Source organism: Perissodus microlepis, chromosome 7, assembly GCF_051167445.1.
Source record: "Perissodus microlepis isolate ML-2025 ecotype Zambia chromosome 7, ASM5116744v1, whole genome shotgun sequence".
NCBI classification, from domain to species: Eukaryota; Metazoa; Chordata; class Actinopteri; order Cichliformes; family Cichlidae; genus Perissodus; species Perissodus microlepis.
In genome coordinates this window covers 52,907,999-53,484,714 of record NC_140467.1, presented here as the reverse complement: position 1 = coordinate 53,484,714, position 576,716 = coordinate 52,907,999, and the positions used below count along the sequence as shown (strand labels likewise).

The 576,716-nt window shown below is 39.2% G+C and overlaps 21 protein-coding genes and 1 long non-coding RNA gene across 54 annotated transcripts in view; 11 read left to right on the top strand and 11 right to left on the bottom strand.

Moving 5' to 3' along the window:
- The window catches only part of pitpnb (phosphatidylinositol transfer protein, beta), a 24,786-nt gene extending 20,297 nt beyond the window's left edge, over positions 1 to 4,489 (bottom strand). For both annotated transcript variants that reach the window (XM_084935952.1, XM_084935950.1), the window contains exon 1: positions 4,435 to 4,489. In XM_084935952.1, the coding sequence (XP_084792078.1) occupies positions 4,435 to 4,454 (20 nt within the window). In that variant the 5' untranslated portion in view covers positions 4,455 to 4,489. The remainder of the gene's footprint in view (positions 1 to 4,434) is intronic.
- A 2,694-nt stretch (positions 4,490 to 7,183) lies between these two features.
- ttc28 (tetratricopeptide repeat domain 28) lies at positions 7,184 to 160,085 on the bottom strand. 6 transcript variants are annotated; one of them, XM_084935948.1, is made up of 35 exons: positions 159,814 to 160,085; positions 150,130 to 150,492; positions 70,721 to 70,868; positions 66,330 to 66,602; positions 66,122 to 66,252; positions 54,278 to 54,499; positions 53,175 to 53,363; positions 52,978 to 53,074; positions 37,239 to 37,435; positions 37,005 to 37,158; positions 36,750 to 36,921; positions 36,056 to 36,224; positions 35,793 to 35,956; positions 34,462 to 34,950; positions 32,961 to 33,153; positions 32,735 to 32,815; positions 32,339 to 32,591; positions 28,307 to 28,416; positions 25,301 to 25,430; positions 24,830 to 25,057; positions 22,059 to 22,233; positions 20,183 to 20,323; positions 18,909 to 18,975; positions 18,609 to 18,788; positions 17,877 to 18,445; positions 17,540 to 17,787; positions 16,794 to 16,918; positions 15,498 to 15,575; positions 15,244 to 15,403; positions 14,661 to 14,737; positions 13,353 to 13,376; positions 12,929 to 13,058; positions 9,703 to 9,810; positions 8,977 to 9,604; positions 7,184 to 8,895 (listed from the first exon to the last, which is right to left on the bottom strand). In XM_084935948.1, exons 1-35 carry the CDS (start codon positions 159,841 to 159,843, stop codon positions 7,785 to 7,787), a joined length of 7,614 nt encoding a protein of 2,537 aa, XP_084792074.1. In that variant the 5' UTR covers positions 159,844 to 160,085; the 3' UTR covers positions 7,184 to 7,784. The 6 variants fall into 6 exon arrangements, with proteins under 6 accessions (XP_084792074.1, XP_084792070.1, XP_084792071.1 ...); XM_084935944.1 differs by having other exon boundaries at positions 18,909 to 19,053; positions 159,814 to 160,084; XM_084935945.1 differs by having other exon boundaries at positions 18,909 to 19,053; positions 35,793 to 35,953; positions 159,814 to 160,084.
- A 3,598-nt stretch (positions 160,086 to 163,683) lies between these two features.
- On the bottom strand, positions 163,684 to 169,666 carry pla2g3 (phospholipase A2 group III). The gene is made up of 7 exons (XM_084935943.1): positions 168,912 to 169,666; positions 167,372 to 167,504; positions 167,138 to 167,272; positions 165,397 to 165,743; positions 165,187 to 165,310; positions 164,718 to 164,828; positions 163,684 to 164,222 (listed from the first exon to the last, which is right to left on the bottom strand). Exons 1-7 carry the CDS (start codon positions 169,429 to 169,431, stop codon positions 164,006 to 164,008), a joined length of 1,587 nt encoding a protein of 528 aa, XP_084792069.1. The 5' UTR covers positions 169,432 to 169,666; the 3' UTR covers positions 163,684 to 164,005.
- A 2,578-nt stretch (positions 169,667 to 172,244) lies between these two features.
- rph3aa (rabphilin 3A homolog (mouse), a) lies at positions 172,245 to 216,184 on the bottom strand. 4 transcript variants are annotated; one of them, XM_084935939.1, is made up of 16 exons: positions 216,045 to 216,184; positions 190,267 to 190,398; positions 189,993 to 190,122; positions 185,231 to 185,314; positions 184,649 to 184,793; positions 183,695 to 183,880; positions 183,331 to 183,546; positions 183,152 to 183,231; positions 180,571 to 180,645; positions 178,969 to 179,078; positions 178,753 to 178,879; positions 176,911 to 176,964; positions 175,182 to 175,333; positions 174,674 to 174,755; positions 174,476 to 174,572; positions 172,245 to 173,747 (listed from the first exon to the last, which is right to left on the bottom strand). In XM_084935939.1, the coding sequence occupies exons 1-16, from the start codon at positions 216,143 to 216,145 to the stop codon at positions 173,614 to 173,616; spliced, it is 1,905 nt and encodes a 634-aa protein (XP_084792065.1). In that variant the 5' UTR covers positions 216,146 to 216,184; the 3' UTR covers positions 172,245 to 173,613. The 4 variants fall into 4 exon arrangements, with proteins under 4 accessions (XP_084792065.1, XP_084792066.1, XP_084792067.1 ...); XM_084935940.1 differs by having other exon boundaries at positions 190,267 to 190,395; XM_084935941.1 differs by lacking the exon at positions 216,045 to 216,184 and adding an exon at positions 195,568 to 195,746.
- On the top strand, positions 199,517 to 202,855 carry LOC146384131 (uncharacterized). Its single transcript, XR_014800811.1, has 3 exons — positions 199,517 to 200,100; positions 200,433 to 200,509; positions 201,805 to 202,855. It is a non-coding gene; the product is annotated as an uncharacterized LOC146384131 (long non-coding RNA).
- A 16,584-nt stretch (positions 216,185 to 232,768) lies between the features above and the next one.
- On the bottom strand, positions 232,769 to 250,765 carry ptpn11a (protein tyrosine phosphatase non-receptor type 11a). Of its 2 annotated transcripts, none has more exons than XM_084935936.1 (16): positions 250,358 to 250,765; positions 248,784 to 248,906; positions 245,297 to 245,491; positions 244,732 to 244,924; positions 243,916 to 244,035; positions 243,661 to 243,774; positions 242,424 to 242,520; positions 242,235 to 242,332; positions 241,884 to 242,045; positions 240,147 to 240,278; positions 239,786 to 239,940; positions 239,640 to 239,707; positions 238,049 to 238,200; positions 237,852 to 237,970; positions 237,659 to 237,765; positions 232,769 to 236,090 (listed from the first exon to the last, which is right to left on the bottom strand). In XM_084935936.1, exons 1-15 carry the CDS (start codon positions 250,369 to 250,371, stop codon positions 237,696 to 237,698), a joined length of 1,812 nt encoding a protein of 603 aa, XP_084792062.1. In that variant the 5' UTR covers positions 250,372 to 250,765; the 3' UTR covers positions 232,769 to 236,090; positions 237,659 to 237,695. The 2 variants fall into 2 exon arrangements, with proteins under 2 accessions (XP_084792062.1, XP_084792063.1); XM_084935937.1 differs by having other exon boundaries at positions 242,253 to 242,332.
- Positions 250,766 to 253,626: 2,861 nt separating this feature from the next.
- On the top strand, positions 253,627 to 256,925 carry tmed2 (transmembrane p24 trafficking protein 2). The gene is made up of 4 exons (XM_084935935.1): positions 253,627 to 253,997; positions 254,523 to 254,715; positions 255,236 to 255,343; positions 255,433 to 256,925. Exons 1-4 carry the CDS (start codon positions 253,818 to 253,820, stop codon positions 255,555 to 255,557), a joined length of 606 nt encoding a protein of 201 aa, XP_084792061.1. The 5' UTR covers positions 253,627 to 253,817; the 3' UTR covers positions 255,558 to 256,925.
- Positions 256,926 to 258,450: 1,525 nt separating this feature from the next.
- ddx55 (DEAD (Asp-Glu-Ala-Asp) box polypeptide 55) lies at positions 258,451 to 266,249 on the top strand. The gene is made up of 15 exons (XM_084935932.1): positions 258,451 to 258,711; positions 260,438 to 260,698; positions 260,780 to 260,830; positions 261,492 to 261,578; positions 261,845 to 261,936; positions 262,678 to 262,740; positions 263,008 to 263,157; positions 263,570 to 263,762; positions 263,838 to 263,920; positions 264,101 to 264,232; positions 264,322 to 264,414; positions 264,506 to 264,620; positions 265,371 to 265,539; positions 265,655 to 265,941; positions 266,019 to 266,249. Exons 2-15 carry the CDS (start codon positions 260,591 to 260,593, stop codon positions 266,166 to 266,168), a joined length of 1,773 nt encoding a protein of 590 aa, XP_084792058.1. The 5' UTR covers positions 258,451 to 258,711; positions 260,438 to 260,590; the 3' UTR covers positions 266,169 to 266,249.
- On the bottom strand, positions 266,159 to 270,488 carry eif2b1 (eukaryotic translation initiation factor 2B, subunit 1 alpha). Of its 2 annotated transcripts, XM_084935933.1 has the most exons (9): positions 270,194 to 270,488; positions 270,005 to 270,106; positions 269,540 to 269,676; positions 268,426 to 268,542; positions 268,210 to 268,322; positions 268,050 to 268,118; positions 267,881 to 267,956; positions 266,531 to 266,656; positions 266,159 to 266,444 (listed from the first exon to the last, which is right to left on the bottom strand). In XM_084935933.1, the coding sequence occupies exons 1-9, from the start codon at positions 270,204 to 270,206 to the stop codon at positions 266,289 to 266,291; spliced, it is 909 nt and encodes a 302-aa protein (XP_084792059.1). In that variant the 5' UTR covers positions 270,207 to 270,488; the 3' UTR covers positions 266,159 to 266,288. The 2 variants fall into 2 exon arrangements, with proteins under 2 accessions (XP_084792059.1, XP_084792060.1); XM_084935934.1 differs by having other exon boundaries at positions 267,881 to 268,118; positions 270,194 to 270,221.
- Positions 270,489 to 274,934: 4,446 nt separating this feature from the next.
- bcl7a (BAF chromatin remodeling complex subunit BCL7A) lies at positions 274,935 to 283,716 on the top strand. Its single transcript, XM_084935931.1, has 6 exons — positions 274,935 to 275,114; positions 278,003 to 278,084; positions 278,243 to 278,339; positions 279,269 to 279,418; positions 280,589 to 280,692; positions 280,906 to 283,716. Exons 1-6 carry the CDS (start codon positions 275,023 to 275,025, stop codon positions 280,978 to 280,980), a joined length of 600 nt encoding a protein of 199 aa, XP_084792057.1. The 5' UTR covers positions 274,935 to 275,022; the 3' UTR covers positions 280,981 to 283,716.
- Positions 283,717 to 284,676: 960 nt separating this feature from the next.
- On the bottom strand, positions 284,677 to 332,345 carry clip1b (CAP-GLY domain containing linker protein 1b). Of its 3 annotated transcripts, XM_084935928.1 has the most exons (23): positions 332,221 to 332,345; positions 328,578 to 328,767; positions 327,488 to 327,868; positions 326,175 to 326,308; positions 325,791 to 325,915; positions 325,469 to 325,670; positions 325,191 to 325,388; positions 324,908 to 325,011; positions 323,712 to 323,772; positions 322,813 to 322,917; positions 319,201 to 319,362; positions 318,806 to 318,901; positions 314,872 to 314,929; positions 314,691 to 314,788; positions 312,899 to 312,973; positions 304,823 to 304,929; positions 297,405 to 297,450; positions 297,183 to 297,226; positions 290,444 to 290,549; positions 290,186 to 290,351; positions 290,046 to 290,098; positions 289,823 to 289,935; positions 284,677 to 288,699 (listed from the first exon to the last, which is right to left on the bottom strand). In XM_084935928.1, the coding sequence occupies exons 2-23, from the start codon at positions 328,684 to 328,686 to the stop codon at positions 288,465 to 288,467; spliced, it is 2,778 nt and encodes a 925-aa protein (XP_084792054.1). In that variant the 5' UTR covers positions 328,687 to 328,767; positions 332,221 to 332,345; the 3' UTR covers positions 284,677 to 288,464. The 3 variants fall into 3 exon arrangements, with proteins under 3 accessions (XP_084792054.1, XP_084792056.1, XP_084792055.1); XM_084935930.1 differs by lacking the exon at positions 322,813 to 322,917; XM_084935929.1 differs by lacking the exons at positions 297,183 to 297,226; positions 297,405 to 297,450.
- Positions 332,346 to 333,477: 1,132 nt separating this feature from the next.
- On the bottom strand, positions 333,478 to 335,489 carry LOC146384123 (hydroxycarboxylic acid receptor 2-like). Its single transcript, XM_084935923.1, has one exon. The coding sequence runs from the start codon at positions 335,205 to 335,207 to the stop codon at positions 334,179 to 334,181; it is 1,029 nt and encodes a 342-aa protein (XP_084792049.1). The 5' UTR covers positions 335,208 to 335,489; the 3' UTR covers positions 333,478 to 334,178.
- Positions 335,490 to 335,609: 120 nt separating this feature from the next.
- On the bottom strand, positions 335,610 to 341,856 carry denr (density-regulated protein). 3 transcript variants are annotated; one of them, XM_084935926.1, is made up of 8 exons: positions 341,687 to 341,856; positions 339,256 to 339,368; positions 339,134 to 339,153; positions 338,935 to 339,019; positions 337,250 to 337,333; positions 336,822 to 336,938; positions 336,585 to 336,724; positions 335,610 to 335,917 (listed from the first exon to the last, which is right to left on the bottom strand). In XM_084935926.1, the coding sequence occupies exons 2-8, from the start codon at positions 339,356 to 339,358 to the stop codon at positions 335,873 to 335,875; spliced, it is 594 nt and encodes a 197-aa protein (XP_084792052.1). In that variant the 5' UTR covers positions 339,359 to 339,368; positions 341,687 to 341,856; the 3' UTR covers positions 335,610 to 335,872. The 3 variants fall into 3 exon arrangements, with proteins under 3 accessions (XP_084792052.1, XP_084792053.1, XP_084792050.1); XM_084935927.1 differs by having other exon boundaries at positions 337,250 to 337,330; XM_084935924.1 differs by having other exon boundaries at positions 337,250 to 337,340; positions 338,936 to 339,019; positions 341,687 to 341,855.
- An 813-nt stretch (positions 341,857 to 342,669) lies between these two features.
- Positions 342,670 to 351,642, top strand: ccdc62 (coiled-coil domain containing 62). Its single transcript, XM_084935922.1, has 13 exons — positions 342,670 to 343,001; positions 343,107 to 343,147; positions 343,226 to 343,366; positions 343,586 to 343,778; positions 344,482 to 344,648; positions 346,222 to 346,323; positions 346,418 to 346,589; positions 347,184 to 347,282; positions 347,880 to 347,968; positions 348,774 to 348,862; positions 349,647 to 349,800; positions 350,712 to 350,831; positions 351,058 to 351,642. Exons 1-13 carry the CDS (start codon positions 342,881 to 342,883, stop codon positions 351,145 to 351,147), a joined length of 1,578 nt encoding a protein of 525 aa, XP_084792048.1. The 5' UTR covers positions 342,670 to 342,880; the 3' UTR covers positions 351,148 to 351,642.
- A 78-nt stretch (positions 351,643 to 351,720) lies between these two features.
- Positions 351,721 to 372,030, top strand: hip1ra (huntingtin interacting protein 1 related a). Its single transcript, XM_084935921.1, has 33 exons — positions 351,721 to 352,025; positions 352,354 to 352,417; positions 354,113 to 354,255; positions 354,352 to 354,408; positions 355,111 to 355,191; positions 355,818 to 355,894; positions 355,995 to 356,056; positions 358,548 to 358,688; positions 358,787 to 358,844; positions 359,036 to 359,111; positions 359,207 to 359,347; positions 359,442 to 359,564; positions 359,911 to 360,094; positions 360,187 to 360,275; positions 360,526 to 360,642; positions 360,746 to 360,847; positions 361,760 to 361,954; positions 362,878 to 362,988; positions 363,113 to 363,307; positions 363,392 to 363,539; positions 364,189 to 364,275; positions 364,360 to 364,467; positions 364,560 to 364,696; positions 364,970 to 365,080; positions 365,252 to 365,310; positions 365,404 to 365,434; positions 365,523 to 365,585; positions 366,157 to 366,257; positions 366,367 to 366,472; positions 369,806 to 369,929; positions 370,393 to 370,454; positions 370,709 to 371,317; positions 371,414 to 372,030. Exons 1-33 carry the CDS (start codon positions 351,945 to 351,947, stop codon positions 371,447 to 371,449), a joined length of 3,879 nt encoding a protein of 1,292 aa, XP_084792047.1. The 5' UTR covers positions 351,721 to 351,944; the 3' UTR covers positions 371,450 to 372,030.
- Positions 372,031 to 375,527: 3,497 nt separating this feature from the next.
- On the top strand, positions 375,528 to 391,888 carry rilpl1 (Rab interacting lysosomal protein-like 1). Of its 4 annotated transcripts, XM_084935918.1 has the most exons (9): positions 375,528 to 376,114; positions 379,465 to 379,612; positions 380,482 to 380,600; positions 382,758 to 383,003; positions 383,722 to 383,868; positions 385,612 to 385,662; positions 385,745 to 385,899; positions 386,798 to 386,902; positions 389,275 to 391,888. In XM_084935918.1, the coding sequence occupies exons 1-9, from the start codon at positions 375,827 to 375,829 to the stop codon at positions 389,405 to 389,407; spliced, it is 1,392 nt and encodes a 463-aa protein (XP_084792044.1). In that variant the 5' UTR covers positions 375,528 to 375,826; the 3' UTR covers positions 389,408 to 391,888. The 4 variants fall into 4 exon arrangements, with proteins under 4 accessions (XP_084792044.1, XP_084792042.1, XP_084792041.1 ...); XM_084935916.1 differs by lacking the exons at positions 383,722 to 383,868; positions 385,612 to 385,662 and adding an exon at positions 388,155 to 388,242 and having other exon boundaries at positions 375,530 to 376,114; positions 389,275 to 389,375; XM_084935915.1 differs by lacking the exons at positions 383,722 to 383,868; positions 385,612 to 385,662 and having other exon boundaries at positions 375,530 to 376,114.
- Positions 391,889 to 392,769: 881 nt separating this feature from the next.
- On the bottom strand, positions 392,770 to 404,197 carry kmt5aa (lysine methyltransferase 5Aa). Of its 2 annotated transcripts, none has more exons than XM_084935919.1 (7): positions 403,949 to 404,197; positions 401,201 to 401,354; positions 400,727 to 401,015; positions 399,551 to 399,638; positions 398,329 to 398,388; positions 397,857 to 398,047; positions 392,770 to 397,549 (listed from the first exon to the last, which is right to left on the bottom strand). In XM_084935919.1, exons 1-7 carry the CDS (start codon positions 403,955 to 403,957, stop codon positions 397,339 to 397,341), a joined length of 1,002 nt encoding a protein of 333 aa, XP_084792045.1. In that variant the 5' UTR covers positions 403,958 to 404,197; the 3' UTR covers positions 392,770 to 397,338. The 2 variants fall into 2 exon arrangements, with proteins under 2 accessions (XP_084792045.1, XP_084792046.1); XM_084935920.1 differs by lacking the exon at positions 403,949 to 404,197 and adding an exon at positions 402,876 to 403,918.
- Positions 404,198 to 408,391: 4,194 nt separating this feature from the next.
- sbno1 (strawberry notch homolog 1 (Drosophila)) lies at positions 408,392 to 425,734 on the top strand. 4 transcript variants are annotated; one of them, XM_084935911.1, is made up of 33 exons: positions 408,392 to 408,734; positions 410,869 to 410,988; positions 411,078 to 411,182; positions 411,289 to 411,516; positions 411,608 to 411,743; positions 413,335 to 413,435; positions 413,599 to 413,695; positions 413,913 to 414,073; positions 414,350 to 414,483; positions 414,590 to 414,680; positions 414,759 to 414,920; positions 415,077 to 415,212; positions 415,326 to 415,431; positions 416,397 to 416,550; positions 416,635 to 416,817; positions 418,019 to 418,116; positions 418,212 to 418,363; positions 418,487 to 418,678; positions 418,776 to 418,946; positions 419,040 to 419,209; positions 419,332 to 419,463; positions 419,760 to 419,895; positions 420,037 to 420,149; positions 420,240 to 420,311; positions 420,388 to 420,487; positions 420,679 to 420,753; positions 420,844 to 420,990; positions 421,154 to 421,248; positions 421,608 to 421,694; positions 421,972 to 422,109; positions 422,197 to 422,273; positions 422,543 to 422,736; positions 422,962 to 425,734. In XM_084935911.1, the coding sequence occupies exons 2-33, from the start codon at positions 410,869 to 410,871 to the stop codon at positions 423,102 to 423,104; spliced, it is 4,206 nt and encodes a 1,401-aa protein (XP_084792037.1). In that variant the 5' UTR covers positions 408,392 to 408,734; the 3' UTR covers positions 423,105 to 425,734. The 4 variants fall into 4 exon arrangements, with proteins under 4 accessions (XP_084792037.1, XP_084792035.1, XP_084792034.1 ...); XM_084935909.1 differs by lacking the exon at positions 408,392 to 408,734 and adding an exon at positions 408,755 to 408,935 and having other exon boundaries at positions 411,611 to 411,743; XM_084935908.1 differs by lacking the exon at positions 408,392 to 408,734 and adding an exon at positions 408,755 to 408,935.
- Positions 425,735 to 426,638: 904 nt separating this feature from the next.
- cdk2ap1 (cyclin dependent kinase 2 associated protein 1) lies at positions 426,639 to 431,483 on the top strand. 2 transcript variants are annotated; one of them, XM_084935914.1, is made up of 4 exons: positions 426,639 to 426,810; positions 430,369 to 430,469; positions 431,043 to 431,169; positions 431,256 to 431,483. In XM_084935914.1, exons 1-4 carry the CDS (start codon positions 426,783 to 426,785, stop codon positions 431,321 to 431,323), a joined length of 324 nt encoding a protein of 107 aa, XP_084792040.1. In that variant the 5' UTR covers positions 426,639 to 426,782; the 3' UTR covers positions 431,324 to 431,483. The 2 variants fall into 2 exon arrangements, with proteins under 2 accessions (XP_084792040.1, XP_084792039.1); XM_084935913.1 differs by lacking the exon at positions 426,639 to 426,810 and adding an exon at positions 427,218 to 427,389.
- A 2,195-nt stretch (positions 431,484 to 433,678) lies between these two features.
- On the top strand, positions 433,679 to 466,497 carry mphosph9 (M-phase phosphoprotein 9). 3 transcript variants are annotated; one of them, XM_084935906.1, is made up of 24 exons: positions 433,679 to 433,794; positions 434,573 to 434,844; positions 436,006 to 436,153; positions 444,319 to 444,408; positions 444,546 to 445,048; positions 446,582 to 446,747; positions 446,953 to 447,025; positions 447,683 to 447,786; positions 447,886 to 448,005; positions 448,214 to 448,677; positions 449,785 to 449,934; positions 450,348 to 450,435; positions 450,817 to 451,032; positions 452,377 to 452,424; positions 452,519 to 452,583; positions 453,898 to 453,999; positions 454,805 to 455,020; positions 455,101 to 455,270; positions 455,877 to 456,146; positions 456,799 to 456,919; positions 458,886 to 458,977; positions 459,506 to 459,684; positions 460,675 to 460,743; positions 465,566 to 466,497. In XM_084935906.1, exons 2-24 carry the CDS (start codon positions 434,609 to 434,611, stop codon positions 465,665 to 465,667), a joined length of 3,792 nt encoding a protein of 1,263 aa, XP_084792032.1. In that variant the 5' UTR covers positions 433,679 to 433,794; positions 434,573 to 434,608; the 3' UTR covers positions 465,668 to 466,497. The 3 variants fall into 3 exon arrangements, with proteins under 3 accessions (XP_084792032.1, XP_084792031.1, XP_084792033.1); XM_084935905.1 differs by having other exon boundaries at positions 455,101 to 455,294; XM_084935907.1 differs by lacking the exons at positions 433,679 to 433,794; positions 434,573 to 434,844; positions 436,006 to 436,153 and adding an exon at positions 442,547 to 444,191 and having other exon boundaries at positions 455,101 to 455,294.
- A 1,118-nt stretch (positions 466,498 to 467,615) lies between these two features.
- pitpnm2 (phosphatidylinositol transfer protein, membrane-associated 2) lies at positions 467,616 to 535,033 on the top strand. 7 transcript variants are annotated; one of them, XM_084935901.1, is made up of 29 exons: positions 467,616 to 467,944; positions 478,247 to 478,284; positions 488,147 to 488,287; positions 494,018 to 494,235; positions 505,303 to 505,517; positions 506,829 to 506,950; positions 507,354 to 507,587; positions 512,052 to 512,390; positions 512,582 to 512,677; positions 513,735 to 513,839; positions 514,676 to 514,734; positions 515,301 to 515,391; positions 516,195 to 516,348; positions 516,433 to 516,622; positions 516,718 to 516,837; positions 518,204 to 518,415; positions 518,499 to 518,674; positions 521,094 to 521,264; positions 521,388 to 521,528; positions 522,447 to 522,608; positions 522,712 to 522,990; positions 524,402 to 524,550; positions 524,776 to 524,892; positions 526,026 to 526,142; positions 526,242 to 526,390; positions 526,477 to 526,626; positions 527,411 to 527,594; positions 527,681 to 527,809; positions 528,011 to 535,033. In XM_084935901.1, exons 4-29 carry the CDS (start codon positions 494,158 to 494,160, stop codon positions 528,377 to 528,379), a joined length of 4,308 nt encoding a protein of 1,435 aa, XP_084792027.1. In that variant the 5' UTR covers positions 467,616 to 467,944; positions 478,247 to 478,284; positions 488,147 to 488,287; positions 494,018 to 494,157; the 3' UTR covers positions 528,380 to 535,033. The 7 variants fall into 7 exon arrangements, with proteins under 7 accessions (XP_084792027.1, XP_084792026.1, XP_084792024.1 ...); XM_084935900.1 differs by lacking the exon at positions 488,147 to 488,287 and adding an exon at positions 473,120 to 473,272; XM_084935898.1 differs by lacking the exon at positions 488,147 to 488,287.
- Positions 535,034 to 538,916: 3,883 nt separating this feature from the next.
- On the bottom strand, positions 538,917 to 561,164 carry LOC146384113 (kinesin-like protein KIF2A). Of its 2 annotated transcripts, XM_084935895.1 has the most exons (21): positions 560,982 to 561,164; positions 560,029 to 560,123; positions 558,384 to 558,503; positions 558,121 to 558,175; positions 557,277 to 557,396; positions 556,024 to 556,124; positions 554,585 to 554,680; positions 554,383 to 554,437; positions 553,836 to 553,998; positions 553,665 to 553,755; positions 553,516 to 553,579; positions 553,340 to 553,431; positions 551,907 to 552,049; positions 551,586 to 551,790; positions 548,646 to 548,756; positions 548,478 to 548,545; positions 547,773 to 547,862; positions 545,846 to 545,993; positions 545,149 to 545,250; positions 540,911 to 541,046; positions 538,917 to 539,638 (listed from the first exon to the last, which is right to left on the bottom strand). In XM_084935895.1, the coding sequence occupies exons 1-21, from the start codon at positions 561,040 to 561,042 to the stop codon at positions 539,553 to 539,555; spliced, it is 2,202 nt and encodes a 733-aa protein (XP_084792021.1). In that variant the 5' UTR covers positions 561,043 to 561,164; the 3' UTR covers positions 538,917 to 539,552. The 2 variants fall into 2 exon arrangements, with proteins under 2 accessions (XP_084792021.1, XP_084792022.1); XM_084935896.1 differs by lacking the exon at positions 547,773 to 547,862.
- Between the last annotated feature and the right edge of the window lie 15,552 nt (positions 561,165 to 576,716).

The following is a 576,716-nucleotide window of genomic DNA, read 5'->3' as shown; positions in this document are numbered from 1 at the left end:
CTTTAAGAAATTAATATAGCCACTACAGTGACCATCAAAACGATGAAAAAATATTGCTGTAAACAGTTTATTTTGCGACACCACGAAACAAACGATAGCGTAAAATGAAACGATAGACGTTTTTATATCGTCATCCGATATATATCGTTATATCGAACAGCCCTAGATACACCTATGGTATCAATTTAAAACTCCTATGCCACTTTGTTCTCGAGTTATTGCATTCATAAACTTGGGTGTCTGTATTGACCGCCTGCCCAGCAGGTTGATGACAATAGATGGGGGTTAAAAGTGCAGCACAGAGAGACAATGATCAGGATAAAACACAAACTATTTCTAATGACTCAAGTTGGCTTCAAGTTACAGGCTGTCACTTGATGAAATCTGTTGTAGTAGGCATTAAAAAAAACATCTCATATTTAATGACTTTTTCTATTGTTGTTGTTTTTTGGGGGGACTGGGGGTCATATGATTAATTTTGGGGTATGTGGGACCTAGAACCAATGAAAATGACATTTAACCCCATAGATAATTAATATCAAACAACAATGGCAGCATGCCAGGTTGCCTAGAAACTTGTACTAAAAAAAGAAACAAGAATTGGTTCCACAAGTTTGAATTTATTTTTGCATTTTCTCTAACCCACCCAGGATCAAAGAATACATACAGGCTCAAGTGCATACATACACCCACACTAATACTTGGTTAAATGTGCCTTAGCAAATTGGACCTTGGCCAAATGCTTTTGGTAGCCATCAACAAGTTTCTGGCTGGATATCTGGCCACTCTCAGATATGGTTTAATTTAAATTAGTTTGTTTCATCCAGCTTTTAGGCATAGTTCACAAGTTAGGCATGAGGTTGGAGCTTGGACAGTCCATTCCAGAATCTTAATGGGCCATTTCTAAACAACTGCACATCAGTTTAACCTTCCTGTCGTGTTTGGGTCAACTGTACATGAGTATAAATTATTCAGATGTGTAACCACTTTCCCAAGTGGTTCAATAAATCAAAACTTGTGATCAAATATTCAGCCAATTTCATGCTAGATGCTTGTTAACGCCTACCAAAAACATCTTTCAAGGTGCAGTTGGCTAAGGGACATTTAATAAAATATTGAATGCATTAGTAAAAATCCAAAATAATTTCAAACTTCTGCAACCAGTTCCTGTTTTTTAAAGCCAATAAAAGATACATTCTGTACAATCATTTCATCTTAGCTAAAGAAGAGTTGTAAGAAATCATTAAACCCCCCAAATTACCATCAGATATTGTGTATCTATTAAGCTGTAATCCCCACTAAAATTGAAACTTAAATAGTTACCTTTTAAAAACTAGATTTGACAAACGTACTGTTTCAAGACAATTTAGTAGTAGTAGTTCTAGTGTTAACCTTAAACGTATTAAAATAAGAGCTACTAGACCTGAACTATTATATGCATATTGCAGCTTAATTACAAAATGAAGGAAATCACCAAACAGACAGTAACGAATTCTTTCTTGCTTAGATCTTCATGTCCTCGTTAATAAAAAATACTCCTAGACTGGCAGATTTAGCACCCCACCCTTTACCTAAACATCTACTGATTAATCAAGTGTGTGTTCTCTTGTGTACTCAATGTCTAATGTATATAAACACTACTGTGTGCTACACAATATTATACTTCAGAATATCTACATAATTTGCATAATGCATGCAATTTTCAAAGGTACAAAAAGTTGTGTCACTGGCAATCATTAAAGGTGACTTATTTGCTCATTTTCACCTAGGTTTTGTCAGTACATCAATAATCAATACATTACAACATATATTTAAATCTTCAGCATTTATTGCCAAAGAACAATCATAACCCCAAACTGTATTTACATTGACTAATACTCACTATGTGTAAAAAATAATGGCAGCGAAAAGGTCTACACCAGCGGTGTCGAACTCCAGGCCTCGAGGGCCGGTGTCCTACAGGTTTTAGATATCACCCTGGGTCAACACACCTGAATCAAATGATTAGTTCATTACCAGGCCTCAGGAGAACTTCAAAACATGTTGAGGAGGTAATTTAGCGATTTAAATCAGCTGTGTTGGATCAAGGACACATCTAAAACCTGTAGGACACCGGCCCTCGAGGTCTGGAGTTCGACACCTGTGGTCTACACTGAAAATGACCTTCTTGGGTTAAAAAGGCCAAAGGCCAAACTGGCTTGTGAAGACATGCTTGAATTTCAGACATCACAGACAAATGCAGTACAAGTACTCTGGTTCTCAGACACAACCTTTATTAAAGTTTGAATTATAAGCAGCTTTATTTGTTTCTCTTGCTACAACAAATAACAGTGTAAATTTATAGCTAAAATAATGAGTAAATGAATTGATTAGTTATAGAATGAATTAGTAATAGTCAGTTAAATATTCATGTAGAATCCCTTAAAATGTCAGGATTCTTAAATGTAATAATATGACTAAAAAAAATCAATTTCTACAGTGGTTCTACAGTGATACAACAGGCATCTTTTCATCCTAAGTGGAAATTCATTCTACCATTTTTTCCCACAGTCTGAAAGCTCTGTATTCATATGCACATGGCCAATCCCCTAACTATCGCTTTGAAATTTCAGCAAATTGTATTTGCTGATCATCTATATATTTCAGCTGCTTCTCCAGTGCAACTGTCTGGGAATGTAGCTGCAGAAGGTAGTCCTTGCTCTGCTAAGGAATAGAGGGCCTAACCAGATTCTTGAGCAAAGGAAGAACTGCTACATGTGCCGTTAAATCCAACATTGCACATTTTTCACAAAGTCAATTGAAATAACTGCACCAAAGCTGCTTTATAAATAGTATTATTTAGTACCAAAAATCAGTTGTACTAAGAAAGTAATTATGCCTGACATAAAAACATCATAATTAATGTTCATGTTCAACGTATACAATCACACACGTGGCAGTGGGCTAAACCAGCCCAGTGTAACGTATCAAAATGTAAGGTCAGCCTTACAGCATTAATATTAGTCATCTGTGACTCAATTCTATCAAGTCTAACATCAAAAGTACCACACATTTACCAGTGGCAGTGGCTTACAGTTATTTTTTGCATCACACCAAGTTTGCATGGGCTAAATGTTCAGTGTCATGAAAGGCTGAAAGACATTAAAGCTGTAAGGTTGTTGTTTTTTTTTTTTTTAAACTAAAAATCTTAAATTATTTAAAATTGCATTATCCAGCAACAAAAAGAAAAGAAGATACATACTACAATCAGTTCAGAATTTTATAATACGTGATTAACCAGTAACAACACAAGCTTATGTTTAGGGATTTTTTAAATATATTGAGATATAAGCCATTAATGAAAGATTAATTTCAGTAACCAGTATATTTGTTTCTCCCTCCGTGAGACTACCTTAGTTGCTTTTAACCAACAATTTTTATAGATATTAATAGTCCTGGCTCTGATACTGAAGTACTGTATGGAATCGAACCCATTCTGTGCTATCCCCTAACAACAGGTAGCCTCCCGTTATATGTAGGCTACACAGGTTAGCCACGCAGTGAATGCTAGATTTAATAAGAAAGAATGAAAACGTCCACTGCATAGTTTCAATCCACCCGATTGATGGGCAGAAATATTAAGAGTAATTGTTTTAACAATTACGCATCATTAATATAATGTTCGTGTTAGCTGCCCAGTTTTAGAGGGTTAACTTTATACCACTAGCGCAACAAACTAACAGCAAAGTAGTTAGTCCTTCCTTAACCCCATGCTAGCTTGTAGGCTATAGCTGACGTATGGTACGGGGGAGTACAGACAATAAACCCTGCATAACTATTTCCTAACAATAAGCTCTCTTCTGCTTTAACAATGAGTTGTACTAGCAGCTGATTGTGGACTTTTAAATAAACTCGGTTGTCAGAGAATTGTCATGCTAGCCGCTACAGCTAACTTAGCCAGCTAGCATAAATGGTAAATCCGACAGAAGGACCCTTAATCTCTCACTCACGGGACCAAAGCTTAACGTAACGGCATTTCAGAGATATAACACGCTGCTACATGGCTAGCTGCAGTCACGTTGGCAATACAGCAAACCGTCAAAGTAGTACTAACTCGCTGAATGTGCAAAAGGCTTATGTGTGAGCGGTGCAGCCTTTTTATGTAACTCGTTTTCATTAAGAAGCTAATTATCCCCTCTGCATCCACAACTCAGAAGCTAACTGTAGCTTGTACTAGCAACGCCTTAAAAAGACCGGTGGGTCCCGTTATCCACGTCCTGATCCAACCTGCTCAGAAGCTGGCTTTTTACAGACTACAGGAGCGTAAAATACAGCGAACGACAACGCTAAATGAAACACACATGCGTACTTCTCAATAATCAAATGTGGGACCGATCTGAATACCCCACTAAACGCACTAAAAAAAACATTTTTAAAAAACATTTTCACACTCACTATTCCTTGATGAGCACCATCTTCGTCACACGGGCTGCGGCTGCGCAGTGGTAATCGACACCCGATCAACAAGTCAGTTCCGCCCTCCGGGAAAAATCTGATTGGCTGAAACATCCACACCATTGTTCATGTAATACTGTAGCTCTGTATTCCATTGAACACTGTGTTAATGTATTTGTCATATACTACTATGATATGTTCAGTGATATTTATTATGGCGAAATATACATAAATACAACTCACTATTTGCCATGTTTTTGGAATAAAAAACTAACAGCAGAAACAAGTATAGTAATTAACAAACCACTGTTTGCTCTCAGGGTACTTAGTGGACAATTTGTTTTCCATGATCTAAACTTTAAAACCTAATTTTGGTAGGTTTATATCACAATTAGGTTTGGTAGCTTTTGGTCCAGATCTAGAAAAATACTAACTGGCTTGGCTTGCACAGCACTTGGACCGATTTCACTTGGAATTTCCATAATATATTTTAATATATACCTATATTTTAATACTCATACTTTTCTATAAATTCAAGACTTTTACTTCTAACAGTGTGATATAGCTAGTTTTTAAAAATAAGTAATTGATTGGGTGAACATCGACGCAAGAATATACATGCTGCTTGCTCTATGGCTTATCGTCAGACTAGAGGAACAGGGCGTTGTTTGAAACAGGGCGGATCGCTTGGAACGCCAGGCTAGCAGGTACTAAAAAAGTACCTGGTACCTATGAACTAATGGAAAACCCTGAAAACCATAGCGAACCATGCCGATTGGATCCCAGTAGGTGCTAATTGAAAAGGGGATCAAGGAAAAGGTGTAAGCCCTGATCGCACCAGTCCCAGGGTCCTTTAAGTCCTGTGCTGTTTAGCAGTCAGCCATTCTGCAGTATCTCTTCAGTCTGAATCTGCTCCAGGAAAAGGTACCGATGGTAAGGAAGACATCATGTTTAGTGCTGGTTCCAAAGAAAGCCACCCCTTCTGGCCTTAATGACTTCAGCCCAGTTGCCTTGTCGTCACGTTATGAAGGTGTTGGAGAGACTGATTCTTGCTCAGCTTAGCTTGTAGGTGAAACATGCTCTCAGGTGGGGGTGGATGATTCTGTTATCTACCTGTTGCAGCATGCTTACCTGGATAGTACTGGTTGAACTGTGAGAATCATATTCTTTGATTTTTCCAGTGACTTATACCATTAATACCATCAAGCCACTTCTGTGAAAAGCTGCTCAGGATGGGAGTCGCCAATTCTACATTCTCCTCGATTGGTAACTATCTGTCTCTCAGAAGACACTGCATTAGTTGGGTGTATTAAGGGTGGGCAGGACATTCAGACTCCTTTTGAATGTCAACAAGACAAAAGAGATGGTGGTTGACTTCTGGAGGAAATAAACTGCGACTAGGCCATTCAACCTTATGGGTGAGTAGGTGGGGACAGTGGACAGATACAGGTACTTGTGCGTAGTGGTAGTGAGTGCCATCTATTTTGCTGTCGTCTGCTGGGGGGACCTGAGTGCCAAAGATGCCAGCAGGATCAACAAACTCATCCGCAAGGCTGTAAAAATCATTGGTCAGAATTAATTTGGAGATGTTTGAGTCAGTGAGGGACAGGAGGTCACTAAACAAACTGCTACATCATGGACAGCCCATCACACCTGTTCCACTAATTTCTGAGGCAGCAGAGCTCCTTCTCCCTCAGACTGATTGAACCTCGCTGCCATAAGAAAATCATTCTGATATCTCATAGCACAAAGCCCTTAACAGGGTATATCCTGGATAGGTTGCAAATATATAATAGGGCCAATATGGAGAGACAGACAACCACTCAATCTAAAACTCACATCCATTGGCCAATTTAGAATCACCAATTAACCTAACCTGTGAATGTTTTTGGACTGTGGGAAGAAGTCTGAGTACCTGGAGAGAACCCATGGAGACATGGCGACAAAGTGCAAACTCCAGACAGACTGGATTTGAACCTAGGACCTTATTGCTGTGAGGCACTGACGACTGTGCCATTTTTTTCATATTTTGCAAAACTGCACTAAATTGAATCACTGTAAGACCATTAGCATGAACTCTAAATAACACTGGAAATTAAAAGAACACTATGAACAATAAGACATTTGTTACTGTTAAGTATCATAAAAGCTCTATAAATATTTACTGTACTGTGTTAAGAGTAGAGCAATGGTGAAGAAACTATTAAGATAAGCTGCTGAAGTAAAAGTACTCATAATAGACTATAAAAATACTTTAGTACAAACAAAAGCCCTGCATTAAAAAGTCCTAAGTAAATATCTATTAGTAACGAAAAGTACTGGAATACCTAAGAGCACATAAGACAATGATGGCTAATTTAAAGTGTCTAATATGCAATAATGTGGTTTAGAAAATATAAATTATTTTTATTACTAATTCAAGTACCGGTATTGCACCTGGTTAGCTTGTACTCTTTAAACACTTTTAATATCTGTATCTACAAATGGTTTCATAAATATCCAGTATATCCTTATAATACGTTAAGAATTACATTCACAATTCTTCCCTTTACCCCTTTTTTTTTTTTTTTACTAGATTTACTGTTTTGCTTTTATTATAAGTAAAAAGAATGTGTGAAGATTTTTTTCATTATAAAACATTGCTGTATGTGATCAAAGCAAGACAAAGAAAGGAGCAAAACTGCATATTATAAAATCAATTAAATACTTGGGCACCATGCTGACAATCACACATGAAACCAAACTACCATAAAATATCAAAAAGTTGTCTTTACTTCTTCATTGTTTTAATTGTATTTATAAATTGTGTGACGATTATATTAATAATAATTAGAAAACACTCAAAATAAATGACATCAGTAACCAACAGTAATGACATTAAACAATAATTATTAAACAATAACTCAAGATTGAATCCAGGCCAGTACAAAGAAAGCAAGCATTTAGGCTGATGTAAAATGTTCATTCAGTAAGCAGACTGCAGGTTAAAAGCATTTCTGTTCAGTGTACATGGAGGCATTGAGACACATGCCCTCTAGTCAGTCATAAAAACAAAATTAAAGCTAGAGATTCAACACTTCTCTTAATTATTATGCCCTTCCATTTCTCTCCAGAAGAAGGCACAGTCATCACATTCAAAAACATTTACATCCCTTCACAAAAAAGTAACATGTAAAATCACCATCAGTATGAAATGAGTACTTTTTCATTCCTGCAACTCAGCAGGGATTGCTAAAAATGTAGTTGTATTTCCACTGAAAATGGGCAGATTTTATCATTGTACAAGCACAGATATTAACCAGAAGATTGATCTCCTAAATCTGTGTTCAGGACTTTAAATATTCAAATTCTCAACATTTAGAAGATGGAAAAAAGTGTCCAGGTGAGAGAAACTTGTAGCCATTCCCAGAGGGAAGTCTGACACCTCCTTTAGAATGTGTGAGAAGGCCAGATGGAGATGGAGGTGGTTTAGCCTCCAGTTTTGGGTGAACATTTGGTCTGTCATCAGTGTTGTGGTCTTCAGGTTCCTCTACATTTTTCCTGATAGACTCATGTCTTGGTGAGAGATTCAGCAAACCCAAAACATCTTTCTGAACTGTACTCATTTTTTTATTCTCACCTCGGAGTAAGCTGGCCGGACATGGCATGTTGGGTTTCTGGCTGGCGTTGGCCCAGTAGGTTTTTAAATTGTGGATTGCCTGGATTTTGCTATCCTGTTTGGATTGATGCAGCTTAGGGGTGATTGCTGGGCTAGAAGAGGCTGAAACGGATCCTGCGGAGGAATAGGAAAGGGCTGGGGATGGAGCACTGTCAGCAGGAGAGCGTGAAGGTGAGATGTGGGCAGTGTAAGGCGAGCTGGGGTATTTCAGTTTGAGCTGAGCCTGTATGTGCACATCTGGGGAGACTGTAGGGAGAGGTGAACCCTGATCTTTTACTGAGAGAGATAACGAAGGGGATGAATGAGCTTGGCTGCTGTAGCCTGAGCTGATTTTCTGCAGTGATGAGGAGCGGGATGGTGGTTTAGGCCGAGTTGGAGGAGGGATTGAGACAGAGGTAGAGAGCGGTGAAAGATGACTAGAGAGTGAGAGAGGAGACTTTAGACTTGCCCTACTTGTTGGTCGGCTAAATGCACTGGTCTCAGAGGGCTGAAACCCTTGGGCTCCATTTGTAGGAGTCAAAGTTGGGGTTGTTGGAGTGGACACAGATTTCTGTCTGCTGAGAGACTCATCTCTGCCCTCAGCTCCCTTCAGTGTCTTTCCTCTAAGGTTTGCCTTCTGCAGGCTCTCCACAGCTTGCATGTGGCTCTCAGTCTCCTCCAGGATCTTCTGGGCCAGCTCCTGGGGATCCAGTTGTCCTGCAGGTCCTGTCCTTTCCTCTTGGGATTTCACTGTGCTATCTGTCTCAGTGCTCGACTGGTCTGACTCAGAGCTGCTGACTTTTCCTTTCCGCTGAGGAGTTGAGCTGGAAAATGAAACATATAGATACATTTAAAAGAAGTTCAAGAGTAACTCTTTCTGACTTAACAAAAAGTATTGAACTTACATTTCCTTCTTGACTTTGGGGTTATTCTTAACTGTTAGTGGCAGCGTTGGAGCTTTTATTGGAGATGTAGGTGTGCTGATGCTTCCCTTTGAGGAAACTGTTAGAGGATACCCATGCCGCCCGGCAGATGCTCTCCCAGCACCAACTCTGCCAAATCTATGTCCTGCAGGTAGAGGCAGAGTGTCACACTCGCTTCCTCCTCGACCTAACGGCTCACTGCTTATAATGGAGTACCCCGCATACTCCTCGTCCTCTCCTTCTCCTGATAATACTCCTCCATTACTGGTCAATCGACCTCTTGATACACCACCTGAATGGGTGTAGAGGCCCGCGCCTTGACAAGGCTTCTCTGGCTGTTGATGTGAGCGCTGGCTGATGATGTCACTTCCTGCAGGCTCAGGTCTAGACAGGAAACTGAGAGATGAGGCAAGGGAGCTGAGGCTGTACACTGAGATGGCATCGCAGGAAAGGCTGTCAGGGCACATGGGGGGCAAAATCGAGGGTTGAGGTGGGTAGCAACCTAAGGAAAGGGGTAAAGAGTGTGGCTGGGAGGCTGACTGGGAGGAGGACAAAGACTCCAGGGAGGATGAACTGTCTATGCTAAGTCTCTTGGGAAGCTCTGTTGAGTCTGATTAAAAAGAGAGAGAGAGAGAGATTTGAAAAATTTGTTGAAAATTGGGAAAGATTTAGTAAAAGAGAAAGTCCAAAGTCATAACTTATTTTTACCAAACAGTGCTAGAAGAGACTGAAGGGCAAAATGCATGATGCGTCTGCTGGCCTGTTTTCCAGTCTTCAGCACCACTTCCTCCTGACCAACTTCACAAAGGTCAAAACCTGACAAAGACAGAGCACAAAATCCAGCCAAAAGCCAAATCTGAGTACTTCAGTGACAAATAGTAAGCTTTATGTTCTTCACTGCTAAAGTAGTTAGTTACTTTATTAATTCATTTTAGATTACAAAATGAGTATGATGATTCTATATAACCACCAATTCCCAAAAATGTTGGGATGCTGTGAAAATGTGAATAAAAACTGAATGCAAGGATTTACAAATCTCGTATACCCATAATTTATTCACAATAGAACACAAAAAAATATCAATTGTTTAAATTGAGAAAATGTACAGTACCATCTAAAGAAACATATTAGCATGGACATGAATTTGATGGTAATAACACGTCTAAAAAAAAAAAAAGTTGAAACAGGTCCATGCTTACCACTCTCTTCTTTTGACAACAGTCTGTAAACGTCTGGGAACTGAAGAGACCAGCTACTGGATTTTTGGAGTGGACTGTTGTCTTGTCTGATGTATGAATCTAGCTACTTAACAGCTGGTTGTTTAGTTGTTGTATTTTTCATTTGATACGCCAGATGTTTGCAGGTGATCAAAAATCTGGATTGCAAACAGGCCAGTTCATCACCTGGCCATATTGTACAACAGCAATGGTTCGTTGTACAGCATGGGTTCATTATAATTGCGGTATGCGTCTTAGCATTGTCTTGCTGAAATATTCAGAGGCTTGCCTGAAAAAGATATAATCTGGATTTGAGTATACACGGCTCTAAAATCTATATAAACAACGCGTTCTCACTCTCGAGGCGTAATATTTTACGCTAGGTGTCAAATCGTCAACATGTTATGCTTCCGGGCACCCAACACATTCCTAAATGACGAGATCGGAAAAATGAGGAAACATGAGAACCGTTTGGAATCAATCCACAGATGTTCGTTCATTTTCCTCAAATTGCTTTGGTAAGCACTATTTAACGTCATTAAAGTGCTGATGTTTTTGACACTGTGGGTATGGGTTTGCTGTCTATTGTCAATAGCAGTCTTCAGTCTGGGTGTGTCCCTGCTGACTTTAAACATACTGTGGTGGAACCTATTCTTAAAAAACAAAACATGGATCCAGCAATTTTATCCAACTACAGACCAATTTCTAAATTGTCTTTTCTTTCTAAAGTCCTAGTCCTTCTTCAGCGCCACACCTTTCTATATAAAAATGGCATTAGTGAAGTATTTCAGTCTGGTTTTAAAGCACACCACAGCACTGAAACTGCTCTTTTAAAAGTTTTTAATGACCTTTTAACTTTTACTGACTCGGGAGATCCTGCCATTTCAATACTATGAGACCTCAGTGCTGCCTTTGACCGTAGATCATAGGATTCTTATCTCTCGGCTTGAACACTGTCGGAATCGAAGGGACTGCATTGGAGTGGTTTAAATCTTACCTGTCCAACCAATGCTTTTCTGTTAGATTGGGGGATACATCATCCTCAAAAAACCCACTTTCTTGTGGGGTCCCCCAGGGGTCCATTCTTGGCCCAGTTCTCTTTTCAATTTATATGCTCCCTATGGGTTTATTTTTTAAAAAGGATGTTAAGGCATGGATGACTTTAAACTTTCTTAACCTAAATGAACAGAAAGCAGAGGTGATTGTGTTTAGTTCCTGTGACCACTGCGACTTTGGCCCCTTAGAAATTTATAAAAAACCTTCTGCGAGGAACCTAGGAGTTATCTTTGACTCTAATCTAACATTTGACAAACAGATTAATGCTGTAATCAAATCAGTTTCTTTCATCTTCGGCTACTTGCTAAAGTGAAGCCATTTCTCTGTTTTAGAGACTTTGAGAGAGCTATCCATGCCTTCATTTCATCTCACCTCGACTACTGTAATAGTCTTTACTCTGGTATTAGTCTGTCATCAGTTAGCTGTCTACAGCTGGTCCAAAACGCTGCAGCACAGTTACTAACTGGCACACGCAAGCGAGAACACATATCCCCCATACTGGCATCATTACACTGGCTGCCAGTTAGTTTTAGAATTAGGTTTAGGATTTTATTATTTGTTTTTAAGGTATTGCAGGGGTTAGCACCCTCATACCTTTCTGATCTTTTAAATTGGTACACTCCTGCAAGGTCTGAGGTCTGCGGATCAATTGCTCCTGGCTGATTAAAGCACAGAGATCGGGCCTTTGCTGTGACTGCTCCTAAATTATGGAACAAACTGCCCCTTCACATCAGGACCTCCCCAACATTGGACACTTTTAAAACCTGTCTGAAAACCGACTTTTACTCCATGGCTTTTAAATCAAAATGAGTTTGTATTACTTTTATTTTTCTTATTCTTACTCAAATCTTCTAATTTTATTATTCTTTTTCTTAACTTTTATCATGTCTCCCGATGTTTTTATTTCTTTTGATTACCTTAATTGTACAGCACCTTGGTCAACATTTGTTGTTTTAAATGTGCTATATAAATAAATTTGACTTTGACTATTTGACAGATGGTGGTATGAGGCGTTTGTGCTAATATGGTGTGTTCGGTTTTTGCTGAAGGTGGTGCTTTTCTTTAATGCTAAACATCTCCACTTTGCTCTTGTCTGTGCAAAGGACATTGTTCCAGAATTTTTTTTTAATTTGTTCAGATGCAATAAAACAGCCACGCTGTCATGTTCTTTTTAGAGAGAGAAGGCTTTCTTCTGACAACCCTTCCAAACAAGCCATATATGTTCAGTGTTTTTCCAATTCATTACAAAGAACTTTATCATTTAACATACTAACTGTAGAGCTTGAGTCCTTTCTCACAAACATAATTCAGTAAAAGGCAAAAGTGTCTGATAAGGGGTGTTCAGTAGGTGATATGAAAGCTCACACAAAGACAAACAGGAAAATAAGTAGACATATAAGCATCAAAGACAGATGGAAAAGGATAAACAAAAGTATTTACAATGTAAACCAAGAAACAACACTATAAAAGAACCTTAATCAGAAGCCCAATGCATATACATGTGTTTCAATATGTTCTGAATATTATAACATAATTTTTTGCTCTGTGCTAGTTTTTACCGACATTTTCTTTACTTACAACTGACATGGGTGATGCAGTAGATCACTGACAAGGAGGTATAAAAAAAAAGTGAAACTAAGTTTCTTTTAAGGATGACTCACCCAGTGCAGCCAGGAACTCGTGGCAGCCTGGCAGCCTCCAGAGCTGCACACTAATTGACACTTGAATGGGAGCCAGTGGAAAGTCTTGCTCTTTGTCGCCTGACTGCAACTGAACCAACACTTGGTGAAGCTATGGAGAGGAAAGAAGATATAATGACTGGAGTGCTGGATGAGTGTTTATAATTTTTAGTTTTTAACTTATTTATTACCTCACATTCGAGAACATATAAGGATTGTATTAAATAAAAATACTCCAGTGTAAATCAACAATTCTCAATAAACAAGGACAGATAAAGCACGCACTTCACAAAGAATATTCAAATAAAACATGTGCATCAACTTAGTGTCTGAATGTGTTTGTGCCTGCTTTGACGAGTGTTGTACTTTTGAACTCAAGCCATTAGTTTCATCATGAAACACTTACCATTCCTGCCACGCTTTTAACTGCCTTCGTGAGGTGTGTGTATGACAGAAGAAGAAACAGAACTTTAGTGATTTATTTTTGTGTAATTTTTGTGTTTGAATTACTGTATTCTCAGCCATGCATGAATGATGATGTGCTTATGCAGGCAATTCTTGATGATACCCATATAGTATTTATGGAGGGCTACAGCAAGCAAAGAGTGATGAAACCAAACAAATGACTGCAAAATGAAAAATTAGAGTGAAGAGTGGGGGGTGCTCTGCACTTTACCAACTAGCTATACAAGCAATCTGTTTTAGTTATGAGTGGTTAAAAGACAAGTGTGCAGAATATCTCATGACCATGCTGACCAGATGCATGCTAGGGTTGGGAAACAACAATGCATGCAGTGTTGAGTGTGTTTGCAGAAAGCAGTCGTGCAAATGAACTAGATTACTAACCATATTCAGTAAATTTTACTTCCCTACAGTTATGGAAAAAAATGGAAATCTCTCTCTTTCTGTATATATGCAATGCATGTGGGAACTATGGATGAATAGAAATACAACATCCTCACTGACTAAGAAGCACCTAATAGCTCAGGGCATCAATTAATGGTGCAACATCAGTAGAACACAGTTACTATCAAAGCTAGAGATTGAGAGGCTACAACCCAGTGGGAATGAGTGAGCAGTGTGGACATAATGAGCCGACGCTGATAGAAGAAGCATTGGAAGTGACTCAGTGCCTTGAATAGTGTACAGGAACATCTGAGCTGCATATGGACTAAAAGTCCCCACTTTCAGATGGGGGGGGGAGGCACGCAAAGGTGGTTAAGAATAATAGGGGTATGGTCATGTCGGACTTTGAGTTCCAGACAGACAAGCAGCTACTGGCCAACCAACATGACATAGTGGTGGACAGCAACACTGGGAAGAAGGGCCACAAGAAAATAGAGAGTTACCAGGGCCAGGAGGAAAAACTGGAGTAGATGTGGAAGGTAAAGTCCAAAGTTGTCCCAATGGTAATAGAAACATTAGGAGCTGTAACCCCAAAACAGAGGTCTCTGTTCAGAAGAGTGCATCTGCGCCAGTTGGTCCTTCAGCCCCTGGTACAGCTAAAATAGAACACCCAAACTCCGAGGCCTCTGGTAGAGCACCCAAGTTTAAGCAACACAATAATACCATCCCCCAGCTTTTTGAGCTTGGAATTATCAACGTTACTTAGGTAAAGGCTAAGAATAAAAACAGGTGGTGGAGGGAGATCTTATTTTTTGATGTGCGTAGTTCTTCAACCACTGTCATGACCACCTGTCCAACATGATAGTACCTTATGAATGAGCTGTTCTCCAGCCTCAGATGCTGTGACCAGCTTACAGAGTGCCTGTAAGGCTGGAGGAGTAAGACCTGGGGATGCACAGAAAGTTAATCAGAAATTTCTATAGCACTGTCATATCTTGATCACGAACAACTAATACAACCTAGTGTAACATTTTACAAAAGAGCTATAAGTTGAAATAAAAATATAATCTGAATTATTCTCTTGCTAATATAGGGTATCTTGCAAAAGGGAGTACACCCCTCACATTTTTGTAAATATTTTGTTACATCTTTTCATGGGACAACACTGAAGATATGATAGTTTGATACAATGTAAAGGCAATAATGGCTGTGTGTTAAATTATTTAGAGGGAACAGCAAATTTACACTGTTGTACAAGCTGTACACTGAGTACTTTGCATTATATCAAAGTGTCATATCTTCAGTGTTGTCCCATGAAAAGATATAATAACATTTTTACAAAAATGTGAGGGTTGTACTCACTTTTGTGAGATACTGTACATTAAACAAATATGATTTTATCAGTATGACTGACATAGGAGATGTTTTGAATAATGGAAAAACTCTGTTACCAAGCAGTGACTGTAGAGTGGTACTGCACTGCTGCAGTCGATCCCCAGGATCTGACATAGGAAAAAAAACTGCCGCAGGGAGTCCAGGAACACTACCAGAGAAGTCCAACCGAAAACCCACTGCAGAGAGAAGGGCCTGCCACCCAGGCACCCCGCCGACCTTACCCAGCACAGAGGAGACATGTGGACATGAACAGAGAATACACAAAGGTTGACATTTAAAGAGAAGGAGAAGGAAAGACCAACACACAGACCTTATTCTCCACACTTTGCTGCGATGTGTACATTGGGTTACACTGGCCACTCTGAATGCGCTGTAGTGATTTCTCAACCTGTGGACAGAAACGGGCACAAATCGTGTTATTTAATCAGACTGGAACGTTCAGATGTGGGAAAAATGTGTTTTGAGGTGCCATTCATAAACAATTTAACATTTTCTGGACAGGACAAAACTGAAAGAAAATTAAAAGAAAACATCTTGATTGATAATCATGCATTTCATTAGCAATCAAGATGTTTTCTTTGTGTTGAACACAATCATGGGTGCTTCCTTAAGAAGCATTTTAATTCCAGAATTCACCAGAAAATAGCTTTACCATTTCTCATTGATACCTCAGATCTCTGTGCGCGGATTGTGGCGTGATATTTATACAGCACTTTTCTAGTCTAAGCTCTACTACAAGCCTCATTCACACATTCATACTGCACTTTGTTCCATAAAAGAGGACCGTAGCCACAATGGCAGCACTCACATTCTGGACTCTGCATTTTTAAGGCTTTAATGTTAGCATTTTACCCCCCTGCCATGCTATTTAGAGCCAGACGTGACCATAATGTTCTAAGGTATCAGCTAACACCAGCATGCTGGAACCGCAATGACTCTGAAAGTTCGGCAACATGCTCTGATGGAAGTCTGATGATGATAACTAAAGTCATGATTCACTGTATTAGATTTTTATTGATCTTCATGAGAGCTAAGTATAGTTTCCCCAGTCTGTCTCGCTAACACATTTGAATTCTTTTTCCTTAGATGGAGGGAAAGTGATGTCCCCAAATCAAGAGGGGTAGAGATAAGAAGCATTGCAGAAAAAAAGCAATTTGCAGTCAAAGTAGGTTAACACGTTCACACAGACCTATCGCTGAATGTAATGACTTTCTTTATTGTTCAATACTTCTTTGATGCAAAGTCATAAAGTCATTAAAATAAGCTCAGTATGAATTATCTAAACTTAATATAATGTTTTCATATGGCTTTTTAAAAACTTTTTTCAATCAACAGTCTTTAATTAAATGACATAAAATAACTGCTATAAAAAGCAGTTAAGCCAGTATTCACATTTGTGATCTTTACAATAGTTAATCTTTGGATGCTATGACAAAAAATAAAAACCACATTTCTAATTAAAGTGATTAAAGTCATGCTCATAGTATTTATGACAAATCGGCTGTCGTTTTATTGAACTGATATCTAAATTCATCTTTTGAATTTTAAACTTACTAATAGAGAACTAATAGAGAAAGTGACACTGCAAAGTTTGAAGAAGTCTTACCAAGTGTAACAACACTCTCAGGGCATCCCTGGCCCTCTCTGGGTACTGAAGGATCTCTACCAGGGCTTGGCCAACCAGTGACATGGGACTGTTCAGCTTTACATCATTGCCAATAAGCATGTAACCTAAAAAAATACAACAAAACACATCTTTCAGTTTCTCGTGCATATTGAAACTGTGTTTTTTGGAGTTCTGGAATGTAAATGTAGCCGTCACCAAAGCACTTTGGGTTAGTGTGCTGTAAGTTATGAATAAAATAGGCATGACATGTTTAAGGTAAAATTTTCATCGCCAGAGAATAACTTATGTAACACAGTGGGCTACATAATGAACTTGAAGAATAGAAACAAAGTGTTGATCCTGCTGTGCTAGTATTGACCCAAAATCAATACCAGCATTGGTATCAATGCTATCGATAATTGGATTGATCTGCCCACTTCTAGTTCATGGTTTGCTCACTGCTGACCAGTAACACCCCAACAGACTTGCCATATTGGATACAGTGGCCACAACAATTATTCTTTTTCTAAGTTTATAGCGTTTACGTATCATCTAACATATCTCAGACATTGACATTGCTAAGTTGTACAAACTAATTGGTTCCTTTTAGCTCATTTGAACGAAGAAATTGGTTAGCTGATAAATGCTCCACTATATTTTACAGCTACTCCTCTTGTGTCTGCGTGTTGTGGCTCAAAGCAACTGAGTCAAGCTTTAGTATTTTACATTAATGATTGTTTGCTAACCAGCCCAGTTGGAGGGGTGTGAGAAGTGCTTGCTGCTCTGCAGTGTCTTCATGGCTTCCGTCAGAGCTGCACTGGCTTTGGTCCCATTGTGAAGAGCTGTGTAGAAGGTGTGTGTGAACAGTTTAGAGGCAGCTACTGGCACAGGCCACAAAGAGACACACACACACTGGACCCCTGCAGCCAAGAACGCTCGAGTCAACCCCACAACTCCATCTGCTGTTACCTTGCTGCCGGACTCTGGGTACAACCTGAGGTGGCAAAGGGTCAAAGAGTTACATGGGACAGTCAAAAGCTAAGAAAAGCCTGTGTAAAAGACCAAATCTGTGAATAGTTATACCTCAAGACCACCAGTTTGACAGTCAGGCAAAGGTCCAGTATATCAGCAGCAGTAAGAAGGAAATCTTGAAGTGGTGGACTATCACAGATACTCTCTGCCTCACACACACTTTCACCATCCTCACTCCTTTCATCTGCTCCTCTGAGTCTCTCTGGGCTGCTCTTTGAAAACAAACCCTTCACTTTTCCACCCTGATCTGCTGCTTCGCCTGACACTGATGTCCTGCGGGGTGATTTCTCCTTTGGTCGGCCACCTGCCCCATCTCCTCCAGCATGCTCTTGGCTAGGGGCAAGGACCAAAGCTGCAAGCTTCCAAGATATATGTGTGGCAAAGTGAACACACTCTGCCTGACTCAGAGCTGCTAAAACGCGATCCTTTGTGGCATTGGCTCCCGTTAGGGGATGACATCCCAGCTGCTCTCCCAGCCACAGGGCTTCCTCTTGGGCTGAGGGTAAGGGCCCCCATAGCCAACGGTCCATGACACTCGGTGGCAAATGAGGTGCACCGACCACTGCAGCCATTGAGCCTCCATCTGGACAAAATAAGTGTCCACTGCGTCGAGCATGAGGCTGCAGTTTGAACACATTTGATAGAGAAATATTATAATAAGCAATGCATTTTTTAAATAATTAATTGAATAAACACATATGTCGGAATTGTTTGATTCAACAAATACAATATATGTTACTTTACATCTATTATCAGAAATCAAAGGGTACCAAAATGACTTACCTTTATTGTTGCTCCCAGGCTGGCTAAAGAAGGTACAGAAATTAGACTGAACCTTTCATACAGGTACTCATTAGAGGAGCTGCCTTTCAGCAAGGCAAATGGAATTAGGTATAATTCTCCCTCCAGAACTAACACAAGTTGTCTGTGTCTACCCACGGGTCCACTACTGTGCATCAGGCCCTGTATAGAGAGAGGTGGAGGGCAATCGTAACACACATATTTGTGTGAAAAACCATAAAGAAGACAAATTCAAATCGTGAATTGAAATATAAATCTTTCCTTGGAGACACACATACATACCCCTTCCATTGGCGCTATGAGCAAGTCGTAAAGGGCCCGCAAAGGAGGTTTGCCAGTGTTACTTGGTCTGAAGAGGGGAGAAGATAAGCCGTCCTTTACTGGAGATACAGTGGTACTGTACAGACTCGTCATGCTCTGACAGCTTCTATTAGAGGCAGAAATACACAAGAAATGTAATTCACTCCCACATATAGTTATCCTGTTTGAAAACAGCAATGAACCTATAATCATGATGATGTTATAGTCATGCAGCTCTATGAAGCTCTACTTAAGCACTGGTGATATTAACTGAACGGTAATGTTAGCTTGCTAACTTGCTCATCAGGATTTTGAGTAATGTGTTATAGTTTAACATTTATGAAACACCAATTTCCTTTTTTGTCACAATGAACAGAAGTTTTGCAAATTCAAGTAACTATAAAAACATATTTGCAATGTTTTTGTTTCCCTTCAAGTTCTTATGCATACAGCTGCTTACAAGTTAAATTTATCTAATCCTAGGAAGACCTTTGTATTATGACTGCAACTGCAATATTTTGTGCCCATATTTTGTATCATGATGATCTTTTTAGTTTCCGATTAGATCCGATTTTTCACTGCATGTTTCAAAATGTTTTAAATGTTTAAAAATGGACTTCTCATAGTTGTAGATTTCTGTTTAAATACTGTATTATTGAGTTATTCTTGGTCATTTTGGACTTATGTCAGGTCCACTTCCTGTCGTTACCATTTGTCCCTTCTTAGTAATCGTCTGGGGTACCTTCACTGACTTGATTCGAATTTGTCTTGCCTGTGTCCAGTTATCCAGCCAGCCTTTCCAATGTACAGTATACATGCACACCTCCTGTCCGTTAGTTCACACTTGGTAGACTGTCCTGTTTTCTTTGGAGCCAAGTGATCCAGCAGTTTCTTGTGATCCTTGTTTATGACCTTTTGCTATGATTCATGAACTTGGTTGTTCTTTACCTGTTTTATTTTCCCCATTGCCTGTCTATCATCTGTTTTGGAATTAAAATTAGAACTTTGGGCTTTTTCTTTTTCTTGTTTTGCATTTTTGGTTAGCCACTAGTTAGCTTTTAGTTTGGCTAAATCTCTCAATGTAAGATAAATTGAAAAAAGCTTGTTGCTAATAATGTAGTAGAGGAGATGCAACTAGTACCAACTCACTATGCAGTGAAGTTAAGTAAAGTCAGAGCTAAACCTAAAGTAGACTGTGCACCCTCTGGACATATAGCCAATATACTCTCGCAGTTTACAAGAACTTTTAGTCAAACCTGTTGAAGAGATTATTTCTGGACACCATGTGGAGATAGCCTGTAGGGTCTGTGGCAGAGATGAGTTTTTTGTTCAGCTCCTCAAACTGCTGCTCCAACAGATCTCCAGCTTCACTCTCTGTCTCACTACTTGAGAAGACTCTGCAAAATGGCAATAGAGACTATGATACATAATTGTTCTATGGTTAATGTCTAAAGATTGCAACCAAAATGCTAGGTGCATGCATATATCTCTAACAGTGTCAACTCAAAAGCATAAGTATGGTCAAACATTCTGTTTACAAGCAGAATCCAATCAAAAGAAGGCAGGCTTAAAAAGAGGGCAGTCTTAAAGGGAGAGAAGAAAGTAGTTTGTTTCAGACTGATGAATGAACTGACAATCTTAGGAAAATGTACAAAAGGAAGAAATAAGTAGTAATTAATTACTGGAGCAGTATGTGTTAGAGCGATGACTTGGAATTAAAATAACTTTTTATGGAATCCTCTGGCTGTAGATTTTACACACTCAGGAAGGTAATAGCAGTTTCTGATACCTGGATACATGCTAAAGGGCAGTAAAGTGCTACTAGTGGTTTGGAAAACATTTTTATACTGTGTATGTGCAAAAACTTGTCATGCTTAGATGAGTGGGACTCATAATAAACCACACACAAACAGCATGAATCACCACAATATCAACACACACACACACACACACACACACACACACACACACACACACACACACACACACACACACACACACACACACACACACACACACACACACACACCACAAGCTGCAGTGACTCCACTGCAGTGGTTTTCACAGAAAGTTGAGATGCAGTTTGTATGGGGGAACATTTGCTGACACAACACATGGTAGTGATTTAAAAAGTCATCCAGCTATGCCAACCAAGGCCTGAGAGTTGTGGGCAGTATAATTGAGAATAGAGAAAACTGTCAGGAGAGAGCAGGAAAAAAGGAAGACAGACACAAAGCATGCGTCTTCTCTATCATGTTTTGCTCACTTTTGTTTAAATGAGAGAAGGTTCACCTACAATCTATTCCAAAAGTTTGTACAGAACTTCATGGAAATCTTGGATTGCCCGATTAACTCTAAGCCTCAAATGTCAAACACATGGTAAGCCTACAAAAAAAGTCAATGTCTCCAAAGTCAGTCTGACTCTTTCTTTGTATAAAATGTAATTGGAGTCCATCAAACTAATGTCAAGACAAATCATCCAAAGCCTCAAATATTAACCATGCTAGCCCCAGACAGAAAAGTCATATCTCTAAAATAACTGAGATTTATCTTCTGTAGACCATGACATGTACCACATTACCATAGGGTAACTTAATAACAATGATCTTAACAAACAGTTCCACAGTTTAGCACACCAATGAAACAATTTTGACCAGATTAGAGGTTTTTCATTATTTTTTTTTATGCCTGTGTTTTCTGGGCTGACAGTCTTTCTCTTGGATACTGCTAGACTCTGCCTGGAAGCCTATCCTTTCTTCGGATATGTAAAATGTACTATACACAGAGGGAAATACAGATTGAAAATGCATCTATAGTGATTAATAACATATTTACCATAGTTGTTAAGCTCAACACAACTGGTCAACCACGTAATTTTTCTTTGTATGTGTGCTAGTAGTCAGACAGGGATTTAAGACATGTCACAAAACTTTGAACATCAGCCTTGTGGAAAGGCTTAAACATATGCTCATGAGACCATGAAATATCTGCATTAGGCTCCATTAACCTGTTTAATGGAATAAAGTTGTCACTGTCAGCTACAAAGTTATGTCAGCAGTATGAGGCATAAAGAAAATACTTCATTGGTGCTGGTAACAATCATTCACTGGCATCTATCAAAGGTGGCACTACCTGTTATAATGACTATCCACTCCCAGAGCCTCTCTAGCATTGTGGATGTATTGCTCCAGAGAAAGGGAACCTCCAACAGCTCCTCCTCCACTTTGTGGGCTCCCACTACCATCCTTGAACTCAGACACCTCCAGTCCTGCTTCTCCAAGATACACCTCATTAAACTTCACGATACCTGTAACATTTCAGGAAAAACATAAGAAGGTTACAGCACTATGTGTGTGCCCATTTGTCAGCATGTGTGTGTCTGTGTGGCAGTATGTAGTGCAGACACTAAATGGTGCTTCCATTGTTTTTTCTTAAGGGTCCCCTTAGAGGAAAGGCCATGCAGCCAAAGAGTGATCATTCTCTTTGCAGTATAAATTTCCTCAAATGTCATATCTGATATATGTAGATATAAGTGACATTTCAGCCTGCAGGTAGCCCTGGAGGAAAGACTGCAATGAAAGTGTTCACCCTTTGAAGAGAATTAGTGGTAAATGTCACCCTAGCATTACAAAGACCTTAAGGATGATCGTCTCAGTCAAGACCCTTTTTGGTTTTGTCTCACAGAACTTAAATGAATTCCCACTGAAGTCATGACAACATCACTACATCTCAGTATCCCATGCCACAGCAGTTATGACAACTCATAGTACAACATAGATAGTACAACTGGTTTTTTTTATACCAAAGATATAATCCCTGCTTATTTTTTTTAAACATTTATACATGCTCTTATGCCTTCCCATCCCATTGGAATGGGTGTAGGACGGGTGGTAGAGTGTGTGTGATAATTATAAAAGCTGCATGCATGCAGTGCTTTAAGTAATCAATAAGCCTTGAAAAGTGCATATAGATCCAGTCCATTACAGACTACTGTAGACATATTACTTAAATGTTATTGATGACTAAACTGAAAAGTTCTTCAGGCCCATGGAAACATGAATCTCTTTCTACAAGAGTATCCAAGACATGTGGACAGAGATCTGATAATATAATTACGAAATCAATCATGAACTTGCATACTAGAGCGTCCTGTGTTAAGTGTACTAATGGACACCATTATACTCAAACCAGGTGTTCAGAACAGACCAGTCCTTGGGTTACATTGAGTAGGCCATTTCTTTCAATGTACTCCAGTATAACAGTGGAGTCCCCAGCAGATACAGGGACTCTAAGGAAGCCAGGCACACTGAACTGTTGGAAGGTGCAAGAAAGAAACAATCCTATCCCCTAAGGAAAACCTGAGCGTACAGGCACCAAGCGACAAGTATGCAAATATACCCATTTCTTCTCACCATCTATCACTGAGGGTAGCCTCATGCATCAGCTTAGGCTACTTGAATCACAAAGTGCAGAGGATTAGTAAGGAGGAAGTGAGGGTAACTATGAAGAGGATGAAGAGTGGAAAGGGTTAGATGGTCCAGATCACATACTCGTGGAGGTGAGGAGATGACTAAAAGAGAGAGAGCCGGGGATTTTTTTTTTTAACCAGACACAAGATTATGAGGATTCCTGAAGAAGTGGCAAAGAAGTGTGCGATGCTGGTGCAGGACATACAGTGATGCAAAAAAGTGTTTGCCCCCTTCCTGATTTCTTATTTCTTTTGTATGTTTGTCACATTTAAATGTTTCAGATCATCAAACATATTTAAATATTACACAAAGATAACACAAGTAAATGCAAAATACAGTTTGCTAATGGAGGTGTTTATTATTAAGGGGGAAAAAAAATCCAAACCTACATGGTCCTGTGTGAAAAAAGTGATTGCCTCTAATTTAATAACTGTTTGAGCCACCCTCAGCAGCAACAACTGCATTTGCAATAACTGTCAATAAGTCTTTTACATTTTTTTTACACCACTGCATATAAAGAAAGTGAGATTCAAGGCAAGGGTGGGATTACATCAGGGACCGGCTCTCTGTCAGGCAGGAGTCTCCATGGATTATGACGTTTGGATAACATTGTGATCTGTAGTGAGACGAGGGAACAGGTGGAAGAGAGCCTGGAGAAGTCAAAATTTGCACTGGAAGAGAAGAGGGCTGAAAGTCAGTAGAAGCACGGCAGAATGTGTGTGTGAATGAGAGTTAGACAGGTGGAAAGGTGAACACACAAGAAGTAGAGATAATGAAAGTAAGTGAGTTTAAATACCTGGGCTAAACCATCCAAAGTAACGGACAGTGTACAATATTAGTGAAAAAGACAGGATGGAGGCAGGATGGAGTGGCTGGAGATGTGTGTCAGGCAGAAAGAAAAGCTTTATAGGAGGATAGTGAGGCCTGCTATAATGTATGGCTTGCAGACAGTAGCACTTACAAAAAGACATGGGGCAGAGGTCAAGCTGACAGAATTTAAGATGTTAAGATTTTAACTGGTAGTGACCAGGATGGACAACATTACAAATGAGTACATCAGAGAGACAGCTCAGGTTGAGCAGTTTGGAGAGAGGGAAGGTTGGAATGGTTGGACATGTGAACAGGAGGAATAGTGGATATATTGGATAAATGACTTTGAAGATGGAGCTGCCAGGAAGACCACAGAGGTAGATCACTGGAGAGGTTTAATATTGTCACGTAAGAGGTCTGAGTATAGAAGATGATGGTAGGAATAGGGTGAGATGGAGATAGCTAAAGGGAGCAGCCTCAGGCTCCTTCCCAACCAGAAAGGTGATGTTCCATGTTCCTAAAGGCAACTTTGTCAGCCTACGACTCTGAATCTGAATGAAAAAAGCATCTTCAGTAATTTTATAAAACCGATCAGCTTAAGTTTGTGTAAGCGTGGCAGTGAACCTGTGCCTGGAGATATTAGCCAGCTGTACAGAAAGCCTTCTGCCAGAGAATAGTAGAGAACCATGGCCCTCTGACTGTTGACTGTTTCCAGGATGTGTTCTATGGTGACCGGGATGTAAGGGTCAGTGCTCGCTGCTTGCTGACTTCCTTTCTGGCGTTCCACTAGGAGATCAGCAAAGGCACGTGTGCGCCCTCGCTCAGCTATAGCTAGTGCCTCATCGTGCCGGCCTGAAAGAATAGGAACATGTGGAGCTGTGAGTTAAAAAGGAGCAGATCTGAAAGAGCAGACTCTTTATTCTGGTAGCATTGATAAAGAAATACAACTATCAGACATTAGGTGATAATTTGCGCCTTATTAACAGAGACCAATGTATAAGGTGCAAAAATGAGAACAGCTAACATACAAAGTGATGTACAGTAATTTATGCCACAAAGAAACAACACAACAGGTCAAGAGGCCAGTTCTGTCACCTAAGCTGACGAGGACTCTCTGGAGAGCCTGGTACGAACTGGTTTGCAGATCAAACAGGGAGAGCTTGTAATCCATACTGTGCTGCATCTCATGACGAATTGCCTCAAATAGCATAGATGCTTTGTATAACTGGAACAAATAGCAAATAAACATACATTGCAATGAGTACCAATCCACAAATATACAAACCATCCATTGTTCCAGTGTTCAACTGGATTTAGACTGTGAAGACATTTTTATACTCTTCACACCTTTTAATGTGTCTCCATGGTTTGTTGTAAATCACCTGCATTTGCTATTCGTTAACAACTTTTGTATTTATTTTTTGTGTACTGTGTGATCTAAATGGCCAGGCTTTATTTCAAACCTGTTTGAGCATATAGGTACAGTGCTGGCCACTGGGTGGCAGTATATACACACAGCAAGAGTTGGGAGTGTTTTGGCTCACTTTTCACCATGAAACGGAGAAGCAAAGTTATTATAATTGTGCATTTTCTAATAGCTAAAAAAATATTTTCAGTTTTTGCTTTCATTTTATTTACAGCATAGTTTTTTTAAAACAGTTTTAAATGAAGATTATGTTATGATATGTTTAATGTTTGTCATTATGTTAGTTTTAATACATTCAGAACCTTACAATAACAATACAGCAAGAAAAACAAATGACACACAGTCACAGATTGTATTCATAGGTAGTCTTATATTCAAAACATCACAGATATATTCCATTTTGATAGAATGCATTTAGTTATGTTATATTTATCAATTTTTAATAATCAATTTTTTAACCTGTTACTGTGTCTACACAGACTGTAACTCTCTTCTCTTTTCCTTGTTGCTTAACTTGCAGTTCCAGTTATTCCCACCAAATAATAATAATTTACTTTGTTTTCCTGAAATAGAAAGAAACTAAGAAATAAACATTAAATTGTTTAAAAAAATTGTCTTTAGTGTTAAATGACAAAATCTGATTTGGCACCATTACCATGAAGAACTGAAGGCGGTGTTAGTTTTAAATTATATTAACTGTCATGGTTCCTGGTTGCTGGCACATGGTTTTTGCGTTTTCAGAATGTTTTGCGGTTTTCTTGTTTTGATTATCTTTCTATTATAGTTCAGTTCTCCTTCTCTTGGTCTTTAGGTTTATTTTGGGTTAAGATAAGACTTCTGTTTGAGTTCCATAAGCTTCTGTTTATGCTCTACTTTCCTAGTGCCTCTGAGTTTTATTTATTTTCCTAGTTAATGGTTTCTTGTTTAATTATGTTAATTCCCTTTCGTGTCCTAGTTTCATCTCTGTCTTGTTCTCAGCGTCTCCTGGAAGTCATTCTTCTCTCCCTCTTTAACGCTCTGTCTCTACAGTCGTGTCCCTGACAGAACCCTGACAGTTCTGTCAAGTTCATATATTTTAGTCTGGGTCTCAGTGTTTGTTACTTCCTGTTTCATTTAATAGTCCGTTGTCCCATGTGCATTATGTTTAGTTTTGCCTCCCCTTCCTCATTAGTCAGATTCAGTTCAGCTGCGTTCCCATGTGTCTCCATTTCCCCTAATCAACAGCCTGTGTATTAATTGTATGTCTCCCCTTGTCTTTAGTCATGTTCTCCCTCAAGCTGTGTGCTCTGTGCGATCCATGGTCTGGGTTGTCTGAGTGATGAAATAACCAAATTATAATCATAGGTAGTCCTATATTAAAAATGTCACTCACATATTCCATTTTGATAGAATGCATTTAGTTAGGTAGCATTCTCTTACTTCTAGCTGAGTATTTATACAAAGGGTCATTTATTTACTTCTTTAACCCATTACTGTGTGTACTCAGACTGTAACTCCCTCGCCCATTTTGCCTCTCTCCCTCAGATTTGTGTTATGTATTTTAAATTTCTTAAGTTCAGCAATAAAGCAGCCTTTTGAGTTTATGTCTTATCTTCAGAATCCCGTGTTTGTGTCCAAAACCTGCCTGCCGTACAGCAAACCTGACACTGACAGTCATTTAATATCTTTTAAAAGTTTATATAATAAAAACTATGCAAATTCGACAATAATACCAGATATTAATAAGACATAGTAATGCAGTAGAGAAAATTATTATCTGTCATAGATTAAAACAGTCTTAAGCAGTATTCTACACTTCTACACTGGATTTCTCACTTATGCAAACAAAGCTGGGAAACAAAGAATAATGAGGAAAAACCAAAGCTCTCTGTTAGCCTGTTAGTTACTGTTAGGCATTAGTAAAACTTTTCTTTGAAGTGGCTCTAACGCTGGACTCTAACACTTGGTGAATAAACTCTCATATGATGTGAGAATGTAACTCAACTGTTTGTCTGAGGGAAAGCATGACTTTAAAAACACTCGTGGCTAACATTAGCTGGCATAATTTGGAGGCATAATGGCATAATGTGGAAGATATAATTGCACATTATTCTATGTATATTTATGAGTACGATATCCCTTTTTCTATTAAATAATCTAAAAAAATCACCGGCTGTATCTTTAATTATTTATAGAACAAAAAGAGGGGTACACCCATTCACACTCACATTCACATATATGGCCAATTTAGAGTCACCAATCAATTTAATACATATGTCTTTGGGTTATGGAAGGAAGCAAGATCACCCAGAGAGAACCCACACGGGCACAAGGAAAACATGCAAACTCCACACAGAAAGGCACCAGCTACCTAGCAGGTTCAAACCAGTAACTTCATGCTGTGAGACAAGTAAGTTAATTTGTAAAATATGGTTCCTATTGCTCCCATAATGGTTTGAGTCTATAAAGACATTATAGAAGGGTTTGCTTTATGGTTCATAAATTGTAATTGACAATTTGCTTTTTCAGTTGGATCTACCCTGTGCTCACGGTGCCTATTTTCAGATGGCAAGGTAGAAAATGGTTCCTTGAGGTTTCACAAGATTTAACAATGTTTCTCTTAAATCTTAAATGCACACACACAAATTGCATCTTTGCAGTTGAGAATACATGCATAAATGCATACACATACACACCTGGTGCTGTGATTCCTCCAGGTTTCCACTGGCCCAAAGAGACAGGCCCAGGCGATGGCGTATCTTTGCTTCATCTTCTCTCCGACCTAACTGCTCTGCCAGACGCAGACCTAGGGAAACAGACAGCAGAAGAGATCAGACGCTAGTTCCAAGAGGCTGACACGAAAATCATCTCTTCCAAAGTCCTGGCACTTTGACGCTTGTGACAACTGTTGCTGTACTGAAGTGAATTCTTACTGACTCAGCCAGCAGCACTCACATTTGCCATTCCTTTTCTCCCACTGTTTCTTTTGTCTTTCTTCACCCTTGTTTTTTTATGCAGCTGATTCAAATTCAATTCAAAAGTCTTGAAATCTTCTCCTTCATCTCAGATATGTTTCATCTACTCCTGCTGCGAAGGCGCAGGCAGTCATAGCAAGTTGTATTTAGTTCTCATTAGGCTCTCAGATTGTGCAGAAGCTCATCAAATATCAAGTTTTCGTCACGCTTCCGTGCCTGTTTGTCTCTGTCTGGGCCAGTGATGGTCTGTGTGAGTATTGGTTGGGAAAGTTAATTGGAGACACACAAGTGATTTTTTTTTTTTACTCTGTCCTAACCTCAACTCTGAAATTCTTTTTGCTTGTCGAGCTAATGATCAATTAAAATCCAGAGGATCTGTGAGCCAAGTGACAAACCATGACTCTGTCTTAGAGGCTTGATGAAGCCTGGATGAGTTCATAAATTAACCCAGTCACTCATTTTAAGATCCATTACAATTAGACTGTATTTTAATTTTATCAGCCTTTTAATGTGCGCATGTCTTTTTAATAGGAAAGAGATCAAAATGGGATTATTTTCAACAAGGTTGATGAGACACAAATATGTGTTCCAAAGAGAAGTCTAGTTAGAGATGTAGTTAAATCAAACAGGATTATCGACAACAACCTGCCTGAAGGAAACCACACTCTAGGGTACACAGCTGAGCACTGATCCTGTATTAGCCTGTGTCAGACTCATAAATACCTTTCATGCTTCTTGAGGATTTCAAAAACACCTCGCAATGTTCTCAGTCTTAAACAACTCCGACTTTAAAGAAGATACTCACACGTAGATCAAAGTATGTGCTAAGAGCCAGAGCCTCCCTACATGGTCTCTGTACGACTGCAGGGGGAAAATGGTGACTAAATTTTTGCTCGCTTTTCATCACAAGTTTGTGGATACATGTCAAAAATGTATAGTCCTTTTGAACACAGTGGAAAAGTTTAGATCAAAAACTCCTATCCTGCTGCTTTTGATTCAGATGTTGGTATCAAACAGTATGCTATATAACTGTTTCTTGTTGTTCTCAAAGCTTTGAAATTTAGTCTAGTGAACAGTGTTTCTGCACAAAAATTTCTCAATTGTTTTCTGTTCCTGGACACAAATGTTGAATGCTGGCATTATTTTGACTTTTGAGTTATGTTTTCTCTTGCTGCTGGTTAGGTTAGGAAGCAAAACTACATATTTTTTTGCTTGGTGGTAGACAGACTTGGTTAGGTTTAAGTAAAATTACGTGGATTAGCATTAGAGAAAAGAAAATTAATTGGTCAGGTTTAAACAATAGTCACACTTAGTTAAGGCCAGATAATAAAACTCCTGGCTTGGGCCTTTTTGTGTCCCGTTTATCAAACTATTAATAAGCACTTCAGCACTCACAATCATGTATTTATAATGTACTTAATATAAGATGGCAGTAAGAAAAAATTTCTATCTTTCAGTTTGTGGCTTTCCTCGCAGTTTCTGGTTGTAACCCACAAAAAAGACAGACCTAGTCCCTAATGAACACAGACAGCAACAATCATTAATACCCACACATTAACAAAAGTAAGTACTTGTTCATAAACATACATCATTCAAGCATAAAAAAGAGATTAACCAGTGTTGTGTCTACATATATGAGAAAAAAAAGCAGTTGCTGCAAAAAACACACAGTTAGTTCCAGTTTCATTAGTTGAATATATGAAAAAGTAAAATATAGCACAGTTTGACAGACATAAAATATTAATTTTGCATCAACAAGGTGATTCCCAAAGAGCTAATAGCCAAAAACCTGGTATGTTTTAGCATGGTGTCCAGTGTGTGTTAAAAACTTTTGAGAAAACTGGACCTCGATGAACTATTGCTTTCATAGGTCCTTCATTCCGGCAGCTGACTGTACAATGCTCACACAAAATAAATACCTGCTAAAATATATATGTGTATATTATCACTCTAACTGCAGTTTAATAGATAAAATAAAAAAATCTCTGTGACATCTCTTCTAGTGTATTTTACTGTATATGGCAACCAGTTGTACATGGCACAAATCACTCTTGTATAGTATCTTGGCTTTAAAAAAAATATTATTCTCATTGATTTTTCTGTTCCACTTTTTTCATCTATTCTTCCCGACCCTTTGCTTAACACACCAAGGGAGTTTCCCAAGTCTGGGATATAGGAAGTCTATCTTTGGTAGGATGCTAACTATCAAGAGGCAATTCTTAAGGAAGGGAAATATGGAAAAAACTATCTCAAATTAGACAAGAACTGGACTGAAAATCAGTGTCAATTGGTCTGATAATAATAATAATGATCCCAATAATTCTGTCTCCTTAAAATATACACCCAAGACCACAAAAGATGGGTACACAGACCCCACAAATTTCCTTTAAATTAAAGTTTTACAACTCTGTAAAGACTACTGTTAGTATTAATGGAATATGTTAAACCCTATGATTGTAACTAATTTTATCACTACCCTGTCAGTGTGTTGTTGAATCTAGCAAGGCAACAGAGCAATTAATCAATTAAGATTTGTCATCCACCAGAAAAGTGGGTAACTTAATTGGACTGAGCATTGGGGGCTGTGTCCATAGGCAGCAATTTTCATGCTCCCAGGACCTATTTTCTTTATAAGTCCTATGACGTTTAGTAGTGACAGCTCTCTAAGTGTCCTCAGTGCATCACGTTTCTTCCCGTCATACTAGACTATCAGTTAAAAAGTAGTTTTGGACAAATAACACACTTATCAATGTTACTTCTATATATTACCAACCAATGAAAATCACACCATCAGCCATTGTGGGAACACTAGAGAGTTATTTCTGAAAATCACGACCACCATTTTTATGATCTCAAATGTATGAAGGAGTATTAGGGCCTCATTAAGAAAAATAAAAAATTATTGATCATTTTGAGAATAAAGTTGAAATTTCCGGCTCGGGTTGACCGGGTCCTTCCCACGCGTTGACCTCTGGAACGGCATGGGGGACGCCTCCCTCCCCCATGCGGTCAAGGGACGCTGGTGGGGCCTGCTCCACCTGCTTATGGTGTTCACTTTATGCTTTAAAAATCAAATATAGAAACCAATGGCTTACTTCACACTGTCCAAGAGGTCTTACACGGTCTGTTATTTACATGCAGTGCTGTGATATTTCCACCTTAATTTTAAGCAGTTGTGCTTATTTAATCTTATAGAAAAGAGCAACTTAGGGTTAGTGAAGACTTATTTTAGGTTATGTTGAAATCAACTATCATTTGCACATTTACACCTATTTCTAGTGGCCTCTAAACATATACAAGAGTAAAAGCATGAGCATGAAAGTGAGTGGAAAAAAAAGTGGGAAGCATAGGCGTTTCTGACTGACTGTGAGGACTAGGCCCTTAGAGTTATTTACATACAGAGTTATCTCTGCTCTCTATTTTAATTCATTTTCATTAATATTATTTTATATCTCTTAATAGAGGCAGTGCAACATCCAATAAAAGTTAAAATGTTAAACTATTTGAACATCAAACAAGCAATACTTGTCTGAAGTTATACTGTTATAAATAATACTTCTGGAAGCAAGAAAAATGGTATAATGGAGATATAATGACACTGATTGCTTGGGACAGCTGTGAATCAAAGCTGCCATGCCTCTATACCCAGTATCTTTGGATCCCAGGGGTTTGTTCTTTTTAAACTTTCATACATAAACACAGCAACTGCAATATCATCATGCTCACTATTAATTGTTGTAGCTAATGTCTTACCCTCCTGTAGGTACATTACAGCCTGCGCGTAGTTTTGCAGTGCATGATGTGTCCTCCCCAGGCTTCCATAGGCCATAGTCTTTGCTATCAGGTCATTGGTCTGTGCTGCAACACTCAGGTGTTGCTCCTGGAAGACTACTGCCCGTTCGTACTTCCCTAGAGCTTCGTAGGTTAGTCCCAAGTTGCCATAGGCTCGACCCTGGCCCCTGACACATCCAGTCTGTTCTGCTATATCCAAAGCCCTTTGGTGCCACTACAGCAGGAAAAATTAGGTTGCTTAGAGGAGAGGCTTGACAACTGATAAATTCTGTTTTCCCTGTTAATCAGTATAATTAAAGACATTTCATAACAAGGGGGGCTATCCTCTGCACATACAATGATGAATGTGATACAGACCTGTAGAGCTGTCTCGTTGTCTGCCATCAACTGATAGACACCTCCAAGTGCATTGCTTGCCTCTGCCTCCAGGGATTTATCCTGATAGTTCAAACAGAGTTTACCTCATTCTATGGGCATTATGTGTTTTTAATATACCCCCCCCCCGCCATATTAATTATCATATTCAGCAGGGCAAAACAAAATATGAAACAGAAACAAGAACATTTTGCTGGTGAAAACTTACCCCTGCTATGCGTGCAATGTTAAGCTGGTGCTCCAGACAAGAGAGGGCCTGCTCATAGTTGCCCAGCTGGCTATGTAAGGTGCCCAGCTCCCCATAAGCCTGAGCCTTACCTTCTCCTTCACCACCTAGCTCATGAGCTACTACCAACCTCTTCTCAAAACACACCAGTGCTTGCTGGAGACTACCCATGGACCTGAAGTAGGAGAGGGAGGAGAACAAAAAGGGGAGGGAAAAAAGACCTGGTATGATAATGCATTTTTTTCTGCACTTTTCTTGTTCTTGAAAGCATGCCTCCTGTTTTTGTTGTTTCTGCAACATTTAAAGAAAAGAAGACAAGTTGGTCCATATTAACAGAACATTTTTCTCTTTACATCTACTCAGAGAAAAACTAGAGAATGAAAGTCTACGAAGGTTTGTTCTAAATCTGTACTCTACATTACCATTTCATTCACACTCCAGACAGAAGGAGCAACAGCTGGATAAAGTAAACCCAATGGTAAGCCTTGTTCTTCTGTCAGTGAGCATTACTTATGTTGTATCATATGAGAGTTGCCCACCGTGGGCTATGTGTCTGAAAAAAGGCTTTTTGCTTTTAATACGCTGCAGAGTTCTGACTGTATTTATTCTTATTATGACTCTAATTAAAATGTGTATAAAATGCTTGTGGCAAGAAATGCTCATTTAAAACTCTTGCATGAATGCTATTCTGTATTAGAAAGGTGTATCCTAACTAATAGGATAGAACATAAATGAACACAACATACATTTTTACGCTGATGTAAACAGAAGTCTGCAGCACTGTAGGTTTGAATTTATTTCTACATTTAGTGGGAAATCCAGGGAGACTTCAAAACCCTGAAAAATTTCCTAATTTTATTTGTCCTCTTACTAGAGTTAGCTGAGAAGGAAAGAAGGAAGAGAAGCAGTTGGTCTATGGAGAATCATTTTAAAATTTGAATGCAAATTTTATTTCAATAATAGAAACACACACACAAAAAAATACAAGACAGGAAATTATAAAATTAAGTTCTGAAATGAATTGATAGTGATATTTAAATTAAACGCACTATAGATTATTTCAGCCTTGCTCATTTCAAATGAATTTGGCCAATTAGGATTTATGGGTCATGGCAGACTTAGACTCTCCATCTCCTCATGAGCCCCCTCATACAACACTGTGTATCAGGACAGCAAGTGCAATCTCCTTGTACGTTTGTAGAAACAGAATTTTTATTTAAATCACATATAATGCTTTTTTATTTCTGACTGGAACAGTGCAAGCATCAGTAACAGGAAGATACAGCAAGAAAAGAAGAGCTGGTTTGGAGGTGGTTTGCAAAGTGGCTTGCAGATGCACAGTACCCTAATAGTGTGCCCTGTATTAAATTTATCAAATGCATGTATAGAAGGGTATCGTCTGAGCCATAACCTGTTGTTGGAGTAACCTTGTGGTTTAACTTTGAACTAAAACTGTTCTCAATTTGATTTTAGTTTCACCTACCTGTGCGCATTGCCAAGTCCTCTGTAGGCTTTCTCTTGGTCCTGGACATGATTGAGACTCTGACCCACTGCCAGATACTTCTCATAATACTGTATAGCCTCCTCATAATCTCCCAAAACATCATAGCAGTCTGCCAGGTTCCCATAGGCCCTGCCTCTGTCTAGCATGCTCTCAGTTCCACTTAGCTGCTGCAGCATGGCCAGCTGCTGCTCAAAATAACCAATAGCTTCCTCAAACAATCCCATGTTTATCTTGGTGATGCCCATGTTTCCATGGACCTGTGCCTCCAAACGGGCATCCCTGAGCCCCTGTGCCAGGCCCAGCTGGGTCTCATAACACTGGAAAGTTGTAGCATAGTCTCCCAAGGCCATATGAACAGCTGCTAGGTGGCCAAGAGCACGGCACTCCCCCTGCTGATCACCTAGATCCTTTCGGATGGTCAACTCCTGGCTGTGGAACGACAAGGCCGTATCCAGCTGGCAGAGAAACCTAGGTGGGAAAAAGTGCAAGAACACTGAATTAAGATGAATCAAGGGAACTAGAGCAAGTCATACTTCAGTTACGACCATCATGAAACAAGCGTACGAAAGTCACACATTAGTTATAGCCAAAACCTGGTGTCCTTTGTATAGTATGATATTTCATGTGGTTTATTATTTTTAGAGCCAGTCTGTTGCTAAGGATGGATGCTTATATGTTACTTCTCTTTGTTAATAACTTAATAATAAGTTAATACTAAAAGATATGCTTTATTGAAAGATACAGTTTAAATTAATAATTAGTTTTCCAGCTGTGCCCAGTATGCAAAAAGGTACAGTTTTTGGGAAGGACAGAGGGAACTATTGTGGATTCTTTGTAACTCCAAAGTAAATAGCAGGCATTACAAAAAAAATGGTCTACAAGCAAGTGGCTTTATAAAGGTAAATAAATACATTCTCTAACCGATGTCCCTTTTGCCTCTATAAACTCAGCTGAGCTTTCCCCAATATATTAATTATTCATATTTGATTATAGTTTAGCAGATAAAATGATCATAACACAACAATATTTAACATCACTTGAAAAGTACATAGTAATAATATTGTGCAGATTTTTGTTTCTTTTATGTAAGCATTAATTAGCAGGTAAATTTCTGCTTTTGTGAAGCACAATCTCTGCAGCTTGATCTGGTAAGTTAATATTTTAGCTCTACAAACTTTCAACTGCCTCCAATAAACAGGAATGGCTATATTACTAAACTTAGGTTTTAAAACAATACAGCACATTCATTTGTTCATTTTTTACATGCACTGTTTGTGTGTGGTTGACACACTGGTTAACCAGTTTATCACCTGTGAACTGAACCAAGTGCTGAATAGGCGTCAGCCTCCATCTTCTGATCGTTGACCTTCTGAGCCAAGGTTAATTGCTGCTGGTAGAACTTCACAGCTCCTGGAAAATCACCCCGGCACACGCACACATCACCGAGATTCCCAAAGGCCCTGAAAACTGCCTGCTGACAAATATAATCACACAGATACTGATTAACAACCTCTTTTTGTGCAAAAGACAGAATTTCAAGGTTTATGAAATGAAAACATAATTAACAGGTGACCTGTGTGTTGTCCAGGGCTTGTGCTAAAGAAAGCAGATATCTCTGACATTCCTCTGCTTTGTTGTACTCCCCCAGTGCTTTGTGGGCCAGACCAAGGTTGCAGTAGGCTTTTGCCTGTGCTAATTTGTCCTGGAGATCCTTAGCCAGGGCCAAATCCTGTTCATAATACCTGGAAAATGTTAAACTTTTGTTTTTTATCGTGCATCTTGTTTCGATGTAATATAAAAGCATTAATCCTTAAATTGAGAAATTAAAGTCTCATTAACATCCATCCATCCATCCATCCATCCGTCCATCCACTTTCTGCTGCTGGGCCTGGTTGCGGGGGTTGTAGCCTAAGAAGAGAAGCCCAGACCTCTCTCTCCCCAGCTACCTCCTCCAGCTCATCTGGGGAATATGGGAACTTTCCAGGCTAGTCAAGAGATGTAATCTCTCCAGCATGTCATGGGACAGCCCCAGAGCCTTCTCCTGGTAAGACATGCCTGAAAACCTTGGCCAGGAAGCATCCTGAAGGCATTCAAGTCAGATGCCCAAACCTCCTCAGCTGGCTCCTTTCGATGTGGAGGAGTAGTGGATGGATGGATGAATGTATGTATGGAAAACACAACATATGTTTTTCGACATTTTAATAAGGCCAACGGGGTCATTTTCATTATATGAAGTTCAGTTTTGTAAGATTTATTTAGTCTCTGACCTGACAGCATCTCTGTACTGTCCAAGACAGTAGTGAGCATAACCCAGGTTATGGCAAACTTTGCCTTCTGCTTCCAGGTCCTGCAAACCTGGCGCCAAAACCAGGTACTGTTGGTAGTAGGGCAAGGCCTGAGCATATTCACCTCTCCAGCTGTGAAAGTTACCCAAGTTTGCTGCAAAAGAAAATAACGGTGCGCAATATTTTTCATGTTTCATTCAACTCAACTCAAGTGCATTTATCTCTTGACAGGTTTACCTAAGGCTCTTGCTTCACTTTGAGTGTCTCGCATCTCTCGTGCAATGGTCAGGTGGTGCAGGTAGTGCTGGAGAGCTCGGTCGTGAGCACCCAGCGCTTGGTAGGCCACAGCAAGGTTACCGTGCGTGGATGCCTGAGATGGACGATCGTTCACCTGATAACACAAAGACACATCGTGATTCTGCTTTCCACACGATCGTCCACATGTTTTTTGAAAAGGGTCATAAAATTTACCTCCAGAGAGATTTGCAGCTCTTGTCTGTGGTACTGGACTGCTTGGTCGTACATGCCAAGCGCATGGTAGGCATTGCCCATGTTGCCATAGGCCCTCCCCTGGGCAGCGTAATCACAAAGTTCTTGGACGAAGGACAGGTGGGCTTTGTGGAACTTTAGCGCAGTGTCATACTCTCCCTTCATCTGGTGTATGATGCCTGTGATAGGAGATGAGAGGAGGAAAAAACACAAACTATTGAACTAACAAGGAAACCATTAAGATGCAGGTAAACTCCAAGTTTAATCTCTTTTAGCATACAACATTTGAACGTTCTTGTGATCGGTCATGTTCTCAACTTTAGTCACAACACTAATCCTAACCATATGTTTTAGCAAGTGGCATGGACAAAAACATTTCAATAGGACAAACAAAGTCTATGCAAAGCGCCCAGGTAATACATCTAATCTATGAAGTCTTGTAGCATGCCAACTACAAGCTGTATCAGGTAATGCTCTTATTAAAATAAAGCTAGCTCATTTCAATTTCTGGCCTCTGGCTGGCAAGTCCATCCTAATGATTGATTTTCCAAGAATGATCTTAATTTTATGTTTCTAGCTTGTTTCATTTAAAACAGCACAATACCTAGCCCCATCATTTAAACTCCTCCAAATGTCCATTTCAAGAGGAATGGACTTTGTATACAAAAATGGTCGCCACGGCAAAAAGCTGTAATGTTGAAGTGGTCAGACAACTCTTTGATAATTCCAGTTCCAATAAAATCAATATTTAGGTGTGTTAGTTAAAATGATTATTTCATTTGTCACCAAACCACAAAGACTGGAGGCAACGTTTTTTTAAGAAGAACAAAAATTACATATTCTGAAAGCATACAGTTATTGTTGATCACCCACATCTCGGAGGATCAAGGTCATAAAACCCAGAAAAAACTTCCATGGACATAGGGGAATTTTAAAGTCCAGGCTCAAGGAAGTCAGACAAGTGAAGTTTAAGTCCTCAGTTTTGTGATTTTTTTTGGTCTCCAAGTCTCAAGTCTCCACAGCTCTGTAGAATGGTTTATCCAGCGCTGTTTGGATTTGTAGGATTCATCAAACAGCAATTACTGCACATGTAGGGAGCATGATGAACAGAGTAAATTCCCAAAACGACATTAAGAGTTATAAATATGCAGCATCTGTATGGTGGTGAATATAAATGCCCACATGGTTTCTTGAACTGTAAAAAGGATATGAGCAGAGTGGTGAATAATTAAAAAGCTACAGTGGGAAATTCAACAAATCTAATAATATCTGCTGCTGTGTCTCTTCAAACTTTAGTATAACATATGCAGAAATCAGTCTCTCTGTCCAGGGAAAAAGAATTGGGAAAACTTAAGTCCCAGTCGCCTTCCCAACTTCTTCTGTCATGATGTGTCTTTGCTGTCAACAACCCAGTTTATGGAGCCAGAACAGACAAAAGTTGGGAGAGAGAATAGTTAAGGAAGAAACTTGGAGCACAAGAGAGGAGAATGAAAATTTACATTTTACGCTAGTTATTTCCTGTACTCCAAAATATGGTACTTGTCACCCTCCTGCATTTAACTGACAACTGTGCACACTGGTTATTTGCAATTTAAAATGTACCTACTTTTCTTTTTTCTTCATTTTCTGTGATACACTCTGCTACAATGCTGGATACTCAAACTGTGGATATGGCCACATATTGCAAATAATGAGATCAGTGTATCTATAACTAATTCTTTTGAGCCATGTTTTGAACAGTTTTTTTCTATTCTGCATGATATAAGAGTGAAAATCCAGGCTCTCTGGTTGGAATCACAGCCAAAGAGCCTGGATCATACAGAATCCCTGCCCACTTGCTGTTCATGTTTTTATTTATGGGGAGCAGCCAGTCAAAAGAACGTTGGCTAAAAAGGAGGTGGAAGGGAACTGAAATGGCTTGTTTTACACAACAGGTGAACTTGGGGTTGCACTAAAGCCCAGTATAAGATTAATAATGGTAATTTTGTAAACATGGAATACTACTTTAGAGTCCAATAATAAAAACAAACGAGAATAGAAAATGAGCACATGAGTTCCTCTGTAAGACTTTATTCCAAACATTGCACAAATCTAAATCTTACCATATTTCATTGGCATATTTTTGCTTTGGCATATAAAAACCATGCACATTATACATTGAGCTCTACCTTCATCAGTAAAGTCCTGCTTAAAGTTGAATGCAGACGTGAAACCTACAATTGCTCACAATGAAAGTCAATGCAATGACTTTTCCTTGAATGATTTATGTTATTCTTTCCATCACAGCAAGCACATTTCAATCAAGATTCAACACAAAAGACACACACACATAGAACAGCTGTAATCTTCCCTCTTACTGCTATATAGTGTAATTTATATGCAGGGGTGCGCATTTGCTGTCAAAATAAAAGACGCGCACCAGATAAGAAGTTGCAACGCGCATTTGCGTACATATAAAAGGCACTGTTTTTGTCCGCTAGAGTGGGATCTTCACAGCATATTCTGCACCACATCTCTGTGCGTTCATCATTTGTTTGAAGCCAGCTCACCTCCTGCAACCACTTTTCTTTTGTGGTTTGGACTCCTTCTGACATTTCTTTGGAGGTGGAGAAACACCAAAGTAACAGCTTAAAGGAGCTTCTTCGACATCTTTAAGAGTTCTAAACAAATGTCTGTCCTCCTCCAGAAAATCTTATGTACACAAACATGCATTGCAACTTCTTATCTGGTGCGCGTCTTTTATTTTGACAGCGAATGTGCACCTGCGGACCACTTATATGCACCCCTGTTTATATGTATGCCAAAAGCCTGATTGTAAGGAGATTGAAAGAAAGAAATTATAATTATGCCTGCCCTATAGTGGCATATTAGTACAAAGTAGAATGAAAAAAAAAACCAAGGTTAAGGTAAGATTAGAAGTAAAGTTACATTCAAAGTGAAAGCTGGCTGTTAACATTTCCATTACAGCCCAAATGTGACAATTTTTCTTCTTCTTTTTTTTAAACAATTGGTCTTTGAAGAGGTCCACAAGTAAACTCCCCATGTTCTTATAATGTATGTTGTGTTATAGTCTCTATTTTGACTTATACAGATATCGTTTCTTGTATTCATTGTATTCTTGTGTTTCTTTTAATTTGTGTTTCTGTGTTTTGTATGTGTGTAGGTGCCCTTCCTTGTTTCTACTTTATTTTATTTTGGTAAATGCTCTTCTGTGTGTGTCACCTTGGGCCTTAACTTCCTGTCTTTGTTCTCATATCTCAATAACCCATTACTGTCATGGTCTGTGTGCGGCAGGCAGGAAAGTAGGACCTAAATGCAGACTCGTGGAGGTGAAAATTAAACTCAAAGACCTCAGCTTTATTGCTGACATAAGTCAAAACAGAAACTAAACTGGGAAGGCTAGAAACTGAGCCTGAAACAGAACACACAGGCAAGTATGAGGGACGATGCAACGACGAACAGGAACACACGCAGACACTAAATACAGAAGGACCTGGGCAAAGGGCAAACACCTGGGAGACACAGCTAACACTAATTACGAAGACGAGATTGGGAGGAAGCAAAACAGAATACATTGTCCTTCAAAGTAAAACAGGAAACAGACTGGGCACAGAACTAAACCTATACTAAACACGAGGGCACCGAAACAAAACGTAAGAACTAGAATACAAAAACAGAAATCAGAACACTAGAAGTCATATACAACGAAGAAATCATAGAATAATAATAATAATAATAATACACAAAACACTGGGTCACTGACCAAGGACCTTGACAATTACTCTGATAATGCCTCAGATTGGTGTAGGCGATCTATTTTGTGTGGAAAAATAGTCAGATCTTTATCTCAGATCCTGAAGCAGAAAGCCTTAGTTAACAAAGTTAAAAAACACCACCATGATACCTGTCCCTGTATCTATGGCATTTTATTTTTATCACACCAGCTCACGCAAAGAAAGCCTAACAGTGTCAAACTTGCTTAGTAGTAGCATTTGCATATCAAACCACAATATAGGGAAATACAGATTCCATATTCTAGTGAATTTGGTCAACTAAAACAATAACTTTTGTTAACAGATTTTCTGCCATTATACCAGTTGAAGAAGGTAAAGTCATGGTTGCAAGTGTTCAAATGCAAGCTAGAGTGAGAATAAAGGTGTGGAGTTTTGGGGTGGAGATTCTTGGGCCAAAGTCAAGTTCTGTTTCAAGACTTACATTTATTAATTTTATTAATATAAACTTATTAAACAACATGAACCATGTAATATTCTAAAAGACAGAGGGTACAGCTAGCACAATTCTAGAAAATGGGCAATAAACATTGTAAAATGAATTAAACTGTTCAAACATGACCCTGTTTTATTATACATGATGCATGTTAATGCATTAATACAATAATGCAAAACTTTTTACCTACATTCTTCCTGTGATTCCCTTCATTAAACTGTTTGAGTAACCTGAATTTTTCACACAGAAATCCTTATAATGCCATCCATAGGAAGTCTTCTATTTCCAAAGACAATAATTACACTGCGCCAGAATAATTTATAACTGCTCTGAGAAATGTTGAAATGAGACCTTATATAAAATCTGCTTTTTCTACAATAAAGTCACAGAGGGAAAACAGATGAGAAGGGGTTATAAGTGGGGAGGAAGGGATGGGGAGGAAGGGATACGGAGGGGTACAGACACCAGATGGAGGAAGTCACATGTGGTCTTCATGTCAGACTGTGTAATGAGAGAGATGACTGGGGTCTGATCCACCGAGTGTAAACTGTGAGCCATCCTTCCCAACTCCTTGGCTCATGTCCACCTCTATCTCTACATTTCTTACTGTAAACACTTTTCAAATGTGTGACTTTAACAGTCCAAAATCAAGATTTACAGATTGTGTTAAAATATTGACTGACTAAATCATCATTTTAAAAAAAATATTTACATCCTTGATAGGGGTGCAGGCAGGGTTCCTAAAAACAACAACAACAACAAAAACCCACCTTTTAAAATAGCTCTCTCCTCCTCTATTCTAAGCCTCTTGAGTTTTAGCTGCTAATATGGAACCCCCACTTTTCCATGTGGAAGTCCACAGCCTAACTTGCATCCTTGCAGTTAATTTCAATCTTAAATACAACAAAAGCAGCAGATCACCTGTAAGTAGGATTTATTTCCGAATCTAGACTTGAGATTGTTGATTTTTCTTGCTTGCTTTGTAGGAGCTGTGGTAAACTTGCATGAATTTTATGCCCAGTGCTTCATCAAGCTTTATCAATTAAACATGTGAGGAATTAAGTGCCAAGTGCAAGGCTGAACTGAAAGCAGGACACTTAGTTCTATGTCCTTGTGTAACTGAAACACATTTAGGAAAAATGAACTTTTAAAAGAGACAGGGTTTGAAGAAACTGGAGTGACTTTTTCTGTGCATGATGTTACACTTCTCATAAGACAGAAGCTTTCACTTTAAGCTGATTTCATATCTATAATTCACAAATCCAAAGGTTACAGATTCATACTCTTTCTATGACTGCCAAAGTCCCTGGTTTTGGTTTAAAAGTTGCTTGGGAGTTTTTGGATTCATATTTATGGAGTTTTGGCTACCAGTTTAGATTGCCTTAACATTCTATTGTTAGTTTTGTTTTCATGGTTTGCATTAAATTTCAGTTAATATTTTAAGTTTATTTCTTGCATATTTAGATCCCAAAGTGATTCCATAATGTTTCTTCATTTTGTTCTTTGTTAATTTGTGGACTTTCCCAGTCTGAATAAAAGACATACTTTGTTATTTCTGGATCTGATTTCTTTACTCTGCAAGCCCCAACAATGACGTCCTGAATCATGCAGTGCCAAGAGTATCAAAAAACTGTCAGAAATGGAGCATTCAGTGCAGTCGGAAGTCTGAGTTCTTTTTATTTATTTAATGCTTTCTTCCATTTGCGCAACATCTCTAAAATTAGAAATATCCTGTCTCAGAGTGACGCTGAAAAACTAGTTCATGCATTTATTACTTCCAGGCTGGACTACTGTAATTCATTATTATCAGGATGTCCAAAAAACTCACTGAAAAGCCTTCAGCTAATCCAAAATGCTGCAGCAAGAGTACTGACAGGGACTAGAAAGAGAGAGCATATTTCTCCTGTTTTGGCTTCCCTTCATTGGCTTCCTGTTAAGTCCAGAATTGAATTCAAAATCCTGCTCCTCACATACAAGGTTTTAAATAATCAGGCCCCATCTTATCTTAATGACCTTGTAGTACCATATCACCCTATTAGAGCACTTCGCTCTCGCTCTGCAGGCCTACTTGTTGTTCCTAGAGTATTTAAAAGTAGAATGGGAGGCAGAGCCTTCAGTTTTCAGGCCCCTCTTCTGTGGAACCAGCTTCCAGTTTGGATTCGGGAGACAGAAACTATCTCTACTTTTAAGATTAGGCTTAAAACTTTCCTTTTTGCTAAAGCATATAGTTAGGGCTGGACCAGGTGACCCTGAATCCTCCCTTAGTTATGCTGCAATAGACGTAGGCTGCCGGGGGATTCCCATGATGCATTGAGTTTTTCCTTTCCAGTCACCTTTCTCACTCACTATGTATTAATAGACCTCTCTGCATTGAATCATATCTGTTATTAACCTCTGTCTCTCTTCCACAGCATGTCTTTTATCCTGTCTTCCTTCTCTCACCCCAACCGGTCGCAGCAGATGGCCGCCCCTCCCTGAGCCTGGTTCTGCCGGAGGTTTCTTCCTGTTAAAAGGGAGTTTTTCCTTCCCACTGTCGCCAAAGTGCTTGCTCATAGGGGGTCATATGATTGTTGGGTTTTTCTCTGTATCTATGAAGCGCCTTGAGGCGACTTTTGTTGTGATTTGGCGCTATATAAATAAAATTGAATTGAATTGAATTGAATTGAATTTATTTATTTATTATTAACAGGGATTCCTGGTACACTCACTGAACCCAATACTTATATAACATATTCAATATGCTACATATAAAATAAATGAACTACTACTTCAATACTTTTTTTGTCATATTAAGTGTAAGGGAAAGCATAATGGGCCCCCTTTAAGCATGGTGCTAGAAAATTCAGATTTTCTTAGTATTATTATACCTTCTGACCAGAGATGGGCAGTAACGCGTTACTTGTAACGCGTTACTGTAATCTGATTACTTTTTTCAAGTAACGAGTAAAGTAAGGGATTACTATTGCAAAAACGGCAATTAGATTACCGTTACTTTCCCGTAGGAACGCTGCGTTACTGCGTTACTAAAACCGTGATTTTTTTGCGAGAATGTCTCATGACAGTGACGTAAGCGAGTGCGACGTTTGTGACAACAGCTGTGTGCAAATCAACGATGGATCATATATCGAGTGCGGAGAGAGTATGAGCATGCAGCGTTTAAAGCGTGGAAGTACTGACCTTACTTTGAGTTTGATTCCATAAAAAGTGACAAAAACATTAGCGTCCGTTGTGCGTGGGAAGAAAACTTCTTTTTACAGCGAAAAAAACCCTAAACAAGCACCGAGTGCCCTACGACTTAATGGGAAATTCACAGAGAAACTCGCGGATTCTTCCACTGACCGCTGCGGCACACCTGCACCAGGGTAAACCTCCGCCTGCTTTACAGGTGAAAATAGAGCAACAGGACCGCTAGTCTTTGATTTTATTTATTTTCTGCTGTGTTTTACTTGCATCTATTTGAAAGACTGTGTGTAAACACAAAAAATATTTTATTTTATGTGCTGGAATATGCAGAAAATAGGTTTAAATGTTAAACAAATTTCTTCAAGTCAGAGAATGGTGCATATAATTTAATTTTTGCTTGATGCATAAAGTTAAAAGATTAAAACTGATAAAACAAGTTTTAAAAAAGAAGACTTTTCCATTTGATTACATTTTGTATGATGGATTATGCAGAAAAAGTAGAACTGGGCTGAAAGATCTATCACTTTATCACCTATTCAGGTTGTAAATCGTGTTTTTAAAAAGTAACTAAGTAACTAAGTAATTAATTACTTTTGAAAATAAGTAATCAGTAAAGTAACGTGATTACTTTTTTGGGGAAGTAATCAGTAATTAGTTACTGATTACTTTTTTCAAGTAACTTGACCAACACTGCTTCTGACACATAATTATAATTTATTATTATTATAATTATAAAAATATAATTAACAGTTTTCATGAGTTTTAATTCAAATAATTTTTTCTCATATCAATCATCTTTTGCAAATTCTTGGTCTCTGTTTATCCTAAACAAAAACATATATGGGGGGGGTAACGGTTAAAAAAAAGTCTGGTTATGACTTGGAGAACTTGCTGATGCCACAATTTTAAATGACATACAGTGCATTGTTAGTAAAGGTCACGTCTTGGCATTTGGTCGTAAAGAATAGTGTTTAAACCAATCCAAAGACTAGAAATGTCATAAGTGGGTTTAGATTCTGAAGCTCAAATCCATACATTGACTTAACCATGGATGTGACGCATTTGAGTTTACTCCGTTTGCTTCTACAGTCTCTACACAATACAATGAGAAGAACTGCAACTATTAAAAAAAGCATTTGAAATATAAATTCAATACTTCATCGGCACCTCATCTTCATCTCTGATATCTCATCAGCACCATCATCATGACTCAGAAAGGTAATCAGTGGTGATTTAGCTTATAGCACTCAAATCCAAATCTAACGATGCAAAGGATTTCACAATAAAGGTTGAAGGAAATGCAAATAGCACACGATTTACTTTTAAAACAATGAAAGCTAAGAGAAAACAAAATAAACATTTGGTGAAAAAAACACTTCCTTATTTAATTTGCTAATTACTTTCGGTGTGAACTGCATAAAAAATAATTCTGTCAAACTAGCAAACAACCTTAAATGTTTTAAACAAACATGAAGTCACACTGTTAATGTAAATGTACATGAATTTAAAAAGGTCTCATAAACGCTGCTGGCAACAATATGTAGAAACCGGGTTATGCGAGGAAGAGGAGGAGGTTGGTGATATAGAAAGGAAGACCTTGTTCATCAGGGTCTTGCATTAAGAGGATTACGGAGAAGCCTGCAGAGCTGGCTAGAATCACTGGTTACAGTTACACACATCCTCCTAAACTCTACAAACACAGGTGTGCACATTAGCACATGCACAATCTTCCTCTAAGCTAAAGCCACACTTCTCTGAGGTGTAAGGGTGCCTGTAGATTTCCTGCAGATTCTGTGGGATTCCCCAGCGTGGAGGGGACACAGTGTGAAGACAGCAGTGCTGCGAGGATTAGAGGTGTGGAAAATTAGCTGAGATCTGATGACAGGTATTCAGCTGAGACAGCATAGAGAGATTAGAAAGGAGAAGAGTGGTGATCCACAGTCCCCTTTCTCCATAGTAGGATAAAAATTGCTCTGTCATCAGTGAATGAAATTGGGTGTGGCAACTTGTGGGTCAGGAGCTACATATCACGGACTATATGCAGTTATTTCTGTCCGACCATCATAAAGAAGAATACATGTTTATTAGCTAAAGTTAGCAAATAACTTGAGACGAGAGAGAGACACACATATATTTTGGAATATCGTAGAGAGCAAGTTAAATATAAAGAATTTATTATTCAAGTAGGCAAAGAAATTACTTCACACATGTCTTCTGGGTCGTTTTTTTTTTCTTGCTTTCTGGTTTGGAGCATTTATTGACATCAGCAGCGGCCTTACAGCACATGGGTCACCTGCTTAACCGAGTGAGGTATACTGGAAACCATCTTCTGGATCCTTAAATGAGCGCCGTACTCTTACAGTAAGGGACCATATCTTCAGGCCCATAGTAGCAAAGAATCAGTAAGTATCTTTCATTTGAAATTAAAATATAATTTCCATATATGTCTTGTTCTAGTTCAGTACACGGAATCAGTCATGGGAAAAACTGCTTGACTTAACAGTTGACCAGATGTAGAGACATTGACACTCTCCACAAGAAAGGCTGTCTGCAGAGTGCTGTATTAAAGCATACCAAGGGAAGGCTCACTGAAAGGGAAAAGCATAGCAAGAAAAAGCGCACAAACAACAGGAAACAGCTTGAGAGCATTGTCAGTAAAAGTTGATTCAGTAACACGGGAGAGCTTCACAAGCAGTGGACACAGACTGGTGTCAGTTGTAGCCTTCAGGAAAGGGGCTATCATACTATCATACCCCTACTATCAAGTCACTCTGATACCTAGCCTAGCCAGGATGAGCCACAAGAGTCCGTTCATATGGGACTACCCTGAGAGGAGCGACAAGATTTGTGGACTGGGTCACAGTCAAAGGCAGACATACAATAACACAAGATACTGCATGGTGTGCTACCAACACAAGAAAAAGGGTAATTAAGATTTAAACGGTACCATCACAGATCACTAAGGAGTTCCACTGGGCAGCCAGACACTGCCCTAGTTTAGATATTTTTGGACTTTAAAGGTGCTGCTATGTAAAATACAATACAAGTATTATATGGTCTAATTTAGGTTGAGATAATCTCCAAATTTCATGTTTCATACAGAAAGGAAGAGGTGAAGGAAGGAGATATAAGAAGAAAACAAAAAGGTGAGGAAAGAAGAAAATAAGAGGGAAAGGTCAGACTGGAAAAGAGGGGACTAAGAGTAAACAGAGAATGAAACCCAAGAAAACAGGAGAAAAAAAAACACAGCAAGGAGAAAACAGGAGACACAAGAAGAAGAAAAAAGAATGGCAAGGAGATAAGGAATGCACAGAGAGAAAGGGAGGGAGGAGTAAAATCAGGAAGAAAAGAAAGGAAGAATGAAGGAATGAAAACATGGGAAATGTAGTGAGTGTAAAGACAAAATAAGGTAAAAGATAATAGGGGACGAAATCATTATGAAACAAAAGATGAAATGAGAGGAAGAAATTAGGGTTGGAAATTGAAGAACAGAAGAAGAGGAAAGGAGGAGAGAAAATATCAGAGGAGAGCAGAGTGAAAGGTTGTCAAGTCAGCATTCAGAGTCAAAGAACCGTAATCATCCATAAATGATGATGTGAATCATTGATCTGAAACACAGACTGAAGCTCATCTGTCAGGAGAGTGTCAGCGACTTCAGCAGTAGCCTATAGTCACACATCAAAGTATCTATTGAACCACTGCAGCGTGCATGTTTTCCTTTTACTTACTTCAGATAGAAAATAAAGCAATTTTCACTCATTTGCCTACAAAAAAGCTCTGCAGTGACATAAAGTGAGAAGAGTGGTGGAAATCGCACAATATTACCTGAGCAGAGTTTAATAGACTGTATATAAAAGATAGATAAAGCCATTATATAGTTATCCTCTGATTTCTGGGCTTTACGTTATAAGGCCTCATTTCTTTTCCTGCTGCCATGTTGGTTTTTGGAGCCAGAAGGTCTCATATTTGGAAGAGATCATAGTGTTTGTTAATATTGTGAAGTTTGGCATTTTAACATGGGAGTGATTTGCTTTTTGGAACCAGCTTCATGTAGGACTGCAGTTTTTTTGGCATTTCAAAGTCTGATCAGAGGAGGTATTTGCAGAGGGTTAATTTATTTTCCACCATTTATTAAATAAAAAAACTACTTTTGGAACACTTTATGTTGGCATAAACTGTTCAGTGAACGCTGAATGTGCTCATTTTTGAGATTTACATAAAAACTGTTCTTTAATGCCCCTCAGTGTAACCATTTAGCCTATAATTTGTTCTAATATCAGTCTTCACTCATGGCTCTCTTACAACCATAGAAGAGATTTTTTTCTTATTGAGTTAACGTTGATAGTGATAGTAACTGTTTCGCATTTAACTTCCTGACATTTGTGAACACTGCTATGATGCTATGATTATTATTCCTTGAACTCAGAAGATGATTGTTATTCTGTCACTGATACCTTAAAAAAATGCATGGCAAAAAAGTAGCTGGAAATCACAATATTTGCAGGCAATTTTAATGAGATGTGTAGTTATATTTCTAGGGAGGTGCACATCAGGTTACGTCGTAGGGTTTTCAGCTGGGTTTGCAGTTGGAGTGTAGCTATGGTGTAAATTTCCCACTGTCAACTCTTTTTCCTGGAATATGGCCCTAGTAATGAGCAAATACATTTTTTGTGTCCATGCAAAAACTTTAAATTGTCAAATGGCGTCTGTTCTTTTTGCCATGACTGTATTTCCATTCTTTGAACAAATTTAGGAATTGAAGAAGGGCGCTGCAGTTCAGAACACCAGAAAGAAGAATTCTAGCTTCCCTTTTATTTTAAGTTGCAAAACAATAAAAAAAAAAAAATCAACAAAAAATAAAAAACATTGAGACAGTCTAAATCCCCAGAAATCTAAGATGGCATCCTCACTTTACTTTTAGTGCACAGTGCCGTATACATGCACAACGTGGCAAGTTGTCCATTCAGCGATGGATTCAGGTTCACAGCATCTCAGATATCACTGTGGCCGCAGAAACCAGAAACCACTTAATAAAACATGAGTGTTGATTGTCCAGAGAGACGCTACTGCAGTCAAATGATAGGCCCTTAAGAAGCAGGACCATCGCATGATATAAAGCTCCCATCCTTGAATTTGATTTAACAAGATGTCAAAACTGCAGCATCTACGTGTTGTACTAGGCCACTACAGCTAGTGCAAACTCACACAGGTCTGCAATATAACAAACAAATAGTGCTTTGTGTGAACTTAATGTTACAGATCGATGTAGACCGAGTTGTCCTAGCCCAGGACAAGAGCCCAGTCAGTCTCTCCCAGGGATCAAGCTTCTTAAATATCTTCTGAATAAAACACAGGATGCAGTTTTGTATTTTTTTATATCACTTGAAGGGTTTTTCATACCAAACTGAGGGCCTGTGAAGACTTTCAGATTTGAGGATGATGTCACATAAAACCAAACATTTAATCAAGGATGAAAACACAAGCACAGATAAGACCAGACAATGAAGTAAACTGTCCTGTGAGGACACCTCATCTCTCATCGAAATCACCTGAATTACCAGAGTTCAAATATCCAAACAAAGAGAGAACCCACATGCACCTAGAAAACCCAGGTGGTCGCAATCAATAGCAAAGGCCAAGAAGCCAAAACACCAGCATGAAGTGTGGAAAAAACTCAGCAGACCCATAGATGCGTCAGGGGCACCCAGAGAGAAGGGCCACAGCACAGGGAAGTGAACAGACCCGAAGCCCAAAAGGGACACCAGCCAGCAAAGACCCAGGCACCACAGCACACCCCCGATGGCACATGACGACCAGTTCCAGGAGGCACCCACCCGAGCTTGGAAACGGGAAGTACCCACCCCATCCCAGAGTCATCATCTTTCATTCAATCATTGTTTCCTGAATGAGTGTATACTTTGTGAATAAACTTTTAGCACTCTCACGTCAGTGTCTCGCTTGCTGTTGACTATAATGCCAGATCATGGAATGAACTGAATATGAACTAGTGATTTAAAGGCATACTGTAGAATTTCAAAAGCCTTTTCTTCTTTTGTTCATCTGAGGCAGTGGCCCTCCGTTTTTTTTTCTTTTCTTTCTAAGGTACAAAGCATAGAAGCAGCAATTTTACACAGTCCCTCTTGTCGTCTATGTACCTTCTAGGGCAGGGGTCGGCAACCTGCGGCTCTTTAGTCCTTATAGTGCGGCTCTGCATGGTTTGGGAAAATAAATAAGAAGTATTTAGCTGAAGTGTATTTTATTTATGTTAGTTCTTTTTTAACTTGTAGTTCTAAATTGGAAGATTATTGTAATATTGAAATATAAAAATAAAATTATATTCTATTATTTTTTCATCGCTCAAAATAAGCATCACACTCGCGGAAGCTGGTGTACCCGCCGAAACGCCGTGCATTTATCGAGACTTTCAACCGAGGCCAATTATGGATCTTCGGATCCACATTATGTCAGCAGCTCCACCGTGAACTATGTTAAAAACAAACACCGCTCACGCCTCACAGATGACAGCTTACAGTCCTGCGTAAAGATGAAAGTGACTAAGTACAGCCCCGATTTGCAGACGCTGTGCGCAGAGGTTCAGGAGCAGAAGCCCCATTGTAAACATATCACGGCAGACCCGACGATGTTTGCATGAACATGCTTTTCAGCATCTCTTTATAGACCACTTTTCACACACGGTTGCTGTACGCATACAGCCGGCTGCAGCTTTTCAGCTCACAGCCCGACATATACCAACAACAACACAACAGCATAGAGAGCACAGACGTTAAGGCGGCGAGGCGTGATTGCGGGTGCCGCTCAGGTGGGTCCGCCTCCCCTGCAGTGGCGCTGCAGACCACGCCCCGCCACACACATTAACCAGGTAAAATACATATTTAGGCAGAATTTTGTAAGTATCTATTTTTCATTTTTCAGCAGCATAGTGCTTTTTTTTCCAATTATTTTTTAAAAGTCAGGTCAAGGCTCCAAAAGCCCAAAGGCGATATAAGGGTGGCGGCTCACAACAGTTTTTGTTTGCTACATGGATCATTTTACTTCAGCTGGGTGTCTTTCCTTTTGTTATATTTCTTTAAGAGTTCAAAATGTGTTAATTACATAAATAAAATGTGATTTTCTCTGTAGCACTTCATGGATTTCATAAGCAACACACCTTAGTTGTTTATACAAAGTATAAAGGTAAAAAAACAATATATACAGTGTTATCTTCATTTTAGATGTCAAAAAGTATTTGCGGCTCCCAGTGTTTTCTTTTGCGTGGAAACCGGGTCCAAATGGCTCTTTGGGTCTTAAAGGTTGCTGACCCCTGTTCTAGGGTAACAGTGCAAATTGATTACATTTCCCACATTTGTCTATTTTATCTTATCGTTGTTAATTTCATTGCTGTTGTTTAGCCCTGCGATAGACTGGCGACCTGTCAAGGGTGTACCCCGCCTCTCCTCCTATGACAGCTGGGATAGGCTCCAGCACCCCCTGCAACCCTGAAAAGGATAAGTGGAAGCGAATGGATGGATGGATGCTGTTGAGAATTATGCCTGTGAACTATTACTATTAAAAAAGTAAATAAAATATCTAACTTCCTTTTGTGGTGCACCAGCACACTGTTATATTTTGCACTCTGGTCCAGCCATTGGCCAATTTCAAATTTCCGTCTATTCAATTTTTTGTCTGTACTGTAAGCCCACTCTTTGTCTTGTACGGTATGTGTTTTATTTTACGTGTCTTTCTGTCTTTCAATTATGCCCACATATATCTGTTTGTTTGGTTTTGTTGATTCATTTGATATGCCACCTACCTGCTATGGACTGCAGCTGAAAATTAGCTCTGCTGAATCTGTTGTTTGCCAAAAGGGGAAGAATGGCGTTGATGCAGTCTTATTATTTGAAAAAAATGTTGACAGGAACCAAAGGTGTACATGTCTGTTTTAGTTGATCAAATGCTTGCAGCTGCATAGGATACACAGGTGCACATCCAAGTGAGAGTAGTGATAGTACTATTGTACTATTCCTGGCACAGAGAGTGAACCACTCAAGACCTAAAGTAAATAACGGTTTACTTTTTTATTAATTTTGTTATACAGTAGCTGTCAACAGGTTCTGGAGTACCACAGTGTGTCAAACCTGCCATACTTTGATTTTACTGTTATTAAAAGTTAGATTTGCCATTTAAAATGACCAAAGCTAAGAAAGGCATACCACTTTAGTTTCCCACAACAAAATCCCAGATTCAGATGCCAAATTAAAAAACCTATTACCTCCAGCCAGGTGACCCCTCTATGACCCTCCATCAAACCTACCCAAGTTGGATGAGGCTCTGCCCTGTGCTGCTCTGTCTTGCAGTTCCTGAGCAATTTCTAGCTGGTTTTGGTGGTGCTGACGAGCCCTCTCCAAGTCCTGAACCGAACAAAAATAATGCATTTTTATCAGACTGTGATTTATTATTTCGTAGTTATTTGTTTTTCAGTTAACTACACCTTTATAGTTATATACCAACCTGCATGCATCGGGCAGCGTGCCCCAGACCAGCATATGCCCTCATCTCAATTGCTCTGTCGACCAGCTCTTGGGCCAACTCCAGCACTCTTGTATGGTACGATATGGCCTTGTCAAAGTCCCGCTGGGAGTGGTAAGCGCTCCCCAGGTTGCTGTACGCTCGTGCCTCCTCACGTCGGTTCTCCAGACTCTGCCAAACAAACCACCATTTTACCGTCACTAAGAAATTACCTTTGTGGTTATTTATTGGCATGCGATGGAATTTCCACAGAGATCACGACATTTATATTTTCTTTTGCTATCCCAGACAGTTAAAGATGAATATATTGCTAAAATGATCCTTTAGTTTATTTAAGCTAGGTTCTCAGGAAATCATTATCCTGATATAAACTGTGTAAATCTATGTGTTGTGTGAATGTCTAAGAAAGAAGAAGAAGAAATCAAAACCAGTGTTGTATTAGTGAGTGAGTTAGGCATTCATAATTCTGGCCACTAACTTTTAGTTAATGTTAGTCAACTAGGGGGACTAGCAGTGGATTAATCTGAATTTGGTGCTGTGATGAGTATTTGTGGCAGCTGCAGAGTGGTTATTCAACTGAGTCAAAACAAACCACTATATCTTTTAGGCATGACCTTTTTGAGATAAACTCCAAAATTCACTATGGTCAGTCAAGAGGTGCTTTTTGTGAATTAATTAAGTAGTTACAATGAAATAAATCTATTAACAGAATGTGAAGGAACAACTTATATATCCCAAACAAATGTAATGCTAAAAAGATATCAGCTAAAGCTTTAGCTGGGCTATACCTTTGTGTAATATATCCCTTTACCAGAAAATGGTGCAGATTTAGTCAAATCTTTTGTGGAAATGTGGGCAGGACTAAGAAAAAATATCAAAAGTTTACAAAATAGCAGCACACATCTCAAAACACCAAAGGTTAAATAGAAATACTGTCGCCTTGTCATGGTTAAAATATGCAGAGCTTAAATTAAAACTGCACCTTTCAAGAGATGAAAACCAAAGAAAAACATATTGGTAATGTAATATGAATATATTACATTACCAATGTAATGTAATATGAATATATTACATTACCGCTATACCTTTGCAATGTCCAGATGCTGCTCATGGCATTGGACGGCATTGGTGAAGTCTCCCAGCGCAGTGTACACAGCACCCATGTTGCCTAGCTGGCGAGCCTCGGAAAGCTTGCACTGACTTTGCCGTGCCAGCAGCACGCACTGTTTATGGCTGGCAAGTGCATTAGGGTAGTCACCAATAGCTGTGTACACATGACCCAGACTGCTTAGAGCACTAGATGCAGCCTGAAATCACACATGCACAACATACATACATTAATCAGTGTTCAGTAAAAACAAACAACAACAAAAAAAAGGTACACAATAATTCACATGCTTATAATAAACAGGAACACAATCATGTAGAACAGAGGTGGCAAAATAAATGTACTTCATGGACCGTACACAGACCAATTTGATCTTAAGTAGGTTTGCCAGTAAAATAAGTGAAAAAATTCTTACATTTTTACATTCTTAAAATGTTCACACTTTTAGTTTTAATTGTCCATCCATTTACATAAAAGATAATGAGCAGCCAGAAATGTATTCAGAAAAATAAGATCAGTTTCAATTGATATCAGTTATAATTTTTGAAAAAAAGAAAAAAGAAAAAAAAAAAAGCATTGTCTAACATGCCAAATAACTAATCACTTCCTTGTTATGTTGATAGAAACTATAATCCTGTCTGTGCAATTAGCTTTCCTTCAAAATGTAATTTGTGTTTACATTTTATAAACACAAATTACATTCTGTTTTTATTTTCTGTTTCTGCTGCAAATCAGCTGTATAAAGGTGTCATTTCTGGGTAAGAAAGGGATAGTTCAGGGAGAATGGGAAAGGAGGCAGGATAAACAACTGAGGAAAACAGGCATCACCTCCTCCCACCTCAAATAAAATCTTGCCAATGGAGGACACGCACATCTTGGTGGCGCCACTAGTGAAAGCTCATCCTTCACATCTTATTTAGACCCTGCTGTGAGAGTCTGACCCTCTGCCACCACCACCTCAGCTTTGTATCAGGTTCTAGCAACCCTATTATTACTCTGTTTTAGTTAACACATGAGACCCTTTTATAGCTCCTTGAGCTGCCTAATGATTTCTAGCGCCCCTCATCTTGCTAATTACAGAGCTTCTTCAGGCATAATACCATGCAAATCAAGATGAGGGTTTCATCTTAAGCTCGCTCGTTGCTGTCTTCATGCCTGCATGTGCATGAAAATAAGAACTCATGTCCACACACACACACACTAGTACTGCCACAAACGATTATTTTGATAGTCGACTAGTCAACGATTATTTTTGCGATTAGTTGACTAATCAGATCATGCATCCATTGGATGTAAAACCTACAGGTTATTGCACCAGCATGCATCTGCTCTTATATAACTATCATTAGCTTACAGCTTTAAATGTTTAAGGTATGTGCTTACTAAAAATAAAGACAAGATGATAGTTTATTAAATTTTAATGAAATTTGCAGATTGTTTCGGTGAAGTTTAATAAACTCAGCCGTCTGCTCCTTGCTATCTAAAATATAACAGGACACTGAAGTATATTTTCGAGCATCTCACACTTCTGATAATCAGTTGTCTGCTTGACATTTATTCAGTGGTGTAAAAACAATAACTTTAATCTCAGCCAAACCGATTTACTCAGGAACAAATAAAATACTGAAAAAAGCCAAACAATAACATTTTAAAGTTATCTAAGTGACTTATATATCATGTTTAATCTGAGTAGCGAAAGACGGCGGTGGGTTTGAAAATGATTTGCCGGGAGTCCGGTGTTCTCACCGGCTCTAGTGAGCCTTGAACCCCGGCTAGCTATCGAGCTGGTGGGTAACAGACATCTCTGAAAACGGAGATATGTGGTGTCTTGATAAACTGAGCAGATATTTGAAGTTTACACAGCTACATTCTCGCCTGAAAATATGTTAAACGTTTATTTTGTGAGCCAGAAAGAATAATAAGAGTAATATTAAAACTAACTAGCTGCCGCTGAGCAGGGCCGCGCTATGAATTCTGGGATAGGTTGGGCCACGAAGTATACACCCAACCCATCCTTCAAATCCAGGGAAACGAAGGGTGCATTTGTCGGCCGCATTTGTCAGTCTTTGTCGTGTCGCTGTAACGTAATCGGCCTACAACTGCAGGCACAGGAGGATGCGGTTCCTGAATTTGGACACAGCTACAATACCGGACACTGCTTCTCCTTCTTCAGGGTTTAACGGCAGCTGGCATCCTTGTCCATGCAGTGCTGCCATCCTCTGTTTCAGTCCGTTATTACACTCTTAAATCCTACTATTATTTCCTGCATCTTTTGGGATCTTACAAAGCTTCAAACGACGCGTCGACTATTAAATTAGACGATTTTGATAGTCAACTTAATCGTGAATAGTCGACTAATCGTGGCAGCCCAGACACACACACACACACACACACACACACACACACACACACACACACACACACACGGATTGTCAGATCCATGTCAGATAGTCTTGTCTGCTTCTCAGATTTGACAGAAAAAATCTGAGAAGAAATGTGACCCACTCACTACATTTTTGCCTTAGTAATTTAAAAGCAGCCTACTGATTCATAACTAATCTAGAGATTATTGGGATTGATCTGTTTGCTATCAATGGAGGCATATGAAAAAGATGTGAGGTGTGAGCAACGGTTTGTTTCAAATTAAACAAGAGAATGAGACAAGAGCAGCAGTGTGTACTGACATATCTCTTATTAATTAATGTATCTATACATGACATTTGCTTGTATATACAGTTGGACCACATGACAGATCCCAGAAGTAAGGGAAATATATACCAGATATGGGTGCACCTATCTTGGTAAGCCCTCAGTCATGCAGGCCAAGAGGCCTCGATGAACCCCTGGCAACCTATAGTCACTAGCAAAAAAATATGTATTCCCCACTTGGGTGGCAAGTGGTTGGTGGAGATCCCTGTCTACTGCTGGGTGAAACTGATCGCAAAGGGTGCCATAACAAAAACCTCTTTGATTGCTTGATTTAGTAGCAGACTCACAGACTAGTGGAATTGCAATTTGCATGGAAGATACCAAATTTTCTACAAACACTAACTAACCACCAAACAGCGCAAATGCAAGCCAGAAACGGAGAACAGCATGTTAGACAATAAGAAACCAAAAGATTTCAAATTGTATATAATTTGAAGACAAACAGTTGACATTTCCAGTTTGTGTGACATTCTTCAGTTTCAGTAATTTAATGAATAGTTGATGATTACCTGTAGACTAGTTAGCGTCTTTCATACAAACTATGGCTGATTATGACAATCTGCTAGCAACCAAAGCAATCACAACAAGGTTTTCAGTGTGCCAGCATATATCTTGTTGGGATCAATTTTACTCAATGGCAAGCATTCTCCAGCAAACACTTGGAACTGGTTGGGGAACACAGGCAATTGCCAAGCAGTTTCTATGCCTGTGTGACTGGGACCTAACTTTATTTAAACTAGAAAGTATTCTGTGGTGAAAGCAAGGAGTGACATTAGTCCTGGGTCTGAAAAGTAAAGATAACACTGAAGTGCCTAAATCCATTTGTATTTGTCCCAATGACCAGCCGGGGGTGACTCCTCTAATTGAAATATGCTATATAAAAGTCTATGAAAGAAAAATCCCTCTAATTTTCACCGGGTTTATGAACACAGTAAACACTTTCCTGGTCAGTCTATATTCTTAACAATAAGATCTTTATCTAATTGAATAAGCACAAAATTCATTTTGTAAATTATGATCCTAAATAGAGTCCAACAGCCATTAAAGCATGGCAAACTTGAGGATTGATCAACTTTCCTCAAGTGCTTACTAACTGTGCTATATCAAAGTGGCTACTTTATTCTTTTACACACAGTCTGATTATGTTGTGTACCATGACTTACACAATGTTATGTTATTCTGAATTTATGCCAAAATTGAATTACATCGAGAAAAAAAAAAAAAGGTTTTAGTTTTTATTTATGTGATGCATATTTTTATGTTCATTTACTGGCTTCTTCAGCAGTTTGCACACAAAATAATTTTTGCTTTCAATACACTGAGCATCATAATTAAATACTATCTTATATGATTTGGCCAATAAATTAATTGAAGAATTTCTATCAGGCTTTATCGCTCTCTCCTCAGTGTTTAGCATAAAGGCCTGCAGAGTCTCAGCTTGTTACAGCAACACTGAGACAGTGTGCTGCAGTCTAAAACAACACCTCAAATGACTCACACAAACAGTGTTATTTCCTTGGCACTATGATAATGACTGCAATCTGTTGAAGTCCAACAATGTGCATATCTGTGAACACACAGTGAGAAGTAATAATCAATAAACCCTGTCCTAAGGTAAAACCTCACACAGTAAGAACCATTTCTTTGGTGCATTCACAGTGAAAGTAATTAAGTTTAGAGGCCATCTGAGCATAAACAGCAGCCTATCTTTGATTCAGACACACACACACACACACACACACACACACACTTAAAAAGTAAAATGTGAATTTGACCTTTCAAAGAAAATCACAAGGGACAGACAAAGCTTAGTCAAAAGTTATGTTTAGAAGTTTACAGAATTTGTAAAGAAGTGAAAATTAAAATAACTTTTTAAAGAGGGGTTATTAGCATGATTATAACCAAGGCTGCCTATAAATGCAGTTCAGTCCCTCTATAGATGGCCATGTTAAAATGTTCAACTTCAATGGTGACTGTTACTGTACATGTTGCATGTTTACAGGCTAAACTATAGTTAATTTTTTAAATTGTATAACGGTCATCCATTTAGATTGTGTTAGGTGTGCAGTGTGCAGTCAATTATTGATTAATTAATAAATGGTTTCAATTTTTTTAAACCAGAAATGCAACACTCTGTTTTAAAAAATATTTGCTACTTTTTGTTGTCAAGTTTGATAGGAAAATTGATGTGTTTTGGATAAGTAAACTAAAGCAGGTTATTTGAACTTTTTCTTTTTGACCTGTGTTCAATTCTAAGCAGCAGTTTTTAAAATTGTTTTCTGACATATATAGATAAAAGTAGTTGATACTGCAATGAAAATGCAGTATTAGTTTGAGCCCCAGAGGAATTTGACAGAAAAATCTATTCCTTCATTTCAATTGCAGCCTATATGGACAGATAATACACATGCATGTCCTTTTAAATCAGGTTTCATCAGTGCTAAAAACTGTCACTGAAAACAGCCAAACTGACCTTTAGTGGAATTTACCACTTGTGATTAACATCAGAATACCCTGTTCTTTTCTTTCTGCTCATGTGTGTTCACAAGTGAGCGCATGTTTGTGAAAAATACGACAGCACACATCTACAGAAATCCATGTCCCCACCCAAGTGATGAAGGTAAACACATAAAATCCAATTGACACATCTGCACTGGAGCTCCAGGCAGGAGCTTAATAAATTTCGACACGTCTGTGTGTACAGTCAACTGGCCAGACAAGTCTTTGATTTCTCTTAAGAACATCTTACTTTAAGAGAAAAAACACAGGTGTGCACATGCATGCACACACACACACACACACACACACACACACACCGGGTGTGTGTGTGTGTGTTCCAGGTTATACTCGGCACAGATGTTCCTGTACACTATGCCGGCCACTTGGTTATGGCCTTCCATGTATGCCTTGCCTGCTAGCATCTTGCACCCTGCTGTTATGTGCTGGATTGTCTCTGGGGCATCTTTACAGAGCCTGCACCTGGGGTCTTGCCTTGTGTGATAGACCCCAGCCTCAATGGATCTTGTGCTCAGTGCTTGTTACTGTGCTGCCATGATTAGTGCCTCCGTGCTGTCTTTCAGTCCAGCTTTGTCCAGCCACTGGTAGGATTTCTGGGTATCAGCCACCTCCGCTATCTGCCGGTGGTACATACTGTGCAGGGGCCTGTCCTTCCATGATGGTTCCTCGCCTTCCTCCTCTTTCTTGGGTTTCTGCTGCCTGAGGTATTCACTGAGCACACTGTCAGTTGGGGGCATCTTCGTGATGTATTCGTGGATGTTCCTTGTCTCATCCTGGACTGTGGTGCTGACACTCACCAGTCCCCGGCCTCCTTCCTTCCGCTTAGCGTACAGCCTCAGGATGCTGGACTTGGGGTGAAACCCTCCATGCATGGTAAGGAGCTTTCTTGTCTTTATGTCAGTGGCTTCTATCTCCTCCTTTGGCCAGCCTATTACCCCAGCAGGGTACCTGATCACGGGCAGGGCGTAGGTGTTGATGGCCTTGTCTTGTTCTTACCGTTCAGCTGACTCCTCAGGACTTGCCTGACCCTCTGCAGGTACTTGGTGGTTGCAGCTTTCCTAGCGGCCTCTTCATGGTTCCCATTCGCCTGCGGGATCCCCAGGTACTTGTAACTGTCCTCTATGTCTGCAATGTTGCCTTCTGGTAGTTCAATCCCCTCAGTTCTGACTACCTTCACTCTCTTCGTTACCATCCGACTACACTTCTCCAGTCCGAACGACATTTCGATGTCATTGCTGTATATCCTGGTGGTGTGGATCAGTGAATCGATGTCTCGTTCACTCTTGGCATACAGCTTGATGTCATGCACAGGAGGTGGCTGACAACTGCTCCATTCCGTAGTCGGTATCCGTAGCCAGTCTTGTCAATGATCGCACTGAGGGGGTTAAGGCCTGTTGCGGCTCCTCCAACCTATGGCCGCGGCAGGCTAAACATGAGGACACAGATGACGCGCAGCAATGAACACATAACATACACTTCTGTACCATTTGCTCCTTTTATTCCACATGCAACTGTCCAATATACAAATCAGCACATGGGATTAACTATTAAACAAATGCACAGATTGCACAAACAAATAACTGCAACTCACCAATAACTGCACTAATTACAATGCCAATTTGGCCTATGGCATCAAATATACAAAAACCATCAAGTTCCAGTCAAAATACATCAAAATCATTCAAGCTGCGCTCAAGCTGCGGTCAACAGAAAGTTTTGCCTCATGCTCACCCTACCTTTCTGCTCATCAACATCAGGTGCCGTGAACAGGTGAGTGCAACCACATTTATCATCTACCACACCCATGAGACACGCCCCACACCCGTGCACCAATACAGTGAGTCCATTTAAACCAACCCACTTAGTCAAAAAGGAACAACTCATATTCAATTCAATTCAATTCAATTTTATTTATATAGCGCCAAATCACAACAAAAGTCGCCTCAAGGCGCTTCATAGATACAGAGAAAAACCCAACAATCATATGACCCCCTATGAGCAAGCACTTTGGCGACAGTGGGAACTTTGGCGACAGTGGGAAGGAAAAACTCCCTTTTAACAGGAAGAAACCTCCATATGGCTCCTACAAGGCCTATATATATATATATATATATATATATATATATATATATATATATATATATATATATATATATATATATATTTATACATATATAAGAATAAGAAACAATATTATCCTCTCATTAGATTTGATCTATATTGTGGACAACAAATCTCATTAGAAAAGCTTGGATGGGTGGAAATCGGGAAAAAAGACAATGTAAGTACAAAGGTGTAGGAAGATGGGCGCCTAAATCTTTTGCATGGAAATAGAATAAGACAGATGAATAAAGACAGAGAAAGATTACTGCTGACACTGCTTCCCCTGCATGCTTGATAACCAGATGTATGAGGTTTGGGAAGGTGATGTCTTCTGAGGTCTGCTGATCTGCAGGGACTGCAACTGAACCTTTTTGTGGACTTCTTGAACTAATGCCATACTTGATTTGATGGAAATGTCTTTATTTGTCCCTTGTCAAGATCTTTTCCTTTTTTAACTATTTTTTAGACTGATTTTGATTATTGTTCAGAGCACAAATGCAAATACCTATCATTGTTATTGTTATTATTATTAATGTTATAACTGTAACAGTAACTGTACCAAAGCTCCTGCCAGTGTTCTGCAGTCGAGCACTTTGTTTGGAAGCAGGCAGTATTGAAGGCTTCTCACACCACACAGATAAACACAAATAACACAGTTGAGCAAACACACAGTGGGAGATATGGATTTCTGTTGATGACCGTGTTTGAGTCGCCTTAAGCTGCACACCTGTGGAGGAGAAGGTCGATAACCGTCTGTCAACAATACACGTGCAGGAGTCTATGGTGCATTTGCTGCTTCCAGACAGACACACACACACAAGCAACAAAAAAAAGAGAAACAAGAGCGTTTGGTTTGATCCAAGCTTTCCTGAGCTCTGAGCTCTTCAGAAAAGTTGGTAACTGTTCCTCATTTGTTTTACTGACAGGGGTTCAATCAGGCTCTTTAGATTTACCTAGAGACAAATCACATGAGATAAATATAGGATGCAATCACATGCTATTAAGTGACTGCATGTGCATGTTCAAGTGTGTGTTCAACTGCAAGGGTCCAGCAGAACTTCAGAGACCATTAGAGAGGTCGAAACTCAGATATAATAAAACTTTGCAGTAGAATATCCTGCTGACTTTTACACATTAAAGATAGTGTAATTCCATATTTCTGAGGAATCGTGTCAAATTGCAAAAACACACAGAGAGTACCTTTAATGTCATGTAAATTTTAATTAAAACACAAATTAGTGAGAGATATTGTCTATTGAGCATGCAGACATGTGACCATGTAACCACGTTACATGAAGTTGTTTGCCATTTTGGAGGTTTGGCAATCATGGTGACAATGTAGGATCAAATGAATAAGGCTCCCCTCACACAGACCCAAAAATCTACTTCTGATAGCTTTGGTCATTAGCATATTGCTGTGGTCTTAGTTTAAATTTGTTAGCATCTTATTCAGTTGCTCACCTGTAAGTAACTGTACTTCCTTCACCAGCAGTTACACTCCCCACAGTTGCTGGTCCACACATCACTTTCAGTGTGTATGCAGCTTAACACGCAACATAGAGGACTGCAGTGGAGGGTACATCCATCTAAAACATCAAATATCAAACTACAAGACTGCTTAACCCATAATTACCAGAAAACCCAGAACTTAGAATGCTAGAATAATCACTGAAAGAAAGCTATAATGAAACTCTTCCAAATAGTAATCAAAATGAGAGCTGAAGAATAAGAGTGAAAAGCAAACTAAAAAGTCAACAAATAACAATAAGTAAAAGTTGTCATTGGCCTAACAAAACCTACAGACCATGACGTTAACAAATTATATTATTTTCTAAAAATCTTCCTGAGTACACAAAAGGAAAAAAAAGATATGAATAAACTGGAAGAAAACAGTGAAAGGAAAAACAGCATAATGACAGAAATGTAAATCAAATCAGACAAAAGCTCAAATATTTACTAATCTAGTTGCTACCAGAACTGTCTTCTATACAGTGTAAAGAAACCAGTGATCAGTATGGTTGTTTAGATTTATCCTACAATATTAAAACACCAATAAAATATTCCTTAAAATGAGCCACAAGCACAACTCATAAGATTCAACTACATATGAAATCCAGTGAGCCATAAATACATCTGCCATGACTCCATGTTGCACACTCACCAGCACACATATACACATTTGTATGTACACACTCTCACAAACATATGAAAGTTAAACGTAGGGAAACACACACCAACAACCTGACAGCTTTACTTTGTGCTTTTAGACGTAAAGTGGTCCGAAATCTAATCTGTAAAAACAATTTAATTAACTACGGTTTTCACAACTGTCCAAAGTGTTTCAGGAGAAATGTGAGGTGTTTAGCTTTGGACTGGCATAATGAAAAACTGCTTTCCAGGAAAAGTGAAAGTTACAGAAGATAAGAGAAAGGTCAAAACAAGTGAATGTATATGAGCAGTGTATATGAAGTTTGTTCTTTGGTTTCAATACATTTTCATGACAATGTAATTTCTCGCAAGATGATTATATATAATTAAAGTTGTTATTATTGTACATTATATACTTGATCAGCCATCACTCTAAAATATGAAATATATTTAAAATATTTTAAGTTAAGCTCCCAAAGAACAAATCAACAAATCATTGCATTACATAACATGCAGTCACTGCACGGATGCGTCATCACTGTGACAAATTAATTGATTAGACAGAATCTCTTATGTCAGGGAGAAAGTTGAACAGAGATAATTTCTGCATGCCTTTTCTTTATTAAATATGTGATTTTAGGTTGGTGACAGTACCAAATCACAACAACAGTTGCCTTGAGGTGCTTTATACTGTAAAGTAAAGACCCTACAATAATACAGATATCAAATGACCCGTATGAGCAAGCACTTGGTGACACCGGGAAGGAAAAACTCCCTTTTAACAGGAAGAAACCTTAAAACCTTAGGCAAAACCAGGCTCAGGCTCATCCTGTCATGGCTGTGCTGTGGCAGGCAGGATGTGGGACCCAGGTGCAGGATTCGAACACGAAAAGGTAACTTAAAGTGGCAGCTTTATTCACTAGGAAAACTTGAATACTAGATCTAAGAAACAAAACATAATAACCGGGAGCTAGGAAACTAGGAACTCAGGAGACCAGAAACTAGAAAACAAAGAAACTAAAAAAGTAGGAGCTGACGAGAAAACAAACACGGAGACCAGGAGCATGAAGGAAACAAACAGCACAGAGAGGGTATGACGCGACAATGGGCAGAGGAAAACACAGGGTGTAATGAGGGAATGGGAAACAGAAAGGAAACACAACACTGGGATTAATCTGACGTAACGAGATGGGGAGGAAGCAAAACTGACTACACTGAACACAGGACAAGGAACTATCAAAATAAAACAGGAAACACACGGACCGAAATGCAAGCTTAACACAGTGACTGGGGACACATAGAGAACATAGCAACAAGGGGGACTAGACATGAAACGTGGGACATGGGCACAGCACACAGTAGACATGGGAACAGAGACTAAACACAGGCTGAGATAGATACTAAGGGAGGAAGGACTACAGTCACTAAGAACATAAGAAATAAAGATAACCAAAACCAGCAATAACAATAATCAAAAAATATAATTCCAGAGTCTGAAACTAAATACTGGGTTGCAGACTCAGTGCCGTGACACATCCAGTGTCTCCCTGGATGAATTGGAAGCAATGACTGAGTCATTGGTTGGAAGAGGTGGTTGACATGAATGAAGTTTGAGACTTTATGCTTATACTGCTGCCTCCGAGATCCAAAACCAGAAAAGCGGTAGAAAATGGATAGTAGGAAAATTTCTTTTTATTGTCATCATTAGAGTTCCACCTAGAGCTGAACAATAGACTGTGAAACTAAACTCCCTATATGAATGTGAACAGTCATTCTGTAGACAAGGGATAAGTCTTTTTGGTACCAGACGTTTGGCTGATTTCTGCTCATAATCTGCTTTTGGTCTGAATTGCGTTGTCAAATCATGTTTTTGTTGAATATGAGGAGCTCTTTTGGGGAGCAAAAGAGCTCCCCACAGATTCTGTCTGATGACATTTCAGCTTTTTATTTGTTTTTCTTAATGTATCACCTGTCTTAAAAAAAAAAGATTTACACCAGCTGGTTGTTTCCTTTAGAGACAAGGTCATCAAATAGTATTAGATGTCATTTGGTATTAGATGTCAATATACATCTTATATTCTTTTCTCACTTTAAAAAATAATTACTTTCATCAATGTCTTTTTTTCAATGAGCAGCATACTAAATGTTCTCCTTAAGAATGAAGCTCTTTAGACAAATAACCTGTTGTTAATGTAGTGTCAAGAACCATGTTAATATCCACTTTGCTACACAGCAATTGGACTGTTCTTTCTAACCTGCTTCCTTCAGAAGCAAAACACATTTAAACCAAGATGATGTGGGTGTAGGTCTAATGTGTCTTATGAATACATGCATGCAAACTTACTTCTCTGTCCTTGAGCTTCATGGCCAGTACTAACTGGTTTCTGTGATTGGCCAGTGCTTCTCTGTAATTGCTTTTGGAGAAAAGGGCAGAGCCGAGGTTCCCATGAGCTCGACATTCCCCTGACTGGTCACCTGTGGAAGACGAATTTTACCTACACTGTAGCCGTTTTTCCACACACCATAAACTACTACTTTCAAGTTTTCCATACCTAGAGTCTTGGTCACCTCCAGGTCCTGTTGCATGTAGGCCATACTCTTCTCTATATTACCTAAAGACCAGTATGCAGAACTAAGGGCAGAGTAGACGGATCCACGCAGCTTTAGTGAGCACGTGCCAATCTTCAGCCCCGCCTCCAGAACTACAGCTGAGGCTCCATGGAAACCATGTGTCAGTAGCTCCTGGCCAATAACGGAGACAACCACAAACGGACTCTTGTCTAGCTTCATCTTCTGCAGCTGCTGGTAGGTGGGCTCAAGTGTGTCTGTGAAGATGTGACAGATAGACAAAAACACACAGGTGATTTAAGAAAATTCAATTATTTATCATTTTATGTGTTACAAACATTAATATGACCATTCTTAAGCGCCATTGGACAAGATACTGAGTGTGTGGCCTGAAAACTTCCTTGGCCCTGTGGCATTTGGCTGTGGGACTGTAGCATCCTGCTGATACAGAAAGAACACTACACCTGCCCTGGCTCTTTTTCCACACAGAAAGTAAAATAAAAGCAGAAGCCCTGGAACTTCTGTGTTTGTGCTCGTGCACACTTTCAAAGCAACACTATGCAACTTTTAAGAAGTAATATCACACTTACTCTTACAAGTAGAGACTTACATTAATAAGCGATAAAATGCACCCATACTTAGAAGCAATGCTGGTAAAGCCTCATTAGGTCTGGCATGACCCATTTTAAGCTTATGTAAGCACACTTTAAAGTCTATATTGCTCTGTAAGTGCTGTGTAACTTCAGAAAAGTCTGAAGTTAATCAGCACAGAATCTTATATCCTTTTGCTACTATGTTATAGTCTCAGAGCAAACACACAAAAATATGCATCTGCTATCTGATAACAACTACATCTACAAAATTCTGCTTCACAGATGACATTTTCATATAATTTAACAAAGTATGTAATTGAAATTGCTGCTGCCGAAAGGGACTAACTGAAATATTTTTACAAAAACAAATATATCTATTCCAAGTTCAATACCACCTCCCAACCCCCCCCACCCCCCCACCCCCCCAAAAAAATTCAAAACAAAACAAAACAAAACAAAACAAAACAAAACAAAACAGAACAGTTCTCTTGTGTCAAAAGGCACACAAGTCATATTTTGTAGTATTTGAGATGAACTGTAGCAGTTTTCATTTGCATTTTTCGAGTCTTTTATTCTGCTTTGTCAAACTGAAAAGTTTTGTTTATCAGGCTAATCTGAGGAGGACCTAGTAGATAGCGTTCTGTTACAATTGTCTACCCTAGAGGCCTAGAAAGACAGAGGAGCCTCCTACTCTTTCATGCTGATAACAATGCAGCTCCTTAGTGTGTGTGTACTACACACTATACTGACATTCTCTATGGTCCAACATGTTGCCCTGCCTACTGCTTACTCAAGCATTGCAACTCAATTTTACTTGGAGGCTTGCTTTGAAGATTATAAGAGATCAAGTTTTGAAGGGTACTGCCCTTGGGTGGGAGAACAACCTCCTGCAGTGCAACAGACCTGTGGGAGAGCTTTGCTGTAGTCCAGGCTGGACTCAGTTATGATATACTGTTTGCTGCTGCCACTGATTCAAACATACTGTCATCATTTTCAAAATGTGCATTTTTTGTTTTCCATCTACTCCATTCTTCTGGCAGCACTACTGCTTAAACTTTGAAACAATGTCTTTTGTTTTCTGTTGTAAATTTCTAATTTGAAACATGATAAAGTCCATTATCAATAGCCTTGTGATCAACCCCACTGGATACACAAGTTGGACCTCAAAGGGAAATAAGATGAAGGGAGGTTGGCTGGTGCAAGAACACATGCAAATGCCCAGCTCTAATTCAGATACAGCTGAAGGGCAAAACAACATAATCCAGTGCAAATTCTAGCCTGCAAACCATTCTTGATTGTTTGTACTTTTCCTTCATCTTTGTGTGCTGTTGAGACCTACACATAAAAGTACACTGTGAACTGTGGGGTGGTTAGATCAATGACACATGAGAATCTACCTTGTAAATATTTCATCATGAACCCTGCGAGAAGCAAATTCATGTGAATAAACATAATGATAAAACTAAACTAGACCCTTCAGTGTCCACAGCTCTTTAATTTAAGGATGTTTGTGAACTTCCTAAATCTGGAAGAGGACATAATCAGGAATTAATCAGAACACATAATGAGTTTTCTGTGCTTCAGAAGTGTGTACACCCACTGAAATCTTTCAAATTTCAGTCATTACTTCTAGAAATTAGTATTTGGCCTTAAAATCAGCATTCCACCTCTGCGGCCCGCTTCAGCCGCTGGCAATGTGCTGTCTGCATTTAAAGAAGCTGCAGTTTACGATCTGTCTAAAATGTAATCTCGGCGCTGAAGTGTACCTTTGACTTAATCAAAAACCCACAAAATTCAACACCAATAGAGATGGAATGTAACAAAGTACATATACATTATAATTCTGCTCTACTACATTTCTCGGAGGCTAATGTGCTCATTTATCCCACAGCTCTAGTTGTGTATCAGATTACATTTTTTCATAACCATCTTGCTCAGTGAAAAGCATGTATCTACAGTTTGGGGTTTAATAGTAAATATGATGCATCCCTTTATGGCAGAGAATTCTTTTTCTATTTTACTGGCTTTAATTTAAAATAAAAAAAATCTCTATAGCCTTTTTTAATTGCAGTTTGGTCCATATAAAGCTATCAAGTCATAAAGCCACCAAGTTTCCTATTTATGACATTCCGTATTACTGTATTTTGCCTGCTACAAGCCTGTTTAAGCACGACTCTGTTGTTGTTGTATTTGTATGCATGCTGGACATGTGGAGGTCTATAGTGCAACTACAACTGGACAGGTCCAAATTTTTTGTGGGCCGACACAGCGGTACAGTGGGTAGCAATGCTTGTTCACAGGAAGAAGGTCCTAGTTCAATTCAATTCAATTTTCAATTCAATTTTATTCATATAGCACCAAATCACAACAAAAGTCGCCTCAAGGCGCTTTATATTGTACAGTAGATACAGAGAAAAAGTTGCCTGGGGTCTGTCTGTGTAGACTTTGCATGTTTTTTGCCATAGTCCAAAAACATGTTGGCTAAGTCAGCTGGGGCTACAGCTTCCAAACAGTAAGGATAATGGATGGATATTTGGACAGATGGTTGGTTTTCCTGCTTTTGCTTTGGCACAGATTTTATACCAGATGCTCTTTCTGACACAATCCTCCCATTTTGTCTGGGCTTTAGGAGTACTCTACCTTACAATCACTGTAATCACATTACATTTTTTCATAGCGCATTATTGTACTAAATTCAATAATCACTTTACAGTAACAATTATGTAATTCTTTGTGTTACAAAGATTTTGCCTAACAAAGCTATATTTCTTGAGGGTTCAAGAACTGAAGGAAAGTTCAGCTTCAACAATCAAATCGTGTTTATTCAAATACACCAGTGCTGCTGCCTGTCAATCAAATTATGTTATGACATGTAAACATAACTTGTATCTAGTTGTTGGTCACTTCAGAGAATCATCACCCTGTTATGCTGTTGTTGTATAAGCAAATTTATAAAAGGCAGCTAGATTGGCTAATCCTTACTCCTTTAATCTGTTAGGTTGTGTTGGGCTCCAGCCTAAATATAAGGCACACCCACAGTCAAGAGCTGAAACAACATGTGAATCCTGCCTATGTCTCAGAAAAATCCTACCATGTCATATATACGTATTCATTTTTTACCTTCCTTAACTTAGATGGCTTCAATAATGTTATGTTGACAGCATTAATACTGTAACTTGCTTCAGAGAGTCCTTGTGTATAACACATCCACTCACTCGCTGTACCTGAATGTAAATAAATATGACTGTGGGAGACACCAGACAACAACGGTCTTTATAATTGGCAGTAGATGTCACCTCATTGTCAAGAAGATTCATCTGAAGCAGGAATGGATGAGAGTCATTCCTTTACTTCCACAAGTGGATGCTGGCGATGACTACCTTTTATCTCCACGTTTCTCTTTCCGTTCTATCTAAGATGCTTGTTTTATGCATTTTCTGAATCTCTCTTTTCTCTATGTATCTCTCTTCTCTCATATCAAACATGCATCCCTTTCTTTGTGCGGCCTGAATCATCAGAGGGATCTTTTTATTTTTTTCACATCCTAGTCCCGGAGGAGGGCTACTGAATAAAAGAATAAAAGAAAAGTAATAACTTGGCAGTTTCCCTAGTGCATACATCTAACTTTCCTTGCCTACAAGTTTTCCAGCACAAAATTGTAGTTTTCTGCTTATGATGTTCTTTTGTTTGTCTCTCCCCTTGTAAATGTGAGTCATGTTGTTTCAGATGTGTTGGCACAGTGAGAGAAAGGCGGAATGAAGTCCGGTGTTAGACATGCCCACCTCTTAGAGGCGACTTCATGGCAGCCTCCACCATACCAACAAGCAGCTGGAGACTCTTGGGGTCTTGGGCGAGGCCGGAAGCGAACGCTGCCAGGGCATCGGCATGACGACCCAGGTACTGTAGGGCAACACCCTGACGAAAGTAAGCCTGAAAAGAAAAAACACAATTTTTTTTTTTAAATTTTTTACATTTCGTATTTTTTGACATTTTGAAACACTTGTTTATTCCTCTTCTGAGGTTTGTTGAAGTACTGCAAAAATATATAACTGCAGTTTTATGCAAAACAGCAATAAAGCTACACGTATACATAAAAGGGCATAGCGGTGATTAATTTAGCAAAATGGTAAATTGACAGGTACTTATATAGCACCTTACTATTCACTTTCAGCACTTTATATTACAGGTCTTATTCATCAAAGGAGACACGCATTCATACTGCGCTCTTTTTTCTTCTTCTATGCCTAAGTGCTTCTTATCTAATATTCACACACACACTCGCACTCTGGTGTATCCAAAAATATGGTGACACATGGAGTGGAGGAGCTGGGGATCAATACACTAACTTTAGACCATGTTTAATACAAACATTCACCATATTAACAGTACATAACAGAACTTTCACTTTAAATGGGCTGTTTGGTTCTTTGCTCACACCATGAAAAGTTAAGTTTAAAAAATGTAATATCCTTATTTATCATATTTATCTCTAAATTTGGATTGTTGCTTTGAAGTCTGACTGTTGAACAAAGACATTATAAATATTACAAGTTTTGTTTCTTCATTTATGTCCTTAACACTTGGGATTCGACTGTACTGTTAGCTCCACTGTTAGGGAATAGCCTCCTGTTCAGCAAGCCAGAAGTGTTTCCATTTTAGATTTTTACATGGCTGTCTTTAAGAAGGCTCTGAAACAGATCCAATAGTTTAAACATTTACAGAACCCATTCTGAATAAGGAGAACAGTTACACTTGATAGTTAACAGAGTTTGGCACAGCTGTTTTTGTTCTATGGTTCCAGCAGCTGCATTTGAATTGTTTAAAAGCAAACAGAAAACTGTGCTCTTCTCTAAAATATTTTTACTTTAGTCTAATCTACTTGCTAGTCCACACACTACTGTACTGTTTGATTTATTTGCACATATGTGTTAGCCATGCATCTATTATTCTTTGTTTTTAATGTGGGGTATCCTAAATGTTCCCAAATGAAACCTGTTCTATTTATAGATTTTTTTTATTTGCTTTGATATTTGGTCATCAAACACAGCAAGACATCATTATGGTTTAGAGACTTATTCCCGATAATGAAGCAAGATGCACAGCTCAACCAGTTTTTCACATGCTAGCAAGGGAAGGATCTCAGAGCAGCCCTTCTGCCCTCGGTGTAAGACCACTTCGAAGAACAATCACCCCACAGCAGCCTTTTATTTCTGTGACACACAGTTTCACAAACACTCATTGTAAAATCCCCCTATGTGTTTATGTGTATGGATGTGCACGTGAGAGTGTGTGTTTGTGTCTGGGGGTGCGTTTGTGTGACCTCCTGCCCACAATAGGGTCATAAAGGCAGGAAGTTTACTAAACAAGAAAACAGAACCCTCACATATGATGTGCCCCTATAAAACACTACAGCCTCCTCCACCAACAGGCTGGGGAGGGAGTCAGAAACAAAGGAATGTCTTTGACCATATAGTTTGAACCAAGCCTTACAAATTTAAGTACAATAATGGCAACATTTAATAATTTGACTCCAACAGTAGTAAAAACAACCTTTGGATTAAAAGTAACTTTTTAAGATCAGCGACAGCCCAGAAGTGCTCGGTGATTTTCACATAACCTTAAATAATGAAAAGGTCGAGCACCGATGTGGCATTTACAAATTGGTTACACACTCTTTCCATATAACACACAGCAACATGCATTTCATTAGGACCCCTTGTGCATTTCACAGCTGGATTAGAGACAATGCATCATGACATCAGATTCATGAAGACAACTCAAGAGACGGCACGTGCAACACAAACATATCATCTTCTTCTCTCACTGCTGACCTTACTGTAACCTATTTGTCTTGCCCCCTTCTCTCTTCGCCTTCATTCCTCTTCTTTTTACTTCTCATTTATCATCCAACCCTCCCTCCCCCCATTTAAGCACAAGCTCTCATGACAGTGAGTGAATTAAGACAAAGAGGAGAGCAATTAGATTACATGCTAGCTGCTGTCCCGCCTGCCACTTTCTACAGCCATGCTGTCTTTGTCCCATCCTCATCTTCAGACAGCTTCATTGAAACAAATGGAGTCTGAGGTCAAGTCTCAGTGCAGAATGTGAACAGGCCACGGTGTCATTTCACTGATGATTAACATGAAAGTGATTTAAATGGTTGGTAATTACAGCTGAGGCCATATGCCTTAACACATTATGAAAATGCCTCAGTCAGTCACAGCAGGCTAATATTATAATATTCTCTATTTGTGGAGCACTTTTCAAAAAATCAGAGCCAAAAGTTAAATTGCTATAAAATATGAAATACTTAAGCTGTCCAATAAAAGTGAGTTTTAAGAAGCTGGTTTAAGGTTTTAATGTTGTGGATCGTTGAGCTATCTGAGTTCATATTGTCGGCAAAATCCTAGAGTTTGTTCTCGAGTCTCCGTCCACAAGTGTTTCTAACCTGATCTCTCTTTGTACATAGATTTCCTGGACCTGTCCCTTAACCAGTTTGGAGTGTCTGTTTGTCGGAGTGGCATAGAGCGTGGAGAAGTGTGAGTGTGAGTGGGAGAAGAGGAGTAAGCGTGTGAGCAAAAAGAGGAGAACAGAGACTGTGTGGATTCCCCACTTTCCCCCCTGGAGCCCTGTGCCCCCTTTCCCTGCACCTGTAAATATACTGCACCATGCAGTTAATCCCCTTCCCCATCTACCCATCCCTGGAGCCCTGGACCCTTTGCCCCTTCACCTTGTATATATATATATATTCTGCACATTGATTTTTATAAATAAACTGTTGAACTCTTTCTCAGTGAAGCTTTAGTCTGCACCTGAATTCGTTCCGTCCGCTTTGACAGTTTTCCAACAGTCTTCAAGGTGTTCTCATCGATGCTGAGCACTTGTTGGCCCTTTTGCCTTCACTCTGCGGTCCATCTCATCCCAGACCATCAGAACTGGATTTAGGTCACGTGACTATGGAGGCCGGGCTATCTGGTGCAGCCCTCCATCACTCTCCTTTTTGGTCAAATAGCCCTTATACACTCTGGAGGTCATCGTCCTGTTGAAAAATAAATGATGGTCCAACTAAATGCAAACTGGATGGGATGGCATGTCGCTGCAGGATGCTGTGGCAGCCATGCTGGTTGAGTATGCCTTCAGTTTTGAATAAATCCCCAACAGTGTCACCAGCAAAGCACCCCCACACCTCCTCCTCCATGCTTCACAGTGGGAACCATGCATGTAGAGACCATCCGTTCACCTTTTCTGTGTTGCACAAAGACATGGCAGGGGGAACCAAAGATCTCAAATTTGGACTCATCAGACCAGAGCACAGATTTCCACTGGTCTTTCCTTCCTTATGTCTCTTGGCCCAAACAAATCTCTTCTGCTTGTTGCTTTTCCTTAGTAGTGGTTTCTTAGCAGCTAATTGACAATAAAGGCTGATTTTCGCAGTCTCCTCTGAACAGTTGATGTAGAGATTTGTCTGCTACTGGAACTCTGTGAGCCATTTATCTGGGCTCTAATCTGAGATGCTGTCAACTTGCAATTTCTGAGGCTGGTGACTCAGATGAATTTATCCTCAGTAGCAGACTTGACTGTTGGTCTTCCTGGTCTTTCCTGGGGTCCTCATGTGAGCCAGTTTAGTCGTACAGTAGATGGTTTTTGTGACTGCCCTTGGTGTTAGCAATTTTCCGAATTGAGTGACCTTCAGTTCTGAAAGTAATGATGGACTGTTGTTTCTCTTTATTTAGAATTTATATTATGGTGAGAACCAATCAGCTACCAGTTGTCAGGGCTGTGAGCTGTGTACCAACCTGCATTCTGCACAACACAACTGATGGTCCCAACCATATTAAGAAAGCAAGAAATCCCACAAATAAACTCTGACAAGGCACACCTGTGAAGTGAAAACAATTTCAGGTGACTACATCATGAAGCTCCTTGAGAGAAGACCAAGGGTTTGCAACGCTGTCAACAAAGCATGTTAAAGTGTAGCTATTTTCAGGAATCTAAAATATAAGACATATCTAGAGTTATTTATAATTTTTTCTTTGCTACATAATTCCACATATCTTGTGTCATATATTTGATGTCTTCAGTATGTATCTACTATGCAGAAAGTAGTAAAAATAAAGAAAAACCATTAAATGAGAAGGTGTGTCCAAACTTTTGACTGGTAGTGTATATTTTAAAAATACATTTAGAAATTATAAGAACTCTTTCATTAGGAATATCATAAACATACTCCAAAATGATTGTCAAATAATGGGTATATAAATACTGAATGAATGCTTTAAATTGGCAGGATTAATTCCAACAGCTCTAAGTCATTACTGATGACAACCACAACTTAAACCATAACACCAGGCAATCAACATCTGTTGATTAAATTAACAAATTTTCTGGTTCTCTTGGTTCTCAGTGATAACTGGATCACATCTTGGAGAAGCTCACTGCGGTTATGAGTTCTCAGAATCGGCTCTTTGAGCACAAGAATGACAACATCACGGAGCGTAAGCTCATGGCTCTCCAACGGGAGATTGAGAGACCAATGTCGGACTGTTAGAACAATTTTGAAATTCCCATGAGTTGTTCGCACTAAAGTAAAAACCACCATCACTTCATGCGGATACCCCTTCAGTGCGAGCTGCGGTCTCAAAGCTGGAGCTGAACAACAACACCCTGATACGGACTGTGTTTAGACTGTTCTTCCCATTCTATGCAAGGCCACCCGGGTTGGCTGGAAGACTGTTTACTTAGCCTGGCAGGGCTAAGGACACTATCTCAGGTGAACTCTGGACACACACACACACACACACACACACACACACACACACACACAGAGACATATATATACACATGCAGATGTACACTCATCCCCCCTCCCCTTCCAAACGCCTTCGACGCTTATTCCCTTCCGATGCTGACGGTGGATCAAGGAGACCAGCGCATTGGCTGCAGGCCTGGATGTACTGTCTACATTGGCTGTCTCTCACCCTTTACCCACCCCTGTTGCTTGTCATGTGTTTCTTTGGTGTATTAAGAGTTTTTCCATGTGCTATGTGCAGAGGTGTTTTTTTTTCTGTTTTCAAACTGATCTCCCTATTGGAGCTCAGTCTGGGGGGAGTTATTTTTTTTCTCCTTATCTTTCCTCATGTGGTACTTTTCCATTGTTATACCTCTCTGACCTGTCTTCCCCATGTGATGTTTTTGTGTAATGTATGTATGGTCGGAGGGAAAGATGGCGCCGCCATTGCGTGCAATAGGTCGGCAGCCTTAACATGAAATTTCCCCTTGTGGGACTAATAAAGGTATCTTATCTTATCTTATCTTATCTTATCTTATCTTATCTTATCTTATCTTATCTTATCAAACTGTGTGTGTCTGGGTCATGCACTAGACTGGGAAAAAAAATAAATTTCCATTTGATAATTGTATCTATTGTAAAGTAGTATCTACTACCAGCAATGATGCCAAGTGTCCGTGCTGGGGATAGAGATATAGCAACCTGCCCTCTGACCCTCATGCAGGCTGGAGAGGATAGAAGAGGAGCTAGACTGGGATGTAGTGCTGGGGTGACATATGGACACCCCACCTGTCTGCCTACCTCTACTTAGCACTGCCCCTCAAAACTGTTGCCTTCATGCTGATCTGGCTAGTGTATGGAGGATGCAGTGTTTCTCATTTAGGCATTCATGTTCTATTCTGGACCTTCTAGGGGGAAAATCCAGTCAAAAAGGATAATTATATCAGAGGAGGAAAGTTATAATCACAGTGATGATCATTATCTCTGCATGAGCAGACAAGCAGCATAATGGGTAAGGTTGAGTAGCATGTGTGCGTATGGGAGTGAGAGAGTGAGGGAGAGAGGTTAAATCTATATAGGTGTGTGTGTGTAAGAACGTTCTACCCCTATCAGTGGCGTAAACATGCCAGATCCAGACAGAAAATGACAGCAGGAAGAGTCTGCCTCCACCACCACCTCCAGCCTCCTGCTCACACACATCCTGCCTATTAGCTCAGTCTGGCTACGCTGCCCACTAAGCATTGCAGGGGGTGCAGACAGGCTTACAGAGACACACACACAACACCACCACCTCGTGAACACAGAAACACACTCTTGGTATTGTTTATTCATTCTTTCTCTCAGCGGTGTTCTGGAACATCTCTGAAAAATCCTGTCAGATTACAGAGTCTCTTCCCAAGCTGCTGCGGTTATGTCTGGTTTGCAGGTATTTCACACTGATTCCCAGTTGAGCACTTAGATGGGCCCTTTAACATCAGCTGACAGGTGAGCTGACATGTTTTCTTTGTTCATACTTACGTAGAACTCAATCATTGTTTATGTTATCAATTTAAATATTTTTATAATACCAAATGATAACCAACAAAGATTTAAGTGAATCTACAGGTCCCCTACCTTTCTGTGAGTTTTTAGAGATTTTCAGCATAGAGATAAACTGTTCATTCCATTGATTTACTGTGTGGTTCAATCTTGCTGCTGTCATAGAAAAAAAAAGAAGAAAATTCTGTACACAGACAGAATCAGTGAACACAGTGGGGCATTTAGTAGCTAAAAAGATATTTCTTTAGAGAGTAGATGGGGACAACCAAAAGTGCTAAAAGAGACTCAGGACTGAACTTTGACCAGTGACCAGAAAAGCGGTCCTAAATGAATGCCTGTGTTCCTCCCATAGACTTTATAAAAAGATGAACATAGCCACCATAACATCACTCGCTGGATTTAAACTCTGCATTTTGAAGCCTCAATGTTATAGTGAAGCCAGAAGTGACCATATGCACCTAAATTTGACTGTATCATGGTAGATGAATAAAAATGGACAAATTTGTTGGGAACTATTTTACAGAAACAAAATTACTTTATATCGTACTTTAAATGTTTAAAAGGTAGCCTGTTGAAAAACAAATGAATTTGATATGGCTGTCATATATTATACCTGTGAACACAAAGAGAGATCCCCAGTGTTTTACTGAATTTGTTATTGACTAAAATAACAGCAAGTCAATAAAGACCTGTTAACAGACGCCTTTAAAATTACAATTACTGTTTACCTAAAACTAGTGCTATACTGTACTGCATCAAATAAAAACTGCACTACCACAAAGGCCACAAGTACGAAAGAAAAAGTTGGCTGGTTGAAATGTCGTTTGCACCAGAGAACTAGATTATTCAGGTTTTTTATATTTAGTATTTAGAGCAGATTGTTTTTCAGTGGTTTCTTGTTTGTTGATTCATTTCGTCGTTACTGTTTAAAATAAATACGATGTGCTAGTGCTACTCATATTCTGGCAGAGTATTTCAGTTAAGTAAAAGTCTAAATGTTTGAGGTGTTGCTGTATTGTGACTTGGGACTTAATATTGCTTTAAGAAGGTGAGCTATTTTTTCCATTCTTTACTTTCATTGCTTTTTAAAAAGTCTTATCCAAGTTTCTGAAAGACCTGTGAAGTACACAAATAAAATGAAACAAAATTGGAGATGTTGGTGATATCTTTTATCTTTATTTCTCTGAAATTTCACCAATACAGTGAAAATCAATGGGGCTTAGTTTGTAATGAAAGTTTTTATAAATGACATTAGACCAACTTTACGCTTTGATTTACACTTAAATCCCTGTTCAAGATAAGTAAAGGTATTAATTAATTAATAATTAAAAAGAAAAATAAAGCAGTTAGAAATAAAGGTAAGGACTCACTAAATATGTGAAATTTGTATAAAATACTGCAATGGACTCTTATAGTGCTAATCTTGTCTTACTCACACACAAAATCCTACACCCACATTACCTACTACATACACAAATGCTTTGTTCCATCAATTTAAAACAACAACCAATGACCAAGTTAGAATCACCAACTGACCGAACATGTGTGTTTTTGTAATATATTTATCTGTCTGGCAACTGCTGAGACATTTTGTCTGAAGCAAAGTGTCGAACCAGCAAAAAATGATAGTAGATCGAATCAAAGAAACAAAGAAAATGAAGGTGAGAGATGGTGAGTGAGAGAGGTGTTGTGTGTCAGAGCAAAGGATGCTCACCAGATGAACAGCTGCTTCAATTACTGCTCGTAACTCACATTAATCGAGAACAGATGGCAGCACAAGTGGCGGGAGAGAGAGAGAGAGAGAGAGAGAGAAGACTGTGAGCAAGAGCAAGAGAGGATCCCATAAACGAGACATGATAGAGATTGATGTCTTTGGAAATCACAAAATCTCCCTCCAAACACACAACAAGCCCTTCATTCTCATTTTATCTCGAGCCAACATGGAGTAAAAAACCTCTTTTTTTTACCACTTTGTTGCTGACTGAACTGATTTATGTTTTAGAAGCTACAGAACGGCGGGGATCAAAAAGGGGCTAGGGGATAATAGCCACTAAACTTTTAAAATATAGCCAACAAAAGAATATTAGTATGTTCAAAATGAAGTATCATAATTAGTTAGTGACGTAACTTAAAGTCTTGATCAGTCCTCCAGTGCCAGCTTAGTGAAAGATGCTATATTATAAACATAACTTAAGTTACAACAAGAACAACATCCGACCTGAGGGAAATTATTCTCTTTGTTGAAAGTTGCTGATGTCACCTGGCCATTGCTAAACAACAGCAGCTTCATTTTGCTAAGCCAATACCCCACTTATTCCACAGTGGGTGATAAAATGACATGCTGTGTGAGTTGTGAGCTGTGTGCTGTGTGCTGTAAGACCTACAGAGTGAGATCATTATTTAGGAGCATGAGAGGTTCTGAGGGAGTCATTAAAAACAGCAATCTGTATTGTAAGGATGTCTCTTTGCAGGGTTTAATGCACCTTATTACCAGGCTGAAGTATGATTAAACCCTGTGAATCCAAACGAGCAGATTTCTACAGCAGTGTACAGTTACTCACAGGCTGGGAATTAGCAGCCCTCCCATCTTGCACGGCAGTGTGATTCAAACAGCTTCTCCTAAAAAACTAGTCAGCCTGTAAAGTATTATGGTAGATGAAAATGGTGCTGAGTATGCATCTTCACAGAAAACTGGAAACACATAATCCAGTATGGATAAGAAACAAAGAGACTAAAGCTGTTTGACAAAAACCTAATTTGAATCTTTAAATCTGACTTTGTAAGTAGGAAAAGCACAAACATTGGGTGGTGAAGATTAGGAGGTAATTGATCCTGCCTGTCCACAAACAGACAGACATCTTAAGTGGCAGAAATAAAAGTACAATGCCATAGGAAAATAAAACGTTTTGTTGTGAGTCATTCTGCTGTTGTTAAACAACTGTGTAGCATCATACTGCAGAATCATTTATTTGTTTGGGTTGGATGTTGCCATGCTATATAAAGAAAGATACAGTAGGCCACAAAGTAGAAAAAAAAGATTAAAACCCCAATTATCTTATCTTCTTTCTGATCATAACTTACTAAATGAACATTATTTGGATTATAACATAAAACTAGTGAGACCAAAGATCAAGTGAGCAGAATGGTTGTTTTTACATAGACCTCATGCAATTTGAGTTTGTCTAAAAAAAAAAGAAAAGGATTCCCCTACTGGCAGTCACTAGAAAGGCAGATCAAAAGCACTTCTGCATTGGGTCAAGCGACTCCAGTGGTGAAAATTAAAGTCGATGTGCAACTGCCACAAACAGAAGATCTTCAAATCAGATTGAGGCTGGCTCCAAATGTGAGCTAGTCCCTATACACTCAAAATGCCTATGAATCACACACACACACACACACACGCACACACACAATTGTTCCCTGGTTAGTCTGCATGAATATTAATCATTGTTTCACTGGGACACTAGCTAAGATGCAATAATTGAGTTAGAGTGGCCATAACTACCATTTCCACTGGGACCAATAAAGATGTTACACGGCCAGCTGTGGGCTCTTCCACACAGGCCAGCAGAGGCAGTCTAATGGCTTTACAAGTCTGTGCAGTAGAGTGTTTGAGTCAAAAGCCAACCACCAAAAAACCAAAACATTTTTGAGATGGAGATGCAGATCCAGAGACTTAAAAAATTGAAAAAAGGATTTTAAAAGCACAAAAGTCAAGGTCAAGGATGATTTCATCTCTCTTTTGTGCATGTGTTCCTGAGTTTGCACTGATGTTAACATGTCTGAGTGTGGATAACACATGCAGGGTCAACACAGACACCTCTGGCATCATATGTTGAGGGACCACAGAATTTATCCGGATTCAACGGTTGAGGCTTCGCTGTCTGTCTAATGTAATCAGTCCAAGGGTAGCCACAGGTCATTAACTATGTTTGGCATGGATAAGACACAACTGGGCTGCAACGTAGAGTTATTAGTAGACACAGAAGTGTCATTAGTGTTTCCTGGTTCATTTCACTCATTATACACACACCAGTGAATCAAAACACTATGACAAGTCACACATGAAGACAACAAAAATGACATTGTAACAATGGAACCTGAAAAGCTAAGCAACATTATTAGACCATAACGAGTTAGTTTTCATATTGAGTGTGTTAGTTACAGGAGAAAAGACCTGATCAACTTGATGAGGGTCAGATTGTATTCTCTAAAACAGTAAGGCTTATCTGGTGTTCCAAGTCAACCAAATGACAGTGGCCCAATAGAAACTATGAGCCAGCAACAAATCTGATCCAGACTTAAAGAAACTATATTTCAACTTGTTTATACTATAAATGTCTGCTCCCTCTAAAACATGCTGTTAAAACAAAAATATTGTCAGTTTCAAAAATCCTAACTGTTTAAGACATATCAGGGCATATGATACCACAGCTATAAATGCATAGATTTCATGAAGACAGACCAACACAACATATTACACAGGACACATTTCTTTAAAATAATGCAGTACTTTACTCAGTTACTCCCAGGCGAAAATAATTTGTTACGGTACTTTTCATATTACTTATGCATTTCTCTGTAAAATGACTTGAAACACACTGCCTCATAATTACCATTTATCAATATAAACCTATAGGCTACAGTCCCACACACTGATATGGAGGTGGCTATCTTCGGCTGTATCCCAATTCAGGTTCTGCAGCCTTAAAGTACGCAGCCTTAACGGTCCACACGGGCCGCATACGCACAGACCGCTAAGGCCGGAAGTGCGAGGCTTGTGAAATGGGACAGTCTAGCCTCCGTTGCGCTGCCCAGGTTGCCAAGCAACCAAGATACTAACAGCTGGAAATGTTTCATACAGCTTTGTTTGACAGAAATGAAGGAGAAAATCTTTTGTTCATTTGTTTGTTTGTTTCTACATGAGCTTTGATTTGATAAGTATCTGAGGCTGAGACCACGGGACTGTGAAATCATGATTATTGGGCCTCATTTCTGTACTGAACAGTCATTTTAAGATTAGCTAGTAAATAACAATTAGCTGATGTTGTTCATGAGACTAAAGTCATCTCACTTTGGTAATGTAAATATAATATGGCCAATATTAAAGTTATTATTTCAATCATTATTAGTTATTACAGCAGTGAATGAACTCTGTTTCAAATACTGAGCTTCAGTAAAGATTCAAGCTGCATTTATTTATATTTCCTGTCACCTTAAATCTTCACTCAAAGACAGGTTCCTTTTACACTGCATATATAAATGTATTATATATAAGAGACAGATATTGTTCTTTTAATATGTTGGCATTACTAAATTTCTCTCAGTACTTACTTTAAATATCCATGAAATCATCATATTCTCTGTAAGATTAAGGTCAACTATTGAACAGCGTATATTTTAAAATAAAGGCTGTAAAACCAAGTTAGTACAAACATCGCTAATGTCACATAACTTTCCCGACATGTGGCCAACAATAATGTTTTAATGTTCTTCGTTATTAAACATTTGCACATGAATAAGTGACATAATATTCAGTACTTACTTTTACAAGTTTACTCTTTGGCCGCTCCGCTTCCGCCTTTTTTTTTTTTTCCGGCAAAATTATCCACACCCACCGCCGCGCTATGCATTCTGGGGTATGTTGGGCCACAAAGTCTACACCGCCACATCCTTGAAATTCAGGGAAATGAAGGACGCATTTGAATTGGGACAGCCTTCGTCACGTCGCTGTGACATAATCGGCCTTAAAATGCGGCCTTTGAGGCTGCAGACCCTGAATTGGGATACAGCCTTCGTCTTTTATCCTGTCTTCCTTCTCCCCAACCAGTCACGGCAGATGGCCGCCCCTTCCTGAGCCTGGTTCTGCCAGAGGTTTCTTCCTGTTAAAAGGGAGTTTTTCCTTCCCACTGTCGCCAAAATGCTTGCTCATAAGGGGTCATATGACTGTTGGGTTTTTCTCTGTATGTATTGTAGTAGGGTCTACCTTACAATATAAAGTGCCTTGAGGTGATTGATCTTGTCATTTGGCAGTAGGGCTGCCACAAACAATCATTTTGATAGTCGACTAGTCACCGATTTTTTATTTTTGCGATTAGTCGACTAATCAGATCATGCATCCATTGGACGTAAAACGTACAGCTTATTGCACCAGCATGCAACTGCTCTTATAATAATAATAATAATAATAATAATGGATTCCATTTATATAGCGCTTTTCTAGGCACCCAAAGCACTTTACAATTCCACTATTCATTCACTCTCACATTCACACGCTGGTGGAGGCAAGCTACAGTTGTAGCCACAGCTGCCCTGGGGCAGACTGACAGAAGCGAGGCTGCCATATCGCGCCATCGGCCCCTCTGGCCATCACCAGTGGGCGGTAGGTGAAGTGTCTTGCCCAAGGACACAACGACCGAGACTTCTATAACTATCATTAGCTTACAGCCGAAGATAGCCGAAGATAGCCGAAGATAGCCGAAGATAGCGTAGGCCCCGCTAGCTGTTCCCCGGCAGACCCCAAGCAGCTGGGGAAAGAGGGCGGCTGGGTCACGGTGAGGAGGAAGCATAGTCCTAAACAGAAGCCCCAGGTACACCACCAACCCGTTCATGTGTCTAACCGTTTTTCCCCACTCGGTGACACACCCACCGGGGGTCAAACTCTGGTAATTGGTGATTCTGTTCTCAGACATGTGAAGCTAGAGACACCGGCAACCATAGTCAATTGTCTTCCAGGGGCCAGAGCAGGCGACATTGAAGGAAATTTAAAACTGCTGGCTAAGGGTAAACGTAAATTCAGTAAAATCATAATTCACGTCGGCAGTAATGACACCTGGTTACGCCAATCGGAGGTCACTAAAATCAATATTGAATCGATGTGCAACTTTGCTAAAACAATGTCGGACTCTGTAGTTTTCTCTGGTCCCCTCCCCAATCAGACCAGGAGTGACATGTTTAGCCGCATGTTCTCCTTAAATTGCTGGCTGTCTGAGTGGTGTCCCAGAAACGATGTGGGCTTCATAGATAATTGGCAAACCTTCTGGAGGAAACCTGGTCTTGTTAGGAGAGACGGCATCCATCCCACTTTGGATGGAGAAGCTCTCATTTCTAGAAATATGGACAAATTTATTAAACCCCCCAAAATATGACTATCCAGAGTTGGGACCAGGAAGCAGAGTTGCAGTCTTACACGCCTCTCTGCAGCTTCTCTCCTCCTGCTACCCCCCCCAAAACCCATCTCCATAGAGACTGTGTCAGCTTCCAAAAAGACAAAAAACAAACTAAAAACCAGCAACAAACAACTTAAACATAAACAATTACAAAGAAAGAACAGTACAGTATCCACATCTGAACCAAAGAGTAAAACAGTGAAATGTGGATTATTAAATATTAGGTCTCTCTCCTCCAAGTCTCTGTTAGTACATGACTTAATAATTGATCAACAAATTGATTTACTCTGCCTTACAGAAACCTGGTTGCAGCAGGATGATTATGTTAGTTTAAATGAATCAACACCCCCGAGTCATTCTAACTACCAGAAACCTCGAAGCACAGGCCGAGGGGGCGGTGTGGCAGCAATTTTTCACACCAGCCTATTAATTAATGAAAGACCAAGACAGACTTTTAATTCATTTGAAAGCCTGATGCTTAACATTGTCCACCCCAGCTGTGAAACTCAGAAACCAGTCTTACTTGTTATCATCTATCGTCCACCTGGGCCTTACACAGAGTTTCTGTCTGATTTCTCAGACTTTATATCTAATTTAGTTCTGAGCTCAAATAAAATAATTATTGTGGGTGATTTTAACATCCATGTAGATGCTAAAAATGACAGCCTCAACATGGCATTTAGTCTGTTATTAGACTCAATTGGCTTCTCTCAAAATGTTAAAGAACCCACCCACCACTTTAATCACACTCTAGATCTTGTTTTAACATATGGCATAGAAACTGAACATTTAACAGTGTTTCCTGAAAACCCTCTCCTGTCTGATCATTTCCTGATAACATTTACATTTACAATAATTGATTACACAGCGGTGGAGAGTAGATTTTATCAAAGTAGATGTCTTTCTGAAAGTGCTGTAACTAAGTTTAAGAATATAATCCACCCACTGTTATAATCTTCAATGCCCTGTACCAACACAGAGCAGAGCAGCTATCTGAACGCTACCCCAACAGAGGTCGATTATCTTGTTAATAATTTCACCTCCTCACTACGTACGACTCTGGATACTGTAGCTCCAGTGAAAACTAAGGTCTCTAATCAGAAGTACCTGACTCCGTGGTATAATTCTCAAACACGTACCCTAAAGCAGATGACTCGTAATCTGGAGAGGAAATGGCGTGTCACAAATTTAGAGGATCATCATTTAGCCTGGAGAAATAGTTTGCTGCTTTATAAAAAAGCCCTCCGCAAAGCCAGAACATCTTACTATTCATCACTGATTGAAGAAAATAAGAACAACCCCAGGTTTCTCTTCAGCACTGTAGCCAGGCTGACAAAGAGTCAGAGCTCTGTTGAGCCAACCATCCCTTTAACGTTAACTAGTAATGACTTCATGAACTTCTTCACAAATAAAATTTTTATCATTAGAGAAAAAATTACCAGTAATCATCCCACAGATGTAATATTATCTACAGCTACTCTTAGTACCATTGATGTTAAGTTAGACTCTTTTTCTCCAATTGATCTTTCTGAGTTAACTTCAATAATTACTTCCTCCAAACCATCAACGTGTCTTTTAGACCCCATTCCTACAAAACTGCTCAAAGAAGTCCTACCATTAATTAATTCTTCGATCTTAAATATGATCAACCTATCTCTAATAATCGGCTATGTACCACAGGCCTTCAAGCTGGCTGTAGTTAAACCTTTACTCAAAAAGCCATCTCTAGACCCAGCAGTCTTAGCTAATTATAGGCCAATCTCCAACCTTCCTTTCATATCAAAAATCCTTGAAAGAGTAGTTGTCAAACAGCTAACAGATCATCTGCAGAGGAATGGTTTATTTGAAGAGTTTCAGTCAGGTTTCAGAGCTCATCACAGCACAGAAACAGCTTTAGTGAAGGTTACAAATGATCTTCTTATGGCCTCTGACAGTGGACTCATCTCTGTGCTTGTCCTGCTAGACCTCAGTGCAGCGTTCGATACTGTTGACCATAATATCCCATTAGAGCGATTAGAACATGCTGTAGGTATTACAGGTACTGCACTGCAGTGGTTTGTATCATATCTATCTAATAGACTCCAATTTGTGCATGTAAATGGAGAGTCCTCTTCACACACTGAGGTTAATTATGGAGTTCCACAGGGTTCAGTGCTAGGACCAATTCTGTTTACATTATACATGCTTCCCTTAGGCAGCATCATTAGAAGACATAGCATACATTTTCACTGCTATGCAGATGACACCCAGCTCTATCTGTCCATGAAGCCAGATAACACACACCAATTAGTTAAACTGCAGGAATGTCTTAAAGACATAAAGACCTGGATGGCCGCTAACTTTCTGCTTCTTAATTCAGATAAAACTGAGGTTATTGTACTCGGCCCTGAAAATCTTAGAAATATGGTATCTAACCAGATTCATACTCTGGATGGCATTACCTTGGCCTCCAGTAACGCTGTGAGGAACCTTGGAGTCATTTTTGACCAGGACATGTCCTTCAACGCACATATTAAACAAATATGTAAGACTGCTTTCTTCCATTTGCGCAACATCTCTAAAATTAGAAATATCCTGTCTCAGAGTGACGCTGAAAAACTAGTTCATGCATTTATTACTTCCAGGCTGGACTACTGTAATTCATTATTATCAGGATGTCCAAAAAACTCACTGAAAAGCCTTCAGCTAATCCAAAATGCTGCAGCAAGAGTACTGACAGGGACTAGAAGCTGTTTTGGCTTCCCTTCATTGGCTTCCTGTTAAATCCAGAATTGAATTCAAAATCCTGCTCCTCACATACAAGGTCTTAAATAATCAGGCCCCATCTTATCTTAATGACCTTGTAGTACCATATCACCCTATTAGAGCACTTCGCTCTCGCTCTGCAGGCCTACTTGTTGTTCCTAGAGTATTTAAAAGTAGAATGGGAGGCAGAGCCTTCAGTTTTCAGGCCCCTCTTCTGTGGAACCAGCTTCCAGTTTGGATTCGGGAGACAGAAACTATCTCTACTTTTAAGATTAGGCTTAAAACTTTCCTTTTTGCTAAAGCATATAGTTAGGGCTGGACCAGGTGACCCTGAATCCTCCCTTAGTTATGCTGCAATAGACGTAGGCTGCCGGGGGATTCCCATGATGCATTGAGTTTTTCCTTTCCAGTCACCTTTCTCACTCACTATGTATTAATAGACCTCTCTGCATTGAATCATATCTGTTATTAACCTCTGTCTCTCTTCCACAGCATGTCTTTTATCCTGTCTTCCTTCTCTCACCCCAACCGGTCACAGCAGATGGCCGCCCCTCCCTGAGCCTGGTTCTGCCGGAGGTTTCTTCCTGTTAAAAGGGAGTTTTTCCTTCCCACTGTCGCCAAAGTGCTTGCTCATAGGGGGTCATATGATTGTTGGGTTTTTCTCTGTATCTATGAAGCGCCTTGAGGCGACTTTCGTTGTGATTTGGCGCTATATAAATAAAATTGAATTGAATTGAATTGAATTACAGCTTTGAGTGTTTAAGGTATGTGCTAACTAAAAATAAAGACAAGATGATAGTTTATTAAACTTGAATGAAATTTGCAGATTTTTTTTCGGTGGAGTTTAATAAACTCAGCCGTCTGCTCCTTGCTATCTAAAATATAACAGGACTCCGAAGTATATTCTCGAGCATCTCACACTTCTGATAATCAGTTGTCTGCTTGACGTTTATTCAGCTGTGTAAAAACTATAACTTTAATCTCAGCCAAACCGATTTACTCAGGAACGAATAAAATACTGAAAAAAGCCAAACAATAACATTTTTAAGTTATCTAAGTGACTTATATGTCATGTTTAACCTGAGTAGCAAAAGACGGCGGTGGGTTTGAAAACGATTTTCCGGGAGTCCGGTGTTCTCACCGGCTCTAGTGAGCCTTGAACCCCGGCTAGCTATCGAGCTGGTGGGTAACAGACGTCTCCGAAAATGTGGGAGCACTTTTGAAAATACAGTGGCTTGCAAAAGTATTCGGCCCCCTTAAACTTTTCCACATTTTGTCACATTACAGCCACAAACATGAATCAATTTTATTGGAATTCCACGTGAAAGACCAATACAAAGTGGTGTACACGTGAGAAGTGGAACGAAAATCATACATGATTCCAAACATTTTTTACAAATAAATAACTGAAAAGTGGGGTGTGTGTAATTATTCAGCCCTCTAAGTCAATACTTTGTAGAACCACCTTTTCCTGCAATTACAGCTGCCAGTCTTTTAGGGTATGTCTCTACCAGCTTTGCACATCTAGAGACTGAAATCTTTGCCCATTCTTCTTTGCAAAACAGCTCCAGTTCAGTCAGATTAGATGGACAGCGTTTGTGAACAGCAGTTTTCAGCTCATGCCACAGATTCTCGATTGGATTTAGATCTGGACTTTGACTGGACCATTCTAACACATGGATATGTTTTGTTTTAAACCATTCCATTGTTGCCCTGGCTTTATGTTTAGGGTCGTTGTCCCGCTGGAAGGTGAACCTCCGCCCCAGTCTCAAGTCTTTTGCAGACTCCAAGAGGTTTTCTTCCAAGATTGCCCTGTATTTGGCTCCATCCATCTTCCCATCAACTCTGACCAGCTTCCCTGTCCCTGCTGAAGAGAAGCACCCCCAGAGCATGATGCTGTCACCGCCATATTTGACAGTGGGGATGGTGTGTTCAGAGTGATGTGCAGTGTTAGTTTCCGCCAAACACATAGCGTTTTGCATTTTATCCACAAAGTTCCATTTTGGTCTCATCTGACCAGAGAACCTTCTTCCACATGTTTGCTGTGTCCCCCACATGGCTTGTGGCAAACTGCAAAGGGGACTTCTTATGGTTTTCTGTTCTGCCAACTTTGTGCAGTGCACGACTAATAGTTGTCCTATGGACAGATTCCCCCACCTGAGCTGTAGATCTCTGCAGCTCGTCCAGAGTCAACATGGGCCTCTTGGCTGCATTTCTGATCAGCGCTCTCCTTGTTCGGCCTGTGAGTTTAGGTGGACGGCCTTGTCTTGGTAGGTTTACAGTTGTGCCATACTCCTTCCATTTCTGAATGATCGCTTGAACAGTGCTCCGTGGGATGTTCAAGGCTTGGGAAATCTTTTTGTAGCCTAAGCCTGCTTTAAATTTCTCAATAGCTTTATCCCTGACCTGTCTGGTGTCTAAATCCAATCGAGAATCTGTGGCAAGATCTGACAACTGCTGTTCACAAACGCTGTCCATCTAATCTGACTGAGCTGGAGCTGTTTTGCAAAGAAATGTAAAAAATGTTTGGAATCATGTATGATTTTTGTTCCACTTCTCACGTGTACACCACTTTGTATTTGTCTTTCACGTGGAATTCCAATAACATTGATTCATGTTTGTGGCTGTAATGTGACACAATGTGGAAAAGTTCACGGGGGCTGAATACTTTTGCAAGCCACTGTATGTGGTGTCTTGATAAACTGAGCAGATATTTGAAGTTTACACAGCTACATTCTCACCTGAAAATATGTTAAACGTTTATTTTGTGACCCAGAAAGAAATAATAACAGTAACATTAAAACTAACTAGCTGCCACCATTGTTGGAAACTGAGCAGGGCCGCGATGGGCCGCACTATGAATTCTGGGACACCGCTTCTACTTCTGGGTTTAACGGCAGCTGGCATCCTTGTACATGCAGTGCTGCTATCTTCTGTTTCAGTCTGTTATTACACTCTTAAATCCTACTATTTATTCCTGCGTCTTTTGGGATCTTACAAAGCTTCAAACGATGGGTCGACTATTAAATTAGTCGTCGACGATTTGGATAGTCGTCGTAATCGTGACTAGTCGACTAATCGTGGCAGCCCTATTTGGCACTGTATAAATTAAACTGAATTGAACTGAGGAGAATATTGCTGCAAATTCTTGCGCCCTAAGCACTACGATATAAATTTGTGGCAACATCATTCATTCACAATTTCAGTCATACATATCTAAATGTGGGAAGTCACACTGCATTTTAGTTTGGCGTCTTGAGCATCCATTATCATTTATAATTTCTCCTTCTAGGTTGAAGCTGTTAATTTAGGACTTTTTTTCCCCTACAAACATGTTTGTATTTTATTGTGTGTATTATGTTATAGTAAATCTTTCATAACATTCGTTTTGTAAGTGCTATACATATAATGTTTAATATTATCAGAAGTAGCAACTATGAGAACTCCTGGACATAAAATAGTATTATCAGATCATGTAGTTTTTATTACATATTTTGGAAAACAAACATATGGGGGATCTTTTTCTATTTTAGTCAAGACTGTGGGATCAAAATACATTCAGTTAAGTGGGCTGCTGATGACATGTGGTTGCTTAAATCTAAATCAACACATAAGGAATTAACAGAAGACGCCATTTTTCAATCTGCCTTTGAAATGTGATGTCTGGAGGTCAATATAAAGGAGCAGCTGACGCATTCTTTCTGTTTTTATCTCCTTCTGAAGAGCTCAGGACCTCTTCACCGCAGCTGTTCAAACACCTGATCCCCACTTTAAATTTTCACTCCACACTAGCTTCTAGTAACACCAGCTCCATCTTCAACACCACCATATGTCATCACGGCAAAAGTCTGTGAGGATAACCTGAGATGGATGCCAACTCAGACATTTAGCCTTGCTGTACAGAATGAGTCACTCTGAACTGAGCTCTCTGAATTAAAGAAAGCATTTTCTCTGTCACACACACAAGTAATTTAAGTTGACCTGAACACACCAGCTTTAGTCCCTTGGTGACCAGAACCAATCCCATTTTCCCTTCTCCTTCTACTTTATCTGTAGAGCCAGACCCTGAGTCATTCCCTTGACCCATTCATGTATGTGAATATCACTATCAGTCACCATCTTTAGAACAGCCTCTCTCAGCACCACATGCAGACACACACACAGACAAACACATATATACACTCAAGTCGCTGCAAAAAAATATGCATAAATGGGGAAGTGGGGAGGGGAGAAAGACAAGTAACCTTCTGATCTGGTTAACTGCAGCGCAGCAGAGGGGTTTGGTTCTCTTACACCGGGTAATTAGGCTGTCACTCAGCAGACTGCTGCTGCATTTGTGTTTGCGAATGAGCTCGTGCAGCAAGGCGGGTGACCAGTTGATTGCCTTGGTGACCTTCAGCCCTAAAGAAAGCAGGTATTCCAGAGCTGATCTACAGAGAACCATCCCTGTTCCTATTAATCGAATTGCACTGAAATTTGCTGCAATTTAAATCAGAGCCTAAACAGAGGGTGCTCGCAAGATCCTCAATGAATAGGAGGTAATAGAGCTAATGAACTAAAATAATTATTCAAACCCGTTTCTAGACATAAAAAGCCCACAAGTATTATTTTAGTTTTCACAAATATAGTATTGACGACCCATAAAACAGTAGCATTCTACTAATTCTGCATTCTGATTTATTATTTAAGGATTTAGGACAACAAAAACTAAAACAGACAAAAGAACCATATGTAAATCACACCAAAAATGTATGTGTGTTTTAAAGAAGCAGGTAGTTGAGGTGGTTGCTGATAAAAAAAAAAGTCTCTGCTGCTGCTTGTTTCATGTGTGAAGTCATGTAAATTATGCTGGAAATGGTGGCGTGAGATGTTGAAGGTTCACAGAAAGGTATTTTACACAGTACACACATGAATACATACAGTAACTTGATTTTATCACATGCAATGTCAAACCAAGATGTTCAGATACTGTAAAGCATCTAGTAAATTGTACTGTAAACTGGGTGATGCTGCCTTTTAATTATGAATTTAAACTATGTTAAGTAGTGTATGTGTCACAGAGAAGAAGCGTCTAGAACACTGTAAAAGATATACATATACATTAAAGTAAAATACAAACTTGTGCTCATCTAATGAATATACTTCAGTGCTTAGCACATAGCACTAAGAACAATAACAAATAGGGCTGCCACGATTAGTCGACTAGTCACAATTACGTCGACTATTAAAATTGTCGACGACTAATTTAATACTCGATGCGTCGTTTGAAGCTTTGTAAGATCCCAAAAGACGCAGGAATAAGTAGTAGGATTTAAGGGTGTAATAACAGATTGAAACAGAAGATGGCAGCACTGCATGTAGAAGAATGCCAGATGCCGTTAAACCTCGAAGAAGAAGAAGCTATGTCAGGTATCGTAGCTGTGTCCAAATTCAGGACCCGCATCCTCCTGTGCCCGCATTTGTAGGCCGATTACGTTACAGCGACACAATGAAGACTGTCCAAATTCAAAGACTCCGACAAATGCGGGCGACAAATGCGGGCGACAAATGCGCCCTTCATTTCCCCAGATTTGAAGGATGGGTCGGGTGTATACTTCGTGGCCCAACCTATCCCAGAATTCATAGCGCGGCCCTGCTCAGTTTCCAACAATGGCGGCAGCTAGTTAGTTTTAATATTACTGTTATTATTCTTTCTGGGTCACAAAATAAACGTTTAACATATTTTCAGGCGAGAATGTAGCTGTGTAAACTTTAAATATCTACTTGGTTTGTTTGTGGCAGCCCTAATAACAATAATAACTCCAGAAGATAAGCCCCACTTTTTTTCTATTGTCCTCCATCCATCCACCTTCTTCCGCTTTATCCGGGGCCGGGTCGCGGGGGCAGCAGCCTAAGCAGAGAAGCCCAGACCTCCTTCTCCCCAGCCACCTCCTCTAGCTTATCCGGGGGAACACCAAGGCCTTCCGAGGCCAGCATCTCCCCAGCGTGTCCTGGGTCTGCCCCGGGGCCTCCTCCCGGTGGGACACGCCCGGGATACCTCACCCAGGAGGTGCCCAGGAGGCATCCCTGTCAGATGCCCGAACCACCTCAGCTGGCTCCTTTCGATGTGGAGGAGCAGCGGCTCTACTCTGAGCCCCTCCCGGATGGCTGAACTTCTCACCCTATCTCTAAGGGAGAGGCCAGCCACCCTTCGGAGGAAGCTCATTTCCACCGCTTGTATCCGCGATCTCTTTCTTTCGGTCACTACCCACAGCTCGTGGCCATAGGTGAGGGTAGGGACGTAGATCAACCGGTAAACTGAGAGCTTTGCTTTTACACTCAGTTCTCTCTTCACGACGACGGACCGGTGCAGCGTCTGCATCACTGCGGCCGCTGCACCAATCCGTCTGTCGATCTCCAGCTCCCTTCTCCCATCACTCGCGAACAAGTTCCCGAGATAGTTGAACTCCTCCACTTGGGGCAGGAACTCATCCCCGACCCGGAGTGGGCACTCCACCCTTTTCCGGCTGAGAACCATGGCCTCAGATTTGGAGGTGCTGATCCTCATTCCCACTGCTTCACACTCGGCTGCGAACAGTTCCAGTGTGAGCTGGAGGCCTTCACCCATGAAGCCAACAGAACTACATCATCCGCGAAAAGCAGAGATGAGATTCTGAGGCCACCGAAGTGAAAGCCCTCCGCCACTTGGCTGCACCTAAAAATCCTGTCCATAAAAATTATGAACAGAATCGGTGACAAAGGGCAGCCCTGGCGGAGCCCATCACCCACCGGGAATGAGTCCGACTTATTGCCGGCAATGCGAACCAAGCTCTTGCAACGGTTGTATAGGGATCGAATGGCCCGTAACAATGGGCCAGACACCCCATACTCCCACAGCACCTCCCACAGGACACCCCAAGGGACACGGTTGAATGCCTTCTCCAAGTCCACAAAACACATGTAGACTGGTTGGGCAAACTCCCATGCACCCTCAAGTATCCTTGAGAGGATAAAGAGCTGGTCCAGTGTTCCGCGACCAGGACGAAAACCGCATTTTTCCTTCTTTATCTGAGGTTCGACTAGCGGACGAACTCTCCTTTTCAGCACCCTGGCATAGACTTTCCCAGGGAGGCTGAGGAGTGTGATCCCCCTGTAGTTGGAACACGCCCTCCGGTCCCCCTTCTTAAAGATGGGGACCACCACCCCAGTCTGCCAGTCCAGGGGTACTGCCCTTGATCTCCACACAACATTGTAGAGGGGTGTCAACCAGGACAGCCCTACAACGTCCAGAGCCTTCAAGAACTCAGGGCGGACCTCATCCACCCCAGGGGCTCTGCCACCAAGGAGTTGTTTAACTGCCTCAGTGACCTCGCCCCCAGAAATTGGCGGGTCATCCCCCTCATCCCTAGACTCTGCTTCCTCCTTGGAAGACGTGTCAGTGGGATTAAGGAGGTCCTCGAAGTATTCCTTCCACCGCCCGACAATTTTCTCAGTCGAAGTCAGAAGCGCTCCGCCAGCACTATACACAGTGCAGGTAGAGCACCGCTTTCCCCTCCTGAGACGCCTGACGGTTTGCCAGAATCTCTTCGAGGCAGTCCGAAAGTCTTTTACCATGGCCTCTACGAACTAATCCCACACCCGAGTTTTTGCTTCAGCCACTGCCCGAGCCGCATTCCGCTTGGCCTGTCGGTACCTGTCAGCTGCCTCCGAAGTCCCACAGGCTAACCAAGCCCGAAAGGACTCCTTCTTCATCCTGGTGGCTCCCTTCACCTCTGGTGTCCACCATTTGGTTCAGGGATTACACCACGACAGGCACCAACCACCTTGCGGCCGCAGCTCGGTGCAGCAGCTTCGGCAATGGAGATGCTGAACATGATCCATTCGGACTCAATGTCCCCAGTCTCCCTCGGAATGCTGTTGAAGCTCTGCCGGAGGTGTGCGTTGAAGAGCTCACGGACTGGGGCCTCTGCTAGGCGTTCCCAGCACACCACTCACAATGCATTTAGGTGCACCGGATCTGTCCAGCATCCTCCCCTGCCAAGTGTCCAGAACATATGGTCGCAGGTCTGGTGATATGATTACAAAATCGATCATCGACCTGCGGCCTAGAGCATCCTGGTGCCACGTGCACTTATGGACACTCTTATGTTCAAACAAGGTGTTCGTTATGGCCAAACTTTGATTTGCACAGAAGTCCAATAACAAAACACCGCTTGGGTTCAAATCAGGGAGGCCGTTCCTCCCAATCACGCCCCTCCAGGTCTCGCTGTCGTAACCCACGTGAGCATTGAAGTCTCCCAGTAGGACAACGGAGTCTCCAGGTGGAGCACCTTCCAGCACCCCACCCAGGGACTCTAAGAAGGCTGGGTACTCTGAACTGCCACTCGGCGCATAAGTGCAGATGACAGTCAGGACCCATTCCCCGACCCTAAGGGCGCAGGGAACAAACCCTCTCCTCCACTGGGAAGAACCCCAACGTACAGGCAGCAAGCCGAGGGGATATTAGAATACCCACCCAGATGTTTGCGCTTACCTACAAACCTCAATGAACTAAAGAGATGTCCCATAGACAAAATTTCTCCACAACAATGCAACCAACCGTCAAGTTTTTGTTGCTAAATGTGGTCCAAAGCTGTCCTTTGCACATCACTGTATAGCTTTTTAAACACCTTTATATAAAGCACTGTGTATTTAACCAATACTTATCATACATTTTTGTCACGGCTGGGGCAGCAGTCGTGTGGTGTATTGAGAAAAGGATCCAAAATGCAGGTACTGGCTGGGGTGCGAGTGAGTGTTTATTTACAGAAGTGACAAAGTGGCAAAAACAGGAAGAGCAGAGCGGGGAGTTAACAAACCTAAACTGGGGAAAACTAAAGAACTAGCCTGAAACCAAACACACACGGGAGGAGGAGCAAAATGTACAGAGAATGTCGGCAGAGAGACGCAGAATGAATACCAGGTTAGACAGAGTAAAGCAGAAAACACGACGAGGAAGACAGGCAGACACAAGGCTTAAATACACAGAAGGATAACGAGGGAATGAGACACAGAAGGAGGGCACAGCTGGGAGAAATCAGACATGACGGGACAGGGGGAACGTAAACAGAACACACTGAGATCAGACACGGACCTTCAAAGTAAAACAGGAAAGACACACACACACACACAAGGACACAGACTCAGAGACGCGGGCTTAACACAGAGACCTGACTACACTAGAGGGGATACACAGGCAGGGATGACATCAAACAGAGGGAGCACAGACTAAACACTGGGAAACCAAAACACAAACAGTCATAATACATAAAAGTATCAAAAGTAAAAGTACAAAAACCAAAAACACTGGGTCACCGACCCAGTACCGTGACAATTTTATTCTGTCTGTCAGCAATAGAAACTGTATATTTGTGTCTGTCTCCACGTCCGGTGAGTGCCGAGTATTTGTTTGTGTATATGGGGGTGGGAATGCACATTTGTGTCTGCATGCACCTGTTCGTCTGTGTCTATATGTCAGGTTGGGTCTTAGACTCCACCTCTCTGGGAACATCTCAGGCTCTCCGAGGTATGGAGGCCTATCTCCCCTCACCACACTCCCTGTGCTGATGCCCTCAGACATTGGTGTGTTGGTGGTTCTTGGTGTCTGGGACTGGGCGCTCATGTATGTACCGACTCACTCCTGGTGGCCAATTGGCGGGGCTTGGCACCTGAGGCTCGGTCCTCTCTGGCATAGCTGGCTGCCGGCAGAGCCCGCGGGCACGTCACTGAAACCCCCTCCGGCCTCTGCTCCGTGGCTGCTGGGTGACCTCTCGTTTGGGGCTCTCCTCAGCTCTTCCAAGGAGGGTGGCACGGTTGGGGTCTGGATCTCGTCTATACCTGCTTCATGCCCTAGGGGACGGGGCTATGGCTCCCCACACTCCCTAGCAGATTGTTAGGGATTGTTACATGGAGAAACCTTTTGAATGCAATCATGCTGATCCACACAGGCGTGCACACAGGTGTACACACGGGTGTTCACAGACACAAACTACACCTATCGTGGCTGCTACCTCAAAGCACATTGTACACTGTCGATCTTGCATGCTGCACAATAACATGTAATATTTAGTATCTACTGTTAGCTAGTTTATTGTGATGGTGTTGTATTTGTTATGTTGCTCTTCTTTGTTTGTTTTCTCTTCTGTTTTTTTTTTATCTCCATACAGGTGATCCAGGTGTTTTGTTTGTTTTTCTTTTTTTTTCTTTCCCCCTTTCTCACCATCTCTTCTCCCAGAAAAGAAAAAAAAAGAAAGAAAAAAAGAAAGAAACTGCAATAAATATTTGTGTTTTTAATATGTTTGTTTTTGTTCCCCTACTTTACACCTCTTGCATCTAATAGCGAGTCCAGTTAATGCCCCCTCCTTCTTTCTCGGTGGTAAACTGTCTTAATTAGCGCCAAATCGTGCAGAGAAAAATGAGGAGCAGTGCAGGAGTGCAGGAGAGACAGACAGAGCCACACTGAGACCAGCGATTACTCAAGGGAAGGAACCAAGCATACGGTTCCCACTCAGTGAATCAGGGCGAGCAGAGAACACGCTCCTAATGATTCCATACAAAACTAATTAAAAACCTCTCTCTGTTTCAAATACAGCCTAATCACACTCACAGGTTCTGATAATTCATACGGAAGCGGCTACTTAGAAAAGATCATGTTGTTCGTACCAAAACTCTTTTTCCCCCCTTCAAACACTTGTGTTCCTCAGACTCAGTCTTTACAGTGGCCCTAGAATGTGTATAAGAGTTGAGGGTTCATACATTATCTTTTTTTCTATTGTAACTGATTTATGGACAGCTCTTTTATGCAGCCAGACTAACCTCATTAAAGGATTATCAGTTTTCAGCACAGTAGTTATTAGTAAAATGAACAAAATATACAGGGCATTCCAATTAACTCTTTCCTAAACTCCTCCCTCAAATGCTAATTTTTTTAACCACAGTTTAGCAACTGTAAGTACACGCAGTGAACCTGTTGGATTTGAATTTGTCCACATGTTTTGTTGACAGATTTTCTGTGTAAAGGCAAAAATAGGTTCAATAAACACAAAAATGAGCAAAGCTGGAATGGTTATGGTAAGAAGAAGCTATCTTTTTTTTCTTTTTCTTTTCTTTTCTTTCTTTTTTTTTTTTTTACAGCAAATTAGCTTACTACAGTGATCACGTTATACACCCAAGGCTAAGGATATCATTAATGCTGGATAAAGGAAAAAAAGCTTTGTACACTTACCTCTATTTTGATCCAGGGAAACCATGCATGTGTGTCAACTACAAAAAGAAGCCTGTCCCCAAGTAAGTGGCTTGAATACTGTGTTAATTTTTGAGCCATCTAATTGTTTTTATTGTTAGTTGTTCAATCTTGGCGATCCAGGCTTTAGACATGTTGGGGCTCTTTGAAAACATAGTGGAACAAATAGCAGCAGTGTTACTCAAAACAGTCTTGTTGTTATTATTATTATGATTATCAAAGATGTTCTTCTTTTTTGGCAATTTGAAAAAATGGGTTGTCTGCATATGTGTGTGTGTGTGTCTGTCTGTGTGTGTGTGTGTGTGTGTGTGTGTGTGTGTGTGTGTGTGTGTGTGAGTGTGTGTGTGTGTGTGTGCATTTGGGGGGGCTGTTGTCATTTTACTGGCATTTGAAAAGGTGGCAAAATCTTCACAGGCCTGTCAGCACAACAATCCCTGAACTCCAGTCAGATTCTTGACAGATATTCTATTTCTCTTGACATTTAACTCTCTTTTATTTTTGACATACTTTTTTCTCTATTCCTCCCTTCCATCCATTGTCTCCAACCAGGGCTCCGCAAATCTTTGGATGACGGGAAGGGAATGGGTCAGCATTCATTCTGGGTTCTTGACTAGCTTAGTATTAGCATGCTGTCTATGCAGCCAAAGTTCTGTTAGCAGCATAATACAGCTGTTTATATCCACACTGTACAGTGTGCTGCTATTGTCCTCCTCTGACCCATAAACTGAAATCAGCAAATTGTAGCACAAGTGGAACAGGAACCAATCAGCGGGTGCGATAGACAAGCAGACTAACAATTCTGAGGAACTGGACTACTGGGAACTGATTCTCTACAAGAATCACAACCGGTTCTTGATTCCCATCCCCGCTTGCCAAGATCTAGATATGCTCACCACTCACTTTGGTTCAGTTTGGTTCAGTTCAATGTTAATTATCTAGCGCCAAATCACAACAGCAACAGCATGAAGGTTCTTTATATTTTAAGGTAGAGACCCTACAACAATACAGAGAAAACCCCAACAGTCAAGTGACCCCCTTTAAACAAGTACTTGGCGACAGTGGGAAGGAAAAACTTGGTCTTAACAGGAAAGAGAACCAGGCTCAGGGAGGGAAGAAAAACATGGTGGAGAATTCCGAGATTTATAATTACTGATTAAATGCAGAGTGGCTTATAAACAGATAATTACTGGAAAAAAAGGTGCGTAAAGAAGAAATAGTTTTGAGCCTTATCTTAAAAGTAGAGAGGGGGTCTGTCTCCCCAATCCAATCTGGGAGCTGGTTCAACAGAAGAGGGACCTATGGTACTTAAATAATGCTAATACTGAGGGGCCAAATAAAAGTGTGCAAAAAATATCAGCCTGACACCACTACCTGCTTGAATCTTTGATACAAGGTGAGATAGATCTATGCACTCAAGATTTTGTTTTGTTTTGTGTTTTTGGGGGCAGAATCCCACCCTGCCATCCAAATATTGTATCAAAAAGATGTTGTCCATCTGCTTAAAGGTTCGACATGTTGTATGTTCAGAGATACCCTCCTACATATCTTGCCTATATTGAGTGGTTATTTGAGTTACTGGTTCCTTTTATCAGCTTGAAGCAGTCTGGCCATTCTCCTCTGACCTCTGACATCAACATGGCATTTTCACCCAGAGAACTGGTGGATATTTTCTGTTTTTTTAAGGCCAGATGGATGAGCAGAAAAATATTCAAACCAGCCTGTGTGGCACTTACAAATATGCTACAGTCAAAGTCTCTTAAATTAACTTTCTTCCTCATTCTGATGCTTGGTCTGAACTTCAGCTGGTCATCCTGACTGTGTATATGTATAAATACATTGATTTGCTGACATGTGATTGGCTGATTAGCCATTTGCTTTAGCAAATAGATCAATAGGTGTGCCTAATGAAGTGACCGGTGGGTGGAAACTAATTCATCGTACAGATGTTTTGAAGTAGAAAACAGTACATACGTTTCAAAACTGATTTTTAAGCCAGGCTGTCAACATTCTTTTCAGTGCCATTTAGTTGGGTATTGAAACGTCAGAGTTTATTGGGATTCATTTGCTTTATTTAAAAAAAAAATCTTATTTGTGTTTTTTCACAGCATTAAGATCAACTCGTTACTCTTTTCTATGACAGATTGAACTCTAGAATGGATCATTTTGGTTCCCAGACAGACTAGCTTTGATGAACCCCTGCCTTACCACTGGGAGGCTGACATTTATGGTTGAGATTGAAATGTCTCAACAGCAACAAAATGGATTGCTATGAGACTTGGCGCACACATTCACATCCTCTCTGACATTAACATTTAGCTCAAAACACCACCGTAACCTCAGAGCCACTAGTCAAACTGATTTATTAATAGGGCATTATTAAAAACATCAAACCAAAGTCACTTACTTAGAGATTATACATTATTGATGATCACACAGATAAAAATACAATAGGAAAATAAATAGTAAGATTACACTAAAAATACCACAACAACACTGCATAGAGAACAAATAGAAACAAATAAAAGAGAGTGATTAATAATTTCTTCATGATTTTCTTCATGACTAAGATTAAGTGACAAACTACAAACAGCAGCAGAGTTTGGAACCAACAATGGAAAATGAATAATCACAATGAATTTTAACAGGGACTGTTGAAATGAATTTTAGCATGGCTGTTTTAAGTAAAACAGAGTAAAATCAGCAAATATTAATGATATTAATTAATTCAAGCAGTAACCACCAATACTAACAAATGAAGCCATGAAGCAGAAGTACCAAAAATTGTCACTCGTGTTGGGCCCCAGTTTAAAATGTGCCAAGAAATAGCATGTTTACAACCTAGTACAAGAAATTGACCTGTTCTCTATGGACATTTCCCCCCTTCCTAACACCCAGGGAGGCTAATTCAAGTTACTGACCTGGACCTCTTGACTGTGTTTATGCATCTAATGCCTTTTAAAGCTTTTTTTAATGGAACTACTTGGCAAATGAAATAGCTTGCACATTCAATGTGGTACTGGCCGTCTAAGAAATTAGTGGTTCACCTTTTGTAACTAAATCTCTGTATATGATTATACTGTTACTTAGCACTAATTAACAGGTACAGTATGTATATCTGTATGAGCCATCTGTGCAATTTTTGAGCGCAGCTTGTTTACCAAGCCTGTTAGTATTAGCTGATATCTTAGAAGTCCATCGTCTCTTACAAACATAACTTCTTGGTTCAAAACGGCAACATGGTGGTGGCTCAAACATTATCCTTGAGGCTTCAAAAATGCTGTTGTCTCTGTATCTAGGTTCATTTTTTATATACAGTCTATGGTTTTACTTCCAACTTGCAGTGGTTCTTTGTCCCTCAGTTTAAGAACCACAGCTCCAGTCACTACTATTTGCTATTGCACTGCAAGGCTTATATCAACATATTAGGAACATATCACAAACTTCTTATATTAAGGTCATTTCCTCGATAGGGTGATAGAAAATGTCATCTTACCAGAAAATATGTTCCCTTCAAAACCTATTTGCTATTGTAAATTACTTAAATATAATGTCTAAGAGACAGCACTGGTCTGATCATTCAAACACTTACACTGTTTTCTTCTAATAAAATCTCCATTACTGCACAGGAGATCACTCAGGTATGGCTGTGTATACAATGACAAAGTAAACATTCTGCTGCTGCTGCTCCTGTCAGATGCAATAATTATTAATAGCACCGGTCCCAAAGGGCAATTCATTTTCAGAGTTAGCACACCTCCCTTTCCCTCTGTCTCTAACCGTCTGGGCTCATCAGTAAGCAAACCCTCTTATGGCTCAATTCTGACGAGCTGCTTCTATATGAGCCAGCTAGTGAATTGTGATGTCACGCCCATTGTCTGCCAATTACAATTCAATTTAGTATTCTGAATGCTCTGGAATGTGATTATGGGCAATAGATTGAGTGTGTGTGCGTGTGTGCGTGTGTGTGTGTGAGAGAATGAGAGCGACAGAGGCAGAAAGTCTGACCAAGCAATCACTGTATGTAGAGATTTGTGCATTTTTCCACCGTTCACTTAGTACTTTTATAATCTGAAGTGGCCTCCAGTTTGTGTTCCTCCTCCCAGTCCTCTTGAGGCTTTCCATAGTCAACTGGCTTAGCTTTTTCAGAGGGCGTGACATTTGCACCTCCCCACTGCCTTGCTAAGCCCAAACATTGAATACAACAGGCAACAACACACACAACACAGTGTTAACCAATAATACAAACACGCACATATGCTTTAGCTGCAGGGACAGATGAACAGTCGGATAACATGGCTGCCTTTTATATGAATATGTCATATTGTCAGTAGCTTTTTAGCAGCTAAAATGTATGCTCCAGTGCCTTTAGTGCCTTATAGGTACCAGTTAAGCATGTCTCAGATTGTAAAAAATAAAGACTTGAGGCAAATAACAAGGATCTCAAGCCCCCTAAGGGGAAAGTTGCATTTATTATTACTAGCATTGGTAGCGTTGATTCAGATCATTCATAGTGCATGCACAAAACTCCATGCCCATTCCAGTAATAATTACACCTAATTTCACTTTAATCTTGTCCAGACCGAAATACATACAACAACAAATCTTTGAACTCTGAATCACTATTGGTTGACTGTTTTTTCCATGACAACTACTTTCGGATGCAACATATTCTAAAAAAAAAAATCTGCTTGTGCTGTGATCCAATCTGCTTGTCTTCCTTCTTAAATGTCATTGGACATGCTTCTTGAACTTTCTAGAAAAGGCAAATGCGCATACAAGAACAACATTTTAGAAAAGAATTTCAGAATATTAAAGAATATTTTATCAATTAAACAAAAAAAAGAAAGACAACTTTATTGTGAGACACATAGGATACGCATGAACACAAAGACCTCCTGCTTTATAGATAATTTCTTCTCACACTAGGCTAACTAATGCTACAGTTACACAAAGGAAAACAGTGGTTGGAGACCATGTGCAAAGAACTTGGATTTTCCTTGCCTCTGAAATGGTCACTTTGAAAATGTGGACGGGGAAGTCTGACAGCACTTGCGCAAACTAACTTTGGTTTGTCAAAATGATGATAAAACACAGTTAACATGGCTGTATGACTTGAATGGGGTCAAGTTGGCACTTACATGCAATCTGTTCACAATATTATCACAAATAACTCTGATAAATCGCAAATCTATTGCACAACATCAGAGGTATAGTGTTGTGTCAGAGACAGGGGTAGACTCACCACCAACAGACAGCAAGTCTCTCAGCCACAGCCTGGCTAGATCTAAATTTATAAATTAAAAAACAAAAAACAAAGATGCAGCTAGTTCACCAAGAGCAGCATAAAATTCCAGTTTAAAAATAAGGGAGAATATTGTACTATAGAAAATAATATAGGGTTGGTGCAGGTGCCTCTATAAAACAGTGTGGCAGTTTAAATAAATGAGAATTTGGTGAAGACGAATCAATATATTTAAGATAGACCACATAATTTCCTCTGGGAATAATGAAGTATTCTGATTGTGATATACAGGGAGTGCAGAATTATTAGGCAAGTTGTATTTTTGAGGAATAATTTTATTATTGAACAACAACCATGTTCTCAATGAACCCAAAAAACTCATTAATATCAAAGCTGAATGTTTTTGGAAGTAGTTTTTAGTTTGTTTTTAGTTTTAGCTATTTTAGGGGGATATCTGTGTGTGCAGGTGACTATTACTGTGCATAATTATTAGGCAACTTAACAAAAAACAAATATATACCCATTTCAATCATTTATTTTTACCAGTGAAACCAATATAACATCTCCACATTCACAAATATACATTTCTGACATTCAAAAGCAAAACAAAAACAAATCAGTGACCAATATAGCCACCTTTCTTTGCAAGGACACTCAAAAGCCTGCCATCCATGGATTCTGTCAGTGTTTTGATCTGTTCACCATCAACATTGCGTGCAGCAGCAACCACAGCCTCCCAGACACTGTTCAGAGAGGTGTACTGTTTTCCCTCCTTGTAAATCTCACATTTGATGATGGACCACAGGTTCTCAATGGGGTCCAGATCAGGTGAACAAGGTGGCCATGTCATTAGTTTTTCTTCTTTTATACCCTTTCTTGCCAGCCACGCTGTGGAGTACTTGGACGCGTGTGATGGAGCATTGTCCTGCATGAAAATCATGTTTTTCTTGAAGGATGCAGACTTCTTCCTGTACCACTGCTTGAAGAAGGTGTCTTCCAGAAACTGGCAGTAGGACTGGGACTTGAGCTTGACTCCATCCTCAAACCGAAAAGGCCCCACAAGCTCATCTTTGATGATACCAGCCCAAACCAGTACTCCACCTCCACCTTGCTGGCGTCTGAGTCGGACTGGAGCTCTCTGCCCTTTACCAATCCAGCCACGGGCCCATCCATCTGGCCCATCAAGACTCACTCTCATTTCATCAGTCCATAAAACCTTAGAAAAATCAGTCTTGAGATATTTCTTGGCCCAGTCTTGACGTTTCAGCTTGTGTGTCTTGTTCAGTGGTGGTCGTCTTTCAGCCTTTCTTACCTTGGCCATGTCTCTGAGTATTGCACACCTTGTGCTTTTGGGCACTCCAGTGATGTTGCAGCTCTGAAATATGGCCAAACTGGTGGCAAGTGGCATTTTGGCAGCTGCACGCTTGACTTTTCTCAGTTCATGGGCAGTTATTTTGCGCCTTGGTTTTTCCACACGCTTCTTGCGACCCTGTTGACTATTTTGAATGAAACGCTTGATTGTTCGATGATCACGCTTCAGAAGCTTTGCAATTTTGAGACTGCTGCATCCCTCTGCAAGATATCTCACTATTTTTGACTTTTCTGAGCCTGTCAAGTCCTTCTTTTGACCCATTTTGCCAAAGGAAAGGAAGTTGCCTAATAATTATGCACACCTGATATAGGGTGTTGATGTCATTAGACCACACCCCTTCTCATTACAGAGATGCACATTACCTAATATGCTTAATTGGTAGTAGGCTTTCGAGCCTATACAGCTTGGAGTAAGACAACATGCATGAAGAGGATGATGTGGACAAAATACTCATTTGCCTAATAATTCTGCACTCCCTGTAAGGGTGAAGTCTTCAGATAGAAATTGACTGAGACTCAGGCGCAGTGCAGGATTTATCCAGAGAAGAGCTTCTTTATTACAAACTATTCCTCCATATAAACCTGAAATTTATGTGTAATAGCTGAATGTACAATGTGTAAGACACAAAACACAGTTTACTGTCAAATGCTGAGCTTCGCCGTATTAATGAAGATACTGTTACTGTGCCAGGTGCATAAATGCATGCATCGCTCTGGGTTTTTCTGTACTGTGTCAAATTGAAGGTAGCCTACTTATTTCGGTCAATATTACATACTATCACGGTGCGATTTGCTGGGAAGGATGGGATGTATTTCCCCCCTTCTGGTGCACATGTCCCTGCCTCTCCTAAATTATCTTTTTTTTTAATCCCCAGTAAGGATAAAAATATATCGCCCCTTTGATTTTTCATGTAACAGTTTACAATGCAAACAAAAATCAAATCAGAAACTTTCACTTTCAGTGCTCACCATCCTGTCACAGTATAGACTGTTTTGACTTCTCATTTTACTACCAAGCACCTCTGTGTGAGAGTGTCAGACGGGGGTTTTTAATTTTAGCATGTTATACAATTTGTATTGCTGCATTTTAGAACAGTGTCTGAAGTAACAGTGCACACTACACTACCCCGAAACATACAGAGTGCTAAGTCTTGATAAAATGTAAGCACAAGCAAAGGGACACTCTTCAGTCAGTGCCATTATTCTGTTTGTCATAACCAGATCAGCTGTTTAAAAGAAACTATGAGTCATGCAACTGGTTTCTTTGCTGCAATAATGTGATCAAGATTTTTTTGTTTTATAGGACAAGTTTTGACTAGAACACTGCTGTTTCAGCCATGTTTGCTGTGTATCTTTCCTTTTTTCTTGTCATTTCCCAGAAGGATATTTCAATATTTCAAGAAGGATATTAGGTTAGTTACTTTCTAGAGAACATTAAGCCAATGTGTGTTTACTGGGCAGCATGAAGAAAATCAGCAACTCTGAAAATTAAAAAAACTGGTAGAAAAAAATAGCTAATGCCTAAAACCCCATGTGTTTTCAAAAATGTGTACAGAGGCTTAAAATGTATGGCCGCAAGACCAAAAACCAAAAATATGCTTCAGAAATATGTGTGCATGTAAACACACGCTGTATACACAGAGTGAAATAGTGGAGTCCCAGCACTGTTGGGTCAGTTCCACTGAGACTTCGAAAAGTCTCAGTATGTCTAGTAATCAGGTAGGATACTAAAAATAGGTTCTGCTACCTATTACACACACACACACGCACACACACACACACTTTCTATTCTTTCTGTAATTCCCATCATAGCATAGGGCAGCCTTTCCCTCTGTGCCTCTCCCTTTCACCTCATCCTCTGCTATTTATTTCTCATCAGTATCCTGTTTGCAAAGTCCCCCTCTCACTCTTTTAGGTAACACAGACCTTGGATGGAGGCATCCTCTGTACTTTTCTGGGAGCAGAAATCCAGCAGTTAAATCTCCAAAACTGTAACTTTGGCAATGCATTTCTTAGCCAGTCTCAGTCAGATTGTTACAATTATTGTTCATGACTTATAAAGAACATAATTGAATTCTACTCAACACCTCATTAGACATTTTAAAAATGGAGACTGACAATTGTACATCAGGTGAATGAGAAGACTTAAGTGGCAAATTTCCAGTAAATGCCAGAAATTTCCTACACATGCACTGTACTTTGTGATTTATTTGTATTTTTTATGACAGCACGAGTGATTTACCTTTGGACAGTTGCTCACTCTTATTACAAATGTTCAGTTAGGGCTGGTTCTTCAGATCAGGTTATGTTTCCTATGCTATATACTATCCTGTTCCTCCTCTTTCAGGCCTTAGTGTTGCTCAGCTGACCATTCATTCTTTTTAAGATTTTACGAGGCTTTCTATTTGGTCACACCTTAAGTTTTTTGGTATCTCTGTAGGATAAGTTTTGGTTTTTCAGCTAATGATGGTCTCCCTATTCATACTCAGAATCATATTCAGTTTTATTTATATAGTGTCAAATCACAACAGTCACCTCAAGATGCTTTATATTTTAAGACCTTACAATAATACAGAGAAAACACCAACAATCAAATGACCTACAATGAACAAGCACTTGTGGGAAGCGACAGTGGGAAGAAAAAACTTCCTTTTAACAGGAACCTGTAGCAGAACCAGGCTCAGAGAGAAGGCAGCCATCTTTTGCTACTGGCTTGGGGTGAGGAGAGAAAGACAGGACAAAAGACATAATGTGAAAGAGAGCCAGAGAATAATAATAACTAACAATTAAATGCGGCAATTGCAGCATAACTAAGGGAGGACCCAGAATCATCTGATTCGGCCCTAACTATATGCTTTATCAAAAAGGAACGTTTTAAGTCTAATCTTGTCTGTCTCCTGTTCCACAGAAAGCTGGCACACTGAAATCTGAAGGCTCTGCCTCCTATTCTACATTTACATACTCTAGGAACCACAAGTAAGCCAGCAGTCTGAGAGTGCTCTATTGGAGTGATATAGTACTATGAAGTCTTTAACATAAGATATAGCCTGATTATTCAAGACCTTGTTTATAAGGAGATGGAAGCCAGTGAAGAGAAGCCAAAATGTCCAAAGAGATGCCACTTGCACTGACATGCTTTTCGACCTCATATGTAAAATTACAGTGAAAAGCTATAAAATACAAATTCAACTCTTTGAATCAATTTCAGATATTATGGCTGCTTCATTTGTCATGGAACAATGAGGGGACCAATCTCATATGACCATGAAAGTGTTTGTCAGTCATTACATTTGATGTTCTGAAAGTGGGGGGACTATGTATAAAAAAGGTTTAATTCTGAAACAGTTTTTATGTGTTATGTGTTGGATTTAAAATCCACTGTGGTGGCGTACAGCGGCAAAAATATAAAAATCTGTATTGATCATATAACTGTAGGTTATGAAAGGTGCAGAAAAGAACAATAACCATTGCCGAATAATAACTTCATCAGCTGCAGTGCATGACAGTTGAACTTATTTCCTATTTCTCTTTGACCCATTCATCCAAACCAACCTCCTCAATACACCAACTTTCTGCCTGTATAACAGTGTACCCTGACCACTGGAAGGTGAAGTTACAGTGACAAGTAACAATGGTTTCTGGGAAGGAGGCTTTAGGAGTATTGCACCAACAAAATAATGACTGCAGCTTATCTTTCATTCATGTGCCACAGAGTACGTTCTAATGAATAACCCATTTAAAAGGAGTTTGTGACTCTCCCCGCATACTCCAGCTACTTAAATCCCATTTGTTTGCTATAATGAACAAAAGTGCACAGAATGTCTACGTACACATATGAGAGCATATAGAAGCGTCTGTCCTTTAGGGACACAAGGCTTGCTCTGCCAACAGTAAAACAAAGGTAAAGAGAGACTCTTTTTTCCCTGTGGCACACACACTGAGGATATGGCAATTTGTGAGCTTGCACCAGAAGGAAAAGAGAGGGAAAATCACAAGTAACTACAACACTTTTTGAAAATAAAAAATAATCTCTACTTGAGGCAGGCTGAACTGTGGCACATAAAACTCTAAGAGCCATGAATAAGTGTTTTTCTGTTAGTGAAAGGAAGCATAACCACTTTAGCACACTTGAAGAGATTTCAGAAAAAAGAAATAGCCCAGTTGACACACATTTTAAACACATTCACAGATAAAGTGAGTCATTACAGGCAGATGAAGTGAGACCAGGCTGATGTTACTGCACAGCTGTTCTGGTTCAGTAAGTGTAAAGTACAGCAAAAGACCTATACAGTGACTGTGTGGTGGCGTGTCATGACAACACTCTTTCAAATGGGGTTACAAACAAAAGGAGGGAAAACGCAACACGGGAGAAACAAGAATAGTGGTGATAGAGTGGTCCTCCTCTCGTCCATATTCTGCTTATGTGAAAGAAAAACTGCTTTATCCTTGCTCCTTCTCTCTGGAGAGCAGTAAAGGGAGGAGCAGCTGAAATGGGGAGAGTGGTGTGGGAGAGAAAGACAGGGAATAACATTATCCTTGGGATGGATTAGGGATCAGTAAAAGACAGTATCTCTGAGAACAGACATGGTGATAGGCGTGAAATAAACGAACAGATAAATCAAGAGGGGGAAGACAGTGGAAAAAAAAAAACATGTCCTGAGGATATTGGAGGCGAGCAGCTCTATCAACATGACAAGCTCCTGGAGAAATGTTGTCCTCTCAGCCTGGAGATGCACTGCATCTCTGAGGGAAGCAGAGAGAGAGGAAGTCAAGCTTTGCTCAGCACTGAGGGAATTCCTTTATGCATCACCATTTTCTGCTTCTATCACTCAAAGGAGGAAGCGTAAGCAGCAGACACAAGGACATTTTAAATGTAACTCTGTTCATCCCAAAATTTAACAATTTAGTTACACGCTATACATGCATCCATTAAGACTGAGTGAAGATTCAAGCGAACATTAAATATCTCTGGCAAGCTGTGAATAATAACAGTTAAGGACCAAATCACTTCTCATGCACTTAAATGATCAGAAGGACAAACCTTTTTGAAAATAATACTCATGTCTCCTCCATCCTCTCACACACCCTAGATTGAAACATAGAAACTAAGGCTACTACAGCTGTGATTTGGCGCTATATAGAATAAAACTGAATTAAAGAAATAAAGCATATCAGGTGGTTTTCACCCCCTTTCTATGCAGGATCACTGTTTAGACTGGCATATTAACGCACTGTTCATTTCAGGACAATTTGGGCCATCTTTAAAAGTTTTCATTGCTCTTACATTCTACAGTTGAGTACCAAACTGTACTTACTATTTTTAGGGTACTAAAAGACAGCTTTCAGTACCAGAGTGCATATGGATTAGAGGGAGAGAAAGTGAAACCATGGATCATCGCTTAGTCACAATTATTAATAATGAGAAAAGAATGTTTAGTCACAGATGTTTTTAGTTCAGTTGTACAACTTAAAAAATAGTAGGTAACACTCCACAGTCAAAATGTGCAGCTGCGAACACTTGTAAGAGGAAGATTCCTGATCTGAACTTTGTGGACACTGGTTTGACAGAGGAGAAAAGGTGAGTTCTAACACAACTATATTTTGCATATAAAAGAAGAAGCTGTAAAAAACAAACAAACCCCAAAACAAAACAAAAACTACTCCTCTGCTATCCTTTGTTCAACTGTTTCCTCTGGGCTTTCATCATTAGGCTCTGCAGAAGAAAATGGCACTCTATGTAGATTCAGTAGCCTTGCAGTGGTGATTATTTGGTGGAGATTATCAAAGAGTATGTCTGGAAGAGTCTGAGTGAGCCCTTATACAAAGACTGAGGCCTAAGTGTTAAATCAGAGGCAGGAGAGTAGCTTTAAGCAGCTTAGCAGCATTCTAAGTAAACACATCACACCCAGAGTCCTGCCAGTCTGACCAAGCAGAGTAGAATTTGAAATGTTTTATGAACTCCTGTTGCGTAAATAGCAGTGTCTCAGAGAGATTGAGAGAGAGATAAAGCAAGACAGAGAAACCACTCATTTTATATTCCAAAAAAAATAAAACATGTATGTCAGCCAACGGTAGAGCTCCTGAAATTAACCTGCATTCATTGTTTCACTTAGTTATGCTGACTGGCAAATAAACTAAACTGACACTAATATTTAATACACCTCTGACTACTCTAAATACACAAGTATAAATCACAAGTCACATATGGTACTGGGTAAAACATTGAATCTACAGTGTATTTTATTGTGATGCACTTAATTCTTAGTACAGTCTATTAGTTGTGTTTATTTCAGAATGCTTTTTACTCTGAAGTTCCTTACTCTGAGACATCTCTAACTGTTCCCATGAATTCCAATCTTTCAACTCTCATTCAAGACTTTTGTATAGGTCTAATACCACTGGCTAGGCCCGATCAGTTTGAAAGATATATTCACTTCCAGGTTAGTCTCATAGAGAAACATGAAATTCTTGCAAAAAGTTAGTTGTTTTGGTACATGAACACAACTGACCCAATTTCATGACAATCAGCACAATTAGTTAATTTCATTAGAATGAATATTTCCTGTCCACAGCACGTTTTCAAAGAGGACATGCCATCCTGAAAACCACAAAAACAAAGATTTGGAAAAAGTGGCAATGGTGGTGCTTTAATCTAAGACAGATTTTTTTTAAATCTTTATTTAAGCTCTTATTTTGGCTCTTATTTTGGATTCAGGTCAAGGTCACTGAGATTTGCGTCACTGACAACTCATCCAAGATTTTCAGTAGATGCATCAATTGTATGAATTTCAGTATCCTACATCACCTAGTTCTTGAGTTATCGCATTCACAACATGTGTCCACAACCACTGCCAGCCCGGTGGGGTGATGACAATACCCTGGGTATCGCTTGGGGTATTACCTCAGGGGTAATTGCAAAAGCAATAGCATAGCACAATAAAGTCATTTTGGTTTAACAAAGTATAAAACTCTAGGTATTTTTACAACAACATCATCTGCTAAAAGCAGAGACAACATCTTGAAGCCACTGAAACAAAAACCCTCTTAATAAACACTTGGCTAGGCTTAGTAATAAAGTTATGAATAGTTATGAACATAATTAAGCATTAATGAAATTACGTATGTGTCAAATTTACAAACTAAAGTTCAAAATTCTCTCTCCTTTTAATTTGTTCAAAACCGGATCCTGAAGCCAAAAAACATTGCCTTGTTAGGTTCTTAATGTGCCACTACATTCTCCAGCTTGCTTCTAACATTGGCACTTTGCTATTGGTATTGAGCATTTAGTATGTCTTCCTTCATCTTTCCGGCCCTTCTGTGAAACCAGCTTGCATTCAGGAGACAGACAGCCACGCTAAAAGTGGGCTTAAAATGTTGCATTTAATGACTAGTTATTCTTAATCCCCTACCTGAGACTGTTTCCTTCCAGGGTTTCTTCCTTTTAAATAGGAGTTTCTTTTTTCCTGTCGCAAAGTGCTTGCTCATAGGGGGTTGTCTGATTGTTGAAGTTTTCTCAGTATTATCGTAGAGTCTTTAATTTAAAACACCTTGAGGTGACTGCTGTTGTGATTTAGCGCTATATAAATAAAATGTCATTTAATATCTGCTGGAAATAAAGTGGCAAGAATTGATCAAAACTGTTAATGCATTCTGCAAAAAACAAAAACAAGCAGCTTGAAGAGCAGAGGGGAACTCCAGAGTAGGTAATAATTCTCTGTGAACTTTAAAAAAAAAAAAAAAAAAAACTCATTTAGACAATAAATGATTCCCTATTGATTAATAAAGTATTCTGATTCTGACATAGCTGTGCTTTAAGCATCTATTATGAAACATTCACAGTGGATTCAAAATATATAGGTCAAGGAGGGATACAGTAAATGGTCATAAATCAGACACTAATGAGGACAAATATGAATGTGTGTATGTGGTGTATACACCTGCTCATTAAAGGAAAACTCCAGAGTATATGACAATTGAGGCCAAGTAATTGCATATTTCAGAGAATATTCAAAAACAAACCTAAAGACATATATGAATAGATCCAGCTGAAATCATTATTATTATTCATTATTCTTCCTTTGCCTCCTTCATCCCCCTTTTAATTCCCCCTCTTCCCACATGATTCCAGCAGTGACAGATTTCAGTCCAGATTCAACTTGGCTACTGATTTTGCATAATTTTGTATCGCCTACATTTTATTTCTCTGTTTTGAACTCCATTTTGCTTTTCCCTTTCTTTCCTTCCAGCCTGATTTTAATTCCTTTTCTTAGATAAGATGACCCAGAAGTCCAGGCTTGCACAAGCAAACTGTGCATTAAAAGGAATTTGCAAAAGTGTGTACTTTTGCATATGTCTGCATGTTTGTGCTCATGAGTTGGCTCTAATTTGTGGTACGTGGTGTTGAGCAGAAAGGGAATATTGATTTTATGGCATATTACATCATTAAACACCAGTCTGATCCAATTTATTACACTGCAGCTCATCTCACAGTGACTGCCCTAATTCACTATACCTTTTTCTGAGAAATAAGAACATTTGTCTCTTCAAAATAAAAGCACCTAATCACAACAACTACTGTTTTATTGTAACCCTTAATATTCATCCTTGAAACAAGTAAAGCATTTTAAGGACCATCAAAGGAAGAATACAGCTGTACAGTAAAACTAGAGCAGTGCCAGCATGCACTACAAGTGGTCGACTTGGCATCTTACAGAGGTTTTCATCAGCCTGTTAGGATGGCTACTCAAGATGGGAACCACAGCGAGATGTCAGGTCAGCATGGAACTATCACAGAGCAAACCATGCAACTCTTGTTCAAAGTTGACACTAGTTAAAAGTACAGTTTTCAAAAAACAGCCATTCTGTGACACCAGTCATAAAATTCATAAAATGAAAACAGCGTCCTATGCCCATGATGGAAATATCTTTAAAATCTATGACTAATCTATAGATATGACTCCTTACTGTTATAGTTCCACTCTTTTTGGATATGGGTTAGGCGGTATGTCCCATTTGGGGGAATTTTTTATTTCATGATACACAATATTTTGTCGATTGCCTATCAGTAGATTAGCTGTTTTGACGCACTGGTCTACAGGCACACCAGTTCAGCCCCAGGACTCTTCTACTACAAAGCCATGCAGTGTGTGGTTTTAGCATTGTCTTGCTCAAATATGAAATGCCTCACCTTTTGAACTGAGCACTGATAACAAGCTGTGTGATCCCTCTCCTCTTTAGTGTGGAGGAAATGGTGTCCATATTTTCCATAAACAATTTCAAATTTACATTTTTCTGACTACAAAATAGTTTTCCACTTGCCAGTCTATTTTAAATTAGCTCTGGCCCAGAGAAGGGAGTAGGATTTCTGGATCATGTTCACATATGGCATCTTCTTTACATGACAGAGGTTTTACCTGCAGTTGTGGATGGGTTGGCGAACTGTGTTTGCAGACAATGATTTCTAGAGGTGTTCCTGTGCCCATGCCAGAATGTCTGCATTTTATACATGGCCGCCTCAGGGCCCAAACATCACAGTCATCCAATATTGAATTTCGGCCTTGTCCCTTGTGCACGGAGATTTCTCCAGGCTGTCTCAATCTTTTACTGATAGTATGTATTCTAGATAATGAGATATTCAAAGTATTTACAGTTGTGCATTGAGAAACATTATCCTGAAATTGTTCCACAATTTCTTTCTGTTTTTTTGCAGATTGAACCACTTTCGAAACTCTGCCTCTCATAGATGCACTTCCTCAATAACCTAATTAGTTACAAAATTCTCCTTCAGTTGTTTCTTTTTAGTGCCACTTACTCTTCCAGCTGCCCCATCCCAACTTTTTGTGAGCTAATATTCACGAAATACTAAAATTCCTCACTTTAAACAATTGATATGTTTTCTTTGTTCAGTTGTGAATAAAATATAAGTTTTTGATATTTGCAAATCATTGAATTCTGTTCCATTTTACACATACTCAGCTTCTTTGAAATCAGGGTTACATTTTCTTTTGACAAACTGTCAAAACTCATTGTTCCATAAGCAGCTGAGCTAATAATCTTATTATAACAAGCTTGCTAATTAGCAAATACATTATTTTTTATTGAATAAAATTATCCACTTAAACAATGTCCATGTGAATCAGTGTGATTTTGATTAGCCCACCTTTGACTCACATACTTAAACTGATTTAATTAAAAAGAAGATATTAGACAAGCTCATTAGAGCAAGAACATGTTGTGTTCCTTGCTTCCTTTACCAAGCAGTATGTAAACGCCTTCCCTGATTTAAATACACATGTGTATTTTTTTTTTTTTTTTTTTAACATTACTAGCGATTCACTTTTTAATCACAACAGTGGACTTTGACTATAAAACACAGATGGTGAAGAAGATTTTAAAAATAGTCTTGGAAATACAATTTAAAAAACCACATACAACAAGTGGATACACTGAATTATACAGAATAACTCTCTGGTTCCTTGTCTCCTCTCATCATGACCATTCAAACAGCAGTCGTTTTCTAAAACATCAGATATGTATCAGATTCAGTACCACATATGAAAGTGACACAGATCAGATTTGAAAATATCGGATTTGTGCTGTTCACACTGTCATACCATAATCGAATATGGGTTGCATAGGATCAAAAAAGTCGGATTTGATGCGCTTTCGCGTGCAGTGTGAACGTAGCCTAACAGCTGACTGTCTGGCCTTTATTCCCACAGGGAGTTCTCTAGTCTTTATAGCTGGATCAACCACCTCGAGATCAGGGCTAACACTCTCTCCAGAAGAACTGCCGCTCCCTGTGATCTCTGAGCCAAAAACAAATTTGGTGAGGCATCGAATCCCTTGCCAGTTCACACTACCCACTCAGTAGATTGAGGTTTTAAAATATCAGCAGCTGCCTTATCTTAAACATTTTTTTCCATAGGGGTTGCTTATTTTATCCAAAAACTAGTACTTAAAGGTAGCACTTAAATATTCTGAGGATTTCCATCATCTGGTAGCTCTGTTTTACTACAATCCACAAGGAAAAACTTGGTGCACTGTTTTGCTGATATTAAAATGAGCAACCTAAATAATGTTCATTTTAAAATAATTTGCCACACTTAATTTGCATTTCAAGTAGAAAAGCCAATGATGATACTAGTTATGCACACCAGTAGATGAGCAGGCAACCACATGCTGAATGGCCAGAGATCAGGAGCCCAGATTTGAGTCCTACCTGTGGTCCTTTGTGGCGTGTCTTCCCCTCTCTCTTTCTCCCTGTCTGACTTCACTGACAATCCAATAAAGGCAAAAAGTATTATGCCACTAAAACGAGTCTGCTTTTATAGTGTAGAAATTAGAAGATCATTAAAGTTATTAGACCTCATCTTCTTAGACATGAATATGCCAAATACAGTGCCAATACATTCCATAGTTGTTGGACCAAATAATAAAATAAATATAAAACAACCAAAGATGTATAAAAATCACCCTCTGGCGAGCCTACTGAAAGTAAGTTGGGTGATTGCCATAGTGGTTAGGTTTCATCCTGCACGCTCAAAAACAGAGAAGGTAAATGTCAGTACCCTTGATGTATCGTCCAGCACTAATGAGCTGATCTCCAGGTGACAATGTTTAATGTTTTAAAGGTAAAAGGTCACATATTCTCATAAATTTCATTCTGTATTTGCCTTGTATACTGGCAGCAGTGATGTGCTGATGGTAGCACTAATGTTAGTGCCATCACCTCAGGGCACTGGTTAAATGTTCCTTGGACTTTCCTTCTTCTCATGCTTGGTATATTTAAGGGACATGGGTAACAGAGGCCATGGTTAGTTACGTGGTGACTGTAAGATGTCCGTCAATGTGAATTCAAGACAGAAAAAGCTGTAAGTGGTCAGCAAGATTAGAAAAGTGCCATATAAATGCCAGAAAAGTATAAATATATATCCCCTTTCAAGGACACAAGAGTAGTACCTTAGAAGGTATGTTTTGAATGACAATTGCTTTGTATAAAACAATTAAGATAATGATTGCAACATAACTGTTCTTCCATAGAGATGTGAGATGTGGTCAATATATATTTGACAGAATTTCATATATGGAATAACATGAATAATAAGAAAGGCTAATAACAATGAGACCAATCATTTGGCTGGAATAGAGTTAGAGGCAACAAGCAAGAGGTGTTTGTTTGTTTTTTGCTTCAGTCATACATAGTAGTTTTCTCAAGCAGAGGATGAATGCAAAGTGCAAGACAAAGTGCATGGATATTTACTTGTGCATGATGTTTACGTTGACTTAATGGTATTTTTTTCTATTTAAGTAAAAGTAAGAAATATATATGCCTCGTGTACTTCTGCAGCTGTCCACTATAAGCCCGTTTTGTATGGTTTTACTAAAGAGAATCGTAGTGTTTCTGGTAGTGGATGGTAAGCTTACTGGGACTTCATTCAGCTTTCTGGAATTTTTTCATCTTGTGCATAATCCTCCAATAATCCTACACAGACACATTGCTGCAGCGCCTCTCTGAAATGCGGGCTATTAATGGATTATCCTTAATAAAGTGTCCGTGACTGCGTTTTCTTTCTCGGTGTTTAAATAGTCCCGTTGATCCCAAAGTCAGTGCCAGTCAGTCATCCGCCACATTCCGCTACAACTTTTGGAGTACAGTCAACTTACAAGCCACAGTTTACTCACCTTCTTCCTGGGCTGCCATTTCATCATATTTGTAAGACAGATACGCGCAGCAAGTGTCACAGCAGCCGATGTGGCATCTCAAAAACGCGCGTTAAAAGACTGACTCCGCCGGCTCGCACCGGACCCGCCGGATGGAGAAGCGCAGACGCGACGGATGCAGAAGTGAGGTACTTATAATCCCTTTTATAATGTTACTGGAAACCACGGAGTAACACCTGGTGCAGTGTGTCCTGTCATCGTACACAGCATCATCTGTGCGCTCTAGCAGCTCCAGCAGCTTCGAGAACGCAACTGAGCCAAGAACCGAAAGAGCCGAGAGGGTAATCCAATCCCGCCCCTCTCTCTCTCTCTCTCTCTCTCTCTCTCTCTCTCTCACACACACACACACACGGTAACCACTGTATTACGTACGATTTCATGTAAAAGAAATTGATGCGTTTTCACTTAACAAGCTTTATATATGATTACAAAAGCCTACATCCAGAATTGCACAGTGAAGCATTCATTCAGTAAATATAGGAAGGTTCGAATTGACGGATCTTTTATTTGTGTCTCAAGCAGCCACTTTGCATTTAGGGGGGAAAAACACATACTGAACTAAACATCTGTTAATATATTGTGAAAATAATGGTAACTATAAGTTAAAATAAATTCCTTGTTACATATTAAACTTTGCAATGTCTGTTAGTTCACAGAAACAAATCAGTTTTTTGTTTGTTTTTTAAGGCAAGTGTGCTGCCTGTTTAGTGGTTATATTTTCTTCTCAACTTATAAGCTGAAAGAGTTTTGTTCTCTCGCTTCCATATGAGTAACACCAAACCTTCACTAGTAGGTCAAAATACCCAGCAGAATGAATAACATATCTGTGCCAAGGGGGTGTTTGGTATATCATCTGAATCGAAAGTATACAAAAAGGCTAGCAAAGAAAAAATGGGATATGTATATATAGATGGAGTAAAGAAGAAGAAAAGTACTTGTATTGAGGGGCTAGTCAGAGAGATATGAAGCTGGAAAGGACGTGCAGCAAGTTAGGGTGATTAAGGAGAGAAATGGAAATGTGCTAACCAGTGAAGAGAGGAGATGAGAAGCTGAAATGTGGTTTGCTCTAGCTGTAACTCAGGAGGGAGAGCAGCTCATTAACTAATTGGAAGGTTGGTGGTTCAATCCCTGACTGGATACCCAGTATCCTTGAGCAAGATACTTAGCCTTAAGTTGCTCTGTTATGCATTCATAGGCGTACAAATGTGTGTGAATGTTAAATAGAAAGCAGGTAAGTATAAAAACGAGTGTGTGTCCATTGGAGAGTGAGTTGTACTTCGAATGCTCTGTTAGAGTAGAAAAGTCCATTTACCATGGAAGGAGTATTTTCAGGAGGTGATGAATACAGAAAATGAGAGAGTAGGATAAATAGAGGGAAGTAAGTGAATCAGGAAAAGTAGAGGATTACTAAGGAGGAAGTGAGGGAAGCTATGAAAAGGATAAAGAATGAAAATGCAGTTTTTCCAGATAAACACATACATATGGAGGTATGGAGATGTGTCGGAGAGAGGGCAGAGGACTTTTGAAACAGACTGTTTAACACTACCCCAGAGAGTGATAGGATTCTTCTGGTACCATGGTGTACTGGTACCATTTTTAAAGAACAAGGATGACATGTAGCACTGTAGTAACAATAATAGGGGGACATAGCTGAGAAGCCATAGCGTAATGTAGTGAGGACATGGTTGGTGCAAAAGAAGAGGATGATAGAGGGGTTGCATCTTCTTGTGGCTTGTGATTTTTTTGGTCAATTCCAGTTAGAGCTTGTAGAGTTTTTGTATATTTGAGGTGGTTATGAGTCACCTTTCTGATAGTATTAAGTCAGCAGTGACGGTCACTTTGAGTCAATTTGGTCATAATTTGCTCTCATTAACAGCAGTAGTTTTGAGTCATTTTTCTAATGTTTTGAATTTTTTTGTCTGTTTTGCATCTGTGAAGCTTTTTGAGTCACTCTTGTGTATTCATCTCTTTGAGCTCATTTTGACTGAATCTTTTAAAAATTGTTCCACTTTTTAAAAGTGTTTCAACTAACTTTGGTTAAAAAAATCAACTGTCTCTGGCCCTCTCCTTAAAAGTCTTAACCACCATCTGATATTTGACATTCATACCTAAGGGCTAGGTTGGAGAAAATATTACATTACTTTATATTCTAATTCAAGGACTTGAAAATGAGACTGGTGACTGATATAAGCTCTGACAAGTTTCTGTGTCTGTGTGTGTGTCTGTGTGTGCATGTGTATTTTATTAAAGACACTGAAGATTGAACGAGGCAAGAGGCTGGAAACAATACTTTATTTCATTATACGCCTTCATCCCCTTTCCTTGTCAAACAACATGACTGTCATCTGCATTCTGCTCACAGAAAAAGGACTTGTAGAGGCAAACACATGGTCTTCCAGAAGACATATTGGCATAACCACATTAGCAATGCACATGTCCATGCAACACCGAGCTCTAACTCACACACAAAAGAGAAGTCAGAACCTCATCAAAGTAGGTAAGTTATGCAAATATGTATTAAAAAATAGTTACAGTTTGTTTGTTACAGTATAAAACAAAAACAACAGTCAATATGAAAAAGGCAATAACTATGTCAGTGACATGTCCTGGTATGAATTCACTCTTTGGTGCCCTGTTTGAGGTAAAACCCTTGAGGGGAAAGAAGGACTCCTGCTGTGATGATGTGAACATCAAAGACAAAATGACTCTTATATAATACTGAAAACCTTCTTATCTATTAAAGAAACCAAGCTTTAAACTATACAAGTGCTCCTGACATACCAGCTTTTCTGTTGCTATTTAATAGAGCTACTACTACTAGTGCTTTTATGGCCTCTTCGAATGTCTGTCATACTGTTTAGGTAGCTCACACATTAAAGGAAAGCTTTATTTTTAGCATTTCTGGTAATATAGCATTCATATATATTTTCTTCCTGAGAGTTAGGCAAGAAATGTCTGATCTTTGCATGATAAATGCAGTGATGTGTCTTTTTATTTTGTGAGGAAAATAAAAGTGGGTGCAGTAATTGATTGAAATGTGTACACATACATAGAAATACAGTATACAAAGCAAAAACAGAGTTTGTGCATCCTAATGAGGTTGAAAGTCATTATTTGGTATGGCCAGCTTTATCCTTCAGCACGGTCTGCACTCTCTTTTAATTTTTTAAAGTAGTCTGCAGGAATGGTTCTCCAGGCTTCTTGAAGGACATTCCAAAACTCTTTTTGGATGCTGGTTGCCTTTGGTTCTGTTCTCTCTCAAGATGATCATTAGTTTAATAATGTTCAACAATGATCCTGTTTCTGGGGAGGCCAGTCCATGACTGATAGTTTTCTACTGTGTTTGTTTTTTCTATCTAGGTTTGTTTTAACTACATTGTACTATGCGAGTGATCTTGAGCTATTTTTGAAGACCACTTTAAAAATTACAAGAATTTCTGGGTCTTTGGAAAAGAAGAAATGAGGGGTGGCTTGACACTTTTGCGCAGTACTATATACAGCTGCAGTCAAGTGATAGTTAGTTTAGCTTAGAATAAATTGACCACAGACAAAAATGTATGTGGCACTTTCGCTAACAAGCTAAAATGTGTTGGAAGATGGAATTTTGCACTCTAGATGTAAACAGACCTGTGCTTTACCTGTTCTTTGAGGTGCCAGAAATACTACTTACAGTTGGCAAACTTCCATTATAAAATCAATTTAGATGTTTTTAAAAGTTAATGCGGCATTCAAAATACTACAGACTATATGTAATACAGTAATACTACCAATGTTATGTCACATATGTCACGTTCTTTTAAGGTTCCATTTGTGAAGCCTGGAGGTGGATATTTTCGATCATCTTACGGGTTTTTTTTTACTAAACGTGATGAGGACTACAAACACTCACAGTAGCGACTATTACCAGTCGTTAGACCTATCCAAAATCATGCCCTGCTTTGTTGTGCTTCTGTACACCAATGGAGAGCATAATTTACAAACAAAACATTATTCTATACTGAATTAGACTTGAGTGATCAAGAAGATAACCTCATAAGGAATTTTTTTAGTGAGGTCAAGGGAGCCAAGTGCGATTTTTACATAAACATATTCCTTTTAATAACAGGAACCCTTTGTGGGCCATTAGGAAGGATGCAGGTTTACATAAATAGACATCTTTTATTTAAAGTTATACAGTTACCGTGTCCATGCTGTTAGTGTTGTACAAAAATATGTTTATAGAGAAAGCGGTGGCTTGGAGATCCATTTTTAGGTGTCAAATGAGGATTAAGTACAGTTAATATAAAGCCTGACAATATGTGCCTTATGCTTGCACCCAAAATGTTGTTGCATGGATGCAACAATCTATCTTTCTTAAAGCAGCAATGCTTTACATGGAATGAATGTGCCAAGCTGCGGGAAAGGGACTGTCCACTCTGAGGATATCTGTGTGACTGTTGTGCTGCATGCTGGTTTAGTGATCATACCAGGATCTGTAACAACTGGCAGTGGTTTAACTGAAAGAAGATTTTGTCATGTTGCTATAGTTTCATCATCACCAAAAAGAAGAACAAGGCAGAGAAGTAGGAGAAATACTATCTCCCTTTTTTTCAACCAATCCAGTGTTGAACAGTAGTATATTTGGTTTCTTAAAAAAATATTTCAATTCACTACATTTCAAAAAGAGAGATTAGTTCTTTTATTTTTCAGGTCCACTTTATTTTTAGGATTAGGCAGTGTCTTTCTCTGCACACTGCAAATTGGTGTTTCTGGCATTCTGCTGTTCAGTGTCATCCTTTTTCATATGTTTTTTCTGTTTGCGTGGACATGGATTGTCCTTTGAATATACAGCTGATTTCAGGTTTACTTTAATTTTTTTTTACCTGTTATTGCAAAGACTTCTGAAAACAAAAGCCAAAATTCTCAATTTCTGATAGTTTAGGTTTAGGAGTTAGGGTTGATTAGACAATTTCTTTAAACTCAGGTTAGAATAGTTTGATCTGGAATGTGTTGCATGTACATATGTAGACACATGTATGTTCTGCTTGTACATGACGCCTTTCCATTGAATTAGGCAATCACGATTCTCTTAAATCACACCACGCCTCAGATGGTATCAATAATTTAGTAGCTATTTTTCAGTGTGTGTGTGTGTGTGTGTGTGTGTGTGTGTGTGTGCGTGTCTGGAGGGGGGGTTGTTTATGCTCATGGCTGGTGCCAACCTCATTGTTTTTTTATGAAAACTGTAAACCGTATATCTGTATATTTACAACCAGCAAACAAAGGAGACAAAAGGGCACATACAAAAAACCAAACGTATGCAAATAGCATTGCATTTGAAGGATGAATTCATTAACATGAACTGCAGCGCCACATTGTTGTTGTTACAAAAATGTAATGAAATGATATGTAAGTCATGTATTTCATTTACTGTTTCACAACAATGTAACCTACAGCAAACTCCCCCAAACTGACTCCTTGGCTTGCCTGGCAGTATTTCAGTCATGAGATAATAGTGTGACCTCTGACATTTGAACCTTGACCTTTTCTTCAGACACAGAAAGAAATGTTTGCCAGAGGAGCTGAGAGATGAGGAAAACTGCATATCTTTATCAAATCTCCATCTTATTAATCTCTCTCAGAGGCATTATCACTTTGCCATTACATACTCACACACCTATCACCTCGCTAATAGATACATGGAATATGAACACACACCTACACACTCCATATGTCAGGAAAGTCATTTTGATGAAGCACTTTCTACAGTCAACATGGCTACTAAACTCACACCTTGGCAGTGATGAATGTAGTGGTTTGATGTGTGTGTGCTGGTGTGTACTGGACTAGCAGACACAGATTTAGGATGTGTCTCTTGATCATCTCTGTTCTGCTTGTACTGACCCTTAACCCTTTAAAACCGGTCAGAGCGGGCACGCTCCGTTTTGCGCAACTATTTTTAAATCCTGGTAGCACTGCAACCACGTGAGCTAGCGCAATAATTTTTTTTGCATATGAAACCGAAGGAGTTGTACTTACATCTTATGCCATCAGCTTGTCCTAGGTCACAGTTTCCTTCCACATATAGCTTTGCAAAAACTGCATAAAAAGCACTTGCAGCAACAAAAACATAATATTCCAGAAACACGCTTTGCCGATCCGATCAGCTGTTCATAACACCTCCTACGTCCATCAGCGCGAACTATCGCATGTCCGCCATGACCTGCCCGAAACCGGAAGTGACGTCATTTTTGCGGAAATGTAGTTTTTTACCATCAAGGCCTCATGAGCCTATACTGGTGTTTTTAAAAGTTATGTTTGACTTTATGACTTTCTGTGTCGTTTCTGGGATGCTTAGGACTCATATTGCACTGCTGGAAATAGTTTATTTTGATGCATATGCTGCTTTTTTGCAAATTTGTACTATAATATTTATTTTCGTTTTTCCTGCAGTGTATAGAAATTGGTGTATTTCAAAAATAAAACTATGAAGACACTCAAAATAAATTCCCTGTGGTGGGAAACTATTTTGTGCAACTTTTTTGTATTTACAGTTTTGAGGGATAAGCCTCTTAAATTTCTCTAACTAGAAATATATGTTAAAAAAACAAAAACGATTTTCAATTTTTTTGTAGTTTATTGCACTTTTTTGCAATTTATGTAATTATTATATACTTAATGCATACATATTATTAAAATTTAGGCTGTAATGGTTGTATTGATGTATAGCAACTTGAAATGCTCCCAAAAATGGCTCTACAACATGTAAAAATATAATATAAGCTCTGGCGGACTTGGTTCTATGGTAGGTCTTAAAGGGTTAATCACAAAGACCTGTAGAGCCACAGAGGGGAACGGAGGCTGGAAACAACTACATGTTAAGAATTAAGATGAGAATCTTCACAGATCAAACACTGGGATTTAATCTGCTGTCTTTCAACGTAAACTGATCTATGTGGGAGCAGAATTGAGCTGTTTTTAATCCATTGTGAAATTAGTTGAGCACTCAGTTACAGATGTTTTAAGGTAATTCTCTTCAAAGTAGTCAGTGCAAATTATAACTTCAATTATATAATCTATAGTAAAAATATATTTAAAATGAAAATGATCAATATCAATAAAAATTGATATTCTGTTGTGAGAAGACCAGCACTTCTTTGTTTAGTTCAATATAAACTATTGTGATGGACCGAGCAGCGAAGGAAACATAGGCACAGGTTAAAGTCCAAAAAAAAGGGATTATTTTTATTTAACACAAAAAAATAATTGGTTAACTCATGCAAAAAGAATTAAAATCTTGGGCCCATAAAAGAGGTCAAAATAACAGAACTCTACTCAAAATTGACAACAATACTGATAACTCAAACAAACTGACCTCCTTAGACAAAGAGGAAACTTAAATAGTGGCTGATCAGTCCACAAAAAGGGGGGGAAACGCATAGAACCTAACTAAACCTAACATAATGATCTCCAAATCCCCCCCATGGTCCCGAGTTATGGAATGAACCAATTCGCAGTCTTCCTTTAAAGCTTGCTCCGCCCCTTTTCCACCTCTTGGCATCTCAATCAAGGGACTGGAGTAGCTGCAACAAAGGTAACTCAGAAAACAAAGATTAAATCATACATAACAGTGTGTGATATGATATGACTGCATTTTAGAATGCAGTGTTATGTGAGTATGTGAATTAATTCTAAACCAAAACCAGTTATTTATTGTCCTGTAAATTAATTCCTATATTTAAAGAAAGACAAATGTGAATGCAATGTTATGTATAAGCCTCTACACTAACATGGTGGATATTACCACTGTGTGGCTGTAAGTGCAGCCATCACACAATCCACAACTCAAATGAAAGAGAGAGAACTCATCACTGCTACAGTCTTCCTGCCTGTCCTGAATCAAGGAACTATGAATTATCGAACAAAAAATTATAATTACGTGACTACTGTGGTAAGACTAGACTGAATGTATTCCACAGTTACAGTATATATCTAAATCCTAACCTTTCCTGAATAACCTTAGCATAACAATAGTTGCACAATAGTCTTTGTGTAACTATTGCCTACCGAGGGCTGAATTAGCTTAGCTCCTGCCGTCCTAGCTCGCTCTCAAGCTTTAACGAATGATTCAGTAACTTAGCAAACTAGCCAAAATATTCAAAACTTGAAATAAACTCAATATCACCACAACTGGGTGCTCGAAAATGCTTCACACATATAAGAATCTCAGCTTCCTGGAGACTCAGAGCCTGCTCAGCTCCATTTTGTGCATAGCTTGGGTTGGTCTTCTAGTTCAGCCTGTTGTTGATGTAGATGCCCTGGTACTTGTACTCCTCTACCTCATCAACATCCGATCCTGGAAAGGCACAAGTTGTGTAGTGATCTTCCTTCTGAAGTTTGAAAAATATGATTCCTCCCAGAGTGGGCCATAAAATCATCCACTAATGCTCTGTACACCTCCTACCTATCACTAATAGGTAGGACATCCAATCAGTGCAATAACCATCAGAGTAGCTGATATGGCAGAAAGTTTGAATGAAATTCTGAGGAATAAGAGGTGAACAGATGTCCTAATATTGGATAAGGCTGTAACAATTCTAAAACTGAGACTGTGAAATACAAACAGCCACTGTGTCATAATACTGCCCTACCCCCGACTCAACTATGCTAATTAGGAAAATGTTCGTTAAAAAAAAGTCACAAAGCTGTTAGTGCATCTTACAAATTTGCACTTACTATGTTGAGTTTATACTTTCAAGTACCACTCCATGAGGAGCCACAATGGGGTGACAGTAGAGCATAGTGAGAAGTAGAGCAGATCATCTGCTAATCCCTGACCACTCCAGTCTGCAAGCCAAAGTATCCTTTAGCATGATGCTGAACCCCAAGAGGCACCAGCAATAATATTAATTCCAACAGTAGCTAGATGGTAGAGACTTTTTTTTGACTGCATTGCAGGTGAAACCACACTAGTTGTAGCAGTCGTTAGTGTTTGTGTGTTGATGTCTACCCAACTGATGTCTCAGGGTCAGGTATGTTAGATTTGTGTTCTCATGAGTAAATATATTAATTTATCTTATGTTGTGAAAGACGTTTTCTGATTGTCATTTTAGTTTGAAAAGGATTTTATTTTGGTGATTATAGATTACTTCACTTCCTGTTCCTTGTGTTCCGAAGCGCGAACTGCTGAAGTAATGTATGGTTTTCCCTCCTGTGTTGCTAACAATAAAAGAAACGGGAAAAGTAATCAACCAACCAAGTGTGTGCATTATTAAGAGAACATGGCCGAAGAAGAAGAAAACTCTTCGAGTTCAACAGGTTATGGGCCCAGGCGTGACACAACAGAAGGAAGATGGCAGAGGTTAGTTTTCAACGGAGACGAAAACAGTTACGAACTTTGGGAGGCAAAGTTTCTCGGCCACATGCGGATCATTGGCCTAAAGGACACTATATTATCAGCCACTTACCCAGATGCAGAGAAGAGTGGTGAATGCTACAGTTTCTTGATGATAAAAGCCTTTCACTGGTAATGAGAGATGCGACTGACGACGGAAGAAAAGCTTTAAAAATACTATGTGACCACTACGATAGTAAAGGCAAGCCCAGAATCATCGCTCTGTACACAGAGCTGACGTCTTTACAGAAGAAACTAGATGAGACAGTGACAGATTATATCATCCGAGCTGAAAAAGCAGTGACCTCCCTAAGAAATGCAAAAGAAGTCATCAGTGATGGACTTATTATCGCTATGATTTTAAAGGGGCTTCCTGAAGCTTACAAGCCATTTGCTATTCACACAACTCAAAGCAGTGAAGATTTAACATTCACACAGTTCAAAAGCAACCTACGAAGTTTCGAGGAAACAGAGAAATTTGATAACAAAGTAAAAGTGGATAATGTGATGAAGGTTGATTTAACATCAATCACCTGTCATGGATGCGGAAACCGAGGACATTTTGTAAAAGATTGTCGCCAAAAGGGAACACCTAAGTGGTGTAGCTACCATAGAAGCTCGACACACAGTGATGAGACATGTAGAAGAAAAACCAAGTACAGAGATGATGCGAAACTAACTGTAGTAAAACAAGAGGACAAGAAAGAAGAGCAGACTTTTGTATTTAAAGTTAGTCAAAGACTTCTGCCTACTGACATAATAAGAGAAGGACTAATGGTGGACTGTGGTGCTACCTCACACATCATTACGGAGAAGAACAAGTTCATAAAGTTTGATGAGACTTTTGATCCTGAGAAACACTACATGGAGCTCGCTGATGGATCCAGAACAAACAACGTCGCACTCAAGAGGGGAGATGCCAACGTCTCTCTACAGGACATACAAGGACACTGTACCACCATCACACTGAGAGATGCTCTGTTCATCCCATCCTACCCTCAGAGCATATTTTTGGTGAAGGCAGCTACAACCTATGGAGCACAGGTGGTCTTCAAGAAGGGACAGAATGAACTAGTGAACAAAGATGGGACAGTCTTCTCCATCGAAGAATACAACAGACTCTACTATTTGAAAACGGTAAACAATGAAACATCATTCAATGACATGATGTCCTGTGACACTGTTAATCTGGCTTGTGATGTGAAAACATGGCACGAAATTTTAGGACATTGTAATGTTAGCGATGTGTTAAAGCTACCTGATGTTGTAGATGGCATGAAAATCACAGGCAGTGGGATGCTAGATTGTAATGTGTGCACAGAAGGGAAATTCACTAACAACAGAAACAGACAAAGCGACCCAAAAGCGAGTGAGCCATTACAGCTGGTGCACACTGATCTAGCCGGCCCCATTGAACCAAGTGGCCAAAGTGGTCATAAATACGCTATATTATTTACGGATGATTTTTCAGGGGCAGTGTCAGTTTACTTTCTAAAACAGAAAAGTGACACCACAGAGGCCACAGCAAAGTTTCTAGCCGACTGTGCACCATACGGCAGTGTTAAGTGCATTAGATCGGACAATGGCACCGAGTTCACAAGCAGTTCCTTCCAGTCTCTTTTAAGGGAAAAGGGTATAAAGCATGAGACATCTGCGCCATATTCTCCTCATCAGAATGGCACAGCTGAGAGGCAATGGAGAACTCTCTTTGAAATGGGAAGGTGTCTTTTACTAGAAAAAGAGCTGCCAAAAGAATTATGGCCTTACACCATTCAAAATGCAGCGCACACCCGCAACAGATGCTACAGTAACAGGACTAAAAGTACACCATATCAGATGTTAACAGGGAAAAGACCAGATCTCTCAAAACTGTGGATATTTGGGTCAGACTGTTATGCATACATAGATGATCACAAGAAACTTGATCCCAGATGTGAAAAAGGAATATTTGTGGGTTATAGTAAAAATAGCCCAGCATACCTGGTTTATAACCCTCACACAGGAAAAGTGTCAAAACACAGACTCGTGAGATTTATCAAGAAGAACACTGTTGAACAACAAACACAGACTGATGAATATGACACAGAAATTCAGACTTATGAGCATGTAGTGCCTTCAAAAGAAAGTACAGAACAACAAAATGAAAATGCAGCAGAGAACAGACGTCCTAGAGAAGAGGAAACCAACACAAATGAACCAAACCCTGACATAGAAAGAAATGAGGGTGATGAGCAAAACCAAACTGAGTGCTATCCTAACAGAGAAAGGAAACCTCCTAAATATTTAGAGGATTACACATCTAACTGCAAAGATTTAGCAAATGTAACTTCTGTAAGTGTTGATTATTGTTACAGAGCAACCTGTGGAATCCCCCAAACCTATAAAGAGGCGCTGATGTCACCAGAGGCACCAAGGTGGAAACAGGCAATGACAGAAGAAATCAACTCTCTGAAAGAGAATGACACATTCGAACTGACTACTTTACCTACTGGTAGAAATACCATTGGAGGAAAATGGGTCTATGCCCTCAAAGAAAATGAACAAGGACAAATATTCAAAGCCAGGTTTGTAGCAAAAGGTTACAACCAGACACAAGGAATAGACTACCAAGAGACATTTGCACCAACAGCAAACATGACATCTGTGCGAACCCTAATGCAAATAGCAGTCCAGAATGATCTTATTATCCACCAAATGGATGTTAAAACTGCGTATTTGCATGCTCCCATTGAGGAAGAAATATACATGGACCAACCAGAAGGTTTTGAGCAAACAGAGTCAGGAGAAAACTTGGTGTACAAATTAAAGAAATCCCTTTACGGGTTAAAACAATCAGGTAGAAACTGGTACAAACTCTTGAATGACTACCTTGAACAAAATGACTTTGAAAGAAACCTTTCTGATCACTGTGTATACAGGGAGGACATTGAACATGAAACTCTACTGGTTATCATCTGGGTAGATGACTTAATCATTGCGGCTAGCAATACTAACTTGTTAAACACATTCAAAGAAACAATGAGGTCAAAGTTTAACATGAAAGACCTGGGGAAAATATCCAGTTTTCTTGGGATACAGTTTATACAAAAAGAGAGTGAAATCAGGATGAATCAGAAGAGGTACATTCAAAGAATGTTGGAACGCTTTGGGATGTCTGAATGCAAACCCAGATCCACACCGTGTGAACTAAAAACGGACACTACTACATGTGGAGGAAGTGATGCAAATGAGACTGTTAACTCAAGAGAGTACAGAGAAATAGTGGGCAGTTTGATATATGCCATGACGTGTACGAGACCAGATATAAGCTGGGTTGTTAGCAGACTATCTCAAACACTAGCTCATCCCACGAGAGAGGACTTAGTAACGGCAAAACAAGTCCTCAGATACCTAAAAGGCACAAATGACTTTGAACTGATCTTTAAGAAAAGCAGTGAGGATCTAGATCTAATTGCTTACAGTGACTCTGACTGGGCATCCTCTGTAAAAGACAGACGCAGTACAACAGGCTACTGTTTTGCACTTACTAAAGAGGGACCAGTAATATCTTGGAAAACAAAGAAACAGCCTACAGTGGCACTCTCAACATGTGAAGCTGAATACATTGGTCTTGCAACCACTACTCAGGAAAGCATGTACTTAATCCAACTGTTAAACGGCATGGACAGAAAAAGGTACACATGTACTAAACTGTTTGGGGACAACCAAGGGGCCATTGCTTTGAGTAAAAACCCAGTGAACAGACAGAGGTCAAAGCATATTGATGTGAAATATCACTTCATTCGTGAAGCGGTAAATGAAGGGAAAATCCGCATTGAACACTGTCCATCAGAAGAAATGGCTGCAGACATACTAACAAAACCAGTTACAAGAGTGAGACTCAAAAAGTTTCAAAAATGGTTCTTTGGAAATGCATAAGATGCTATGGGTTAACAGCATGAGAACAAGAGGGGGTGTTAGATTTGTGTTCTCATGAGTAAATATATTAATTTATCTTATGTTGTGAAAGACGTTTTCTGATTGTCATTTTAGTTTGAAAAGGATTTTATTTTGGTGATTATAGATTACTTCACTTCCTGTTCCTTGTGTTCCGAAGCGCGAACTGCTGAAGTAATGTATGGTTTTCCCTCCTGTGTTGCTAACAATAAAAGAAACGGGAAAAGTAATCAACCAACCAAGTGTGTGCATTATTAAGAGAACATGGCCGAAGAAGAAGAAAACTCTTCGAGCTCAACAAGGTATAATTATGTTTGCTGCAAAAGAATCATTGTTTATTTGGGTTCATTCATTCATATTATGTATTTGATTTCAAAATAAAAGTCTTGTGCTTCTTTTATGCATTATTGACTATGTGCACGAGACAATGCTAACTTCCTGGTTTGAGACCGGATGTGGGGTTGTGCATTTCCGGTAGCTTTACTTTGCGGTCAATCGCTACTGCGAAGATATACTCCAAAATCATGTCCAAAACTCGAAAACGGAAAGATTGCGTTAAGTTACAAAGAGCAGAAGGTGGGAACACTCACCACTGTTGTGTCATAAAAAAATCTAATGATCAATTTTGATGTTTAAAGCGTTTAGATCGATCAGTTGTTTACATCACTCAACACAAGCAGAACTGCATTACTGCATGCAGAAGACACATCGTCCACATTCAGAAGCACATCTCTGTATAATGACTGGTCTTATGATTTAAACAGGCAAATGTTCAGCATTCAAACTACAGGTGAAGAATAGTCAAACCAGATGTTTCCCCGTTATGTCGATATCAGCTAGTCAAGTACACACCTACACAGCATGTTAACAAACCGTGAAAAAAGCCACACAAAAAATGAATGATTGCTGGTAACGGTTTCTATACATTAGTATTTACGAAGGGTATGTTGTGACTTACCTTCAAAATTACAGCGGTCCCTCGCTATAACGCGGTTCACCTTTCACCTCGCTGTTTCGCGGATTTTTTAGTGCAAGTTTGCATGCTTTTTTTTACGTCACATTGTGTCCTGCGTCCTGATCGCTGCAGACGATCTCCTCCGTGACGTCTCTCCTGTACAGTACAGAATCGCTGCATCGATCGCTAGCAGTGTGACTGCAGTACTGTATGTCCACGAAACGTTTTGCACCGTCAAAAAATAAAATTGGCTACTTGATTTCACCTATCGCTGGTTATTTTTAGAACATAACACCCGCGATAAACGAGGGACAGCTGAGAAATATAACATTTGAATCCCTTTTCTCTTTTGCTCTGAGGCACGGGGGAAAAATATCGACAAGTCGATGAACATCATTTACAGATATATTGGGTAAATGCCCAAGACATCTATAGAAATGTAAATCGCCGCTTGATTCATTCATTTGCTTAACTTGTTTTGGACCGTAAACCAGGCGCGAATAGGACACCGGAAACAAAGCTCCCCACAGGAGTTTCCGCACCGGAAGTAGCATATGCTAACGTGCACATAGTCAATTGAAATCTAATTTTTGGTTCTAAATATTTAGTAACATATTTCACCTGCACCCTAAGAAATCAACTTCTGTGTTGGCAGGTTTCATAACAAAGTTCCTCATTTTTCAAAATAAACAGCTGCATTGAAAATATCATCAAGAGACACAACATCTAGATCTTTTTTGCACACATCCAAGGGGAATGGTAAGGCTGATAAATGTGAGGAAATCTTGGACAGTGTCTGTGTGCATGACTGAAGGTGAAGGTATGATCTCAGCGACTCTATACTCCACCTCTACAGGTTTTGCAGGAGGAAAAGAAAAAGACCTCAGAGGAGGTTCATGGATGTGACATGCAGGCATTTGGTGCAACAGAGGAGGTAGACGAGCCACTGTGGTGACCACTAAAGGCAGAAGAAGAAGTGGGGGGGTCAACTGATGTACAGCTAAGCCTAGGCCAAAGGGGAAAAAAGGCTTGCTGTCAGACTATTGAGGAATATATTAAGCTCTAGAGTAAAAAACTAACCTGAACAATCGCCTCTAACTGACAACTGTCCTTTTATTAGTGTTATTATTATTTACCTCCACTTGTGTTTCTTTCACATGTCATGTTTAACATATATCACCCATATATAACTTAATTGTTGTTTCAGCTGACACTAAATCTGGAATGAACCACTTGAAGACAAAATGGGCCAGTAGGATGGGTTATTGCTAGTATAATAACTTAAAAGTTTGTTTTATTCATAATTTTGACACTGACGTTTTTATCTTTTACTGCAAATGTATACCAGTGTCAGAGTAAATCTGTAATTTTAACATGTAGGACATATAACAAAAACACAACAAAACTGATGAAAGAGAGAAAGAATGCTGCTTTTTATGGTTCTGAGATTTTACAGCAAATTCTGAAAACACTCTTGTGGACAGAGCCCTGTTTGACACACAAAGGTGTTTAAATTTGTCAGCATTTAGTGTGGACATAGTCTGAGTGTGAGATAAAGTCTGCCGCAGAGTGGCTACATCAGTCTGTGTGGCCTCCCGGCACCCACCACAAATGAGACAATTCATCTTTGCTCCCATACATGGCCACAAACACTGCCTTTCTTTGTGCACGCACGCACACACACACGCACACATAGCTGTCTAATCTGCTTCTTCTCTGCAACCACAGCAGGTATTTCACCTGCTGTTGTTTCTCTTTTATCCACCTCCACTGCACAGACAGCGTCCACTCTCGCATCTTAGAGCTGCCTCTTGTTATCGGTGTTGCCCTGGTTTAGAAAATTCAAGATGATGTTGTTTTTGAGGCAAGTCTTTGTCCTCAAAATTATGTTTATATAAAACAGAACTGTTTGCCTAATAGCCTATGCTGGGAAAACAACAAATGATCAAAATTAAGTCTTGAAAGCATTCGTCATATGTTTGTCACTACAACATAATACCAGTAAGATTATATGTCCTGTAGATATAAAGAGAATATTATTAGCAATAACACAAAAATCTAGACACCTTAATTTATGTTGTTGTACAATTATTGTTTTTGTTTTTTTCATTTCAGTTTCTCTGTACAGACTGGTGGATTTAATGTTTATTTTGACCACTGCTAGTCAGAGAGTACACAGTCATGCTCAGACTCTGCGTTTTTCACAGATATATACATATACAGGGAGTGCAGAATTATTAGGCAAATGAGTATTTTGTCCACATCATCCTCTTCATGCATGTTGTCTTACTCCAAGCTGTATAGGCTCGAAAGCCTCCTACCAATTAAGCATATTAGGTGATGTGCAACTCTGTAATGAGAAGGGGTGTGGTCTAATGACATCAACACCCTGTATCAGGTGTGCATAATTATTAGGCAACTTCCTTTCCTTTGGCAAAATGGGTCAAAAGAAGGACTTGACAGGCTCAGAAAAGTCAAAGATAGTGAGATATCTTGCAGAGGGATGCAGCAGTCTCAAAATTGCAAAGCTTCTGAAGCGTGATCATCGAACAATCAGGTGTTTCATTCAAAATAGTCAACAGGGTCGCAAGAAGCGTGTGGAAAAACCAAGGCGCAAAATAACTGCCCATGAACTGAGAAAAGTCAAGCGTGCAGCTGCCAAGATGCCACTTGCCACCAGTTTGGCCATATTTCAGAGCTGCAACATCACTGGAGTGCCCAAACGCACAAGGTGTGCAATACTCAGAGACATGGCCAAGGTAAGAAAGGCTGAAAGACGACCACCACTGAACAAGACACACAAGCTGAAATGTCAAGACTGGGCCAAGAAATATCTCAAGACTGATTTTTCTAAGGTTTTATGGACTGATGAAATGAGAGTGAGTCTTGATGGGCCAGATGGATGGGCCCGTGGCTGGATTGGTAAAGGGCAGAGAGCTCCAGTCCGACTCAGACGCCAGCAAGGTGGAGGTGGAGTACTGGTTTGGGCTGGTATCATCAAAGATGAGCTTGTGGGGCCTTTTCGGGTTGAGGATGGAGTCAAGCTCAACTCCCAGTCCTACTGCCAGTTTCTGGAAGACACCTTCTTCAAGCAGTGGTACAGGAAGAAGTCTGCATCCTTCAAGAAAAACATGATTTTCATGCAGGACAATGCTCCATCACACGCGTCCAAGTACTCCACAGCGTGGCTGGCAAGAAAGGATATAAAAGAAGAAAAACTAATGACATGGCCACCTTGTTCACCTGATCTGAACCCCATTGAGAACCTGTGGTCCATCATCAAATGTGAGATTTACAAGGAGGGAAAACAGTACACCTCTCTGAACAGTGTCTGGGAGGCTGTGGTTGCTGCTGCACGCAATGTTGATGGTGAACAAATCAAAACACTGACAGAATCCATGGATGGCAGGCTTTTGAGTGTCCTTGCAAAGAAAGGTGGCTATATTGGTCGCTGATTTGTTTTTGTTTTGTTTTTGAATGTCAGAAATGTATATTTGTGAATGTGGAGATGTTATATTGGTTTCACTGGTAAAAATAAATAATTGAAATGGGTATATATTTGTTTTTTGTTAAGTTGCCTAATAATTATGCACAGTAATAGTCACCTGCACACACAGATATCCCCCTAAAATAGCTAAAACTAAAAACAAAGTACAAACTACTTCCAAAAACATTCAGCTTTGATATTAATGAGTTTTTTGGGTTCACTGAGAACATGGTTGTTGTTCAATAATAAAATTATTCCTCAAAAATACAACTTGCCTAATAATTCTGCACTCCCTGTAGATGTAGCATCCAGGCTTATGAGATGCGTGTCTAGTAAAAAATGTTTGCTCAGGGGTTAAAGGTACACAAAATATCCAGCTTTTGTGTTGCTCTTTAACATTCCAATGAAAAAAATTCCAAGACAAAAAAACAAGGAAATGACACTTTAGGTGACACGTAGCTGTACACTATTTTACTGTTGCAAATATGTTTATTTTACATATATCTCATTTAGTAATCCTTTTGTAAATTTGATTTAACACTGAGTGGACTGACACTGGCTTAAGTTACGCACACCAGAGTCCCCATCTCAGCATTGTGACGTCAAGTACCAACCAATTTACTGACCAGTTGATTACAAAGAAATCAAACTGACACTGACTTAAGCTAAAGTTGGCTTATGTCAATTATGTTATTTAAATGGTTATTTAAATGATCTGAGTGTTATATCAGTTGAATGGCACTGACAAAGGAACAATTAAATTACATGGGTAGAGTACCAGAACTGTCGCTACATCAGCATAAAAGACAGTCCTAAAAGATAAAGTTTAAAGAAATCCATGCACTGCTGCACCAAGGAAAATCGATTAAATCCCTCATCTGCAGCTCTCAGGACAGTAAACTAGTTTAAACGGTAGAGTAATTCTGCCAGTCTCTTAGATTTTACAGCAGAACATCACAAAAACAACTGCACAATTTAGAGGTGTATAACCTCTTTTTAAGTTTTGTGGATATTATACATGGTTATGCTGAGGATATGTCGGCCAATTTCCACTGGAAATGCCTTTTGGTTAAACTGTCAGCAAGGAATTTGCATTTGCACTGTAAAATTTTTATATAACTTTAATGCACATAAAAAACAGCTGCTTGTTTAAGTGAAAATACATTGGTGGTTTTTTTTGCACTAATAAAGTTGTGGAGTTGTAAAGTATTTTGTCTAGTGTCATTTATACCGTCAGTTATATCGTTATTGCAAATTTTCAGATGTATATCGTGATAAATATTTTTGGTCATATCGCCCTGCTCTATACGTCACATTAGAGCCCCGTCTCACTGCCAACCTGACTAAAATGTGACGCTATGTCACATTTTAATCCGTTGGGTTTCTTCCGGTGTTATTTTCAAGCAAGAAAGCTTTACCTTGCTAGCAGGTGTTTGAACCATGACAATGATCTTTTTACTAAACTTAGCAGTTTTGGAATCTAACTCTAACCAAACAGCAAAAACAAGCAGGCAAAAAATGTGAAGGAAACTAAACAGAATGAAAACAAAGTCAAAGTCAGCACAAAAACAGAGCTCCTACACAAGAGACAAACTGTGGTCTCGTAGCTGACAGTTTTGTGAATGCCACCACTACCTCTCCTGCTCTCTTGATACAGAATTTGTCACTCTCGTTCATACAGGAGCACTAGCTCTTGGCGGCATATGGCAGCTGGTATACCACAGTACTAACAACTCTGGACACCTTGAGAGCTGCCAGTAGCTTCAACAATATGACCCTGAAAATGTAATGGGTTGGAAAACAATAGGATTAAGCCATGGTTAGGTTTAGATACAAAAATAACTTTTCATTTACAGATTTTGTTTCCTTCCATTTCCCAGCTTGACACTCTTAGGCTACAAATCTCTTCTTATGGAATAATGGGATGTTTTTTTCTGCAGATGGTGGTAAAGTTACTGACCAGAAATATTTCCTCCTTCTGCACTGTCAAGTGAAGGTGGAGCAAAAACCAAAAAAATCACAGCAAATGCACCAGTGCTTCGCACCCACTTCCAGCACATGCTGAGGAAGCTACAGGGAGTGCAGAATTATTAGGCAAATGAGTATTTTGTCCACATCATCCTCTTCATGCATGTTGTCTTACTCCAAGCTGTATAGGCCCGAAAGCCTACTACCAATTAAGCATATTAGGTGATGTGCATCTCTGTAATGAGAAGGGGTGTGGTCTAATGACATCAACACCCTGTATCAGGTGTGCATAATTATTAGGCAACTTCCTTTCCTTTGGCAAAATGGGTCAAAAGAAGGACTTGACAGGCTCAGAAAAGTCAAAGATAGTGAGATATCTTGCAGAGGGATGCAGCAGTCTCAAAATTGCAAAGCTTCTGAAGCGTGATCATCGAACAATCAAGCGTTTCATTCAAAATAGTCAACAGGGTCGCAAGAAGCGTGTGGAAAAACCAAGGCGCAAAATAACTGCCCATGAACTGAGAAAAGTCAAGCGTGCAGCTGCCAAGATGCCACTTGCCACCAGTTTGGCCATATTTCAGAGCTGCAACATCACTGGAGTGCCCAAAAGCACAAGGTGTGCAATACTCAGAGACATGGCCAAGGTAAGAAAGGCTGAAAGACGACCACCACTGAACAAGACACACAAGCTGAAACGTCAAGACTGGGCCAAGAAATATCTCAAGACTGATTTTTCTAAGGTTTTATGGACTGATGAAATGAGAGTGAGTCTTGATGGGCCAGATGGATGGGCCCGTGGCTGGATTGGTAAAGTGCAGAGAGCTCCAGTCCGACTCAGACGCCAGCAAGGTGGAGGTGGAGTACTGGTTTGGGCTAGTATCATCAAAGATGAGCTTGTGGGGCCTTTTCGGGTTGAGGATGGAGTCAAGCTCAACTCCCAGTCCTACTGCCAGTTTCTGGAAGACACCTTCTTCAAGCAGTGGTACAGGAAGAAGTCTGCATCCTTCAAGAAAAACATGATTTTCATGCAGGACAATGCTCCATCACACGCGTCCAAGTACTCCACAGCGTGGCTGGCAAGAAAGGGTATAAAAGAAGAAAAACTAATGACATGGCCACCTTGTTCACCTGATCTGAACCCCATTGAGAACCTGTGGTCCATCATCAAATGTGAGATTTACAAGGAGGGAAAACAATACACCTCTCTGAACAGTGTCTGGGAGGCTGTGGTTGCTGCTGCACGCAATGTTGATGGTGAACAGATCAAAACACTGACAGAATCCATGGATGGCAGGCTTTTGAGTGTCCTTGCAAAGAAAGGTGGCTATATTGGTCGCTGATTTGTTTTTGTTTTGTTTTTGAATGTCAGAAATGTATATTTGTGAATGTGGAGATGTTATATTGGTTTCACTGGTAAAAATAAATAATTGAAATGGGTATATATTTGTTTTTTGTTAAGTTGCCTAATAATTATGCACAGTAATAGTCACCTGCACACACAGATATCCCCCTAAAATAGCTAAAACTAAAAACAAACTACAAACTACTTCCAAAAACATTCAGCTTTGATATTAATGAGTTTTTTGGGTTCATTGAGAACATGGTTGTTGTTCAATAATAAAATTATTCCTCAAAAATACAACTTGCCTAATAATTCTGCACTCCCTGTATAGTTAAAATCTTTGATGAATTATATATCTCCTGCTAACAGTGAAAGCTGCAAAAAGAACCTTGATTAAGACCTTTCCTTAATCAGAAATGATCTCAATCAGCTGGATGGGGAAAGTGGTGCATTTATACCAAGACTCATCATTGTGTGGCTGTGCAAAAAAAATCCTTTAATCCTGTTACTTCTTATTGACACTTTTTCTTCTAATGTTTTTCCTCACTCTGTTGCTGCATGTTGATTCAATTTGTTTATATGTTTGTTTGTTAGTGTTTTTAAAGACATGATTACACATTGGGTTTGGGTAGTTTCTGCACAGATCATTTTAAGATGCAGCGCACACCGCTGCTCTGTGGGGCTACAAATTGAACCTCAATACCAGACAACTAACCTAAATGTGTCAGACATTACTAACAAATCATACTAACTACCAAAGGCTGGCATAAAATATTTCACCGTCTGTCACCTCATAGTTACAACTTCACTTTCTATTAAGTTTGCTCTCACTGCCACATTTCCTGTCCAGAAGCACTCGAGTGGTAGAATTAGGGTTACGTTAATTTCTGCTTTGTCACTTAAATGGAATTTTCATCACAGAAAACCTTAAAGCCTACATTCACATAAGCAGAACTAGCAAAAGCACAGACAGATATGTGTGTTAAAAATACTCATAGTTAAAATACAGATTTTCTTTATTTAAGTAAGGTAAGTGAAAAAGTACCGGCTCTGAAAAGAGTACAAAGGCAAAAGGTAACTCTTTTATCTACCAGCTACTGTACAAAGTAAACTGTATTTCAGCCCATATTAATATAATAATAACATAACATTAATACGCAGGCATACAAACTTATTTCAACCTAAATTCTAATTCTAAGAAATGCACTCAGCTTGAATTTGAAATGCAACTTAGCCTTAACCTTATCCAAGTTGTTGGACGTTAAGAGTTTAAAGGCCAAAGCAATCAAGATTTTCTGTAAATATTTTCTATTGTTTACAACAGCCTACATGTATACACATGGGGACAGAAGATACCAGCACCAAATCAGCCATCTTTAGCAGAAAACCTGACTCACTGACTGAGCTACAGGAATCCATTATGAGCCACTTGAACTAGTTCACTAAATATAAAATAGGTCAAACTTCAACAGGTCGACCTCAAGCAGCTTAAATATATGTACACAATACATGCATCAATATTAATAATCTTTAAAAATCATGCATATTATAATAGATATTATAATAGACAGAAGTGATATTTTATTGCAGAATATTTATTCTAAAGACACCATTCCTTGAGCCAGTGTCCTCAAACCACAAATTTCAAAAGCATGTTGGTTTGTGATTCTTTGCGAAAGTAGAAAAAAACCTATTAGAGCATGTTTAGACTCACAAGGATTTTATTCGCTAAAATCATTATATGAACCTTTGGCCATATTTAATACGGCCATCCATTACTGTAGCAGAATATGTATGACAGAAAAAAAACATGAGATACTGCATTTTAGATCCCATTAACAATTAAATACATTATGCTGTTTAAACTTTTGAGTGCAGACCTTCACAGGGTACTGTGAAAAAATGATATTTAGTTCAGTAAAGGATCTGACTACTTCTTCTACAGCTGACTATTTGTGATCATGGTCATCTGACCATAAAACACCTGTTATATCCCCTCTGTAACCTTCAGCACCTCTGTCTCTGTCTTTCAAACACAAAATAAATCAATGTGACCACAAACCCATCCTCGGCTGTAAAGGAAAGGGCTGGTCAAAGGTCAGATGCTGGGGTGTTGCTCTTGGAGAACATGATCACATGGGGGTGAGCAAGGGTCAAAGTCTAGGTGCAGCAAATGAAACCAAATAACGTGGAGAGGGAGGTTGTTTGCTTATCAGATCTGTCCAGTTGTGCATGCATCTGTGTTGCACTTATCTGTGCATACGTTTGTGCAGTTTAAGGAAAAAGGTATTGATTTAGTAACAGAGCTCAAAGCTTTCGACATTGATTTCTTCCTCTGGAGAACTGGATGAGAGCAGGAAGGATCTGGAGGAGTGAGGGGTCAACACCTCTGCACTGCTGGCAGTACTGAACAGTAATAGGCTAATAAAACCATACTCTCCACCCCCCAAGCCATAAGTTCAAGGTTTAATGTGTTCAGCAACACACCAGCTCTTACTGCAATGACTAAAGAAACAAAGTCATAGGATATTCGCATATTATAATGATAATATTTTAAACAATTTTCAGGCATTTGCAAATCACATTCAAAGTCAATTAATGCACTTGTAAATATTTTTACAAAAGAGATCATTAAATGATAATATTCAAATGATTGCTTTCCCCAAAATATATTTAGCAATTTACACCATACATTAGCATGAATTTAAGTTAATTATTCTAAATTAATAATGCATAAATGAATTGATTAGCATTATTATTTGAATTCTAAATTGTATGTATGTTTTTTGTCTTCAAAAGAGGTATAAAAACCTCTTCAAATGGTTTTTACAGGGATAAACTAATGGATAATCACAAGGTAGTATAAGTTCCACTTAATCAGCTGCCTGCTGTTAATAATGCTCATGCAAACAACAAGAAAAAAACAAATCAAAATATGAAATCTGAATGAGGGAAATTATGTTGATAAATTTGGATTCTTTTGTCATTAAAATAGCGATCGTTGTTGCTCCAATGCAATTTCATAAGTAGAAAATTGAGAAAAATGTTTACATAAATATATTCCTGAGTGTAGAAGATTTACACAGATTGTAGTGACTGCATGCACCACTGGGCAAGCTAACAACGCTCAGCCTTGTATGTGTCCATGAGAAAATAAATTACACTATGAAGTCAACAGAAAAGATAAGAAAGGTGTGTGTGTGCGTGTGTGTGTGTGTGTGTGTGTGTGTGTTCTATTTATGTTTCTATGTTATGTTATGTGCTAGTGCTAACTAATAGCTAATTTGATTTGTTCATGCCTTATGGCAAGGTTGTATTAAATTGTGCTATTATGCTCTTTCACACACACACACGCACGCACGCACGCACGCACACACCAACAGGTAACCTCAGCTCGTCTGATATTTGACTATATTAGCAGCTTGTGCCTGACAGGCGTGTCACTGGAGTGGTGCACACTGAGCCTGCTCTCGTCCCTCAGGACACTTGTGAAGGTCATATTTAGCCAACTGATATAACACTCCTCTATCGCCTCTGAATATTACAGAAGCAAAAGCTTCAGAGAGGAGTAAGTACTGATAGCATTCTACAGAAATTCACACCTTTGGCTCGAACACTGTTATTCAGCAATTATTGCTGGATGATGGAGTGAACAAAGCATCCCTGCATTTTCAACACTCCGGTGCTGGAACAGTTTCATTTATTATCGGCTGGACGACTCCACATTTCAGTCAGGTAACATGTCTCCAGGCTTCCTGTGTAAAATAAAGGCACAGGCAGCTTTTCAAGAGTTTCATTAATATACAATTTCATTTTTTTTGAGTTGAAGATAAGCTGGAACATACAAAAGAGAATTAACCCTGTCTGGCTATGAAACTGTTGAGCTCCACATTTATTAATCCTTTGATGCCTGCACATTGTGTCATGCAAGACTTCGACATTCTCCTCCTAAGAAAGATCATACAGTCTACATGATCATGTAATAAACATGATCATGTAGACTGTATGATCTTTCTGTTTTTATTGATACACTACACGGGTGCCAGCTCAGACAGACAGTTGGTGGTACATATGCCCAGTGAAGCTCCCATGCTTGGCAGCCTGGCAGTGTCACTGGGGCCCTGCCAAACAGATGAGCTTATAATTGTATTTGATTTAATGCGAGGAAAGTATGCATAAGGTTTTACACATTGACTGACAGATTGATCATCCATCAGCATGCATTAGTGGAATGCAGGTGTTTTGTGGCCAGAAATATGATAGCCTGTGAACAAAAGGACATAAATGTTGTTTTATTTCAATTCGGACAGATTTCTGGTACCCTACTTGCAAAAACTACAATAATATGAAGGGTTTTTTTGTCTAGAAAATCTGTAGGTAATTATTTTAGTGTTTAGTTCCTCTAGCTCTTGCAGCTGAACTGCTGTTAACAAACACCCAAAATGCTAATTGCATCAACCTCATTAACCTCAGCTGCACAATACAATTAGCATTATTATTATTTATTATTATTTTTATTCACGTAGTATTTTTTGTTGTAAGAATTATTTGCATTTTGATCTGCAGGATTCATCCTCATATGTCGCTTTCCCCGTGGTGTCGTCCAGAGTGAGAGAACGATAACTAACATTTTCACACATGAAGAGATGAAGAGTCCGAGACTGACTAATTGAGCAGTTTTGAACTGTATTATGTGTACTATAAAAAAAAGGAGGCTGCCTGCCAGGATACGAATGTTGCTTATATTGTACACATTCCTATCACATTTACAAGAAGTGCTCTCTTTGAAGCTCAAACCCGGTTGCCTCCAGAGACTCCCACACAGACATTACAGGAGTCCCAAAGATCTGATTGTTCATTAACCTCGGCCTCTGCCTGGAAATAGCAACATACAACCTGTCATTAGTGAGTCATTCACTCTTGCTGTTTATCTCTCTTCTCTTTTCTCTCAGGTTTTCTTTTTTTCTGCTCCATTACTCCGAGGCTGCTCAATTCCAAATGTTCAGAATGTAAGAAGAAAATCGCAACATCTGTGGCAAGGATGACAAATCCCGAAGCAAAGCCGTACTTCAGTGAAACATAGTTAAGCATTTTTTGAGAGAGAGAAAGAGAGAGAGAATGAACAACAAGATACACTAGGTGGACTGTCGTTAGATTTTACACACAAAAAAGTGATTTATCAGTTTATCACAGTGATTTATCCCCGGAGAATAATCACTGTGGTGATCTCGTAACTTTAGCGTCTTTACTTCAATCAGGTTGGCAAAGAACTTTGGGTTAGGATAAGGTTAAGTTACATTTTAGCCACATGCTAAACAAGCATAGCTTAGCATAGGCCAACACTGCAACAGGTAGAACACTGTTGTTTATTTCAAAATAGCCAAAAGCTAATAATATTTCCATCAGTTTCTATTCATTTTTACATTGTGTATAATGCTAATTAGCAATCATCAGCATGCTAGAAAGAATTGGCTTCTCCTCATTGGCACTCTATTAAATGCAGAATTGAATTTAAAAATCCTTCTCCTCACATACCATATCTTGAATAATCAGGCCCATCTTATCTTAAAGACCTCATAATACCATACTGCCCAAATAGAGGACTTCGGTCAGACTGCTGGCTGATTTTTTTTTAGCTCCAAGAGTATTTAAAGTAGAATGGGAGGCAGAGCCTTCAGCTTTTTGTCCCCTCTTCTGTGGAACCAGCTCCCAGTTTGGATTCGGGTGATCTTTCCTCTTCTTTTTTTTTCAATAATTAAATAATTGCAGTTTGTCTTTGTTTTGTTTTTTTCTTTGAAGACCCAGATGTGCCTCATGGGCACATCTAATTTTTCTCCCTTTGCAAATAAAGAAAGCAAACTAGATCCATTTTTCCAGCTATCTTAATGTCCTTCCCAAAAATTAGCTCGCGCAGAATATCATCATAATCAATAGAAATGATCTACAGAAATAAGACCCCTGTTGCTTAAAAACGGCTGAGACCAAAATCTTGATCCTGAGATGTTCATTTTTACTTGCTCACAGTCTGATAGCAGTCACACCATGCTGTGTTCAAGTCCAACTGAGTCACTCTTTCATTATCTCCCACTGCTCTTATCTTTTTCTTTCACTGAAATTCTCTTTGCACAGACAGCCGAGGCACCCAACTGTGTGCAAGGGAGATGTACGCAGAGAGAGGATAAAGGACGCGTTAACAAACTGCAGTAGCTAAGCAGGATTGCTGAGACAGCAAGCTATGGTCAAGTCTAGAGTGTATATAAACCAATGCTGCAAGTAGAGAAGTAGAAGCATATCTCCCAATTAATGCCAGGCAATTAGGCCCACTGCTCTTCTAGGCAAAATTAAAAGTCATTACAGTCTGCAGGATATATATAAGTATGGGTGTGTGTGTGGCACACAGTAAGCAGCAGGTGATATAGTACTGCTGGTGTGTGCTTTTTCTCCAAATATGTTATCACATTTGCTTTTCATGAAAAGCTGCAAAGTAGCTCCATCTGGCCTTTATCTGCTGATAACGATAAGGGGGGGGGGCTAGTATGATTATTTAAATAGAGACATAGGCAGACAGTCCTTTACTGTTGTCCAAGAGGTTGTGAGTGGGGAGTTTCCTGACATATCATTGCTGCTCTCTAGTGGTTGCTGCAAAAACTTGAAATGTAAGAATGAACTCAGTCCCTTTGTCTGTATCTTTCTTTTACTACTGAAATGTACTGTTTGTACTAAGAATTTATGTGAAATAAATAATTTTTTAAATGACGTACTGATTTATTTCTTAGCAAATGTAAAACCTTTTTAACAATGAAATTCTTAACATATTTATTTTCTTAACAAAAGAAACAAATAATTAATTTAAAAAATAAAGCATAATGAGCTATTCTTATTTACTTAACTTGTAGTACATATTGACATAATGAAAATTCAGTATTTCATTTAGAGACTAAAACTGCTGAAAAATTAAAGCAAAATGAATAGAAATACAACAAAAATCAAAAGGTTTGTTTATTTTTCTGACAGTTATTTTCATTATCAATTATTTACATTACACTCTTGATTGCTTTTCCAATTAATTGTTTTGTATGTTAAATGTCAAAAATAGTGAAAAACATTTTTACACTGCTTCTTTTCACCGTCAACTTTGTTTTTGATTGATTAATTGAATCAGAATTTCAGATCAAGATGACTTTTTGAAACTGGTCTGAAAAACTATATGCTTGAATACAATGGACAATACCACCAGTGTCTTTGGTGGATGAAAATGATCAAATTGATACACAAAGAAAACAACAGTGTGGTTCAATGTACAGTGGGGCATACACAATGAAATGTTTCCCTGCTGTAGACTGACTCCTCCTTCACCTCACATGCTCTGCAGTAAGTCCTGGATTACCCTACTGACCCACGCTGAGTTCTCCGTGACACAGATTCACTTATAGCACAAAACCAGCAGAGGACATTAAAATCACATCAACACAACGTTGGTCATAGGACCTTAAACTCACCCAACCAGGGAGGAACCCAAACATGCGGAAATTGAATGTTTTGCCTTGTTTAGATCACATTATAATATAGCCTCTGTCATGTGGGGAAGCTTCCTAAACAGGACATTTTAAGCCCCAAGACCTACTTAAAGAAACAGGGCTGTTCTTTCTCTGCACGTATGCTGGTAATATTTTTGCCCCATGTGGTTGCAGAGTAGTTTCTTAATGACAGGGGAAGCCTGAGCAGTGCGGGGCCAGCTCCACGGCCCTCTGCATAAACAGCCATAGCTGGCTGCCATCTGGTTGGCTCCTACTTCAGAGCAGAGAACCCACTGAATCCTTACTGATCATCTCCACTGATTCCTACATTGAACTGCTGGAGTATGTAGGAACAGTTACGGATTGTAACATCAAACTTATACCCAAATAGTTAAAGGCCTGGTATAACCAAACTAACAAAAATCTAAATTCTTGCTTACTTTAGAGGATTTTTAGGGACACAGAAAGCATTGGTTTAATTTGACATATTCTTCTTTTCAGATTTCTGCCACAAATCCAGTGTATAAAGTGTATTCAGTGTATAGTGTAATAAAGAGAGGGACTATTACAAGCAGTACATGTAATATTGATTATTAGTAGTATATTTATAACATTAATAGTGCAATCATTGATTAATTATATCATCAGATAGATCTGATTACTAGTTTTTCACTAATCTATTATTTTCAAGGCCTATGGAGTGTCTCACACACACTCAAATGGCCTTCAAAGTCATTGCATTTTAAATGACTTCGCAGTTCCCAGTAACTACACTGCAGCGGTATTTAAAAATCTTCAAAAAAAACCCATTTTTTTATGATATTTAAAGTTCAGATTTCTGAGCTGATTTCTTAAGCAAACCAAAACTAGGTAACTTATCTTTTCCACATTTCTGGGTTTTGTACAATCACTATCAATTCTTACTGTTAATGTAAAGCTTAAAATGTCTCACAAACACCTGCACTGACATTTTTCATATGCAAGGAAAGATAACAAAGCAAAGAATGCTTTACCCTACAATAATGAGTCACGATAACTGGACGGACAGCAGTTCAACAGTCACTGATATTTTGGAGGGCACGTGCTCAAGCACAAAAAGGGCACATACTGTAAGTAGTATTTTAAAAAGTACATTGTGCACAATAACAAATGTATTAGCTACTTGCTTACTTTTCACAGTCTGACCTTTGGGTGAATTTATCAGAACATTCACTCCTAGAAAGATTGGCAACTGTCTTGAATATTTTAAACTGAATAATCGTTCTCACTAGAATGATGGACAAGACTGATGGGAAGGTTTATATTCACCATGTTTTCTCTTGCTGGCTCTCTGCGTTTTGAGATTTATATTTTTTGCCTATTTAAAACGCTTTTCCTGCCATCATTGTGCAGTGTTCTGTGTTCTTTGAGCTACATTAGTAAGTCAGTCACTCTTTTGACCCCCTACAATACATCCTGATTTTCTAGAGATAAATTTAGATTTTTGGTTTTGGCTCAACAAACTCTTCAGCAAAAACATTTCCCATCAGCATCATAATCTCAGCTGATCCATAAACGATACCTCATCCAAGATCAGTTATCTAGCCTTTAATCTGTTACAATGCCAAGCAGACGTCTTTACTTGTGGGACCCAAAAGTACGGCAGTCTGTGTGGTGAAGCAAAACTTTCCCATACTGCTATAAGCTTAGATATTTGAATAAGTAATGCACCTGTTTTCAGGAGAAAAAAAAAGAAAAAGAAAAAGCTTCTGTGAAAGCACTTAACAACTTCTCAAAAACACACAAAGCCCGTGTGGGCATGACAGAAAACATTCATACGCAAAAGAGCCAGATCTACAAAAGAGAGACACTTTCACAAGAAAGGCTTTCGCTCCTGCAGCAATTTTACGTCTGTGATGTAACTTCATTTGAATCACAAAGAAACAAAAAGCTTTCTCAAATCTTTGCACTGAATGCACGAGAGAGAGAAAAGGACGAAAACAAAATCAAAAATGCAAAGAAGTCCTCCTTTTCTGTACGGTGTTGTTATCCAGATAAGCACACAAATATAAGCGACTTTTGACCAGCTACACCCCTCAGTTCCCACGACGGAGTCGACTCATTTTGTGTTTGTGATACAGAGACTGTGTGTTTGAGCCTGTTGTGCCAACAGAAAAGTCGACAGGGGCAGCACTAGGGCAAGCTGTGGGAGGCTCACAGAAAAGAAGAAAAGAAAAAAAGCAGACACCGAGGCCGGGTTGATGAAGAGCCGAAAGAAGGAACTCAAGCAGAAATAAATCCCCCCCCCCCCCTTCAGAAAGACCCCCTCTTATTGGTAGTTCATTAGTCTTGATCTTGCCTTTGACCCACAGCAAATGCTGCAGCAAGCACACTGCTATGACACCGCCACTATACAAGCACAGACACAGGAATGCTGCTTCTGTTATTGTCTTTAAGTGCCAAACTCAGGCCAAGGCCTAGCCAGGGTTTCAAAAACAAACTAACAACCGTGCAAGGTTTTCACTCACTCACACACACACACACACACACACACACACACACACACCACTTCCGTCCATTCTCTCTCACAGAGAAAGGAAGTGGAGTCGAACTGGCCGAGCCCCAGCTGTCCAGACAGAGGTAGCCTGGCAAACCCAGTCTCCTGCCTGCCTACTTCCTCCTCTGAATGGCTGTAAAAGACTCACAGAGCATTTGCTGTGCTTCAGTGCTCACTGTTTTGTAAGATGTAGAGAGCCACTTCAAGTGTAAAGAAGTACTTAAATGTACTTTCTGCGATGCACAAGAGTGATAGTCTCAACCCTAATTTTTACGTGATCACATTTTGTCCCCCGCCTCTGTTTTGTTTTTAGGGCAAACCCAATAGAGGTTTTGCTCTCTGGGACTCAGAAGTTACATTGTGGGCCCCTCTTTGCTTAGTGAACATCTGCCTACATTTTCCATCAGTATTTATCCCCACAGTGGGCTGCCCACTGTGGGTCATGTGGCTCTGGTCATAGTGCCCCCACATGAGACCATAAGAAGCATGTTGCTGGGTGTTAGCACCATTGTTTCCTTCACTAACAATGCTGGGATTGTGATATAGTAAGAAAAAATGTGTAATAACTGAGAGACCTACTTGTTACATACTTGTTCAATATCCAAAATATGATCTTTGTACGACAGGAAAAAAATAGTACTGATACATTAGCAGTGAACGTAAATAGTCCATCTCTCTATCATCACTGTCATCACAATGTTTCTCCTAATCCTTGCATATTTACAGGGACATCTCTGAGATCTATGCGTGTGCTGTCCTTTTTAAACAGCTGCCAAACAAAGAAAGACTATAGGACAAACTTAACAACATGTTATAAAAAGCACAACAAGCAGGCTGCAGCATCTAAATAGTAGACCTCTGTTCAGCTGCCACACATTGTTAAAAATTCAAACTCTAGAAAAACACACCATCTGACGAGATTTTGATAGGAAAGAGAGAAAATAAGGGTCTGCTTCGTTCTGAGCTGCACGCAGATCATTAAAGTCCAAGTTCAAAAATGAACTTGATCAAAGATCACCATCACATGACAACCTGTGCATAAACTCCTCCAAAATGAGGCTGAGCTTTCACAGAGGATAGCATATTGATTCTAAGTGTTTATAGTTAGCAGTTTTTTTGCTTTTCAGTATACACACAAGCCATACATCCTTCTCACATCCATTTAAGAAAGTCTCAGGAACAGCAACTTTACCACAATCTCATTTGAAATGTGTGATTGGCCAAGGGTCCAACCTCTTACCTTGGGCCATTTGGGGTTGATGAGTCGTGCTTTGATTGCATCATCCAACGCGGTGCTGTACTCGCCCAGTCTCAGATATGCTGCAGAGCGGTTACTGTACAAAATGCAGTTTTGGGGATCGGCAGTCAGGGCTTCACTGTAAAGGCGAACAGCCAGTTCAAATTCCCCCTGCTGGCAGGCCTGGTTACTGCGACGCACCCGCTCAAGAAATTCAGCTTTGCTAAGGGCTGGGGGTCCAGTGCCAGACAGTCGATCGGCTCTTTTTACCATCTGGGCTGAAAGGATCACAGGTGCAGGAGAAGAGGTCGATGACGAAGAAGGGTCGGTGGTCCTGCTGGTGGAGCGAGAACCAAAAAGAGAGAACTGAGGAGAGAAGAAGCAAAAGGGAGGAGAAAAAGGGAGAAAGGGGAAGAGCAGGGTTAAATGTCTTGCAACTAGAGAAGAAATCTTTATTTTACTCACTGTTTGACATAAAATTTTTGGCAAATGAAATAATAAACCATTATCACCATCAACAAATGAATTCATTACTTCATTCAATCATATTTATATAGTGCCAACTTATTATTTGAAGGTAGAGACCCTGCATATAAAAAAACTGATCATGTGCCAATAACCATGAAACAGCAGGTCTTCCTGTCTTAATGGGCAGAAACTCTTTTAGTAGCATTTGTAGGACCAATAGCAATGATGATTATCATGAAAGCATATTGTCAATCAAATAGATGAGTTATAAAATCGATTCACCTAGCATGCAGTGTTGTGAAAGGAGAAGTATACAAACTGTCAAAACAGTTTTCCATATCAGGATGTAAGCATGTTTTTAATGCATGTTCAGCATTTTAACAAGACACCCTGTGGGGATTGATTACCTTATGGAGCCAGCCTCAAGTGGCCATTAGAGGAACTGAGATTTGTGACATTTGGTTTTGGGTTCAAATTTCATTTCCAAAGGTAGCTGCTTTGGGTTTCCCCATCTCCCACTGATGAATATCATTGCTCTTCAGACATCACCTCTACAAAACAACCATGATGCTGTTCATTTTAATAGTCTAAATGCTTCATTTAATCATTGCTTAACTGGTGAACTTGTACTAATTATTCATATTATTATATTGCTGCGGTATTGCAGTGGTTTGCACACATTCCTGGTTTAATCCCTGGAGGAGCCTGACCCTGAACTGCATAGGTGGAATTGAATTGATGGACGTTACCATGGTAAACATAGATGTTAATATTAGGAAGTTTAGAATTTTCATTGCATAGCCCTTTTAGTGGAAAAGGGTGGAGTGCCAACTCCGTGTCAGGGACAAGACCCTGCCCCAAGTGGAGGAGTTTAAGTCTCTCGGGGTCTTGTTCAAGAGTGATGGGAGAAGGGAGCGGGAGATCGACAGACGGATTGGTGCAGCGGCTGCAGTGATGCGGACGCTGTACCGGTCTGTTGTGGTGAAGAGAGAGCTGCGTGTAAAAGCAAAGCTCTCAATTTACCGGTCGATCTACGCCCCTACCCTCACCTATGGTCACGAGCTGTGGGTAGTGACCGAAAGAACGAGATTGCGAATACAAGCAGCGGAAATGGGCTTCCTCCGAAGGGTGACTGGCCTCTCCCTTAGAGATGGGGTGAGAAGTTCGGCCATTCGGGAGGATGACTACAGCATGTGACCAAAAGCACCAGAAAAAACTATTTCATATAGTATTTTTGGATGCTAGTATTTGTGTGTTTTATAAAGGCATCGGGTGATTTGTTTAGAATTTGGGTGCACTATTATTGGGTGTAGCAGCTATTTCAAATCTCACTGAACTGAGGTACATAGGAGCAAAGGGTGACATGTACAAAAGTTGAGCCCAGCTATCACATATTTTTAGCTGTTTCAATAAAAAAGCTGTTCACAGTGTTGTTTCAAAAGAAAATGTTCTTTCAGTGCTATTACAAAAGTTATTAAAAAAAAAAAAACCTTCCCGCATGCAGATTTCTATCCAACACAACACCAAACTGAAGCCGTTTCATTTGCATGATATGATCCAGTAGTTATTAGCAAATGGGATACCAAACTAGTGCCAGCACTTTTTCTTTCTGCACACTGGTACCAGCTTGAATTCCTCCGAGAGTTACAGAGACAGAAAGGAGGAAAGTCAGAGACTTAGTAAGATACAGGCTCTGTTCTTCTTGTTAGTTTCCGTCTCTGAAACTTTGTGTAAAATGTGCACACTGAAGTTCCCTTTCTGTAGCTTTAACATTGAAATGCTGCCTCCCTCTCTGATCTGGTGTTTCCAAATTTGTCCTTTCACCAGTGCTTACACGAAGGCTTTCATTATCTCTCTCTATTTCCCTTCACACACACACACACACACACACACACACACACACACACACACACACACACACTGAATTGTTTGGATACGCATTTAAAATATGCAGACTGGAAGGATTCCTAAAACTTGCAAATGCATCACCCAACAGTGGATTGAGAGGAGTAAAGGAAATGAAGGTTTTTGGAAGTGTACTGATTATTCACCTCATGTATGCATATATCACATGAGTGACATAAGAACTAACAATGATTTATTTCTTGAAGAATACTGTCTCATTAATTAATATCTGCTGATAAAGTAAAACATGAAATACATATATGTATTTATAAGTAAGCTGACTCAGTAAACAAATGGAATTAGATGAATTATAAAAACTTTTTACAGATCAAATATTCATGATAAACTTAAAAAAAATAACACAAAACAGTTGAGGAGAACATTGCATTCACAAATATATTGACTTGAACTTATATTTACGTGTATTCATGTCAATTATCCTTTTTTATTTTAGTATCCTTTGCTTTTAACTCCAAACCACGTTAGCCACTTCAGTCAGCTTTGTTTCTTGTTCCTGCTGCTTATAAAAAATAAGGTAAAAGAGCTTTTGTGTTTAAAGACTATCAGACTGGAACAATTTACCTGTTGAGAACAAACCATTTTCATTACTTGCATGGCTTCTCTTCCTACTTTGAGAAGCAGTCGTCCTGTTTACTTTTTTTATTAAAATATTTTTGATTCTTTGCCATCTACCTGTATGTTTGTTTGTTTTTTTCATTTACTTACTTTTACATTAAGAGCATAGTAGTGATTTGTAATGGCTTTAAAATTACTTTTAATGATTTCATTGAACTGTTCTTTTCCAGAGTGAAATGATTGTAAGGCATACTTCTTTAATGACTTTAATGACATGAATTTGAACTGAGAGACGATTTAAATTTGTTGGTCTCATGGCACAGACCCACCTTGTTTGTGTAGTCTACGAGTTTTCAATAGGGTTGAGCTTGGGGCTTTGGGAGGGCGATTCTGGAAACTTAATGGTTGCCTACTTTATTCGGTTCAATTCAATTCAGTTTTATTTATATAGCATCAAATCACGACAACAGTTGCCTCAAGCTGCTTTATATTGTAAGGTAAAGACCCTACAATAATACAAAGAAAACAGAGAAAACCCTAATAGTCATATGACCCCCTATGAGCAAGCATTTTGGCAACAGTGGGAAGGTAAAACTTCCTTTTAACAGGAAGAAACCTCTGGAGGACTCAGGTTCAACGAGGGGTGGCCATCTGCTGCGATCAGTTGGGGGTGAGCGGATGAAGACAGGAGAGCAGTTTTGACGCCTGTTGTGATTATTATCATGTTAGAAAAACTTGTGTCCAAGTTTCAATCATCTAAGTGCTGATTTAAGGTGAAACTCGGTCCTTTTTTATTATTTCATCCACTTTGTGCAATGTATCAGTACCATTGGCAACAAAACAGCCCCAGAACATGATGAATTTAGATTCACTACCACCATGATGCTTGAAAGCTGGTACAGTGCAAGTACAGTACAAGTTTGAAAGCCTAACCTTTACTCTGTGGCTTGTCCACACGAGCAGCTACAAATTTCAATCAAGTTTGAGAGTGTCAAGTTTTGTTCAGGGGCTTCTCCATCACTATCAATCTGCCACTCCCATCATTCATGACCCTGAGATACTTAAACTCCCCTTTGGTCAGCAACTCATCCGTGAACCAGAGTGGGGACTTCACCCTTTTCCTGCTGAGAACCATAGCCTTGGACTTGGACGTGCTAATTGTCATTCTCACAAGAGCATCACCTGATGATGCCAAAGTGGATGCCTTATGCCACTTGGCTCTGCCTAAAAGTTCTGTCTGAAAAATTCGGAAGAGAATCAGTCACAAAATAAATTCAAATGTGTGCATCCAATTCTTGCTTTTTAAAGTAATTAAAGAGGTATGCTGTGCAACCATTCCACTATATAAAATGCAGTGTTTGAAGAAATCACTAAAAGCTCCAAGTTCCCACGAGATTCATGCCCATGATTAATGTATGCAAACCTCTGACCACAGCTACATATATATTGGGACCTGTTTGAAAACAAGATGCTGCTGCTGTGTGCCCATGTGCTGTAAAGATTAAAGTCTGATTAAAGTCTCAGTGTAAGCCACAGTTTAGAAGAGCACTGCTATACACAAGTTTCCACATAACAACAATGTGTGAAAATGCTAATTTTCATTGTTTTTCTCTTTTATTACATTATTTTCATTAATGTTCCAGGTTGTTATGAGGTTCTAGTTCTGATATGATGAATGTTACATAAAACACAGGTAAATAAAGAATATCACATACAGTATTGTCTGTACTGAACTAAAACTGTTCCTGAACTTGAATGCAACTAGTAGAGTGCAAGAAGAAAAACTACTCTAAGTGGACTTCTGCATTCATACACATTCCACTGATAGCTGTGTTATACACATTGTTGTGTTACACTGTTCTTAAACAGAGCTCTGGCTTAACTGAAACTTCTCTGTAATGTTGTGTGGTAGCACCTGTGGGTAAAATATTTTGTTTCCAAATGGAGAGGATATGTTTGTGTATGAGTGAAAAAATGGAAAATAGAAACCTGGAGTCTAATGTATCAAATGGTTAAGTGCTTATTTGGCTAATCACTCAATACAAAAACAATCCTGCCAGTTCATCTAAAGGATCAGTTATGATCACCTTGTTTTTATGTCTGTTTTTAAATCTATCTGTGATATTTTAGTCACCAGAGCTTGCTTACATTTCCCTGAATGCAGATTGTTTTTTCTAGCCCAATTTCTCCTCTATCTTTCTATAGCTATTTACATATAAACTACCGTATAAATGAAAATCTGCTCGAGTTGGCTGGAGGTTTGACCATGTAGGTTCATCTCAGTCTTGCATTACAGACTTGTGTGTCTACATGTTTAAAAGCAGAGGTTTGTTGGTCTGGAGTATTCAGGTGTGTTAACACAATGACACAATTTTTGCAGGAATAGATGTCCCAACAAATTCACACCAATGTGAGACCATGCAAAGAAACTGCAACAAAACAAAACAAAATGTTAAAGTTCTTGACAGTAGAATTATAAAAAGAAAGAACAAGCATGGCTAATGCTGCTGAATGCTGTGTTCTACAATAATAATAATAATAATAATAATAATAATTATTATTATTATTATTATTATTACTATTACTATTACTATTATTATGGGCCATACTTTTTTTCACGTGACTTGCATTAGCATTTCTGGTTTGTAGAGGAGCAGAGTTGAGTCATCTGTTTGTTTCATGTTCCTGTAGCAGCTTATTAATAATGTTGCTGCTTACACACAGACACACCCACACACATACACACACACACACACACACAGCTGTCCCAGTGTGTAGACAGTAGCACCAACTCACTCAGGAGACAGGTTATCAGAAGTGTCACTGCTGATATGTACTTTCTGCATTCGGCTGTAGAGCAAAAACTACAACACACACACACACATTACAGAAGAAAGTGTCAGGTTGCATTCCAGAAGTTTACAAAGAATTTATTTTTGAGGAACAACACTGCCAAACGACAGGAACACAACATGAATATCCTGTGGCAGTCCTTCCAAGATTACACACAAACACACACTTCCCCTTTGTTCTGTCTTACTACTCCCAGCCCCATTTTCAGCCCAGGTCACAGGGAGTACATTCCTGGTAAAAATATAGAGACAGAAAGAGACTGATGGGACGAGTACCTGAAAGAGAGGAAACTGTTTGCCTAAAACTGGCCGTTAGATCTTTAATGTGTCATATCGTCGATGGGGCGTCAATGAAACAAGCTGTAGCTGTATGCAGCTGTATGTATAAATGTGTGACATAATGCTAAGGGCAACAAAGATGGAATAGTTCAGATTATGTTTGAAAGGTACTGGAAATCTGACTAATCTGAATATTAGCAGTTAGTTGCAACTGTGATACTATAATGTACCTGCATGCGTGGTTTCAGTTTCTCCGGTGTAATGTAATTTTTTTTTTATTTGTCAGTCAGTTGTAATATCAAAAATATATTTGAGCTTTTGGACTGTTCAGAAAGATTATTTAAAAGATATGAAATGTGTCACTATTTTCTGACACTTTATAGAATAAAACAAATAATCAGTTATTTACAGTGTTGGGTAAGTTACTTTAAATTAGTAACTTAGTTACATTACTAGTTACTTCCATCAAAAGTAACTCAGTTACTTCAAGTTACTCGTTACTTTCAAAGTAACTAGTTACTAGGGAAAGTAACTTTGGTTTTACTCAGACTTCTCTTGTTAATGTGTTGCTAACTGGATACCCAGCAAGAGTGCCAGTCTTCTAGCTTGCTTACTTGCCACAAGTGCACTGTGCCACCTACCAAAGGAAAAAATAATGTGCATATTTCCACGAGAGAAATCCCACGCCTGGACCGTCGTTGACCGCCGCCATGATTCTAGTCTACGTCACAGCGTCATGTGCGCTTTTTACATCCAACACAAAAACTGCAGTCGTGGTGCTTTTGATTGTACTCAGAAATTCTGCCTTCCAAATAGGAAGATGTAGGCAACACCAGACTGCAGATGAGCTGCATACAGAGCTGGACTGGGACAAAAAAATCAGCCCGGGCGTTTTGACTAGATACCGGCCCGCCATTATAGCAAATATCATAAAGCCTTTGAATGAAAACAAACGCTGTTGTGACAGTGATGTACACTGTTTTGATGGTATATATGTATCAATCTATCAATCGTTTGTTGTAAGACTCAGATAATTATTTATTAAAAGCTAGACATTTGAAATGAGAATAAGAAAGTATTTCTTTGTGCCCCCCTTTCCCTGTTAATGCCCTACCTGCCCCCCTGGCGACACTTTGCTAGACCCGCCCCTGCACAGTTACCAGCTGTCAGCTACATAGAAAAGGATCCTGGTGTTATTTGTCTCTCAGAAACAGTTCATAACTTCCCTTCAACTCATTCATGTCACCTAAAAGGTAAACCTGTTTCTCCATCACCTGTTCAGCTCTGATGATTCAGTAAGGACATCTCCTGGTTTCATCTGGTTTCCCACTCACCAGATATACAAACCGACATCATGACCAGCAGGTTTATAGCTGTGGCTCCAGCAAACATCAGCTGATACTAGAAATTAATATTAAATAAATTCTAACAACAGCTGATCAAACGTGCTGCTGTTGTTTAACGCGACATCCGGTGGTTTCCTCTTTCTGGCGCAAAGCGGATGATAAATAAACAAGAGGGAAAAGCCGATCAGCTGATCATTGATCAGTTTCATGATTAAAGTAGCAACAGGAGAGGGAGGGTGAGAGAAGAAGAGGCAGCTATGCAGCAAAGACACAGAATAACTCCAGCTTTGTGTCTTTTTCATTGTAGCTGAGGTCCGGGACAAACTGTTCCTTTTCACCTAAATACGGAATGCGTAATATTTTCTCTGAATAACAGACGATTCCGTTTTTTAGGGAACGGTTGGCAACTCTAATAATTAACCATATGAACAAAATAAAGTTCAACATCAGTAACATAGCACCCACCCAGCTGTATAGAAACCCCGTCATGCTAGCTAGCACGCAGTACGAAAAAGTCAGCATAACGAAAATAAACTCCAACTAAACTTGGTTTATATCTGACCCAGATAGACTGCAGGTCATAACTTCTTACCTGAAGTTCAGTTCACCTGACACTCGGACCGGCGGCTGCCTCGGGTCTCTGCTCCTCCTGCCTCCCCTTTCTCTCATCCACCACTTGCTAATGTTACTGAATCTGTGGAAGCTCCGCGATAGCCACCACACGAAGTAACGAATAACGAGCCTATCTAAATCCCAGTAACGAGTAACGCGTTCCTGATTTTGGCATAATAACTAGTTACCGTGCTCGTTACCACAATAATAACGTAGTTACTGTAACGCGTTACTTAATAACGCGTTAGTCCCAACACTGGTTATTTAAGATTTTCACATAAACATGCTTTTGATAAGATATCGCATTTAATAAATACACATTTTATTGTGAATGTTTTTTGACAAATATGTATACAGTAAAAGAAAGGAGAAAAAAGAAAGAAAAATGGTCTTGACCAGTCACACCTGGTGATTATTATCAAATCATCTAATAGTTTAGACTCTTGCCAGTGGTTGATCTAGAAAATTTTACATGGTGGGGCAAAGGAGGGGCAAGAGGTCTAGACAGAGTGGCACATGCCTCTTTAGTAGTGAAATTCTCCTATGTAACTGAAGTCAACAAAATATCCACAAAAACACTTTAAAACTCTTTATGGCATCATTATTGCTTCTATCTCTTTTCTTCTCCTTTAGATGGGTAGGCTTAGAGAATTACTTTTTACAAGTATTTTAAAGACATAAAAGTTGGGGGGAGCAAGAATCTACTCACTTTTTAAAGATGGCATTGCTTATTTCAGCAAGACAGTTCCACGCAGCAGAAAACCGTCTGTCGCATTATGAAACCAATGCAAGGACACAGGAGTCCTTAACCTGTATAGCCAAAGAAATCATACTACAAGAATAGGAAAACCTTAGACAAAGTTTCTTGAGTTTAACATTTAATATGTTATTCTTGTAATTTCTTCAGTTAAGGTTACTTTTTTTTTTTTTTTGCAAATTATTGTTCTTTAAATGTATCTCTTGCATATCATCCCAAGTGTTTGTGTCACTTCTATAGAAGTGACAATTTTTACATTTTAAAGCTACATTTTAAATATAATATTATTTTAGTCTGTATAACAAAGTATGTCCTGCCAATTTCACAGTGTAGCTCTGAAAAAAACAATCCCTGTCACTTTGTAAATGAAACTTCTGAAACTCGTGTCTGCGCATTGACGCTTTCATTTTTGTTTTTTGTACTGACTTTACTGTCACTTTAATTTGCTTTCTACATTCTGATATATTTCACGCTGTAAAAACATCTTACAGTAAAATTACAGTTGGCAACTTAATGAGCTCCTTTGTTTATGTCTTTTGTATTCCATGGTGTTCCTATAATGTCGTTTCCCTTTTAGTCTTCCTTGCATGCATTTAAGGAATATATGCAGTAAAGATGCACTTCTATTCTATTCTGTTTTTAGTTGTATTAGTAAAAAAAAATCTGTTTCACAACATCCACAGGTATAAATGAGCCTGTCAGAGCTCAGATGGAGCTGTCTATGAACTCCATGTTTCAAAATAAGCCCTGCACGATGGCAGCTCATCGTGAGATGTCTGTGTGTAAGCGACTTTTCTTTCTCTTCCCAGCCTCTTACCGATGGCGCTGAGCAGCCGCGGTTTGTGTCCTCTGTGAAACCACAAGATAAAGCGACTGTTTCCACTAGCCTTACCTTCTCTTTCCTCGTTCTTGGCTTTTCCATCTCTGCTAAATCCGGCGACCAGAGCTCTAAACTTTCATCCCGCAGCAGCAGCAGAGAGACAGAGAAAAACAGTAATCCAAAGCCAGGGTACAAGTCCACTGTAGGTTATCCAGCGGTATATGTTACCAATAAACTTGAGAGTGAGAGGCTTGTGTGCTATGCAGCGGTGCTCCAAAGTTTCTCTGAGTGAAAGTTAATCCAGACTGCGTGCGCCATGTTCCCACAGGCGAACTTCTCCCCATAGCGGAATTTTTGTCCGGTGAGAGGCGGGGATCCGGTCGGCTCACCAGCTCACAGCAAGGTTTCAATTACTCTTCATGACATCAGAGAGGAGTTGAGTTACCTGACAGATATTCATTTCAGCAGACTTTTACACTGTGTTGGTGTAGTATGTTAACAGGAAGCCATACTTTGTGTACGAATGAGGACTTGTTTAAAAATATATTATTTTATAGCATTTGGAGTCTATTGTAGAATATAGCCACCTACTCCGAGTGCTAGTGCCCTATAAGGTTAAAAATAACGTTTGTTTAAAAAGACTTTAGACTGGAAGAAACATTATTAACATTATTGTGATTGGTGCAAAATTCTATGGACATGTAGACAAAGGGAACAGAGGTATTTAGTAGGTAAGGTGTTAGAGAAATGCAGATGGATAGATAATAGTACATTCTGCAAAAAGGATGAAAATGTCTGTACTAAACATGCACTTTAAGAAGAGGGAAGAACACAGGGTGACATATAAGAGATGAGGAAGGTGCACACAGAGGGACCACATCTTATGCAAAATGTGCAATCTGAAAGATATAGGAGACTGCAAGGTGGTGTCAGAGGAGAATGTCGCTAAGCAGCATCAGATGGTTGTCTGTAGGATGCCTTTGTACATTAAGAAGAGGAAGCAAGTGAAGGCAGAGGCAAGGAGTAAGTGAAAGAAGTTGAAGAAAGAAGAATGTTGCACAGAGTTCAGGAAGAAGTTGAGGCATGCTCTGGGTGGAAGGAAAGAGTTACCCGATGTTACCTGTATATTAAAGATGGCCCACTAACAAAACAAATTAGCCTCTTTGACTGTGGTAATACAAACTTAAATATCAAGAAGGTAGGCAAGGCTCTTTGTTGATACTGATTTTTGAATATTTTATGGAATTATACATAAACTACTAACTTTTAACTACTAATACTGTACACTTCACTGTGGTGTGAAAACTACTTTAGATCAAAGCATTTATTGACCAGACATTAACAAAAAACTGAGCACTGTCTCCTAAAGGAACCACGTGACGATCCCACATTCTGAATCATCCAGAAGAAGCCCCATTTGCATATACAGTGGTCCCTCGTTTATCGCAGGAGTTACATTCTAAAAATAATCCGCGATAGGTGAAATCCACAAAGTAGCCAGCTTTATTTTTTTACAATTATTACAGATGTTTTAGGGCTGTAAAGCCCCTCACTACACATTTTATACACTTTTCTCAGACAGGCATTAACATTTTCACACTTTTATCTCTTTTTTAAACACTCTCAAAGTTCCAACCTTTGTAGGAAAAAAAAGTCCAGTATTATACAATGAAACCAAAGATCAAACCCTGTATTCAGGTCAGGTCAGGACGCAGAACACAATGCACTGAAAAAAAAAAAAAAGCATGCAAAATTGCACAAAAAAAAAATCCAGCGAGGTCGCAAAGGTGTCCCGCATTATCATCATCACCTTTATTTATAAAGCACTTTAAAACAACCACAGCTGACACAAAGTGCTGTACATTGGAACTATATAATAAAATCACATAAGATATAAATAAAAGCCAAATAAAAGAAAAAGTAAAATACTTAATTAAATAACTAATTTAGTTACAAGAGAAATTAAGTCTCACTGAGGTTAAAAGCCAAAGAATAAAAGTGGACAGTGAAGGGGCCTCTCTAACATGCAAGGGCAAATTTTTCCATAATTCAGGACCCACAATAGAAAAGGCCCCTCTGAGCTTCCTCCTGGATCTCGGTACCTCCAGGAGCAGCTGGTCAGCTGACCTGAGAGACTGACAGGGTGTGTGGGGCTGAAGATGCTCACAGAGGTAAGGCGGGGCAAGATTGTGAAAGTATTTAAAAACAAACATGAGAATTTTAAAATGAACTCTAAAAGACATAGGCAGCCAGTACAGAGAGGCAGAGAGTGCAGGCCAAATGTCTTACTTACTCATTTGTGGCAAAAAACTGAGGCCGTCATTTTTATAAATGCATTTTGTTTCTTATTTGTATAGTTAAATATTACGCTCATGCTTGTGATCTGGACATATGCCGTTTATGTGAAGAGATGCCTAACTTAAAGAGTAGAAGCAGGATAATAGCCAGTCTGATTCTGTTTTTATGGCAGTAATGATGCCTACTGAAAAACACCTCTAAAGCTCAACATGTGACATTTAAGATCTGGAACTCTCAAGATGTTAAATAGGTTTCATTTTATGTTTTACACTGCGCAAATAAATCTTGAAAGTTTGGCTAAACTTAAAATTAGCTAGCAGGTCTATGCAAAACAGGGAGAAACTATTTGTTTGCTTGAAGTAACTCTGACATAACTCTAACATTTACATTTTTCTTATAGATTAAGCAAACTTGTTAGTGAACACTACTCTGGGTATTGCTAGTAACTGCTTTCAGTCTTTAGCCTAAGCTGCATTCATCACTGCAGTCCTTGGCCTCACATTTACCATACAGTTTTGAGAATGATATTGATTGCCTCGTTTAACTGTTAACAAAAGTAATAACAATAATAATAATATATAATAATAATCTCAATTATTTTGAGAACATTAAGCAAAATCTACATTGCAATCCTTCACAGCGTAGCAAAAATATAGCATTCAAGTCATAAAATTAACAGGTACAAAGAAGACAATGATAACAATATATCTTAACATTTAACAATATATCTTAACAAACTACTGTTTTTAAATCTAATTAGTTATTTTTTTCTTTTTACATCTTACAACATAAAGTACATTTCAACATTTATTTCATATGTACAGCTAATTACAAGTAATTTTTTCTCTTTCATGGCTTTACTTACAACATAATTTGCAGCATTCTGCAACTTGTACAGTACAGTGCAAATACTTACAAATAGGCTACACATGTGCTGAAACATGAATATAAAACGCATCTACAGTATAGGGTACAGAACTGCAACCATGATTTTATTCTGTGAATACTGAGGTCAACAGTAACCTTTCTTCCAGGACAGCCAAAGCTCCTCCTTTTTAATGAGATGTGTTTTCATGGCAGATATCTCCATCTGTCATCTCAGGAAAAGCACATGTGTTACTATTCATTTTAACAATGGCTCAGCTGAATTGAGTTACTGCAGTGAGTCATTATAGTTTGCCAGCATGGATTATTACAGCTGGCTCTTGAACTTGCACACCTCAATAAAATGCTCTTCTTATTAAATCTTAGTTAGTAAAAACTATGGTGTCCTGCTAAGACCTACCAACATTTCTGTTACACTTTAGGAATAAGTTTATCTTGTCCTCAACAAGGCCATTTTGTTCCTTAGGTACAACCTCCACAACATCCCATATAGTAGACACCATAAATACACAGTACAATATTTCATAGTAATCCAAAGTTTTCAGTATTGGATAATAAATAAAGAATTGTAACCAAAAAAAAGATGTGTATAATATTACATACATACATACACATATATATATATATATATATATATATATATATATATAGATATATAGATATATATATAGATATGTATATATATATATATAGATATATATAGATATATATATATAGATATATATAGATATATATCTATATATATATATATTTCCTTCTCTGTAGGTTTTGCCTAAATAGTATAAAGTCAGTGGAAATAAATCTTCTAAGTTTGTATTGCTGATCTAAAAATTAATTAAATCAAATTAACATGATCTGTGCAGGCCTTAGAACATCAAACGAGAGTTGAAGTTGTCCTGTTAGTCATTATTGACAGAAAGACTTGAGTGTAAAGAAAAATAAAGCTTTCCATAAGAGAGACTGACTGTGAAGAAGATTCATCAGGAAATGAACAGAAAAATTTTTTGCTAATCCATATGAAAATAGATTTCATAGTGTCTTACGTATATAATATTGAACATTAGGACGAGGTTTTTTCCCTTTAGACATTTTTTCTCTTCTTCTTCATTTGTCTGCGTCGGGTCAATCTCAGACACAGTTTGTGGAGCCTCACTTCTCTGTCTTTTCTCTTAGCTCTCCTTGGGTTTGGCCTCCTGAGGGTCAGTTGTACTGCCTGTAGATGGTGTTGCTCCTCCACTGCTACGCTGGTCCACTGATCCTGCTGAGGAAGCTCGGCTTTTACCACGACTAGAGTACAGCTGTTGAATGAAGCAGAAGAACAAATGTTTTGTGATGCTACTTAGTATTTAGTTTTAGTGTTAGAGTTGACATACCTTTACTTTACTTAAAAATGTATATTTCATGCAGTTTTTCTAATCATCCACTACATGGGATTATTTACATACAGAACAAGTATAAAGCTTAAGAGAATACACGGCTGAACATGTATTTTAAATCACTGTATGCAATGGAAATGTGTGTAGCATCATCTCATGATCCGATGATCAGTATTTTCAATTTTTTAGGCACCAAACTAAAATATGTAGCTGTATATAAAAGATTTAGAATTATAGCTCCATGTCCACAGACTGATGCATGGCCATTTTGACCATTAATGCTATGTCATAATATATCAGCCATAGTGACTGTGTACTTGATCTGACTTCTTCTGTTATACACAGTGATATAACTGTATTATATTCTTTAAAGCTAGGCCAGTTAAATACATCTACTGTATATGTTTGTATACTTACTTGCTGTCTGCCGTGCATTCCTCAAGCAGGAAGCAGGACTGAGACACATGTCCCAGAAGATGAGCTTGCACTTTGGTCAGTTGTCTCTGTTTAGCCAAAGTCTGGAATATTCTAGAAGTACAAAAAGCCCAGTCAAATGAAATGTCCGAGCACATGACAAAGGCAGAGAGCATATGAAAAGGCCACTAGAACAAAAAGAGAACTGGAGAGAGTATCTGTGTTAATGGATGTTCCCTATTTTGTGTGCCTTGTTGGGAATACACAGAACAAAGCCGAGTGCGCTGTTATCTCAGTGTTTGCACATGCCCTGTAATTACTAAGTAAATGTGTGTATTTTAGATATGGTGTGACACATGCTGAAAAATTACCCCCGATCAGATTATTCTAGAAAAAAAAGCAAGCAAAATTCTCCGTATGACTTCCCTGTACTGGCAATAACACAGAGAATTTACACAGTGTGTTGCCTTACCTGACAGTACAGTTGCAGTGGTAAAGTGTCTTTGGCTCCTGGTTGTAGAAGCCATATTTCTCATGCTGGGATGGGATCTTGTCCCTACACTCATCGATATCCTTATAGATACCACATGACATTGCTGTAGAGAAGCATCAGCAGAAGTGGTCAGTTACTCTGTTGTAGGAAAATCAGTGAATATACTGAGACGTGGTTAGTATCAAATACCTGTGATATCAGGGCCTACTTCAGTCACAGTATGATTTTTGGTTGGTACAATGTTCTCCAGATTTTCTCTTCTGTCAGGAACAGATCCCAAAGGTGTCTCTGTTGCATTACTGCCTGTGTATGTTGTAGCGTTAGTAAGAGGAATGATGGAGGCAAAGGGTGTAGGGACTGTGAATGCAGCAGCAGTATTGGAGGAAAGCTGTAAATCTGAAGTGCTATTCTCTAGGAGTTCTGCAGGTGTGGTAGAATTGATCACGGAGCTGTTCATGGTTTCATCTGTTGGCTTAGATTTGTACAATATGGCTGAATGAACCTCAGCATACAGAGCCATTTTAGTCTCCTTACACCTGCAAGTGAACCCAAAGGATGAAAAAATTACAGAAATATTTAGTTTTCTTATTGTTCCCAAGTGTTGACTTGGAAGATGGATGCTTTCTCTCAGATCAAAATTAAGTTACAAATACCAGCCTGAAACCAGTCTGCACCAAAAGAGATCAAAGCTATAAACTGTATAGAAAAGATGGACTTAATTCAATTCAATTCAATTTTATTTTATTTATATAGCGCCAAATCACAACAACAGTCACCTCAAGGCACTTTATATTGTAAGGTAGACCCTACAATAATACATACAGAGAAAAACCCAACAATCAAATAACCCCCTATGAGCAAGCACTTTGTCAACAGCGGGAAGGAAAAACTCCCTTTTAACAGGAAGAATATCCTCCGGCAGAACCAGGCTCAGGGAGGGGCGGGGCCATCTGCTGCGACCGGTTGGGGGGAGAGAAGGAAGACAGGATAGAAGACACTTAGCTACAGTGACTTCGCCTATTACTTAGTGAGGTATTCACTAAGTCTGGAAACTAGTGATTGAAGCCATGAACTCATCAACTAATCGTTTAAAGAGGTCATAGAGGATGAGAGACTTCACTACAAGCAGACTTCTATCTATCTATCTATCTATCTATCTATCTATCTATCTATCTATCTATCTATCTATCTATCTATCTATCTATCAACTGTTGCTGAAAACAAGGAGTAATGGCAAGCTTATCTAGTTTTAGTAATAATCAATACTTCATGCTTTATGTATTGATTAGCTGTATATGTAAACTATAATATTCACTAGATAATTAGTTTGGATTTAGCTACACACTCAAAAACTCTCAATTTGGCTATAGCTAAACCTAGAATTAAGTTGCCTGACTAAATTGTTTGAACTAATCTATTTTTGTCATATGAAAAATTATCTTAAAACTTGGTCTTGCATGGAAAAAAAAGAAAATGTAGCTTGGTGTTTTGACATTACAGGTGAGGTAAATAAGTATGGAGTTAATTTAAGTTAGCTGGTTAGTTGGCTGATAGAGTCAGGCTAGCTCTTTTTTCTTTCTGACTCAGTAAAACTGGGTCAAAAAGGTGACACCTTATCAAAGATATTACCTTTAGTCCAGGTATATGCTTTTCAGGCTTTTTTTTCTAGATGTAAAAAGAGGCGAAAGTCTCCACTGTTTCCTGTAATTAGCTTGAGATCCAATTAGCTTTATCTCGACCAAAGTAGTGAACTACCAAAGCAATTTGTAAACCTGCTAGCAATCTAAGGGACAGATGCCTCAAACCCAGAACAAATAAAACTATAATGGCTGGATACCATGAGAGGTCAGGGAGAAATAACAATACTGGATGAATCATAGACCTTCACAATTACACAAAATCATTTTATTTCCATCACAGCTTTACTTACATTCCAAACCAGTTTCTCTGTGTACACTGAAGCCGGTGGGAGAATGTAAAGCAGTGCATCTTCAGCAGGTTAAAGAAGGTATATCCCACTACATCAGCTATGCCGTCATTCGCCTCCACCAAACAACTTCGAAACCTGTAACATATTTGATGCCATCATTTTAAGAAAGAATCAACATCAAAGCACATGCAACAAACCAGCTGAAAAATAATCAGGAAAGGATAGGATAATTACTTGTTATCACAGTCACAATGAGACATGGTGAAGATGTTGCTGTTGAAAATGCCAAACTCTGAGTGAAAGGACAGGATGATGTGTCTGCACTGATCGTGCTCCCGGCAGCAACGGTCGGTCTCTGAAAACACTCCTGCAACAGGTCAAAACATATATAGAAGGTGTGGATTAAAAGACTGTAACATGATTGAAACTCTCCAAAATATGTCAGTTTACTTGTTGTGATCTTTGTTTGTTTTTTTTTCCTTTCTGTCAGTAATGTTCTTGGGTTTGTTCCCATTCTTTAAGTGTGCCACAAGTGTATATATATATATATATATATATATATATATATATATATAGATAGATAGATAGATAGATAGATAGATAGATAGAAATAAAATATAACATTTACATATATTATTTACCCAAAAACCTGAATAAGGTTTATTGCATTGTTAAGGAAGTGTGGATTTATCTTTTTGTTTGCTGTGAAAAACTGAAACTTCAAACAGGTAAAAATATATGTATAATAAAATCAACTTTTTAAATGCTTCTTCAGAAAATTATTGAATTTCATTCAAATTAAAGACAGTCTAAATGGTCATTTTAGTGACTAAAATTAGCAGACAAGAGGGCTAGCAGAGAGCTATTAGCAATGACATACCTGTCAAAGCAGCCATATCCTGGAATATCAAGGGGAGAATTATTCCCCATAGAAATTTTTGTAATGGGCTGTAAACATACTTTTTAATGCAGGGATGTTTTGCTTTTTTAGTATGGGAATCTACTCTCTATTTAAAGAAGAGGGCTTTTGAAGAAGGAAGTAAAGCAACTGTAGTTTTTGGCACTTCTGCATAAGCCTCACTTTTCAGCTCCAGTACAGCTGTGATATTACACAGAAGAGGGAACACCCACTACTTTTTCTGTCTATATCTATATGTACTGCATGCCATCCATCTATTTCAGTTTTTCCTTATCTGCTTCATGGATAAAATATCTACCCTAGACCCATTGTGAGACTAATTTTTAATTTTGGCATTTATAAATGAAATTAGCTACACTTTATGTAGAGACACAGTTTAAAAGATGAACACTAAACACAAGGATTTAGCAAGCAAGAAAGGCAGAGGTCAGTTAGTTGAATTATGGGAAATATATGTCCCTAGGCTGTTTCTGGAGTTTGGGAGAGAAGGGGCTAACATAGTTCACTGTCTGCGGCTTTCATTTTGTTCATTTTAAGTCTGTCTCTTGCATGTGTAATAACTTTATGGAACTGCTAAACTTGTTTCATCAACTCATTAACACAGAGTATTTTTTAACCCCATATCACTGGTTTCCAACTTTTGAAAGAAATGAAAAATATGTACTTGTGAGCACCATAGCAAGTCGTGCCCAACAGATCAATCAGAATTGAAAGAAAAAAATTCAGAAGAAAAATTAAACATAGTTTTGTTTTTTTATCCTTTAAATGTTAGAGCAAACTTTAGTATTAAGGCTCCAAAGGTGGGAAGCACTCCCTGTACATAATTTCAAAAACGGAGTTCATGGATCCACATACCCAGATCTGAATATGAGGGTGCCTTGTTGCCAGAGCCGCACCAGAGAGTCCCGGGTACAATAAAACCGCGCTTTACACGCTTATGTATGCTGACCTCTGACCTCTGATCTTGACCTTGAACACGAACACTCCTCACCGACCTCTTTCCTGTGGGTTCCCCGAGAGACGCCAGGGAGACGCACTGCCCTTCTGTCTCTAACACGGAGTCCAAATGGACATTTTCATTCGGATGCTCTGAAAAGCCCCGCGCGCGCTCCCGGCACAGAGACAAATAGTTCTGGGTCACCGCTGTGTCGTCGCTCCAAGTGCAGCCAAGCAGAGCGCGCTCCCCGGACCAGGCGGTGTGGTACAGCCGCAGAGATGGAGGGGTCTGCTGCGGGTCGCTACGGAGAAAACTGTAGTGCATTTCTCCGTTAGCAGAAACTTTAGTCCACGTGCAGAGAACCGAGGCTGTTGCTGCGGTGCAGCTCAGGAGTGATGATGTGCAGATGAGAGTAACAAGTGGAGCGATGCGCATCATGGTGGTGGCGGGTCGAGGAGGAAAGCAGCTGAAGGAAACAGGCTGGGAAACGGTTTCACTTCAGTATTGTTGTTTCACTCTCTGAGGACTTACGGACAGATCGACAGATTCCAGGTCGAGTTTAAATGAGAAGAGGAGGAGGAGGGTGGTAGAGGAGGAGGAGGGTGCTCGGGTGATCCGGTGGTACTAAAATAAACACAATATCCAATCCACCCATGTGACATGTTAGCATAGCCAAACACTTTACTCCCGCCCCCACACAGCCACGCAAGGACACACACACACACTATCTGTCCCACATCACAGACAGTGACCATGATACACACTATTGACAACACCCACCAAATCCACCCAGACACATACCCACAGGCAGCACGCTGCTACCAATCTACAAATGTATCTTTAAAAGTGATAGACACTCCCCAAATACACATTCTGATAACCTTATCAGTGTTTTCTGACTGACAGATGGAAATCTCTTGGAACTCCTGGGAGATTTGCTTTTATATTCAGTCCTTTCTCACTTTCTCCAACCTATGTCAAGACAGAAACTTTTAAACCATAATCCAAAAGCCTGCCTGCTTTTGGATTATGGACCTTTTACTACTATTTCTCAATCTTTTTTTTTAATTGACCTAAAGTGAAGCACTGCCCTCTTATGATCTCTAATCACAGGTTATGTCATTAGTGTTAGGTACACTAGGCTGGTGCCAGATTCTGTTGTGCTTTTAATCCTTTATGGGATAAATTCAACAAGCTGTTAGAAATATTCCTCAAAGATTTTGCTCCATGTTGACAGGAACTGTCAATTACACATCCATGATGTAACTCTAGTTCAACCACATCCCAAAGGGGCTCTGTTGGTTTGAGATGTAGTGACAGTGGGGACCATCTGAGTACAGTGAACTCATTGTCAAGAAACCAGTGTCAGAAGATTTGAGCTTTGTAATGCGGAGCGTTATCTGGCTGGAAGCAACTATCAGAAGATGTATGGTTATAAAGGTCCCCAACAACACTGAGTAGTTAGGCTGAGAAGTTTAAATGGTACTCAGTTTATACTAAGGGGTCCAAAGCATGACAAGAAAAAAACTCTTTTGATAATTTGATGCAAACTGTAGCCTCGGATTCCTGTTCTTAGCTGGCAGAAGCGTCACCTAGTGTGGTCTTCTGCTGCTGTAGCCCTTCTGATTCAAGGTTGAATGTGCTACGCATTCAGAGATACTCTTCTATATACTTTGGCTGTAATGACTGATTATTTCAGTTCCTGCAGCCTCTCTCTCAGCTTGAAGCAGCCCGTCCATTCTTCTCTGTCTGCTGGCATCAACAAGGTGAGAACTGCTGTTCAGTGGATATTTTGGGAGAGATAGTTGAATAGGAAAATCCCAATAGAACAGGATCTGAAATATTCAGAGCTGCCTGTTTGGCACAGACCAACAAGCATGCTTTGTTCAAAATCACTGAAATCACCTATTCTGATGCTCAGTTATAACTTCAGCAGTCATGACCATGTCTACATGCAAAATGCACTGAGTTTCTTCCATGGGATCTGCAGGTTACATATTTGTGTTAATGAGGAGTTAAGCAGGTGTACCTAATGATGTGGCCAGTAACTGTATTGCAGTGAGCAGCCCAACCAGGCAGACTGTTCTCTTCAAGTGTGCCTAAAATAGTATTTGAGTGTTGACATAGTTTTGTGATAGAGAAAAATATAATCTGTAATCTTATATAATCCGTGGACCCAGAAACATCCTCACCTACAGAAGATACTTGAACTAAAAAAATGAAAGACCGCAGATGGTGTTTTGTGTCCATTTGACCTTTTTTTTTCCACTCCGCTTGTCTCGTTCCAGGGTCATTTTGTCTTTTTTAGCAGCTTTTATTTTATTTTTCAATGACTGCCACTCTCTATAGTCCTTTTGCATCTTGTTTTTGCAAGCTTGCATACTTATGCTACATTGCTCTCTTTCTTATGATTTTTTTTGTTCTTTTTTTGTGGTTGTTTTGTTTGTAGTCACTGAGTCTCCCCTTGCGATTTGTGTCTTTTTAACCTCTCATTATAGTAGGTTTCCTCTTTGTCTATTTGATTGTCATTTCACCTCTCTTTTGGTGATTTTGTTTACTGTTGTGGTCATCTTTTATCCTTTTTCTCTTTTTCTGTTCTCTGTTTGCTTCTTTTATTACCAGGTCATCTGTCTTTATCCCTTCTTGTGATTTTTGTGTCATTTTGTGTCACTTAGTAGTCATTTTGCATTTTTATAACCATTTTATTACATCATTATTGTCTCTCATGTGTTGCTCCTGTGGTTTTTTTGCTTATCTTTATATATTCATTTAGTCTCCTTATCTTTTTGTTGTAATGGTCTGTAATGTGTTTGTGTGTTGACATTTTTTGCTCTTGGTTTTTGTGTTTGCATTTTTTTTCTAGAGTCAGTAAAGTGTTCATTGCCATTATATAGTTTGATGCAGACCTTTGCAGAGTTTCACGGCTTAATTCTACACAGCCTTTTGCTCTGTCTGAAGGTCTTGGAGTTGAAATGTAAATATTGGAGTTCTTGCCAGGCCTATCTTTTCAGCTGTGGTAGAACCTTTCTGATAACATCAAAAGTGAGATCATAGCTCGCAGATCATTCAAGATCAGACTTTTTTAGAGTGTAATGAGTCTATAAACTTTCCCCCAGTTGGACAGAAGAAGATTTATCAGGAGAAGTCAAAGTTCACAAATTTTTCAGCTGCGTGTCTGTCTGAGCTGATTGGTTTGAACCTCACCTGATTCAGACAAAGTTTATGCCATGTCATACACAACAAATGCCGAGCAAGTTTCATCAGGTCTTTATTTATTAGCCATGTGTTGCTACAGACATGCACCAATATCAGTACAGACAGGACAATGTTGAATATGTAACTGAAAACAACCTGCAAATGTATATAAGATATATCTGTGGAGCAATATTTCATCATGTTCCAAAAACAGAACTTCTGGTGACCAGATATTCCACTTTATGTGAGACTGGACATAAAGTGGAACCCTTACTTAAGCCCTTAACTCCCTCCTCCTATATATTCATATATTTAGACAATGTCACACATTTTAATCAGTTCTATTAGTTCTTGTTTACCAAACTCATCTCCTAGAAGTCTCACAAAAAATAAAACAAGAAAAATGATCAATAATAGATTTGCCAGTATATATGGATGAACACCTTTTCAACTCCAAAGATGAATACCAGACAGAACAGTGTTGTCCGTTTAAATATTCTGAACAACTGAACATGAGGTATAACCCTTAGTAATTCTTTGGGTTCAAATTCACACAGGCCACATTGTGCCTTTTCCCCACATTTAGTTTCCTAGGATCTGGTGAACCTAACAGCCACTGCATAATTAAACTTGTTTTTGAAATAATCATTATTATAATTTCATGCAGAAACATTTTAGGTTGTTGAATACTCCCCACATGCATGGAAGAAGGTGATGTAGCGACCATGAAGATATGGAAAACAGTATGTTATCTGCATGTCACATTAACAGCAAAACAAATGATTGTTCACTGCAGTGCCTAACGTAATATTTAACAGATGCATAAAGCAGAATAAATATGTCTACAACACATGAAAATAAAAACATAACACCCATACCCAAACAATATGGAAAATCAGATGATAACACATGACCTTAGGTGACATGGATACATATCAATATCAGTACGTGTAAGTTCTGTAGATACTCTTTTTGGTCATTTGTAGACCAAAATAAAATCAATCAATCAGTCAAAACACAGAGAAAATGGGTGAGAGACAGAAAACTGGAAATACCCCTTCCTAGGTCTGAGTAGAGGCGCACTTCATTACAACATGCCGACTTGATGACGAAAATAAAGGGCTGTTATCTTGTCCATAAAACACGATAATCAGTTCAAACATTACTGCATGTCAGAAGATTTGTTTATAGTCTGATACAGTTTATGATATGATAAACTCCTTTTGACAAAAAGCATAAAGGTCAACATCCATGTTGGTCACAAAAAACAATAGTGCTTAAAATGAAGCTTTCATATAGCATTTTGCAGCAAACTACATTGAAAGCAAGAGTACATTATTTATCTACCTGCACTCATGGAAGAAAATATTTTACAGAGAGATATGGAGAAAAACAAATACAGAGAAGAGTTGAAGATTTTAACTTTCAATCCTCAAACTGAGTGGTGTTGTCATTTAGAAGAACATGCCAACGCTCAATCTTCTTGTCTTTATTCTTGAGGCATTCATACCAGTGCTTCAAACACTCTCCTTTAGCTTGGATGCCTAACTGACAGCCACCTGAAGATAGAAAGGAAACCATTATAAAGGGTGAATATTTGTCTATTTCATTATGTACAAGTTTATTTATGCATGTTCACATCTGAGGGTTCCTAAAACAAGGCAGATCTATAGCTGTGGGCTAGGCTTTAGAATTGTGTAGTGGTCAAACTGTGCTAATTGGCCAACTTCTATATAAATTGCCTGGACAGAAAATGTCAGAATGTCCAGCCATCTGTTCAAGCTGAAGGGCACTTGGGTTCTGCAGCAGGACAAATGATCCAAGACACAATAGTAAGTCCACCTCTGAATGGCTTAAGAAAAACTAAATGAAGACTTTGGACTGGCCTAGGCAAAGTCCTGATCTGAACCCGATTGAGATGCTGTGGCATGACCTTTAAAAGGTGGTTCATGCTTGAAAACTCTCCAGTGCGACTGAATTACAACAAGTCTGCAAAGATGAGTGGCCCAAATTTTCTCTGATTGGTAGTTATCGCTAACGCTTGATTGCAGTTGTTGCTGCTAAGGGTGGCCCAAGCAGTTATTAGGTTTAGGCACAATCACTTTTTCATTCAGGGCCATGTACGTTTGGATTTTTTCCCTCTCAATAATAAACACCTTCATTTAGAGACTGCCTTTTGTGTCTAAATTTGTTTGATGATCTGAAACATTTAAGTGTGACAAACATACAAAAAATCAGGAAGTGGACAAACATCAATAAGGATATGTGATCAAAGTTATTAACTTACCAATAAAATCATTGGATTTCCCCATGTCATAGTCCCAGACTGAGATGTCAAGTGTTTTCTTGGCTAGCTCACCATGCTTAATTTCATAACTGAACTCCTATAACATAGTGACAGAAGAAAGTTTATTACAAAACTGTGAGTGAAATCTGGATGGGCAGAAAATGGCAAAATCCGCAGAAAACAACAGAAAAGACTCACCTCATTAAACTCTGGGTTAAGTGTCTTCTTTTTGATCTGTGTCTTGTTTTTAGCTTTCTTTCCCATGTCTGGCTTGAGACATCTATCAAAGAGGACAGAACAACAAAGGTAAAATGCCATCCCTTGGGAATGAAGTTCAAGATTTCTGGGAATGTTTATTTACTTTGATGAGCTCACTTACTTTGCTCGAAAATTTAACATCTATTTAAATGTTAACGAAGCACATTTCAACAGTTAAGTCAGATTAGCAGTGATAATCATAATCAGAAGTCTATTTTGAGTTTATTGCATATTTTTAACTTTGACGGGTCTAGGCTAGTTAACTTAAGAAACTGTCACTCCAGCTTCATATTTACTGAGGAGGCAAGATGTGTTACTGATACTTTTGTCCAATTCTTAGCAAAGCAAAGCAAAAAAACAAACAAATGAAAAAAGGATTTCCCCACTGTCATAGAGAGTTTATCTATGTAGTAACATTAGTGCAGATGCAGCTGGAAAAAACACATACACTTTGACAAACGGGTCAGAGTATCCATTGGAGTCCATGGCAGCCAGGTGAGCACATCGGACCACACCCACTATCAAATGACTCTGCTGGCTGTTGTACATCAATGATATCAAGATACGGCCCCTCTCCTCTGAGTTTTCAACTTCTTTCAGCTGTGAACACACATGCGTAAGTGACATGTACCAAATAACTTTAACATAAATAAATGAAAACTATTTCAACAAATTTGTCTTTGTAGTAAACACACTAAAATATGTCACTGGGATAAATCTCTACCCAAAAGTTCACCATGGAGTTCCACAGGGTTCTGTCCTAGGACCTATGTTTTATTCTGCGATGCTGGAGAATTTGCATCTGTCTGAGATGTAACTAGAAGTACAAATGAGGATAAAACTATGAACCCCCTTATGAAATTTTTTTTAAAGTAAGTTCTGTTAAATAAGTTCCTCCACATTTGATGGTCTTCAGCATAGATCTTGGTCTTCAGGCACCCCACAGATTTTACACAAATCTTCACATATTATTTTTTCCTCATGATTCCTTCCATCTTGACAAGATTCTCTGTTCCAGACACATTGAAGCATCCCCACAGTATAATACTCTTAGTGTACTCCTAGTGTATTTCACAATGTGGATAGTTGTCTTTGGGTTGTGCGCCACTTCCTTGTTTCTCTAAACATAAGCAGTGTCACTGTGGCCAAAGAGCTCTATTTTCAGCTCATCTCACAAAAGTACGCAGTACGATTATGGACGCAGTATCCAGCATCCATAATCTTTCTCCAGCCTGTGTTTAGCAAGTTTTTTTTACTGTCGTAAATTGGACGATAACACTGAGTTTTAGCGTCATTTCACTTGAGACTTCATCTCAAGCCACCAGTTGCTTTCTATTACAGAAATGTTGGGATTCTCTTTTTAATACAGTAAAATCTTGAACCTACTATGTAAAGCACCATGTTCTTGCTTTGTTTATTTTTTTATTTAGTGCCAATATGCGTTGAAGTTTTTCTCTTACTGAACTTTTTTTTTTTCTTCCTCATAGATTTTGCCTGGATAGTGATGCAACCACTTTCATGCCTTATTTGAAAGACAATAAACCACAATTTGAGTATCTACTGAGGTAAAGTGTCCTGTTCCTAAAATCACATAGTAAGATATCTGTATAACTTACTGAAACTCATCAGACCAGTTTTATGTAAGATAACATGAGACAAAAGGATTACTGGGACAGAAAAAAGTGAGATCTACCATGGCTGTTAAATGAATATAACTGATGACAGAAAAAGTAAAAAAATAAAATAAAAAATGATCAGTAACGTCTGTCTGATATAATTAACATAGTATGTGATCAGGTCATTGTCTGGCACAAAGGCAGTGCACAGCAGTGGTTAATAAGCAGTGGTAATACTGGGCTTCACCATAAGAGCTGAAGCCTGGGAATCTGAAGAAACTACTTTAGGCTACAGTACATATATACATACATCCTTCAGATAAAACCTGAAAATAAGCAAATGCAAGATACATCAAATAAAAGAACATAAGTAACATCAGTATAGAAGATGTCTGTAAAAGGAACAGTGGCCTTAAGTATATTACCTGATGTTTTTATTTGAAATTGTGTAATGTTATATATTTTACATTTACACAAATGTAGCTTATATGTTTTAATTTCTATTTTTTAAATACGTATATTAACTAATGCACAGTGGTGAGATCTATGTGAAGGTCTTACATCATCCTCATAAAGAGCCATGCCACGGATGGATCCTCCTACAGCCTTCTTCACCTGTACAGAGAGCAAACCATCATCATTGTCATCATCATCCTCATCATGATTGAAGCTAGAGCCTTTATCATTAGTTTGTGTGTATAGAAGTAAAATAGGAAATGTCACTGTTCAAGGACTACTTCAGCATTTCTTAGTATAAAAACTAAAACCCGGGAAAACAGCTATTTAAGCACGGTTAAAGATCAGTAAGTAACATGTTGTATCCTATTTCCATAGACCATACAAAACTTAAGGTGTCAAGCAGAATCCAGTTATACTGTAGAAAATGCTTTCCTGTTTCCAGTATTTATGAGAAGTTTTTTCCCAGCTCTAACTTTTCAAACAATTCGTCAAAGACTTTCACTTCTACAATGTATGGCCTGCAAACTATATGGACAAAGTATTGGGGTACCTCGTAATCTTTAAATTCAGGTTTTGTCAGTGTGCATACCACAGGGTAATAAAACTGGACACCAAGCTATGCATACTTTTTTCCATATACACTATTAAGTGTATATGTATACATAAAGTACAAAATAATGCATTTTATCTCTTCAAGTGTCTAGCCATTTGTGATTAAAACATTCACTTTTAGATCCATTTAAGGTCCACCTGAAGTTGTTCAGTTTTCAATGAATAAAATGTTATTATATGAGCACTATAAATAATAACTGTTAAACAGCTGCTCTGGTGGTATTAATCCTACTAGAGGATCAGCAGACAGACCTGTCACGAAATTATACATACTGAGAATTCCATTTATACTAGTGTTTTTAAAAGGGAACTAATAGTTCATGTTCAGTTTATGTTCCACATTCATATTTCCCACTTCACCGTACCATCCCTGTTCTCACCGGTCCCTTATCATCATCATTAGCCAGTGTACTTAAGTCCTCAGTTTCATCCTGGTCTTTGTCGTCTCATTGATGTTAATGTTGTCTACTCTGTACGTGTGTTCAGTTCAGCCAGTCATTTCAGTTCAGCCAGCCATCTTATGTTCAGCTCACCTGCTCGTCATAATAAGCACCAGCCTTCACCTATCTGTGAGTCCAGCGTTTGGGTCCTCCTTTCCTAGCATCCACACACAACACCCCTGACAGTTTTGGGTGACTTGTGGTTTTAAAAGATTCTCATTTGTTTTATACTGAGCCTTGGTGCAAGCTCTCAGTTCATTCACTATCTGAAACAAGCTGTTTTAACTCGCTCCCCCTTTAAATTAGATTTCTTTTCATTTGTTGTCCCTTAAGCAAGTTTAAACCGAAGCAAAATGGGACTTATGCAGCTATAGCCAGAGCTGTGTCCCCTTGGTTTCCCTGAGGTAACCACTTACACTGTAATGAGTAATCTTGTGGCCCAGACTGACCACGTACCTACACCAAGCGGAAAATGTGAAGATTTCACTCGATTGCAAAAGTACTTTTTGCCTTTGGAAGCAGCAAGTTACTAGTGCTTTACTAAAATGTCTAAGGAAAGAACAAGATAAGATGTTCTGAACTGCTTTGTCATCCTCTAAGATGCTGTTTTGCACCAAAATACAAAACAATGTGTAACCTTCATTTCAGATAATGTGTGACTCACAGTTTAAAAACACTGGCATCTCTTGTGATCTGTACTCATTTTTGCATCTCATGTACTTGAGCTGTGCTGTGAGTTCATCTGCCAGTGCTGAGTTAAACTTACAGAAAAACAGTAGCTAACTGTGTGCCTTATTAAGCAAATATTTAGAGCAGGTTAAACCCTTAGCTTTTGGCTCACATGTCAGGCATTTCAGCATCATCGTATTGTCGGTTTTGCCCTCAGACTTACTGGGATCACTCTCTCCAAACAAACACTGAAGTTCTTCTTCTCATTAAATTTCAGTTTCTTGAGGGCCACTCGTGTCTCTCCTATGAATTCATTGTGTCCAAACTTGTCCTCATCACTCACCGAAAGCCTGCAAACAACAAACGATGCACTCCATGAAAGCCTTTATTTTGATATAAGTAGCAAATCAGTGTTAAAGTATGTAAAAGTCGTTCATACCGGAGGGTTTTGCGTGACATTTCTTCATCTGTGATGCCATGGTAGACCAGGGTTTCATTCCAAACAGGATTCAAGGTGTTTTTAAGTGTCTTGGTACGAAGCTTATTAGACTAAAGATAAGAAATTCAGATTAATTTCTCAAGTAATAAAAGAAACTGAGGAATAACTGAGAACCAATGCCCATCAGAACATCAAACACTTAGCTCCAAGCAAACTGATTATTCTATTTCACTCAAAATGACACAGTACTCCTATCAGTGATGTACCAGCCAACCTAAATCTAAGGCTATGAGCATTAGTCAATTTGTTATTGCAATATTATATAATATAAGAGCATTTCAAATCAAATAAATTCACCAATACACCATCTTCTCAAACAGGATTGTCATTAGGAGCTTTCTAACACTGTATTTACATTTATTGGGTCACATTGCGTACATCCCATCCTCCAATTTCATGCTAATGTCAATCTCTGTTAAATTAATACAGTTGGTGAAACAGTTAATCAATCCTCTGCTGAATTTATAAATTTTCTTAATTATAAAGAAATGAACAGTCTTAACATTTCCATGGTAGCTTAATTTTAATGGAGAGAAAAATCCAGAAAAAATTCACACATTTTTTCTGTTTGCACATATTTACAAAACTCTCTGAATCTTTACGGTTTTTCAACTGCTCCTCAGCAATTTGAAGCTATGATCTCGCCATAGATTTTTTAAATAATTGAAGTCTGGCGACTGGTGTGGTCACTCCATGATCTTAATGTGCTTCTTCTTTAGCAACTCCTTTGTTGTGATATGCTTTGTGTCATTGTTATGCTAGAAGATCCATCCATGTGTTTTGGCTGAGGGAAGGAGGTTGTCGTCCAAAATTTTATGGTACCCAATGGACAGGTAATCCGTGTGTCTTGTGGGTGCTGCAATATTTCAATTACAATCTAGTGTCTTACCAATGGTGTTCTTGGTGACTGTGGTGTCAAATGTCTTCAGATCATTAACAAGGTCCTCCCATGTAGCTTTGGGCTGATTCAGCACCTTTGTCATTATCATTCTCACCAGGCAAGCTCTTGCATTGAGCTTGAAGGTGACCGATGGTCATTTTATAGTCTTCCATTTCCAAATAATTGCATCTGCAGTTGTCACCTTTTCACCAAGCTTCTTGCTGATGGTCTTGTGACCCACTGTAGCCTTAGCGCAGGTCTACAGTCTTCTCACTGATTTCCTGTGACAGCTCTTTGTTCTTGCCCAAGGTAGTGGGGAGGTTGGAATGGAAGAAACTGATTTTGTGGACACGCATGCTTTATATACATAACAAATTGAGATCAGGAATATCTAAAAAATGATTAACTGATTGACTGTAATCTGAGAGCCACACAGGTACACAGCAAATCTGTGGGAGCCAGAATTATTGGGGTGGGGTGGGGGGTTGAATTCTGCAAAACGTACAAATTCAGCAGGGAATCAAATAATTACTTCCTACCCTGTATATAGGCAACATTTTCCTGGCAATTCTGCCATATTTATTTGTACATAAAGATTAGCTAGTTGTTTTTAAAATCTTACTTCTTAAATGAGTAAAATAAATAAGTAAGCATGTAAATACCTTACTGGCTCCAGGTAACAGGTGCAGCTTAACATATGGGTCTGCAAGTCCATTTGAGTCCATTGCTTTTAAACCCTGAAAAAAACAAGAAACACAATGCTTGGATTCATTCGAGATGAAAATATTATTATTATATTATTATTTTTGTTTGTTTTTATTGTTAACGTCTCTCTTATATCCCATTTTACCTTGTTCTGTCTTGTGTATACACTGTATTTAAATATGGATGTAAGTTCTAGGTTTGAAAATGTAGCCTGCCAGAAGTGTTTTAAACCTCCCAGTCACCAAAAAGAAGGCTTTGTGAAAACAGCCTTCAGCTCCTTTGTCTCAGTAAACATTTTTCTATAGATTTTATGGCCTTAATCAATAGTTTCAAATAACTTCAAATCTTCTTGAATACAACATCATGTTTAGTTTCTAAATTATGGCCCCCATTAGTGTCTACAGTGATGACAAAGCATTGCATGCTCTATGTGACCCACTTTGAGATTGACAAATCTCAAAGTAGACTCAGTCTCTGTGCTTGTGACATCGGGTTTCAAAATGCTCAGATGGCGATGGTGAAAACATTAAGCTCCTTATTTCTTCTTGTCTATTCTCATTTCTTCTTGACATGGCATGTCTTGACATGTTTTCCTGTGTTGTATTGTGTCCTTTTGTCTTCTCCTTTCAAGTACTCGTTTACCTCGTCCCACTTTATCATTTTTATGTTGTTGCTTTTCCAGCCATCACCTTAAATGTTTTGTTTTGTCTTATCTTCCATATGGTCTGTTTTTATGAGATGAGATGAGATGAGATAGCCTTTATTTGTCAGTTGCAGGTCTTTTGCCCACAACCGAGATGACAGACCTTGCCGACCGTACATACAATACACAAACATCACATTGGGGAGATGTCAGGCTAGGTAGCGAGGAAAAAAACATCGAAATGTGTAACACAAAATACAGGAATGCACAGATATCAACACACCATAGCACAATAAACACAGACAAGCAACATGGGAAAGTGTTCCAGTGTGTACATCTGATCTGGGACCGCTGCAATCTTCGACTGCGCCTCCAGCTGACCCGATGTCCACATCAGAGGGGAGGTAAGCGTTGGAGGTGGCGTTGGATCCGGGGTAGGGAGGGTGATGCGTCAGTGAGTGCTTATCAGTATCAGTATATGTATGTGTGTGCGTGTCCATAGTTCAGCTGAGACAGTGTCCTTCGCCCCGCCAGGCTAAGTAAACAGTCTTCCAGCCAACCCAGGTGGCCTTGCATGGAATGGGAAGGAACAGACTCAACGCAGTCGTTATCAGGGAGTTTTTGTTCGGCTCCAGCCTTGAGCCCACAGCTGGCGCCGAAGGGGTAGCCGGATTATGATGGTAATTTTTCTTTTGTAACAACTCATGAGAATTTCAAAGCTGTTCTTTAACACTCCAACACTGGTCTCTCAATCTCCCGTTGGAGAACCGCGAGCTTCCCCATGATGGTATCAAACTTGCGTTCCGTGGTGTTGTCATTCTTTTGCTCAGAGAGCCGATTCTGAGAACTCACGACTGCAGTCAGCTGTTCCACGATGTAATCCAACTTTCTCTCAAAGGTGTTATTCTGAGCAGGCCTCTCCTTGATGGAACCCAATATACGCTCAGAGGTGTTATTCTGAGTATTCAGAGTATTCAATCCCAGCGGGCAGACTTGGGGGGATTTGAACAGCCGGTTCCGCTTTCTTAATTCTCCGATAAGCCAGGGCCAAGCCAGCTCCGATCAGCAAGAACCCTGTTATCATATTTCCGAATAGGTAGATATCTTCAGCGTCCTCGATCGACAGTCCCGCCAGGCACACGACCCTCCATTTCTGCCACCCGTCCATCGTGTATCTGGCAGGGAAAGTCCCTCCAGGGCACTCGGGCTCTCCCGAGCCCAGACTTCTCGTTGAGAAAAGGGTGTCAATAGCATTCAGAGACCAGTTGATCAAATCCATAATTCTCTTTAGGTTTTAGAAACAGACTGTGAGAGAGTGTTCCAGGGAAAGTAATACAAAAAACACGAGACTAGACAAGGACATAAGAACTAAGCAGGGAAGATAAGGGAGAGGAGAGGAGAAAAAGTGCGTCCGCCTCCTCCGAGAGCCAAAACACAGATTTTATCTTGTCTAATCTGTCTGTATAATATTATTATTACTATATCATTTCCAATCTTCATTAATAATGGATTGCATTTATATAGCTCTTTTCGAGACCCTCAAAGTGCTTTACAATTCCACTATTCATTCACTCTCACGTTCACACACTGGTGGAGGCAAGCTACAGTTGTAGCCACAGCTGCCCTGGGGCAGACTGACAGAAGCGAGGCTGCCATATCACGCCATTGGCCCCTCTGGGCATCACCAGTAGGCGGTAGGTGAAGTGTCTTGTCCAAGGACACAACGACCAAGACAGACAGAGCTGGGGATCAAACCGGCAACCTTCCGGTTACAAGATGAGCTTCCCAACCCCCTGAACCACGTCGCCCGAATTACTTATCTCGTCCTATTTTAATTGATCTTTTATTTTGTGTTGTTATCTCATTTCTATTCATACATGCGTATGAGCGTTCACCTTAGCTTTAACAATACAGCAGTGTAGTGCATGGTTCTCCTGTTCATAGAGTAGACTGAACTCCAGAGATCCCAGAGTGGCTGTAAGAAACACACACACATACACGTTGCAAAAAATAAAAGTAATAATACATTTGTCTTCAACAAATAAAGGTTTTAAATTATGAGGAATAATCTTACTGGCATCATCTGAGTCATAGTCATTGTTGTCTTCCTCTGTTCGATCTGGTGGGGGTCTGGGAGGAGCAGGGTTGTTGGCAGGTGGGTTAACAGGTGGACCAACTCTGGAGACAGGCTTATGAGATGAAACAGAGCCAGAGATAACAGGTGGTCTTTTTTCCTCCACAGCTGGAGGGGGCAATGTTTCTTGTCTTTCCGCGTGGTGGTTCTCCATACCTGCAGCAGGTATTTGAGATTTTATAAAACATAATCAGCAGTTAACACAATCTGAAGTGTCTTTTTATGTATCAGTGTTCATTTGGAAAATTTAGAAATTAGCCTTGTAGTGCTGGGCTTATTCTTAGAAGGATCAATGTGACTTTACCTGAGTTAGGGGTTGTGTGCTCTGTGTTTGCCTGAGGTGGTTTGGAGGCTGACACATGTCTCGCTGTCTTCATTACAGCGGCTGGATGGGAATGACCCTCATTACAACTGTCAGCTGTTGTTTTTGCTGTCTGCTCCCATTGTTCTGATCCAAAAGACTTGTGCTGCTGTGACTCTGCAATGCACTCTGGGAGTCAAAGTAAGATTATCATCACTGTTAGAATAACAACGACATGTTTCACTTCAATAGATGCATTACTGAATGGACTGCCAGGTCCCCCTGGGACCACTAATATTTCATGGTGGAAAGTTACAACTCAAAAAGACAGAAAATAACCACAAAGAGATCAACCCCCCCCCCCCCCAAAAAAAAAAAAAATAGTAAAGTGGTCACAAAGACCTTAAGTACCTCTACCTTTGACACATTGCACCATACTGCTTCAGCTCCTCATGTGGGTGGTGGGTGCAGGACCAACCAGAGCCAAGCTGGGCCCTGTGGGTTAGGGCCTAGTCACCAGCACTCTCCCCCAGGTCTGACTCCAGGGGACTCCCAGTAACCCTGATCCAAGCAAACTGCCATTGCCATGCCATTGATATCTTCTGAATTGTACTTAGTTTGGCCCTCACCTCAGGTGAGCAATCAGGTTGCTTTGGGAAACCCAACCAGAGACAAATTGCTCTGGTATCATTAGGGATCAACCTCTACCACAATAAGGTGGCAATTTTTCCAGTTTTTATTTTTTGTCTGACAACACCTTCAAAAACAAGGAGATGCATCCCAAGATGTTTATACGCTAATTCAGCTTTTAAATAAAAATAAAATAAAAGAAGCATATCTCTGGCATAAGATCAAAAGACAACTCGTATTTAGCTCTTATAGTCTTTATCAGTTCTTAAGAGGCATATCTGAAAACCCATGCACAAATGTGAGAAACATTCACTTCCAAAAAAATACCGTATCCCTGATGTGATCCACTGTAGCCTGCTGGAGTAGAGCAGTTTTCTGTGCTCGACTGTCCAGGTCTGGACAGAGGAAGGGGGGCAGGCAGACCCAGTTGCTCTCTTCCTTTAAAGAACCAAGCTCCTGAACGCTTCTGTACCTGCAGTAACACAAAAATTTGCATCACTGGAATATTTTGCAAGAATGGAAACGGCTCACACGATTCAAACATGTGTTACAGGGACAGTGCTTTGGCAGATATTGTATAGACATACTGTGTTTTTAAGCATAGCTGAAGTCAGTTTCTAGTGGCCAAAAAATACTCCAATTTATTTATTTAATTTGAATTCTTTTATTTGATGCAAAAACATGACCTCTTTGTATCTGCAGTATTACTGAGTACTTATTCTGTATGAATGATAGGAATGAGCATTTGTTTAAAGAGTTTGGGCTCCCCAGGGCAGCGACCTCAGCAAACACAACATCGTCGTAAAAACAGTATTGTGTAACAGTATTATCGTGACAAAAGACTAATGGCAGACTAATGTGGCATAATATGGTTGGTGAATCTGTTCTTCATCATTCCTTTTCCTTCACCTCTATCTGTTCATTGCAGATCTGGCACAGCCACACAGGGCATGTCCTGCTGTTGCTTGAAATTCCACACTTGGTACACATATGCTGCAGGAAAGGAAAAATAGACATTAAGACATACTCGTGCACAGAGTTGCGGTGTCACACAGATTTAGTCCTGAACAGCAGGTGCGCATAAAACATATATTTGTACAATTCAGGTAACATTAGTTAGATAATGAATGCAGCAAGAAAAAGAATGTGATGTATAAGACCCTGAAATGCACCATTTATGTCCAGATTTGTTTGCACATGGCCCGGCAGTTTTAAGAGCTGTAGAACAATATAGAAAACACCGTAAACAGCCAATGTGTCAGCTGTAAGAGAACATAGGAAAAATGTACAGAAAGTATTAAAATGATATCCCCTGTGATATCTGATTCTATTTGACATTATTGGATCATGTGAACTGATGCATCAGTTTGTAAGCTTTCCAACCGAGTCGTGTCACAGTGCTGGGATTTTTGATTTTTACTTAATGTTTATTTGATTAATTGTGCTTTTACATTTCTGCTCTAGGCACAGCTGTTTTACAGGATGGGCCATTTATATGGATACACCGTAATAACATGGGAATGGTTGGTGATATTAAAGTCCTGTTTGTGGCACATTAGTATATGTGAGGGGGCAAACTCCTCAAGATGGGTGGTGACCATGGTGGCCATTTAGAAGTCGGCCATCTTGGATACAATTTTTGTTTTTTCAATAGGAAGAGGACCATGTGACACATCAAACTTATTGGTAATGTCACAAGAAAAACAATGGTGTGCTTGGTTTCAACGTAACTTTATTCTTTCATGAGTTATTTACAAGTTTCTCACCACTTATAAAATGTGTTCAATGCTGCCCATTGTGTTGGATTGTCAATGCAACCCTCTTCTCCCACTCTTCACACACTGATAGATACACCGCAGAAGAAATGCCAGCACAGGCATCCAGTATCCGTAGTTTCAGGTGCTGCACATCTCGTATCTTCACACCATAGACAATTGCCTTCAGATGACCCCAAAGATAAAAGTCTAAGGGGGTCAGATCGGGAGACCTTGGGGGCCATTCAACTGGCCCACGATGACCAATCCACTTTCCAGGAAACTGTTCATCTAGGAATGCTCGGACCTGGCACCCATAATGTGGTGGTGCACCATCTTGCTGGAAAAACTCAGAGAACATGCCAGCTTCAGTGCATAAAGAGGGAAACACATCATCATGTAGCAATTTCAAATATCCAGTGGCCTTGAGGTTACCATTGACGAAGAATGGACCCACTATCGTTGTACCCCATATACCACACCAAACCATCACTTTTGTTGTTCCAACAGTCTTGGAGGGATCCATCCAATGTGGGTTAGTGTCAGACCAATAGCGGTGGTTTTGTTTGTTAACTTCACCATTCACATAAAAGTTTGCCTCATCACTGAACAAAATCTTCTGCGTGAACTGAGGGTCCTGTTCCAATTTTTGTTTTGCCCATTCTGAAAATTCTGTGCGCTGATCTGGGTCATCCTTGTTGAGATGGTGCAGTAGCTGGAGTTTGTAAGGGTGCCATTTGTGAGTAGCTAATATCCGCCAAAGGGATGTTCGACTAATGCCACTATCTAGTGACATGCGGCGAGTGCTACGCTGTGGGCTCTTGCTGAATGAAGCTAGGACAGCCACTGATGTTTCTTCATTAGTGACAGTTTTCTTGCGTCCACATTTTCGCAAATCCAACACTGAACCAGTTTCACAAAACTTAGCAAGCAGTTTGCTAACTGTAGCATGGGAGATGGGTGGTCTCGTAGGGTGTCTTGCATTGAAATCTGCTGCAATGACCCGGTTACTGCGTTCACCAGATATCAACACAATTTCGATCCGCTCCTCACGTGTTAACCTCTTCGACATGTCAATGGCTGTGAACACAGAGAAACTTGTAAATAACTCATGAAAGAATAAAGTTATGTTGAAACCAAGCACACCATTGTTTTTCTTGTGACATTACCAATAAGTTTGATGTGTCACATGGCCCTCTTCCTATTGAAAAAACAAAAGTTGTATCCAAGATGGCCGACTTCTAAAAGGCCACCATGGTCACCACCCATCTTGAGGAGTTTGCCCCCTCACATATACTAATGTGCCACAAACAGGACTTTAATATCACCAACCATTCCCATTTTATCCATATAAATGGCCCACCCTGTACTTTGGTAAATGCTTTTCCTTATGTGTATTTTGTTGTTTTCCTTTCTGTCTTTGTCCAATCCCCTCCTGTGAGTCCATAATTGTTTCCACCTATATCTCATTTTCCACTCAGCCTTGAGTATGAAGACATGAGTTTCCCTCTATACTTGCACTCCCAGGTTTCCATCTCTGCCTTTTTCAGTTTAAGGACTTTGTATCCTGTCAGTATTTTGCAGCACATTTTGCTCACATCCTTTGTGAGTTTGTTAAATTAATTTTGTGCTGCATTTGGGTCCTCTTTTGAACTCTTAGGCCCAATGTCCACTGTCACAAATTTACAGACATTGAGTCATGTTTCCGTTAAAACCCGGGAGGATTCAGGACTGTCCCACTGTCAAATCATCAAGTGCATGAGGGCTCCCTGCAGTGTTGGCAATATGGGTGGGGCTTGGGGGACCGGGCTGTCCAAAAAGGTCGCTCTGCACCCTCAGCTAAATTCTACTGACACACTTTTACAGACATAAGTAAAATTTGTTCATATATTTTGGTAAAGAAAGAGTTGAATGAGCAGATCAATAGTGAGTCATTTCAGTAACAACCAAGCTTAGGTCAGAGATGCAGTATTAGAAGCTTAGTGCAGCTGCAGCGACAGTAAACTAGTAAAAAGAAGTCACTGACCCCATCAGGGCGAGGCAGCTTTTATGTTTTTCGGTGTGATTTCTAGCGTGACCTCACTTAAAAATGTGCGCAAGTGCATTGAGGACCTGTCCTAGTGTAATGACTTCATCATTCCAGTGGTGCACTTTGACAAATTTCTCTGCACTTTTGTATTTCTGCCAACATTTCTATATGGGGGCACCACATGCCTGTTTATTCTTTATCCTTCAATTTGTTTTGCCTCTTTTGCCCATAAAGGTGGTCCAACGTTTAGTTTGCAGTACTGTTTTAAGTAAAAATGTAACTGGTTTCCTATTGTTTATAAATGTAAGCAAACATGACATATGAGTGCAGACTCAGATGTACAAGTAGCATGTACACCTCTGTCTGTTTATTTCTTATATCAGCGGTCTCCAACCTTTTTTGTGCCACGGACCGGTTTATGCCCGACAATATTTTCACGGACCGGCCTTTAAGGTGTCGCGGATAAATACAACAAAATAAAACCAGTACCGGTACCGAAAAAAAAAGAAGATTTATTCATAACACATGTGAAAAGACCCAGGAAAAAAAGTTAACGATAAAAACGATAACAAAATAACGCTGAAAACCGATAAAAACCCTGAAAACCATAAATTTCACACCTGAGCCTCAACTCTCGCGGCCCGGTACCAAACGACTCACGGACCGGTACCGGTCCGAGGCCCGGGGGTTGGAGACCGCTGTCTTATATGACAAAGTAAAGTGACAGAAAAGCCAGCAAACCAACATGCCCCTCGACTTTGCCAAAGGAAATTACCGACAATGCATTGCACTAAATATGAGGTTTGAAATGCACATAGGAGGGGCAACCAACCTGAAAGTTGCAAGAAAACAGAAATGTATCTGACACTACAAGTATGTAGCAGATAATGAAGTGATTTAGCTTGCCAAATAATTTCAACTCTAAATATGATCCATGATACTAACTTATTGCCAATGTCAAACAGTGTTGTTTAACTGTCAGTTAAATCATTTTAAACCATAAAGCAAATATGTGTAACACTGCTATCTACAATAGCTTGAATTGTGGCTTTTAGCCAGTTAGCTGTAACTTAGCTGTGGTGCCTAATGTGTGTTTTTGGGAATGACTTTTTCATCATCTCTAAGTCAACTTCATTATACTCAAATATAAAGTACAAACTGGTCTCCCGTTGTTACACAAGAAACATGACATACACTACATAAGTGCAAGGTGGCTGTGCTAGCTACTTTTGTGTGTGAACTGCACGCAAATAGGAACAACACCTAAAGGCCATGGGATATCTTGTACTGTACTGATTAATCACAAAAAAGCACCAATGGTTTCCCATATATATATCACAATATATATCATAAGAAAATTAGTATAGAACACAGGAAACAAGAATTCTGTTTAGGGGGTCCTGAATAAGCTTTATTTTTGTTTTTCATCTTTTGTGACGTGGCAGATGTCCAAATGGTTGGTTATCACTCATTTAATTAATGTTTAATATCAGATTGTATTTTAGTATACATGTTCAATTATATAATTGACAAGAACTTAATATTAAACCCTAATTGTTTTCTTTACATTTGTTTCAAACTGGTGTCGCCCTTTTGTGGCTTTATGGGTCATAGTGACTTACAGTAATCACCACCTGAACTCTTCAACAACTTAAATGAATCAAGAAATTGCACTGGTTACTAAAAATGTCACATAAATCTCTGGAATACCGTTAGGTAGAAGGATGAAGTAGAGCAGAATGTTAAAGAAAAGGTAACGAACCTGAAAGTTGTGCTTAAGTATAGTATTTGAGTAAACGTTACTTTCCAAGCAGTGGTAAAGAAAATTCCAGTCCAGGCACAGTCCCTTCAACCCCTATGAACAAAAAAAGTAACAAAATCCACCTACTTTTTTGCACTGCACACAGAGGACAGCTGTGACCCCCTGTGGTCCAAACGACGCACCACACAGCAGACAGTGCATCTCTCCATCACCACACGCTGTCTTCTTGATATTATCCAGACGACTGGAAAGACGCCTGAGAGCACATGCAAATTATTATCAGCACAGGGACACAAACTTGGCACAAGTTTGACACCAAAAAGTTGTTCATCTCAGTGAGCATCTGTGCATGGTTGGTGATGTGATTCAGTACAACAGAGACAACGGTTTTCCATCTCACTCAATCCTCTCTTGCTCGATGGCCTCCATCATAGCTGCCCGAGCTAGCACACTGTTGATGATCTCCTTCTCCTCATCTGTGAGCTCCTCCCCTGGGGTGCCGCCAGGCATGTTCATCGTCCACCTAATTCTGCTGAACCCAAAGCACGCACACACAAACACACAGAACAGACACAGAGTACAAGTGACAAGCAAAGTGAAAATAAGACTCAGACAAATGGCCAAAACATCCAAAAAGTGCCTAAGTAAGGAGTGCTAGACACTAACATCAAAGCACACCTGGAAACATGTTGGACTTGAAATAATACTGAGCAGCTGCAGTTGTTTTCATACACAATAACACAAATGATGTCTAATTTTTATTGTGCATCTTGTGACCAAAACCCACACAAAATAAGCCTTTTAATTAAGAGTGATCTGTGATCTGAAATCCGTTAAAGTCTAAATGGTTCACAGATTCAGTGACAAGCCAGTGGGGGTCAGTCACTTTTCTTGCAGGTCATACTCTAAGTTTGCTTCACATGACCTGGTCATTTTTTAAACTAAAGCTACAGAGAAAAGGCCAACAGAATATGCTTAATAAATGTAGTTAATTAATTAATCAGTTAGAACATTTTGGGACTGTTCTATCATCACATTTAATCCTACAAGATAGGATTGAATATTTTTTTGTTTTATTCCTTATTTATTTTTTCAACTGGGCCATGAGCTGCCAAAAAAGATCATTTCCCCCACTGAGGGTAAATAAACTGGTAATCTAAGAGGTTCAGCAGACATACAGGGGCATTTCCAGGATTTCTTGTTAAAGTTGTAGCTCAGTGAAGACCAAGAACAAAAAAGGGGGGATGCCCATATAAGATTATGTGACACAGCACCAGTGTTAACAATAACACATTACAAAATAACACATTATACCCATTACTGTCATTACAGTAATGTGTTACAAAGTAACGTTACATTACATTTCTACAGTACTACAGTAATTTTTGTCGTTACTTGTGCTACAAGGGTCCCTCAGTTCTCTGCACCCTAGACTGAGAGCAAAAAAAAAAGAACAAAAGATCAAACGTATTTCTTCCTGCACACTATAATCAGCTGATTTGTGTGTGGGAGGAGGAAAATGGTGAAGCTGGATGGATCGGTAGCTGCTTTTATAAGCAAGCTTATCCTAACATATTATGTAACAAATAAAAACATTTATTCAAACCAAGGTCTCTGTACCAGGATCATGAGATATTACAGAATATCATCTTCCACCAATTTGGTCACAGAGTACATAAGTCCACTCAGTGCCAATGTGGAAGCTTCATATCAGTGTTGTCAAATTAAGACTAGCTGCAACCAAGAATCTTGCTGGTTTCTAAACATGTGTCTTTGGCATATGGCTGATAAGAACTCTCTTAAAATTTCATCACAGAAAGTAAATAACTGGATTTTTAAACAGCTGTACTGAGACAAAGACAGACCAATAATTTAGTTTGGCACAAGATGACTGTCTAAGAAATTTTACTGGCAAAAAAAGATACCACTTGTGCAAATGCTGCTGGATGGTTGGAAAACCTCTGGCATATTCACTCGGAGAGCAGCAAAAATAATTTGGCCAATGAAAATCAAACTCATCAGTCTGTGAACTAAAGTGTTGGATTTTCCTGGGAAAGTGTGGTGGTAATTTCAGTGACAGTGGGATTTTCTGGCGCAACCCACGGTTGCTCTGAAAAATGCATGTCTCTTAGATTTCTGACAGCAACAGTGTCAGTAATGATATCTTCACAAGATCGAGGCAGCAGCAGTTTTTGAAACCAGGCTGCACAGTTGGCCCTCCACAATTACAAGACCACGGGGCATAATGGGACATGGCTGGCTCCATAGCTGGACTGGCCATCGGTGGGCCGATGGTGATTTTTCGTTTTTATGGGCCGATGTTTTTTCGGGGTTTTTTGTAACGGTATAAACGATGAAAGGTGGTGGATTGGCCAGATGCTGGCCGATGTGTAAAAATAACTCCGTTGTTTGGTGGTGGCTATGGCGGAGCTTACACAGAGGCCAGCAGGTGGATGAGGGAAAGGGGAGGCAGGAGGAGGAGAGACCCGAGGCGGCCGCAGGTCCGAGTGTCAGGTGAACTGAACTTCAGGTAAGAAGTTATGACCTGCAGTCTGTCTGGGTCAGATATAAACCAAGTTTAGGGGTAGTTTATTTTCGTTGTGCTGACTTTTTACTGTCAGTTACAATAACTCGTACTGCGTACTAGCTAGCATGACAGAGTTTCTATACAGCTGGGTGGGTGCTATGATGTTACCGATAGTGAACTTTATTATATTCATAAGGTTAGTTAGTAGAGTTGCCAACCGTCCCGTAAAAAAACGGAATCGTCCCGTATCCAGAGAAAATATTACGAGTTTTGTATTGAGCTGAAAGGAAACGATGGTGATAAGATGGCGCCGCCATTGCGTGCAATAGGTCGGCAGCCTTATGAAATTTCCCCTTGTGGGACTAATAAAGGTATATCAATTCAATTCAATTCGAAACGCAGTATGTCCTGTACTTCAGCTAGAAAGGAAAAAGACACAAAGCTGGAGTTTTTCTGTCTTTACGCTGCACAGCTGTTTCTTCTTCTCTCATTCTCTCCCCCTCCCACTCCTGTTGCTACTTCAGTCATGAAACTGATCAGTGATCAGCTGATCAGCTTTTCTCTCTTGTTTGTTTATCTCCTACTTTGCACCAGAAAGAGGAAACCAGCGGATGTTGTGCTAAACAACAGCAACACGTTTAAGCTTGATCAGCTGCTGTTAGAATTTATTTAATATTATTTTCTAGTATCCGCTGATGTTTGCTGGAGCCACAGCTGTAAAAGCTGCTGGTCATGATATCGGTTTGGATATGTGGTGAGAGGGAAACATGAAGATAAAACCAGGAGATGTCCTTACTGAATCATAAGAGCTGAACAGGTGATGGAGAAACAGGATTGCCTTTTAGGTGACATGAATGTGTTGAAGGGAAGTTATGAACTGTTTCTGAGAGACAAATAACACCAGGATCCTTTGTAGCTGACAGCTGGTAACTGTGCAGGGGCGGGTCTAGCAAAGTTTTGCCAGGGGGCCAGGTAGGGCATTAACAGGGAAAGGGGGGCACAAAGAAATACTTTTCTTTCTTATTCTTATTTAAAATGTCTCGCTTTTAATAAATAATTATCTGAATCTTACAACCAAAGTTTTTATCTGACATAAAATGTATAGAAATCATACATATACCAACAAGAAAGCGTGCATCACTATCACAACAGCGTTTGCTTTCATTCAAAGTCTCTATGGCTTTAATACCTGGTGGGCCGGTCTCTAGTCAAAATGCCCGGGCCGATTTTTTGTCCCAGTCCAGCCCTGGCTGGTTCTCACCTGAGTTAACATCTAATTGGATCTGATAAACAACCGTGGAAAAATGAAAAGAAAAACCTCAACATGTGGTCAGCAGGTCCCTCCATAATGATCATGTTTACGTCACTTAATGTATTATTCTAATTGCCTGTGGGCATTTTCCTTCCAACAAAATGAATGTTTGTAGTTTCAGTGGATTTAACAAGGATTCATTATTCATTCAATCACCACAACATTTCCTTAGTTATAATTCTGCTCTGTCCAAGCTGTAAAGAAAGCTTTTCACCAATTTATAAAGATATTTAAGTTTTGCAAGGTTTGATCAAGGTTATAAATGCTGCATGTATAATTGTCAAACACATCCCTTTGGGCTACATGGAACTCAAATGGCTGCTTTGCTAAACCTGGGATAATTATAAGATCAATTATAATCTACGTGCATCCTGCAGAGTGTTCTTGTATGCATATTATAGAGTGGGGCAAACCTCAGCAATATGACCTTTTTTTTTCTTCTCTTTTGTTAGACTTCTCTATTAACCACGGATGTGAATAGGTGCCCTCTTGTCTTGAATGTCTCTTCATTGTTGTATGTTTGCTCTTTTACTTTACTGAAATTAAGGTAGCAACACTGCATTCAGCAAATTAGTTTTTTATCAGGTATAAAACATTATCCAATATATGGCAATCATTTGTGACTGAAAGAAGTTAAATCCTGTCTGAATTTTACACCAAACGCCTTTCCTGATGCAACCCCTGGTTGTGTCTCTGGTTGAAATTAATCAAGTGGCCATTCACTTGCCAAGCAAATATGTAAAACACTACACTATGTCCAACAGATGCAAAGGAGCTCAAGACTCAAAAGCCAAATCAAACAGTGTTACCATTAAGTTAATATGGTTGTGCCACATTCATAAACATTCACAACTCTGTATTTGGGGATGTACACATGGATCATGTGGAAAACTATGATGATGCAAATATTTAATAAATTCATGCAGCTTAAAGCAACAATATACAACTACACCGCCTGTTAACATCTTCTCTAATTCACTTGAGATTTTACTGATTTTGATTAATATCATCTTACAATCTGATGAATTTGATGCTGAAATAAGGAGAATTTATTGTTTTAATGAAAAACTGCTCGTTTTTCAACATGCATATTACATCTTATATTTTATTCATATTTTTCCTGCTGGAAGTGCACTTTAAAGGTGATTCACAGAATAACTAAATGGCAAGAATAAATAGAACAAGCTGACATCAATTCATATGAAGAAATTCAGAGTAATATATGTGACTGAGTGATATTTCCATTGAAAGCAGCTCACATTATTCTGCTTGTAAAGACATGACTGCAGGGTTTTCGCTGTCCATTCAACTTTCAGTGTGCCACAGTTGAAAAGGTACGCCTTTAAAAAGGTCTGAGAGGAGTTAATTTGGTTACCCATGATTTATGTGAGCTCGACCACACCTACTGCTATATTAGTGCTTCTGGCCATTAAAACCTGACTGTCTGCTGGTCCACAGGCACATAAATTCTGTACTTGTGCTTGAAAAAATGAGGCATTAATTGAAGCTGACTGCTGACTGTAGTAAGTGAACTGTTAGCAGTAATGTGTTGTTCAAGTCTGGACTGCAATGTGCATGCCTGAAGTCATTTTCACTGTAGAGTAGCACACTCATTATCTTTTGACAAGAACATTGTTAAGAGAAAAGAATGACCTCAACCTCTTGCTTCTGGACCAACCAGCCATTTTCCTGATCCTGCAGACTGCATCTCAATTCCAAGTAAGTACAGAAGGAAAATAGTTTTGCTCCACAGTTAGCACATTTTATTGTCCAAATTCCAACTATATCTGCTACCTGCCTCATTAATGACCAAGCATCAGACATTAAATCGGGCAGTGGCTGCTGAGTAATGCCTCACTTACTTTACAGCTGAATGCTTTTCTTCTTTCGCATCCCTTTCCTCTTCAAAAGAATATCCTGTCCCCAATGCATGTAAATGTCAGAGGTTGCTGTCATTGCAGACAATGTGGCAACCTGACAGATTGATATCTGCGACTTGGTGTGTGTGTGTGTGTGTGTGTGTGTGTGTGTGTGTGTGTGTGTGTGCTTATGTGCCTTGAAGGGTTTGAGTGAAAAACAAAGGTGGGGGGGGGGGGGGGTCAGGGAGAAAGGAAATGTTCAGAAATGGCAGACACTTTCAGCCCATGAGTCACTACACTCAGCGGGTAGCACACACACATGCTGTCATCATGAGTCAAATCACTGCAGTTACAGCCTGGACCATCTGCAAATAAACAATTTTTAGGCCATGAAAAAAATTCCGTTATAGCAGAAAATTTATTTGCACTTAGATTTTGCTGTAAAAAAAAAATCAAATGATCTGTATGAGTAAAGTTAGTAATATATCTCTATCAAAATATTTTGAACTGTAAGGAAATTAATTTGGGATATTGAATTTGCATATGTGTTCACAAAACTACAGTCAGCAGGTTGCAAGCTTAGTTCAGCATATAGAAAACAGCTTGCCTTTGAGCAAAACTACAAAAATAATATAATATCCTGTCTTCCTTCTCTCACCCCAACCGGTCGCAGCAGATGGCCGCCCCTCCCTGAGCCTGGTTCTGCCGGAGGTTTCTTCCTGTTAAAAGGGAGTTTTTCCTTCCCACTGTCGCCAAAGTGCTTGCTCATAGGGGGTCATATGATTGTTGGGTTTTTCTCTGTATCTATGAAGCGCCTTGAGGCGACTTTTGTTGTGATTTGGCGCTATATAAATAAAATTGAATTGAATTGAATTAAAATCTACTTTGTTAAATCTGTTTCACAAAGAATGACTAAAATGTCAGAATTTGCTTTTATGCTTCACATTAATTGTAATCAGGCTTGTTGATGCTAATGTAATGTGCTACTGGCTTCATATTTGCCATGCAAAGGCACCAACTATTCCATAGTTAGCATCAGTCAGTCAGACTACAGATAGTTATAGGAGAGAATATTGTTAATTTATACTGCACATAATAGATCGCATAAATCATGAATTAGAGTTCCAATTGGTTGTTTCTCATCATCTCTGCATCATCACTCTGCACACACACACATGCACGTGCATTATAAATTGACCATTGAGAGGAGAGCTCACTGCATTAGAGAAGATCAATGTGCACTTGGGCTCTGCAGCAGGGCATGACACTCCTATCTGATTCTCAATGTCACATGCTAAAAAGGCCAAACCGCTTACACATGACAGCATGTCAGCATTATCCCTATTTTCACCCCATGCCCTTTTGGTGTGTCTCATATACTGATCTTGTAGCAGTGATACCATTACAACGGAGCTGCTCTACTCATAATTAAGCTGCACTGGTGGGTCTCCATGGGCCACCAGCATTCAACTATGTGAATGTAGTTGTAAAACTTTATGTAAATGATATTTCTTTAGTCATATATTGTATGTATGTATCAACCTTGCAAATAACACTATGGAATTTCTTTTCATGCAGAGTAAAATTAGACTCATGAAACTCCTCATTAATACTAATTACATTTAAAGTTATATTTCATTGGTATTTTTATCTTAGTAGTGTCTGCAGGTAGTGTCTGCTGCCATCCTCTTGGGGCACATAGAACCAAACCATGAATGAAAATATAAAACTTTATCGAATCTTTTTTTTAACCAAGTGAAAACAGTGCGGAGGTTGGGGTGGATGGGTCAACAAAATGCTGGAAAAGCATTGTCCTCTACTCTTAACCAAGAAAAATTTAAAAACCCATAGTATGATCTTTCCAATCCTCATAGCTATCATTTATAATTGTCAATATTAATTCAACCTTAATTAACAGAGTGCAAACTAGTTACATAAATTACAAACTAGTATGTGCATTCAAAGCAGTTGTGGGATACTTCGTGTGTGTGGGCCCTGCACTTTGTTTTCTACACTCACTGAAACGGAAGCTCCCTGTCATTTTAATCTCAATTAGCTCGGAGTAAATGGGTTCTAATTTTTTTTTATTTTAAGGTTATTTTTGTTATATCATGGGTAGTAGTGTTTACTGATTGGAAGGTTTGTGGATTGGTGACTGGCTCGTCCTGTTCATGTACCAACTTACTCTTGGCCAAATTGAAGCTGAACTCCAAGTTGCCCCTGATGCATATATACACCATGTAAATAACACTCCTTTGCTGTAATGCTACACTGTAAAATGTAATTCTAGATGTTTGTTATTTCAACATATTATTCTATATCAGTTTGACGATAGATGACTGAAGTTGTTGTTATAACATAGAATTACAAGTTGAAAACGTCCCAATTACACCAAAAAAAAAAGCTAACTTGAAAACTCATGTCCAGCTAAATCAGCAACTTATGTGAACTTGACAATGTGGGTAAGTTGAGCACAGCAGGATTCAAAACTGTCCCACGTGACTGCTATCGAGGTGCATCATGGGGAATTGGCGGTTAACCATGCTCACTTTACTTGGACGTTTTCTAATCGTCTTCTTTGGAATATGCTTTCAAGGTGAGTAACATTGGTTATAACGATAAGGAAAGAGAGCTACAAAAGTTGGAACATGTTTTGAATTTATGGCATGACGTGGGTTTTCTCTTTTACCGAAATGTTTGCTTTAGCTAATGTAACTTTAGCCGACAAGGTCCAGCTTGTGTGTCATGACCAAATTTGACCTAATAAACTGACATATGGCCTTTTTTATCGGTTTAATGTGGCACTGACCAAATCACAAGTATTGTGCCGCTAGCTTTAAGGTTGTGCACTCAACCACTGTTGCGATATTAGCAAGCTAACTCAGCTAATTAATAAAGCTTATTTCATAGTGTCTCTGTACTTCACAGGCTGTTGTATTTTGGTGGAAGTTCATTTTGGCAATATTTCCAATAACTGACTGGGTTCAAAAAGAACTTTTTGGCAGGACTGCTATGCTTGTTGTCATCTGTTTACCCCTATGTAATCACTTAAGTTGTTATTAACTGCTGCATGCTAAGCTGCAAGAGTGCACTGAGGATTGAGACAAAATATGGTCTACAAACCAGCATTATATAAGTTTTCATCAGATAGTCCTCCAGTGTGTTTATTTTTTGCTTTAATTATATTGTGCAGTTATTTGTTACCCTGAAATTCTTTATGCTTAACAACAGCTCACTATTTTAACTTATTTTTGAACTCTTGTGATCAGTATGACTAGATTGTGTGAGTTTCCATACTAAAAGAGCTGTAGTGATAAAATAATTGGCATAAGAGATACTGATTTTTGGCATGGTATACTGCAGAAGTTTTTTTGTGTTTTTTTTTTTTTTTTGCATAATTTACCTTTTAATTAAACTGCATTCCCTGTATTGTAACAAAACTAACATTGTTTATATGTCAGAAAATTAGCAAACATGAGTAAATGGCGAAAACAATATAATTATAACATATATTTTTATTTTACTTATTTTAGGTCTGTGAAGTCAAACTTGATGCTGGGGGTTTATTTTTGTCAGTGGAGTCAAATGGTAAGTTACAATTTGTGCATTTTGTCATATTGGAAACACCACAGATTATATTGTAACTTAATAGCTCTGTAGAACAAATGATATAAAGATTGTAGTGTCAGGGTACTTCTTAAGAAGTAATATTGCACTATTGATGATCGCATGCAGGTGGCATAAACTAAATATTCAGACGTGCTACCAACAAATGATTCATTAACAAAAGCAATGGAGCAGACTGTTTAGGTTCTTGTGGTTGTAATAACATCCATACCTGCAGATTTGTCATTAATTTAATTTCACAGGTCTAGATGATCACATCTGACTTTGTCATTTAAATGAGGTGGACTTGCAAACTTTGCACTCTTTTGGGTAAATTGCTGTCCACTGCATATACACAGAATGTGCACAGTATTTCAGATATAAAAAGGGAGTATGTAATGGACTTGCTGGCTTTAATGTAAAAAGCCTGTTGTGTAACTTTAATGAGGCAGTTGGACTAAAACAGTATTGCTCATCAAGCTAAACATCTGAGGAATAAGGAAATTGTTACTTATCCTTTTACTCAGTGTTCTTTTAATCGCGCGTTTACTAAAGTTTTACATCACACAATCATTCTACTTTAAAAGATTTCAAGACAGAGCTTATTGTTCTCTGAACTTCCTTTCCTTTCAGGTAAAGTGCATCTTTTTGTTTGTTTGCTTTTGTGTGTTTGTGTTTTCTCTAATGGGCGTCAGATGACGGTTTGCTTAAATTTGGGTCTCAAAGAATCTTTTTTCTATTCTGCCCTTTACTCTCCACCCCTCTTCTTCTGTTGCTCAGGTTGAAGCAGAATTTGCCCGTCTTACATCTGTTGACCTGAAAGGGTTCCTTTTTGCTGTGCTTGACCATTATGGAGAGGTTCGTGGAGATGTACAAAATCAAGAGCGGCATAGGAGGGCTAACTAGGCTCATAAATGCTTCGGTGATGATGTAAGTGTTCAACTGCAAAATCTAATCCTTTGTTTAAGTTTTAGGTTATCCAGTTCAACTGATGAACTCATTGAAAGAAAGCTGATAAGTAAAGTCTGTCATCATATTTCACAATTGGACATTTAGTGTGCTAACTTTTTCTGTGTATATTGGTGGTAGGTTGGATATCATATTCTACTTGAATGTCCTGATAAGCCTGATTCAAAATCTCCAATGATAATCATATATTGATGGAATTATGTATCAAAAAGCTGTGAATTTGGAGCTGTCTACATGCTTCATAAACACTGTTTAAAAAGTGTTTTTGTTTTCTTTTTGACTTCTTTGACCAGAGCCCTACACAAAGGAAGAGGACAGAGGACCTCATTTTCTAAAGGAAGATCCCTCACACACTTTCAAGACTGTGAAGGTTAGCATTGTTTCTTTTAGTAAATTTAATAATGACAGCACCACAGTGGATTTTAAATGAAACATGTGGCATATATGAAACAATAGATGCCACATGATGACATGTGTACTTTTTCCTCACCAAATGTATTATTACAAAATCTTTGACACTGGATTTGGTCTAGGTTTCAGAGAAACTAACTGGCAAGCTAGCATTGATATTATTAGTGTCTTGTGTTTATTCATGTCTTCACCAGGGTCTTTGACATTTCGCTGCTGTACTGTTCACTTCAGCTTTACGTTTGATTTCTCACATTGTGTACTGTAATGGCAGAGATATTAGGATATTTAAGGGCCTGCAGTGGCTGCTACAGCTGTGGGTGGCAATACTTTGGTGAAATGTCCTGGACCCTGGAAAAAAGACTGTGTAGACTGGGTAAGCAATTAAAGGTTACTGGCCCAGAGTCATTGGGCAGCTGGGTAAAGGTGGATGTTGATATTCAGTGCCAATTATGCAACCTGTTCAGCCATGTCTATATGCTCTTTTTTTATGCTGTTAATATAGGGGGGGGAAATAAACTTTAATCAATAAACTGATTAAAGAAGCATTGTCTACGGAGCCACAAGTGTAGCTGCAGTTTGCACATTTCATGTATTCTCAGCCAGATTTGGTTTAGAGCACAGCCAATATTTAGCATAAGTAGATTTAAATTTACACACACTGATGATGGCAAGCTACATTGTAGCTACAGCCACCCTGGGGCGCACTGACATAGGCGAGGCTGACACTGGCACCACCGGGCCCTCTGACCACCACCAGTAGGCAACAGGTGAAGTGTCTTTCCCAAGGACACAATGACTGAAACTGTCAGAGCCGGGGCTCGAACCAGCAACCTTCCGATTATAAGACGAACTGTCAACTCTTGAGCCACGATTCAGTCATCCACCCATGTGTGTGAATGACTGAATGTGTAAAGCGCTTTGGAGTCCTTAGGGTACTAACAAAGCGCTATACAAATACAAGCCATTTACCATTTAAATTGAAAATTTTGTTTGAATTCTGCAATTGAAGACATGCTCAGTTATTTATGAACATGGTCTTTGTTTACAGCAAGAAATGGATTTGTAACATGGGGGTGCATATCTCATTCTGAAAAAACTTTAACAACTAATAAGTGTTACCCAAAGCCAATCAGCATCATCCAAGGCATCAGTATGGCTCTTCTTTGGAAAGACATGAATTCTTAAGCACGAGGGATATTGTGTAATTGTAATTGTGTAATTTTTATTTTTTTTTGTCTTTGAACCCTTTTATAGCCGACAAGTATTGAAGACACGTTTTCTAAGAGGATGAAAGTTGGCATTGTGATGGTGAAAGAAGAAGACATCATCGATTTGTTGGTTGTCCTTGAGGCGGCAGTAATCCTGTCTAATCTGAGGGATGTCTCAAGTGCCATTTCCATGCTGATGGGCCTTCTTTTTGCCCTCAACATAGACTATCCAAAGGAACTTAAGGGCATCTTTGAAGTCATTCAGAATGTCCTAATGAACATTGGTGGAAGGCAGTGCATCTCAGTAGTGCATGGTCTAAGAAACAGACTCTTGCAGAACGCCATGCAGAACTGTAATTGTTTGCTCAGCATACAATTGCCTGAGCGTTAAGGACAGTTTTTATTTTACTGTTTGTGTTTTTATTCTCGCAAGTTCTCATTCTCACTTTTGTATGTCACTAAATGACTACACTTTACATTCCAGATTAGACAATTACTCATTTGTTCATGGTTTAAGAAACTTATGTGAACAACAATATAATGGTGGACTCTGCAGATGCTTATCTCATGCAAGTCAGTAGTTTTTCCTTTGTTTTGCAATTGAGCAGACTCAAACTAATGTTTCTGAAATATCCATCTTATCAAATGTTTCAGAAGCATGCACTCATTTTCAGAGATATTGGTTCTGTGGAATTTGTTGCAATTGTAAACGAAGACAAATACAAGAGTTTGATGTCTTAGTTGTTATAAACTGATCTTTACTGTCACTTATCAAAGGTTTTGTACTATTTTAATATTTCAAGTTTTATGCTAACAGGTGTGACTGAGCACAATGAAGTTTAAAAATTTTGCAAATGTAAAGACTAACTTTTCTAAAATAGCAAGTGTCCCGTTGATACATTACATTAATGCAGACTTTATGTTGTTACTTCACAAGAATCACTACTGCTCCTAGAGTATTGGTGCCTTGGGAATATGGTGGGAACACATAAAGTTCTCATGGCAGCCTGAAAGTACCCATATAACTCTATATAATGTATGTAATCTATAACCTATATAATCTATCTATATACAGACATGACATCTGTAGACTGACAATTTCAATATTCCTAAAACTACTATTTAGCTAATTTGACTCATCTCAATATTAAAATCAATCTAAATAGTACAATCAATATGCAAGAATTTGCATGCAATTTTATGCAATGCTATAAAATCTTAAATAATTGTCATTTTTGTGCGTTTTGTATAATTTCCAAAAAAAATAATCCAATTCAAGAAAAGAATGACATTTTGTTATTTTTATGACTAAATATCAAAATGGATTCAATTTGAACCAAACACAATGTGAGGTTTAAAGTATAGTGAGCAAAGAGCTAAGGGAGCTGACATTGAGCAATGACCAAACAGATGACATCAAAGATACAATCAGTTAAGATGACCTTTCCCTGACAGATGGCAGGTTACAGTCCACATCAATGTGTCAAGAGCTCAGTGACTCGAAAAGACCTCAGTGGCAAACTGCTGCTCATTTGAACTGAAAGGGACCTGCAGAGGTGTGTTGGTCACCTATAAGTGATGCTTCTGGACACATAGGAGGGAGTGTATTTATAGAACCACAAGAAACAAAGCTTCTGGTCCACAAGCAGAATCGCAAAAAGTTAGGGAAGAAAACCCTACAAACGCATATCAGTTTTGTTTTTTTTTGTTTTTAAATGGCTGAAAAGCCACAATCTGTTCCATGTTTATGATGAGAGAGATGATGTGCTTTCCTGAGAAAACCACATAAGAAGACCACACATCTTGAACTCCTGCCCTACACCAAGGACACATGTCACCACATTAAGCCTGGCTTGATTTAGAACTTTTTTATAGTGTAAGTTGACAGAGAGGTGAAATTGGCTCCAGGGATCACTGGCACTTACATGTACATGTGTGTGTGTGTGTGTGTGTGTGTGTGTGTGTGTGTGTGTGTGTGTGTGTACATTTGAGATTAGAGGTCATAACTTGTGAGGTGAAGCCATGGTTAATGACTCTATAATGATGGCGATAAGTAACAGAGAAATTTAAATCTACTGTGCTGGAATAAAATATAAATAGTAGACAATATGAATAAATAACAAACAGGAGAAATATATAAAGTCAAGAGGGATATACAAAATAAGAAAAATATATACAAAAAACTATTGCTTTGGTTTAATAAATGCACAAAAATATGTGTTCATGTGCTTGTTCATTCAATTAGCCTGCAAGTGTTACTTAAAATGCTTATAGGTCTTCTACAATCACAACTCTCGCCAGTTTCTTATTAACATTACAAGTACTGCATTACGTACTATAATAAACATGCATACACTTTTTCCCTGTAAGTTTCCCACATAGGCGTGCCACAGACTTTACATTCAGAGTGAGTGGCCCAAAAGAAAACCATTGCAAACTGACGCAAAGGAAAAGGAAACCCAAACAGTATCTGTGCTGGGGCCATAAAGGTCTTAGTCTTAGTCTTAGTCTGTTCTTGCAGTCAACTGGTCTCCCTTAGTTTTTGCTTCAGTATTTACTCATTATCCAAAAAGTACCTTTCATATGAGGTTTTAAACTACACATTAAATCACAAATTAGTAATCCATCACAAAACATGAAGATGCAAGCTCCTTTGGTTGTGTACAAACTGACACTTCTGTTTACTGCCATCTTTACTGTGTTAGAAATGCACAGTAATTGGAGTTATCACTTGTACCTGACTTAGCAGCATTCATTATCTTTCAGAGGGATGTTTTTAGTTACTCCAATGATTAGGATTTCACATCCCACAGATGTTCAATTGGATTGCCATCCAAGAAAATTGGAGGCCAAGTCAGCACCTCAAATGTGTTGTTGTGCTCCTCAAACCATTCCTGAACCATTGTTGCTTTGTGGCAGGGGGCATTGTTCTGCTGAAAGATGCCACAGTCATCAGGGAATATCATTTACATGAAAGTGTGTGGTCTGCAACAATTCTTATATCCACATGGATGGCAGGATCCAAGGTTTCTTGTTAGAACACTGCACACAAGTTAAGTGAAGCACACACATCCAGCTATCTAGATGATGTAAAAGAAAACGTGATGCATCAGACCATCAGGTCACCGTCTGGCATTGCTCCATGGTCCAGTTCTGGTGCTCACATGTTCATTGTTGGCACTTTCAGGAGTGGACAAGGGTGTGCATGGGCAATATGATTAGTCTGTAGCCCATATCCAGCTTGAGCTACAGTAGCCCATCTGTTGGATTGACCCATATGGACCAGCCTTCACTTCCCATGTGCATCAGTGAGGTTTGGCAATCCATGACCCTGTCGCTGGTTCACCAGTGTTCCTTCCTTGGACTACTTTAGATCAATACTGACTACTGCAGATTGGAAACACCCAACAAGAGCTACAGTTTTGGTGATGCTCTGACCCAGTTATCTAACGATTAATTTTGCCATTGTCAAATCTGCAAAAAAACTTACAATAATCCTTATTTCCTGCTTCTAACACATCAAATTTGTGGACAGAATGATGCTTCCTAATATATTCCACCCACTAACAGCTGCTATGATGAAGAGATAATCAGTGATTGTTGTATATAATACTTTTCTTGTCTTACCACTCAAAGTTTTTATGACTAGAAGTCACATTTAACCACGTGTTCATTCAGTGCTTAGTTCTACACATTTTATCTGCTTCACAACCAAAGCCAGTGTAGACTCACCATGTAGCCTAACATGCTTCATTTAACTCTTGGACATCTCAGTCAGCATCAGTGACAACCCCAACCCTAACTCAAACTCTAATCGTGGGCAATCCCACTTTGCATTTTTCATTTTTATTGCATTGTTGTCTCTGAGTCCTGGCAACCAGGGAAAAAAGAAAAATCTAATTCTAACTGACACACAACAAAAACTTTTTCCTCAAAAAGAGAAGTCTGTTTTGCTTTTCTCCAAAAGAGGTTTAAGGTTAGGGTTGCCAATACCACCTACGATGACTTGAATCAATTGAAAATATTTGTCAGTACTGTCAAATAAAACCAGAAGGCTTTAAGATAGTAATGGAGTTAAATAAGATTAAGACTAAATGAGTTTCAAAGATGCAATGAGTCAAGTAAGACAAAATGCTAAGGTTGTGGGTTGTGCCATATTAGATCCATTGTTAGACCTTAAATGAGGTTAGCCAGCTCAGGAAGCCCAGGCAACCTCATCTACTACAACAGCAAAATCCCAGTTATTTATGGTACACAGAACATTCCCCAAGGAGTTCAAACACTCCCATCTGAATTAGACTGGAACATTTCAGCACTCCTATATGGACGCACCCTCTTCTATTCAACACTTTCATCATCCCACTCCACGGCATCCCCCTGTTTATTATCCCTTTCCTCACACTGCCCCCACAGCTGTCATTTCTGTAATCATCACAGATCGCGTTGACTTCTTTACCAGCGCCCTCTGCAAAAGCTTCATCCTTTCACCCATTCATCATCATTTGTCCATCTATTTAGGCGGCTGTGCCATATGTCTCTCTTTTCCTCTGCTGAGGCTTGTCAGACTTGTGAAGTAGCAGCTTACAGAGCTTAGTTTTACAAAGACCCATCACCACCTACTTTATCCCCTGCCTGATGATTCTTCTTAAACCATAACCCACATGCACACAAGCACCCCAGCCCTGTGTCTGACGACTCTTGGTAAAAAGCACAGTAATCTAGTCTCCAAATACCAACATTGGTGATTCAAAGCTTTGACACATAGCTGAAATGACTGTATTTAGTCTGTGTAGAAGAGGAATCAGCAGGACAAAAAACATATTCCTGTCAGAACATATTGTTTACAAGTAAACTGAGGGATGAAAGCAGGATGAGAACAGTTTAGTTGCTCATGAGGATGCATTTTATTTATTTATTTATTTAGCCCTAGACTCTGGAATAACCTGCCACTTGATCTTTGTTCTGCAGAGTCTATACAGTCTTTTAAATCCTGTCTTAAAAATCACTTTTTTTACTTTGGCTTCTAATTTGAGTTCAGTTCAAGTCCCACGATGTTTTTTACATTGCGCTGTCGTGTGTTAGTTTGTTTTTATTCAAATGTATTCTATTTGTTTGATTTTGTTTGTTGTATTTATTTCTATTGATGCATGGTTTCATCTTGTTTGTTTAAACTAATGTAAAAAGCAAGTCAACCTCAGTAAACCTGTTTTTTTTTTTATGTGCAACTGAAATAAAATTTGCGCTGACCTATTTTTGCGAGTGGAATATTCACTATTGTATGGAGTAGGATTACATTTTTTTACAGTTTTTCGTGTTCCCCCGAGGATAAACCCACATACTTGTGTTGATTCCCTCAGTTTTCATTTAGTCCCACAATGGGGTTGACATGTTTTGTTTCAAGTGAAATGAGAACTGTATACATTTCAATTTAAGTTTGTTCATGGTACAAAAAGGATACATTTATCTAAACTTCATACAGCACTAATTTTAGTACTTTTAATTTATCAACCAAAATAATGCAATAAGTACTGGATGAGATTACATTTAACATTACATTTACACAGACATTCATGATCTCAGTGTGATGAGTCTCCTGACTTTAGTGAGCCCCTTACTTCTCCACTGACTGACATTGACATATTTAGTTTTTAGTGAAATATTTTAATACTTGGGGGAAAAAAGCAGCTAAAAAAATTTAAATGTAGCTGTTCATTTGTCAAGTCAAGTCAGCTTTATTTATATAGCACATTTAAAAGACATCAAGTATCGGCCAAAGTGCATTTGTGATTCAAATATCAACTACTACTACAATGATCACATTTTGAGCAGATGTTCAGATTACCAAAACATATTTCACCAGAGTTTGGTGGATTAGCACAATCAGTTCCTGAACTAAATTCAGACTGTGTCCGTATCCTAACATTTACATAAGGCTAGATCTATGCATAGATTCAGTGTCCTCAAACTTAAATTTCATTATTACTTCTGGAAATAATGTGTACAAATATGTAGTGGTACATTACAACAACACAAGCAAAAAAAATTTGTTCATATTAGTACATTTCTTTAATTTAATGGGTCTCACAGTGCCTCAGAATGTTTTTGGGTAATGTACTGAACCCCAGTGAGGCATCTAATATTCCATTTGTCTGACAGATAAAAAGTGTTGTATGCATGGCAGTTATATAGCACAGTCTTACTCACTACTTAAAGCACTTGTAGCCACACATTTCACTGATAATTTACATAGCACTTTTATATGTACTATACCTTGTACCTTGTGTTCATGCAACCAACCAACAGAATAGCCATTTACACTCATGTCTTGGAGGGAGCCAGCGGAAACTCACAGAGCCACACAAAAATACCCCAGCTGGCAAGGAGATTCAAACCTAGAACCATTTTTCTGTGAGATGACAGTTGTAACTACTGTGCCACCGTGCTGCCCAAATCTGTTTGGATTTATTGTCTATTTGGATTTAGAGCATTCTGATAGCTTTAAGCATAAGACACCTACCATTCATTAAAAAGGGTCATTTGTTGCATGTGTTCTTACTTCCTGTTTTCTCTTAGGTTTTTACACTAATAAGAAAAATACATTTTAATGCAACTGCAGCATATATCTAAAAAATATGTTGTCATTGGCAGGACTTTTTATAAAATTAAAAGCAGATACATGGAACAGGAAAAAATATTGTATCAGCAGCAGTGTGTATACACTGTGTTCACTTCACTGTGGCTGCCGTGTGTGTGTGTGTGTGTGTGTGTGTGTGTGTGTGTGTGTGTGTGTGTGTGTGTGTGTGTGTGTGTAAGAGCACATGCCCATATGGTGAGCGAAAAGTGGAAATCACAGATTCTGTCTATGTGTAAACACCAGGGGCAGCACTGAAACCATTAAACTGAGCAAACCAGAACACGAACGTCAGACTTCCCATGTCTGTTCCTCATCTGTGCTATCTGCTTCTCCTTTCTCTCTCTCTCTCTCTCTCTCTCTCTCTCTCTCTCTCTCTGTGAGTGTGTGTGTGTGTGTGTGTGTGTGTGTGTGTGTGTGTGTCTGTGTGTGTGTGTGAACGTGTGTGTGAAAGAATGCAGACAGAGGCAATTTCCACACTGCTTACCTTAATGCAAAAGAGGTTGGTTTAAAAAGGGTGGCAAAGTTATAAATACTTTTAATTTTCAAGCCAAGATTGTTTAGAAATCCATTAAGTCCTCAGAAAAGAAGAACATAATCTTCCAATGAAGCAGTTTTTCTTTGCGTCATCAGATGCAAACTTTCTTCCCCACGCCCACCAATCAAGGATTAATTTTTCAATGCATTTGAGAGAAACGCTTGAAAAGCAGGAGGTAACATTTATAGAAATGAATTGCTGCAACAATTTTCAGATAATGTGCAGTTTATTTTAAATCCAATTGATTTGTCTTTTGGATCTTACCGTTATCTCGAGAACTGGTGATTTCAGACAAAAAGATTGCAGTGAGAGAACAAAGTGAGCTTTTTAAAGTTGGCTATTTCTCAAGAGCTGGATTTACTAATTCAGCTGAATGACAAAGAGATTGACTGTCTGACAAGAGAAGAGGTGCTACAGTAAAACTGTGAGTCCAGAGAGAGACTATTGTCTAGGCTAAGAATGCTATTTGTTCTTCACATCTTCTGTTCTAGTCTATTCTTAGCAACAGTGGGAAGGAATAACCTATAAACCTATATAAATATTTATTCACAGAAAGAGAACTCTGATAAAACCAGGCTTAGGGAGATGCAGCGCAGTTGAATTGTGAGAAGAAAGAGAAGCAGGAAAAAATAAGAGTGAGAATTAAGAGAAAAGAGCAAAACACAAATTACAAGAGAGAAAAGTTAATGATATGCAGTAGCAGGTATGCATAAATGCATCTGGACTAAAAAGGGGTAGGTGGAGAAGAAAGGAAGGAACAGCTCGTCCTGCTTTCACACCTCAGTCTAGGAAGGCCCACAGCAACTTATAGTAACATATTGCTCAGGGTCACCTGCACTATAAAGCTTTATTTTAGGCCATCTGTTTCTTGAACCCAAATGGGGAGCTGGTTCCATGGGGGAGTAGCCTGATAGCTAAAGATTGTGCCTTCTTTCTTACAAACTCTGGGAACCAGATGTAAGCCTGCAATCGGAGATAAAATACTCTACTTGGATTATATGATATTTAGAGGTTTTTAAGATATGATGATCATTCAGGGTTAGGTGTTCTATTGACTAGCTTAGGAATGGTAGCTGCATCCAGTAACAACTCATAGACAAGAAATGAACTTGGTGCACTAGTGTACCCATAGAGTATGAAGACATCTAAAGTCCTTTCAGTTTCAACTGCATCTTTTAGTGGTGAATGCTAATTTTTAGCAGCTAAATTAGTCACTTTTCTACCAAAGCTCTTCTTGCTTCTTATCTTTGTGTTAGCTTGTTTCTAGTGCAATGATATGGAGGTTTCCTGACGTCTTCTAGTAATTACAAAACAAGGAACATTCCTTGCAAAAGCCTATGAAGTATTTAATTCAATGCATCTGTTTTTCTGGAATCCATTGACACTAGGACCCCTGTATGTAGGGTTGTTTTTTTTTAACCAAATAAGCAATCCAAATAACAGTTTGTTGTTAGTTGATGCACAGATCGCTGGTGGCATATTGTGTGTTGAACATTTTTACCCTGAGGCTCCTGAAATAATATTTGGGTCATGCAAGGGACAGATTCACACAACAGCAGCACATAAAAGTGTCATATCAGTTTTCTGTTTACAGCTGTGCTTCTGTTAGACAATCACATCTGCCCACCTATTCTTCCTGTCTGTGAACAATTTAAGTGTGCTCACAGTACACAGCTAATCAAACAATCCTAGCCACAGTGGATTTGTGCAGCACATCTGCTGTTCCTGCTGTGTTGAGACAATTCCCACTGAAAACAATAATGCCTCAGCTGCAGAAATGAGGAAGAGTATAACCAATTCAATGGTCAGTATTGCTACATGCTCCAGTGAATGAGCTCATGTGGAAACAGCCCCCACTGGAAGTAATGGGAAATCGGAAATTCATCAGTTTCAATTGATTGTTGTAATGGATTAGGGCAAAATGGACACGACCCCTACCGCGACACCAATTTATCATCAAAAAGGCGATTTCACTCACTTAACTGGAATGGTGCAAAACATATGGCAGCTGTTTATTTTTTACCCTAAAACATACAAAAGATTTGTGCCCTATGAATGCATTTGATATTTATTAGATGAGGTCCTAAGTTGGAGAATGAAGATGTCTTAGATACTCTGCCATAAGCTAATGCTGCAGCATTTCTCTTGTAATCAGTTTTAGAGTAAAACTGCAACATTATCTCTTAGACTTTGTTTGCAATAAAATGTCTGCATGTAGAAATCATAAGTCAGGTTGCAACAAACTCTAAGGGAACTCTACTAATGGTAGGTTAATTTACAATTATTTTATCATTAAAGGCTGGAACTATAACAAAAACATATCTTTTAATTAATTTCAGCTTGTACTATCAATATTCAACAGTTTTGTTTTTATTTACCATCTCTGTAGTCCTACTAGGATTTTATTTTTTTAGTTTGTTTATTTTTCTGTGTTCATAGGCAGGTTGACATATACTTATGCTCTCAAGGCATTGGATTTTAGGAAATACAAGCTTCTGAGGGTGGAAGTTTTTATTTAGTTAGTCAGTATTATTGTTTAATATTTAAATTACCAACTATAATATCTCCAGATATCCGCAAAAGCACCTTTATTCTCTGACCCACAAGGCAACCTCTGGGGCCTTTGTGCCAAAAACTGCAGTTCTTCTAAAGGGCATTTGATGTCAGTTCCAAGAGCAAGTCAGTCCCCATAGATGCCCATGTTAAACTGCACAACTAAAATAGCATTAAAAAGCATGTATACAGCCTGGTAAAAGAAACCATTTTGGTAAATGGAACGATTCTTATATAGCACTTCTCTAAATGGCAATGGCCCATATTTGTATAGCACTTTACTTGGTCCCTGTGGACCCCAAAGCACTTTACACTACATTCAGTCATCCACCCATTCACACACATTGTAGCCACAGCTGCCCTGGGGCGCACTGACAGAGGTGAGGCTGCCAGACACTGGCGCCACTGGGCTCTCGGACCACCACCAGTAGGCAACGGGTGAAGTGTCTTGCCCAAGGACATAACGACCAAGACTGTCGGAGTCGAAACTCAAACCGGCAACCTTCCGATTACAAGACGAACTGCCCACTCTTGAGCCACGATCACCTGTACGCTCCTAGAGCACTCAAAATCCTTTATACAACATGCCACATTCACATAAAAACATTTTTTATGCTTAAGTTTTATACTTAACTCTATTATCTATCTTAACTTTATTTGGAAAGCACTAAATTTTAAACTTAGGTGTCTGGCTCCATTGACTGACAGGTGTACAGACACAAACAGATTAAGGCAGTTGCTATGTGCTCATGTCCAATAATGGGTGCCACTGAACTCTCTAACATCTGTGTTTAGGGTGCTGTTGCCATTAGGATCAAATGAGTTTAAATGAAATTATCTGTCTAATACTTTGACTAATACTTTGGCTTGCTGTGAAAAATTTGTGCACTTATTAGCATTACATTTTTTGTCTCTGTGTTGCACCTGTATAGTTTATGGATTGCTTACTAACCAAGCTAGCTAGTTTTAGTTCAAGTCCACCCTGTCATCCAAATATTGTCACTTCTTGTTCCTGAAAACCAATAAACACAACTGCAAGTCCATCATTGTTATCAGCCTGTACTCTGAGCCAGTGTCAGAATATGCACTGTATATGAGTCCATAATAACACAGAGACCAGAACTCTAGAGTTGTCTAGTCTCTGTGCTGTAATGTGATCTGAAACATGACTGAAACTTTTCCTACATACCATGCAAGTTAAAAAAAAAAAAGTCTGAAGCTGGTCAAAAGGGACTTTTTCAAGAATCTTAGTAAACACAAAATACACACAATTCTAAGTGAAAGTGTTTATTATTGAAGGGGGGGAAAAATCCAAACCTACATGACCCTATGTGAAAAAGTGTTAGCCCCCTAAACCTAATAACTGGTTGGGACCGTCAGGACTTAAAAAGCCAGTCCAAAGTCTTCATTTTGTTTTTATTTAACCCATTCAGAGGTGGACTTGCTGGTGTGTTTTGAATCATTGTCCTGCTGCAGAACTAGGTCATGAACAGATGGCCGGACAGTCTTCTTCAAGATGTTTTGGTAGACAGCACAATCCATAGTTCGATTTACCACAGCAAGTCTTCCAGGTCCTGAGGCAGCAAAAGAGCCTCAGATCTCACTACCATCACCATATTTTACTATTGGTATGATGTTCCTTTTCTGAAATGCTGTGTTAGTTTTATTCCAGATGTAACGGGAGTCAAATCTTTTTGGCTCTTTTTTTTGGGGGGGGTGGGGGGGTGGCGGTGGCTAATGTGAGATGAGCCTTCATGTTGTTTCTGGTCAGGACTGGTTTTCTCCTTGAACCCATGGATGACATTTTTGCCCAGACTCTTTCTTATTGTTGAATCATGAACTCTGACCTTAACTGAGACATCTGAAGCCTGCAGTCCTTTATTGTTGTTCTGGGTTCTTTTGTGACCTCCTGGTTGAGTGCCATTGGAGTAATTTTGGTAGGCCGGTCACTCATCGGAAGCTTCACTGCTGTTCTAACTTTTTTCTGTTTTGTGTATAATGACTCTCACTGTGGTTCAATAGAGTCCCAAAGCCTTAGAAACATCTTTGTAACCCTTTTCAGACTGACAGATGTCAGTGACTTTGTTTCTCAGGTATTCTTTAAAGCGTGTTATGAAGTGTTGCTTTTTGACGTCTTTTAGCCTGTTTTACGTTGTCACACAGGTTCTATTTAAGTGATTTCTTGACTCAGCAGATCAGGCCTGAGTGTGTTTAATGAAACTGAGCTCAGCTTTCCAAAGCATGTGGTTAATCACAGTTAATTCATGATTTAACAAGAGGGGCAATTACTTTTTCACACAAGAGCAGTAGGCTTGGATAACTTTTCTGAATTCATCAATGAATTCATCATTTAAAAAATGCATTTTGTGTTTACTCAGGTTATCTTTGTCTAATAATAAGAATTTGTTTGATGATCTGAAACATATAAGTGTGAAAAATATGCAAAACACTATGAGGAGGCAAACACTTTTTCACACCACTGTATATACATATGCATATGCGATGATCATTAACAGAAGATAATATTCACCTCCTTTTCTTTTTTTCTTTTTTAAGACAGTATGAGAGGTATTTGGTAATAATAAGTTATAAGTTATTTTGTACTTCTGTCCAGCGCTTTGGTCAATGTTGCTGTTGTAAATAAATGTGCTATATAAATAAAACGAACTTGAACTTTGAACTTTTCCCCCTCCTCACTGCATTCATCCCAGACGGAACAGAAATGAGCATCCTCACATTAACCACACCCACTCACATTTACACCTCCCCTATTATCTTCACCAGCTCTGTGTTGTCTTGTTGTTTGTCTTTAAGGATTTAAATCCTGTGATGTACCACTCTAAATGTTGTATTCCTTAAAATACTGCTCACAAAAAAGAGAAACAAAACTGCTGTCAGATCCCTCAGTAGATGGTGGAGACCAAAAAGTGAAACAAAGTTTAGAATGTCTGACTTACATTACGTTTGTAGATACAAAAAACAAGTGAATGAAAATGTTTCCACTGCATTAAAGGTGCAAGCATTAAAAAGCAGGTATTGCTGGTTAAGATAGCTGTAACTGACCTTATATTGACAACTCTTTTATCACCAAACTGCTTTACTGCAAAAAGCAGCTTTCAGGACAATTAGGTATCGAATGGAAATGTCCCAAAAAACACAGACGCAAGAAAAAAAGCCAAGCAGTAAGATGGTTTTCCCCTGACTTCAGCAGTCAGGGTGTATAGAGCTAACGTTGACCATTTCTCCTCAAGCACATTAGCCACATCAGTCAGGACCTGAGAGATCAGCACCCTGTAATCCACAGGCATCCATCTCGTTCAAATTGCAGCCAATGCACCTGATTTCAAGGCTTTTCAAGGGATTTTTAGCAGGGATTATAGGCTGCATGGGAAAGAAGAGGGGGCTCAATGAACCCAACTGTTAGAGATGATAGAATGAAGATTAAAGAAAGTTATAGTATTGCTTATCAATTTTACATAAATTTTCCTCCTCTCCCTTCATCTCTGTGTCCTCAGTGTTGACTTCTTCAGTGTCACTGCATGTTACACACTAAGTTGTGGGTTCATTCCCTCTGCAAATAGATGGCAGAACCAGCCCAGTTCTCAACTGCTCTGACATTATTGCAAACTCTAGATTGATTTCTCAAGCTTATCATTACAGTATCAAGAATATTAAAAGATAAGAAAACTAGAAAAATCACTCAAAGAAAATTCTGAAGTGGAGTACAGACTGAAGGGAAAGCCCCTACCACCTAAAAAACATACCAAATATAATTATATAATTATATATATCATTATATTATATATCATATATAATAATTCATTAAAAATGGTGTAACATTTATGCCGGCTCTGTCCAACACTAAACTAAAATAATAAATAACAGATAAAAACAGTATCGCCCTTAAAGCAAAATTTTTAAAGCGGTTTCCATCCTCTAATATAAACCATGACTGGAAAGGCTTGTCATGAGTAGTTACTGTAAAAGAGGATAAAACACACTTGACTGCTTGTCTACTAAGCTTTTACATATTACAGAGCCCGACTGACTGGTTTTAGCTTATCACAGCTACACCATTGTCAAGTCAAATGTCAGCCAGCAAAAAACAAGAATTTGTAGTACAGGCATTAGGTCATTTGTTTAGTCAAATGCAAAATACAAAAAATAAAGAAATATTTTTGAAATATTTATCATGTCTATATTAATGTAATGTCATATAACTGTATTAAAATGAATCCAAAATATGCTAATATGGATAAAGAATTTTCTAAACTTATAAACTGGTGTCAGAGCTTTTACATTGTTTTATTATTTAAAAGAAAAAAAATCTGAGCTTTTAGGAAAATATCTAAATTTAAGTGTTTTAAGTTAGCACTCATTTTTTAAAGACTGTTTGAATAACATTTAAAGTAAACCAGAGACTACACAAAATTCAGAGGTAGCAGTGAAGCAAGGAAGAAGTAAAAGAAACAAAAATGAAAAAAAAAAAAGTCTAAACTAAAAGCTTTCCAAGGTCATTTTCTTCTTCTCATTAAAATAAATGAAAGAGGGTGTAAGGACTTACCTGAGGTGTTCAGACAGATGTTGTGTTGTTCTTTTTTTCTGCCAGGAGCAGGCTTCTTCAGTGTGACACAAGGTATAATGCCAACAGCACAGCTTCAACATTCAGCATCCTTTGTATCACTATCCTCACTGACAGCCTCCTCAGCACACACACACTGTAGTAAGAGCATCGCTCCTCCTCCCTTTCTCTCTTCATTTCCCCCCTCTCTCTCTCTCTCTCTCTCTCCCTCTCTCTCTGTTCAACTAAATCCGTCCACTCTCATTTCATCAGCAGAAGATGAAATGGTGAGGTCACAAGTGCTGCCAAAGTGAGCTATTTAAGTCAACCTAAATACAATTCACCATGCAAAGTATTTGTACTCCACTGTATCTCAGATACAAATGTTGCCTTTTTTTCCTACTACATTTACATCTCAGTTAATGTATTGATGGATACATCTTATATGTAATCAAATGATACGTTTTTGCATAGTTATATAGACTACATTAGATTTTTCTTGCCACAACCTTATTTGGGAATTGCCATTCCAAATTGTTTATTCTGTTTTTAAAGCACTATAGAACTATATGAAATAGTTACTGAATGAAATGCATATTTATTGACACATAACTATTAACAATACAATCATGTCACGTGACATCACATACAAGCAAATTCCGTGTTGTCATTTCTTTCATTTATTTGCTTTTAGTCCTTTTAGTCTTTCACTGGTATTTATTATCTTTTTTCTTTTTTTGTTTGTTGGCATGGTTAAAATTAGTCTGTATTGGTCGTACTTGCTTTATAAAGAAAGCTTAATATATAATAGTAGTAGTAAAATATATTTTATATTGTACTGCTACTTCTACATAAGTAAAGGAACTGAATGTTTTTCCTTTTTGTTTTATGGATTTTAAAACCACTCCCATCCATTAAAATTTTCTTCTTATTCATGCACTGCAAAAAGCTTACATTAATGTACCATATGGGAATATTTTCTAATAGGTCTATTTTTAGTGCTTTCTTATCCCTCAAGCAAAACAGCTGCACTTATTATGTGCAATACAATGCAAATCCAATAGGCTTTCTGCACTGTGCAATTAGGGCCCATAATGATTATGTAATTCTATTATTCCGCAAAGGTAGCCCAGAGATAACCTTAAGCAATTTTCTAGGCTAGTCACTGGAGCAACAAAGCCAAACGCTGTTATTGTAATTCACCCTAATATGTGAAATGCACCTTGGGGTCGCAGTAGTGACATAAGGCTCACTGTGAGTGAAGCCACTTTGATTTACTGAATTATGGTTGGTGAATCCCACAGATCTGCTTTCTGTCATCTAAAAGTTCAGCTTAATCTAAACAGCTGCCAGTCATTCAAACTGTGCAAAAGGCTGACCCGCCATTGCCCTCTTGTGGCTCTTTCATTGTACAGTGAGTTATCTGCCAATGGCGTTCCCCTCTGTGATGCCCTGTAATAACACTATATTACAGACTTAATTGACCATAAATTTCCCTGGTTTAGAGAATTGCTCAAAATTATAACTTAATTCAAGCTTGAAAAAAAGTGCCACAACAGGGTTTTTGTAAACCACAAAATTTGAGCAAAGTGTCATGCAACAAAAAATGGGCATTTGAGTTGGGCTTACATTTGTTAAAGAATAAAAAGTCTTTTCTTAGTCTTCACATTTCAGATTTTTGCATCCTCATACAAACACACAGGAAGTGAAACAGACTTTAAAAATTAATGAATTACTTAATTCATTAATTTGGTGCAGGTTTTTTTACAGAATACTTAGGGTTTTTTTTGTTACAAGCGAAACTTCAGAATAAATTAAATAAAGAAATTATTTAAATAAACTAGATCACTGTGTAAAACTATATGTAAACACAGAGATAAGTATTTTTATATTTTCTGATCCCCTGTTTGTTTGTTTGGTTGCTTGCTTGGTTTTGTGTATTAAGTGTTGTTAAAAGCTAAATCATTCTTTAAGCGTTTTTATATGCAACAGATGTGAGAACTATTGATGAATAGAAGACCAACATCCACCCTGATTAAGAAGTGCCTGGAAGCCTAGTGCAATAACATCAACACAAGACCTATGGCCTATGGGGTTAGGGTTGGCCTGTGCCTCAGAGCCCTTGGTGGCCTGATTGTGCTGGCTGGTGTCCTTCCTGGGCTTTAGTTCTGTGCACTGTCCTTTGACTCCTGCAGTGCTGTGGGTTCCTCTTCCTGTCTGTCCATGCTTGCCTGGGTTACAGCTGGTTGTTGTAGATTGTGTAAAGGTGACCCACAGAGTAGCCAACACATAGTAGCAGGAGGTAAAATGCAAGCTGGGACAGTATACACTCAGAGAATAAGTGGTTGTACAGAAACCAATGGTGGTTGAGAACAACAGGACTAAGGTCCTGTGGAATGTCACGTTTCACCGACCAGTAAAGCACTTTTGGACCAGGACCAATGATAATGAGCCTTGTCAACAGTCAGCTATTTAACAGTGTGGCTGGACTTCGATCAACGCTGGATCATTCAGTGTATCTATTAGTACAATTCCAGCTCATAAAAACTGAAGTGTGTCACAGTCCGTCATGTTGCAAAGAACTCTTGTAAAATCATTACGTCTTGTTTTGTTAGGTTACCACGGGAGGAGAAACGGAAGGAGTGAGCACTGCAGTTTGGATTACTCTTACACAGAGCACCACACGGGAGTCAGGAATTTTGCCATGGAGGAAATTGCTGTTTGGGACACTGTTTGCTTCAAGTTGTTTATTCTTACACTGTAACTAAATTCACTGTGGTTCGCCAGGAAAGTCCTGCGTTTGGGTCCTGTCCTTAACAAAGCATGTCAAGCTGAAGGGTACAGTTGTGATAGATGTGGCAATCCGAATGGAGACAAACATCAGAAAGAAGAGGAATGAGAATATAAGTACAAAGTGCTGAAGGAATAACTAGAGCAGATGCAGAAGGTAAAATCTAAAGTAGTCAGGTTTGGTTGTAAAGAGGTGGTAAAGTAGGTCATCTACCAACTGGAAGGTTGGTGGAAGATATTATAAACATACATGTCAACAAGAAAAAAAATTGCTCTGGTAGTATGTGTGTCCTTCTCAAGTTCAAATCCTCTACATAATGGACGTGAGTTTTGAAATTCTACTCAGTATATTAATTGTTCCTAGAACTCTGATCTTCTGGATAAAGACCTCAGATGTTTTGCCTGGAGTCTGATTCAACCTGAACTAAGGGTAAAAGACAGTCACAGGTTTTTGTTTTTGTTTTCCATTTTGTTTCGGGGTTTCGTGATTTTTGGCAATCGTGGAAGAAAAAATAAAAGTGTGTTGAGAAGATGGAAGAATTGTGACGAGTAGCACAGGAATGAACACAGAAGCAGACACAAAGTGATTCAATGCAAAGGTGAATTTATTTAGAAGTGCGCAGTGAATGTAAACTTGGAGAATGTCATGGAATGGCTGGCCTGGAATGAAAGAGGGAGAGAGGGACAGGAGTTACTGAATGGACTGGTTTGCCCTGCGAGACATGGAAGGTAGGATAGATGGGAAGAGTGGAGGGCAGCATGAGTTTCAATGCTGTGGAACTGAGCACAGAGTCAATTTCATACGGTCCAATATACTGAGGAGACAGCTTTCTGTTAAGGGATTTGAGGGTTATATCGTGGGCGGCCGGCCAGACCTTCTGTCATGGAGCGTGCAGTGGTGCTGGGGCACAGCAGTGGTCCACGTACCTTTTGTTACGCACTGCTGTCTTAAGTAGCGCGTTGTGGGTCTGATTCCAGGCCTGCCAACAGTGCTCCAGATGATGTTGGACTGATGGCACAGCTAGGCCAGCCTCAGTGGAGGGAAACAGCGGGGGTTGGTAACCCAGAAACACCTCAAACTGAGATTGACCTGTGGCAGAGGTGGTAAGCGAGTTATGTGCGTACTCAAACCAGGGTAAGTGCTGTGAGGAGGAGGGATTCTGGGTTGTCACACAGCGCAGCACCGCTTCTAACTCCTGATTCAGCCGCTCGGTCTGTCCATTGGTTTGTGGATGATACCCCGAGCTGAGACACACCTTGGCTCCTAGAGGAGAGCAGAAAGCTTTCCATGTTTGATAGATGAACTGAGATCCCCGGTCCATCACAATCTGGTGGGAATGCCATGACTACATACTCAAAATGTCCCAGTTAAAGGCAGTTTTCCACTCGTACCCTTTTCGATTTCGGAGTGGTAGGCATTGCGGAGATCCAGTTTAGTGAAAAGCTTGGTGCCCTGGAGTGACTCAAACATGGAATTTATCAAAGGCAGGGGATATTTGCACTTTATTGTGATGTCATTGAGACCCTAACAATATATGCAGGGCCTCAGTGGCTGTCTTTTTCTTAACAACGAAAAACAACATCTCCTACCGGGGAAGTGGAGGGTTGGATGATGCCTGCTAGGGGTGACTCCCGAATATATTTTTCCATGGCCTGCCTCTTCGGCCAAGAAAGGTTATACTGGGCTGGAGGGAAGAGCGTTGATGCAGTGGCAGGGAGAGTGCTTTTTCCTTGCTGAAAACACCTTGGAGGTCATGATACTCCTTAGGAACGAGCGAGAGATCGGGAGAGGTTGTGTCCGTGGGCTTAGTGGAACTGGGAGTCAAAGGCAGAGCTGGGTAAAGACAGAGGGAATCACAAGTTAAATTCCAATTAAATACGTTGCCCGTAGTCCAGTACAAGTGCGGGTTGTGCTTCTTAAGCCAGGGAAAAGTGAGGATAAGTGGAGTGTCTGGGGATGGGAATGTGAAGAAGGTTATAGTTTCCCGATGTTTGCTTTATATGATAAGCTGGACGGGTTTGGTTTTGTGAGTGATGTGAGCAAAAACCTTGTTATTGAGGGCCAAGGCTGGGATGGGAGGTTCAAGGGACACCAATGGGAGACCCAGCTGAGGGGTAGACCCATCTATTAAAACTGCTCACAACCAGAGTCCACGAAGGCTTGGAGAGCGTGAGAGGTTTGAAGATAGTTGAGTCTCACAGGAAGTAGGAGGCTGTGTTTAGACTAACCTGAGCTGCCCACCAGTACCCCCGAAACTACTGCCGGCCAGGGCTTTTTGGCAGGCGGGCAGGCGGCAATGAAATTCCCAGGGCGAACACAGTACAGACACTCCTGAGCGCGAAAATGCATCTCTCTGTCCTCCAGAGTGAGCCTCGATTGCCTAATTTGCATGGGCTCAACAGGCTCCCCTGGTAACAAGGTAGAGGGCTGGGCGGTTCTAACAACTCCAGCGCGAAAGACACTGGTGGGGCGAGGAGCCCTGACCGAGGGTCACCAACTCTGGATTCCTTTTCGGCTTCTCTTTCACTCAATTGATTATCGATGCAAAGGGCTAGTGCAACTAGTTCCTCAAACGAGGTTTGAAGATAGAGACATCCATGCCGTACTCACTCCCGCAACTTCTTGTATCCTGCATACTAGGACGTGGAGATTCTCGCGGAGCGGCGGGTCTGGAATGAGAAAGGGAGAGAGAGAGGAGTTAGTGATGTGCACTTCCCGGGTGGGAACATGATCGCACTATGGAATGTGTGGGGGTCTTACTTGACACCAGGGTGAGCGGTACTCTGGGGGAAGCGGGCGAAGGTCCGGTATGTCAGGAAGCCAAGAGAGAAACGTCCTTCTGAGCGGAATTGCTGAAGGCAGCGAACAGGAGGGGAGGCAGGTGAGTGTTCTTCTGATTATACAGCTAAGCAAAAGCGAGCGTCCTTACTGATGAGCAGCCTTTGAGCAGCAACAGGGCTAACTAGGTGAGTATTGAGAAGGCGTGGAAGGTGAACCAGGAAGCCACCACTGTGAACTGTTACTGTGAACATAACATACAACTACTCAGAAAACAACTCAAGGAAAACACAAGAGAGCCATAGCCAATTTTACCGCCATAGTAAGGCAGACAATGTGGCAAAGAGTGGAGGTCCGGGCTGTTCCTTAAAACTGCTGCCTTACTGCCAGTAATGAGTCACAGGTGGGCTTGAAAGTTGCCACCCCTGGGTGCACAGCTCTCTCAGCAGGGAAGAGTAGTAGATCCCCGAAAGCAGACACTTAAGCCATGTCAGTAATTAAGAAATAAAAGGCTGTTGGTCCTGATAATATACCTTTCAAGGCACGTAGATGTGTAGGAGAGAAGGCAGTGGACCAAATTGTTTGATATGAATGTCTTGGACGTCAATGTCAAACGTTTTTGGACTGAAGGTACCTGTATTGCAACCACACATTACTCACCATTTTATGGGATTTGAATTATTGCTTACTTTCTTCAAATACCCCCCAAAATACAGGAAAAGTTAAGTGGATTGACTTATTATTATTTTTCTTGCTTGTAATTTTTTGTAACTAGTCACAGTTGAGCTAGTCAGTTTTATGGTGGGGTTTGAAATAAACCAGCCTCTCTTTACTAGAGGATGTGTCTTTTGATATTCAGGCTGTATTTTGATATTAGAAATATTATACGCTTTTGTTGAATGCAGAAACATCACTTGACAGTATTCTTTGCCTTCATGTGGCTCACAAATGGGAACACTCACATTGGCTCCGAGAGCACGGTGACTGACTAATAAAGCCTGGGACTATTATGGTCTTCCACCAAGCTGATATTTACTTCAGGAGATTCTGAAAATATCCTTTCATCTACAGAAGCCTCTGAGGCAGAGGTTCCAACATGATTCTGTCACTTACGTGTGTTATTGCCACAGCCCTCATTTTTCAGGATTTAGAACTGGGGGATTAAGTAAAACGTTAATCATAGTTTATCAGATAAATTCAAATACAATGCAGTTATCCTTAGTCGAAGTTAAATTTTAGGAAGGTAGAGGAAAATTCAGAGGAATGAAAAACTTATGTGATTAAAAAAAAGAGAAAGGAAAAGACAGAGAGCCATGGTTAATTAAAAGTGACAGATAAATGCCAAATTCATGACCGGGCATGCTGAGAGCTTAAGGTCAATGACGTGTGGACTCTGTGTGTTTGTGTGTCTGCGTGTGTGCTTATAACTGCCTGCCTACCCAGAATAAAACTGCATGTCTCTGTCTAGTAATGTCATTAATCACCTTTGGTAATAAACGCAGTTGACGCCAGGCCCAGAAACTGTACAGTTTCTTGACGGTTTGCTCTATATGCCAGAATCCCTGTAAGTGTGTGTGTGTGTCTGCAGTACAGATGTCATAACCGATTAACAACTTAGTAGCAACATAAAATACCCCTAGTGAATTGTATCTGGTAATGCACTGAATCCTGTGAGTGAGTGGTTGCGATCTGAAAGAGTGTCTTGTAGCAGAACTCAAATTGTCCCGAAAGAGTAACATTATTTTTCATTAGGAATCAGGCAGTATGTCTCCCTCCATCACTGAGTGTTACACTGAAATACCTAGCGAGAAAGAGGGAGGGCAAAGAGGCAATTCATATAAAGAGAGATACAACTAGAAAAATTAAAACTGCAATAAGTGTTATTTTCTGTTTTTTGTTTGCCACTTTGAAGAAGCAGAATATATTGTGACATCACAAATGCAGTGCATTACTGGACCATTGTTCATGCATGTCTGATTTGTGTACGAATATACCATGTTGTGGCAGAGGTGTGATCTCTTGCTCTGCTGCAGGGGAGGGGTGATATGGCAGGCTCAAAAAGCAGCGCTGTGCAGGCTGCCAGGGCAGCTGTGGACAATCCAGTAATCAAGATCTCCCATATTTAAATGATGCTGGGACCAGAGCAGGAGAGAGCTGTCCAACTGGAGCTGAAAAGTACCAGTAAAGTTGTACATTTACAATAAAAATTGCTTCACAAGCACATTCTGTCTAGTGCGTGGTGACTGGGGTTCACACATGTGTTTGAAAGTTATATTGTGGACGCTGGCCAGCCACTGAATGGTGAGCTCGTGTGTTGTAAAATGACACAGCCATACATATGAGCGAAATGAAAACCGTTCACTGAATGAAATGAAACTTTCCAAATTGGTAGCAGCAACAAGGGGTCATTGTGTCAATAATGCATGGCTAGAAGAAGGAAAAAAATCATCTTGAAGAACATATATTAGATCATATATTTGTGTGATCACAGCACTGTCTTACTGGCTGGAAGAAGGAAAAACATTTGCTTAAACAACATTGGTACTCCGGTCTACTTTATTACAACACCTTTAATTGCTGTAGTTGCACATAATGCTGTGCTACATTTTGCACCTTACATGTGACAGTTATCTTGGCTGGAGCTACATGGTAGCATTGCTAGAATCAATGAAAATCATTGTGCTTTGTTAAAAATTCGTTTTTTTTAAAACAGCTTTTATGTTGCAACAGCAGGCTTTTGTTCCTCAGCTAACAATGTAAAGTATATTAATATATAACAGCATTTCATTATATACGACTTTTACATTAAGACTTTCTGTCAAGGCAATGGCTAAATGTAAAAATGCTGTAGGGGCAGAAATAAGTAGAAGTATTTTTGGCTGCTCAGCTGTATGAAATGAAGAAAATAACATGTCTAGCATGTCTCATCTGGTCACAACAGCATGCTCTGAAGCTGTCATCCTGGCCTGGGGTCAGTGAGATGTCAGAGAAGCGTCTGGGTGAGCAAAGACACCCAGGAGCAAGGAGACAAGGAACCCTTTAAACAGATTAGGAACTAGGTGATTTATAATTTAGACTGTGTTTAATGAAGCACTTTTTAATTGTGTGTAATTTTACGCTAGACACTGCACTTCTTCTGATTCATCTGCAACACTGTGGAAACAAAGGGCAGCCTCTGGAGATGAAAAATTAAGCCTTACTGCAGTTTGTCTAGGTACCAGTTGAGGCTGGGTGCAAATGAGATTCAGTCCCCTCTAAACTTTCATGTTGAAATGTCTATTATTACAGGATTTAAAAAGCATTTTTACAACATGGCATCAAACAAAATCTTAGCCTCTATGGATAGTTTCCTTTATAACAACTCCAGGGCCAACACGTTGGATCAACTTTTTTATAACTCATCCACCTGGATAATTGAGTTATGGGCATTACCATATTGATTGACAGATGTTCCAATCCTAGTCATCATCTCTGAGGTCTCATCCACTACCAGGAGCAGATCTAAAGAAATTTTCTTAGGGTGGCATGGAAATCAAATGGGGTGGCAAAATTACACAAATGCAGGAGTTACATTCCGCATGGTTAAAATACATCAAATGCAGTAAGTATAGACATGTTTAATATAAATATACTTTGTAACTGTCATATTTTCTTTAACCTACATAATTAAACATTTCAGTTACATAAAACATGCAAATTTTGATTTTATGTACTATATAGTCTATACAATAAATAAGTATGTAGTCCACTAATTATAAAATCCAGAAAGCTGTACAACATGAGCTACACTCATTTCCACAAATGATGAAGGTCTGGCTGTCTTAAAAATGTAGATAATCAGTAATCATATAACTCTTAGTACCATCCATCCACCCATCCATCCATCTTCATCCGCTTTATCCGAGGCCGGGTCGCGGGGGCAGCAGCCTAAGCAAAGAGGCCCAGACCTCCCTCTCCCCAGCCACCTCCTCCAGCTTATCCGGGGGAACACCAAGGCGTTCCCAGGCCAGCCGAGAGATATAATCTCTCCAGCGTGTCCTGGGTCTGCCCCGGGGCCTCCTCCCGGTGGGACATGCCTGGAACACCTCACCCAGGAGGCGCCCAGGGGGCATCCTTGTCAGATGCCCGAACCACCTCAGCTGGCTCCTTTCGATGTGGAGCAGCAGCTGCTCTACTCTGAGCCCCTCCCGGATGGCCGAACTTCTCACCCTATCTCTAAGGGAGAGGCCAGCCACCCTTCGGAGGAAGCTCATTTCTGCCGCTTGTATCCGCGATCTCGTTCTTTCGGTCACTACCCACAGCTCGTGGCCATAGGTGAGGGTAGGGACGTAGATCGACCGGTAAATTGAGAGCTTCGCTTTTACACTCAGCTCCCTCTTCACCACGACGGACCGGTGCAGCGTCTGCATTACTGCAGCTGCAGCCCCAATCCGTCTGTCGATCTCCGGCTCCCTTCTCCCATCACTCGCGAACAAGACCCCAAGATACTTGAACTCCTCCACTTGGGGCAGGAACTCATCCCCGACCCGGAGTGGGCACTCCACCCTTTTCCGGCTGAGAACCATGGCCTCAGATTTGGAGGTGCTGATCCTCATTCCCGCTGCTTCACACTCAGCTGCGAACCGTTCCAGTGCGAGCTGGAGGCCCTCACCCGATGAAGCCAACAGAACCACATCATCCGCAAAAATCAGAGATGAGATTCTGAGGCCACCAAAGCGAAAGCCCTCCGCCACTTGGCTGCGCCTAGAAATCCTGTCCATAAAAATTATGAACAGAACCGGAGACAAAGGGCAGCCCTGGCGGAGCCCATCACCCACCGGGAACGAGTCCGACTTATTGCCGGCAATGCGAACCAAGCTCTTACAACGGTTGTATAGGGATCGAATGGCCCGTAGCAATGGGCCAGACACCCCATACTCCCGCAGCACCTCCCACAGGACACCCCGAGGGACACGGTCGAATGCCTTCTCCAAGTCCACAAAACACATGTAGACTGGTTGGGCAAACTCCCATGCACCCTCAAGTATCCTCGAGAGGATAAAGAGCTGGTCCAGTGTTCCGCGACCAGGACGAAAACCGCATTGTTCCTCCTGTATCCGAGGTTCGACTAGCGGACGAACTCTCCTTTCCAGCACCCTGGCATAGACTTTCCCAGGGAGGCTGAGGAGTGTGATCCCCTGTAGTTGGAACACACCCTCCGGTCCCCCTTCTTAAAGATGGGGACCACCACCCCGGTCTGCCAGTCCACAGGTACTGCCCCTGATCTCCACGCAACATTGCAGAGGCGTGTCAACCAGGACAGCCCTACAACGTCCAGAGCCTTCAGGAACTCGGGGCGGACCTCATCAACACCAGGGGCTCTGCCACCAAGGAGTTGTTTAACTGCCTCAGTGACCTCGCCCCCGGAAATTGGTGGGTCATTCCCCTCATCCCCAGACTCTGCTTCCTCCTCGGAAGACGTGTCAGTGGGATTAAGGAGGTCCTCGAAGTATTCCTTCCACCGCCTGACAATTTTCTCAGTCGACGTCAGCAGCGCTCCGCCAGCACTATACACAGTGCAGGTAGAGTACCGCTTTCCCCTCCTGAGACGCCTGACGGTTTGCCAGAATCTCTTCGAGGCAGTCCGAAAGTCTTTTTCCATGGCCTCTCCGAACTCCTCCCACACCCGAGTTTTTGCTTCAGCCACTGCCCGAGCCGCATTCCGCTTGGCCTGTCGATACCTGTCGGCCATTAATGTTATTATTATTATTATTATATCATTATTATTATTATTATTATTATTATTATTATTATTATTATTATTGCTGTTGTAGTTATCTTTTGATCATTAATTACATTTCCAAAACACCATGTGCCAAACTATTCTTAGAATTACAATTAAATTTTAAAAAAGTTCTGGAAATGGCCATAAGGCTCTTGTTCTTTCCTGGTTGGCACATCTCTGCAACATAGTTTGGAAGTCTGGTGGTAGAACACGGCACCAGCACTTTATCCTCTGAAGAACAGTGTCGACAAGTTTGCCCAATTGGTCGATATGTGTGTGTGTTTTCGGACTTGGAGACAGCATTTAACTGCATCTCTTAGGGTTGTTTTGTAGCATGAGGCATCATGTCTGTTGTTAAAAACTGGGCATTAGTAGAGTTGCAGTGACAGCTTCAGGTTCACATTGTTGGAATGATTCTGTTGATGGTTTTTGAACAGAACTTCTACGTACATACATTGGTGTAAAAAAGTGTTTCAGATCATTGAACAAATTTAAATATTAGACAATGATATCACAACTAAACACAAAATGCTGTTTCTAAATCAAAGTGTTTATTATTTATGTCAAGGTGCGTGGTGAGAACGGGACCCAAATGCAGGACTTTCCAATCAAAGAGTGCGTTTGATTTACAGTGAGACATGTAACCAATCGTGAAACAGCTTTCAAAGAAGTGGTTTCCGTGAACGTGCTCCCAACTCCCGCTCCGTGCTCCGTGGTGTGACAGGCAAACAACTCCAACACTTGATATTTACAAATGCTCCAATCCCATGACACACTCCTCTCCAAGTTCCCAACAAGACAAAGTGTAGAGATCAGTTTGGTGAACTCACAAAAACACACACACAGACTATTTCCACTCAGAACTGGGACTTCACTAACTCAGTAACTGAACGATCCAGCGTTGACTCAAGCTCAGTCAAACAGTTTAGTAACCACTTTGCAAAAGTGATCAGCAGCACCTGGAATCTAGATGGAAGACAGGTGTGGCTGGCTTCAGCGTGGGAAAGACCTTCTGGCCTGATGACGCCCATAAACTGGCACGCTGGAATACACACATACACACAAAGGAGGAGCCAGGGGACTGGGAGGGGAGTCAAAAAAAAAAAACACAAAGAAAAACACACACACAAGCAGATCGACTGGCGGAGACGATCACAATTTAGGAGGGAAAATCTAAACCTACATCGTATATAGTGAAAATAAAAATGAATATTTAGGGAAAGAGATTGAGAGATATGTCACTGTAAGACACTATATAAAAGTTACTAGACCAGTTCTACGTTGCAGGAGTGGTGGAGCACAGCACAGTGAAGAGACCAGAACCGGAAACCTTTAAATGAAATGCCGGCATCTTTAATAAAACAAAAAACATATAAACTAAACAAAATCAGTGGGAGCTAAGTAGGTCACACTTAACTTTTCATAGTTCAAGATAGTTTTAGTTAACCCAACTTTGTTCCAGATTTTGCTGTCAAAAAATATTTGGCATGATGTCTTCATTCAGACTGAATTCAAGTATTATTTCCTCCCTGTCTATTAGTGCCATCACATTGGATGAACTGGTGCGACTGATCCCAAAACTCAAAAAAGTACGAGAGGGACTAAAGCTCTGTGGTTTAGATGACGTGTGGGCACACCCTCATCAGATTTGCCAGTAGCTCTTAGATTTAAAGCATTTAAAACAAAAGGCAGAAAAGCAACAATAAAAGTTAAAACCTCAAGATGTTTTCCAACATTTTCGGACATCATTTTAGAGACAACCTTAAACATTACTTATTACTTACCACTTTGTTAATTCTTGTTGATGGCTAACATGCAGCAGAGGATAATTTACACTTGGCACTGTCTTTATGGATCCTTAGTCCATTTTGCACCGATTTACAGTTGGCTCTACAATAGATGTGCCTGGTTCAACATCCAGTCACAGCCGTGACAAATGTCCAACGCAGTTCACAGAAGCAGTGCCAAAGTCTTAAAACTATTAAAGTCTTGTGGAAATAAGTTCTCCAGAAAAGGCTTCACAGTCTGAAGTGTTTCTTTGGTAGAGTGGGGCTCCTGTTGCCTCTCTCTTCACACCCTGTACAAACTGACAGAGCTCCGACATGATACCTCTGCCCTCTGAGCTGTAGTCCGTGACTCTCCAGCGGTTTGTCATTTCACTTCTCTCTTCTGTGCGATAAATATATATATCTTTTGCTGCTTTTTATTAACCAATCTTTCTTCACACAGTAAATTAAATAATTTGTGCATTACAGCTAAACTAAGCTTATTTTAACTGAGAATCAATTGCTAATGGGGCCACAGAAGAAATATTTGCAGGAGGATGTTGGACATATGTCATGACCCAAAATTCAAAAGATTCAATAAGCTGATCACGGGTTAACAGAAATTTTGTGCAAAAAAAATTGTGCAAAAAGTATTAAATCACCCTTCATTTCTTTATGTTTTGCTTCCAATGAGATAGACTGTTTTGACCTTTTTAAAATTGTCTAAAGTAATCTGCTCCTGTGACAGATTGGCAACCTGCCCTCCCATACTGTGATAGCTGGGATAGATGCTGAATTGAATACATACTTTTCAACAACTGTGAAATTGCTTTGTTGTTATTTTGGTTGGTACTCCTCAGTTAATATCACTCCCTCTCTCTATCTAAAAGCTGTTTTACTCATTAAGCACTGAGCTCATGTCAGCTTTATTAAGCCTTGCCCTCTGAGGTAAATGAGATTAGCCTAAAAAGTCTATTTATAGCCTATACAATAATATTTAAGTCTTAAAGATCTCAACAGGAAATTTAATGCAGTTATGCCAATCATGCATTATACAACAAAAGGGGTTTGAGAGTTGATTCTGAGAGGCACATTTAACTCCAACAATAACATTTCTTTAACTGGTCACATTAAAATTGAAAAAGACACATTTTCTCTAATTACTATAAATGGAATCCATCTGTGCATGTTTCCAGCTGTGTGTTATGAGCATAAATCATGAAAACATGGACAAACTCTCTCTCACACACTGCAACAGATTACACCACATATGTTTGGGGAGTGTGATTGTGTGTACATGTCCATTTATGTCAATCCTTACGTTGGGTGAGTGCTTAGTGTTTGTATATGTGTGCATGAGGGTGGGAATGCATGTTTGTGTCTGTGTGTGCCTGTTTGTCTGTGTCTATATGTCAGGTCGGGTCTTAGACTCCACCTCTCTGGGAACTCCCAGGCCCTCCAAAGTGTGGAGGCCTATCTCCCCTCACCACACTCCCTGCCGGTGACTGATGCCCTCAGGGGTCGGTGCATTGGTGGTTCTTGGTGTCCGGGGCTGGGCGCTCAGGTATGTACCAGCTCACTCCCGGTGGCTACTTGGCGGGGCCTGGCGCCTGTTGCTCGGTCAGGCCTCTTCTGGGGTGCGGGGGGCCCTCGGGCCTCCAGCCTCTGGGCCTGCGGCTCGGTTCACTCTGGCACAGCTGGCTGCCGGCAGAGCCGGCGGGCACGCCGGTGCAGTCCCCTCTAGCTTCTGCTTGGTGGCTACTGGGTGACCCCTCGTCTGGGGATCCTCAGCCCTTCCCATGAGGGTGGCACGGATGCCCCTCCGGTGGTCCTCCTTGGGCTCTCGCACTCTGGGGCCTCTGGATGTCTGGGGCCTGGATCTCCTCCATGCCTGCTTCATGCCCTGGGGGACAGGGCTATGGCTCTCTACATCCTCTTGCAGACCATTACATGGGGAAACCATTTGAATACAAGCGCGCTGATCCACACAGGTGTGCACACGGGTGTTCACTGTTCGTAGACTTAAATTACACCTTTCTTGGCTGCTACTTCAAAGCACATTGTGCGCTGTCTGTCCTGCGTGCTGCACAACAACATTCAATATTTAGTATTTACTGCTGTTTACACTTAGCTAGATTAATGCGATGGTGTTGTGTTTAGTATGTTGCTTTGTTTTTTTTTTGCTTGTTTTCTCTTCTTTTTCTCTCAACAGGTGATCCAGGAGATTTTTTTTCCCCTTTCTCACTGTCCCTCTCCCCTTCTGTTTTTCTTTTCCTTCCTCTTTCTTTCTCCCTTTCCTATCCCTCACTCATGTCTGTCCCGTCTGTAAAAACTGAAAATAAAATAAAATAAAATAAATAATAAAAACAAAGGTCGATCAAATGGACCAATACGGCAATGCCATGATGATCCATTTGGCAAAATAAATCCATTGGGTATCCTTGTTGGTCTTCAGACAACAATTCTGACGGCTAAAGAACCAAATGGGACAGGCAAAAAAAATAAATAAATAAAAGTGATTTGATTTGACTTTAATAACTTAAATACTTCACTCATTCTTTGCAAACTAACACTTTGATGAACACTTGAAAATGTTTATTTTTTTTGCTCATCTGCTGACATTCGAGCTCCAGTTAGTTGCCGCTCCGCAACTTTTACTCTTCATCCATTATGTTTTCATAATTGACGGTTTAATAGCTTTTATGACTAAGGTACAACTTAATTTGCATTGCAGTTGCATTCATGTCACAATTAATCTGGTTCAGTTTAGAACAGTCTTGTCCACAATACCAACCCTGGAGTTATCAGCAGCAAATTTGATGCTTCAACTGGAGTATGGAGCTGGCATTGATGTTCATGCTTGATTACATAATTTCAACACATTTGGTAAACAGTGCAGTTATGTATACTAATTTTATATGTTAAAAAATAGCAGTAAACTCTGGAGCAGAAAGTCTAGACAAAAAACTGCAGTTTCTCTAATGACTCCAAAATTGTCTCTCGCCACATCTTAGCCCAGCACCAGATTAGCAACCTATCCAGAGTGTTGATGAGGTGATGAGCGCTCACAAGCCCAGAATCCCAGTTGGTCACAACCAATAGCAAAGACCAGGAAGCTGAGAACAACAGCGTGCTGTGTGAGAAACATGCAGGAAAGTCTGCACCAGCGTCCAGAGCCCCCACGTTGATCCAGAAAAAGTCAAGCAGCATGTATGTATGTATGTATGTATGTATGTATGTATGTATGTATGAATCCTAGATGAATGCAGCATGAAGTCAATTTGAAATAATTTAATATGTTTATGCAGATTCACCTGTATTAGTGTTGCTTAGCATAAATTTGCAACAGTTTGTGTCATCCTCAAGGCTAAAACCATTATGGTTCCAGCATGTGATGTCCCTGTGATATTTTAATTTCCAGCTGACGATTAAGTAACCATTTATGCAGGCACTGCACTATTCTTGTGAACAAGAAGTGTCAGCACCAAGACAAAACCTCTACATCAACATTAGTATACGATTAAACGTCCAAACAGGAAACAAAACAAACTTTAACTTTTAAAGCAGCTTCCCCTTTTTGCTTCTTACTTGGCCAACTCAAAAAGAAAAAAAAAAGACAGACAATGACTTAATGAGGCATTTACCAGCCATTTATTGTTAATTAAGGAAGTTAACATGGTTAACTGCATTGAAAGTCATACAATAAACCTTTAAGCGTTGTGAGAGGTTCCTCCCCATGCCAGAGGAGGAAAGCTGTAGGAATATACATACAGTATATTTTATTGGCAAGTAGATATGTTTAAGTACATTCTCCTCTACCTGGAACTCATGTACAATTTAAAAAATAGATTTTGTTTGCATTGCGATCACCTTTTTTTTTTTTTTTAACTTTTTTTTTTTGTTCAGGATGTTAAGGATGAAAGTATTCACATTTAAGTGTTATGGGTTCTTGAACGGCGGTGGAACTAAAGAGCACTGTTAAGTTGTTTTGTTTCTTTTTAATAGCTATCACATACACATAGGCATACGCATAGAAGGCGAGTCTATGCATCTAAATTGCTTACATGATAAATGGAAAGCAGTTTTATCATCTCAGGGAGAAAAAAAACAAAAAAAACAAAACAAAGCCAAGAATGTAACTTGGAACAAGTATGGCCGTCAGCAGCCACACTGTCACAGCACACACGCACGCGCACACACAACACAAAAACACTGTAAGCACACATTCCACAAAACATTAGGCAGGTACAAAGTCAACCATTCAACGATACAAACTGCATACAGTACACCACACTACAGAAGATCTCAGTCAGATGATGGCGTTTACACGGGAGATGTTCCAAAGAACACTTGCTGTGGAGCAGCCACATATTAGCAGAGTCCTCCAATGAGAGGAAGCAGCTCCCGGAAACACTGATGTCATGATTTTTTTTTTTTTTTTTTTTTTTTTTTAAATCACAGAAAGAAGCTGTTCAGTCCAAAATCAGTGGTTACGGAGAACTATTCACAAGGCAAGCCGCTTCTTCCTTTTTCTCAAAAGGAGAGATTCTGAGTCAGCACTGTTACAGCAAGTTCAATCGCAAGACTGCAGTTTCTCAAGGCGTAGTGATGGTAAGCAAATGTGCAGAAACTGACAATGCTTGACAAAATACTGAGGCCACATGTTTGAAAAGAGTGACTATCCTAATATTGAAGCTGATCGTGAAGATAAAGAAACAGTGACATTTAAGAAAATACATTTTCAATTCTTACTGTTAGCTGATAAGATTCCACTCTCATATCTGCACTTTGAATATAAAGCTGGTGATTAGCCTAGCTTAGCATAAGGCTAGTCTGTATAAGCACAGTCAAGAATCGCTTCCACCATACGCTTCCTCATAAAACCATGGTGATGTTAGTCATCCTTCGAGCACTGCACTATAGATGGCAATTTCAATCAGTCAGTCCACTGCCTTAGTCCAGACTTAAATCATCTCAGTAACTAACAGATGAACAGCCATTAAATCTGGTGCAAATCTTGAATGCAAGGTACATTCAAGTTTCCCTGAGGATACTCATGTAGTGCCATTATGAGATCAAATTGGTGAATATCTACAAAAGTGATGACATCTTTAAAAACCCTTTTTTTATTCTGCATGTGATGCCAAATAGTAAATATTAGCAAGTTACATGATAACAATACAATTTTCATATACCAGGCTGGGCCTAAGGAGGACCTGATAGCTGCTCCATGCAGACTCTAGAATAAACATCACAAGTTACATAAAAGTGAACAAACCAAAAAGAATACGGGTCAATTTGAACCAGGTGTCTATTACTATTATCTGAGAATAAAGAGCACCCAAACATTAGCAGATATAGAAAAAGTAACACAAGTACTTTTCATAAGTCCAATGTGTAACTTAAAATCAGCATGGTTTTATGGATTTGATAGAAGTACGTTTCTTTAAAGATAATTTAGAATAGTGATGTCATTAAACATGTATACAAATACTATTAATCCGAATATTTGTTTTTATTGATTTACCTTTAAGTAGACTTAACATAGCTGTTCCCTCGTTTTCAGTCTCTAAGCAAAACTGAGCTAAACAAATAGCTACTAGCTATAGCTTCATAGTTTACAGATGTGAGAGTGGGATCCATCGTATTATCTGGAGTAAATGATTGTTTTTCTCCAAAATGTCAAAGTATTCCAATAAAACTGTTCACTTTGATTGACACACAAAAGAAAGACCACAAAATACTCTCCTATAAAATGTGTGAATGTGTGTATAAACTCCTGAATCCAACTGACCACAACCATAACAATTAATCTACTACCAAAACTGATGTGTGATTACTTCCTAGAACAAACTTTTAAACTTAAGTACATGTGGTGTTCAAAATAGGCAATGGTATATAAAGGCATTTATCCTTAACAAGAAAAGAATAATAAAAAAAGGGAAAATGCACTTACAAAAAAAAGGGGGAAAAAAAGAGAGACATCTTTTTGGCAGCCATCAGCATATGGCAATGCCTGCAACTGACATACAGAGACTCCCCTGAAGTCCTAATATGTCAACATCCTGACTTTGCAACATAAGTGCATACCTTCAGGAAACTCCTCCCAAAAATCCAGATTCATAAATCCACCAGATGAATCAAGGCTTAACTGAAACTAATGCTGCCAATTCAAAGTGCAGCATTAAGGACATTCGGCTTGAGCTCTGGAATGATTACCCAACACTGTTAATCGTAATGAAAGCGTACTAAACTCGTGAACTAGGAGACAAAGAAGTTAATTACACTCCCAGGAACCTGAATTTTTGTTTCTCTTTGAGGTGTTTTTGCCACAGAAAAATTAATTTGTGTAGTTACAAATCAACAGTAAAAACCACTGGAAGTTTTTCCCCACTTTTGTTGAGCCCAAAGACTGTATAACCAGGTGCAAAATGTGAATAAAATTATGTGTGGGTTTGGCACAGGCCTTTTTCAGTAAACTCTTCACTTCCATCTACAAATGATCAATTTCACTTTCCTTTGGTTAATTAAAAAAAAAAAAAAAAAAAAAATACACAGAAGAATGAGAGATGAGCAAAGATTAGTTAGGTTCTTTTCCCTCTGAGGAGGGTGCTCGCTGTTGGCAGCCCTTTTTGCAGTGAGATTTACAAAGCCTAAACCCAAACTGTGGTTTAGTAGTAGATTTAGCATGTTAGGCTTCTCAAAGGCTCTTCTGACGATCACAGTGGTTTAGAATTCAACTAGAGGGAAATTGTTCACGTAAGAATAAGCAAGAACAGGAGGGGAACCCCAGTTTCTGGTCTCCCTCGTGTCTTGTGTGTGTGTGTGTGTGTGTGAGTGTGTGTGTGAGTGTATGTTCTTGTTTTCTTTCCCCCATTGTTCCATATCATTACGGTCAAGTCTCAGGCTTCAAGGTGTGGCTGGCGAAAAAACTGTCAGGTATCAAGATCCTAAAAAGAAAAAAACAAACAAACTTGATTTAATTTGATTGTCTGGATTTAATACTGGTCTGTGTTAGATAGGGGTGGGGTGGAGGGGGGGGGGGGGGATGCAAGATGTTATTTATGCACTGAGGATTATTTACATGCATTGTGACAAACTGGCAATTTTCAGTTGTAGCATTTTCATATCAGCACAATCCTGAGGTGAAACATTGGATGGCACTGCTTAAACATTGCTTCTTTTCACTAGTCAGATATATCAGTCAGTTAAACTAATTATTTGCATTTTAACTCTTAAATGACTGAAAGGGAACACTTAAACATTGAAAATGTACAACTTGTTATTGTTTCATAGGAAATGTGTAGGATCATTTATGCTTCAAGGAAATATTTATGTTTTGAACATTACATACTTTAATTCTATTGCAATTTTCCACTAATCACTGCATTGTAATCCCACTGACAAAAGTCACTTGAATGAATGATGAAAAATTTCTCCTACTGAAAACACTCCTTCCAGGTAAAGTGAATGAATTTTCTGGGATTTTCTTACCTGGATTATTAAACCTGCATCAAGATTAAATTGTAATGTCGTAGTTTTGATGCAGTAGTGATTGGTTAACAGACTAGAACACGATTCAGAGATATCCTGAATTACATGTGGTTTAACAACTGAAAAAACAGACCAGCAGGGGACACCATGAACAAACCTACAGTTTTCAACAACATTTTGACAAAGCCTATAGCCCAGTTATCCAAAAGCCTTTATCTCTAGGACTGATCTCTGTGAGGACGAACAAGTTGTTATGTTTTCAGAGGAAGGTGCAGGTTTCTAAAAATGGAATAAAGATCTTGTGGGATGTCTTTGTGCTTAAAATGATTTAAAAACATAGTTAAGGGCATTAGAACATTTAGGTACAGATAACAGAAACAGTGTAGGTATGAGAAAGATAAATGACCCCACTTAATAACTTGATTGCTTGAGATTTAATGTACTAACAGTAGGTATGAAAAAATGCAGGAAAGAAAAGAAAAAAAAAAAAAAAGACTGGCACTTTTCATCTTCCAAATAAGGAAACAGATTATAAGTCTTTAGCAGAAATGGTCAGAGATGTTACATGGATATTTGAGGTGTGCTTAATGCATTAAGTGACAATAATAATAATAATAATAATAATAATAATAATAATAATAATAATAATAATAATAATAATTTAAAAAATGTTTTCCATTATTATAATTTAAATTTCCCTTCAGTAAATTTAACCTTCTTCTCAGGTATATATAAACTACAAAAGATTAGAAAGCAATAGTTCTTTTTTTTTTTTAGGTAATCTAAAAAGGTAAAAGTTAATCAAAGCTAGTTTTGTTGTTTTCTCCTTAATTAACAATAACTCTGTATTTAATGCTATAAAGACTGACCTTTATTGTTTTACCTACTGTAGACAACTGTCTTTTTCTAATTCCTTCTCTTTGACAAGCAGAACTGGTTGTATTTTTGTTCTTTAGATCAGCTTCCTCTCATTTAAAGCTACTGTATGTTGACAGTTCTCTCCGTATGTTCTTCATGGATTTACCTGGAGCTGATAGAGCACTGGTATCAAAAGGTGAATCTCATCTGAAGCTCTTCTGTTGCTGCATCAGCCCCACATTTTCATACACCCTGGAGCTGTCCTCCCTCATCCTGACAACAAATACAAATCAACAAGAAACTGTCAATGCTTTCTTTACAAGGGTTTAAATGCCACAGGTCATTTAAGAGGCACTTACTCTGTGCAGGTGGGAGTAGGAATAGGAGTGCAAGGAGGCAGAGGGCTCTGCTCTCCTCCAGTCAGGTCAGACAAAGAGTACTTAATGTTTGTGTACTCACGTCCCTTAATCTTACTTTTCTGTGGAGGAGAAAGCAGATGAATGGTATAAGTGTGAGTAGAAGTGAGGTGAAAAATAAAAAACAAACTGCTGCGTACCTGCTCTTCTTCTATGCGCCTCTGCAATGTTTCTATGTAGTGCTGTACAGCCATGTAGATGAATCTGTATTGTGCCTCAGTCTGCACCATCCCAGAACGCTGAGAACGAACCATCTGTATGGTCTTCGGCACATCAATGTCACAGTCCACTCCTGCACCAGGAAAAATAAATAAATAATTTAACAAATTTAATGCATTTTGCATAGTCAAAAATAGACTCCAGACTGCAGTCCAGATCTTGTCCCAAACACCATTCTTTATAGAGTTTATAAGTCAGGGAAACCAAATGTGCACATTTTTGTTGATGACAATGTAATAGCGTAATCTTCAAACAGCTGGTCACTTTTTCAAGAGAACCTGGAAAAGCGCTTCGACGTATTTGAAGATATGAGACATAACAGTCCCCTCACCTCTCAAGGTATCAGCTGACCAGGCACTCATGACATCCAGGCACACTGGTTTCAAAAACCCTGCCTTCAACTCTCAGTGAATGATAGTCACATATATCAGCTGAGTGTTTTATTTGTTTTCAAGCAAAGCATTTTATTTGCAATTATACTCAGGCTTCATAGCTGGATAGTCTTAGTGAAAATCAATTTTTCACTGCAGCGCTGTCAGTATATTTTGAACTGAATCGTTTACTCGTCTTTATATGCTGATGTTCAGATGTGTTGTACTTGTTTATAACGGTCCATTTTCAATAAAAACTAACATTAGTGAGAGCATTTTAACCCAGAGCAGAAACATTTGGACTACATTCTCCAGAAATGATCAAATTATATATTTTTAATGAAACAACTCGGCAAGCAAAAGGGGAGATACACGTACCCTGTGGGATTGCATCAGGAAGGTTCAACTTGCATAAAACTCTGCTAATATCAAATATGAGGAGCTACCTGCTGTGGCAACCCCTTGTGACAAGGGAGCAACAAAGCTTAGATTATTTATTCTAAACATCAGTTGTCTCTTATAAGTTTTTGAAGTCTAGTAGAATTTTAAAAACAAAACAAAAAAAAAACATGTAATCTGTGTGTTTTTTTCTTGGATAAGCAGTGAGTTATGTAGACGTGTATAAGACATCATCCTCACACGTCTGGACTGCTGAGTGTTCGTTTCAAGTACTGGCAAGGAACTGGAAAGTATGCAAGTACAAACTGTGTAGTTGCTATTAAGAAGCAACCAATGAAAGAACTGGCCCCAGGCCAAAGTAAGTTTTGACTAGATCAGTGTTAGCCCTAGCCCCTGACTGTGACAGAGGTTAAGGTTGACAGATAAAATAAATTCATGATACAGTGCAGGACAGGTACCATGGAATTAAATACAAAGTTATTTAATCATTTCACCATTTTTCACCATTTCACCATGTTTTTAAATATATATCTGTCCTCACACTCACACTTAAAATGCTCAGACTCAGAGCAGACATTAATATGTATGCAGCCTGGAACAAAAATCAATTTTGGAAAAAAAAGAAAGAAAGAAAGAAAGAAAGAAAAAGAAATGCATTTACACACTAAGAAAATATGCAGAAGAAAATATGGAGAATTGTGAGCTTGGTGCTACAGTGGCCACAGAGTGCATGTGTACTCACCTTTTTCTCTGATCACATCTATTAGGATGTCAATCACTATAAAGGTTCCTGTCCGCCCAATCCCTGCACTTAAAAACAAGACTTTGAATAAACATATCTCTTTCATTATCAATGATAAAGTGTTCTGACTGTGGAATTTGAGGTACCTGCAATGTACCGTTATTGGCCCAGCATCCAATATGCTCTCCTGTTTCAGGTTGACCTCTTCTAAGAAGTCAAGTACACCACCTGGGTCAGTGGGGACTCCATGATCTGGCCAGGCCCTAAAGTGGTACTGCCAAACTGTACGTTCTGTGTTGCCCTGAAAAACAAACCAAAAAAAAAAAAAAACACAAAGAGTCCATAATCAAAGGGGTTCATGGGATTTGAACAGATTTTAAATCTGTCATCTTTAGTAATTTTTGGCATTTATTGCAGTGAACTTCAATGATGGATAACTACAATTTTTTTCAAAGAATCCTCATGTTAGATTTGCACAGTATATTTTCATACAAACAAACAACTTACCTGTCCAACTTTGGAAAGTTTAAGTTCTCTTAAGATGTAGTCATGTGCAGACGTCTCTCTGACATTGCGAACACGCATAGCCCCATACTCCTTCAGCGCTGACACGTCTGGCCAGTATTTCACACACTTACTCTGTTGAAACACAATCACATAGTTACACATTACATATTCATCAGTAGTAGTTCAATTCAATTCAATTCAATTTTATTTATATAGCGCCAAATCACAACAAAAGTCGCCTCAAGGCGCTTCATAGATACAGAGAAAAACCCAACAATCATATGACCCCCTATGAGCAAGCACTTTGGCGACAGTGGGAAGGAAAAACTCCCTTTTAACAGGAAGAAACCTCCGGCAGTAGTAGTAGTACCTACAGTTTAAAATATTTAGACACAATGTGTTTGTATAAAAACAAAGTGACATAGCATGAACAATTTGTATTACATTACACAACTTTATCATTTCTAAACCCCAATTCTTTTATCCATCTACTACCATTGTTTCCTTCACTAAATATAAAAGTTACCTTCTCATACCTTCCTGTATTGGGACAAAGTATATCTAGAGATTTCCGACTTATACATGAGGCTAGTCCAAGCTGTCTTAAACATAAAAAGATATACACAGTAAATTTGGGTATTTGAGTCAAAATATTTTTGAGGAAAGCCGACAGAATCCTTATCACATTTTCATTTTACCGTTGTAGACTGATTAATTAATAGTTAACAATAGGTTAATCACGAACTAAAGGAATCAAGTGTTTTGATGTCCCAGTGGATTTCTGCACTAATGCTATAATATATTAACTGAAATTTTACAACAAATATACATACACACATACATATGTGCAAGGAAATTTCACATACTAGAAGTTACTGCTAATATTGGCTAAGATAGTCAACTTCCTGATAACTAGCTATTTTTGTTAGTTTTGTTTTTTACTTTTTCCACACTATATCCTTTACTTTGAACTTTTGTATAAAATTTTGAAGTTTTGTAGTTTTCCTTTTTGTATTTGTACATTTTTCTTATTGTGGTTCTAATTGTATTATACTCAACTTTTTGCATGGCATTCTATTCTGTTGTTCCCTTTGGTGCATCTTTATTTTATTTTGTTTACTGTGCTCTATATTCTAATTTTATATTTAATTTATTGAGTCGTTTTACTGTCAAGATATTTTCTCATGGGTTGTGTATGACGTTTTGGCTGCTGTAAAAGGATTTTCCAACTTTTGGGATGGCATCTATCTTGTTTTATCTTAAACACGTCAATTTAGGAGCGTTGATAGTGTCTCACAGAAGTTCTTTACCTTTGTTTTTGTTTTGTTTTTTTTGGGGGGGGGGGTGTTTGTTTGTTTTTTAAAGACACTGGGAACTTTTAAGTATATTTTCTAAACATGCAGGGTTAAAGTTGTGATCAGTGCATTTCAGCTTGAACCATGATAAACCTGTCATGCAGTTTTGGTGCTTTAACTTTAAAGGTGGTTTCAAACTGTTAACAAATTAATAAACATTACTAATTAACTTATTTTTATTTAATAAAATACTAACTCAAGCTTAATGACCTAACAGTTTAGAATTTGTTAACAATGGTGTTTATCCCTGACAATCAACTATATTGTCTGCTTAGATTCATTATTTTAAGAATTTGAGCAGCACACAAAAACGGCACATCTTGAAATAGTATCTTAACCTTTAAGGTAGAATTGCAGTTCCGTGCTCAGTCGCTTTGCTTACCTTCCCTCTTTCTACCTCTTTGGTGGTCATGACGATGACTCGAGAGTCCTCCTGAAAAACCATCCTCCAGAAGTCACTGATGGTGTTATGTAGACAGCCCTGAGTGGCAATGTAGCTCTTCTTCACCTTGGTGCCTTGATTACACTTTGAGTCCAAATCCGGCTGCGTAAACACACATAAGCATGACACAGTCAGCAACTGAGAAATACAGCAAACAAGAACACAAACTGACTGATCACACAGGCTGATGAATAGCGGAGTGAGTGAAAGTTGACATATGAAGCCATCTACATACTATCACATACATACGCAGTGTGTGCAATGTGTGTCCCAAAGATGACATGAGTTTACCATGACAGTGGATACTACCATGATGATATTGGCGTTGATATAGTCAGAGCCTGGCTCATCTGGGTCCCCGTCTTTCAGCACCACGCGTGTGTGGTCGACTGGAAATGGAAATAAAATCAGTAGTTAGTTGCCTCAAAAATCCCTTCAGGAGGAAGGGTTTTTATAGACAAAAATGAGTGATTTTCTTACAAGGCAGAATGTTCTTGTATCGGTTCTTGTTTTTGTTCTCTGGTCTCTGGCCCTCTTTGCGACTGTAGAGCAACTTGCACTCTTGTTGCTGTAAGGTCTGAATAGGAAAAAAAGAGGAGAGTCACATCTTAAAATGCCATTTCCAACCAAGATTTCTAAAATTTTTAATCACACTTTATCCAGAGATGGTTTTCTGGGGGAAATAACCCAGTAAATGAGCAGTGTCTGAAATACTCTGACATCAACAATCATGCCACATTATGTTAGGTGTCAAGTTATTTGTTAGCCTTAGCAGGCAAGCTGAAGTTAGCCGACACTAGGCATATTTGTTGAATGAAGCCTTGCGAACACAGGATTTGGCCTTCAGGAGAAAATTATTGTCAACATTAACAGGAAATTCAATAGATAGCAAGACTCAAACCCTTAACCTATCGCTCTTCTGGTTAATGTTAGTGAATACAACTATCGCTGATGCAGACAAATCACAAGAAATCGTATATAAACAAATACTATCTTGAGTAGAAAAGGTCAGCTAATTCCAAAGTCTGCCATTTTCAAATTACTTTATTAGCTTACATTACTGTATGTTGCCAGTACAGGCATGAGGTTGCAACTAACTGCAATTTTCTTGCTAACATTATTCCTCCTGAAATCATGTACGGTAGGTAGAAAAGCTAATTCGCTAGCTTGCTAAATTATTTCACTGGCTACTGTGATCCATGACACTAATTTACAGTTAATGTCCAACACTATTAATTTTAGTCAGCTGTCAATTTTATAATTAGGGCTCCACGGTGATCCTTATCACAATTATTTGGTTAAATATTAAGATCACAATTACTTATGATTACTCAGTGATTATAGTGACACCAAAAAAAAATTTATCATGTAAACAGAACCCGGTTTTCACTAACTTCACCTAATTTATGGTTATAAATTTATCTTTGCAGACAAATAATGAAGTCTTTCACTTCATTCACTATAACTCCATGTCTATGTAAGTATGAGGCTTCACAATGGCATAAAAATGCTACAGAAGCTATGTCCATATTTTAAACTGTCTGCACATAAAATAGATATGCATGAAAGCATGAGCAACAGGAGGCAGTTCACTTCACATCCATGTGTTGTTTTTCTTGTGTAATAAAGTTATGACTATTTACTTTTATTTTTAAAGATGTCGATAATACAAAAGTACACGAATAATAAAAATTAACACAAACGTAGGACCACTCACCTCAAATTCTTCCCAGAATCCCTGTTTGACCTTGTCTGTTGCCTCCGCTAGTTTGCTAAGCTCCCTAACTCGACTCTCAATCTCTGCTGCGTTAATACGGGTAGTGTTCAGAGGCTGCAAAGACCAAGAGTCAGAAGAGAAACAAATCAGGGAATGTTTCCAATGTTTCTCTTCCTTTACAACTGAACAGATTCTGAGGCAGGTTATATAGGCACAAATGCTTGGGAACACATGGCTACAGGAGATGGGTCAAACCTGTTTAAGCTGAAGCACAGTGCCCAGAGTTTCAACCATAGGGTTCTTCTTGTAGTGCTCTACCAAGTCTGTGAGGGAGTCAAACTTCTCCCCTCCACCCACATCATACTTCAGGTCATGCTGAGCAAAAGGACACAGGTACATCAGCAATATAATTAAAAACAGACTGGCCTTATGTTACCAGAATCAAGATACAGATGTCTTTTGTATACAACCAATTCATATCTATGTATACAGTCCTCAAGACCTAGATGAAATTTTACAAGGTATGTTAATTGACTGAATATCTTGTCTTAAAATACTGAGATGTTGTTGCTTTCAGTAATGTGCAAAAACTCTATATTATAGAAAATGAGTGACTGCAACACAACTTCTAGCTTATCCACCTTGAGTAGCAGCAGCTATACCACTGGGTATTATTAAAAAGTATTTTCTAAGAAAGCACTCTGCTTCTGAACTTGAAATTTTCATTAAAAAAAGAAAAAATCTAGGTAATCCATGTCATGAATTTGAAGAGGCAACTAAGTAATACTGAGTAATGCCACAACACCAGTCTGGCCTGTTAACCAGCCAAAAGTTAAGAATAATTAAGGGCCAGGGCTAGCAAGGCTTTTAAAAAAAAAAAAAAAAAAAAAAAAGTCAACTAATAAATCTGCTACCCTTGGAAAGATGGAAAAGGTTAAACTAAATTTCTAAATATACTTGGGTGGCTGCTGGTATACCTGCATGCTACATGGTGCACAGAATTCAGACAAACTAAGAGGCAGAGTTTAGGTGTGGAAAACACATGGAGTGTGTACAAAATCTGGATCTTACCTGGCAGCGGATCATGACATGAGTGACTTTAGGTTTACTGTCACTGCTGTCTGTTTTGTCATCTCCAGTACGGACCGATAGAACAAAATCTCCCGGATGGCTCTGGCTCTCCCTCACCAGGAAACTGCCATTCTTGCCTTTCTCAGTGAGCAACTTCTCAGCCTCCCTGCCCGACAGGTGTCCGTGGAACCATCTGCAATGGGAAAATATGAAGCTAGTAGAATATATCACGTAACAGAAATGTGCTCTCATATTATGTAAACTGCAAGATCTGCCTTAGTTAACTTGAAGCAAGCACAGCTTATCAAAGATAAAAGACATAACATTAGAATCTGAAGCTTATATTTCTTACTTACTGTTTAAGTGTGAATTGAACTGGCAACTATAGTGTTATCAAATAGTTTAAAAAAAACAACAACACCTGTGTCCAAAATGGTCTTATGTAAATTTAATATACAAAATATACAAGGTGTTCAGAAATTATCGACAACTCATTTGGAGTTTGTTTGGGGGTTTTTTAGAACTTTTCTGCCACAAAAAATATTACATGAACATTAACACTTACCTCTCTGAGGTGGGATCTGCACAGTTGAGTGGATACTTCAGCTCAATAACGTCACCGTTTTTCTCTTTCAGTTGTCCATGATGTTCCATGTAATACTGCACCAGCTCTGCAAGTGTGGCAAACTTCTCCCCGCCATAAAGGTCGTAGTAATCTCCTGTGTTCTGGATCTTAATATGGGTGACTGCTCCATTTCGCCTGCAGAACAGCACAAACATTTATGTTACTATCACATGAAAGATCATCATCAGGTTACAAATGTAGGAACATCTGGCCTATGATCCATTTTTTCCTCATATTTTGAGCTCAGATACAAGCTAAACAGCCAAAATATTATGTTACATATTATAAGTTATATTATAAGTCATAAAATTTACAGAATTTCTCAGCGTGTTTTTCTCTAATTATTTTAGTTCTACCACTGTGTTCTGTCCATTTTTGTACACACAAAACTGGTCTGTTTTTCACTCTTCACTGCCTTTTCTGTCTTCAATTATATGACTGAATATTTTATTTTAAAAAATAGCTTTAATAATCAGTTTTGGGGAAAGGGTTAGGGAGGGTTAAAAAATAAAATAAAAATTAGCACCATTAGCTCCAGTTATGTGAAAAGAAAACATAACTGGAGCTAATGGTGAGTTATGCCACAACAAGCTGCTGGAGGACTTCCATGACGCCTCAGCACCTTACTCATCACTCACTACTACTGCATTCAAATCATTACTAATTATTAAACTCTTAATCTTTCTCCCATATGTGTCTTTTGTTCCATCTCCCTCTGCACTCTTCTCTTTCCCCTCACTCACAAATGATCGTGGCAGGTGGATGTTTTCACCCTACAATATAAAATGCCATGAGGTAGGTGTTCTTGTGAATTGGCACTAGATAAATGAAATTGAATTCATTTAATTTAATTTGAATTAATTTAATTTTAAAAAATAATGTATAAACAGAAGATGATTACTTTGCAAAAAGTTGCAGACAGGATATAAACTGCCTCTTAGCTCTTGAATCACAGAAGTTACATTAAGCTGTAACTTGATAACAAACAGGATGAACCTACAAATGACAGTGTTGCGAGTGTCAGCTTTAAGAGGAGATGGCGTCATGAAAGTACAGAAAGCTATAGGCAATCAATCTGACCATGATTAATCCCCAAGATTAAGATGTTCACAGTATTTCTCACTTGTGAAAATTAGTTCTTTTGATCTGACAAAACAAGATTTTATGACATTTTTCAGATGAAGTAATTCATTGGATCTCAATCAATCAGGACATTAGGTGATAATGAAAACTACTCTATGGAGGTACTCTGTGCCTCCAGCTTTCGTCTTTCAAACAGAACGTAAAATTTTATACTGTCACCAACTTTAGGAAACTGTTACAGGCACGACATTATATTAACTGAACTGAAACAACCCTTAGGTTTGTTTCTGTTCCAGCCCTTCTGATGCAGAGCGAGAAATGATACAAAATTAGCAAAGTGATAATCAGTTTAACACTGTGTAACATGCACCACTAACACCATGGGTATCATTTCTATTTGCATATGTTTTTTGGTGATACAAAGCAGACTAACTGTTGAGTAATTATAGGTGACTGCCATCAACACAGAAAATAGAAAAAAGGAGAACTTGTGTCAGATATACGGCTCAATAACTGTCAGTGACTTAGTTTAAAATAAATAAATAAATAAATAAAATTTAAAAAAAAAAAAAAAAAAAAAGGACAAGACACGCTGATTTAAACTAGCGTCCTTGTGGAAATGTCAGTTTCCACACGAGAAGCATGATTTGTTTTGTTTCCATAGGAAGTAAATATGGTGCAAGATGAGAGACCGTACAGATGAAATATGTGGCTGTTTCAAAAATAACACTGGCTACATCAGCCAAACTGACTTAATGATACTTCATCTTGAAATAGAATTTATGACTTGACAGGCCTCAAGAGAAAAATACAAAGTTGTTTGGGTTTTTTGCATCAGCAAACACTGGTCTTGCCTTCTTCAGATAATACTGGATTTCTCACTATCATCCAAAATTGTAAAGGAAAGACAACAATTTAATAGTCCAATTATGCTGCAAGGGACAGAACATAAAGAACTAATACAGACATATTGTGTCATGTTATTACTTAAACAATTCCCTCTTCACACACCAAGCAAAGCTATTACTCTTTTCCAGTCATGTTTGTGTCCACCTGATAAATATAAGTCTAATATTTACTCTCAGGCTTGCTCTGCACCAGCTCCTAAGTGAACCATCTGGCCATTAAGCTGCTAGATGTAGATGTGCTAGTTTCCAACTTTGACTGCTTGTTAGTTTAGTGCTGGGTAGCTAATGTGCTGCAGGGGTTTATCTGTGCTTGTTCGCTCAAAACACCTGCCTGCTGCTCCTGGAAACGAATGTGATGTGGGCAGAGCGTGGAAAACAGACAATTATACTGAATAGACTAAAACATCCTGCAGAACTGAGGGATAATTCTCTGTGGATTTATCAAAACCTAATTCAAGTTCCACAGTCTTTTGACTCACTGTTACTGCTGAAATACTGATTAGTCCAACTTAACGAATGTGGTTCTATTTGAAAGCAAAGTAGGTAGGATAATTTTGTTGTGAAACTACACTGTCCTACAAAAAGTGTGTCTTAAATCTTGCTTTATGCAGATCATAAAACAGAAGAATCCAGTAAATTATTTCACTCTTGCAAAATTTTAGTTAAAAAAAAAAAAGATAATAAAGAGAAAGAGATAATAAAAAGAGATAATATATGTAAAGTGAAAATTAAACGATTTGTTGCTCATTCAATCCATTTATATTTTCTCTTCCAGTCGAAGGGATAATGCTGTATAACTCCTGTCTTTTCAAAGTCCTTCAGCATCTGTGACCAAGCCACAAAAAAAAAAAAAAAAAAAAAAAAAAAAAATCAGGAAAAACCTAAAGGCTGGCAATACTGAAATGTCCAACCATTCAAAATTTATTTTGATCACCTTAACAGAGCTCATAGTCTTTCTCAAGTTGATTTGTAAAAATTATTTATAAAGTGCAAAAGCACATTTTATTAAAACAGCAGAACAATCACAGTTCATCCATTGCTTCCTGTATTGTAATGGTTTTTAAAACTCTTAATGCACACCACAGGGATAGCCAAAATATCAAAGCAAACCTCTGTAAAGTTGACTCTGACAGTCAACTTTGTATGTTCCTTGTTTCCTTACTTGTTTCACAAGCAAGAATGTTTTGTTTTATTTTTATTTTAATCTAACTTGTAAAAGGGTAATGCAAAACAATTCTTCTGTTATAAAGTCAAAGAAAGGCATCCAGATCATTGAAAGGAAAAAAAAAAAAAAACCACATTGGATCAGCAGACAGATTATTCAATGTCCAAATGTTTGCTCCAGTAACACTGTTTAGTTTTCACAATCCCACAGTACACTAGGGATGCACCTCTGGAGTATGGTGCTTTGTACAAACATGTGTAATGTCACTTACCGTACTGAGAGCGTGAAGTCTCCTGGATTGCTTTTACTGGGTCTGGCTAAAAAGCTCCCGTCCACTCCACGAGTCAGCAGGAGGTTTTCAGCCTCCACACCTGTGATGTTGGGGTGAAACCACCTGAAAGAGGACAAGTAAAATAACAATTTAGACTTACTGTTAAGTACATGCATTTAATTTTTACTCATTATATAGTGCATTGTGTGAACTTTTTGCCAAAAATCCATACACTGCACAACAACAACATGACATAACTCAGAGTGGATGGTCAGTTATAGTACTAAGAGGTGTTCAAAATTATGAATTAACTGCTTAAATCTTGATTATTTGCAATTTTCAATCCACTATTCAGAGACAGTATTATCAAAGTTCTTCTAAAAGCGTGTAGTTTCATCTCCACTCACTTATCTGGGCATTTTGAAGTATCACTCAAGTTTAATTTTAATGGTCAGCTGGACATGAAAGTTAAATCTGATTAAAACAGCTTAAATGTGTCAATGACTTACACAATAATGAGGATTTCAAAAGGCCACTGGGGAAGTTATACTCCCATCACCATCCTTGCTGTTAAAAATTTCTTGCCTAGATTTCAATAAAGGATTCCTTTGAGAGTCTTGTCTCTCTTATAATGTTTCTGGTATTATTGCACAGGATGCTTGCTGACATTGGGACTCATTTGGAACCAAAGGTATAAAAGAGCCACACTGTCTCTGTCTTTCTTCACTTCCTCTCTATCCAACTCTGTATATTCCAGTAAAGACATTCAGAGGCTGACTGCGCTCTTTCTACAAGTTGCCACCCTGCACTCCCCCGAAAAGACTGCCTGCCTGTTTCACTCATGCGTCCATTGTGGTCATCTCCTGCCTCTGCCTCCCTGTGAATATTATTTTCATCTTTTGCCTCTCGTCTGTACAAGAAGACTGTGTTCTGTGCACCAGCTATGTGAAATATATTTATTCCACTCGCTAACGATGACTTTTTAATGCGTTACATTTATTACCTAAGGAATTTAATTTACTTAAAATGTTGAAACTGCTATGACTTCTTCCTACTCTGCACATATCTACAACGTCAAAGTACTTCATTTCCGTTTTTCTGATGCACTCCTGCTGTTTTCCCGTTTTCTCGTTAAAATGACTCGTTAATTTTTGTACCAATATGGGGTGTCTTATGTTCAGTTATTTGTAAATACAGCTGGTTTGACTTGGACAGCAGCTCAAACCATAACAAATCAATCCAGTAAGATGCATCTGTTAACAGCAGCTGTAGCAGAGTTGGTTAACTTTAACTTTATCTATTAGTAACTACAGTTTTTGGACAGCTTACCTTTGTATGTTCTGTACAAATGTTACAGCGCTGTTTACTTAACAAGTTGAGACTGCCTTAAGTTGCCGGTGTAACGCTAAATGAAGCAGCCCTACACCACCTATTTCTGTCTATTTCCAGAAACGTCGGAACTCTCATTGACTGTCTACCGACATACCAAGATCCAAACAGCTGAGTTCACTTAAAGTTAGCAGACTCAGCTAGCATTATCAGCAGACATTGTTTTCCAGACAGCCCCCGCTTACCTCCGAGATGTCATTTTTTTCGTTCCTCACTTCCTCGCTGGCAGTTAGCAGTAGCTTTAATTAGCTGGCTAACGTTTCCCACCGTTAAAGCTTCAGTTACAGTATAAAGTGCTTCATTGGTTCACATCCGGTCAAAACGGGCACCTTAAATGTAGTTAAGCATCGACACCAATTTTTTTATAGCGCCCGTTACAAAAAAAATGTCTCTAGGCCTCGGCCCCGGAGACTTCACAGCAAGTCGATTATTGGACGTCACCAAACCTGCGACAAAACAGAGGGTGTAATGGATTGTTTCACCCTGGGCGTCCGTTTCTCGTGGTCGCTTTAACCCGCTTAAATAAAAGCTACAGATCTCAGTCCGTCCGGTAAACGGCGTCAGATAAATTAAAGAGCCAGATCACTTTCACTCAGCGCATGCTCGTTAAAAGCTTTTTTTACGATACAGCGGCGAAAGCGGTAAACGACGAAGAACGTCTGCGAAGGCTTCTCGAACAGTTCGTTGACTGTCTGTACTCACGGCAAAGCGAAACTTAATCGAAGCTCTAAGTCCTAACGGGAGATAAATTACATTTCATATGTTATTTGTGACGTAATTAGATGCGCTACCATTTTAAAAATGATATTATTAAACTTTCGTAATGTTTTGTTGTGGCGTCTAGGGTTATTAGAAACGCGTAGAAATAAATACAGATAAAATTAGTATAACAATTTCTTTTCTATTTGAACATTTACTTGCAATCTTTGAGCTATCTAATATTTGTCATTTGCTTTGTAAGCAAAATCATATAAAATATTTCACATAAAACAGACTAACTTAGGAGAAAGTCAAGTGGTGATGTAAGTAACTTTATCACTGAAGCATTGTGCTCTTTTCCCCAAAATAGTACATCCATAAGACTGGTGAAAATGCATCTTGCTTTTAAATCCTTTTATTTATATTTGATCCAACAAATATAAATATTTGGACAAACCCATTAAAACCTTGGCCAACATTCAAGTCATGATGGATGAGATTTCAACCTTTCAAACAGGGTGCTGGTGTAAACTGCTAATATTGGCCAAAGACAAAGGAAAAGAAGAGGAGGAGGGTGTGTTATGAGGCAATGAGAGCGTAGGAAAGACAGAAGTCTGGGGGTTAAAGTTGGCAGTATAAATATATTGTGGTAGATATATTGTTTATGCAGGAGACCAGATGGAAGGAAAGCAAGGCCAGGAGTATTGGAGGTGGATTCAAGCTGCTCTACCATGGTGTAGATAGAAAGAGGAGTGGAGTAGGGGTAAGGAAGAGTATGTGAACAGTGTTGTGGAGGTGAAAAGTGTCAGGCAGGAACATGAGTCCGAAGCTGGAAATCGAATGGTCGATGTTGAATGTTGTCAGTGCGCATGCAACACAGGCTGGATGTCAATTAGAAAAGAAAGACAAATTCTGGGGTAAGTTGAGTAAGTTAGATGAAGCAATAATGTCACGGGGGGGGGGGCATTATTGTGATTGGTGCAAAATTCTATGGACATGTAGACAAAGGGAACAGAGGTATTTAGTAGGTAAGGTGTTAGAGAAATGCAGAGGGACAGATAATAGTACATTCTGCAAAAAGGATGAAAATGTCTGTACTAAACATGTACTTTAAGAAGAGTGAAGAACACAGGGTGACATATAAGAGATGAGGAAGGTGCACACAGAGGGTCCACATCTTATGCAAAATGTGCAATCTGAAAGATATAGGAGACTGCAAGGTGGTGTCAGAGGAGAATGTCGCTAAACAGCATCAGATGGTTGTCTGTAGGATGCCTTTGTACATTAAGAAGAGGAAGCGAGTGAAGGCAGAGGCAAGGAGTAAGTGAAAGAAGTTGAAGAAAGAAGAATGTTGCACAGAGTTCAGGAAGAAGTTGAGGCATGCTCTGGGTGGAAGGAAAGAGTTACCCGATGACTGGGAAAGTACAGCTTTAGTGCTGACACTGGTGTTTGGTGTATCCTCTGGACACAACCGGGTAAAGCAGACCTGGTGGTGAAATGATGAAGTACAAGAAACTATTGAAATGAAGAGGTTAGTAAAGAAGGAGTGACATATTTAGGAGATGAAGAAAATAGACAGGAAGGCTAGGAATACAGCAACGAGAGAGGTGGCAAAGAAAAAGGATTGTAGTGTGTTGTAAGTGACGCTAGAAATTAAGGAAGGAGAAAAGGACTTTTGCTGATTGGCTAAACAGAGAAATTGAAATGGAAAGTATATGCTGCAGGTTAGAGTGGTTAACCATAGAAATGAAAATGTGCTAACAATAGAAGAGGGTGTGTTAAGATGATGGAAGGAGCACTTTGAGGTGCTGATAATACCAGAAAATGAGGGAGATAGGAAAACAGATGGAGAAAGGTTAGTGAATCACAAAGAGTGGAGGATTAATAAGGAGGAAGTGAGGGCAGCAATGAAGACGATGAAGAGTGCAAACCCAGTTTATCCAGATGACACACCTGTGAAGGCATGGAGATGTCTAGGAGAGATGTGTTCCAGGAGGTTGTGTTAAACAGTCTTTTGGTTCAAACTGTTTAATGTAATGTTGTAGAGTGACAGGAAACCTGAGGAATGGAGAAGAATCAAAATACTTTATTAAGCTGAGGGGAAATTATTTGGTCACTGTCACTCCAAGACAGTAAGAACAGTAACTTACTAAACTGAATTAAATAATACAAAATATTATAAAGTTACAAATCTAACAAAAAAGTATTAAAGTCTGTCACTCATGCCACACTACAAAAAAGTCTTACAGCGATGCACTGTGTCTTCAAGCAGTATTATCTTCAAGTAGAGTTTTGAACTGCTATGCAACATTACTATGCAACATTAATAAATTACTATTATCATTATTATTGTTGTTATTGCAAAATGCTATCAACTGATATCTATTGTTTTCATAATCATGTACTATTACTTAGATGACTTGGTGCTGTTGTTTAGGATATTTTGTTATTATATTCTTATTATATATTTGTATAAACATATGTATTTTACTCATTAAATTAGTGCATTTTCACTTATGTTCGTTTGATTTGATTTTTTTATAAATCAATAAATAAAAGTATTTACATTCAGAGTAAAAACACAAATTATAGTAAACTAAAGAACATGACTCTTTAAGTATTCGCGTTGCACATAAGGAGTCTTTACGGGGTTGACTTTGGCAAGTTTACATAGACTTAAGGGACTTCTTCCAATAACAAATGAGAAAACGAAAAGTTGCCTTTCACTTCCTTTTCAGTGTGTGTCACGTATCCTCGGAGGTTTGGCCCTCGCAGGTACCCGTGCAGTAAGCCCGTACGTGGCAGTCTGAGAGCAGCACAGAGTAGCCGAGTTTGTTGCGGCTCCTCTCCTGCAACAGTCCACTCACACAAACTGGATATACAGTAGCGAGGAAATTTTTTATACCGTCAGATTTATTTTTACGCTTTCCACACAACCACTGAAACATGTTTACCTTGTCGGAGCTAGTTGTCTTGCTGGCCGTCCTGTCTGCCACTGCTTCTGGCTACTTCGTTAGCATAGACGCCCATGCCGAGGAGTGCTTCTACGAGCGGGTCAACTCCGGCACCAAGATGGGCCTCATGTTTGAAGTGGCCGAAGGAGGCTTCCTGGACATCGACGTCGAGGTGAGATGTTTCATTCGGATAGCAAAAGAGTCACCTAACGCGAGGCAGGATGTACTTGTAAATCATAAAATGCAATGCAACACAAGGCCTGTGCTAATGCTAGCTATTAGCCGGTACCGTCAGGTAAAACTAGTTGGATGCAAAGCAGGTGTAAAGGATTTAACATACAGTTGAATGGAAAACGTTAGAATTCACATCTTACAGAGTTGCATTTTTAGTTTCCTGCTAAGAGCTGCTCCATAATGATGATTAAATTACCCATTATGATATAGGAAGTGCAGCATTAGCATTGTTTCTAAGTTGCTAATTATGTAGCTAATACGATTATTGATTATTGAATAGTTAATGCGCTGTAGACGTTGTAGGATTTGTTTATTTTCGCTAGTTTTAAGCAGAAAATCTAGCTATTTCTGCAGACAGTCTGACTTAGTTTCTGCCATATGTTTCCTAAAGCACATCATGCCCGTCATGTTATTCTCCAGTCATGCAGCAATGTCAGTTATTCAGAAATTCTTCTATCTCCAGATAACAGGACCTGACGGTAAGCAAATTTACAAAGGGGACAGAGAGTCCAGTGGGAAATACTCGGTGGCAGCGCACATGGATGGAACCTACAAGTTCTGCTTCAGCAACAAGATGTCAACCATGACACCCAAGATTGTCATGTTCACCATTGATATCGGAGAGGCTCCCAAAGGCCAGGATATGGAGACAGAAGGTACACAGTGGGGATTTATGTAGTTTAACCGCAACTCTTTTTATTCCCGTTGCTTTTAAAATGATTATTCCTTTTATTAATTTCTTATTTTTTGACTTTATTATGTGGATTCACTGTTTCCCTCTTCGTAGGTGGTGACAGCTGGGATGGTAGGGCACAGCAGGCTTTGACTAAACTACTGTTGTGAAATACATTTTTGAGCTTGTGATGCACTGCAGTCTTCTCTAACCAGAGTTGCTTCTGTAGTAAAAACTAATTAAGCATACATAAGACAGACGTGGTGATGTTTGCGAATGATTTGACTTGTTGCACATGTTGAGAACATGTATGAAGTATAAATGTCTCTGATAATGGGACAGCACTGGCAGATACATGCATCACAGGTGTGAAAAGGATATGCACATCTTGCATGTTTTTGTTGTTGTTTGTTTGGGGGGTTTCTTTTTCAAATGGGGGTAGCAGGGTTCTTTACCACTGTGTTGTGACTCATCACTGACAAGTCACTTTTCTCTTGTTTCAGCCCACCAAAACAAGCTGGAGGAGATGATCAACGAGCTGGCAGTTGCCATGACAGCCGTGAAGCACGAGCAGGAGTACATGGAGGTCCGTGAGAGGATACACAGAGCAAGTAAGAGCTTTTACATTAAGTCCAGTAACCATTGTAATCATAAGTGTAAATAAATCTTTATAATTGTTCTCCTCTTCTTCTCCATCCAGTCAATGACAACACAAACAGCAGAGTGGTCCTGTGGTCATTCTTTGAAGCTCTGGTTCTGGTGGCAATGACACTCGGACAGATTTACTACCTGAAGCGATTTTTCGAAGTGCGGCGAGTGGTGTAGTGCTATTCAAATGATACTCCTCTGTGTCCTCCACTGTACTTTTTTGTTTTGTTTTGTTTTTCCCCTCCAACACCAAGACAGTTATTTACGCTGTGGAAATGAGAGTGGCAGTTTTGAGTAAAGCCTACATGTGATTGGATCTCAGAGGTTTTGTTCTCTTGTTACCTGTTTGGTTTCTTCTTTATAAATGTAATTTATGTTTGGAACGAATGGCCAAAAGATTGTGGGATAAATTTCAGTTTTTTAGTTTTTCTTTTTAACAGATCTGTTTAATTACAGTTAGTACAGTTGTTTCGTGTGCAAATGACTGTAAGGCTCAGTGTCCGCAGTCAAATGAAAGACTTAAAATTGCACATGAATGGACAGGTATGTGTGGCGTCAGAGTGGAATGTTGCCTATATTAAGTTTGAAATGGGAACCGTTTTGAAATGATAAAAATGGCACATCTGAAAACATCATTGCATTAGTTTAGTGTCTGAGATAGGAAAAGTTTGATTTCAGGTGTCAAAGCCAAGTCAGACTGGCAGATACTGCCAATGTGTTAATTCTCAAAAACCACAAATTGCACTCCCGACGAACTTGTCTAGCTATCTGAAAAAATTTACATTGCAGCTGGTCTTTAAGGGAAACTATACAGCTTCTAACACTGTCTATTGATTCATAGCGATTTGTGGCACAGGTGGGTGGACATCTTTTCCAGGGGAAATTGTGTGGCTCACTCCCCACATAGTTCAGAAATAGAATTCAACAGGGAAGTCTTTTGTTTGCCATAAACTAACATTTATGATTTTCAAACTCTTGGATTTTAAAAAGTTTGGCCTGGCTGTAAGATCATAAAAAGCAGAGGCAGGGTTGAATTTTAACTGAACTATTTGGGGTGCCTCTCAAAGTATAGAGGAATACTGAAATCCATGTTACATGTTGATTTGGGTGGGTTGGGTAGGTAGGGGGTTTAACACTTGACTGCTGTGTTCTTTAGTTGCTTCTATAGTTATTTTTGTTAGGGTTGGGGATTTTAAATTATATGTATAAAATTTGAACTGTTAATTTCCCCCCCCCCCCCCCCCCCCTTGAGCATTGCTTGTGACAGCTGTTTGGATGAGGTCTTTCTTCCAAGTATATACGTCCAAGGCTTTAGATGTTTCCATTTAGCCACACCATAAATGGTGCATGCACCAGATATGCTCCAGATTTGTATTTCAAAGAATTTATGGTGAGCTCAGGCAGGAAAGTTGCTCTGTACACAGTCTCTCCTTTTTGTGAGTGCAACGAAATCAGCTAAATGGATCTTTACAAATGTGGAAGTGTGGTCTATAAAAAAAAAAAATGCCCCAGGTTTCATAATAAAGCCAAAATTCTGTACAATTATTTTTGATGTCTTTATAAATGGGTGTGACGTTTCATTATGATTAGAGAGAAGGGACTTGTCAACAGGTGTAATTGCACCATTACATTAAAATATTCCTTGGAACACAGCTGCTCCTATATTTTTTCAAGATTTTAAGAGGTTTATTATCCCAGAACATAAGGACCAGTGAGGCAACACTGTATCAACTTAACTTAAAATGAGTAATACAAATTAGGCAATCCAATCTAAATTTAGAGGAAAAAATGCATATAAATAATTCACATTAATATCCGATGGGTTTTACATGAGAATTATACTTACGCGTAAGCTCTACATCATAACTTGCACCATAACCAGAGCCTCATTATAACAGTATGTCCTAGCCTTCTACATAACTTGATATGCACTTCCTGAGAAATGTAACCACACGTCGGGTGGACACATACCACAGGGACTTGGAATGGCATGGAAGGTTGCAGTGTAGGCATTAAAGGAATTTCCTGTTAGGATGTAAATTTCCTGCAAAAGTCAAAAATCAAGCTTTAGAGTGCAAGAGAGGGCTGGTATGAATATAAATATAAACTTTAGGAATTACAGCATATAAGAAATTGTCATGTGTAATGTATTGTTGTATGAGTCCCTGATGTGTGGATATATGATTGGTGCTATGATGCTGCACATCCTCCTTCCTGCTTCATTAATGAGCAGGGTGAGAAGATTCCTGCATCTGCTAGCATTGATGTCTTTAGTGAATAGAAGGCTGCTGCCAATGACCTTCTGTGTGGTACTTGGTCAGTGCATTGCCTTTCTGTCTGCACCTGAGCCATGATGAAAATGCTACAATACAGAGGTCAGCCTGCTCAAGTATCCTAGGTAAGTAAAGATAGTTTTCCAGATGACAACGTATTTTATTTGAATCCCCATTTACTTGAAACTAGTGATAACCTCTACAGCAGCTCCTCCAAAGTAGAGGGGCAGGAACTCAGTCCTGTTTATTTTGTCCATGACAATCCACTCAAAGCACTTCATAACTATAGGAGTTATTAGGTGATGGTCATTCAGGCATGAATGCTGCTGAGGTCTTTGGAACAGGAGTGATGGTAGCAGATTTAAATTGTGTTATCTTAGCTTGAAAGAATAAGATGTCAGTCTGTGGCTCTGAGAGCACCTCTGCGGCCAGAAAACGGGAGAATCTCTGGCAGAAGAAACTAAAGCAATTGTGTCCAAAGAGGAAGCCAGAAAAGCTTTAGTTTTCTAAAGTGTTTCCACGTGAACTGTTTAGAGAAAAAAGTACTTTAACAAAAGTACCAATAATATAATATGAAAACACCTGACTGCTGCCAAGCTGCTGCTGCAGATGTTTAAGATTAAACTCCATTTAAATACTTTATTGTCTGTTCAATTTCCACTAATGGATCATACTCAGATGTCTGTGGTGGCTGTCCTGTGAGGAACACAACAGCTTTCCCATCAGAAACACTACATATTGATTTTTTTTAAAAGTATATTTAAAAGCAGATGAATTAAAAAGATTGAGGACTGTGACATCAGGGCTCTAGAGTGCGACCAATTTGGTCGCAAATGCGACCAAATTTTTCAGTGGTGCGACTAAAAAAAAATATTTGGTTGCACCTGTGCGACCAACTGTTCGGGTAGCGAAAAAAAAAAAAAATCTGCAACCTTCCCTGTGGTCAACAACAGACACACATTTTGCCCCTATCGTGGACTAAACCAATCAGAGATAGTAAGGGGCGGGACCTCTCTGATTGGCCGTGGTCCAGTTGAAAGTGCAGGTGGAAGTGGGAGGTGAGTAGCTTGAATAAAGCGATATCAATTCATTAAATCCTGAATCGACTTTAAAATATAACTGTGTTTTGCCAGAAACGCCAGATTCTCAGATTAAAGCTCACAAAACCATTTCAACAACAACCAAACAGTAAATGAGAGCAGGTACACGGATTCCACACAAAGACGTAAACACGGAGCGGAACCGACGCATCAGAATCAACTTTGTCTTTCTCGGCTTTCTCACCCGACGGCCCGTAGACGGACACGCTGTCGGAGCTTAGCGATTCTGATGCGTCCGGTCCGCTCTGTGTTTACGTCTTTTTGCGCTGATTCTGAGCTGCAGGTTTTGTCTCTCTCCAACCAAAATTCACCGAGCCAGCAGCAAAAGAAGCAGCAAACTGCGCTTCACATTTAATCAATGTCGTCATGAATTTTGCTGTTTTGCTTCCACGACTATTAAAATCACACTTCATGCACAGCTAGCTCTCTCTCTATCTCTCTCTGTACTTCAAGAACAGTTTCCCGTCTCCAATCTCTGTTTTCTGTATTATTCATTCGCTTATTACCCACCAGTCTACCGTTGTTTACAGCGCTGTCGGCTGCTGTCTTTTTCTTTTCTTTTTCTTTTTTTCACTTAAATGACCTCGGACAAGAAAGCCTATTTTTTCTGTTGTTCAATACTGAAGACATTTAAACTTTATATGCAGAACATTGTAGAATATTTTTAAGGTTATCTGCTATAAAAAGCCAGACCAGGAAAATCTCCTTCATGTTTTTCTGTGTTTTATTCTCAGTTACTTTCACACAAAGGCATCTGCTGTGATGTTCACAATTCTGATGAAGTCAGTACTGATAAATGATCAGAATTATAATATTTCTGACTGTCTGAGGCTAAGCTGAATCGAATCGGGACTTTGAAAACCGGAATCGAACGGATTATAGAAATCAGTGATGATACCCAGCCCTAGTGAGCAGCCTAGGCACGACAGAAGTGGATGTAGCTGTAATAGGAAAAGAACTATTGCTAACTTTTCTGTTAAGTTAAGGCCTGATCCTTCTGAAATTCATAGCCAGTGCTCTGACACGGTGTCATCAATCTTTGAATGCTGAAAAAGCACAGTGTATCCAGAAAAACACATTATATTATATAAATTATTATAAAATTTGTGTGCGCCTAACTTTTGTGGTACGCCCATGGCAAAAAGTTAGTCTAGAGCCCTGGACATAGTTAACTGTATGCATCTACAGGAGGATAAAAATGAATGAAAAATGTATGTAATGTAAAAATGTACATTTGGTGAACCAGGTGATTTTCCAGAGATGTTAAAAGTGCTGGTGGAGTATGCATCTTTCCTATGTTATTAAACCAGACATGGCGGGGATTACACCCTGTTTTTAAAGCTTTCATTACTCATGTGCTAAACGAGTTATTAATAGTAATTTACGTCACACATGTTGGCTGAGTTGGTTTACACGATAAGCTCACCTGTTGCACTGTTGCAAAACGTTTATATAGCATAACAGAATCCTGCTTGAGATAAAAGGAGAGAGGTCGCTTTCACTTTGGTACGTTTTTATTGATATCTGTTTTTAGATTTTGTTAGCTCTCGCTTGCCATGGCGAAACACCACTATTGCAGGGTGCCCAGAATCTGTGGCAAAACAATCCTAAATCATAATAACAATTACATTGTTCAGGAGAACGACCAGCAACTGCAGGAAGGTTTTATTTATCTTGTGTACAGTCACTGGGAACCATGCAGTTTGGAGAGCTTCTGTTCCCACCCGGCGTGTAAACAGCAGAGGACCCGGAAACAGGAGCAGCGTGGAGTGCGACTGTAGCAGACCCACTGTGAACGACTGTAGTTTCGAGCTCTGCTGAATGTTTGGTTTCCAGCATGGATAATACAACAGACGGGACGTGGGACAGATTACCAGTTAAACTCAACGAGAAGATTTTGCAAACGCTCGATGAACTGAAATTCACACACATGACACCTGTACAGGTCAGTGAACACTTTCAGCCCGTGGCTCACACCTCTCCTCAGTAAACACTAAATCTGATCTGTTGGAATTTTCCCTTCTAGTCTGCCTGTATCCCGCTGTTCATGAGTAACAAGGATGTGGCTGCCGAGGCGGTAAGTGCGCCATTTAACCATTAAAAATAAAGATCACTGAATTTTATTATTGCAGATGTTTCAGAGTTATGGTAAACATCCTCCCATCCACCCACACATCCAGCCAGCCAGCCATTCAGTGTCACGGGTGTCTGGATCCTGTCCCAGCTGTCCCAGGGCTGCAGACAGGGCACACACTGGACAGGTCGCCAGTGTGTTCCAGGGCTGAAAAACGTGGTGACCATCCATGTGCACAGTATACATTATACCGATTAACCACCACTGCAAGTACTGACATTTGAATTTAACTGGACAGGAAAAATTGTCTTGACAGGGTCATTCCATATAAAATCCACCCAATCTGGAAAAGTGGACCCCCAGACATATCCACTGGTTGTTGTATTTTCAATGTATGTTATAATAAATCGTGCTATTTTACCTTAAGAATGTGAACTTTTTCAAAAACCTCATTTATCATTAATAATTTTAAATATGGGTTTTTGATGCTGCCTGAAAGTAAACGCAGAAATAAGCTTCCGGAATCTCAGAGCTGATGTAACCACCTCAACCTGACACCCCCGTCTGCCGCAAGGTTATCTGCTCAGCACACGTGTAGAGAGTGGTTGTCCTGTGAGTTATCGCAGCAGCTTCTTGTAGCTCACTGAGTGTCATTTGATTGCAGGTGACTGGGAGTGGAAAGACGCTGGCTTTTGTCATTCCTATTATAGAACTCCTCCTGAAGCGGGAAGAGAAGCTAAAGAAGATGCAGGTAAGATTGAAAGCGAAGCAAAGATGGCATTTAACCCCAGTTTAAAAAAAAAAAAAATAGGATGACTAGCAGTGTATGAAGTAATTAAAATTAGCTTTTGTTCTTTTTTGTGATATTGTTATAGAGTTTAATACCTCCTTGATCCTGAACAGCTGAACTCTGAGTTATGATAGTTCTTGATATTTTACAGATAATCTGTGAAATATACAAAGCCTCAACAATATGATTTGGACACTTTGTTAAGCCCCAAATAATGTCTTTTGCAGGTTGGTGCCCTTGTGATCACTCCCACAAGAGAACTGGCCATACAGATCAGTGAAGTGATGGAGCAGTTTATTGAGAAGTTTCCACAGTTCAAGTAAGTAGAAGATACAGTGTGAAAGGGGCGTTGTATATAATACAAACCCCTTAGTTAATAAGATGAAAAATTCTTAAAGCCTATTTAAATGAAGTGTAATGGTAAAAAAGTGTGAAAGTGAACATGTTTGGTTGCACTCCATATGTCAGAAAGAGCAAATAGTGGATGGAAATTTGTGATGTGCTCGTATGGTGAAAAAGTCTGCCTTTAAGAGTGTGGTTAGAAAAGTCCGAAGTTGGTGAGGGTGGCCTCTGCCTCTACAGCTATACTGAGGTGTCAGAGGTTGTCAAATGTCGTCATCATCATAATCTAAGAATGAAAGTGTTTTAGATTAATGTCGAAATTATCCCAGTATATAATACTGGCTTTAATAAATACCTGGCATTATATAGCAGACAGGAAAAGACCATGGCGATGTGCCCATTTACATATGTGACACAGTTACTGTGGTACTGTCACAGTTACTGAAAGAAATATAAAACTGATGAATGTGTGCAGACAGAGGATATACAATGTGTAATAGGTAAAGTTGCCACTCTGCTCCTTAAACAAATAGCAGTGCATCACTGATCATGTTATTAATGTGAGCCTATGTCACCCACAAAATACAAGTAAAACCCCTTGAAAAACATAATTATTATTTTAACTGAACTGTGACTGAAATAGTAACCGGTTGTATAAACCTCTACTTCATTAATGATCAGAGAAGTCTTTCATGTTTTCCCACTTGGTGTTTTTCAGGCAGATTTTACTTATCGGTGGCAGTAACCCAGCAGAGGATGTGGAGAAGTTCAAGGATAAAGGGTATGCGATGATCTGAGGGCCTTTCCACCAACACACAACTAGCACAGTTTTTCAGCTGGACTGAAATATATCCATTATAAGCACAATGATCCACAATCTTGTTCTGTTAAAAAGTAAAAATTGGGCTGTGTTAATGAAATTAGTTTTTCTGAATGGTTCTTCATATCAATGGACCCAGGAGTATTATATCAAAAACTCCTGTGCTATCCATCACAGAATCATATTAAAAACATCCAAACCTCTTGAATTTGTGCATCTGTGTCTCAGAGCAAACATTGTGATTGCGACACCGGGACGCCTCGAAGATATGTTCAGGAGAAAGTCTGATGGTCTGGACTTGGCCAGCTCAGTTAAAAGCCTGGATGTGCTGGTTCTAGATGAGGCCGACAGACTGCTTGACATGGGATTTGAGGCTAGGTATGGAAAAACTCTTAACATTTATTGTTTTCAATGCCAGAAGAAATTATCCTGAGGCCTATAGCACCTCTTCAGAAAGCTACACAAATGCATATGAAATATGGAGCCCACAAAATGAATAGAATTTCACTTGATGGATAGAATTTCACTTGCCAAAATAGTCAAAAGGACTTGGCTTTTTAATGCTTTAAAGTTGGACATTTTAACATGTGAGTCTATGGGAATTGACTCAGTTTTGAAAAAAGGTCTAGTGACTGTTAGAGGAACTGCAGTTTTTTGTGCGTCACTGCTGGTGAAGTCTAATGTTAAAGCACAGAGCACGACAATAAGAACTATCCAAATACTTTGTGTGTTTGAATTTTGTAGTGCGTTTTAACTCGTTATAGGTAATAGTCTGTATTTGTGTATCCAGTCTAAACACCATCTTAGGTTACCTGCCTAAGCAGAGACGTACAGGCTTGTTTTCAGCCACTCAGACCCAGGAGCTGGAGAAGCTGGTGAGGGCTGGCCTCCGCAACCCCGTACGGATCACCGTCAAAGAGAAAGGCCTGGCCCCTGCTGCCACCGCCCAGAAAACCCCTTCCAGGCTGTCCAACTACTACACTGTGAGACAATTATTTATTCATTAATGTAGAAAAGTGTAGCAATGACACAAAAAAAATCTCATGCTTTTATTTCAGATTTGTAGAGCAGAGGACAAGTTCAACAACCTGGTGGCTTTCCTGAGGCAGCACAAGCATGAGAAGCTTCTGGTCTTCTTTAGGTAAGTTAAAGTGGTACACAAAAAAACTTGGTAGCTTTCAACTTTGCTTGTGTGTTGTGTGAACCACTGGACTGCAAACTCATTGTCATGACAACAGTTTCTTTTATTGGAAAATGTTTTTCTCCGTGACATGTCCGATTAGGTCTGTTATGACACGATTCCTTGTCATCTCGTCTTCAGTACCTGTGCTTGTGTGGAGTATTACGGTCGAGCTCTAGAGACGTTGGTCAAAAAGGTCACCGTCCACTGCATCCACGGCAAGATGAAACATAAACGCAACAGTATCTTTGCTGACTTTCGGAAACTAAAAAGGTAAAATTCAGTTTGTGTGTACAGATACAGAAAATATGGCTGTTTTGGGGGGGATTTGTACATCATTTTTTTGCTTGTGTGTCATGCAGTGGGATCTTGGTGTGCACGGACGTGATGGCCAGAGGCATCGATATTCCTGATGTTAACTGGGTGCTGCAGTATGATCCTCCCAGCAGTGCCAGGTGAGTCAGTACTAACTACATAACTGGATCTTTTGGTCACTGTATGCACCTCTTGTTTTTGCATTTTATTTATTTATTTGGTCTGACTCAGTGCCTTTGTACATCGATGTGGGCGAACAGCAAGAATCGGTAATTATGGCAATGCTCTCGTCTTCCTGCTTCCAATGGAGGAAACCTATGTTAACTTCCTGTCCATCAATCAGAAGGTGAGTTCAGCAGAAACTGAAAGTGATCAGTAACTTTTCACACCACCTCTCTGCTCTGGTTGCTCCTAACCGAGAGTCTGTGCTATGAAGCAAGTTCAGCATACTTGAGACCTCTTTACTTGTATGGTTCACTTACTCAGAACATCAGCAGTCGGGTTAGGTGATCACATGCTCATGAGGACTATGGAAGTAAACAACCTCAGTATCACAGCTCCTTCATTGGATTACTGTTGCATATTTGTAATTTGTTCAGTTGTAAAAAGCAATGTGTTTTTTAAATGAAGGTCTTTAACCAACATTTAAGAAAATGTAAGCCCCCTTTCACCTGCATTCTCAGTAGTGTTAAATGATCTGTAGGCAAGTAATGTCCCACACCTTTAAAAATCCAACACAAGTACAAGGTTTAAGTGTACTAGGATTATATTTATATGAAAGCTCAGAATTATTTTAAAATTGCTTGCAACCAAAAGGGAGAAAACCAGAAATAAATTTACTGTTGATAATATTTACCACAGGATTTCTAAAAGTACACATTTTTGCATGTTTTGGTTTCTGTCAGCTGGTCCCTCACAATATATTCAACTGTAGTCACGCTTACTTTTTTTAATTTCAAGTATTAATTTCCATCAAATTGCAAAGGAAATTCTTGGAAATATTTTCCATTCACAGCTAAATTCTTCAGAAAATTATAAATTATAAGGTGCACAATATGGAACCTGCAAAATCTCATCTTGTTCATCTACTCCCCAGTGTCCACTCCAGAAGATGTCCCCAATAAAAGACGTGGTGGATGTTCTGCCAAAAGTGAAGGGCATGGCTCTGGAGGACCGGGCCATGTTCGAAAGAGGGATGAAAGCATTTGTCTCATACGTCCAGGCCTACGCCAAACATGAATGTAGCCTCATCTTCAGGACCAAAGGTTAAAAAAAACAAAACAGCAAGCACACATGTAGAGCATCCTAAATATTATTCAAATACAAATTTGTTGTATCCACAAACAGACAAATGTAATGTGTCACATTTCCGATGTCTAGATCTGGATTTTGGCTGCTTGGCACATGGCTTTGCACTTCTTCGCCTGCCCAGGATGCCTGAACTGAGGGACAAAACGTTTCCTGATTTCATTGAGACGACAGTGGACACAGACACCATCCGTTACAAAGACAAGAACAGGGAGAAGCAGAGACAGAAAGCACTGGCTGAGCTCAAAGATAAGACTCCCTTTCCTAAAAAGAACTTTATAAAGAATAAGGCCTGGTCTAAACAGAAGGGCAAGAAGGAACGCAGGCAAAAGATGGCAGCCAAGAGAAAGCACAACGAGGTATTTCCGTTCATTCATCATTAATGGTTAATTAAAAACATCTGATGACTACAGTTTTAACTTTTGTGTTTTTGCAGGATTCTGATGTGGATGATGAAGACCTGAAAGAGCTTTTAGATGACACTCGTCTCCTCAAGAAACTAAAGAAAGGCCAAATCAGTGAGGAGGACTTTGAGCAACAGATAACAAGTGGAGCAAAGTCAAAACACAAAATAGAAGAACCGTAACAGTTTGGAAGAAGACAATGGACAATATAACAGCTATTCAGATGTATCCACCGGAGTTGAATTAAATCTCTGACACATTTAGTTTTTGTTGGTAGTTTTTATTGGAGAATTGTGAAGCAGTTATAAATAAAGTTTGATGAGTTCATCGCTGACTGCAGATGGGGTAAGGACTCCCAGGTCAGTGAAGAGGAGGGTGATGAGGGAGGGAGGTGTGTAATCAATAATTGGATGTTCTTCTGACAGGTTCTTTGCGGTCTTCAAGGTGTCTGCTTTGTACTGTTGAGCCCCAAAATAGATATGTAAGGAAAGCTTCTGAATATAAAATAAGGGGGGGGGGAGAAAAAAAATCTGTACAGTTTTACCTTAAATTTATCTGGCACGTCCTGTTGGTTGAGCGGGTACAGACGTACGAATTTGAAACTCTCTGCCACAACATAGAAGGGCTTGTTGTGTGCTTTGGAGCACAAAGCCATCTGATAAGTGCCGATCTGCAAGACAAAACATGAAAGTCTATTATTGTATCACAAGCTGTGTCACATTTATCACTTTTAGGGTGAACAGAGTGCAACCTGTGTCACAATTTTAAAATGTCCCATAAAGACAACACATGCAAGCAAACATTAAGTTACAGTTTTAAACAGACTGTATATCGCGGTCTCAAACTCATATATTGAGGTGAATAATTATAAGTCAATTTGAAGTTACTTTTTTGTTAGAGAGGATTTGTTTGTTGTTGAGTGCAATGTTAAGTTCTTTAAAAAGCAAAAAAATGATTTAATACAAAGGCAATATGAGCAGAAAGCACAAACAGGGCTGGCTGTGTTAGTCCAGTGAGAGAGTTATTTGTAAAGAAAACTATTTTCACTAGCAGTCAAAAACTAATGTGTACACTTATGTCTGCATTTTTTTTGTTTAATACGAATAAAATTATAGCAGAACTGCTACCACGTGTGGTCAGAAAGAGAGTACCAATTTGTTTTTTGGTAGTTCACTGAAAGGCTTCAGTTAAGAGTGAGAAAAACATTTTTTTTTTTTGCCTTGTTATTCAATATTTGAAATTTAAAAACACAAACAAACAAAACACTACATTTTCAGAAATATCTGTGGGTGTTTTCTTGCTTGTTTGGTTTTTTTTTTTGTACTACTCAAACACTAAAGTGGCCCTCCAATGAGATGACAGTGCCAGCAGTGGCCCACTGCTCATTTCAGTTTGATACCCCTGCTCTACATTAAAGATGTAGCTGCCATGATATCACTGAGGCATCATTGGTTAGCGAAGCCCTGTTATGAAGCTGCAAACTAAACATTTCCATTGTCTCCATGTTGGTGTCTTAAAACAAGATATGAAAAGTGAGCAGAGCCACACAGTAAAGCATACCCTGCTTTATCGGGACATTGATGGAGACAATAATTTATAAAATGATCAGAATACAACACAGAGAACCCTGTGCTGTAACCTGACATGCACCACGTTACAAATGTAACTACAGATCACCTTCAACACACTTGGTTTATCATAAAGCGTCATTTATGGCTTGCCTAGACTACAAAATGTTGTGACGTATGGTTTGGAGTTGACGGCACTAATACAAAAACAAGTAAACAAAAACAGGAGGCCAAGAGAGGCCCAAAGAAGAAGCAATAACCAGCATTTTAACACTGATTTGAATTTGATTCAATTGAAGAGCATCTGAGTTTTTACTGGAACACACCTTATTGATGATCCCACCACTCTCCACAACTCCCTCAGCACCAACGATGACTAGATCCACTTTTTCCAAGACGTATCTGTAAAGAATGACAGAAAATACAAAACGAATGCAAATGACATTGACAAGAGACATGACATTAAAATCAGATATTATTAACATCTGTATCCACCCCACAGCTGCATCCAGCACCACCGTTACTGGAACATTGAGTTTCCTCAGGGCTTCTGCCATGTGTTGCCTGAATAAAAAAAAAATAAAAAAAAGGACATTATTGAGCCTGTGTCCTTTCAGAGTAAGACTACAGTACAGTATATAGACTGCTCCCTCACCCAGCTGCATCAGGCTGTGATTCAGTCACATAGACAGAGAATCGTTTCTTCTCAGCTGCAGCTTTTTCCAGCACCCTGAGGACAACTCTGGAGTAGGAGTGAGTCAGGATTTTCTGAGAGAGACAGGGAGAAAAACAAAAAATCAAAAAAAAAAAAAATGCATCACTGAACCTTTTCCCTGTACAGAGCAAGAATTAGGTTGTGTTCCATACTTACAGCGCCATCTTTGATAAAGGTGTGACAGAGCTTGGCAACCTTGGTCCTTGACATGGAGATCTTCTCTAAAAATAGTTCTCCTCTCTCCTCCATTACCTTCTTACAGCGAGACAGGTCCTGAAAAGAATAAATGTTAGCATCTGCCTTGGATTAAGATAACGGGTCTGATCATGCAACCTCTTTAAATCTGGCCAATCTCCATAGCAGTTCCAGCAGGACAGCTATTTCTAAGTTCCTTCTAATGGTCTTTTTTTTTTCTAAAATCTTGCATTTGTGCATCTACAATGTGCGCTAGAACTTCTTTGATTTGGATTCCTTTTTGGGAAGGAGAATGACGTTTCAAAACTGCCAAGGACGACAAATAAAAGGCTCAATAAAACATGGTGGAAGCAGCATAACGGGAGGGGTCCCTAGTGAGCTTGGCTTCCAGTGTCCCTAGGTCACTAATTTTTATTAGTGATGTGAAAAACAGAGCTGAATCTATACTGAGGTATGCAGAGCTATAATTTCTGCTTACAGCAAAAAACAGCCACATCCAGCAAAGTCCCACAGTGACCCAAAACACACTCTAAAAGTAGCGCTGGAGTTTTTGATGGTCAGGAAATGGAATATCCTGAAGCTGTTGGTTCAATCACGTTATCTTAACCCGATCAAACTGTGTTTCACTCACTGAAGACAAAACAAAATACAGACCCATAAACAAACAGTAACTAAAGACAGATGGAGTAATGGCCTGGCAAATGTCATGAAGGAGGAAACACATTCTTTGGTGATGTCTGTAAGTTCCAGGTTTCAACCAGGCATCGACTGCAAAAAAGTATGAAAAATAGTCACAACTACTTTCATTTGTCAAATTGTGACACCTCCAAACCTAACAGTTTTTTCTTTACTTTGATTATATTTGTTCTCCTGTATGAACCATAATTTTTCTGTAGAATTGCAGTGTCTCTTTTAATAAAGTTCTTTCGAGAACAGTAGCACTTGCACAGCATCCATAAGGTCTGACTCGATAACGTACAACAGATCTGGTAGCGCTCTGATGATTTCACTCAAGTTATTCACGCTTAATATTGTTCAATGTTTGAATGTCCAACGCCAAACTGTCTTCACTCACCTGGTGCTCCAGAGATGTGAGGCTTATGAAGCGCAAGAAGAGCTCCCCTCCCGAGGAGACAGCCACAGAGGAGTCCACTCCTGTAAGGCAGTCTGTGGCTGACGTCAGGCTCTCCCTCAGGCCCAGGATTGTTTCACCTGAAGGGGGAGAGACAGCTTTGTCATCCTAGTAGTTCCTTACAGTGCTCTTTCAAATCTGTGAAATCTTTATTTCATTTATGGTAGAAAAATAATCATTCTTATTAAAACTGTACTTGACATGTGGGCTTCGGTAACTTTTTAAAGCACTCTAGATGCTGTTTTCAGATCTTGGCCCACATGATTATCGCAGAGAAACGACAAAAAACACTATTTACAAATTGAGAAAACACAAAAAGGCTAAATTTCACGTCTTCTTCTCCACATCCAAGCGAGAATAAGAAAAGCCGAGAGGTGTCTATATTAACACCAAGGGCTTAACACTAACCTTTATCTCTCTTGAGGAATTCAAGCAAAGTGCGGATAGCAGCAACAGCAGAGGCCATGTCCGGGTCTTTCTTCATCTGATCCCTGAAATACTCCACCAACTCTGTCCCAGAGATAGAGGCACAGAGATATCCAGTTAATATTTCTAACACAAAAAGCAGAAAATTATTTTTAAAATAGAGTAATTTACCTTCGTTGTTCATCCTGAAAGCAACAACAGCGCCTAAAAGATAACCACAGAAGATTTCTACAGGTTTCAGTCAGTGCGCTCTTTCTAACACATGCCAGAGCGGCTGACTCCGCTCACTGTCTCTTTCTTTCAAACGAAAATATTCACAGCGCTTGAAATATTGTTTTAAGTCAGCCCCACTCTGAATGTCAGCAAAACCCCGCTGAACTCTGTCTAAAAGTTGCTCCTGTCACTATTTCCAACTTACACACCATTAGCTCATCCTGCAAAAGGCAGGTTGACGTGTCGCAGAGTAATGACGTAGACAAAAACGTCTCCCAGACGCCGTGCCGTTCACGTGAAGTTGGAAATGTGACTTTTTTTAGGGTGTTGGGTGGGATGGATTCTTTAATTCGTTTATGTGTTTTTTTTTTTCTGTTTTCGTTTGTTTGTTTTTATAAACCACAAAATAACAGCAAAGATTGTAAAATAGTAACATAGTAATGCAGAATCTCCACAAAGTGAGTGAAATGACCATAAATCAACAACAGAGAGATAGAATTGTCTATTAAAACCTCAAAGATATTCACTTACCTATAACGAAAGACAACCGGACCATACGAGAGTCAGAGACAAAACAACTGGTGAGGAACCATTTGAACTTTTTATTGGTGTCAGATCCATCCATGTTAATGAACAGTATAGCACACACATCTAATAAGTTGCTTATTCCATTCTGTAATGTAACTTAAAGGAAATATAAGTGTTTCTTATTCTAGTGTCCTCTGGGCACAGAGGGTATGAAGAGGTACAAGAGCATAAAACAACGTTTATTATGAAATTATTATGAAATATGTCTTCATACCAGCAGTTATGATATAATGACATTTATAATAATGATGTACCTTAATTGAACTACACAGCAATATTACGGGCCATTTATGAAATTAAGTATACTGCTTACACAGGGTGAAGTGTCAACACATACTTTATTGTTCCATAATCCAGCTTCCAGTTAATCTCGATACCTTTCACAGCCACAAATATAGCTAAACTGGTCCCAAACCTTTAACCTGTACCACAGTATATGAACTAAAAATGTAAACACCAACACACATAGCAAGAAAATACATATTTTAAAATGTTAATGAATTAAATTAAACTTGCTAATTAATGTCAATAATGATTTTTAGTGGGCTAACTTGACTCCAATAGCTTGTAAGCACATGAAGGAAAAGCCAAAGATTAAATGCTAAAAGTTAAAGAAGGAAGAATGTTATACAGAGTTCGTGGAGGAGCTGAAGTATGTGAAGGAAGAGACTATTAAAGAAAAAGTGGAATAGTCAGGGAAATGAAGAACACAGACAGGAGTACTGGGAGGCTAGGTGTATGGCAAAAAGAGATGTGTCAAAGGCAAAGGCTAAAAGCTCATTGTGAGGCTGGACACTAACAGCCTCGCAATGAGCTAAGGATAAGGGAACTTGTGAGAGAGACTGAGCTGGAAAGGATGTGCAGCAGTGATTTGTCACATAGTAGGAAAGATGTGTTAACAAGTGATGAGAGTATGATGAGAAGATAAAAAGGAGTACTTTGAGGAGCTGATGAATGAAAAAATAATAATAGAGAGGGCGATGGATGGGAAAATGATATCAGGAAGTCCAGAGGATTAGTAAGGAGGAAATGAGGACAGTGAGGACAGTGAAAAGGGAGTTTGTCCAGATTTAATTCCAGAAAAAACAATGCACATTTACTGACAGTGGGTATAACAGACAGTTTGCTGGGAAACATACAAAACATTTTTATACAAAATCTGAACAAGTTTAAAGTGTTTTAATTCCAGAAAATCTCAGGTTTTAAACATCTATCACAATGGGCAGTGCACAAGAGAGGTGACGAAAAGAGTGGCGACACAGTTGAAGATTCACCCCTGTTTGGTGTGATTAGGAGGGGCAGGATTAGAAATGAGAACATCAGAGGGACAGCTCAGGAGTTTGGAGACAAAGTTCAAGAGGAAAGCCTGGGGTGGTTTGGAAGTGTGTAAATAGGGCATAATGGATATATTAGACAAAGAACGTTAAATATGGAGCTGCCAGGCAGGAGTAATAGAGAAAGATCGCACAGAGTCCCACAGAAAGAAGACATGCTGAGGCCTGGTGTGACTGGAGAGGATGCCAGGGATAGGATGTGATAGAGGTAGCCCAATACACTTTAATGACTCCTAAAATGAAAATAGAAGAAGACTTGTTTTTGCTGTTATTATGATTATATATTTTTTATTTTTGATCATTATAAAACTGAAAACTGAAAAAAAAGTTTGATAGTAAGTCTTTGTCCATTTCTTCAGGCCAAGCCCATTCTGCAGTTTTGAATTACACCTGCAGAGGGCCACATGGTTCTTTTCTAACAACCACTAACTTTATCATTAATTATGGTTTTTCTCCGTTTGCTTTGGCACAAACCTCACACCAGAAACATCATTCTCACTTCTTAGTGCAGTTCTAAAATCAGTAACACATTTCCCCTACCACACTAGCCTGTCTGAGTGTTTTTATACACACTGCTATTATTTCTACACATACTAAACTACATACACTTCTAGAGATATTTGTTATGGTGTTGATGCACTTCTCACAATGACATTTTACAACTCATGAAAACAGTTTATATGTTTCTTAGTCAGAACCTTAGGTCTGTCACTTTCCTGAATACTGTCCAGCACTGCATTAGTGTTTACAATCAAGTTATTTCAAATTGTTTTCAAATATGTAAAAATGAGCAAATACAGTCACACACTCTTGGTGTTAGCAGTGAAATTGTCCTTCGGGTGAAAGCACGTTCTAAGAAGAAGTTTAGTTGAAACAGACAGAAATACATACAGTCCTTTGTCCTTTTGGCACGGGTAATTACATGCATGCATATACTATACATATAGATCCAACGGCCACTTTATTAGTTGCATCTTACTAATCTCAGCTTGGACTGCCTTTTGCCTTCAGAACAGGCTTTAATTCTGTGTGTTATAGACTCAACAAAGTGCTGGAAACATTCATCAGCAATTTGAGTTTCCTGTTCTTAGCTGACAGGAGTTGCACCTGGTGTGGTCTTCTGCTGTTGTAGCCCATCTACATCAAGATCTGATGTGCTGTGCATTCATAGATGCTGTTCTGCATGTCTTGTTTGTAACAAGTCCTCGATTGAGTTATTGTTGCCTTCAGTTCAAAATATTCAGGCCATTCTCCTCTGGCAATAAGGTCTTTTCACACAAAGAAATGTCGATCACTGGATAGTTTCTCTTTGTCAGACCACTTTCTGTAAACCTCGGAGATGGTTATGTTAGGAAAACCCAGTAGGTAGTAGGTTCTCAAATACTTTCCAAAGTGTGTAAGGTTTTAATGAAAGTAAAAAGCCATTTAAATGTTACAAAAAGTGGTGAAAGTGTTTTTATTCATTAATCATAGAGTTGAAGTGATTGTCTGACTTTGCGTGTTCTGACAAATGTGAAAAAGGTTTTGATTGTTTTAGTGTCTTTTGCACTGGTGAGTCTGTGATATGGTAAATGTCTTGTTTTGAGAACTGCATGAAAAGTGGCGAGGACAGTGGAGGAAAGTATTCAAAATGGCAACAAACAGCTGAAACTAAGAAAAAAAGAGTCAAAATGACCCCAAAGAAATAAAGTGAGGGCAAGCAGTTTGAAAGACATGCAAAATGAGCACCAAGAGGCACTGAAGTGCCACGCAATAAACAAAATAACAAGAAAGAAGCAAAAATTGAGAAAAAAGACAGTGAAGAGGGTGACAAAGGAGCAAAATTACAAGAAAAAGCTTAAATAAAGATACCTAAAGGGAAACAACGAAACAAGAAGTGAGGAAAAAAGACAATAAAAAATGACAATAAAATGACAAAACACGAACCAAAACTGAACCAAAGTGAAAACAAAGAAAGACTGAATAAAAAAATTCAAAATTATGACAAAGGAGAGTCAAAAAATGTCAGAGTAAAAAAGAAATAATGTAAAGGCAGAAGGGGACACTGAAAAGTCAAAAAGGGGACATAATATGCACAAAAGACACAATACAGCAATACAATACACATTATATACATTATGAGGGCATCCAAAACAAGGCCAAGGAGGCACTAAATCATGATTAAGTGACATCAAAGACATGCAAAACAAATCCAAATAGACTCCACAGAGACACAATATAACTATAAAGAGATTTAAAATCTGTGACAGAAAGAGATGAAACCAAGGACAGAACAGAAGACACAAAATGACAACATGAGGCAAGAAGAAAAGAACACAAAGCTCCTGAGACATGCTCAAAATGACTGACGGATACAAAACAAGGCCAAAAGACACATAATGACTCTAAAGAAATGTCAGATGTTTGAAGGAGATGCACAGTGACAAATAGTGACATGGGACAGAACCTGCCAGAATGAAAGTGGTGTAATTTTGCTGTTGTTTTTCAGTCCTGTGTTAAGACGTGGGGGACATTTGTACTCTTACTCGAGGCCAGTCTATGCAAAGTACTAAAAAACAATAATGAATCAAACAGAGTAAAAATATGAACAATCTTCTTCGTCCTTTCCTCGCACACTCTCTAGTTTTAGCGTCAAGTTTTCTGGCTGGAGTGAAGTAGAGAACATCAGGCAGCTTGCAGCCTCTTTGTTCTCCTCCTGGCTCAGCAGGGAGACGGCTCTTCTGAGTGCAGCTGCAGCCTTCCGCCCCCCCTCCTCTCGCTGCTCTATCAACCCGCGCAGGCGCAATTGGCTCCTCTGTGCGCTCTACTGTTTGCATTGTGTCTGAGCTGCCGGCGAGCTTTAAAAATATTATACCCACCGCGGCAATGTCGGGCAGGTCGGTCCGAGCTGAAACCCGGAGCAGGGCGAAAGATGACATCAAGAGGGTTATGGCCGCTATTGAGAAAGTACGAAAATGGTAAGAGGAAAAGTAGAAAAAAAGCAGGGTTCGTTATCTAACACGAGAAAGGCTTGCTTGTTGGGGGAGGAGAGGGAAGGAGCGAGACAGAGCGAGGGATGAAATTGAAAGAAAAGGACATTTTCTGAAGTGGATTTCACGGCAGATGTACTTGCAGCTCAGGTGCACCGGGGCGCACTAGTGCGGTGCACCACCCCGTCCATCGTCGGGCTAGCACGTTTAGACTACATGTAGCCGGCGTATTTTTCCACTGATTTTAACGGCAAGGGTTGAACCCAGAAGCCATATTTCAATGCAGTCACATGAAGCCATTGCTGCCCGCTGTTGAGCTCGTAGCACAGGCGGCGGTTTTTAGGATCGAAACGTCTAATAAGTCCGGACTTGGAAACAATTTGACGACGGCGCTCTTGAGTCGGAGCAGTTTAGTCCGTCTGGAGTTTTAAATTAAGCGCTTTGAGTCGCCCTTTAGGTCTGATAGAGACTGAGGCACGGTGGGGGTTGGGAGAGGGAAGTAGGCTACTGTAGTGCATGGCTGAACACGTAGTGACTCAGTCTTAACGTTTAACACAAGAAAAAAGCCTTTTATACACATTTGAAGGCTCCGATACGCCGATGTTTGTTATGATAGTATACACAATTTAGGTGTGAAAGCTTACTTAGTGGCCAAATTTATTTATTTGTTTTAAAAATAATTTATATACATACATTATATATAATTCCCAGGTCGGCGTAGAGTTTTCGTGGTTTAATAATGTAACTAACTAATGTAACTAATATTGTGAAATTAAACTTAAATATGATTTAGGGCAGGGAAACTCATTTTACTTCATACAGACCGGTTTGAGATATATATATATATATTTGATATATATATATATATATATATATATATATACACACACACACACACACACACACACACACACACACACACACACACACACACACGTGTGTGTGTGTATGTATATATGTTCATTTGTGAAAAAATCCAAATTGTGTCCCTCGCGTGTTTGTAGCGCTTCACTTTAGCATAATCACTTTGGTATAATTTTACAACTTTTAAATTGACCAGGATTTAAGTTTCAGTACCTAAAATCACAACAAGATGTTAAAAATCGGAAAGTCAAAGAACTGAAGAATTAGAATTGAAGTATTTTTAAGTAATCGGCATTGAGTTATTTTTGAAAGAGTCAATAAAAACATCTTACTGGTTGGTAGTTTAGAGGAAAAGAAGAGCCAGTAAGATGTTTACCCCTCTTACTTTATAATTACCCAAGATTATTGGGTTACTGGCCGGATTACAGAGAATACTGACCTCTCCTTCGATTGATTAATCAGTAATGGATCCATAGAAAATGATTCAACAGACCACATTTCTCCCATATTAGCTTATTGCTAATATGAGTTCCCTGTTAAATTCATAATTGAATTGAACTGAAAATCGTTCTCCCCACACAGAAGATATTCAGGCTCGGTCATTTCTGAAAGACCTCCCTGAACCTTATTATCCTACCAGAGCACTTCACTCTCAGGCTGCTGGTTTATTTGTGGTTCCTAGAATTTTAGACAGTAGAATTCAGAGGCTTCAGTTTCCATAAGATCTCTCTCCTTTTAAGATTTTAAAGTTCAAAACCTTTCTTTTTTCTTTAAAGTTTCTATTTAGGACTGGATCAGGTGACCCTGAACCATCCCTTAGTTATGCTGCAGTTGGCTTAGGCTGCTGGGGGCTTCCCGTGATGCACTGAGTGTTTCTTCAACATTCGTCTCTTTTTACTTTCTGTGTGTTTATACAGCCCGACTGTATTCAGTCATTAGGGAATATTCAACTCTGGTTCTTTCTCCCATAGTATGTCTTTTGTCATCTCTCTCTCTCTATGCTCTTCACTTTCAACCCCAAGCGGTCAAGGCGGACGGCTGTCCCTCCCTGAGCCTGGCACTGCTGGAGGTTTCTTCCTATTAAGAGAGTTTTTCCTTCTACTGTAACCAAGTGTTTGTTCATAAGCGATTGTCTGATTGTTGGAGTTTCTAATATTGTAGCATCTTTACTATACAGTACAATGTGCCTTAGGTGACTGATGTTGTGAATTGGTCTTAAATTTCATTCTCCCCCCCCCTCAAAACTACAACTAAAATGTAAAGTTTCTCAGCATTAATTAAAATAATAATGAACTAATTTACTGTTTCATTAATTTTCTAAGCCATTTTTAAAAGGCACCAATAATCCTGGTATCAACTTCACAACTCTTATTTATAGTACTTTTTGTGCCTATTTTTGGAGCCTAACTCATTGCTTTATCGCTTGTTTTGTCAGATCAACAATCCCAAAGTATTAATTTCAATAGTATGAGGAGGAGAATACTGGCAAAGTATCTGATCTGAGAATCTGAGAGGCTGAAAGTTACAGCGAGTAATGTGAGCTGATAAAAGGCAGTAAAAAAACGAGGTCGTGATTATTATTATTTGTTTTTTACCCTTTTGCATTTTAAAGACCAGAGAAATGAGTAACTTAGAATACGAGTGTTCAGCATACGAGTGACTAAGCAAACCAATCGCAAGCTTTAACCTTTGGTGTTCAAAATGTCAGGTAACATAGGATTTCTTATTTTGTAGCTTCAGGTTACTATCAGAAATGTTTAAGACATTCAAATATTCACTGGAGAAGGATCATTTTTACTTAATTGAAACAGTGGTACCTTACCAACAACAGTTGGTACACTCTGTACTCTAAGAACATACATAACTGCTATACTACTATCCAATACTTTTTTTTTTTAAATTGTATTTTACATTCCTATAGCATCATTTATAGAGTGGCTACAGTTATATCTACACTGCTTTCACATTGGCCCAGAGCCCTTGAGTCAGCTTGGTTTTTCTGTGCCTTACAGGGAGAAGAAATGGGTGACTGTTGGAGACACGTCCCTTCGCATCTACAAGTGGGTGCCAGTTACAGAGCCCAAATCAGATGATGTGAGTTCATTATCATCACCACCACCATCATTAAAATCATCAAAAGCTGTATACTGATTTATCCAAGCTCCGGGCTGTGTTTGTTCATCTTCCTGTCACTTTATTGCATGTTGGAACCAGTTTTACTAACTAACATTGCGCGTATTCTCCTGCTTCAGAAGAACAAGAACAAGAAGAAGGGCAAAGACGAGAAATATGGCTCAGAAGTGACGACTCCAGAGAACAGCTCTTCTCCAGGGATGATGGACATGCATGGTGGGTGTTTATGCCATGCTCCAAAAGCCTATCATCTGATATTCTGTCATAAACTGTGGAGTCTCCCCACAGCCACTACAATCCAAAATATAAAATGTATTTATAGTTGTATGTTACAGCTTCACTTTACAGAAAATGGTAAAAAAAAAAAGGAGAAAAGTAAGTGAAGCTGTAGGACTTCCAGGCAAGCTTGGGAAAGTGAGATAATGTATTCCAGGCACTTTTGGAAGGAAGTAGTTCTTCTATTGGCTGAAACACTCCAGTAACCATACTTGCGTGAGTAACAACAGGCAAACCTTTATCCAGTCTTTGGTCTGAACACGCCACCTATCATCTCAAGGCAAAAAAACAGAAAACAAAAAGAAAACCAGGCGGGCCCTGTGCTTTTTTTAATCAAAGGTTTCTAAACTGGAGGAAATGGTGGATTTGTTAGTGACTACTTTTGAATAACACATTAAGTTGATTTGTTTTTGCAGTGAGCATTCCCTGCAAAACCTACAGTGTTCATGCTAATGAAGAAGCATGTCACCCAGTGTGTCTGTGTGGCTCATTGATGTGTTTTTAATAGTTTTTTGTTTTTTTTCCAAAGACAGCAGTGGTGCTATGACACAATAATTAGCTAGATTTTATCACAGAGATTACACCCTGATATAATGATAAGCGGAAGAGAATGGATGGATTTTTTTTCTTGCCTTTTTAAAGTTCCCTGTTTTTCCTTTGCATATTGTTTTTTCTTCTGTTGCATTATCATGGCGTGAAAATTGACAGCGTAGACCCTTTAATACTCTTTGGAGTCATTCATTTAATTTTTCTTGATTATGAATCAAGTATTTATAAAAAAAAAATGAGCATGACACTTAATGCTGCAAACCAAAATCTGTTTGCCTTTAAAGTGACTGTGCAATACTTTCAATCTGTGTCTTTGCTAGATGACAACAGCAACCAGAGCTCCATCGCTGACTCGTCCCCAGTGAAACAGGAAAACAGTTGTAGCACCAGCCCTGCCCCAGAGCCCACCTCCACATCACACCGTGACAATGGTGAAGCCAAGACTGACCAGAGCCCAGACAGCAAGAGGGGTTAGGCACTTGCAAACACACTTCCAAATAAACAGACAGACACACATACTTTAAATGACAGTCTTATCCAAAGCTCCTCTAGCAGGTGGTGGAGTTGCATTGTCAGATGGGTGAGGAGCCTCTTCCTGTTTTTGTTCTTATCCTCAGAACAAATAGCATCACACTGTGAGAAGATTAAAATGACTGCTTCTACATAGTCAAACACTCATACGGGGACCACAGACACAGTGCAGCTGCCGTGCTGTTCCCCCCGGGACTTTAACCATCAACCATCTTTTACCGCCACCCTCAATTCATCTTAATGCCAAAACCCCCTCTCATACATTCACATTCTAACTTACATATTATATTTTTGCATATCTCAATGTACTCCTCACAGCAGCAGTCTTGTGGGGATTGAACCTGGAAATATTGCACCACGAATTTGAACTGAGTGCACAATAAGCAAAGATTAAACATGTTATACTTCTTTTCAAAGAATAGTGTAATACATTCACCATTCAATTATGGACCACAGAAGTAAAAACATTACAAGAAATAAATCCTAGAATGAGGTAAACAGGCCAAAGAGTGTGTCAGTGTGTGTCTATAGTCTTGCAACCATAACATTAATCAAACCAATTGTTTCTGAATTGATCATAAATAAGCTTCAAGAAAAAATGCCAAACACACACTTATTCAGGCTTCTTATTCCAATTGTCTTTAATAAACAAGTTAAAAGCAGAATCTATTTACTCATGAAAATAATTCAGAGCATATGTGGTTAAATGTGGAGTCTAGTTTGGCTTTGTTATGATTTTAAAGAAAACCCCACAAGCATTTTTTTAAATGCTTCGGAAATTCATTGAACACCAGTATTTAGGATGGGAAATAATCAACTTTAAAAATCAGTAAGTATTGTATCTTGTCAGTAGAAGAACCTTTTTTCTTCCTGATACGATTGAACAAGTCTAAACCAGTGTCCTGAAAGCAAAATGCCATCATTTTAACAGAACAAGAACATCTGAAAAGAATTGGTGTAACTCCAAAAGTGAAAACTGTAGATAAATTTGAGGGTGTTTTTGGCAGTTCATCTCTGTGACCACACTGTCATTAAAGTATAAAGTATAAGACAATTCAACAGGTATGTGTGCTCTTATGCTGATCTATCATTGTCTTAACAATCTCCAGGTAAGAGCATCCCTTCATCAGAGACCTCAGAGAGAGCACAAAGTGCCAAGAGAGACAGCCTGTCCTCAGGGGAGAAGGACTCTTCAGACAGCAAAGCCACTCAGGTATGAACACATCTGTCTATAAAATTTGAATCGGTGTCGTATGATCTGCTGTTGTAACCCCTAGAGGGAGCAGCTGAAAGAAGAAGAAAGTACATCCACGTTAGCTTCGCTTCTCAGACCCAGAAGATATCCTTTATATACAGTCTATCATATTACTATTTATTAGTCCAGAAAAATCCTCAATATTTTCTTTTCTTTTCTTCTTGTCTGTAGGACCTAGAGGATGAAGCCCCGCCCAGCAAGAAAAGCAAACTGGAGTCCTCATCTCAGGACTTTGAGGAGAGTTAAATGTTTGGGGCTGAGTCATTACTCTTCTTCAGCCTCCTGTCTCTTTCCCTTTGTCCTTCCTCCATTAACTCTAGATAATTTAGGGCTAATGGACATACTGGCTCTCCTCTCACTCCTGTTTTTCTTCCCTCACCTTCTCCTCTCTACCTAAACTAAAAGGGATAATGGACGTCTCCCACCCTTCCTCTCTCACTTTCACCCTAATGGCTGCTTCCCCTCCAGTTTGTCATCTTTGCCCCTGACACTCCCCTGTCACAGAGGGAGAATGGATATTACCTCTGTTCACTGGTCCCCCTCCGTGCTTCCTTCCAGTCCTCCACACTTTTCACTAATGCCAAGAGACACGCCGAACCTGGGCTGCAACCCCCTCTGTGAACAGGGGCAGCGCTGTCAGCCAAGCCACCACCAGGCCAGATGACAAACACTGACCTGCTTCTGTGACTAAGAGTTAACACTGGGATTAGGATGAGGTCAATCGCAGACACTGCTCTGAGACCATTTTTTAAACGTTTCACTGCTAAGGGTTTAGCTCAGGATAACTGAAGAGGCTAGCCTGGTCTCAGATCAGCGGCTGCGGGGGGAACCTCCACCCTAGGACCACGTCACTTCAATCCTCCCGATGCGCCTCCTGTTAGACTAATGTTCTATATTTGTTTAGGAAGTGTTTAGGGTTTTTTTCTCAGGAGGGTCAATGCACTGTTATGGTATGTCACAATCGATCACAGATAGATTTGCTGCTGTAGTGGATGTCTTTTTTCTCTATCCATGAAAAGTTCACCATTGACATATGTTTTTGTTTTTTTTGCTTTCAAAGACAGTTTGTTTATGGTTCGTAGAGGAAGAATATGACAATGGTACTGGTTGAGATACACTCTTGGTTAAGTAGTAAAAACAGGCATAGCTAGCGTAGGTCCTGGAGGTGTGCCTTGAGTTGCTATGATTAAATACACGTTTTAGGTCAAGCAGGTTTTGAATTACAATTTTGGTGCCATGTTTTGTTTTGTTTTTTGCCTTACAATTATCACTAAATAGTTTTAGCCGATATTTATTTTTTACCTACAACTGTTTTTCATTTAAAGGAATAGATGAACATTTTGGGAAATATTTGCTTTCTTGCAGAGAGTCAAACAAAAAATATGGCATTGTCACAGCCAGGCATTAGTTAGCTTAGCTTGGTATAAAAGCTGGAAAAGGGAAATGGCTGGCCTGGGTTGGTCTAAAATCAGTCAAATAAGAACTAGGAACACCTGTAATGTTGCAGCAACACACAAATCCACCAGGTTAAATTTCCTTGATGGGTGTCGCCCAAAGTAGGACGGGACAGGAAGTGGCAGAGGGAGAAGCTAGACTAGCAGAAATAATATTTGATTTTGGTTATTTTACTTTTGTGAATTTTTCTCTAGGGGGTCACAGCTTCTGTCAAAGACAGTCTGGCACATAACTCCCTGTGAATGACACGACTTAAGTTTTAGATTTGTTTTTTTTTTTTGTTGTTGTTTTTGTCCAAAAGCTTTGGAGATGTTAGTAGGTGAAACTAGCTTACATGTTAACATGCTATTTATTATTTATTTACAATTATTATTTTTACTTTTATACTAGAATGAGACGAAGAAAGAGACGAAGTCCCTCATTACTTCTTGGCACATAAGAAAGTGTCTGTCTCCTGCCATGTAATAGCGTTATATCGCATTATCGTAAAACTCTCTGCAAGGAAGCAAATTGGCGTGTTATTCCTTTACACAGTTGGAGACTGGAATTTGAACACTACCCAGAAGTTAATTTAGTTTTGTCTTGTGAAAATGTTACAATTTGTAAACTTCAGTCAGAACACCAGTTGTTGGTCTTTGTCTACTTCAGGTGTTTGTTTGTTTTTCTTTTAGCACCTTTAAGTAGAAATTGACCAATTTCCGGGACCGGTTTTCCCACCTGCTCCACCATTTAATCACTTCTCCTCTGTGTAAGTCTTCTGTGTATCACTACTTCTCTATGACCTACTAAAGTCTTTTAGCTCAAACATTGGTTCTAATCCTCCTTCAAGGTGCTGTCTGTTGGCTGAATCCATACACATGTGGCATCAAGCTCTTGGTTTTGTGCAAAGTTGTGCAATTTACTTGAACTTTGTGTGGATTCAGGCCTGTGACCTCTAATGTACAACCTCACACATCTAAGATTTACTTTCATTAATTGAGATTTCCTTGTCAATTTGGATTGAAATGAATTGATTCACCACAAATCAATGATTTCATAACATAACAGGGGCTTTATGATGCAGAATTACTTGATCAGATTTCAGCAAATCAGCATTCACATGGATGGAGAGAAAAGAAATTAAAAAAAAAAAAAGTCTTGGTATAGAGGACGGATTAGCATATACCTCATTCCCAGTCCAGCAGCGCTGGAACTTAAAATGCTATTGTATTGACATTAACAGTTATAAACAGCATTATGTACACTCAGTTTAAGAAAAAAAATCTCACTTATGTTGTAGCTTTCACCTGATCGAGCCAATTGCTTATAGTTTGCTCATAACTGTAAAAAAAGAAAAATGGAAAAAAAGAGCTGTGAGATATAAGATCTTGTATGTTTTGGGTTTTTTTTTCTTTTCTTGGGACCATATTGTTTTTCTTTAGATCTTGTACAGATTTATGGTTTGGTTTGACTTATTTATTCCATCAGTAGTGCTTGGTTTTTATCATGTCCAATGGTTTTGTTTTCTTAATAAAAGTCACAAAATTTTCTGGGTGTTGATGTTCAGTGTTTGTTGAGAAGAAAAAGGGCACGAATCATGAGGACATCAAAGTATGCTTTTTGCTTTTGAGTGGCTTGTTTCAGCTTGCTTTCTAGCTGATTTTTGCCAGTATGTGAAAGCTACATATTCAGACACACTTTTTTTTTCCATACCTTTGTTACAGTGGAACAAAGACATGAAAATATTAATAGTAGGACTGACTGCCCAAGGCCCCAATACCAGGAGCGGCCCTTGGAAGCCTCAAATGAACAGTTTTCCATTCACAATTTTTACTTCTACTTAATGTAATCATTAAATTACCTGAATAATTAAAAAAAAAAATAGTGGAGGCTTAGATGCCACTTTGACAAATGCTTTAGTCCACTCAGTTCTTACAGAACAGTTCTCAACTCTTACAGTACAGCTAATTAATTTTATCAAATTGACTGCTAATGAAGACTGAGTCATATCTATAATCAAGAAAGCAAAACTGGGTTATCAAACAAGAAAGAGAAAAACCAAACTTCAGCCGTTAGCAAAACATTTATGCAACCACAACTACCACCATCTGGAGGTCTTCAGATAGAATGTAGGTTTAACGCACGTACGCACTGCCTGAATTTCTTTTACCCAAAAGTTACATGCACGTTTTAGAGTGGTTTTAGCTGTTTTACTTTACATGATTGCCACGTCTTTTTCATGTGTGAATTACACTGCCAAGTTCCAAATTTCTCCTTTTTTCATGCACTCCCACAATATCTGAGGTACTGAAGCCCTAGTTGATTTTTATTTCTATTAATGTAACCAAAACAACAGGAAAATAAGTATATCAATTTCACAATGGAGATGTTTGTATGTATATACTTTCCTTATTTTTCTTGTCAGACAACTATTGAAATGTGAAAAAATTGCATCTGGGACGAGCAGTGGCTGACCGGTAAAGAGGAAAAAAAGGACAAGAGAGCAGCTTTTCTTTTCTTAGCATTTGTATTGTTCTGTTCAGGAGTATACAGCACATAGAAAACAGTGACATTTTCCACCACATTAACATCTGTAAAACGGTTTGAAACCATTTATAGATGGTGCCTGAAATTGTTACATATAAAACATTACACTAATAATTAGACTCATCACTTATAACAATGTTTTAAAGTCTATACAAATAATTTTCCCCTTGAGTGAAAACCTCCTTATAGAATGTCAGCCTTGTCAACAGGGCAAAAAAATAAGATGTACACATAAAAGCTATCTTTTTGTTCCATGGCACTGTGTACACATTTAGCAGAAGGAAACTTCTGATTAGTATTTACAAAAACTAGGGTCAGTGGTTAGTCATGTATTATACACTGTTACACTGGAAGATTCAATATGATCCAAAATTGTGCTTTAGTATAAGATATATCAAATAAAAACTGCTATACAGGGTTAATTTAAAGAAATAGTTTGGCAATTTAGGTAATTCACTTAGTCGCTTCCTGCCAGCTAACATTCTTGTAGTAGCACCTCTAAAGCTCACAAACAGTTATATGATCATGTTGCTTTAAAGAGTACAAAAATGTAAAAAAAAAAAAAGGCAATTTGTTTTATTTTCAACACATTATTTATAATGCTTCCCAATATTTCTTCAATATGTGCTAAGCTAACCTGGTGTAGCTTTAAGATGACTGCACTTTAGAAATCCATTGAAATCCATTCAGTACCTACCATATCACTGCTGTTTCTTTGTTTATTGTGCTTATAATTACAGAATCCACCAGATGTTAGGATTACCTTTAATTTCTATATATGTGCCAACGTGTGCTTTAATGATGTATTTTGAGGTTATCATTATTTTGTAAGAAACTAGGTTATACAGGAGTTACACAAGCTCTGTGGTAACTATGTTCACAGTAAATGTTTTTAGTGTATAATAAGGTGGCTTTCATAAGGTAACTTTAAATAATGATGTATGTTCATTTGACAAAGTAAAGTCCAGTTGTATTGTGACTTTTAACAGTCACAATACAACTGGAATAAACTTTAGTAGTCAGTGTCATTAAACTCTCAAAGCGAAAAAGCAGAATTACTAAAATGTCAGACTTTTGCTTTAAAGGTACTTGTTGCAAATTCCTTTTTTGAAATCATTCTTCACGAAATAGAGAAAAAGAGAGAACTAAAGTTTAAGCAGGGCTGGACTACACTATGTGTAATACCAATTTCCACAACAAGGTGGTGTAGCAAGTCAGTGTAACGTACAACTCTATTTTGGGCATTTTCAGCCTATTAGTACAGTATAGAGAATAGACAGGAAAGTAGACTCAAACCCCTGGTCCCCTGCTTAAAAATGCTATTTGTAGGGGTACCCAGTGTAACCTACATTTAACCAAGCAAATAACTACGAGCACATTCTTATTTTCAACACACCTGCTGATCAAACGCTGCACCTTGGCGCTGCAAGTTTTCCTTAAATACCGGAGAGGGAGATTGCAAAAAGTACCTTTAAAGAGGTCGGCATGAAAGTTAGTGCTCATTGATCGGCACCGTCCTCCTTGAAAAAATAGCTTTTAAATACTTTGAGAAGAAAACGTACATTTACTGAATCTTTAAAGTGTATAGTGCAAAGCTATCAAAGTTAGTAGAGGCTTCTGGAGTTTCATTTGGGCAGTTTCCTGTAACATTAGGCAGATGCATTTCAAAAGCCCACCTATACTACAGTAGTACTAGCACTGACTATACACCTTCAATCAGTGCTAGCTTATTTTCCCTTAAGGGTGTCACTGGCTAATAAAAGATCATACAATAAATAACAAAATGCAACTTCATTATTAACCTTCAGTAACTTTCTACTGCATCGTTTGAAACATATCAACCTGTGGGAGACTAAACAGGAAAATGTGTTTATTCCTTATGTTGGAAAAAGCTGTTGAAACCTAACCATGAGATCTGTTTAGTAGCTTTTGATTAAGTTCCCCATTCGTCAAAATATTGCAGGCAACTTTTAAATTGTAAACTTTTAGGCATCTCAGGAAATGGTCCTTAAAAATCTCTTAGAAATAAGAACAATGTGAGATTATAATGAAAAGCTCAGCAGTTACTAAACAGACAGAATTGTGTTATTTAGTTAAGCAATGAAACTTTATACTGAAAAAAGTACATGTGAAGGTAAACCCATGCTTTGAAAAAAAGGTGCTGAAATTATTATTTTTTGGAAAGTACCATTTCCAAGGTCAAGATTGAACTATATCCATATCAGAAAATATTTACATTTTCAGCATTTAGGTTATTACTAGAACTTAGGTTGCTAAATTTGTTTAAACAAATTAAGTCAAAATTATTTTAAATATTAAACTGAACTATTTTAATTGGAAATCTGTGACAAATTTAAGAAAAAATATGAAATATTACAAGAAATAATATTATTTTATGATCACTTTTATCATAATATTTTATGATAAAGGGATCATGTTTTGAGAATAAGGGGTCGTGTGAGAATATGAGAATAAAGTTAAGAAAAAATATCTTACTATTATAATATAATATTAATTTGCTAAAGTAAATGCAACAGTCTAAGAAAACAACGTGCCGTAACATTTTGAAAATACACGCAATATTATGAAAATAAATTATTTAAGAAAAAAGAAATCTGCTTTTCCTTGTCAAAGCAGGAATGTGGATTTCACTGATATACAACTTAACGGCAAAGATTTAATATTGAAAAAAAAAATGAATCCACCTCATACACGGTTCAGAAATGGACATTCTTACTTTTTCACAATTCCTTGCATTACCATGTTAGATCATTTTGAAATCTCTGTGTATTCTTCAAGGATTCATGTGTTGTTGTGCTTTGAGCTTTGGGCCATTTAATATTAATTATATTTATTGCATCTAATTATGAAGAGAGCCCCGTTAAAAGTTTGCTTATACTTGCTGATGGCAAAGTAACCTGATGGCAGTATAATCACAGGTGATTTAAGATGGCACTGAACTGTTTCACTGTGTGATGAAGAGCATGTATGCTACACACTATTAATATGCAATAAATAAATAAAGCTGGCGTTCTGCAGTACGCCAGCTGTTAATTCGTTTTTTGTATTTATGCATTTCTTCAGCACCTGCCCCATATAGTGGTGAGGATGTGCATGGATTTTTTTTTCTTGTTTTAACTATATGTCCACCAAAACATTACAACTTTTTCAGTTTTATTATTATAATTACTTTTTCCCAAAAATATTTTTCCCTTTTTTATTAAAAGGGCTTTACAAAATATTGCTTTAAAACATAAAAAAAAGTTATGGCAGCATCAGTGTGATTGGTTTCTAGCGTCACACTGAGCTATGTGAAACAGAGTGGAGAGGTGCTTCATCTTCCCTTCATTCAACTGTGCTTCCCTTTGCTGACCATCAACAAATTCAGCCTAAGTTATTTTAGAGAAACTGAAATGCAAAACAAACATTAAAAATGACAAGTGCAGAGGACGGATTCCTTTTGTTATTAACATCAATATTGCACCAAAGCAGCATACAGTATTTGGACGAGCATTCTTCATGACACAGAATGGAGCTGCAGAGTAAAGGATTCAGACCAGGACAGTGGCTACTTCTGATATGCATAAATACGGTATAAAAATACATTATGGAAAAATTTGCAGCGGCTATATTCAGACATGTTGGGTTGGACTGTGGGAAAAAAGAGCAGGAGAGGAAACGGTGGTAACTGAACTTTTTATGGCGAGAAAGCAAAAGGAAGGGGAAGGAGAATAAAACACCTGGAGCCTCTAGAAGGTCTGATCATCATTGCAGGACTCTGTGGCATGTCCGAAGGCCTCGCAGATATCACAGTAGGGCCTTTCAACGGCAGGGTTGCCATGGTAGGTGGTGTGAGGTACAGAGTCGGGGCTCTGAGCCTGAGTGGGGCAGTCCTCTGTGTCGTGGAGGTCAAAGCAGTCACAGATGTCACAGAAGAGACGCGGGGTTGCCTTCTTCTCTCGCTTTGATATGCCTTCATCAAACCTACGTTATAGAGAAAAGCAAAAACACACAAGCTGTGGCCATGGGTTTTTATCTGAATATGTTGTATGTAAATCATTGTATACTACACTAGTGTTTTCCTAGTCTTTTTCCTTGAAAGTGTTAGACAACAATGTGATGAGTCAAGTGCGCTGGTGGTCCAGGAGCGGTTTTAATTGTTATGACCAGGGGTGCACATAAGTGGTCCGCAGGTGCACATTCGCTGTCAAAATAAAAGACCCGCACCAGATAAGAAGTTGCAACACGCGTTTGCGTACATAAGATTTTCTGGAGGAGGACAGACATTTGTTTAGAACTCTTAAAGATGTCAAAGAAGCAAGCTCCTTTAAGCAATTACTCTGGTGTTCCTCCACCTCCAAAGAAATGTCAGAAGGAGTCCGAACTGCAAAAGAAGCACGTATTCTCGGAAAAGTGGTTGCAGGAGGTGAGCTGGCTTCAAACAAATGATGAACGCACAGATGTGTGCAGAATATGCCGTGAAAATCCCACTCTAGCGGACAAAAACAGTGCCTTTTATATGTATGCAAACGCGCGTTGCAACTTCTTATCTGGTGCGCGTCTTTTATTTTGACAGCGAATGCGCATCTGCGGACCACTTATGTGCACCCCTGGTTATGATGCAGAAACAACACTTACACAGAGATATCTGATTGTGCATTTAACTCTGTGGTCTGCCATGAATGGAGTGAAGCCTGCAAGCTGATTTAGGGAGCCAACACAAACTACATTCATTCTTCTCACCTCTTATGCCAAACACACCTTCATATTTAGTGGTTTAGAAGAAAAATTCCCATCTCCAGGGGATTTTTTTTAAAACACTCTCCAGTCTTCTTACATAAAACATCTGCAAGGAGTGATGAGCTTAGATGCCCAAATTCTAACTTTTTTATGCTGCACTAATGAATCATTTCAAATGTCAGTTGTCTGTCTGAACTAAAAGCTTTGCTCAATTATAATAAGCGAGAACAGCAGAAAACTGACTACACAAGCAAGAGAGATTGATTGGCACTTTTGATTGAAAAACTAGTTAATTAGTCTAGCTGATCAATTCTAGATGATTTGTTTGTGCTCATTAGTTACATTTTTTTAACAGTATATTTCTTACCCATCAGTCCCGTCGTTACCATTGAACTCAGACAAAGCAAGCTTCTTCAATTTGATCTTCAGCTCCTCGTTCTTCCGCTGCAGGTCCACAATCACACTATTCAGGAAGTTGATCTGATGGAGAAAATCACACATATCTCCTCTTAAAGGACGCTGGGGGTCATGTGTGCAAACATTAACTGGAAACCGAGAATGAGATCAGTTCCGTTAGCGGCAAGTCTTACCTGTCCCTCTGCAAACTCCTTCTCTTCCCTCAGCTGCTCCAGAGCTGCATCACCTGCAAAAGTATGTCAAAGACAAGAAAAAGAGTCAACAAACTATTTTTTTGTATCTCGTCAGATACAAGACTGAGGTATTTTCTCACCAGAGGGTGGGAGATCCTTGTCTCCTTCCTCCAAGGCTTGTGCTCCCATAAGCCTTTGCTCTAGACTGTGAACGCGGCTCTGCAGCTGAGCTTTGTCTCTCTCTAGCGTTTCCACGGCTGACTGCAGGGTCTTGGCCATGGCGTTTTCTCCTCGCAGCACCGCGATCTGCCGATAGAGACAGACAAATACCTTACATATTTGGCATTACACAGGACAAATGTAGCGTGTCCAAGATACTGTAAGTTGAGCGTGAATACCTCATTCCTCAGAGTTTCTAATTCCCGGTCTTTGTCTGAGATTAAGGCTCCAGTGGATTTCTGGAAGTTTGTGTCCCCCTCTGATTCCACATTTGTGACAATTTCTCTGCAGAAAAATGTGTACAAGGAGTAAACAGTGAGAGGACTTTTTATTTCCAGTTTCTTGCTATTCTTTACTTGCACGCATTGTTTTCTATCTGATAGATAAGACTGTATCCATTTAACGGTGTGATTATTAATGTTAAATGTTGAGAGTCTAGACAAGAGCTTAAGATGATTCACAGTGTCATATGCACGCTTGAAATCAAGAAAAACAGCTGTAACATAACTGCTCTTGTCTAAGTATGATTTCACTCTCTCAACAAAAACAGCCGTTTCAGTTGAATGAAGAGTGCGAAATCCGAATTGCATAGGGTATAAACACGGATTGGAGTTAGTAGTGCAACGGATCACGGTTGATCCGTAATCCGAACCAATCCCACTCCACGGTTCGGCACGCAGGTGATCCGAAGATTCGAAAAAGAAGAAAAGAAAATATGTGTATGGTGGTCAGTCTGTCAAGCGGTAGTTATGGCCACCGCTAGCGGTCCAAGTGAAGGAGCAGAGGAGTTTGCGGGATTTAAGCAGCCCTTTGCTGCCCAATCCAACTGGGCTACAGCTATTACAAAAACTATTGGGGTGTTTAGCTGCAGACGGGAGGCCGTATTCCGTTGTGCAAAACAAGGGGTTTAAACTATGATGAACGTGCTTGAGCCACGCTATGATATCCCGTTGCGCGTCCACTTCAGTGACAAGATTGTTCCAAGCATGTATGAGCAGGAAAAGTTTAAAGTTGCGGCTGAACTATCCCAGGCATCTTCTGTTGCCCTAACTACAAATGGGTGGACCTCCAGGGCAACGGAAAGCCACGTGGCGGTGACCGCTCATTATATCACAGCGGAGTGGTAGATACAAAGCCCTGTACTGCCCTATAGATTAGATTAGATGAAACTTTATTAATCCCATGGGTTCCTCTGGGAAATTCAGTTTCCAGTAGCACAGCACCGACAGAAGTTGCAGAATGTGAGCAGAAATATACCACATATACACATATATAAATACAGAGAATACAAAAGGGATAAATAGAATAAATAGGAATAAGAATACAAGGGAACGGCACATTTCAAGTATTGTGAGTCTATTACACCGTTGGATATTAACAAAAACTATTGCACAGGGAAAAGGCACTACAGCTTACTTGTTCCCCCCTCCTTTGTCCCCGTTTCCCCTCCCTCTCCCCTCCAGCGAGGAGTTAAACAGTTTGATGGCGTGTGGGACAAAGGAGTTTTTAAGTCTGCTCGTCCTTGACTTTGGGAGAAGCAACCTCTCACTGAACAGACTCATCTGGCTGTTTATGGCCGTGTGCAGAGGATGCAGAGGATGCCCAGCACTGTCCATAATGTCCATATTGCACCCTAATTTATTTTTATATAAGTGTGTGGAATGAGTCTTGAGTTGAATGTTTTTTAATAGGCAAAAAATACTTAAATAAGTAAATGGCGAGTCAAATTTTTGTCTTTTTTTTCTATTTTTGCTGATCCGAAAATTGATCCGATCCGTGACTTAAAACCGTAATCCGATCCGAACCGTGAGATATTTGATCCGTTGCACAACTAATTGGAGTCATTAAGATGTTCGATGATAGAATTAGCAACCCACTTTTCTGCTATCTTTGAAAAGATAGGGAGTATGCTAATAGGTCGATAATTAGCAGGGTCTGATTTATCACCCGATTTCTAAATTGGTGTAACTTTTGCCACCTTCTAACTCAGAGGAACAACTGCCTGCGTGATTGATAAATTAATAAGATGAGTCACAGGCACTAAAAGACAAGATTTATAATGCTTCAAGGAATTGGTATCAAATCCAAACTCATCCCTTGCTTTAGAACTTCTTAATTTAGAGATTATATTTTCTACTTCATTTTCTGAATATTGAACTTTGAATCTTGAGAAGAAACATCCTCTTTGGTGTCGGTATTCCCAATATTTTGTTGAAGGTCACAAGAATTAGAAAATAATTGTGCAATTTCATTAATGGTACTTGGAAATGGAAAGGAAAAAAATCATTTAATTTAGTAGCGAGGCTGAGAGGCTCTGATACCAGTTCATTGGCAAATTTAAGTTCAAGGTCTTTATCAGCATTATGCTTACTGTTACCAAGGAGTTTGTTAATATTTTCCCAAATTAGCTTACAATTTCCTTTGGCACTATTAATTAGTCATGAAAAAATTTGCTTTTGCCATTCTCAAAGTTTGTGTGACTTTAATCCTTGCAGATATAAAATTTAATCGATCGGTATTTAATCCAGATTGTAACGATTTTTTAAGTAACTGGTCTCTGAGTCTCATAAGCTGTTTACACTCAGTATTAATCCGAGGCAAGGAATAAACTCATTTCTTTAAATGGCTCTCTTTCTGAAACTGTGACAAGACCCCTTTATAGCAGAATATTTATTAGTGTCATCACAGGATAGTATGCTAGTCCAATCAAAATTATTTAGAGCTACCATTAAATGTTGTTCTTGACTATTTGGAATAAATGTTTTTTTTATATTCATGCTTTTACTGACACATCTCAGTCGCTTGACGGAGGCGGTCGCACTTTCACCTTCTCCCTTATCTTTCCTGCTTGGCTTCTCATGTCTTTCGTATAGTCTTGCTTATTCTCTAACCCTAACAGAGTCTCCCAGACTTGTTCTCTAAAAACATAAAGAAGAATTATGGATTTGATCAACTGGTCCCTTAAAGGAATTGACACCCTCCTGGGCTTGGGAGAGCCCGATTGTCCTGCAGAGACGTTTGCTGCCAGATACTTGATGGTCGGTTGCGTCGTGTGTCTGGCGACACTCTCGATGGAGGACTTTGAATGACATCTACCAATTTGGAACTACGGTAACAGAGTTCTAGCTGATTGGAGCTGGCTTGGACCTGGCTTATCGAAGAATAAGAAGCGGCTACAGCTGTTCAAAATACCACAAGGGTTGCCGACATGATAGACGATGGGCAGGGCTGTGAGTACTCAGACTGTGTTTTTTTTTTAAAACGCAATATGGATAACATCTTGGAGAAGCTCATGGCTCTGCTATATAGATAACATCTTGAAGAAGAACAACGGGAATTGAGAGACCTGGTGGCCAGTGACGGACATTAGACCAACTGTAAAATTGGAAGCAGTTTGTTCGCACTAACCAAAACAACTACCATCTTCATCTCATGTGGCCCCCCTGGCGCCAGCTGGATGCTCATAACAATTCTCCCTAGATAATAAGACTGTTTGTTATGACTCTCTCCCTCCTCATTCAAGGTCACCCGCGTCGACCGAAGATTGTTGACTTTTGCTTAACCAGGTGAAGGGACACTTTCTCTCGGTTGAACACGGAACACAAACACACCGATGCACATATACGCATGTACACTGACACAGACCTACACTCACCCCCCCACCCCCTCCTTACGCCTTCAAAGCTTATGTCTTCCATGTTGTGAGATGTGATGATTCATGTGCTGAGGTGTTTTTTTCTGTTCTCAAACCGATCTCCCTGTTGGAGCTCAGTCTGGGGGGAGTTCTTTTTTTCTCCTCATCTTTCCTCATGTTGTGCATTTTCCATTGTTGTTTGGTTCCAGGTTGCTGCTCGTGCGGCTGACCGGCCAGCTACCTAGCCTGACCTGTCTCCCCAATGGGATGTTTGTGTATTGTATGTACGGTCGGCAAGGTCAGTCTCTTAATTGCCCCTTGGGGATAAATAAAGTCTTCTGAATCCTGAATCATTGTTTTACCATTGTTGGAAATGAGTTATTATCCTTGTCATGTTGCCCTGTGAGGTCTGTGTTTTGTAATTGTTTTTACCAGTTTTAGAACTTAGTACTTGGACACATGGCAAATAAGTGTTTCAGTAAAGCACTGGTTCAACTTCTGTTGTTTGAAAAATGTGATATATAGATAAAAATGACTTGACTTGACTTGACTATGCTCACATTTGTCCAAAGGACATTGTTCCAGAAGTTTTGCAGTTTGTTCATATGCAACTTTGCAAAGCTCTCTTTATAGAGAGAAGCTTTCTTCTGGCAACCCCTCCGAACAAGTGCAGTAATCGTGCTGTCATGAACTTTAATATTTCCCATGTAAACTGGGGCTTTCAGAGTCTTAAAGATGTAGCACCTGAATAACCATCTTAGCTGTATTTTAGCAGATTTTATCGCCGATTGCCAAAAAACACTTACAACAGAATAGTGGCAACCAGCTGACACTCCGGCAACATATCCATTCCAGCAGTCTTGACAAACCAAAGAGAAGGAGAGCAGTTTGTTTCACTGAATCATCTCTCATGTCTCTTAATGTTTACTTGAAAACACTCTCTCCCGCCACATCCATTATTTCTGCTCTAATTGTATGCAACCTTGCCATTCCCCTCAAGCCAAAACTGCAGAGCTGCCAGTTCATCTTTACATCTTACATCTTTTTGACTTCACTTCACTCTGATCCTCACTCTGATCTTACACCACATATTTGTCTTTGATGTTAGACTGTGCCTTTCACTCGGAACTTAAGTCACTGGTCTCCATAAGTGGTGGGATGTTTTAATATCCTGATCACTAAAAACACAGTGTTTCTGTTTATGACTGGCACAGGGCCACAGAAGTGATATTCACAGCTTCTTTTGTTTCAAGACTTAGACAAGGCTTAAAATAAGACCAAACAGCGTCACAGTAAATAGATGAAGGAACTAAAATTACATTTTAAAAAAATCAAATGGTATCCAACTAAGAGCAAATCTGGGAATACTAAAAGAAAAAACACAGTACTAATGCAACGTGGCCTGGAACTAAATCCCAAAGTGACATATTCATATTGCTTGGTTTACCTGACTATAAGTCTAATATCCAAAGATATTCAGTTGAGTTTCTTTTTTTATTTAAACAAAGAGTGCTCTTATGTCTTATGATTTGAAAGATTCAGAGGTTGCTCTTCTGCTTTTGTAATAGTCATATCTTTGTCCATTTATTTATTTTTTATACTCTATGCTGTACAATCCTTCCATTTTCTTAACGGTTTATCCACTTCAGGGTTGGTTGGAGCCTATCCTAGTTTTCATGGGACCAAAGGGATGTTACACCCTGGACAGATCACCAGGTTCCTCACTGGACTAATGCAGATACATAGACAACCTTTCACACCTAGGGCCGTTTACGACGAGTTCATGTGCATGTTTTTGTACTGAGCACCTGGAGAGAACCCATGCAGTCACATGTAGATCGTGCATATGCCACTGGACAGCCAAACTGGGTGGTTATTTCAAACCCAGGGCATTTTTGCTGTGAGGCACAGTGCCAAGGATCCCAGCATTATGCTGCCCCTGGTCGTTTGACCAGAACATTAATATGAAAGATAATGACTAGAGGAGGACTTTGTTCATAGTGAGTCTCTCAAATAGATAGCAATCAAGTCTTTCTAGATGCAAGTCTGTCTCCTCAGGAGTAATCTTAAAACCTCTCCTCTCAGTTATGTGGGGAGTTATTTGCACTTTTTAAAACTAATCTCTAATAATCTCAATTTTAAGTGGTGAACAGGACATAAAAACTGCAAGTATAAAATTACCAGTTGACTCTGATAAAAACTTCTTAAAGCTAGTTGTTTTCTGAAGAAAACATCCAGATGTGCAAAAATGACATTGGTCACACAGCCTCTTATATCCTGATGATCAGAGATCAATCCTGCACTCATAGCTGTTGACCGAGTATGAAGCTGGAGCCAACAATCAGTTAGTCAGCAAGTTACTTGGTTACAATCTCTTATTATACTTCTTTTTTCCCAGTCTTTAATTAAACCTTCAGCAACAAACCAGCAAATTACAACCAGAGAGATTTTGATTTTTATCTACAGACTTTCACACCAAGTTTCACACTTTAGCTCTTCATCAGCTCTGTTACCAGGACTACAATACAGATGTAACGCTGGCTCATCTCCGATAAGAAAAAACAGTCCAGCAGTCAACAGAGGTATGTGTGTAAGTACAGAAGGGAGTCCCATTAGAGGAACCACGTCACATTAAAGCTACCCTCCAAATCTCCAAAGGAATCAATCTCCTAATGTCAATATTTGAATAATCAACCAGCACTTAAGGAACGAAAACGTTATAATACTGTGGTTTTATTTCTGGTCATTCCTGATAATGACTTCAGAAGCTGTTTAGTGTTGTTTTGATGGCTTTGTGTGTATCTTTGTTTAGCTGCTTGTTGTTATAGCTACTGTGTTGTGCTAGTTTATAGTTGAAGAGTTAAAGGGGACCAAGTGTGTTCATTTTCACATTGAGTTCATTGTATTCTTGAACTCTACTAAAGTAGGGTTGCATGAGTCATACTTTCATACATATTCATATCAATTAATGATTATTTATGTTATAGAGGAATTTGGTGCTGCCCCTCATCTTTGGGAAACAACTAATTTTTCACTTTTTAAAAATGAGTTAAATGGTTATTTGCTAAAAAATGAAAGACATGACATCATTATTGATGTTGGCTGTAGTCTTTTATAGGTTGTTACATCAGTTTTAGATGCATCAGCAGAGGAATTACTGAGAGATACAGTGACGAACACTATAACATTCTATGTTCAATGTTTAAAAACTAAACAGGAAAATATATTAAAAAGTCAGAAAATCAACATTCAAAATTTGAAGCACATATTTCATAGTATCTAACCTGGTCTTCATGTCTGGCTGCTGACTGCTGCGATCCTCGTTGTGCTGAGGCGTAAACACACACACAGACAAAATATAGAAGTATTTAAATAGAATCTAAACCCGTCTTAGCTTCAACAATTTAGTCACAGCAGGAGATAAAACCTCATTAGGCCAAAACCCTGATCTCTAACAGGATAAAGGAAAAGCATTTACATAATAAGAAAGTTAAAAAGGTCAATACCTCATCAGGATGCTGAGACTTGTGGGATGCCAGCTTCAGCTCCTCACTAGGGAAAGAAAAGACAATTCACACATTTGAGGGCTGCACTAAAGGCAGTGTAGTCGGGTCCCAGTGATGTCTGTGTCACCAACACTGCTATATGCTTAAATCTGGTGATTCCCAGATATTCGCATCTGTTAACATCTCACCTATACAAACCCAAGTAAGCATATCCAATACACATCTGGCTAAATATTCTAATGCTTAATGACTTTGTACTGCTACAAGAATCATTACTGATATACACAACAAATATATTAGAGGCTATTTTTGTAAATGATGAAATGATGAATACATTTCAATTAGGGGTGCAACGATACTCGTATCGATATTGAACCGTTCGATACAGTGCTTTCGGTTCGGTACGCATATGAATTGAACAATACAAAATTTTTAATTTATTTTATCAACTTTTCTTCTGACGATGCTGTCTGTGTTGAGAGCTCAGTGCATCTGCGTTCGACTACTTCGCCTAGGCTGCACTGTCGAGCGCAGATCCACTGAGCGCAGCGCAAGCTAGCAAGGCAGAAGCTAAGCTCGTTGCAACATGGCAAATTGAACCTCCCCCACCCTCATTCACATCTGGCCTTTGGAACTATTTTGGTCTTCATGTGAAGTATGACTCTGAAGGTAAGCGCGTCATGGACAAAAGTAAAACAGTATGTCGGATGTGCCACGCAATGCTCAATTACATGCGTGGGAACTACTGCGTTAGCGCAGTTTGCTCGTTAACGTGTTGACGCCGTCGAGCCCCACGCACGGGGCGATTCGCGGTAGCTCGTTAACAGAGATTTGCCGTGTTGTGGCGTTAATGTCATTTCAGATTAACGCTGACAGCACTAGTGGGAACAAAATGAATATGACTGCACATTTACGCCGACATCATCCTAGTGCAAAGACAAGTGGAAGCAGACAAAAACAACAAGCACACATGCTACAAACTTTACCCGAGTCATTTAGACAGCCGTTAGCACATGATTCTCCTTATGGGGACCTGATATGTTTAATATGCTACTGAGAGTATACCCCAGAAGAAGCGTATAGTATAGCTTTTATTTTGGAAAGAGCCATTTCTATGTAATAAACTCTCTTTTCCAAAGATGAGTGATTTCTCGATCAGATAGATTTATTTTTTTATTACTTTGTTGTTTCAGCAACATTAAATATAAAAACTGTACTTTTGAGTTAAATATATATATTTATAATTTTAATAAATGACAAATTAAAAAAGCATGAACATTTTTTGTATCGAAAAAACATCGAACCATGACACCAAAGTATCGAACCGAACCGAACCGTGAATTTTGTGTATCGTTGCACCCCTAATTTCAATGATGAAATGTTCATGTTGAGCACCCATTAGTTCCCTTCAACTCTCAAAAGACACAGATGTCCTTGCCAGCTGACACTCCCTAATCTAAAGACTATAATATGATCACACAACATCTAAAGTAAAGAAAAGCACACAGGGGTTATTAGGAGACATTCATATTGCTGTTTGTTTTATAAGCTGTACATGTTCTCCCATTAAATCGCATCTCTCTACAGGAGATGCACTGACCAAGCAGCCAACCCAAATGGTGATTGAGAGCTACATATGGCATCAACCAGAGGCAACAGGCTTGATTCTGAGGCTAATGTGAAAGTACATTAAAGTGCAAAGCCACTGATGGATCTTGACCTGAAAATAATAAAGCCAATGTGAAATTGCTAAAAGCTGATTATATGCTAGCAGTCAAAAATCAACACCTTCCATCATAACAACTGTATGACTCACCAGTTTGGATTGTTAACAATTAACAACACAGACAGTTGTAGCTGATTACTATTTGAAATTTCCAGATACTGAGTGAGCCAAAATTTTGAGAAGATAACCCATTTTTTTAGAGAATAGTTTTCAACTTAGTCTAATTTGAATGTGGCTGACATTTACATTTGCACACATCTCTGTGTGGTAAATCATAGAAAAGTTCAGGGCTGGAGTTAATGTGTAGAAACAGCTACAAAGAGCTTAAGTATTACATCATATTCAGGCCATCTTCTTTTCTACAAACTTCAGTGCAGTCTTTCATTGGTCGTGCTGAGAAACCAAAAAAGTATGTCCCTAAGAACACACTGGCCTCCACTACAGGAACTGCAGTTATGTGCAGTTTGTGTAAACACTAGGGGTGGGGGAAAAAATCGATACTGTGTAGTATCGTGATATTTTGTTTGCTAATAATGTATCGATACAGGGACAGCAGAAATCGATATTTTGTTACAAAAAAAGGTTTTTGTGCTCTGACTTCAGAGCATGTTGATCCTTTTTCTGAGCAAGAATCCTGACACTGTCCAAATGTGTTTAACTTTTTTTATGGCAGCAATAAACATGACAGTTTACTTATTTTAATTTAAGACATGTTTTATTTTAATTAAGTTTAAAACTTTTTTATTTAATATAAAATTATATTTTGTTTTAATTTACTTTCAAATTCTTCAGTTGCTGAATGGGCTGCATAGTTTTCATATTGCATAGTTCAGAATAGCTATAATTGTACCAGATGGTTGCATTCAGTTAAGTTGGACTAGACTGTAATACAAACCGTTCAGTTTGTCAACAATAAAACTGACTGAAATGAGAGAAAGACTGAGTGCGAGACTTTGATATTAGATAAAATGAATATTGATAAAGTTTACCTTTATGTACAGAATCTGAATATTGCAAAATATTTCTAAAAATTGCAATAATATTGTATCATGCGTTAAGTATTGTGATAATATCGTATCGTGGGATGTATGGTGATTCCCACCTCTAGTAAACACCTCACTAACTCCTTTTTCTATTCTTTACTGATTACAAAAATCTCTACAGCAGTGTCCAGCTGTTATTCAGACATGTCTGAGCCAACTATGAAAACTCAACTTGCTCATGGACTCAGCTTTTCTACCCAGCTGTGATATTTGGACAATTGTTATTTTCCTATTTCTGAATTAGAATTCTGAACTTTCAGTTCATGTCTATAACTGTCACTAAATAAGAGATATCTGTAAAAATGCTCAGTGGATCTTAAAAAAAAGTTAATCATTACTTCAAATGGATTGTTTCAAAACACGATGGATTTATATTTGGAAACCATTCTCAGACTTTAGAAAAGCTATTTCTATGTCTGTGATGTCTGAGCAGGGACGATCAGAGAGTGCTGTTTGCCCCTCCCACAAAAGCAGCACAGAAAATTTTCAGAAGCTCTTTCACGAACCTAGCTCTCTGGGCCTGGGTGAGGCTTTAACATATTAATGGTCATGAAGTTAGCAGTACAAATATAGGGAGGTAGAGGGCCACCACAGTTTAAGATGTTTTGATGTATGCTCAATCATCCAGGTAAGTAAATCCCAAAAGGTTGATTCTGTTCATCTAGATGTACGATTTTCAGTGAGAGAAACGTTTCGTCACTCATCCAAGTGACTTCTTCGGTCTCTGAAATCTCTTTTGGGAGGCACAGTTCAAGATATTGACAGTATAAAGGATGAACCGCCACCGTGACGTCATTTTCGAAAATGTACATAATCTATGTTAAGATATTCTCTGATATAAAGAGATCAGGCTTAGTTTAGTTTAGCTCAGTAGATTTAGCTTACATACAAAATACAACTAAAATGAACAGCCCTCTGTGCCAAGAGCAATGGCCACTGACCACTGACCTGACTTCAGTGTAAACTGAATGTGAGATTGTCAGTGTACATTATATTCTGTATATACAGACAATTTTCATACAGCCATGATTGTGATGAAACCGATCTCTGACATTTATTAGTTTAGTAGTTTCTGAAAAAATAACCAAAAAAGTCAAACATTTTGCACAACAATCCTAAATCTTAAAGTAGTGAAACGTGATGAGCTAATCTACATATTAGCTCTCATCACTTAGAAAGACACGTGTTGTTCTGTGTCTGCTGCCTACATTCACTCATGGCACAGTCCTATTTTAAAGGAGTAGTTTATATACTGTAGTGCTATACAACTAACCTACCTACACTACACTATTTGACTATATAAAAAAGACAGCAGCATAGACAGTGTTGTCAGGGAATTTATGAATCTGGATATTTTTGGATGCCGGAACTAAATGATTCGTTCAGGAAAATGAGTTTAGCCCCATGTGGGTCATTCTTAGGATTTGTGTCAAAGTTAAAACTCTGAAGCTATGTGTGACTAATAGCCCAATCACAGCACCATCTGGGTGAAATATTTAGCTGTCTGCAGTATAATTACATTCCCCATGCCTCTATAGCATCCTGCACTCTAACACAACAGTGCGCTCCACTGTGCAGTTCTTTTTGCATATTCTGTGTTCAGAGGACATCACAAACCTCTCGTCTCAGTTCCAGTTGTGCTTTGTGTTAGGTACTAATTATTCATTTTAACATGCTAAAATAATTAAATGAGATGAGGAAAATGTCAACATTTCACCTGCTAAATATCAGCAGGTTAGCACTGTCACTGTATGTTGGTATGCTCACACTGGGATCTATCCTACCCAACAAGGTGCAATGACTTGGATTTTACTTGCTACACAGTGAGACCTGGGTTGTACACTTACGCGGGCAAAATTGTGGGCAAATGTAATCAGTTGAATAACAGCAAACTATTTTTTTGTCATTGTTAACAATAGAATATCTATTCTAAATGATATTTCTAAATTCTAATTCTACAATACTTTTTTTAGATAGTAAAAAATAGGGCATGATGTAAAATGAGTTTACCACTCCTGCTTTAGATAAAAGACAGACAGACCCTGCTTACAGATCTAAATATCTTTTGCTGCCTTCACACTGCAGGAAATCAATGATTATTTAAATGCATGATCACTTTAATTCATATTCCACATAAAGCACAATTTGATCTCAACTGGACTGGATCATTAAAACGGCTGCATACTTGCCTAAAACCTGAAAAAATGTATTCTTTCTCTTAGTGTAAAGACATACAGAAGTACACTCTGAAGACATACATATTCTCACATAATGAGCCATCTATTTACAAGAAAGAACAGCCTGAAAAATAAGTGACATGTCTCATGTAGTGTGTCTGCTGTCAAGAGTGTTATTTCAAACAAGACTATGACTGAATTCTTTCTTCACAAAGCTAATTTTGATGCTGATTTCAGACAATCATCTCTCGCTTTCATGAATCCCACAGCTGTGACAAATATAAACATCATCTGAACTGTTTATTTATACTGCAAATCCAATTTTCTGCACTCTTCCATAACGCAGGTGGCCTACAGCTGAGTTCTCTACCTTAACACCCCCTGTGTGACCGTTTTAACAGTAAAAGAAAAAGTGAAAGAAACGAAAGCATAAAAAAATATGTAAACCAAATGAAGTTAATGAACAATATTTTTGGCCTTCAAAGATAAAATTACAGCAGCACCAAAATAACACAATCATGACACGTATGTGAGCTACAATGTTTACAGCTGTTCTTTCATAGCACAAAGCCACCTTGTTTCCGTACAAGCCTGAAAACCCTCTCTCTCGCTGTCTCTCTCTCTCTCTCACACACACACACACACAGAACACACACGCACATGCTGATGTCACAACAAGAGAAATAGCCATGTCGGAGCCAGGCGGTCCTAGGAGGAGAGGAGGGATTACATAACAGGAGCAGAGTGAGGAAGGACATGCCTCAAAAAGGATGGCGGAAAACATTGTTGGGACAAGGCGGGGTGGAGGTGGAGGGAAAGAAAATGTAAAACAACAATATAAGACTGTAACATGAATCATCCATTTAGAGAGCTTTTATTTTCAATTATTTAGGCAAAGGCAGAAAAAAAAGACAAAATTGTGCTTGAGGAGACCGGAACCGTTACACTGTAACTGATGTCATTTGTTGACATTTTTCATCTCCATTTGCTGCCTCTACATGCTACATATTGATGACTATAATCCAGCCAGTTAAATCCATCTGGAGCTCTGACATTGCAATTTAAGGGTTCTGATGACTCAAGGGGACGTGTGGCAGGATGATGTAAAGGCTCCAAAAACACACGCATAGACACACTACATATTTACACATGTACACAGAGGTACTTGACAGCTTGAGAGAAACGCAAGCTCTATAAATAGAGCTCAGCGGCAGACTGGAACTTCACCAGAAACAAAAAAAAGAAAAGAAAAGAAAAGAAAAAAAATGCCATAAGAAGAGAGAATACTTTTATCCTGAATCAAAAGCACCATGTTTCAGCTTACAATCAAAGATTTACTGCTGAGTCAGTGCAAATGAAAGACTTTCCACATCTACATGTGAACACCGAACACATAGAAGGAATTAATAATGTAGATAACACGCTGTAAAAAAATGTCCAATTTTAATTCAGATAATGCTTTAAATGAACTTGAGCAGAGAAAAGTCAAGATATAAGGATCATGTGGCTAAGCTTCATGATGCTGCATGACAGTGCCATTTTCACTATTTCATATATATCACACACACAGCTTCTCTACTATTTTTGGAGGAAGGGGTTGATTATTATTTCCATGTTCAATCAGTTCAATCCCAGGAGATGATGTAAATCCCATCAGAAAAGGCAGCTGTCATAAAACATCTGCCGAATCAAACATGCGGAGCTACCTGCTGTGAAGACCCGATGTAAATGAGCAAGCAGCCAAAAGTTGACATGTGAGATTACTGTGTCGACAAAACTGCAGATTCAATCAAGATATTTCAGGATCACATTTTGTGACATTTTTAAGTATAGTTAAGGCCTTAATTTTGCATAAATGGCTCTCAGACTTTTTCAGCATATGTGAAGACACACCGTCAAAAACATTGCAAACATATACATCCAGAAATGTAAAAACCATAACATGGATTGTACAGTTAAGGATCTCAAACCTGAATAATGAATGCACACTCAATCTAAATTTCCAGTCAGGTGTCATGATTCAGGAATGTTTAATAGAAGGAGTACTACGCAAATGGGCTTTCTTTGCTGTGTTTCTAAACAGTATTGTACATTGTCCTCCACATCCATTATCACACAACAGCATGTTCTGACTAATTGTACTTTCCACAACAATTTAGAGCATATTTACAAGTGGAAGCATCTCTCTAGAGAGTTACACGTTGCCAATTCAACAGCACATTTGACATTTCAGCTATAAAAATAAAAGTATTTTTGACTCGTTAAGGTAACAGCTAACAACTGTCAAGCCACATTCTCACACAGTCCTTACTGAGCGGAATTAGAGCTTGAAAATGCAGACTGGATTTTTAATGAACATTTGGCCCCCAGGACAAATTTAGCAGCTCCAAACTAATGAACTGGCTGGCTGGGGGTCACCTTTACGGGAGGCAAGAGGCAGGAAAAAACACATTAGTTATCATGAGTACTCACATTTCCTTGCAGAGGACGCCAATGCGCTGGTTTTCTGAGCTGCTCCGCTCTTTTGACAGACTGAGCTCTTCCTGATATTTGGAGTTCTGCTGTTTCAAAGCCTCAAGCTGAAGAGGAGCAAGATGGAAGAAAGGAAAGAGGGTGAGAAAGACACAGGGACTACAGGTATACAAGATTACACCTAACCCTTATTATTATTTCTCTAGAGGAAACAAACAAATATTGCAATTGTGTGCTGGTCAGTGATTTTTGGATCCCGTCTGGAGTATTTATGCTTATTTCATCTTGGCTGTAATTACAGCTGCAATTACTCAAAGGAGTTTTTGTTCTAACAGTGATGCTCTGCAATTTTAAAGAGTTTGGTTTTGTTCTTCTACCTCATTACTTCAGTGTGAAATGTCTCATTTCAGGCTTTTTATCACTAGTGAGGGATATGAGTGTTTGGCCTACCTGTGTAAATGCTATGCATAAATAGCTCAAACAAAGAAGTTACCTTAAACAGGAAAAGGAAAGTCAGAATTCAATACCAAGAGAATGAAGCAAGAAAAAAAACAAAAAAACCTTAATTTTGGATAATTAATTTTGGATTTCTTCATAACATTGCGTATGTAACAGTCAGTTAACAATATAAAACTCCACTTCTCATTCATCCATATATCAACAGAAATCCCTGTGCTACTAAAGACATGTTTATAATCTTTCTTTCACAAAAAAATGAAAGCAAAGGTGAAAAACAGTCCATAAAGCACAGAAGCTGAAAGTAGTGACTGTCAATTTATCTGAATCCCCATCTAATCAATTATCAAGGTATTTACTGGCTGGGATAATCCCCAAAGCTGTGGTTAAGACAGTGACCACACACATGAGTGTCTATGGTTTGATTCTCTCCTTGTCTCCCTTATTTAAATTCCAGCAACATTTTTGAGCTCTACAAAACACAAAGATATATTCAACATCTTGTTCCAAATGATCGTTGCATTCCTTGGTTTGCATTCAAGAAAACTGCAGTAAGAAAAAAAGAATATCTGGGTCATTAAGAGTGAGACCAGAGGTAATACCTAAAATACACCAGCAGACCAAAGAGGCAAGCAGACAGCAGCATGGGCTGGAACTAAAAATAAAAGCCCCAGAAAGATCTATTCCTTCAACTTCACTGCAAGAAAACTTTTTTGTTTCCCATTTGAGTCACATGGCAGAGATTCCAAACACATCTGAAATCACTCCTGAAGCTTCAAAGCGCTTCTCGGACACATACAGCACTGTGATATCAGCTGCTTTAGAACAGCGCCAGTCAATAATTAATTAACGAGTATGACTTTGAAGTCTATGTTTTTGCTGAAACAAAAAAGAAAATAAATACATTATAAAAACCTCATGCTAGCCTTTTAGAGCATGTTTCCATTTGCACATTTACACATTGTGATATTAACTGCAGCTGAGTTTCAGAGTTTTTTAATTCTATTATGATAATGTCCAAATTGAATGCATAAACACATGAAGACACACAAACAAGCACAAAATACAAAATTATCCAATAGGTTACAGGCACAGGCAAGGATCATTCACCTGCTTACAATGACCAAGAGATACTACTGTATTAGAAAATGACTGCAGCACTGAAGGTTTTCCTCTCAGTTTGATGTGCTAAAAAAAAAAAAAAAAAAAAAATCTAACGAATGATCCTACCTGGTAGTGAGGCGAATAGAGGTTGTTGGAGTAACCCTGATGCAGAGCAGCTATGTCCATACCTACACAGCTTACCACTGCTGGATTTCAGATGCGTTCCCTCGCTAAACGACAGCAGTGTTGTGACAATGCCTCCCCTCTCACTCTGTCTATAAAATGCATACACCAACACAAGCCGCTAGGCATCAATAAACCATCAGCTCTCATACCCTGCTGTGCACGACTGAGAGAGAGAAATGGAGAGCGTGTCGCCTGTACAACTCTCTCTCACACACAGTCAGGTTAGGTTAGCACTTCCATTATGTAAGCCTAAATAAGCTCCTCCTCAGACTCCCCCCCACCTTTCTGCAGCTCACAATCTGGTTTGTGCACACCACATGCACACACACTCATGAGAATGTTGACCATTCATTCATGGTGAATTTCAGCATCTCAGATTGAACCCTCAGTTGGAGACTGCAACAACATGTAATGCACATTCTACCAGACTTGCGTTTAGTGATGTGTTATAGCATGGATACTCTGGAAATCTAACTAGGGCTGCAGCCAATCATTATCCACATGACCAGACTGTCTAAACAGCAATGCCTGATTCCAAATCAATCAGTCCATAGTTTTAGTCGTTAGCTTTAGGAACCAGCTAATAGAAAAGAAATGCATCTACATGTAGAATTATTTTTATTATTAGAAATACTTATGTTAGGTTATTACATGTTACGGTTTAAATGGTAAAACAGCATTTATTTGAAATGAAGATGTTCTTTCCATGTACTAAGTTAGGAAATTACTGCACTTTACTTAAATGTGGTGTATTTGTCTTTATGGTCGGACCTAAATATTACCCACATAGCAAAATTGGTATGGCCCGGATCTGGCCCACACAATGTGCTTACACATTGCCCACATACCACAAAGAATGACGGCCCTTTGGTGGCCCACATCTGGTTTGCCAGATGTGGCCCATACATGGGCCAGCACAAGTCCAGTTGCTGACACACTGCTGGTCCTGTGCTGGCCCAGAACAGTTTCAGCTCTGGCCCTCCGGGGCCAGAGCTGAAACTGTCAGCCTAATGTGTACCTCAGTCAAGCCATGTAATAACAACAATGTGCCGGAACATAATAGTGCAAAAGTAAGATGACGAAACTCTGTTCAGACAGTGAAAGGACTGATTCTTATGTAGCGCTTTTCTACTCTCCCGGATTACTCCAGGTGCTCTATACAACATGCCACATTCACCCAATCACACACTTTCTCTAAACCGAGTGCTTCCTAACTACATTCATACACATTCACACTCTTGACATGCAGACTGGAGGAACCAGGGATCGAACCACTAGCATTCTGATCAGTAGGTGACCTGCTTTACCTCCTGAGCTACAGCCACCAAGTGGTAAACATGAGTAAACCCTCACTAGGTTTTGGATAAAGTGTACACTCACAAACCTGTCAAACCTGCATTTGAAACACTGGCTACCATAGCAGTATAGTATTGCAACATGGCATTTGGGTCTTCCAACTAAAACAGGAAAACAGGAACATAAATAGTGCCATCATTGCCAGACCTGGCCCACATCTGGTTGACATACACCCTACCATGACACCAGTCAGTCAGAAGTGCCAATTTGATGCTGTATCCAGGGAAGACCTGTTTTCTATGAGCCTGGGCCACATAAACCACACCACAATCGGGCCAGATATGGCATGCCATTACATAAACAGTGCCATCTACGCCAGGCCTGGCCCACTTACCATGCCAGACGTCAGCCAGCAGTGCCGGCTTGACACCAGATCCAGGCCAGACCTGTCTGCTATGAGGGTATTTGTCTATAATGGCACACGGCAAAAATATCAGAATTATTGTTTCATGTTGTCTATAATGTGCCAGTATGAATCTATATTTTACAGGACACGATGCAGACAGAGAGGCCAGGGTAATTTAGAAATGGAGTCATGCTGTTTAAAAAGCAGATCTGCTCCAACCCTGTTATTTACAGTACTCTTTAGTCTTTACAGGACCGTGTGCCACACAATTTTCCTTTCAAATGTAACAATGTATGCTATGTACAGTCATGTGGAAAAGAAAGTATGCCCTATTTCAAGTTTTTCAGGTTGTAATAAAAACAGCATCTGCTCCTTAGAAGGTCTTAAAACAAAGCTGAAGTAGATCCTTACTGTTTCCATAGGAATTAAAAGGGTAAGTAACAATCAGGTGCTGCTAATCAAATGAACTAACTGATCATCAGCAAGAGTGGGATTAGTATGAGCTTTGGTAGTTTGCTGGACTGAAGCACTTAGTTCATGTGTTAACACAATGCCAAGAAGGAAAGACATCACCCGTGATCTTGATCTTTCTAAGAATGGACATCCCAAAAAAATGTATTCAAAGGTCAGACTGTAATATTCAGAGAAACTGCAACATCTCAGACTCTACAGGTCTCATAAAGCATGTTAAATGTTAAAAGTGATAACAAAAGCTTAGTATGTCTTTTTTCCCGAAGTTTTCCCAGGAAAAAGGCTCTTCTCTCACACATGACAGCACAGATTAGGTTTTCAAAGCTGCAACTGAACAAACCCCAAGATGTCTGCAACACAGACAAGTCTAAAATGAAGATGTCCATGAAGTTGGCCATAATGCACAGTAACATACTCAGTGAAGACCAAACACAGCATATCAGCACAAACGCACAAACAGGTAATGCTACTCTTTCAGAATATTTGGGACTCTTTCATAAGTAATCTAAAGTGATACGACCTCTGTGTTGTGTTCCTGAGGATCTGTCTATAAAAAGCCTCTTGTGATTTTAATTTGGTGCTTTTAAATTTGTTAGGTAGCTGAACAAAAAATAACATGCTTAATTAGAGAACTGCACATTAAGATGATCTGCAGTCAGCCCCTTTTTTCTTTTTCCTTACTTTTCATCTCTGTATACATATTAGAATGCTCAGAGTAGGAATTAATTCAATGAAGATATTAATGGAAAAAAAAAACTATAATAACTTGGACACAACACAAAACAGACTGATCTCAGGTCAGTTGTTTATACTGAAGTAATGTTGCCATCACACACACACACACACACACACACAGAGCAGCTCACTCTGACATGTGCAGTGTTACATCACTACCTACAGCATCATGGGTGAGTGGAGAAGGGAGCTAGACGTAAGAGCATCTCTGCTGAATAATTGCTTGATCACATGAGTGTTAGTTTTAGTGCACAAAGTCAGATTTCTCCCTCCTGCAGCTACCAAAAAATTTGGAATTAAAATATACACACGTGAATTTGATACATGCCAGCAGTGCTGGCAAACAGAAAGAAAGCATCCAAAATGTAACGTTTATACTGAATTAAAACGTCATCGATGAAAGCTTAAATAATTTACACAAAGAGGAGTTGAACTGTGCAGGAGGTGCTTATTTTGAGTGCTCACAGTTCTAATTATGTAACTTCAAAATGACTAACATTTACTATATAAATAACCAACAAGGTAAAATTCGATTTTAACCTTTAGAATGACTAACAAAAAATATTTTACAAAAACTGCATAAAATATTATGTACAACATATTAAAATAGAAAATATTACGTAGTTAAATCTATGTAGAAATTTAATTTGTATATTTATTAAATTATTAGGGATCCTTCGTCCTTTTAGAGACAACTGACACCAAATGGACCTTAGCTAAAAATATGTATCCATTTCCAAAGCTCAACATGTCTCAATGGTAGAATAAAACACTGAATTGTCAATTTAAACTTGCTGATGACTGATTAGCAGAAACATTGTAGTTTTATGTTTAAGTCTTAGTTTTAGCTTTTCAATTATTATAATGTGGGTGGTATTTTTGCAAGACTTAAGAAGTCTAGAATAGGTATTATAATACAAACATAACACTTCATGTAGTGCCGATATTTCAGTCACAATAATTATCTGCAGCAACCTGCTATCTTCACATTTAAGCACACTGACAAAGACTAAAACTACGGATATTTCATAAGCACACGATATTTCAGTTATTTTTTGTCTTTTTCAATTGCCAGTTTTTTATTTTTATTTTAGTGTTTTTTCATATCTAGTGTTGCTGTGTTGCTGTTTAGCTTAGCTTTAGTTAAATATAGCTAAGCGGAGAGCAAACATGCTACCTCTCCTGGACCATAAAACCTTCTTTAGAGAATCAGAGAGAAAGTGAGAGCAGACTTCCCATAGAGAAAGAGTGGGAGAGAGGACAGAAAAAAATGGAGATTAGGCAGGGGTCATAGATGACTTAAATCATGCCAAGCTGGTGTTATATTATATACTCAGTTTAAGTTGACTCAAGTATATAAACTTGCCACTGGAGTAACAGGGGTTTAGAAACAAGCCATAACTTGCTTGTCATCAGTATGCACATACAACTTTGATTATATATGTAATCATGTTCTTATAATGTTAATTTAAGTGTCTCTTTTTCTGCTTACACCAATAGGATGGTATTTTAATTATCCATGAATTCATCAAGTAACAAACGGTATAGAAAGGAAGTTGTGTTCAAATTCATTCAGTATTTCTCTGTAAAACAGTGGGAGAGTACAGCTGCAGTGCTGATCAAAGTGTGTAGGAAAAATGCTGGGCCAATAAATTATATAGTTTATGTCAAACATAAAGCATGTTTATGTTCATTTTTCATTTCCTACTCTAATCTCCTGTGCATTTCTTTTGTAGTGAGGAGATTCGCCATCTGGAGCCCACAGGCAAGCTGACAAATAGCAAAGATGAACGTGCATTATTTGAGCAAGAGCCATGCAGTGAATGATCCTCTGCATGTGGAGTGCAAATGGAGGAGAGCTGCTGAGTATAAGATAACAAAAATATAAAGTTACAGCTGAAAGTGCAAGTCGCAAACACAGGAAAGCAAAGAAGGAGGAAATACAACAAGAGGGATGGACTGTAGTATTTCATGGGTGGCTGATTAAATGCGATGACTGGCCCAATCACATGCGGTCGGTGTGGGAATGTTGATGTGAATATGTAACAAAAACCCTGCAGGCTACAGAAGCTGAACTGATGTGCATGTGCGAGTTCTTTCACGGGGTTGTGGCGACATGAAGTAGAACACAAGCATGTGACACTGAAACTGTACAATACCAACAGCAAAGGGTCAGAGATGGATTAAAGAGTGTTTGCTGCTCTAATGCATAATTTAATAATTAAAGGAACTGTTTACAACTAACACATCCACTGTGTCATAGTTGATAGTTTTTGCTATTTTAATTTCATGCAACAAACAGCAGCCACAAAGAAGCAATGCTTAGATGCTGGTGTAGCTCTGACTGTTCGTTACTGGTTATAAATGCCATCAACCTGCCAGAGACTACAGATTAAAATTAATTAAATTCTTAGATTCATGAAGAATTACTGGTATTTCATTTCAATTTGGACATATAATTAATTATTATGAAAACCAAAATAAAGGGTAAATAATTTTTTAAAAAGTGTAAATAATAATTAAAAAAAAAAAAATTAGATCCGGAGGACACACTGTTTAACACAGTTTTGCTCGTGTTTACATGAACTACTCCTATGTTACAAAGTTGGGGTTGGTGAGGCTTCTCCCACTTTTTAAGTGAGAAGCACAATTCAAGGGGGCATTCCAGTTGATTTAAATTAAAAGGTAGGACTTCCCACTTCAAATGGAACGCAGCACAAGATATAGTTAAGCAGCTCTGACCTGCCCTACAAAAGGCTTATGCTCAAGCAATTGCAGTTGCTGGAGCATAAAGGCTAATGTGAGATATTGTTTCAACAGCCAAACGGTGTTAGTCTTCATTCCAAAAGTCTATTAATAGAGGAATCCGTTCAATGTTGAAGATGAAACACATTACTTTAAAATATATTTGGCAATGCTTTTACAAGCTATTTTGGGAAACGTTGTTGTCGCCTCGATCTTGTCACCATCAAGCCTATATGCAATATTTTTGCATTTTAATAAAAAATAAAAAAAATAACATAAAGACAGCTATAGAAAATATTTTCAACTGATTGATTAGCTGCAGCCAAGAACATCTGTTAGAGACAGTCATCATGTCGGGTGACACAATCAATGGCTCAAAATAAGAAACTGCTTTGGTTTGAAACTGCTTGAACGTATTGGAATTTCTATGGTAATTTTGCCACCATTCTGTAAACTCTGATCAGTGCACACAAAGTAGCATAGCAAGTGCAGTAACTATCAGGGAGGCAGGGCTCAGCTAACAGCTAACACTGGTGAAAGAGAAGATAACAAGAACAAGGGATAGAATAGAACTTGTAAAACCATTGTGTTGACCTCAGTCACAGCAGTGTGTATCCACAGTATCCACAGGTGATAAACATCATCCCACATATTTCCAATGAAAGCCCTCTGCTCACCTGTGTCTCCAGTGTCCTATTGTCAAGGGTCAACTGCTCCAGCGAAAAGGCCAACCTCTCTGACTTTTCAGTGGCCTGGAAAATATAATGCAGCCAGCATGAGATGTATGTTATAGTACAGAAAGAAATGCACATGTTTAACAACAAGCCTATTTTCCCTCTGGATGTATAAAAAAGTTCACATACAAATTTTTTCATTAATTACTAATGACTATTTTCAATTACTTATTCACTAAATGACACTTTGGGTTAAAAAAGCTACCAGGTAGAGTGCACCTCACACACTGTGGTAGATTTAGTCACTGTAGAGTTAATGCATACACCTTCCCTGAGTCTTGTTTCTGTTTTGGATAACTAAACAAACCACTTAAAAAAAAACTAAGTACAGAGTCAAACAGAGTCATATTAGCACTTAAAAACAGTACTCTATTAATAGAACAGAGCGATTAGAGCTCATTAAAGATGTTGGCTAAAAAAGGAAAGTCAGCCTCAAGATTCTCATGCTGTTTCACCCTTACATTAATCTCTAATGGGTTTCTTGAAGCATGAACAGAAGTATGAAAGCTGTGGCTTTAGGGAAGAAAGAACTGCAAACTGTCCGGTCTACTTTCAGAAACAAAAGCAGTAGAAAAAAAGACTACATGCATTCAGCAGATATTCATTATCAGGAAAAACAGTCTAGTTTTTCAATTTTTCATTGCTGCATTTATACATTTTCTCCCACCATGTTTGATGTGTAAAAAAAAAACCCCAAAAATCTAAAAAAGAGACCACTGGGAATGTAAAAGTAGTAAAGGAACAAAAGTCTTCTATAGGAATTGTTGTAGCACTGTTTCATAATCTGGAGCAGGTGCCACGTTGCGGAAGCCGCCATGTTGCCCCACCATCTTGAATATTGTTGCCTATATGGGCGTTGTCATTTCACCTAATTGCGTTTTATACAGTATATGTGGCTAGAGATCGGCCACATGCGTAGTGTGCCTTACTTTAACGATAACAGATAGCTCTTTAAAACTATCTCTCTAAAAAAAGCAACAACTGTAATTCCTCTCAAAATTTATGGAAATAATACTGTGAATAGTCAACGGTAACTTTATTGTCCCCAAACACAACAAACACACCAGACACACACACACACACACACACACACACACACACACACAAAATTTCATGGCAATAAAATTATAAGAAATTACAAGATGTACAATTTCACTCATAAATTCAATTAAAATGCCCAAATTACCAAGATAATCAGTCACAATAAATTGCTAAATGAACCGTTTTACTTATCAGTAATTTGTATCGAATTAGGGTTAATATCTTTCCAACTTTTCTTTCTAGAGAATTACTATGAAATTACTTTAAATATTTCTTTTTTTTTGTATGGTGTTAGGACAAATGTTTGGATTGTGGGTATGGGCTTTTACAGTCAAATGAACAGATGGTTTAAAAATACAACATGCAATCTAAATTCTGTATATACTCTGTATATCCAATGGGTTGTGTATGGAAGATGAATAGGGCCACAGAAAGGAGGAGTGAGATGATACATAAAAAAGAAAAAGAAAATGAAGACAAAAGAAAAGAAAAATTGTGAAACCAGTGCCATTTGTGGTGTGACGCAAAACACACAAAAACCAAAATACAATGCTTTATTTAAACTCTGGTATACTGTAAATGTAATACAGTAAAAAAATAAAAAACCAAAATAAAATATTAATGAAAATCAAAAGTGAGTAACGTCAAACTGAACCTCTTGAATAAGTGTATTTTTGTACATGTGCACACCTACCTGTGTCAGCTGGGCCCTCAGCTCTTTCTCCCTGGACTGATTCTCCTCCTTCAGGGTCTGGTAGTCTTTCGTTGAACGCTCCACAATCTGCTCCAATCCTAACAGAAAAGAGATAGCAGCTTTAACAAATCAGTCACTGAAATGAGAATAAAGGTAGCAGATATACAGCAGATATGTTTACCTTGCATTGTCTTTGCTGCCTTCCTGTTCTCCTCCTCAGCTGTCTCAAGCTTTTCTCTCTGAAATGGAGAGGCATCAGCTTGACCACGAGCTAATCACTCAAACAGCAGCATTCTTGAACCTTGAGCTAACCAGGGAATAATGACTGGCTCCAGAAAGCATACAAGGTTTTTGGATGAAATTCTGCTCTCAACGATCCTCACAAACAAAATTAAATTAAATAAGACGAAGCTACAGCTCCACGAACCACCCGCACAAACATGCACTTCATTTGGAAGATGTGCTGAAGAGTTTAAGCACAACTCATGTTCTTGCTTTTCTGTCAGTGATAATAGCAATATGACTGACTCTGTAACATTATTGTGACAATTCAGACCAAAACATTACTATAATAATTGTAACTTTTATTTTTGTGATTGATTCATGTTTCTTGATTTTTGGCACAATTGCCAAAATATCCACTTGCATATTTACTTAGAGTTAATTCTCAAAGTAAATAGCCCTGTACATCAATACAGCAACAGTTACTGAGGATTTCTTTCTTTTATTATACAGCACAATTATTTCCATGTGTTCCTCATGCTTGCTCCATATGGAACATATTAATTTTCTTGTCTTTGAATCTTTAGAGATGTTTCCCAATAGGTCTGGCATTTTCATTTATTATATATGCACACTTGTGAGCGATGACAATATAATATTCACTTACTAAACAATCACAATCTATTCATCCTGTGTACCAGCTAGATGATCACCTTTTAAATGTCTACACCAAAACTTCCTCCAGCTATTTTGATGAGACAGGCCTTATGTCAAAGTAGTAATTGCTGTTCAAAGTTAAAAGATCAAATTTAGGAGTTAAATGTGCTCTATATCCTGACACCACCATTTTCTATTTAAATGCCATTGAATTGAATGGGGTTAACAGGATGAGAAAGCTGTATCGCTTGTTTGTTTTAGCCAAACATCTGTGGTCTTTTTATAGATGCCTCATCACTCAGGCCACTCACGCACACACTCAGACCTTTTGCACTGCTTCCAAGCACTTTCTTCTCCAATGTCTGCCTCTCTATTGTTTTGTATACAGTCCTTTTGTATAGCGTATATATTGTATTGTATATATTTCTCCTGTCTGTTATTTATTCCTGCATTCCTGTACAGTTGGCGTGGAGCACCCATAATTTCATTGTACATGTGTAATGACAATAAAGGGCTGTTCTATTCTATTCTATTGTCAGTAAGCAAACTGAATAAGCTGTCAGTAGGTAGTGTTTGTTGAGTTCATACAGTAAGCCACAGGTAGCTTAAGAAGTAGTTTTTTAACAATGAACAACTAAAAGCAGTTCATTTGTCACAAGATTTAATAAACAGTTTATTTAAAAAGATCAATAAAATTAATAAAATTATTTTATGGGTCAGGCTTTGAAGGGTTAACATAATCACAATAATTGCATTAAGAAAAAAATAATACACAATCAAGATTTTAAAATTAATTTTAATCCTGATCCTAATATATAAGTGTTAAGAATGCAATTACTGCAGTCAGTAGTTCAAAATAAAAATAAATACCTACATTGATTTGTAAAATCAGGATATATATATATAAAATAGGAAACAGAGCAGTTTAACTTTTATTTTTCCCCAATTAGTTTTTACACATTATAAAAATTCTGGCAAATATGAAGTTAAAAAACTCTCAATTTGTCTCAAAGGCCAAATAACTAACCATTTCTCCCACTTTTTTTCTCCCAGTTCTTTTTGGAGCGGTATAGAAGTAATTTCTTCCATATAATGTATATGTTTGAAAATATTAACAGACAGTGTGGCAGTAGGACAATTTCTGAAGCCAGTGTCTTGTAATGGCTTGTTTGCATGCTGCTTCCAGAAGCTATTTTTGTCAGCACTGCTTAGTCCATTAGGGTTATAACCAAGATCTAAGATCTAACCAAGTTCTACAAACATTAAAGCCCAAGACTTAAGAAATAATGGTTGTTACTTCCTTCCAAACAGGTAGGACAAAGGTGCCAGTCAAAATTTATGGGCATGATCAACATTCCTTCCAGCAAGCCTAGATGGGTGACACTTTACTTCAACCTTTGTTTAGGAGTGACAAAAAATCTAATCAATTTTTTCAACAGTAGTGTCTCCAAGTCCAAGAACTGGTGGAGGACAATTGTGTCTCCCAGGCAGTTTGCACATATCTTCAGATATTTTAATGCTCAGTTCTTTCTCCCATAATTATTTAACATAGTTTGCAGTGTACAATGTGCTTAGATTTGTCAAGGCGATATGTCTGGCTCAAGTTTCTAAAATGAATGAGCTTGCACTTTTTAACAATCTTACACACAGGGGCAATGGAATAATATGCATACTGCCCAAATCTAGGATCTTGCATCACTGATTCAAACTCAGGATCATTTGCTGCTCTTCCAAGCAAACTTCATATTGAAGCTGGAAATGTTTAATAACATTCCACCATATAATTAGAAAAAAAATTGACCCACTGGCTATATGTCTTGACCAATTTCTTCAAATATTATCTTATTGATACAAGTGTAATTAATGTCATATGCTTTTTACAGGTTGTTACAGGTGGTTACAGGTCACAGGTCGTTTTTACAGGTTAGTTAAAGTTAGTTCCTGTGTGTGGGTAAAGTTGAATGTCAAGACCTGGATTTATATATATTAAAGACATACCTTGAATACATCCCATATATTTCCAAAATTTTCATCAGGAGAGGCAGGCCTGAGCCTGGGTCCATTATCACAACCTGTACATCATCCATCCACAAACTTGATTTGTACTCCTCACCTACTACAGAAATATGGGCTAGCTAAGCAAGCAGTCTCATTGTAATGTTACGGAGTTAGACAGACTGCCATTAACGTTTGTCCATGCTGTAAGTGAAGAATACACAGACTGGATGCAAACGTTTCACTAAAACTAAATATGTTCATTACAAGATTAAGAAAATCCGAGTCAATCCAATCAAAAGCACTCAAACTGAGTAGAATAGCTTTTTCCTTTTTTTTAATTTGTTCAATAATGTGTAACACTTTCCTCACACTGTCTTGAGTTTGCATCTATTTTTTATTAATCTAGTTTAATCCTCACTAGTTTTTCATTTTCATTTTTACCAAGTTAGGGAGGGTCTAAAGAATTTTTTTAAATCAATAATTGTACTGAGAAAACAAGAATTTATACGATTATTCAAATGATTTTTGTATTCAATCCAGACTACAAGTAGTGTTATGCGTGACTGTCTCTCTTATAGATGGTTTGTTTCCTCAATCTCCAAGCCTGCAGTTTTGTTGTTTTGGGGCTGATCTAATAATTTCCTTCCCTCACAAATCCTATGTCTTTCTCCACCTACTCACTCATTTTGTGTACTTCTTATTTGTTTCTGACTTGTAATGCGTTATGACAGCTATTTTATTGGCAATAATGCTCTCTGATTTTTTTCATTTTTGTTTAAGTTCTATGGTTTCTACTTTAAAATTATTTCCTTTTGTTTTAGTTTTATTCATTTTAAGTTTCTTAAATTATTATAATATGTGAGGTATGTGTCAGAAAAGAAGAATATAAGTGCTATTACAATAAAAACGCAACACTCTGCTTTTATGTCAGCCAACCTGTACATTTTAAATAATTTTCTATTAATATTTTTAGGCCTTTTATATTTATATACTTGCTTGAAAAGTTCACAATAAGTTAGATATTAATAATTGAGACCAATGTAAAAAATAATGTAAATGTGAGTTATCATAACAAAGAGCTATGTTCATCTACGTTCTCTTAGATGTATCACTTTAAAAGCCATTATTATTGACATACAGGTAAAGTATACAAGTTCAAAGATGGGCTACAGTACATTGTCATTTCTCTGAACATGTGTATTGTATTTATTTATGTCCAGAGTCTCTTTCCTTCTTACCAGACTGGTTAGCTGTTGTTCCAAAGACGTCTTATCCTGCTGTACAGACTGAAGCTCTTTCTGTTTGCTCTCCAAGTCAACACTCAGCTCACTGATCTGTTCGAAGCACACAGTATAAACCATAAAACATACACATGTATATTTGTATAGAGCCATAAATTATGCATCATCACAGTAACTTCAACAGACCACACAGAGTATCACATTTTACTAGATGGTGGGTTGAATGAAGAGTGTTATACCAGTTCTTCTGATTTTACCATCATGTAACAATTTCAATAATAATGATAAATGATGACTAACACAACAAGCAATTATGTTTCTTATAAAGCTGTGGCACAGGAATCGCTGAACAAAACACCATAGTCAAGAATTCTCTGGTGCTTTCTACAAACCTTCTTCTCCTGAGACTGAACCTGTGCCTTGAGGCTGCTGATTTGTTGCTGTGACAGAGACACAGCATCCTCCTTCTGCTGGGACGCCCGGAGCCTGAGCTGGAGATCTGCCACCTCCCTCTCTAGCTCCATTATCCTGGAGCGCTCAGACACTGTGGCCACCTACAGCAGAAAGCAGAGTCATGAGGAGGTTATGGAGCAAAGAGGAGACAGGGGGCATGAGAGAGGAGATTAGTAGTGCCTGCTCATATGTAATCATTTGCTTGGTTTGTCCAAAATGCAAAGACACTTACTTTACAGTCACATAAGTAAGGGAAACACATTAATTCAATTATTAATTTATAGCCTCATTTTCCTTTTTCATACTTACCTAATTAATTAGGGAGCCTACGGTTATCTACGTGGGTCAGAAATCAATTAGACAGAATCTGTAAGATATGTCACCATGACATGACATGAACCTAAAACAAGCAGCTAGCTTAGCTTAGCATAAAGACTGAAAAAAGTGATGGAGCAGCCACAGTCAAACAGCTAAAAGCTGCTGTTTATGACAGTTTCTGCAACTTTATCATCTTGTTAAATACGGTGTCGAAATGTATGAAATCTTCATATTCAAGATATGGCGCTTTAAAGGGAACCGCTGAATTTTCTTCCTGTTATAGACACTACAGAATGCTTATTACAACTACAGCTATTGCAATTTACCCCTGTAAATGTTTTTTTCTTTTGGCAAATGTAATGTAAGTAGCCTCTGTACTTTTCATTATACAGTACAGGTACAAAAATCTTGAGCCAACCCTCATTTCCAAACCTTCCAAAGCTTAGATTTTAGCTTAGATCTTTTTAAGGTGGTCTTAAGCAATATTTCTCCAGGCATTCTGGAGGTCTTTCAAAGTTCTTCTTTGAACTCTGCCTACTTTTGCCCACATTTTCAGTCAACTCTTTGTACCTCACCATTTTCAAAGGAAATCCCAAGCAATCTTTCACAAAAACACAATTTATTCAATTTCTTTACCTGAACCCATAAAAAAACGGCAACAATAACAGTTTGATAGGCATAAAATTGTATTACTGAAACAACGTGATTCCCAAAAAGCTATTAGTTTAAACCTTAGCATATGACATATATCTACATCTTGGCATATGGATATGTGCATAGTCTCGTTAAAAAAATGTTCTGGGGAAAATGGACACGTAAAGAAGAAAGGACGAAGTGGCAGCTCCAAAAACTACAGTAGAAGTAACGCATCTGAATGTCATGTCAATAAGAAGCAGGAAAAAAATCCAGCAAAGACTTAAAATAGGACCTGAGAGATGCATATGCCCCTTCAGTTGATTCATCTACTGTTCACTAAATCCTCATCAGAAATGGTCTCAATGGAAGGGTGACTGTCAAGAAGCCATTCTTAAAGAAGGAAAAGGTTTAAGTATGGTAAATTACACAATAACTGGATTTATGGATGGTGATCAATCCAAATTTTAAAACCTTGATATTACATACAGAAGAGGTCAGGAGAAAGCAACACTCACTGTTGTACCTATCTGTAAAACATGGTGGAGGTTCTGTCACGGTGTGGGGTGCATTTCAGCCAGTGATGTTGGAGATCTTGTCAAAGTTAATGTAATTATAAATGGATTTTGATCCACCACATAATACTACTTTGAAACCATCTGATTGGCAATGCTACATTTTTCAGCATGGCAAACACACTGTCAATGCAATACACACACACTGGAACACTATGAGTCCCGGCTTGGCCTCCCCATAGCTCAGAACGCAACATTACAATATTGAAGCAGTGTGATCATCTTAAAATGTAAAAAAAAATTTTTTAGAGCTTTAGGATGTCCCTCAGGAAGCCTAGAGAAATATTCCTGAAGACTTCAGTTCAGGTTGTGTTGAAGAATAAAGGTGGTCATACCAAATATTGGCTTTAAAGCTTGTAAGAATGGTCTAAACTCTGTTTTTGCCTTATATACTGTATTTCCATGTGTGTTTGCACTTGTTTTAATAATAAAGAGATGAGGGATGGCTTAAGACCTTTGCACAGAGAGAGAGATTACATCAGGAACTTTGGCTATACAACTGGCTAAAACAAACCAAACATTCATTCATAAGAAAAAATTCCACTCCCACTGGACAGAGAGGTGGCAGATCTGCAGCAAAGTTCCAACAACCAGCAGAAGACCTGGTCCAAATGGGAATTTATTGCTTTACTACAGAAGCGTTTGACTCATCAAAAATATGTCAGAGCTTCAGGTTAAAAGACATAGGATGGGAGTCTTCTACATTTATCTTAAGGTCAGCAAGTCCCATGAAAAGGTCAGGTAGTGAAAGGCTCAAACACATACTACTTGTTTGCTGTCCAGGGCTCTGATGGTTTCAGACATCAGATATCTGAAATATGATCATCTCAGGGCCTTCAGGTACAGACCCCCAGTCTAAAACAGAAGGTTTGTGAGGAGCACAAAAGCTGGGTTTAAAGAGAAGGACACCAAAACAGTTGTTAACATTGTTTCAAACAGTGACCAGTTGCAACAGGACCCAGCATAAAATAAATGTAAATTATTTTCAACTTTGAATCATGCAAAACTACTCTAGTAGAGTCCCGGAATAATTACATGACATTGACAATAAGCATAATAGGTATACTTTCATCTGTCAGCTCCCTACATTGATAATGTTTGCTTACACCTCCTGCATACTCTATCACATAGTCCAAACATAACAGTTCATGTCATAAGAGCACATCTGAAGTGGACTATCTCCTGTTGTGTGCTACGTATGGGAAAGGACAACATCACCGATTTAATGAGCTAACTGTCCTGAAATTGTTGCGAAATCGTGCCCACACACCTTTATTTACAGAATAAAAATGATAGGGCACGGAACTGGTTTCAATATTCGGAATTAAAATGTATATGAAGCAAAGCAACATATTTTTGACATCTCTACATTGTTAGATTGTAAAGTTTGTAAAGAAAAAATATGATTAAAGGCAAATCTGTGCAAACAACAAGACTGATCCTTTGTTTCTTTGATGCTATGCATCAGTGAGTTATTGTGAAGGATGACATCTACAGGAGTAATAATGTTACTGGTAAAGACAAGGCAGTATTCTCAAGCAGACTGCATTTTACACCACTTTTCTAGCTACCAAGCACTCACACAGCTGTGACACACTGTTTTGTGACTCAGTACTTTGCTCAAGGACACTCCGAGATATAGAATGGAGGATGTTGATGGCTTACTTTCTGAGACAAAATCATGCAAAAATGCTTGATTTTGCTCTTTTCATGGGATTTGTTGATAGGAGTAAAATGTTGAAGGATTCCACCCTTATTCTTTAAAGCCAACTAAGTCTAAAGAACCATAATCTCCAAAAAATATCCTTTAATAAAGCTTTATGCACATATGTATATTGTTTAGTATAAACAATAAACATGGGTTATCTGGAAAGCTCAAAGCAGATGAAATGTTAATGTCCCTATTGCAGGGCTGTGGACAATTTGCATGGTGTTTGCATGCTGCAGTTCCTTCAGTATATTCCAGTTGTGATTATTAAGTCTAGCGGGGGAAAAAGGCTGTGGCACTACAACTGCCAGAATTACCCTAGTGTCCTCTAAATCCCTCTGGAGTTTTTCAGCTTTGGTCTTTTCAAAGAGCAGGCTCTGCTCAAGCTCCTTTATGTGGGCATGCTCCAGCCTGGTCTGCGTCTGTTAGTAAAAGAGAGCAGGAAGAGAGGAAAAACAAACACCAATGCGAACACTGAGCTGCCAGCTTTGTGCCACAGACAGAAAGAAGGCAAGACTTTAAAGAGAAGACCAGGAAGTACAAAAGCACTGATGGTTTGCAGCATTTCAGCTTTTTTGTTTGGAGTATCCAGAGTTAGTTACTGTGATCATCTCTTTCTTTCAGATACTTTTGTTTCCATTTCATGAAGCAATTGAACAAGACTAATCCAGGAGTGAGAAAGATGCAGAAAAGACATGCACGATGAAGGCATAAAAAAAAGTGAAGACAAAAGCGGCATTCAAACACAGACATGTGGACAAACAGATGATGAGAGTAATGGTAATTTAAGTGCTGCAGATGGGTAGAAAAATCTGAGATGAATAAATGAAAAGAGCAGGAATAGAACACAAGTCTGAACCAAAAAAAAAGTAAATGATTGATAGAGTGCAGGAAAGGCAAAAACATTATGCAGCAAGTCTGATTTAATCAACTTCTCATTTTTTGGAAGAAAATGATCATCAGCTTTATGGTGTCATCATAAGTTGTGAATTAAAAAGAGTCAGGAATCACAGTGAAAATCAAACTAACATGTCACTCAGTGGAACGCCGAGTTGACAGTGATGATAAACTATTCATCTTGGTTGGTGTCAATAAATCATACCAGACTTCCATTAAAGAAGTATCAGCCTGATCAGTGAGAGGCAGACAGCTCGGGTGAATAGGACAAGTGAGAGAACATGTTTAATTGAGAATCGGATTATGTAACCACATTTACCTCGAGGTCTCCCTTGGTGATGCATGCCTCTTCTACTCGAAACTGTAGGTCCTCCACTTTCCTGTCAAACAGGGACAATAATAAAATCTTCTAAAATCACAACACACAAGTGGCTCAGTCATTAAAACCCTACAGATTTACTGAAGAGCTGGAACAAGCTGATACTGCCAGTCATTTTGGCAGCCTTCTTATTTCAAAGAGAGAACCTTCTCTGTGAAAACAGGATGCTGCTCTTTTTCTCCCTCTTGTATTAAATGAGGCATTTCCAAAGTATGCATTTCAGGTCAGACGGTATCGTTGTCATGTCGATGACAATCAGAATGATCTACCTGCTACAACTGACAGTGCTCATCCGGAAAAAAACTGACTATTTAGAAGACAGCAAATCCTAAATGGTAAAAAATGTATCTTAACAGCAAAATTAAAGTTATTTTGCTAATATCTTTGCTCTGTTAAAAGCTTAATGGGTGCTTGATTCTCTGTTGACATATGCACAAACTACAGCTAAAAAGCTTTTACTATGTAAAAGCAATTGCTAAATTAAAGCAAGTTTAATTTCCTAAGGACTTAGGAAAAGATTCCCATGCTTGTCTCACCTCTCAGCTGGACTAAGATGTAACTCTCTGTGTATAGGTTTGTACAGGTTTAGGCTGTGGCTCAGGTGAGGTCGCAGGTCACCAACCAGGTGACAGATCAGTCTTTGATTCCTGCTGTCTTGGGCAAGATACTGCACCCAAAGCTGCCCCCAGTGGATCAAATGGATGAAGTCTGCTTATGTGAATGGGAGAAAGCGCTTAGGTGTAGATAAAAGCGCTGTAAAAATTAATTTGTGTGTGACTGGGTGAATGAGACTTGTAGCAGAAAGAGCTTTGAGTGTTTAAAAAGGTACTATATAGGTATTAGTCAGTTTATTATACTTTTTCCTGATTAAAATTTATTCAAAACAAAGCTGCTAGAAGTTAAAAGGGTACAATGAAGAGGCAACACATCACTACTGTTTTGGCCCAGCTGCCCTGGGTACCAGTGTACTATAAAACAAAGCTTTTTATAGATCTAGTAATTCCATATTTTGTCCCCAGTCATCCTCGAAAGAACTCCTTCCCACTCTTGCCTAAATGCTGCTTATCGTGCAAAGCTATTCTTAAGTCCCAGAATATAGATATGGAGCTGGTTATAGGTAAAGTCAAGTCAGCCACCTCTTCTCCTCCTCCAGCTGGTTGAGCAGCTCCACTTTGTCTCTATCTGCTGCTTCTACCATCGACCGCAGCTGATCCATCTTGGCCTCCATCTCCACTGCGTACTGCGGCATACAGAATTAACACGAGTGCACACATCACAAGTAAGTTACACTAAGCTGTTAGATGGTGGTGACAGTTAGACCACACTTTGTTTGACCTACGGATGCCATTTTCAAAATGTGATATTGTTTTATTTTCTTATTTATTTATTCTGAAATTCTGAACTGTTCATGTGTCTCACCTGATCCCGGCATTTCCTCAGCAGAGTCAGCTCCTGCTGCACCTCTCCTGCATGGCTGGTTGCTTTTGCCACCTCGCACCTCTCCAGGTCCCTCTCTGCCAGCAGCTGCTCGATGTGCTGCTGCTTCTCCTTCAGAGCTTCCTGCAGGGCTGTGGTGCCTGAAATCTTACGAGCGTACCGAGCTGACGTTTCTGTCAGCTGTAAAAATGACACAAGCACTCGTGAATCACACTGCAGATGTTAAATCATGCACCACGCAGATTAACCAGATATCTCACCAGTCCTGCTCGGCTGGGTTTCCCACTGATTGAGGAGGTGGCGGAGCTGATGGAGCTGATGGAGGAAGCGCTGGGGCTTCTTTTGAGAATGGACCTCCTCCGTGAGCTCTTTGCCTTGGTAGGGGTGGTACAGGGGAAGCCAATTCGGGTCACCTTGTGAACTGGAGCAAACAGGCCATACCTGGGCATGCACTGGAAGTACCTGAGGAGGAGACAGGTTGTACTATGCAATTATCCTCTGTCATATGTACTACAGACAGAGCTGAAAGTATTGTAAATTTGCTATGCAAATAAAAACTAAAAATCTGTCTGTGCTCTTTACCTGGTTCCAGCAACAGCGCCATCATTCTTGCCTAGAGGTTCATCTAGTTCGACTCCACACCAGTCTCCCTTAGCAAAGTCTGTCTCTCCGAGAAACCTCACCACTCCTGCCTTGGTACCGCCAACCTACACACAAAACAATTCATGCAAATTCATTTTTATCTAAAAATGTTATCTTTTTTCTATTTACAATAAGGGCTTCAATCTAGTGGAATTATTCAAGGTGAAGCAAGCAATTTATCGAACCTGAAACATTTACACAAGCAGCCCTAGGAAAAAAAAGCACTGAGTAGTGTAGCAATAAACTTTTCTGTGAGGCTCCATGTCGACATCACTGATACTCTGCCCTAACGCCAGCCGTCACAGTGGATTCAGTCACTCTTACCAGCACTCGGTCTCCCAGCCTTAGCTCCCTTCTGTTCTTCTTCGTGGAATCTGGGTCGGAGAGGTTGGACACTGACTCACTGGATGTCAGGATCCGGTTAAGTGCTCCGCCTGTCTTAATGCCGGTGCCTGGAGCTGAAGGAAGAAGAAAAAAAAAAACAAATACAAGAACGATCACAGGGTCCACATTTGTCAGTCACTTTGTAAGAACATCTTAACTGAAGCTAAACTGTGAGATGTCCCAAATGCTATTTTGTTTCTTCCAGTCTCTGGCTGTGATCAACAGCCTTTATTTAAAGCTGTTAAAGCTGGAGGTGGGGTGATGTGACCAAAGTCTGATTTTAAAACTGCTAATTTGTTTGACAAATTCATTGTAAACATAAGGTAAAGAAAATGGCTGTGAAATCAACTGTGTGTCTACCTAAAATAACAAGGCAGAGAAAAAGCTATAGGCAGCAGAAGGTTTGTTACTTTTTTTTTGTATCTTTAGAGACCAAGATCCTTGTTGCAGAGCAGTAGTCTACTACCTATAGACTTTTAGCTAGGTGCTTAAAAAAGTTTATGGCAAAGTTTCTAAGTCAGCAACAGTGAGTTGAATTGAAGCAGGACAATGACTGTGAGAGAGGTACTCAAGGTAAGAGGGCCAAGAGACACTTGGCATTAAGAAGTTTATCTTCTCTTCTACTATCTAACTAATTTTTATTTTACTTTAGTCAGTTATTTTCCAAAATGTATCTTTGTACATTTAACTTTTAGTGTTGAACAGGACAGAAAGGAGAGAAAGAGAGAGAGAAAGCAGGGAGAACAGCACGCAGGAAATGGCCTGGGATGGAATCTAGCCTCTGTGGTGGCCTTGAGGCATGTGTGTCGCCCTCTTAACCCTGAGTGATCAAACTAACATTCAAATTTCAAACTACATCCAAAGGTAACCCTGACAACATGGAAAAAAATCTCTTAAATATAGCACCACTATAAGGGAATTTTAAGAATAAGCAAATGGCTAAAGTGGATGTTAACCATCTGCTGTTAAACCCATTAGTCAGAAACAAACACACATGCACGCACACACACACACACACACACACACACACACACACACACATCTGTCCTCCTGTGTCCTCTGCCTGAGCTGGATACACAATTAGCAATCAATGTTAAAGGATAGAGGATAGTGGAGCATGGCTCTTGTGCAACATTAAGGCTAAGATACAAGTCTTTCCCTAAGTTTAACAAAGCTGATAAGGGCATCTCTGAAAATATTTGGTCTGTAAAGCACAGTTATCCACCCTGTTATGTTTTCACAAATAAACTTACTAGATGAAGTAGTGCCAGCAGGTGCTGCCTCGCTTGTTGCGGAGACTCCTTGTGCTGGACTGGCCCGGCCTCCATTCGTCTCCTTCTCTGGCAGTGCTGTTCTGGACAGCTTTGAAGGCCGCGTGAATATCCCCCGTCCGTCCTCACACTGGAAGTACCGGACCCCTGCCACAGAGCCATCGTTTTTCCCGATCGACACGTCCAGCACAATGCCCGCCCACTGGCCGGGAGCAAACTGCGTCCCTCCAACAAAGTGCACATAGCCAGGCTTGTTGCCGTTGACCCAGACTCTCTCTCCAATTTTAAAGTCTGTGTTTCCATCTTGGACTGGTGAGGTCACACTGCCAGGGGACTTTTCAGGAGGAACTGGCTTCGAGGTACCTGCAGTTGGAATCATGTTTTAATAAACCATAGTTAATAATCTTAAATATTACTTTTTTATAGTTAGATTTAAAAGGTGCATTTTTTTGCCAAAAATAATTAGGTTAATTAGGTTAAAACCAAGGAAAATCACATTTATTTATTGGATTTTCCTTGGTTTTGTTATTATTTATTAAATTATTAATAAACACCAAGTCAGAATCCAAGGAATCATATTGTAATTAGTTGGAAAAGTTGTTGGACTGGTGCACCCATAGTAGTACGAGGAACAGATTAAGTTCTAGGGAAATTTAACCCCCAAAAATGCTTCTGTTTGGGGATTAGTACCTGGTGAGAAATGTCAGTATGATCTGTTTAATACAATCTGTATTCTAAAAAAAATCTGCAGCGGTAAACATGTTGTGTTTCTTGTAGTCTTTCTCTATTTTCGCTTCATAAATAATGTTGAATCCAAATAACAATCATCCAAAGACTGATTTAAGGATGTAGATGATTAAAAAGAAAAGCACCTTTAGTGATACTATATACAGAAATACACATGGAGGTCCATGTTTTGGTAAAGCACACTTTGAGAAAACTCACTGATAAGTTCTGTAGTTAAGAACGGCCCAAACAGATAAAACGATAGCATGACACTTCTTGTTGACAGAATTAGACACTTTAATAAACAGACACAATCTTGGGGGTGTTTTCTTCAACAGCTTCTTACCAGATGATGGTGATGTCCGTGATGGAACGCCGGAGGGACGGACTATTTTACTGGGGGGTTTTAGCCCACTGGCTTTGCCTGATGTACTCATGGCTCCTTGTTTGTCCATGGCTGGGGGGGGGGGCCTATTGAAGATGAGGGATTAGGCCTTCCCCACCACCTGACACGGTCACAATATGATAGACAGGAGCTGGCAAAAAGAAAAGAAGAATGTATCCTCAACAAAAACAAATATAAAAAGATGACAGTGACAATAAAGATGACACTGATAATGCTACATCCAGATTAAGATAATCAACTTTTGGTTATTTCCTTACCTGGATGACTGAGCATGCATTAAGACATAAAAAGATGACATGTCAATATCAAGGCAATTTCATGTGTTTTCATTTTTTAATTGTAAAAGTCTAAACTGGTTTTAAACTATTATACAAAAAGATAGATTTTAAATTTAAATTCTAAATAGTTCTGGTTATTTTGAATGTGTTTTTTGTTAATCAGCATCAAAAATGCCTTATTAAATATTTTGTGTTCTTTCTTGTCTTAGGACTTTTCATGTGTGACTGTAGCCCATTCACGGAGGCCTACAACCCCCACAATTACATCAGTGTCTCAGTGAGAGCTGTCGCTCTGCTCAGTGAGGCCTCAGTTTGTCTCAACACCTCCTACTGTATGTCACTAAGTCACAGCCCAGTGTTTATTACAGAGCTGTTCATTATCATCTGTGAAATCACTGTCATATTCAGCTGACCACATGGTATGTCTCCAGTTTCAGCTCACATGCCCATTAGTAGAAACATCTCTGCTACCATTTAATTCATAAGGTATATGATTCACACTGACTACAACAAGAACGTCTTTGGACATTAAAGCTAAGAGACTAAAGCCACCAAGCACTAGATGTTCATGGATGGAAGTTAAAGGTAAAAACTCATTTCAGGATGTTGGAAGACAAAATGTGTTGATTTATTTGGTTGTAAAATGGTTTATTTCAGACAGCCATACATCTACCCCAGGTTTACCGACTAGTGTTTCTGGACAACAACGTTTTAAATATTAAAAAATATGTTTTACACCATTTATTTATATGTCAAATTCAGATGTGTGTTTCCACATGCTATAATGGCCCAACCTGAAAAGACAGATTTTCACCTTTCACTAACCAAAACTCAACATTTTTACAAAATGTTACAATTTTGTAAAAGGTTTCAACAAACCGTTCACAAAATCTTCTTATCAAAGAGATGGGCAGGGTGAGATGAGTTGTATTAGCTTAGACGCCAGTCACTAAATAACAAAATTAGCGTTTGACATCAAACATAGACTATATTGTGCTTCCAAGGAGCCAGACTTTGTTGTAATTTTTGAAGTGCTCTGCTACTTAATACTGACCTATGAATCATTCAAGTATGTAAAAGACACCTGAGTCAAGGGATGAACCAACTTAGCAAAAGAGCAATTTTAAATAGTTTGTCATAGCACTTTGTTACTAACACCCAGTTGCAAAAACACATAATTTTTTCACATTTCTTTAGCTAAATCTATGAAAAATACCAAAGATAACACAGTTTGACAGGCATAAAATAGTATTTTTTTCAATAACAAGGTTATTCCCAAATAGCTATAGCCAAAAAACATGGCATATCTCAGCATGCTGTGCAGTGTCCTTTAAAAAAAACAAACAAACAAACAAAAAAAAAACTGCTCCTAACATAGGACCTGAGAGACGCATTTGGGCCTTCCATTGATCTATTTTGCTGAAGCCTCAAGGAAAGGAAAACGTTGGTAGTCAAAGGAGCTTGCAAAGAAAAGCGTCTGGACTTCTTTAAGTTTACTTGAAGACGTTTCACCTCTCATCCGAGAAGCTTCTTCAGTTCTAAGGTCAAATGGTGGAGAGTCCCAGATATAAACCTAGTGGGAGTATCCCCCCACAGAGGGACAAAAGGACCCCCTGATGATCTTCTAATCGCCTGAGCCAAGGTGTGAAACTGGGTGTGGGTCCCAATCAGCCAGAGTTTCGGGTGTGTTCATTGTGAAACCTGGCCCCACTTTATCATGCGAATTCCTGAGGTCAGATGGCCCAGGATGTGAGTGGGCGTTAAGGCGTCTGGGAAGGGATACTGTGGGGGGATACTCCCACTAGGTTTATATCTGGGACTCTCCACCATTTGACCTTAGAACTGAAGAAGCTTCTCGGATGAGAGGTGAAACGTCTTCAAGTAAACTTAAAGAAGTCCAGACGCTTTTCTTTGCAAGCTCCTTTGACTACGATGACCTGGATGACTGAGAACCTTCACAGACATGAAAACGTTGGTATAAAAAATGTACACAAGAACTCGACTGAAAAATCAATGGTCCACAGTCACAGCGTTCAATTGCCTTAAAGCAGGATTATGAATCAACAAACCTCCTTTAAATAATTATAATTAAATTAAGTGCAGAACAGAACAGACAGAAAACAGAGGCCAGTGGGAGATTTTCCCTAAACGTCACAGTCAAATACCAGCACCATCTGTATAGACATGAAAATACAGGTGACAAGTTTTTATGAATAATCTTAGCTCCCGACAGCTTTTTGATTATGTGTTAATTTGATCCAGTATCTTAAAAACTTCCAAAGATGATGTTTGGGTTATAAAGAAAAATCTAATTACTACTTTCTTGGTTGTAAGATGATGGAGAATATGTTCTTTTTATATGAAATGACAACATCACAATGGACATATTTAGATGGAGAAATATAACTGATAAGAAATCTTTAAGAACTCGAAAAATAGCTTCATAATAGCTTCATGGAGGCAAATGTTGTTAAATTATTCCCAAAAACAGATGTTTAACTCTAACTCAAATCTAATGGGACTCAGGGGCACCAGTTTTCCTCCTGGGCCACCAAAGACTTAACGCAGCCTTGTCTCCGTAGCAACCGGCACCGTGAGCCGTACCTGCTCTGTCCATGGTAATAAAAGTATATCATAGGTGCACTCATTTAGGTCGACCTTTTTAGTTGGAGCACTAAATCGTTTCTCACAACACTGAAGAGAAATCCTGTGCAGGTAACATTACTTCAGAGGTCTTCCCCCGCCCAGCAGGTGTTGCCAGACCAACACAACAAGCACACCTACAGCTGTCATGCATCAGCCTGCTCTCCATTCTCTGCTGCCAGCTCACTAACGACCATTCAATTATCTCCGGTTTTGCATGATCACACAAAAGCAATTAATGAAGGGAGAAATCGTTAGTGTACATAACAGACACATAAGGAGACTGGTGTGTGTTGTTTGTGTGGGCTGGGCTCTCTGTATCTATGGAGCTAGTGAGATAACTTAGATTTTTACCCGCCACACTTTCCCACTAGGCATCCTGCACATTTAACCAATACCGGCGGACTGACTGGCATGTCATTCAGCAGCAGATCATAGTGATTTACGTGAGGTAACAGGCACTTGTTTTTTTTTTTTATGATATTTTGCATCCTGTTAGCTAGAGCCACGGTGGTTGCTGGTATGCCAAAGCTAGCTAGCTTCAAAACAGCAATAACGCACAAACTGTGGTTAATATAAGACAACTAACACTCTAATGAGACGATATTAAAGCAGACTAAACACAGACAGCAGTGGGGAAAAAAGCTGCTTCGAGAGCTTACTTTGTCTCGTTAGATGAACTGGGTCTCAGTAAGGAATGTCGTGAGAAGGTGCAGCGTACCTTGCACCGTTACATGTTTTTTCCAACAGCTACTGTTTCCCAGCCCAGCCCCGACTCACACAATCTGACGTCACTCTTGGAAATGATGCTGCCTTCACAGCCCCAACATAAGCTCGTGAACTGTGAAGCCTAGTTGTAAATTTGGGGATCCAATGTTACTATCGTTGCCAAAAATTAAGGTAATTCTGGAAATGAACTTAATATTTTCGTTAGCGTAAAATAAAACTAGAGTTCAGAAAAATACAAAATGTGAATTAAACAATAATATTTACTTAGGTAATATAACATTTCAAATATCAGGAAAATATTTTGATCCATTTTATCAAATTTTTCACAACCAAAAGGAGGAAGATACAATGTTGCGTGAGTTAATATGGGCTGAGATATCTGCATTACTGTCAAAGTGTTGTTTTGTTTCTTTGTTTTTAATGATATTCTGAACTTCAGTCTAGCCCCTTTAAAATATCCCATATCAAGGAGTAATAAAACAAAAACTGAAAGAAAATAGGGAAACTCACAATGGAAATTATCTGAATCTAATCTACAAAAAATGCTAACTAAAAATACATAAAATACTACTAATAAAATGTCACCAGCAGTTATTGAAATGCAATTTCTTAAACTGGGAAAAGAAAAAAGGAATACAATTCTTAACACCTCACAGTAAAAATAAAGGCAAGTACTGACATAAAAATGTACTTTTGTAGATGTACGCTATTGTCACTGACGCATAAACCGAGAGCTTCATTTTGCTGCTTTAGCTCTCTGAATCATAGCTTTGTTTTCTACACTTTGCGCAAAGCTGAAAAAGAATAGCTCACTGGATTCGTTTTCAATCGATTGTTTTTGTAAAAACTGAGGAAAAAACAAGAAATATTATCACAGTCCCTGAACCCGAAAGAGACATATCTAAATAACTTAGATATCTAATTTACTGTTAACAACTAAATGATTTTTATTGGATTTTTTTCAAACAAAGCAAAATATTTTTGAAACTTTTCAAAGGCTAATTTTACCACCCACCTAACTATGGGACAGCCATTGTTTAAAATAAATAAATAAATAAACCCACGACCTTGGTGAAAGTACATTATGCTATAGTAAGTAGAAAACATTCAAAAGTAAAAGTGCGCAAAATGTGCTTGGTTCCATTCAGACACTGAAAAGTGGAACAAAAGAACTATGTAATGTTTAGGCGTAATCTTAATTTTTTCTTTATTGAAAACAAAATGTGACAGGGTACACAGACTGAAATGTTATACAAGCAGAAATACACTTGCAAAGGCATTTACATACACAGTGCTTTATTCAAACTAGCTGAAATTATCTGCAAACCATACTAGACTATCTCAAAAAACCTCCCTTTGCATGTGGGTTTTGCCCTGATAGTTTGTTAGCACTAACGTGAGCTAAACTTCCCTGTGGCTGTACAACCATTTCATTCAATAAATATTATTTCAGTGGGCAGCCAAAAGATCAGTGTTACACTTGAACTGCCTAATAAAAACATTAAAACCAACCTTATCAAGTATCGTGGATACATGAGCTGATGGCATCTATGTGAGATGTTGCCTTGACAAGCTTTTAAGTTCATTCTTTACTCACCTGCCCAGCTACTAGGGAAATGTAATTGTAAGCTACTAACGACAGGTAAGTGGCTTATAATCACAAAGTACATCCAAAGTCACAACAGGTGCATTATTGCAATAAAAGCACTACACCACTAAGATGTATAGTAAGTGAGTCATTTTGTTCATAATTACAGCAAAAACTATTTGACATTTAATTTCAACTACAATAATATAAATGTTTTCAATAGCCAGGAGTTTACCATGCATTTGTGTATTCAGGTGGATCTTAGTTTCCCTACAGAATTAGAACAGGGACAAGCAGCTGGCTTTACAGCCTTCTATCATCTATGGTGGAAATGTCATTCTCTGATGACCTTTTCTCATCTTTGTCGCTGCTTCTTCTCAACAGTTTGTTAAGGACCTTGTTGAAGGCTCCACTGAAGGCAGGGCTCGAGAAATAATACAAAACAGGGTTGAGGACACTGTTGAAGTAAGTCAAACACACTGACGTGTAGAATGCCAGGTTGGCTTCTTCAAAGTATTTGCATTCATTGTACCATACCTTGAGGACCCACACTGCAATACGTGATATGGTGCTGGGGAAAAAGCAGATGATAAAGATTAAAGCCACGGCCAGGATAAACTGAACAGCCCGTTTGATTTTCCCCTTCTTGTCCACAGTCCGGATTCTCAGCTGCCATGTAATTCTGATGGTGCAGAAGGCCACGATGGCAGTGGGCAGGAAAAACTGGACAACATAGAAAGTGTTATGCCAGGTGGAAAGGGGACTAAAGCCCATGCAGATGTTGAAACTTTCACACTGCGTACGGTTGTTGTTGTAGTAAAAGTGCTGATCAGCAAGAAGGTACCCCGTAGCAAGGAAGATCAAGCACCAGAGGCCAAACGAGACCCAGAAAGCATAGCCCAGCCCCATTTGGTTGATCCGATTCGACGGGTGGACGATCTTGAAGTAACGATCTACAGCCACGGCCGTGAGGAAAAAGATCCCAGCTGCGCGGTTGGCTGCCAGCAAAAAGAGCAAGATGCGACACGGGATGTCACCGTAGAGCCAGTTTTTCCCACGCCTGTAGTAATCTGCTCGGAAAGGCAGGCAGAAGAGCACGATGGAGTCTGCAACTGCCAGGTGAGTGAGGTACACAGCGTTGGGTTTCCATGTGTCCATGTGAAAGATGAACATCCACAGGGCGACAAAGTTCCCCGTTAGTCCAAACATGAACTCCAGGATGAGAACTGGAGGCAAAACTTGGTCCAGGATGGGAGATTCGAAGGCACAACAGAGATCTGTGACTGTGAGATTCATCTTCTGACCCATCAGAGGAAACGGCTGCTGTAACATACAGTGTCAGTAAAGAAAGGCTCCACTAGGTGATTTCTTTGGAAACTGAATCGTGTTTGCGCATATGCAAAAGGTGCTCAGCCAAACATACTAATCTTTATGTGGAGTGAACATCTGTGCACTCTTATCTATGGGGAAGCGGTATTGACCCAAAGGAGCATGGAAACAACTGTAAATGTTATCTGTCCGGGGAGTGCACCTTCATTATAAAACTATTATGCAGGGGAATAGGTTTACTCACGAGTATTGAGTGGGATGCATGAAAAACAAGTAACCTGCGGCCATTTAAGTAACTAAGATAAAGCAGCATATCAGAGCCCTGAAAAAGACCTTATTTTTAATGCTTTAAAAATAACAGACACACAACCATTAGAAGAAAAAAAGTCAAATGTGGAAAGAGTGTAAGGGTGAAGGAGACTGAAATTTATTAGCCTACAGTTTTGCTTGAGTGAAGAACATTTGGGAAGGATTCATGTCATACCACACCTTTGGCAAACGAGAGAAAGCAGCTATTAACTAAAAAAAAAAATGCCAAGTGAGTGGCTGAGTCCACAGCTTTTTATGTACAGTAAATAAAATAGGTATAAAATGACTTAATGTGTACATTTGGCCAGGTCGTCGCTGTTACAGGTCACATCCTTTCAGCAAAAGTGCATATTTGGTCTTCACTTCTTGACTTCACCCAGATCATCAATGCTGTCATCATCCACCTACAACGCACAGAGAGACACGGAGACTGAACTGTGTGTCATGTTTGAGATTATAGAGGACATTTTCAAAAGCAGTTCAGAAAATCCGCTATTCACACCGTCCACAGACCCACGACACTGTCCTGTGCTATTATTTTGGATTGAATGAGTTCTATCCAATTTATATTGACACTATCATATGCTGCTGTTGAGAACAATATAGTTATTATGGCATTTATTGTTTTACTGCCCAGCCCTAGATGGCACCTTAAGATGTGCATAAACAAATGACTCAATAAAACTGAGCGAACGTTATAAATAAGAGAGTGCCAAAATTCCTCCACAACACAGCAACATACTGAGGGGGGTGGGGGCACTTATTTTTTTATTGGATTTTTTAAAAACACATTACTGTAGCGACACGGTATATACACCAGTCCCTCACATACATACTGTACAATGTATAGTACTCTTATGCATGTCTCCCCTCTTCTTGCAAATGTTTGCTGGAGCATGCTGTGTTGCACATGCAAGCAACAGGAAGCTAACTGCAGTTCACTTTAAGGCAGCCGGTGTCACTGATAACAACTTGAACTTTGTTACGTTTTTACAAATTGCCAGTGAGAGAGTAAGTTAAGAATGAACCTTTTCAGCACACCCTGGTTTTCTCCAGAGACGGACAGCTTACCTCAGGCCACTTCTCTTGAATGACGTCAATTATGTCGTCTGTAAAATCTCCCTGAATGATTATTTCATCCTCTGCTGTAACCGAGGCACCACAAGAGAATTTCTGGGCAAAGAATCGCTGAGCCTCTTTAAGGTCGATGTCTGCAAGAGTCAAACCAGAGATCCATGTTAAGAATAAAACACGAAGGGAATAAGATTTTGGCAGCCTAGAGGATAAGGACAGCACAAGAGCTCTCACCAAATGTTGCCAGGCCACACACCCGTGTGACGTATTTCTTCTTGGCTCTTGGGATCTTTGCTATTGTAACTTTCTGAGGCACAGTCTTCTTTTTCTGCTTGATCTGGCCTCTTCCACCTTAAAAGGTCAATTAAAATGAACCGGATTTAAACTCATGCAGTGTTAAGTCGCAGTGAAATGCAGACAACATGAAGCAATCAATCCTTAGCTATCATTTGAATCCTAAAGACTTACTGGAATCAGTAGACTCAAGTTTATCAGACCCATGTCTTAAAATGAACCTATGAGGTCTCAGAGTGTAAATAAACCTTAAACAAGGCAGGTCTCATACTTATTCCATTACTTTATATGTAGGAAATTTGATGCACTATAGCAGTGAATCATGAACCAGTAGATTCTGATTACTTTCCCCTCTGACATTTACGTACCTCTCTTCTGTTTCTTCTTTTCCTCCTCCTCGCCTGCAGGAGGAGCATCTCCAGTGCCCGGTTCCTGCTTAGGCGCATTCGCTGCTGGGCCAGTGGGACAAATGGAAAATGGAACAACATTAAACCCACTCCCTCAACAACATGTTTAGCTTTCAAGGGATTATTATGCAGCTTGAAAGCCTGGCATCATTACAGATCTTTACAGCAAATCGTTTCACTTTTCAGGCCTTGAAAGTCTGTTTTAAACAATTAAAAGCCGGTTCTGTTCACACTGTGGTGAACCTTGCACAGACAGGACCTCTAGAACTCCAAAACTATATTTTTAAAGTACACATGACAATCAAAAGCATGTCATATAACATGGATCTGTCCAACAATTCATCACACTAAATGTTATCAATCCAAAGAGCAGCGTGAGAAAAACTTTAATGTCAGCATGACCTAAATGAGCGATTCGAGAGATCAGTTTATTCACAACAGCTGGCTAAGTACCAGTTTGGTATTATAACATATATGATTTAGCTTCCTCAGAACAAAGTCAGCCTTAACAACGTCAGAGCCTGCTCAGAGCATAGGGCCTATAAGGCTCTGATTTTGAGTAAGGGAACTCTGAGCTGACTCTGAGCTTTTTCAAATAAAGCATTACTGTTAGAGAAAAAATAATCCTGACTGACTGTGAGGGACCCAGCAACTGCAGCTAATATTAGAAAATTGTAGCTTTTGTTGGAGTCAAAATGTTAAGTCTATAATTATCACCTCATCTAATCTTTTTAGAGGAAGGCTATTCTGTTAATGTCCACAACTGTATTTTTATTCTGTGAATGACCCACGATTTCAAAATAATGTTCATGGCATGTCCCTCTTTAAGACAGTCTTTTCTGACGTACCTGAGATGACCATATTAGAGATAGTCCCTCTCTATGACATCATACACATCCAAGAGTAGAATAACCTGCCTGAAACATGAGCTTTTAGAGCAGTCTGAAACCTGAGATTTTGGCTCATTACTTGCACCTACACTGACATTTAAAACTATGACCATGATCAATAAGAGCATCCAACTTTGCACCTGTGTGTTTGTATAAGAAAACATGAAAAAGCAGAATGGGTACAATTTAATTCTTTCCCTAACAAAGACAACGTTTGATGACCTCCTCAGTGCCGTTAATGATGAGCTTTGACACCTTAGTATAGATCAATAAACTGTGAACACAGTTGAAAACCTCTAGAACATGCACTAGGTTTTTCCAAGAGTAGAATAGTAACCTAGATAGGCAGAGGCCACCATGACTAAATTCTGATTCACACCCAGTCATTTTCTTCTGAAAGCAGGCCTGAAATATGACAGAAACCAATAATTTGAGAAAGGAGAACCCATGGCTATCCCTAACAGGTGTCCAAGGGCTGAAGAACTAAAGTACGAAGTGGACTCTGAAGTTTTACAAAACAGACTTTCAGAGCTCTGAGTCATATTCATCATGACAAACTTAACCTGTTAAACTGATCTGTAACAAAACGACACATAGAATATACAGAATACAATGCAGTCAGAACAGAGAAATTAAAATAACATTTTCAGTCAAATATATTTACTCTGCAAACAAATCGCACAGATTTATTTAAAACTTGCGAAAATGGTTACATTCATTCATTATTATCTATCTAAAATCTGAAACGCCACTCACCTACAGTCATCCTGGCAAACACATCTGGAAAGTTCTTCTCCAGCCACTGCCTACATTTAGCTGGCTCAGGCATGTACTCACAGTACTGCAGACACAACACTGCAGTTATTTACGTTGCAGCAGAAAAAATACCCCCAACTGAATATTTATAGAAAAGTGGGTCACACAACTAAATACGGAAACTGATAGTCAAACTCACCTCTGTAGGCAGAGAGCACACTGCAGAGAGAGAAAAAAACAAATCAAAAATTCATGTCACATTTTGAAAAGGGGCCACCGCAAAACAATTGAAGATGAAGTGAGTGGTTTTATATACTGCACCTCCACAATAAAGAACTTTCATTGGGTACTTTGAATCAGGGTCAGCTGTCCCTTGCTCTGATCTGCTTTCCAAGGACCCAGATTCCATCTCAGTAGTAGCCATCAGAAATTAACTAGAAAAAAAAAAGGGACAATGAACACAGGGCACACACAACATTTACCCAACTCATGTTAAATACCAGTAGTTTGTGAGTTGTGTTTTAGGATTACAATTAAAAAATACCACAGAAAGATGTGCTTTCTTCTGTTTTTAAAATGGGTGCAAAGTTTTTTGTTCTTTAAACTGACAGTAAATGGCAAAAAAATGCCTTTTAGAATTTACAATATCACAACATTCCCAAAGATATTCAGTTTACCAACATTTCACAAAGTAAATGTACATATTCAAAAAAAATGGTAACTTTATATCTATATTTACCACACACAGACACTTTGATGAGATGTCAAGTATATTAAGGCAACGCAAAAATATTCAGCAAGTTCTTGTTTGTTTGTTTTTCTAGGTTAGACAACAACACCATCCACATCAATTCATGTGTGAAAAATACTTATTTCTCCTATACTGAAGGTTCAATCAGTGCCCTGGTCCATATAAAAGATGGACAGAGCTACAGTGATGTCACCTATTCCTGAAGTCGCATTTTGAAGTCTCCAAAGCTGTCATTTTGGTTTTAAAAGAACAGAACAAAAAAAACAACCCCGGATGTGGTAAGGAGTGACTAGTGGACATCAACAACAAGCCAATGCAGACACCACAGATAATCCATTGTAAAATATGTTATGCCCAAGATTTACGGGACAAATTTAATTTTTTTTAATGAAGTATGATCCATAACAAGTGACAGAGGTTGTAAACGCAACAGGAAAGTGTTTATGATCGTCAATACAGAAATCCATCTTCCCATAGTCTTCTGTAGGACCTGAAATCTTGTTGCAACCCCAGCTATCACCATCTGGCAGCCTTTCGATAGAATGCATGTTTAAGGCACTTCCGCATTCTGGGCCACTTTTCAGACCCAAAAGCTACATCCATATTTTATACTGTCTATGGTTACTGCTAATTGCCTAACGCTAACACGTCTCATCTCTGTTTGAACTTATATCACTAAGTTATTTGGCAAATAAAAAGGAAGAAACTTGCAGACAGCATTCTTTAATAATTCATTTACAGAGGAATCCATGCTTTCCTTTGGTGGCACCAAATGTCAATATATAGAAGCTAAATTAGTTTGAAACACTGCATGTATTTGCATTGCTTGCAGATATATGTGAAATATCAGCAGGCAGACATCTTTTGCCTGATACTGGCCCATTGCCGATATATTAGCATTTACATTTTCCAAAAGTGTGAACATGCAAAAACGTGCAAACCATTTATTCTGTACAGGAATTATTGGAGAAAAGGGTGACTTTTCTGAAAGGGTTTGAACACAGCTTGTCCACCAGAGTGAATCTGACTCTAGGTACTCTGCGTATTAAATAAATGTGGAGTTTTTAACTTTTCACTTTAACCAACACGTTTGTGAGAAAAAAAATGCTTCAACCTCAACATATGTTATGTATATATGTAAATAAAGGCTAAGAATCAATATCAGATGTTTTATCCCATGAAAAAAATGGATTGGATGGATTGGATGGATTGGGTTCGGAATGAAGTAGAGGTCCGAATGGTGAGCAAATATTTGAATGGGAGAGAATTTACTTACAAGTTGTGAAAACTGCACTTACATAGACTACACTGCAACATGAAAAGGTTTAAATACTACTCATGATTAAAGTTTACATTACAACTTATAAACCGACGGACTAAAGTCTCTTTAGATTTATTATAGGACAATAATACATGGATGAGCACGGCTCCTGGCAGTATTTCATCATGCTGGCCTGCCTTGCCAACACTCTTCCCTTAGTTTCACGACATATCGGGCACAAGGGTACAAGCTACATAACAGCATCAAACAGATGTGACTGAACTGAAATTGATCACCAGCCGATCTCAGACTGTAATTTAGCGCCTGGCTCCAAAACATAAGTGGAAAGAACCACAAAAAAATAAAACATATAAGGCAGTATGAATTTGATATTGCCTGTGGAAAGAACAGGCTTTAGCTTGCTAACACATGCGGCTTCTTTGCATTAGCTGAGCTATTAAATAGAATAGTTAGCTACAATGCTTGTAGTAAAGTCTACAATTAAACCGTAGTAATTATTCTGCAAGCACCCATCCCGTGGACACGATGCATCGAGCTGATATCTTTTAAAAAAATATCGAGTTTAGTTTTACTGCTTCATTCATCAGGTAACATTCATTCGCCCAGCTGTCACCGTAAGCATCTAGGAATTAGCTTAGCCGGCTAACTGAGCTAACGCACGGCTAAAGTGGACACGCTCTGCTGCTGAATAAATACAGAATAAATGTCAAATTACGTACCCCGCACGATATACTCTAAAACTGTTGTCTTTCCAATGAAACCGATCGCATTATTCAAGCTCGTAAGACTTTTAGAAAAGCATTCTCATGAAATATGGTTCACTTGGCGTACTTGGAGCACGCCATGTAACGCGTCTTGTTTTCTTCTTCTTCTGTATAGGGTTTATTGACGGTTGGCAAACAGCAAAATGGTGCATTGCCGCCACCAACTGGTGTGGAGTGTGGACCGAAATGACAATAAATAAATAAATAAATAAATAAATAAATAAATAAATAAATAAATAAATAAATAAAATATTCAAATTCTCCCGAACAAATGGGTCTGCCTTAAAAAACAAAATACAGCCTGATAACTTTCACTTATAGAGCTCACGCGAAATAAAATTAAACAAGTCCAACTTCACTTTCATATCGTCCAGCTTTTTGATCAGTTGTCTCCTTTCCATATCATACTTCTGACAATGCAATAAAACATGTTCTATTGTTTCCTGTTCCCTACTGCAGTCACACTCCCCTGTACAGTGTTTACCTATTCACTTTTTGTTTTAGTTATAGGGGTGGATTATATGCTTCAGCGCCCCCTGTGCTTCGGAGTAAAAACACACATCACAGATTTATTTTACATCTAGTTTTGTTTTCAATACTGTCTAAGAACCTTCATAGACGTCTAAGGAAGGAAGCTCAAAACAAGAGTGAATACCAGAACAAGATGTTTGGCATTGGCAGAGAAAATCTATCAATTTTCAGGGGCATACCCATTTAGGGGAAATAAATTTAATAAATTACTGCTACTCCTCCTACTACTACTACTACTAATAATAATAATGATAACAATTATTATTATTATTACTATTTAAAAAATAATTTCCCAAATATGGCATTAATGAGGTGTTTGTTAGTCTTGTTATTCTTGTTCTTTTATTTTGGAGTTATATTACATTATTTTGAAAAGTTCTGCAGGAGTTCCGCCACTGACGTCACAACATTCAAAAGTTGGTTGAAGTTTCTACGAGCTAACGTGTAAACTTTTGGGGGAACATTTGTAGCATGTTTCTAAATTAGAGCAGATTTGAAGCTTTTGGATAGTTGATATGGTAAGATAATCTCAGCTATCTTAATAAGCTAGCTAGCTACCGACTTGCCCTCGAGAGATGCCCCAGAAAAAGCTCGGCACAACAATAACAACAGTGACTGATGATAGAGATTGAACATATTTTAGTAAAAAGCTGGAATGATGTGATGGAGAAAGGGAAAAGACTGTGCACAAATGAAAGTGCTCTTGAAAAAGCCTCGGCCTGTTCCCTCTGGTCAAATGGTAAACAGATGTTTTCAACTACATTTCCACCATCCTTCTTTTAAAAAATTTTTTTAAAAGAGGTGTAGTTTCATCCACCCAACATCCACTTCTGCTTTGTTTCAGATGCTTCAGGTGAGCGGTGGCATAGCACTCCAGTTAAAACGGTGAGTAATATCGACATGTCGAAATAGTATTGTAGCAGAGTGATTGTAATTTGTTTTGTATTATATGACACTTTTAAGAAAAATGAAGGTGCTTCACTTGAGCACCAAATACCTGGTCGAAACAGCTTTAAGATGGACAGCAGACCAAAACAGGGCACCACAGGCACCCCTCCCATCTTAGCAGATACCTTCTGCACTCCCAGCATGCAGGAAACTAAGGTAAGAGAGGATGGATTGCTAGGTGGATCAAGCAGGATGTTGCTGGTAAATCTTTCACATTTGTGTTTATTGTTTATATTGTTTGGGGGGTTTTTTTGCATTCAAAACCCAGTTATTGGAATAATTTTAAAAGTTTTATATTCGTTGACCAACACAATAACTGATTGATTCCTTCAGTTGTTATTTGAGGTTTTCTGTCATTTGTGTGTTTGGCAAAAGTTTACTGCAACTGACCTGAGCAGCACCATCATCCAGAGGCAAAGGAAGGAACTGCACCTGCTGATGGCTGAGTTAAAGGACCGGGAAACAGAGTTAAATGCCATGGCTGCTTCCCATCTTAAGCAGCATCATGCCTGGGAACAGTACCGCCAGAGGGTGTTGACCTTGGAGCAGAAGTGTGCCCATTTAGATGGTGAGGAAAGCTAAGGATATGTTGGTCAGTTCAATACAGCTGAAACTCACAGGGGAAAGCTGGGTTGCAAAGCAGCTTGCAGATGTCCAGCAACCGTAGGCAGGATACAGCAGCTTCAATAGTGCACTGTACATAAGATTTACCAATCCAATGTAGAAGGAAATTAAGCATAATCAGTTATGGTAATCTAAGGAGCTTGGAAAGAAAAGTGACCGGACTTCTTTTTTTAGGCCTTCGCAATAAGGCTTAAAAATCTGTGACTCTCCACCAATTGTTCTTGGAACTGAAAAAGCTTGTTGGATGAGAGGTGAAAAGTCTTCAAGAAACTTAATAAAGTCCAGATGCTTTTCTTTCCAAGCTCCTTAGATTCAAGAGTGAAATATCAATATGTTTATGATAAACCATGATAATATTGTAAATAGCTTTGTGATTTTCTTTTCTCTTGTTGCTGACAGTGTAATTTTTGTATAGATATGGTAATAACATGGTTGTTATGAAGCCATAATAAAAGTAGGAACCCCGGCTGAGTTGTAAAGAGATCAAAAATGCATTATATTAATACGTAATCATTTTTTCTTTGTCTGCACATTGTTTCTATAGTTTGCACATCATCTGCAGACTGAGTCTGTTGATGAAGGTGCGTACACATGCCATTTTGTTAACCGGCCATATGGCTGGACTTTGTTCTTTTTTGTGTGTGCAGAGGAGGTGCAGATGCGTAACGAGGTGATCAGAGTCTTGACTAAACATGTGCGGGTGGTGGAAACCAGGGAGAAGGAGGCCCAGAAGGAACTCGACGAAGCCCGACAGCAGATCTGTGAGCTTGAAAAGAAGCAGAAGCACATCAGTGAAAAATGCCAAGACTTTCAGGTACTTTCAGGTACCGCCATAACATCAGCACACAGTTGGATACACTTAGTACTGCTGGGTGTGGTCGTTCATGTGATGAAACATAAAGATAAATGTTAAAAATGATTCAGGAATGTATTGGGTTTCTTTTTTTTTATTTGTTTTTTAAAATTCTCTGATACACAATTACTTTTTTCAGCTAATCCCTTTTGGGATCGCCAGAATAGATCATCTGCCTCCATTTCACCCTGTGCTTCTCATCCTTCTCTGTCACACCAAATCTCTGCATGTGCTTGTTCAGTACCCTCAATACTGCAGTTTAATATTCCAGAAGCTTCTATGTGATCTTCCCCTTTTCCTCTTCCCTCAGCTCCATCTTCAACATCCTTTGTCTAATATGGGCCTGGGCAATATGGGAAAAACAACAATTTATAACCATAATGTTTTAGTACCGTTTCATTAAATCTATTATTTTTAGCTGTCCTCACGACATCATGCATTCATGATATCACTTTGTCCGTTTGGGTTTTTTTTCAAGTATGGTACAGGATAAAGTGTGTTAAGTCTTATGTTGTGTATGCATTGCATTATGCAGGTAAAAGGTCAACAGTGCACTATGCAAGAATGTCACTTCTTCAAATGGTAAAAAGTAATTGTGGTATTACCCGTCTTTGTAATACATGTTTAGCCAAAAGGTCTTCACACTACCAAATTCCTTGGATCCTCATCTTTTGAGCCTTTTTTGGGAGCATCACTTTTGGTAATTCTGCGACTTGAGTCTTCTTTTTCCATTCTCATTTTGCCTTTTATATCATTTACACTCCTGATGTACTGGTGTGTACAGCTACAGTAACTCAAAGCACATGTGCTGCTACCAGCTGCTGTCTATCAGTCTAACCTGATGTTGCTCTTATCCTATTCTTATCACTTGCACTCTGCTCTCTGAGATTTTATCATGGATTTCAAACAGGTCCATAATAAACAAATGGCCTGTATTTGTATAGCGCTTTACTTAGTCCCTAAGGACCCCAAAGCGCTTTACACTACATTCAGTCATCCACCCATTCGCACACTGGTGATGGCAAGCTACATTGTAGCCACAGCTGCCCTGGGGCGCACTGACAGAGGCAAGGCTGCCGGACACTGGCGCCACCAGGCCCTCTGACCACCACCAGTAGGCAACGGGTGAAGTGTCTTGCCTAAGGACACAACGACCGAGACTGTCCGAGCCAGGGCTCGAACCGGCAACCTTCCGATTACAAGACGAACTGCCAACTCTTGAGCCACGATTCACATCAACTTTGCTTTCAAATTTCATTTGAATTGTTAGTGATGAGAACAATCTCTGTGGTTATAACTGAGTATTTTTCAGTGGAAGTCTCCAAACCCAAAGGCATTCAGGTGATGAAGGAGACCAAGACCCCCACCAAAGGAGCCCCACCCAGCAGCTGTTGAAACCTTGTGTTTTTGTGTTCTTAAATGAAGAGGCAATAAAACAGCTTGTTATAACACAAACAAGGAATATTTTGAACTGGAAGTCATGCAAAACTATTTTAGCACATTAATACAACTATGTGTCCATGCTGTTTTTCAGGAGAAGAACCAGAGTCTCAACTCCACAGTCACGGCTCTGTCCACACAAGTCGGCTCTCTGCAGGTCAGGGAGGAGGAGCTCAGTTCCATGCTCAAACTCAAGGTACACATGTTAATCTTTGCTCTCTATATAATCTGCTGGTCTTGCATCAATTTATGATGTCCCATCATTTTATCTAATTATTCTAACCCTTTAGGACCAAGATATGGCAAAAGCCTCGAGTTATATACTCGATCTCTCAGGGCGCCTGCAAGACCTTGAGACATCTCTGAAGAAGAGTCGCTCACAGGAAAGCAAGCTCCTGAAAGACCTGGAGGAGAATAAAGTGTCTTACAAGGAAGCCAGACATGAAGTCACACAGGTCAAAGGTACATTATTAAAACTTTGTGTCATTTTGTTGCCTATTTACTCTCATTCTTTAGAGGGCAGATGATCAGAGGACACTGATATTGTTAAAAAAAAAATAAGGATAATGGAACAGTAGTCTGCAACTCTGCTCATAAAAAGGAATTGAAAGCCTTTTGGGAATCAGATTTAGAAGATCTGCCCTTATACGTTGTCTCCATGTGCTCCATGTGACATTTTTTGTCTGGATGTATGGCTGTATATTTTTTTGCAGCATTCACAGAGTTGTGCACAATAAATTCTGTTAACACAGACTACAAGACACATACCATTTAGTGCTGACACATAAAGCATTGAAAACACAGGAGCTTTTTATGAAGGATCGTTATTATATAAACTCTAATGGTATCTGAACTTCCAAGACGCAGGTTGGACAGTATTTTTCAAACAGAGAACTTGTCCAACCATCAAATGGCACACTCCAAAAAACAAAGATCTTCAGCAGAAAATCTGGAAGAAAAAAAAAGTTTGACCTTTCTGTTAAAAATGAGTTATCTGTTTATTTGCATGATCAGTCGTTTATCGTGTTCTTCTTCTATGTCGTGCTGTGCTCATAGAGGAGCTACAACAGCAGGTAACACAGAGCAGCACCCAGAGAGAGGAGATCATTCGCCTCAAGCAAGAACTCCATCTGCTTCATGGGGACACCCTGACAGGTACAGCGCAAGCACACTGTCTCACTGTTTTTCCTGCTATTTCATTGGTAGAAACTTCATGATGTATTTCTTGATATGTTTTTGACGTATAAGTCTCTTTGAACCCTGAAGGCTCGCTGGATAGATTTAGGACTGGCTAGTGTTACGTAGAGTTCTGTGTGCTTTATCCTGGTATATGGTCCTCATCTTTGATATTATATAATGAGTGAATATCTGTATGATAGCTATTTTAAATAACTGTTTTCATTTTCATTTATCTGATGAACCTCTTCATCATTTTTTCTAATGTAAAAAAGACCAAACATATTGATGTGACAGTTATATGAACAGAGAAAAATGAAAGTGGTTCTAGAAACGGAGAATAATCGGCATTTCATTCTCAGTGAATGACTCGCAGTAGATGGCGTCAGTGAACAGTGGCAGTGTTAGATTCAGTAGCAGGAGTATGTAGAGATAATGAGGTATGCAGTCCTGTCTTATCTCAGCAGTCTGCTTTTCTCGATAGAAATCTGTAGGGTAGATTGTTTCAGATACCTCTCAGCCTGAGAAAGACACTCTCCTGCAGAGATAAGCACAGCATTTGATCTCTTTGACCAGGGGAGGGAAACAGCTGGAAAGATGAGCTGCTAGAACTGGCCCACTCCAAACAGGAACGCCTCATGTCTGAGCTCCGCTGCCTACGACAGGTATAGTTTCTAACATGTAGTATTTCCCTGAGAGTACTGAACAAAACGTCATAAGCGTGAACCCATAAAATATACTGTGGTAACTGGAGCCCAGCTCTGGAAGTACAGCTTTCCTCATTCCTCCAGCATAAGGTGACTTACCGGTTGGACAACATACCTCAGTGTTTCTGCAGTTTCACAACGCAGATGTTTGACTCTGGGATACTGTCATTGTCCAGTGCTTCTTGAAGTAGTAACAGGCTATAAAGGGTAAATAAAGAGAGACAGTGGAACCTCGGGCACAGGCACATGAAGGTCTCCTGCTTCTCCTGTAGATTAGTAAAACCCCTGAACTGAATTTGGCTTATGTTTCTTTTCAGCCATTCCCATGATTTTCTCCAGTTCTTTTGAAACTTTTTTGTGTCTGAATGTGCTTCATGTTTTCATGTAATTGCAGTCATTTTGTGTCTGTAATTCAGGGGGAGCGCAGTAATTAGAAATCTATTTCCAAGTGTCCAGAGTCTCTTTTTTTGTTACATCTCTGTCTCATTGTCATCTAGGTATTTGATATAGTCTGCTTCTAAATGATCATTAAACATATTTTTATATTAAGTTACAATTTTTAGGTAGTTTTCATCTGTTTGTAGGTGAGAATCTTTAAATCCACTTTTACTACTAGAATTTTTCTTTCAGCATCTCTTTCTTTTCAACATAAATGCAAACAATTTACTCTGGTTTGAACCCCGCCTGTCATGTGGGGTCATGTTTTTAATAATGGAAAGTTTAAAAAAAATGCATTCAAGTGATCATGTTTGTGTGTGTGCAGGTTTGTGAGAATCAGCAGAATGACCTGCAGCTGATGCAGCTGAGTTGTGAAACCCTGAAGGGGAAGACCAGTCAGGGATTATTGGGCAGGTGAATAATGTCCTAGGATAACAAACAAAACAGCAAAAAAAGTGCACACCATGTAACAAAAATATGTGAAGGAACTACTTTCTGGTAGTCCTGACCCCAGTATAGTAGCTTTTCCACATATTGTTGTTCAATGGTTTGCACTAATTTTGCTGCTTTTGGACTGCTCCTGTTAGGGGGGGGTGGCCACAACAGATCATCTGCCTCCATCTCACCCTCCCCTCCATAGAGTCTTCTTCTGTCTTCTTCACTATATCCATCCATACTGCCTCCTGTCTTTTTGGCAGTGCCACTGTTTTGTGCAGCCAGAAATACATTTTAGAGCCCACAGTTATTAAAACCACAGAGGCTGCACAGCTGGCAGCAGGTGATTTAAACCAACATGGTTACAGACCCTTTGCAGGCATATCATGTCACAAACCCATTCCAGCAAACTAAGCTTTCACTGAGTAAATATGTGTGGATTATATTGTTGGCAGTAGGTATACTGTGGGGGTTTTAGAGACTCTGGACACTGATAGCAGCACACATACCCACAGCTGGCTTGTTGACTGGACAACATACTAAAAAACCCCATAAACATTCAGTGTGTGTGTCCAGTACAGTCCAATGCAGGAATGAATTGTTTCGTAAGACTCAGATAATGTCTAAATGTCTAATTCTTAAATCTCAAATTTAGTAAGTGTCTGTGTTTTGTATATTAAATTGAATGTGGTAAAGTTGTGAAAATCCTTCTAGATTTTTAACAGGAACAAAAGATTAATGAATGCGTCTCTCTGTGTTTCAGCCAGGATGAGTTAACATGTAACTATCCGAAGGATGAGTCACCTTCTTCACTCAGAGGGAAGAACTTAAAATCTGTGTATGATGATCTGCCTGCAGATGCTCTTCAAAGCTCAAACAACTGTAACCAGGGAGTCTTCTCAGCTTACTTGATGGATGTAAGACAACTTTATAAAGTCTCTCTACAAACCTCTTGTTTGTCAGGGACAGCATATAAGAAGAAAGTTTGTTTAAAGGGAGGGTGGGAATGGGGCTAAAATAGGTTGTTTAAGACAAGATGGGGCGATGTCAAGGGGTGATCGTGGCTCAAGAGTTGGGAGACTGACAACCTTCCTTGTAAGGTTGCTGGTTCAAGCCCCGGCTTGGACAGTCTCAGTCATTGTGTCCTTGGGCAAGACACTTCACCTACCGCCTACTGGTGATGGCCAGAGGGGCCGATGGCGCGATATGGCAGCCTCGCTTCTGTCAGTCTGCCCCAGGGCAGCTGTGGCTACAATGTAGCTTGCCATCACCAGTGTGTGAATGTGTGTGTGAATGGGTGGATGACTGGTTGTGTAAAGTGCTTTGGGGCCTTTAGGGACTAGTAAAGCACTATACAAATACAGGCCATTTACCATTTTACAAGTTAAACTATGGGGGTACACCAAGGACCTGTATATGTTAAAGTCAACTGTCAGTCACCCAAAGCTACTCTGATGGAGTCCAAAAACAAAAATATTGTGCTAGAAGTAAGTCTGTGGGGTTTTGTTTTTTTTTATATGGAAACCGGAATGAAATAATTTTGACCACACAATTTAGGCTGCTGACAGTTCTGAAACATGCGTTGGCAAAGAATGATGACACAATGCAGTTGTCTTTTAATGCTGCTCAGGTTGGAAAAATTAAGATATTTCTGTTTCTAGTTGTTATTTTAAGGTAAACTAGCAAGATTTTAAGTAACTCCTAATATAAGCACAGACAAAAGTGACGTAAGGTTTTTCAGGCATTGCAAAACAAATTCGTCACCATATTGAAGTATTCCATTAATAGCTGAAGACAAAGACCAAGAGTTCTTTCCTTCTCTCATCAGGACGGCCCTCTTTCCAGATGCTCTCTGCAGCAGCTGTTAGATGAGTCCAGGCTGGTTGTGGCTGGTTCAGGGAACAGCATCCTGAGACTCCACAGTTCTTTACAGAATAGCAGCCAAATGGTGAGTTGTAGCCCACTGACCCTTTTTATTTCCAGGAGTCCCAGACACCCCAACATCACCCAAGTACCTCCATCCTCAAGTACCTTCATGACTTTCGGCCTCTTTTCATCTCTCTCTCCTTATTTGTGTTCATGGGGTGTGACATGAAGAGGATAAAAATATTCAGTTCCTCCTGTTTGGGTGTGTTAATCATACCAGCTTGATCTTATTTCTTTTTCTCTAACAGACCAGTCCAGCTCCACCCAAAGTTCGTCCTCAACATAACACCAACCAGCCAGTAAATCACATGGACTTGATGACTCAGCTGAAGAATTGATTTTCCTCATGTATGTTTCAGTATTTACCAAAGTGACACACAACTGTTGAGCACTAACTTTGAACTGAAAAATCAGTGTTACTATATTAAGTACTACATGCACCACTTGTTGAACCTTAAGGCCTCCCAGGAAAAGGTGAAGTATAAATACAGACTGTGAAATGTTTTTATATCACTGATATTGTTTTAAATTGTGAGATGTGAATATGTCCTATGTAAGTATTTAAACATATAAAGACACACAAAAATGTCATTGATTAACAAAGCCAAAGAGTGTATTTTTAAAATCTTATTTGTGGCTTTTAAAGGCTGAAACGTGTGGAGTGAGTGAGATGGGAAACCAGTCCTACAGGGCTGATGAGTGGTGTGTCCTTGTACCGTTTTTCCAGTTTCACGGGCTACAGATCAGCCTGGTGACTCAGCCGAAATGTCTGCGCCTTTTAATAGCTTTTACGTTTTTTTGTTTGTTTTTTAAATAAAAATATCTGTATATAACCTACATGTATGGTACTTTATTACCTGACAGTCGCACACTTTTTTTTTTCATTTCCATTGTGTTATTTATGGGTTTGGATTGAAGCTGCTTTGTTCGGACAGCTTTTTTTTTATTTTTATTTTTTTAAAGCATCCTGTGGTAATTTGAAGGAGCTAGCCAAACCAGCAGGATTGTGGTGACGTGCGCGCGCCGCACCTGACTCACCTTTGTGGTTTAACGAGGCGCGAGAGCACGGATAAGGAGCCTGAACCTGTGTGTGGGACCACTTTGGATTTATGTGTCTCTATTTTTCGGTGAAAACATGAGTAAAACGAAGAATAAGAGTGATAATAAGACGGAAAAGGCTTTGGCTGCGGAGAAAGAACAGTTCGGAAAACAACAGGTTAGTCACTTTGTTCCTGTGACGGATAACTTTTTGATGGCTTCTCCCCCCCTCCCCTCTGTGGATTTTAAACAGTCTTCCTTTTTGTTCACACCGTGTGCTTGACGATAACTAGTTTTAACTGTCAAATGGGTACTACCAGACAGTATCGAAATGTCAAATTCTTCACTCCTTCTGACATATTAGTGGAAAATATTGTTAAATATATCACGTGTCAAGGAAATTCACTGGTGTTATTTCTGTCATGTCTTAATCTTGAAGTTCAATCTGATGTGGCTGTGTTAACTAGTTCCTCGTGTCCTGATTGCTCTTCTTTCATTTCTTTTAGCTCCACAGCATCAGCAAAGCTGTCACCACAGCTGAAACACCACCAAAAGACAAACATGTACGCAGTATCCTTTTAACTTTTAACAGCAGGTTTCCTGCTAACCAGGCTTACTGGATATACAAAACAAATACAATTTCATATATACATCTTTATTTTTTTATAAATAGCTTATGCTGACTGGCTTATTGGGACAATGCTAACATTTGCTAAGGAAATAAAACCGAAGTCCCTGTAAGGTATTTGGGTAGGCTTCACAGGTATCAAATTAAAGAAAAGCAACTGAGATTCGGCTTTTGGGGATCCTCAGTGTATGTGCTAAATGTCACGACATTCTGGAGAGCATGTTGAGACATTTAGACATTTGAATGCATGAGTGAAAAGTTGTTGGCAATACCGGAGGGGGGAAAAAATCAGGACCTCTCCTTTTAAAAAAATTGATTATTAATTGCAAAAAGCCTTTGATCAACTTTGCTGAAAGTCTTTGTAAAGTTGTCAGTTAACATATTTTAAAGTTAACATAACATTTTCTTTAAAAAAAATTATCTGATGGAGACCCTCGACACTTTTTTTTAGTTATCAACTTTAGTTATTGCCCACCTCTGGCAAATAACAGCCTGAGAAATGTATCAGTCAATCAGTTTAGATACGTGATTTCTTGAGTTTTGAACTGTCCAACACCCTTCAACTTTTACTATACATGCAGTAATGTTTGGAATATTTCAGTGTGGGGTAAAGTGGTGAACTGACCAGCAGTTGTCCCTAGATCAAAGCCATAGCGTGTGTAAAATATCTTGACTGTATATAAACCATTGCTTTCTCTCCCCCTTTGTCTTAAGCTTATCCACTGTCACCATCTCTTTAAAAAAAACAAAAACATAATTGTGATGTTGATCTAATTGAGGAACTGAGGGATTATATCTCTTCATATGATCCGAGCGGTGTCAGTCTCTCCTTTTATGATGAAACTGCTCAGTTATGGCAATCAATGTTATGCTTGTGTTTATTGTCACTTAGAAAACCTCATGCAGTTATTGAACCGTATTAAACTCTGTCAGTATAATTTAAACAGAAAACAAAAAGAGGTGAGAGGACCAAGTGGTCGTCATGGATCTAGGAGAGTTAAGTCCTGATTGTGGTGGTGTTTTTGAACCAATTTCACATGGGCACCACCGGGCATCTACGGTGAGCAAAGGGAGCCCCAGGGCCAGTGGACTCTCAGAAGACCTGTACAGTAGCCAGAGTGACTGAAACTGATAGCCACAGAGGGGTGGAAGCACACCGCTCTGATGTGCAATTAAGCTTTCATTCTGGAATTACAATTCAGAATGAAAGATTAATAGAAAAAGTGAATGAAAACGACTAATTCCCCCCAGGATTTTTTCATAATTTTTGAAAGCCCATATCATAAATTATATTAAAATGCAATAAATCACCCAGTAAGTGGGGCCTTAATTTACAAAATGAACATATTGTATTTAGTACAATTTCAAACTCGGGACTGAGTAAATTAATGTATGGGAAAAACATTTACTGAAGTCATGATTTAAATCTTCTCAGATCAACCAGATCTTCTCAGATTTTTTATTTCAACCAGAGCAGTCACCAACCTGCCAACCAGTTAAAAAGGTTGCCTGTTGAAGGCTTTGCCACCCTGCATTCATTTTTCAGACAGTTTGACAGTCGACTGCGATAGTGTGTCCGTACTTTCTTTGAACTGTTTGTGCATCGGTACTTGGGAGTCTCCTTGACAGCTGTACAGATATCATCATGGGAACTCATAAAGAGGGTGGAGCTACGACCTTCTGGTCATATGTCTTGAACCTACCTCTATCCAGCAACTCCATTGTGAGCTGGAAGTTTTGCTATCTGGTTCACAAAATCCTCAGGGATGGACACAGAAATGTAAGTTCAGTTTTTTGCATTTTCTTCACCTTATACTCTTCCTCTCCCTCACTCCGGTTGGTGATATGTAATCTCTTGTCTCTGTTTGATGTACAGGTGGTGACGGATTCTTACAGATACTGTCGTAATGTGAAAGATATGGGCACCCTCTGGGTGAGTAGCTGCCATATTGAAGCTGCAGCTTATATTTAAACTAGAGAATACAGTTTGGAGGTTTATCTATTAAAAAGCTTTATTTTTTATATTGAGAGTTTGTAAAAAGATCTGCAGTTACATGCATCTTTGTTTCACCTTTATAAGATGTTGATTTCTAAAATATTGTCCTTTTTTTTTTTTTTTTTTTTAAATTGGTGGTTTTGTTTGTCCACATTTGGAAACATCAGTATGACTCGCATTAATATTTATTAAAATATTTGTTTTGACTGAGTTGGTTGGTGGGTTAATCTTTAATTTTAATTTTGTCATTGTCAGAGAACAATGAAATTGCGTTTGGAGCTTCCGTACAACCCATAAATACAATAATAAAGAAAATAATAAATACCCCTTAAAACCCAAGTGTAAATATTTAACCCAGTGTGACTCCAGTGCAACAAGACAATCCTTAGCAACAACATGAGAACATGACAAGTAATGTTCATAAGAAATTCAGACAAAGACCTGAGAAACATGACAAAGTACAACAATGCAACCCATTCAATATTATTGTACTGTGAGATATGATGTCAGATATGATAGTTATCTATTTAATAAATTAGTAAGGTGATTCAGTTTAAATATGATTGTTTTCTAAGCAACAAACTCTTTTTTTTTTTTTTTTTGTTCTGTTTTGTTCTGTTTTTTTTCTTTCCTGTCCAGGGAAACTTGCATGATCGATATGGGCACATTGTCGCCTTGTCTTCCAAATACCTCTGCCAAAAAATGGAATTTCATAAAAAGGTAATATTACTCATAATTTTAGTGTTACGTTGGAACAAAGGTACATTTTTGCAGCATAATCGGTGTTTTGCTGCTTTCTTGTTTCATCAAGAACTAGAAACAAAATGCTCTGTATTGCTGTTCCTACCCACATGCAGACTTACACAATCTCCTGTGTACTTAAACTGTACTTACTACTGTAAGTACAGTTTACCATATACCATAACATTTGAAAAAAGATAAAAAGCGGCTAATCCAAATGGCAGTCAGTTAAGCATGAAAAAAGGAGGAAAAACACGAGCATGTACTGTATCAGTCAAAAGTTTAGACACACTTTGCCTTCACTGCTTCTATTAGCCTTAGTTAAAGGCCTCAGATCCTAACCAAACAGAGCTTTTTTTGTGTGCCCATCATAATCCTGGAAACACTTCCAAAAGAAGTGTATTAACAGTTTTACTCTCTCATAAATAAAGGTTAAACATTTCTGGCAATTAAAGACAATTGTACAGAATTTTTAGAAAACCTTTAATTAGTACAATACAGGCTTTCTTGTCTGTAGGCAGCTAACATCCATGTACTAAAGGAAAGGGTTCCTTAATCGGTTGTTTTATTTAAGTAGCAGACCATAATATGACCTTTTTTTACAGCACAAGGTTATCCCAGGTAACCTGGAGGCCAGTGATGAGACTTTGGAGAAGGAAGCAGGAAGTGACATGAACAAAGTGTAAGTCGTCCACTTTTTTTTTTTTTTTTTTTTTTTTTAAGCACAGGTAATGTGTTTCAGTTCTGCTTGAATATTTCTTGTTAAATGTTTTATATTGTAGGCTGGATATGACACAGGAGCTGTTGGATTACCTGGATGCTGGACTCAAGATGGCTGACACTGGTTAGTCCGTTAGGAGGGTCATTATATATATATGCTATGATGACCCTATAATTTACAGTGGGGCAAAAAAGTATTTAGTCAGCCACCGATTGTGCAAGTTTCCCCACTTAAAATGATGACAGAGGTCAGTAATTTGCACCAGAGGTACACTTCAACTGTGAGAGACAGAATGTGAAAAAAAAAATCCATGAATCCACATGGTAGGATTTGTAAAGAATTTATTCGTAAATCAGGGTGGAAAATAAGTATTTGGTCACCTCAAACAAGGAAAATCTCTGGCTCTCACAGACCTGTAACGTCTTCTGTAAGAAGCTTTTCTGTCCCCCACTCGTTACCTGTATGAATGGCACCTGTTTGAACTCATCATCTGTATAAAAGACACCTGTCCACAGCCTCAAACAGTCAGACTCCAAACTCCGCCATGGCCAAGACCAAAGAGCTTTCGAAGGACACCAGGAAAAGTATTGTAGACCTGCACCAGACTGGGAAGAGTGAATCTACAATAGGCAAGCAGCTTGGTGTGAAAAAATCAACTGTGGGAGCAATCATCAGAAAATGGAAGACATACAAGACCACTGATAATCTCCCTCGATCTGGGGCTCCACGCAAGATCTCATCTCGTGGGGTCAAAATGATCATGAGAACGGTGAGCAAAGATCCCAGAACCACACGGGGGGACCTGGTGAATGACCTGCAGAGAGCTGGGACCACAGTAACAAAGGCCACCATCAGTAACACACTACAACGGCAGGGAATCAAATCCCGCAGTGCCAGACGTGTTCCGCTGCTGAAGCCAGTGCATGTCCAGGCCCGTCTGAAGTTTGCCAGAGAGCACATGGATGATACAGCAGAGGATTGGGAGAATGTCATGTGGTCAGATGAAACCAAAGTAGAACTTTTTTTGGTATAAACTCAACTCGTCGTGTTTGGAGGAAGAAGAATACTGAGTTGCATCCCAAGAACACCATACCTACTGTGAAGCATGGGGGTGGAAACATCATGCTATGGGGCTGTTTTTCTGCCAAGGGGACAGGACGACTGATCCGTGTTAAGGACAGAATGAATGGGGCCATGTATCGTGAGATTTTGAGCCAAAACCTCCTTCCATCAGTGAGAACTTTGAAGATGAAACGAGGCTGGGTCTTCCAACATGACAATGATCCAAAACACACCGCCCGGGCAACAAAGGAGTGGCTCCGTAAGAAGCATTTGAAAGTCCTGGAGTGGCCTAGCCAGTCTCCAGACCTCAACCCCATAGAAAATCTGTGGCGGGAGTTGAAAGTCCGTGTTGCTCGGCAACAGCCCCAAAACATCACTGCTCTCGAGAAGATCTGCATGGAGGAATGGGCCAAAATACCAGCTACTGTGTGTGCAAACCTGGTAAAGACCTATAGTAAACGTTTGACCTCTGTTATTGCCAACAAAGGTTATGTTACAAAGTACTGAGTTGTATTTTTGTTATTGACCAAATACTTATTTTCCACCCTGATTTACGAATAAATTCTTTACAAATCCTACCATGTGGATTCATGGATTGTTTTTTCACATTCTGTCTCTCACAGTTGAAGTGTACCTCTGGTGCAAATTACTGACCTCTGTCATCATTTTATGTGGGGGAACTTGCACAATCGGTGGCTGACTAAATACTTTTTTGCCCCACTGTATATGATACAATACTAATAACTAGTTTAGAATAAGTTGCTACTTAAACCAGGAATATTTTGATCAGTCTCTCAATACTTTCTGACATTATTTTCATTTCATTTATTTATTTATAAAGCACATTTAATAACAACAGAGAGTTGACCAAAGTGCTGTACAAAGTAATAATTAAGCAGTGACATTAACATCAACAACAGGTAAGAAAATTAAAAGGAAATTAGGATAAAAAGAATTGGTAACTCTCGTGCAGTATCGAAAGCCAAAGTGAAAAAATATGTTTTAAGATGGGATTTAAAAGAGTGACAGTTGGGGCCTTTCTAATGTGGAGAGGTAGATCGTTCCACATTTTCGGCGCCACAACCACAAACGCCGATCCCCTCTATGAACCATCCTAGACTTGTGTAAGATAAGGAGTATATGATCACTTGATCGAAGGGCTCTAGAGGGCGTGTAAAGCTGCAAAAGGTCAGACAAATAGTCTGGTGCCTGGCCATTTAGCGCTTTATAAGTCAAAAGTACGATTTTAAATTTAATTCTAAAACTCGCTGGAAGCCAATGAAGGGAAGCAAGCACCGGAGTAATATGTTGGTGTCTCTTCACACGAGTCAAAAGGAGGGCTGCAGCATTTTGTACAAGTTGTACTGCAAATGTTGTACATTACTGTAGTGTGTCGTGTTTTCTGCACCACGCCTACTGAAGATTCCTTGAAATAATACGCCGTAGTTTACCTAAAAAATAAATAGTTAGAACCAACACATTAGTGTTCATTCTGTTCTTCAAGTTAAAAACCCCTAATCAAATTCCCTAATTTGGCTTTAATGCCAAATAGTATTTCGCCAGGTGGAGGCCAACCAGGCCAAATCTACAACTCCAGCTGGGCAGTGCAGACTGATGCCACTCATACCTCTCATACAGGACTGCAGCTTTCTCTATCACTTCTGTGTGCGATTGTTGTTTAAGCTTCACAGCCGTGAGTGAAAAACAAATATTTATTTATTAAAATAAATCATGAGATGGTCAGCATTATTTAAAAAATGCCTTAAATCAATCATACCCTTTTCGTCACAGGCATTTCTCCAGATGTTCTTCTTGGACACAGAGACCGGTTCCGTGATCTGTTTATGAGGTGAATTATTTATTAGAGAAACTCACTAATCTATTTAACAGGAACAAAGTAAAATACATTTGCTGTTTAAGTGGTCGCTAAAACCTAATTTCCATTACAATGAAAAACATGTAAATAAAAATCTGAAAACGACAAAGAACAACAGTGACCTCAAAGGAAGAGGTCTGACACTGACTTATTTTTTTCTGTAGCCTCACACAGTTCTTTGACAAAGCCAGAGAAATGGAGTTCTTTAAAACTTTCATCCAGATCCCAGATCTCCCAGATGTAAGTGCCACAGATTTCTTTTTTTAACCTTTACATGCTTTGCTCCTTCTGTTTTTGTGCCTTTTGTGTATGTTAATTGTATCACTACCCCTCAGGCTCCTCCAAACTTCCTCCGAGCTGCTGCCTTGGCTGAGTACAAAAAACCAGTAGTAGTGACGCCAAACGAGGAGCATCATGAGGAGGAGGAGGATGTGGAGCCACAACCAGAGTTTAGAGAAGCTTCTCAAATACCACAGGTATGGTACATAGTTGGTCAGAGGATATGGTACTTTGAAATTCTACCAGCTTTGTGTGGTGTCAGTGCTGATATGTAGCTTTTTATCAAACCAGTACTATCTGCTCAACCAAATGAGAACACCTGATTCTTCAGTGGAGCAGAGAGAAATGGAAAATGACAGTCTGAAGAGAGAGCTAGATGTTCTGAAACCAGAATTACAGATCTTCAAGAATGAGGTAAATGGGACAAGATGACAGTGTTGGAGTGGCTGGTCACATAAAAATCTGAAAACCCTTCCTCTATGCAGTCAGCCATGGTCCTTCCATATGATGGCTAAGAGGATGCTAACTGTAGCATCCTCTGCTTTGTGATTGGTGATATTGGTACATTGTAATCATTGTGGATTCATTAGGACTTGTATATTGAAAGTCATATTGAAACATTACCAAGTTTATGTTCAAATGTCTCATTTACAGTTGGTAATTGTAAAATGTGTTTGTTTCTGTGTTGTTCACAAATTAACCAAAACAGCAAGACAAGAAGTCCTTGTCAATAATTGTAAGTTTCTTCTTCCTTCCCCAGGCTCAGAGGTGTGTAACAGAGTTAAAGGGTCAAGTGAACCGACTGGAGGCTGAGGTCGAGGAGCAGCGCACCCACAAGCAGATGGCAATGGTTGAAAACGAACACCTGCGCATGGAAGTGGAAGCTTTACGAAGCACTAATGTGGCTAACATCGGGGCACAGATTGGATTCAAAGAGGCAGATGGTGAGAGTTCAGATGTGAGCATGCAGCTGAATTAGCAATACAAAAAGAGCTAAAACTAAGTAAAAAGGTGCATCTTCTTCCTAACTACGCAGGCAGAGCTCAAGCAGCAGAGCTTCGTTTCACTCAACTTAAAGAGAGACATGCAGAGCTGGTTAGCAGCCATGCTGACCTAATGAAGAAGGTAAATTCCAGTTTCTTTTATGTTTATTTTTAACTTCCTTAGCCGCCGCCTTTTAAAAATTTAAATTAGAACGTTGAACCACATTGTTCAACTCAATTAATGATAGAGATAATTGGAGATGGTGATAGGTGAATTTTGTTACCTTCTTACAGACCCCATCCTGCTGTTTTCCTGTGTTTCTCATTTTTGTAGCAAGCTGAGGTACCTTTACCTTCTTAGTTATTATGGAATGTATTTTAATCATGTGCAGAATACAGAAACGGTGAAGATTATGTCAAGCACCAAACAAGAGCATGATGATTTGCAGAGGGCTAAATATCAGCTAGAAACTGAGCTGGAAAATCTACGACGGGAGAAAAGCAATGTGGTAAGACCTGCATCAGACATAGTTTTGTGTTGATGAACAAAAGCTGTTGTCACTATTGATCTTTTCTTTCTTTCTTTTTCTTTTTTTTTTCCGTCCTGATCAGATGAATCAGCAGCAGATGGAGGTGGACCGCCTGAACCAAGAACTGCTGGAGCAAAGAGCAGAGCTTGCCACCTTGCGCAGTACTCTGGAGAGTAAAGAGAAGGTAAGACTGTAATATGACCACAGATTTCATGGCAGAACACATCTATTTTTGGACTTTCGGGAAAACCCTTGTTGTTCTTTCAGCTGCTCCTTTCAGGGGTTGCCAGAGCTGGCCATCTGCCTCCATCTCAACCTGTTCCAAGCATCCTTCTCTGACACACCAACCCTCTGCATGTCCTCCTTCACTACATCCACGAATCCTTCGCAGTGGTCTTTCCTCTTTTCCTCCTGCCTGGCAGCTCTAAAGTTAACAACCTTTCTCCAGTATAGCTTCTAGCCCTCCTTTGCATATATCCAAACCATCTCAGCCTTGCCTCCCTAACTTTGTCTTCATAATGGTCGACCTCAATGTACTCATTTCTCTGATAAAGTAATTGTAATCCTGTCCGTCCTCTTTACCCTTAATGAAAAACGTAACATCTTTAACTTTTCTACCTCTAGCTTGTCCTCCTGACTTTTGCTATCCTGCTGTCACTAATTGTCCCTGACATTTGTCTCCACCCTGCCTGCAGTCTCTTCTTCCCCTCTCTTGTGCTTGTCTGTTTATGTGAATTGTTGACCCCAGTTATAAAAAATTCATCTACCATCACTATTGCTCCTTGCAGCTTCACCTTTACTCCTGCTTGACCTCATCTGTTAACCTGTCCATCACCATTGCAAACAATAAGGGGCTAATCCCTCATGTAGTCTTGCCTCCATCTTGAACCCATCTTTAACATCTACCACACACCTAACTACTGTCTGTCTTCACATATACCATATCCCATCCTCACATACTTCTCAGACTCAGTACCTGGGATAGTCTCTAGAGTGTTGAAAGCATCTTGGTGCCTGATAACGAATGCCAAAAACACATTGGGCATTGAGTTCTCATATGAGTATGAGTTCTCAAGATGTCTTTGTGTTTCTTTAGGAGGGATCTCAGGTGAGCAGCAGTTTGACAGCTCTGCAGGCTGAGCGGGAAGTGCTGCTACGCTCTGCAAGAGAAAAAGATGCAGAGCTTACCACTCTGAGACAACAGGCACAACTACAGCAGAGCTCCCTGGACTTGGAGAGAGACAGGACCAACCGAGAGCTGGAGGATCTGAGAGCTCAGCTACAGCAGCAGGTCTGAAGCACGCATCACTAAAAGGTCCAGAGTGAAATACAACATTGTCTTTCACAGGGCTAATGATATTAATATATCAATAATGTATTAGCTCAGGAATAGACTGCCAACCTATCCAGGGTTTATCCCTCCTCTTGCCCTGTGACAGCTAGGTTAGGTACCCAACCACAACACTGAATTGAATAAGTAGCAGAGGATGAATGGAAAGATTTCGTCTTCAGGCATTGCAAAAAATGTCCACACTTTGGTATTTTGATATCTGTAACGCTTTGCTTATGTGTTTTCTCTGTATTATTGTAGGGTCTTTACATTACAGTTCAAAGCACTATGCAACTTTTATTGTGATTTGGTGCTATATAAATACAATAAAATTGAATTGGCTCAGTAGCTTTGTTTAAGACATGTTCAAATATCAATTCAGTTTTAACCTCTTTATGTTAAACTACATTATAAAATCATACTTACTATTTAGAGCTATAAATATCCAGGTATCAAGCCATGTTAGTGATCTTTAAATGAACTTTCCAAACTGGTTGAGTGCTCCATTAACTTGGCATGACAGTCCTGTAACACTGTCAGACTTTTAAAGCTAAGATTAAAAGCCTCAGAACCAGATTTCTATACCACATATTGTCTCCCTCCTAAAGCCTCTGTACAACATCTGTAACACTGCGTATAAAAGGACTGCCTGACCTTTGTCATGATATTGGTTGTTCAGCCTTGAACCACTTAGGCCCATCTTTCTTTTTACTTCCTTATCAAACACAGCTCTGTCTTGTGTTTACTTTTATTTATTTACCTGATTGATGATTGTGTTTTTCTTTGCTGTACTGGAAGCATTTATAATTGCCACAAAAGTGCCCCTAACTTTGTTGTATAATAGAATTCTGTCTGCTTTTGTGTGTCTTCTGTGTTTCCTGTAGCTTGCCATAAATGCAGCGCAGAAGTTGGAAATTGACAGGCTCAAGCGAGATTTGGAATCCACACGAGCAGAACTGACACAAGCAAACAACATCCTGCAAAGCAAAGAAATGGTCAGAACATTTGGATCAAAACTTGTGGATGCTGTAAACGTATTTTCTAGCATCTACAAGCCTTGAAGATTATAAGATAAGACTTATTTGTAAATGAAAAACGTTTTTAAAATCTGTTTCTCAGAGTGGTACCCAGCTAAACAACACACTGGCAGGGCTGCAGGTGGAAAAGGAGGGGTTGCTGCGTATGATGCGGGAACAGGAGGCTGAGCTGAAAACCCTCAGACAACAAACTCATCTTCAACAGTCCTCCCTAGAGCAGGAGAGGCAGAGGAGCAGCATGGAACTGGGAGGTTTACATGCCCAGTTACAGCAACAGGTCCAGTTTTCTGTTTGTCACTCTATTTGAAGACTTTATAACTGACTAATTATTAACTTCGTGTGTATGTGTGTGATAAATCAGGCTTCTCGTGAAAGCCAGCTAGCCCAGAAGCTGCAGGAGGAGCAGTTTTGTCTGCTACAGTGTGCAGTGGTGGAAGCTGAGGGCATCATACTGGACGCTGTGGCCAAACTGGATGACCCTATACATGTCCGCTGCATCAGCTCTCCTGGTAAAATCACTATTATTTTCCCTCCTCAAAGAAAATCCCTTTAAACAGAGTTTTTAAAAAGTATTTTAAGGACGGAAGCTTTTATTTATTTGCATTCAGTTGCCCATGTGTTCGAAAAGTGTGCAGTACTTTATGTAACCAAAGAAAAGCCATAGAACAGGCATTTTAATACAAAAACAAAACAAAAAACTGAATAAAATCAGCAAACCTCTATTCTAAGACGTTAATAAATATTGACATTGGTTCATCTGTTTCATATTCTAATGAGGAAACACACGAAGAAAGTAAAGACATGGCTGATGCCTTTTAAATTTCAGAGATGACTGAAGTTCTTCATATAACTCACACTGCATTCAATAGCAACAGCAATCTTCAACACAGATTTTAATGGAGGCAAAAGCAGATGCACATTATGATATGGAAAGACATGGCAAAAAAAAAACCCTCCACTGAAAATAAAGATTCAGTCTACACACACATTTAAGGATTCATCATTATGGAAAACTATAAGTTGTTACTTCAGGACTGCTACACAAAACTTTATACAATAAATTAACATGGTAACCAAAAATCTTTAATCCTCAGACCTTAACTTGCCATTTTGCGTTTCCATACTGTTTGTTTTTGATCAGTTCTTTGTGTTTGACAGATTATTTGGTGAACCGAGCGGAAATCACCCTGAATTCTATTGACAAAATGCAGCAGAGCCACTTGGCCTATCTGGGAAACAGTAATGGTACGTTGGGAATTGTGGGTGTGTTCAGTTCAAGTCAGGTACATCAACTGATTAGTTTGTTTAATCCTTCCCTGTTCTGTCTAGATGCCAGTGGTTTGCTAAGAGCAGTCACACAGTTTTCCCACCTTGCTGCTGACACAATTGTTAACGGATCGGCAACATCTCACTCAGCCCCTGTCGACCAGGCGAACTGTAAGAAACGTACATAGTTGTTGTAACTGTTGTAACACTTGCTAAATATTTTCTACACAGAAAGTTGAATGCTGTGTGTTGGACTCATACAGATCTGACTGACAGCTGTCGGGACTGTGCCAATCACTGCCTTCAGTTCTTGAAGGATTTGAAGATTCAGGCGAGTTTACAGCGAGCAGACCCGTCTGCAATACGCTATATTGTTCAACGCATCCTCGCTGTAGGACAGGTGGGACTGAATTTATATTTAACCAATTAACAAGACAGTATTGTGTGTATGTATGAGTGTGAGAGAGAGAAATTGTCAAGTGTGTATGCGTAAAATTGAAAATGAGGGTGGGTGAGCAGTGAACCGCTCCCTCCATGACCATGTTTCCATGTTATTGAGATAATGGCAAGAAAAGTGCCAACTTTTTTGCAGGTTTCCAAAGATCCTGAACTTGACCTCTCAATACTCGCTACTGAAACTCATGTTTGCTGTAACTGTGTGACTCTTGTTTAGGATTTGCGTCCGAAAGGGCATGATGTGCTAAAAGAAGAACTAGGAAGCATGGTGGACAAAGAGATGCTCGCCACATCTACTGCCATTGAAGAGGCTGTCTTGCGAATGGATGTAAGGACAACCATCAGATAATTTATAAAATATATATAAGATCTTTTTGATATATCAAAAATAAGCATTCTCTACTATGACCTGTCTACGCAAAGCTACTATTCTCTGAATTATATTTCTATCATTTATCTGACATAGACATCTGTTCTTTGTTTTTTGTTTTTTTCATAGGAAATACTGAGTCAGGCAAAGAAAGACAATACTGGTGTCAAACTGGAGGTCAATCAGAAGTAAGAAAAATCCTAAAGAATCATCATAAAATTATTTATTTCTGTGGTGGTTATTTTCCTCCTCTCTTACTTACAATGTTTGCTTCATCACAGTATCCTGGGATCCTGCTCAGACCTGATGAAGGTAAGAAAGTGGGCAATATTCAAATAATTTTGTGAACTTTAGTTAACTCTTGTTTCCTGTATTTACTGTGGTGCCCTCTTCTCTCCAGGCTGTTCACATGCTGGTGACTGCTGCTACTGACCTACAGAAAGACATTGTGGAAGGAGGAAGGGTAAGTTGATGCCACCCTAAAGATGAAATTGCAGGACAAGCTCAGATATTCTGTCTTTTTATTCATCAAACACGATGCAGAATGGAAAAAATCATGATTATCAAGAACCTTATTCTTCTTCACATTAACATGTAAGTGTGTGTATGTGTGTGTGTGAGAGAGGAGCTTACAGAGGGGCTTGGTGACATGTATGAAGGTGTGTGTGTGTCAGTCCAGTCACTGAGTGTTCAACAGTCTGATGGCTTGGGGGAAGAAACTGTTTCGCAGTCTGGCAGTGAGGCCCTGAATGTTCTGGTACCACTTGCCAAAAGGCAGCAGAGTATGTGTGTGTGTGAGGGGTGCGTGGGGTCTTCCACAATGCTGAGTGGGTGCGAATAGTGTCTGTGATGGAGGGAAGAGAGGCTCCAATTATCTTCTCCAGTGTGATACCATTTGAACAAATCTTTGAACAACTAACAGTCTTACCTATAAATTTCAATATACCCAGTGTTTTAGCATTTTGCTAAATTTTGGCAATGAGCAAGAAGCAGTGTTTTATCGAGTGCCCCATTTGTTCCATTTGTGCTGTCAGGGTGCAGCAACTATTACTGAATTCTATGCCAAAAACTCTCGCTGGACCGAAGGACTCATCTCTGCTTCCAAAGCTGTGGGCTGGGGGGCCACACAGCTGCTGTAAGTTCAGAAATTTATCAAAACCCACTTACTGATTGATATTCTGAACAATACAATTTGTAAATAATAAAAAAAAAACTGTAAATGGATGGTTTACTTTCATGTTTAGGGACTCAGCTGACCGGGTTGTGGGTGAAAAAGGCACATATGAGGAGCTCATCGCCTGTTCACATGAGATTGCTGCAAGCACTGCTCAGCTAGTTGCTGCTTCCAAGGTACAAACTCATGTCAGACATATTCGTGTTGGTTTGTTAGGTATCAACATACAAAGTCATGTTCAGGCTCTCGAATCTTGAAGAAATGTGGAATAAAAAAAAAAAAGTACCAGCACTCCTCTGTTAAATTAACAATACTGTGAAAACGTATTTGCCCTCTGCCTGATTTCTTGTGTTTTTGCATATTTTCACAATTACATGTTTCAGTTTATCAAACAAATGTTAATATTGGCTAAAGATAAACCAAGTAAATACAAAATCCAGTTTTAAATAATGATTTTTTTATTAAGGGGGGAAAAAACTACCAAAATCCAGCTGGAAAAAGTCATTTAAGCCTAATGTGTGTGAAGGTCATCCAGGAGGAGTATATGCTGCAGAACTTATAAGGCTGGTATCAGAGGCATTCCCTAACACTGGTTAGCCAGCAATGTAACTCCTTGTTGCTGGTTTCTATCTACTGCTTCAAGCTCTGGAAGTTGCATGTGAGTGGGAATGTGCACAGGAAGCTTTAACACTTAATCCCTCACCTGCAACCACATCTTATGCTTGTACTCCTACCACAGAAATTAAACATTCTCAGCTATGGTGTCTATCAAACATGAACAGTCTCACTCATATTCATCTGTTGGACCAATTTATGCTATAAAGCATCTAGTCACATAAACCCAAGTGTCTGCTAACACCAGGCCATCGTACTCTAAGAAAAGCATCTGGACTTCGTTTCACCTACTGTCCGAGAAGCTTCATAAGTTCTAAGAGCAGTTGGTGGAGTCCCTGATTTTAAGCCCTATAGGAGTGTCCCCAAGAGGGTCACAGACCCCCTGTTGATCCTCTACCTAATCACATGAGCCAATGAGTGAAAATGGGTGTGGGTCGCAATCAGCCAAGGTTTTAGGTTAATTGGAGCGATTCTGGCTCAAGAGTTGGCAGTTGCTCTTTTAATCGGAAGGTTGTCGGTTCCAGCCCCGGTTCGGACAGTCTCGGTCGTTGTGTCCTTGGGCAAGACACTTCACCTACCGCCTACTGGTGATGGCCAGAGGGGCCGATGGCGCGATATGGCAGCCTCGCTTCTGCCAGTCTGCCCCAGGGCAGCTGTGGCTACAACTGTAGCTTGCCTCCACCAGTGTGTGAATGTGAGAGTGAATGAATAGTGGAATTGTAAAGCGCTTTGAGGGTTAAGCGCTATATAAATGCAGTCCATTATTAATCCACTGTGAAACCTAGTCCCAACCAACTATTGATTTACTGAGATCAAATGGATCAAAGGAGCTGGTTCCACAGAAGAGGGGCCTGAAAGCTGAAGGATTTACCTCCCCCTTCTACTTTTAAATATCCAAGGAACCACAGGAATACCAGCAGTCTGAGAGTGAAGCTCTCAATCTGGATTTTAACAGGGAGCCAATGAAGAGAAGCCAAAATGGCAGATATGTTTCCTCTTTCTAGTCCCTGTCAGTTTTCTCTTTTCTGGGTCAACTGAAGGCTTTCCTGGGAGTTTTTAGAACAACCTGATAAATAATGAATTACAGTAGTCCAACCTGAAAGTAATAAATGCATGAACTTGAACTTCTACATATTTGTTTAATATGCATTTTGAAGGATATATCCAGGTCAAAAATGACTCCAAGAACAATCTAGATAGACACCATGTTTCTAAGATGTTTTTATAGAGCAGAGTACAGTTCAGTTATATATGAATTAGCCTCTTCAATATTAGAAAAACTTCTCAGTATTTTCAACTTGAATTGTTGCATACATGTCATGTCAAAGTAGGTGAGGTAAACATGGCCGTGGATAAAATAATGAATTTATTGATACTGATATAACATATTTGTGGACTAAGTTACTAGCTGTTACTATCAAACTTAATATAATAATAATAATAATTAAGGATTTTTTCTTTTGTCTGAATTTTGGCACCACCTGCATCACAGTCAAAGTACTGATAACCTATATTTGGTCTGTACCTGGACAAGATTGAGGCTATCCAGTTTTGTTTTTCGTTTTTTTTTTTTTTTTTTTTTTTTTTTTTAACAAACAACAAAAGTGAGCTGGATCATATGATCCACTGAAGGAGAAACATGGATTATCAGAATTTAAATACAACAGAGTTCCTTTGGCATGATTGTAAACATGATGTTCACGCACAAAAACTCTCCAGTGTGGCTAAAACAAGAGGAGTGAGCTAAAATGCCTCCACGGAAATGTAGTTTAAACTACCAGGTGAACAAACACTCGACAACAAACACGTTACTATATTTATCAAAGGGCAAAAAGAATTGGACATGTATCAGCAATAAACTGTTGTCAGTGCAAGTTAAAGCAGCTGATAGTGGCATACATATATGCCAAATGGGCTCCAAATGCCAATCGACAACACAGTGTCATTAAGCACAATGTTAGAAACATAGAACATAAAGGTGATAAACGAATATGTGCAATGCTCTACATTCAAGGGAAAGAACATCATACCAAGCATGAAAAGAAAGGAAAAAAGTATCTGCTGATCCACAGCATTCCTTGGTGTTCCACCCTTTATTCATTCATATATCTCTCTGGTTTTAGAAAATTTCTTAACAAAAGAGATCTATTAAAGGCTATTTTAAGTTACTAGGTTAAATATGCCAATGTTTAGTAAAAGTTCTTTTTACACCTTCAGATGAATGTTTGGGGGTCAATAGGTCACTCTTCACTACATCTTTAACTCTGTCCAAAACATCCTCAAGTACCTTATAGCTACAGGTTTTCTCTGAAATTATTATACACACAGATGCGTTCCTCAAAATTGTCATTACTGAGCGTTCTTCTCAATCTTTATAGCTGAATGAACAGAAAGCAGTTTTTGCATTATGGTGAAGCTACTAAAATGCAGAATTGCCTTTCTATCTGTTTTCTATAAATACAAATATGAAGTGGTTTGTTTGATGTTTTTTTGGGGGTTTTTTTTTTCCCAAGCTAGTACACAAAGGAATGAAACAGATTCACTACTGTCCCGTGAAAATTGCACAGTTGCGCATTGATGATTGTTGCTTTGCTACATTTTGGAAGGAATTTAATTCTTCTTAGCCTTTTTGCTTTTATGTGACAGTGGAAGTTGCCAGTTACTTTCCAAATTTGATTTCTCAATGAAACCAAAAGACATGTTTTTTTATGAAGTGAAGTTTCCCTTTTATGCATACAGCTCTGTGACTTTGTGTAAGTACTTAGAACCACCTCAGCCAGCATGGTCACCCAGTTACATCCTTTGAAATGTGCCTGCTCTGTGCCCATACATGCACCACATAGTGAAAAACTGTCCTTATGGAAAACAAACTTAAGTACTGCTATTCATTCCAGGTAAAAGCTGACCGCAACAACAAGAAGCTGAATACGCTGCAGCAGGCCTCAAGGCATGTAAATGACATGGCTGCTGTGGTCGTCACCTCCACCAAACATGGGCAGCAGCAGATCTCTGACCACGGTGAGAGGAGAAGCTCATATTGCAAGCAAATAGTTGATGCTTCACATTTTTAGTAACCCTTTATAATAACAGCATAGTTTTGGCTAAAAATGGCAGCATACATGTAAGCAAACAATAAATCTATACAACTTGGTGAGTGTAAGTTTAACACTTACTTTAGCCCTTTTTTTGGCCTCTTATTTCTGACACTTTCTGTTGCTTAATACTTAACTGTGTTAAACAGCGAGCCAACCTGTCTACCACTGAGCATAGCTGAGCTAGCCTACAGCTTTAAGGCTTGTGAGGGTTTTTTGTTCATCTATCTCATTAATCAGTTTGATCAGCAGCAGTTTAGCATAAAATCAACCAGACTAATCAAAATGTTTAAATGCTTAAAGTAACCATGAAATTGGCTGATTATTCTGTGATTCACCTCTTGCATGATGCAGCTTTGACACTCGAACTGATATTGTTGCCTTTACAGGCTTGATGGACTTCTCCGGCATGTCTCTGATCAAGCTTAAAAAAGAAGAAATGGAAGCTCAGGTCAGACTAACATGTCTCTGAATGGATTGTTTAATTGTTTGTCCTTATGTGCAACTTGCTTGTTGTTCTGGATCATGTATAAGACAAGTTAAGCCACCTTTTAAAGAAACAGTATTGTGACTATGTGAAATCAATGTAGTTAAAAACATGCAATGACAGTTTTGGATCTTAGACTGGATCTTAACTGACTGGGTCATTGGGTTTTTAGACGTCTGGAAGCCATTGCCAGATCTTGTGCTCTTTGAATCTTTCAGGTTAAGGTGCTGCAGCTGGAGAGCCAGCTGGAACAGGAGCGAGTACGCTTGGGGGAACTGAGGAAGAGGCACTACGAGATTGGTGTGTCAGGGGATGGAGTTGATAGCTTCCCACCACCACCACCACCTACTCTGCTTGACTCCACTGCAGTGCCCCAATCCTTTGCACAGACACAACCTTATTCAAACACTCCAGGTTTTTCACAGTCAAATCCCTTTGCACCGAATCAAACACAGTCCTCCTCTCTGCCACAGTCTTACACGCCTTCTCAAACCTACACGCCTTCTCAAACCTACACGCCTTCTCAAACCTACACGCCTTCTCAAACCTACACGCCTTCTCAAACCTACACGCCTTCTCAAACCTACACGCCTTACCAGCCCTATATCCCACCTCAGCCTTTCACACAATCTCAGCCCTACACTCCAAACCAAAGTAACTTAAATCCTCACTCTTATTCATTGTCACAACCCTCACAACCCACATCCAGTCCTGCTCAGCCTAAACAGACCCAGGCTGCCTCACATAACAGCACAGAGCAACACACCAAACTAAGCCTAAAAAAACCAAATATCTTTACCAAATCTGGGAACTTGCTGAAGAATGCGGTGAGTGCTTCTCTTGCTAGTTTTATAATCATCTTATCCCAAGGATATTTGGAGTAGGTGGTGTTTACATGAGTCCTGTTTTTCTTCTATTGGCAGTTCAAACGGGGTGAACATGGAACAGGAGAATCTTGAAGCTGACTGAAGAAGAATCTGACTTAAAGATTTAAGCTAATCACTCACTAGAGGAAAAAAATATGCTTTCATATTTTGGAAACACTGACTTTTGCCTCTACATGTATCACTTGTTAAGGCTCCTGAAAATGTTATGTTAGAGGAATTTCAAATCAACATTTCTTTGTGCTCTAAATTTGGAAATTAAATGTTAATATTTGAATTATAACACTGATGGCTATATTAAAGATGAGATAATTGTCTGAAATAAAGTTGTATTGTTCAGTTTTCTTTAGGTTTTCTATTCACAATATTTTAACCATTTTGTGATTGGATCACATTAACGACAACAGCACTGGATGAGTGTCAGACATTAACAACCTTCAAAAATGTAACTCCTTGTTGCTGGTTTTCATCTACAGCTTCAAGCTTTGGAAGTTGTATTGAAAGTGGGAATGTGCACAGGAAGCTTTAACACTTAATCCCTCACCTGCAACCACATCTTATGCTTGTACTCCTACCACAGAAATTAAACATTCTCAGCTATGGTGTCTATCAAACATGACCAGTCTCACTCATATTCATCTTTTGGACCAATTTATGCTATAAAGCAGAAAGTCGCCTAGTCACCTAAACCCCTCCTACCAAGGAAAAGAGTGGTAGCAGATGCTGAGGGCCAAGTGTCTGCTGCCACTGATACTAAGGCGCACCAACAGGTGCTGCCACCTGCTTATGAACTCCCAAATGCTATGTGAATGCTGTTGTTGAGAACACTGCCAAAATCTGTTTAGATAGTCAGACATATTAACTTACTCAAGCTCAACAGTAATAAAATGGCTCTTGGTTGCAGCTCCCATGGCCCTAATCTGGAAGACTATTCATTGATGTAGACGGTTGCACCATCTGGCTATGCCCAGAAATTTGCCACCTGGGTGTCGTTCTGGACTCAACGCTTTCTGTCTAGATGCATATCAAATGTGTCGCCAAAGCAGTACGTTCCCACCCAATGAACATCTCTTGACTTTAGCCACCCTCCCTCACTCTGTAAAAGAGACCCTTATCTCGTTTTTGCTGGCCTTGGATGTTGGGGTGCTCCGGGATGTGGTTACAGTAGGCCCACCTATTCCCACTGCATGGCAGGGTAGTATGGGGAATTGAGGTACCTACTGAGCCAGTTGGAGCCTACTCTCTTTTCTCGCCTTCTCAATTTTTACATCCCAGCATCCACCCTCTGTTCATACACACATCAATATGGATGGATGTGTATTTTTGTGCATTGTTGTGTTTGTATGTCTGGTTTGTGTGGCCAGTATATGTCTATATGTCTGGGGTTGCTATGCCTCAACTTCAGTACAACATAGTCATAGAGGATGAAGGGTTGCCCCTCCTACTGCTCCCACTGGTCGTTGCTGCCTCCTTGGGGATGTGAGTACTTGGTGTTTCAAGGGCTTATGGCCACATGATCTGGTGTAGTTGTCGACCCACTTCCTTGGGAGTTGTGATCCAGGGTGGCTAGGCCTCTTCTGTGCAAGGAAGGGGATTCATTATTATAGCTTCTCACCCTCATTATCACACTCACACAAGAAGATGCTATGTTTGTGTATCTGTTTTTGTTTCTCTCGTTAAGGTGCTGTTTGTCTTTTGACTGTGCTTTATTTATTACATTGAGGATATCTGAAAGCCTGATCATCAGTAGTCCTACAGACTCATTGCTTATGATCCTCTGGCTCCGCTTAAAAAACAAAACAAAAGAAAGATGTTTGACTTCCTGAAAGTGGCATTCCTCTGTTCTTAAAGAATGTGATTTTTAACAGTCACATGGCTTAAAACTTCCATTTTTGATTAACCTTGGACTTCCCATGATTCACCGAGCTCATCTTCACCATGCATTAATGCATGTTATTCATTTTTTATTTTTCTGTCTTCCATATGCTTCAGCTTTGTCCTTTCTTTGTTAGTCACAGTTTTTGCTATTGGGCTTAAAATTTTTTACATAAACACACAATGGTCATTTTTCACTTCTGAGGATCTTAGCATTTAGGTTAGCCAGCTAGTGATAACCTGCTCTTATATTTCTCAAAAATCCACAGTTTGAACTCTCCCCACATTTCAACTCTCATTTCTCAACATAGTTGTCATGGTCTGTACAGGGTCTGATGTTTTTGTGTTTATTTTCTGTTCCTCTCTCACTTTGTAAAAGTCGCTTTGAGTTCTAGGTGGAAGTGGGCTCTGTGGGTTCGCCTGTGGGCGGAGTTCTGCTCAGATAGTCCACCTCATACCTGGGGGCTGGATGGTGTAGCAGATCTCTGCCAGATTGTCTTTGCTATGTCTCTGCTTGTCATTGACTAACTTTGTTACCTTGTTGCCAGTCTGTGCCAAGCCATGCCAAACCTCTCCTGTTCTCCTCATGCTGCTCTGAGGAAATCTGAGTTCACCATCAGCTGCTTACCACCAGAATCTATCACCTATAAGGTGAAGGACTTTCCAGAAACTTGCCTACCTGCACAATGACCCTTCCTGGTCCTCAGCCACTCAAGCCCTCAAGTAACAGAGTTAATCCAGTTCTCTAACTCTTTCCGCACAACACATATCCTTAGCCTCAGCTAATTTCCCCCACAGACAGCTATTCTTCTTTTCAAACACTTGCGCTGAAAAACTACAAACTACATTGCACAGCTGAGTAAAAATGTTTTATTTGTAGAAGTGGGCAGCACGTTGGTTAGCACTGTTGCCTCACAGCAAGATCTTCATATATACATCTAACTGACTTCAGTATGAGTGTCAGGTGTAAAGTAAAGCTGGGACAATTTGTCAAAAGATTTGTTGACACAAAATTTACAAATCTAAATGTTTAGATTGCTGGTTTATGAACAGTAAAATTCTCAAAGCCCTAAACTTCTCTTTCCTTCTTTGTTAACATTTAGAAATATTCCTTTATATGTCATTTTTATCTATTGTTGTCTATTATTGTTATTATAACCCAGTGTTACAATTCATATAATATGACATCAGTAAATATGAATGCAGTTCTGTTATTTCTGTTATCAGTGATTCATTAAATGTTCAAAGGATCCCCCCCCCATAAAGCACACTTTATTCGGTTTAGTTGAAGAGTGATGCGTTGTTTTAGGCGTTAATGGTCTCTTCGTGCTGTAATATATTCACACAGCGACCTCGTCCGTCTCTTATTTCGGTCATGCGCAATACAAACTGCAACCTCACCACTATGGAAGTAGCCACTGTGATTCACGCAGGGACCAAACAGGAAGTAAAGTTAGGGAAAGGCAACCGGCGTTCGACTTCATCATATTTAAAATAAAAGCACTAATAAACGGTACAAGGTAACAGTGTAATCACAACTGGTACTCTGTATAAACCTGCTGCACTGTTAAATTATTGTTTTGTCCACTGAGATAAGACTATTGATCTCCATAGGAACAGCAGTGGATACAGGTCATGGCCCTCATGAACAGCACATGCAAGAAGTGATGACGTTACTAGTGACATGGTGATGCAAAATATATCAGCGTTTCACCACGTTTTACTTCGGGGTATGTTGAAATTTTCTAAGATAGGCGCTTTCAGTGTTTCATATTTAATTTTAGCCTTACCCACACTCCCTCAAGATACTTCCCCGTTTGCCAGGACACCATTTTAAATAAGATGTTCTTAAGGCGTCGCCTCCAGGTATTACCTGAAAGGCTGACTCGGCCCTTGTTAAAATTCTGTTGATCTTTCTTCAACACCATACACAGATGTTTTGACCATAAAGTCATAGCAGTTGTTTCTTCGTGTTCAGCTGGAAGCTATTTAATTTTGGAAGGGCTTATTTTGATATATAGGAGTCGATAAGTGTGCTTCTAATGTTACTTCAATGAATGAGCCTTTACTTTTCGTTGTATAAGAATAGAATTAAATGGTTTTTCCATCTTTACTTAAAAGTAACGTTTTGGAAAATTGTTTTTATTTGTTAAAAAGCACATTGCTTTGCTTTGCATTAGTTAAAACATCTCAATTATGAATATATGAGAAGAGGTTGGAATATCTTTCTCCTTGCGGGTTTTATTTTGAAACGTGCTGCCGAAATTGTGAAGTTTACTTTTGTAGTGGTTGACAGTGGTAGCTGCTAGCTTACAGGGCACCGCAGCTCCGGCGGGACAGCGATGGCACTTAGGCGATATGTATCTCAAAAAAATCAAACGGAAGGCTGGACTGAGCCGCTAGTGATGGATATGCAATAGTTCCAGTGTTATATGTTGCTTTAAGGAGTCTCTGGACACCGCTTATCAAGCTGAGGACATAAAGCGTAACTTAGCAGGCTTGTTCTTCACGGGGGAGGAAGTTTGTTGCGGCGAAGGGAACATAATAGGAAACCGGGGAGGGACAAAATATCTCGACATGGAGGACTTCGGGTCGGCCCTGGAGAAAAATGTGGCTGACCTCACGGTGATGGACGTGTATGACATCGCCGCAGTGGTGGGGCAGGAGTTTGAGCGGATCATAGACCAGTATGGCTGCGAGGCTCTGTCTAGGCTCATGCCCAAAGTGGTGCGGGTCCTGGAGATCCTGGAGGTGATGGTGAGCCGCAGCAGCATCAGCCCGGAGACCGAAGAGCTGAGGCTGGAGCTGGACAAGCTGCGTCTGGAGCGCATAGACCGGCTGGAGAAGGAGAAGAAGCACAGAAAGGTCTCACACTGCACAGCCACAGAGCCAATCACTCTCTGCTATACAAAATAAAAGTGGAAGTCAAGATTTAATTTGTCAGTGACTGTCAGACTATGTTTTTGATCCGTGTAGGACGTACCACAGTAAAATGTCCTGCATTTATAATGTGACCAGAGTCAAAGTAGTAAGTGTCACTCTGCTCTAAAACGAATCAGGCACAATAAAGTTTTGGATGTTAAACAAGTTGAACAACAACAACACCCCTACACGTACACAGAGTATTAATATGATCCATTACAGTCAATGTTGTATAGTAATATTTTGCACTCAACCATAGAAAAAAAACAAAAGAAAACAACAAACAGTAAAATATCTACAAAAAGCATCACAAGGCACGTGGATAGTGGTAACAGTTACTTAAGTAAAAATCCTATAACAGGAAGGATACCCTGCTAAAAGAGTCTTTTTTTCATTATATTTAAATAAAAGCAAGTACTGAAAGTAAAACATGTATAAAATGCTTTTAGTGCACATTATTAATGTATAACACTAAATAGAAATGCACAAAATAGTCAAAAAATTAAACCATCATAGCTGCAGCCATAGTAAGTAGCATTTTTGTGTTTCAGTCAGAATAAAAGCTGGACATAAGCTCTAAGAAGTGAAGCAGGAGGTGAAATTTCTAAACCTTTACTTTTTTTAATAGATAGCGGGGGCAGTGACTCTCAAACGGAAGTTAGATTAGAAAGAAGTCTACGATAAAGTGATCCTGTTTCTGACATGATTTATAATCTTGGCAAACACTTACTTTGTGAACTTATGATCTGAATTGCCTTTTCAAGTCTCATTTAATAACAGACGATGTTAATTTAGTAAATTATAGTCATATTTAAAGTAAAATCAACAAATCAGGTTTGGGGTGATTTGGGTGATTTGGGGTGTCACTGTGTGGCTGTACATAGTATCATCAAGCACTCCTGTCAGATCAAATCTTTCATCATTATGTCCAGTTTTAAATACAGTCTGTGACTGAAGTTGGTTGAGGTGGAGCTCCAGTGGTTGAAATGACTTTACATACAGATAGTACTTATTCTAAATCTAGATATAGATTCATCCAGTGTGGTAGTGAGGTGAGTATAAATTATTAATTCATATTCATTGGTGTAGGAGTTGGGTAAACTTTAGAAATGTCTAGGAATGGGTTTCTTTTTCCAATGGTTCAAGAACCACTAAAAACAATTTATGGAGTAAAAATGTATTCATACACCATGAAAGGAAAAAAAATCATCCTTAACCACGTGCTGTATTTTATAAGGCAATTATATATTTGTATATAATCTGAAAGTAGCTATAGCTGGCAGACATAAAGGAATTGGGTAAAAAGTACATTTCCCTTTGGAATCTAAATGTAAAGTATTATGAAATGGTCAAGTAAAATCTAAATGCAGTGCATTAAAGCAGAGGTCTCCAACCTTTTTTGCGCCACGGACCGGTTTATGCCCGACAATATTTTCATGGACCGGCCTTTAAGGTGTCGCGGATAAATACAACAAAATAAAACTAGTACCGGTACCGAAAAAAAGAAAATTTATTCATAACACACGTGAAAAGACCAAGGAAAACCGAGTAAACGATAAAAACGATAACAAAATAACGCTGAAACCCGATAAAAAACCCTGAAAACTGTACATTTCACACCTGAGCCTCAACTCTCGCGGCCCGGTACCGGTCCGAGGCCCGGGGGTTGGGGACCGCTGCATTAAAGCATCGAGCTTTAAATGTTTTCATTTATTTTCCATCTTTGTGAATCTAAAAGTAGACCCTGTGTTTGGGGTTTGAAATAAGCCGGACACTCAGACTGCTCAGTGCTATAAAAAAAGCTAGTGTGTCAGTTTCTCGTGACAGTGACTGAGCCAGTGGTTCACATATTAACTGTCTCGTGACCGTGATAAAGTGGAGAAGGCTGTTTGTGCTGCAACTCACAGGCCATTTGAAGCCAGCACAGTTTTCACATGGAAATGAAAAGTTCACATCCACAGTGAAAATATGCGGTGTAGTGTTTATTGGCTCCGTGCACAGTTTTCTTTTGTGTATATAAAACTCTAATGTAAGAGTTGTGCAGCAGTGTATATAATAAAACTTTGTGTGGGTTTTTTTTGTTTTGTTTTTTTCATGAACCCAATGACTGAACATGTAGCATATGTTGCCCATGTGTAGTGCACGTGCTCCCATACTAAGCTTCCACTAAAATCAATGAAACTGATTCCAGCAGGCCTCGGAGCAGTGTGAAATGGCACATGTCCACAGAATCCGTCATTTCCACGCCTCCCGTGCACAGTCTGCGTAGCCTCCCGTGGTACCTTCATCATGGAAGCGACCAACGTGTCAAATTTTGCATGTTTACAATCCTTAAAAAGTCTTTAAAATTCTCTCTTGTTGATGACTGTAACTCTTACTTTTGCTCAGAATCCTAACTAGCTGTTCAACAACGATTCGGATACAGTCACCTCTGATATCATTGAAAATAAACATTTAAATATGGAATCACATTTGAAAAACATGCATCACACTTTTAAAGTAATAGTGATGTTTGCCTATTCATTCACAGGTAAACTGGAAAAATGAAGTACAAACAGCAAATTATGCATTCTTGTTAATGTGGCTGCTTTGACAATATGAACAGAATGACTCATGCTTCCTGTTTCCTGTTTGTTCCTGGTTTTCCAGTTGCTATATGAATCATTTAAGGTCTGAGTGACTGACTTGAGGAAGATGTTTCGTTTTTAGTATCTGCCAAAATTTTTCCACAATTTAAAGCAAGTCAATTCGATTGTGTTTTATAGGCTTTTGTCATTAGCGCATTACTCTTTGATATGACAATTGTGTTCTTTGAAAGCAAATTACTGCAGTAAATTCTGAAAGTTAGAAATGTTGAGATTTCTTTTTCTTACACATGCGCAAAGAGGAAAAACTCAGAAGACCACAGCAGTGCCAGTTTTGTTTTGTAATGCCGGTCTGGGCACCATAAATGCTCGTAGAAACTATGTCCATCCAGTTGTTGTTGAGATAGTCAGGACCAAAGCAATGCGTTGATCCTCCCATTACACAACCAAAATTATTGCGGATGTTTGCAGTGAAATTGCTTGTTGGCTTTGAAATGGTTTCTTTGAACCAGGGAAGCAGGTCTGTACATACGTGCTTGGTAATATTGCTTTTATGTACAATCACCTTACAGTCAGGCAGCAAAAAAACCTCAATGCAATGAGGCCTTCAGTCCGATTTTTTAACTCTAGTTTTACTGAGCCATAACAAACGTGATCAGTAATGATACATGTACAGTATAACAGTATGTGTGTATGTGTCTGACGCAGGAGTTGGAGCTGGTGGAGGATGTGTGGAGGGGAGAAGCTCAGGATTTGCTCTCCCAGATTGCTCAGCTGCAGGAAGAGAACAAAACCCTTCTCACCAATATGTCCATGAAAGACCCCATGAGCGAGGAGGAGCTGCAGAGGCATGAGGGTGAGGATGTGGGGCTCCATCAGAGCAAAGTACTGTCTAGCTTAAAAGAAAGTTTGTATGTGTGTTTTTCATGATACACACCAGTTTACAAGTGACTGAGAATGACTTACAAGTCAGTTGCTTTAAAACATTATTATGTGTTATTCACTAATATGTGTGTAGAAATGTTACTGCCCTCTACGCAAATCTTTGAGACCAAGATTGAATCGAGTCAAAAGTAGGCTCATTGAGTAGGCTCATCACTTTTCAGGGAAAGTGTGGTTATGCATTGGTCCTACAAAGAGCTTTGCAGTTACTGTCAGATTTCTGAAACATGTACATGGGTAATTTTTTTTTACTAACACTGTGAGCATGTTCCTGATAATAATTCCAAACAACAGACTCCTGCTTCAGTGTTGGGAGTCTGCATGCTACCACTCAAAACCTGCTGATACCTAGTAATGTTTACATCACAGCAGAGCATGAAACAGCTTGTCTTTTGCTGATTTTCCTGGAAATTCAGTTAAAGTTTGTGCCGTGTGCACCCCGAAACTTGTCCGTTTGCCCTCGATACGTTTCTCATGTGTGTCCCCCTCTCTCTCTCTCTCTGCTGTGCACGCAGTACCACACTCAGATACAAACACAAACAAAGGGAGCCTTCTCTGTGTTAATGGTGAGCCAGTCTCATCCCTGCGTCAGAGGCTTCTCCGTGGTCTCACACAGAGGCCACAGTCACCCTGACGCACAGACCAGCTTCAGTGTACAAGCACACCTGCCAGCCTCACACACAAATCAGAGCTCACGTCTGCCTGTCAGCCCAGATGAAAAATCTATTTGTCCTGTTTATTTTTATGGCTGACAATTTTTTTTCCTCTGTCACCCATTTCCAGGTATGTCAGAAAGGGAGAGGCAGGTGATGAAGAAGCTCAAAGAAGTGGTGGACAAGCAGAGAGATGAGATTCGAGCCAAGGACCGTGAACTGACTCTAAAAAATGAGGACATAGAAGCAGTAAGGACACAAAAACTCGGTGCCTCAATGAGAAGAGGCTGTTTTTTTTTTCTTCTTGTGTGAATTATAAAGAATTCAGATATTTTCTATATTTTAAATATAAGAGAGGCCTGGTTAGATCGAGATGAGCAGCAAATGTTTTGGCTCAGTATTGAGTAGACATATTTGCTGCCAGCGTTTTACTGTTTAAAAAAAGGTAAAAAAGTTCAGGGATAGAATGGGTCTTCCGAGCATCTATTTAAAAATAGCTATATATAGATTGTAACAAATTAGTTTTCTAATCATTGATCAGACTTTTGTTTCTTAAGATTATTTTATCAGAGTGCCCAAGTTCCCTACCTTCAATTTCTAGCTTCCCACCTCAACATAGGCTAAGAAACCCTGGAAATGTGCAAAGTATTTGTTTATTTTCGTACATAATTTCTGCAAAGTCTCAAATAATTTAACTTCTTTATCTTGATTTTACAAACCTTTGAAGTGGATCATACCAGTCTCAAAAACAAATAGCCTACATGTATAATTTACAAAGTCTCACATTATCAGATGAAGGGTGTTTGATGTGTTTTGTGTGCCTGTGAGTATTTCTTTTGTATAGATTAGGTTTCAGATAACAAAGAGACCCCACCTAAATGCGACAGTGTAGTGTGAACAAGCCAGAGTAAAGGTCATGCAAAGGACATCACTACAGACCAGTCTGGATTGTGTAGTAAATTGAAGACATGGCCATAGATCTGGAAAAGGTCAACAAGTCAGAAGCTGACATAGAGGACTAAAATTTCTCCAATAAACATGTAAAATTTCACAAGATGGCTTTCCAGAAAATAACAGCAGAGACAGTTTTTTAATGTCAGGTTCAATAAAACCTTTTTCACAGCAGACATTTTGACGTGTCACCATAGGCATCAAAGCTTCAGATTTTTTGTAAAAAAAAAAAAAAAAAAGAGCCCTGGATCTGTTGATCTGTCATTCCAGTCATGCATTAAACACCCCCAAAATGTGTTGGTGCAAAATGCAAATATGCAGGTTTTTGGTTCTCTCAGAGCGAGAGAGGTTATAGATGTTACAGAAGAGGTTACACAACTCATCTTTTGGCCTTTGGCCATAGCTCTGCAATCAATATGGAAGTATTTTTAAAAAGGATGGATGAGTCCTGGATGAGGTGGTGGATAAAGGGAACGTAAAAATGCTGTGGCCTCAAGTTCAGGATGTCGATGAAGAAGATTCTTTAGCAAGTCAGCTAATCTACTATTGATCTACTGGTTTTCCAAATCTTTGTCAGAAAACTAAACCATTACTAACATAAATATCAGCAGCTCACACTTTAGCTTGTGAATACAGCTGTCTACAACATCATAGATAAGCACATGTCTTGGTATCAGTCTTATGTGTATAGTAAAATGATAATTAACATGGGTTAATGATCTAATTATGACAAAAAAAATACAGTTTAGGGAATAGTTTTTGTTGTCATAACCTTCCTGTTTACTGTGAGCAGGATGGGAGACAGCAGAGGGCAGATGAAACACCAAAATAGCTACTAGAGATCTGAAAAAAAAAACTTGGATAGGCAGATAAGACACAACACAGAACTATGTGATAGTATGTGATACTACAGTTGAACATTCAAAACAGGAAACATATCAGCCAAGTAAAGGCTGATATGTAAAGGTTCCTGAACATTTCAGGAGTTATGTGAATTTGTACGCATGGGTAGGTAGAAAAATAATGTGCATTGTGAGACTTCAAAATGTTCTTTAGTCCAAGATTTTCCACATGTGAAACTTACTTTAGATATACAGTGAAGTTGAGTACTCAGATGTCACTCATTTGGTTTCCTTTGCTGGGAAAGGCAGCCTAGTCACTCTCACTCTGAAATGCTAAGGCCCAGGTATTTTAGGATCTTAACAGTGAATTTTCATTTCAGTCATTTATATTATTTCACTTGTCCATGAATTCAGCTGTTCATTTGTTCTGTGGCTTTAGAAACCCCCCGACACCCACTAATGGTTTGTGTGTCACCCAGTACAGCACAATCAATATCTCCTCAGACAGATTGCCTGAAAATGCATGCTCTTACCTTTGATGGCTGGCTTTTACCTCCTGTGTGGCAGTTCTGAGAAACCATGCAGCCCATTGTCTCTCTGTTTCTTTCTCCAGCTCCAGCAGCAGCAGTCTCGACTTATGAAAATCAACCATGACCTGCGCCATAAAATCTCTGTGGTAGAAGCTCAAGGGAAAGCTCTCATTGAACAGAAGGTTGAGCTGGAGGCCAGTGCTCAGGCTCGGGGACAGGAAGTTGCTGCTCTTCGACAGGAAGCGGCACGCTTAAGGGAACGGCTTCAAGGAGAGCTGCCTGCTCAGAACCCAGACGAGCCCCCACCTCAGCCTCCTTCACCTGCAGAGGTAACAGAGCACAGGGAAAACTGAACATAACTTTTTGATTCACATTTTAGTTTTTTGTACAGATAACATTGCTTACTTTAATGTGGACCTATTACACAAGCTCTATATGTCTTAATTTTTGGACTCTCTGTATGTTATATAGTTAAATAATCCTTCTCTATCTTATGCTGGGCCTTGGTGAAGCCCCTCAGGTCATTCTCTGTGTGAAACAAGATGTTTTTGCTAAATTCCCCCAAATTCCTCTTCACTGCCCTTTGCAAACAAAACACAGAAGTTTTGTACTAGCAAGTAGGTGGGGCCTCTGTGAGATGACCACATTAGGAATATCCACTGTCATAATGTCTTACAGAGCCAAACACAGAAAAAATTCTTTAGTTAGGGTAGTCTGAAGCTTGAGGTATTGGAATATTTGTACGCACATTGGAACAGAAAATGATGGTGAAAAATGATAAAAGAAACATTATTGGAAGTTTCCCCCAGCTTCCAGTCTTTGTGTGAAGCTAACCTTTTAGTTTGATCTTCTCTTGACTTGTTGTGAGAAATGAGCAAACAAACTAGCATGTTATGCAAATCGTTTGCATTGTATAACAGATCTGATCATTTTTACATGCAGTTGTTCAAACCATTTGAACTGTATTTGTGGATTTGTGCACCACAAATCCTCGGAGCAACTCAATAGTTTATTATATGTCTCACAAACTGTCTTTTGCCTCACCAGTGTGGTAAAATTGCTACAGTGTTGGTGGGGGCTGAGGGCTCCTCAGAGCTGACACCCGGGGGGGTTGATGGTGTATCGTGGCCTCTGTGTGGTTCCCTCAGCCCAGAGACACACGAGGATGCTGAGGACGATGCAGTGTTGCTTTGGGTAATGCAAATGTGCTGATTAGCACTAGAGTGATGTGATTGTCCTGACTCTAACTCCAAACCTGCACTCCTCCCCATGGAACATTAGCCTTGTGGGTATAAACAAAGGAAGATAGTAGACTAACATTTCTGTGACATGTGGACTGTGCTGAAACGACTCTGCATGGGTGTCAGAAAGCTAACAGAGTATCAGTAGGATTTCCTCTCCACAGCTAAGTGACTTTCTGGACAAGTGCACTCATGACCCCTCTAAATATAGAATACTGCAAGAGCCCTGCCTTTAACGACACTTGAATCTGTCCTTTCATGCACCCTGAGATTGAAACACAGACGGCAGAAAAAGCTACAATTAAGTGTTTCTTTTTTATTTCTCTGCTGTAATAGTGGTAAGAAAGAATAAGAAAACAAGAGTACTACAATGTTATTTTTTAATGTAGCTACATTTAAGACTTTTATATTAACTACAATTGATGTTATGTTTCGAAACACATTAAAACACATTCAGAAAAATTTCATAAATGATAAATGAATGACAGCTCTAACTAGCCAGTTAGTGCAGCTAATGACATGAAAGCTCATGGTTGAGTTTTTTTTTAGCCGCTCAGCAGTATTCAGCACACTGATGGAAACATCTGACGTGCTAAACAAAGGTGGAGACATGCCGATAAATCTGTTCTCACAGTGACACTGAACCTGGACTGAATCTGAGCCAAATAAGCACACTAGACGGCTGCGGTGGAAGATGTACATGCACCATTGTCTTTACTACTGTGTGCTCTCAGTGAGTCAAACAGGTCTGTGTGTTCTGGCTCTTTGATCCCTGATAAATGAGAAAATAAGCCACAGACCATGGCTGACTCACATCTGGTCCTTTTCACTTCATCAGCCTCCAAAACTACTGTTTTATGACCGAGATCAGCCTTCAGGAGCTGTCCCAACTCTATTGAGATGCCTATCTGTTTACCTTGGTGTACAATCAGTGGTTACAAGTTATCCAAAGTTATGCAAACATTTCCTGCTGTTGCTGCTTGACATTAACCAGCAAGATGCAAAGATGGTCTCACTTTAGCATCGGGGCTGCTAGACAATAAGCATTTGTCAGTTCGACCACATGAAAAAATCTGTACTATTTGGGTTTTAAATGAAAGAACAAATATAAGTAAGTAAGTAAGGTTTATTTATTAAGCGCTTTTTTATAGACAGGCAGTCACAAAGCGCTGTACACAAAGGTTAAAATAAAGAAAACATTAAGTAATAAGATAGACAATATAAACAAATATATAACAAACATCTAAATGTAAAATAATTTGTTTGAAGTGTTGCAGGGAAGAATAGTTGTGAAACAGCCAAGTGAGCTGAAAATGTCTGGAGCAGACAACAAAGTCAGGAGTGGCTGAGCTAAAGCGCATCACAAAACCATTTTTTTATTCATTTGCACACACATTCGGATAATCTCTAATGTATAAAAAGTTTGATGAAACATGTGATTCCAGTTGGACTTTGTGTACAGAGTCCTGAAAAGCGTGAGAATTTTGGACATTTTAGAGTAGAATTTTGCATGAGTGCCTCGTGTCTGCAGCATGTGTTTCAGGTGTTTTCCTTTAACACTCAGTGAATTTCTCTTTGCTGAGTTAAAAAAGCTAACAGCATTTTAGCTCACAGACTGGGGTGAAGTCTGAACTAAACCAATGCATTGGAACAAAAAGGCCCTGTGTCTGACTTGTAGTTAAACATTTGCCACCAGGAGGCGATGTGCGATGAAGACATGCCTGCTGTGTTCCAATATTTCACTAAGGTATCCTCACTCCCCGCCCCTGCCTCTTCCCTTCTGTTCTCTGGTTTAGTTTACTCTGTGTAATGTATTTTTCTCTCGGCAGGAGGCGCTGTGTGAGGAGGAGTCGGGGGGCCTGGATCCAAAGGACCCCAACAGGCCCAGGTTCACCCTGCAGGAGCTGAGGGATGTCCTGCATGAGCGGAATGAGCTAAAGGCCAAAGTGTTCCTGCTGCAGGAGGAGCTGGCCTACTATAAAAGGTACATATAGGTGTTAAACATGTTAATATTGACAATTACCCACCTTCTGTGGAGAGAGATATTTACGAGCTGCACAAAACGGTGTTTATCGTGCATCAACAGGATTTAGAAGTTTGTTTTCTCAGTCAGACCACACAGGGCCAGCTTCTTGCTGAGTGCTTTAAGTTGCTGTTTCCTCATTAATATATGTTACAATTGCACTTATTTGTAGTTGTTTTCAGTTTAATTATTATATTCTTTCATGTTTATGCTCTGTTACTTAGCACAGTTATATTTTAGCCTCATGTTTCTTGTACTGTTATCTCTGCTTTTACTTCAACTTTCAGACTTTTGTTTATGTGCTTGTGAAGCCTTTTCGGCCGTAAGATTATTATGATACTTTGGCAAATTATGTTATTGGTGTCCACCCATATCATAAGTATGGGTGGAGGGACTGAGTAAAGAAATACTCAGTCCCTCCACAAGGGATAGACGTTTACTATGACTTGTTGTGGGATGATGAAGAGAAAAAAATCAGTGCATGAAGAAGCCATAAAGAAACCATATGCATTTCCCAATTAAGATGTATTGCTTGATGTATTCTTAGTGTTAGACATTCACATTGTTTAATATTTTTCTTGGAGGGTTGCTCACAACCAACACAAGTTGCCACAGAGCTTTAAAATCCGACTAACAACCAATTTAAATTCTCTAAAGCATATTTTTTGTTCCCTTTTTTACGCACATCTTTTGGTCATCTCTCTGCCAGCACATTAAGTTAAAAATGTATTTACTCCAAAAAAAATCCCACTTTTTACATCTAATTATTTTTGTCCATCTGTGAAAAAGCCTGATATGTTGTGCTTCATAGACAAAGTAATCCTGATCTCTGTAATTCTGGTGGTCTTTGTGTTTGCAGTGATGAGGCAGACGAGGAGATTGTAACTCCATCTTCTTCTCCCTCCCCTGAACTGAGGACTCGCTCCCGCTCTTCTGCCCAGCCAGAATCGGGAATCAAACGCCTGTATGTGGAGCTCACACTCACACAAATACTCTCACTCATGTAACATCTGCTAATGAAAACACTTGCCTGTGAAAACCTTGCTTCCTGTGATTAATGGGAACTTTGCATGCTGTGAGTAGCAGTTGATTATTTGGCCTCTACATGCTCAGTCATTTGCATATTACATGCTTGTTCTTGTCTCTTCAGCAGCAGTGCCAGACGCTGTTTCAGGCTGGCAGCTTTAGCTTTAGACTTCGCTTCCCTCGTGTGATACCATATACTATATATACTTTACTTTACAGAGGTAGCTGGGCTACTAATAAGTAAACATACATTTATCCTGTGTTTGTCAGCCATGTACAAACTGGACTCTGTAGTTGTTTCCAATTAGCTGTCACATTGTGACAAGGACTCAAGGCTAAAAGCAGCTCCAAGTATTCTAATTGTAGGACACTTTACTATTTTATTAACGTAATATTTAATTGAATGTCTTTTTTTTAGTGTTGAGAATTTTTTAATGAAATTGTTTACCTGTTAATCTGTGTCTCTGTATAGCTCTCTGATACAGAGTACATATCATTCCTGTAAGTCCTGTGACTGTATGAGGGTAAATATTTTCATGAATGTAAAACTAAAAGTATTCAAAATATAAAACAATTGTTTTCCAAAAAAAATAAACAGACATTATTAGATTAGGGTGATATCAATAAATGGTCATTTTTATAATATTTTTTAGTATTTAAAAACATGTTCTTTTTATTTTACCATGCATTACATTATTTATACGAGGTGGCTGTGCCTCAGGAGGAAGAAATGATTCAATCCCAGGCTGCTCCAGTGTGTGGCAGACTATTACAAGCTTTCTGGTTAAGTTTTTTTTAATTAATTCTATGGCAGCTCTGTCAGTGTGCAAAGTAGCAAGTGTAAGTACAAGATTCGGGACATTAATTAAATGTATCAGGAGGTGTCGCTATACCAATATGGTGGCAACATTAGCAGCAGTTTGCATGTTTATACAGTTTATCTGTGCAAACTAAGTTGCATTCACTGTGTTTTGGTTTTTAACATGCTGTGAGTTGTTCTTGGATTTTGTTGTATTTTTTAATTCAATATCATAATTTTATTTTCCTCTCTGGTTTAAAATAAACTCCGCTTGACATCTTTTGAGCTTTAATGAGGTTTGGTTCAGACAGAGGTCAACAGTTGATGTGGTCCTTGTCCTCCCCCATCCCCTATGTATGTGTGTTTTCGTGTCTTTACCTCTGTGTAACAGGATCTTCACCGCTATAATGCCGATGGTAGCGGCTGGTTTGATCCCAGATGACCCCACTTTACAGCCAATCAGACGCCTCATGTCACTTGTATGACTCTATATTTGGTTGGCTTTGCAATCCATCACTGTCTCAGCTAACAGGCTTCACCCCCTTTGCATGTCCACGGGGTTGCTTTCTTTTCGCACCTTTGTAGTATTCTGATTGGCTGATTGTGGGGCTGTCTTATTGTGTTCGTCGAATGAGACGACCAAGGATCGTGCAAAAAATAAATCAGCCAGTCAGAATAGTGTGTAGTCTAATGTCTCAACTTTTGCCCTCACTGACCATCCTGACTGACCATGCGCACTAAAAATGATTGTGTGGAATTTACAATCTAAATTGATCTAAAGTGCTTTTAGATCATAGCTAGGGATTAATTTAATTTTTAATGCTTTAATATTTTATCACCTGCCCGGATCAATTTACAGAAAATGACGAAATAATTTCTGCTACAATTTATGAATTTTTACAATAGTGTATTAGGGCAGGTGAAGAGGAAAAAGGGGCTGGGTAAGAGGGGGTAAAATGACAGAACTTTAGAGATGAAAGTAATAGGTTCATGAGGGAAAAATTGCTGAAAAATAGTGTCTGTGTTTTGTAGTGATGAATGCAGCACATCACCTCACTTGACAAGGTTAAATTGGAAAGAAAATTACATATTGGAATTAAGGGGACGTTTAAATGAGCAGAAATTTACTTCAATTTCTATATAGTTATTTCACCTTAAGTGGTTTGTAGAGTTTTGTGTTAATTTGAATCAGGGTTACAACAGAACTTGACATATGACAAAAGGAAAACAATCCTGTTGACATTAGAAGTGTTCAGATTAAGAGAAACCAGTTTTAAGTGTCAGGAGCAGATATCCAAACAAAACGACTGATGTAACATAGAGGCATTTGTTTACACTAATTATACAGAAGGTGTCGTAATTAAAAACTAAAATAATTCACTTGTGATGCATTCTGTTAAATTTGCCATTACTCTAACACTGCTTTACATGTAGCTCATACTCAGTGTTAGCCCTACATATATGGTGTTGTAACCCACCGCCTGTTTCTTCTCTCCGTTCTCTCGTCTCAGGTTTAGTTTCTTCTCACGTGACAAGCAGCGGAGCTCGCAGCGCAGTGCACATTTCGACGTCGGCTTCGGCTCGTGGGCAGGCAAAGACGACGTCTACACCGAACAAGCCCAGGAGGCGTTGCAGCACATGTAGTCACCGTATGGGACTTAAAACTCTTAACACTCCCATCACTCAACTGCACACCAAACCAACACTAGCAACTCACACTGCAGCTGAAATGCCATGTACACGAGGTGAGAAGATGGCAAGAAACAAGAAGAATCTAATGTCCTTGGAAAAAATACTGTGTATACTTCAAATTCTGCCATTCAAAAAAAAAAAAAATCCCTGAAAGTGTTTTACAGGATTGACGTGCAGGCGAGAGGGTAAACTCAGGTTGACTGTGGAAAGTGGAATGTTTTGGCAGGTGGTAAATGATAAGGAGCTGGAGGTCCGGAGTAAACAAGGGGGAAAATGACTGCACACCTGAGTGTCACTAGTTTTTTAATGAGAGCAACATTTTAATATCCCATTTAGTTATTTCAAATTTCTGTCAAGTGGGCAGCTAATCAGTCCATCACCAGCGTTTTGCAAGTTGAGTCTATGCAGCTCTATGAAATCTAATTGAGGCCTCTGTTTAAATGTTGCATGCAGTCACAATTTAAAGCTGTGTGAAGATATTTTGTTCTCATATTTAATACAGCAGTTTCTGCGACTAAAAAGAATGAATGCATAAACACTTGGGTATGAGAATTTAAAGTACTCGTGTAAAGTGAAAGTTAGATTTTGGCCATCATAATCCCAATTTGTCTTTGCATTTTTACCCATTCATCATAGTTTTTAATATCCTATTACAGGATGGTTTAAGCATTTTAGCATTTCATGACGTCTCCTATAATGTTGGCTACATGTTGTATGTAGCCAAAATAAGCAACATTTAATGTTGGCTTTAATGTTGAATTAGTGAGTCATTAATTCACATATTTGTACTTTTTAAGTCAGTGTTTGCAATATTCCATAATTTCATGGTAATATAAAAGCTTTGGCATGATGAATTTGTTCATTATAAAACTTTTCCAGTTTTATTTAAGTCAACTACTACTGATGAATTATTATACATTTTTTACTCACTCATCATGGTTTAGTATAAATTTAACCCCTGACTTAATAATTTCTTGTTTTTATGATCTGAAAACCGTAAATGAATGTAATGCATTTGACTAAACAAATTACAAATTAAATTGTAAGATTTAGCAAGCCCGTTTTATTTTTTAGATCTTTATAATACTAATGATCTTTTTATAGATTAAAAGTTGTAAATCATAGCTTGAGCTTTTCGTTCATTGCTGCAATTTTTTATTTTCTTTTAGTCAATCTAATTCTAATTTATTAACTTAATAATGATGTATTGTCTCATAATTTTGACATAGTAAGCTCTTCACTCACTATAGTTTTGACTTAGTATCTCTTTATTTTGTTCGAGAAATTTGAATATATTTATGTTTGTGATGCTTCTTTTTTCTTTTTATGTGCCCCTTTTCTCTAACAATTAACACAGATTTCTCTTTTGTGAAAGAGAGAATAGCTGTACCATGGGAATTCCCCTAATATTTTACACTATCTAAACAAAGCCTTACATACAAACTTACATTTGTTATGAAGTCTGATTTCACGCTTTCAGTGACAAACGTGACGCTCCACATTGTGCTTACGCAAACCTGCAGTTTTGTAACACCAGCCAAACCATAGCAGGCAATAATAAATGACATCTATATGATTCTGTTTAATTTCTAAAATCAAACATAGACCCGAAGAGACAGTGTAATATTGTATTAGAATCACTTATGAAAAAAACGTACAGCAGCTTTCACTTCAAATAAAAGCAAAATAAATTAAAATGTATTTTAATTAATACATATTGTGCCATCAGTAAGAGCCTAAATCTTACATTACATTTGCACTTTTTCCCTAGATAAAATATTCATATTCAGCATAAGCAACAATAATAACCCCGAATATCATCACACATCATGTGCAAAATAGAAGTCAGTGCGTTTGTGTTTATATGCATCATTTATAGGCCTCAAATTGAAACATGAATCAAGGCTCTGTTTAGAAGCAGTGTAAGTCATGAAGGATTATTTCTCAAATTGTGCATGGTTTAAAATAATGGTAATTAAGCTGAAGAGTGTGTTTACATTTATTTTTTAAAAAGACTATTTTGCGGATGGTGCTTGTGCTTTAACAGCTGATGCCTTCATGGAAACGTTAACAGTAGTGGCACTTTATCTTCATTTATACTCACCCAGGAAGGTGGAATAAATGAATGGCAAATGAAAAGATTGAGAAATGAGGCTAAAGACGTGTGTTAAAGCAGCTTTCCCCCTTTTATATTTTACATGTTATTTGGAAGTCAAAGGGATCTGCTCAATTTATTCATGAAGGAATTAAACAGTGAAATATTTTAAGGGAAATGAACTCCTACCCGAGTGCTCACTCCAATCTTCATTTTTTTCCTTTGTTGAGTCTCCTATGAAGCCCATTAATGTGGAGATTTAAGAGATATATTGAATGGATCAGTGCTTCATGAAATTCAAACATGTCACATCAGTAATAAAAATCTGTAATATTTGACATTTTTGCACGTGTTTTTTTTGTTTTTGTTTTGTTGTTGTTGTTTTTTTCCTAACTTGCATAACAACAGATCGCAGTCACGTTCAAGTGTTTGATTTGTTCATAATTGTAAAAGGAAATGGGCAAGGGAACATACATTTGTAAACAAAGAACAGCCAGTGTGGTAAAATAACTGGGATGGGGAAAAATTTTAACTACATTAATTTTCCTCTGTCTCAATTTAAACATAAGGCACAAAGCAGTGTATTTGGTTGAAATTCCATTGTATAGAATATATCACCTTTTGCACTTATGTAACAATTTAGAAATCAGAGGTCTATATGAAGACTAAATATGAAACATAACAGAAAACACAGCAGTAGTAGTCCAATTCACCAAAAAAAGGATGATTTTATTTATTAATTTAAGATGCTGGGTTAGTGTGGAAAGTTGTGACAAGAAGAAATATGATTTATCTCAATTAGATGAGGATAGCATGGTGGTACAGGGGTTAATACCGTCGCCTCACAGTGAGAAAGTCCTGGTCTCGTTTTGATTCCAACCTGGGGTTTTGCTGTGTGGAATTTGTGATTCTAAATTGACAATAGGAGTGAATGGTTGTAATAGCCCTGGCAACCTGTCCAGGGTGTACTATAACTCTCACCCTGTGACAGCTGAGATAGGATCCAGCCCCAACCCTAAACTGGATAGGTGGAATAAAATGGACAGATGGTGTGGTGCAGAGTGCCCTCTGGTGAACAAACTATACAACATCAACCCTCATGGTAGAAAAGAGTTCTTCCCATCTTTTTTTTTTGTTAAATTCCCATTTATTCAAAACAGTTTTAAGCATTAAAGTACTTCTTTCTTTTAATGGAAGAACAAATCAGATGCCCAAGACGTTTAATTTGCATATTACATCTTTATTAAACAATGCCTAAAACCCCAGCATTAAGATTTAATCAGCGCTACAACAGCAAAGATCTATCATGCCCTAAAAAACAGCCAACAGGTTTGTTTTGCCCCTTAACTATTATTGCATTAGTTCCACATAGACAATGGAATAATCCAGAGTGGAATATCTGTGTCAAGAAAGGCTCATATGAAAACATTTCATACACAATGCTACTGGTAGAGGGAGTAGAGGAAGGTGTATCCTTATGTATTAAACACAGTGCATCACTTAAGATGTACTTCCTCAGATACACGTGACTGGGCTATTTATTATTAACACTGGGTTGTTGTTGTTGTTGTTTTTCCTTTTGCATTTAAATAATATTAACAAGAACAGAAATCCAAACATTAAATATACTGAATATTTTAAGAATAACTTAGAGAGCTGGATTTGTTGTCTTTTGGAAATCTCCATAACCTCGACAGCTGTACAGACAATAAGAACGTAGAGAAATTGGTGCAAAAGGTACAATATACTGTTTAGCTGGGTCATTTTTAAACAAAGCTGCTACAACCAAGAAATTAAAAGGCTTAAAGAAATAGTTCAACATTTTAGGAAATTGTTTCATTTGGATTTTTGCTGAGAAAATCAATACAAGTCATATCTGTACAGTTAACATGAATTTGTCAGGAACTGCTTAGTTTAGCATAGCAGAAAGACTGGAAACAAGGTAAACAGTAGCCTGGCTATAAAAATAAAAATAAATTTAAAAAATATATATACCACAAATATATTTTAGAGTTTAATTTTAGGGAAAATGAGCAAACTTAAAAAAAAAAAAAAAAAAAAAAAAAAAAAAAATCACAATAACTATGAAACAGAAAAAAAAAACAAAAACAAAAAAACACATGTACCTAATTAGTTAGCTAGTTACAGCTAAGTAGAGATTTTATAAGAGAAATATGGCACCATGCCAAACACCCAAAAACAAAACAAGATAGCAGACTTGATTCTAGAAGAACTTTTTGTTTGTTTTGAGCAGGTTTTAAGAAGCTTAATGTGTGCAGTTCACGGGACAACTTACAAGGGGAATGAATTCATCCTTCTAAAAGCTAGGAGGCTAAAGTTAACTAGTCAAGCTTAGCTGTGGTGCCTGTCTCTATAATGGATTTCATGGTTTCATGAGTACAAGCTACCTCATATATCACATACTTTAATGTATTTAAATAGTTTGAGTTTATTAGGCTTGGTAAAATTGGTGAAGAAAAGTAATAAATAATTTTTTTTAAGTCTTAAAAAATGAGCTAGCTAAGCTTAGCAGCATAGCCACTCACTGAATTGAATTAAATGAGATTTAATCTAAATGAAATGACAGATTTCAGTATTTCAGTTTATTTAATTCATGATTAACTTGTTACGGTTGAAAAAGCTGAATTAGAGCACATGTTATTTAGGTACAAATGTTTGCAAGGTTGAGTCAACACAATATGTAACATGCCAGTCTGTGGGCTTGACCTTTGGAAGCAGCCACAGGTCATACATCGTTTCTCTCACTTTCAGTCTTTGCATGAAACAAGGCTAGTCTTCTTGAACTCTCAACTAGACAATAAGTAAGAGCTAGGGTGACCAGATGCCCTCTGCATGTGGGACTGCACTGCAATTTCATTCCTTGTCCTCCTGTCCCACATCTTGAGACAATGCCCCACATTTTGACTGGTTCACACTTTTCTAAAGTATGGCTTTGATCAAGCACACGTTTATTATAGTCAATTGAAGCTTAGCCCATAAGTTCAAGTTACCAAAACATAACAAGCTTTGCAGCAGTATATTTTGAGTAATTGACATGTCTTTTTTAAATTTATTTTTCAGTTTCACACAGGAGAAAATATGGTGTGAGGTGGCACAGTATGCATTTGTGTATCACAACCGTCTTAAATTTGCGCTAGTAAGAAGGGCAGCTTCCGTTTCCTTTTATTCTTCTTGTATTTACAAGAGAGCAAGAAAGATATCTTGGACTGCCTCCCTGCATTATCCTGTCCTACTTTGTCCCACATAAACACTGTTTGTCACACTTTTTTTTCTGAGATCTGGTAACACTGTGTCTTTAAACACAGGCCCCGATGGATCCCCCAACTAAAACTATAATTAAAACTACACAAAATAAAAATAAATGAAAACCAAATAAAGTAAAAGTCTGAACTACTACTAGAAACGATGGGTAAGCAGATCACGTGTACACCATTTTAAAACCGCTGCATCAGTGCGATGAAAAGCATCAGTGGCAGCTTGAGTACGTTTAAACTCATCCAACTGGAACTAAACTCAATCATCATTTTCACACACTTGCAGAATAACCCACAACAAACAATGCTGTTAATTAACTACTTGTATTTGTACCACAGAGTTCTGTTGTTATTGATAAAGTGCTAAAGAACATAAGTGCGTCAGACTGTGGGACTGGGTGACATGTTTGTTCATTACCATAAACACAAATGCATGATTTAATCCTGTGCTGCCCTCACTAGAACACCAAATGTGGATTAAGCTGCCAATTAACACTGTGTGTAACCAAGTCTGATTGTGTTTCTGTTGTTTAACTTGTTGAGCTTTACCCATTTATAACACACTACACTGTTAGGAAGGGGTCAGCTGTTATCGAGTTGGCTTTCTGTTGTCCACTGATTTGTATAAGTACTGTTAATTATGGATATATATGCAACAACAGCAAATCTGTTGGCATCTGTTGACAATTGAGCTAATAAATTTGGAACATCTGTAAGAAGAAAAGCCATACAGTTGTTGTGAGACTGTTTTATATGTGTATGTAAATAGAAACTAATGGAGTTCAGTCAAAAACTGTGTATTTTGTAAAATACATTCATTTTCCCATTTTGCTGTGGGTTCAATAAGACTATGATGTCTGTATGTTGAAACAGGAATCTACAGATACTGGAACTGAATCACAGTTTATATTTACCAAAAATCATGAAGATTTGGCACATAAACTCTTTCATTGGTACCTGTACTGCACTTTGTTAATTACAAGAGCACACACACCCTTCTGGCTGGTTTTCAACTTTAGTTTCACCAGTACAGCAAATTTACAGTATTCTCCATCCAGATGTGTGTTTACGTGATCATTCAGAAGCAAATACTCTAATAATGCTAACAGTGGTGTTATATTACAGTAATAAGCAGATTTGACCTCCCCTGGCCCCTGGGCTCTTCAAACCACGACACAACTTCACTATAATTGACAGTAATGACAGATTTGATAGTCCAAAAATTCAAAATGATATTTCAGCTAGGAGTTTAATTTTAAGGCAACAGGTGTAATCTGTCTGATAAAACCTTTATGAATAAAACTGAGAATTTGCATTTTAGCCCAACCATCAACATTTTCTCTCCCCTCTTAAATTAATGCAACTGCAAGTATAATGCATTGGATTTAAGCTCAGGTGTCCGCTCTCAAAAAAGGTGATCAGATTGACATTTTGCATAGACACAGGAGTTTGATCGATCTTCCAATTAAGTCTCAGCAAAAACAAAAAAAATACAACATAATTCCCAAAATGTCACAGTATTTCTTTTGAAACAATATTTGGATTTGTAACAGCAAGCAAATAAATATATTTACAAAGTGCAGCACCACAGACAGTGTCGTCATCAGTGGGAGAAGTTATAATTAAGTGAAACTAAATCCAACAGATGAGATAATCGTGTGTGCCAATTGAGGTTAGAGAGAGACACCGAAACTATTACTTGCATGAGCGAATCATCTCTTCGAGTCACACAGAATATTCTGTAGGTTTTCCCAGATACTTTTCGTTTTAATTTTTAAAATTTACCACATACTAACTCTTTGTATATGGCATGTTTAATATTATAAAATACAATTTATGCTAAAAAATAAACACTCATAAGAGTAATTTCCATATTCTAATGTAATCTTTTCCATGATCAACACAAAGTATTTCATCCAGTGTCAAAACATGTGATCTTTTTTGGTAACCAAAACCCTGAAACGCCAAATAAACCGTGAACGTGATAAACTATTCTACCCCACTGAACAATGAGTGTGAGGTCCGATTGCTGAAAATAGATACCCCTTGAATAGAATACATATCTAAAAAGAGTTTGTAATTTGCATCTCATAGTTTCTGCTGATTCAAAAAGGGGAGCAAATACAAGTATTGCCAAGTATCTACGTACTAATTAAAAAAAGCTGTATAAAAATGCAGAGCATCAACTACTACCTGCATGCTGTAGAAGCACTACTCTATAGGTAATACAAAATGTACAAAACAAAAGAATGTTTCTGAAACACGCATAAATAAAAAGTACAGATAACATCTGACAAGGCAGATGGACCTTAGTTGAAATGTGATATGAACCCAATCAACCCCCATGACCTGGACCCATAAATGTCTACTAAACCCTCACACACCCCAGCTTCCTCATTATTGAAACAAAAAAAAAAAGTACACATTCTGTTTCTAAGGCCTTTTGTACACTAGCTAATGAAAAAACAAGTCTTACTGTACGTTTCCCTTTACTTTTTCTCTGGACCTCTTAATCAATATTTGAGCCAGGGGTGAGCAGCGATGGAAGCTTTGCTGCGGTCTCCATAGTCATAAAGCAGCTCCTCGCCTTTGTCAATATTTCGAGAGGCGATGAGAATGAGGTGAGGGACACCGTTGATGTCGTGGAGTTTGGTTTGGCAGTTCCCAATTTTACTGTGATTTATCAACCTACCCATTCGACCAGTCTCTTTTGTAGCATCCACACTGTTGGCAGAGACACATACATTTACATTGGTGTTCGTATTAGAGGTTGTTTAATATACATACACAATATGTTCACAAGACAGCATTTACATTTTCATATTAAATACTGAATTGTTTTCGGTGACCATATTAGCTGCTATGCTAATGTTTCATTTTCATTAAAAGAATAAAACAAAAAAATTGAAATTAATCATTTGTCCTATCAAACTGGTGGCTTTGGTAAACTGGTTTCATAACTTAATATAACACAAATTCCAAAATGTCCAATGAGTGTTCATAGAATCCCAGATAAGTCTTTTCCTCCTACCAGTATGTTTTGCAGAGGTACTGGAAGTAGTACATGTAGCAGCCGGTTGCTGGATTTTGAGCATATTCGGCTTCTCTCTTTTTAGCATCGGTGATCTGTAGCAGGTCTCCATGGTATTCCACCACATAATCGCCTTTCTGGAAACACCGAGTGGCAAACACCGCTCTCCCCTTTCCTTCTATGTATTGCACCTACAAAAACAGTACAAGAGGCTTTCTGTGGTGACACAGCTTGGCAAGGTAAAGGTTCTTCAGTAAACATATGAACAATGTACAATTTGAATTAGGTCACTCTGAGCCTTTTTGCGGGCTTCATATTCAAATTAATCCTTAAAATAAGACATTTTTGTATGAGAACATGACTGAGTAAAATTTAAGGATTTTTTAAAGGTCTACAGTAAATCCTCATGTACAATGACAATAAGATTTTTCCTTCAGATATAGAAAGAAGAAACAAAGAAAATTCAACGTACCTCCATTCCTTCCTCTATTCCACTTGTAATGAGATCGTCTATGAGCTTCTTTTCTTCGCACTGGTAACAAAATGGAACATGAAACAGGCCAGACCAGATTTCTCTTCATGCATAGAGTCATGCAGCAGGGGTAATAGTTATTTAATCCCCAGATGATCTCTCGCAGTGCTTGCGAACAAGGGTTTCGCCATCAAGTGCCAACTCATCTTTTGCTTGGGGATCAAATACTTTCATTCCATGACAAATCAATGGAAATCAATTTTATTTTTTATGTTTTTGGTTAATATTAAGTCTCTCTCCATTAAAACAAAACCACCATAAAAATTAAGAGACTGTTCATTTTGTAGGTGAGCAAACTTATAATTTAAGCAGGGCTCAGATAACTATTACCCCCACGGTACATCCACATTATTAATAAAAAGTATATTTCCCTCAAACACAGTCAGAGCACCACACAAGTGCAAACATAAAGACAATGTTTTTGGCAATACTAAACATGCTATGAGAATATATGTTAGGACAAAGCTTTTGTCATGAGCATTCTTAAAGATACAGCTAAGGTCAAAACTCCACCTTTGAACTTTATCTACTCTTAGAAAATCTGCACTTGTGGAAAGTGTCCACCAGAATTTTCCATTCGAGAAAATTTTTACTTAGCAGTGACACTTTCATCAGTCTGAGAACCAATCAGTTAAGGTCTTCTGACTCCAACTTCCTGTTCTGTTATTGTTCACAAATTTTGATCAACCGAAAAAACAAGAACTAACAAACACACACAAAAAGGCTATATCATCATAATGTATCCAGCCATAGCCTACAAATACAGGTACACTATAAACTAAAAGCAGATTCTAGTATGTTGCATATTACCTACAGGTACTAAACACTCATATTCAGATATGCTTTTGTAGAGAATATCTTCTAATGGTGATTTGTATACATTTAAAAACATTTTTTATATCAGCTATTTTCAGCCCTTACTCTGATACACCACAAACAATTCAGACCTGCTCTTGTGTCAAAGTGTGGAGTGGGGGTGGGGGTTGCACATAATTGTCACAAAGACAAAACAGGTTTTGGCTGAGGGCAAACACTTTAATAAGACCCATACTTTTCCCACTTCTCCAAAGAAAACCTCTTGAATATTGAATAATATGAACACCTATGCCTAACTACCTATAACATATGTTGTAGTACATTATGAAATAGACTTTTTTCTTACCTTGAGCTCCGTTTTACTTTTTCTTGAACTTCGTCTTACTGGATAGAAGTCAGTAACTTTCCGGTTTTGGGAATTTTCCCCTCCTGCCCTATAGTAAATAAACACATTGCAACATCAACAACTATTATACCCATTCAGCCTAATGATAGGCTATTACAGCACTGCACCATTTATTACCAAGAGGCATTTGAACTCCTTCATGGATAGGTGCCATATTCATTCAGGCCAAAAAGGGAAAAAAGTTTTCTTTGGATTTAGAGGACCGAGGCTCAAACTACTGACCTTCCAACTGAAAAGCCTTCCCCTAACCACATTTAGACACTCGGTGGTGATAGTTTAACTTATTATTATATAATATTATAGTATAACATTATACTATTAAACACTAGTCTATTAATCAAGATTAGCCAGAAGAAAGTCTGTTTAATCAAATTAAGCCCATCTAGCCAAACAGAAATTTGGCTGTCAGTGAAAAACTACAGTCAACAACAGCAAGACATTCAATTTATTAATGGATCGCTTGGCTTTTGAGATCAAATCTGACCTTGAGCCAACATTCTTCTAACTAAAGTTAGCCAAGTCCTTGTAGGCTCTTCAACTGTAATGTCTAGGATTTTCTGTAGCAAAATTTCCCTTGAGTGGATAAGACTGGCTCGTTCATCCAAGCTACCAGGGCTGATTTATAATTTAACTGTCAATTTTTACATTTCTTCATCAACCAACATTACCAGACTAAAACTTACCACATATATTCTAAGTAACTAAGTCACAGCTAGTTGGCTTACCACTAGTCAAGAAAGCACTGGAAGATTTAGACCAAATATTTTAAAAGTCTAACATTATGTACAAGTTAGTCACCAAAAACACATATAATACATTATGCAACAGAGTTCAGACTATAACTATATTCCTTATATAGTGTCCATGTGGTTATCTAGTGTGCAGCTCTTGTGAGTTAATGTGTTTACAAGAAAATGTAGTAATTAAGATATAAATTCACTTACAAAGGTGCTCCAAAATCTAATCAGACCACCTAATCCATACATGGTATCTGGGGTATGAACATGACATTTATACTATGTATGGTTCCTGTATACAAAAGGCAGCATGAGGGCACACTCTTCTGCATGTACCATGAGGAAAGGTCGTAAAAATGCATCAGTAATCAACACATACATTCTTCGAGTGGATTTCTTTCCTATGACCTTGACCCGGGCTCCCCTCCTCTGGAGGCCATGGAGAGCGCCGCCATTATTGGCATGTAGGGGAGTATGAGTTAAGCCATTGCTGAGGGGAAGGGAGAGTTCAGGATGAGAACAAAGGTAGGCTTCGGTGCAGTGGAGCTGCAGAGGTGATGGCTGTTCATCAGACCAGCAGGGTGAACACTGGCTGTAGCTGTTCTCCATCTCTGTGAAATCTGCCTTTGGGTCTTTCGTTGGAGTGCTGATGGTATTCATTGTCTTTCCTGAGAGTGAATAGAGAGAAACATCATCCTTAAGATTCAGACAAATCTTGTGCTTCTAGTTTCTCTCACTGGAAATTCTTACATGATATATATATTAACAGGGATTCAGTTACTGTCCCATGAACTGTTGAACCAGCTCTCTTCTGCTGGCGATCAAACTGAAGAACTGGAGTAAACATACTCACCTTCTCCTGGCTTCTGGGCATCATTCTGCAAGGACAAAACTGGAGAGCACTTTCCGTCCTGTGTCAACCTGATGGTGGGCTTTTCATCTTGAACTGCTGATATGGAGTTGGTGCAGCTTAAGAGGGCGAATGAATGGCTGTTGCATACAGTGTCCTGTGAAGGGAGAGAAAGCTTGATCACTCTCTAGAATGATCCATCACAAAACATGGAGAGGAATCTAGAGGAATATTTGGGATAGTCCGTTTATAGCAACGAGACAAGGTGAGGCACATCTGAGTGTAAAAGCTGCGCGACAGCCTCTGGTGGTGATTTAGTACCTAAAATGGGAGCTACTTCAACATCCCCCAACAAAGCAAAGTACTTCTTCCTACTAAAGGTGGAAACAACAAGCTCAATTTACGATTTGAGGCAAAAAAAGGACACCAAAAAGTAAGTAGGAGGAGATACTAGCAGCTGGTGATGTGCAACCCTATCTGCTTGACGTGCACTATTATTGCTCTATAACTGAGGATTCATGCTTCAGCAGGAAATCCATGTAGTACCTATGTTGTAACTACAAACCCTTGGAAACCCAACACCGTAGTCTTTGCTAGAACCTGATGTGCAACTCCCTGGAAATATAACGGCACATCTCGTACAACCAAGCACTACTATTGCGATTGCCCTGTTCAGTACCACTGATTCCTCCTATGCATGTCCACCTACTTTTTTGACACATTTTTGGAATTTATCAGTGAGACAATAACAATCATTGTCTCAATATATGATATGATGAGCTGTGTGCAAGCTGCGAGCACCAGTAAAATGTTAAGTATTTTTTTCTCTGTTGTCAGAAATATCGTGGTATAATTGTGAGTCTATGCCCACCCGTAACTGAATGTGAGGCTTATATTATTGGAAAAGAAACAAATATTAGAAACAAATAAAATGAGTGTAATGGCGCACAAAAACAAAAGCGGATCACCAATCCAAACCAAAATGTAAAAGGATTAAGTTGAATGAGTCACTCAAGATATGGCTCAGCTAATTTGTTGATAAGATGTAGCTTGTTTTCTTCTGTAGGAATGAAGCTGAAATGATGCAATCAACAGGAAGGGATAAGATCAACAGCCACTTTTACTTTGTCACGGTGAAAACAGTTAGATTGGGGTGTGTTTTGTGGTAATTCTATTAAACTACTTCACTTGAAAATCTAGAACTTGATTTGCATATTAAATGTAAATGCAATGTCTAAACACTAGAATACACACAGGAAAGACAATATTATAATCATTATAATAAAATATCGAGATGGGTGCCAAATGATAGAAAAAAAAATGTGTATCATTAAGATTTTTACCAACCAGGCTAGAGATGTTTCTCTACCATTTTGAGACTCACTCTTCAAGTCCCAGAAAAACTACTGGATGGACCAAACACCAGTTTTCTAAAAGAAATGTATTCATTTATTATTTAGAGAGAACTCTCATAGGTCTGACCCAAATCACAAACAGGTATTCGATTGACTTGGGATCTGAAGACTGTGAAACCCAAAAGATATGACCCACATGACTTTCATCCTAAATAAACCCTTCAGTGAACCTTACACCCTCAGGACAGAAGCATTGCCATCCTGGAAATTAGCATTCTTATCAGGGAAGAATGTTTCAACATAGGACGAAGGTGATCACTCACAGTAACTTTGTGCTCATTTAGAGCAGGGGTCTCAAACTTAAATGAGCTGTGGGCCACTGCTGGTACTGTCATCTCATTCGAGGGCCACATTAGTGTTCAGAGTAGTACAAAAACAAACAAACAAACAAACAAACAAACAAACAAGAAAACACCCACAAATATTTCCGAAAATTTAGTGTTTTGTTAGTTTTTTTAAATTTCCAATATTGTATAACAAGACAAAACTGCAGAAGTCAACGCATTTTTTCCTTACTCTTAACTAACTGAAGCCTTTCATTGAACTACCAAATAAACAAATTGGTGCTCTCTTTCTGGTGAGACACTTGAGTGATCTTATCCTCTGTCGAGAAGAAGTGTAGCTAAACAAATCCATCATAAATGGCCCCAAAGCATGACACACGCAGCGGATCGCCTCGTTGTAGAGGTAGGAGGTTCAGCTTTTCCTTTAATTTGTCACACACCTTATCTCATCTACTTTATTTTACATATGCGTGTAATTATTTTTCTATATTCATTGATTCCTTAATAGCTCTCCTCAATCTTATCATTTCATTCACTACAAAACAGTCGCTACTTTCCACCAGTGTTGTGGGTGGGGCCTGGAAAAGGGGACCACGCTGGATCCACACCCACCTACACTCCCCAGTCAGCCCCTTTAAATCCAGAGTCAAGGCACAGATAGGCCTCCTGACTCATTATCTCCCGATCACATCCATTCAAACCAAACCACGGAACTGATTTTAATCTATAAACCCCGCTCAAAAATAGAAATACAAATGCACGTATTTCGATCTCTTCTAACATCCGAAAATGCTGCCGTGTCCTCGGCTGCCAGACACATGCATGTAGCTTTCAGTAGCCAAAACAAGCACTCCCCAACAAAACGGCACCTCTGTAGCGAGTCTAACGACACTAACTTACAGAAAAAAATACTACCCAACTGGGCTACAAGTATTAATTAAATACATTTCCACCGACAAGCACCTTAGTCTCAAGAGTTATCCCACTTTAGCTAGCTCGCCGTATTTAACCACAGTTTGGCTCGACGGTGATGACCAAACAAGCAAACTTACCCCGTTCATGTCCGACTTGTTTTCGTTGCTCCTCGCTCGGCACTTTCCTCTCGATTAGAGAAAAACACAAACAGAAAATCCAGTAAAAGGCTAACCTCGCCCTGCTCCTACAAGAGAAAGATGTCCCTTCACGTCGGCCGCTTCCACGGTGACTGTGTGCCCTTCTGTTGCATTTAAACCTACAGCAGCTCAGCCAATACAGCCTCCACAGCTCCGCTCCGCCATCTTCCTGTCTGCTTGTAAATGAAGGAGAGGTGTGGAGGAACTCCGGCGCCCCCTGCAGGTCCACCGCGACAGTACAATTATTATGTGTTTTGTCTTTCGGTTTTCTCTGGTTTTATTAGCCAAAATTTCGATACCTTTAGTGTCTGCCGCGCAAAACAAACCAACACTTCCAGGCTTACATGTTGCTTTATTTTTTAAAATTAACTGGTATTTTAAGTAAGTCTGTGTAGGTACTGTATTATCAACACTCAGAGGGCACCAGTGCAGACTGTAAGTTTGTAAATGGATTTGTGTTTCAATAGTGGCCTTCTACTCAGTTGAACACTCAAAGCACTTTCTACTGTAGGGTCATTTATCTATGCCTAATTGCTTTCTAACATTCACACATACACACACTCTGATGGTTGAGGACTTTGCCCAAGTATGGCTCAGTCTGGGGACCGGAGGCCTCTGCCCTTTTAATTGGTAGGCTACCACTCTACCATTTGAGCAACAGTCTTCCATAAACAAAGCTAAAGCTATATTAAAGAGGACCTCTTAGTTAATTAATTAATACGTTTTTGGTCATATATTATGTCTGTTAATATTAATCTGTGGTTACCTTAAAATTTAGAAAACTTAAATGTCCCGTTTATACCAGATAATGAACTGAGGTGTATCACAAAGGCCCAGTATAAGAAAAATACAGATTATTTGTAACTGTGAATCAAAGCAACTCTAGTAGAGTCTAAGAGTAAAGCTATAGAGTTAGAAATAGGCAAGATTTAATTTCTGCTTCAAAATCTTTCATGTACAGTTTAGTACAAAGTACCACAAGTAAATGTCAGTCATCACGTGCACATATATCAATTAATAAGAAAATAATAATAATAATAAAATGTACATTCACTGTACATTTTAATATCATTTATTTCTTTATTGAGTATCTGTAGCTGTGTTTACTAAAATCAGTTTAGGTCTACTTGCTAAACATTAAAAAAATCACAGGACAAGGGGCAAAAGACTGAAATTAAAACTATGTGCTTAGCTTAGCAGAAATCTCACTTAACTGTCACATTTTTAAAATACTCACACTTACAATCGCCTCTGTGCAAAGGATTTCACAATACAATTCAGTACAATACATAAAGCCACTGTTCTTTCATAACTGAATAACACTACATGGCTTCTGTGTTGATATCTGTCATAAGGTATGTGGATACCAGTAGAGTGAAAAATCCCCAAAATATTGCCAAAGCTGTAACATATCATAATGATTGTATAGACACCAAATCTGACTCTTTACACTGATATAATGAAGATCAAAACAGTAGCTTTATAAACAACAGCACTCAGAGAGTGCAGGGCCCCCTGATGGACAAGGGCTATACTAAAGCTTTGATGTTTTATGTTGTTTGTATTACTGCTGACGCCAGACTGCTTTTGCTACAATATGATTACATCAGACTGTTATGGCGTCATTGTGATGTTGTAAGCTGTCACAGTGAAAAAAATAAAAACTGTGTTGTACAGCTCTCTCCATGACCATTCATAAAATATATTACTCAAAATTGTTTCTTCAGACAAACAGACAGCCGTACAGTACTCTCTCCCAGAACCATCTTGCTTTGAGGTTACAGTATCAGCCATTGCAGCACCATGCTGTAATGACTCAAAGAGTTGAATCTGGTTCATAATTTATGATAGGAAAGGGAATCTGTTGTTTACTCACTCTATATGTTTACATTAACTAAAGAAACCAGAAAATTTTGTTGTATATAGAGAAAACATGAGTGCATTGCATGCTTCCTCAAGCTCGGGTCCTCTGCCAGAGGCCTGGGAGTTTGAAGGTATTGCACAGCATCTTAGGTGTTCCTAGGACTTCACTCTTCTGAGCAGAGGCCTCTGATGTTGTGCCTGGAATCTACTGGAGCCACTCTTGAAGATTTGGGTTTATATTGTTTCCTCTGTATCAGTGTAGGGTCTTTACCTTACAATAAAAAGCGCCTTGAGGTAACTGTTTTTGTGATTTGGCGCTTTATAAATACATTTGAACTAAATTGAACATTTTCTCATGCTCCTGTTACCACTGGGGAGACTTTGGACTTAATCTTTCACATCTGCTCCACTTGTTTCTTCAGGCCCCGGTTACTCTTTTCTTCTATTTTCTTGTGCTCCTACATTTTATGTTGATGTCCACTGAGATTGCCACTCTATCACAACAGTCTTCTGCTCTGTACAGTTCTCAAAAACCCTTAGCTGTGTGTTCCCCACTTGTGTCTAGTGTATGTTGTCCAAGCTTGCATCTTACGTCCTGGTACTATGTGCTGGACTGTTTCTTGGGGACCTTTGATTATAGTCTGCAACTTGGGTCCTGTTGGCTGTGATAAACTCCTGCCTCTGTGGATCTGGTGCTTAAGGCCTGTTCTGGTGCTGCTATTATCAGAGCCTCTGTGTTGCTCTTTAGGCCACAGCCTTTTTTGTATTTTCTTCCACTGGTAATATTTCCTAATGTCAGCCACTTCCTCTGTTTGTGAATGGTACAATGATGTGTCTTCCATGATAGTTCCTTCATCTCATCCAGCTGCCTAAGACATTTTCGTAATAGCTCATCTCTGGGTCCATATTCCTGATGTATTTGTGGATGCTCCATAATTCTCAAGGCAGTTGGCTGTAGCTGACCTTTAATTTTCATCATGATTCCCAATTGCCTGTAGGATACCCTGGTATTTGTAGCTGGTACCATTAGTGTGTATTCTGGCAATTCTTATCTAGTCCAAGTGACATCCTGATGTCCACAATAGAGATCCTGGTGAAGTGGATCAGTGAGTCGATGTCTTGCTTGCTTCTTGTGTACATCTTCAAATCATCCATGTACAGGAGGTAACTAGTAGTCACTCCACTCTTAAATCTATCATATCCACACTTACTAAAGAGCTGGCTTCGGGGGTTGAAGCGTATTCAGAACAACGGCAGGGATAGGGCATCACCTTGTTATATTCTGCACTTGATGACAACTTGTGCAACTGCCCTGAAGTTGCCCTTAACCCTTTCATGCATGAAGTATGACAACCTCAATCAGGATTTTTTTCTTAAGAATTTGTATTCATCTTTAGGCATGAAAAGATTAATAAAATACTTTAAAAACAAAATCCTGATTGAGGTTGTCATAATTCATGCATGACAGGGTTAAATAACAATAATTACAATGAAACACGTCATACATCTATAGTAACATTAAACGACTAGTGGGTGGCAGGGTATGGAGTGACACATCAGTGTCCAATATAGTGGTTTATGTGCAAGTATACCATCAACACTAACGCAAATACAAGAAAACAGCCTTTGAATAGCTGTCCATTTGTTTGAATAGCTGTCCATTTGTTGAACAAAATAATTATATCCACTGTTACCCAAAAATCTAAAGCTGCTTTTTTCCACTATAAGGTGTAATACCACCTGCTATGCCAACTTTGCTAATTCTGTTTATTCCAGCTTCTTTTATACTCAAAGTACTGAACTATAGAACCTTTTCTTTCATGGTGCTCATGAAACATATGGCTGCTCATCTGTTCCAGTTAATATTTCATTTAGTCCTAAATCCATAATTCCTGTTTTATGTTTCCGTCTGTTATTCTCATGTAATATGTACTCTCACTGATTTTGGATTGATGTCTTTTTCTTTCTTTTTTTTATGGCACATTCATCATATTCTAGTTTTGTTACTAAATGAAAACATTGTGGTTACTAAGATTATTAGAGCCTCTAGAAATTACTATTTGATTTGGGATTATGAAATGACTGTGGACTGTTGATTTTTATAGGTGAAAGAATGACGAATAACCATATACGAGTCATTATATAACTATTCTGTGTTTATGTGTTCAACTGTCATAAATCAACTTTGCCAACAAAAAAAGTATACACCCCTCTGTTTCCATCTATTCACTCCCACTTATTCGATTCAGGGTCGAGGGGTGCTGGATGGTATTCATAACAGTCATATCCTTTTGAAATATCCCGTCATTCCAAATTTTACCCACTGGGTTCACATCTTATTTCATAGTAAAATAAAAAATAGAATGATGAAAAAACTATGAATTTTTTTTTAAAAAAACGAACGATATCGATACTTTGCCTCTATATTTGAGGCATGCGCATATTTCTGTTTAATAAAACAGAACTACGAAGAGGTGTGAAAGGAACAAGAAGACGAAGAAGAAAGAATTTTCATCGTCACTTCCTATTCAGACCTGGTCGGGTCACGTGATGTGGTATTAGCTCGATGACTCTGCTATGTTTATCGTTTGCGGAAACGTTGAAGAAATGTTGATTTTCACGCTTTTATCAGTTTACTGTCATCGGGGGATGCCGCGCGGCTGTTCAGAGACTCGTTTTTGCCGGCGCTGCCCGAAGAGTTTGACTTCGAAAACGGACGCTGTAGGCCTACACGTCACGTGACCAACATGCGGCGGAGCGTTTGATAAAAAGATGGCGTGAGCGCGACGGAGCGGATAGGACAACAAGCCCCGAACTGCTGAGCGCTGCTGATCGCGAGCCGCAGCGGCCGTTCAACCACCAGGTGAGCACATCGGCGTGGGAACGCTTCGTTTTAACGCTAGCTCAACTTCTTCGCGAGGAAAATGTAAAAATTACGGTGTTGCGCTGATTGTTGAAGAATAAATTCCAAGTTCTCGATTTGAAGATAGCGGGTAGCTGGTCTGAACGCTCCTTGTTGCTAATGTTAGCTAGCAAAAGCCGCGACACAGTGGGGGAGAGTACAGTGAGTATCAAAACAATGTGAGGGGTCGATAGCATGTTTCTTTTTTTTTCGTTAGCTGTGGTGCAGGAGAGTAGGAGGGGTAGCCTGCTGGAAATAGTCGAAGTTGGTGTTTTTTTAAAACTCAGTTAGTGCTGAAAAAACTTGCTAACGTCATTTATCAGCAACTCGTTATCAACTTCAAGGAGCGCCGACGTAACAAGCTAGCTAGAGGTCTCTAATACGGTGTAGTGGAATCAAAGTATCCGTGATAGTTAGACCAGTGAGAGATAAAGTAAACCTGGAGAAAACAAACATTTCCAGGAGCGAGAATCTACAGTAGGATAAATGGACTGACATATGGACGTAAGCAAGTATCCGTGGTTACCGTTAATAACATTGAGCCATAACGGCTGTAAGCTTTCTTTCTGAATTTTGTACGTGGTTGAACTTGGCATTAGGTTAGCCTCTGTCAGTTTGAGAGTATTTCACCTTTCTGACTTGTCACTGAAATACTGAATATGAAACTGGTTTTCAGTTTCAGCAGCTTAGCTTTCGGTTAGTGAGCAAGCTAGCGTAGCTTAGCTGTGTCACCCTGATCCAAGCAGGCCAGTTTAGCTTGTACAACATTCTGAAAAACCACGCAGTGGCTGTTGCAGACTGGTGTTTGTCTTATATATGTATTCTTTGAGCTTATATAATATATAATATATACGATATTATTGTTTGCATAAATAATAAGGCTATGAACCACCCGAGCTAACGAGGTAGGAGAACCTCTGATGATCCAGAGAGAGCAGGAAGTTATAAGAGGGCATTGCAAACACGTGTCTTGTTTTGGGTCACTTTGGAACAAGTCTTTGTATCACACGGGTGTGTAGAAGTTGCTATAGTACTCGGCTAGCTTTAATTCTCGTGTTGTTAATCCTACCAACGACTGAATTAAAGTATATCGAGTCAGCGTTTACAAGAATTGTTCATCATTAATTTGCTTGTTTCGATCTTGCAAGAGTTGAGGAGAGTTTAAACATCCAAACAGCTTATATTTGATTGAAACAGCATTTGCTGATTTAAGTTTAGCATCAAAAGTTTGTTGTTTCATGCTGAGTGTGAAATATAATCTATTTTTCATTGGAAAGCGTAACTTTGAATTTTGTTTTACACTGATTGTTTTGTACCCCACGTGTGCTTTACATGTGGGTCTTGATATTTGTGGTTTACATTACTCTTTTGGGTTTCCTTTGTAAGCTGTCCCCATTGTATGTCTCTATGTCTGGTTACTGTAAATGACATGTAAGAATGAGGATTGATTATTACTGGTCTGCTTTTGATGGCAACGTTTGATTGTATTTGTTTAAGCAGAGCTCAGTTTTTCTAATGCATCTGAATCTGAACTAGAGACTAAAATGAGCTTTAAATGGGTAAAAGATGTAACCTTATGAGGCTACACATGTTGCTTGACGTGGAAAGTTTTCATTTGGCTGAAAATAGCATTCATTTTTAAATTCACAGTTGAGTTTCATGGTTGCACAGAGTGAATAGTTTCTTTTGCATCCCAGGGAAGGGTGTCTCGCTGTGTTGGAGAATTTTTAGGGCTGCGGATGAAGAGAAGTTATACTAACAATTAGTCTTTGTTTGTATTGGCTGATTACACACTGTAAAAAATGCAGATGACACGTACCTAACACATGACAAAAAGGTCTTCGGATTACTTGTTTTTAGAGGGATTCGTATTAGGCTGGGAATGTTCACACTTGAGAGGCCAGAAACATTTTTTTTGTTGATTTCCCCTTTGGTTCATTATAACACAATTAACAAAAAGGCTGCTGATTTTCTATCCACTCCGTGTTAACTTCTGAGTGTGATTTCCATCATACCATCATTATTGGACCTGTAGATAATCAACATTCTAAATGGAAGATGTTTCCATAAGGTTATATTAACGTTTGTCTTGCAGATGGATCCCGGACAGGATTTACTTCTCGCTGCTCTCAGTGAGAGTGGAATTTGCCCAAATGATATTGGCTTATTTGATGTTGATTCTCAGGATGTTGCACAGCCCTCTACAACCCAGCAAGTAAGATGATCCTTAGTTTTTGTTCTTATGGAGAAATTACTGTTTATACATCTGTATATATGTTAATGTTATCATTTGCTTTCCTACAGTCTATCTCCATCAGTGCCCTGGATGTTGGTGTTGGTGTGGGGACGGAGTCAGTAGAAGTTGTTCGACCTGAACATCCTGCTGCAGTCCCCATTGTTACCATCAGGGTGAGATTACAGAATAATATGTTCCTCTTGTTTTAGTTAACACTGGTATTTTGCAGCTTATGTTTTGCGGTGTGAATTCAAATGTACTATCTTTATTTTTTACCAGCACAAACCTCAGCCATCAACCACCACGTTTGTCTTAAATCAGCTGAATCAGTTGCCTCCACTGGGAGCTGTTGTGACCAAACAGTCTGCTATTAACCCTGTCAAGCATACCATAACTGTCACCAAGGTGGTTCATGTGGCGAATTCAACCCTGCGAAGTTCACTAGCCCCCTCTTCCACAAGTATTCCCCCTTCAGCATCCACAGTAGTGCCTTCTAACAGAGATCAGGTGAGTTTATGCAGCTCATATTTTCAGTGGGTAAGTAGTTTAGTCAGTGGAAAAGCATTTTACTTGGTTATGCTAATCATTCTAATCTCAGCAGATTCAGTTGAAAGACCTCCTTCGGCCCAGCAGTGTGAAGAGCACTGGTCTAAAGGGCAACAGTCTGATAGAGCTCATGAAGCTCAAGCCTCCACCTGATATTGCTCCACCAGTAGCAACAGCCACAGGCCCAGGTGAGTTATCATGTGTTCTTGTAAATATGTATTGTAAACATTTCGACTAATACTTAACACAGCAGGCCGCATAAATAAATCATTTCAGGTTCTTCAAATCATGTCATAGAAGGTAATGGTCTATTTCTTACAGTGTTACTGAATGTGGTTGTAGCAAAAACGTATTAAGCACTTGTTCATAAGTAACTTATATCAAAGGCATTATCAGAGAAAGACATGGTACCCAAATGGTCCTGAATAGAAATAGAATCGTCCCATTCCTGTTTCCATGCGAACAGCCAAAAAGACTAACACATTAGACAGTCATGTTGTTCTGCTGACGTGTGCGTACATTAGAGGATTATGACAGTTAAAAGTGTGTGGTGGCAAGCATGTCTTTTCATTGTCATTATTAATGCAATGGGGAAAATTTTATGGTTGGCCTAATTTATCAATAACACGAATTAGCATGGCTTTTGTTCAGTGCTCCTGGTGGGAGGAACCAGAGATGCTCGTTGTGTTGCCAGTCTTGAGTTTCTTAGTTGAGTTAAAGCTGTTGTGTTGTAGAACTGCAGCTTAAAAAAAAAACAAATAAAGATATTTTTATTTAGTTTGACTAGGAAATCTATGCATGCATTTTGATGTCCCCTGACCACTGAAATTGAATATATGTTTCTCTTCCAGTATATTTAGATAGGGATTTCCAACAGTAAGCATGTCTTTGGACTGTGGGAGGAAGCGGATTTACCTACCTAATGACTTTTTTATATTATCCTAAATGACTCCTAGTAGGGCTGCTGTTAATATTATTTACCAGCATTGTCATCACTTTATTGGTAGGTTAATAAAACATAGGAAAGGGGGAGGGGCAAATAATAACTTTAGAGCCTGAGTTTACGTCATAGTTAAAAGTTTTAGTCTATGAATTGAAATGACTAAAATGTGAGAAAAACACATTCTGCATTTAAGAAGTTGAAAACGGATATATTTTATTTGAATACATGTGTTCATATAAATATAAGAACTTTATATTTGAAGTTGTTGCTAATAAACATTCAGTCTGCTGGTAGTTTTCTGACCTGTTATTTTTGCTATTGTTATACTATTGGAAAATATTAATAAACATAGGTAAGTGGTGATGGGGTTTTGACCTAGTTTTCATTCATCATTCATATTTTGGATGGGTTTATCATGAGTCTGTATTAAGTCTTAAGTTTAATTTTCCAACTCCATGCCACAGCTGTGACGTTTTAATCATTTTGTTGATAAGAATCATTAAGCTCACCTCAATCCCAGAGAGCTAAAATGATCTTTAAAGTTGTAGTTGGTTGAAGCGGTTGTAACTGGTTTAAATCCTGGCTGAGCTCATCCAGAGCTGAACATAGTGGAATCACATCTGTTTGCATCTCATGAGACAGATGTTTACCTGGAAAATAAAATGAAAAATAGAAATAATAGCATAAACTAACAATATGCTGTTTATTTGTTGTCCTAACTATTATAGTTTAGCAGAGACATCTTTCTGATTTTTAAGCATTGCCTCAAAAATAACAAGTCATCCACGTGGCATTGACCATACCAGTAACAGTTTAATGGCGTGTTGGTGTTTTAGGTGACTTGAACAATGGAATCAAGAGAGAAGTTTTGGGTAAAGATGCTACCAGGATCTGGATTCATGATGACATTAAACTACAAACCTTTCCACATTCTCTGGTAAGTGTTATAATATTAAAGGTGGACAGTTATGGTAATTTTCATGTTTTTAATTTTTCTTTATAGAGTAGATATAAGTGATTCTAAATAGTTCTTTTTGGTCTTGCTTGGCCTTGGCTTACAATTTAAAAGCAGAACATTGCTTACACATGACTCTATACAGAAACCTCCAGTGGTGAAGGAAGAGGATGAGCCTGAGGAGGAAGAGGAGGATGAGCTGGGTCATGCTGAGACTTATGCAGAGTACATGCCACAGAAATGTAAGTACTACAGTTTTAAATCAAAGAATCAGAGTTTTATCAATAATGAGACATTTTGTCACTAAGCAAGGAGCTCAAGGCCAATGAACTAGACTGTGGAGTAACAGCAGTGTCAGCATCACCCTTAATCAATACTGCTCCATCAAATCAAACAAGAAGCAGCCGCCTGCTGCTGCTGCTTCCTTCTTCCTCTGACCACTTGGTTTTGTCACTGCAGTAAAGGTTGGCCTGAGGCACCCAGATCCCGTTGTAGAGACCAGTTCTCTGTCCAGTGTGAGCCCTCCAGATGTGTGGTACAGACTGACCATCCCAGAGGAAGTCATTGACAGGGGCTGCCTCTCTGCGTTGCAGCTGGAAGCTATTACATATGCAGCTCAGGTAATCACTGGAAACTGACTGACTATACAGTAACTTTCTTTCTTTTATTCATAAAAAAAAACCCAAAAAACTAAAAAATGCATCTGTGGTTGGTTGTTCCACTTTAACTCTTCTGTTGTTGTTTCACCAAAACTTGCTATTTGAAAACGGCGTATAATATTTAATGTGATGATCTTCTGTTCTGCTGCGATTGTTGTTTAGGTATTTTTATTTTTGCGGAGTTCTTTGCTATTCCCTATCTTGAAAAATAAAATTTCTTATCTCACTGTACCACAGCAACATGAAACATTCCTCCCAAATGGTGATCGAGCTGCTTATTTGATTGGCGATGGAGCTGGTGTGGGGAAAGGCAGGACGATTGCAGGGATCATCTATGAGAATTACCTCCTGGGCAGGAAGAGGTCACTATGGTAAGTTCTAATATTTGCCACAGTCGTTGACAGATGATTGACTGTAAAATAAAACCCTAAACATGTCCTCTGTATAATATTTTGTGTATTATTGTCATCTCTTAAGGTTTAGTGTCTCAAATGATTTGAAGTATGATGCTGAAAGGGATTTAAGAGACATTGGAGCCAAGAACATCCAGGTTCATTCCCTGAACAAGGTAAAACACTTTCATGATGTACACAATAATGTCAAGTGTTTACTCACTCGTATGACATTACACTTTTCTGTTTTTCAGTTCAAATATGGCAAAATCTCTTCAAAGCACAATGGAAGTGTGAAGAAAGGTGTCATCTTTGCCACCTACTCCTCTTTGATAGGAGAGAGCCAGTCAGGAGGGAAATATAAGACCAGATTTGAGCAGCTTCTCCACTGGTGTGGCGAAGACTTTGATGGAGTCGTATCCTTTCAGAAGTGTTTCTTTTTTCTTTTCTTTTTTTTAAATGCATACAAAAGGTTGATTAGACCATTTTTGTTTTCATGTACACATGAGTATGATTAGTTATATGTAAAATAAGATAAATATAAGGGGTTTCCTTAACAAAGTGTCCTTTAGATCGTCTATGATGAGTGTCATAAAGCCAAAAACGTTTGTCCAATTGGCTCCTCCAAGCCTACAAAAACTGGGCTTGCAGTGTTGGAGCTGCAGAACAAACTCCCAAAGGCTCGGGTTGTGTATGCAAGTGCTACAGGTTTGTTAACAACACAAACATAATTTGATCCATGAATAAATTGGCAGTCTTAAATCCTATTATTATGCATCTTTGCAAACATTAAATATTGTAACAAAAAAAATCCTATGTAGGTGCCTCTGAACCACGAAACATGGCCTACATGAACCGGCTGGGCATATGGGGACACAAAACACCCTTCAGAGAATTTGGGGACTTTATCCAAGCTGTTGAGCGCAGGTAAGCCTTTACAGTTGCAGAAGAAGCCATAGACTTGAAAGACAAAGTTCCCAAAAGTCATTAAGTCTGATATTGGAATCAAGGTCATTTGCTAAATGATTAATTAGGGCTGTGCGGTATGATGAAATATATCGGATGGCGAAAGTAAAACATCTATTGTTTCATATTAGACGCTATCGTTTGTTTCGTGGTGTCGCAAAATACATTGTTTACTGCAGTATTTTATTTATTTATTTTTTTCTTCATCGTTTGGATGGTCACCACGTGGATGCAGGCACAAAGAATACCAACATGGCCAGTGAAGTTGAGGCAGAACCAGGTTGCTCCAAACAGAAGGACCTGTCAAAGCAAATCAAGGGCCTTATTCCTAAATGAGGGGCTTATGAAAAGTCTGACACAGACCAGAAAACTGTACTATGCAAATTATGCCGCAAACTGGTCCCCACCACAGACAAAATGAATAAATCAGCTGTGATACCTGTGACTGTTCTTAGTCAGTTGTTTTTATAGTCACTGTCTACACTGTTATTTCTGTAATTTGAGGTTGTCACATTTTTTTATTTTTATTTTCCAATTTTTATATGTTATAAGCACAAAGGGGGACATTTTTAATTTCTGCTGTTTTATTTTGTGTCCTGAATTCTATGGCACTATATGGTTGAAAATAACATTTGTATATCATGTATCGTGATATAGCCGAAAAATGTCGCCATATTAGATTTTCCTCATATCGCCCAGCCCTGTGATTAATTTTGTATGTGTGTGGGTTTTTTTTCCACTAAGTGCTTGCTTTGATACAAGGAGGAAAAAAAAATTAAGGATGAAGTTACATGAGCTAACATTCGAAAAAGGGTGCTAGCTAATAGCTTTTCTACTTTTCCACTGGCCGCTTCATACTTCATAGAAGCCTCTTGTAGGTCATAATATGCACGTCATTTTTGCATACATTTTCTTCTCAATTCCAGAGGTGTTGGCGCCATGGAGATTGTAGCTATGGACATGAAGCTGAGAGGGATGTACATTGCAAGACAGCTGAGTTTTACAGGTGTGACTTTCAAGATCGACGAGGTTCCCCTGACTCAGCAATATATCAACATGTACAACAAATCTGTTAGACTGGTGGGCATCTACCTCTTCATCACTTTAATTCTTCCGTTTGTGCTTGCACTATTTTATTTCAACTTTGTCTCCTGCTTCTTCCAGTGGGTGAGTGCACGGGAAAGGTTCCAGCAGGCTGCAAACCTCATGGATGCAGAGCAACGCATGAAGAAGTCCATGTGGGGTCAGTTTTGGTCTGCCCACCAAAGGTTCTTTAAGTATCTCTGCATTGCCTCCAAAGTCCACAGAGTGGTTCAGCTGGCCAGAGAAGAGGTTCAGAATGGAAAGGTAAAACTGTTTTTGAAGTGTGATTAACAGTGATGTTGTTGCCCTCACTAACTGGTTAAACAAATTGATATATCAATATATTTGATATGTAGGGTGTGTCAGCTGAAGCAAGTTTCTGCAGGGACGTGGACTTTAACCTGCAAGAAAATACGGCTGCATGTGATAGCTAAAGTTAGGCACACTTGGCAAATTAATCTGACGCGTGTGTGTGCGTGTTTGCATGCGTTGCTGTATATGCCACAAAGTGCTACACATAGCGGAATTTAAAACTCCCACACAATCTGAATTTGGGTAGTTGTGTTTGTGTGGCTGTTGAGATCCGTTGAAACAAATACTCAGTGACTTGAAGCAGTAACTGTCAATTGTAGGTTTACTCCACAATAAAAGCACAACTGTGCATCCTGTGATTGTCATTGACAATATGAAAGACACCTGAATGAATAGATGATTGATCCAGCTCCTGCTCTTAAAGGACCAATCAGTAGCCAAATGGGAGAACATGACCGAATCTCCAATTCAGTTGTTAAGTGATGAAGCGATGAACCATACCAGTTGACAGGGAAAACTTTTATCCTAAAAAAAAATCAGCTTGAGGCCCTTGACATAGCAAAATGTAACACTTATAACTAGCTAAAGGTGTTTTGTTAACACTTAGTTATTACAAGGTAATTGCAAACAGAACTCACAAATTTGTTTGGTCCTATTGGATCTTATCGAGCTTCTTACTATTCTGTTTTGTTTTAGCCGTACCAAAGGAATTTCCCATCTTTGGGATAAATAAAGTATTATCTTATCCTTAAGCATACATTGTTTTGCTACACACGTAGACATACTGAGGATGTTTTTATCATGTGTTTAGTTTTTTACTTTCACAGCTTATAAAATGTAGCTGTGGATTATTTCCCTTGTTGTTAGTGCATCCCACCAGACTGCAACTTTTTAAGTGTTTTCAGTTTTTGCCAGGGGATGGAATTGAATTGTTTTCCCCTCTGCTGTGGGGGACTAAAATGCACTATATCTTTATGGCAGCTGAACAGAGAAGTGAATAGAGTTGGGTGTAATTGGAATTGGGAATAACATTAGGGACCAAAGCCCTGGCCACAAACTTTAATAGTGATTTGAAATATAAAGTTGTGCAATTCTGATCATTTGTCTCCTAAATAAGAGAAAAAATAAGCTAACCAGTTTTTACCTTTTATAGTGTGTGGTGATTGGCCTTCAGTCCACTGGTGAAGCAAGAACACTGGAGGCCTTGGAGGAAGGAGGGGGAGAACTCAATGACTTTGTTTCAACTGCAAAGTACGGACTGACTTAAAATGACAGTTTTGTGACAGTGTGAACATAGTTGTGTGTCTTTATCATGACAATAATGCGATAAAATGTTTCTGTTGTAGAGGTGTGCTACAGTCCTTGATTGAAAAGCACTTCCCAGCTCCAGACAGACAGAAGCTTTACAGCCTGCTGGGTATCGACCTCTCAGCAAAGAAGACCCCCTCTCCCAGTGACACAGCAGTAGAACAAGAACAGAAGGGCAAGAAGAGGAAAGGTTAAAAAAAAAAAAAAAATCATAATAACATTAATGATGCCTAAAACTCAGCTCAGCAAAAAGATGGCTCGTGTAAATCAAGTTGTGCTTTTGCATCATTCTTATTTCATTCTGCTTCTCCAGGTTCAGAGGTTAAAAAGCAGCAGAAAAAGCGTCCCCGGAAGCATGGGGGTCTGTCGGGTACGAGTTCAGATGAGAGCCAGTCAGAGGAGTCGGACAGAGACTGTGACAGTGATGACAGCTTCAAATCAGTCAGCTCAGCAGACGAAGATGATGATTTCAACCCATTCAGAGAAGAGTCTGACGATGACGATGGTGAGGATACTAGGGGAGCCTGGATGTAAATTAAAGCATTTCAAAGTGAATTGGAGCAAATCAGTATTTTTTTTTATTTATGTTTTCCTCCTTCTAGATCCATGGCTTAACAGGAAGGAACCAAAGAAAGGGAAGGAGAAGAAGAAGAAAAAGAGGAGAAAGAGTATTGATCCAGACTCGATTCAAAGTGCCTTGTTGGCCTCGGGGCTGTGCTCCACTAGGCCTACTTTCACTGCCTCAGTTAATCCCCCCAGCACGCCTGCCACAGGTAAGCATGTTCCAGCATGGCAAGATAAACTTATATTACCCTGACTGAGCTTTTTGGAGGTTAATGAATACTGTGTCTTTCCTTGTTCATCAGTCAAGTCAGACAGTCAGGAAAGCTGCCTAACAAGTCAGGACTCAGTGGAACTTGCCCAGAAAATGAAGAAAGAGCTGCTTGAAAAACTGGAGGATCTGGCAGAGGATCTGCCTCCCAACACTCTGGATGAGCTCATAGATGATTTGGGAGGACCTGAAAATGTAGCTGAGGTAAAAATAATTGTTGTATGTAGGCTGGACTTCCAGTTCCCCTGTTCACCCACCCCACCACTTTTTAAGTTGGATTGTCCTGTATGAATTTTAACTTTGCGAATTCTTTAATTGTGCTTCAGATGACTGGCCGTAAAGGTCGTGTGGTCAGCAACGATGATGGGACCATCACTTATGAATCTCGCTCTGAGCTGGACGTCCCTGTGGAAATACTCAATCTCACTGAGAAGCAGAGGTTCATGGATGGAGAGAAGGTAAAGTAATTTTTTATTTTTTAAAAAAAATTAATTATATATATAAATAAATAAATAAATTTTGTAATTTAGTTTTAATCCTTTGGGTTTGTTTGCTTTTACCACCTTCCTGGCATGTAACCAATTTCAATATGCACTTAAACTGTACTGCTGTAGGCCTGCTGTAGAATTGAACCAACAGGGTTCAGAGCTGTGGCTTGTAGTTGACTGACGTGTCTATAAATACAGACGTCACAGCTGCTAATTGCACTTTTGTGTCTGGAGTGTAACATTCACTCATCTGTTCCTTCAACCAGAACATAGCCATCATTTCAGAAGCAGCAAGCTCGGGTATATCCCTGCAGGCTGACCGTCGAGTGAAGAACCAGCGGCGGAGAGTCCACATGACACTAGAGCTGCCGTGGAGCGCAGACAGGGCTATACAGCAGTTTGGTCAGTAGATATTACTCCTCTGTACTCTCAGTACATGATTTTTCTTTGGTTTCCTCCTCCTGTGTTAGACTGCACCCTGTTAATAAAAAAAGAATAATAAAAAGGTATGTAACAAAATTGATGTTCTATTCTCAAACACAGGGAGAACCCACAGATCAAACCAGGTCACAGCTCCAGAATATGTCTTCCTCATATCGGAGCTTGCAGGAGAGCAAAGATTTGCATCCATTGTTGCCAAAAGACTAGAAAGCCTGGTGAGGATGCTTATTTCTTATTTCTCTTAAGTCTTGTAGAGACTTTTCTCTTCATATGTGGACTTCATTTGTGTTCATTCTTTGTAACAGGGTGCTCTCACTCATGGTGACAGAAGAGCAACAGAAACTCGGGATCTGAGCAGATTCAATTTTGACAACAAAGTAAGAACATCAAGCACTTCTCTGAGAGGATGTCTTATGGTTTTTAGGGCAGTGACTCACTCATACTCTCCCACAGTATGGCAGAAACGCTCTGGAAATTGTGATGAAGTCAATTGTAAAGCTTGATACTCCATTAGTGTCTCCACCCTCGGACTTTAAAGGGGATTTCTTCAAAGGTATGACTCATACACTGTTAACCACGGACAGGAGTTATTTCCTGCATTTCTGCAGGCTTGTGTTTGCTGTGCATGTAGTTCATACTGTAGATGTTGGTATGTTTGCTGTATACCTTTCTGTTTTTTTGTTTGGTTTTTTTTTTTTAATCAATTACTTGCACATATGGTTATTGTCTTTTTTTTTTCTACAGAAATTCAAATTGGATTAGTAGGTGTTGGCCTCATAAATGTGGAGGACAGATCTGGCACACTATCACTAGACAAAGGTGACTAGAAACTGGGGAATTTCAAGGAGAATCTCTTGTTTTTACTTCTTGGGAACCTTTAAATAACCACGTGCCTTGTTACTGTTGCAGACTACAACAACATGGGGAAGTTCCTGAATCGTATTTTGGGCATGGAGGTCCATCAGCAGAATGCTTTGTTTCAGTACTTTTCTGACACGCTTGCAGCGGTGATTCAGGAAGCAAAGAAGAATGGCAAATATGACATGGGCATTCTCGGTAAGATTATTCAACTGCTTTTACAAACACAGAAGCAAGGCTGGGCCAAAGGATGGCCTTTGTAATAAATTATTAAGTGTTTTATTCTTTCTTGGAGATTGAATGTTACTGTTGTGTTTCATTTTAATCATTCAATGCATTTATTTCTGTCCTCTGTTGTTAGATCTGGGCTCAGGTGATGAAAAAGTAAAGAAGGTGGACTGCAGGAAATTTCTAACACCTGGCTACACTACATCAGGGCATGTTGAACTCTACACTGTAAGTTCATATATGCATATGCTCTAGTCAGAGATTTGCATGATTAGTTGGTTCAGCTATAGACTATGTATGAGGACGAGACGTGGTACTGAAGAAATCTTTTTTTTTTTTTTTTTTTTTTTTTTTAATCTTACTTTGGGGCAAAGTTGGTGAATCTTTTAACTGGTAATTCTATATTACCAGTTAAAAGTGAGGGGGGGAAAGGGAGGGATATTTAACCTCCTTTTTTGTGTGTGTGTGATACGCTCAGTCTTGACTTTTTTAATGTGTTTTCTTACTTTTAGACTTGTTATTTTGTATGCCATTTATAATGTTGTGTCATAGCAACCATGCCCCTGACTTTGTGTCTTCATTCACAGGTAAGTGTTGAACGGGGAATGTCCTGGGAAGAAGCCACACACGCTTGGGCAGACCAGAATGGAGCCGATGATGGTTTCTATGTGCAGGTATGGAAGTGCTAACTACACTTAATAAATGTTATGGAAATCATTGGTAATTCTATTCTTGTGTGTCTGAATTGGGGGGTTCATTCCTTATTGATCACATTTCATTCCTTATTGATCACATTTCATTCCTTATTGATTTTTTTTTTTGTTGCTCAAATAGCCGAACCTCTTTCTGTGTGTTAGCCTCTAGATTGTAATAAAGTGTAGTTAACTCGTACATGTGTGTGTGAATGCAGAGCAGTGACATATGACGTACATGTCTGTGGTTGATTTTCAGATGAGGAACAACAAAAAAACGGCCATCCTTGTCAAAGAGGTGAACACTAAGAAGAGGCTGTTCTTGGTGTACAGGCCCAACACTGGCCGGCAGGTCAAACTGGAGACGTATGCAGACCTCAAGAAGAAATTTAAAAAGGTTAGATGACACTCTTTCCTTTAAACTGTGAGAAGAAGAAGACAGAATATTTTTTGTTAATCATGTGTTTTGCCCTCCCTGTATTAGGTCTTGTCAGAAGATGCCAAGCAGCACTGGACTGACCAGTACAAGTCTTCAGAAAAAATCTGCTCACACGCATATTGGTATGTGCACTTCAGATTTGCATGGTGCTTACTTTGCTTACTGTATTCTAATCTCACATTTGTTGATGACAGAAACTACTTCTCAGAGCACCAAATGCAGATTAATTTGGCAATGAAAATGGTACCAGTATTTAGAACAACACTTTTCTTCTTTTGTCATGAAGACAACTTAATGAGAGGACATCAGCAGCTTCAACCTTTGATGCTTCCATTGCTCTGTGGTCCTCTCTTTTTTTTTTGTAAACCTGTTTGTGTTTTTCTGTTGTCAGGCGCGGTAACTGCAAGAAGGCGTCAGTGGGTCTACAATGTGAAGTTGGTCTTCGGTGCAGGAGGTACTACGTTTTGTGTGGATCAGTGCTCAGTGTTTGGAATGAGCTGGAGGAAGTGCTCACCCCGGTCAGTGGAACCAATGTAAAGGTGCAGATTGTCCGGCTGAGAACCGAAGATGGGCAGAGGATAGTCGGTAAGTTAAGTGACTGCTGTACTAAAGGAGAAGTTCATATTTTGAAAACTAGTCTCATTTCTTGGTAGAGCTGGCGTCTCAGCGAAACTCCTGGTTTTATGTTTTGTGCCTTATTATTTAACTGACAGTCATGTAACATGGTGTCTACAGATGTGTAGACACCGAGCTTATGCTCAGACCTTTTTTTTTTTTTTTTTTTTAATTTCTGTGTTGTTTTTAATGCAGGACTGATCATTCCGGCAAACTGTGTGTCTCCGTTAATTAACAAGCTCTCAACATCGGACCAGTGTCAGCAGCTGGCTGTGCAGGAGCAGCAGAAACGGCAGCAGCTTCACCCTCAGAGTCTGAGCCACACACACCACACATAGTTTAGGGGCTTTAATCCCCATCTCTACCCCTCAAGTTCACATCCCTCCCTGAAGGGATCTCTCTACACTGCAGGCTCCAGGACCTTCTGCACAACCCTCATTGTTCCTGAGGGTCAGAGGTGTGGTACCAAGTTGTGGTGACACTCAGATGTAAAGCAGTGGTTGTATAGAGAAATTTTCTTTTTTCTTCTTCCCTTTTTTTCCCCGCAACCCCCAAAATTTGTAATCTCCAGAGACTCTTCCTTTCACCTGGAGATATTTGACAGGTGATGTATTTTCCTCTGACATTCAGAGTGAGAAGATTTGTGACTTTAAGAGAGCATGTTGATCTGAGTTATCCACTCCTCACCGATACTTTACCCTGTTTTTCCCCAGAACCACCTCAGTATGAAACAAAGACTTTTTGTGGGTCTGGACCAAAAGTAGATGAAGAAAAATCTATGTTTTTTCAGAGTCAGAGGAAAGTCTCAGATGGGCATATAGTGCTTAACTACAATCACATATTAAAGTATGCTAGAGACTCATTATATTAGATATTACCCAGCACTACTGCAGCGTAAGAATTTTTGTTTTTTTCTGAAGCAGAAAAAGTGATGCAGTTTACTGCAGGAAACCTTTTGCTTTTTTGGGAGGGGGGGCTTCTGATGCACTGTATCTGGCGTATTTGCTCATGAGATGGTAAAAACCAAATATCGTTATTGTCAGGTTCCACTTCCTTCTAAAATCAGGCCAATTTCTGTTTTTCACACAGGTCTCAGATTCCTTAAAGTTCCTTTGTTTGTTTTAATGTTTAACTTGAACATTTTGTTCCTCTTTGTCCATGTTGGAACTTGATCAGCCAGTTGTTTGTGAACGTGCATTTGCGTGAGTACTTGGAGCTACAGCAGTTGGTCACCTTCACAAAGATGATTTGGTTATTTTTGCATCAGCTATCCTCTGAGTTCTATATATGGTGTTAAAATGTTAGAGATGATGAATATTAAGCAAACTGGGGAACTAGGTATAATAAATACAATTTAGTGTTTATTAAAGTATTGAAACATTTGATAAATGGTTTATGGCCTTTATTGTAGCTACAAACAGATGGTGTTAAGAGTTTATCTCCTCATGTGAGGGCATTTAACATTACTATACAGTGTTTCCCATTACTATCAGAGGCTTTAAGGGGCAGGTGGTGATAAAATGCAGAGACCATAAATTACTGCAAAGTGCAGTATAGACTCACACTGCACTGAAATGAAACAAAGCACATAAATTAGGCAACTGTAATGGTTGTTTCAGTGTCGTCATTTGTTCAGACGTGGCAGCATTTGAATGCTCACAAGAAGAAATATCATAGACAAAAGTGCTAAATAATTAAAGCTACATTACAGTGCTGTGAATCAGTTGTTAAATGTTTACTTGATGCTTAAAAAATGTTTGGCAATCGAAAAATTTAGGTCATAGTTTGGGGTTGGGGGGAAAACTATTTAATATTGTACTCCTTTCCAATCCATTACAACAGTTTTATTTCTTGACTTGGTCTTTAGCTGGCTGCTATTAAAACAGAGAAAATGGCAAAAAAAAAAAGATTCGTTTTTAAAAAAGGATAAAGGGTTCCTGAAAAATTGTGAAATGCATGTTGTTGACAACAGCCTTTTTCGTGTGTGCGTATGTTCAAGGTTTCACAGCAGTCTGCATCACTGTGTCCTTCTCAGTTTCTCAGTGTTTTTTTTTTTCTTTTGTTACTTTGATTTTTTTTTTTTTTTTTTTTTTTTTGTAAATGTAAATCTGCTCAGGGGTTAAACTCATACGAAGACCCAAAACACAAGAGTTTTACAGTGTATCGCAAATGCATGATTAGAACTCAGTGGTCCTTGGACATCTTTGCTCAGTACAGTTGCTCTGTGTGTGTTTAGCTGTATTTACAGCTCGTATGTGTCAAACATCCAAACATGGTTCTCCAGTTTCTCTGCTTTCTTGAGCTTACTTGTAATTAAGGTCTGTTTGTTGTACAGTCCACTTTTTCTGTTGAGCCTGTACCACCTCAGTCATATGTTGTGTGATGCTCGACCTGCCCTGGAAGGGTCAGAGCAAAGTCTGGATACGTGAGCTGTCCCAGTGGTGATAATTAAACAGAGGATGTGTTTGATTCCTAAACCTGTGGAGTGGTTACTGTTAGGTGGAACAAGAACAAATCTTTGTATCATTTGTACAGTTTGTAAAATGAGTCAAACTGAAATTGTTCATGCATCCTTTTTTTTAATTTTTTTTTTTTTTTTTTTTTTTTTATGGTGGAGGAAGAACTTATTCGTTAGAGCTTGCTCTCTAATTGGAAGTCTCATTTTAACTTGAATGTGCACCATGTACAGACCAACAACTCATGTTATTTTATCTTTTGGGCTGGTGGCTGACTTGGAAACATTTTTTTTTTTTTTTCTGTTTTTTTTTTTTTTTCTTTTTTCTTTTTTTAAATGCTGTCAAAATGTCACGGCAGATTTGGCTCCTCTGAAGTTGAAACACTTGAAGGACTTAAATGTTTTTTCCTTTCATTATTGCACGAGTTGCACTACTGACAAGAGTTGTACAAAAGTTCAAAATTACCTGTATATGACTGAGTGCAATGCTCAATAAAGCTTGGTATACTTCTACATTGTTGTGTGTTGTAATACTGAAAAGCTACTGCATTACATTATAGAATTCTCCAGATATGCAGACTACAGTTACAGATGACTGGACTTGAGTTCTTCCAGAAACATCAGTTAATCGTTTATCAAAAAAACAGCAACTAACAATATGAGATGACAAGTGTGGTATGCTTGTTTTTTGTTTTTAATGCAGGCACTCTGTATTTTATTATTAAAGGCAGTAATGCCACTCTTAAAAATACTCCTATGAAAAGTAAAAATACTGCATGTGAGAATCCTGCAAGGTGCTTACTCTGTATTTATTTATTTATTTAGGTACTTTAAGTACAGCTCTCAGTGTAGTTAATAAGTGCAGAAAAAGCATTACGCATGCATATTAAACGTGTAAGGTGTATATGACCATTTATAGCTCTGTTACTTTAGGTGTTGCTAATAAACTAGCAACTAAGTATATAATGCCATTACATATAATTCCCACACACATAAGTTAATACAAAGTGCATTAAACACGAAAGCATGTTGAAATACTCCCAGAAATGCCGTTACGGTGGTTTTTATGGAGCAATTCTCCAGCTCCTTAAAATGTCAGACTAATTATTTTTTATAAAGTAATAATTAAAAAAAAATCCATAAAAACTGCTGTCTTCTAAACCTCAAGCTTTATATGGTGGTTTTATTGATGAGCTCCCACTGCTTGCATTGCGCCAAGATTGCAATTACCAAAATTAGGAACGTTTATTTTGAAATGATTTAACGCTAAACAGTGCATTTTTCACCCTGTTACGTGCGCCTTCGTTTTGTTTTTTTTTTTGGGGGGGGCCAGAGTGGGCAGGGGTCCGGGTCATGACCCTGAGAGCCACGATTGGACCACACTTTTGCCTTTGTGTGTCCAACCATGTGGCCAAGAGTACTGATGGGACATGAAGAACTGAAATGACTCCTGAGCACATTTTTGAAAAACTGAAGATTACCAAGTCTCCGAAATAAGAGCGCCTGCTTCCAACTCCAGTTACTTTTCTTTTTAGGTAAAAGCAGACTGCTATCAGTAGTAATGGATACGACCCCTCAGACAAAGACAGGTACGCTGGTTTTCTTTCATACTTTATCTTAAAATAAATAAATAAAAAAAAAAAAAATATATATATATATATTAAAAAAATGAGTGAGTATAAAGTTTAACCTCAAATACATGTATCCACGTCCGGTTGACTATTCTACTTTAAAAGTCTAGTTTCTCCTTCATAATGTTGTGTAAAAATTTAAGTTTAAAACATCTAAACACATATCACGTTTAAACACTTTTTGTTAAAAAAGTCTTTTAAAAGTGTCGTTAAAGTAAACTCGGGATAAAGGTTGGCAAATGTGCTTAAAATGCGTGTTAAAGCGTGCGCGAATTTGGTCGCTTTGTGGTGAAATGTGCTTCTTTTAACCGTTTTCTTGATAATCCGCAGTGGATAGTAGCAATGTTAAAAAGCACAGTGGGTGTCAATATAAAGTGACGGCCATATTTGCCGGTGCCGCTGTTGTAAACAAAAAGTGAGAGACAGACGCTTCACTGAATTTCGGGTCATTTTTATTTCTTTAATTTACAATGTCTTTGGGAATGTCTTACAAACCCAATGTCCATCAGCACATTCCGGGAACTTCTGGGAACCAGGGTAAGGAAAAAACGGCGGAGAAAATCAAAGTATCCGTCTGTTAAATCGAGTGTTAAATTCGGGGTCTCGGAGAATACCTGGAGAAAGACCGTGTCTGTAGTTTTTGTCCAGTTATATATATAGGGTCAGATCCTGGGAGCTAGGCTAATTCATATCCGCCATTATTACTAATGTAAAAGAGCGCCATCCGCGATACAAGTCGGCGGAGAAACACGGTGGGGATGTGAAAGGAGTCGGCGGCGGTTCCTACAGTGTCGATATCCGTCGTCCGGGGTCGCGGTCCCGCCGGGTGGGTGCCGTTACACGGTGACAAAAATGTATCACTTATGTCTTCTTGAGCCAGCCTTGTTCCGTTTCCTCCATGATGCTCCTCGGTCGGAGCTGCCGATTGATCTGCCTCGAATTTTTTTTATGTCTCTTCGAGGACATCTCGTGTTGGAGGTTGAATATTACAAGCGAACAAAGCGACAGGGGAGCGGTGATTATGGAGGTGCATGTGCGTGGATGGAAGTGTTCAGATCCCCAGTTTCTTTATGTTACCAGCCAAAACATAAAACAATACAAAAAATAAATCTGCTCAAAGTAAAGGTATCTGTTATATAGAGAAATGTATGGAAGAGTAGTGGGAAGAGTTAAGAATTAAAAGAAAGAAGAAGGAAGAAAATAACAATAGGGATTGTCGTTCCAATTCAAGCTAATGGTGGTGTACAGATTGCTATGTAGGTATTTGGTAAAATTGTAATTCAAAAATTCTATTAGTAACAAGTGAAATAATTTCTATTTTTAGCACATGAATAAAGTGCAAAAATGATTTTTTTTTCTCTGACAGACATTCTCTTATGAGATTGTTAATATTGATGTTTCAGTGCTTTTGCAGCATTTTACCCATTTTACTTCTACTTGCTTTACTTTAGTCCAGAGGTAATGGGTCCAGATAAAGGTTGCCAGATACATCTAAAGGTCAATCCTTCTAAATTTCATCACCTCTCCATTTTCATAAGACTCTGGCATACCAAAGATGATATCACCTATGTCCAACATAACAATTTTTAAGTAGTTTTATGGCTTCATAAGCTGCTGATTAGCTTTATCTTTAATAGTACTGACAATTTTTTTAGTAGGTTTATATTAATCTACTGTATTGTAGTCTTAAACCACCCATCATTTCTTTATATTTTGCTAGGAAAATGGGAAATGGATGTAGAGATTTATTGAACCATGTGCAAACATACATGGGAATACAGTATATAATGCAAAAAGAGAGTTTATATAATTCCAACAATCTCGAAAGTCGAAGCTTTGTTCTTCAACACAGCCTTAACTCTCATAGGAACTAGGAACATAGGAACACTGCGTCAGAGTAAGGGGAGGTCAGACTGACTGTGTTCCAGTAAATGTTTTTGTATCCAGGTATGCTCTACTCCAGTGTGTTTGGGAACATTATCATGGTGAAAAATGAAACGTTTGCATAGTGGATCAAAATCTGATGGTACGTTTCTCCGTTCACAATCCATTAATTTTGACAAGAGCTCTAACATCACTGGCTAAAGTGCATCCCCAAACCATGACAGGGCTTTCATCCTGTTTTATAGATGGCTGTAGCGCTCTCCTGACCTTCTCGGTACACAAACTAAAATTTTGAACGCCCTGTTGCTGGTGATTTTCAGCCCAGTTCTTGTGTAACTTGGCATACTTGAGCCTTTTCCCCCAGGCTCCCTTCCTTAAGAACAGCTTCTTGACAGTTACGCTTCAGCTGAGCCTGTTTCTGATGAGGCTCTGGTGAATAGTAGGTGGATCACCTGAAGGGCCAGATGCATCTCTCCTGTGACAGATTTTTTTTCTCCTTTTTCTTAAACACATGACATTCAGATAAGATAACCCAGGCCTAAAGATAGCTCTTTAGGCCTTTGCTCCTCTTTTGTCCTCTAAGTTCTCCATATTGGTGTAAATATACTCTATTATACCTGACAAACTGTGTTATTGTTGGCATTTTTCATAGTCATCTAAAGATGTTTACTTCTGCAGCAGGCTGCTGGTAAAAAAGTTCCTCAAGACAGAAATTAAATTGGTTCTTTACTAAGTCCTCTGTCATGTAGTAACAAAACTCCTTGATAATTTAAGTTTTGTGCCTTTTTTCAAGCTTGAGTGATTCATAGATCAGTGTTAGGTGGCTTTACAAAGAAAAAGAACATTCCTTTGAAGGTGATCAGGTACAAGGACTGGACTGAACTTTAAACAACCTTCATTGTTAAAGATGATTTTCAAAAATGATAAAGTCTGTCTTCTTGGAAGAAAAGTATAAAGATTCACTGGCATACTCATCTCTTTTCTTCATGTCTGAGGTCACTGAATGGGTGGTTTGATAAAGGTTTTGAGTGTGATGACAGTAACAAGCACTGCTGCTGCTGAAACTAGAAAATCACTTCACCCCGCCTGGGCCCACTTTCTTGCAGCGTTGTACTTTTAATGTTTTCTGTGTGTGTGTGTGTGTGTGTGTGTCAGAGAGGAGATACTACACCTGTGAGAAGAATAATTGCTGCTTGTGGTGAATGCTGTAGTATATTTCATCCGCACACATGTTCCTAAAAACCTTTTACAGTGTATGCATCTTTTCTTTAACTGTAATGTGAAACATATGCACTGTCAAGCCCTGCACCATCAGCATCACCTCCCTGCTGTTTCCCACACCACAAACACTGAAGAGCCTAACATGCTTCCTTTGTGAAACTGCTGACTATAAGAAAAAAAACCCTGCTTTACTGCTCTGATAATACAATTTCCATTAAAAAGAAATCTCTTTAATGGCAAACATTTTTTATTTGTGGTGCCTTTTAACCTTACAGGTTCTCTAAAGTGCTTTAAAAGTTGAGCAGTTGGCTGAGGCTTCTCAGCTGTGAAAGTTTTCTATTTTTTTTCGAATATATTTGATTTGTGTGTCTATTTTGATTTTGACAGGAGTTGTTTTTGAATTGTCCACAGTTGCAAACCTTCAGTCTCCCTCAGCAGCTAACCTGGCCACGCTGCAGTCCTATAGGCCCCTTCTGAGTGACTACGGACCTCCTTCTCTGGGATTTTCACAGGTAACTACTAAACTCACTGCATACCCCAGCTCGTAAAGGCAAAACCAAACAAACATACTTTTCCAGTTTTTCCATTTCCTTCATTGCCATGGAAGATACAAGAGTGTTGTTTGTTGAGTTTTATTTGTGCAAAACTGGAGAACATTGGCCTAATTACTTCATATTCATATCAACTTTACAGTCCAGGTTTCAGCATAAGTCATATTTTTATATTAAAATTGCATTTACAGTCCGTCAAACCACCCATATGATGAAAAGCAGTGTTTTTACCTGTTTATATCCAGTGGTGGTCTTTGACACAGCAGCAGCACAACTGAATCAAGAAGTGGTGATTCCTTAGGGATTTTAAGCAGGGCTGCTTATATGGACTCTTATAGTGACATGAAATACCTCTCTGTGTCTGCTGTAGTGTTGGGACATTATGAAGGTCAATTTTAGACACTACTCTCCACCACGGACTCCACAGGTCCTAATTTTTGGTATCAAACTGTACTGTGTCGATAAGGCTCCATTTTGCATACCAGAAACCAGTTTAAATGTATTGAACCTGACTGATTTTTGCTTTAACGTCAGGGCTCTACTGGCAGCCAAGTGCCTCAGAACAAATATGCAGAGCTGCTGGCCATCATTGAAGAGCTCGGAAAGGAGATCAGACCCACATACGCTGGAAGTAAGAGTGCAATGGAGCGACTGAAAAGAGGTAACCTTGATATGCAGAGCAATACAAAAGCAGCACGCAAGCATTAACATTTCTCAGACTAAATGTGTATTTGTTCTTCTTCAAAGGAATAATCCATGCCAGGGGGCTGGTGCGTGAATGCTTGGCTGAGACTGAGAGGAATGCAAGGTCCTAGCTAAAAACGCCCATTCCTCCCTGCAAGAACTACCTTTCATGAGGAGAAAAAATAACTTGCATGGCGTTTCCTTGCAAGGAGGAAGTAAATGAACAAAGGATGGAACAGCAAGCTCCTCGAGAGAGAGAGAGAGAGAGAGAGAGAGAGAGAGAGAGAGAGAGAGAGAGAGAGAGAGAGAAAAAAAAAGAAATACAGTAATGCAATTTGTGACTCCTGAGAGCTCTGGAGGATAATTTCAATCATGTGTGGGTTATTGGAACTAAAATGAGAGATATCATGTGTTTGTTTGTTTGATTTTTTGTTTTGTTTTTTGGTTGTTTTTTTTATGCCCCATTTTTTTGGATCATAGTTTTGACTTCATATTTAAAGCATTGGTTTATGCATGCAAATGGGCCCATAGGTTAATTGTAGACACTGCATGGAGTATACAGGTGTAGATGGGGAGGACTTTTTCTTTTAATTTTTTTTAAACTTTGGTTTTTTTTTGGTAGTGGTTGGTCTGTTTTTCAGACCCCTTTAACACCTAGCTAAGTAAGGGAGGGACAGAGACGTGCCAAATGCATCGGTTGATTCGTGTTGAGGTTGGTTTTGGTATTAAAGGGAGGGAAAAAAAGGAAAATGCTGTTAACTTGCATCTTTGTATGTATTTATTACTCAGTGTAATAAATTGTATTTTCAATATAGTTGTCAACATGATTCATTGTACTCTGGGTTTAATAAGTACATTACTTTTTCCCATGTACACATGGTTCAAGAGACTACTGGTATATTGTATTATCCATCGATCCATTCGCTTCCGCTTGTCCTTTTCAGGGTCGTAGGGGGTGCTGGAGCCTATCCCAGCTGTCACAGGGCGAGAGGCGGGGTACACCCTGGACAGGCTGCCAGTCTGTCGCAGGGCTAACACATAGAGACAGACAACCATTCGCTCTCACATTCACTCCCACATTCACACCTATGGGCAATTTAGATTGATCAATTAACCTATCCCCACTATTGTACTAGTTATAGCTAATTATAGAGGCCAATGATGGTCTGTCAATTAATTAAATTTGACCTACTAATAAATCAGCACCTACCTATAATGACACATCTCTTTGGATGAATGGATGATGGATCAGTAAACCATTTTGGTCCAGATTGAAATATATCAACAGTTGGTTAGTTTGCCATGATGATGGACATAACCATCATGATATAACACATTGTAATACTATTAAAAGCTAGATGAAAGTAGGCTGAATCAGAAAGTCAACTGCACCGAGTGCTCATGTGGTGGTGACCTGTCAATCACAAGGTAGGTCGTACGCCTGCCTGAGTTCTGTAGACTTATCCATGCCAAAAGGGAGAAAATATTTCTCTCAAATATTTAACAGTTATTAACAATTAATCTGCTATTCACTGAGCATTAATTGACAAATATTTTGATGACAAAGTGCTTCTGAGACCTGATGAGTTACTTCTGTATGACAATAAATCACCCCCGCTAACATATCCCAGCTTTATCTTTAAGCAGTATTTTTCATATTCTCTAAGGCCTCTAATATATAAAATGGATTCTTGTGTGACATATTTTGTGTTCACAGATATTGTGAAATACCCATAATTAAGAAACCTGCGAATTAATGCCAAGCCAAATCAAAATGCAACCAAACAAACAAATAAGTACAAAATTTCAAATACATTTCAAAAATGAGAATGTGATGAATGGATTCATATACTTTTTGAAACTTTTTACTCTGGTTGTTCCACAAACACACAATATGGTTTGGTGTACAGGTCTGACTGTGTTGAAACCAAATTATATTATATGCAACTGTATATATACTGTAGTCACTGTTTAACATTCAAAAGTACTTTAAAAAGGAGCCACTCTCCTGAGTAAAATGTGTTTTGTTTGACTACTATATAAGTTGCTAGTACCCTTGAAACAATACTAACAAAACTATATTTAAAAAACGATACAATCAAAGATGCAGTTTAGCAACGATGGAAATCATGCATCGTTGCTAAACTCTTTTATTTTACACCATAAATGAGAAATGTCTAATATGAAACCCATCACACACTAGTTCAAGAATCGAGCAAACTGACTTTAAAACACAATAAGGCGTATAAAATCAGAAACTCTTCATGACTTAAGTTATCTGGCTTAAAAGCCACACTTTAAGTCAAATAAACATTTGTCTTTTTTCCGTTATCGATCATTTACAATCCTCATGCTTTTGGTTTATCTACGGTCCCAACAGATGCGTACGCCTCTGTCCCCCACATAACCAATAGAAACACTGAGTGAAAGTAACGACCAATCACAGCTCTGTATTTCAGATAATATTTTGACCAATAGCAATGTGGGCTGTGAACGCTACAGCAGCCAACGACCACTGCAGTGCAGTAGCCAACCAGCAACCAGCTAGCCAGCTAGACTACTCACAGAGAAATATGGATGAAATAATGATACAAGTTAACGGGTAGGTTAAATGTTTATTATATGTAGCCAATCAGCGCGACACAGTTTTCTGTTTTATATAATTTATTATATACCCGCGTGCGCTATCGTTTCACCCGCGCTCTCCTGTGTGCCTACGCTGTGCTTACAAACCTGTCATAAACCAACTTAGCCAAACTGAGCTAGCTAGCTAGCTAACCATTTTGAACTGCTGGTCAGAGGTAGTTACTGTGCTAGCTTGGTAACTTAGCCTGACTGACCCAGGCTCCCGTGGAGTTTATAGGCAACTTCAACCGTCTGCAGCATCCGTTGCGCTGGCCGACACCATAGCTAAAACAGCTAATGTAGCTTCTTACTAAATGAACCAGCCCACCGCTTGTGGAGCTCTATCTCTGTTGATTATCTTGTTGTTGGCTAAGTTAATTAGGTGTCCAATCAAAGCTGCCCATGTTGGACGAGCTCTCACATACAGCAAACACAGGTCATGACAGACAGACTGACAGAAGAGGCTAAAGCAAGAACAATTACATATTATCTTAAAAATCTGCATATTGTGCACGGCTTTTGTTTATGTCTTATTTATGTTGCCTATATTTATGTCAGTTACTGAATGTTGATAGTAGATCTAAGATCAAAACTAAGAGTTGATTTGGTGTCTTTTCTTGGCTTTTACATGTATTATACATTAAGGTATTAATGCATTGTCGTGTTCACAGTTCAGCAGCACTTCCTGTTGTTGAAGCTGGAAATACAAGAAGTGTGATTAACAGCACTCTGAACTTTTCTCCTTTGGTCCCTAGCTGTCAGAGTGACTCCCTCTGCATGGGCCCATAAAAATGTCCACAGATGACAGTATCTCAGAGGATGTGTCCAGCTCAGGGGCTTTGAGCCATTGCCATGTCAGTGCTGATGGGGATGTGGGCAAGGAGAGCGAAAACTCGCTGGTGTCTTCTGAGGGGACATCAGCCTCAGGACTGGCTGTCTCTGAGGGGAGACGCACAACCTCCCAAACAACAGGAGGCACTGTGGAGTGCAGGCCCATGGACATCACACCAGCATGCAACAAGATCAGGTACCGTAACTCTAAGTTCCTTACTGTATGAGGAAGTGTCTGCATAAAAAAAGAAATACTTGCCTCTTTTAAAATATTAAATATTTGAATATTTTTTTCCTAATGCAGGTGTGTTGTTGCAGTTTTTTTTTAAAATTTAAATGCTTAAAAGGAAATTGATTTACATTTACTACCTATTTATGCAGAAGATTTTCTTCATTATTGTGACAGCTCTCTTTAAATGCTTGTTTAAATTTGAACATGTGTAGGAGTGTTGAATATGAAGATGCATTGACTGCCATTTTCTGTGTCAATTTTGATTTATGGTCTTTTAAAACTCCTATTACAGTTTTTTCTTTCTTTCTAAGAACTACAATTGACCGCATACATGATTATTTCTCAGATTTCAATGGAATGGAAAATTGAAGAGGTGCTGATATTACTCTGTTGTGTTCAGTGGACCTTTTTGTGTTGTGTTTGGAAAACCTCTGAACAGATTGAGTTTAGACATGTACAGACAAAGCTATCTTTAAGCAGTATTCTATCAAAAGTAGTAGAGCACGTGGATCACTGGATCTTTCTATACATACAATATACATATTGGGTGGTATTTATTTATAGTTACACATGTAGAGTGTTAAACTGGAAGAGGAAGTATAGGGCTATTTTGTTAATTTCCACCAAAACATTTCAAAGACTAGAGATAACTTCCAGTGCTTGACACTGCCTGCTGCTCAGCTGTGACGTTACTCTGCTGCATGTACTGCAGACAAATGTGTCAGAGCTATTCTTCAAGATATACACTGTTTTTAAATATACAGATGGATATTCTTCTGCCTTATGTTGCATAAAAATATTTTTAATATTGGCGCATGTTGAACAAAATATCAGACACTGAAAAGTCTGTGATAGGCCAATATCTGCTGCAGATATTGGCTGCACTAAGAAGTAGAGATCTTTTTTGACTTTTATCATTTTATTTAGTTGTCTCTAAAATACTGCTCAGCTATAATAATAATAATAATAATAATAATAATAATAATAATAATAATAATAATAATAATATTGCCAGACAGTATAAAATAATACTGGCTGGAGAAACATATCTAATATATTCTAATCTAATATCTAATATTTCAATACTTGATACAATATTTTAACAATATCCAATTTGTTTTACAGGAGCCTATGTCTGAGCACAGATGAAGCCTTTGAACAAGGGAAGACCCTACCATTCATCAATCCAAGCTCCCTGGAGACCCTTAGGGCCCTGGTCCAGGAGATCCAGAGCAGTGGAGAGACAGACCCTGAGATCTGGAAGGACTGCGAGGTAGGAAAATACCCATTGAGACTGGAAGACAATAGGTCTTGTAGAAAGGCTGATGATGAAGTGTAGTTAGTGTTTGCTGCTGTAGCAGTTTGTTCTTGTGCGCTGTATTTGGCTGCTGGTAGCCTCAGTTCAGACTTGTCACATGTATTTTTTGATCAAATCACACCTGACAGTAAGATAGATGCACACATACACATTTACAGACCCCAACACCCACACAGCACCACTCCACAGCTGATCTTTTCAGACACAGGATGTGATTTGCAGAGAACAGACAACTGTGATTCTCTACAATGTGAAGGCACTTTATGGCACAGTTCATCAAGCTTGAAGGCTTTCAGTTTGTACACCTGGGTATAACACACTCTGTTCTCAATCTTTAATTACTGTATGGGTAGGTCACTGGAAAATTAAATTCTTCCTATGTCTTCTTTCTCTCTAATGGAAGTTTGTATCATAATTGTTGTGCACAGCTGGGTTCTCTGGCACCTTCATAAATACACATAGTATTGCAGTCCTCTAGTGTATATGGAACTATTTTCTTTTGTGTTCTCAACTCTACTCAATTCAGATTTATTTATAAAGAGCATTGTCTGTCTCATGTGTTTCATGCTGCTCTGGATTCATTTTGCCTTTGTGGATATTATATTCTTTGGACTCAAAGGAGCTTGCAAAGAAAAGCGTCTGGACTTCTTTAAGTTACTTGAAGACGTTTCACCTCTCATCCGAGAAGCTTCTTCAGTTCTAAGGTCAAATGGTGGAGAGTCCCAGATATAAACCTAGTGGGAGTATCCCCCCACAGAGGGACAAAAGGACCCCCTGATGATCCTCTAATCGCCTGAGCCAAGGTGTGAAACTGGGTGTGGGTCCCAATCAGCCAGAGTTTCGGGTGTGTTCATTGTGAAACCTGGCCCCACCTTATCATGCGAATTCCTGAGACCATCTTTGAACAGAGGCGGGGGTTTACGACACCAACTCTCTGCCATCTATAATCCAGTTTTGAGATCCCTTCCCAGACACCTTAACGCCCACTCACATCCTGGGCCATCTGACCTCAGGAATTCGCATGATAAGGTGGGGCCAGGTTTCACAATGAACACACCCGAAACTCTGGCTGATTGGGACCCACACCCAGTTTCACACCTTGGCTCAGGCGATTAGAGGATCATCAGGGGGTCCTTTTGTCCCTCTGTGGGGGGATACTCCCACTAGGTTTATATCTGGGACTCTCCACCATTTGACCTTAGAACTGAAGAAGCTTCTTGGATGAGAGGTGAAACGTCTTCAAGTAACTTAAAGAAGTCCAGACGCTTTTCTTTGCAAGCTCCTTTTACTACGATGACCTGGATGACTGAGAACCTTCACAGACATATTCTTTGGACTGCTTAAACAACCCTATTAAAAATGTATTTTGAGTTTAACCCTTGGCTGTTTTGGTGTTCTGCATTTGGGTCAGTATTCTGCGATTCATGGGAGTGGGACCTGGAAAGGGAGCAGGTTTGTAGGAGGTTGGTGATGTAAGAAGGGGTCAAACCATGAAGGGCTCTATTGACAAAGAGAAGGATCTTGAAATCAATGAAATCAATTCAAATTTTTTCAGGAAATCAAGAAACTAAAACGGGTATAATATGATGTCTTTTTTGAGTCCGTGTGAGGATCCTAACAACAGCATTTTCGATAAACTGAAGATGGGACAGAGAGGACTGAGACAATTGTAAAGTGAATTGCAGTAGTTGAGTGGGAAGAAATGAGGGCATGAATAACAATCTCCAGATCTTTCACATACAGAAAAGGCTTAATTTTTGATATGGAACAGAGATTAAAAAAACAAAACAAAGACGTTTTTAACCACTGAGGTAATTTGCTTGTCAAACTTAATCAGAAAGTGGGGTTGAGGCAGAGGTGCAGCTGAATAGTGTCAGTATGAGAATGAATAGAGATTGTGTTTACTCATGATTTGTCCCAGAGTAAGCAAAACTGGGAGACCAGAATAAGCCCTAAGATGGAATCCTGAGATACCCTACAATAAGGTGCAGCTGATGTAGAAGAATTGTTTTCATTTTATACTTTTTAAAGATGTTGTTTTTCTGTATGCAAGGAATAAGTTGCTGAAGAATTTTCGTAGTGGTTGATTGTAGAGGTTGGTAATTATTAGGTAATTTGGAGTCTAAGTTGTACTTTCTCAGCAAGGGCTAGATTACCTGCTTCAAGAGAGATGGAACAGTACCAGTAGATTTAGAAGTGTTGATAATGGAGAGGGTGCTTGGATCAAATACATCTTTCAGAAGAGTGGAAGGCACAGTAACTAGAGAGCAAGTTGTAGATTTCAATGAGAAATCTCTGTCTTTGTAAGAGCGGGTAGTGTAATCTGTTTAAAACAGTCTATTTGAGAGAGTCAGTTAAACTGTGAAAGGGGTGGGAATGCTATTAGTTTCAACTTTACTAGTAGAGAATTGTAGAAATTATTCACATTTTAAGAGTTGATGGGAGAAAACATACACTGAGCAATCATCAATCATTGAGCCAGGACGACTGTTTAAGTCTAGACTTTCTCAATTTATACAGAGCAGCAGTATCCATAATTGAGGAGCAAGTGCTTTTGAATAAGTTAGTAAAATCTTCATGGCTGAGATAGAGCAGGGAAGCTGCTATGGACCAAGCATCTGTTGCAGCTTTGAAGGACTCACCAAAATAGTTAGCAGTGGAAGAATGCTGGTAGATGCTGTGTGGCAGGGGGAAGAAGGAGCAGCATATCAAAAAGGATAATATAGAATTCAAATGAAAAAGCATTAGTTATATCCAGATTACAAATTGAAATACCAAAAGACAAATAATATATGGTTCGGTCTCGGAGTGGGTGCAGTAGTGAGCCAAGTGAGATTAAAAGAATGAAGGAGGTGCATTAAAAAAATTTACTGTAGGTTTATCAGGACAGCAAACATGGACATTAAAATCACCAAGAATTAAAACTTGATCAAATTTTGTTATTGTTCTTGAAAGAAAATCACAGAATTGATTGATAAAGCCCTTCTGAAATGGCAAATGGAAGCTATCTAGAGCAGATTGACCATCAAGTTACAATCAGCTGGGCAGAGTTTGATGAGTGGAGAAATTTCCCGAGGATTCAGGAGGTCTGCTTCACGAAGTGGAAGGAAATCCAGAAGTCAGTGGCTTAGCCCCTAGGGATAGGTTGGAGTAGGGTTTACCTGGGCGCAAGAATACAGTGGTAGACAAGTTGACAAGGCTGGTCAGATTTGTCTTCTTTAATTAATCAGATAAGCCGATATCAGTTAGAGACATGCATTCTCAACTGAACACTTCTTGCACCTTTCCTCTGATGGCAGCCACAGGGGTTAGCACAGGGCCCTCTAGGTATTCTGAGGGGTAGTTAGCGGAAAGGGCATTTCTGACTAAATTCAAATGTGTAAGTGTCCCTGAAAGAAGAGAGTTGGGCAGTCATAAACTATGGCAGCTTGACATCATTTATTCAAATTTACATAAACAGAGACCTGACAAACACCAAGGGCAGCAGGTGGTGAGACGCAGCCAGACACAAAGGCGCGGCGATACTGATATGGTGGATGTCCAGAAAGCTGATTTCTTGACCATGCAGTACAATAGCGAGTATATAGATTACACATGTGGTTATGTTCATGCTGTTTCTTCATACATATAGCATGTTCACACATGTTTGATTCACATAGGCAGAGGTTCATTTTCATGTCATGAGGACCTTAGTGGCACATGGAAGCATCTGTCTGACAAGACATATTCAAGGAGAGGGAATTTATGTTTCATATGGGTTTTCTTTGTTTTAAATAAAAAAGTAAAACTTGAAAAAGTTAACTTATACATTTTCTTTCATGGAGAAATCTAAAATTAATTAATTAATAAAATCTCAGAAATAACTGATGGACTGTGGTTTCAGTGCCCATATCTAATTGTGTACGTTGTATACTGAACAACTGTTGACTCCTAAACTGGGTTGTAAGGTTGGGCGATTGGATGAATTTATCGACTATCGACGATAGGCTGAGTCTTTCGCTGATCGTTTTTACAAGAGCTATTTATTTATTTGCCCATGAGTACATTTGCTAATAATGTTGGTTGAAGCTAAGAGAATCAGTGAACAGAAAAAATAATAGTGCTGTTTTACTGGTCCCCTCTTCCACCTGTGTGCAAATGCACCCACAGTGCACCTAAATGCAGCGATTCATTTACTTAAACTCATAACAAAAAGAAAGATAAGCTGCAGCCTATGTTCAGAAATAAACAAAAACATTTTATTTAAATAAAAATTCCACAGTGGTGGGGAGGGAAACAAAGAGAAACCGGCTTCTTTTTTCCACTATAACAGGCCGTGTTTACAGGCCGCTCCAGTGTTTATCTGTCTTACACACTCGACCAAACAACAAATACAAAATTAAACAAAAAGTACGTTAAAAATAAAAATGTCTCTTCCAGCGAGCATTAAAAAACAAACAAACCAAACTTCGATGTAATGTTGAGTCTTTTGTGCGATTTGGTGCATCTCAAATAAATAAATGAATAATACAAAAAGTAGCTATATTAAAACTGAAACAAACAAGAAAAGAAAGTAAAATATTCCCTCTAAACAAAACTATAAATTCTAAACACAGAAATCAGTCTGTGCATGATTACATTGCTCCGGCCATCAAAAAGTCACCTGCGCGGACGTATCGGCTGTCGTCGGTTATTGGACTGAGAAATGTCGGTTGGAAAAATTTTACATATCGCCCAACCTTACTGGGTGTGATGTCAGATGATTGCAGGTGTTTGTGTAGAAACTATGAACAGACACTTTCTCTTAAACCAGGCAACTCCAGGACTCGAGGGCCGCAGTTAAAAACATCCCTGGGCAGGGGGAACACACAGTAAAAACATAAAAACAACACTAAAAGTCCAGTGGCGTCAGCCACAGCATTAAAATCCACTAAAATCCACACTCTAGATCTTGTTTTAACATATGGCATAGAAACTGAACATTTAACAGTGTTTCCTGAAAACCCTCTCCTGTCTGATCATTTCCTGATAACATTTACATTTACAATAATTGATTACACAGCGGTGGAGAGTAGATTTTATCAAAGTAGATGTCTTTCTGAAAGCGCTGTAACTAAGTTTAAGAATATAATCCACCCACTGTTATCATCTTCAATGCCCTGTACCAACACAGAGCAGAGCAGCTATCTGAACGCTACCCCAACAGAGGTCGATTATCTTGTTAATAATTTCACCTCCTCACTACGTACGACTCTGGATACTGTAGCTCCAGTGAAAACTAAGGTCTCTAATCAGAAGTACCTGACTCCGTGGTATAATTCTCAAACACGTACCCTAAAGCAGATGACTCGTAATCTGGAGAGGAAATGGCGTGTCACAAATTTAGAGGATCATCATTTAGCCTGGAGAAATAGTTTGCTGCTTTATAAGAAAGCCCTCCGCAAAGCCAGAACATCTTACTATTCATCACTGATTGAAGAAAATAAGAACAACCCCAGGTTTCTCTTCAGCACTGTAGCCAGGCTGACAAACAGTCAGAGCTCTGTTGAGCCAACCATCCCTTTAACGTTAACTAGTAATGACTTCATGAACTTCTTCACAAATAAAATTTTTATCATTAGAGAAAAAATTACCAGTAATCATCCCACAGATGTAATATTATCTACAGCTACTCTTAGTACCATTGATGTTAAGTTAGACTCTTTTTCTCCAATTGATCTTTCTGAGTTAACTTCAATAATTACTTCCTCCAAACCATCAACGTGTCTTTTAGACCCCATTCCTACAAAACTGCTCAAAGAAGTCCTGCCATTAATTAATTCTTCGATCTTAAATATGATCAACCTATCTCTAATAATCGGCTATGTACCACAGGCCTTCAAGCTGGCTGTAGTTAAACCTTTACTCAAAAAGCCATCTCTAGACCCAGCAGTCTTAGCTAATTATAGGCCAATCTCCAACCTTCCTTTCATATCAAAAATCCTTGAAAGAGTAGTTGTCAAACAGCTAACAGATCATCTGCAGAGGAATGGTTTATTTGAAGAGTTTCAGTCAGGTTTCAGAGCTCATCACAGCACAGAAACAGCTTTAGTGAAGGTTACAAATGATCTTCTTATGGCCTCTGACAGTGGACTCATCTCTGTGCTTGTCCTGCTAGACCTCAGTGCAGCGTTCGATACTGTTGACCATAATATCCTATTAGAGCGATTAGAACATGCTGTAGGTATTACAGGTACTGCACTGCAGTGGTTTGTATCATATCTATCTAATAGACTCCAATTTGTGCATGTAAATGGAGAGTCCTCTTCACACACTGAGGTTAATTATGGAGTTCCACAGGGTTCAGTGCTAGGACCAATTCTGTTTACATTATACATGCTTCCCTTAGGCAGCATCATTAGAAGACATAGCATACATTTTCACTGCTATGCAGATGACACCCAGCTCTATCTGTCCATGAAGCCAGATAACACACACCAATTAGTTAAACTGCAGGAATGTCTTAAAGACATAAAGACCTGGATGGCCGCTAACTTTCTGCTTCTTAATTCAGATAAAACTGAGGTTATTGTACTCGGCCCTGAAAATCTTAGAAATATGGTATCTAACCAGATTCATACTCTGGATGGCATTACCTTGGCCTCCAGTAACGCTGTGAGGAACCTTGGAGTCATTTTTGACCAGGACATGTCCTTCAACGCACATATTAAACAAATATGTAAGACTGCTTTCTTCCATTTGTGCAACATCTCTAAAATTAGAAATATCCTGTCTCAGAGTGACGCTGAAAAACTAGTTCATGCATTTATTACTTCCAGGCTGGACTACTGTAATTCCTTATTATCAGGATGTCCAAAAAACTCACTGAAAAGCCTTCAGCTAATCCAAAATGCTGCAGCAAGAGTACTGACAGGGACTAGAAAGAGAGAGCATATTTCTCCTGTTTTGGCTTCCCTTCATTGGCTTCCTGTTAAGTCCAGAATTGAATTCAAAATCCTGCTCCTCACATACAAGGTCTTAAATAATCAGGCCCCATCTTATCTTAATGACCTTGTAGTACCATATCACCCTATTAGAGCACTTCGCTCTCGCTCTGCAGGCCTACTTGTTGTTCCTAGAGTATTTAAAAGTAGAATGGGAGGCAGAGCCTTCAGTTTTCAGGCCCCTCTTCTGTGGAACCAGCTTCCAGTTTGGATTCGGGAGACAGAAACTATCTCTACTTTTAAGATTAGGCTTAAAACTTTCCTTTTTGCTAAAGCATATAGTTAGGGCTGGACCAGGTGACCCTGAATCCTCCCTTAGTTATGCTGCAATAGACGTAGGCTGCCGGGGATTCCCATGATGCATTGAGTTTTTCCTTTCCAGTCACCTTTCTCACTCACTATGTATTAATAGACCTCTCTGCATTGAATCATATCTGTTATTAACCTCTGTCTCTCTTCCACAGCATGTCTTTTATCCTGTCTTCCTTCTCTCACCCCAACCGGTCGCAGCAGATGGCCGCCCCTCCCTGAGCCTGGTTCTGCCGGAGGTTTCTTCCTGTTAAAAGGGAGTTTTTCCTTCCCACTGTCGCCAAAGTGCTTGCTCATAGGGGGTCATATGATTGTTGGGTTTTTCTCTGTATCTATGAAGCGCCTTGAGGCGACTTTTGTTGTGAGTTGGCGCTATATAAATAAAATTGAATTGAATTGAATTGAAATAAAATTGGAGCGAGGCAAAGAAAACTCGGCAGCGACCCCGGCCGTCCTGTCTGTCTCTTTGCTCCGGAGTACTGGAAGACAGAGGGGGCAGCAACAGTCACTGTTCTTTCCAGTGAAAGGGATTTCTTGTGGCACAGTGGGATTTCTTGTAGCACAGTGTGTCTCGGGACTTACCCTGCAATCCAGGGGATCTGTTGCCTCTTCGTGACTTTGGAAAGATGACTTGAACAATTTTTCTTCCACGAAGGAATCTGATAAAAACCGATCTCTTTACCCGCCGGCTTCCCGTGGCTGTCATGCGACTGGCTGTGGCAGTTAGTAATACAACAGCTTCTTGCCATTCTTTGTGTCTCTGTTTATCTCTGTGTGACTGTTGTCTTGTAATAGCCCGCGCTTTTATTCAAAGTAAGACAAGTAACGATGTTTGTTTTTCTGCAACAGGGTCGATGGCTGCATCTGTTTCAGCTGGTTGAGAAGCAATACCAAGAGCAAATACTTGCTCAGCAAGAACAATACCAGTGCCAAATACAGGTAAGCCTGCATTTAACATCATGTCCTGTTTTATGAAATTGGACCACCTCAAAAAAGAGATGGTGGATTACAAGGGGACTATCTTAATAAGTATATTGAAAGCAATTTCTTACAGTAAAATAATTCCTCTTTTTCAGTTGATTCAGGATGAAATTAAGGCCCTGGTTCAGCTCCAAAACCGCCAGGCTAGTGTCCAGCCACATGGGGAGTTCTCCCCAACTCCTGTGAGCAAAAGTACCACAAACATGAAGGACTATATTTTCCCCCCTGTCTCCAGTGAATGTACTGTTCCCAAAACTGTGTCCAGTGACAATGACAGTCTGGCAGCTCCCGTCCATACCCCTTTTAGCTCCCCATCGCCTCCACTCCCTAGGTCTGAGACCACAAATCAGCGGGATGAGCGTGCAACCACAGTGCTCAGCAGTGGATATGGGACTCTTTCTACTTGGGAGTCAAGTCTGGAACCTGCAGGTTCACCGGGAGAAGTTGAGGTTGTTGGTCAAAGAAGCGAGAAGCATCACTGGTCCATTAACTTCCAGAAAGACTCAGAGACAAGTATGCTTGGTTGCCAGCAAGATTTCTCCAATGAGAGGATGCTCGGAGTGAATGAATCACTAGTTTATCAGCAGAAAATCTCTGGGTATGTAAGGTCAAACACATCCATGCTAAACTGAGTTTGTAAGGATGTACTGTGGTGTTTTCTCAGCTTTTTCAGACATAAACGTCTATCTGTTAACCCAAGAGCATCTGAAAATGGCTATAGACAAAGTCTGACACTAGTCCATAAACATTACAGACACGGTAAAAGGCACGGTTTACACATGTTCAGCTGGCCAACAGTTTATTTTATATGTTGAGTGTTTAAAAAAATGGAAAAGTCTTCAATGTGATAAAGACAGAGTCTGTGACAGGTCAAATTAATGAGATTTAGTCGGGAGCCAAAGTTATTTGTTGCCTGCAGCTGCCTGTAGAAGTCTTGCCTCTGAGTTTCCAACACCTGCAGCATCAATCATAAGCAAGAGAGCTGAGCTGATTTATGAATGTGACACAACAATAGTAGCTTCATTAATTACTTAAAATAAATGGTGCCCAACATATAGACACCATTGATTAGGATCAAGCAGCTAGTGACTGTGTACTTCACTTCAGATCTGTCACGCAGTCAGTTTATACCCAGTTTATACCCTACAGTGAGGAACATGAATGTAAACATGACCTAAAAGAAATACACCGATGAAGCCATCAATGTTAAGTGTTCTGTGTTTGAAACTGGTTTTATAAATATATTCAATATCAAATTTAATTGCCTGTGGATGTTTTCTAAAACATTTTTTGAAACTAAATGGCCACCCAACATGACATAGTCACATGAGTCTCTGGCTGGCAGATGATAGGAAGCCAAAATTCAAACAAGAAAACAATAAATATGTCTCAAAAATTGAGCATATCCTGCCAAGTATCTAGATCATCATATGTAGATCATCCCCCCTATCACACTAGCTACTTTAGTAATACTGTTAGGAATTAGTAACTTAATCTGGAAAGTACTAACACAGTATTACAATATAAATGCACTTGGTAAATGGCTCTAGAATAGTGGTTTTCTTAAGTTTTGATAAATGAAAACAAAATTAAAAATGTAATTAAGGACAAAAACATGTGTATGTGTGCTTACCCAATTATTTTGGACATGTTTGCGAGTGCGAGTCTTTACTAAGCTTTATTGGAATATATCATTGTGCTAGTGTTTCCTTTCCCTGTCTCACTTGTGTGTTCACCACCTCGCACTCTGAGTGGAGCAGAGGGCACACAGGTGACTCATTCTCAACAAGCGTTAAACTGAACATACTGTAGTGAGAGAAAGAGAGAAAATGCTGTTGTCAGAGCTTTTCAGTTGTGTCAGCGTATGCAACCAGTGTTTTAATCACAAATTGTTACAAACAAACAAAGAAATCTTTGGATTGCCTCCAAACTGCCGACCCTTTGCTGTAATATTAAATAAATAGTAAATATAGAACAAAAAGGCACTGAAGTGACTGGATTGGCACCAGTATACTTGTTGTAACAATACTCATTCAACCCTTTAGATACCCTGCAAGAATCCTGTTGAGGTTTAGGCAGCATTTGTCTGAGAAATTATAATTTTACTTACCCTAAGCAATTCTGTTGACAGCACCAGTCAACAGTTGACCTCCTGGGCCCAGAGGCAGAAACTGAGGCCCAAGAAGAGCAAAGCAGGACAAGCGTCATCCCAAATACCAGAGTACCAGGAGCAGCCTCGCAGCCACAGAGAATCCCACAGTCAAAACACTGTGGAGAGCACAGAGTCCCAGGACCAGGTATAACCCAGGAAGTGGTGACAGCCTCTTCTCCAGGATTATTTGTCCAAGATTTTGCATAGATAAAATAAAATAAAACAAACAAACCCAAAACAGCAACAGTGCATAGTGTTTATTTGTAGTATTTTTTCTTTTTGCTGTTTTTTTCTGTTTTGATTACTTTCCTGCTGTTGAATCTAATCCACTCATCTCTATTGGTTTTCAGCATCAACCAGCTGGGCCGTCTTCCAGCTCTTTTCCACTGAGGAGGAGTGATAGTTTAGCATCTGAAGCCTCAGGTAAGAATTCAGTGACTTGAATTCAGACACACAGTGACTGGATTTGGCCACTGTAAAGTATATTGAAATAAATCAAATACAAAACATGAAATAAAAAAAAAATACAGGATATTACACTTTTGTCGGGGGGGGGGGGTTACTCCAACACTATGGTGCAATTATGTGTTTATAATAATATGTAGATTACACTAAGATTACACTAAGGCTCAGTGGAACAACAATAAGATATTTTATATAGACATACACACATATTTTTCAACTAAATTAATTCTTTAGGTGTAATTTTGGTACTTTTAATAGCTTTGCTAGTAACAAGGAAGATATAAAATATATGTCAGCTGAATATTGGTATTGGAATTGATCCATGTTGGCTATATCCCATCCATATTGATAATGGGATATTAACAATCTTTTGTACAGAAACAAATAAAAAATGAATAGTATCAGCACTGGCTATCAGCCAAATTGTTATTGTAAACATTGCCAGTGGTGTCAACCAATTGAGCAATTAACTAAATATCAGACTTCTTGTTTATTTTAAAAACATATATTTTAGGATGGCCAGCACTGCCAGAAATATGTGATAAAATTGTAGTTTCAAACAATGTTTCCAAATTATTGCATATAGCAATTAGAGTAAGCCTTTTTCTGTTTTAGGCCTCACGTATTGGCGTCTGAATGAGTGTGATCTCTATCACCCACTACCTGAAAGCTTTGACAGTGGTGCCTATCTACTTCTGCAAGAGGCATCCATGAGTCTGGTGAGTTACGTTACGGTTTACTGTGGCTTCTGAGACTGATATAAAATACATGGTTTGCTTATAATGCTGAGGTTTGATGCCTAATTTGGTCTTCTTTAGACTCCGGGAAGCCAGGAACCTCAGCTGTCTCTCAGAGAGATCTATCAGAACAAGCAAAGAGCAGATTGTAGGCGTTCAGATTGGGAAGGCTCTGCTACTTCTTTTCCGTTGTCACCGCAGGTATGTCACATGACTCAAACTCTGCAATCCCAAGATTGTAGAAGTGATTTACAGAAGATAGATAATGACACGATAAAACATTAATTATTAAAAAATATAATTTTTTTTTAAATACAACTGACTGGTGACGTGTTAATCTTGTAATCTTGTAATAAATTTCACATCCACAAGTTCACATTTTCTTACAATTTGTATTTTTGTGCTTCAGATGTTGACACTGGATCCAGCAGCTAACATGCGGCAGTCAGATCGCACCTCTGGCTTCACTTCACCCTCTCATTTCAGCAGCCCATCATTCGCCAATCAGCCCCACCGCTACCCTAGAGTCGGGACCCCCATAACCCCTGACAGCATGGTGGATTGCAGCCCCAACCCTGGAGATACAGACTATATCTCTGATACCTCCAGTGTCTCTGCCCCATCTAAAGTGCAAAGCCCATGGGGAAATACAACCCAAGAATTCCTGTCTACCTCCCAAGATAAAGCTCAGCCCTCCCAAACAGACAGCCATCAGCGCAGAGCCAGTGTTCCCTTAGCCAGCGAAGAGGAGGGTAGTCACACCCACACCAGCACCCTGAAGCCTTGTTCAGCCTCTGGTGCTTCTCTGCGACATGGAGTCAGTCCACACATGGAAAGAGCATCATCACTAGAGGATCCTGTTGTCCTCTCTCTGTACGTACATATGTTATAATGTATAATGTTCTGCTCAACCATTTGGTTGAGCACATTTTGAGTCCCTATATCTTTCCAAAAAAAAATGCACTGATATTAACTTTAACTTGTTTGAGCCTTTTCCATCACTTGGTTTTGATATGTTATTCTCAAACAATCCAATCCAGTGTCAATCTGTCTTTGAGTGGTAGATCTTTTCAGTTTCCTTACAGAAAGTTAGCAACGCCACAGGAAAGCTAGAAATGCTCTGTATGGTGAAAATTTTTTAAAGTTGGGTATTTTTTTTTTTTTTTTGGGGGGGGGGACGACATAACGTTAGAGACTTGATTGAACAGAATTAAATAACATGAAAATTAAAAAAAGTTTTATATGTGTCAAATAATTAAAAAAACAAAAACAAAATAATTTCTAAGAACATCTACTCTAATGCTTGATTTGGGCCTTTATGGTAAATGTTGACCTGAAGCTAAAGAACTGAAAATGTCTGTTTATAAAGTATAAACGATTGGTATTTGAACAATATGAATCTCTAAAGACATCAAATAAATCCAAAATACTGCCAAACACTATTAGCACTTTAGCTACACTTAATGTTTTCTGTTAAGAGGACCTGAAATAAGGACATGGCAGGTCATGTTTCATAGGACCCAGAGCCAGTGAACAGAAATCTCATGTTTAATAGCTTCATTTCATAACAAGATTGATTATGTTAGCACATATTTAAAACTTTTTACCCTTGAGGTTGGTTATAGTTCCCCTTTTATTCCTTTATTTACAGGTGAGTATAATAGTTTCTGGCACTGTCCAAGAGGCTTTAGCCAGCCCCAAAAGGAAAGCTGCTCTCATTCCTATTTATTGCTTCTTTTTTCCCCATTATCTCTTTGTACTTGTAAAAGTGGAGGTATGTATTTGTGATTATCAGAAAGTCCAAAGTAATGGATAAATAAGGTAACAGATGAATTCGCTTCACTTTGCATCGTGATCACATTGCCATGCCCAGTCACCTCCCAGAGAACCAAAAACTACTTCAAGTGCTGTGAATAAAGTAACATTACACATGACCAATCTTCTTTTAAAAAGTTTTGTTTTTCTTCTCCTGTTTTTCAGACTAAGGCAGAACCTGAGAGAGAAGCATTCTCGGCATGTGGCTGACCTGAAAGCATATTATGAGTCTGAGATCCAAATCCTGCGAGACAAACTCAAGCTCAGAGAGCTGCCTCAGGATTTAGAGAAGAGCAACCATGCGCTCACAGAAAGGTTTGCATTTATGGACTATATTTTCAGTTAAAATATTATTGTTCATTATATTGAGTTGGGATGATAAAGTTAAATGTAGAACCAAATCACAGTCCCCCTCAGCGGGTTAACAGTCACTTTTGGTTAGAAATAGCCAATAAGTGAACTGTTTTTTTTTGATGTCAAGGGGTTCAAAAGTTTAACACATTTCTACATCTGTCAGTGCATTAACAATAGGGGACATTAAAATAGGTACTCCATTTAGGATGATGCAAAGTTGTGGTTAAGATGCTGAAATTAAAGGGGAAAAGGTGTCAAATCAAACTTGAATGATATTGAATTCATATTCTGAAATACCAAGACGCATAAAATCCCGTAGTATTGCTTTTTAGATTATTTTTATGCTTTCATTGTTTATTGCTATTTATTTACAGGTGCAGGCATCTAGAACAGGCTTTGGCTGAGGCCACCACCCGTATTCAAGAACTAGAGGCAACAAACAGCTCACTGGAAAAAAAGCTGGTATGCTTTGCTATTTATTTTATATCATTTTTACCCCTTAGCCGTAAAAAGCTGATGTGGTATTGTCATCACCCAGCAGGGGACATGGACACCCAAGTTGTGAATGCGATAACTCGTTAACCAAGCAACATAGAAGTTTCAAATTGATACCATAGGTACACTACTAGAATTCTCAACAAGTTTGGTCTTAGGTCAAATTTTTTGAAAATCTTGTGAATGCGAAAATCCATGTTTATGTGTTCATTTATATTTATTGGGTTTTAATTAGAATGTATTTTTAATTTGTCACTTCATCAAGGATGTTTTCTAAAAATATGTCAATGGCTATGAAAGTAATCTTTATTCCATATCTTCATTTTGATGTCCTTTTTTTGTCATTAGGCAGAATGGCCGGAGCGCTATGCTGTAGCAGGTGCCACTGTGAAATCTTTGCAACAGCGACTGGAAGAAAGCAAACATTCGGCCAAAGAAAAGGACGCCCTGGTGGCGCGTTTGAAGAACCGTGTACGGCAGCTGGAGGAGGCAGCGCAGAAAGCCTGCAGAGAAGCAGATGAGAAGGAGGCCAGGAGGGAGAGAGAGTACAAGATGCTGCAGGATGTAAGTGTGAGAGAACAGAATGACATGAAGACATGATAACAGTCAGAAAACTGTCACATAAACATAAACATCCTCTTATTCACTGGATGCTATTAGCATCAGTACTGAGGTATTTCCTTTAATCAGGCAAGTGCACTGTTATTAATGGCCTTGATAATTTGTGATAGTTTACTTTATCTGCAGTCAGCTAGCTCTAGGTGTTGAGGAATTAGTTTGCAGCTGAGGATGTATGTAAGAGTTTTTTCTATGTTAAGAGTGTTTTTTTTCAAGGATGCACCAGTCAGGTTCATCTGATTACTATCTGCTCCAGTATTGATCCTTTTAACCTCATGTTGGCTACAGCCAGATGTTCTCCAAAGCAGGGGAGTACAAGCAAAAGTCTTTCACTTTATAGTCTACATATAATTTTCGTGTAATACAGTTTCTGCCACTTTCATGACTGGTCTTTTGAAACACTGGACAGTGTAGTATCGGTAGATTTAAAAAAACAAAAAACAACATAATTCTGAAAGTACTATTAAAAAATATTAAGTCTGTCACACAACACAGTTAGAGAACTATTTACACTCACATTCACACTTTTGGGCAATTTAGAATCACTAGTAAACCTAACCCCACTAGGTGCATGCCTCTGGGCTGTGGGAGGAAACCAGAGTACCCAAGAGTAGAACATGCAAACTCCACACAGAAAAGCACATGGTGGATTCGAACCCTCATATTTCTGCTGTGAAGCAACAGTACTAAAAACCATGTCACCATGCTGATCTAAAACAAAAAGTAATTGTATTTTTTTGCATTCATTATCAAATTATAACATGTTATAAATCGAGCTCACATTATTATTTACAGAGGTGCACTTTTTGCACTAAAAACTAAACTCCCGATCAACCAACAGACTATGTGGCTAGATAACTTATGCGTAATCTATCTAACGGAACAAATTACATACTCCTTTAGATTTCAGAAAGATGTATTCATTTAGTATTTAAACAATGAAGAGGCAGTGTTAGAAATTGGTAGGGTTTTTTGTTTTGTTTGTTTGATTTTTTTTTTTTTTTTTACATTATTTTAAAAAAGGACATTTGCCAGTGCTATTGTATGTATAGAGTGTTTAAAAATTAAGTTTAAAAAAACCAAACTATTAAACGACCCTGTGTTAGCAACCACATCCACCTCATTTTTCATTGATTTAAATATTGATTTTTCTTTCATCTGAAGTATTGTCAGTACTACTGTCACATTTTCAGAATTTTGTATTAAGAGCAAAAAAGTAAATCACTCTTTGTCAGCACTGCAGTAATGCTGGCGTCCAAGGTTAAGATGTCTGTGGTTTTGTTTCCTCAGCTGCTTGGAGAATATGATTCTCTGATAAAAGACCATGAAGGATTGAAGGTAATGATTCTCTCACTGAAATTTACATTAAAACCTTACTGTGATTATTTGATTTATTTGGCCTCATGGAGTTTCACCATTTATTTATCTACAGAACAACCTGGTGTCAGCAGAGAATAAGCTTGTTGATTCCAATGATCAGATATCTGAATTAAAGAGGTGAGTAAAGAGAGTGACTATAGGTGAGTTGGATCTAAAGGTTAAAAAGTCAAGACTACCAGCTTGTTTAAAGGTCACTTTAGGTCAAGGTCAAAATGTTACAGTGTTATTGGTCTCCGGCCTGTCAGTGTTTCATTGTCACTTGCTGGTTTGAGCATTTTTGTGAAAGGGCTGCAGTGGTGGGTGGTATTCAGCAGGGAGACGGAGAAAAGAATATTAATCGATAAAGCCTAATGATGATCCTGTTAAAAATAGATAATAGTGCTGGCCTCTGATGCTAGGCAGCATTGTCTCCTTGCAGTTTCCCCTTTGCCTGCTAATTGATGCCTATAGAGGGAGCACATTGATAAAGTGTGCCAAGTCAACAATAAGAACAGATGGTAGTTATAAATTGGAGTACTTTAGCTTATCTCTTTTTGAGTTAATAACCTAAAGGGTAAGGCCTACATCAGCATCCACTGAAATAACATATGACCTTGTGTGTAAAGAGACTTTGGGGAAACTAAGAAATGTTTTATTTTTTGAATACACAGAAGACTTTAAAAATAGAAAATGTGTAAGCTGCTCTAAGCGTCAAGGACTAATGGAGTCACAGTGCAAATGTTAATTACTATGATCTGTAAAACAGAAGAGCAAATTACAGCCCGGCCTTGATTGTTGAGAGAATTTTTCTTGCAAAATGTTGACATTAAAGAGGACCTAATATGCTCATTTCCATTTTCATATTTTTATTCTTGCACTGGACTAGAGTAGCGTTGTATGACTCACAGTTCAAAATAATCCTACTTGAGCTTACAGAGATGTTGTACAGCCCCTCTGTCCATCCATTGTCTGAAGTAGCTGTCTGTTCATGTGATTGGTGGACCCTTAATTTAAAATTTAAGAAGCAGATGGGTGAAGCTGCTGTGTGTTTTATAGCCTCACAATAATTAACATTTTATTTGGAATTTATTTACAGTCATATATTATCGTTTGCACTTATTAACATTGTTTGCTGTTTTCTGTTGTTTGCTGTTTTGCTATGCTTGAGAGCCACCATCTACCGGAACCAAATTCCCTGTATGTGTCTGCACATATACTTGGCCAATAAACACGATTCTGATTCTGATTCTGATTCTGATTCTGATCACAGCTACTGATTGCACATCTCCATCAGTCATTAAAGTAAACAGCCTTGTGCTGTGTAGTGAAAAAAGAAATAAATGAGCCAGCATGGCTTGTTGTACCTGCCTTTGAAATACTTCTATGACTCTTTGAATCTAAACAGCGTTGGTTTAGTTATTCCATGTGTATGTTTGTGATTAAACCCCTCAGAGTGATCTCTAAGCTGGAGTCTCAGGTGAAGCAGTTGGAGCATGAGAACCAGGCCAGGGCCCGTTATGTTTCCCACAGTAACATACAACCTTCTGGAGCTGGGTAAGCGCAAAAAGTACTGAAATCCTTCACAAGGTGTAATCATTAATGTCAGGGACTCCACCCATTAAATAAAATCAGAATCTTTACCTGGTTTAAATTTGTTTGATTTCCTCGCAAGGCCATCTTCTCTGATACCTTTGACGAACAGAGGTGGTATTTTTAAAGCATTCCATGGACGTCCTGTTGAATGTGCCACTGTGATACCTTCTGGTCTCTGGACGACTATTTTTAGTGCTGCTATTTTTAGTCCCCTCCACATATGCCCTAGTTATGTCCTTTCGCCACCTGGTTTGGCCACTTTCATTGATTATAATGTTGCAGGATGTGCTCTGCAAACATTTAGATGCTTCAGGACTGTACAGTAGAACTCCAATGTGATATGGAACAGATTTGATATGGGACTCTGTAACTGTTAATAAAGCAGCGAGCATGCTCCTTTGTATTGATCACCATCTTGGGTCTTTGACAATGTGAACTCTTCTACTGAAAATTCTTGTTTCAGATGTGGTTTTTGCTTTAAATTGCCAGGGTCACAAAACTTGATGATTTGAGTTTTGAAAAGCACAACCAGGAACATAGATTATGTGAATCTTTACTTTTTTTTTTTTTTTTTTACAATAAACAAAAGTATGCCATCAGAATAAGAATGATGAACTAATAACTAAAGATTTTCTTTAATGTTTTTAATCATGTCTCTCTTATTATATCTTTCCAATTTAAGCTCAAATATTTTGTAAGTGCAGTGCTTACAAGGGGTGTATAAACTGATGCGTGCCAAATTCTTAACCTTTTAACATGTCCACAGCCTTTTCCACCATCCGGACCTCCTGCTGTCACCCAGTAAAGGCAAAGCAGAGCCAGATGTCACCCACAGAACGTCTCCTCTTCTATCAGACCAGCTAAAAAGTGTCAGAAGACCTAATCAATCAACAGTCCACAAAAGGGCATTGTATCCATTAAATGATCATTCATCGGGAACAGGAAGCTCCGTGGACACCCCTTCAGCTGCTGGGAGCTGGAGGTGTGTTTCTGATTGTTGAGGATGTGTTTTTGTTTTGTTTAGTACAACTGTAAGTGATTTACAGAGATCTTCTCCAACAGGTGTGCATCTCCTCCAGAGTGTGAACAGTCTGTTCTTCAGATCAGACACCAGGAGCAGAGTGCTGGCCACCAGGAAGCTAGTCACAGAGAAGGATCCTGTGCCCTGACACCCATGATGAGGGCCCTGATAGAGCTGGAGGAGACTAAAGCCACAGATACCCGGGCCCCCTGTAAGAACAGCTCCACCAACCATAGTATGACTCTCACTCACACGTTTACAAAGGCCACTTTATACTGAGGGACTGTCTGAAATTCTAAGCAGCTAACCATGAAAAAAAAAGTTCCTCAGTCCTGTAGCTCAAATCAGAAAGAGTGACTCCTGGAAAACAAGCTAATTGAGAAAAAATGAGAAATTATACAGCTGCTATATAGTCCAACATGTCAAACGAAGATTTGTGGCCAAACAGTTAGGTCAGACCTCAGTGTTGGTTTTACAAAAACAGCTACAATTAAAAGGGGGTTACTTACTGTAATCATTCCTCTATGTAGTACACTTTCAGTACATGTGACAGGGGGAATGTTTTTTTCTTTTCCCATCTCCAGGCTGAATATGTTCACGTGTTTTGATATGGATGTTTATTTCATTTGTGGTGATTCACATTAAGTTCCAGGATTTTATTCTTTACTTTCAGGTCTTCTGTAGTCACTTGTCATTTCTTGCTTTTCTGTCTGGAGATGGCTCAGCTTATACCTTATTACACATCCTGTTGTTAAATCTTATACTGGATGCACCTTTTAAGCTGCTCTTGGATTATATTATGTTTTTGTCTCTGCAGGGGTCAGTAGCCAGAGAACCACTGTTGGGTTTGTGGACAGGAGATACAAAGAGCCAATTCAGGAGCGCGCTGGGCTTCTTCACAGAGAGAAGGAGTTGGTTAAACCTCGAGGAGTTGTGGCTGGAGCTGAACATGGAGGATCGAAAAGTCGCAGTGGAGCAGAAAGAGCTGCTGCTCTGCTAAGAGCTCAGAGGAGTCTGTCTCCAGAGGGCCACAGATCCTCCTCACTGCCTCCTCCAGCACACCGAAGCATACCCACAGCTACACCCAGTAAGAGCTTCCAGTCATTCTACCTCCATTTAGGGGTGACGGTGGCTCAGGTTGTAGAGCAGGTCACCTACTAAATGGAAGGTTCAACCCCCGTCTACTCCAGTCTGCATGCCAAATAGCCTTGGGCAAGATAAGAACCCCAAGTTGCTCTCCGATTCATCCATTGGAGTATAATTCTGTGTGAATGTTAGATAGAAAGCACTTACATAGAAAAACATATATGAATCAGGCAAGTTGTATTTAATGAGTGCTCAGAGTAGAAAACAGCAAATATAAGAACAGTTACCATTTAAAGAGGAATCAAAAAATGAGTAAAATCGAGTGTCTTGTTTAATTTTTTTTGGTATGACTTAAGATGTATATACTGTGTCTGAAATTTATGGTAGCAATCAGATGGCTTAGTTGCCTTTGTTTTCTGTATTGGCTTCACTACTTGCTGCTATAATTGGTTGACTGGTATTGCGATTACTGTAATAAGTTGTACACTGCTGGAGTCCACTGTTTGTCTGTAATTTGAATTACTTTGATTAATTGGAAACACAAAACACAAAGACATTGTTGTTGGCTCTGTCTCCTGTGACACACTCAGTGTGATAGTGTTAATAGGGCTGTGTGAGCTTTACTTAGTGATATGCTCTTTTCTTCCATTCAGCAAAGAGGGAAATGTTACTCATGCCTCTGTCTGCGAAATCCAGCCCTAAACGCAGCCCGACTGAAAATTACTCCACTGCTTTTGGTCACCCAATGCCAAGAGAGGAATACCTTCTCCACAGGTAAGAAACATACATCACATTACCTTGTATTGTTGCGGAAGTTCTCCGTAAGCTGTGTTTGAACAGCATTAACATTACAGGGAGAGGGGGAATTAAGTATTCACTGTGCTTCACAATATTTTAACTAGTGATTCTTTATTTTAAACCATCTAGAAATAACATAATATGAGCTCTCCCATATGGGCACGTTTTTACATGACCTGAACTTTCTTTATGTGCCAAAATTGATGCCACAAAAAGAGCACAACAAAATAATTTAAAAAAGATCTCAATAAATCAAAACCTAAATAAAAACAATAAAATAAGTTATTCTGCATCTGTCCTCATGTCAGTGGAGTTGAAACAGATATTAGGGAAAGTGTTCTGCCTGTGCAGTAAGCTGTACTGAGGGTACACACAGTTTATTTTCTATATCCATTCATTATACATTCACTACCCGCCTTTAAGGTCTGATGTCATTAGCTGTTTCTGGGTCCAAACTCCTCTTCAGTTCCCAAACTCAAACAAATACTGTGGCATCACCGAGTTAAAAACTGTCGAAATTCTTTCATCTTTAATAAAATGATCAGTGTGGCAGCTCTACTAGGTGTAACAATAAAGTGTAACATCCAGGCGTCCATGAAAACAGGATTTCTAAAGTTTAAAAGAGTTAGAAGTTAGCAGGGAGTTAGCTTGCTAGTTTCTATTTAAAGATGATATACCATATTCTGACTGAAGGATTTCAGAAAAATTAAAACATAAAGCTCTACTATCACTTTGGACATAAATGAAGACAGAAAACTAAACAGCAGTGATGATTGTAGGGGTACTGAAGTTGGGGCTAGCTGGCATATGCTATGGTTAGGATGATATAAATACATTAGCACAGTAAAGCTGGAGGATGAACACTATTTCCCCCTCATTAGAAAGTAACGTGAGGGTCCCCGATGGTTAGAGACAAATGCAATCACATGGCAGATAAAAGACGCTGAAAACGGGCCAAACTGAGATAATCCATTCACAATATGAAGTTAGTCATGTGAGGCCAACAGTGATCGCTGACTGTTCAGATTAAGCAGAACAAGATACAAAGCATTAAAACGTGTTAAAAAGACAACAGCCTTTATAATCCCAGTGTAGTTTGGACCCCGAAGCAGGGTTCATATGTCATCACTTAACAACTGGATAGCCACAGTGATTCTCTGACACTTTCCTCTGGGAAGTAATATGGATGTATTTTACAGCCTGTAGGTCAATATTCAGGCCACAGAAAAGTCCCATTGCAGTAACCTGTCTGGTGTTGCACCATTTTTCTCAAGTAGTGCAGTCCCTGTACATTTCTTTGTGCTACTCGGATTAATATGACTATCATTCGAAATGTTCTGAAGCCAGGTACAGTCATAATGTGGTCTGGGAAGCAAGTGCAAGATCTGTATGAAACACATCAAACTACACTCAATATGTTCCCTTTGGGTCCTAAATTGAGCTCACCAAACCAAATGATAGTTGGAATATTGGAAATACAATTTTCACTGCTATTACACAGTGGCAGGCTAAAAAAAAAAGAAAACAAAAAAACCAACAAAGCCAAATGCTCGGGTATCTCAGCTTGGAGTTAGCTTGGAGAGAGATGTGTCAAAGATTTTGGTGTGGGTGAGCTACCGTCGAGAAATATTAGCAGTGGAGCTCTGGCATCTATTAGTGAACATTATTAGTTGCACCATATCACAGAGGACAGAGTAGCCCTCGCGTCATATATTTGTCGTAAACACTGCCTGCTGAGATTTACCACCAGGTGTCATCCCACTGCTCCCTACACACATTAAAACCTTGTAAAGAGTGTCACACAGAACACAGGTTTGTTCAAAGTCAGTTAGAGCATGAAATGAAATATAAACACCTCACTGCTTCATCACATAAGCCCCTGAACAGCAGCTGTCACACTTGTTTTTTGTTGAATTAAAACCTCATTGTGTGCTGTCTACAGGCCTGACGGACAAGTTGACAAGAGACGTCACTCATTCCACAGCAGCAGTCCCAAGAAAAGACTCCAGTTTACATCAACAGGCAGAGAAGATGGTAACATATTTATACGTACAGATACAGTTTTTTTTTTTTTTTTTTTTTTTTTTTTAGAAAATTCAGTTAAGTACTGCTTTTTTGTTGTTTGACCAGATTTATTGCATTGTTTTGGTGCTGTACTCCTACCATAAACCAGTTTAAATGATACTGAATAACAGGGTGATTATTTAAACTTCTTATCTTTTAATGTAAGAATGGATGGATGATGACTCTTTTAATATGCGATGTAACAATAAAACCTGATGCCTGATTGATTTGAATTGATTTTCCGTTGGGCATTATTTATTTTAATGTTTTGCTTTAGAGTGCGAGAAGGTACATTATAATTAATTTGTTATATTAATTACACTAATCTTCAGTACTTCTGCTATTGCTGTAGTAACACTTCAGTAACTTTCTTCTTCTTCTTCTTCTTTTTTTTTTTTTTTTTTTGCACAAATAGCAGACAGTAGATCTAAAACAGTGACCAGTGAGTGTATTTACTGGGAGCATATTAATACTATCTTTTTTTCCTCTCTCTGCCAGAGTCCTCTGGTGGTGAAACCCCACAGGATGAAAACTCCCAGCTGGGTTGGGAGGACCAGGGAGGCTTTAGTGGACCTGACCCGCAGGACCCCTGTGAAGACTCAGCCTCACTTCACAGAATCCAGTCACTGGCGGAGGCTGAGAAACTGTTTGACGAGTTGACGCAGGAGAAACAGCAGGTGAGTGTTCAAAGGCATGTCACAATATGCAGTAGTATCTGCTTTTTTATCAAATCAATGTATGTATGTAAGTGGCACACTGGTGTCTTTTTAAAAATGGTGTAAAAAGGTAAACATGCGTGTGAAGTTTTCTGATTAGTCTGTAGGTGTGGGGGGGCTAGTGACTGGTATTTCTCAGTGTTAGCCCATTAATGAACTGGTAACTAGTTAAGGGTGCACTTGGTTTTACCCTAAGATAATTTAGTCTCCCTGCCTCTAGATTGATGGTTATTAACAAAAAACAAACAAACACATGAGCGTAGTAACATTCCAAAATTTAGCTTCCCTTATAAGCTGTTGGGACATGGCAAACATTGATATTAACAGCCTTTATCTCGCCACTCTACAACAAAGAGTACATGGGGGAACCCACCCAGCACTGGGAGAACATGAAAACTCCACATAGAAAGTTCCCAGCAAGCCAGTGGATTCAAATCAGGACTTTCTTGCTGTCAAGCAACAGTGCTAACCACTGTGCCACCCTGTTTGCTGTCCAATTAACTAGAACACCTGTCCTTCTGTTTTGGTATTAGGATTTACTCTTCCTCTCATTTTGGGCAGACTTTGTACTTTATTGATTTGTTATAACAGCTTGTGATACAAGTGCCCTGTTTTTAACTTTTTCTTAATATCTCTTTGATACACTTCCAAGTCATAGTGATTGTTTCATCACATTCTGCTTGTAATTACAAAAGGAAATTTGAAATTAATTTAAGTTACCTTTTAGTTACCTTTAAAGACCCTTGCATCTCTTGACACATAGGCCAGGATTCATTGTTTTTACAGAGCTGCTAAAGGACTTGTATCTCTTCCCCCCCCCCACCTTGCTGACATGGGAATATTACTCTGCGTTACACATGAGTCCATTGAATGTGTTTCATGTGAGGGGTATTTAATTAATATCATTATTTTTGGTCATAAATGATTAACCTCTGAATGTGTGATGTACAGATTGAGGCAGCTTTGAGCCGGATGCCTGGTGCAGGTGGCAGAGTGAGCCTACAGACCAGGTTAGATGAGGTAAGGCTCCACGGAAACCATCCAAATATTTATTATTATGTTTCTAGGATTTATTTATGGTGGTTGTTGTTAAGCAGATGGTGTTTAGATTCTTTATTACAATCCTTTTACTAACAAAATTTTGCAACCTGTCACTAGTTCTTAAATTTGAACATTTGTGTAATGCAAATTACATGATTTGAGGGGTTGTTTTTTTTTTTTTTAGGTTGTGGTTAAAGAGAGTGTTTTCACAGTTTATGAGTTTAAAAGGCTAGGCTTACAATGTAAATCTGTGGATACCAGTCTACCACTTTGGTGCAGATAGAAATAGTTCAGATAGGGCTGTGCGATATGACCAAAATCTCATATCCCGATATAAGAATTCTATCGTCCTGATAACGATATAAATCACAAAAATGTAACATTTTCTGTAAATTCTGTGAATCTCGGGCAGCTCGTCTTGCGGGAAGTGTTTCCAGCTGCGCGTCATGTAGCTGGAGTCGAGTGTTTTAACAGATGCATGAAACTATACATTTTTAGACATAAGTTGTAACGGCTGCCGTTTTCTTTGTGAGTATTTATTACACGGCGTGCTGCGGGGAAAAGCCTGTTCTAACATTTGAGTCTAAGGTTTATTTTTTAGCACCTGGCGGTTCTTTTTTACTTCTCATCCGTAAATAATCTGCTCTTTCACGTGATTCAGTTTATTTTGAAAAGTCTCAACAGGATCTTGAGCTTTATTGTGAAAGGTTTATGTGGAACATAAACAAGCGGACACGCGATGGTGTTACCGTCGTTGTTGCTAACCAAAACGCATAAAAACAGGCGCTTGTCCGTCCGTAGTGTGGTTATATAAAATATAAGAGAAAGCGAGAACTTTAAGAAATTAATATAGCCGCTACAGTGACCATCAAAACGATGAAAAAATATTGCCGTAAACAGTTTATTTTGCAACACCACGAAACAAACGATAGCGTAAAATGAAACGATAGACGTTTTTATATCGTCATCCGATATATATCGTTATATCGAACAGCCCTAACTTCAGCCAGCTTATTGATACATTTTAGATTTAGCCACCAACTGATAAATGTTGTTCAATACTTTGTCTGTGAAGGTTCTCAGTCATCCAGGTCATCGTAGTCAAAGGAGCTTGCAAAGAAAAGCGTCTGGACTTCTTTAAGTTACTTGAAGACGTTTCACCTCTCATCCGAGAAGCTTCTTCAGTTCTAAGGTCAAATGGTGGAGAGTCCCAGATATAAACCTAGTGGGAGTATCCCCCCACAGAGGGACAAAAGGACCCCCTGATGATCCTCTAATCGCCTGAGCCAAGGTGTGAAACTGGGTGTGGGTCCCAATCAGCCAGAGTTTCGGGTGTGTTCATTGTGAAACCTGGCCCCACCTTATCATGCGAATTCCTGAGGTCAGATGGCCCAGGATGTGAGTGGGCGTTAAGGCGTCTGGGAAGGGATCTCAAAACTGGATTATAGATGGCAGAGAGTTGGTGTCGTAAACCCCCGCCTCTGTTCAAAGATGGTCGCTCACAGTGGACATAGATGGCTTCTTTCACTCCTCTTTCAAACCATCTGTCCTCTCTGTCCAAAATGTGAACATTGGCATCCTCGAAAGAGTGTCCTTTATCCTTAAGATGCAGATGGACTGCTGAGTCTTGTCCTGTGGAGGTGGCTCTTCTGTGTTGTGCCATGCGCTTGTGAAGTGGCTGTTTGGTCTCTCCAATGTAGAGGTCTGGGCATTTCTCGCTGCACTGTACAGCATACACCACATTGTTAAGTCTGTGTTTTGGCGTTTTGTCTTTCGGGTGAACCAGTTTTTGTCTGAGCGTGTTGCTGGGTCTGAAATGCACCGGGATGTCATGCTTGGAGAAAACTCTCCTAAGTTTTTCTGATACACCGGCTACATAGGGGATGACAATGTTGTCTGTCCTTCTTATCCTCCCTCGCTGGTGTCTGGTCTTCTTTTCTGTGCCTCTTTGCTGCCTCAGCAGCGCAAGCATGACATCCCGGTGCATTTCAGACCCAGCAACACGCTCAGACAAAAACTGGTTCACCCGAAAGACAAAACGCCAAAACACAGACTTAACAATGTGGTGTATGCTGTACAGTGCAGCGAGGAATGCCCAGACCTCTACATTGGAGAGACCAAACAGCCACTTCACAAGCGCATGGCACAACACAGAAGAGCCACCTCCACAGGACAAGACTCAGCAGTCCATCTGCATCTCAAGGATAAAGGACACTCTTTCGAGGATGCCAATGTTCACATTTTGGACAGAGAGGACAGATGGTTTGAAAGAGGAGTGAAAGAAGCCATCTATGTCCACTGTGAGCGACCATCTTTGAACAGAGGCGGGGGTTTACGACACCAACTCTCTGCCATCTATAATCCAGTTTTCAGATCCCTTCCCAGACGCCTTAACGCCCACTCACATCCTGGGCCATCTGACCTCAGGAATTCGCATGATAAGGTGGGGCCAGGTTTCACAATGAACATACCCGAAACTCTGGCTGATTGGGACCCACACCCAGTTTCACACCTTGGCTCAGGCGATTAGAGGATCATCAGGGGGTCCTTTTGTCCCTCTGTGGGGGGATACTCCCACTAGGTTTATATCTGGGACTCTCCACCATTTGACCTTAGAACTGAAGAAGCTTCTCGGATGAGAGGTGAAACGTCTTCAAGTAACTTAAAGAAGTCCAGACGCTTTTCTTTGCAAGCTCCTTTGACTGTTCAATACTTTGTTTTTTTTATTTAAAAAAATAAAGACCCAGAAAACATTGCCATCAGTCTGAACTGTGTCGTATGCAGGGCTTTTTAACAAACGTTAACATACTGACACTTTAAATAAAGTAGTAGTATGATAGTATGCTTTGTTAGCATTTCGCTCAAAGCTTACCACTGTGATTAGGTAGAGACTCTGAGCTGCTGTCAACCTTGTTCAGTAGATTCTGTTTTGTGGACCAAACTAAATGCATTAGCTAATTAGAATCATTGGTTCTACTGTAGGGCTGTTCGATATAACGATATGTTTCGGATGACGATATGAAAATGTCTATCATTTCATATTACACGATCGTTTGTTTTGTGGTGTCACAAACTGTTTATGGCAATATTTTTTCATTGTTTTGATGGTCACTGTAGTGGGTTTATTAATTTTTTAAAGTTCTATCTTTCTCTTATATTTAAAATAACCACACTACAGATGGAAAAGCGACGGTTTTTATGCTTTGTCGTTAGCAACCACAATGGTAAAACATTGTGTGGCTCCGCCGTCTGCTTGTTTATTTTCCACATAAACCTTTCACAATAAAGCTGAAGCTCCTGTTGAGGTTTTTTGAAATAAACTGAACATGACCTGACAAAATACATTTATTCTCAAACATCAAATTTTATAATATGCATCAAACAAATTACCTCAAATAAAAACATGAAGTAACTCTAAATGGCACTTACAGTCACCACGTGGATCCTATCCACCTCGGAAATGTGGGTACCGAGGAATTTAAAGGAGGACACCCTCTCCACGTAGTCACTAGGGCTGGGTATCGTCACTGATTTCTAGAATCGATTCGATTCCGATTCAATTCGATTTGATTTGAATCTGGGAAATTTTGCCTCAGACAGTCAGAAATATTATAATTCAGATCAGTACATTTACATATTTTTGTATCTATAAAAAGGAAGCTGACACTCGCAAGACTTTATCAAAGGTGTAAGCATCACAGCAGATCCCTTTGTGTCAAAATAGCTGAAGATAAAACACAGAAAAACATGAAGGTGGTTTTCCTGGCCTGGGATTTTATAAAAATATTCTGCAGTACATCAAAAATGAAAGAAAACCGTTAATCAACTTATGAACATTATCTCTGAAGTTCCAGCAGTTTTATTAGAGGCATGGCTAAGCGTTTTGCATTTTGTATAATTTTAAAAAGTTTAAATTTGTTCAGTATTGAACGGCAGAAATTAGGTTTTCTTTTCGGAAGTATGTAAAAGGAAAAAAAACAGCGACCGACAGCGCTGTAAACAACGGTAGACTTGTGCGTAACAAGCAAGCGAATAATGCAGAAAACAGATTTTTAGACAGGAAACTGTTCTTGAAGTAGAGAGATAGAGCTGTGCATGAAGTGTGATTTTATTGTGGTGGAAGCAAAACAGCAAAAGTCAGAGGGAGTCCAAGAAGATGTTTATGTGAAGCGTAGTTTGGATCTTCTTTTGCTGCTGGTTCGCTCAGTATTGTTTGGAGAGAGATAAAACTAACAGCTTTAGAATCAGCGCAAAAAGGGCGTAAACACAAAGCGCGGACCCGCCGAAACATCAGAATCAGCGAGCTGTCGGCTTTCAGCCCCGACCGTGCCCGTGCCGTCGGGTGAGAAAGGCGACATCTCACTGATTCTGATCCGCGGGTCCGCGCTGTGTGTTTACGTCTTTGTGCAGAAGCCGTGTACCTGCTCTCATTTACTGTTTTAAATGTTTGGTGGTTGTCGAAATTTTGTGACGTTTCACCTGAGATTCTGGCATTTTGGGAAAAATACATTTATATAAAAAAAATCGATTCAGGATTATAATGAATCGATATCACGTTATCCAAGCCAGAATCGATTTTAATCGATGAATCGATTATTAAAACCCACCCCTAGTAGTTACCTTTTATGGAGAGGGGAGGGGGATCAGTTAAAATAGTTAAAAATTTCTGCTGGGACCTCCCAGACAGGTCAACATCCCTAGAGTTAATACAGTTGCTTAAATCAGATACTAATGTATTGAAACTGCTAACTTAATTTTGAAATGGCTGCCACTGAACTTTCTGCTCCACTTCCACCCTCAGGTGGCTTTAGAGAATCGTCTGGAGAGGCTGAACCGTGAGCTGGGATCCATCCGAATGACCCTGAAGAGATTCCACGTCCTCCGTTCCTCGACCAACATATAGCAATGTCTGTCTTCTTACTTTAGTATTGATTCTACAACTTAGTGTCTTGGTTTTATACACAGCACTGATTGTCCTCCCATCTTTTTCTGTGCCATAAGCCCATCTGTACAGTGACTCCACAGCATCTTTTTATACCTCTTACTTATTACTCGGGGATATTTTGTATATGTATGAGAGATATAGCAATTTTTTGGAGTATATTTTTTAGAAAAGCACAGATTTGTACAGTCGTTTACTTTTTTAGCCACAGAAATATCAATATTAATATTCTTTACTTGCCATATTCAGGAGTAGATTTTTAAATCGGCTCATGTTTCAGAGTAAATGTGAACAATCAAAACAAATGTTTCCAGCAAAGTCATTTATCCACTTTGGAACTATCACTGCCTTTCTCTCTTTTTTTTTCTTTTTCTTTTGTTGTGGCTCTTTTGTTTTTTAAGTTTTGAATGTTTTTCCATTTGACATGTGTTAAGGTAATTTTCTTCAATTTGTTGCTTATTTATCTTTTGCTTTGGGCCAAACTTATTGATCTTGAAGGAAATATTTAATTGAGTCAAATCAGGTTTTTTTGTGTGGCTTTTTTGCTTTATGTCTGTAAATTATTTTACAGTAATGGTCCATTCCAAAATCGAGTGAAACCAGCACACACACATTTCCACAGAGTCAAAACTCGAGTCAGCTGTTTTTCAATGATGCTTGTGCATGGAGGTTCTTGCACTGCTTCCTTGTTGTCCTGGTTTTCCTACAATGATATGAACTTCACTGGAAATGTAATATTGTTGCACAATAAATGACGCTTTTTGTTAAAAATAAACCAGTATTTCTCTTTGTTTATGCCTCATCGTGTGCATTGCCTAGTGGCTGTTATTCAGTATTATTTACATAGAGCCCGTTTACAAAATTTATCTCAAGGCACTTTATATTCTCAGGTAAAGAACTTACAATATTAGAGAGAGACTCCCTGTTGATCTCCATTGATCATGCATTTGTTAATGGTGGGGAAAAAGAACTCACTTCTATGAGGAAGTGCTCAGTGTACTGTGGAAAGGCCCCTGGCAACCTAAACCTATAGCAGCATGATACAGCATGATATCATGTGATGCTCAACTGAACTGTAGAACTGTTGGTTCCAATGATTTGTGCCGCTTGTACTGAAAAGTTAAATTTTTCAGAGGCAGGAATCAGCCAATCAAATCAGATTTATTTACTCTAGTCAATCAAATCAGTTTATGATATCCTAAGAGAGTGAGGTAATTGCTCTAGAAGTTTAGTGTCAAAGAGGAGATCCTGGCATTGAGGATTCACTCTGTTTTGTATACAATGAATAACAGGCATTAATTTAAGACTAATGAAAGATCGGTTAGCTTGCCTGATTAGATTGTTGTTGCTAGGATTACTGTATCTACAAAGCACCACCATCCCACAATTAAGCACTGAGGAAATGCCTATATGCCTCCCGAGTTTAACTAGGAGCTTGGTCCACGCCATGGGGGCCTGACAGTCGTATACTCTGTGTGCCATTCATTCTCACATTTGCAGGGTTCCTATGTCCTTTATTTCTGTCCTCCTTTTAATTTTCATCTATTTGCAGCATACTCACAGTGTCTAAACCCTATTCTTACACATCAGCTAAAATTTCATACTGTTAGTGATAAGAAGTGTGGGGACCAAGAAATATGTTGCTTTCCACCTGTGGCACACTTTGTATTTTACCATTTTGTAAAAGTCAAATATAAAATGATGTTCTAATACTGTCTGGATGAGAATACAGGGCTTCATACAAATACCCATATTTTCAAAACTGTGGTGTCCTGGTCCCCTTGTTCTTGGTCGATCTCGTGCCACTCCACTTAAGAAATCCTGGAAACGCCCCTGCTTACTTGAACACTCTTTCAGCAGTAATTTCGCAGCTGGCACAGGTGACCCACTAGAGGACGCCTTTCTCCTCTGTTGCTCTGCAGAAAAATGTCCTGTTCTGTTATTACTATTTACCCGGCATGTTATCAGCAGCCACCGGCAGCACACTGCGCTGCAGCGGAAAGCCCGAACAGGACGGCCGGGTAGTCCGCTGTGGCGTTGACAGCAGCTTTGACAAGCGGAAACACACCGGGGATGAGCGCTGTTTGTGGGGGGAAATCAGCAGAACAAACACCGCTAACACTTCACTGTACAATATATGAAAGATAACGCTGTAAGCCGGCTTGTCTCCTCTGAAAATCCTCTGAAAAGTCCGAAGATGTGCGCGATATGTTGTCTGCAGACAGACCGTGACTGCAGGTGAGCCGCCGATCGCCCTGATGCCGCAGTTGCTGACCGATTGTACGGTGTCACTGCTAATTAACGCTCCTATCTCTCATTAATTCCACTAATGGAGGCGATGCAACGTTTAATTAATTCCCGCATTATTTGTGGCAGCATTGATTTGGGCTGCAGAGGTCAGGTGGTGTCCGTCATAAGCAGTGCAAAACAGCTAAGCAGCATAGTCTACATATATTATGACTGTGGTGTGAGGGGAATGATGTTAGTCTGTCTACTGTGGCAACTTGCGTGACATAAGGGACACCTTTGGAGACACATGTAAAACGTTGTAAGAGCTGCCCCATGGCGGCTGTTGTTGTGTTGTGGGCTGATCTCCTTCCGTCTGCAGTCATTTCGTGCGTCTTTGTGACTATCCTTTTTCTCGATTGCATCTCTTTTTGGTCATTTTGTGTAGGTGCTTTGCATATCATCGTTGTTTAGTGCGTTGTTGTGGTCATTTCCCTCTGTTTTTCTCTGTCTTCTTGTCGTTGTTTTGCAGTTTTTGTCTTCTTCTTCTTCTCTTATTAAATCCGTGATTGATTAGATGGTTTTGTGTTTTTTGTGCTTTGTTTTATGCGTTCTTGTAGGTGTTTAATCTCTGCGACAGTTTGTCGTTTCTTTGCACACCCTTTGCTTCTCATAGCTTTTACCTCTTTGTATTTGTTTTTGGTCTGTGTGTGTGTATATATATAATATATATATTATCTCTGTGTGTATGTTTGTGTCTCTTTTTGCCTCCATGAAGCTTTTTGGAAGCTCTGATTTCTTTGCAGTGTTTTCCTTGGTTATTGTATCTCTATGTGTCTCTTTAACATCTTTTGTTACCTACTTTAATTGCTTTCTGTGTATTTCTCGCTGTTGCATAATTGGGCATTTTTGTCTATTTTCTTGCTAATCAGTGAATTATGATATATCTCTCTTTGGCTGTCTCTCTCTCGCTCACTCACATATACACCTTTACATTACACCTGTGAAAATGGAGAAAAATGGATAGATTAATGGAGGTCAGAGAATGTTTTTTTGGCCATGGCAGCAGCTTAATGGTTTGAAACGTTTTTGGATTTCCAAAAAAGTTTCGAACTATTATGCTGCTGCCATGGACAAAAAAACCACAAACAAATAACCCATCTTCTTGTTATCACTCCTATCAGCAGATCCAATGCCAGATGCATACTGGTTATGGATGTGCTCGTCCGATTTCCTCCCATTTTAGGTTCATTTTGAATGATTTGAGTGTGTTTGTTAGTGTGTGTGTGGCAGGGAGTGAAAGAAGATGGAGCCTCACAGGATTTGATTATCTAGCCAAAATGATTAGGTTTTCTTTAATGAATGCTGTTAGGAAGTAGCCACTGCAGAAAGAATGAGTCATATTATTGATTGCCACTTGCTCCTTCTCCTCCTCCCTCTCTCTCCCTGTCTTGTCGTCCATCTATTCACTCTTCCTTCTCTTTTTCTTTATGTCATCTCTAGATATTCACATTATCACTTCCTTTTTTCTTGTCATTTTCTCCTCCTCTGTTTTAATTTTTCGTTTCTTTTAAAGGATATGCCACATTCCCTCCCTGTCCTATGTCTACAAAGATTTAATGTGAAGTGTCATGTAGCCAGAGTGACAGTTGCATACCAGTAAGGAGGGAAGAGAGTGGCTGGGGAGTCTTGGAAGAAGGGGGAGGCTGGATGGGGGTCTTGTCACGAGATGCCACGTCATCACAGTGTGTGAAATCTATTTTTAGCAGCGTAAACAGAGGGATTCCAGCCCACTGATCATGGCTTTGCAGTCAGGGCTTTGAGGTGGGAGACTGCCAGAGCGTGAGATGCTGGATATGAATGAACGACACCTGTACTAAGCCCTTTTTGTCTGCCTCCACCATCGCTCCCCTCCCATCACCTCGGCCTGTCATAATGAACACTGCACATAAACCAACAATTCTTCTGGCTACTTTTGCAACACTGTTTTGCTTTACATGCATTCACATGCAACATCCTTTATGTTTTCGACTGAAAAATCTGTCTCAGTTTTTTTTCAGCACTACAATCACACAGTGATGAATCTACCATCACTTGCTTCCATTTTTGTGCACACACACTCAAGCCCAGGGATTATATGAGCACACAGTTGGCAATATCCCTGGCTGTTTTGTAACTAACTATGTTGTCTGGCATGGATTTATCAGTTTCTTTGCCTCGCAGAACCATAAAAGTACAAACATAAAGAAACAATCCAAATGCATTTGATTTTTATTACCAGGAACACAGTAAAGTGTTTTGCCAAACAACACTAGAGGCAAGCTGAGGGACAGAAACCAATGAATAAATTGGACATAAAATAATATAGAACCAGTTGCTACTTTATTAACAAATAAACATGTGGTATTATACCATTACAGAAGCCATTTTAGTTTTGATTTTAGTTTTTTTAGTTTACTAAAGTCATGCTGGTGAAATGTGAGGACTTTTACTCAGAACTATTTCTGTATTCTGGTGTTAGTATTTCAACTGACATTAAAAAAAAAAACCCTATTATTACACAGCTGACACAAACACACATATAGGAAATATTCAAAGTAGCCTGACATTGTTAGGGTTTACAGTGAATTGATGGTTCCCTGAACACATCTGAGACCAAGCTGGCGGGCTAGAGAGGGGGGATTGTTCTGGGAATTGAAAGCACTCAGACTAATTAACAGTCCCCCAGCTTTGTTCAGATCTAGTGAGGCGTTATGTCCTCGTTAAATATTCACACAGGTTCAGGGGTACGAATGAGACACAGAAAAATCAATAGATTTTCGATACACTCTGCTACTTAGTTAAGAGTAGTCTCCGTGAATCAGTTTTCTCAAAGCATACAATGAACATTCTGTTTTGCATTTGGCATAAATAAGGATTGCAAGACAGAATTATGGGGTGGCTGTAGCTCAGGTGGTAGAGCAGGTCATCTACTGATCGGAAGGTTGGTGGTTTAATTCCTGGCTCCCCCAGTCTGCATGCCTTGGGCAAGATGCTAACCCCCACTTGCTCTCCAATGCACTGACGAAGCATAGGGTGTGTATTTGTATGGATGAGTGTGGCATATTGTGTAGAGTGCTTTGAGTACTCCAGTAGAGTAGAAAAGCGCTATATAAGAATCAGTCCATTTACCAATTATAGCTGTTTTGTTATATAGATTTAAATTTATTTTTACTGTTCTGTCTTATTTTCCTTTGGCCTTTTATCTCCTTAAATCCTCCTGTTGTAATAAATGCCTGTTACTACTTGGATGAGGTTGTTAGACCAACTAAACACCAAGAAAAATAATTCCCTATCCAAGGTGCCTTGGTGCCTTTAGGGTGATCCTGTGGGTTCCATGATTGTGGATACAAAAGAAGGCTTTTACCACCTGGTGGGACTAGATGAAAAGTTGGAAGTAACATCTGGAGCTGAACAAAAGCAAATGCACAACTGGCAAGAACTGCAGTTCCTCTAGCAGCCACTAGAGGCTGACTCGAAAAGGAAGTTGATTGCCATAGACTCCCATTACACAAATGTCCAACTTTACAGTATTAAAACACATGTTTACAGTCTGGTACAAATGGGTACAAATGCTTTATGGGTAGTTTACTCCTTCATAAAAACTCAGAGTGGGGTGAATTTTCTTTAAAACATAGTTAGGGCATTTATTGCTGACTGTAAATAGTCCCAAAGTCTGCTAGAGCAACTGTGCATCATTGAATTGGACTCCTTTACTGTAAATGGTTTTGCATTCTGGAGCTGTGTAATGGACTATATGACTAACATTAAGGCTTGCTTGTGGTAGAAGTTTGTGCTTCAGTTTTGCTGATTGATTATTTTATTGGCCCTAATCTGCTGATATCTGCTGACAGCAATTTTTTATCCATATGTAGTCACTTCTGGTTTGAAAAACAAAAAACAAAAAACAACTTGGTGGTGGCTAAAAGACAAATGTTGAGTCTGGTCCTGGTGGCTACGTCCATGTTTTATACAATGAATGCATAAATGTCTGGAGAAAATTTCAAGTTGGGAGTATGACATCGTCCAAAATGTGTTGGTATGCTGAAACATTAACAGTTCCATTCACTGGAACTAAGGGCCCAAGCCCAAATCCCCAACTTCAGCATATTAGTTAGCCTCTAAAGCTTGGAGGTGGGTCAAATGCTAATGGCCCTGTACCGAGGTATACCATCCTCTTCCCTTAATCTGTAGGCTTTCAAATCTTAACAGCAACCTTGCACTTCTATTTTCTTTTCTTTTTTAGTGATGTCTGTGATCACCCGGCTACCCCCTCCAGAGCCTTACACTCTCTATCTGCAAGTAAGCCGCAAATCAACTTCTCACTAGTTACTGCTCTCCCTACACTCTCCCACTGTCCTGATGCACATCTGGGAGGGGATAAATGGAAGAGTGCATTCAACGCAGCCCTAAGTCATTTCGAATATCTGGTTATGTTGTCTCACTAATGCCCCCTGTGGTTTTTCAGACACTAGTTAATGATGTATTGAGGGACAACGCCTCCTGGAAAATTGGTTATATTTCAAGGTAGAAAAATGTGAGTTCCACTTACTTCAGTAACCTTTTTTGGTTATATTCTGGCAGGAGACGGGTGAAGACAGAACCAGCAAAGATTCAAGCAGTGAATGAATGGCCCACTTTCGCTAACTTATACCGTCACTTCATTCGGAATTACAGCTAGGTAGCTGCACCACTCACTCACCTCACCTCCACCAAGGACCATTTCTGGTCTCTGAAGCTGAAGCAGCCTTCATTGATTTGAAACATTTGTTCACTTTGGAACCCGTTCTGATTCACCTCGACACCTCAAAACCATTCATAGTGGAAACAGCCTCAGATTCAGGAGTTAGAGCCTTTCTCTCCCAGCGTTCAGGGCCACAAGCCAAGCTACAGCATTCTTCTCACGTCGCCTCACTCTAGCCAAGCGAAATTATGATGTGGGCGACTGAGAGCTGTTTACAGTAAAATTAGCCATTGAGGAATGGTGTCACCTATTAGAAGCAGCCGAACAACCATTTACCATTTGGACTGATCACAAGAACCTAACTTAACTAAGAACCACCAAGAGGCTCACTGACAGCCAAGCCCGTTAGCTTTTTTTTTTTTTTATATTGCATTTTCTCTATTTCTCTACTTCCTATTGCCCAGGCTCCAGAAATGTCAAGCCTGATGCCTTGTCCCGCCAGTTCGCCACCAACAATGACCCACCCGAGACTGCCACCATCCTCCCTGCCACTTTCATGGTGGCTTCGTCTCCTGGGACGTCAATCCACCAGACTCTTCAGGATGAGCCTGACCCAGGTACCAGTCTACCTAATCACTGCTATGTCCCCATTCCAGCCCTTTCAGCAGTCATCCATTGGGTTCACACCACCAAGTAAGTAGGTGTAAGTAGGACTATTTCATTAATCAAGTGTCACCACTTTTGATGGGGAACAGAAAGAGATGTTAAAGACTATGTGGCCGCCTGCTCCATCTATGCATGAAGCAAGAACAGCACTCAAGATTCGATTCAATTCTGTCACCGGCCTGCCTTCCTCCAGGAATTCTTTCAATATTTAATAGGTTTTTCAAGTCAGCCCATTTTATCGCTCTGGACAAACTCCCTTCTGCCTCTGAAACTACCAGGCTCCTGGTTGGTCATATTTTCAGTCTCCACAGTATCCTTGCAAAAATTCTCCCAGACAGGAGTCCTCAATTCACTTCACAGGTCTGGTAGACCTTCTGCACCGTTCTTGGAGCCAAGGTCAGCCTCAGCTCTGGATATCGCCCACAATCCAACAGCCAGACTGAGATGCTCATCCAGGAATTTGAATTTGCCCTCCACTGTGTCACCACACTAAACCCGGTAACCTGCTCTTTGCATCTTCCTTGGGTAGAGTACGCACATAATTCACTTACCTCATCTACAACTGGTCTCTCGACTTTTGAAGCCTCTCTAGGTTATCATCCACCCCTGTTCCTTCAGAATGAGGTTGATCTCGCTGTTACTTCTGTTCAACATCACTTGCAACGCTGTTGTCACATTTGGACTCCGACTCGGGAGGTGCTACTAAAGGCCGTTGTTTGAAAGCACCGCTACGTGGATCGACTAAGAAGACCTGCCCCTAATTTTACTCCAGGAACATTCCCCTCAGGCAATTTTCCAACAGGCTCGCCCCATGCTATATTGGACCCTATGAAATTGAGTCTTTCATCAGTCCTATGGCAGTTAAACTTAAACTCCCTGCATCCATGCGCATAGATCCCATGTTCTACTTTTCCCAAGTCAAGCCGGTGCACTCCAGTCCTCTGTCATCTGTTCTTCACCAGTTTGTCAGCTACCTCATGGTGGTAACCAGGCCTCATTCCATGTTTATGCCATGTGCTTAACTTGATCGCTTTGTGCCTTCAGTAACCTCGTCAAGCCACTGTGTAACTCCTCGGAAGTTAAACGACTCACCTGGCTGCCAGGAGGCTGCCCGCCGTCTTCTCAGGAATATAGGAAAAGCAAGGTCCTAACCACACTCTCCTTCTGTTACTGTGCCTCCAAGTCCGAGATTCCCCACCACGTACTCACGTCTTGTCATTGCTTATCTCTGTGTTTATAATAAAGCTTTTGAAAACCTTAACGCTGTTCTGTTTGTGCCTCCATTTGGTCCACTCCCACGTACTGGCCTCTGGGACTCCTTAACACCTAGTCTCTTTTTATTACATCTGAAATGTAATGCTGATTTGTAGACTTGCTTTAACTTTCTATCTTTATATTAGTAGTTTTGTAATACCTGTGTGCATTGAATGTGCTCTGATTTCCATGCTGCGTGAATTTCTCCTTTAAGCATTTCTTTCAATTGCTTCTGTAGTATTTTATTCGTACTGTTGTGTCGTGTTAATCACTAATGTAACACTTGAAGATTTGTGCTTATGTGAGCACAAAAATAAGCAGAAGTTATATTTATAGAATAACTAGAAACAAGGGGAAAACCAAACTGCACACTACCTCGTACTGCTACTTTGCTCCATTTCATTTTCATTTCGTTTTTTAATCTATTGCATTTTTTATATAGTCTTTTTAACTCTATATAAATTCCACGCAGAGAATAATAATGACATAAAAAACCAATAACATTATTTTCATTCAATGGTGTGACTTGATGCATGCTCAATCATCCAGGTAAGTAAATCCCAAAAGGTTGATTCTGTTCATTTGGACATAGTGTTTTCAGTGGGAGAAACGTTTGTTCACTCAGTCAAGTGGCTTCTTCAGTCTCTGAGACTGAAGCCTCAGAAATTGCAAGTTAACATCATCTCAGATTACAGCCCAGATAAATGCCAAACAGACTTCCAGTAGCAGCCACATCAACTGTTCCGAGGAGACAACGCAAATGAGCCTTTATGATCTAATAGCTGCTAAGACACCACTACTAAGGAAAAGCAACAAATAGAAGAGATTTGTTTGGGCCAAGTAACACAAAGACTGGACATTAAACCAGTGGAAAGCTGTGTTTGGTCTGATGAGTCCAAATTTGAGAGCTTTGGTTCCACCCGCCGTGTCTTTGTGCAACATAGACAAGGTGAACGTATGGTCTCTACATGCATGGTTCCCACTGTGAAGTATTGAGGAGGAGATGTGATGGTGCGGGGGTGCTTTGCTGGTGACAATGATGAAAAAATTGAAGGCACACTGATTCAGCATGGCTACTACAGCATCCTGGTTTGCATTTAGTTGACCCTCATTTATTTTTCAAACTGACAATGACCCCCAAACACAACTCCAGGCTGAGTAAGGGCTATTTGACCAAGAATGAGAGTGATGGAGTGCTGCGTCAGATGGCATGGTAAATGGACTGGTTTTTATATGGCGCTTTTCTACTCTCCTGGAGTACTCAAAGCGCTCTCTACAACACACTGCATTCACCCCATACACACAAGCACTATTATCTATACGGTGAGCGCTTTTCTAACTATCATTCATACTCCGATGAATGCATTGGAGAGCAAGTCGGGGTTAGTATCTTGCCCAAGGATATTTGGCATGCAAACTGGGGGAGCCAGGGATTGAACCACCAACCTTCTGATCAGCAGCTGACCTGCTCTACCTCCTAAGCTACAGCCACTATGGCCTAGCATCCATAGTCACCCAACCTAAACCCAGATGATTTGGGATGAGATGGACCAGAGTGAAGGCAAAAAGGCCAACAAGTGCTGAGCATCTCTGGGAACTCCTGAAAGGCTGCTTAAAACCATTTCAGGTGACTACCTCATGAAGCTCATGGAGAGAATGCCAAGAGAGTACAAAGCAGTAATCAAAGCAAAGGATGGCTATTTTGAAGAATGTAAAATACAACGCATGTTTTGAATTATTTCACGCTTGTTTGTTAACTACATAATTCACGTGTTCATTCATAGTTTTGATGCCTTCAGTGAGAATCTACAATGTAAATCGTCATGAAAATAAAGAAAAACCATTAAATGAGAAGGTGTTTCCAAACCTTTGACTGGTAGTGTATGTCAATAATTTACTGTAGGGCAGGGGTGTCAAACTCCAGGCCTTGAGGGCCGGTGTCCTGCAGGTTTTAGATGTGTCCTTGATCCAACACAGCTGATTCTAATGGCTAAATTACCTCAGCAACATGTCTTGAAGTTCTCCAGAGGCCTGGTAATGAACTTATCATTTGATTCAGGTGTGTTGACCCAGGGTGATATCTAAAACCTGCAGGACACTGGCCCTCGAGGCCTGGAGTTCAACACCCCTGCTGTAGGGTCAATCCATGAAAAATCACTCTGTGATTTTGAACACAGTGGGCTGAAATTTGTTGGTTTGGTCACCTTTTTGTCAGCATTTTTGAACCTTGCTAACTTCTTAACCATAAGTGAGAGCCACATTTAACATTCAGTACTAAAGAAAAATGTATGCAATTTTACATCAACTCCAAGTGTCACTATCTAACGTTAAAGATTTAGATTTTAGGTAACCAATTAAAAGAAACTACTTTCTAAACCCTGGTTATGGCCCTGCTTCTGTTGTCCAATGTTGGCAACTCTGTGTGAACTCGAGTTTTCTGTTCTTAGCTGATGGGATTGGCACAGGCGTGGCCTTCTGCTGTAGCTCATCTGCTTCAAGATTTACCATGTTGTAGGTTCAGAGATGCTCTTTTGCATACCCCGATTATAACAACTGGTTATTTCAGTTACTCTATAGTCATTCTCCTCTGACCTGTAGCATCACTATTGTATTTTCACTCAGAAAACTGTTGCTAACTGGTCATTTTGTCTTTTTCAGATCGTTCTCTGTATACTCTAGTGATGATTAGATATTTGTGGTAACAAGCAGCTGAACACATGTTCCTAACAAAGTAGCTGATGAGTGTATATGTCTCTGTATATATCCAAAAGGATGTTAACAGTTCAGCTGTTTGTCAGCTGATTAAATGACACTTTTTATGAGATCTTTCATTTCATGAAGTCGTTACAGTTGAACATGGGGCCGCATCTAAAGTTATTTTTTTATATTTAGTCTGTGGCAGTGATTAATATTCTGCCCATAGGAAAAAATTTAGCAGTTTTCAACTTGTGTTTGTTTTGTTTGTAGCTGCAGCCCTGTGCCATTGTTTAAGTGCACTAAACAGCATTGCAAAGACTGACACGAACTAAGCAGAGGCTCAGATGAGTGCTGAGAACACTGATTAGCTCCCCTCCCTCCTCAGGCGGTGATGCATTGCCGTCATTTACGAACACACAGGAAAGCAGAACAATTTGAGAAATGCCACAACTAACTCCAGCTACAGCAGCGCCATCACTTTGATCCCTGGACCCGCATCACCTCCATTTCCCCCATGCCCCCACCTCCTCCCTCTCCTCTGACACCCTCATCTAAAAATAGCTTCTCCTCTTTCATCACCCAGCCATCACGTCAGGGCTGCATTCACTCTCATTTGCTGCCCATGCCTCGTTTTTTTTTTCTCTGCTGTGATATTTTGACAGTGTCAGATGACCACATTAGCTATGGATGAATACATTTGGCGTCAAGGAAAATAAACCTCCAACTAATTGCAGACACAGAAATCACTTTTTAAATAATGTAATATGCAATGCTTTTGCAACTAAGCATTACTCAATACTTTTAATGCTCTGAAACTGGATTGAGGAAGGAAATGGTTTAAAAACAGTCACTTCTCCTCCGTAATGTGATATTTTTGACAGCACTCTCTTTCTTGTGCAATGCTTCTGCATTGTAGGCTCCTTGAAACACACACCTGCTCTCTGAGTCTCATTTCAGCTGTTTCTCATTCACAGGAAGAAAGGTTGAAACCTCCACTGGGGATGAACTGCAGGTCAGTGACACCATCTTCTATCCGTAGTAGTTCTGCAAACCAAACCATCAACTGATGGAGGAAGAGTGATAAAATATCATTTTTGTTAAGTAAAAGGAAGAACAGAACACCAGCCCTACTTACCGTAACCATTCAGCACGCTGTAGAAGTAATTTGCACTAATAAATAGCTTTTAGCTTTAATTTTGTTTTTAAATTTTTAAAAAGGAAAAACAAATGGACACCTCAGGTAGCGGGTTCTTTGAATGGCTACTTGAGGTCACTCCAGTGTATCAATCCTCATAGATTCTCTAGATTCTCATGTTAAAATAAAATTTTCACCTTCATGATGGCTGTACAGTATAGGGAATTTCTGCACACTTACTCCATCCATCTATTGTCTTCCACTTATCCTTTTCAGGATTGTGAGGGGGCTGGAGCCTATCCCAGCTACCAGAATACAGAGCGACAGAGATATATACTAACTTATATTTTTAAATTGTATTAAGGCTTAAAGTTATGGAATATTAAGGGTGTGGACACTTTGAGAGACGGAGAACTGCCCACTAGGTGGGGTCTGTCACATTACCAGCAGCTTCAAGTCACTGAACTACACTACTGAAAACCTATGGATGAGAGGGTGTGCACATTTTGGCAGGCTGTTTCTAGCACTAAGAAAAAATGGATACAATGTAATGTAAATATAAATAAATAAGTGCCTCACAATTGTAATTATGTAATGCTTTAAAGGATATAGTGTTGAAAATGACTCAGCCGAGATAAATGTGAAATATAAATGCAAACAGTCTACTGGTAATGCAGCCATACACATGCTCAAGTGACGTCCACATAAATGCCGTTAGTTGCATCACAGCAACTGACAGTGAGTAGCCACACAGACCTCTTTTTGATGAGTGCAGGATGGGTAGCAGGAGTATCTGGTGAGGAAAGATGTGCTTGACAACATCACAAATTAACAGTCACAATGACAGCAGATGTTCATGTTGGGTTGTGTGTGTGTAAGTGGTGTTTGCTTAGTAGGGGTTGTTTCTGTTAGCGTCTGCTCTGCTGATGCTCAGATAAAGAGTGTGTGTGCAGCGGGCGGAGCACCCATCAACAAGTCATTTCATTCTGAGGATGTGGATCCCTGCAGCTCACAGATAAAATGCGAGGCTGAGAGCAGTGAACCTGCTGCTGGTGTGACTGTACAAGCCTCGAAGCTTGTTTTCAGTTGCCACTGACTGTAAATTAATTTAGGGGTTGGCTTGGCTTTTGAGATCTCCTGTAGTGAAATGTCTCAGGTTGTCTTTCTTCTCCTTCCTCTTGTAAGTTATAGTCTTTGAAATGTCCTTTAAGCCCAAGCAGCAGCTACATAGTCCCCTATAGGTCACTACGAGCTGCAGGTGGAGTATTTTAAACGGAAACCCTCTGAGAAAAGTCATAGATAAATTGGTGTTAACTTGAAGCTCAATGGGAAAAGTGCAAAATAGTTCATAAAATGGAGCGTTAGTGGATGGAAATGTTTATTCAGGCTGGCCAAAAGCCAAACTCAGCCATGGTCTCTGCAGATCAACTTACTCAATGCCAGCTTAGGCAACATCCTGTTGCAAGTAGGGTTACCACACTGTTTAAGCTTCTTTAACATGCACATAGTTGCTAGAGGGGCAGAGCCATTGCGTGGTGGTGGTGGTGGTGGTGGTGGTGGGGGAATTAATAATAATAAAAAAAAAAAAGAAGCTTAGACACTGCTAGCATAATGGACAGGTTTTCTGTGGGGCTCCCACACAAATGCAAAGCTGAGGATGAGGCATCGCCAAATACTAGAAAATATGGTGAAGCATATCTTCCCTTTGGCTTCACCTGCACAACTGCCACGATAGGTCTCCCCGACACAATTGGTTTTCCCTGCGTCGGAAGCACACGCTGGGCTCTCCAAATCACAGACAAACAGTATCCCACATTCTTGATTTTTAGTGGACTAACTACTCCTGACATTTTAGAGATGTTAGCTCTTTATACAGTAAAGTTACTGTGGGATACAAATAATCCTGCCACAATTTGTTCCCCCTGTCCAAAACACAGACAAACAGTATCCCACAGTTGTTTATGTTTTTGAACCCATTTTGCACAGAGAGGCATTTTTTTTAAAAATGTATTGATAGTAATGTTGAATATTATTACACAGGAAAAAAACAACTACACGTAAAATAATTACACCACGATGCCTCTGCCTTTCTAAATGGAGGGACAGTAACTGCGTGTTTAAATGTAAGCATAACCTGAAGATAGTAAGATTAACAGTAACAGTATTTTGTGTCTATCCGCAATTGTAGAAATTCATCTCATGTAAACAGTAATGTGGTGCAGAGTGTGAAAAAAGGCAAATACCTTTGACCTTGCGTGACGAACTCTGTATTCCTCATCCACACGTAAACGCAAAAACTGAGTTTTCGAAAATCTCCAACCTGGTAGGAGTTTTAAAAAAAATTCAGTTTTCGGTGATTTGAAACGCCGTTTACGTGTGGACGAAAAATGTCTTACAGGCATATGCCAAGTTAACGAGCTCAAAAAAACAAACAAACGCTTAAAAGCCTCTGGAATCAAATAATGGGACAGAAATAATGCCTCATCTGCATAAGAAAAATTACCAGTACTGGGCCGGTAAGAGGGAAATTTCTTTTGCAGTTCATCTGAAATGATGCACTTGCGCTTTGGCATCTTTTAAACATCATTAGGCGTGTTGCTGCGCACGGTCTGTCCCGTCTGTGAGCGCAGAACAAGCGCTCACAAAGCAGCAGTTCAGGGATGACTTCAAACACATGGGTTCTCTGTCGGACTATAGGACTATAGGAAAACCTGGACATTTTCATCAATCTCGAAAATCCCCCGGGCATCCGCAGAACGTGAAAAGTGGACGTCGGTTGGTCACCCTAAACTAACCTCAACGCCAGCTGCTCCTTTGGTGCTGCTTAAGTTTGAATTTAATGTCATGTAGATTTTGTACTGATGCCTGCACTGTTCTGTGATGGACTCTTGCAGCTGCTCTACAGCTGAGCCATATGCCAAATAAGGTGACTATTGACTATAGTCAACGTTAACCAAGGTCATTCAGGACGTTTATTCAGCTCAGCTTTGTAGCAAATGAACAAATCTTAAATATACCAATCAGGAATAACATTATGACCACCTGTGTTGTGGTCCCCCTTATTGCTGCCAAAACAGCCCTGACCCATCGAGGCATGGACTCCACTAGACCTCTGATGGTTTGCTGTGGTATCTGGCACCACGATGTCACCAGTAGATCCTTTAAGCCTTGTAAGATGTGAGGTGGGGCCTACATGGATCCGACTTGTTTGTCCAGCACATCCCACAGATGTTTGATTGGACTAACATCTTTGAAATTTAGGCTGAGTCAACACCTCAAACTTGTTGTTATGCTCCTCAAACCATTCCTGAACCACCTTTGCTTTGTTGCAGGGGGCATTATACTACTGAAAGAGGCTACATGACCCATGGTTCACCACTGTTCCTTCCTTGAGCCATTTTTGATAGATACTGTTGATTGCGTGGCCCATGACCCCAATACAGGAAGTCTGTCTCTCGACAATACTAACCACTGCAGAGCCGAAACACCCACAAATGCTCCAGTTTTGGGGATGCTTTGACCTGCGCTCCCAATCTAAATTTAGCCCATGTCAAACTTACTCAAATCATTATGCTTGCCAATTTTCCCTGCTTCACTGTGTAGTCTGCTTTACTAAAACAAATTCTGCAAAAACTAAACATGCAAAATTGCACCAGGCTCATTAAAAGGAAAAATGGCCCTAATAAGAGAGCTGTCAGTTAAAACAATGGAAAGGATTATAAAGCTTTCTCGAGAAGAAAATCTGACACAGTTCACACAAAAGATGTTGATTTTTTCCACTCAGCTGTGTCTAAAATTTGGAGGAAGTACAAAAAAAAATGGAAAGGTTATAAAAGGAAAGCATATATAGGTAGATGGAAGACAGAAAACTCAAAGGACAGAATAAGAAATTCAAAGCAGTATACAGGAGTCACTGTTTATGACAGAACTGTAAGAAATAAAGGGTATGTATAAATTAAAATATACCTTCTATGCACATCAAATTTTGTGTGCATAGAAGGTATATGATGATGATGATTTTTGAATATCTCAGAAGGCTATTTGCAGTGTGGAATTACCTGTATAAATTGTATCATTTTGCTCAACCAAAAGGAAATACCTGTGTTCACAGCACTCAGTTGACTCATTCTGAAGCTGTTCAAAATGCACCTCAGAGGCTGAAGCACAAGCAAAGCACCTCACCAAAGGCAGGACAGTCACGATGCCTTGCAAACAAAGGCATAATCATCAGAGCAACCAATCTGCTGCTCAGAGCTCCCATTAAAACGTGATGCACACACATTTTCTTCACACATTGACTCCTTATCACCTCTGATGTTGTCTTTAAAAGAGATCCCATCATCAAGGATTTGTGGGAATGTGTCAAATGCACAAAAAGAAAAAGAGAAAGGGATTTGCAAAGCCATTCCTATAAAGCTTTATAAAAATGACTGAAAAATGACACTGTCGTTGAAATTATATATTAGAAAATGTGTTTATTTTTGAAGCAACATCTTTTTTTCCCTGTTTTTCCTGTTATATATATTTTATATAAAACATTTGGTTTTCTCTGGTATTAGAAATAGATTAAGAAAACAGTCAGCCAATAAGTTGGTATTGAGAATAATACATAAGCAATTAAAAGATGGTGTCTTGGTTGCTATTGGTGAATGCAACTTCAGTCTATGGCAATTTGTTGCGAATGAAAAATTTGACTAAAGTTGCACTGATCTTGTTTCTGAGTTTGTCAAGTCATTTTTAAGTCATTTTTAAAAATACAAATGGAAAATTGCTGGTTTTTCCTCTGCTAAAATGGGACTGTTTCACTAAAAACTCATCTTTGTTTGTTGTTATGTGATTGATGGCTGAAAAAAAAGTTGCTACAATAAGTTATCTGTAAATTGATCATAAAATTAATTGCAGTCTTTTTAGCAAATAGGTTAATCATGAAAATATTTTTCAAAGCAAAAATGGTTTGCCTCACATCAAGAAGCCTGAGCTATTTTGTGTGGCATTTGCATGTTCTTCTGGTGTCTGTGTGGGTTCTCTTCAGGTACTCGGCTTCCTGCCACAGTTCAAAGACATGCAGTTAGTGGGGTTGGGTTAATTGGTGATTCTAAATTGCCCATAGGTGGAAATGGTTGCCTGTCTCTCTGTGTTAGCCTTATGACAGACACTTCCCCTATTGAGGCTGAGATAGGGTCCACCCCCCTGCGACCCTGAATTGGATATTTCAAAGAAAATGGATGGATTTATTTCCATCTTCTGTACTGTGAGCATTTATTGCTTTAATCTGCTTCATATCTGGAAAAAAATGGCAAAATTATATTTATTGAAATTTTTTACAATTATTTTCATAATTTGTTTGTGAAAACTAGCTTTCTGCTTGTTCTCCTTTTTTATCCAATAAAATGAATCAATTAATGTAATAGACAAAACGTGCTGAGTTAGTCTTTTATAGATTGCTAAATTCCATTGTAAAGTATGTATTTTAATTTGGAGTTAAATAAATTTGACATTCACAGTCCTCCATACTGTCCACCATGGGCTTTGCTGTGATACACAGTAATGTAACACTGAAAGTGAATTCTAATCCCCCACTTTACTGAAAATAAATTCCTATATATCTCCACTTAGTAAGCTTATTCTGGCTCAGTGTTACACAACGATTCTGACTGAAAAGGCAATCAATCTAGTGGGCTGCACTGCCGACTTGCTGCATCACAACAAACTCCACCAATCAGGCCACAGCCTCATGCGTCTCCGTGGTAACAAAGCTTCCTCAGTCCCAAAGAGGTGGAGACGGCAGAAAAGGGAGCGCAGAAGAGAAATAGAGGTGGATGGGAGGAGAAATGAGATACAGGAGAGACAGAGAATCGATATCTTCTCTGATTTCACTGTGAGAATTTAGAAAGTGAAGCTCCTTACCAGAGCGGCGGTGAGCCGGTGAAGATAAGCTGACCAAAGACGGAAGAGGAAGGGAAGCGAGGGTGCGTGCGCTGGGATTCTCTTTAGGATTGGAATCTGCAATGGACCCTAAGCCTGTATTTAGTGGATCAGTTGGGTAGCTTTGAGGTAAACACCCAAATGATTTATTTGATTATACATGATTATTTTCTTGTATACATGAAATACTGCCAAATGGAGCATTCGTTTGTTTTCTCCTCCAAACTGCACTGTTATGAAAGTAAATGACATGATGGTAACATAAAAGCTGCCTGCTGGACTGTGGTTCACTGTGGTCAAGGCTGACTGGAGTGAGGATCTGCAGGTGGGAAACTATGGCTGTGAATAAGTAATGGATTCATGTTTGATGTGTGGGCTTTAGCAGTATTCAGTTTTCTTTATCAAATACCACTTTAAAAAAGAAAGAAAAAGAAAAACTTTATTTTTTTTAACGTTTCTATAATCAAACACTGTAACCCTGTGGATGTGGGGAAAATGCCAGTTACAGGTTGTAGCCAAATATCTGAAAGAAAATTACCTCATCTTGCAAATTGTGTGAACCAACTTGCATGTTGATTATTTAGCTTGAAAGAATCAAAATATAAACCTTTAGATCTGGTGAAACATCATGTCATTAACGTCCTGTGGCTGCAAGCTGGGTGGTGATGATGTGCTGCACGCTGAGTTTTTCATGCCTGAGTTATGATAATAAATCATCATATGAGACTCTGCTCTGTACAGAGTAACGCAAATATCGTTTGCTAATTTCCTACTGGAATATTAGGCAGTACATGCGGTCTATGAAATCCACATCTGCAGCTAGTGTGGAAGGAAAACTGAATTACGCAACGAGCGCACACAGTACAGTACTTGACTCTTGGGGTATCTCATGAAATCAGGGGGGAATCAGACTTGCTGTTGATTTGTCTGTGTGTATGTGGCAGATGTTGTGCCCCAGCATGTGTGTTCTCATGTGAAGACTGTTGTGGTGTGTTTTACATCAGTGTGTGCTATGATTACTGAATGTAGAGCACAATCCCATCGGGGGATCTTGTCAGTGCAGCACGACTCCTCTAAGTGCCAAAGAATCAAATCAAATGCATCCTGATGCATCCGACTGTGATGTGTAACAAACAGATGATGCACTGGCCTCCTGCTCTTAGATGTTGTGTATGTGATTGTGACAGAAACACATTATTCATATCATGGTTGTAGGGTTTGTTTGAGGATCTGTGAGGGAACACGTTAAGTAGGGGATCAGGGGATCCCCCCCCCCCCCCCCCGAAGTAAGCTGAGAGCATTGGACACATAGCTTAGATTTCCATTATTTTCTCTTTAAATATTTTTATTGTGAAGCACAAATAACAATCACAAATTGTCCCATAGACTGACATTGCTTCCTTTTTACAGTTTTGGCATAAAAAAAAAAGGGAAAAACAAAGCGAACAACAACAACAGCAACAAAAAAACAAAACAAACCCAAACAACAGAAACAAGAAAAAACAAAACGTACTGAAAAGGGCGGTCAAAAAAAAGAAGAAAAAAAACAAAAAACAAAAAACAAAAAAACAACCCTCCTCCCTACACCCTTCCCTTATCCCAAAGTGCTATCAGCTTATTTTAAGCAATGGTGAAGTCCACATAATAACTCTCATTTGTTCATAATTTCCAGGTGCTCAATGAGCGGCCTCCAAATCTGATCGAAGTCCTCCAGTTTGTCATTTATAATGTAGCGGATCCTTTCCAGATGAAGAGTATCTGTCAATACTGAAATCCAGGCTTTCAAGGAGGGCACTTCTTTTCCCTTCCATAGGAGGAGAATCAGTCTCTTTGCACACATCAGGCCATAGGACAGGAGGGGGATCTGTGTGCTCTTAAGTTTTTTAGATTGTCCCGATAGTCCAATAAGAATCAAAATGGGGTCAGGGTCTAACTGCACATCAAAAAGTTTGGAAAAAAAAGAAAAAACTGAAGCCCAAAAACTTTGTAATTTGGTACACATTACAAAACTGTGAAGCAGATCAGCTTCTGCACATTGACATTTATCACAGATGGGTGACGTTTCAGGAAATATTCGATGTAATCTGGTCTTCGAGTAGTGCAATCTGTGCAAAATTTTAAACTGAATTAACCTATGTCGGGCGTTGATAGAGCAAGAATTAACATAGCGTAGCCCTTTAGTCCAGATAGCATTATGAATTTCTGACCCTAATTCCTTTTCCCAAGCTGATTTTATTTTAGCTGTATCCTTCTGCCGGAGTGACTGTAATATCTCATATATAGAAGCAACCGCATGCTTTTCTGTTATACAATCTGCCAGGCATTGGTCAAGCTTACCTGGAGTTGCAAACTCAAATTGTTGTAGTTGGGACCTTACATAGCTCCTTATTTGAAGGTATCTAAAAAAATCACAGGCTAGTAAATTGTACTTCTCCTTAAGCTGTTGAAATGAAGCAAAAGAGCCCTGAAAATACAGGTGTCCCACATTTCGCAACCCCATTTCCTTCCAGCGATCAAATGTCCCATCTAAAACTGAGGGTTTGAATGCAGGATTAGCTGTAATAGGTGTCAAAAGCGAGAAGGCTCTGAGTCTATACTCTTTCACGATCTGTCTCCAGATTTGAATTGTATTGTGAATAACTGGATTACAGTTGTAGTATGTCTTTTTAAAACGAACAGGAGACAATGCAATTGCACCAAGAGAATAAGGCATACAGTCCTCTCGCTCCATGTCCAACCAACTTCCCATTATAACTGTATCATCTAGCCAATAAGCTATGTATTGCATATTAGCTGCGAAGTAATAATTTTTAAAGTCTGGTAAGGCTAGGCCACCATGTATTTTCTCTTTACAAAGGTGGGCCTTTTTTATCCTGTGGCTCTTGTAATTCCAGATAAAAGGAAGAAGGACTGAATCCAATTTTTGAAAAAATGTAGCTTTTAGATACACAGGGATATTTTGAAACAGATATAGGAGTTGGGGGAGACAAATCATTTTGATCGCATTCACCCTACCTATCATGGAAAGTGGGAGTGATTTCCAAAATTCAACCTCGTTTTTAAATGTATCCAGAATTCTCACAAAATTGGCTTCATATAATGACTTGTATGACTTAGTAACTTCAATTCCAAGATATGAAAATTTTTCTGACGTTATTCTAAAGGGAAGACGATTTAGTAAATCAAGATTACTGCATTTAATTGGCATCAGTTGGGTCTTTCCCCAATTTACTTTGTAACCTGAAAAAGAGCTAAATAAATCTATTGTTACTAGCACCTTAGGGATTGAGTCTAATGGTCTGGTTACAAACAGCAGAATATCATCAGCATACAGTGAGATCTTATTGGAGGTGTATCCTGTATTATAGCCATGTATTTCTTTATGTTTCCGAATTGTTTCTGCCAACGGCTCTAATGCGAGGTCAAACAATAAAGGGCTCAGCGCACATCCTTGTCTTGTGCCACGAAATAGCTTAATTGGTTCGGAAAGGGAATTGTTTGTGAGTATTCTGGCACACGGATTACTATATAACAATTGAATCCAGGAAACAAATTTAGGTCCAACTCCGAACTTACTTAATACTGCATATAGATATGACCATTCGACACAGTCAAAGGCCTTTTCTGCATCAAGGCTCAATATCACTAGGTCTTTATCTGGATCCCTAGAGGAATAAATAATGTCAAATGATTTCCATTATTTTGAGTCAGAAATCGTATTTTTTTGTAGAAAAAGATTAAGCAAAAGGTAACAGTTTGCCATACTGTTCATTCTAACTAACTAACTCTTCTGCTTCTTTTATATCTTTATTAGGAGAACAAATGCATTGGAGTGGATGTGTCATGTGGATTCCCCCTATGGGTCACCTACATTGGCCATGTACTTTGCACAGACTCAGGGGACTTGGCAGAGGAACAGGAACTTAAAAAACTTCAATATGAGATGTGCATACAAGTAAGCTGCAGAAAATAAACTAACTGAAAGCTTAAAAAGAGCTCCACAAGAGTTTTGTTTTTTTTTAAATTAATCAATCCATTTTTCTTAACCACTTCAATTCAGGGAGGCTGGTTGTGAGAGGTGGCAGGTGGGGTACACCATGGAAGGGCCAGTCCATCTCAGGTCTGACACTGAGAGAAAATTTAGAATGAGCGGTTAATGTTTTTGGACTGTAGGAGGAAGTCAGAGTACCCAATTATATGTGGGTCTATTATTCATGGTTTTTTTTTGTTAGAAAAAATCGCATAATAACAAAGCCTGTAATAAAAGTATGTAAACACTGACAGGAGAATTATCTCCTGAACCTGGATCTGCTCTTGGCTCTACAGAGCTGTTTGGCTCCAGCTTCACTGCTTCTGTTGGCTGTTTGGCAGCAGGTTTAAGACAACTATAAAAAACAAACAAACAAACAAAAGCTGCAAAAAGCAGACACACACAAAGACCAGCTGGTGACCATCATGCACCGTTTAGTAGCTACAGAGCCAGAGATTTCCCCTCAGGTGTTTGTGAGGCCAAAATAAAAATAAAAAAAGTTGAATTCTGGACTTGATGACAATTCACCTTTCACAAACTAAATATTCTCAGCTGAATGAAGCAGCGCTCATTAAGGTGGGTTTTAAACAGCTTCTTTGAATTGTAGGCATCTTGGTTTTGAATCGAATGCGCAAAAGTCCCAGTAAACACTTGCTACAAATTGAACTGAATTACCAGTAAGTCACAGGAACAGCCATGTTAATGTGTTTTTTTTCTGTTAGATACGGAGCGTAAATTATGAACGATCAAAAGAACAGAACCAGGATCAGGAAGCTAGTTTAAGAGGTGAGAGCTTAAGAGACTAGAGAAATGGTGCATATGCAACATAATGCTTATGTTGTTGGTGCCTGTCTGATAAAATGTCTATCTTTGATCAGTTTATTAATAAATATACAGTTAGTCTCATGCATGCTACATTTGTCCAGGGCATCTTCCATGAGGAGCCCAACATGACCCTGAACATTGTCAGTATCTTTAGCATCAGTCTAGACTTACTGGCGAATCATCTCATAACCCACTTCCACTCACTGGGATGGAATGGTTCTCAGTGAGGGGGACCTTCCACATGGACACACAAATGAAGTGGAAGTGGGTAGAGAGAGGGTGTCAAGTTTGAAAAAACCTAATATGTTCATGTGCTGTTAATTTCTATTGACCCTAGTGCTCAAACAAACTGGTTGGAGAATCAGTCGAAGTTGTTTGTCAAACTCATCAACATGTGCTGTAAGTCGCTTTGTAATCTTTTTGCTTTTCAGCACAAGTGTTTGATTAGCTTGTGCCATGGCGAGATGTGTGTCTGTCCATCCTTATGTCCATCACCAATTTGAAAGAAACACAATTTTTCATAGATTATTCATTAGTCTGGGTCTTCAACCTAACTGTGCTCAGGACAAAGGTCACATTTGCCATTTTACGAGGAATAACCTGTAAGTTGTGGCAGATTGTGTCCCATACATTCTGGTTTTATCTGCAGTTGTCCCAAAGATGAGCTGTCACAACCTTTGTCATCCAGGTTGAAACATCAGCATCTATTGTTGGACTGTGGGCTAAAGACTTAAGTTTCGAAGGGGCTAATGGTGTGCCTTTTTCCAGACAGTGGCTTGAGCTCCAATTTGGTGCACAGGAACAAGCTGCTGTTTCTATTTGACCAGAGCTGCTTCAGCTGTAAATTTAGTACAGTTTAGCTGTAGGCTTTCTCAGCCTCCCATCACATAGGACTTTGATAGATGGCTGCTGGCAGCTAGTCATCCTCTCAGAGGTGCAGATGAGACATTTCTTTTTCTCTGCATAGGCAGGCACAGGCTCTGACCAGCTGTAATTTTCTGCTTTGAGCTCAATTGGAAAGCTTCAGAATCTACCCAGGAAACGTCCTAGCTGCTGCACGGAGTCAACACTCTGTTTGAGTTTACTGGTGATTTTGATTATAATAAATGTTAGTTGTACAGTATTTTTAAAAATAGAGTTTGCAAAGCAATTTGGAAAACAGAAAAAGCAGAATACTCACACGTGGTAGTTCCAGATAGAAAGCCAAATATTAGGGCCATATAAGGTCAATACAGTTAAGTTCAAGTGAAGACATAATAAAAAACAGAAAGTAAAATAAAAAATAATTAGCAGTAAAAGAGTAAAATATAGGGAAATAATAAAGAAGACAAGTGAAAGATGATAAACAGTTAATACAAGACTATAAAAGACGAAATAAAATTGTAATGACGTCACAAAGAAGCAAGCCTGTAAAAATGTGCTTTGGAAGAAGTGGTTTCAAGGAAGTTTCTGATTTTTCAAGCCTAATTTCCGCAGTCATATCTTTATCTTTCTGTAGATTTAAGTTTGGGCTATGAAACAGCCAGACGGCCCCACCTAAAGATCTGAGGCTGCAAACTGGTTCATATAGGGTCGAAATTTCTTCTGTGCAGCTCGGTACCAAGCTGGTGCCTTAAAAATGATCATCTTAGATGTTAAAATCAACTCTAAAACATACAGGAAGCTAATGTAGAGAAGTCAAGACTGGGGTGATGTGATGTTGTCTGCTAAAACTAGCAAGAAGTCAATCTGGTGTTTGAGAAAATAAACATGGATCGCTTGTTCTAATTCATAACTTATTTGATGTCTGGTTTAAAGCTAGAAGCTGAATAAAATGTTACTCTAAAATGTATGAACAAGAAACAACTCCATGGGGTTGTACAAGAAGATTTTGTATTTTTAGGTACTGAGTTGAAGAAAATTTTGTGCCATCCAACATGCAGCCCTTCATGGTGATCTGAGAACCGTGTAGGATTCTCACTTATTGGAGTCTATAGAGGATAATCTTTCTTTATTATGTGGTTTTGTCCTGGTGCCACAGTGAAATGTTGTGTCTGGTGAGCAGATGTTGATTGGGGCTTATTATAGCATTGCTCTACGAGTTGTAAACTTATAGTTGAAAGATGCTAAAATGCCCTGCAAAGACAGTGGCAATTAGCTTCAAATTCACCACTAAAAGCAGCCCCTCTAATAGGAAATCATGTGACTTCTTTGTTTGTAAGAGCTGCTGTTTGTACTGTAATTAATAAAAGCAACTTTAGACTATTTTAACAACTTGCATATAAACCTGAGATTTGCTACACTTGTGCACAAGACCTATGCAAACCAGGAAAGATAGCTAATCTGTTAATGACTATCCTTATATTTAAAACTACTTGAAATGATTTTCTTTCAGTGAACTAATCATTTCCCCTACAGTAATATCCTGGCAGCTCTCCTCTATAATTCACATCCTTTTGCCAAAAAAAAAAAAAAAGCCAGTTTATCATACATGACACTATGCGTCTGTTTATGTCTACATGTCAGGGCTCATCTGCCACTGTCTCACATTTTGCATTATGTGGATTTAGTGATTCTTGCTGCATAGTAGCTGTTCTGTGGGCCAAGGACTCACTCTTCACAGGAGTCAGTGAGAAATGTCACTCAGTTTCTCTGCTGTAACTGCTCCAGAGCACAAACTGTCTTTGCATTGTAAATAAGGTCATACATTACAGCCTCTGGAGGGCAGCTTGGATTTCACTGTTCGTTCTGTTGTTGAGTCAGACAAATATTTTATACCTGCTCCTGTTGTTTGTTATTATTTATCCATTGTAGATGTGTGTAAAAGAAATCAATCTTTGAATGAAATGATTTAAAAGTATAGTATTGGGCATAGATCTGAATCATGTAACTGCTCCTGGGGCATGGACTGTTCAGACAAATAAAACAACCCCCCTGCCATGCAGTTGTTTTACATCTTGTAATAGCTTTTCTGGTCAGATTTTCCTGTTTGCAGTGCTGGCAATCAAATTGGAATATTAAAAATATAAGCAAAAACTTAGAAGCAAAAACTATTTAAGGTTAGACCATAATAAAAGCTTACATTTGTTTTTTCAAAGCTTTGTATTCTTGGTTGCCAGGGTGACACATCTTCGCTAAAGACAATATAATGTGACCTTCTTATAAACGTAAACCAAAAAAAAAAATCCATAACTATTTCACAGTTTCCTGTTTTCCATGAGACTGGGCTGGAACTTGTATGAACCTGCCATCTGGAAAAAAACAGATGGCATTTTGGATTTTCTTCCCCCCAGAATTCTGACATTAATTGCAGAATTCTGAGTTTTTGTTTTTATAATTCAGTTTTTTCTTTCTCAGAATTCTGCCGTTCCAAAAAAAAAAAAAACAACCTCCAAATTCTGTGGTTTATCAGCTGGGCTTTTACTGTCATTTGACAGATTTTAAAAATGGCTGTAACTTAAATACAATAATAAGCAAATGAAGACTCCAGGAAGTCTTTAATGTCAATCTATACTTCCTGACCACTGCAGTTCATTTGCTATAGAAGCTTGAACAAACACGCACAGCTTAATCATGCACAGATGGACAGACACACACTTCGCATTTGACATCAGCTCCTTACCTTAACCCTTTCCCCTCTCAGCATTAGATTTACTGTCCACCATCATCTGCCTAAGATTAAGCATTCACTGTCATGTGACCCTCCTCTGGTTGTTTAACGGCAGGTGGAATAAGCGGTACATCACCCTGACTCTCACAGCACTGTTTGGATAGATGGATAATGATGTAAAGTAAAGATGGCGGTTTTGGTTTATTTTTTAATTTTCTTTTATGGAGCACATGAGTCAAAACACTTGGTTCCACCTTCCTTGCGGACACAGAGCTGTCAGACTCATAGAGATCGGATGAGCTGCCTTTTTAAAGTCTAAAGTTACTTTTGCAATTAAAATTCTAACATTTAAATGGCAATTTAACTGCAGAAAACTGGTTATTTAAAAATGTATTTTAATATGCAAGCCAACAGATCGATTCGGTTTTATTTATAGTGTAGCACCAGTCAGTAGTATCAACAATAGTCACCTCCAGAAGCTTTGTATTGTTGGGGTAAAGGTAAAGGTGCTACAATCAGAGAGAGAACCCCAGCAAAAGCACTTGGCGACAGAATAGAGATCACAGGTTCAGCGAGGAGCAGTCATCCAGCATGTCAGTCTCTCTAAGGTACACATGGGAAAAATACAACCCATAGCCTGGGCCCATCTCGGTTTAGCTAACACACATGTAAAAGAGAAACAAAAAGAATGCGGCCTTTTGCTCACTTCATCTAAATCGTTATCAGTAGAACTCTGGAATTAAAATGTTGGCCAAACCTGCTCTGTGGGGACAAGTGAACCAGATAATGCCAGGAAACTTTTATGGAATACGTTATTTTAAATGAACAGCTTATATGTTTTCCCCCCTATGTAATAATGTAAGTAAAATTTCTAATAACTTTAAGTAGTACAACCTTTCAATCTGAAATGCACTATAAGTAGAAGTATAATACCTCAGCACTGTGGCTCCCTGATACTTGAATACATGCGCTTTCTATCACTAGACAAGAAGAGTAATTTAAAAGGCAGCACTGAACACAACTTGGTTGCATCTTTGGTCTGTAGTCAGAGTTGGGATTTAGGTTGCTGGGGGATTTCAGCGCGTTTCCTGGGTCAGTGGATTACCTTGTATGTGTTGGCTTGTGTATGTAGAAGGAGGGAGGGGGGGGGGGGGTGTTAATCCTTGAGACAAACATGCAAACTCTTCCTGTGGTTTGTCTGTAACTCTGGAAGCTGAAAGGACATTTTTCCTCTGTTTCAGGTGTGAATAATGAGTCCCGTTCTTCCTGCTTGAACATGCAGCTTGGGTAGCAAAGCCGACTGACAGGAGCATCTACCTTCACGCGCTGCTTCCTCTTTGGACACACACACTAACTGTGTCGGCTCAACTCAAGCACAGCCATGCTGATCAAGGAGTATCGGATCCCCATGCCTATGAGTGTGGAGGAGTACCGCATTGCTCAGCTCTACATGATCCAGGTGAGTAGTTTTCCTCACACAGCCTTACAAACATTACACATGTATTTAGGTTCATTTCACCTGGTTTCACTTAGATGTGACGCTGCTCCGGCTGGACACTATTAAAGACTAAGCATTTATATTAAAAGACGCATGTGTCATGCAATTACATGTTTATACACAGTCCCACATTTTCAGAGATTCGATTAAAAGTGGAAAAATTAGCATCGTTTTAAATATAAGGTAAGTCAGTGAACCAAATGCAAATACAAGTGAAACACTACTCTACTTTACCTGCTTAAACAGCCCTCACCTGGCTGTGACATTCTTGTTTATCAATTCAGATGCTATTACCTCTGAAAATAGTGCACTGTGTTGTAATTCCTAATCAATTAAACCACGTTTCTGGTTGTTTGGTCTAGAATCCATTGTGGTTGGTCCAAGGCAAAATAAAAAAATGTGTATTTGTCCAAACACTTACAGGTATGAACTGAACTGTGAACAGTAAAAATAAATTAGACACACTACAAGTAATTTGAATATTTTTTTTTATTTTCTAATTACTCTATATTATTTTGTTATAGAATTTGGAAATAAAAGCTGCAGACAAGGTGTGTGTAAAATAAATAATGGCATCATTTTGGCTTCAGAATTTATATTAAACTGTTTTAAAAATCAGAAATTACAACCCATATAACTTGTATGCTCCCGTCTAGATGTCTTTTTCCTTTGCTGTAAAATCAAAACTTTAAATGAGAAGTTGCATTATGTGATTTTTAAAATTCATTTATTTTTAATTTATATACTCAAATATTTGTGGAGCACATTCTCTAATTTTTCTGTCTTCAAAGGAAATAATAAGTATACCTGAGAGGAGTATTTTTCTTGACCTGGGGCACTAAACCAGGTAGAAGTTCAGGTTTTTATGTCATGGTGGCAGAGGTCAGCTGTGTGGGTTTGTACCAGGACAAGAGCACTAAGGGAACATGAGTAAATGGTCACAGGGGCAGTGGAGTTCTGCAGAGCAGATGGTGCTCCATATGCCTGTGGCTTGTGTTTATCTTGGTAATTGTGTGAAAATACAAACGCAGATAGTTACAAGGGCATAAAAATGATCTCTCTGTGAGTTTTGTTTAGTAAATATAAGCAGGGAAATATTCATAACCACCATCTAGCCCTCACTGTGGTGTCTCATTGCTCTGTGTATTGTATTCTAACAAAATGTTATTCAATATTCAATATGCTTGCAGAAAAAAACAGAGTCTGGTACTAAAGTCCAAGACCACCAGAGGTCAGGTGAGGGGGGAAGAAAATCTATAAATCCAGAATTTTTTGGTTGTCAGGTGCTTCTTGAACGCTTTGTGGTGTGTGGCCTAGCAGCAAAATTGCAGAATCATCAAAATCTTTTGTCCCGTTAGTTAGTTGTAACTGTGGATACACTACAAGTGTACATGCATCCAACAAATACAGGGAGTGCAGAATTATTAGGCAAATGAGTATTTTGTCCACATCATCCTCTTCATGCATGTTGTCTTACTCCAAGCTGTATAGGCTCGAAAGCCTACTACCAATTAAGCATATTAGGTGATGTGCATCTCTGTAATGAGAAGGGGTGTGGTCTAATGACATCAACACCCTATATCAGGTGTGCATAATTATTAGGCAACTTCCTTTCCTTTGGCAAAATGGGTCAAAAGAAGGACTTGACAGGCTCAGAAAAGTCAAAAATAGTGAGATATCTTGCAGAGGGATGCAGCAGTCTCAAAATTGAAAAGCTTCTGAAGCGTGATCATCGAACAATCAAGCGTTTCATTCAAAATAGTCAACAGGGTCGCAAGAAGCGTGTGGAAAAACCAAGGCGCAAAATAACTGCCCATGAACTGAGAAAAGTCAAGCGTGCAGCTGCCAAGATGCCACTTGCCACCAGTTTGGCCATATTTCAGAGCTGCAACATCACTGGAGTGCCCAAAAGCACAAGGTGTGCAATACTCAGAGACATGGCCAAGGTAAGAAAGGCTGAAAGACGACCACCACTGAACAAGACACACAAGCTGAAACGTCAAGACTGGGCCAAGAAATATCTCAAGACTGATTTTTCTAAGGTTTTATGGACTGATGAAATGAGAGTGAGTCTTGATGGGCCAGATGGATGGGCCCGTGGCTGGATTGGTAAAGGGCAGAGAGCTCCAGTCCGACTCAGACGCCAGCAAGGTGGAGGTGGAGTACTGGTTTGGGCTGGTATCATCAAAGATGAGCTTGTGGGGCCTTTTCGGGTTGAGGATGGAGTCAAGCTCAACTCCCAGTCCTACTGCCAGTTTCTGGAAGACACCTTCTTCAAGCAGTGGTACAGGAAGAAGTCTGCATCCTTCAAGAAAAACATGATTTTCATGCAGGACAATGCTCCATCACACGTGTCCAAGTACTCCACAGCGTGGCTGGCAAGAAAGGGTATAAAAGAAGAAAAACTAATGACATGGCCACCTTGTTCACCTGATCTGAACCCCATTGAGAACCTGTGGTCCATCATCAAATGTGAGATTTACAAGGAGGGAAAACAGTACACCTCTCTGAACAGTGTCTGGGAGGCTGTGGTTGCTGCTGCACGCAATGTTGATGGTGAACAGATCAAAACACTGACAGAATCCATGGATGGCAGGCTTTTGAGTGTCCTTGCAAAGAAAGGTGGCTATATTGGTCGCTGATTTGTTTTTGTTTTGTTTTTGAATGTCAGGAATGTATATTTGTGAATGTGGAGATGTTATATTGGTTTCACTGGTAAAAATCAATAATTGAAATGGGTATATATTTGTTTTTTGTTAAGTTGCCTAATAATTATGCACAGTAATAGTCACCTGCACACACAGATATCCCCCTAAAATAGCTAAAACTAAAAACAAACTAAAAACTACTTCCAAAAACATTCAGCTTTGATATTAATGAGTTTTTTGGGTTCATTGAGAACATGGTTGTTGTTCAATAATAAAATTATTCCTCAAAAATACAACTTGCCTAATAATTCTGCACTCCCTGTAATAAGAACAGCTGTTCATCTGCAGTGTCCAGAGCTGACCATGTGCGAGTATTCTTCCCTTCTGGGAATCAGTTCAGAGACCACTGAGATGCTCTGAGACTATTAGACAGCCTTCTTCTCCAGCCCTCACCTGTGCTGACTGGAGTCAAAATGTCTATCTGAAACGTAACTGGATTTTTGTCTCTCACTGTACAAAGCCTGATGTATTGCTCTCTGTATGATGTGAAGCCTAGCCATGTTGTGACACGCAGAAAGGCTTTTTTGCTCATAATAACTTTTTCACTCTTGTGAAATTCCTTTATTTATTTTAATTTATTTTTTGGCCAATGTCACTGTAGAGAGTAGACAGGAAAGTGGGAAGATATGTAAAACATGGTCTGGAGTCTTGTATTCCTAAATGTTTTATTAAATTAAAGGTTTAGTTGGGATCCTCATACCTTCAGATTATTTCCATTTATACATGAAAGTGTCGCAGCTGTTTGATGTAGTCTCAGATATGCTGGACCTCACGGCATAAAAGCAGGTAGTGCCTGTTTGATATTTATGTTTTCCCCCAAACCCTCTAAATGTATTGCCACTGGCACATTAAGTAAGACACACACACACACACACACACACACACACACACACACACACACACACACACACACTTGTGCTGGACGATGCCTCTTGCTCACTTTCACAGCTGGGCACTAGTTGCCATGGTAACCGGTGACATCAGCTGCAGCAAGGCAGCAGCTGCCATCATTTTGTTTTTGAGAAAAACAGCAAGTGAAAGGACAGCTGTGATTTAGTGAAATGTTGAGATATTGTTGGAAATTAAGTTACAACAGATAATTAAACAAGTAAGACCAAAAAATAAAATAATACATTTTAACTCCTAGAGTTACCTTCCAAAAGGTAAAAAGCATTAAAATATCAGTTCAATCCCATCATCATGCATACTACAGGACTATTATCTAACATTCTTAAAAAAAAATCACGTTAAGCTTCTCAAATGTGGAAATTATTAGATCAATTTATACAAGGTTGTAAATTTTTTCCTGACTATCTTCTGCTCATAAATACTTAAAAAAAACTTGACCAAAATACACCAAGACAACAGGCGGGTTAGCAGCTCATCTTAGAAGACATTAAGCTGTGTATTTGTTTTGAAGACTCAGTTTTAGGAGACCTTTGATGATGTGATTGGAATCTACTGCAGTGTTTCTCCCAGGGAAATGGGAATTACGGCCTCTAAAGCTCCTATTCCCACTGGGATCATATCTGTTCTGTGATACGTTTTCACTTGTGCGTCTAAGTGTGGAGGACTGCAGTTGCAGAATATAGAAAATACATATGTAGCAGTTTTTGAATATCAAATGATTGTCTGGGTTTGTGTCAGTGCCAGTGTCAGTTTCTCTAGAAGCCATCTCACATATCATCCCTCACGTTTGTTAATTAGAGGTCATTAAAAACTATCTACAGGGAAAGTCAGGGAATTATCAAGCCCTGGGCTTTGTCCTCTGGGGACCATGATTTGTCCACAGGATATTATTACAGTTTTGTCTACTTGTTGGTGCTGTGTGGGATTTTCCATTGCATTTTTGTTTTACTTCAGCAGCAAGCTGACAGTAACCTTTTGTTTGTGGCCAGTGTCAGATTGACGCACAGGATTTGAAAAATGACCAAGGTAGGAGATGTGTGAAGCCTTTGAGCAGTCACTCATAATGTTTGATGCATGAGGTTCTACTAAGGCACCAAGAGCTGAGGAGAGGAGTTAGCTACCCCTGGTTTATGCTAACCTTGTGTTGTCACATAAATTATTCAGGGACACTTCAGCCTGGCAGACTCACGACCCTCAGCAAAGCTGGGTTATTACAATTCACAGAGGGAGTCGTGCGAGTGTCTGCATAAGCTAGCAGCAGTTCTCAAACTGGAGATACAGATAAAGTCAAGGTCAAATTTATTTATATAACACAAATGTTGCACTATATTTATATAGTGCATTTAGAAAAACAGAGTTCAACAAAGCGTTGTAAATGAAAATATATAGCCAAGTAAAAGTTTTAAAATCCAGTAAAATAGAATCCAACACACCACATTAAAAGACAATAAATAAAATAAGATCAGATAAAATAAAGTAAATGCAGACCATAAAATGCAATAATCTAAAGTGATGTCACACTGGAGGAAGAACTTGAGCCTATCCCACCTGCTATAGGGCGAGAGGCAGGGTACACCTTGGACAGGTTGGCAGTCTGTTGCAGGGCAAACACAGAGATACAGACTATCATTCACTCTCACATTCACACCTATGGGCAATTTGGAATTACCAGCCAGATGTGATGAAAATCTGAAAGCAGAAAATTTTTCCACAACCTGATCAACATTACACCGCTTCTCACCAAGACAGAATTAAAAATACTAAAGAGCAATTGAGGCCTGTGACTGTTATTGGAAACAATATTTGAGAAGTAAGCAGACTTTGCATTTGACTGCTTTGTGATACTTGTTAAACGGTCATGTAAGATCTCCAAGGAGACCTGGAGCTTGTCCTTTTTCTATTTACTCAGCATGTCTGCACTTATGTCTGCGGGTTGTGTTATTCAGCAAGGGCTGAAAGGGGGATATAGTCCAATACAGCAGTGCAGGGCTTCAGCTAACAACTCTGAGTTTGTTAAACCTGAGTGGGGGGGAAACTAAAGCTTTTCTGTTCTAGAAAGAGAGTTATCTTCAACTCTGAAGATAAAACTGATAAAACTGAACTCTGAAGTGGGGTAACAGAAATATATTTGGCCCTGTACTAGCCAGCTCAACATATCCAGGGTATCTTTTTGTTAGCTGTATTCACTTACCCTAATGTAGCAGTCAAGTTAAGCTGGTTATCAATTCGGTAAATTAACCCAGGGTTTTCTTGTGCGCACATGAAAGAGGTGGTGTTGGCAGTCCCAATCTAAAAGGATTGTTTCATGGGTAATATGATTTTTCTTCCACAGAAAATGATCCCTATGAGTGCCACCTACAACATGATTAAAAATCTATAAGAAACATAAAAATATAACAGTCAAATGCAACACTATTATAAAAAGGACAAGAGATGAATGCTGCAGAAAATCGCAAGTCTGGTGGTTTAGTTCACAGAGGGGTAAAATAAGGATTTTTAAGGGTTTGATAATAAAGATTAAAAATAAAAACAGAATTCAAACATAGGCTTAGTCTATACACAAATGATATGAGGTCTCCAAGTAGATTGTAGGTGTCCTGTTTTAGAATCAGATATTATTGCTAATAAAACAATAAAATTGTTTTTAATTTTTTTGCAGAGCAAAGCTTAGTAAACTGTACAAATTTTTGAATTTTAAAGCTGGCAAATGAAATGCATTCAAATTCTGAGTTTTCACTCATTAAGTTTTCATGTATTAACTGCTAATTAGATGCAATCTAATTAATGTAATCTAATGTTGTCAAACTCCATCAATAGCACCTGTAGAGACTCAGTAGTTCGATCACCACTGACAAAGCCATTAATTTGGCTTTTCAGACACTTATTCACAGTCAGTTTAAGTAAAAACCATCCATGTTTTTCTGTGCATAAACTGTATCTTAAATATGGCCCCAGCTACCCATTGTTTAGAGAAGTCCTGTTGTAAACCCTCAAGTTGAGTATTTTTACCTTCACTGTCTTAGATGCTGTGTAAAGGAACAGCTTTAACTTTCTGTCAGGCTCAACATTCCCCAGGATTACCTATGTTTTAATAAAGATTCACAGAGCACCCTGTATATTCTACACCAGCGGTCCCCAACCCCCGGGCCACGGACCGGTACCAGTCCGTGAGTCGTTTAGTACCGGGCCGCGAAAGTTGAGGCTCAGGTGTGAAATGTATGGTTTTCAGGGGTTTTATCGGTTTTCAGCGTTATTTTGTTATCGTTTTTATCGTTAACTTGGTTTTCCTTGGTCTTTTCACGTGTGTTATGAATAAATCTTCTTTTTTTCGGTACCGGTACTAGTTTTATTTTGTTGTATTTATCCGCGACACCTTAAAGGCCGGTCCGTGAAAATATTGTCGGGCATGAACCGGTCCGTCGCGCAAAAAAGGTTGGGGACCGCTGTTCTACACTGTACCTCTTTTCTGCTCTGGGATTGAAGATGAGTGTTATTAATACAGATCCTGTGTGCTCACTTCCCAGAAGGTATGCAGACAGAAGGATGGTAATTTGAGGCTCTTAGCTCCTCACCTAAATTACATTACCTGCTAGATTATTATAATTTTCCAGCTGTTTGCCTCCTCTGACCTTCATTACTGATATTACCTCCCTAAAGTCTTCAGTAGAGAGAGCTCATTTTGCAATCTGAGCTCTCCTTCTTGACCCTGAACACCCCACTCTTGCCGTTAGTAATGATCATGATGATTTGTATTCATGTTGTGCGTTCCTCGACCTGCAGCATATTACAGTGGCAGGAATGAAATGCCTTTTCAATCATGTTTCAAAAATCACAAGACAATGCCAGTGCAGTCATTCATTCTGAATGAGTAGGAAGATGCAAAAGCTGTAGCCAGAAATACTCAGTTTGCATGAACAATGTAACACCTGATAATTAACTCTTACATCACTAGTATATCACTGCCGCTAAAAGTGCATGGGCAGCAACCCTGAGACCCCAGATCTTCATATTACCCTAAAAGCCCCAGGTTGACACTGTGGTGTCATACACATATGACATGGACATAACCATCAACCAGGGGTTTCTGGAATCTGAATTTTGAAATATCAGTGCTCTTACTGTTGCCGTGTTAACTTTTGGAGCCAGATAACAGAGAGCAAAAGAGTAGATGACTTAGCAGGAAGTTTGGGTTGCATCTCCATCCACAATCTATGTGGGTCCAACAAAGAGAAACAGATTGGTAATGGTGCATTAGTATCAGACAAATAAAATCATAGAATTTCACTCAACAAAACTGAACTGCAGCTGTCTTTTTCTAGCTGTGCCACACAGCAAAACATTCTATTTGTGCTCCAAAAGGTGCTATCGCCACAAACACATCAACATGTCCATTTCAGTGACTAGAATTAGCAAAGATCAGGCTTAGCAGATACAAATCAGCGATACTGTTGTTCCCTTTGTTGGCACACCTGTGTATTATAGCAGCCATGCCCTTTATCAGTGTCCTCATAGACATATAGAAGTATAAAAAGATAAACATATTATCACATATTCTTTTGGAAAGTTCTTTTATTTTCCAGTATTGCAGACTATTGTTTATATGAAACATGTATGCACCCATGGTATCAGTGCTGACTTGAATAGTTATTAGCTGGGGGTAATACATTTTCTTTTTCTTTTTTTTTCAAGACTCCAATTTCAATGTTTTCTGTTCCAATATGAGTTTGCCCAGCTATAGTTTTGTACCAGTGTTATTATGTCTGAAATATTCAACCAAGCATGGCAGGTTAATTATATGAAAGTCGCTGACCCTCTGGAAAACTAAAGAACTAAATCCAGTAATATGGATATCTCTCATGTAATCACTGCAGTCATTTTGGAAATTAGCTCCAGTCACAAGCCAAAGGATGGTAAAATATAAAAGTGGTTTTAAACACCAAACAATCCTTTACTGTGTGAATGTGAACATTTGCCTGCCAGTGGCTGGCAGATGTTAAAATTTTAAGTTCACTTTCCACCCTGGTAGATTGTGATTCTTATGTAGGTAACTGAGCTTCTATTATCAGACCCTGGAGGGTTTTCATATATTTAATAAGCCACATAAAGGTGGATGTGCACAAAAGGAGAGCCTTGTAAGGAGATGTAGGCTCTTTATAAACGGAAACTGTAATTCCAGACCAGTTGTCTGTAGAGCAACAGGATTAATACAACACTCGGTGGGATCTATGTGGCTGAACCATCTGCCGCCTTTTATTGTAGGAAGTTACATGCTGATTTTACCTCCCCTATGTCTGTCTCATTTAGTCTGGATTAGATGAAAAGATGCGAGGTTGATAACAGATTCAAAATATTACTGTATGATCTACTGTTATGCACTTCTCAGATTGTTGGTCGAAGACTATCCTACTACTATTCCATTTAGCATAAGGCATCAGATCAGATAATCTGCTCAGACTAGATCACGCTGACTCAGCTTTCCTCTTTCAGTGATGAGCTAGGACTGAGACTTCATAAAACACCTGAAAGCTCCTCCTAATGAGGAGGATCCTCCTAACCTGAGGAAAATCTGCAAAATGCTGCATTTAAAGCAAGATCTACTCAAAATATGCAAACTGAATCTGCTGTTAACATAACTCTTATAAAATTAAAGTGAAAAAGAATTTCACAGTGTAACATCAAACAGAGGTGTCGTTCAAAGCCAAAGAAGATGGAAAACTCTGAACAGTAGAGGAATAGGGTGGGCGAAGTAGAGAAAACTGGTGTCTTATATAATGGAGAGGCAGACCTTTCTTGTTCCATGTGGCAGCTTTTTCTTTCCACCTCATCACATCGGCTCTGCTGCATCATCCAGCTCTATGATGTAATCACAAGGTTGGGCAGTGACAGACAGGAGTGCTGCGTAAGGCTAGCAGGGGTTTAATTGGAAGTTTATAGAAAGAAGCGAATGTGTGGACACCAGCCCCAGCTGCAAGTTGTTCATTAATCAAAACCAAGGTCGGAGCCAGGAAAAGTACAATTTAAGGACCTTTATCATTCAGCAGTATAAAAAGCTTGTGATACCAGTTTTTGCAAGTGATCTGTTATTTCGATTTATTAGTCCCCTAAAAACATACCATAGTTGACAGGATAGTTGATCTGGCTCTTTATAGAATATGAAGGAACAGAGTTATTTTCAAAGAGACATGCTTATTTAAGCAATTCATTGAAATTAACAAAGAAAAAAGTGTTTTTTGAAATTACACCACTCTTAGTTAACAAAGGTGCTCTTTTGGGATATGTCTTATTTCACTGAGGAGAGATCAATAGAGAGAACTAAACATAATTCATGATGATTTTAAGTTATGGTATTTGGCGATTAGATGCCGATGACCCATCACAGTAGAATAAAATGAATTAGGACAGGATAAGTTGAAAACTTGGATGAAGTGATTTGCGTAAGGCAGAGATGAGGGGGAGTTGGGTTGCACGAAGGAGTCTGCAAGGGAGAATGAAAGATGAGTGGTGTGATTTAAAATATGCAGAGAGGAGACTGATTGAAGGTGGGCTGAGTTCACTCAGAGTGAAGGGTGGCAGAAAGATGATTGGACTACAGCAATGATGTCAGCACTGAGTTTTACAGCATGGGAAAGTGGAAGTGAAGTCATGTAGGTTTTGTATGTTGGAGGCAGGATCTAAAGTGTACAATCACACCCCTAATAAAGAGGAAACAGAACTGTAACGTGTAACAAATGAATTCTTGTAATGTCAGTGATGATAGCCATTGTCATAATGTTCAACATGTTCAGGCAGGTGGAAATCTCTTTCTGTTACTGCAGTATATTTCCAGTGTTGGACATTTTTCCCCCGACTGAAAAATGCTTTAAAGATACTACATCTCCTCAGAGACCAATACTGAGGGATACTGCTGAGGTGGTGTACAGAGACAAACTGTATCCTTGTTCAACAAATTATGGACCTAACTGTATGTGAGCTTCTACCTGAGCTTCGTCTGAACACTGCTTATATAGACAAAATATAACTTGAGGGAATCTGACCTTTTGTACCAAGGAATTATGGTCACTGAGAAAATGTGTTTTAATTGTCTGAAGTTCTTTTTGCATTTCATCTCTTGTGTTTTGAAATATTTCTGAATTCCAGGCTTACGAATAAATATCTTGGGTTTTGATGTGATCCAACACTTTTGGATTCCAGTAGAGTATAACATGCAAATACATGTAAAATTAGCTGATGCTACATTATTATTATTAATATAATGTGTGTATGTGATACTAATGTAATACTCTAACGTGAACACCATTGTGGCTGTATATTGAGTACTTTTACACATACTATTTACTGACTTTTTTTGCATCTTGATTAATCTCTACAGCTTTATACTTTAGACCTTTTCATACTATTTGCTGTCTTGCAGAAAAAGAGCAGACAAGAAAGTTGTGGTGAGGGCAGTGGGGTGGAGATCCTGGAGAACAAACCATATGAGGACGGCCCTGGCGGCTCGGGTCAGTACACTCACAAGGTCTATCACATCGGCAAACACATCCCATCCTGGTTTTGTGCCATTCTGCCTCAAGCTGCCCTTCGAGTGGAAGAGGAGTCTTGGAATGCTTACCCCTATACGCGAACCCGGTGAGGGAACCACAGATACAGAAAATAAAATAAGTGATGGAATTTTATTTCCGGGGAACACATTATAAAACTGTCCCCCTGTGCCTCTTGTAAAACAGTCGCTCCCTCTTAATGCTTAAGCGTACGTTACATGATGTTGGCTTTATCTGAAGTAGAAATGCTGACCTTACAGAGATAAAATATTGTTAATGTTTTTTATTATGTTCTTTTTATTATTATCTGCTGATGGCAGTGTGTTCTTTCTTTCTTTTTTCTTTTTTTAAATACAACAACTTCAGCTGCATGACCACATATTCATTTGCTGCCAACTTTGAATATCATCCTGATGACTTAATGTGTTGGAACCAGTCACTCCAACTGTTTTCTAAGCCCATCAAGTGTTAAGGGAATTTTATTGGCACCACTTTTTACTTTACAACTGATGCTGATTTGCAGCATTTTACATGAGCTCTGCAAGTACTGCTTACAGGTGCTGCACTTTACTCCAGCTTAGGCTTTTTTCTGCTGATGCTCAGCTACATTTTAAAGGAGATGCACTTACTAGTAACTTTAACCATTTCCACCCTGGAGGTCCCTGTCTTAGGACCAGGCTGTATGTGTTATTAAAATGCAATCCATTGCAATTTCTTGAAAGGATGCTGAGCACAGGATATTCAGTGAATTGTTGTGCTTGGTTTCTGTTGACTTTCACTTGAAGATATCTAATTGCCTATGCATCATTGGGGGGTCATGAGATCTAATATTGACTTGGGATGAAGGATCCTGTTAACTGATGCATGACACCACCAATGACTTCTAGAAAAGAACCCAAACACTGGTTTTTGTATTGTTTCAACCATGTGAAGATGCCAGAGCAGCTTTTCACTATTGCCTCTGACAATCCTAGATTGTGACACTGCATTCACACTTCATATGATTTTGAAGTGGAAATTAGGATTATTACTTTCAATAGCAAATACTGGTACAGCTCTTTTGTGCTCAAAGCGTTTTCTTACTACAAGGCTCATTCACCCTGTCATATACACTTGCACTACTAATACTGCTTTATATAAACTGCTCTTTTCTGCATCTAAGCACTTAATAAACATTCTTACACACTGACACTCACACTCTGATGGATACTTCGAGGTCAATTCAGGGCTTGGCATCTTGCCCAAGGGTACTTTGATATGTAAACTAGGGGAGCATAGTTCCCCTAGAGGGATTGAGCCATCAACCTCCCATCTTGTAGATAACTGGCTCTACTTCTGGAGACCCAGCTGCTCATATTGCTTTTCCATCCAAAGCAACAATTTATTTTTCTTTCCTCAGGTATACCTGTCCCTTTGTTGAGAAATTTTCTATAGACATTGAGACTTATTATAAACCAGATACTGGAAATCAAGTGGATGTCTTCAATATGTCCTCTGCTGAGAAAAGACAGAGGACTATTGGTAAGTTTATCGTCATGCACACTTAAAAACTCACTCTCTCTGCACCATTACGCTAAAATTGTGCCTCTGGGATCAACTGCCTGGTCGTCGTCTCCTCATAAGCAGGATCAGAAATCGAATTTACACAGAATTATTTGCAATGAAAGCGCTGACAGTGTGGTGCAGAGGGGATGTAGGCTGTGGAGTGTAAGAGCTTGTGTTGAGCCTCCGCATACTAAAATTCACTGGGGTGCAGGGAAAATGTGCAGTCAGCTCCAGACACGATCCCTGCAGGGACTGATTACATAAAAGACACACACATAAAATCACATTCTTTTCTTGAGGTGAGTGAGGACATTGAGACATACCCGCTGCTTGAATCTGCCTCAGTTTAGCAATTCATTATGTTTTGTTTCCCTTGTAGACCCCATAGACATCGTCAAGGACTACATACCTCCTCATGAGTACCTCGTGGAAGAAGACCCTAAGCTGTATCAGTCAGTCAAGACTAAACGGGGTCCATTGTCAGAGGACTGGATTGAGGAAATTGGCCAGAACCCGGGTCAGAGTTCCGTCATGTGTGCCTACAAGCTGTGCAAAGTAGAGTTCAGATACTGGGGCATGCAGTCTAAGATTGAACGCTTCATTCATGATGTGGGTAGGTATGGCTTGCGTGTATGCATGTTTTTATGTGGTTCAGATCTTACAACCTACAGACATATATTTTACTGAAAAACAAGGAAAAACCAAAGTCTAAGATAACTGTAGAAGCTAAAATGAAAACAAAAAATCCCTAAAGATCCTTAAAGATTAGCAAAAACTATGACTATATCAATATTTGGGAAGACTTCTGCAGTTAATTAATCCCAGTGTCCAATAATCCTGCAAACTGTGACATCCTAAAGAGGACTGAAATGCACAACATGGAAGACCAGATAAAAATTCAAATTTTATTTGTTAATTCAAGATTTGGTACATAGGTAGTTAATCTATTCATATAACAAATTGCATAACAAACCAGAGGATTCTAGCTAGGTTGGCAAGATATGTCGAGTTTATAATCTAAGTTTTCAATGGCTGTTTTTTACCTGGCTAAATCATCATGGTAATTTATGCCGAACACATAATCTTACGTTTTTATTAAATCTTTTAACTAAATCAAATCTATAAATTTTTTATTTAGAGTATCTTTCGAGTGCTGGGTGAGTATGTTTTATATGTGCAAGTTCTTAAGCTTTACTAACATTGCACATGAAACCCATCGGTAAACAGCAGTACAAACTGTGCATTGTAATATCTCTAGAATTTGCACGTAGTTAGTTGTTGATGCAGAAAAAGCATAAATGTCTTTATTGTAATAAACTTAATTCTAGTGTGCTCCAAGTTGCTTTCACACTGCTGAAATTGCAGCTACTAGAACACAGAACACAGGCCGGGAACACCTGTTCAATCAATAAAATTACTTTTTTTTTTTTTTTTTTTTTTGTGTCCCGTTTGGATCTTTAGCCATCAGAATTGTTGTCTTAAGGCCAAGACAGATGCCAAGCGGATTTATTTTACCAAGTGGATCATCATGGCCTTGCCATATTGGTCCATTTGATTGACCTTTATTATAATTATGTATTTATTTTATTTTCGGTTGCTACAAACGGGACAGACGTGACTGGGGGATAGGACAGGGAGAAAGAATGAAAGAGAGAGAGGGAGAGAAAGAAAACCAAAGGGGAGAAGAGACGGTGAGAAGGGGGGGAAGAAAGGAAAAAACAAACAAACAAACAAACAAACAAAACGCCTGGATCACCTGTATGGAGAAAAAAAACAGAAGAGAAAGCAAACAACAAAGAGCAACATAATAAAAACAGCACCATCACAATAAACTAGCTAGCAGTAGATAACAGTAGATACTAAATATTAAACGATATTGTGCAGCACGCAAGATAGACAGCGCACAATGTGCTTTGAGGCAGCAGCCAAGAAAGGTGTAGTCCGCGTCTGTGAACACCCGTGTGTACACCTGTGTGCATACCTGTGTGGATCAGCATGCTTGTATTCCAAAGGTTTCTCCATGTAACGATCTGCTAGGGAGTGTGGGGAGCCATAGCCCCGTCCCCCAGGGTATGAAGCAGGTATGGAGGAGATCCAGGCCCCAGATATCAATAAAATTACTTTCACTTTGATTTGCTGACAAACTAAAACAATTTCCACTTCTCCTCCATTAGACTATGAGACAGTAAACTTTGACATTTAAAGTATTCAGCTCTCACGATAGGAATAAACAGCAGGATCAAAAATTTACTCAATGTTAAAATAATAAACCTGAGTTATACTTGAGTTAATTTAGCGTTTTACTGCTATGTTTTTTATAGTCTTTTTACGTCACCGTTGAATTATTTTCCTTTATTAACATCTCTGACTGGGGCAGGTGACATGAAAAAGGAGATCATTTTGTGTGGAAGAGGAGTTATATGACTCGTGAAATGTCCCTTTAATGTGAGCATGCACAGAATATGAAGCAAAAAGCCTGGGTTAGGAAAGAAAGTGATGACTGCGGGTGTGATACACCAATTACTTGTGAGACACTTTATCTCTGACAGAGTTTTGAGGATTTCTTTTAACCCAGCTAACACAAAGAAAGCCGAGCTCTGTTGGGCTGTGTATAGACCTCATAGACTTCACAGACCTATTAAGGTAATCTGATAGAGGAAAAGGAAATTGTTGGGTCTGCGCTTCCACAAGCCCGCTGGTTTAGAGACTTATTCCCGTTAACGAAGCAAGACAAACAGCTTAACCGGTTTTTCACATGCTATAGCAAGGGAAGGATCTCAGAGAAGCCCTTCTGCCCTCGGTGTCAGACCACTTCGAAGAACCATCACCCCACAGCAGCCTTTTATTTCTGTGACACACAGTTTACACAAACAGAGCTGACACAAAAGAAGAGCCTCACAACAACACAAGTCAGAAAGTCAAAAACAAAATGTAGTCTGTGTCACGGCGGTGGAACGGACTCAGGCGCAGACTGAGAAAGCACGGTTCAAACAGTTCTTTATTAATCACACTGGTGCGCTATATACATGTGAAGGGGGGGGGGAAACACCAGGGTCCCGGGGGTCAACAGGTTGGGGAAACACACGCCTTCATATTCGCTCCACTCCTTGTCCACACAAGCAGCTCCACTCTCACGCACGGGGTCCAGGGGTCACAAATGAGGGCAGATCCAGATAAACCTATTTACAGAGACGAGGATTAATCCAAGGCAAGCACGGGAACAACAGAATCACTACAGAGCCGGGCAATACTCACGAGAGTTACTCAATATTCCAGCGACGAGTAGCTCAGAGCCCCTGCCTTAAGAAGAGCCAGAGATCAACTGCAAATCACCGGTGATCAGCTGCAGGTGCGTAGTCCAAGGGCGGGAGCCCAATCTGAGCCCCGCCCAGGCAGACAGGCAAGAGAGAGAGAGAGAGCAAGGCGAGGAGAGCAGAGAGAGCAAAACAACAAACACTTATGGCCAAACTGGGCCTGCTGGGGAGGCACCGGGACCATGACAGTTTGATGGGTTTTCTCAGGAAACTGGGAGTCCTTCTGAAAAGTGTTTAGCAGTCTTGAAAAATAATTCTTAAATAATTCTGTAAAATTAATTCTGAAAATGATGTTGAATAACTGGTATAAACATTTAAACCTTTGATTTATTTTTAGTCTACAATGTTCCTGATGACTCCTGTGAATAATTTTGAAAAACATCAGTGAAACATCGTTCAAATTTGGCATTAGAAATCAATCAGTCATGGATTAAATATCAGAAATTAGCCTGAAAATTCAGTCAAGAGTACACTGAAATGTGGCTTTCATTGTTGAATGTCTTAGTGAAAGTAAGCATTTAAGAAAACATCTTATTTCTGTTTGCGATTAACCACTGATAAAGTAAAAAAAAAAAAAAAACTATGTTGGAGTGCCAGATACTGAAAAAGAAATGAACCAAGTTAAAATAGAAGGAAGTATTGAAGAAAAACTAATAAAAATGCAAACGATACCTGGTGTAGAAAGTGTCAGAGAGGCAGGAGCAGAGAGAGGTTTCTGGCTTCTCGAGATAACAGAGCAGGCTGGATTAATTTCCTGCCTGTGTTGGTGTGTTTCTGTTTTATTGCTGTGATCTAAGACTGTTTATACACTTTCACGGCCCTCAGGATGCTGCCTCACAGCATTTTACTTCCAGACTAGCGAAGCAGCGGCTGCTCTATCTTCATGATATTCTCACTCAGTGGTCCAATCAACACATCTTCAATCACAAAATGTGATTTTCCTCTGTGACTCTCCTTTCACTGAACTTTATGTTTATGCTAATGTTATCTGCACTTGTTTACTGGGCTTCCGCCCTAAAATATTCACAGGGTCTTCATCTGCATCTCCCCTGATTCATGAATACTATCACACACCAGCTCCAAGACACATGGCCTTTTTAAACTGTGCCTAACAGGTGTTTGAATTGCATAATATGCTTAACTTTTTTCATCCTTATTCTGAGTGTGTATACATGGAGTTAAATTGCTTTTGACAGACCAATCCCGGCTTCTGTTTATATATATGAAAACTGAAAAAAAAAACAAAAACCAGAGGCCAGGATTGGTCTGTCAAAAGCAATTTAACTCCATGTATACACACTCAGAATAAGGATGAAAAAAGTTAAGCATATTATGCAACTCAAACAACTGTTAGGCACAGTTTAAAAAGATATGGCTGTTGAGTTTGTAAATTTATGCACATGTATAAATTGAAAAACATGACTGTCATAATGATATAAGTGGCGATAAAACACTTTATGGTGAGTTTCAACTGACTGGTTAATTATACAGTCATCACCTAACTGTTCTTGTTCGCCATCACTGCTCTCTTTCCAAAAAAGATGAGTAAAGATCACTTATATTTCAAAAAAGCAGTAAAAAAAAAACTAAATCAAGATGAAGACACAAGACAAACCTATAACAAATAGCTGACAGAGAATCGTAAATACCTGAAGAAAGTAAATTGGATTTATAATGATACGGATATTCAGCTAATCCACTTTTGTAGATTTGAGCCCTTAAAATAATTCATTAGCGCTAAATTTTGGTTGCTGTTCCTGCAGGCCTTCGTAAAGTCATGGTTCGAGCTCACCGGCAGGCGTGGTGCTGGCAGGACGAGTGGTATGGCCTGACTATCGAGGACATCAGGCAGCTGGAGCTGGAGACCCAGCTGGCCTTAGCAAAGAAGATGGCCCAATACAGCCTGAATGAAGGAGGGGGAACAGAAGCCAACAACTCCTTCATTAGCCAAGAGCAGGAGCAGGGAGCAGAGACAGTGGGCTCGACTGCAGAGGCAGAAGGAGCAGGAGGGAAGCTTGGAGATTCACTTGAGACAAGAGGGGAGCTCACAAAACAATGGTCAACGTCCTCTAGATCCTCCAACAGGTCATCAAAGCGAGGAGGTGAGGATGTCCTTCTGATTTCTGTGTGTTTCACTGGCTTTTACCACAGTCTGTGGTACAATATTTGTATTGATATACCTTGAATTACAGTGTGACTGTTGACGTGAGTGCAAGTACTTATTTAAAATATTGGTCATGCCATAATTTTAGGTAAAGCTGTGATACACCAACGTTAATCTTTGTTTGTACAGGAAGTCCATCTCATCAGAGCATTTCAGAGTGGAGGATGCAGAGCATTGCCCGGGACTCTGAGGACAGCACAGATGATGAGTTCTTTGATGCTCATGGTAAAGATCAGCAGAATAAAACACATTATAAACAGCTCACGAGCCAATGAATTTATTCAGTATTGTACCCATGCACAATTTTTATTGCAAGAAAGATTTTTGCATTTCAGCAGTTCCCACAGATTCAATTTAGTATTTGGACATTATCTTGAAAGATGAATTGATGTGTTTTCATATCTGTGTGTCTTTGGGATGATAAATATTAACAATGGAGAAACTCAAGGTTGTTAATCCTGCTTGCTTCTTTTAATGTTCTCGTTTATCCCTGTGGGTATTTATCCTTAAGAATGAATGCTGAAATGTTAATTAATGAATGTTATTAAAGTTGAAGCCAGAGAAATTATTCTGCCAGACAGAGTCTCACAAATTAATTTTTAAATGTCTTAACTTGCTTATTATATTTGTTTTTAGAATGAATTTATTAGAAATGTGTGATTTCTGAGAAAAAGGTATAATAATTTGTGCCAACAGCTTGTTACTGTGCACTAATGCCATATACACGGTCACTTTAGTAGGTACACCTGTTTTTGTGTTTCTGGAGTATCCAAATACATTTTTTATGAGAAAAATTGTAATTCTCAAATGAATGTGTTAGACTTCATTAGATCGATCGCCTTCTAGTTTCTGGAAAAACTTGTGTATTTACCATGTTGCTAAAATCAATTCCATCCCTAACCATACCCATAAACCTGGAGGGTTAGGGGGGAAATTCAGAAACCTTCACATGCCTCTCTGAAGGTCCTGCCTAGTGAATGTGAATGCAAACAAAAGTGCCTACATTTTGCTCAGTACTGGGTGTGATGGAATAACAATGACCTTTGAAAGAGGACTTTGCAGGCACATCTTTAAAAAAGACCTCTGGAGACTTTGAGGAGGTTTGACGTTTCAGGGGAACCAGCCTTTAGAGAACCATAGACAGACTGATTTTTCAAAGAGTGCATAAACAGGAGCCACCTTTGATGTAATTTAGGTTATTTAATGTGTTATGAGGCTGACTGCTTTGATCAGATCAGAGAAGTGTCTCCATTATATTAAAATCCCTCTGTGTATCTTGCAGAGGACTTTTCTGATAATGAAGACATGTTTTCCAAGGAAATCACCAAGTGGAGCTCAAATGATCTGATGGACAAAATAGAAACAATAGAAGTGGATGAAGGACAAGGTAAGTGACTGCCTCACTCTTAATATGCTTTTGTGTACCAAAACAAAATAAGAAAACACTGGGCTTCATTTACTGATATACATAAAGTCATGAAAGAGATGCACCTATCAATTTTGTTCTTATCATCTTGTGTGCATTAAGGAAAATGATCTTGTATTGAAAGGTGTTATTCTCAATGAGAAGCATGCCTACTAAAGAACAAATCAAAAAGATTTCAAAAGTGAAGAACTGAAACATTAGTGTTCCATGTGGATGAGGCACAGAAGTGTTTCCTGTGAAGTGACAAAGGGGCTGTAATAACCAGGAGTTGGATGTTTTTCCCCTGAGATAGGGACTGTGGGTCACTTAAGAATAAGAAAGGTTTGACATTTAAGTCCATGCCAAGAAAACTAGGAAAAAAAGAAGGAAGAAAAAGAAAAAAAGACCAGAAAAAAGAAGGAAGACAAGGCCTACGTGACCAGCATGACAGCAATTACATCAGACTGACGGCAATTACTGGGCAAACATCCAAATGGAAAGCTTATGGACACACACAGTTTAAGATTTATGTCTATGCACTTTTTGTGAACTCAGACTGTATATCGAAGATGGACATAGTCACCATGACATCACCCACTGGTTGGTGGGCTACAAACATTTTGAATCCCTCAACCATTGCCATCATGTTTTATGTATTTATTTTTCTCATTTTTCTCACCCCGCAGAGTGAACAGTGCCACAGTTTACTCTGTTTGTAAATGAAGCCCAGTGTATCCTGAGGACTACAGGACTCAGAATTTATAGTTTAGGCCATCTCTTCTGTCATCAGTGATGAAGTCCATAATTTGTTTTCACAGAAACCTTGTACCAGGAGTCGGTCGGGGAGTATGCCGTCAATGTGGAGACACAGATAGAGGTGCCATTTTTTCAGTGTTCTTGCATTTAATTCCTGTCTTTCTTACACCGACACCTATAATTAAAGGGCTTGTAGATGGTACTGTTCCTTCTACATTATAGCGCCAGTGAAGTGAAACTAGAATCCAAAATAAAACTTGACCCTAGAATTTAACTTCAGGAGTGACGTTTAAGATTTTTCCTCCTCTTGTCCAGTGTTGTGTCCTTAAAAGGGGAAAACCTGGTTAGGATTTCTTTTTTCTCTTCAAAATGAAATGTAAATGTAGCTAGCTCACCACTGGTCTTCTCTAGAGCAAAGTGTTTAGACTTTATTTGATTATTTTGAACTCATAGCTCATTTAAGCACAAAATGTTGTGTTTTCTTGCTTTTTTTTTTTTTTTTTTTTTACAGATAACTAATTGAATCTTTGCCATTGAAGGTCCAGTTCCCAGTTCCTCCTCTTGCATGTCATAATGTCCTTGTCCTTTTAAGTACTTCTTGCAGTGTTTTCCTTTACTCCCTTTTGCCTCTATCCCTATCAGCCCACCTTTATTTTCCTTCTTTTTTCCTGTTTCTCTTACCTGCAGGATTGTTCATCTCAGCAGTGTGTACAGCCTTCCAAAATTCATGTCCTCATTTTGGTCCTGCATGGAGGCAACATACTGGACACTGGCTCTGGTACAGAAAACCTAAGTCAAACCTTCAAAATTCTTCCCACAATCCAACTAACTACTAAGTTCATTATAGATTACATTATAGACTATTTTTGGATTAACTGATTGTTTAGTACAAGAGTGAAAATAATAAGAATACATTCTTAAAGCTAAAATTAGCATAGTTAAGTTTTCATTTTTCTGTGATAAAAATATCATTTACATCAATATAATAATAATTAGAAGAAAAAAGGAAATTAATTTATTATCAAAAAAATTCAACCATTATTAAATTTGATCAAGGATAGAAAAGATTGAAAAATGATTTTTTTCATACTAAATACCAGGTGATAGGATCTCTTAAAGCCTTATAAAGTTTTCAAATGAAATAATCTAAGCACAAAGACATTAATGACTAGATACATTTCATACAGTCATAGAAAAAATAACAACAATTACCTATCAGGATATTTACAGGAAATACTTTTAGACTATAAAATATGTAATTTTAAAGAAAACAAAAACAACTAACTAATGAAAAGCAGTTCGTTTTTAGCTAGGTCAAATAGTTAAAACAAACAACATGTGAAAAGTGAATTAAAACAAAATTATAGTGGCTAGTTATGATTAGCTAAGACTAGGAAAGTGTTATATATGTTATATGTATATATTTATTTAAATGAACGAGCCCCCACCAATAACACAATCGGTATAGGAGATGTTCATTTATGCAGTACAGTAAGTCTTTTAATTTTAAAACAAATGTGCAAGGCCTTATGATTGTGGTTCATGGCAATGATTAATAATGAGCCTTTGCTTGTCTTGAAGGAGAACAGAACAGCAAACAGGGAGATGTAAACACGCTAAGTGGAGCTTTTGAGGCTGTGATGAGGGTCCATTACCCTTCAGCACTGGGCCGCATTGCCATTCGAATGGTACCCTGTCCTGCTGTGTGTGTCGAAGCATTCTCGCTTGTGTCCAAGTGAGCAAGCAGCATTTTAATAACATGCTGTCATACACGTGCAAGCTGATTATAGACATAAAGCCACTTCTCTCTGCTCTGCAGTCTTAGCCCCTACAGCTACGATGAGAGCTGTCTATCCAGCAGTCAGGACCACATTCCGCTGGCTGCGCTTCCTCTTCTGGCTACTTCTGCACCACAGTACCAAGATGCCGTGGCAACCGTCATCTTACGAGCCAATCAGGTGTACAGCGACTTCATCAGATCTTTGGAAGGAGCTTCTTTTAATGGCCAGGTTGGGTTTCTGTTTTTTTGGATTGGCACTGCTTGTACAGATAACGCTGATTTAGTGTGCATACTCATGTTTTTGTGCTTTGCTTTGTAATACAGGTGTGTGTTATTGGGGACTGTGTTGGGGGTATTCTGGGCTTTGATGCGCTGTGCAGCAGTTCTGTGACGGTATCAGAAAGCCAAAACAGCAGCAGACGGGGCAGTGCCATTAGTGTCCAGGTATCAACTTCAATTCTCTGATGACATACCAAGCTGTTGATACCGTAGACCGTATATAAAAGATGGATGTAGCTTCTGGGTCTAAAAAAGGAAACTAATGCTGAAGTCTTAAAAAGTCTTAAAAAAACAAAACCTGCGGATGTACATTATGGTCCCCACTGGTGTCAAGAAGGACTGTTCAGTGTCTCTCGGTTTATCGGTCTGCTTCACTCCTTCTTAGTTATTTTTAGGTTCAGTAGCTCAGATGCCGATGGCTAAAATGCTTAGCTAAAGACAATGTAATGTAACAGTGGCTACATCCATCTTTTATATACAATCCATTGTTGATACCAGAAGCTGTGTTTAGCTATGCTAAAATACGTGGAAAACTAGCCAACATGTTCAATGCATTGCATTCTTGCATTCAACTCCATCCTTGCTTTATATGAACTTGTCTGACAATTTTCATTTGTGTATGTCCATGAGTGCGCAATGGTGTGGCTTATCCTGTTTTTACTGTAAGTGATATGTTGTCAAATGCAGTATAGTGTGCTAAATGTGTGACCCTTGGGGGAAATATATGAAGAAAATGTGTACATTAGATGTAACAAGACTCTGAAGCCATGCTAGTGGGTCTGCAAGACAATACACAGTGTGGCACAGCGGTGCCTGGAACTGAATGCTAAACTAGAGCAGCCTAGTTTAGCATATTTTAATGTATTACATCTATTAGTAGGTAATACATACAAAGTGGAAGTAATGCAGTGATGTATGACATCAGTTTTGGAGGTGCATGTTCTGGTCATAAACCCAGTTAAAGGCTATTACAATTCATATAATTTCAGCCTTGCATGAAGAAAAGGTAAAGAGTTATCACAGATCTTATGTCACATTTAAAGGGTACTGAGGCAATTTTTGATATCCGTACAGGTAAAGTTAAAGCAAAATCTTGTAGTTGTCTTTCAAGTGCAATGATCTTGTAACTTGTTGCAAAATAGCAACTGTAAAAGCTAAACCATCCTTAATTTTCTAAAACATAAGCAATCAGCAACTTAAAAATAAATGGGCTTCACATTGCAGATGCAGCTCACTATGGTAACATGTTTTTCTGCTGGTCTCATTTATGCTAGACAAAGACTCTGGATATTTCTTTTTCTGAGGCATCTCAAGACTATGAATGTTGGTGCAAATTTTTATTACCATTCACCTGATAGTTGCCAAATTATAGTGAGTATAGTCCTGACAAACTAACCTACAGTTTGAGAGTGCTATCCATAAAACTATAAGGCTATTACAAACACCTAAGTCATTCCAAAAAAACTAAAGACTTGTGGGAATAATTTCGATCACACATTTGACAGTATCCTCTTTCATCCCTCTCTCTCAGGACACAGAACTTCTTTCTCCTGGTATCGTCATAAACAGTGTCTCTTCTTCCTCGCCATCCCTCGAAGGAAGCCGCCATCTCAGCCGCAGCAACATTGACATCCCTCACTGCTCTGGGCCTGACGACCCCAAGAAGCAGCTTCCACGCAAACGCAGCGACTCCTCCACGTACGAGCTGGACACCATCAAACACCACCAAGCCTTCCTCTCTAGGTGAGACACAGAACTTAAAACAAATGCCACGAATCCTTCAAAGATTTCTTCTTGTGTGTTATATTTTGTTTCTTTCTGGGCAGCCTTCACGCCAGCGTTCTCCACAGAGAGGCTGGATCCCGGCGTTCCAGCAACAGCACCATGTTGGAGGGAGGATCTCTGGGGAAGTTCGAATTTGAAGTGACTGACTTTTTCCTGTTCGGCTCTCCACTCGGGCTGGTGCTTGCACTGAGGAAGACTGTGGTGCCCACTCTGGATGGTGGGGAAGGATTTTCTCCCTTTTTATGCTCCTATCATTTATTTTGCTGTTGGTCTAATTTGATGTTCGTCACAGGTCAAAGCAGGAAGTGGTTATTTGTAGCACATTGTGTTTCTTCCTGTGTGAAATGCATGTCTCCAGCAGCTGGGAGGCAGGTGTCAGAGGTTAGAAGTCATGCTTTTGATCTCAAAGGCTGAAAAAGAGAAATATGTGATAGAAGTGCTTACACAGCCACAAGTCTGACTGCACTGTGTCCTTTGAGGTTTTAAAGAAACAGATTACTGACCTGCAGCTGTTGGCTTAACATGTGGACTTTAAAAAAAAAAAAAAAAAAGGAAATCATTACAGTTGCTGATGTTTAGTTTCATTTCTTTGTTTACACAGCCATTTATTTCTCATGGTTTTCCAAAGTAATATCGGAATAACTTTAAAACGTTCAATATTATGAAAATAAGTTGTTGGTAGATGCAGTTTTATCGGTCTCTTATATTGATAAAATACATAAAGAGTCAAATATTTTTGTGCTGCTTGCCTTGAAAATGTCCTGGAATTACCACTGGTGAGGATATTCTTATCTATCACCTAAATAACATGCCACTTTGGCAAAAATACAGTATCCACCATACTCTTGAAATATGACAGTACAATCACACATCAAGTTAGGGCATAAAACATAGGATTAAATATAAACAAAGCTTATACCTAGTAGCTTAATGAATCAAAGATTCATATGGATAAAGGTATGATTTCAAACAGGACATACTACAGTAGTTTAAGTGTAAAACAAAGTGATTATGATGGGATATAAACATTGATTGTGTGGAATTCTAAGTGGTTATACACATTTTCTTTTATTTTTCATATGGGCATAGTTTTTTATTGCTGTTGTTTGTAGACACTGTGACAAACACTAGAGAGTCTATGGTGTAGTCAGACCAAGACCAGTGGAAAGTTTACATCAGCAAAGTAGTTGTCAAGCTTTATATAAAGACGACAGTCCTATTACAGTTTTTATCAATCGCTTTGGTGCAATTCTCACATCAGCTATTGTTTCTACTTATAATTTAGTACTAAATGGACTGGTTCTTATATAGTGCTTCTACTCTACCTGAGCACCAAAAACTTGCCTCATACACACATGCACTTTTTTCTGTATATGTGCTTTCTATCTAACATAAACACACATTCATATTGTGATGGATGCATTAGAGAGCTCAAGGACTGTGAGAAGCCAGTGATCGAACCTATATAATTCTTAGTCAGAACTCTACATCTGTCACTTTCTTGAATACTGTCCAGCACAGCATTAGTGTTTTCAATCAAGCTACTTTGAACTTTTTTCAAACATGTATGAAAGAGCAAATCCACTCACACACTCTCGGTGTTAGCAGTGAAATTGTCCTTTGGGTAAAAGCAAATAGAAACACGTTGTCAGAAGAAGTTTAGTTGAAACAAATAGAAATAAATACTCACAATCTTGTGTTACAGGTGAATGTCATGGCACTGCCAATGTGTATACTATACATACTGTACAAACTCACTGACCACTTTATTAAGTACACCTTGTTAGTACAAGTTTCAGAGCAGAGTTGTTGCAGATTTGTCAGCTGCTCATCCAAATTTAGTAGTGACAGTGACTTTTCTGATGGGAGAATTGCACCAAAACGATCGAGGAAAACTGTTCTTCCACTGACAGTGTGTGACTGGCCTTAGTCTTTCATACAGACTTTGAAAGAAGTTTGAAGGGATTTGATTAAAAACAATAATGCAATACCGGGCAGTGTTACGGAAAATGTTTTGATTAGTTATGAGATTCAGACGAGAAGTGCTTCAACACAATAACAAAATGTGTGTGGTACTAATGGGTAGAAGCAATAGCAGTGTGTGCAAATACAATAAGAAATTCTCAAGTTAGTGGGGAAGTGTGTTACAGAGTTAAGAACTGCATTTCACTAGCCGGGACCACATCCTCATTTAGGTTTTACAGCAGTAGATATAGTAGATAATGGCAGATGACTTGAGCATGAATTGAGGCTGTGGTTTGGGGAAGGCCTCAGGGCCTCAGAGGGGACTGGCGGCGAATCCCAGACTGGAAAGATCCCAATGTACTAATGAGAAATGAATCAAATGAAAAAAGGAGACAGGGTAAGGCACAAAAACAAGAACAAACAGCTTCTCATTTTTGAGAAAGGGTGTGCTTCAAGGTGTGGTCCCACTAATGAAATTCAGATAAATGATCTCCAAAAGGAGTGGAGAGAATTACATCGATAATGTGAGAACTGCATCAATGTAACTCAGTAAAACTGTAATGTATTTTCCAGCCTACTATCTAAAGTTATAGTTTGTATACACAGTGTCCCGTGTTACTAGTCACACCAGTCTGTTTATTTAAAACTTCTTGCTGTGTTTCCTGCTCTAGTGTCGGCGCTGCGTCCAGCCTGCCAGCAGGTTTACAACATGTTTCATCCAGCTGACCCCTCCGCCTCTCGTCTTGAGCCTCTCCTAGACAAGAGGTTCTACCTGCTGCCTCCCTGTAGCGTCCCCCGCTATCAGCGCTTTCCTCTGGGTGATGGACATTCGGCTCTCTTGGGTGAGTTGACACACACGCAAACACAGACAAAAAAGAAAGGCACACTTCCTGAGACATTTTGCTGCAGAACTTTATGTAATACAAGTTGTTGACTTTTTTTTTTTTACCCCTTGTCTGGCTTAGTTGAAACTGTGCAAAGTAACCCCCAGCTTCTGATAGAGTCTGGCAGTACAGCATCACATCGCAACCAGGAAAGCACTGTCAGTGAGACCTCCATCCCTGTGCCTGTCCTCAACTGGCAGACCTCCCAGAGCAACACAGAGAGTGTGTATTTGTTCTCTTTATCTCCTTTATCCTGTTATTTTTTTTTCTAATGTGGTCTGGATTTGGTTAAAACTAGAGCTTCTAACAATATAGGATTTTTTAAGACCATTACTGATATTTGGTGATTAAAAAATACAATATTCCAGTATATTGGCTGGTTCATCTGTTGATGTTTATGGCTCTTTCATAAACATCAACAGATTTCCCTAACATTAATTATGGCTCAGTTGCTTTTTGTGTTTGTGGGGTTCAAAACACCTGTTTTGCCAACAGGGAAGTTGCAGAGTAAGGTAAACCCCTAAAATAATATTGAGAAAACCCCAACAATCATACAACCTTTTATGAGTAAGCACTTATTGACAGTGGGGAGAAAAAAAAAATCCATTTTAACAGGAAGAAATATCCAACAGAACCACGCTTGAGGAGATGCAGCCATCTGCTGCGGGTAAACCTGTACTTACCCACTGAATTCATTTTGAGGTTCTATTATTTGATTAGCGAGCTGGTTGCAGTTTTATCATTTTGGTTCACTCTAATGACTAATTGTTCTGCCACTTCAGACTCCTGTCTCTTCTCAGACAAATTAAGCACTAAAAAGCAATTTTACACTAACTGCTCAGCAGCAAATAGCAAACAGAGTTCTTTGACTATTGGGTGAAAATAGTGGAACATGCAGTAGCTAAGCAGGAAGATATCTGGAGGAAACCAAAAACAGAGTTAAAAGAGTGAACGTGAGACTTAAATTTATCAAATGGTTAAAACTCAAAAGGTAACATGTTGTATTTACAACTTGTTGCTCCTTGCATGAGTGATTAAAAATGTCATTATTTTATATTGGTGTTTGAATTATTCATAATCATAGAAATAATTGATCATATGTGAATAAAGAATATGACTATAACTCCTCTTTATCCACAGTGGATACCCTTCACTCGCATACTCTTGTTGATGGTCAGCATCCATCATCAACATCACCAGGGATTCCTCACCTTCGCTGCACCCGTAGAGCCAGTGAGGCCAGCATAGCCAGCCAGGTGTCAGGCTTAGCTGACTCTTACACCGCCTCCAACATCGCTACGAGTAAGCTGACCTCTGACATTGTGTCTCTGACCTAATTTTTGGTCCAGAAGCTGGAAGTTTACATGTTGACATTCTCATTTCCTCCCTCCAAACATCCTCTTAGCAAGCAAGTGTGAAGTGAGCCACACTAAAAGGCCCAGTCTGCTGTCACAGCTGCATCTACCCTACCATAGATTTGCCTCTCGGAGCACACCGCCTCAGTTGCACAAGAAAATTCGTCAGGTTTTTCCGAGATCCAACGGTGTGGAGTCTGAGCACAGCTCGGACGTTAGCTCTGACATGACTTCTGACATGACCTCTGACCTCACTGATGTTACGTCTGACATCACTGACATCAGCTCGGCACCCCCGTCGCCCGGGGTGCTGAAGAACATAGAGAAAGGTACCCTGGGAGCTGTAGTAAGAGGACCTTGAGGGAAGGATGCTACAATCTGTATTCATTCCCTGTGTTCTTTCCTTCCTCCTCTGGCTTCTTCCTTTCTCTCATATAGTACTCCCAAGTAGTTACAGTAATTACACTGGAGGTCCATAATCCTTCTTGTGAGCCTTTCTGAACTTAATTCCTTGAGAACCACTGTTTTCTTGTCCTGGTGGTGATTCCCAATCAGGCTTACTTGTACCTCAGTAGCTACTTTTGGTGTTGGCAGAAAAATCTCAAAAAATATATACTGATGTTTTATGACACGATGGATTTTGATATTAAACATGGTCTAAGTTTTAAATAAGAAGGTCAGCCTAAAGCTTCAGATTGCTCTAAAGACTTTCCCCTTGCTGCTACATCTATATGACATCACTGAGAGCAGATATTGCTAATGTGATCATCTCAGGCACGCAGAAGCCCCACCCACCTGTTGATCAAACCTTCTGGTTGCGAGATGCAGCCAGTCAAAAGAAAGTTATCTCAAACAAAGCGTGAAGGAAGTTAAACACTTTGTTTAAGACAGAGACGGCACCAAAGCCCACTATAAGTAAATTCAGATGCTTTAGCATTATGAATCATGGATACACTAGTAGTGGCTACAAATAAATCTGTGGAGATAAAAATAAGCATAAGAGATCCCATTTATGTGGGAAAATAAAACAGCCCAAATAGTAGTAAAATTGATGTGTACTAATTTAATTCTATAAGCGCTAACTAAATTCATCATATCAAATAAATTGTTGTATCCAAGTCATATATTGCAGTTTAGGGATATTAACAGTTCACAGATAAAACAGTGGACAAATACAAGTCGTGGATAATAATAATAATAATAATGGATTGCATTTATATAGTGCTTTTCGAGACCCTCAAAGCACTTTACAATTCCACTATTCATTCACTCTCACATTCACACACTGGTGGAGGCAAGCTACAGTTGTAGCCACAGCTGCCCTGGGGCAGACTGGCAGAAGCGAGGCTGCCATATCGCACCATCGGCCCCTCTGGCCATCACCAGTAGGCGGTAGGTGAAGTGTCTTGCCCAAGGACACAACGACCGAGACTGTCCGAGCCGGGGCTCAAACCGGCAACCTTCTGATTACAAGACGAACACCCAACTCTTGAGCCGTGATCACCCTAAACAGTAACAACAGTAACAACAAACATTTTTTTCAGTCAAAAAGGTTGGGAACCACTGCATTACAAGAAAAAAAGAGAGGCAACAGTGTGCACTTCAAACCTTTCTACTACTCACCACTGTCCAGTTTTAACCTAGCCCTAGTGCCTCTTAGTCAAACCTTCAGTGAAAAACACTAACTAAAATCAGCACAGTGGATGTTCTGACTGTCTGTTTTTCCCCTCACTGCTGTAGTTGCTTCTCGGTGGTGGGGCAGTAAGAGGATGGACTATGCTCTTTACTGTCCTGATGCCCTGACAGCATTTCCAACCGTGGCTCTGCCTCATCTTTTCCATGCCTCCTACTGGGAATCTACAGACGTTGTCTCATTTATACTCAGACAGGTTCTCTTTCAATTGATTTTATTTCTTTGATGAGACTGGAAATGTCTTGAGAGCTGTAATCACTAAAGTGTTTTAAGTTGCATAGTTCCAGGGATGATAATCTCAGTCATTGCTTTTTTAAAATTAAATATTAGACCCCATTCCTTTACAGAAAATGTGGTACAATAGGTTCACCAAGGTTTCTACATTTCTTTTTTTTAATGTTAATTTCATTTCCTGTTGCAGGTAATGAGACATGAGAATTCTGGTATTTTGGAGCTGGATGGTAAAGAAGTGTCTGAATTTACTCCTTCAAAACCTCGGGAGAAGTGGCTTCGAAAGAGGACTCATGTTAAAATTCGGGTAAGACGTCTTTATGGTATCTCCACCTGGCAGAGGCAATGCTGAACTTTTAAGATGTGGATATAAAGGGGAATTTTTAACTTAAACATCCATAAAGTATCTCTGTTATATTTTTGAAGGGCATAGATTTGGCTTTAGAAGTATTTCAGCAGCAGCAAAAAATGACACAAAGGGAGAAAAATGGATGTTTTATTTACCTGAAAGGCAAATTTACAAAGAAAATCTGAGTTTCTAATGACCCAAACTTTGGAGACCTCAGCATCGTTCCCTAAAAGACTAATTTATCATCAGAAAATGTCATGTCAGACATACTAGAGCCATCCATTTATCCATTTTCTTCTGCTTGTCCAATTAAGGGTCATGGGGGGAGCCTATCCTAGCTACCATAAGGCAAGAGCCAGGAAACCCCCAGAACAGATCGCCGGCCTGTCACAGGGCCGACACTGAGAGACAGGCAGCCATTGTCATACTGTTCACGTTCACATCTAGTTCACATCCAACTTTAATTACCCCACTAACATGCTAAGCATAAAACATTTGAAATAATGCCAAGCTAAATTTGTTCCAACTAAATATTAGATTATCATTGCTTTCTTTTGACAAGGCTGTGTATAAGCTATTGTTAAAGATTAAGCAAGTTTTTTGATTTTCATACTTCAGATATCTGTTAGTTACTAGCATATCTACCAAGAAAATATTTCCTCTCTAAACATTTAATAGAATAGAATAGAATAGAATAGCCCAGTGGTTCCCAAACTTTTTTTGCTAGGCCCCCCTTTGTTTTACAAGAAAAATGTTCGCACCCCCCTTAGGGGGCGGGCCACACACTTTGGGAAGGTCTGGAATAGCCCGTAGCCCTGCATAAGATATAAGCAGCAAGACATAAGTAGAGGATTTCAGTTATTCTGGAAAAAAAGGTGTCCAAAAAGTCCTTGAAGACGATACGGTAGTCCCAAAGGTGCCAAAGAGGCATTTCACAGGACAAACAATTTAGGAAAAAAACAGCTCTAATGAGCTGATTAACATTTCAGTCAAGTTCTCGTCATCTCATTTTGGCAGCAAAAACAGTAAGAGAAGTCTCAAGAGAGACTTTAGAGAATTGAAACTGATTTCCTGTTTTGGTTGCTTCTCAGAATGTGACAGCTAATCATCGCGTGAATGACGCCGTGTTCACAGAGGATGGAGTGCAGACACTGACGGGACGTTTCATGTATGGTCCTCTGGACATGGTCACACTAACTGGAGAAAAGGTAATGACTGATATCTTTGGCTGTTAGGAACAACAACAAAAAAGAGATGGTTTGTATTCAAGCCATGTTTTGTTTTTGTTTTTTTTCTTTTTCTTGCAGATTGACATTCACATCATGACCCAGCCTCCCTCTGGAGAGTGGGTGTACTTTGACACGGAGCTTACTAACAACAGTGGACGTGTCTCTTATGTAATTCCAGAGAGCAAGAGGCTGGGTATCGGGGTATATCCTGTCAAAATGGTGGTCAGGTATGCTGAGTTGTAGTAATTTCACAAGGAGAGACGCATACATGTATGAATTTCATCATATTTACCAGTCGCTGTTTCTCTAATAGGGGCGACCACACATTTGCAGACAGCTATCTTACTATTGTACCACGAGGAACAGAGTTTGTTGTATTCAGCATTGACGGGTCATTTGCTGCCAGCGTCTCAATAATGGGGAGTGACCCTAAGGTTCGAGCAGGGGCTGTGGATGTGGTAAGGTAAGGAGAACACCAGCATGCTTGGTAGGAATACTACTCTGCAGTAATATATAGTGTAAAATGTCTAGATAGTACAAATCAAAGTTGTGGACACAAACAAAAACTCCGTGGCAAAGACCAAAACAGATTGTTGTGGAATGTTGTCTTGGCAACTTGTTCTCCATACTTCATGGTGGAAAATGCATATGCAGATATGAGCAGTTCACTTTCTCTGCATCTCACATGGAGCCACATATCTCACATTTGAATCTGGTCTAAAGTCTGCCCCTTTTGTATGTTAGTAAGATAGAAGAAGCAACACAAGAATTGCTTCTCTAGGTCAAAAACATCACACAATGCAAAACATTCCTCTCCACAGTGAAGGCATAAATGGATAAATGACCACAAACACATGGTCTACTTGCTGCATGGACAAAGGTACTGAGGCTGGGGTTCTCCACTCTCTCAGCTCAGGTACTTGCAGGACTAATTGTTGTGTGGAGCTTACACATTACTGTTACAACCAAAGGTGAAAGTTTTGAAAAATGTAAAATTGAAAAACACATTTTCTTTCACACATTTTTAATTCCATATATGTTATTTTATAGTTTTCTTCTAAACTATTGAGAATAAATACTACCCCCTGGTATTTGTAGTTTTTACATGTGCTGCATCTTGGGAATATTTATGTGAAGTAATGGCAGAATATTGATTTTCTGAACAACATATCACTCCCTTTTAGCATGGAAGTCAGCTAATCCAAACGCGACTCCTTCTCAGGATTTTTATTCTTTATTGTTTGCAGGTACTGGCAGGACTTGGGCTATCTGATAGTGTATGTCACAGGTCGTCCTGACATGCAGAAGCAGCGTGTTGTTGCGTGGCTCTCCCAGCATAACTTCCCTAATGGCATCGTCTCATTCTGCGACGGCCTGGTACATGACCCTCTCCGACACAAGGCCAACTTCCTCAAAACCCTCATCAACGAGGTAAGTGAGGGCAGGGAGAGTCTGGAATAGCAATGCAGCAAAATCCTTCCAGTGTCTAAAAGTTTAAACTCTTTGTATTTGATTAGGCCAACATGAGGATATTTGCTGCCTATGGCTCCACCAAGGACATATCAGTGTACACTTCTATTGGCCTGCCTCCATCTCATATCTACATAGTGGGAAGGCCCACGAAGAAAATGCAGCACCAGTGCCAGGTCTGATAGTAAATTAATTGTGGTACATTATAAATTAGTTCACAATGAAACTATTTTATCTGAGTGGGTGTACAGTTGTTTTTATAGGCCATGAATATTTTACATGATTAATCACTGAGTGTTTAGGGTCTGTCAGGGGACCTTGTGTCTGTGCATTGATGCTGAGTAAACCCAGTTTAATTGACTGTTAATCTGTTCCAGTTCATCCTGGATGGCTATGCTTCCCACCTATCTCAGCTGGAGTACAACCAAAGGTCTCGCCCTGCCAAGACCGCCAGTACCCGTATGGTCCTCCGAAAGGGCAGCTTTGCTCTGGGCACAGCTGGAGGAGACTTCCTCCGGAAACGGAACCACATCTTTCGCACCATCTCCTCTCAGCAGCCTGGAGGGTCGGGGTCATGCTCACCCAGCCAGCCAGGCCGGACTGAGCGCACGCTCAGCCAGTGTGAAGTGGAGCGCGATAGAGGGGTCACAGCAGCAGCACAGAGGAGTATGAGTATAGCTGCGGGGTGCTGGGGGCGCAGCAGCAGCACCAAGGAGGGCAGTGTAGGCTTACATGGCCCCAAGTAATGTTTAAATAAAAGCTTTGGTATAAAGGACCCTGGCCGAGCCACTATGATCTCTGGACTAAGATAAAAGATAGAAAGGTGAAGAAAAGATGGGAGGGTGTGGATGATGGGTCTGTGGAAGGAATACACAGATGGTTTAGCATAAATAACCCATAATTAATAGAGATTAGGAAGGAGCGATAAGTAGGGATCTGTCCAGGAGGAGTGGACTAATCAGGCCAAGTGGGATCTAGAGAACAAAACAGTTCTGTAGCATGACTCTTTTACAGTAATACTTTTATAGGATATACCACTATTTAAAAAAAATGACAAAGGAAGGATTAAAAAAAGAAATTGTAAGCCTTAAACTAATCTCGTCTAACGGGAAACCCTCCCTTCTCCTTTCCAAACAACACAAACATTTACACTCATGAGCTCAGGACAAACTGCAGAGCCAGATTGATCTTCAGACAGTCAACCATGGGACTGAGGCTAAGTTCGTTTGGCAACCGTGGCAAAGGGCCAGTGATTTACACTTGAGTTTCTTTTCCACTGTTTTGGAACACAGCAGTGACTGGCAATAAGTATAGAAAACCCTCATGATGCAAAAACAGAAAAGCAAATCTATCAAAAAGTAAGTAGAGACCAAAAAACAGAAAGGCAAATCTAACAAAAAGTAAGGAGAGACCAAATGGAGACCTTACTGTAAAGGATCTGTTCATCCAAACTCTACCAAAAGAGATCATATTAGTAGATATTTTAACTAGCCACAGCATGTTAGTGTAAACAAAATCCATCCAGAAGGTTGTTAGGTTAGATGCTTTAGTTACTCTCTTCCCATTTCTTACCAACAGCCTGTCAGCTGGCTTCATAAAGGATTCTCCAATTCCATTTTACTCCACCCTATTTATCTGGCTGGTACTTTTTGGTTTTATTTGTCCAGAAGTATCTAAACATTAAGATGATGTAAATGTAGGTGGAAGTATTTTCTGTCATGAAAATGTACCTGAGAGTCGGCCAGGGTCCAAACTCTCTTTGTTACCACCTAAAATCACCATGCTAACAAGCTAAACTAGATTAGGAAAAAAGCTTGCAGCATTGTTACTGGAGAAATGATAGCATGAGAATGCTAGCATTGAGTTAAGTGTAATGGACCACAAACGAATTACCTTCATGGTATTGTGCTGGCAGAGATTTTAAAAGAATCTCTAAATTTTCTATTTTTAGATACCAAAAGATATGAATAAAGAAATGTGTATTTTGGATGAATTGATCCTTTGAACAATAAGGGCTGGATTTGTGAAATATACTGTATCACAGAGGAAAGTACTTGTCGTCTTAGTCACAGATCAGTCCTGTTCATGCTTCTTAAAACATACTGATAGCAGGTCGGCCATTCAGTTTTCATTCCACCCTGTGTGAAACTCTGTAGTATTTTCTGTTTCCGTGTGGCCTCTGGGCCATCCAAGGCCTTAATATCCCACAAGACACTTTCTTTGCAGAGGAGACGGAAAGCAGAAAAACAGGGCATGCAGCATTAAAGCAACAACTGAGACTCTGTACAGTCCACAGCAACTATCCCTTTATTTATATATATATCTATATATATATTCATCTGCTTGCAATACCTCAGATCCACTTGCTGGTGGTGTTTTGTTTCCCATAGTTGCTGCTGCTGGGAGACACTTTTGTGGTGTTTCCTGAGTATTTGCTCTTTTTTCTCATAGGATATAATGCAGGCTGGACCTGGAGCCTGTTTCATTTCAGACTGAACTGGAAGTGAGAGCTTTCACTCACAAAGATGTTTCAGTATTTGTACCAAATGGACTAAAGAATGAGCCGAAGTGATTCAGCTCGAATGTTGAAATGACTGAATTATCAGTGTGTGTGGAGTATGGGAGATGAGTCCCATTGGCCTCTCTTTCCCTTTAAAGAAGATGAAGCCACCTCACATCTCTGACCCAAATCCAAAAAAAACAAAAACTATGGGCACATAGCAGGCATAAATGTCACTCTTTAAATAATAGGTAAAAACATTTACAGGTATGATAAATGAAAACGTCAGGTGCCTGTGTGAACACTGAAACAGTAAAACTAGCCATGAAGACATACCCTACACAATGTGCTTCCAGTTTAGGTGATAGTGGACAAAATCTACTATGCTTATTTTTGGCAAATGTTAACAACTAAACAACATCTCTCGAAAAATTGTTGTGTTCAGGGTGTTCTACTAAGGGCTGCACAAAACTGAATGACAAGACCTTTTAATGTATACCTTTAAAATGATCCAAATTCAGTCAATAAGAGCTAAAAAAGTTAAAAAAAAAAAAAAAAGTGTTTATGAAGCTAATTCAAAAAAGGCCATATACTCGATTTTTAAAATCAACCCTTCTTATATTGCAATAGAATTGTTTTAATATAGCTAGTTTTTAAAGTTATTCATTTTTATACACACCCTGTAATAATTTGACTTGACCTGACACAAAGATGAAATTTAAAACCTTGGAAATCATTTACTTTAATCTTTTAAGCCAAATTTTCAAAAGAATATTTATAATAGTAATAACAAGCATAAATTCTAATGTGTTTTTGCATGAACTGGAAGTCTAAGTCTAAACAAATGATACGTAGTTCTACATATGGATGCTTGGTATAGACTTAAATAATTATAACTACAACAGTTTCAGTGTTCAGATGAGCATCTGGCTATTTCTGAAGCATGAAAAATTGTGAATCTGTCCTTTAAGCCTTTGTGTATGGACGTATGGAGCAGCCGCACTGCTTGTCACCCTCATTTTACTATGCTGTTATTTCACACGCCCAGTTTCCACACTACACAAGAGTGCATCTGTTTCCAGTCTGTGTGATCCAGACCGTCTTGAACCCACCACAAAAGCCAAAATCATTCTCTAATACTGTAGTTAATCAACGGCGTAACCTCATTATCCTTTTTTGCACTAGTTTACAGTGGAATATACTGTAGTTACCATCTCATGTTGCTGCATTCGAACACCTCTGTAGTGCATGACATTTTTTATTTATGTCAGGATATGATATATGTGCTGGTATGCATACGTCTGTACATTTGGTCACAATATGAAAAAGATTTACGTATATGTGCCAAATAGTTAACAAGGAACTCTACAGAAGTCTTTAGACCAGGAGTTTTCAAAGTCTGATATTGTGCTCCCCCCCTGATGCATATCCATGCCCACACTCTGTGTTCTCTTAACAGGCATATTTTTCTGTTTGGTGGATGATTATTCTCAAAGCTTTGGAACTACAGTAACTGTAATTCTTTAAAAAGTAGTGCAATCTAATGTAGACTCCTGAAGTTTACCTTTAAAAGCGCACTTTTCCTTCTTATGTTATGTTATCTTACAATAACATGACATACAGAAACCTGATTTCTTTGTGCTATTGGCTACATACACAGCACACCCAGAAATATCCTCCTGAGAAGCGAGGAAAAAACAATCTTTCTATTGAACTTTTTTGTGATTTCCTTCCTCTTTGGAGATAAAAGACAAAACCCATGAAATATCAATGGAAATCCCAGAATGTCATATATTTAGCACATCAGGACTTAGTAGGTTAGCTCAAATAAGTCAAAAACAGATGTCCATTACAGAGGACACATAAATGAATGGGCTGGTTCTCAGGAGGATATAACTCTCAGATAATCAGTACTGCTCCTCAGCAAGCTTCCAGCAGTTGGGCAGTCAGAAGAAAGAGGGGTTTTTGGGGAGGGACCCCTTAAATGGACAAACAGGATCTTCTAGTTGTGAAGCAACAGTACTTACTGCTCTACTACTGTGCCACCACACTGCAAGAGGTGTCTCTTCAAATCCATTTCCTAATTTTCCTACTATCTACTGCTGTCTTTGTTTTCATTTGGTTTCAGAGGTGCAAAATGAGAAAGATTTCAAGTTTAAAATCTTCTTTTTACTGAGTGGAAAAGGCTTTTTTGTTGTTGTTGGTTAACCCAGATACTTAGAAGACTCACTGAGGAATCCAGAAAATCATTTAGAACAATGGTGACTATTTTTTAAAGGAATGTAATTAGCTTTGTGACTTGACTACATGCTGATATCTGAGAAGCACAGACTATGGCTAGAGGATTAGGAGTTTTTCTTATTTTTGTTTCTTTTCTTTAAAAAACAAAAGAAAACTTTTTTTTCTTTTTTTTTTTTCTTTTTTTAAGATTTTGGCCCCATTAAAAGCATTTTAGCAATTGTCTTAGCTATTAGCTCTTCCTGTTTGCACTGTACCCATGAAGAACTGTCTGCTTATTAGTCATGGGTACTGGATATAGCAATGTCTTCTGAAAGTCTATGGCCCATTGAATCTAAAGATACATATATCACATAGATCCACTCATTTTTAACTTGTAAATTAAAGGGCCAAAAAAGACAACTAGTGCTTCCTGTTGCTCTCAAACACCTCTGTGCACCTGTACAATCCACCTGACACAGATGGGAGGTTGTCATAGTTTGAAAACCCCTGATGCATACTGTATCCAGCCTTTCGTAAGAAGGGGAAGTGTGTACTGAGAGCAAACGTCTTAATGCTTTGACTGGATTTTGATTTGCTGACTACATAATATTAAATTGAATGTTGCATGTGAAAAAAAAATGGGCAAAATGTTTTGACCTTGTAGAACAGAGTCTGAGCGTGCTGCCAAAACCTTGGACAATATGCTAGACTGAAAGAAGTCCTGGATTTTAAGCGTGACTGCCTGTCGTGATGTGGGTGGTTTTATGGATGCAAACACTTTTTCCCATTTGGCCATTTTGGCTGCTGAGTTGAATGTCTGTCCGTCTGGATTCTGACACTGTTCAGGAGCCAAGGATGTGTCACTGTACATACTGTAAAGATATATATGTAGGAAATATAGGGTCAAGGTTTATTTATTTATTTAAGGTTCATGACGTTACTCTGGAAATTTCAGGTGAACTATAACGGAAATATGTAGCATTTTATTTGTCATTTTGGCAGTCATTGAGGCTATGGACCAACACAGGAAGCTTTTATGTTCCTACCAGTGCAATATTATTCTTCACATCACAGCAGGGGCACAATCTACCACAATACAATCTACATGCAGTCTGAAAGCATACACGTCCATACACCACGTGCAGCTTTTTCACACCATGTGAAAACTGTTTGTATTTGAGCTGCTGTAGACATCTGCTGTCTCTTACAACAGTCAAGTATGTTTTATAGGACTATTGTACCTATTTTTCAAGCTGGAGTATTTTACAAAACCTTTGCAATATAACTCGAGACATTTTTCTCAGCCAGCAGTAGGTGCATGGAAAAGTAAAAGCCCATAACAGAAAACAATATTTACCAAACTGTTGCATTTTGTCTAATCCGACTTAAAATTACATAACCTACACTGGTAAGAATAATAAATGAACTCTTCTCCACTATGTCCTTACAATTAAACTGAACACTTACATATAAAAACAAAAACAAACAGCAGAATATATTTCCTGTAATCACAATTATTGCCACTTTGGGATAAGAATGATTAAATATAGAGACCTACAAAAAAAAAATGTTAGCACCCACTGTTGCTTCTATGAACAGCATTTTAGCAAACTAATTATTTGGCACTTATTGAAAATTCATGTGTTTAAAACCTTCCTACATTTTCTAAAGCTAATAAAAGTATTTGTAATGACTTCTGTAAACTCATACCTGAAACATGTATGTATTGTACTGAAGACGTACAGTAATGTAAAAGGAAAGCATGCCTACTGATTAAAGTTCTTAATTGATGACTATTTAGTATTTATAATAGGATTACAAATGTTTTTAAAAACCATTATAAGTGAAACAAAGCTGCCAAATAAAAGCCGGTTTTGATTAATATCTTTAAATGAATAAATCTTTTAGAAAAAGTTCCTTATTAGAAAGTGGGACTGACAATTTATTGATGTCCAGCTTTAGCACCATATCATATTTTGTATGTACACATCTGAAATATAATGCCGCAGATGCTGTAGGACCGTGACAAAGTGTATAGTGGCAATAATTAATATACACTTTCAATATATGCATAGTATGGGATTAGAGTCACATGCACAAAATTTATTTTAACATCATCTAGTTTTTATAAGCAGCACTACAAACACTTAATGGTTTATAACACATTAAAACGTAGCTCTACACATTGATTTATTATATTTGTAGCAGTTTTAATTGCCCTGTAACCATTACTGCATCATTAATTCTTGCTTTATGTGTGATTTCCATTTGTTTTACGTTTTTTTTAAAAAATAATTCCAGGAATAGACAAACACTTTGTATCTGCTTACAGTTACATTATTGCATCGTTAAATGTTTATATACTGCTTATATTTGCTAGGAAAGGGTGGCATAAAATAGTACTTCTCTGTGCCATGTTAGCTGTTGCATAGATTGTCATTACCCATTTTATATGTTTTAACTGATTCTTTGATCCATGACACCGACAGCCAGTAACTAAGATGCCACATGTACTTAATTAGGGACACCAGAATTACTTTTCCAAGTGATTTAGACTCACATTTTCAGTAGGTACAGATGTGTCCTTGTTCATACAGTATGTGTTCTGGTAGATTTCTGACCCCCAGCACTCACCATTATCCTCTGTACTGTGGAATAAATATAATTGGATGATAAATTACCATGTGTTTGTGTGTTCTTTTTAGCCTAGTCTTAAACGTTTACATACAATTATGTGGAATGCCTAAAAAAAAAAAAAGTATAAATCCGGGACTTACAACCAGCTGAGGAGTGAGATCCCACTGTGATGTCTGAAGCACAGTGTTTCAAGCACTGATGTCTTGGTATTTAGAAATAGGAAGCACCGAGTGAGAGGTAGATCTGGGTCTAACTTTGAGTTTGTTAACTCTGCAATCGGCAACTCTGAGTTTTTTTTGTTCCAGAACAACTAATCAGCTTTGGAGCAGACACTGCAAGGCCTGTAAAGTAGCGACTAGTCAATCACAAGTTTGGCTCATCCAAATGTGTACTCTGCTTTCTCCGCCTCTAATGGGTCCATAAAGAACAAAATAAACACGTTGTATTCAATAAGACTTGAAACTAGCAACTGAGACCTGAAATCATCAAGAAAAGTATTTACTGAGGTTACACATCAAAGGAGCCAAGTGACTTTGGACTTCTATGCAAGTTCTTTTTGTAACCAGAGGCCCACTGCTGGTTACTAGAAAACAGATGTGGTATCAAGTTACACACATACAAAGCACAGGTCTTGAACTTCATGTAGCTCAACTGCAATAAACTGAGTTTACAGCAGTCATTTTGATAATAAATACTAATAAAATTAATCTAGGCTTACAATTAATCTAGGCCTGAGATGTGCCTCTAACCTTGACCTGGCATCTTCGGCCCGGAGGGCATTATTAAATGTTAGGTTGTTGATGAACAAGACTTTTATCATGAATGACTTTTTTACCACTACGGGTCTGGATTTACTGCTCCTGACGGAAACCTGGATTCGTCCTGGTGAGTTCTTTCCCTTTTCTGAGCTGTGCTTTTTTCAGCTCACCGAGGCTTTCGGGTAGGGGTGGAGGACTTGCGGTGGTCTTTAGGAATAAATTCCAGATACGGCAGCTGTCCCCACCTATGTTTGCTAGCTTCGAAGCACAACTATTGGAACTTGCTGGTCCCCCCCCTGGCTCTTTGTGTTGTGGACTTTTATCAATGATTTTGCTGACTTTTTAGGATCTATTTGCTTAAATTATGACCGTCTTCTTATTGTTGGTGATTTTAACATTCATATCTGTTGTAAAGACGATAGGCTTGCCAAAGACTTTCTTGTTTTAGCTCTTTTAATCTTACTCAGTGGGTAAATGCTCCAACCCACTCTAAAGGTCACACACTTGATTTGGTTTTCTCTCATGGAAAACCACATCCCAGTGTTGCTAGTGTCAGGGAAACTAGCAACACTGGGATTTCTGACCACTTTCCAGTCATTTTTGATGCTGATCTATGCGAAACTGATCTGAACCTTGGGGGCCCTCGATGCCTTGCCGGTTCATTGATTCTGGGACTGTGGCTGAACTTTCTGCGTTTTTCTCTGAATCTGTGCTCCCTGATACGGCTGGCATCACACAGTCTTTATTTGATGACTTTGTCAACTCCCTACTTGCTATATGCACCTCCATACTGGACTCTGTGGCCCCTATAAAAGTGAAATGTCCTAGAAGCAGTTCCCGACCTTGGTTAAATGACTCTACACATGCCCTACGCCGTACCTGCTGTCAAGCTGAGAGGCGGTGGAAAAAGGATAGGCTCCAGGTGTCCCTTGATATTTTACGCAGGACGCGCTTGGAATTCCAGAAATCTGCTAAGATGGCTAAAGCGGCTGTTCTGTCAGCCATCGTTACGAATAATAGTCATAATCCACGCGTTTTATTCAATATTTTAAACTCCTTGGTTAACCCTTATCCTGAAGCATCGTGGCTAGCTTCTTCAGCTCTTTGTGAGCAGTTCTTAAATCACTTCACTGATAAAATCTCCACCTTAAGAGCCTTAAAAGCTTCGGGGATGTGCCAAGCCCCCGCTTTACGCTGCTCTATGACACTTGCTCAGTTCGAACCAGTGTCACTTCCTACCCTTAAGGGAATTATTGATCGTCTAAAAATCTCAAATTCTGTTCACGACATTCTCCCATCTCGCATTATTAAGGAGGGATTTAATGTAATTGGGCCTTGTATATTATCACTAATCAATCTTTCTTTGTCAATGGGTTGTGTTCCGGCTGCCTTTACACATGCCGAAGTGAAACCTGTTCTTAAAAAGTGTTCCCTAGATCACTCAAATCTCGCTAATTACAGACCTATCTCGCAACTTCCGTTCCTGTCAAAAATCCTTGAGAAGATTGTCCTATCACAACTTCAGACCTATCTGAAACATCTGGGATAAATTTCAATCTGGGTTTAAGCTGCGCCATAGCACGGAAACAGCACTTTTGAGGGTCTTCAATGATCTTCTTTTAATTACTGACTCTGGGCGCCCCGCCGTCTTAGTTTTGTTGGACCTGTCTTCTGCTTTTGATCTGGTGGACCATAATATCCTGTTAATGAGGCTTGAACTTCTGGTTGGCATTACGGGTATGGCTCTTAGTTGGTTTAAATCCTACTTATCGGAGAGGTTCTTCTCTGTCACGATGGGTACCTACTCCTCTTCCATTGCCCCCGTTACCTGTGGTGTCCCTCAGGGGTCTGTGTTGGGTCCTATGCTATTTTCTCTATATATGTTACCCCTTTGTCGTATTATTGAAAAGTACAAACTCTCTTATCATTGCTACGCGGATGACATTCAAATTTATTTTGAATTGACTGAGGATGAAACTTCATTGATACTTCGCTTCTTCGATTATATAAGTGAAGTTAAAGACTGGCTGCTGAGCAATTCTCTTATCCTTAATACCAAGAAAACGGAAACTTTAATATTTGATAGTCATACCCCTAGAGCCCATCTAACTGGTGTCCTTGGGCCCTTCGCTGATTATCTTTCCGATTCCGCAAGTAATTTGGGTGTTTACCTGGACGGCTCCTTTAAGCTTGACAAGCATGTGTCCTCTGTTATTAAATCTTGTTTCTATCAACTTTGTTTAATTTCTAAGGCCATGCCATACTTACCACGTGAGGATCTAGAAAAGCTTATCCATTCCTTTGTCACATCCAGGTTAGACTATTGCAACTCCCTATACACTGGGCTTCATTCTGCCCTTCTTCGTAGATTGCAACTTGCCCAAAACGCCGCGGCTCGCCTTCTAACTGGTACTCGTAGGTTTGAGACAATCACCCCAATTCTCACTGGCTCCCAATTAAACACCGCATCGATTTTAAAATCTTACTGCTTACTTATAAAATCATAAATAACATTGCACCCAGCTACCTTATTGATCTCCTTAGTGTGTATACTCCCAGTAGAATGCTGAGATCGTGAGGCCAATTGCTCTTGGTGCAACCTAGGTCAGGGCTGAAAACCAGAGGTGACCGTGCCTTTGCTTCAGTTGCACCTAACCTCTGGAATAACCTCCCTCATACTATTCGCACATCTGACTCAATCCAGACCTTCAAGTCTCGATTGAAAACCCACCTTTTTAGCTTAGCCTTCCCGGCCTCCTAGAGCAGGCCTTTTAAGTGTTCTTTCTTGCCTTCCCCTTTCCTCTCTTTTGCCTATATTGTTTTTATCGTTAAGTCTTGCTTGCTTATCTGCGTGCTTGTATGCTTGGTTAATCAATGCCAGCCATCTGCTAGCTTATCTGCATTTGTATTTTACTACTGTTTTATTGGATTATGTGAAGCACTTTGGCTACCTCTGGTTTTAAATGTGCTATACAAATAAAGTTGTATTGTATTGTATTGTCTTTCATGTTAAACTGAAGGCTATGAAAAGATTTTCATGCCTTTGAACAGCGTGAGTAGTTAAACATATTTTAGTAATAATTAGTAACTATGAACTAGTGGCCCAGAGAAAATTAGCTAGATGCTCCACAGAAGGTGCCCTGAGGGCTAAATAAATACACATACAGCAACAAGAAGTAATCTTTTATTATGGCAAATGAAAAAAGAACTGTTTCTGTAAATGTATCCTGAAACACCTTGATCATAGTGCACCCTTTAGCGCAGTTAATGTCACATAAGGTTAATTTTAGGCTTGTCTCAATCAAACCTTAATTACATACAGTATCAACACAAACACGTGGCTCATGTTACACACAAACTTGACATGCCCTGTTCATCCGAGCTGAAACAGGAAGAACAGGAAGAAAAATTCCTCCAAATATTGCACAAAATGGCAAAAGTTGTTTATAAAATTGCCCTGGTGAGCATGACTGATCTGATAAAAAATAATTTAAAACAATGTCTGAACTTTTTTTTGTTTTAAAATCAAGTACTTGGGATTAAGCACACAGAGAAAAACTTTATAGATACGCTTTACAGGAACATGGCAGAGCGTGGGCGGTACGCTCTTTGGCTTTGCAAATGGATGGATGGATGACAGGAAGCAGTCTGTACAGCAGAGAGGTCAGGGAAAACCAAACACACTTACAGGAACTCACACCATAAAATCACAGCTGAGTTAAATCAGCTGCTTCATCAGCACTGACCTCCTTACGGCCTTCACCTCTCTGAGGACCAATCAGTGAAATAGCACATGTTATGCGTCTATAGCGCCCGAGGCCTCTTGGGGGTGATTTGTTTGCTAGCTTGTTCCTCTTCCTGGAGAGCACAACGGAAAGACTTGACTTTATCTGGAAGAGGAGAGAATATCACACAGAAGGCACTATTTAAATGATGATCTTTGTCTTTCAGGATAACATGAAATCACGTCACTCATACAAAATTTGATACACCAGTGGAAGCTTTTTTTAAATATTGTGAAATATTCTGTAGCAAAATGTGAATTTTATAAAAAGTGAAGGTGAAATGATAGGATAAGAGCAGAAACTGGTGAAGAATAGGAAATAAAGATTTATCTCTCTCCTATCATCATGGATAATCCTTCTGCTGGACAATTGTGTTGTCTTTGTTGGGTCTCTTGTATTTTCATATAATTCGTAGCTTAACTTCTTTCTTTCATATAATTAGCTATTTGCTCATCAATACTGACCTTGATTGAAGTATCAGATTTTTAAATCACCAAATATGGGTATAGTTCTTAAAAATCCTATATGAATATCGCCCCTATATGGGGCGATTGTGGCTCAAGAGTTGGGAGTTCGCCTTGTAATCGGAAGGTTGCCGGTTCGAGCCCCGGCTTGTGTCGTTGTGTCCTTGGATGAGACACTTCACCCGTTGCCTACTGGTGGTGGTCAGAGGGCCCGGTGGCGCCAGTGTCCGGCAGCCTCGCCTCTGTCAGTGCGCCCCAGGGCAGCTGTGGCTACAATGTAGCTTGCCATCACCAGTGTGTGAATGGGTGGATGACTGGTTGTCTAAAGCGCTTTGGGGTCCTTAGGGACTAGTAAAAGCGCTATACAAATACAGGCCATTTACCATATGAATAAGTGTAAAACTTATTTGAGTTGTTTGCACAAAACACATTTTGAGTTGTACAACTGAAAATGTGAAGATATATTTTAATTTTACTTGCAAGTTTGTTGATGGAAATGGCACACTATCATAGAAACTGCTTAGCACTCTTGCACTGTAATGCGTTAGTTTGGATTGAAGCTTACGCACTGAAACACAGCACAATAATACAAACCAGCCAATATACACATCAAGGCTGCAGTAGATGAAAAATCCTGTGTTTTGTGAGATAAAATTGCTGTTTCTGAGTCTGGTGGAGAGTAACAGATTCATTTCCTTGTGGGAAAGAACTGCTGGCAGAGGAAATGTTTTAAATGTAGCTTAATATATAACATAATATCGGTACATTGCTTTTATTACTGTGGCAGCTGGTAGTTGTTTGTTAACGGTGTGTCTGTTGCCATCTACAGTTATTCATTTATCAGACTAACTTGTAGAATTGATACTTTCTTAATGCAAAGAGGCTGAAAATTTGGAAACTGCACGATGTTTACCTCTTAGCTCAGTAAGAATGTCTATCTTCTGGTCCAGGATTTGTTCTAACTGAGTTGCATATGATTCAACATCATAGTCCACCTCCTCTGTCATTTCCAGAAGCACCTTCTCATCCTCCAAGCACCGGATCGACTCCTGTAAGGGAAAAAGATGCAGCTGAGTTGGGCTATGTGGTTTTAAATTCATATTGCCTATGAATGCAAAAGTGGGTCAAAGTTGTGTTATGGCACGTGGTTCCTCTTTATAAAAATATGGCAAATTCTATGGTATTTACTGTAAATTACTGCACTAAAGATAAGATAAGATAACCTTTATTAGTCCCACATGTGGGAAATTTGTTTTGTCACAGCAGGAAGTGGACAGTGCAAAAGTTATATGGCAAAAATTAGAATACAATAAAAATAAAATACTGTACACAACTGTACAGAATAGAATAAAATAAAATACTATATACAGTAGAATAAATAGAATAAAATATACAATAGGATAAAAATAGAATACAAATACTTAATACAACTTTGTCAGATAAAGAGTATTGCACTTAGTGTTATTGCACATGTGTGGATGTGTGTGTTTGATCAGTTGGAGTCCACTGACAGCAGTGGGGAGGAAAGACCTGCGAAATCTCTCCGTCCCACACCGTGGGTGCCGCAGTCTGCCACTGAAGGAGCTGCTCAGTGCTGTCAGAGTTTCCTGCATGGGGTGGGAGATGTTGTCCAACAGGGATGACAGCTTAGCCACCATTCCCCTATCACTTCCCACCTCCACTGGGTCCAGAGGGCATCCTAGAACAGAGCTGGCCCTTCTGATCAGCCTGTTCAGTCTCTTCCTGTCCCCGGCAGAGCTGTTGCCACCCCAGCAGACCACACTGTAAAAGATAGCTGAGGCCACCACAGAGTCATAGAAGGTCTTCAGGAGTGGGCCCTCCACTCCAAATGACCTGAGTCTCTGCAGCAGGTACAGTCTGCTCTGCCCTTTCCTGTAGAGGGCTTCTGAATTATGAGTCCAGTCCAGTTTGTTGTTCAGATGAACACCAAGGTACCTGTAGCAGTCCACAGCCTCAATGTCCATACCTTGGATGTTCAGTGGTTGCAGTGGAGGATGTTTGTGCCTGCGGAAGTCGACCACCAGCTCCTTGGTTTTACTGGTGTTGATGTGGAGGTAGTTCAGCTGACACCAGTCCACAAAGTCTTGGGTCAGTCCTCTGTACACCTTGTCGTCCCCATCAGTGATGAGGCCGACTACTGCAGAGTCATCATAGAACTTCTGCAGGAAGCACTGGGTGGAATTGTGGGAGAAGTCTGCAGTGTAGATGGTGAAGAGGAACGGAGTCAGAACCGTTCCCTGTGGGGTCCCTGTACTGCAGACGACCCTGTCCGACACACAGCCCTGAGTTCTCATATACTGTGGTCGGTCGGCGAGGTAGTCCAGTATCCAGGTAGTGAGGTGATGGTCCACTCCAGAGTTCTCCAGCTTGTCCTTCAGGACCGAGGGAAGAATAGTGTTGAAGGCACTGGAGAAATCAAAGAACATGATTCTCACAGTGCTTCCAGCGGTCTCCAGGTGAGCGAGGGAGCGATGTAGGAGGTGAATGACGGCATCATCCGCTCCAATGCCAGGCTGGTAGGCAAACTGAAGTGGGTCCAGTGATGAGCTCACCAGTTGCCGAAGCTGAGCCAGGACCAGCCGCTCCAGGGTCTTCATCAGGTGGGATGTCAGAGCCACCGGCCTGTAGCTGTTGAGGTCCTTGGGGCGTGAAGTCTTTGGCACTCGCATAAGCTGTTATCGCGATAACATGCGAGAATTCCCGGGGCAGGTAATACGGACGCATGCTAACAGCTAACAGCTCAATGTCTCTGCTGCAGAGTTGTTCTTTCACAGTGATGTGCCCAGGGTTACACCATCTGTCATTCACAAACACTGCCAGTCCCCCTCCTTTCCTCTTACCGCTGTCTCTCGTCCTGTCCGCTCGCAGCAGCTGGAATCCCGGTAGTGTCACGCTTGTGTCCGGAGTTAGCGGTGTTAGCCACGACTCCGTTAGCATCATGATGCTACATTGCCGGTACTCCCTCTGTGACCAGGATAGCGACGTGGGCAAAGATCTTACGTTTCCAATAATTACAGAAGGAAGAGATGGTCGATAACGTCTCCTTCTCGGGCGATGGCGCTCCTTCCCAGCACGACACCCCCGTCTTTTCTTCCTCAACTCGCTGGGAATGTCGATGTAGCTTTAAACAGGTTAAAGCTATCAACAAAGGACTTCATGGAAGGACTTCATACATCTATGTATTTTGTTGAACAGATAACAGAATAAAGAATGACAAACTTCTGGTGACCAAAGAAAAGCAGGATGCTTGTTGAGTCAAACACTTCTGGGAAACACTGACCAGCACATACAATTTTGAGCAACAAGAAGCACTGGGAGCTCTTCAAGTAGAAGAAGGCACCATATCTCAACATGAAGTCTGTTTGGCGATGAAAGCTCAAAAATCAAACAAACCAGCCGGCATGGATGAAATCCAATCAGAATTGCTGAAATATGGAGGGCCGATTGTTACAAATGTGCTCACAAAACTGTTCAATGAATGTTGGTGAATGGAGGCCGTCCCCGAAAACTGTCAGAAAGGCGTCATCCTCAAACTACCAAAGGAGGGCAACATGATGGAGTACACAAACTGGTGTGGAATCACCCTACTCTCGGTCAAAGGAAAGGCCTTCTTCACCATGCTACTCTACCAACTTAAAGGCGCTGCCGACCAACGCCTCTGCGAAGAACAGGCGGGCTTTCGACGTGGATGATCATGCACTGACCAAATATTCACCCTCAGGAACATCATCGAACAGTTAGCGTTCAATGATGTGTGTTAATTGAGAGCGATCACTCTCAATAAACTTCATCGACTTCAAAAAAGCCTTTGATAGCATTCACAGAGATTTGCTTTGGAGCATCCTCCACCTGTACGGTGTCCCGCGAAAATACATCTCAATCTTCAAGTCACTCTACTGCCACCCCAACTGCTCCATCAAGATGAACACGGGCCACACCGATCTCTTCACCATTGAGACTGGTGTCAGGCAAGGACGCATCCTCTCGCCCTTCCTGTTCCTAATGGCCCTCAACTTCATGAAGAAAGCCCTGGTCAGGCCAGATGCAGGCATCACCTTGGACGGGATCAGTTGACTTACCAACCTTGATTTTGCAGATGACTGGTGGAAGATGGACACCACCTCCAGCATCCAACGTCGAACCTGGCTGGAAAAAGTTGGACTTTGCATCCGTGCAGAAAAATCAAAAATCATGCACATTAGCAACCAGGCCGGTATGCCTAAGATCAAGATCGGTGGGCAAGAACTCGAGGTGGTTGAGAGGTTTGCATACCTTGGCAGCGTCATTGGCTGGGACGGAGATTGAGAGACTCATTTCAAGAGCCGCACTGGCAAAGCCTCGGCGGTATTCCAACAAATGTGAAATATCTGGTCATCTGCCTCCATCTCAATCAACATCAAGGTTCATTAGTACGCCTCAACCATCATCCCAATGGAAATCTATGCATCTGAAAGGTGTAAAGCGTCGGCCAGTATTACCAGGAAGGTGGACGTCTTCCACCAGTGCTGCCTTTGAAGGATAATGAAGATCCGATACTTTGATCATGTCACCAATGAGTAGGTGCTACGATGAAGCAACCGTCCTCACCTCAGCGTGATTATCGCATGCTGCCGTCAAAAACTTGCCAGGCACATCATTCGCATGGATGACAGCCAAACAAAACATTCAGATGGGTTCCACCTGGAGGTTGTGGCAGGGGATGGCCATGGCTGACCTGGCACCGGACCTTCCATTATGACCTCAAAGCCCTTTGCATTGCTTGGGATGAAGGTGAAGAGCTTGCTGGAAATCGTAATCGATGGAGAGACCTTGTCGCCCAATACGCTCGATAGTTTGGGTGGACGGAGGTCTGGCAAAGGTAAAGCCTCTTGAGAAAATAGGGTAGATGAATTCCAGTGCTAGCTGTGAACTGTTGCTTAGGATATCACATTTTTAAAACTAAAGCTTTACCCATTATAATACACGATTTAGCATTGTTCAGAAACAATCTGTATCTATACTAACATGCCTCAAAACAAATGATCAATCAGGTATGTGGGGCTAGGCATAGCAATTAGCTACAATTGGTTATTAATTTCCTATTATTTTTAGCTGTAAATGGAAAAACAGAAATATTCTGGCCTACTGTACCTGAAAAACAGCCCTGTGATCCTCTAGCACCTGCTCCTCCATTTCTACCAGCTGAGAGACAGCTTCATGGAAAGTGAAGAGCTGCGGGGAAACCTCTTCCTCCTACAATAAACAAAGCCAGTGCTGTGATTATGAATTTAAAACTGCAGGAAATATATGCAAATTTAAACTAAAAACAATTATGCTAGATAAATTCCAAGAAATAAAAATAATGTACCAAAACCCACAGGTACTTCATTTACTTCTTTTATTAAATCCTAATGTTATTCAATATTCAGCCATGACCTTTTTCCAGATGAGGCACCATCAGCCACAATGTGAATGAGGGTTATGACATAAAAGTTAAAAAATAAAGTGACTGCAGAGGAAGGCAAGATCTATTGTTTATTTTGTTGAAACTGTAGTTTTATATGGAAAGTAACTGTGCAAGAACCTGCAAGCAGACTTGGTGCTGAATTGAACTGTGAATGTGGCAGGGAGCTAGAGTAAAGATATGAGAAGGTAGGAGGTATTTTGAATATTATTGTTGTCTATGGGCCACATTTGTGGAATAATGCAAGTTATCATCTGGCTCAGCAGTTCCCAGCCGACTGAAGTCAGTTTGTGGAAACCTAGCATCTATATTTTTCACACGGAGCTGCTGTGGGTTCAGATGTTCTCTGTCACGGTAGCGTGTGTGGGCAGCAGATGTTCTTACATTCTGTTCACAGAGCAGCTTCAGATCATCTCTCTGTGGAGAGCTCCCCACTCCCCACTGAGCCTCCAGCACCTCCAGCTGCGTGATGTGTCCTCCCTGATGGCTCTCCATCATGGCTGCCGCAGGGTCCACTGTGAGCTCCTTCACCCTGACAACACATCAGCACTATAGGTAAACCAACAGTATGACAACTGCAAACAACTGCAGAGGTGAGCTACAACGGTGTGTAGCTGTATATGAGAAATATACAAACGTGTCGCGTCGGTGACAAGTGGTTCAACATGCCAAGAAAGCAGTGATGAATACTGTGAGTTATGAGAAAGAAACATGAAGATGAAGATGATGACGAAGAACTTCATGCAGGCTTTGGGAACTCACGTCTGGAAAACAAGTCAAGTCAACAAATGACTGATGAAAGAAAGCCTAAAGAACAAAGAAAACCAAAAAGTTTACACTTCTGCTGAATTTGGGATTTAGAGATGGAACAAAGTGGGGCACATGCATCATGATAGGTGACACAAAACTAAAATATATTGAATAGATTGGATGATACTGGTAAGGCGATGTAGTGATTTCTTTTTTACTTTTTGCCAACAAATCTTACAGAAAGATCAGAACCCAGAGGAGGCAGTTGTCAAATGGTATGCTGAATGGAAAGATCAGGATGCGGTGTAATTTTTTTATTTTTTTTTGCCAGCCATAAATTATTGTAGCACATAATTTTATAAATGAATTGTTAACGTACTCTTCATTTTAGATCAGTTTTATTAACGGTTTCCTGAAGATGCTTTATATTTTAAGGTAAAAGCCCACAGCAACACTGAGAGAACCCCAATGCCCTATGAGCAGCTTTGTTGAGGATCGCTCCTTTAACAGGAAGGTTATATGTGTTGTTAATTGACAGAAAATGCCCCCCCTTTTTTTTTTTTACTGTGAACCCATTATAAAAAATTGAAATTTCTATAGATAGTGAAAGAACAGGATCTTTTCTGTCATTTAACAGTTTATCAGTTGCGTCATTACATTGGTGCAGTATAAATGGCCATTAGGGAAGGTTGTGCTGGGCCAATGTCTGCCCCCACGCCCTATATTTGATACTGCTGCTTTAGTGAATAATTATTTGCACTACGAAGACATGTATGTGGGTTTAAAACACAATATATAATGTAATACTTCATAGAAAAGTACAATTGTTATTGTTTTTTTTCTTCAAAAGGATTTGTTGACAAAAATAAAATAAGACTAACAACAAAAGTGAATGACTTAACCTTCTAGGACCTGGCGTCCACATATGTGGACATCACATTTTGGGTTATTTAGACCAAAATACTCAATTTTGCTCTACAAGGGCCTGATATCCACTTACGAGGACATTATACAGCTACTGTTCTATCAAAATTTTAAACGAATATCCCCATATGTGGTTCTTATTTTTCTTAAAAACAAAAATAAGGTAAAAAAAAAATAATAAAAAAATCTGGTAATTCTTTGTTTTTACATTCATAGGGCCCCAATCAGCCCAAATATCAAAGAGAAACTAAAAATGCATTCTGTGGAAGAGTTTGGGTCTTAGGAGGTTAAAGCAATAAAAAAAACATTGTAAATAATAAGTAAAGTGAGGCAGACAGTGAATGAACTCATTTTAACCTTGGTTCACATGCCAGCTAAACTGAATTTAATTCAGTTTTATTTATATAATGCCAAATCACAACAACAGTTGTCTCAAGGCACTTTATCTTGTAAGGTAAAGACCCTACAATAATGATTACATCATGATTATGGTGACTGATGATGTTATGATGTTAGGACCCTCAATGATCCTTTTGGAAACAGACACAAAGCGGCTGCCTGGGTTCATGTGAAATGCCAATACGGGGGTAACTAATTGTGCAGGACACTGTTAAGAGACATAGCAAAATGATCATACTCATAGGTAGGGGAGAGCTCAGAGCGACCTCCTCCACCCCCACTCTGGGAGAAGGGAATGTCTGAGGGACTTATCCCAAATTCCTTTACTCTGGGAAAAAAATAAAAAGCATGACAGGGGAGAGAAACACACATCAACATGTGGAGGCAGGAGAGGGTCATGTTATGTTATGTAGTCTTTTCTATTTTACATTTTTATAAATTCATTCAACAGAGGAGAAAGACAAACGGAGCACACAGATAACTAAGAATATTCCTCACAATAAGTCAACATTTTCAAGAAAAATGAGATGACAAGATGCGTGTAATCTGGCTTTATGTTTCATGCAAACTCCTCAAACACAAAATTTTAAATAATTCTCTATACTGTTACAATGGTGAATGTGCTTAATAAACAAATTTAATAAACAACTTCTGTTTGTGATAGGCAGCCAATCAGAAGAAAGCTGGCTTAAAGTGAGAGAAGTTGAAGTTGAATTGAATTTTTTGACAGTTGAATCTTGTATAATAGATAAAACTATGGAACTTGAAATCAGTATAACAGGTCCACTTTAGAACTTTATGTTGATGCTTTTGACAAAGACTGAAAGTCAGGTTAGTTAGTGGAAAGTGAAGGTGTATAAATTTGAAATTATAACTCAATGTGCATTCATCTTAATGTTATATCTGAAAACCTTTTTTTGCCTTTCAGTAGAATCTTTCCTACCTGTTGGCATATCTCAATGTGTTCAGTGTGTTTTCACAAGATGCCATCCCAGGAGAGATGGTTGCAATCTGTAAAAAGATGAGAGAGGGATTTACCAAAACTGCAACCAAATCTGTAATCACTTTCTATTGTGTGTCTGTCTATAGTGGGTACATGTTGTTTTCTTACCATGCATGTTCTGGAGTTTTCTCCTATGAACGAGTCCCGCAGCACTTGGGTTAACTTGCTGGCTCTAAATGGAGTGTGTGGTTTGTTTCTGCCCAGGGCTCGAATACACTCCTGCAAACATACACCATGCCCAATTATGCAAAAAAATCTGGCTAACTAATTATAGTCATTTTTAAAAATAATTTTTAAGGAGAACTAGGAAATATTTACTATTTTTCTTTTCTCACATGATTTGCTGTTTCAAGTCAATTGAATATATCTGGGTTTTCTCGAGATTGCCTGCCTCCATCTCCTCCTTTCCTGTAGAATCTTCCAAGAATCTTCTTTGCTGTCTTAAAGGTTTTTTTTTATTTTATTTTATTTTTTTTATATCTATAGCCTATTTGTTGCATTTTCCTTGACGGATGTTCTTCTGATTATACAGCAGCAAAATGCCCCTGAAAGATATTCTTGATCCCTTTTTTCCTCCTGCCTGCTGTCTTCACATCCATTGCTTCATATATCCACTATCCCTCCTCTGACATGTCCAAAAACCCCACCCCTCAAAGCTGCTCAACCAGAGCACCTTATTAAATCCTGTCCAATCTGCTTACTCCTACAAAGATCTTAGCATCTTCAACTCTGCCACCTCCAACTTGGCCTCCTGTCAGTGCCACTGTGTCCAAACCATACATCATACCAAGTCTCACTACCACCTTACCTTTCACTCTTGCTGCTATTCTTCTGTCACAAATTACCCCTGACAGTTGTCTCCATCAACTTCATCAACTTCACCTTGCCTGCACTCGCTTCACCTCTCTTGTGAGGTGAAGCGAGTGCAGGCTGTCTCCGTAGCGATCGGTGAGTGGGAATAGTCGGTGTAAGAATCCAAGTTAATCGTCTTAATATTAAATCAATCGAAAGTATCCGTAACATTTTCTTTCTGTTTGCAGCATCCCCTCGTCGACATGAGAGCTAAGTGGCGAAAGAAGCGCATGCGCAGGCTGAAGCGCAAAAGGAGAAAGATGAGGCAGAGGTCCAAGTGAACCGTGCTCTCCGCCATGGCTGTGACGTCACATGCCGGCAACAACAACGGGACCGGTGAGCACAGCTGGAGACCCAGGACCCTCCCAAGTCAAGTCTGAGACCTGGAGCATCCACTTCTACCAGAGGCAGCAGCTGCTGGCTCACGCTTGGAGCTGTGATTGAACATCTGCTGGACGACAGCTTTTCCTCTGGGACATTCTGAACTCTTTGTTCTATTAGAAGACATAGCATACATTTTCACTGCTATGCAGATGACACCCAGCTCTATCTGTCCATGAAGCCAGATAACATACACCAATTAGTTAAACTGCAGGAATGTCTTAAAGACATAAAGACCTGGATGGCCGCTAACTTTCTGCTTCTTAATTCAGATAAAACTGAGCTTATTGTACTCGGCCCTGAAAATCTTAGAAATATGGTATCTAACCAGATTCATACTCTGGATGGCATTACCTTGGCCTCCAGTAACGCTGTGAGGAACCTTGGAGTCATTTTTGACCAGGACATGTCCTTCAACGCACATATTAAACAAATATGTAAGACTGCGTTCTTCCATTTGCGCAACATCTCTAAAATTAGAAATATCCTGTCTCAGAGTGACGCTGAAAAACTAGTTCATGCATTTATTACTTCCAGGCTGGACTACTGTAATTCATTATTATCAGGATGTCCAAAAAACTCGCTAAAAAGCCTTCAGCTAATCCAAAATGCTGCAGCAAGAGTACTGACAGGGACTAGAAGGAGAGAGCATATTTCTCCTGTTTTGGCTTCCCTTCATTGGCTTCCTGTTAAATCCAGAATTGAATTCAAAATCCTGCTCCTCACATACAAGGTCTTAAATAATCAGGCCCCATCTTATCTTAATGACCTTGTAGTACCATATCACCCTATTAGAGCACTTCGCTCTCGCTCTGCAGGCCTACTTGTTGTTCCTAGAGTATTTAAAAGTAGAATGGGAGGGAGAGCCTTCAGTTTTCAGGCCCCTCTTCTGTGGAACCAGCTTCCAGTTTGGATTCGGGAGACAGACACTATCTCTACTTTTAAGATTAGGCTTAAAACTTTCCTTTTTGCTAAAGCATATAGTTAGGGCTGGACCAGGTGACCCCGAATCCTCCCTTAGTTATGCTGCAATAGACGTAGGCTGCCGTAGGCTGATGCATTGAGTTTTTCCTTTCCAGTCACCTTTCTCACTCACTATGTATTAATAGACCTCTCTGCATTGAATCATATCTGTTATTAACCTCTGTCTCTCTTCCACAGCATGTCTTTATCCTGTCTCCCTTCTCTCACCCCAACCGGTCGCAGCAGATGGCCGCCCCTCCCTGAGCCTGGTTCTGCCGGAGGTTTCTTCCTGTTAAAAGGGAGTTTTTCCTTCCCACTGTCGCCAAAGTGCTTGCTCATAGGGGGTCATATGATTGTTGGGTTTTTCTCTGTATCTATGAAGCGCCTTGAGGCGACTTTTGTTGTGATTTGGCGCTATATAAATAAAATTGAATTGAATTGAATTCTGTACTGTCACTTTGCATGGTTAACCCCGAGTATTTGAACTCATCCACCTTCACTACCACCTCTGCTGCTTGCTTTTTCACTGTTATACCTGCCTTCCTTTACCATCAAAACTGCTCATGTCAATGTTAATTAGATTTGCAGGACATTCATGTGCTCCACCTACAGGACTTGAAAAAATGAAAACCTTCACTAGGACTTTTCTGTTGTTCTACAAAGTATAATTCTTTTTTTTAGCAAAGGTATGGTGTGCAATCATTTCACCCTGGAAAATAAACAGTTCAAAGAAATCTTTAAAATGAAAATGACATTAATACCCAAAATGAGTGTATGTAAACTTCTGAAATCACAACTATATGAGAAGCACAACACGAAAGAACAGAATATCTGTAGTACTAAAGCGAAGACCTTGAGTGCCAGCAGACTCTTGTTGATCTCTGCTCCCTCGAGGCGAGTCTGCCGGTCAGCGCTGGACGTGTCTGCCCCTCTCTCATTCCCCGCCAGGTCGATAAGAGAGAACTTTCCATGCATCTTCCCCCGCCGACGCAGGATGATCTGGAAAACAGCGTGACTCCGGGAGGAGTGAGCGTTGGCCGATGTCTGCCCAGACGTCCTGCAAGAGGCATGGTGGGGGGTGTTCAGGGGGTTCATTCAGCGGTTCTCCAACTCAAATCTTGTTACTGTTTAGTGTTTTCACATGTCCATATGTGAAAAAAAAAACACGTTTACCTGCAGCTGTTTCCCACTTCGATGAGTTTGAGGACGTCTTCTGTGCATTTCACCTCCCTCTCCTGCAGGCCCACCACCTGCACCTGCTGCTTCCCGTCCTCCAGCACCCGTAACTTGGCTTTACGGTTTAACAGGTCAAACACCTTCAAACACAAATATGCTCAACTCACATACATCTAACAGTAGCGTTAGCAGTTTAACCTTTTCTCAGCTTCACAAAGACAGAGGACTGGACTCTGGAAAATTTCTCCTGATTTAATTTCCATTACTTGTGCTGATGGTTCTTATCCCATGTAGTATTTTCCTAGCAGCACTTCTACCATGAGAATCATTCACAGCCACTTATGCTGAGATGTGTTTAACATGGTCCCTGATCTGAGCTGCTGGTATCTGGTCAAGGCACATGAACCTCCTTTCCTAGAGCAATTCTCATTACAGCTAATTTTAATCAGAGCCGGTCCTTAAAAAAACTTTTCTGGACTACCATTTGAAGTCATTCTTGTCATAATATTAACATTTACAGCATACTTCCTCCTGAAGTAGCACCATTTAATTTCAATCCCTCACTGCTGACAAATAATACATATAACGTGCGATATCATGCCCAAATGTGATATGAATCCCAGGCTTGCACCTAGCTCTTACAGGTTCACAGTTCATCTGCTCCCCGCCAAGAAAGCGGTGCCTACTTCAGGTCAAGTTCCATGTTAGTCGCCTTAGAGCAAAGGCCCACTCATGAGCCTCCACAGGGTGTGGAGAGGGGCTCACGTTTGCATGTGAGGAGGAGGGAGATCCTGAAGTTCCTCTGTTGCTGCCCAAGAAGTGCAGTCTAAGTTATAAGCTCTCCCACTCGATTATGGAGCCTATCTCCCTGGCATGGAGCACCAAAGGTGCCTCAGGAGGCAAAACAAGACCACAACTGAGAGTATGTTCCACCTGGTGAATGCCAGTGTTCCATGCTATTTGTGTTGTTCTGAATGAACCGACTGAAAGGGAACAAAGTGTTATGTTTAATACTTCTATTGCCTGGAGAAGAGGAATGAGGTAAAACACTAGCTTGCTCTGTTGTGCAGCTGGGCTTGGTGAAGAGCAGCTATCAGACTGACTGTGATGACAGGGGTGTGTATGTGCAAGTGCGGCCGACACATATACATATATATATATATATATATATGTATATATGTATTATATATGTTCAGGGAACAGAAGTTATAAACATAACAATTTGTTTTCCAGTGACTGAGGTACCCGTCTGCTACAGAGAATCAAGCACATTGGCATAAACAGTTAAATATAAATATGTGGTATTTTTGAAGTAAATTGAGGTAAATGTCTCATCCTTCATCGTGACTCTATTCATCAATTATTTAACCTTTTTTTTTTATTATATATTAACATACAGCTTAAATGATCAGTGATGATAACACACTTACCTTCCCACTGTAAATTTCAAAAAATGTGGCAAAAACTTGCAGGTCCAGCTTCTTATAATTTGGCTTCTTTAACATGAGAAAAACGTCTCTGGCTGCAGGGAGAGAATGACACACCTAAATGAGAGAGACCAGCAATAATAATGATAATAATAATAATCAGTAAAGCAGAAACTAACCAGACAGTGCATAGATCCCTTTGGAGCAGTCCTGGTTCTTTCCTGAGAAGTCCCCTCCCATTGTCTAAAAGGAGACATGAGTTAGAATTTGAGAAGTTTGGTTTTATGACACTAAAACCAAACTTCTCAAATCAAAGTCAAAAACTCACATGTGTTTTTCCACTTCCAGTTTGTCCGTATGCAAAGCACGTCGCCATTCCCCTCTCAAAAATGGTCTCAACCAGCGGCTGAGCAGTGAACCTGCAGGGTGGAGTGTTTATTGGCAGCAGAATATTTGACTCAAGTGCTACAGCATGAAGAAAAAAGAAAAAACAGTGTACCTGTAAACCATTTCATTGGTGGAGTTCTCATCAAAGGCATAGTCGAATCGGAAGGTCTGGTTCTCCAGGTAGCGGGTCAAGTCAACTTTCTGCTTGGGCTCATGGACCATTACAACGTCCTTACTGGGAATGGTGATCACATCCAGATCCTTTGTTGATAACTCTGAAGAGACACAGTCATTGTTATAGACATTTTCTATTTATGGCCAAACACAGGCTACAAAGATGTACAAGGGCAAGGACAAGCAGCAGTCTATAGACATCCCTGTTACTTGTTTTTAATTAATCGACATTCAGAGATTTTTAGAAATAATATTTAAAATGGACATAATTGGCACCACAACAGAAGAAATGACCCATGAGTGTCCAAAATCAGGCAGATCTGATTGGTATAGTGGATGTAAACAATAAAAAACTTTTAGGGAGGCTTTCCACCTCCTCACAGGGGTCATCTCTCCAATTCTAAACTACTTTTATTAGCTGTCTGAGCTTGAACACAGGCTTCACAGTTTCTCTGAATACAGCTGCTACATAAATATGCTCTTACCTTTTTTGTTGAGGGGACGTGCACGAACGCACACGCATATCCTGTGCTCCTCAATCTGAAACATGAGAAGACATGAATAAATAGTGCGGTTCACACCTTTGTACTGGCCATATGACCTCCTCGTTCCTCCTTTCTTCCAACATTCTCAGGTACCTCTCTCTCTACTGACTCCTTCTGACCAGCAGATCTAAATTGGACTCACCAGATCGTTTGTGGTTAAAGGTCTGTAGTCCAGACTGGCTCTGAAGTCTCTGATCATACACATAATCTCATAGTTTGGTAAATTAACGTCCACCTCCTGCAGTGGCACAGAAAACAAAAGTATTGATCACATAATGACAAAGACAATAAAAACATTCAGGAAGCATTTCAATTATTCGTGAATTAATTAATTCAAAATCAACATCCTAACATTTTGAGTGACACGTCACGTACTTTTAAGTCTTTTGTCTAAATCAGCCGATTAGAAGCTACTTTCAGCCTGCGAATACTTTTTGTATCCAGACAGTGCTCTCTAAAATGATGCTAAGTTTGGTAGATCACGTTTTGATTTTTAGTTCCAACTAACTATATGTTTTAACTCTAGGGCCACCTGCTCAGAACACTGTGAACCGAACACAGCTGCAATAATCAAAAGAAAAAAACTGAAGCATCTGATTCCTTTAAAAGTTTGTGTTGTTTCAGTTGTTTTCAGAATTTAAACGTTTTTATTAAATGCTACATGAGCTGACTGATTAATTAAAACAGTGCTTATTAAATCTTCTCACAGTTTCAGTTAATATAACTTGATGAGTAATGTTTCTTTTGCTTTGTTTTTTTGGAGTATAATTATCCATGTTTTTTTTTTCTTTTTCATTTCACTCATATTGTCACAGTTTTGCTTATTTAACATGAGGTTAAATTTAAAAAACCTGATTAATGGTTCTGTGAGCATAATGGAAGAGAACCTCTGAGGATGACAGTGCATGCATTATAGTTTCAATAATTTGCTACTGCAAATCTGGAACATTACCAGCACACTGTGAAAGACTACAGCAGACACAAACAATAGAAATAAGCACAGAAAAAAGCTCAGTCCACACATCCACATTAATTAAGGTCAAAATATTCAAGCAAAAATATATACAGTATATTTAATCTTGGGTTAACAGTACAGAGTCTAGTTGTTTGTGCATAATTCTGTTGACCTTTTTTTTTTTTATAAAGAGACACAGTACAACAGTATAGTGGGTAAAACTCCTGTTGTGTGAGAGGCAGCATTATTATCCATGTCTTATAGTTATGACTATAAACCAGAACTTTCAGCATTAAGGTTTGAAAATCTGGGACTTGTGTTTGTTTGTTAGAGTGGTGGGGTTGGCTCAAATACTGAACTTTGAAGTCATTTAGATGAAAAAGTGAAGACAGTAGACATTTTGCATTTTTGCAAATTTTGGAAGTGTTACAGTACAAATAGTAAAACAGGTGGCCTCCAGGAGATGTCTTAAAAACCCTGGGAACATGTGTTGGCAGGTATGCTATAAATCAGCTTCATATCTAGAGATAATTCTCAAACAAATGGTTCTCCACTTCACACTGTGGTAATGTGTTTGTTGATGTGTGTATAATGTAAAGTACTGTAGTGTATGCTTGAGTTCTCACTTGTGCCCTCTTCTCTCTGAGCTCTTGTTGCTGAAGACGTCTCTTCTCTCTTTTCTCCTGCAGTTTCTCCACCTCCTTCACACAGTTAGATTTCCTCCGTGCTGAAAAAACAAGGAGCACAGTGGCCTAAAATATCAGCATCAAAATATATATACATATGATTACAGGCTGAAGTAACAGGGACTATTCCCTCTGATACATTAACAATTATTTTTGATGATGCTGACTCATAATGCCTTACATTTACTTTTACACACACAAAACAAGAGCTGCAGTTTTGCTGATGCTCCTACTCAGTCATCTGGCCACCACATCGACAAAACACTTCATACAACAAAAGGGAAAAAAAAGAAATAAATCAAAAGAACTGTGTGTAGCTGAGTAGTTACACTACGCTTTGTACATTTACCTAAAATCTAAATGGTTTCATAAATTTAATCAATCTTGTTCAACTTTTATTATATGTCCCACTTTCAAATCTTGAATTAAAAGTCAGTTTTTCTACTATACAGATGCATCATGCATGCATCACCTTAAATCAGTCATTCTCAATAATCAAGTGTAAAATGTACAATATCTAAAACTTTATATTATAAAGACTACATCCATTTACCCAATTCATAAGTTGTAAAAAATAATTTGTTGATAATTGTGAATGCCCCCTAACCTGGGTGTTTTTTTAATTGGCAACCAGCATTATTTTAAACGTGTTAAAAGTCCTGGAGTGTTCCTAAAACACATGGCAGTGATTTGATTGATTCAGTCCCTCAGCCCATATCTTGCCAAGCTCCATTTGTCATTCTGTGTCTGAGTTCATCTGTGTCATGATGTCGGCTCCGTTCTGCTCTTGCTTTCAGTGTATGCACATAGCCCGGTGGGCAGGTCTACAAAAAACTTGCTAGATTTAACTGATTTTTAAAGAAAATTACACTGAATATGACTTTTTAGTTACAGTATTTCGTTTTTCAGATGTTATGTTTTGAGTGCTATTTGAAGGCCTGATCTTATTTACATATTTATGGTCATTCAAACAACAGCAGAGGAAAAACTTAAACAAGTGCTGCAGTATGAAGCCACAGCGAGTGAAAGAGCCTTTGACACCCTTAGACACACAGCTGTGTGGGAGCATGACATCACTGCTACAGAGAACAACAACAGAGATGCTGGAAACTCCCTCCAGAGAATTTCAAACAGAGCCATGTGGACATGAATCCTCTCTCATATGAAGTTTCCAGACGGGGTGACTGTGTTACCGTTCTGCTGCTGTATCAGGGACTGGTTTACGGCAGGCTGGGGAACGATGGTTGGTGGGGGTGGCTCCGCAGCTTGGCTGTGCTGACTGGGACGTGCCCGGGTTGTTCCCACTGAGGCAGCTGAGGAGCACACAATCCATTGTAACTGCTCATCTCAAAACATTAAAAAGGCAGTTCACCCAAATTACACAAAGTTAAACCCAAATTCTCAGGAGAAGTGTTCACAGTGACCCTCTTAGATTTTCTGTGAAGTTTGTTCATGCCAGTGTTTCTATGCTGACTGCTTCAAACCGACTGCACAAACTTAACCATTCATTTTGTCATAACTGACAGACTCGTGAAGCAGGGGATTTTATCATTAGAAGAGTAAATACAACCAAACATGACTCTTTAATTCTAACAAAATATTACAATTTTAAATATTTAACACTGATTTTTCTTTCTTGTCAATTCAGTTAAACATTCATAAGAAAGAAATTTCAGCACACTTATTGGATGTTTCTTCCTAAATGCACACTGGGAGTCATTATTACATTCTTACAAAACCCTGTTGTATACAAATTTCTATCTTTGACTTTTACAGTTATTAATCACTTGGACTAATTCTTGTATTGGGAAAACTTTAACTCACCTTAAAAACTGACTTTAAGGTGAGTTAAAGAAGTTGTAGTGAAACTGTTCTACAGTAATTTTCGAGAAAATAACCCTCACTCACTCTGCTTCCCATAAACTCTTTTTTTTTTTACATGATCGGGCAGCACCAACTGTAACGAAGTAGAAAATGATTAAATTATAAGCTTCATATCTCAGAGCTGTTAGTGGGTCAGGTTTAAATCAAACGTACCTCTGTTCTCCCGTGGGGTATTTTCAGCCTTGGGTATTGCTGTAGTCCGTCTGGTCTATAAAGACCATAATCATTAGAGTTGAATGTAGAATGCAAGAAGGCAGTACATAAAGTATGCAAGGAAAATGTCTAAACTGACTTATAGCTTATAGCAAAAAATACAGCATAATCTCTTCAAATCAGGAATAATAGTAATATTCTGTTAAAAGGTCATGTGCAAATAGGAGTGATTGATTAATGATGTCTGGTGTTGAGAAGCAGACCTTGGGTACTTTGCTGGTTTTGGCAACATTGGAGGGAGGAACAGGAGCCTCGGGACTCTGTGGTATCTCTTCATCAGGAGCTACATCTGGATTCAGAGCAAAGACGCTCTCCAGATCAATCTAAATCAGAAAAAAGAAAGAAATTCCTTTGTTATCGTTGCAATCTTTGTTTAAGCAGGGGCTCAAGATCACCTCATCAAGTGCAACAGGGGCTGTATTTGCTGAGAACATCAATAAAGATGATCAATAACGTTTATCTTTGCAGTATGTGACTGCTTAATTTGTCGTAATATCTTTTATCAATAACATTTTTTCAATATTTGTACTCTTTTAGAAGGCTGTAATGATGTAAAGGTGAACTTAGCCTCCCAAATGAACACCCAACATAAAAAAAAGCTCAGATAATTCTGCCAATGACAAAGCTCGTTAAAATCTGCGATCTTTCTGGTTGCCAGCAGGAGGACATTCTTTAGCTTTTTAAAAAGAAGTTTGATTGCATAGAAGCCTATGGGAAAATGGCCTATGAGTTTCAGGTCTTATTGCACACATACATGAAATTATGGTCCTAATTAGATTCTAAAATGAACAATAAAGCAGGTTTTGTCTTAAAGCAAACCTACATTGTTTTTGTGAATGTAGTATTGCTAAATCTTCCAGTCTTTCCTAGTTTTGGTAAACCTTACTTATCACATCTGGTTTCAAAACATCAACATTACAATTCCAAAAAAAAGCTCACCTTTTGACATGAGGACTTTATTAAACTATGGGTCATGTGACGGTGTCTACTTCTATCTTTTTTAAGCATTTTATGCTTATACACTTGAGATACTTGTAGTGCACTGCATCGGGTACAGCAATACACCCCATATGTTACAACAGCATTATAACATGTCCAGGATAAAGCAAGTAATAAGATACTCATGTCTATTTCATTGCTTTCAGGTGTTCCAAAAAGTGATTTCCAGTGTTTCTTTGTGTTTTTCATCTCTAACATATACTGATAAATATTGTGTGGTCAGGATTCACTAAGCTGTTATGTATAAAATAAAGAAATTACCTATTTTGCAAGTATCTTCATGACTCTGTAATATTGTATCTGCTCCTTGTTTTTTATTACGATCAATCCAGTCCTTTTTGGCTACTTAAAACATCTTTACAGTACTATGTCATGTTTGTTGCAATTTCTGCTTCTCTTTTGGCCAGATCCCTCCTTAAAAAGCCATTTTTAATATGAATAAGAGTTTTTACCTTGATAAATAACGCGTATATAAAAGTCACTTTGACAAAACTGATTGCAGCATCTGACGTCTGACAGGGTTATTGTTTCTGGCTCAAAATGCTTTGATATCATTCACAAGAGATATGTTTAAGATATGTTTCACAGGTTATAGGCCAGCAACTCATTTACAACAGTTTAAATACCAGCTATCATTTTTTGGCAGACAATCACTTTTTAGTCACTTCATCAGCAACACAAATAAAACTACAGACAGGTGCCATATTTGAAAGTTAATTAAAGTTAAATAAAAGAGTTTAGGTGGAACCTCTCAGGATCTCTGACAACAATTCAGGAAGAGAATTACAAATTACAAATCACTACATTTCAGGACATAATGAATGAAACCGAGTGCAGAGGTAGATGTACCTCTTTCCCTTTGGTGTCTCCGTTCTCAATCCATTCCACTGTCACACTCTCATTGTCTTCATGCAGTGATGTGACCATCGCCTGGTGTATTCGTCCTGCAGAGAGGATACAGAAGGATGCTAGGCCTGCGCAGTGCTGGACCAGACTGTAGAGCCAATGCTCATACGGACACCAACTTATGAGCCATAAAGCTAATGTTCAATAATTAGGCCTGAGGATATTTTGTGCATTATCTTACAACAAATAAACTGATCCATCAGTCATTCAGTGTTTACAGGGAAAACTTAAACCCTAAAATAAGGATGCTGATATGCTAAATGGGTGTGGCTGATGAAAGATGATGTTGAGACTGTCAATCACACTACTGCAAGCGCTGTAGTGACTGTTGACCGGGTTCTTAGCCATCAGACAAATATTAAAATACACAGAGCAGTTTGAAAGTCGTGCGATTTTTTTACTGAGATGAAATACAGTTGGAGATGAAAGGCCCCCATCAGCCATCCATCAGCCCTGGTTAACAGGCCACCGCTGCATGGTGCATGATGCAGAGCAGACTTGTGCCTGCATCCCGTCCTCTAACCGGAGGTGTTTCGGCCATGAAGCAATGGACGGGAGGAAGGAGAGGGAGGGCGGCAGGGTAGGTGTCAACCGGACAGCAGGTGGACGGACCCGCCCGCAGCCCTGCAGTCAGGTCGACCCATTGCCGTATGTCTGCATCACTGACAGACACAGCAGCACCGTGTCAAAGACTATTTGTGTCATTTTTGAGTCTCTGACACTTCGCTCGCCGACCTTTTTATTGCGACATTCCTGTGAATGACAGTGTAGCAGCCTGCTAGCTAGCAAAAACATCCGGCTGCGTTGAGCGGTAACGTTAGCTGCTCTCATGCGGACCGGCCGGATGGAGAGCGGTGTGTCTGAATGTGCATGTGTGAGCGGAGCATGCTACGTACCGTCGCTCCGTTTTATCTCCACATAAATGCCAACGAATATCTTCCCGAACATCCCGGCCATCGCTCCCGGTATGCCGTTTATTGAGCGCTCCAGTCTAAGTTGTGTGATATTGCGGAGACTGAGGTCATTTGCGGTCTGTCAGGAGAGAAGACAGGCGGAGAAGAGCAGGTGCGCATGCGCCACTGATGTTTTCCTCTACAATTTCAACCCAATTAGTAAATAAATAAATAATAAAAACGGACTACTGTCGTTAAATTTATAACAAAAATTCACGTTGTAATCCTGTTGTTGTTAGTACAATTAACGAAATATGTAGACACTTTACTTTTATTTCCATTTTCTGTAACTTGGACATTATAATTATTATAGGGCAGAAAATTAGATTAATATATCTTATTTTTTTATTTCTTAAAAAAAAAAATCAACAATCTAAGCTCAATAAAAGCTAATAAACTTTTCGATTTTGGACTGATTCAGAACCTTAGGAGCCTGACAGGCGACATTCTGTCCTCTCCAGTTTTTTGTGACTGTGAAATAGGACAGGAATTAAGGAGTACAGCTTATACCAAAATGTGCATCTGTTTAAAATATTGTGGCAATTCTGTTCATTGTTTTTTGTGATGTTTTGTCATAGCTAAAAGAGAGAGACTGTAAATGTATATATATCACATAATTTCTTTTTAATATAACGAATTAAGATGTATTCATCCAAATTTTCCTTTATTTTTTGATGATTAAAAATTTATATATGTATATATATATATATATATATATATATATATATATATATATATATATATTTAGAAAGGTTCTGATTCAAGGGGAATAGAAATGCTTTGGTTCAATATACATAAATTATCACTGAATTATAGCAGTGTGATTGTGGTTACAATGTTTTTGTTCAGTCATGTTTATTTGCTAGTAGATAAGTATACATTTATATATGTTGCATGCATTAACTTCCATGACATATTAAAAACTGACTCTGGAGGAAGACTTATTACACAGAAGGCAAGTCTTTATTTTGACTGAGTCACAGTTCTCAGAAACGTTATCCAAACTAAATCCAAAAACTAAACACACAAACTCATAAGTAGCCCAAAGGTGTATACTAGGAATCAAACTGAACACAGCCATGATTTTTGTTGTTGTTTTTTTCCCTTGCATAAGCTGGCATGACAAATCACAAAACACCAGCTGGGAATAATGGGCCACATGATGATTGATAACAACTTTCTTTGTTAATCAGGGCTTTCTGCATCAGGTTCTGTGTGTGCTCACAGAAAAATGGGGGATTTCATGCATCTTTTGACTTATTTTCCACACAAAATGATCTCTATGTGACACCTACTCCAATTAGAGATGTCATCAGATCATCACATGTTAGTTAAAATCTATATAGGATATAAAAGTATAACAATAAAATGCAACATTTAAATTAATTAAATGAATTAATTTATCCTCTGCTAAAGGAGGTAACAAAAAACCCCACATAAACATCTTTTCTTAGTATTTGCAAAAATTCACCAATGACTTACTTGTGGGTTCTGTTATCAGTTATATCTAAATCCCCCCATCATGTTTTTAAATGACTGAATTTGTGTTTTAATTAAGCTTGTGGTACTTTCTCTCACTTTCTGTACAGTTTTTCTCAATCGCTTTGGCTCAGTTCTCACAGCAGAAAAGTCAAAGCAGTGTTGTCATTGTTTCTACACATACTTCAATACTAAAGATATTTATTACTGCGTTGATGCACTTCTCATTTGAGTCTGACAGCTCATCAAAGCAGTTTGTACTTTTGTTGTTTACAACTCTAGGTCTGTCACTTTCTTGAATACTGTCCAGCATTGCATTAGTGTTTTCAATCAAGTTACTGCAAAATTACAAGAACAATTTTACTTACAACAAATGAAAATACATACTTTCAGTCTTGTGTCACAGTTGCTCATCTAAATTTCCCTTTCTAGTATGTACTAAGAATGCCTCAGTTTCCTGTTCTTAACTGACAGGTGTGGCTCCCAGAGATGCTCTTCTGCATAGCTGGTCTGTAGTGAGTGGGGTTTTTTTTGAGTTACTGTTTCCTTCCCAAGAGCTCGAAGTAATCTGGCCATTCTCCTCTGATATCAACAAAGTGTTTTCACCCAGACAACTGTCGCTCACTGGATGTTTTCTCATATCAGCCCATTCCCTGTAAACCCTGCAGGGGATTGTGTGGGAAAGTACATCTACAGTGTCTGAAATATTCACACAAGCTGACATCAAAATCCACGCCATAAATAATTCTTCCTTATTCTGATGCTTAGTTTAAACCTCAGTTCTCAACATCTGCTGCTATGTTCTCAGATTGTACATACTTTCTTTGTCTGTTTTCGGGTAGCAGTATTTTGCTTTTCTCCATTTCATCAGTTTTGTAAAGTTTCAAATAAATCCTTTCCATTTCTTTTTTGCTGAAAACAAAGCACTCTACATCGGCCTTCATTTCTGCAGAACTCTTTCCAAAGTCAGTAGGATTTTGACAAAAAAACCCAAAAACCAAACAAACATTTTATTGACTCAGTCTTTAAAGGTCAGTGAATGGTTTTTATTCATTTACCACAGAGTTGATGTGCTTGATTGACCATTCATGTTTCAACAAAAGTAAAAAATATTTTGATCATTGGAGCATCTTTTGCACAGGTTACGCTGTGTTATGAAAAATTCCCTAACTGTTTTGAAAACTGGATTATGAGTGGCGAGAATGACTTTTCTGCTGTGAGAACTGAGTCGAATTGATTGAGTTGAAACGAATTGGTTTTAATAAAGCCTTGAGACTTTATTACTACTTGAGACCAGTAGAGGGAGCTGCTGTCTTAAAAAAGATGAGTCTCGGGTAATTATCACATAAAATGATGCCAGTTTAGGGAGCTGGAAGATTTTAGATAAGGAAAGTTGAGATTTTTTCTACCAAACTGTATTGGCATCACTAGAATATTGTATATTGTTATATACCTCAAATTATTTATCATACAATACTACTACTCTGGAGTCTGATAACCTTTGGTGTAGGGATTCATTTTTTAAAGGGCAGTACAAGCGCACCCAGAAAATGCTACCTTGCATTATAAATCATTAATAATTGAAGTGATATAATAGAATAGAATAGAATAGAATAGCTCTTTATTGTCATTGTACATGCAAAATGAAACTGGAAGAGAACAGAAGTATATTTGTATATTTCGGCAAAAAGGTTCTTAGTGCTTTTTAAAAATTAAAAGTAAATTACATGAGAGCAAAAACGCCTTAAAAGACGAGCCTTTTTAAATGTACTATTTTATGGAATTTAATTCAGTAATTAATCAACAATTTAAGATAAAAAAAAAAAAGTCAGTACTTTGTTTAAATGTTGGCACAAGTATGTAGTCAGCAGCATCTCAATTCATTTAGGCATGTAGATATGATCAAGATAACATCCTGAGGTTCAAACCGAGCATTAAAATGGTGACGGAAGGTGATTTTAAGGCTTTAAGGCATCATTCTTTCAGAATGGCTGTCACAGTGGAAAGAAAGTATGCAGTACTGACAAGTCTGAACTCACAGGTCGAACTTTGAAGCAGATGATTTACAGCAGCAGAGGATTGCACCGTGGTGCCACTCCTATCAGATAAGAACAGAAAACTGAGGCTACAATTCAGAAGGGTTTACCAAAACTAGGAAATAGAAGACTGGGAAAAAAATTGGATAGTAGGGTCAGAATAAAAGCATGGAGCCATCCTGACTTGTATCAGAGGTTCAGGCTGCTGTTGATGGTGTAATGGTGTGGGGCATGTTTTCTTGCCAATTTTGAGCCCCTTATTGCCAACTAAGCATCATTTAAGTGCAACAGCCTACCCGAGTATTGTCTGATGTCTGCTTCCAGTACAATAATGCACCATGTCCCAAACTTTGATAATCTAAAATTGGTTTCTTGAACATGACAATGAGTGCTCAAATGGGCTCCAAAGTCACCAGAGTTCAGTTCAATACGGCATCTTTGTGATGTGGTGGACTGGAGCAGCTGATACATCTGCAGTAACTGTGTGATGCTATTGTATCATGGACGAAAATTGCTGAGGAATTAAGGGAGTTCTGAAGGTAAAAGGGGGTCCTAGCAAGCCACTGATGAGTTTTTGCCTGTAATTGCAAATAGTTAAACATAGTGATTAGGGGGCACTTTTCTAACAAATGCAATGTGAGAGTGCAGTGTAAAGTCACAGTTTATATTTTATGGAGTTCTGTTTTGAAAATATGAAATGAGAATACAGATGAAGCTCATATCAAGACAACTTTATAGTTGTATGAATGTAGAAGTATTGTGATCTCCAGAGCAGTCATTCTTTCTCTCAAAGAGTGCCCAGGTTCTCCAAAGGACACAGAGCTCACACCAGAAACAGCCAGCAAAGAAGATGCTCATGGTGGTGTTATGTAGGCTGGAGAAGATGAAGAGGCAGTGTGTAATAAAATTAACTAAATTCAAATTAAAAGCCTTGCCTCCCTTCCTGTTCATTTTAAACAATACCTTGTTGATGACTCATCTACAATTTGCATTAATAAATATTTTCAGAAGAACTCTCTGTGCACACTTTAATATGCTGTGGGGGGGAAAACAATTAAACAAAGTGTTAATTCAGCTGGGCACTATAGTTTTTAAAACACAGTACTGGGAATTATTTTCAGCAGTGGTTAAATACCTATTTGTTCCTTTTGTATTTCTGAATGTAAGACAGTGACGTAGTAGAGCAATGTGTCTGTTTATGATTAGAGAACCAGTGAACCTCAGGACTAATTTAAACTAAATGTTAAAGTGCCTTTCCACAGATACTATGCAAGATACTTCACATTGAAAAGTGAAGCCACCAGACATTCATTAAACCTGGATTCTTGTTAAGAGGCTAGTTTCACATCACATTAAATAAAAATTAAGTTCAGTTTGTAAAAGTATGGTCATTATTAGAGTGAAAAAAGATTATAAACTATACATTTCACTGTCAGTTTGACTGTCAGATTCACCCTCTCTCAGATGATTTTAAAATACAAAGAAGGTGACAATGAAAAGCTTCTGCTCATTCATGATGCCACTGCATAATTAGAGTCTTTTTGACTCTCGATAATTTACAAAATGAAAATGTTGTATTCAGTGCAGTGTGACTGCAAACGTATCAGGAGAGCCTTTAACTGATGTTATAGATAAAGTGAGAAATAGGGATTTTTTTCTCTTGTAATTTTTGATAATTTGATTTCTTTGTGCAATCAGGACAGTTGCCTCCTGCTGGTCGTTACAAAGATTTTGGGGTGAAATCGTTCTGGTAGGAAAAAACCCAAGCTTAATTATCACTCAATCATTGCTGCACTGTCAAACAAAACAAACAAACAAATAAACAAAAACAACTTTTATTTACATCATACATTAACTAGGTAATTATTTTTCTATGTATTGAAATTTTAAACACCTTCGTTGCAGTCAAATACAATTCTTGTTTCATGGACTGGGGGATACAAGATCAATACCAAACCTAAAACACGTAATAAATATAGATTGTTCTACTAAAGGTAGATGTAAGTATATGTTTTTATTCATTTATTTATTTTTTATAGAACAACTCAAGGAACACAACTTAAAAAGCTGAGCAGCCATTCAATTTTATAGGATACACTTAAGCATTTATGATACCATAAACAAATGTGGCAGCTCTCCACATCCTTGAAGCTGTAACCACAGAGGGTATGGCCTTATTTCTTGAAAAGCAATTGATGATTGACTTTTATGTAGATCTAAAAATGTATTCTCTTGATTATTTTTGCATACTTACAATACATGCCTGTGGTTGACTGTGGTTTGGCACTTGTATTTTGTAATAAATATGAAGACATATATTACATTTTTTTTCTTATTACCTTTTTAGTGTCTCTACAGTGTAATTTTAAGACATCTGCCTTACACACAAAAGATCTCCAGTTTAAAACTGAGAGGAAACACAAGACCTTGGGAGGGTTGCGTCAGAAATGGCATTTGGTGTAAAAATCTGTGCCAAATCAAAGCTGTAGATCCATCATCACTCAATTCAGTTCAGTTTAGTTTAATTCATATAGTGCCAAATCACAACAACACTCACCTTAAGGCATTTTATATTATAAAGCAAAGACCCTACAATAATAGAGAGAAAACCTAAACGAACAGAAAATCGTTCATGAGCAAGCGAGTGGCAACAGGGGGAGGGAAAAACTCCCTTTTAACAGGAAGAAACCTTCAGTAGACCCAGGCTCAAGGAGGAGCCATCTGTCATGACTGGTTGGGCATGAGGGGAGGAAAACATCAACTTTTTCAAGTACAATATTTGATCTTGCCTGATCGGCACTCAGCTTTGGACATCTAACTCTTTTGTGATAGAAGTGAGGTGCTCCAAATATATCAGCCTTCCACTCAGCAGTCTTCAGTCCTAAGCTTTTAGCCATCATGCAACAACACATCAGTCCACAGTAGACTTCTTCACACTGTCCCCCTTTTCACCCCATCGTTAGCAACACCCTTTTGCTCTGCCCCCCACACAGATGGACAGAAACACATCCCCTTGCTTCATCCTATCCCTGAGTTGTCGGCCATCGCTGTCTCTTGTTTCCCCAGCAACGGCAGCCTGCCCTGCCAGACCTGTGAGTGTGCTTTCTTCTATTTGCTTTGGTTTCTGGAGGATTTATGGGCCCACATTATTTTGCTGGTGTTGTGTCTAGGTGTGTAGATGAATATTGGGGTTTAGGGAATACACTGCTGCATGTTCTACAGTAAGAATGCAATTACATTTTTGAAAGCAATTATGTTTCTATAACAAGATGCAAACTCTGGTTATTTAATCAAAGTTCTCTGACATTTGAGTGTCATAGGAAATGTACTCCTTAGCTTGGAAATGCTGATTGAACCCAGACAGACTATGCTTGCATACATATTTGTGCAGATAATTCGCATTATTTTACATACCAATATTCCATGTAGTGCAGCTTCTGCAAGCAGGAGATCTATTTTGCAATCATGGATAATTCATGACGTGCACAGACACCGCATATGAAAGTCCTCTGAAGATGTTTTGGGGCAGGGGAACTCCCCTTTCTTCCACTTACTTTCACGTAGTTAATGCCTGGCTTTTTGTGTTTACTGCCTGGAAATTCACACATTGAAGTAATGTCAAATACATGACTCACTTAAATCAGCCATTGGTGTTCATGTTTTTCCTCCTGCAGTTTTGTTCAGATGTGGAATGAACAGTGTTGACATCTCTACCCAACTGAATCAAGGGGTGATCTACAGAAAGATAGAGTGGTGGCTGTTTATTTAATTTGGTTTTCTTTATTGGCGACAAATATTAAGACACAATATAGGGCAAAGAATACAGCTGCAAATAAGAAAAAGGGTTTGTAGTATCCTCTTACATCTGCCATAAAACTAACAAGATCTGCCATAAAACTAACAACATTTCATAAAAAGAACATTACACCAACAGTCAGACACGGTGGTGGTAGTATGATGGTCTGGAGCTACTCTGCTGGATTCATGAGAACTGCTACTCATTGGATATTTGCTCTTTTTCAGACCATTCACTGCAAACCTATCTGGATGTACAGGAAACACAGGAAGTTAGTATATTTAAACACAAAATTAAAGTGATTGCTAAGGTTATTAAACAGTTTTTTTCAAGAACATTTTATTTTTTTGTTTTCTCTTTCCAGCAGTTTTTTTTACCATTTGGGTATCCATACCCTTTTGATCGATCGCAGATGCTAACAGCCCTGTTGCCAGCTTGATTATTTGTACCAGATTTCATAAATTGGAAAATACATGACCCACTGAAACATTCTTACCCTGTGCTACTTAAGTTAGCAGGATTTTGACTCAAGAATGAAGATTTAGTAACAGTCACAGGGACAGTTATATTTCAAAACAGGTGCTTTTAGTTGCTGAGAATGCTTATGCACTTTAAAAACCCAAAGTTTGTTTGTAATGGATTGTTTTCCCAATGCTGTGTTGATACTTATATCTAAACACTAATTTGCCATTGACAGTGATGTGTATGCCTGTCATGTTAGTTGTCAGCACGTTGTGCACTCTGAGCTGACCCGTGAGGGCACATATGATTAACAGCCTGCACTGTAATTGCACCGATTCCACTGCCAATTAAAATTCCCTGTCAAATCTGAAGGTCTGTGCTCAAGTTCCAAGCCTGAAAGGTCTGAGCAGTTCTCTGTAAGGACAAAGGGGCCAATCGAATTACCATCCATTTTACTGATTTCATTGCCACAGTAGAGGCCACGGGAGCAGAGCATCTTCAGCAGGTAATGGTTTCTGGCAACGATGGGCCCCTTCGTCTAGTTCACTGGAGCTGCAACATCACCCCAGGGTTTTATTGGCAGTTAGAGCAATCATTTCTCCTCTTGATGTCATTTGATGAAAAAAAAAGTTATGCTTTAGTTAACCTCATTCGCTGCTCTTTTGTGCATAAAAAAATCTAGGCTATTGTATGTCTGCTCAACCAAACAATGTCCTGTGTAACTGCATAAGTCATTTCAATGTGAAATGGGATCATTTAGAAATATATGAGAGAGATTTGCTTTTATTCAAGCCAGAAATTCACTGAAAAGATGCACTACATAATGGGGATTGTCAGGTAGCAGGCCAGAGACCTTTAATTGGAAGATTAGAAACTGAAAGGAGGAGGAGGAAGAAAAAGAAGAAGAAGGTAGGAGGGGGAGGATGCTGCTGCAGTGTTTAGGGGTGAGAGCAGCGGGAGACCTCTCCAGGGATAGGGTGCTTTACTTTGAAGTGCGTGGTAGGACTGTGCAGCACAAAATCCCCCAGTCCTCAGTCTACCAGGCTTTTCTTTGCTGCTGTATTTGCTCATTATGTTTTCATGGGCTGATTCTCAACGCCTGAGTGGAATCTTTTGGCTCAGGAGAGACAAACTCCAGGGGAATAGGAATGAGGCAGAGACGCTCGTGTATTTTCAGGTCGGCTGTCTACATGGATTGATATGACTGACATCAAAAACGCTAAGATGACATATTAAGAATATGTTACTGTGATTCTTTGATTGAAAACTCACACTGAGCTGCCTTATATGAACCACTCTATCTCAGTTCAGTCTATAACTAGAATAATGAGCCCTGATCATTAGCATCGCTTTATATTTCTTCATGCTCATTTGGCCACATTAAATGTTCTCATCTTGGGTCTTGTCTGAGTGCTCCTGCCTCCTTATCCCGTAAAGCATTTTCTTCAAATTATGTCACACAAATGACAAATGAGAAATCGGTAAAATTATATCTTATTTTAAATTATGGTGAGCAGACAGTTAATGGTCTGAAATGCTGTTCGTCACAACCTTCATTGTTAGTCTTCAAATCATTGTCTTTGTTTACTTTAATATCCGTCAAATGCACTGATTTGCAAAAAGAAAGAAATATTGCTGATGCAAAAATAACATATCAGTTCAGTAAAATATATTCTCCCTTTTATCATTTTATAATTATGATGATAAAAGTAATTTATATTTTGGATCCAGTTTTCCAATTGAAAATGGATGGAGATGTGTTTTTATTAAAATTATCTTTTCAAAAATTATTTTTATTTTAGTTTTAAGATTTGAGTGCATATACAGTGATTATACGCACTGTGAAAAAGTTTATTTCCATGTATATTTGCAGATGTTTTAATAAATGCTGCACCTATTTTACCAGCAAAATATAAAGACATGAACGGTGTAAGACACAAAACAAAAAAATAAAATAAAAATGACATTCAATTATTCTACATTTAAATTTGACATTTGAAATTAATTTTTTTAAATCTGGGTTTTTGTGTGAATTGCTTAAATGTAAATAATACTTTATTTACATTAAGTACCTATTTTTGGAAATTCAAAATATGAGACATATATGCTTCAATGCCAAACAAAGCATATATCTATCTATCTATCTATCTATATATATATATATATATATATATATATATATATATATATATATATACATATAGGGATGGGTATCGAAAACCGGTTCTTGTTGAGAACCGGTTCCCACTGTTTCAATTCCTTGGAATTGTTTGCCATTTTTGCAAACGATTCCCTTATCGATTCCAGTCGCCCCGAATGACGTCACCACGTTGCGGAGCGTCATTTACCTGGCAGGAAACATGGCGGCTCAAACGCTCAAAAGTTTGGTTATACTTTACGAGAACGGATGACAACAGGGCAACTTGCAATACTTGCAAAGTAGATATTTTATTTAAGGGAGGAAACACTACGAATATGCAAAAGCATTTGCTCACAAAACACGCGATGACCTGAAATGAATGTCGTAATTTTAATTCCGCTCCGGACTCGTGAATCTCAACCCAGCAGCAGCGGTAACGTTTGCACGTCCTCTCCCGTTAATGCGGCAGGTAAATAATCAACTAACAGTGCATATTATGTTAGCGCGATCTGCCTTATCACAAAACCTGCCATTACTGTGCATTTAGGTGACCATGATGAGAGAGACAGAGTCTGGCTGGCTCAGATGCTGGCAGTTCTCGCTGCAGTTTACCGGTAGCGTCTCCTTTCAGGCCAGGATAGACGAATGTCACCGAGCAGTGACTAAGTTTGTGGTCAAAGGCTTGCACCTATTTGCCACAGCAGATGCCCCGATTTTCGGTAAGTGAATGTGTTTAATTGTAGGCAGGGACATTACTGGATATTCTTGTGTAATTGCTACAGAATAATTTATGTTATACTTTGTTATTGCTACAGAAGAATATTTATTTTACTATTTTTTTTTCCTGGGGACCCTGTGACACCCCATGGAAGAGCCATAGGCTGGATCTCTTAAGATCTCACTGTTGGGTTTGTAAGGCCATGTTACTCCTAAATTTCTATCTTGTTCAAAGAGAAGATATAAAACAAAGTTCTAAGCTAATCGACCTTAGTGTTCTCCTTTTTTTTTAAAAAGAATCGATAAGAGAATCGATAAAGAATCAAATCGTTAAACAGAATCGAAACTGGAATCGGAATCGTGAAAATCTTATCAATACCCATCCCTATATATATATATATATATATATATATATATATATATATATATATATATATAAAATTCCCCGCTCGCCCCTGCTGGCAGTCAATCCTTCAAGCTTGGGTCCTCTATCGGAGGCCTGGGAGCTTGAGGGTCCTGCGCAGCATCTTAGCTGTTCCTAGGACTGCGCTCTTCTGGACAGAGATCTCAGATGTTGTTCCCGGGATCTGCTGGAGCACTCGCCTAGCTTGGGAGTCACTGCACCTAGTGCTCTGATTACCACTGGGACCACCGTTACCTTCACCCTCCACATCTTCTCGAGTTCTTCTCTGAGCCCTTCATATTTCTCGAGCTTCTCGTGTTCCTTCTTCCTGATGTTGCTGTCATTCGGAACCGCTACATCTATCACTACGGCCGTCTTCTTCTGTTTGTCTACCACCACTATGTCCGGTTGATTAGCCACCACCATTTTGTCCGTCTGTATCTGGAAGTCCCACAGGATCTTAGCTCGGTCATTCTCCATCACCCTTGGGGGCATCTCCCATTTTGACCTCGGGACTTCCAGGTTATACTTGGCGCAGATGTTCCTGTACACTATGCCGGCCACTTGGTTATGGTGTTCCATGTATGCCTTGCCTGCTAGCATCTTGCACGCGGCTGTTATGTGTTATAGGTTTGTCTTAGGGGCATCTTTACAAAGCCTGCACCTGGGGTCTTGTCTGGTGTGATAGACCCCAGCCCCTATGGATCTTGTGCTCAGTGCTTGTTCCTGTGCTGCCATGATTAGTGCCTCTGTGCTGTCTTTCACGGAGGCACAGTTTGTCCAGCCACTGGTAGGATTTCTGGATATCAGCCACCTCCTCTATCTGCCGGTGGTACATACCGTGCAGGGGCCTGTACTTCCATGATGGTTCCTCGCCTTCCCCCTCTTTCTTGGGTTTCTGCTGCCTGAGGCATTCACTGAGCACACTGTCAGTTGGGGCCATCATGATTTATTCGTGGATGTTTGTTGTCTCATCCTGGACTGTGGTGCTGACACTCACCAGTATGGTGACCATATTTTGATTTCCAAAAAAGAGGACACTTGGCCCATTCATGAAGAACTTTAATAATGCTGTTTGCTTAAAGACATTTTTAACACATTTAAACAATGCCTTCTCTGTGCGGTTAATGAATGGTGAAACAAAAATGTCATATAGGCTTTTACAAGTCAATAAGGGCAAAAAACCCCAAACCTCTGTCATGGTTTGGCAGGGCAAACCGTGGGGATGTAGGGAAGGAGGACCCAGGCGCGGAGCTCTGTGTTTAAACAGTGCGTTTATTTACAATGTATGGAAACCAACAACAATAAATCCCTGTGTTCTCTCGTGACTCCTGTGTCGTGCCCTCCTTGTGCTCTCTGCTCCCGTGTGTCTGCACTCCCGGTGCTCGCTGCTCTCCCGGCTTCCCACGTTTCTCCTGCAGGAAACAATAGTGGCAGCTGTCAGGACACTTAACTATAGCAGGCATGCACTCAAGGACTAAACCTAAACTGGATTACTTACGTGGAGTCTCACGCAATGATCCCGCGTCGGTGGGAGCTCCATCGGTCTCCTAAATAGCTCCCCCGACGAGCCACTGGTAGGATTTCTGGATATCAGCCACCTCTGCTATCTGCCGGTGGTACATACCGTGCAGGGGCCTATCCTTCCATGATGGTTCCTCGCCTTCCTCCACTTTCTTGGGTTTCTGCTGCCTGAGGTATTCACTTAGCACGCTGTCAGTTGGGGCCGTCTTTGTGATGTATTCGTGGATGTTTGTTGTCTCATCCTGGACTGTGGTGCTGACACTCACCAGTCCCCGGTCCCCTTCCTTCCGCTTAGCGTACAGCCTCAGGGTGCTGGACTTGGGGTGAAACCCTCCATGCATGGTAAGGAGATTTCTTGTCTTGAAGTCAGTGGCTTCTATCTCCTCCTTTGGCCAGCTTATTATCCCAGCCGGGTACCTGATCACGGGCAGGGCGTAGGTGTTGATCTTGTTCTTACCGTTCAGCTGACTCGTCAGGACTTGCCTGACCCTCTTCAGGTACTTGGTGGTTGCAGCTTTCCTAGCGGCCTCTTCATGGTTCCCATTTGCCTGTGGGATGCCCAGGTACTTGTAACTGTCCTCTATGTCTGCAATGTTGCCTTCTGGTAGTTCAATCCCCTCAGTTCTGACTACCTTCCCTCTCTTTGTTATCATCTGACTACACTTCTCCAGTAGGACGACATTCCGGTGTCATATATCCTGGTGGTGTGGATCAGTGAATCGATGTCTCATTCACTCTTGGCATACAGCTTGATGTCATCCATGTACAGGATGTGGCTGACAACTGTTCGATTCTGTAGTCTGTATCCGTAGACAGTCTTGTCAATGATCTCACTAAGGGGGTTAAGGCCTATGCAGAACAGCAGTGGGGACAGAGCATCTCCTTGGTATATCCTGCACTTGATGGTGACTTGTGTTATGGGCTTGAGGTTGGCCTCCAGTGTTGTACGCCACATCCCCGCTGAGTTCCTGATGAAGGCTCTCAGGGTCCTGTTGATCTTGTATAGTTCTAGGCATTCCAGGATCCAGCTGTGGGGCATTGAGTCATAGGCCTTGTTGTAATCAACCCAGACAGCGCACAGGTTGGTCAGTCTGATTTTGCAGTCTCGGCTGATTGTTCGGTCTACCAGTAGCTGGTGTTTTGCGCCTTGGGTATTCTTGCCCATCCATTTCTGTGCCCCACTCATGTATTGACTCATGTGCCTGTTCATCTTAGCCCCTATGATGCCTGACAGGAGCTTCCATGTGGTACTGAGGCAGGTTATTGGTCAGTAGTTGTAGGGGACCGGTCCCTTCTGGGGGTCCTTGAGGATCAGGACTGTCCGGCCTTCGGTTAGCCATTCTGGGTGTCTCTCGTCAACTAGCAGCTGGTTCATTGGTGCTGCCAGATGCTTGTGGAGTGCAGTCAGCTTCTTCAGCCAGTAGGCGTGAACCATGTCGGGGCCTGGTGCTGTCCAACTCTTCATATTGGAGACCCTTTCTTGGATGTCTGCCACTGTGATGGTTACTGGACCCTGTTCGGGGAGGTTGCTGTGGTCTGTCCTCAGATCCACTAGCCACTGAGCATTGCCGTTATGGGTTGCATCCTTCTACCATATGCTCTTCCAGTATTGTTCCGTATCCAGCCTTGGTGGTGCTGTTCCCATATTGTTCCCCTGCCACTGAGACTACACCTTGGCTGGTTCAGTGGAGAACAGCTGGTTTATTCTCCTGCCTTCTCGATCGAAGGCAGGATATATATATATTTTTTTATTTTTAGATTGCTGAATTACTGAATTACATCACTGTATTACAACTAGATAAGAAAATACATATATTACCACAAAGTGCTTGCTTAAATCACTTGGTACAACAAAAAAATAATAATATATGATTGTTTGCCAATATTTAATATCCATTTGTGGCCAGATCTCTATTTTTGAAATTCTATTTTATAACAAAATTAACGGATTTTTAAAGTTTATTTATCTGCATTGCAAAATAAAATTTTCTTTTAAGCTCAAAATTTAGTGATGGAGTTTCTACTTTTGTTCTTTTTAGATAACATTTATTGTGCATTTAAAATACCTTAAAACATTTAAATGCATTAATTCATGGTGTGAAGCCCTGATTTTGCTTGTTAATTAAAGAATTAAAGTCATCTTAAGGGTACATGTAAGGTTATTTAGTAAATGAATTCCATGTTTGAGGTACAATTTCCATTTGGCATACAAATCCCTCAAAATATCTTTTGTTCACATCTGAAAACATTCCAGATTTTAATTTAAAGCAATATCATAATGACTTATTAAATATACCATAAACAATTACTTGTCTTATTCTTTTCAAAATAAATATATTTAAAAATATGATTAATGATATGTTTTCCAGTTATTAGTTGAACCAAGTGATCACTATGTTAAAAATGTGCATTTATTGTTGTGCATGTTTAAAGTTTTTTGATAAAGAGCCAGGTTTTAGGTTGTAGTAAATTCAGCCTGGTGAAGTTTCATTTTCAGAGGCAGCTGATTGCTGATTATTTGGTTTAGCTATAATGAGATGCATTAGAGTGGTGTGGCACAGAAATTTAATACTCCAAGCAATCCTTTCTCCACCAGGCAACTACCAAGTGTGAGCTAAATTTTGGGGAATCTTTTTTTTCTCTAACAGCTATGAAATCTTATCATTTTTACTTCTGAAACTTGTTTTTACTTCTGACAATTGGTGTCTTGTCAGATGATGTTTGCGCAGTTTTTCACATGATTCCATTGATTCTTCTCTGCCGGCCCATCCAATATCCGCAGCTCTCGTGCCCTTCGTGTTGCACTGCTTGTCACTTATTTTAATATGGCTGTTTTTCATGGTGCGATGATAAAGCCATTATCTACCCTATTCAAAAACTGTCACACGCTGCCACAGAGCGGGTAACAATTAATTTTCTCCAGTGATGATACCTCAGTGATTCCCTGGTTTGAGATAAAATTTCTTTGTCAGCTTTTATATGAAAATGTATATTTCACAAACGAGTGTGCACCATTCAATTTGGCACACATAGCTGTGCTCACAATCCATCTGATTCCCTTCAGTGGGGTCCCAGAGCTGTCAGCTGGTGAGTCAGTGGGATGCTATGGGTTGTGACAAAC

What these genes read in the sequence shown, in the direction of transcription:
- rilpl1 (XM_084935918.1), top strand. Translation starts at nt 375,827, where the DNA reads ATGGAGGACTTCGGGTCGGCCCTGGAGAAAAATGTGGCTGACCTCACG. An exon ending in GGAGCTGCAGAGGCATGAGG is followed by an intron (nt 379,613 to 380,481) that starts GTGAGGATGTGG and finishes ACCCATTTCCAG; the next exon opens with GTATGTCAGAAAGGGAGAGG. An exon ending in GAGCTGGCCTACTATAAAAG is followed by an intron (nt 385,900 to 386,797) that starts GTACATATAGGT and finishes TTGTGTTTGCAG; the next exon opens with TGATGAGGCAGACGAGGAGA.
- ccdc62 (XM_084935922.1), top strand. Translation starts at nt 342,881, where the DNA reads ATGATAGAGATTGAACATATTTTAGTAAAAAGCTGGAATGATGTGATG. An exon ending in ATAGCACTCCAGTTAAAACG is followed by an intron (nt 343,148 to 343,225) that starts GTGAGTAATATC and finishes GACACTTTTAAG; the next exon opens with AAAAATGAAGGTGCTTCACT. An exon ending in TCTCAGCTTACTTGATGGAT is followed by an intron (nt 349,801 to 350,711) that starts GTAAGACAACTT and finishes TTCTCTCATCAG; the next exon opens with GACGGCCCTCTTTCCAGATG.
- ddx55 (XM_084935932.1), top strand. Translation starts at nt 260,591, where the DNA reads ATGGATAATACAACAGACGGGACGTGGGACAGATTACCAGTTAAACTC. An exon ending in GAGAAGTTTCCACAGTTCAA is followed by an intron (nt 261,937 to 262,677) that starts GTAAGTAGAAGA and finishes GGTGTTTTTCAG; the next exon opens with GCAGATTTTACTTATCGGTG. An exon ending in GGCTGTCCAACTACTACACT is followed by an intron (nt 263,763 to 263,837) that starts GTGAGACAATTA and finishes CTTTTATTTCAG; the next exon opens with ATTTGTAGAGCAGAGGACAA.
- sbno1 (XM_084935908.1), top strand. Translation starts at nt 408,894, where the DNA reads ATGTTAGCTAGCAAAAGCCGCGACACAGTGGGGGAGAGTACA. An exon ending in ACACAGTGGGGGAGAGTACA is followed by an intron (nt 408,936 to 410,868) that starts GTGAGTATCAAA and finishes TTTGTCTTGCAG; the next exon opens with ATGGATCCCGGACAGGATTT. An exon ending in AAGAGGTTCAGAATGGAAAG is followed by an intron (nt 416,818 to 418,018) that starts GTAAAACTGTTT and finishes TACCTTTTATAG; the next exon opens with TGTGTGGTGATTGGCCTTCA.
- bcl7a (XM_084935931.1), top strand. Translation starts at nt 275,023, where the DNA reads ATGTCGGGCAGGTCGGTCCGAGCTGAAACCCGGAGCAGGGCGAAAGAT. An exon ending in ATTGAGAAAGTACGAAAATG is followed by an intron (nt 275,115 to 278,002) that starts GTAAGAGGAAAA and finishes TGTGCCTTACAG; the next exon opens with GGAGAAGAAATGGGTGACTG. An exon ending in CAGACAGCAAAGCCACTCAG is followed by an intron (nt 280,693 to 280,905) that starts GTATGAACACAT and finishes TCTTGTCTGTAG; the next exon opens with GACCTAGAGGATGAAGCCCC.
- eif2b1 (XM_084935934.1), bottom strand. An exon ending in TCACATCTCTGGAGCACCAG is followed by an intron (nt 268,543 to 269,539) that starts GTGAGTGAAGAC and finishes TATTCTTTTCAG; the next exon opens with GACCTGTCTCGCTGTAAGAA. An exon ending in CCTTTATCAAAGATGGCGCT is followed by an intron (nt 268,323 to 268,425) that starts GTAAGTATGGAA and finishes TGTCTCTCTCAG; the next exon opens with AAAATCCTGACTCACTCCTA.
- LOC146384113 (XM_084935895.1), bottom strand. Translation starts at nt 561,042, where the DNA reads ATGGCCGGGATGTTCGGGAAGATATTCGTTGGCATTTATGTGGAGATA. An exon ending in AAACCAGCAAAGTACCCAAG is followed by an intron (nt 558,176 to 558,383) that starts GTCTGCTTCTCA and finishes TGGTCTTTATAG; the next exon opens with ACCAGACGGACTACAGCAAT. An exon ending in CTTTAACCACAAACGATCTG is followed by an intron (nt 554,438 to 554,584) that starts GTGAGTCCAATT and finishes CTCATGTTTCAG; the next exon opens with ATTGAGGAGCACAGGATATG.
- ptpn11a (XM_084935936.1), bottom strand. An exon ending in CTGTGCTTCAGCTTAAACAG is followed by an intron (nt 243,775 to 243,915) that starts GTTTGACCCATC and finishes TGGTCTTTGCAG; the next exon opens with CCTCTGAACACTACCCGTAT. An exon ending in AAGAGGTAGAAAGAGGGAAG is followed by an intron (nt 240,279 to 241,883) that starts GTAAGCAAAGCG and finishes GTGTTTCAACAG; the next exon opens with AGTAAGTGTGTGAAATACTG.
- cdk2ap1 (XM_084935913.1), top strand. Translation starts at nt 427,323, where the DNA reads ATGTCTTTGGGAATGTCTTACAAACCCAATGTCCATCAGCACATTCCG. An exon ending in GGGAACTTCTGGGAACCAGG is followed by an intron (nt 427,390 to 430,368) that starts GTAAGGAAAAAA and finishes AATTGTCCACAG; the next exon opens with TTGCAAACCTTCAGTCTCCC. An exon ending in AATGGAGCGACTGAAAAGAG is followed by an intron (nt 431,170 to 431,255) that starts GTAACCTTGATA and finishes TCTTCTTCAAAG; the next exon opens with GAATAATCCATGCCAGGGGG.
- kmt5aa (XM_084935920.1), bottom strand. Translation starts at nt 402,965, where the DNA reads ATGTGGCCCTCGAATGAGATGACAGTACCAGCAGTGGCCCACAGCTCA. An exon ending in TGCCCAGAAGCCAGGAGAAG is followed by an intron (nt 401,016 to 401,200) that starts GTGAGTATGTTT and finishes ATTCACTCTCAG; the next exon opens with GAAAGACAATGAATACCATC. An exon ending in AAAGTAAAACGGAGCTCAAG is followed by an intron (nt 398,389 to 399,550) that starts GTAAGAAAAAAG and finishes TTTTGTTACCAG; the next exon opens with TGCGAAGAAAAGAAGCTCAT.
- pitpnm2 (XM_084935902.1), top strand. Translation starts at nt 494,158, where the DNA reads ATGCTGATCAAGGAGTATCGGATCCCCATGCCTATGAGTGTGGAGGAG. An exon ending in CAGGTCATCAAAGCGAGGAG is followed by an intron (nt 512,391 to 512,581) that starts GTGAGGATGTCC and finishes TTGTTTGTACAG; the next exon opens with GAAGTCCATCTCATCAGAGC. An exon ending in TCACACTAACTGGAGAAAAG is followed by an intron (nt 526,143 to 526,241) that starts GTAATGACTGAT and finishes TTTTTCTTGCAG; the next exon opens with ATTGACATTCACATCATGAC.
- ttc28 (XM_084935944.1), bottom strand. Translation starts at nt 159,843, where the DNA reads ATGGAAAAGCCAAGAACGAGGAAAGAGAAG. An exon ending in AAGTGAAGCAAGAGCCTTAG is followed by an intron (nt 36,922 to 37,004) that starts GTAAACCTGTCA and finishes TTTCTTTTGCAG; the next exon opens with CAAACTTGGGTAACTTTCAC. An exon ending in AGAAATAATCTCTTCAACAG is followed by an intron (nt 19,054 to 20,182) that starts GTTTGACTAAAA and finishes TGCCTCTAATAG; the next exon opens with AAGCTGTCAGAGCATGACGA.
- hip1ra (XM_084935921.1), top strand. Translation starts at nt 351,945, where the DNA reads ATGAGTAAAACGAAGAATAAGAGTGATAATAAGACGGAAAAGGCTTTG. An exon ending in AGGCTGTCTTGCGAATGGAT is followed by an intron (nt 365,081 to 365,251) that starts GTAAGGACAACC and finishes TTTTTTTCATAG; the next exon opens with GAAATACTGAGTCAGGCAAA. An exon ending in CCTGCTCAGACCTGATGAAG is followed by an intron (nt 365,435 to 365,522) that starts GTAAGAAAGTGG and finishes TCTTCTCTCCAG; the next exon opens with GCTGTTCACATGCTGGTGAC.
- tmed2 (XM_084935935.1), top strand. Translation starts at nt 253,818, where the DNA reads ATGTTTACCTTGTCGGAGCTAGTTGTCTTGCTGGCCGTCCTGTCTGCC. An exon ending in TCCTGGACATCGACGTCGAG is followed by an intron (nt 253,998 to 254,522) that starts GTGAGATGTTTC and finishes TTCTATCTCCAG; the next exon opens with ATAACAGGACCTGACGGTAA. An exon ending in TGAGAGGATACACAGAGCAA is followed by an intron (nt 255,344 to 255,432) that starts GTAAGAGCTTTT and finishes TTCTCCATCCAG; the next exon opens with TCAATGACAACACAAACAGC.
- clip1b (XM_084935928.1), bottom strand. Translation starts at nt 328,686, where the DNA reads ATGGACAAACAAGGAGCCATGAGTACATCAGGCAAAGCCAGTGGGCTA. An exon ending in CAGCCAGACATGAAGACCAG is followed by an intron (nt 290,550 to 297,182) that starts GTTAGATACTAT and finishes ATTTTTCTGCAG; the next exon opens with AGAAATTGTCACAAATGTGG. An exon ending in GGTAACGACGGGACTGATGG is followed by an intron (nt 288,700 to 289,822) that starts GTAAGAAATATA and finishes TCTATAACGTAG; the next exon opens with GTTTGATGAAGGCATATCAA.
- mphosph9 (XM_084935905.1), top strand. Translation starts at nt 434,609, where the DNA reads ATGTCCACAGATGACAGTATCTCAGAGGATGTGTCCAGCTCAGGGGCT. An exon ending in GCACAGAGTCCCAGGACCAG is followed by an intron (nt 446,748 to 446,952) that starts GTATAACCCAGG and finishes ATTGGTTTTCAG; the next exon opens with CATCAACCAGCTGGGCCGTC. An exon ending in GATCCTGTTGTCCTCTCTCT is followed by an intron (nt 448,678 to 449,784) that starts GTACGTACATAT and finishes CCTGTTTTTCAG; the next exon opens with ACTAAGGCAGAACCTGAGAG.
- rph3aa (XM_084935939.1), bottom strand. Translation starts at nt 216,145, where the DNA reads ATGTTGAAGCTGTGCTGTTGGCATTATACCTTGTGTCACACTGAAGAA. An exon ending in CTATGACTCAGATGATGCCA is followed by an intron (nt 183,232 to 183,330) that starts GTAAGATTATTC and finishes TGTTTCTTACAG; the next exon opens with CCACTCTGGGATCTCTGGAG. An exon ending in TGTTACCTGGAGCCAGTAAG is followed by an intron (nt 179,079 to 180,570) that starts GTATTTACATGC and finishes TCTTATCTTTAG; the next exon opens with TCTAATAAGCTTCGTACCAA.
- pla2g3 (XM_084935943.1), bottom strand. Translation starts at nt 169,431, where the DNA reads ATGATGCGCATCGCTCCACTTGTTACTCTCATCTGCACATCATCACTC. An exon ending in CATTGTGACTGTGATAACAA is followed by an intron (nt 167,273 to 167,371) that starts GTAATTATCCTA and finishes AATATGTTACAG; the next exon opens with GTTTCGAAGTTGTTTGGTGG. An exon ending in CAGAGAAACTGGTTTGGAAT is followed by an intron (nt 165,744 to 167,137) that starts GTAAGTAAAGCT and finishes GTTCACTTGCAG; the next exon opens with GTGTAAGGAGACTAAAATGG.
- LOC146384123 (XM_084935923.1), bottom strand. Translation starts at nt 335,207, where the DNA reads ATGTTACAGCAGCCGTTTCCTCTGATGGGTCAGAAGATGAATCTCACA.
- denr (XM_084935924.1), bottom strand. Translation starts at nt 339,358, where the DNA reads ATGGCTACTACTGAGATGGAATCTGGGTCCTTGGAAAGCAGATCAGAG. An exon ending in AAAGAAGAAACAGAAGAGAG is followed by an intron (nt 336,939 to 337,249) that starts GTACGTAAATGT and finishes TGACCTTTTAAG; the next exon opens with GTGGAAGAGGCCAGATCAAG. An exon ending in TTCAAGAGAAGTGGCCTGAG is followed by an intron (nt 335,918 to 336,584) that starts GTAAGCTGTCCG and finishes TGTGCGTTGTAG; the next exon opens with GTGGATGATGACAGCATTGA.